The following is a 576716-nucleotide window of genomic DNA, read 5'->3' as shown; positions in this document are numbered from 1 at the left end:
TCTCATGAATCACTGATGGGGTCTGTAAAGAAGAATGTTTCCAGGCCCTCTGAGGCCTGGCTTAAGAAATGCAAGTAGTTTTAGAAAAAGAGAAAGGCTGCCACTTTTCAAACCAACGCTTTGTCTACCCTCTGAGTCTCTGACCTGCAAGCACAATATCAGCTCCAACAAACATGATCCACTCAGCCTCACCTGGCTTGTCATCTCAAATCCCCAACCAGCAGCTTTTCACATTTGAGGGGCAACACTCTTTGGAGGCAGAAGACAAGACTACAAAAGAACCAGAATAACAAGCCGAGGAGAAGCTAACGAGTCAAGAGGAGGAGACACTGTAATGGCCAGGAGCACTGCAGCTCCTGGGCAAGAAGTTCAAGAGTGTCAGGAAATCTCATTTTCCTGCCATGTTCCAGCCCACGGCACAGGCATTTGCTACTGCAAGTGTATGTAGGTTGAAAGGGCCAAAAGGAAGGAACTGAAGGCACTGAATGCAATTTGTAAATCCTTGGGATGAAGGAAGCAAGGCTTCAGAAACAGAAGCCATGCGAGGAACACAGGACCAGCCTTTAAGCCAGTGCTTTGAGCCTGTGCTGGGTCTTTCTAAGGGAGGCAAGTACTACCTGCAAGTGTCATCCCCAAACCTCCCAGCTCTGCTGCACACTGCTTTGTACAAAGAGTGAAAAACACTGCAGACTCGCCGCTTCCCCTAGTGCTGTACTGGGCACTCTTTCCATGCATGAGGCATTCATTTAATCTTCCCCCAAAGCCGTTAGAAAGGTTATTATCCCTATTTTCCAAATGAAGAAGCAGAACTCTGCAAAGTTAAAAGTCTTCCTCAATTTACACATCTGTAAAGGAGAAAAGCTAGATTCGAAGCAAGGTCTCTCTGACCCTAGAACCCTGTCTAAGTCATTCGGCTGGTTATCTTGTGCAATGTGGGGGCTCTACAAGAACTCGCTGACCCTCTTGGTAACCATGCTCAGATGCTGCCAGAGCAATTCAGAGGGCCCAGACTTCTTGATCAACCTGAAGGGCATTTATGATCTTCTGGAATGCCATGCTTTCTCCCTCCTCTCCCTGCCTCCTTTCTTCTTTGTCTTCTTCTCTTCCCTCTTCTCATTCCTTTTTTCTTTCCCTCTATACCTCTATAGTAGCTCTCCCTGACTCCAAACGGTATTGTTGAAACCAATATTTCTTCCCTGTGTCAAAAGTTTTCCTATTTGGGGACCAAGTTCGCACTCTCTCTTTTCCTTTTGTAATTTCTCACTCTTATTTGTCAGAACTTTCTTTCAAGGATCTAACATTTACAGTAAAGTATAAATGGTCAATGAGTCTGAAAAAGGAGGTACCAAGAATTGCCCGTGAAGAAATATCACCCAGAGGCCAAGAAACACAGAAGAAATCAGATCAAAATGGAGATTAAATCACCAAAGAAAGGAATCAGTCACCAAGAAGAACTGAGGGTGTCACCAAGGCCAAAAGGAGTGTTTGAGGAGAAGAGATGGTCAGTCAACTGAGTATATGAACCTCCCTAATTGACTTTTAAGGCAGTGCTCTTCCTTCTCCCTAGGCTGCCTCCCTGCGGCCCAGGAAGTGGCCAGGTTGTCTTCTCTCCATCCCCCACTTGCTATCCTTCTTTAGCTGACCTAGATTCCGTGTCCTGCCCAGCCTGCCTCTTGAGGCAACCCAGTTCCTCCTGTCCTCTAACATGAGTGATTTATCTCAGTCCTGGACAAGGAGGCTTTGTGGACACCCTACCTCCCTCCACCCCCTTCCACACCACAAGGAAGTGTATGGGGGAATCTCACCTAGAAAAGAACATGCTCAGAAATATTCCCAGAAATTGCAACTTCTCACTGCTTGGGGAACAGAGAGGCTGAGGGAACTGCTGTTCCAAGCCATGGAATTACAAAAACAGCCAACGTCACCAAGGACCATCTCTCTCCACTTCTGTGTTTCATTAGCTCAGCTCAAACTGACTTAACTAGAACAGACAAAGGCTCATTAAAATATCATGTTGGATGAGATGTAATTCTCAGAATAATGTTAACATCAAACAAGCAATTGGGAGGCAGCATTGCTCTGACCCTGCAAGTGAGGAGGTATTTTGCAAGGTAAGCACTCTTGTCGCCAATGGGATTTGGATGCTGAGTGGAGGGAAAATGATTATGGATGAAGAGGCTCTTGCTGTGTGGATAGAAACTCCATCTTGACTAAACCCAGCCCTATCTAGTCAGCCCTATTCTCTGAGTATTTGGCTTCTCAAAACGTAATTCATTTTTAAACCTAAATCCACTAATTACATCTTCCCTAAATTCACTGTTCGGCAATTCCTCCATACAAATCAACCACCAGTCCACATTTCAGAGAAGCTGCCAAATTAACTTTAGAGTGTCAGAGTCACCTTCCCTATAGAGAGGATCAGTCAGTTCTGAGGCATTATGGGAAATATCACTAAGGCAAGGGGATTTCAGAGGTAGCTAGTTTGGTGTAGTATAAGGACATTGCCTCAAGTTAAATCTAACTTTTAGTACTAGCTCAGTCACTGTAGCAGGCTGAACAGTGAGCTCCCCAAATTTGTGTCTACCCAGAACCTCAAAATGTGACCGTATTTGGAAATGAGGTTTTTGCAGATGTATTAGTTAAGATGAGGCCATACTGGACTTGGGTGGGCAGTACTAATGACCGGCATCCTTAGAAGAAGAGGAGAGACTCACAGAGACACACAGAGGCCACGGGAAGATGGTGGCAGAGGGTGGAGTGATGCAGCTACAAACCAAGGAATGCCAAGAGTTTCCAGGAGCCACCAGAAGTTAGGAAAAAGCAAGGAAAGATTCAGAGCAATCGTGACCCTCCTAACCCCTTGTTTTTGGACTTCCAGGGTCCAGGACTGTGAGAGAAGAAATTTCTGTTGCTTTAGGTCACCAAGGTGGTGGTGATTTGTTATGGCGGCCCTGGGAGACCCATGTGGTCACTAATCAGCTGAGTAAACTTGAACTAGACTTCAATTTTCTTGGAATGGCAATCCTCAGAGTAGGTTTTTTAGAAAAATGAAGCCCTTTATCCTCCGAACTTCCCCAACTGGGCACTAGGCGGAGTGTGTAGTATAAGTACACCATAGTACCCACTTTGGGCACTATTTATCCTCTTTGAGGCTCGATTTCTTTAGTCTAAACTCAGACCAGAGTTTAGATCTATGACTTTGGATAAGTTATATAATGACTCTATTTTCTCGTCTTAAGATGAGGGTAATGTAACTTACTTTTTTGATAAAGAAAATTAGAGTTAACACAGGTTGAGCACTTAGTACCTCATAAGCATTAATAAGTGTTTCACTAAATATTTGATATCTATCTCTGTATTCTGCCTTGATCTGAAAAGCAATTGAGGTGGTTTAACAAATTCTTGCCTTAAAGCCTGATGCACTTCCATAGAACTTGATGCTAAGCTTTCCAGCATCCAATGCAAAAAGGGAAACATGACATTTTATATGACTCACATAACCACAAGGCAAATTATCACAATTTTATCCTGGCAATTGTAAGGAAGATACTAGTGGGCCAGACCATATACTCCCATGGGTCCATCTTATACATGTTTCCTATACATGTTTTCAGGTTATGTTTAGACTCATATATCATTAAATTTCTACTGCGTACAAGGCCCACAGTAGCAGAAATAAGGTAGCCACAATTTTTGTCCAGAAAGAACTTCTATTCCAGGAGTAGGGTCATGAGTGGAGGGCAGTCAGACGAGCCTACAAGAAACTGATGTAAGGTGGAATAGGATCCTACCCTTAGTGTTTTGAGGATTGAAAGGATGGATAAATCACTAACATTCCCAAACAGCACAAAACCCAGTCTTATCTCACAGCTGGGGAACAAATTTCTCACCAAGTAGTGGCTGCTCCAAACCTCATCGTACATACTGCCCTCAGCTTAGTGCTCAAACGGGGCAGTTTGGAGGATGAGGGACTTCATTTCCCTGAAAAACCTACTCTGAGGATTGCCATCCCAAGAAAATTAAAGTCTAGGAATTGAAGCAAAAAACAATGTGCTAAGTACTGGGAATATACTGGTGGGTAAAAACAGACAAGATCCTTGCCCTCATACAAGTTATACTCCAACAGGGGAGAGAGACGTCAATTGACCATCACCAACTTGGAGCTGAAAATGTTCTGTACTATGAGAGTGGATAACAAAGAGAATTGTTCTAGTTAGGAAGAAAAGGGATGTTGTCCTGAAGAAGTGATAGGTGAGCTGAGATCTGCAGGACGAGTAAAATTTATCTAGGTGAATAGGGGAGAAAAGAACATTCCAGACAGAATGGACAGCATGTACAAAGGCCCAGATGAACAGAGTTTGACAAGTAGAAAGGATGGAATAGAGCCCAATGTCAGTGCTTCGGAAGAGCAAGGCAAGGCATGGAAGAAAGAAGCTGTTGAGTTAGATGGCAACAAGACCATACAGGACCTTGTCAGCCATGTTAAGTTTTTCCTTGATCCAAAGAGAAATGTGAAGCCATTTGCAAGTTTAGAAGCCTGCTACATAATGTGGTTCATGGATCAGCAGCACGGGCATCCTCGGGGAATGTGTTAGGAAGACAGTCTTAGGCCCAATCCACACCTACTGAAACAGAATCTGTTCCTCAGGTGATTGGGATGCAGATTAAAGTTTGAGAAGCATTGCTTTAGAACATTATCAGGTAGTGTAGGAATGGCCAAGTGTGCAACATCAACTTGAAACACTTGTGTTATTAAGTATACGTATATGTGTGCATGTATTAGGGGAGGACAACAATAAATCCTATGGAAGAAACCTGGTCAATGGTAGCACACATCATGTTGTTCTTCATACACGCTCCTTGAGAGCAATAACTGTATTTTCTATACCATCAGAGCTCCTCTGTGCACCTGGGACAGTGCTGAGCATGTTTAGTATGCTCCATAGTCATTGCATGGCCCAAAGAAGTCTCTCTCCATGGTGGCACATCTGAGGCACTGACACAGTGCCTGGGTGGGGCTGGCTCCTACTCCTGCCAGACATATCTAATCGATCCGTTTTATCCTTTTAGACATGACCTGAGACTCTCTCCACACAGTTCTCCAGTGCATACCAATTGATCTGAATTGATATACAAGATTAAATCAATTTGCTACCCTCAATTTCTTTGAGCAAGGCATGAAAACAAATTTCAGCAACAACCAACACTTCTGAAGCTTCAAATGGATTTGCCCAGGATCCTTTTGGCTTGCAAGCCTATTTGCTAGGAATACCTTTTCAGGAGGGGAGCAGAATAACACCCCCTTGGAGCTTGGCCATGAGAGGCAGGAATGATCATACAGCAAGTTCCTCAAACAGAAGAGGAAGAAGAGATCCCAGATCCGAGAGCTTGTTTCTCACAGAGGCACAAATGGCTCAGGGAGGAACAGCAAAGAATTATTCAAGAAATGATTTGTTCTTTTGAAACATCAGTGCCGCCTCTGGGTCTGCAAAGAACTATGTTTGGAAGCTGTTCAGAAAGACAACTTAGCAACTGGGCAACTTCAGCTACCATAAGCTTGGACAGAGATGGATAAGCTGTCAAATATCAAAAAATTAATCCGGACTCTCTGAACCAAGCAAGAGTCCCAGCAGCATGAGGAGCCAGCTTTGTTTTTCCCTCAAAGTGTTTCTAAAAGAGAAACAAATCTTCCCCTCTTCCAACACACACATAAAGAAGAATGATAAAACCGGATTTGCCACCCACTGTGCCAAATCCAATTTTTTGGTCAGTCCTTTCAAGAACAAGCATTTTTCTGGACACTCAGATACATGACTGTAATCAATTGAGATGGCTTATGTGTTGACTGAATCAACTTTATTATTTTGGAGCTCTGTGGACTTGGTCTAGGTCAGCATTTAGTTGTAACCATATGGTAGATTCAAAAAGACCACCAGGCACTCCCATATTTGAGTCCTAGTGTAAGAGGGAGAAGTAAGAAACTCAGGACATAACTCCAGTCCTCAGCATCATTGCCACATAATTACATGACATTTTATTTATGTATGACATCAGCAGAGGCAAATACATGGCAGACTCTAATAAACAGAGAGAGCAAACAACATCAAACAACCAAACAGAAGGGTTTGGATAGTGAGGACGATCCAACAACATACAGTTAACAACACAATACATATTGTTAACAATACAGTGTATAACAGTACAGTATAACAATGTGGTACAGTATTGCTAACTAAGGCTGCAGGTTCAGAGGAAGAGGGGGAACTCAAGAGGAGTGCTGAAAGTTGAAAAGGAACAAAATTGGAACTGATGAGCTAGTCATCCAGCAGATATATAAGTAGCTTCACTGAGCATGCTCAGAAAATCTTAGTTGACACAGTACATCTTAGACCTAGAGCAGTCCTTCTCAAGGAGACAGTCAAGGGCAGGTCAATTGGCAAATCTTGAAAGAACGATCATTGCAACAGGTAAAGACATCTTTCCAAACACTGAATTTCCCAAGTAACTTCTCCGCAGTGTTAAGAAAAGTTTACTCTGGAACACAAGAAGGTAACAACTAACTCCAGCTTTCATCTCTGAGCACTGTAATTGCTATGTTCCCCCGGGATGCATTTCCCCATAGTTTTATTATTGTGTTCAGTTTTATGCATGGCATGGAAACCTAACGTTGAGCCACCAAATTCCAAGATGCTGTTTCAATATTTTTTATAACTCAGCTAAGTCCTCTGGGGAAAGTACTATTGAGATATATTAGTGTTTGAGAGAGCTATGATTTTGCTAATATACACAAAGCCCATTGCTGAGCAAAAGACATGTATCCGAGCGTGTTTATTATGCATCCTTGGCATAGTGTAAGGCTCTCTATTCAATGAGGAAAGTGTCAGTTTGTTTGTTTATTTATTAAAATAGTAACCTCCTATTTCTTTTTTCCAGCTTTATTGAGATGTAATTGGCATATAACATTGTGTAAGTTTAAGGTGCACAACATGTTGATTTGATACACGTATATATTACAAAATGATTACCACAATAGGGTTAGTTTACACCTCCATACTCACATAATTACCACTTCTCTTTTAGATGGGGTGCAAGAGAAACGGGCCTCTCAGCAGTGTCCCTCACAGCTAGGGAGGCTGGGTGCTCACTCACATGATTTCACTCTCCCCTGTGAAGGGAAATCATAATCTGAGGCCATCTCTCTTGGCCCTGAGCTGTGCTGCATTGGAGGAGGGGTGATGCAGGAAGTCTCCAATGGGTCCAAACTCATATTTTTATTTTTGCTCCAGCGGTGTGCTGGAACTTCTCCACTGGAAACCCAGACTTCCACAAAGGCTTTCTTGTCTGTGGGTGGCTGAAGACAGTGTTTTCCAGGGGCTCCTGTACCATACCTGAGAGGGTCTAGAGCTGGTTCATGAGCCACAGCAGGGCCCACTGCTAAGACAGAGGCCTGCCTGCCTATTACCAGACGCGTGAGTGGGCGAGACTCCTCACAGGTCCCTTGGCATATGGTGCTTGATCCCACAGCTCTCACAGGACATTTTGTCTGTGAATGGATGCCAAATTGTTGTTGCTGTTGAGGGGAAGACATGATAAGAGATGTCTCATTCAGTCATGTTGCTGACGCAACCTGTCAGTTCATTTAGAAAGTCGGTGAAAGCAGTTGTTGATTTCAAACAGTGAGAACATCAGGATGGGGTATGGAATTTAAATGAATTGTTTGAAATTCATCAGTGCAATAGTTTTAATGAGGAGTGAGAGGGTATATAAAGGAGCCCTTAATTTTATTTAGCTCACTTTCTTGAAATGGAGTTCTAAAACCAGAATGACATGATATGTATTTTAAGCAGTAGATAAAAGTGAATACAATCCAAGAAATAATATTCTGCTCAATTCTGATCAGAATACAATAGGAAAAATGCATTTAGATCTGGGCTCCTCTTCTTAACAAACATAAATATTCATGGGGAAGTGTCCAGGGTGGTGAAGTATTTAGAAATTACAGCATATGGGGGAATGACAGGATATTTGGCCCAATTTGAATCCTGAGAGGCAGGCTTTAGAAAAGTGTCTTTGGATGACTGCAAAACTACTTTATGGAAGCAAATTCATTGCTTGTTGTTATAGATGGGCAAAAGCCAAAAAGAAGTAAGCACAATGATAGGATTTTCAAGCTTTTAGAACTGCCCAGTGACTGAATCAGAGGTGGCAAAAGCAGAACAAGATGGCACACAGCAGCAGCAAGAACCTTCTGGGACAAAAAAAGAAAAGGGAACAAGGTCAAAGAGTGAGGAACTGGGTTCTTTTTCCTAATTCAAATTCTCTACGTAAAAGGAGTCAGAATAAGGAGAGAATTTTTTTTAACATAAAAAGTCTTTATTTTTAAAAACAGTTTTAGATATCTCAAAGAACTGAGAAGATAGTAGTGAGTTCCCATATACCCCACACTCAGTTTCCCATATTATTCTAATAGCTTACATTAGATGGTACATTTGTTACAATTAATGAACTAATATTGATATAATATTATTAACTAACTAAAAGTTCATACTTTATTCAAATTTCCTTAGTTTTACCTAATGCGTTTCCAGGATCCCATCCAGGACACCACATTACATTTTTGTTTCATATCTCGTAAGGCTCCTCTTGGCTGTGAAAGTTTCTTATGTTTTCCTTGTTTTAGATGACCTTGACAGTTTTGCGTAGTACGGGTCAAGTATTTTGTAGGATGTCCCTCAAATGGGATTTGTCTGTTTTTCTCATATTTAGAGGAGGATTATGAATTTGGAGGAGGAAAACCACCATGATAAAATACAGTTTTCCTCACATCATATCAAGGATACATATGATCGACATAGCTTATCACCGTTGTTGTTGACCGTGATCACCGAACTAGGGTAATGCTTGTCAGGTTTTCCACTGCAAAGTTACTCTTTTCCCCTTTTTCCTTGCTTACTCATTGGAAGGAAGTCACTATGTGAAGCCCACACTTAAGGAGTGGAGATCTGTGCTCTCCCCACTCCAGAGTAGAGTTTCTACATAATTCATTTGAAAGTCTTCTGCAAGGGAAATTTATCTGTTCTCCGTCAATTATTTATTTATCTGATCATTTATTTATATAAGCATGGGTTCATGGATATTTATTTTATGCTTTGGGTTATATTCCAATACTACTTTATTTATTTTGTTTCTCAAATTATTCTGACTTTGGCTACTGGGAGCTCTGTCATTTGGCTCCTGTGTCCTTTTGACATACCCCATCAATGTAAGGTTTTTTGAAAAAAGTTTTTGAGAAGTTCCTTACTTTTTGGCACTTCAAGATGCTCCAGGCTCTCTTGTATATTTACTGCCTCAATACTAGAATCAGCCATTTCTCCAAGGAGTCCTAGTTCTTTTGACTGGGGAATGATATTACAGACCGAGATCTGGGTGCTAGCTGTGTTCATTGCTACTGGGGTATTGTTGTTTCTAGGCCATCTCAGCTGACAGAACAAAGAAATATATGCGTGTATACTAAACTGTGCATATACATTTATCTATAAATATTTCTATGTGTAGCCATCTGTATGTGTATTAATACCGAGTTCATACTGATGTCTTCAACTCTAATCTATTATCACATGGATTATTCCAGGCTCCTCCCCTTACTTATCTGCAATCCCCGCTGGAACGGTGAGAAACCTGGCTCCCACTGTGACCATCCATTTATTTAATTGTTCAATTCTAGTATCTGAATTTCTCATATGAACCCCCATAGGAAACAATTTAATCAACTAGAGTACAGTGCTTTTGTGCGGTTCCTTTTGCCTTCAGTCTCATAGACTCCACCTACAGACTCCAAATTTACATAGCTCAGCACCCTTCCATCTCACCCCGTTCAGTGAGGAAGCTTCATATATTTGTGATACAGGTAGGTTCTCTTGTCACAATCTGAAGTCTTTCTTGTGATCACTTGACCTCTTAATTTTTTAACTTGCCTACATTGAGATTCACTCTGTAAAATTCTGTGGGTTTGGAAAATAATGTCATATATCCACCATTACTGTATCATCCAGAATAGCTGCATTGCTCTAAGGATTCCCTGTGTTTCTCTATCCCTTCCCCCCAAACCCGGGCAACCCCTGATCTGTTTACCATCTCTATAGTTTTGTCTTTTTCAGGATGTCTTATAGCTGGAATCATAAAGTATGTAGCCTTTTCACACTGGCTTCTTTCACTTAGCAATATGCATTTAAAGTTCATCCACATCTTTTCATGGCTTAACAGTTCATCTCTTTTTATCAATGGGTAATATTCCATTATGAACAAACCACAGTTTGTTTATCCATTCACCTGTTGAATGACATCTTGTTGGCTTCCAGTTTTTGTCAATTATGAATAAAGTTGTCATAAACAATCACTTGCAGGTTTTTGTGTGGACATAAGTTTTCAAATAAGTTGGGTAAATACCTAGGAGCGTGACTCCTGGATTGTATGGTAAGGATATGTTTAATTTTGTAAAAAACTGCCAAACCATCTTCCAAAGTGACAGTACTGCTTTTCATTTCCACCAGCAATGAATGAGAGTCCTTAATGCTTTGCTTCCTCTCCAATATTTGGTATGGTCAGGTTTTGGGGGGTTTTTATTTTTAGCCATTTTAATAGGAGTGTGGTAATATCTCATTGTTGTTTTAATTTGAAATTCCTCAATGTCAAACAATGTTGAGAATCTTTTCATATGGTTATTTTCCATCTGTTTATCTTTGATAAAGTGTATGTTCAGATCTTTTGCGCACTTTTTAGTTGGGCTGTTTGTTTTCCTATTGTTGAGCTTTGAGAGTATTTGCATTTTGCATACAAGTCCTTTATCAGATACAAGTTTTGCAAATGTTTTCTCCCAGTCTGGGACTGTCTTTACATTCTTTTGGTAGTGTTTTCCACAGAGCAGAAGGTTTTAGTTTTAATCAAGTCCAGTTGATCGATTTTTTTCTTTCATAGATTGTGTTTTTTTGTGTTTCATAATCAAACCCAAAGTCACCTAGACATTCTCCTATATTTTCTTCTAGAAGTTTTATAGTTTTGCAGTTTACATTTAGATCCATAATCTGTTTTGAGTTAATTTTTTGTGAATGGTGCAAGGTTGTGTCTGGAAACTTTTTTTGTTTTTTGTATTTGGATATCTAATTGTTCCAGCACTGTTTGTTGAAAAGACTATCTTTTCTCTGCTGAATTGTCTTTGATCCACAGACCAGTTGACTATATTTGTGGGCTCTCTAGTCTGTTCCATTGATCTATGTGTTTTTTCCCCTCACCAGTGCCGTACTGTCTTGATTACTGTAGCTTTATACAAAGTCTTGAAGTCATGTAGTATCAGCTCTCCAACTTTATTCTTCCTCACTGTTGTGTTGGCTATCCTGGATCTTTTGCCTTTCCATATAAATTTCAGAATGAGTTTGTCAAGATCTATAAAATAGTTTCCTGGATTTTGATTGGTATTGCATTTAATCTTTAGAAGAAATCTTGGGAAGAATCGACATCTTAAAAATATTGAGTCTTCCTCTCCATGAACACAGAATGTCTCTCCACTTATTTTGATCTTTAATTTCTTCTATTAGAGTTTTGTAGTTTTCTGTATATAGACATTGTAGATATTTTGTTAAATTTATAAGCAGGTATTTCATTTTTATACTATTTTAAATGGCATTGTGTTTTTAAATTTTAAAGTTCCAATTGTTCATTGGAATTGAGAAATTTCATTGGTATATGAGAGAGAAAAAGAGAGAGGTTTTAAGGAATTAGTTCACAAGATTATGGGGCTGGCAAGTCCAAAATCTGTAGGACAAGTTGGCAGGCTGGAAATTAAGGTAAGAGATTGATTTTGCAGTCTTGAGTTCAACCTTTTCAGGACAAGTCAGGAAAGCTGGAAACACAGGCAGGGTTTCTATGTTACAATCTTGAGACTAAATTCCTTCTTCTTTGGGAAACCTCAGACTTTGCTCTTAAGGCCCTCACCTGATTGCATTACAGGCACCCGCATTATGGAGGGCAATCTGCTTTACTCAAAGTCTACTGATTTAAATGTTAATCACATCTAAAAAATATCTTCATAGCAACACCTAGACTAGTCTTTGACCAAAAACATGGGCAGTATAGCTAACCACATTGACACATAAAATTAACCACCACATTAAACCTTCTGATTCCATTTTCTGAAAGAGGCTATAGAGAATTGGTATCATTTCACCCTTAAATGTTTGATAGTTTACCAATGAAACCATATGGGCATGGTGCTTTATTTTTGTTAATGTTATTGAGTATTGATTAAATTTCTTTAATATATTTAGACCTTTTCAGATTGCCTATTTCTCCATGAGTGAATTTTAATAGTTTGTGTCTGTCAAAGAATTGGTCCATTTCATCTAAGTTCTCATATTTGTGGGCATAGAGTTGTTCATAGTATTCTTTTATTATTCTTTCAAAGTCCATGAGCTCTGTAGTGACAACCCCTCTTTCATATCTGATATTAGTAATTTCTGTTTCTCTCTTTTCTAATAATCTGTTTTCCCCCATCTATACAATTTCACTGATTTCTTCTCTAATTTTTATAATTTCTTCTTTTTACTTTAGGCTTGATTTACTATACTTTCTCTGTTTTTTTAAAGTGGGATTTTAAATAGGTTATTGCTTTTAGATCTTCTTTTCTAATATATGCATTTAATACTATGAATTTCCCTCTAACCACTGCTTTTGCTGCATCCTACAAATTTAATGTTATATTTTCATTTTCATTTAGTTCAAAATATTTTAAATTTCTCTTAAGACGTATTCTTTGATCCATTTGTTATTTAGAAATGTGTTGTTTAGTCTCCAAATATTTTGGGATTATCCAGCTATCATTTTAGTATTGATTTCTAGTTTAGTCTAACTGTGGTCTAAAAACACACTTTGTATGATTTCAATTCTTTTAAATATGTTAAGTTATATTTTATGGCCCAGATTGTGGTCCATATTGTGAATGTTCCATGTGAACTTGATAAGAATATGTATTCTGGTCAGCTCAGATGAAGCAGGCTATAAATGTCAATTAGATCCAGTTGATTGATGGTGCTGTTTAGTTCAACTGTACTCTTACTGATTTTTGCTTGGTAGATCTGTCAGTTACTGATAAAAGGTTATGGAATTACTGACTATAATAGCAGATGTATCTATTTCTTCTTGTAGTTCTCTCAATTTTTGCCTCATGTATTTCGATGTTCTATTCTCAGATACATATACATTAAGGATTATGTCTTTTTGGAGAATTGAGCCCTTTATTATTATGTAATGCCCCTCTTTATCCCCAATAATTTTCCTTGCTCTGAAGTATGCTTTGTCTTTTTAAAATTAGTATTAGTGTGGTATACCTTTCTCCCCTCCTTTACTTTTAACCTATCTGTGTCTTTATGTTTAAAGTGAGTTGCTTGTAGACAACATGCTATCAGATGTTGGCTTTTTATCCACGATGACAGTTTCTGTCTTTTAATAAACGTCTTTAGACCATTCACATTTAAAGTGATTATTGATCTAGTTGGATAATATTTACTATGATTTTAACTATTTTCTCCTTATTGCACTTCTTCATTTCTTATCTTCCTTTTTGACTGTCTTTTCTGGTTTTAATTGAGCACTTTATATGCTCCATTCAAACCATTTTCTCTCATATCTTACCATATCAATTATGTTTCTTTCAAAAAAGTTTTTGCTTTCCTTAGAGTTTATAATATACATTTCCAAATAATCTAAGTCCACTTTCAAATAAAGCTATACTGCTTCACAGATGGTACAGATACCTTATAACAGAGTATTCCCAATTCTTCCCTCTCATCTCTCATAAAAAAGCCATCATTCACTTTACTTATCCATATCATATAATCACACAATACATGGCTATTATTATTATCTTGAACAGTTATCTATGAGATTAATTTAGAATGAGAAAAGTGAAAGATTTTATTTTGCCCTCACTTATTTCTTCTCTGATGCTTTTCTTTCTTTATATAGGTCCCAGTGTCTGAGCGCTAGCATTTTTCTTATCCCTGAAGAATTTATTTTAACATTTCTTCCAGGACTGGTTTGCTGGTGATGAATTACCTCAGTTTTTGTTTGCTTGAGAAAGTTTCATTTTCCTCACTTTTGAAGGTTGATTTCACCAGATATAGAATTTTAGGCTGGTGAGTTTTTTCTTCCAACACTAAATATTTCACTCCACTCTCTTCCTTCTTGTATGGTCTCTTAGGAGAACTCTGTGAAGCCTGCTATAATTTTTGTCCTTTTTCCTCTAAAGGTAAAGTATTTTTTCCTCTGACTTCTTTCAACATTTTCTCTTTGTCTTTGGTTTTCTAGAATTTGAATATGATATGCCTTGGTGTAAAATTTTTTTGCTTATTTTGCTTGGTGTTCTCTCAGCTTCCTAGATCCATGGTTTGGTGTCTGTCATTAATTTTAGAAAGTTGTCATCCATCATTACTTCCATATTTATTCTGCTTTGTTCATTCTTTCTGCTCCTTCTGGTATTTCAATTAAGCATATGTTGTACCTTTTAAAATCATCCCAGAGTTCTTGGATATTATTTTCTGATTTATTTTCATTCCTTTTTTCTCTTTCTATTTCAGTTTGGGAAGTTACTATTGACATATCTTTAAACTCACTGATTTTTTTCCTCTGCTGTGTCTAATCTGTTAGACACAACAGCATTCATCAAAGGCATTCTATTTCTGTGACAGCATTTTTTATTTCCAGCATTTCCTTTTATCCTTTTAATTATTTCTTAAAGTTTCTATCTCTCCACTTATATTACCCATTTGTTCTTGCATGTTTTTTATTTTTTCCATTAGAGGATCTAATTAGTTTAGTTAGATCAATCATAATTATTTTAAATTCCCAGGCTGATAATTCCAAAATCTATGTCATATTTGAGTCTGATTCTGATGCTTGCTTTGTCTCTTCAGATTGTTTTTTCTTGCCTTTTAGCATGACTTGTAATTTTTGTTGAAAGCTGAACATGATATATCGGGTAATAGAAACTGACATAAATAAGCCTTTAGTGTGAGGTTTTATACTAATCTGGCTAGGATTTGGTGTGCGTTTAATGTTTAATGTAGCTGTGCGTGCCAATGGCTTCAAATTCCTCTAGTGTCTTTCTTTTTTCCCCCTGTTGTCTTTGGATTTCCCTAAGAAATCTTTCTTAAATAGTCTGTGCCTTGCAACTCTTTGAGTTGCATTCCACTGTTATTATACTGGAGCACTGTTGATGGGTGGTAAGGAGTAGGGAAGAGGAAATGTTCTGTAATCTTACAATTACATCTCAGTCTTTTAGTGGGCCTGTCTCCTGGGACTACGACCCTCACAAGTGTTTCTTAGCTTCACCTCCTGTCTCTTTAGGTGAGACAGAAAGGCTAAAGGGGGCTGGAGTTGGATAACTGCCCTTCTGCCTTCTGCCTCAGTGAGATAAGGTGCTGATAAAGTCTTCTTCCCTGGAGAGTAGGCCTTTGTTATAGAGAGTGTTCCCAGTGCATTTCAAAGTGTTTGCTTTTCCCCTCTTTCTGCCAGAATCAGGAGGTGATTTTTTTTTTTTTTTTGGCTCTTCATCATGAGAACCTGGTGAGTGAGTACCTGAAGTTGAGACCCACAAAAGGGCAGCCCACCAAGAATGCAGCTCCCAGGGGTTCCTTACTTTCAAGTTAGCGCATATTCAGCTTCTCATAATTCCTCAAAATTACCATTTCAATATTCCTACCCATTTGTGAATCCTCTGAATTCTTGCAGAATCCTGGGCACAGTTCTCTGGTTTTTGGGGTGGTGATTTGCCTTGCAACCTCAATTCTCTGATAAGCCCAAGAAAAGTTGCTGATTTTCAGTTTGTTTAGTTTTTGTTGTTGCTGTAAGGGTGGGAGTGATGACGTCCAAGCTTTTTACATATTGGAGCTGAAACTAGAAGACCTTGGGAGAATGAAACAAGGAAGTGAATTACAAGCAAGATGTGGATTCATAATTTTGATTTTTAGTCTCAAAAAGTATTTTCAGCTGCGTGCTACTTTTCTCTCATTGAATGAAGGAAGCTATGAGCATACAGCATAAGATGTTGATGTTCAGCTACAGAGATGGTTAGATATCCATTCACCCAATTTGAGGTAACTAAAAATCAGAGAAGGCAGATTTTATAGGCTTTTCTCAGATGTGACATGGAGGGAAAGAGTGAATTGCTCCTGATATCTCTGTTATATTACATCTGGGGTCTCTAGCAGATGGTCCAAAGCTGGAAAACATACTCTTCCCATTTGCTAGCATTTTTCTTGTTTTCTTTGATTAAGCCAAAAATCTTTATTTATAGGGGCCGGCCAGGTGGTGCAGTAGTTAAGTGCACACATTCCGCTTTGGCGGCCCAGGGTTCGCTGGTTCAGATCTCAGGTGTGGACCTACACACCGCTTATCAAACCATGTTGTGGCAGGCATCCCACATATAAAGTAGAGGAAGATGGGCATGTATATTAGCTCAGGGCCAGTCTTCCTCAGCAAAGAGAGGAGGTTTGGTGGCAGATGTTAGCTCAGGGCTGATCGTCCTCAAAAAAAAATTTTTATTTATTGATTGTTAATGTTTGTATCATCTGCCTTGTCTTTCCCTCCATGTGGACAGATGCTTTTTTCTGAACCATTTGAGACTTATTTGCACACAACTTAATGCTTCTGTATCTATTATCTGCTAAGAATAAGACATTCTCCTGAATAACCATGATAGAATAATCAAACAGAAAATTTAATATAGATTCAATATGATTATCTAATACCCAATTTATTTCAAATTTCCCCAGTTGTGCCCAAAAGGTCATTTACTGCAGTGTTTTGGTCCATTATGCAATCAAAGATAATGACTGACATTTAATTGGCATGTGTTCTTAGTTTTCTTTAATCTGGAATAGCTGCACAAACTTTTTTTTGGAGGAGGGGTCTTTTACGACATTAACATTTTTTAAGAATCCAGAATATTTTTTTTTTCAGAGTGTTCCTAAGTTTGGATTTTTCTGAGGATTTGATTCAGGTTAAACGTCTCAGGCAGGAATACCGCATTGGTCATGTTGTGCCCTTTTAAGGGATCACTTTGAGGGACACAGGACATTTTTTCTCCCATTGGTAATATTAAACTTGATCACCTGATTTAGGTGGTGTCCACCAGAGTTTTTCATTGTAAAGGAATCCTTTAAAATTTGAAATTAGCAAGTAATTACTAATTAATAAGTAATTACTAGTTAATAAGTAATTGACAATTAATAAGTAATTAGTGTAATTAGTAAGTAATTAGTGTTCTTAATAAGTGATTAGCATTAAGTAAAGGAATCTTTTCAAGCTTGTAATTAATAAGTAATAAGTAATTTTGAGATGTTGCGAGTCTTCAGTTCTCCAACATTCTTTTCCTCAGTAGTTAAAACATCACTGGTGTTTCCTGCCTGAATCAATTATTACCTTTGGCTCTAGAATGGTGGTGATTTTTCTATCATTCTTTGTAGATTTATTACTTGGCCTTCTTCTGTAAAGTAGAGCTTCATAAGTCCCCTAAATATATATATATATATATATATATATTATTTTTTTTTTCTTTTGAGGAAGATTAGCCCTGAGCTAACATCTGCCACCAATCCTCCTCTTTTTTGCTGAGAAAGACTGGCCCTGAGCTGACATCTGTGCCCACGTTTCTCTACTTTATATGTAGGATGCCTGCTACAGTGTGGCTTAACAAGTGGTGCATAGGTTCATACCCGCGTTCCCAACCAGCAAACCCTGAGCCGCCAAAGCAGAACGTACAAAATTAACTGCTGCGCCACTGGGCTGGCCCTCTACATATATATTTTTTTAATTCCAGTAAGTATGTACGTATGTCTGCAGATGTGTATATATATGTGTATACATTCTGGACATTAGAGGCATTTAAAGCTCCTGGCACCTATAGCTACAGGCATTATCAGCACAGAGTTAGGGGCCTCTGTTATTAAATGTATCATAATCAACTCTTCTTATTTTTCTTTTTTGTACTCAAATATACTCTAATTTGGCAGAGACTACTCCTTAGAGCTGGCTTTCATATCCTTTTGACATGTTCCCTTTAATATTTGAACGAATTCTTATTTTCCGTCACAAAAAGATGTCTTAGGTTTGCTTTGTTTATGCCACGCAGAAGACCTTCAGTCAGCCATTTCTCAAAGAGCCCAGGTTCCTTTCAGTGGGAAATAGTGTTTAAAAGTCAAGATCTGGGCACTAGTGTGCTCATTGCTACTGGAATGCCATTGCTCCTAGTCCCTTTCTATGGACAAAGCCAGATCCTATTTTTAAATTACGAGTTCTTACTAGTATCTTTAATTCAATCCAACCCCACAGAATTCTTCCTCTTCCTCCTGCATGCCATATTTGCGTCTGCCTTGTTCCTTAGTGAGAACTGTGATTATACGAAGAGGCATAGTGAGAATTCTGGTTCTCAGCATCAATACAGTTACTCATTTGCTCAAATCTACAATACACATATTAGTAGTTTCAGAGTTGCTACATCTATACCACTACCAACAAAAACATCTCCTAACTAAAGTTTAAGATCTTTGCCATTCTTTTTGTCTTTAGAATAAATCTCAGTGAGGGTTCCTAGAGTAACGCATTCAGAAGCTACTTGAACAAATCTTGTTTTTCTTTTGTGTGATTTTGATATCATTTGATATTAAGACGAGATCATTTATCTGTTCATATTTAACTTTATCTTCCCCTCCACCTATGTTAATTTACTTTGATTGTTTGAACATGTAAAACATTAACATGGAATCAGAGGCAAAATGATATAAAATGATACACTCAGAGATGTCCCAATTCCTCCCCTAGATCTTGCACCCTATTCCCACCTGTCCTCCCTGGGTTATGAATTAGGTAACTAATTTCATTAGTTTCCAGTTTACTTCCCCTTCCTCTGTTTTTTTTCTTTTTTGCAAAAATAACACATGCACACATTTTCTTATTCCTTACATTTTTTTTTTTTTACATAAAAGGTAAAATACTAAATATACTTTTTTGGACCTTGCTTCTTTCCACTCTTTAAGTGGACACATATTCTGACGATCACTCCACATCAGTTCACACATAGCATCCTCATTTATTTTTACAAATGCATGGTACTTTGCTGTGCGAATGTACAACTGTTTATTCAACCAAAATTCCAAGAATAGGCATTTAGTTTACTTCCAAGTATTTTGCTATAGTAAATAATGCCTCAGTGAATAACCTTGCTCATATGGGCATTTTCGATATTGTTGGGGATCAGTCTTCAGGGTGAATTCCTGAAAGTGAGATTGCTGCATCAAACGGTTTTCCAGCTTTTTTTTTTTTTGCTTGACGTGAATGCTTAGACTCAACTTTGAAAGCAGATTTGTTTGTGTGTTATAGAGTGATAGGGAGGCATAGAAGAATATTTTGGTTACATAAAATTGTCAAAGCTGAGGCAATGAAGAGTTAAATTCTGAAATGTAATAATTTGAAAGCTTAACTTATTTGTTGTGGAACTGCATCAGGAGGCAGGCCTAAAACTGGGAGTAATGAGGAAACTAGATTTATTCTCACTCTGGACCTTAAAAATAACAGCTGTGGACCAGTAGGGCTGCCACACTGCCAACTCCATGGGATGCGATTCATATGGAATAGAATTGGAATAGTGTCCCTCAGGAGTTACAGCATGTGACAGCCCTGGGATCTTGGACTCCAGAGAGGGAGAGGCCTGTTCAGATGATTGACATTTGGGCAGATAAGAGAAGGGTATCACAAAGTACTGGAGAAATCAGGAGCACCTGGACAGCATCGACAGCAAAAGTCTGTTTTGGAGTGATTAGCTGGATTCAACGTCATTCAACTCACATTTATTTGGTAAACACCATATACAAGGTTCTGCAAGATACAGACACTCAGTGAGTACCTACTATGTACCATAGACTGTAATGTTCATTATTGCAGTTAGTGTTGATGGGTTTTTACTTGGGTAATATTAATATCCCCACAATATAGAAGGGAAGCTGAGACTTAAAATGTTTCATGTATGTCAGATCAACCTGCTTTCAAATTTTGCAGTTCAGCTCCTTACTAGCTGTGTAACCCTGGGAAATTCAGGTAACTTGAAACTCACTCTCTCTTTCTCTCCCTCTCTCTCATTTTTTTTTTTTTTTTTTTGCTGGGAAAGATTGGCCCTGAACTAATATCTGTTACCAGACTATCTCTCTCTCTTCTTTTTTTTCTCTCCAATGCCCCAGTGCATAGTTGTATATTCTAGTTGTAGGTTCTTTGGTTCTTCTATGTGAGCCTCGACCATAGCATGGCTACTGACAGACGAGTGGTGTGGTTTTGCACCTGGGAACCGGGCCCAGGCTGCCAAGTTGGCACATGCTGAACTTTAACCATTAGGCCATCAGGGCTGACTTGAGACTTAGTCTCTTCATCTGCAAAAAGGGGAGGATAATAGGAAATTGGTAACACTGTCCAGAGCAACTTTGGACTATCAGCATGTGTATCATCTGGGAACTTTTAGGAATGCATCTTCTCAGGCTCTGCCTCGGAACTAGAACCTTGGCGATTTTGGGCCTAGCAATTTGTGTTTTAATGGGCCCTCCAGGTGATCCTGAAGCACACAGAGCTGGAGAACCAGCAACGTAGAGGTGAGGAGTCTGGAGCCTGACTCCATGGGTTTGAATCCTGGCAAGGCTCTATCTTTTAACTGTGTGACCTTGGTTACTTCATCTGAGTCTGGTTTCACTCATATGTAAGATGGTAGTAATAACAGCAGCTACCTCATTGAGATCACTTTGAGTATTTAATGTACATAAAACAGAGTGAGTGTTATAATGAGTATTTGATAGCTGTTTGTCAGACAGAATAGACAAAAATAAGGGTTGTTAGGGGAAATTAGATAATATATGTAAATTGTGCTTGCCACATAGTGCTCATTGAATGTTAACAATTATTATCGTTAGTAGCAATAATATCATAACTTCTTCAAAGTCTCAGAGCCAGTAAGGGATAGCTCTAGGATTAGAATGAGCTCAGTCCATTTCCAATGTCCATAAGCTCACTGTACATTATACTGTATCCTACATGATCACAGTCTCTGCTTCCAAGGGAGATATGCAGAAAAAGTCCACACTAAGCAAGTGGCATCATGGCAGAGGTAAAGCTAGGAGCTGTGGACAGGTGCAAGCAATGCTGCAAGAAACTAAGAAACTCTATGTTGGCGTCAGAGGCAGGACATCAATATTGGGGAAGTGGTGGAGGGAAGAAGTTGATGACCTGCTGGGTCAGAATTGGAAGTGACACATCATTTCAGCTGGAAACACTCAAAACATCATTATTTTGAAATTGCCCAGCAAATTCAATGGCTGGTATTGCTGTGCTAATGTGTTAATAATAATTCTGCAGTTAGAGACAAGCCTGGCTGTTAGCATTCAAGGCCACTTAAATTTCAAAGAGTCATTTTATGGAAAGTTTTAATTAGCTCTGGATTGTAACTAACATTCTCTTTAAAACTGGTGTGGGCATTTGATTAGGTCTGGCTTCCAGCGGATGGAAATTAAAGCTGGATTTTACTCAGTGCTCTGCCTTTGGGTGCAAGGCAGTTCATCTTTTCTGTGCCTCAACTTGAGCTCTGTGTAGCCAGCCATTGTGCCCCCCCGGGAATTCAGGCCTGCAGCTCCCCTTGTCCTCTGCGCAAAAGGAGAAGGGTAGCAGGCCCCTTTGAAGATGGAGGCAGGTCTGATCCCCGATGGCAGCCCCTGCCCCTCTCCTCCCTCAGCTTGCATTCCTCTCCCTACAGCCCAGAGGCACTGCCTGCTGTTCAGGACAGTCTCCTGACTACAGCTGCACATTCCAGCTTCAGGCTGTCCCTTCACCACCCTTTCAAGACCCCACACGGGTGTGCAGGCTCAGCTCTCTTCACCCTTCTTGGTGCAGTGGGACCAATATGAACAGGGTGCTAGTGGACCTAGGTTTGAAAATGGTCTTTGCCACATACAAGCCATATACCTGAGGCTCATTCATCTCTCAGACTCAGTTTGCTCATCTGTAAAATGGGGATAAATACATACCAGTGTTACTCTGAAGACTGGAGACAACCCAGTGGTTGGCACATAGTAAATATCCAAGGAGCAATAATTGTTATCATCATCCAATCACTTCCAACCATTCTAACATTTAGTTCTAGTCTACCTGTGTCCTTCTTGACTTCTTTTATGCTGTCTTCTCTTCAACCCCTGAGGGCGAGGACCTGGTGACTTCTGTGAATCCCTTACTGCCCCCCACCTGACTCCCTCCATGGTAATCAAATTTTCCTGTCGACTGGCAGACCCACAGCGTATGAGCACCCTTGTTACTGGTGGAATTGGTATTATTGCAAGTCACCCGGGCTCATGATGGAGGGGTATAAAATGGCTCCAATGGTGTAGCACTTAAGCAGAAGAAAAAATAAGCAATATTGAGATCTGGAACTTTCAGAACCGTGTTGACTCTGGTGGTGCAGGAAGCCCAGGTGTGAGGGCTGACTGTGCAGTTCTTGCCGCTGTCTGTCACTGAGGGTCACGGCGGCTTGCAGGAAGTCGAGGGATTCAGAGGGTTGACGTGAATCTCCCCCACACCTATGACTAGGCAGCAGGGAGCAGAGAGCCAAGCAAAGGCCTAAGTACATGGAAGTCAGCCAGCAGGGAATGGTGTGGCCTCAGGCAGCTGTCCTAAAGGAGAATCCCAGGGCTTCTGCACATAGACTAGAAAGGGGAAAACTGGAAAGGGACCAGAAGGTGAGCAGTGACCATCCTTGAGTTTCTCTCCCGTGGTGGGTCACCATCCCCTCAAACCACATGACTATCTTTCTGCGTCTTTCTGGCCATGTACCTGTTTCAAATGTGGCTATAAATTCCTTGGACTATGGAGCACAGATTTTTTAGATTCTGAAGTTTGGGTCCCTGCCCTGTGCCTGACCACAATAGGGAAGCTAAGTGGAAATATGAAAAGAATTTTTTCTTTGGAATTATCTGGACCTGAGTTTGAATTCAGGCTCCAGCATCTACCAACCTAGTTATACAGGTCAATCACTTCATGTTTTTGCCTCAGTTTCTCGTTTGTCATTTGGGCAAAATAAAGCTTATCTTTCAGCTGTGAGGTTTCTCTCTTAAGGTACGTGTAGCCTATCGCCTGGTCAATGAATGGTAACTATTTGGTGCTCAATCACATTGGTGGTTCTGATAAGGTCTTGGTGTAGAAGATTCAGTGAATTGTTCAGGGGATGACAAACTAACCCCAAGTGACTAAGGCTTTTCTTTTTTTCAGCTAATTTCGTCCAACCCCATTTTGCTAATTTAATCAGTTCTCACTCACCAGTGGATAAATTGTCCTCGTCATAGGCCTAACCATGCAACTAATATGATTTTGAGATAGATTGATTAACAAAGCCCTAATTGAGGCTCAATAAATGAGATAAATCCATAAATCTATAAGATCAACCAGTGGTCCAGAAGTGACCGTTGGCAATAATCAGTTACCCAATTCATTTAGCAATATTTCAACAAATATTGATTGTGTGTCTACTTTATGCATGCCAGGGCTAGGACTAGCTCCTTTGTCAAAGTTGGATATTTAGGGAATGACAACTCAGCCAGAGTCAGGCTGAGTAGAATATTATTAGGATGGATGACCAATGTGGGGTCAGAGCTGGAGTAGGAAGTTTGAGGTAAGTAGGGAGATGGAGACAAGCTGAGAAGGCACGAGAAGGCAAGGCCAAGAAGCCACAGGGAGTCAACAGGGTCTCCAAACCAAGAGCTCCAGAGGGAGTTACCACCTACCAGAGGTGAGGAACAGAGCAGGAATGGGAGAAACAGGAATCCTAGAGTGATGAGGCCGAGCCCAGCGTGTGTTCGGGTGGAGCATGGGTAAGGACTGGGGTTGGAAGGGGGAAGCGTGAACACACAGACTTCTTTTAGAGCCTGGCGGGGGAAAGCATATTCGTGCATGCGTGGGTGAGTCAATGTGATTTAGAGGGACCAAACAGACCACAGATTTGTTGGAATCAATATAAAGTGCTGCATTCTCAAGTCGAAGATCAACTGTTGGCTTTACAGCTGTGAGCCTATTGATGCTTCCTGCTGAGAGCAGGCAACTGCAGAGTCAAGCAAGTATCTGTCTGTTTTCCTGGATTTTAATGGTAGTCCCACCACTGAGCCCATGTCATCTAATTTAGTACTACTAATATAATAAAATTAAAAATAAGAAGATAATAATAAATAGTATAAAATACATTATAATAAATATATAATAATCTATCTAAATAATAAAAAAATACCTGTTTCCTAATGAAAGCATTTATCAATATTCACACAAATCCTGGTACCTGCATCCCCTCTGACAGCTGTGGCTGAAAACAGAGACGGAGCAACACACTCTCCACCTTCCCGGATGGTTTTAAACAGATCCTTGCTCACTTTTCTCCACTCCCATGCAAACACAGCTCAGGCAAATAGTGTTTGAACCTCTGTGTGTTTTCTTCCCTCTTGTGTCGTCCAGTTGATGTTCTCCTGTTTCAGCCCTTGGGTGGATTTGCTCCAAGAGTTAGCTAACAGAGCCTATTTCATCTACCTAGGATATTTATATCTCAGATTGTTTGTCCTGCCCCAGAGGGATGTTTGCTATTTAAAGGAAATAGTGTATTGTGTGATACCAAATTGCTCTCTGTCTGCAGTTCTGGAAACCAAGGTTCCAGAAAAGCTTTCAGTTTAGGGGAGTTCCAATAAAGAAATATGAGTAAAATAAACGTATTCTCCAGCAATATGTCTCAGAATCCAATTGGCCCCTGAATATGCCCTAATTTTCTTTTGATGTTTGACTTGGTTATAGTTAGTTGAGAATGTGGTTGATCATGAATTATATCCTATTACTGAAATGATGAAGTGATGATTATACTCAGGGAGCTGGTGAGACCCTAGGAAAAAGTTTAGAGGGGCCTAGAGCTTTCTAATTCTTTATACTCCTTTTGAGCTCTTTCTTTATGTAAAAGAGAGATAGCTTCACTTGTTGAATCCCGTTTTAGAAATGCCGCCTATGAAAGAAAGCTTTTCTCATAGCAGCTCAGTTTCCCAACTAATCATGTTTACATCTGAACCAAAGTGAAGATGGGGGCAAAGAGACATCACTAATTTGCAGGGAAATCAGTGTCTTCCTCATCTGGCTTTAGCTCTGAAGGTTATACAAGCCCAGAAGGTTCCACGCAGGAACATTTGTATGCTCCCATCACAGATGTTAGATATCAGCTATGAGCCACTAATGCTACCTATTTAATATTCTGAAATGAGAATGAACTTGCTCTTCTAAGTCATCTGTCATGCAGAGCTTGAGGAATAGAAAACTTGCAACAGAATGTTTTCTTAGTGGTTCTAACTAGTGGATGGGCATTTGGAATCCTCTGGCATGCAACGTAACCCCTTTGCTTTGAGTTTGCGGGCTATTCCTGGCACAGAGCATCTGTCGATTTCTTTTGTTAGCTAATTGTTGAAGTTGGCCCCATGGCTGTTCCCTCTCGACAGCTGGAAACCACTCTAAGAATCCTGTTTCAGCTCCTCTTCTTCTAGTCTAAATTCTTAGAATGTATTTTTAGAACAAGGATGCTTAGAAGTAGGGTTCTGACATTTTCAAATATTAGAATTCAGGGCATTTTTTTCTGTATTAAATGTACAATGGCAGCATGTACCCTTAATTTCAAGAAGACTCATTAAAAACTTCCATCTTGATACATAATTATCAAGAGTCAAAGTGGTCATGATTAGTCAAGCCTCACAATTAAAATCTTCTGTTTGATGAACTTTTGAAATAAAATGCCATTATCATCTAAAACCTTAATCATCTATGATAATGAAGCTCTCAATTAATTCTTTTGTTCGTCACAAAAGATTAATAATGCTAGTTCATATTTTTATTTTAAGTATCAACATCTGCAAGAGGCATACCATATAAACCATATGTAACTAATCTCTTCCAAAGGGAGCAAGAAACAGATTTAGGCATATGTTTTATGGACAGTTAATATTTCCCTACAATAATTGTTCATGCTAATTATCTTTCTTGAATTGATTATGTTTGCAATAAATTATTATCTTTATGATTATTGCTAGTTTCAGGAAAATGTTCGAGAAATCAGTGATGGTTAGTCTAAATGATCTTGCACAATTAGTGTTTCTAATAAATGCCACATTAAGTGGATAATTGCCGTGATCTGATCCTCACCCTTAATAGCTTCTTCTGGTCGAGCTGCTGCTTTAGAAACCTTGTGCACCAAGGTTGAATCCTACAAGTGTTAAGAACGCTTTGGAATCTATTGGATAAGTCCTTAAGTTTATGTAGAACATTGTCCTGGACATTATCACAACTTTAACTTAGGTGGCCAGTTGTGACCATAGTGATCACCTTTATTTGTTCCAAGATAGTGATCCATCATGGAAGCCAAGGAAAGATTGATATTTCATTTGCCTACAAGACCCACGGCTAAAACACAATAGCCTAAGGCCATATTTGGCCCAAACAAACTCTCCTAATATTTACAGTCCTCATGATCAAGAAGATCTCCCTTTATAATTTAAATTTATTTTTCATCATGTTTGATCCTTGGTTGAAAAAATGACTAGGAACTAGGTGCTCAAGCTCTGCTAATCGTTGATAGGCCATTGAGAGAGGGTAACTATTTATAGAGAAGTAAGATTCACATAGCTAGCAGTGTCTATCGATTACCTGTCACGTGCAGGCCCTGCAGGAGGCTTCCTAGGGGGCTGCTCAGCAGCCTCTTACACTCTTGTTGGGGAAATTATTCATGCAATAATCAAGTACCATTGGGGAACAAGCCAAATGTCTGGACCTACGTCCAGGAAAATGAGCCTAGAATCCTAATATTTCTCAGGTGTTACTTTTTATCCCTAATATACCACCACCACAGCAACATTCAACAAATATGTGAGCCATTCATTGTGCTAGACCCTGCAGAACACAGTTGTGAATGAGACATTCATTTCCCGGAGCAGTCTTCTGAGGGACATCAAATAGGTGATGACAATACAGGGCTTTTGTGTGGGAGGTATGTGGAACAGTAGGATCATGGAGAGGTGTACCTAGCCTAGTGGGGGTGACGGAAGACTGCCTGGTAGAAGTGACATTAAAGTTGAGTTCTGAACGATGAAAAGGAGTTAATAGAATTTGAGGTGAGCTGAATGAGGGCTGGGAAGGCACGTAGAGGGTCTATTCTAGGTTCTCGACAGTGCGAACACATACATAAGTTCAGAAGGTCAGGCAGAGCACAGCGCACTTTGAGAGCAATAATGGAAATTAGTTCAGTATGGCTGGAACACAAAGCGCAGAGATTAGCCGAGCTCACAGAGGCAGAAGTTTGGCTTTTATCCTGAAGGTAAAGGAGAGCCATTACAGGGTGTAAGGAGCGGAGGGACGTGATCACATGTGCATTTTGGACAACACACTGATAGCAATGTGGACTGTGATTGAAGGAGGGCAGCAGAGACCCATAAAGAAGCTGGAAATATAACCTAGGACTAGGAACTGGGCCCACTCCAATCACTGTTGCTTATCTATGTTCCCCGCAAGTAACAGCCACTTTGGAAACCAAGCCAACAAGTCAAGGGTGTGTTCAGTTCTTCTGGAGCAATATTGTAATCTACTTCATATGAGAAAAATGCTGTTTGCCATAGCTGAAAAATGCTCAATTGCTGGTTCTCTGGGAGAAAGTACTCAGTTTGCTAAAATTTAAATACCCACAGAGTAAAACAAAAGAGGCTAATAAGAAATGTGTCATTGAAATTGAACAGAAGCTAGAAAAGTCCCATTTCTTGTTCTTTTTATCTTTTCAAAAGCATGGCTCCACAGCAATTTACCCACGTTATCATTTATCCTTTGTATCATTAGCATTTGGGAAAATGCCTGAAACTGTCACCATGAGACAAGCAACATGTAGAAACTAGAAATGCAGTTTGGGGAAATTAGAAAATAAAACTCTTAAAGAGAAGGATTGAATGTTTCATTAAACATAAAGATGATGCTAAAAAAAAATGCTTCCTGACTTCAAGGGTTGTTGGCTACTGAAATGTCATCATCAATTAGGCCTTTTTTGCATGCTCTGTGGTGCAAAGCCAATTACTCTGACAGTCGCTGTCCTCAGAACAGAGACCACTGATGTGGGCAGACAGAATGAGAGCCAATTTTGAGCCAAACATATATTAAAGGAGCTACCAGTTTTTAAAAGATAATCATTGGTAATTACTTATTCATTTGTTCATTCATTCATTCTTGCCAGTCCACACTATGCATAAGGGAGGGAGTGAGGGGGAGGTGCCAGGAGAACTGGATGTGGGCCATGCCCTTGGTAGGCTTAGTTATAGTCTAGGAGAAGTGCTAAGTCATGACCTTAGATGGCAAAAACAAAGTGGGAAGTAGTAAGTATCAATAAAGATTTTGCTTTCAGTAAAAGTGGATAAGGAAAAAGGTAGGGAGTAGTGAGCAGAAGGAGGAAGACAATAATAGCAGTTAACATTTTACTGGACCAAGCACTATATTTAATGTATATACGTCTTACCTTAAAAATAGATTTCATGTGGTAGGGACTATAATTACTCATCTTTTAACATGAGGGAACTAAGACTTAGATTCAATAGTTTACTGGTCCTGGGACCTTGGCTACTGTTAGCACTGGGGATCACCCTGGTACCTGTTGGACTTCATGGTACATCATTTTACTCATAGTCTACACTGGAGCTGAGGTCTCAGGGGAAAGAAGAGATTCTGAGTCTGGTTTCAGGATTTTGCAGACTTCACTAGGTCAAGGAACCATGAGAATCCATATATATTCTTCAAATAGTAAGACAGAGGGCAAGAAGCATGGAGGCAATGAGTTACAAGGTCTCTTCTGGTGCGGTACTAGGATAAGCAGTTAGGATAATGGGGGCTCTGGAATTTCAGAATCTCAACATGCCAAGGAAGGCTTCCTGGAGGATGGAGGGGCATAGCTGGACCTTTGAAAGTAGAACCTGAGCAAAAGAGAACCTTGTTCTAGGAAGGGAAGATAAGTGGGGAAATAAAACCAATCGTGTATCCACTGGAAGAATAATATTGATTCCAGTTCAGATAACTGAGCAAGACCTTTCTGTACTAGTGTCCAACTTGAGGTGAGGAGAACAAGAAGTAACACAACAAATATTGCACACCACTGATAATCTGGGCTGTGGGCCTGGGGAGAGGCATGATTTAGACAAGCGGTCAGTGGTTGACAAGGAAAGGCTGAGCATCTCCCGTAGTCTGCACTTGCCCCTCTATTTTTGGATATGCACAGTGGACATTTTCTTAGTTTTGACAAATGCAGTTTTAAACTTCCCACTCACCCCACCTGACTTCCTATTAGAATGTATTCCTAAGCACCTGTTCAAGCTGACACTTCAGAGAAGGGTAGGTTAGAAGGAAAGTTGGAGATATAGAGTATATCACAGATTCTCTGGTTGTCACGGTCTCCTCCTACATTTTAGACATAGCTACCTGTTTTGTAGGTTTCCTCCCATTACTGGTTGAACATACCAATAAACACGTTTAATGCTGGAGAGCTCGGTTCTGTCTGAATGTGTCATACTCCAGTGAAGGTTAGGGCCAGGAGGAGGGCCAGTTGTTAGGATGTGGGAATTGGAGACGTTGAATACATTCTGGACATTGAGTTCAATCATAGGCGAGACACAGGAACAAATTAGTTTTTATGAGAACTAGGGTAGCAAGGAATTCCTCTTGTTCTTCATCTTATTTATAGGAAAGGTTGGAGGCAGAGTTGTGATGGATGTCCTACACAAACAAGAGAAGTGTGGACTAGAAGGAAAAGGGAAGAGTTGGGTTTTCTAAATACCTCCTACTCCTCCATCTGAAGCTTGGCTCTGTGATAGATGGCTTGGATGTCAACAAATAAATGCACTGAATTCTAAAGGGTTCAACTCAGTCTGGCATGGCCCTGGTGTTCACAGGTAGAGTAAACTATTGGGGTAGAAGATGGTTGACACATACAATTTAGAGAATAGAATACTTTCAAAAAGGAGCATGCATAGCCTTGGATGTGCCTTTCAAAAGACCTTGAGGCAGCAGGGAATTTCTTTAGTCCTTCACCTCAATTCTGGGATGGCAAGGAGATTAACCTGGCTCTGGGTGGATGCCTGTTGGGAAGGTGGGAATCTATTCTTTCTCCTGTTACTGACTTTGACATCTTAGATGTCTTCTTGGTCAATAAAGTTCTTTTTGAGACACCCTTGGTCTCTCTAACAGCTTTCCTCCAGCCTTGCACAGTCCACTGTGGCCAATTTTATACTCCCATCCAAGAGCAGTGTGACTCTATCTGTGACAAGAGGAGCTACTCTGTAGGCCAGACTTCTTCAAGAAAAACTCAGTTGAGTTGGTTCCCAATATACAGCAAGTGTGCAATAGTTCTAGTTGAATTAAACAGAATATTGCCCCAGGTGGCAGGGACAAAAAGTAAAATCTCTCATGTTAAACGCTTAGGTGGATTCGTGCTTTCATTATCCAAAAGTGAAATATTTACCTGTACCCAAGACATCTTACAGAAGAAGTCAATGGCACAGTTCTGTTCCTGAAGAGCCAATCATCTCTACAAAGTTGGAATCCATATAGGGCTATATTTTGATGTGTTAGAAAAAAAATCACCATTATTAGCAAAAGTGGCCAAGTAAGGTTTGCTATTTTAGCTCTTATGCCATTCTTCTTCCAGTCTCCTTGATCAAGTCACGGAGGCTTAGAACAGACGTAGAGGCGCACAGGCGACTAAGAGAAGAGACATAAAATAATGAAACACCTTTAAGAGTTTGGTGGAAATTACCAAGTAGGGTGTGGGAAAGATTAGTTAATGTTATCCTGTCTCACATAATCCCTCCTCCCCACCACTGTGAACTAAGAAATCAAGTACAAAGTAAGTGAATAAAGCATAATCAAATCTATTTCTTTGAAATGTACTTTATTCAGGATTAGTACAAATTCTTGAACAATCTTTTGTTTGAAAAGAATCCACATATTCAGTAATTGCTTTGGTACAACTGGATTACTATTAAAAATTTTAAGTTAATTCTCTACCTCATATTATGCATTAGAATAACTTCCAGATGAGCTAAAAATACTTTTAAAAAACATAGTCAATATATTACAAACTGGGGACAGAGTTGGTCTTTCCAAGCGTGACTCTAAAGAATGAACCTACCAAAGAGGAGGGGAGACGGGATCAAATTGACTGCGTTAAATTATTGCTACAGCTTCTTCAAACAAAAGACATTGAAAATAAAACCAAAGGGAAAGTTATAAAAACTGGAAAAAACATTCACAACATATGAAAAAGGACAAATTTAGGGGAAAATAATTTTTAAGAGAAATTCAGACAGCCAATAAGAGTGTATCAAGTCTTCAACTACTCTAGCGATAATGTCAAAGATACAGCAAAATGGAAAAGATTTTAACAATAACAACACTAAGGGAAAAGACTCTTAACAGTCACCGGTGCTGGGAAACAATCCTTCTGGATCACAATGTGGCAGCACATTTCAAATTTGGGTCTATATTTTGACCTGGAAATTCCATACTTGGGAGTTTATCATATGGAATAATAAAACATTAGATGATAGCTAATACCTCCAGCACATTTACTATGTTCACGGCCCCTGCCAAGCAATATTCCTGCTTCATCTCATTTAATCTGCCCAAGATTCCTATGAGACAGGGACTGTTATGCCCGATTCTTTATTCATTTGAAGAAAGAAAGGGTCACCCAACTAGTAGATTGGTAGAAAATGAGATACTTGCTTCCTGCTAAGTATTGTTTTAATTATGAAAAACAATTGAAATGGCTTAAAAATTCTAAGATAGGGATTTGCTAAATTATGTTACAATTTAGAATTCTGCCATCTTGACGTTGAAAATAATGATGTACAATATTTCTGACATATAGAAAGGTCTATCACGTATTAAGTGTGAGAAGTGGGTTACAAAAGAGTGTTTACAATATGATCTCATTTTTCTTTAAAAAATAGGTATCTGTATATTTCCCTGTATATATACAGGCATGTTTTTATAAGTCTCAAAGTGTATACATCAAAATATTAATAGGGTTTATATCTGGAGCGTGGGGTTGCTTATGGCATTTATTTTCTTCTTTTTTCTTGATCGCTTCTTAATTTTCCTTCATTGACCACATTTTTAGTTGTTTAATATATAAGGTTGCTCCCCACTCTGAAGTCTTTCCAAAAAACACAACAAAGCTGGTTAATAGTTGTTAATTTTTATCTCAAGTGGAAAATATCTCAAGGGCAGTGTGCTCAGTGGACAACAAAACAAAGCAAGCTCAAGAGATATAGGTTTCAGTCGGACTTTCTAAGGATTTTCTTGACTAGCAGTGAGTAAAGCTTGAAGCCTGTGGCAGAGGCGGCGTGTGGAGCTGTGCGAGCTTTAGAAAGAGCCGAAAAGGAGGCTCTCTGAAGCTGAATTGCTCATTTACCTGAGCCTCCGCCTAGAACAGAGATTCTAAATTTGGGGTTCGATGGGTCCCTGAATAGAATTAAGGGAGTCCACGAACTTGGGTAGAAGGAAACGCACCTTAATTTTCATTAACGTCTAATTAGAATTTCCTTCAATTATAAATGTAGGCAACAACCACCATGAGAAGCACCTATGACTTTGTCACCAACAGAGAGCCCATATATTTTCATGTCATATTATAGATGTTTATATCATTATTTACATGTATTATTACTTTGAAATTATAATATTTATTAGATCTATTCCTTAGTCTTATTTAATTTAATTTAATTTATTAAATTAAAAATATAAATTAATTAAATATAATTAATTATAAATATAAATTAATTAAAATATACATTAATTTAAATTTATTATTGCACTTAAGGCAGTAATAAAGAAGCATGTATACTGTCATATCACATTTAAAAAATATTTTGCTAACCATATTTCAATATCACGGTCTCTTTTGGAATTCTGTGTATCTTAATTTTACGTACGTAAAAACGTGGTTCTGGGAAGGCATCAAGAGACTTTCCCAGGGTGCCAAAAGAGTCTATGACACAGGGTAGGTTAAGTGCCCCTGATGCAAAATCTGTGGATCAGACAGGTCTGGCCAGTTGGAAAACACCTCTGGCCCTCTAGATCCTCCATGAGGCCTCTTGCCCTGAGGCTGAAAGATGGGTCACAGAGCTTCTGGTTACGAGAGTGTGCACACAGTGGCTGGCAGGCAGTAGGCCCTTTAATATGTCTGTTATCCTCTCTCCTTTCCTTTCTTTTTTTTTTTTTTTTTTTTTTTAAAGATTTTTTATTTTTTCCTTTTTCTCCCCAAAGCCCCCCGGTACATAGTTGTATATTCTTCGTTGTGGGTCCTTCTAGTTGTGGCATGTGAGACGCTGCCTTAGCGTGGTCTGATGAGCAGTGCCATGTCCGCGCCCAGGATTCGAACCAACGAAACACTGGGCCGCCTGCAACAGAGCGCACAGACTTAACCACTCAGCCACGGGGCCAGCCCCTCTCCTTTCCTTTCTTTATCTGCCTCTTTGAAAGGCCCGTGGCTAACCCTGCCTACAAGCCAGTTAAAAAATGAGAAGGTACTAATTGGCTATTTTTTTAAATGGCCATCTGTTTAACTGTATTCAATGGGGCTTTATCCAGCGGACATAAGTCTAAACAGACTATCCATTCAAACATCAACTGAGCACGCACCAGCTACACGGCCCATGGTCTGGTCCTTGGAGACACAAGCTGTTGGTCCCTTGTCCTCAGGGAGAGCACCGTGCACAGGAGAGAGATGAGGTGCATGCGAACTGTTTTCACAGAAGTTGAACGGTGGGAGGAGCAATTGAGCTTGATTTTGGGGTGTGGTGGCACACTTATTTCTGGATTTCTGTGCTTGCCTAGTTTTTTCTTTGTGGAAGTTTGGCTTATTTTTGTGAAAAAACAACATCAACAAAAACATACTAACTACCCTCTCTCACCTCCTACTTGAGTTTGTTTTTCTGCCCCTCTCACTGAGCAACACACAGTAGGAGTTCAGTCACTATTTGCTGGAGGATGAAGGTAGACTGCATTCTAGTTTACAAAGCACCCTCACATCTGCTGACTTATGCCAGTGTTTCTTTTCTTTTCTTTTCTTTTTTTTTTTTGCTGAGGAAGATTCGCCCTGAGCTAACATCTGTGCCAATCTTTCTCTGTTCTTTTGTACGTGGGACACCTCCACAGCATGCTTGGCAAGGGGAGTACATCTGTACCAAGGACCTGAACTCGTGAACTCGGGCTGCTGATGAGGAGCATGCAGAACTTTAACCCCTCAGCGACAGGCCGTGGCCCTCCCAGTGTTTCTTAAAGCGTAGTCCAAGAGGCATTTAGAGAGATGGTCAGAAGTAGACTTCCAGGACGACTCCAAAGTACTGAGTGAGAATCTCTGAGATTAGGGCTCAGAAACCTGAATTTTAAACAAGTTCTCCCTCTTCCCTTTCTGGTCGCCTTCTCCAGTGATTCTCACGCACATGAAAATTTGGAAACTCCTATCTGACTTGATCCTCACAAAAATATTATAAATTAGTTAGGGCAAAACCCATCAGCCCATTCTGGAAATTAGGAAAATGAACATAGGAGAAGTTAAGTAATTTTGTTTAAGATGATACTTTTTTTTTTTTTGAGGAAGATTAGCCCTGAGCTAACATCTGCTGCCAATCCTCCTATTTTTGCTGAGGAAGACTGGCCCCGAGCTAACATCCGTGCCCATCTTCCTCCACTTTACATGTGGGCCGCCTGCCACAGCGTGGCTTGCCAAGCGGTGCCATGTCCGCACCCGGGATCCGAACTGGCAAACCCCAGGCAGCCGAAGCGGAACGTGTGCACTTAACCGCTGAGCCACTGGGCCAGCCCCTGTTTAAGATGATATTTTATAATATGACAGCTGGTAAAGGTATTATTCAGAGCGAAGGAGCCAGGCAGGGAGGCGGAAATGTAAAGAGAATTCCTGTCAGCGAGAACCTATACATTTAGCCCCAGAGAATGGGAAGTATAAGGTGGCCATGGACAGCCTGAGGTGTGGGCAGAGTGCTCAGGAGAATTGCTGCAGTCAACCTAGGCAAGGGGAAGCGAAGGCTTCAGCAGTGGCGAGACTATTGGGTATGAGAAAGGCAAAGTCCAGTCATTCCTCATCATTCCCAGATTCTCTATTTGCAAATTCGCCTGCTCACCAAAATGTATTTGTGACCTCAAAATCAATAGTCAAGGTGCTTTCGCTGATACACAGACATGCACAGAGTGGTGAAAAATTTGAGTCACCCAACATGCATGTCCCCAGCCAAGGTAACGCTCTGTCTTCTTGTTTCAGCTCTCGTATTGTAAACACGTGTTCTTTTGCAGTCTACTTAGCAGTGCCACATATTTTGCCTTTTTGTGCTTTTCTAGGGAGGTTATTTCTCTGTTTAAAATGGCCCCCGAGTGTGGTGCTCAAGTGCTGTCTAGCTTTCCTGAGCTCAAGAAGCCTGTGATGTGCTTATTGGAGAAAATATGTGTCAGATAAACTTCATTCGAGCATGAGTTATAGTGCTTTTGGGGTATGAGTTCAATGTTAATGAATCAAGGGTGTATATCAAATAAGGTGTTTTAAAACAGAAACAAACATAAGATAAGCTTATGTATTGATCAGCTGATGAAAATGTTGTGATCAGAAGCTCATGGTAACCTAACCTTGTGTTTCCTTGGGAGCAACGGTCCGGTGCTCACTAGTTCATGTCCGTGGCCACTTTGTAGAACATAACTACCGGGAATAACAAGAATCAACGTAGTCATTGTAGCAGTAGCAGCCGGCAGTCTCTGCTCTGTACCCGTCCATCTGTGCTTCAGTGTCAGAGCTATTAACCCTGACGATCTCTGAGTAGGCTTGCTGTCATCTATATGGCAAGGACTGGGAAACAGAGGCTCAAAGAATTGTTGTGTTGACCCAAGGTCACTTAGTGAAGAAATGCCAAATGCTAGTTTGCCACAGACATTTCAGAGTCAGAACCAATAGGGTTTACTTACTGTTGGATGGATGGGCAAGAAAGAGTTTTAAAGATAATCCCAAATGTCAAGCCCCATTGACCGGGAACGCGGTGTCCCACTGGGAAGGAGAGCAGGCTAAGATTTCAGGTAGAGAAGCAGGACTTGATTTGAGCTAAAGATTTGGAAGTCACGCACAAAGATGCATTTATAGTCATGGGAGAAAATAAGACACTACCTCCAACCCCTGGAAGAAAGAGAATTTGAAAAATGCTCATATTTAAGGGAGCAGAGGGAGGAAAGGGAAGCGAGAAGAAAGAACAAAACCACAACCAGAAGTAGGGAATGAATAAGGACACTGCAGGATAATGGAAGCAAAAACGGATTTTCCAAAAATTTGGAGAGGAGAGGGCCCACGGTGTGAGACACGCAGAAAGGTCAACTAGGATAAAGACTGAGAAAAGGTCACTGCATTTGTTCATAGAATGTCACTGGTGACCTTTGGGAGAGCAGTTTCTATGACGATGGGGACAGAAGGTGGAGAAAGAAGTAGTGTGCAGGGCTGAGGAAATGGAGCCTGCTGATGTGGATGCTTTCCCCCATCTGCAAATTTCCAGAGGGATGAGATGGGAGGCTAACAGTAGGAGGGATGGAACAACCTTGGAGACAAGGAAATGGAGTCCCGGAAAAACGGAAAGGCAAGAGAAAACATCAATTTGAAAACACAGAAGGGCCTAAGAGGGAAGGAACAAGCAGCTCAGTCCCTTGGAAAGAGAAGGACATATTTCTTCTTTTCGAGGCAGGGTGCAACTTGTGTCTGCTGAGGCCAGTGGAGACAGAGAAATCTGAAGTTTTCAAGCTAAGATCTCAACCAGTAACCGTGGTCATCCTAAAACCAGAAATGAATAATCTACAGGAAAGATTGGGACACCTGCTGTGTTCAGGTTTTCAGTCTCAGAGATACTATGTTGAGACATCATCAATTTGTATTGGAGAATGTCTAGTCATTTCAGGAAATATCGTTGTTGGAGAAATAACCCATTACTTTAAAGCAGATATAGTTACTTGGCTACTTCTAAAAAGTTATGACCTAGAAATCTTGCTGAATCTGCTTTTGCCATTAGTAACAACTATTTAGGAGCTGGCATTTTCAGGCAGACACCTTGCTCAAATTCCTTACAAGTAAAACAAAACAAAAAAAATCACTTAAATCTCTCAAGTAGGTTAAACATTTCCCATTCTCACTTGTCTGTTTTCCTTATTCATCAAGAAACCTGGCAAACCTTTTATCTACAGATGTTGCAGAGGCAAATTTCAGCCAGGCTTATGTTAAATTGTCACAAAACCCCAAACTGATAAGACCTGACTGCCTAATGCCACACGCCACACCGGCTGGGCCCGAATGCCCTTAATTGCCCTGCCCAGGGGGATAGGAAAGTGGGCTAGGCGATTTTTACCGCGTCTTGGTTAAGCCGCTTCAATGATAAAATGCTTCCAGACATAGAACGTTCCACACAGCCTGTTCTCTGGGAAATGCTGTGTAGATGCTGATGGGTAATAGCAGCTCGCTTGGCCGAGCTCAGCCATGAGAATTGAGATATTAAAGTTTGATATGCTAGGCAAGCAGTTCTAACCCTGGGTCCGGCTCACAGCTCTTGCTTTCCCTGCCCTGCCAATGGGCGCAGAATGAAATTGCTCACCATCACCTGAGACCCCTGTTCAGCAGCCTCCGGCTTGACCTCTTGATGCCTGGCAGCCCTCTAGCTGCAGCCTTCTCCCAGGGCTTCTGCAGTAGACTAGACCTGGATTCAAAAGTCACCTGTGTCCCTTTCCAGTGGTGCAGTTTAAAGCAGCTTACCGACATTTCTGAGCCTGTAAAATGTGAGGGTCATTGTGAAATGCAAAAGAGGGTTTGTGAAACACTTAGCAGTGAGTGAGATGCATAATAGGCTGCAAAGGCAGTGCTTACTATTATCATTTCATACTATTCATTATTGTAGGTGTCAAGCAATTTAATATTTTTAATCTTTTTCATCTCAGATTCCAGTAATGTGTGCTCATTGTGACAAGTCAAACAATACCAAGGTATGCAAAAAAACCCTTATTTTTTTCCCTTCTTCCTTTCCAGCATCCCATCCACCCTTCCAGAAGTATCCTTTGCTAAGTTTCATGGGTGTCCCTCACACCCTTCTTTCTACTCAGACTAGTGCATAGATAAATCTGACGGACGTTTCCCCCAAGTGTGTATGTGTGTTGTTTTACAAAAATGGGATCATACTATCCTCTAACTTACACTTTCAACTTTCACAAACACCTTTCTAGGTCAATATTACAGATACACTTATTCTTTCGAGGATCCACATGTTATCCTAAGCAGCCTGTTAATAGTATAATCAGTGCATAGTATAATGCTCCCATAATTGCCTCAACCAGTCTGCTATTGACGGAGAGTCAGGCTATTTGTAGTTTTGTTTCTCTAGCATAAATATTGTCATTATTATTTTTATTCCATTATAGGCATAAAACTGAGCCTCCTATAATATCATGGTTTTGATGTGAAAACCGGAAACCATCAGTAAGCCTCATCTTCTGCATTATTCTTCCTTCCATTCTACTCATATCTGCCCTCAATTCTCTCTCTCTTCTCCCCTCTGCATCTCTCTCCACCTCTGCTTCCTCTCTCAGAACCCCTCCTCTCTCTCCTCTCCACACAGTTGCTCCTCACAGCCCTGAGAAACTAGAAACAAGGGGGCATGGAAGGTTTGTTTTCATTTCCGCATTTTATTGGGTCTGGCTGTCAGGGACCCTGTCATCATTTTTACAACAAAGAATTAGCTGTAAAGAGGACTTTGCAATCCCTAAGCAAAGGTCTTATGTAAATCATTACCAGCCTGTGCTCTCCCTGCTGGGTGGGCACGCTGTCCCGTCCCTGATGAGGTCATTTTGTTCCATTAGTCTCCTCAGGAAAATCAGAGAGATGAGATTCCCTTAAGCAGAGGAGAGCTCTGTTTCACTCTGGAGAAGTCATGTGGGAAATTTTTGACAATCCTGTCACAAGCCGCATTTTTGATCTGCAGGCTCAGATGCCTAAACTGCTCTGAGATTTTGATTTGCCCCCTTCTTCCCACGTCCTCCGCCTCTGGCATGTGCACAAGCGGAGCTGATTTTAAGGTCAGAGACCCAGAGTTTTGGCCCATCTTGCAACAGTGGTGGTGCCCATGGTGGCCAACCCTGGACACAGCACAGGCCAGGGCTGGCAGAGAGGGACAGGGCTGGTGCCTCGTGCAGTGGGAATTCTGGCTTCTAGGGCGTGGAAAGTACTGGCCCAGACAAGCCCTCATGCCTCTGCTGGGCAAAGAGAAAATTAAGTTTAGCCTAATCCACTATATTCAGTTCGCCCTGTAACATTTTAGTCACTTATAGTTTGTCTGTCCCAGGTATTGAGTCAAATTTATGTTCTGTCATTATTTAGGAACTATTCCCAATTCAGAGCTCTTCCACCAGGTTTTACACACACACACACACACACACACACACACACACGTTGATCCCAAGCATCTTGAGGCCTCACACCAAATAAACAGAGCAGAAAGATTGAGGAGGGGCTACCTATGGGTGCCCCTCTGGGTACTCCTTCTCCACCCTTCTGGAAATGGAGGCGTGGAAGTTTCCACCGGCCTTTATTACGTTCTCTGCCAGGGACTTTGTCCTGCCGAATGTCCTCGGTGCTGCCTGGCATGCTGGCCCAGGTCCTGCTACCTTCTTCCTTACTCCAGGCCCACAGGAATCTGCCACAGCAGCTCGGGCTTCCATGACTTTGGGGGCCAAGTTTTGTTGCCTTCTTCCTTGCTCTGCCACCTGCCATCCCTGCTGCTTTGTTCATTTCCCCATGGGGCTGCTGCTTAGGAAATACCAGTTGAGAAGCGGTACCAGACCCCGTGTTCACAGTTACCCCTGAGCTGTCAAGAACATTCTCTGGAGATGACTCAGAGGTGGGAAAATAGCCCAGAGACACAGTTCATCCTCCGTCTTGACTTTCCCCAAGGAACCTCCCTTCTCTTTCCCTGTCGTGTTTTTACTCCCTGTCTTGGCAGCAAAACCCACTACCCGAGTTGTGCTTCATTTTCTATTTGGTGCCCATTGGGAGAGTCTGGCCCCAGGAAGCACCACTCTTTTAATTTAGAAGATGAAGGTTTTAATCTCCCTAGTTATCAGCTGTGAGCTTGCTCTTCCGTAACTGGGCGCTGATGGGGAAGGAACTAGTGGATAGCCAGATTGAGCAGGGAAAGCATCTTTTGGTGACACTTCACATCACCTTGTCCCAGAATTCCATAATTAACTATGTGACCAGTTACTTTATGTCAGTTTCCTGTCTGCTGGGGGCGGCAGTGTGTCTGGTGGCAGAGATTGTGCTGTTGTTCAATGTTAGATCCCTGACACTCTGCATAAGACCTGCATGTCATAGGTGCTCAGTTAAGATCTGCTGAAGGAATGAAGGAGCCATCAAACCAGTGCCCAAGGTGAGAACCTACTGCCCACAAAAATGAGTTCTGCCAACACTTGGAGGGCTAACCAGGGTTCCTTCAGGTCCTCATCCAAGGGCCAGAATTGGTGCTAGGTTAGGACAGCCCAAATGAGCACTTGAGAGAAGAGGAGTAAGGATTTGGAGAATCAGGTATGACCTTGCAAAATGAGAAGATAAAACATCTGCTAACTAGAAATGTCCTGGTCTGAGATGCCAAGCATTTCTGTCTGACTGTTAAGGACAAGACTCTGTCTGCCAGTGCAAGATTCAGCTGTCATCAATGGCCATTCTCTATATCCAAACTTGGGTTGAATTTGTAAAGGAAGAGGAGACAGGAATCTAAATCCCATCTACTCTCCTCTTTCATTTGAAAGGGCTTTGTCTGTGCGCCTGGGTGCACGTGACAAAAATCCACAAGAGTGGCGCTCTCCCCTTATTCTTATCGCAGCATTTGTTATTCCTGATTTCATGTGGGAGGCAGTATAAAATAGTGTTTAAAAGGGTTTGAAATCCAAATTCTGCTACTTGTTAGCTGTGTGACCTGTTACTCAACTCTCTAAGCCTCAGTTTCTTTATCAGCAAAACAAGGGAACATGCTTGTGATAAACATTCAATAAATGTTAGCATATGTAACAGGCAGACAGAAAACACACTTACACACTTACACATTGCCTCTTTTGGTCACTTAGTCTTATAAACATTGCAGCAACCCAATATCATTCATTCATTTATAAACTCATTCCTTTGACAAACGTTTCTTGAGCCACTGCAGCGTAGTTACTAAGACCACAGACTTTGAAACTCCACTGTCTGGGGTTAAATTCTAGCTTAGATATTTCCTGGCTGGATAACCTTGGGCAAGTTACTTAATCTCTTGATTGCCTAAATTCCCATTTGCAAAGAGAGAGTACCAATGGTATTTATTTCATGGTGATTGTGAGGATTAATTAAATTACTGCATTAAGAAGGTGGAAAGTACCCAATAAATATTAGCCACTGTGATGATTATGAGCCAGACACTCTGTTAAAGGGTGGAACAGGGTGGTAAGGAAAAATAGATGCAATCTCTGAACTAACAAAGCTTACAATCCAGCAGGAAAGATGTTTACAAATGTTCTTATAATTATATTGTGGTAAGTGTTAAGAAGGCAATATAAAGGGGGTGATAGACCAAAGGAGCAGGGACTTGATGTGGAATGGGTGGAAAAAGGGCCTGAGGGAAGACCCCTTAGTGAAGTGACAGTCAAGCCAAGTTGTGAGGATTGGAGTGATTTGGCCAGGCAAACGGCAGAATTCTTTGCATTAATAGTAGGTCCAAAAGCTCTGGAGCCCATAGGAGCACGGCAAATTAGAAAAACTGAGACGAGGCTGGTGTTGTGGTGGGGGAGACAGAGGGTGACCAGTCTGGAGATGTGTGCGGGCTGTTGGAGGCAAGGAAGGATTTTAGGCTTGATCTACAGAGCATCAGATGCCATCAAGGAGTTTTAAGCAGGGAGCCAAATGGCAACTTACTCACTGTTTCATTCTATCTTTGGAGCCAAGACATGATAGGTCACGGCTCTTTGGCCACTGAGTCATCCTAATGCTTTCCTTCAGCATATCTTCATTAGCTAGTCATTCTCACTGGTCTCAAAGCCAGGGACAAATGGGGGAGACCTCTAGGGGCTGGACATTCAAGTCCTCAACCTTTCCTGTCTGGCAGCCCCCACAAGAGGACACACTCTGGGGGAAAATGATGACATACTCTTCTTCCTCTCTCATCACATCCTCAGTGCGTAACACAGTGTAAGTGTGATACAAATTGATCCATCCATAAACGGTGGCCATTCACAGCCATCCCCATGCTGACATCACCAGGGCTCATCACACCGCACCCAGGTCATTTTCACTCTGCTCTGTGATGGCTTTGGCAGCGGGATGGGGCAGAGGGCCTGCCCATTGGCCTCCTTCCCTGAAGCCCTGGCACTGCATGAGTCATAGTTATTTCTGATTTTAGGAAACTGTGAGGTTCATAGAGACAAGATGCTGTGACACTGCTTAGATTTATTTCTGTACTTTTCCTTTTAGCAGCCATTTGTTCCCTCCTCTTTGTACCTCTTTGGAAAGTGCCTGATTCTTTGAGAAGGACTGAAGCCATTTGCATTACAATCCATTGTGTTCCCAGCCAAGGTGTCTGTGCTGGTGAAACCTTCTCTTGATCAAACATCACAACTACTGTAGAGCGTTTGGAACAGCGCTGCGCTTGCTTTCTTTGCAATGCCTGAGGAGTGTGTTTCAAGAGGAAAACACTGCATTCTCTGAGTAACAAATCATACCTGTCAGGTAGGCTGCCCATCACTGGGAGCATTAAGCACGAGGCCAAACTCTCTGCTATCTTCCCTGGACCACAGCTGATTTCTAGAGCACTGATTAAACAGCAAATGCAAAGTCTATACAGACAAATATAGGTCATCTTCCCCTTTGATGGCTGAATTGCTTTCATGCAGCTGGAGCTCCTGCATGTCAGATCCCTAACAAGGTTTTGTTTTACATTCAAAACACAAGCAGCCTCCTGGAACCTACTGCCACCCATGTAGGCTCCCACTCTTAAGCTCCCCCTGCATAAAAGCAGCCCTCCCCTCCTCCCACAATCCAAGGACTTGAACCAAATGAAATAACGGTGAAATTCAATTCAGATTCAGTTTAGGGAATATTTTGATTTTCTGGTTGAACAATTCTAGAAAAGATAGACATTTAGTCTGAGTCCAACTGGCTTATTGGATTTATGTATTTAAAAACACCTTTGATTTGCTTCATAGCTCACTTTAAAATAACCTGGGCTCAGTCTGATTCTGGAAATGAGTGTGTCCCAGCTCCATTTCTGCTCCGTGCTGGCGTTCGAGAACCTGTGCCCCACACATGAGGCTAAATGAAGCTCAGTTCTGAAAAATAAATCTTTCAGGGTCTTTGTCTGACTGTACTTGGGATCCAAGCAAAGATGAAAAGGCCCAAGAAGACCCTTTTAAGCAAAGAGTTGGCCTACAGCCAGTTTTAATAAAAATGCTCTTTGGCAATGACCATAACACTAGCCTTCCGAGGGACAGGAGAAGCTTATGGGGTAGCAACTACCTTGGAAACTCAGCAACTGATCTAAGTTCTTCCAGGAAACAGGGAATTGACTACGGCCCAGTTCAGATCATGATGGGCTAAACACTTCTCTCTGATCTCTTAGAAGTGTGTGGCTCCCTTTTTCATGATCCCTTGCTGAGTTCTTCATTCCTCTTGCTGTCCCTACAACCGAGCACTGGGCCCAATATATAATAGATGTTTGCTGTGTGTGAGTTAAATTGAATCTAAATCTTGTCTTGTAAAAGTTTGGATTAGATTTGGCTGCAAGGAACAGACATCTAAATGGTGACTTAACCAAGATTGAGGTTGATTTCTCTGTAGTGTAAAAGAAGTTCAGAGGCAGGCAGGCCAGGGCTGCCCATGGGGATCAGGAGTCCCGTTTTCCCTCTGCCATCTGTACTGAGTAGCCCTCATCCTCCATCAAGAAAGGAGGGAAGAATCGTGCCCAGTCGTTTTTTCCCCCCTTTTTTACTTACTCATTGAGAAATATAACACTCATACAGAAAAATGTAAAAAAAAAAATTATAGAACTCAATACATTATCATGAAACAAACATATAACCAATATCCAGGTCAAGAAATAGAACACTGGCAACACCCCAAATTTCTCTGTCAGGCTCCTGCCTAATCTCTGTTCTCATCACGCCCCCACTAAAAAACTACCATCCTGACTTTTGTGGTTGTCAGTTCATCACTTTTCTTTATAGTGTTATCAATTAAGTTTATCCTGATACACTACAGTTTAGTGTTGTCTGTTTTAAGGATTTTTATAAATGGAATCATACAGCATGTATTGTTGTACGTCTGATTTCCTTCCCCAACATTACGTTTGTGAGATTCACCCATATTGTTGTGTGGAGAAACTGTTGGTTTTCATTGCTGTGTAGCATTCTGGGAGTGAACAGTGGTATCTCCTTGTGCTTCTAATTAGCGTTTTCTTGAGGACTAATGTAGTTAAGCCCTTTTACAGATGGATTTTAGCTATTTGGACAACTTCCTTTGTGAATTACCTGCTCATTTCTCTCTCTTTTTTTCCCCTCCCCAAAGCCCCAGTACATAGTTGTATATCCTAGCCATAAATCTTTCTAGTTCTACTATGTGGGATGTCGCCACAGCATGGCCTGATGAGCAGACTATAGATCTGCACTCAGGATCTGAACCGGCAAACCCCGGGCTGCCAAAGTGGAGCATGTGAACTGAACCACTTGGCCACAGGGCTGGCCCCTGCATATCTCTCATTTTTCATTTGCATTGTCTGTTTTATTTTTTGTAAGAACTCTTTGTGTATTCTGAATACAGTTTACCAGTGACTGGAATACACAGATCTTCTCACACTCCACGGCTTGCTGTTCATTCCCAGAAGAGGGTCTTTTGACTTGATGGTAGAAGTCCTTACCTTTAACATAGTCAAAGTTATCAATCTTTTTTGTTACGGTTAGTGTTTTTGGTGTTTGGTTAATAAATCTTTCTGTACCTTGAAGCCATAAAGAAATTTTCCTATGTTATTGTAGGGTATCAGAATTGGCCACCTCAAGATGTGTCTCTTTGGTATGAGGATTATTTTTGGCTGGTTACTTTTTAAAAAACTGTTGACGTGGGAAAAGCTCTGAAAACCAAGTAGAAGTTACCCTTTGTAAGGAACATTTACATTTGTAAGGGAAATCTCCATTTGTAAAGATATCTCCCTCTCCGTACCAGGAAGAGGGGGATGTCCTTATCTCTAGAAACTCTTATAAATACAGAAGGCAAGGACTTAAATCTGCATAATCATCTTACTCCTGTTTATTGTGCTTTTCTGGTAATCTCCCATAACTGACTACCCCCACCCCCAACATCCTCCTTTGTCTTTAGCTGAAGATGATATTTAAGATGAGACCCTCTGCCATTTTGGAGAGTTGCTTAGTTTTCCTGGGTTTCTCCCATGTGTACATGTTCTAAAGCTTTGTTTGATTTTTTCTTGGTATTCTTTCTCATGTCAATTTAATTCATAATTCAACCAGAAGGACCCAGAGGGTAGAGGAATTCTCTTCCTCCTCTACTTTATTTTCTAGAAGCTTTATTATTTTGCCTTTCATTTTTAGATCTACAATCCTCCTGGGACTGATTGTTATGTATGTGTGAGGTAGGGTACCAGTGTTCCCCACAGTGGGGATCCAGTAGTTCTAGTACCATATAGGAAAAAGCCCATCATTCCCCCAACTGCTCTCCAAGGCTAACTTTTACATTAATTAAGTGTCCATATGCACATAGGTCTGTTTTTGAGCTCTCTGTTCTATTCCATTGGTTTATTTCTCTCCTTGATTCAATACCACATTATAAAAATTACTGTAACTTTATTGTGGATCTTGATATCAGGTAGTGCCTGTCCTTTCACTTTTCTTCATCAAGAGTGCCTTGGCTTTTCTTGGCCTCTTGTATTTCTATATAAATTTCAGAATCAGTTGATCAAGTTATAAACACACCCATGCGTGCAAACACACACACATACACATATACACCTTTGGGTTCTTGCTTGGAATTTCATCAAATTTATAGGTCAAATTTGGGGAGAACTGACATCTGTACAATACTGAGTGTTCAAATTCATTAACAGGGCACATCCTTCCTTCCTTAGATCATCTTTAGTTTCTCTCAATAATGTTTTATAGGTTTCTGTGTGAAACTCACACATAGGTTATTCCTAGATATTTGATAATTTTAACATCATTGTAGCTTTTAAAATTTCACTTTATAACTGGTATATAGAAAGCCAATTAATGTTTATATTCTGATCTTGTAACCAACAGTTTCTAAACTCAATTATTAATTCTAATTATTTCTCTGTGAATTATTTGGGTTTTTACATAATTATATCTATAAATTTCCTTAAGTAATATGGGTCTATTCAAATTTTCTATTTCTTTTTGGGTCTATTGTACTAACTACTCTTGTCTTTGCCATTTGTCATTCTGTCTTTCTGCTTTATGGTTAAGTTGCTCTTCTTTTTCTTGTTTCTTAAAATGGAAGTTTAGATCGATTTGAGTCCTTTCTTTAATAATACAGCCTTTTAAACTTACAACATTCCTCTACAGATTGCTTTAGCTGCATTCCCAAGATATTTGATACATTTATATTTTTATTATCATTCAGTTCAAATATTTTCTAATTTCTCATGTGATTTCTTTTTTGAACCAAAGATTATCTCTGTGTTAATTTCGAGATACTGGAGGTTTTCTTGGTTACTTTATCATCATCATTTACTTCAAATATCTATTTTTTGCACCTTGACCCTCTCTTCTCCTATGGCATTTTAAAAGTAGGTATGTTTACTGTTTGATATCATCTAATGGGTCCATACAGTTTTGTTAATTTCTGGTTCAATTTTCTCTTTCTTCTTCATCTTGTATAGTTTCTACTAACCTATCTTCAAATTCACTTACTCTTTCTTCTGTCATGTCCATTTGGCTATTAAATTCATCTCATGAATTTTTTCTTAATTTTAGAACTCATATATTTCAGTTCTAGAATTTCCGTTTCTTTATTTGTTATAATTTCTATTTCTCTGCTGAGATGTTCCTTTATTGAAATGCGTTTTATTTTACTTCATTGAGAATAGTTGTTATAGTGCTTTAAAATCTTTTTATATTAGTTTCAACATTTAGTTCGTCTCAGGCTTGGACTCAGTTGACTGTTTTCTTGAGAATATGCTCAATTTTCTTAGCTCTTTGAAAGTCAGGTAATTTCAGACTATATCCTGAACATTATGAATGGTAAGTTATGAGAAGGTTGGAATCTTATTTTTACACAACTTTTGTTGCTTCGTTTGTTTTAGCAGGTAATTTTCTTGGCTGGGCTTGAATCACAAATTCCATTTCTTGGGCAGCAACTTTGGTCTTAATGCAGATCTTTTGTCTTTAACTTAGCTACTCTGAATCTGTTCCATGCTTGAGTAGTTCAGGGGTTACACAGAAATCTGAGTAAACAGAGTGTGGGATCCTTATCTCACTCTTTCCCTTTTGAGGGTCCTTCACTCTCTTCAGCACCCATGATTGCCCAGTTTCACTTTTCTGGTTCTCCAGGCCAGAAGAATTACAGGGTCTTTCATGGAACCCCACTTGCCTCTGTGCATACAGCTTAGCCCCAGGCTATAAGCTTTGGATGTGGGAATTTATTTGTATGGCTCTCTAGCTCCCTCCTCCAAGCTAGCATGCATTCCCCACCAGTTTGTCTGCTTCTGTTCAATTTTCAGCATCTTCAGGCAGTTGGATTTTCTATTATGCCCAGGATTAGTAGTTGTTTTCTGCAGGGAAAGGGGGCTATCTTGGTCAATCATACCCAGAAGTGGAAATTCTCTTTCAGAATTCCACCAGGGCGATGAGGAGAAGAGGAATCCAATGGCGGTGAGTCAGCCTCCAGATTGACTTATTGCTCCACTTGATATAAATATTTCATCAGTTAATTTGCTTGTTTCTGACATTAAGATATGAGCAATAGGATTAGACCACTTCTCTTCCTATCCAAAATGCCCAGACACACTGGCCTTCTCCGCAGGTAGCCTCAACAGGAACCCAAGGCACACCTCCACACGACTGTATTTGGAAAGTTCTTGAATTTCAGGTATGTTCAATAGGACATAAGTTAAGTCTGGTGATCAGATTCTCATGTTCCATGAGGAGGACCTCTCTCTGACCCTTGTCACCAATATTCCCCCAGTAAGGACAGTATACATGGTCTTATAGAAATCAGAGACAGAAGAATTAATCGGGAGGGGTTGGAAGTTGGAGGAAGACAGGAATGACTCACCATGAAATGCACATTGGGAAAAAGAAACGTAAAAGGCAGTACGATTTATTAAGTATTGACTTACTGAGCCACTTGGGAAATAAAGTCAGGAGCAAATTATGGGCAGCCAAGGGGCTGTTTGGTGGGTCTATTTGGGGCATGCATTCCACAGGGAGGGGATAACTAAGTATTGAGTGCCCACCATGTTCTGGGGCTGCTGTGGCTGCCTCAGGGCCCCTGATTGACAGAGAAAGCAAGTGAACTTCAGACAGCTTTTATCACCTGCTCAATATTTCATGGCTAGGGAATGGCAGGCTCAGGGTGTGAATCATGGTCTGCTTGGCCTTACAACAGGCAAGAAATCAAACCATTCTCTGGATCAGAGGTTCTCAGTAGTGTAAATAAGACAGATAGTGGATCTTTATTATCCACTCAAGAAAACAAATTGAAAGGCAAATGAGCAAGACTGCCCTTGTTTAAAAATTAACCATGAATCTCAATTTCTATAGGAAAAGAAAAAAAAGTTATTTGCAGACTGCAGTATCTTGATCGTGACTTATAACAAATTACTTAAGCTACCACCTCATAACTTATCCCCACGCATCAGGGTGAAAGCTCTCAAAGCCTGGAGAACGTTAACGTGGAGAAAGGGAAATGGTCCGTAATGGGATGTGGGGACTCAGCGGGAAAGAAGCTGAATCAGACAGTTTCCTCCAGGTTTCCTGCAGCAGAGCAGCAATAGGCAACCAACCAGAAGCCTGGTTTCTCCCAGCCCCTTTCCACCTCCTCGGCTCACTCCTGTCTGCAATCAATCTGGCCTCTTAGAGCTATTGACCAGGCTGCCTGAAAGTCATTGCCCAAATTCCATCTCCTCTCAAATCCATTTTCCCCACCTCAGAGAGAGACCCAATTGGATTTCTCAATTATCAAATTGTACAGTCATGAGCTTATATACTTCTAAGAGGTAATTCAGTGTAAGTTTCTTTTCCGTGGAAATGTCATATTGGCTCCTCTGGGGAGTGAATGAAATATTTAAAATACTCTTTCAGTCTCAATAGCCCATTAAGAGGGATGCAAAGGTGAAATGTGACTTTGCCAAAGCTGGAATAGAAAGGTGTGTTCTCTGAGAAGCTCTGAGGCAATTTGCTCAGTGATCGCATCACTGCCTAATCTTTTATTATCTGTTTCTCTTTCTACTTTTCTACCTGGATTAAAAAGTACATAAATGGGCAAATGAGATTTCTCTGCTAACATACATCTTTGTCACACATACACTAATTTTGGGCAATCTATTTGGCATCTTTAAGGCTAATGAAATCAGCTTGCTTATTTATTTTTTTAAATAATAAATGCAGCTACCATTTGTTGGGTGTGTACTTTGTGCCAGGCAATACAGGCATCTCACAAATGCTATATAATTTTTTAAGTTAATTTTTGGCTATAAAAATAATAAATACATTCTCCTTATAAAAATTCAAACGATTTAAATAATGCTGAAGTCCAATTTGATCTCAATACCTGTCCTCACCCACAATTCTGCTGTCCTACCAAAAAGTAACAGCTTCTTCAGCTTTTTGTGTCCTTCCAGAACTTTATACGTGCTCACACACATATGGTCCTGGGGAAGAGACAGAGTCCAGTGTTTGTGTGTATGTGTTTGTTTTATAAATGGAATCATCACTATGTTTCATGCTGCAATTTGCTTTTCACACTCGACAATATGTCTTGGCTATTTTCCCATATTGGAAAGAGAGTCTGGCTCCCTTCTTTTCAACTCCTGTTTTGTTGTCCGTAACAGGGTAGCACCAAACCTCATTTAGCTATTCCCTATTAAAGCAAAATTAGGTTGTGTTTTTCTTTTCTTTTCCCTTTTTTTCTTTTTCTTTTACACAAAAGTAAATTTCTCTATTCTTCAGGTGTGTAGTGCTTACTAGCTTCCTTGTTACCAATAAGAGGATGCCAATAGTCAGCCAAGCCTGGCGTGTAGGCTACACAGACCGATTTCCAAGCCCCAGTGCTAGTACCGCCTTACAGACAGCATCATCTGCATTTTATTTCAAGGGTGGTTGGGGAAGGGGGAAGGGAGGGGAAAAAGCCAAAAACACAAATGATAGCCATTGAGGTATCACCTCTGGGATCAGTTACTTATTTTTTAGACCGTAAAAGGACAACCAAGCCATAGGAAACACACAGTCATTGTTTTCCTTTTGGTTTCTTTGCGTGTTTAGTTAGAAACCAGCAGAAATCTCCTGTAGAGATGAAAACAAACTCTTAATTAAGAAGAGTGTATTAGGTATGAGGAGGCCCATTTCTCTCCAGACACTCCACATAAATGCTGCTCCCTGTGCGCCCCGCGAGCTCTGATCAGGGCTCCTCATATGAGATATTCAAGCATTATGGAAATGTTTAAAGAAGAAAATTAAAAAAAAAAAAAACTCTCCCTCAATTTCTCTATCCCAATATTAAGTAACATTTTGGTAAACATCTTCCAGACAGTGCATTTTCTCTCTCTGAGAAATATAATTTTCTATAAATGGGATTATAGCACCCATGCGTTTTGTAGCTAACTTTTTTTCACCCAACAACACGTTCGTTCTATGTATCTTTCTTTAACAGTGCTAATAGATGTGATCTGCCCTTGATACTGACTGAATTGTGATCAGTCCCATAGAGGTGTGGTACATTTGACCATTTATTCATTCCCTCATCCAGTTATTTCCCAAGTCTTCATTTTGCAGCTTGTACATGTCAGTCATCATGCTAAGCACTGGGCGTACGATGCTGAGCAAGACAGGCACAGGATGAGGCCCTTAGGAATTTAGGTCTCCTAGGAAAGACGAATAAGCAGTAGCAACACGTGATAAATCCTAGGGGACCCAGTTTAGACGGTGTGGGAGGATGAGTGGGAGTTTGCAAGGCAACAAGAGACGGGAGGGTTGAACAGGAGAGGGAGAACAGCATTTGCAAAAACTTGGAAGTGAGAGAGATCCTGGCCACGCTGTAGAAACGAATACATTCCATGTAACTGGAGCATAGTATTTTGGGGATGTGGAAGCAGATGACGCTGAGGTTCAGGCAGTGTGTTAGCCTTGCTCAATGACCCTTTAAACCAAATCAGCAGTTATTTTCCCAGCATGAATGTCTAACACCCCTAAATCACCTGGTTAAACTCAGACCTTGGCATGACTCAAGGAGGCAGGAGGAGCAGGTTACTTCCATCTATTTTGATACACTTGTGGAAAATTGTAAATATGACCGGAGACTTTCATGAGGGTGTTCAGAAGGAGGCAGAATACTTTAGCAGTGAGAGAACAATGGACTGGTTCTTTTTCTGGCACATGGTACTGTTTAATGGGAGTGTAGACAGGAGAAATTGAGTATGTATAGGAATAATCACCTGAATACCTATGTCTCCATTGTCCAGATCTAGTTGTATTTATGAGGGTGGTTTGGAGGTAACATAAACCCAATGAAGAATGTTAAAGTATTAATATTATAGAAACACTTGACCACTGAACAGACTTTCAGCATTCAGGGCCCAATGAGGTCAATAAAAGTGCAGCCAGGTTGTGCTGGCTGGAACAGGACGAGACCAGAGGGTCAGTTGTAACCCAGATGTGGCTCCTTTGTACTTCAAGGCTGGAATAAAGTCAGTCAGGTGAGTGGTCAACATGGAAGACTTGAGACGTTGAGCCAGCATGAAGGAGAGAAGACCCCACCTGAGAAAAGAAAAAGAAAAAGCACAGCAGGCAACTGTGGGGCATATCACCCCAGGAAGCGTCCAGGACGAAGGCCAAGCACAGGAAGTGGCTGAGGGGAGAGGTTTATCCTCATGAGGCAGAGGGCACTGGAAAATGGGCCCTCGGTTCTCACCTGCCTGTGGGAGCCTGCGTGGGGGAGACGACAGGGTCACTGGAGGTCTGCTGGTGAACTGAATGCCCTGGGAGCCCTGGGACTGGAGCTGAGAGTCTAAAAGCACTGATTCTACAGCAGACACACCAGGGTTCCAACCTCGGCTGGATCCTTGCCTGTGGTGTGTCCTTGGGTGAGTAACCTCTCTAAGCCTATATTTTCCTCTTTAAAATGGGCTATTGACACTGCCTACCTGAAATCAATGATCTCCAGGGCTGGGGGTCTTTGGCAGTGGTGGTGGCATCCACCCTGACATTTTTCGTTGCTTTGGTATTTGGCCAGAAAAAGAAGATGTAAACAGGAAGTAAGAGCACTGATCTCTGCCAGAGGACAGGGCTCCTCTGCGATCAAACCACCTTCAGAGGGGAGAGGAAAAGAAGCCACAGAGAAGGGGCTTTCCCTGGACTCTAGAGCTCCACCTGGGCAGAGCTCCAACAGGCGCCCACCAGCGCGGGTCCGCACAGGGTTAGAGTGAACCTACTGGGTAGCAAGGGGCTCACTGAACTTGCATCATTGTGAGAATCACTGGCTTTGAAAGACCAAGGGGCATTAACAAGATTCTGACCTCAAAGATGGGGATAAGGAGGGGGCCGCCTGGTGGCATAGAGGTTAAGTTCATGCGCTCAGCTTTGGTGCCCAGGGGTTCGCTGGTTCGGATCCTGGGTGTGGACATAGCACCTCTTGGCAAGCCATGCTGTGGCAGGCATCCCACATATAAAATAGAGTAAGATGGGCATGGATGTTAGCTCAGGGCCAGTCTTCCTCAGGGAAAAAGAGGAGAATTGGTGGCAGATGTTAGCTCAGGGCTAATCTTCCTCAAAAAAAAAATGGGGTAAATGGACTAATATATAGAGTCTAGAACTAAACAATAATTTACAATTTTGACATTTAAAGTAGCCTCATTTCCTCAAGAGTGGCTTTGAATGGGCATGTCTATACCCCCCAGCAAGGGAAATTGTGGTAAATGAAGGTAGAACCTTGGTCCTCCTTGCTTTCTATATTCTATGATTTCCTGAGCTTTCTGGTTAAAATATCCATTTTTTTCTCTATGTTGAATAAGGATTGAGTGCTTAGCAGGACACTGAGGTAGGCTGGACACTGTCCAAAATATCAAACTAAAAAATATCTTTGATCACGTTTGGACCCCAAGAGTCAGGTTAGAAGCATGTCCTTCCAAGATAGTAAGAAAGGGTTTGAAATAAGTTCCAGTAAGTGACACTATAGGTAGCTTGTGCGTCAGATGGAGATGTTTATTGGCTTTATATTACACTGAGAAATAGAACAGATAAATATTTGTACTTCCATTGAGACATATTTAAAATTCCCAAACAGCCGTTGTATAATCTGCTAAGAAATTTGCCCAACTGTTTTGTATTTTTTCCTGAACAGGTGATTATAATGATATTATTCTAGTCTGTGTGGATTTGTTATCGGTGATTATTTGTAGTTGTCATTTATCTGTTGTTGGTTTTTTTTTTTTTTGAGGGGGTGGTAACAACTTAATAGAAATTGTATATAAGGTATTATAGTAAATCTTTTCCGATTTTTAAAAATCAGAATCAATTTGGTTTCTCTGTTGAAATCCACATTCTTGAAAATTGTTTGTGGAACAAAAATATTAATTAGGCAGTCATAAAACTGGTTTCAAAGTCGTAAAACTGGGTTTCCTGGTTCATCAAATACACTGGTTAATAAAATTACCACATGCAATACAAGAATACACTAAAATGCCTATCACCAAATTCAGATCAAACAGATGTTTTTCTTTGACGTTAAGCAGGCACATCAGGATCTTAGAATACCTTGGGGGTGGGGAGTCACTGTTCATCATTTCTTACTATATAGGAGATCTGTGGAGATAAAATGCAGTAGAGAGCTCTGACTGGCCAAATGCTGAATAGCACAGCTCGCCGTGTATTTGGCTCATTTCCCATTTTCATACCCAGAGATTGATTGTTTAGAAGACTAAAGGAATGAAATATTTTAGGAGTTTTTGCCTGGCAAGTGTGCATATGATAGAAAGGATTAAGAAGAAATGGGAGAAAGACCAGTTATGAGGTTCCAGGATAAATCCAGGCAAGAAGTAAAGAAGGTGTTGATGAAGATGAGGGCAGTGGAGGTGAAAAGGAAAGAATAGAAGCTGGTGAAGAAATGAGCCAAGGAGTAGGGAAGAGGAGTCAAAGATGTTATAATGCTAAGGCAGCAGGGAAATTTGGGTTTGAGGGAAAATAGGCATTTGGTTTATGACTTACAGAGACTGCAGTCATCCAAGAGAGCCCATGCTTCTCTGGGTCATCGGCATCCTGGACTTCTGAGAGGTTTCGTGGTAGAATTTAGTGGACCATACAACTTTCCCTTGGGATTATAGCTGCCTTTGCCTTTCTCTTTCTGCAAACCATGAGCTCTTTGATGGCAGGGCCTTTGCCTCATCTTTGTATTCCTGAAGCACCTAGTACCATACCAGGCTTGTCAGGTACTTATTAAATATTTGAAAAAGGAAGGATATGGTGAGGAAATTGAAGGAAGTGAGAAATTAAGTGGAAAAGAAGCTTTGTCATTTGATATTTGTCTTAAAATTTGATAACCACAAGGAACAAATTCTAGAGCAACATCCTTAGTTTACAGAATGATAAACTGAGGCCCAGGCAAAGGAAGCAACTTGTCCAGCCGAGGCCAAGCTCAAGCAGTTAGAGGCAGCAGTAGAGTCAGAAACCGGGTTTGTGCTGTACGCTGTTCTATCCCCATTGATGAGCTCTCCTTCCTGCCCCAGGGAGAGAAGTGCCTGTTGAGTTCTCTCAAAGTAAGCAAGCTTTGAGGCATAAAGAAGCAACCACATGAAAAACATCTTTTAGTAAACAGAGAGTGGGCTATGATGTCTCTAACAATCTAGGTTCAAGCCTGTAGGCTGACCACAGAACATACGGGTAGGTTCTAAAAAACTAATTTTTAAAATCATGACGATTAATTTTGTGATAGGGAATACAATCTCATGATTTGAAACCTTGAGAGAATAAAGAAGTGTAAACAAATATGCAGTGAGAAGTCTCCTTCCCTTGCCTTCTCCCCCACCAGGCCAGTTACTGCCCAACATATAGGTATGTACTTTTTTTTAGTATCTTATGCATCTTCCAGGGTTTCTTTAAGCTCACACGAGCCAAATGTGAATAAACATTCTTATATACCTCCTTTTTAGTACACAAAATGTAGCATATTATAGATACTGATCTGCATTTTGATTTTTTTTAACTTAAAATATATCTCGGAGACCTTTCTCATATGGATACAAAAAGAACTACCTTTGCTAAGCTACAAAGTATTCTGTTGGATGGATGCAACATAATTTAATTAAATGGTCCCTTATGATGGACATTTAGGTTATTTCTAATCTTTTGATGTTAGGAAAAAATCCTTTAATGGCTCACATTGTACATACACCAAGGCTTTGTGTATTTGTAGTTTTGGCATATTGCCAATTACCTCCTGGTGGTCGTCCCAACCTACATTTGAGTCAGTGTTCTGAGAGTACCTGATTCTTCATGGCTTCTACATGAGAATTTGTTCAGGATGTTAGCCAATCTGATGGGTGAAAAATGCTATTTCAGTGTAGTTTAATTTGCATTTCTCTTAGGAGTGAGGTTGAGCATCTGTAAAAATGCTAGAAAATGGAAATATAGAGAAAAACTAAAACAGGATGTCCTCTGCTTACCAAGATCAATAACCAGCACACAGTTGGCCCCAGAGAAGAAGACCCCTGCCTCCTCTGAGAGGCGTCTGAAGCTGACCACCCCTCAGTGCCAGGACTTCACGTGGATTATCGCATTCAAATTCACAAGCCCTTGAATGGTAGGCACAGTTATCTCCATTTCACAGATGAGGAAACAAGTTGAGAGAGGGTAAGCTTCCCAAGATTTGGGAAGTGACAGAGCAGAGGCTTGAGCCCACGTCTGGAGGATCCAGGACCCTGGATCTGCCACCACCCTGCACTGTTTAGGATGCTGCCTTTATGCACAGAGTTTGAATTAGGTCATTTGTATGCTGTTCTTCTCCCATTGGATTTATGCTCTTCTCCCTGGCCCAATGTCTCCCAACCCTGCGCTGGGTTTGGAAGGACATCTTTTGTCTTTAATGGAGCTGTGGGTCATTGCTTTTCCCTGTAGGATTTTGAGATGCAGCAAGTTTCCTCTCAGGCGGTCTCTCCTTCTCTGCACTTTACCCTTTTCTGCTGGTGTCTTGATAGAAGCCACTGTGTTTGTAACAAATTATAAATATTGATATGTTTTCTCTCTCACCTTTATATAAATATGGGAGTTGGGGCTTTGGGCTGTGTAGCAATAATAAAAAAAAGGCAATTGGGGAAAATTTATTATTTTCTTGACTATATATAAGGGACTAACTCAACATAATCATGTGAGAACAAAATGATGCAAGACTAGGTGACTTCTAAGTTAACTACAACTGGACTTTTCCAACATTACCTGGAAAGACTAGTTCTCCCAAGTAGAAGTATGATTTTGAAAGGGATGGAAATTTAAAGTCGGAGTGAATTACTAGTCTTCCACTAAAGTGGCACTCACCCACTCTGTTCGAATCAGACTGGGAGCCCTCTCAGCTGCCGCTGTCTGTGCAGGAAGCTCTAAAATAACTAAGGTGTGCTTGCCTCTCTCCTCTCCAGGTCTGTTTGCAAACCCTTTCAGGTTCCTTTCATCTCATTATCGCATCTAGGCATCTGCTCCCTGTCCCAGTAGCCACATTCAGAGTCCTCTCTGTGGTAACCCAGGGAAGCACTTCTAGAAACTGCTTCTGCCTTCCCAGACTGGCCCTCTGGGTTCTTCTTCCTATCCTGAAGCCTCAGCATGCCTGCTGAAGGAAGGCAAGCTTTGTGAAAGCCAGGAGCCATCCCCATGAAAGCTGCACCACAACAACTGAGAGTCACAGATACCCTGAAACCAAGCACCAGGTTAAGGCTGTTTCCAGTCAAAATCACCCAGGCAAATCAAATCACTTGAAAATTGCGTGAAGATGCACTTTTCAAGTGCTGGACATGCAGTTCAGTTGAGGGACTAAGGAATTTGAAAAACTGCCGTCCCGTGCACTGCCGTTTACCTCACCCCAGAGCTTACCTCAGGCTGTTGTTTTCTGTCCTGGGTAGTCAGGAAGAAGGGCTTGGCAGGAAGAGAGGGAAGAGGAACAAAGATGCAAATACTTTTATTTTTCTTCTCTCTGCTTCCACTGTGAACAATCTCCTTTTACTTTAAATGGCAGTTCTCTCCCTTGGCTGCACATTGGAATTACCTGGAGAGCTTTTAAAAATACTGACACCTGAGTCCCATCTCTAGAGATTTGAATTTGGATCGTCTAGGCGCAACCTGGACACTGAGTTGCATTAAAACTCCTAGAGGTATACCTGTGTTCATAGCAGCATTATTCACAGCAGTTAAAAGGTAGAAGCAACCCGAGCAGACATCAATGGATGAATGGATAAACAAAAGGTGGTATATCCACATAAAGGAATATTATTTAGTCTTAAAAAGGAAGGAAATTCTGACATATGCTACAACATGGATGAACCTTGAGGATATTATGCTAAGTGAAATAAGTCAGATGTGAGAAAAATACTGTATGATTCCACTTATATGAGGCATCTAGAGCAGTCATAGACTTTTGGCTCCCATCATGGACATCAATGGTGCCATGTGACAGTCTCCAGATTAACTCTATGAGAACCTCCAGGTGTCTCTAGTTTCCTTCCTGAGATTACAGAGTCAGACAATGGTTGGAGCTTGAGGATATGAATTTTAATAATCTCCCCAAGTAATTCTGCAAGGGTTGGAAATCATTGGATGTCATAAAGTCCAAACTCCTTGATCTCACTCAAGGTCTTGGGCAAGCTGGCTCTAGCATGCTTTTCCAGCCTTACTTACTGTCTTCTCTGTATCCCTCAGACAGGACTTTTTATCTTCACTGTAACACCCTGTGCTTACATGATACCCTGGTTCAGAATTTTCATTCTGCCTGGAATGCCTTCTACTATTTCTTTGCCTATTGCAATCCTCCTCAACCTTTGAGACCTGGACTGAGTCTTACCTCTGCCCTAGGATTTTCCTGGATTCCTTTCCCATCCTCATTCCTTCTCCCTCCTCTCCCCCACTACTGGCTATAGTTAGTTGTGAACCTTAGGGCCCTTTCATTGCGTGTGTGTATCTCTCACTCTGAGCATTTCCAGCATATGCTTGAGTCTGATTCACTCTGGGAAGACAAGGTCCTAGCATGATGCTTGGCTCAGAGGCAGTGTTCAGTATCTATTATATTAAATTGAATTTAACTTTCCAGTTCTGACCTTACTTCTAAGCTCCAGATAAATATATTCAATGGTCCACGTGATGTCTCAAGCTTTTCAACCAAAACATGATCAAAACGAGGTCTTAATTCAACCCTACAGATTTTCCCTTCCCACAGTGCCCCCCTATCTCAACAATGGCCTCTCTATCCACCTGATTAATTGTTCAGCTCAAAATGCTGAACATCACCTTTTATACCTCTATATTTCTCACCTCCTACATCCAACCAGACATCAGGGCCTGACAATTCCATCTCCAAGATAAGTCTCAAAGTTTCCCTTTTCGCTCCACCTCTACTGTCACCACCAGGCACCAGGTCTCTCTCTTGACACTGAAATGCCAACTGATCTCAAACACCACCCTTCCTCCTGCCTCTTCCATTTGGTCCTCCTCACTTCAATCAGAGTGAAGTGTATAACATGTCTGCCTATGTCACTCCATTGCTCAAACCCTTTCATGGGCTATCCATTGCTCCTGACAGTCACAGTCTTTAATAGAATCTAGAAGGCTCCGCCTGTGCCTCCTGCCACTCACTCTGGTGTAGCAACACCAGCCCCATCTCTGTTCTTTATTTTGGCCTTATGTCTTTCCTTCCTCAGAAAATTTGTTCATAAAAGTCTTTCTGCCTAGAATGCTCTTACTGTGTCCCAACTCCCTATTATTGGCTACTACCCTTCTTTCAGATTTTACTCTGTCACTGCCTCAGGGAGACCTATCCTCAGCCCAAGTGTAGCTTACCTTCCTAGAGCACCCTTGGTTTTTCCATCTTAGTGTATAATACAAGTGCGCTTAGGAAAGAAAATAATTTGGGAAGGCCCAGTGGTGTAGTGGTTAAGTTCGCATGCTCCACTTTGATGCCCCGGGGTTCACAGGTTCAAATCCTGCATGCGGACCTACACACTGCTCATCAAGCTATGCTGTGGTAGCATCTCGCATACAAAATAGAAGAAGATTAGCATGGACGTTAACTCAGGGACAATCTTCCTCAAACAAAAAGAGGAAGATTGGTAAGAGATATTAGCTCAGGGCCAATCTTCCTCACCAAAAGAAGAAGAAGAAGAAGAAGAAGAAGAAAGAAAGAAAATAATTTATTGGATTCTCTCACTCCATTGGGTTTCATCCCTGATTGTATCCCTAGATTCAAGTGTCTACTAATTTCTCGGTAAATATTTATTGCATGAATCACGTCCATACAATCCACCTGCCTATATAGACCATCCTCATTTTCTGGGCCCCACTCCTTTCCAACCCCAAAGTAGAGAAAATCATTAATCTATATCCACCACAGAACTGCTTCTCTCTTGAGCTGGCCCAAGGTAATCATTGATACACAAATTGAGAAGGACTGGCTTAGGAGGGAGAAATGCAGGGGTAGGTCCCTTATCACCATCATGTTGAAACACCCAAGTCCTCCAGCCCCTTGCCTCTGAGCTCCCATCATGGCTGGGAACACAGTTCTGCAGCCTCTGGTACCCCACCTGCCAGACTGCCCCCCTCGGATTGGGGAATGGGCAGGAGGAAGACCCCACTCCATTCTCTCTCCATCTCTGGGCACATCATCATGAACAAAGGAGGATAATTTTCTTGTGATGAACGCTGAATTTTAAACAAAATTCCTTAGGCATTTAAACAATCATATTTATTCTACATGCAACAATAGTTTCATTATATATAGTGAAAATCCTTCTAAATGTTAATGTACCATTGGCCCAAGAACCTCACATTTGGAATAAATAAACCAAATATGGCCTCACATTTAGTAAGAACTTGCTGAGCCTAGTTTCTCTCTGCTGCACCCTGTTTTAGGGAGAAAACAATTTTCGTAGTTGTAAAGAATGCAGCCTTTGAAGTCTGAAAGACCTGGGTTCAAATCCTAGCTTACTAACCAGATGACTTTAAGAAAATTATCTTGTGTAACTGAGCCTGCTTAATAGGGTTTTTGAAAAGATCAAAGGAAAGAACATATATCAACTGATTAGCATATAATGCTTTTAGGATAAAGTACATTGTAAATCATTATAATATATAGTCAATACTCAATAAATGGTGATTATTAGTAGTTATTAGTATTATCAATTCCATATCTTCTAGCTCAGTAATAAAGCTTACCTCAGGTCAAACTGAAACTTTCCTAGCATCCATCATTCATTCAGTAAATAATTCCTGAGTCCCTACTGTCTTCACACAGTGTGCTAGGTGCTGGATAATATTTTGGTGAATAAAATGGTCATGGTTTTGTCCTCGTGGAGTTTAAAGTTCAGTGGGAGGCAGAAAAACAAGCAAGAAAACCAATTAACATATCGCTGTAAAATATGATAAGCGTCACAGGGACATGAGCTGTTTGCTCTGAGAGGAAATGATGGAGAGGGCCCACCTAGCCAGGGTCGTCAGACATGTGGCAAATGAACAACTACAGCTGATTGGCTAAGTCCATCCTCTTATTCCTGTTCCCACCCCACCATACAGATCACAAAAGACTTAGTCAAACACATTGTTTACCATCGTGGTCCTGTACTTTTCAAGCTTCCTGATACATTTTACAAAGCTAGCCCAACTCTGATGCTCTAATCTGACCAAAATCGGTGCATGTGGAACAGACATCCAAGCTACAGGTCAGTGGATGAAAAAATCCTTAAATAAAATGCTAGCAAACTAAATCCTGCAGCATTTGAAAAGAATAATTCACCACAACCAAATGGGTTTATTCCCAGACTCCAGAGGCGGGTTTGTTTAAAGAAATCTGCTGATATAATTTACCCTATCAGTTGGTCAAAGGAGAAAGACTGTATCTTCGTCTCTTACAAGTAGAAAAACCCTTTAATTGTATTCAACATTCAAAACAAGGCTTTTCTTTACTACGTGTTGCTATGGTTAGTTTGCCTGAAGTTCTAAGGCTTTTGGCTATAAGTATGGTGATTAAAATAAGCAAATCTTTAAGGTTAGCCAAAAACTGAAAAATGTGTGTGTAGAGGGGTATAAACTGGCTATCTCCTCCAGGTTAGTTTAGGTTACATCAATATCCACAAAACTTTAAAACAATATGAGCACCATTTCTTCCCAATCCACGCAGTCTGCTCAGCCCAACAACTTTGACAGAAGAAACAGAAATAAAACTCCTAAATGCTGTGGCAGCTCACTAGCGACATGGTTCATGCCAGCACAGAACTGACTGACAGCCTCCGTTTCTGAAATTAATTACTTTTCTTCTGGAGTTAAATTTGCTGATGATACTTCTCGCAAAACTATGAGGTCTTTACATAGCAAATGCTCTAATTAAATTAGAATAAAGGCAGAAAATTTCCAGACCTAAATGAGATACGTTTATTCTGTGCATGTGGTTGAATCTTTAATAATTTGCAACGTAACAGCCTCTCCCTCCTGGGATAGCGATGATATCTTGCACTTTCCTGTATTTGCATCTATCTCCCTTCTTATGTTTATTTATGACTGTGGCAAAGAGAGATGCATTCACTTCATTCTTTCCACAACACCCCTGCACAATCTCCTAAACCCCAGGTCTTTGGACTAAATTGTATCCCCACGAAATTCATATGTTGAAGCTCTAACCCCCAACACAACTGTACTTGGAGATAGGGCTTTTAGGAGGTAATTAAGGTTCAATGAGGTCATAAGGGTGGGGTCCTAATCCAGTAGGATTGGAGGCCTTATAAGAAGAGGAAGAGAGAGATCTCTCTTTCCCTCTGCGTGCCCACACACCAAAGAAAGTCCATGTGAGCACACAGCAAGAAGGTGGGCATGTGCAAACCAGAAAGAGAGCTCTCATCAGAATCCAATGATGCTGGCACCCTGATCTCAGACTCCCAGCCTCCAGAATCTTGAGAAAATCCATTTTTATTTCTTAAGCCACTCAGCCTATGGTATTTTGTTATGGCAGTCCAACTGGACTAAGATACTCAGATACCTTGGGCTTCAGGAGCCCAAGGGTTTGTGTACTTTTCCCTGCATAGAAACCACAAACATCCTTGTTGTCTTAGAATCAACATCTCTTTTCTGCATCCCTCATCTTCTCCTTCACTCTCCTTACATGAAGATACATGGAAGGGACAGTGAGTACCTCTATGTGCCAGGTTCTGGGCCAGGCACTGCAGCCCAAGATCAGCCCCTTTAATCCTCATATCTGCAATGTTAGGAGAAACACAACTAAGGAGTCCCATGCCATAGCTCCTTTAAGTAATAGAATTTAGGTGTATATGGCTTTGAAGTCAATGCTCTTGGCACAGTTCTCTGCCTTTATCATGATGCTCTCAACAGCCAATTATTACAGGAACCACTGCTAGCCAAGAATAGGTATGATGCAGAGATCAAGTTGCCTTCCAAATGGTCAGGCTACCATCAACTTCTACTTTCCCTCACATCCTCCTCTCCCTTACCCTAGACCTGGACCATTAGACAAAGAAGATAGAGAAATCCCAGGTGCTCCAAGCACTCAGAGCTTCCACAGGTTGCTCTTTGATATATTGGTGGGGGGTGGGGGGGAGTGGAGAAAGAAGCAAAAAAAAGAGAAGATTCAAATAAGAATCTTTGAGTTGCAAGCTGGCTTAGGTAGGGGGTGGGGAGAGATTTAATGATTGAAGAGGGTTGTCTCCCAGAACCCAAGACCAGAAAAGTTGCTGAGCCTTAGGAAGAGAACTAGCAGAACTAGGAACTAGAAACTGGACAGAATGCTGTCCATCTCTTATTCTCTGCCCTTGCTACTTACCTGCTTCATCCTCCTCTCTTTCCATATACCAATTGCTTTGACTGTCCAGTCTGTAGGCTGGAACACAGGTGCCTCACACGGTCAAGGTTACGTATTCTTGTCTCAGCTGTCTAGAGACTTCTGGGCTATCTTTTAGTTCCATTTATAAATCCCTATGAAAGAGGACCTGAATGGCCCAGATTGGATGAATCTTCCACCCTTGACCTAGGTTGCTGTGGCCCAGAGAGGTGGGATCACGGAGCAAGCAGGCAACGGGCTGGGGACAAAAAGACCTCCCTGCAAAAGTGCACACCGCAGTCCCTCCACGCCACAGGAAAAGGGGAGGAAGGAGCACAGAGAGGAAGCCGACTGGCCAGCTTTTGTTGAGTTCCTACCAGACGTCTTACTGTGTTCTAGAAGCTCTGATGAATGAGAAGGAACACCACATGATCCTCTAAGAGCTCTAAGAGCTTAGCTGGGGAAACCAGACACACCTAGAAGAGACAATTCCTGAGCAGTATGAGTGTTTACTCAAAAGCCAAATTATGTGGCCCAGATGCAGTCCTCAGAAGTTCAGATGGTGATTAGGGTCTGTGACAGTAAGAAGGAAACAAGTTTTCTGGAGCAAGCATTCGCTGGAGGTGTTCACATTTTTTTTTTTGCCTGATTCCAGCCTCTCGGCAACCCTATGAGATAAATGCTATGTGAGAAAACTTCCTGGAGGATGGAGGGAAAGGGCATTGTAGTGGAGCTAACAGCACGAGCAAAAGCTTGGCATTGGGAAAGACTCACTGTCTTTGTGGGGGAAAGATTCAGGTGATTGGTCTAAATGAAGCAGAAAATGCTTTACAAAGGGTGTTAATTTGTAGGAAAGAAGTTTAATAAGAGCACTAACTAATAAAATCACCACCATTCGTTTATTCAACTTACTTCTTGATCCCTGCTATAGTATGTCAGCCTCTGGAACCCGGCCTTGGGGATGAAGAGATGAACGAGATGCAATCAAACTTTGATAAGCCCGCAGTCTACTGGACAGAGGAATAAGTGATGGAAACAACAGGCACACTCTTCACACATTTCAGAGATTGAAACATAACCTGTGGATTCTGGTTTCTCTGTCTATAAGCGATGTTTTTCCATGACAAATGGGAAAGGCAGAAGATTAAACTCAGAACATCATTACTGCAGGTCCCATGAGTCTCTATCATTTTAAGGGGAACCTAAGGAGATTTTTAAAAGAGATCTAATAATCTAATAGGCAAGACTTTGGGGATTTTAGAGTGATCTGGTACCCCAAACAATAGTAACCTATAGTACCAGCTTTGCATAATACCCAAAAAAGTTGATGCATACGATTGGGCAGCAACTTTGCAATGCTGTTCATATAGAATAAATCTCATTTTTAATAAAAATGTATCTTTAAGATATATACAACGATTACCCTAGAAATAGATTAGACTGTCTATTATATTGATATATACACAATCTCAGAAATTTGTCTCTAGCGCCTGGTTTACTATACACCAACAGAATTTAGAGCTCCATAAAAATGCTTTATAACATTCAGGCAGCAATGTTCCTATTTCTTATGCGGCTACATTGGAAATGTGGTCGGGGCTGTCATTCATCCCTGGCACTTAAATGTTTTTCACAAATAGTTGCTGCCTTAAGAAAGCATCACCAAATAAAATGCTTTTATTTGGTCCTTTGGTGATATGTCAATAGACATTAAAATAAAAACTTCCTTGCACTGAGGCACAATAGGCCCCTTCAGAATGTTTTCAAGGGGAGCTGGAGAGTCTCCAAGGACCCATCAATGGGGATGAGGAGGCAGAGCTAGGGGGTTATTACCTCTTAAAAGGATGGCTCTGTCTATTGGCCACTTCATCTTTATTGGGAAGGAGGAAGCATAATAGAATTTTATTAGGACGTACCCTCACCTGTCCAGAGGAGGATCGTCACATCCTTGTGCCTCATGTCTCTGCCAGCCTGGGAGGGATGACCTGCAGAGCACATGTGTCCCTCCTCTCCAGACACCAACAGTATGCAGGTGTCCCTTTCTTCAAGCAAACTCAGTCCATGAAGATCTTTACCCACTGGATGTGGTTGAGGAGGAGTATGATATGTAGACTTCACAAAATGATTAATCTATAATCTATTTAAACAAGGAGGCCTGGCAGGACATTGAAAATAGACTTTTGCATCCATAGATTACACTTGCCTGCCCAATTGTATTGCTTGGAGTCATGTAAATTTGCTTATATCACATAAATTGCTTATATCACATAAATATAATAATAACAGCATTACTAACAGTAACAATAGCATTCCCTTATGCCCCTTTCCTTTAGTTTTCTCCACAGCACTTATCATCTGCTTTACTATTTATTTTATTATTTGTTTGTTGTTTACTTTCCTTCACTAGAACATAAACCTATACAGGCAAAGGATTTGTCTTTTCTTTCCTCCACTATCTCTGTCCTCAGCACCTGAAACATGGCGGGCTCAAAGCATGTGCTCATTAAATATTTTTGAACAAATGAAAAAGCTAAGTCTTATTAAGTCTTGATTATATCCTTTATCTCATTTAATTAGTACAATATCATGAGTAATACTATTTATTAGTCCCATATTTTTAACTTAAGAAAATAAGTCAATGTGGGTTTCATATAAAGAGTTAAAATACCACTAGAGTCCAGATTACGGTCTTAGAATACCACTTCCCAGTAAAATGAACAAAGGCTTCCTAGAGAAATGGTTGATTCCATATCTGGAGTGGGAGCTTTACAGAAGAGACTGGAACTTCTTGCTATACAGAAAGCAGGGAAGCTATCAAAGATTACTTGAGTTTTATCAAAAGGTTTTAGAGGCCACTTGAAGGGGCTCTCACTGGCCAAAGATGGGACTATTTAAGTGTAAAAAGAACTGCAACAGATTGAAGACCTTAAAGTCACAAAATCCATTAGTTCATAACGGTAGGTTTTTAAAAAGCCCAATTGGTCACCTTTGGAAGATGCTAGGGAAGGGACTCTTTATTCTGAAAGTGGTAAATAAAATAAAAAAATCAAGACTTCCAGGTTTAGCTCAGAGATATAGAGCTGGAAGCAGCATTGTTCTCACACTTATAGCAGGAAAAAGCTGGATAAACTGCAAATGAATAGCTTTTCTTGTATTTTCAGAGAACCAAGCTCACAGGGCAAATAACTAACCTGAAATCTGGTGTCAAAGACAGAATGCAGTGGACAATTAAGGAGATGGCTTTATGAAGACTGTTGCAATATGGAAAGCACCCAGGATTCAAAGATCAGAGCGTCTCAGCAGAGTGGTTTTGTCTTAGACTCCAGGTGACAAGGGGGTGTTACAGGTGTGAATGGTCTTGCAATCAGAGAAAGTCTCAGTCAGCTGAACTAGAAATGCTTTTTTCTGTGTCTGGATGGTTTCAGGGGGGCAAACAATTCTAACTTGAGCTATTCACTCATGAGACAAAAACCAGGAAATTGACTAGGAATGAAAGGGGAAGGGTCTATATCTGGCTTTGTCAGGGGGTTCAGGCAGAATGGGAAAAGTTTGTGTTTGGCCCTGTCACAGGTAAACACAGGAGTCATCCTGAGTCTTATGCCAGTCATGACAAAGAGAAGACAGCAAGTCTTATCTGAATCATATGGACAAGGGTGGTTCTTCGTGGTAAGCCGTTCCCTGGAATACAAAATGCTGGGGGGATTTCTTAACCTGTCCTATTTGATGGGAGCACAAGGGTCAGCTAAAGTACAACATCATCACTGGAGGTCTGGAGGAGGGGCAAGACCATTTGTGAGGCCACGCCCCCAGCGCCAGGTGCACAGGGATTGGCCAGGACTGAGGCCCAGTCCTAGGATCAGAAAACATCTTTGTCCCTGCATCTCTCACCACCACGCTAACAAGTGTCAAGAAAAAATAACAGAGACATACACACAAGAGAAGCACAAGAGAGATTTTTTTCTGGGAAGACCCAATGCCAAGCGAAGAGACCCAAAGCCAAGCAGGACGCAGACATGGAGCAAAACATTCTCAGAAATGAGCCTACACCCCACCAGGGTAGGACTACTCATGAAGGAGATAGGTTTGTAGTTGATTTTTCTTTAATAAGTATAAAATATTTCTATTTCTTCTTTTTGCCTTTTGATGAAGTAGTAGAATATTACTTCGTCATATATTAGCAATTAACCTTCTTTTATTACTTGCTTCATATGGTTTTTCATCCCTTTATTTTCAACCTCCTATGTCATTTTGTTTCCCATGTGCTTCCTGTAAAAGCACATGGCGGCTTTTGTTGTCTGTTGTCGGTATTTGTTGCGTTGATATTTTATAATGGCCTCTTTGAATCCCCCCAGCAATATATCCTTTGAGGATTTAGATAGGATCCTAGCTTTGGTTAAAGCAGCTTGTTTGGCATAAGGACCTGTTAGAGCATTTGCTGTAGCTTTCATATTATCTCTTTTCACGTGGGCTCAACCTCTAAAATAGCCACCGCTTTAGCAAGGAAGAGGACATCTAAAAGTTCCTTAACTTCCTGTCCGTTTTTATGGCGGTTCCAGCAGAGGTGAGAAAAGCATCCCAAAGTCATACACTCCTCCAAGAGCTTACTTGCCATCTGTATATCTGTTTCCTCTCTGGTCGTTGGCTAGTTGACAAGCTCTAGTAAGCTCAACGACTTCTGCCATCTGGGCTGATGTTACCTCAGGTAGAGGACTCGATTCGAAAGGAGAGCATATCCTATCCTGTTTGATAATCTCCAGTTTCACTTCTGAGGTGTGATCCATCAACAAACAACATTAGGTTGAGATTCTCAATAGAAGTCTCTAATAAATCTAAGCAAGGTACAGAGAGTTCCCTAACTGAAGCAAGACAATGATGAGGCTCCCCTTCTGGTAGGCACAGGATTCAGGGTGTTGCAGTGGTGAATGATAAAGTACGAGGAAGAGAGAAATAGAATTTCATAAGAGTAATCGGCTGGCTGAAAAGTGCTGTGTGTTCTCAGTCGGTAGTAATGTCGGTGTTGCATGAGGACCCCTGAGGTCAAGCAAGGAGCCTAGAACTAGTTCAGCAGAAGCATGAACAAGTTTTGAAGTGGCAGCTATTGCCCTAAGACAAAGGGGATAACTCTTTGCGGCTGGGTCAAGGGTTTTTGATGGTTCTTATGAAGTTGAATTAAAACCCCAAGGGCTCTATCAGACTTATTTCACTTAGTGTAAAACCTTCAAGGTGCTCCATGTTGTCACAAATAGTGTGATTTCCTCTTTTTTATAGCTGAGTAGTATTCCATTGTATATATATGTATCTCACCTTCTTTATCTACTCATCCATTGATGAGCACTTGGATTGCTTCCAAGTCTTGGCTATTGTGAATAATGCTGCAGTCTATACAAAAGCTGAAATATAAGGATGTACACCTGAAATTTATACAATGTTATAAACCAGTAAATAAAATCAATAAAACCATTTTTAAAAAAACAAGGATTTGTCCACGTGGCTCATGCCCAAATAAATGAAACAGCTTTTTGTAGTTAGGGATGCCTGGGGAAGGAGGCTGTGGAAGAGCCTCCTTCAGGTTTTGATGGCTGGTGCACGTTGGAGCTCTCAGAGCAGAGGAGCTCCTACTGACGACTTAGTCAATTTGTAAAGAGGCATTGCAATCTCAGAGAAAATTGGCACCCATTGTCTGCAATATCCAGTTAAACCTAGAAGTCTTTTCAATTGTCATTCGTCAGGAGTCTAAGATAACGTTTGAACAGCCTTCAGTCTATCAGGAGAGAAAGTTCTTCCCTTTTTAAATAGGTCATGCCCTAAATAATAAGATGTTCTGCATAATTTAAATTTATCTTTTGAAACTTTATGTCCCTTTTCTGCTAAGACTGAGAGCAAGTGAATGGCATCCTTTTCATAGGCTTCCTTGTCCTCTGAACAAAGTGGGAGATCATCTACATATTGTATCAGACCTGAATCATGAGGAGAATTTAGATCTTTCAGGTCTTGACTGAGGACCTGGGAAATGTAGAAGGGGGCTCCAGTGAACCCCTGGGGCATGATTATCAGGATAGACTATTGTCCTCCCCAGGTGAGGGCAAAAAGGAGTCGACCATCCTGGTCTAGAGGCACCTGGAAAAAAGGGCAGAGCAAAGTTCCACTGCAGTGAAGCCAGTGGCTTCAGGAGGAATTGATGACAGGGTGGTGTTTGGGTTAGGCACTACTGGGAAGCGAGGGATAATAATTTTGTTGGTGGTCCCAAGGTCTTGCACAGATTGATATCCCCGCCCACCTGAAGTGTTACGAAGACTATGTAGGAAATGAGAAGACCTTATAAGGAAGAACTTAGGGGGCCTCCAAATAGATTTGATTCCTCTTCTTTGCTTCTGGCTTCAAGGAATATTGGGGAAGTTTAGGAAATGGTTTGATAGGATCTATCTGAACTTTTATAGGTTCCGTTCCAATTATTTTCCTTATGTCAGTGAAATTTTTAGCCCATAGGATGTCAGGTACAGTGTCAAGATCCTTATTTGGGGTGTGCATTAAATATAACGGAGGAAGTAAACATATATCCAGAGCAGACACAACTTGATTATGAGTAGAAAAGTCCTCTAGAACCTCAAGAATTCGTTCCTCTGGTGTGCATTTGATTTTACAATTCCATTTGCAGAGTAAATCTCTCCTTAAGTTTGCGGGGGTGGTATCACAGAGCGGGAAGAGATGTTTTTCAGTCAAGGGCTCAAGCATTAGGTTAAGGGCTTGGAGATAGGGAAAATCAGTGGGTTATTTGAAATGTATACTACCTATGTGGTGTGTTTACTCTGAGGAAGAGGTTGAGCAAAGGTTGCAGTGTTTAATGCGAGTAACACCTGTGTCTCTATAAATTTGAGTAGCACCTGGAATTGATGAGGATGACTAATTAATTCACCTCGAGTGTTTAATGGTATATGTTGAGAGTTTAGCTAAACTATAATATTGTTGCCCTGGCATCCGTTTTGTGTGGCCAAGGAGCCTTGAACTGACATTAGCCCCTCCCTCGAGTGCACGTCTTAGATATTAGCCTGCAGACACAAGAGTAAATTTAAGTTCTTGATATGACTCCCCCACCAGCCCTTGTGATAAACACACTCCCTACCTTCCAGGGCCTTCCCCTTGTGTGCGCCTTAGACTAGACCCCCATGGAGCTTACCAAAGCCTGATTCTTTCTGGTTTGAATTGACCAATCCAGACTTAGCCCAGGAACCTCAAAGCACTCCACCTCCAGACCCTAATAAAGGCATGTGCCCCAGGTCCTGCTTATCTGTCTCTGCCTGCACCCTCCCTTGACCTCCCAGCGTGGCCCCTTGGATATACCATGTCCTTCCTCTAGGACGTGTGAGTAATCAGCTTCTCTATTTGATTTCCTTGTGGCCTTTTGTTGAACCAAGGCTCAAAATCCAACACCCTGGGGCTCTGCTTAACAAGTGTTAATTTAACAAAGTCCCAACGGTATAGCAGGATATTGAGCACTTTTCCTTCCTTGGGGCATCCTCACTGATTTCAGTTGAGGGATTTTCCTTTCTTTTGGGTTTTCTTTCATAAGATGGGACAGTCTTTTCTCCAGTGTTCTCTGTTAACACTGTCTACAGTGTCCTTGTCAGTAGGTGGTTGGTTGAGGAGTGGGCCACGCGGCTGTCTGATCTGCAGGGCCAAGTTGACTTTGGGTCTTGTCTCATTTTTGTTCTAAAGCCCTATCAAAATGTTCTGCCTGGTGGTGTAGTTTGGGCAAAGGGGCTATTTCTCATTCTAATTTCTGCTTTCACATTAAGTCTCCAATTTCATGTTAAATCCATTGATGAGATGACAGTTATTAATAAAGTCTAGGTCATTTGGGGGTGATTATTATAGAAGTTATTGTTTCGCTTCCTCCACGTCTAACTTACAGAAGCAGTCTGGCTTCCTCGGATGCTTACTGTAGGTACTTGGTTGGCTTCCTGGGCTGGTTGCTTCAGATTGTGAGTAAGAATTCTCTTTTGTATCTAGTCTGGCCATTGTCTGTATATTCAGTTTCTCATGTCAACCTGAGGTTTATTCATATGTAGGTATTCTGTCTGAGTTGCCTAGCAGATTTTAGAGGTTTACATGTATCCTTGATATTATCTTGCTTGACACTCAGTGGTCTCTTTCAAACTGAGGACTCATCAGTGTCCATGTTCAGTTCTTCTCTATTCTTCCTTCCTTTGTTGCTATCTCTCCATTATCAAGTCTCACCCTTTCCAGAACTTCCATTAGAAACTCGTTGGTTTCTGTGTGCGCCTTAGACTAGACCTATCTATCTTTCACATTTTTTAGTTTACCTTTCCTCCTTTTCATCTTATTATCCCTTTGGCTGAATTCTGAAAGAATTATTTAACTCAATCTTCCAGCTCATTAATTCTTTCTCTTTATGTGTTTATTTGGCTTTTCAGTCCATCTTTTGAGAATGTTCCTCCAATCAGTTATATTTTTCACTTTAAGCAGGTAATAAACAATGTGCTTTGTTTTAAAGGTTCTCTCTGAGTCTATCAATTATCTTTTTATTGCAGTAACATTGGATTATAACATTATATAACTTTCAGATGTACATTGTAATATATTTCGAATTCTGTGTAGATTACATCATGTTCACCACTGAGACTAATTACAAGCCATCACCACACGTGTGCCTAATCATCCCTTTCACCTTCCCCTAATTATCTTTTTTAAAAAGTCCTCTTCTGAGTGCTATATTAATTCTTTGTCTTCAGATATAAATTCTGCCATTGGTTGAGTTTGTCACATCTTTCAATATTAGACGATTTTCCTGAATTTCCTCCAATATTGGATGATTTTTGGTTGTGTGTTTACCTCAGTGATTGAAATTTCCTGTTAAATTATCCATTGTCTCTACCCATGGGACCTCAGCAGGTGGTACTGTTTTGAATGAACTGTGCATGGTGAGAATGGGTAAGGGTGGATTGATGGCTGGGTGGTGTAGTTGGCATCCTGTGCTTGAGCACCTGGTTTCTCCTGACCCTGTAAGAGCTGCCTAGCCTCTTGGATCCCAGCTCCCACTAGCAGACAGATACCCCTCATTGCTGCTGCCTGGTCCCTGAGGAAAAGCAGGCATGATGTGCAAGGTTTTATCTGCCTGGAGTGCCTCAACTTAGCTAGCACCCGATTCATTGTTTCTGGGTCACCTTAAGGTTTTAACTTCCATTGTCTCAAGGCATGAGACAGTTTTTATGCCGTTTCCAAGTTTTTATTCTAGAGCTCTCTGTCAGTGAATTCCCCCAGTCCTGTCATGCACACACCTGGTTTTATAAGCACATCCATACATTTTTATTTTAATATATTGTCTGTAATGTATTTCAGTTTGGTGTAGGAAGCAGAAGATTGCTACCCGTGTTTAGTTGGCAATCTTTTTTTTTTTTTTTGCAAGGAAAGATTCACCCTGAGCTAACATCTGTTGCCAATCTTCCTCCTCTTTTTTTTTTCCCCTCCCCAAAGCCCCAGGGCACGGTTGTATATCCCAGTCGTAAATCCTTCTAGTTCTTCTATGTGAGCCACCACCACACCTTGGCAACTGACAAACCAGTGGTGTGGTCCCACAACCAGGAAGCGAACCCAGGCCACTGCGGCAGTGAGAGCACTGAACTTCAACCAGCAGGCCATCAGGGCTGGCTCAAGTTCGCAGTCTTGAAACTGCAAATATTTCAGTCTAGTGGTTGTTAAAGTGTGGTCCAAGGATCCCTGGGGGTCCCTAATACCTTTTAGGGGGTCTGCAAGGTTTGTCCTTTTTCAACTTTATATTTGTGTGAAGCTAGATTCTCTTCATATACTTCAACCAAAACAACACATTGCAACAGATTGAATGCTGTAGCAGATACGAGACTTCAGCTGTCCTCTATTCAACTAGACATTAAAGAGATTTGCATAAATGTGAAACAATGCTGCTCTTCTCATCAGTTCTATTTTGTTTTGGAATATATTTTTCATAATGTAAGTTATTAATTTTAACATGCAATATGTTTCTTCTTATTATTTGATGAATGAATCAATAGTAAATATCGATAGATTTAATGACCTACATAAACAATCGGTCTTTGAAGTCCTTAATAATTTTTAAGAGTTTAAAGGGGTCTTGGGACCAAAATGTTTGAGAACTGCTTTATTAGCCCCACTTTATATGTGAGACTTGTTCAGGGGTCTCAACTAGAGGATGGTGGCACCAAAGGCCACACCTGCACAGGGTGACTGCAGAGCCCGTGTACGGACCAGCATATTGACTGTCTGTATTGCAGCCATCTCCCTAGTATCTACAAGTGTATTTTTTCGTTTTACTGATTGTATTACAGAGAAACTAAAAGTGTTCTCATGCCAAAGTAGGGTGTGAGTATGTGAGGGTGTGTCTGTGTGTGTGCACATTTCTCAAACCCCGTCTGAAAGCAATAGAAATTATTTATTCTCTGTTTTTAATTCCTTCCTATAGGGGCCTTTGGAATTGGAACTTGGTTGCACAGACATCATATATTCATGGACTCCATAGTCTTTTACATGCCCTATGTTTTTCCCCAGCAGCTTTCTATCCCAATAGGCTGCTTTATGTTGTTTTAATTAAATATAGAGTATAGACAGAAGAGAGTATCACAGATACAAAGTGTAAAGTAAAAAATTAAACTGGATGGTGGGTACACAGACATTGAAGGATATCATCACCGTAAGTCTGTTTTCTGATCTCGCATCTCACCTCCCACTTCTCTGTAATAACTACTTTCTGGAATATAGTATTTATCATTTTCTTCCTTCTCTTCATAATTTTACCACATATGTATGCCTCCTTAACCTTCTGCAAATTTCTTTTTCTCACAATTGTGTGTGTGTGTGTGTGTATATATATATATATTTGTGGGGTTTTTTGAGGAAGATTAGCTCTGAGCTAACTACTGCCAATCCTCCTCTTTTTTGCTGAGGAAGACTGGCCCTGAGCTAACATCCATGCCCATCTTCCTCTACTTTATATGTGGGATGCCTACCACAGCATAGCTTTTGCCAAGCAGTGCCATGTCCACACCTGGGATCTGAACCGGTGGACCCCAGGCCACCGAGAAGCAGAACATGCAAACTTAACCGCTGTGCCACCAGGCCGGCCCCTATATTTTTGAAGATTTACCTTTGTTAATGTGTGAAGCTGTAAATTTTTCATTTTCCTGCTGTATAGTTTTATGGAGCATAAATATATCATGATTTATTAACCCATTCTCCTACCAAAATAACATCTAGATTTTATACAGGATATTTTTTTAGTATTAAAAACAATTTTTTTCTGTGAACATTTTTTAAACTTTTTATTTTGATATTGTTGTACATTCATAAGCAGTTGTAAGAAATAACACAAAGATCTCTATGCCCGTCTCCCAGTTTCTCCCAATGGTAATGTCTTGCATAACTGTAGTACAGTATCGACAGCCAGGAAACTAGCATTGTATAGTCCATTTACCTTATTCAGATTTCACCAGTTTTCATGCACACGTGTATGTGTGTGTACGCATAAGTTTAGTTCTATGAAATTTCATCACATGGTCAAGATACAGAACAGTTCCGTCACAATAACCCTTTATGCTGCTCTTTTATAGTCTCTGCCCCCTCCCTCCTTTCTCCTTCCCTAACCCCTGGTGACCGCTAATCTCTTCTCCACCCCTGTAATTTTGTCATTTCGAACTTGCTGTACAAATGGATTCGCACAGTATGTAACCGTTTGAGATGGTGTTTTTTTTCACTCATCATAATTTCCTTGAGAGCTATCCGAGTTGTTGCACGCACAATCGTTTGTTCCTTGTTTCCTGAGTAGTGCTTCATGGCATAGATACACTGCAGCTTAACACCTGTGAAGGACATTTGTGTTGTTTCCCGTTTGGGGCTAGTTCCTAAATCTGCTATGAGCACGTGTGTACAGGTTTTTGTGTGAACATAGTTTTTGTCTCTCTGGGATAAATGCCCAAGAGTGCAATAGCTGGGTTGTATGGTAAACATATGTTTAGTTTTGTAGGAAATTGCCAACTGTTTTCCACAGTGACTGTATCATTTTACATTCCTATCTATGAACATTTTATATGTCCTTTTGGTATAGACACACAAGAGTACTTCCCAGGTATACACCCAAGGGTGGGTTTGCTGGACTGTGGTGTCTACACATCTTCAGCTTTGCTAGATGACGCGAAATTGTCTTCCAAAGTGCATGCAACAATGTGTTCTTTAGTATATAAGAGCTCTGTTTACTCTTTGTCCTCAAAGACACTTGATAATGTCTAAAACGTTCTTTTCCTCCATTTGGGAGAAGTATAGAATGATATCTCACGGGATTAATTCACACATCCCTAAACATTTTTCATAGGTTTATTGCCATTTAATTTTCTTCTTCAGTGACGTCAAGTCCAACTTTCTTGTCCATGTTTCTCGAGTTGCTTGTCCTCTGCCTACTGATTCTTATAGCCACGATGCTCAAATTTTATCAGATATAAACATTACAAACATCTCATATTTGTGGTTTGTTTTTTCTCGGCCTTTATGAAACTTTTTTAGGAATAAAAATTACGAATTTTAATATGGTCAAATGTATCAATATTTTCTTTTATGGTTAATGTTCTCATGTCTATTTTTCTATATTCTAAAAGTTTTATAGGCTTATGTTTTCTATTTAATCTACATGGAATTTATTTTAAACCATGGTGTGATGTGGGAATCCAAATTCACTTTTGTCCAAATGGATACCCAGTTGTCTTAGCACTCTAATGCATTCCATACTCCGTTCCCAATGATTCGCAGAGTCAGGCGTATCATACGTCAAGTATCCATTTAAGTGTGGCTCTGCTTCAGGGCTCTTTGTTCTGTTATCAACCACTGTGCTAATTACACAGTGCTTTCATTACTATAACTGTATACTAAATCTTGATCTGGATGAGCGAGTCTGCCTCCTGCTCCAGTCTGGTTCTTCTTTCCCAGGACTTTTGTCCATTCTTCACTCTTTGCTCTTCCTTGTACACATTTTGAAATGACATATCAAATTTCATATAAAAGTTTGAAAGAATTGGGGGGCCGGCCCGGAGGTGTAGTGGTTAAATTGATGTGCTCTGCTTCAGCAGCCCAGGGTTCCCAGGTTCAGAACCCGGTCGCAGACCTAGTACTACTTGTCAAGCCACACTGTGGCAGCATTCCATGTAAAATACAGGAAGATTGGCACTGACGTTAGCTCAGCGACAATCTTCCTCAAGCAAAAAGAAGAAGATTTGCAACAGAAAATAGCTCAGGGCCATTCTTCCTCACACACGTACACACACACACACACACACACATTTGGAATGATTTGAATTACATGGAAACTATAGAACAATGTAAGGAGAAATGCATCTTTATGATCATAGTTTTCCAACCCGTGAATATGGTATCACTCCATTTATTAGATCTTCTGTGAATGTCTTTCAATAGAGTTAGCTAATACACTCCAAAAAAAGTTTTGCACATCTTTTATTTACTTTTATATAGGTAACATATGTTTGGTTGCTATTATAAATGATATCTTTATTACATTTTCTAAGAATTTGCTACAATGGAGAAATGCAATTATGTTGCTAAACCATTCTTTCCACATTGGGAAAAGGATTTTGTCTATGTTGTTTACTACTGTATCTTGGCATCAAGAATAGTGCGCTGCTTATAGAAGATGTCCAATAAATGTTTGTTGAGTGAATGAGTGAACTCTTATTAATTCTAATAATTGTATATGTTTTGGGGGGACATTCTATGGAGTTCAATATTTCCTATGCAGCTAATTTCTTCCTTTCAATCCAAGTCTTTTTTTGCTGTCTTGTTGCTCAGGTTACTTTCCTTCATATAGAACATTGGGTAGAATTGGTGATATTGGTGATGGTAGTATTCCTCTTTGTTATAGATTTTATAAGTAAAACTCCTAATGTTTCTCTCTTACATATGATATGTGTGTGTGTATATTTTTATCAGGGGGAGATTTTTCTTTATTAGCTTAAGAAAGTTTCTTTTTACTCCTAGTTTGCTAATTTAAAAAATGTTAAAAAGTAACCGGATATTAAATTATTTGGTATATTTTATTTGTATCTATTGAGAAGATCATATGGCTTTTCACCTTCAATTAATTAGTATGACAAAATGGTTTAATAGTTTCTAATATTAAGCTAACCTTGCATTTCTAAAGTAAACCTTAGTCCTACCTTGGTTTCCTGGGGGGTAAATCTGACTTGTAATACTTGGTATTATATCATTTTCTTATGTTGCGTTATTTGGTTTGCTAGCACTTTTTTTAAAAAGAATTTTATATCTATGTTCATGAATAAGGTTGGTCTGCAATTTTTTATTTCCTGTAATATCCTTCCCTGGTTTGGTGTAAGGTTATGCTAACTTTGCGAAAGGATTTGGGAAGGTTCCCTCTTTTCTATTCTTGAAAAAGTTTGTGTAACATTATAATCTTTCTTCAGTGTTTCATAGAATGCCTCTGCAAAATCATCTGAGCCTGGGTACGGCTGAGGGGAAGCTGTTATTTTTGAAATTAATTATTTAATTTTTTAATAGTTAAAACATTTTTTTAGTCAACTACTGTAGTTTATATGTTTTCCAAGAGTCTTCCATTTCATCTAGGTTTTAAAATTAATTGGCATAAAGTTCATAATTATTTTTAGTGCTTTTAAATCTCTGCTCCATCTGTGATTATATTCCATTTCCATTCTTGATATTATATATTAGAATATTTTTCTTCTTTCTTTGTTCTTGCTGGATAATTTCTCAGGTTTTTTTAAATTTATTTTTTTATTTTATTTTTTTTTTTTTTGAGGAAGATTAGCCCTGAGCTAACATCTGCCACCAATCCTCCTCTTTTTGCTGAGGAAGCCTGGCCCTGAGCTAACATCCGTGCCCATCTGCCTCTACTTTATATGTGGGATGCCTGCCACAGCATGGCTTGCCAAACGATGCCATGTCTGCACCTGGGATCCGAACTGGTGGTCCCCAGGCCGCCGAAGCAGAACGTGCAACCTTAACCACTGTGCCACTGGGTCGGCTCCTAATTTGTCAATTTTATATCTTTTAAAAAAATCAATATTGATTGATCTTTATTCCTCTTCACCTTTTCTATTGTATCTCTTTTCTCTCTTTTATTAGTTATTCCTGAATTTCAAACATATAGATTGTTTTTCTATTTACTTTTTAGTTACTGATTTCTAACTTGGAGCTCAGAGAATGAGGTCTCTGTGATATTTATTGCTTGCGGTGTATTGAGCTCTCCTTTTCGGCCTGATGTGCGCATGTGTTTCCTCATGTAGGATTTAGTTCTATACCTGTCTACTAAATGCAGCTCTTGACTACGGCATTCAATTCTTTAATAGCCTTGCTCTCTTTTTTCCCTGTTTGATTGATCAGAGAGCTGTGTTTTTAAATATCTCCCATTTTGTTGGATTTGTCCATTTCACCTTGTAGTTCATTAAATTTTTTGCTCTTTAGGGTTTGAAGTACCTTATTAGGTATATACAAACTTAGAATTTTAAATTCACTTTTTGTGAATTTTTCTATTTTCTTCACCCTGTATCCCTAGCATCTAAAATAGTGTGTAGCACATAGTAGACTCTAAAAGATATTTATTGAGTAAATGAATTGAAATTTTTATCAATATAGAGGGTGACTATAAATCTCAGTAAATTCTCTTTTGTAAAGTGTATTTGGTCTGAAAGTAATGTAGCTATAATAAAATTTTGATTTGTATTTGCTTGATGCAACTTTTTCTATCATTTTCCTTTCAACTTTTCTAAATCCTTGTGTTTTAGCTGTATCTTATACACAGTAGGTACCTGAATTTTATTTTTTAATCCAATCTGACAGTCTATATTTTAACTGGACTGTTTAGTTCGTGTGCATAACAATGATTGCTGATATATTTGGATTCTTTTCTACTATCACCTTTTTTTCTTCTTGTAAATTCCTTTGGATGATATTTTTTTCTTTTTAATCTTATTCCATACTTTTCCTTCAACTAATTTGGTTATTTATACTCTGTTACTGTTCTTATAAACTTAAAATTTCTAGCTCATTCACCGTTTCATCTTATAAGTCTAAATTTAATAAATATGTATTCTTTCTCTTCAAATAAAATAAGGATCTCAGAATGTTTTAAATCTAATCATTCCAGTCTTGACCTGTATGCTTTTGTATTCTAAGATATTAATTCTGAATTAAGTTTTGTAGTCCTGTAGATTAGAGAATGTTTTGTTTTGCACAATTAGTGTTGGCTTTAATTTACTCCTATGTTCTCCATCTTCTGCACTTCCCTGTTCCTTCTTCCATCTCAGACTTTCCTTCTGGCACAATTTTCCTTCTTCCTGTACCATCTATTTCAGTAAAAGTCTGTTGGTAATAAACTCTGTTTCTGTTTGTCCAACAATATATTTTGCACTTGTTCTTGAAAGATAGTTCTCCTGGGTGTTAATTCTGGGTTGACAATGATTTTTCTCCTGATGCTTTCACAGACATCGTTGGATTTTCTTTTGTCTTACACTGTTGCTGTTTGTTAACGCAGCTGTTGGTCTGATTCAGCAGTTTTCTAAAGGGTGGCCCCTAGACCGGCAGCTCCAATCTCACTGTGGAGCTTATTAGAAATGCATTTTTGAACCTTTTTCCAGACCTACTGAATCCACACTCTGAAGCTGGAGTTCAGGAATACATGCTTTAAGAAGTTCTCCTGGGGATTTTGATGCACACTAAAGTTTGAGAGCCATTGATCTAATGGTTATTCTTTTGAAGGGGAAGGTAATCTACCTTTTACTTCTGGACGCTTTTAAGGTTTGTTTTTCTTTGTTTTTGGTGTTCTGTAGATTATAATGAGGCTAGGAATCAATTTATTTTTATTTATTTGAATTAAGATTTCTTGGACTTCCTGAATCTAAGGAGTGGTGGCTTCCATTAATTCTGGAAAATTGTAACCCATTACTTCTTTAAATATTGCTTTTACCCTTTTTTCTCTACTGTGTTCTTCCAGAACTTCAATTAGATTTATATTGGACCTTTTCACTTTACACTTCATATTTCTCCATATTGTGTATATCTTTGTTATCTTTACTACATTTGGGGTCATTTCTTCAGCTAACCCCCAAAGAAGATTTGCATTTTCTTCTGCTAGGGACACATTAAATTTGGTTTTCATCTTGGTCTTTTGGACCACTAGGTAAAATGAATTCTTCCCTCAAACCCGTGAGAATTCACATTGTGTTAGAAATTCTCATGGGAATATTTTCTCTTCTTTCTTTTTCATTCTACTCTACAGAGCCAAGGCCAAGACTTGCATCTGTATCTCCCTCCCCCAATTTCCTATGATTTTTTTTTAAGCAAATTCATCTGCTTAGGTCATTGCCTTTTGAAGGTCTTGGCTTCTCTGGAGTTTCTGAGCTTGCCCCCATCCTGCCGTGGCCTTGTCTGTGTCTCCTATCTCCCGTACCACTAGACTATTAAAACACAGCTAGAGACCATGAAAAGATTAGCAAAAGCTAGCTCTAGTATTAGCTTAATCCTGTGGATTTTGGTTTTTTTTTTTTCCTGCCAATTGGGGAATTAATATATTGGTCAATATATGATCAGTGATGGCTTAATGGCTGAGCTATCAGGAAAGTAAGCTAATTTTATTCAGTATTTTGGGAAACAGTACACGAGGAGTGTTTTCTCTGCATTTCTCTACTACCACACACTGCGATCACCTGAAATGTTTATTCTAACCCCTCTGAAGTTCTTATCACTGTCCATACTCCTCACTGAGTGTCCTGAACCTGGTGATCGTGCTGGCCCAGCGCTTAATGCATAGTTTAGAGGATTCACTTGCTCACAGGCCTGGGAAATGGCGGGTCAGCAGGTTCAGATGCCTTGGGTGACCTGGAGGGGTTTTGTCCCAAAGAACTCAAGTTTCACCCGGGCTTCCCCAGAGTGTCCTAGCCTGAGATAACCTGGTAGCCAACTTATAGGGGGTGGCCTTTTGGAGGTCATGCCCTCTTGTACCTTCTATCTCAGCTCAGAAGGTGCAGGCCCAAGTGTGTCAGGGAACCACAAACAAGACAGACTGTGGGTCAGAAGTGATGGAGTGGAGGCAACAATACTCTGGGTCTCCTGGGTCTAGCAGCTGCAGAACCCACAGATACGGCCCCAGGTTTGGAAATTCTCTCTGCTCTGAGTGTCCCAGATCCTGGAAATAAAGAACCCATCAACTAATACAGTACAAAATAGAAGCACAGGAAGTGTTTACCGAATGGATGAGTTCACAGAGCTTCCTCTGAGACCATGATTGGCACCGGTTTATTATTCTGTTTCTTTATTCTTTCAAGGTGCATTTGTATTGAGCAACTTTTCTGTACTATGTTCTATGTAACATAGTACTATGTACGTAAAAATAGACTTGGTACTTGCTGTTAGGAGCTTACATGTATTCAATTGAGACAGTGCTCCCCAAGCATGCACCAGCCAAAAGGCCCAGGGCTATGCTTTTGTGGGGCAATGGAGAAGTGGCCTGTCTGATGGTTGAGGGGGACTGTTAGAGGTGGGTGGAATATCATCTGAAAGATGTCGGGGAGGAGACAAATGCTTCAGTCTGGCACAGAAATGGGAAGAAGTGAGAGCAAGTTACCAGAGTGGTCACCTGAACCATAGACAGGCCAGACATTTTATATTTGGATAGACGGATTTCAGGGTGTCCCTGGCAATCCCCTAGGAGTGATTGGTGCGGTAGGTTTCAGGTGAGGAGGTACTGTCTGGTGTCAGGAATGGATGGCTTTCTCCTACGGCTGGCTGGCTATGACATTATGTGGTGTCATTCCATTAAATGTGATTCTAGAAAGTAGCTCCATCGCTATTGGTTAATGTGAACCAGCTCCTAAATCCTGGCTTGGTGCTCATCCTAATTGCTGAGATCTTTTGTTGGTGAACTATCTGTTAAAGTCTAAAATGACTCAGGAATTATTCTGCACGAAATGTCAAGTGGCAGAATAAATAACCATTCCCTTCATTAATCCCCATGGGCAGCATCTGTTTGAGAGCTTGGCTTTTCCATAATGAAAATATGTCAGCCCTGAATATATGTTTGCACTATTGAGACCGAACAGTGAAATGAAATGAATTCTCCACTCAACCACAGGTGAAATATGGCAATTTGTGGTGGATAAGGCGCCGAGTGCTGTGAAGTTGAGATCCTGACTTGGAGAAACTACAGCGAGGCTAAGATCAAGTCAGAGGGGGTGGGCATTGTGCGATGAAAGTGTAAAGCAATTCCAAGCCAAATCCATCTTAATTCACCTCCCTTTATAAGAGAAAGCTATGGCACGTAGGACGGCGGGTGTTTAAGACATATGTGGGGCTTTGTTATCCTCGAAGCCATGAAAATGAGCAGAAAGCCCAGGAGTGAAGGCTTGATGTGCAGAAATCGTGTTACAGGGGCAGCAAAGACTGCAGGCTGCCAGGAGGACAGAGTCGTAGTACGTGAGAGCCCAGCAGGCACAGGTGAGAAAGTTGAGGCCCAGACAAGGAAGGGACTCGTATGGAATGACAGGAACCCAGTGAAACTCTTAATTCACAATGGCCTATACTCAGACTAGCCTCTTCCTTGGCCTTGAGCCCAGGCTGCCAGCTCTCTGTCTGTCCTCTGCTCTATCATGGAAATCTTGGATTCTTTGAGGGCGTGGTCTGATTTCCTCATCAGACAGTGCTAGGTACCTGCTAGTTGATAAACGTTGTGAATTAATGTATCACCAGACCTTTCCCCAAGGGCCAGGGTATCTGCTTTGTGTGTGTGTGTGTGTGTTTACTTTTTAGTTTACTTACCTGTTTATATTTTATTTTCTAAGTCAGAGCATACAGCCCCAACAGCATAGTAGTTAAGAACATGAACTTTGCAGGGGGCTGCCCTAGTGATGTAGTGGTTAGGTTCGTGCGCTCTGCTTTGGCAGCCCACGGTTCAGGGGTTTGGATCCTGGGTGCAGACCTATACACTGCTCATCAAGCCATGCTGTGGTAGCATCCCACATGCAAAATAGAGGAAAATTGGCACAGACATTATCTCAGTGACAATCTTCCTCAAGCAAAAAGAGGAAGATTGGCAACAGATGTTAGCTTAGGGCCACTCTTCCCCAACAAAAAAAGAACATGGACTTTGAATACAGCTCAGTCTGGATCCAAATCCTCACTCTGTCATTTACTAGCTGTGTGGCTTTAGACAAGTTGCTTAACCTCTCTGTAAAATAGGCAGTGTAATCACATCTAGCTCTAGAGCTGCAGTGAAACTTTTACGAGATAACATAGACAGTGGTGGGCAGCTTACACTCAGCCTTGGCATCTAGTGATGGTTCTTAACCTTATTTTGCTGACATCCTCACTCGCTCCCGCACCACTTGTCCCATACCAAGCTGTAACGTGGAGGGGTTGAACTGCGTCCATTTAGGACACAATCTTCTCTAGCTCTAGGTTACAGGGCTGTTGCTCTTCCTAACTTGCAGAGAGGCCTCCAGTCAGTGTTCTCCTCAATGGGAGAAGAGTGTGAACCACTGAGTAGACTTAAGTTGACGTCTTCCCTGATCTTTGAAAATGAGCACGATGACCAGGAGGTAAGCAAAAGCTGCCTGGAGCCCCGGATCCACAGCCACAGAAACAGCATGGCCCAGGTGTCTGTTTTAAGAACTGGCCAGAATTTCCATAAGAACCGAGTCTTTGATTTTAATTGGTTTCGTTGTTTCTTTTGCCAGAATAGGATTAGTACTACGGCTTTTTAAAATTAAACTTAGATTTATTTGAATAGAGTTCAAATTTGTGAAAAATAAGTGGAAAGAAGACACTTCTATATAATCAAAGGTCTGTAAGTCTTTAAAAAACGAAAGAGAAACGAAAAAGGTGAATAGTAAAACTTGGAATGGTAGAAGCAATAGGAATGTCAAGAAAAGTGGATATCGTCTGATTTTGGAGCGCATGTGTCATCAACTGTTTAGAGTCTCAGGACCCACAGCTGAAAAGACTTGCAAATGGTTCTTTGGCACCAGGTTTGCCATCTGAATCTGTAATCTTCATACCTGTGAACAAGAGAACTCATGGGCATGGCGGCTTTGTCCTCAGTAGCCCTCCACAAAGCCCACATGTCATAGGATGCCATTTACATGAAATGTGCAGAGAAGGCAAAGAAATCGATAAGGCGGAACAGAGTACGGTGCCTGCCTGGGGCTCAGGATGGGAAAGGAAGGACCGTGGCTGCACAGGAGATTTCTATTTAATGTCCTAAAGTTAGATGTGATGTGGCTGACAGTTCTATATGTTTAATAAAAAATCGCACTTAAAATGGATAGGTCTTTTTTTATGGTCTTCAAACTTTTTTTAATTGAGGTCATATTGGTTTATAACATTGCATAATTTCAGGTGGGCATTATTAAATATCAGTTTCTGTATAGACTGCATTATGCTCACCACCAATAGTCTAGTTTTTATACATCACCATATATGTGCCCCTTTACCCCTTTTGCCCCCCCCAAAGATGGGTAGGTTTTATACTAAGTAAATTACACCTCAATAAAGCTGTTAAAAAATAAATCAACCTGTGTGAGTTGATGGAAAAATTCACCCTGTGTGAAGGAATTGATCAAATGTCATCTTTTCTATGAAATCTTTAAAAAATAATCTTTCTAGGCAGAATTACCTGGTGGGTCTTTTTTGTTCCAATTACAATTTCCTTGTATTCAGTATTCACCCAACAGCAAATGGTAACATGTGTTGGGCACTGAGGAAAAAGAAAGAGAAGGATAGAAGGACATCTCTTGCTTTTTCTTTCTTTTTTCCTTTTCTTTTTTTTGTGAGGAAGATTGGCCCTGAACTGATATCTGTTGCCAATTTTCCTCTTTTTTCTTGAGGAGGATTGGCCCTGAGCTAACATCTGTGCCAATCTTCCTCTTTTTTATGTGGGAATCTGCCACAGCATGGCTTGACAAGCAATGGTAGGTCCATGCCCAGGATCTGAACCTGTGAATCCCAGGTCACTGAAGTGGAGAGCACAAACTCAACCACTACACCACTGGTCCAGCCTTGTTTTTTTTTTCCTTTTACACTGTGGTAAAATACACATAACATAAAATTTAGTGTTTCAAACATTTTTAAGCGTACACGTCAGTGGAACTGAGTGTATTCACATTGTGCAACATCACAGCCATCCATCTCCAGATATTTTTCATCTTTCCAAACTGAAGCTCTGTACCCCTTGAACACTAACTCCCCATCTCCCCCTGCCCAAGCCCCTTGTCACCTCTAGGCCACTTTCTGTCTGAATTTGACTATTCTAAGTACCTCACATAAGTGGAATCATCCAATATTTGTCTTTTTGTGTTTGGCTTATTTCATTTAGTATAATTTTTTCAAAGTTCGTGTAAGTTGTAGCATGTATCAGAATTTCCACATTTTCTTTATCCATTTATCCATTGATGGACATTTGGATTATTATCATCTTTTGGCTATTGTGAATAATGCTGCTATGAATGGTATTGTACAGGTATCTGTTCAAATCCCTGCTTTCAATTTTGGGCGTATATACCTAGGAGTGAAATTACTGGATCATATGGTAATGCTATGTTTAGTTTTTTGAGGAGCCATCGTACTGTCTTGCACAGCAGCTGCAACATTTTACATTCCCACCAGCAATGCACGGTTTCTCCACATTCTCTCCAACACGTGTTATTTTTTCTTTATAATAGTCATCCCAAATGGTGTGAAGTGGTATGTCACTGTGGTTTTTTGCTTTTTTTTTCTGGGGAAAATTTGCTCTGAGTTAACATCTGTTGCCAATCTTCCTCTCTCTCTTTTTTTTCTCGCCAAAGCCCCAGTACATGGTTGTATATTCTAGTTGTAAGTCCTTCTAGTTCTTCTATGTGAGCTGCCACCACAGCATGGCTGCTGACAGACGAGTGGTGTGGTTCCGCACCAGAGACCCAAACCCAGGCCACAGGAGCAGAAGACATCGAACTTTAATGGCTAGGCCATCAGGGCTGGCTCTCATTGTGTTTTTGATCTGCATTTCCCTAATGATTAGTGATGTTGAACACTTTTTCATGTGCTTATTGGTCATTTGTGTATATTTTTTGGAAAAATGTCTATTCTAGTCCTTTGCCCATTTTTTAATTGGGTTGTTTGTTATTTTGTTGTTGAATTGTAGGTGTTCATTATATATTCTGGATATTAATCCCTTATCAGATATATGATTGCAAATATTTTCTCCCATTCCATGGGTTGCATTTTTACTCTGTTGATAGTGTCTCTTGATGCATAAAAGTTTTCAACTTTGCCTGTGCTTTTTGGTGTCATATCCAAGAAATCATTGCCAAATCCAGTGTCATGAAGACTTCCCCTTCTGTTTTCTTTTAAGAGTTTTATAGTTCTAGCTCTTACACTTAGGCTTTGATCTATTTTGAGTTAATTTTTGTATATGGTATAAGGAAAGGGCCCAACTTCATTCTTTTGCAAATGGATACCCAGTTTTCCCCAACGCCATTTGTTGAAAAGACTGTTCCTTCCCATTGAATGATATTGACACCCTCAGTGAAAATCATTTGACCATATGTCCAAAGGTTTGTTTCTGGGCTTTGTATTCTATTCCACTTGTCTATGTGTCTGTCTTTTTGCCAGTAACACATTGTTTTGATTATCATAGCTTTGTAATAAGTTTTTAAATCAGGAAGTGTAAGTCCTCCAACTTGGTTCTTTTTCAAGACTTTTTCGGCTATTCAGGGTCTCTTGAGATTTCATATAAATTTTGGGATGGATTTGTCTATTCTTCAAAAAAAAAATCTTTGGGATGTTGATAGGGATTGTGTTGAATCTATAGATCACTTTGGGTAATGACATCTTAACTATATGAAGTCTTCCAATCCATGAACCCCAGGTGTCTTTCCATTTATTTATAGATTCTTTAATTTCTTTTAACATGTTTTGTAGTTTTCAGTGTACAGGTCTTTCCCCTCCTCGGATAAGTTTATTCCTAAGTATTTTATTTTTTTGATGCTATTGTAAATGAAATTATTTTTTTAATTCTCTTTTCAAGTTGTTCATTGTTAGTGTATAGAAACATAGCTGATTTTTGTGTGTTGATTTTTTATCCTGCAATTTTGTTGAATTAGTTTATTCATTCTAAGTTTTTTGTAATGTTTGTGGATTCCTTTCCAGTTCAGAAGTCTTTAGTTTATTTTCCTTGCCTAATTGCTCTGGCTAATACTTCCAATACTATGTTGAATGGGAGTGGTGGAGGTGGACATCCTTGTCTTGGTCAGGATCACAGGGGAAAAGTTTTCAGTCTTTCACCATTGAGTCTGCTGTTATCTTTGGGATTTTCATATATGGACTTTATTATGTTGATGTAATTTCCTTCTATTCCTAGCTTGAGTGTTTTTTTATCATGAAAAAGTGTTGAATTTTGTCAAACGCCTTTTCTGAATCAGCTGAGATGATCATGTGGTTGTTTTTCCCCTTCATTCTCTTAATACGGTACGTTAAAGTGATTGATTGTTGTCTGCTGAACCATCTTGCATTTATGGGATAAGTGGTTTGGTCATGATTTATAAGCCTTTTAATATCTTTCTGAATTTGTTTTGCTAATATTTTGTTGGGTATTTTTGCATGAATAGTCATAAGGGATACTAGTCTATGGTTTTCTTTTAGTCTTTGTCTGATTTGGGTATCAAGGTAATATTGGCCTCATAGAATGTGTTAGAAAGTATTCCCTCCTCTTCAATTTTTTGGGAAGAGTTTAAGAAGGATTATTAATTTTTCTTTAAGTGTTTGGTAGAATTCACCAGTGTAGCTCTCTGGTCCAGGGTTTTTCTTTGTTGGGAGATTTTTTTATTACTGATTCAATCTTCTTACTAGTTACAGGTATGTCCAGATTTTCTATTTCTTCATGATTCAGTCTTGGTAGGTTGTGTGTTTCTAAGAATTCATCCATTTCATCTAAGTTATCCAATTTGTTGGCGCACAATTGTTCACAATACTCTCCTCTAATGCTTTTTGTTTCTATAAAATCAGTAGTAATGTCCCCCACTTCCATTTATAATTTCAGTAATTTGAGTCTTCTCTCTTTTTTTCTTAGTCAATCAAGCTAAATTTTCTTAGTCAATTTTGGTAATTTTTTCAAAAAGCCAACCTTTGTTTTCATCAGTTTTCTCTATTATTCTTCTATGCTTTATTTTATTTATATCTGTTCTAATCTTTTATTTCCTTCCTTCTGCTAGCTCTGGGTTTATTTTGTTCTTCTTTTCTAGTTCCTTAAGGTGTAAAGTTAGGTTGTTGATTTGAGGTCTTCTTTTTTTAATGTAAGCATTTAGAGCTATAAATTCTCCTCTTAGCACTGCTATTGTTGCCTGCTGCAAGTTTTGGCATATTAGTTTCCATTTTTATTTGTATCAAGATATTTTCTAATTTCCCTTGCAATTTCTTCTTTGATCCATTGGTTGTTTGGAGTGTGTTGTTTAATTTCCACACGTTTCTAAATTTGCCAGTTTTCCTTTTGTTATTGATTTCAGTTTCATTCCATTGTGATCCAAAAAGATACTTTATATGATTTCAATCTTTTTAAATTTATACGATTTAAAGTCTTAAAACAATAAGACTAGTTTTGTGGCCTGACATATGGTCTATCCTGGAGAATGTTCATGTGCAACAAGAAAAAAATTGTATTTTGCTATAGGTGGGTAGAGGATTCTGCATATGTCTGTTAGACCCAATTGGTTTATCATGTTGTTCAAGTCTTCTCTTTCCTTATTAATATCCTGTTTAGTTCTATCCATTATTGAAAATGAGCTATTGCAGTTTCAAATTATTATTGTAGAGCTATTTCTTCTTTCAAAGCTGTCAATATTTTCTTCACATATTTTGGAGCTACAATTTTTGGTCTATGTATGTCTATAGTTGTATGTTTTTGGTGAATTGACCCTTTTATCATTATATAATACCATTCTTTGTCTCTTGTAAGGAGTTTTTGACTTAAAGTCAATTTCATCTGATGTCAGTATAGCCACTATTGCTCTCCTTTGGTTACTATTTTCATGGAATACTTTTATCCGTCCTTTCAATTTCAACCTACTTTTGTCTTTACGTGAGTCTCATAGATACCATAAAGTTGGATCATGTTCAGTTGTTTTTAAATTAAATCTGCTAATCTATGCCATTTGAGGAGTTTAATCTCTTTAATCTATTTATACTTAAAGTAATTACCGATAGAGAAAGATTTACTTTTGCCATATTGCTGTTTTCTGCATATCTTATAGCTTTTTTATCTTTCATTTCCTCCATTACTGCCTTCTTCTGGGTTTAGTTGATTTTTGACACACCTTGATTCCCTTCTCATTTCTTATCGGGAACATCCTGTAAATATTTTATTTGTGGTTACCATGGGGATTACACATAATATCCTAAAGTTATAAAAATCTATTTTAAATTGATAGCAACTTAACTTCAATTGCATATAAAAACTCTATTCCTTCATAGCTCCATCCATCCCCTTTGTTACTCATGTCACAAATTACATCCATATATATATATATGTTATGTACCCATTAACATAGATTTATAATGTCTTTTTATGCATTTGTCTTTTAAATCCTTTAGAAAATAAAAAGTGTTGCAAACCAAAATTACAATATCCAATATATTCTTTTTTATATTTGCCCATGTATATACCTTTTCCGGGGAATTTTCTATCTTTGTATAATTTCGAGTTACTGTCTAGCATCTTTCATTTCAACCTAAAGGACTCCATTTAACATTTCTTATAGGACAGGTCTAGTGGTAATGAACTCCCTCAGCTTTTGTTTACCTGAATATCCCTCATTTTTGAAGGACATTTTTACCAGTTATACAATTCTTGGTTGAGAAAGTTTTTTTTTTTCTTTTAGCACTTTAAATAATTTCATTCCACTGCCTTCTGGCCTCCAAGATTTCTGCTGGAAAATAGTTCTTTTTTGTTCTTTTAGCATTTGAAGTAATTTAATTCCATTGCCTTCTGGCCTCCAAGATTTCTGATCCTTACTGAGGAGCCCTTGTATGTGAAGAGCCAATTTTCTGTTGTTGCTTTCAAGATTATTTCTTTGGCTTTGACTTTCAATAGTTTGATTATGATGTGTCTTGTGTGTCTCTTTGGATTATTCCATTTCAAATTCATTGAGCTTCTTAGATGTGTAAATTCATATCTTTCCTCAAATTTGGGACATTTTCAGCCATTCTCTACCCCTCTGTCTCTTCTGGGATTCCTATAATGTATATATTAGTTGACTTAATGGTGTTCCTAAGTCCCTTAGGCTCTGTTCACTTTTCTTCATTTTCTTTCTTTCTGTTCCTCAGACTTGATAATTTCAAATGTCCTATGTTTTGAGTTCACTGAGTTTTTTTCAAGTTTGCTGTTAAACTCTTCTAGTGAACTTTTGTATTTAGTTACTGTATTTTTCTGCTCCAAAATTTCTACTTGGTTCTTTTTTTCCCCCCATAATTTCTATCTGTTTATATTCTTGTTTTGTTCATATATCATTTTCCTGATTTTCATTAGTTTCTTGTTCATATTTTCCTGTAGCTCTTTGAGCATATTTATGGCAGTTGTTTTAAAGTCTTTGTCTAGTCAGTCCATTGCCTATTCTTCTTCAGGAAGAATTTATGCCACCCTACTTTCTTCATTTGAATGAGCCATATTTTCCTGATGGTTTATGTATTTTGTGATTTTTTTTTTGTTGAAAATGAGGCACTTAAGAAAAATAAGTGGCCAGCCCTGTGGCGTAGTGGTTGGGTTTGGCACAGTCTGCCTTGGCAGCCCAGGTTTGCAGGTTTAGGCCCTGGGCACAGACCTACACCATGCATCAGCTAGGCTGTGGCAGCATCCTACATATAAAGTAGAAGAAGATAGGCACAGATGTTAGCTCAGGGCTAATAGTCCTCAAGCAAAAAAAAAAAAAAGAGGAAGATTGGCAGTGGATGTTATCTCAGGGTGAATCTTCCTCAGCAAAACAAAACAACAATAAAAAACCCAGCCACCTAAGTCTTTGCAGACTAGCTCTGTGCCGTGGCAGTCCTTCACTAATTAACTGGGCATCTCCGAGGCTTATAATCTGCCTAAGGTGAAAATGTAAGTTTTTTCATGGGTTTTGCCTCAGCATGCATTTTTGCCTGGGCCTGTTTGTGGCTTTTTAAATTTTCCCTTGTACACATCTGCTCTTGAATGTCTTAATTTCCCAAGGAGTGTTACATCAGCTTCTCTTCAGAGCCTCAGATGGCCTATTGTATGTCTCTACCCATAATCTTTTGTCCCAGGCATCTGCAGGTCTGTAGAGCCCCTGCAGCTCTCGTGAGCATTGAGTGCTGCTTCTCCCTGCCTGAGATTTCATTTAGGTGACACAGAGACTAGTCCTTTAGGCAGCCTCCAGGCAGGTTAGACTATTGCTAAAAAGGTCTTTTCTGTTTCCTCTGGTTCATGGGATGGAACTGGGCTGCCACCTCCTCCAAATCAAGACCACACTACACCAAGGAAGGAGTTGTCTGGGCAAGGAAAAACACTGTGAAATTTCTTACCATTTTGAATGTGGCTTTTAGCTGATTGGGTGTTCACTTGGTTGCTGTAAACTCTTAAGTGTTTTACAGAGCTCCTACAAGGTTATCTCAGTCAGTTTGTCATCGTTTTTTGATGTCTCTGTTGGGGAATGAGGGTTTGTAGCTTCCTAGCCTGCCATTTTTCTCCATCTCTTGCCTTCAAAGGGCTCACATTTGATGAAAGAATTGGACATGGCAGTTACCAAGCACTGTGCTGGAGATACACACGGGATGCTAGAGGAAAAGAGGAGGAATGCCTGGTTCTGCTGGGAGCAACTGAGAAGGGTTCCTAGAAGAGTAATAATTGAGCTGAGTCCCCTAGGCATTCCAGGTAAAGGAAGTATCAGGAACACAGGCAGAGGCTTGAGAAGGGTGGAGGGGCTTGGAAAGAATTAGAATTTGAGAAGTGAAGAATGCAAGGGAACAAAGAGGTGCAAAGGAATCAATTACAGAGGAGCTTGTTTGCCAAGCCCAATAGTTTATATACGGTCCTGAAAGTGATGAGAAACTGAAAATTAAGCAGAGCAGTGACATGATCAGATTTGCCTTGAGAATAAATTACTGTGGCAGCAGCAGCACGTAGGATGGATTGGAGCTGGGCAAGGATAAAGCAGGCTCACTAGTTACAAAATTCCTAGGACAGTTGAGAAAGATGATGGTCAGAACCGTGGCAGTGGTGGTTAGATACAGAGGAAGAGATATTTAGAAACACGAATTGACAGAATTTAGTGACTTATCACAGGTTGGGAGTTGGGGAGAAGGACACCGATGATGCTGCCATTCCTGAAGTCAAGGAGTGTAGGGGGAGAAATTTTGAAGAGGAAGCTGATGAATTAAATTATTAATTTTTAAATCACCTAAGATATTATGGTGTGTTGTTTTTGTCATAAAAAACAAAAGTGAAATATAGGGATGAGGCTGATGTCCCCATTGGCCACCAAACTCAGTCCCAGTCCTCCCCTCAGAGGTCACTATTGCTACCAGCTTTGTGTGTGTCCTTTCACACCTCATTTTGTGCATTTCCACACTTACCCAGAGAAAATGAATAGTATCACCTTTTACATATCTAACTTACATATCTCATACTCTATATATCACTTGACTTCTTTTTCCTCATACAACTTCTATTTTAGAAGTTTTGCTAAGTCAGTGCATGTGAAGGTACATCATTCTTTTTGACTGCCGCATACTATTCCAGAGTATGGACTCACCCAATGTGCCCATTGATGGATATTTAGTTTTGTCCTAGATTTCCTATCATAACAAATGATGCTTCAATGAATATACTTTTACATGTGTCTTTGTAAATTAGCATGATGTTTTCCCCCTATGAGTAGTTACTGAGAAGAGGAATTACTGGGTCCTAACATGTATATTCTTATTTTGAGAGGTACTGACAAGCTGCCCTCTGTCTGGCTGTTCTGCCTGTACAGTGTACAAGAATGTTCTTTATATCACGCTCTCATCAACACTTGACGTGATCAAGATTTTTTTCCTGAGTGAAAATTCATAATCATTGCTTTAATCTGTGCTTCTCTGACCATCGGTGAGGGTAAGCCTGGTTTCTCTGCCATTCAGGTGTCTTCTATGAATCACTTGTTTTTATCTTTTCCCCGTTAGTCTGTTGGGCTGTATTTTCCTTATCAGTTTTTAGGAGTTTAAAAAAGATTTATATCTTGATCCTCCATCTGTTTTATGTCACCAATATCTTCTTTAGTTTCTTGCTTATCTTTCAAGTTTGTTTATGATGTGTTGTTAATTTTGATGGAGCGAAGTTTACCAATCTTCTCCTTTATGGCTCATGCTTGTTAGGACTTGTTGACGAAAAGCCTTGCTGACTCCTCTTGTCATAGGCATATTCCTCTGTGTTTCAGTTGTCTATCATTTTGATTTTTTAAGGTTTGAAATTGAAGTGTCAGTGGGAATTATCTAATTGGCAGGTAATCGTTTCAGAATGGAGTGGAAGTCAAAACCTATACTCAAGAGAGTGGGGGCTTCCCAGCATGGAGGGGATGGTTGAAACCATCTAGACGGAGAATAATATCCAGAGAAAGCATGTGAATCCAAAGAGAAGTGGGCCAGGCACACAGATCTGAGGACCATCAATATTAACAGAACTGGCTGAACAAAAGGATACACAGGAGACCTAAAAGGAATGGGCTGAGAGGTAAGAGAAAACCCAGAGAATGACAGATAAAGGAAGCAAGAAAGGCAAGCTTTAACAAGGCTGCAGCAGTCACTGGTGTCAATTAAGATTTCCATCAACCTATATTCTAACAGTTATTTATTTGTCTGTTGTTTCCAAGGAGATAACAACTTAACAGAGCAGGGACCAGGTTTTACTCACGTTTGTGTTCCCAGAACTGAATGTGGTGGCTGCCCAGAGTGGCATTCATTCATCCAACATATATTAATCTAGAAATATACAAATCTACTCATATATCTACAAAGGTTGTTGAGTGAACAACTTTTGAAATCTTCCTCTTTCCTTGAATCAATTTGTCAAAGCAAATCTTACAACTGACAGAATTGTGAGAGGGTACTGCGACCGTTTTGCTCACACCAGGTAACCAAAGCTGGAGAACTGGCTTCCAGCTCTCCTTCCTTTGGTCCTGGCCTCTAATGGATCAAGGCGGCATCTGTGAAGGCATGACCTGAGAAGAAATGTGATGCCTGACCTGTACAACTGTGCCAGTGCGAGAGGAATTTGAAGGGTGTCCGCAAATGCCAACCTCTCTTTAATGTACCCTCTAACTACCCCAGAGGCTTCATATTGACCATGTTCTCCTGACATTAGTTATTTCATGGATTTATGAAGCACCTTTCCTTGAACTGTCAATCTGTAAATTGTCTGTAAAATCCAGTCCATGGGGTAAAGGAATGGAATTATTCATAAGATAGTTTCTACCTCAGCTCATGGTGAAATTACTCACTCAGGGTATAATTAAGTCATAGACACACTGGCCTGACTGTGGATAAAGGTGGAAAGGAAATCATTCCTGTTCCAATGTGGATGCTTTCTGATGTTTGACAAGCATCTGAGTGTTGATCCATGAGCTGAGGAGAACTCAGAGTTCCTGTAAAAAGAGAGAGTTTTTTTTCAGGAGAATTGGAGAATAACTGACTGGGGAGGGAAGGAATAGGCAGAGTTGAAAAAGCGTAAGGTCATAAACAAGATGTCAACAGTGAAATCTGATAGATAGATAGGTGAGGACTAAATAACAAAGTTGAAGCCTGAGAGAGGTGAAAGCAGCAGAAAGAAGGTTCAGGTGAGACTGAGCAGGTACAGGGCACGCATGGGCTTGAGAAGAGCCAGGACAGGCCCAGCTCACAGCAGGTCGACCTCCCTGCCACATACGGAGGACTTGAAGGCCCTTCATCTGCCCACGCTGTTCTCCAGAGATCACCTGTGGACGTGGCCTGGTGAGTTTACATCCAAGGTAACAAAAGACAAACACTCAGATGTTGCAGACAAATTAAAATTTATTGAGACAGACAGAAATGTACCTACTCAGGACTACAGTTAAGCATTTACTATTAACCAAAGAAAGAGTCGTGTTCACATTCCAGATAAGTCTACGTGGAAAAGCATTCAGAATTTACTAGGTTTTTCTACTTCACTATTTCATCTACAATAGAGACAACAAACTGACACTCAGGATTTGGTGGCTCTCATTACAATGCTACACACAGAACAGGGACAAACATCAGTGACTTTGAGAAAAGGTATAAAAAGACCAAAACCACCCACTGTAGAAAGGACTCTTGGATGTTTGTTACTGTACAGTGTGGTCAAGGTAAAAAGCAAATGTGAATGCATCCTGGGAAGGGCAGAGGGGCAGACCTGGACAGACACATCATGAGTCACTGCTGGGCGTGGAGAAACAGGCATAAAGAAGGGGAAACTGATACGAAACCTCAAATTCAATGTTAAGGTATTCCCATGCCTGGGATGTTTGTGGAAACAAAATACATTAATATGGCAGACAACTAACCATGGTGGAAGAAAATTCTGGGATTTAAATTGGATGCCAAGGAAACGGTAATAAAAGAACCATTTAAGGAATAAGAATAAAACAATTACCTAAGGAGTTTCCCAAACTGAGTAGTGAGGATTCAACTCAATGCCTGTCTCAAAGAAGGGATGGTGCATCACAGTACTATTTTTTTCAATCAAGATTTTTATGTATACTCAGTCACTAGCTGAAGGACTCCTGCCAAAAAAGAGGAAAACAAAAATTCTACTTCTGAAGATAACTAAAAAATCTAATCTTTAGTACTTGTGAAAAGTACTAAAGCCCCTTAAAGAAATCTACTGCTGTCACGCCAAACTGAGGCATGAAAAGTGGCATTAACGTTGCTCCATTGATTTTGGGTTCCAGTCTGGGGATGGCTTTTTATTTAATATTTTCATGAATTAAAATATCTTGGAATCTCTCTGAAAACGAGCATCTCATTACCTTACTGGGAATTGACTACTGAGCCCTCTTCTCCATCATTAAGTTAATGCTGAGGATCTTTAAGTGTCATCTTAATTTGACACTTGTCATAAGATAATTAGGCAAATTAAAATCAGTGGTTCACTCTGTTCCTAGAAGTTTCTCTAAGTGAAATCAATTTGTCGATTTTAATTTGTTCTCTTGTGCATGATAGTAACAATGGTTTTCTTTGATGGTCTAAACTGAGATTTTTTTTTAACATCTTGATTCTTTTATATACTCTATTGTCATTTAGCTGCAATTAAGCACCTGTTTTCTAAATTATGATCTCAGAGTTTTGTTCAAGTGAGAAAAAAAAATACCGAAACAGAGATGATGGACTTGAGATCCCAATACAGAGCTTGCCCACGGTCTCTTTACATCTAGGGTCCTGGTTGTACTTGTGTCTGTCGGGCCAAATGAGTTCACTATATCAAGTATGTTCATTTCCCATCTGACACTAACTCTAGGTAGGGATAATGACACTTTATCTGGCCAATGCAAGGGAGAATGCTAGTTTTGAAGTGGGCTGGTAAAATACAAACAAATAGTCAGTTTAGGGTGGGGGAGTGGTCAGCTGCCACTGTGATCATGGTTTGGCTGAATATATTTTTTGCCTGAGTTTGTCTGATCTTCTTATAGACTGGGTGGAGCTCACAGGGAAGGGACGAAAAACAAATGTGGGTCAGAGAGCCTTGCTGGCTGGCTGATTAGGGCATCCAGGTAGGTGGAAACCAGGTGGGGCAGGAGCTTAAGGGCTGGTACACTGGACTACTCTTTGGTACTTGTATCTGGACCAGCTTGATAGGGGAGACATCCTAAAAGCTACCAAATTTGGAGATAGACTCTAATAATGACTTGACTTAGGGACAATAAATGCAATGGTCAAGGGCTTTCATCAGTATCTTGACACTTGTTCGGGTGACGGGGTGGTGGCAGAACTAGCTCCTAAAAATCCAACCCAGCTTCCATGTGCTACTAGAAAGTTCTTTCTAGGTCTCCATCTAGGATTTTTTACAAACGATGAATGATATAAAATCCATACAGCTTTTATACTGTCATCATGATGTGTGGATAGAAAGGGAGCAAAAGCAAAACAGTGAGTCTAGAAGCCTGAATTTTCTTCTGCTAAGGAACACCATGGTACTGTCTTCTCAGAGAGCAGGGGTGTGCATACATGCCTTAGAAAAAGCCCTTGAGTAGGTAGGGAAGGGGGGAACCTGCGGCAGACAGAAGTGCTGCAGTCCGAGGGGGCTTTGAGCTGAAATGAAAGAGATGGCTTGTGAAGCTGCCCACATGGGAGTCGCATGGCTTCTGCAGGAAAAGCGATTTAGGCAGAGAGAGGCGTATCCAAATCAAAGAGGCTTCCAGTAACTCTACTGATGCATAGAGAAGAAACCTCCTCAGCCTGCAGGCGACAAGTGCCAACTGTTAGTGCAAGAAAGGACTTCGATACAAATTCCCTACTCCAGAAATTGTGAGCCAGGTCTGGACAAGCTGAAAAATTTGTAATTGTTTTCCAAATGACTTTTTAATAGGTACCTACTTTTTCTGAGAGGTGTGTGTACTTCTGTGCGTGTGAGGCATACACATACACAGTCTCTTCTGTACATACATACATATTTATGCAAGTACAGAGAGAAGCATCCAGACACCATTTTTTTAAATAAAGAAAATCAGTTCCCCAAAGGGGTGCTTGACTGAATTAAGGCTGTTGTTTGTAGGAAGCCAGATACAGTGACGTGAAAAACTAATTTTCAATAATAAACACCAGGGGTGGTGGGGCCAGGGGGAAAGGTACAGTGTGGTGTGTTTTCCACAACATCTACAGGACACAAGAAAAGCACTTAGACACTGTAAGGCTGGGAACCATGCTATAATCACCACCTTGTGAGTGATCAAAAAGGGCCATGGACGTTTAGAGGGTGGGGGCTCCCTGCACTGTCAGAATCCCACATAAATCACATGCTCATTGCAGAAATCTCAGGGGAGGGAAGGGGGCTCTGATGCAGCCAGCCATTCCCATAGAAAAAACAAAACAAAACATAACACCCTTCTTCCCACACAACTGTATGCAAAATAAGAATGCTCTGGGAACAAAGAGTTGTCTTCCAAACCTTAGGTTGGGTATAGAGAGCAACAATGGAGAAGAGACCTTGGTGCCGTGGAGTCTTAGATACAAATGCAGGAACAGGAAGTGACTTGCAATTTTGTGCAAACCTCGTGTCCTCTTTCTCATGGGGACTACCATATGTACCCGACTTCATCCTCTTTGTCATCATCCTCGTCCTCATCATCCTCCGTCACTGCCCGGGTGTGCACCCTCAGCTTCCCCAATTTATCCTTTGGTCCCAGCTCCCTTTCATCCTCTAGGTCGTCCAACAGGACCACGGAGCCGCCGCTGCCAAAATCCCCTGAGGTTTCCTGCTCCTCTTCTGAAACAGTAAGGGAAAAAAGATTTAAGGTTAGTTTCTGCTTACTCGTGACCCATGTTGGTCATTCCCTCGCGTGTGACTTAACTGTAGGGCAAAACCATGCACTTTACTTTCTGAAGGTGGGAGCATCCTTCTTCAAGTAGAGTTAGTCTACACGGCATGGACCACAAGCTTTGTTCTGAGATCAGCCCCAGAATTTCTGAGATGCTTCTACCTTCTTGGGAGGTTTATAATCCTAAGTGAATAGCGAAGGCAGCCTAAGTCGCTCTTTGCCTGCAGCAGTTCCTGATTGTCAAAAACTGTCATCCAGCCCACTGGTCGTGGTGAGTTCCTGCCACTCGAAAAGCTATGCCTAGTCTCATGTGATTTCAGGTACTCTGTCTCCACTGTAAACTCACTCACTGTAGACCACAGCCACCTCTTAAAATTCTTCTGCTCAGATCCTAACATAGCGAGGACCTCCAGGTTACCAGAGGTCACTGCGGGGCCAGTGCAGAAACCCTTACTCACCACAGCTCACAGTTCCCTGTTTCCTGGAGCCGGCTAGCTCGTTCCCGTATTTATCCACACACCAGCACTGCCCCGTGCTACCGTGGCACTGCGTGGCTTTGTAGTAGCCCTCCTCATTACACCGCGGTATGAACGCTCCTGGGGGAATCAGAGAAGTGCAGAGATACTCAGGGTTAATGCCCTCCAAGACAGAGAAGCGGGTTCACGCACCAGACAGGGCACTTGCCGCAGGACCACAGGGGAGGGGGGTGGCTGATTATTACTTAGTCAAGATTACAGGACCCTGGGACTCGCTCAAGGTTAGACAGGTTCCTTCTATTCCTTCTTTGATAAGTTATTTTTCCCTTTAAATCATAAATGGGGAACAACTTTTTATTTTCCAGTTTTATTGAGTGTAATTGACATAGAGTGCTGCATAAGTTGCAGGTATACAGCATAATGATTTGACTTAAATATATTGTGAAATTAGATTTAGTTAACATCCATCATTTCATATAGATGCAAAAAAAAGGTTTCTTTCCTTGTGATGAGAACTCCTAGGATTTACTCTCTTAGCAACTTAGATATATACCATACAGCAGTTTTAACTGTAGTCGTCATGTTGTACATTACATCCCTAGTACTTATTTATCTTATAACTGGAAGATCACCTTGCTCCAATCCTCTCTCCCCCACCTACGGTAACCACAAATCTGATCTTTCTCTATGATCTTGTTTTTCTGTTTTTTAGATTCCACATGTAAGTGAGATCATACAGTATTCTGTCTTGCACTGTCTGACTTATTTCACTTAGCATAACACCCTCAAGGGCCATCCATGTTGTTGCAATTGGCAGGATTTCCTTTTTATGGCTGAATAATTTCTATTATATACATATGGGATACATGGCTGTATGTATCAACTTCTTTATCCATTCCTCTGTTGATGTCCGCTTAGGTTGTTTCCATGTCTTGGCTATTGTAAATAATGCTGCTTTGAACATGGGGTGCAGAAATCTCTTTGGCATAGTGTTTTCATTTCCTTTCGATATATTCCCAGAGGTAGGACTACTAGAGCATATGGTAGTTTGATTTGTAATTTTTTTAAGGACTCTCCATACTGTTTTCCATAGTGGCTATACCAGTTTACAATCCCACCAACAATGCACAAGGGTTCCCTTTTCTCCACATCATCACTGGCATTTGTTATCTCTTGTCTATTTGATGATAGCCATTCTAATAGGCATGAGGTGATCTCATTGTGGTTTTGATTTGCACTTTCCTAATGATTAGTGATGTTGAGCACCTTTTCATGTACCTGTTGGCCATATGTATGTATTTTTTCAAAAAATGTCTGTTCAGGTTCTTTGCCCATTTTTATTTATTTATTCATTTTGAGGAAGATTAGCCCTGAGCTAACATCTGCCATCAATCCCCCTCTTTTTGCTGAGGAAGACTGGCCCTGAGCTAACATCCATGCCTATTCCTCTACTTTACATGTGGGACACCTGCCACAGCATGGCTTGACAAGCGGTGTGTATGTCCACATCTGGGATTTGAACCGGCAAACCCCGGGCCGCTGAAGCAGAACGTGCGAACTTAACCACTGTGCCACCAGGCCAGACCTTTGCCCAATTTTAAATTGGATATTTGGGGTTTTTGCTATTGAGTTGTATGAGTTCCTTATATACTTTGGATTTATTATATTATTACATGCCATCAAGTTGGCTTCAACTCATGGTGACCCTATGAATAATGATGTCCATAATGTTCTATCCTCAACAGCCTTACCCGGCTCCTGTAGACTCACGCCTAGGGCTTCTTTTATGGAGTCCATCCATCTCATATTTGGTCTTCATCTTCTGCTGCTGCCTTCTACTTTTCTCTGTGTTATTGTCTTTTCCAAAGAATCCTGCCTTTTCATGATTTACCCAAAGTAAGACAGCCTTAGCTTTCTCATTTTTACCTGCAGTGATAGTTCAGCTTAATTTGCTCTAGAATATTTGGATATTAACCCCTTATCAGATATATGGTTTCCAAATATTCTTTCCCATTCCATAGGCTTTTTGACTTTGTTGATTGTTTCTTTTGCTGTGCTTTTAAGTTTGATATAGTCTCACTTATTTTTGATTTGTTGCTTGTGCGTTAGGTGTCATATCCAAAAAATCATTGCCAAGGCTTATGTCAAGAAGCCTGTTTCCTATGTTTTCTTCTAGGAATTTTATGGTTTCTAGTCTTACATTTAAGTCTTCAATCCACTTTGAGTTAATTTTTGTGAGCAGTGTGAGATAGGGGTCTAGTTTTATTCTTTTACATGTGAATATCCAGTTTTCACAGTACCATTTTTTCTCCATGGAGTCTTCTTGGCTCCCTTGTCAAACAATAGTTGACCATATGTGCATAGGTTTATTTCTGGGCTCTTGATTCTGTTCCATTGGTCTCTCTGTCTTTTTTTATGCCATGACGATACTATTTTGATTATAGCTTTATAATATAGCTTGAAATCAGGAAGTGTGATGCCTCCTGCTTTGTTCTTCTTTCTCAGGATTTCTCTGGCTATTCAGAGTCTTTTCTGGTTCCATATGAATTTTAGGATTGTTTTTTCTACTTCTGTAAAGCATGCCATTGGAATCTTGATAGGGATTGCATTGAATCTATAGATGGCTTTGGGTAGTATGGACATTTTAACAATATTAAGTCTTCCAGTCCATGAACACAGAATACTTTTCCATCTATTTGTGTCTTCTTTGATTCCTTTCATTAATTCTGGTAATTTTCTGTGTGGAGATCTTTCACCTTCTTGGTTAAATTTATTCCTAGGTATTTTATTGTTTTTAATGCTATCGTAAATGAGATTGTTTTCTTTCTTTTTCAGATAATTTATTGTTAGTGTATAGAAATGCTACTGATTTTTGTATGTTAATTTTGTATCCTGCAACATCACAGAATTCATTTATTATATCTAACAATTTTGGGATGGAGTTTCTAGAATTTTTTACATATAAAATCATGTCATCTGCAAGCAGAGACAATTTACTTCTTCCTTTCCAATTCTGATGCTTTTTATTTCTTTTTCTTGCCTGATTGCTTTGGCCAGGACTTCTAGTACTATGTTGAATAGAAGTGGTGAAAGTGGGCATCCTTGTCTTGTTCCAGATCTTAGAGGAAAAGCTTTCAGCCTTTCACCATTGAGTATGATGTTAGCTGTGGGCTTGTCATTTATGGACTTTATTATGTTGAGGTACATTCCTTCTATAAATAATTTGTTGAAAGTTTTTATCATGAATGGATGTTGAATTTTGTCATATGGTTTTTCTGTGTCCATTGAAATGATCATATGATTTTTATCCTTCATTTTTTTTTTTTTATTTATTATTTTTTTTTTTATTTTTTTTATTTTTTTTTATTTTTTTTTATTTTTTTTTATTAAAGATTTTTTTTTATTTTTCCTTTTTTTCTCCCCAAAGCCCCCCAGTACATAGTTGTATATTCTTCGTTGTGGGTCCTAGTTGTGGCATGTGGGACGCCGCCCCAGCGTGGCCCGATGAGCAGTGCCATGCCCGCGCCCAGGATTCGAACCGACGAAACACTGGGCCGCCTGCAGCGGAGCGCGCGAACTTAACCACTCGGCCACGGGGCCAGCCCCCTATCCTTCATTTTTTAATGTAATGTATCACATTGGTTGATTGGCATATGTTGAACCATACTTACATCCCAGGGATAAATCACACTTGATCATGGTGAATGATTCTTTTAATGTGCTGCTGAATTCATTTTTCTAGTATTTTATTGAGAGTTTTTGCATCTATATTCATCAAGGATATTGGCTTGTAGTTTAGTTTTCTTGTAGTGCCTTTCTGGCTTTGGTAGCAGGTTAATGCTGGTCTCATAAAATGAGTTTGGGAGTGTTCCCGCTCCTTGATTTTTTGAAGAGTTTGAGAAGGATTAGTATTACATTTTCTTTAAATGTTTTGCAAAATTCACCAGTGAAGACATTTGGTATCTGGGCCTGGGCTTTTTTTCATGGAGAGATTTTTGATTACTGATTTAATCTCCTTATTAATAATTGGTCCATTCAGTTTTACTATTTCTTCTGATTCAATAACATTTTTAACACTTGAAAAAATCATATGATTTTTAATCTGTTATATATATTTTTTCTATCCTTTTTATACTTTTAATGAAGTGAATTATTGGTGACACAATTAAAAATGTATCTTTGCTTTCCTGGAATAAATACTACTTGGTCATGATACATTACTAGAATATTACTGACTCAATTTGCTAATCCTTTTGCATCTGTGTTACTAAGGGATAGAGCAATATGCTTTTGTTTCTTCAATTTCTGTATCAAAGCAACTAATTCATAAAATGATTCCAGTACTTTTCTATATTCTATACATTTTATATAATATGAGAATGATCTCTTCCATGAAGGATTCACCATAAAAATATTTTGGGCATGGTGCCTATTTTGGAGGATGAAAGTAGTATTTTGAATTTGATTTAAATTAATTTCATGGTTTTTTAGCTAGTTGGGTCTTCTAGTTCTTTGTGGGCCAAATGTGGTAACTCATATTAGCCATTTCAACTATGTTTTCACAATTGTATCAATTTGTTTATAGCAGTAGTTCTCAAAGTGTGCAGGACCAGCAGCTGCAGCATCACCTGGAAACATCTTAGAAAAGCAAATTCTTGGGCCTGACCCCAGACCTATTGCATCAGAAACTGTGCTCTAAAAAACCCTCCAAGTAATTCTGATACGCACAAAATTTACTATATTCTAATCTGAGGTTACATCCCACTCTTTAATTCATGACAGTACTTGAGCCTTTCGTATTTCCAAAAGTTTGTCTATTTCATGTTTTATGGTTAAAAGTTTGTCTATTTCATGTTTTATGGTTTAGTCTTAATCATTTCAGGTTATGGTGTTCTTATAGCTTTTTGATTTGAAAATTTAATTTTCATAAATGCATTTGAAGCTTTAAGTTTCACTTTTGTTGCTCCCGTCTAACTCTGGTACACAGTGATTTCATTTCCATTAAGTCCTAAATGTTTTGTAGTTTTTGCTTTACTTCATCTTTGACTAATTATTGATAAAATTGCCAAAATGTACAGGGTTTTGATAATCTCATTTTTGACTTCTACTTTCATTCTGTTGTAGTGAGTGAATTTGATCTGTGATAGTTTTTTTGAGACTTGAGTTTTCTTTTGTGGCATAATCCATGGCAAAATATTTCATTTGTGTTTTTGAAAAGTTTATATTCTAATATATTCTATGCTTATTTAAAGGAATACATGTATATGAATGCTAATAAATCATGTTATTCAATTCTATATATTTTTTGTCTACTTGAACTGTAAGTTTCATGAAGAGGTATATTAAAGTCTCTGATAATGATTGCAGCTGTGACAATTCCTCCTTGTAATTCTATTATGTTTTAAAGTTATGGGTATACCAATTGATGACATAATATGGTAAAGGGAACATTTCAGCAAGACAATATTCTAGCTTTGTTTTTAGAATTCAAAACAAAGTACTTGCTTTTGTCAGATTTTACTATCTTTTAATTTCAACTTTCTGTAGAATTGTTTTATGTGCAACTCTCTTTAAAAATACCAGTTGATAGTCTCTGCCTCATGATAAATGAGTTTGGCCCATTCACATTTATTGTGATTACAGATATGCTTGCTCTTATTCCTACCACTATATTTTGTGCTTCCTATTTTTCATTTCACCCCTTTCATTGAAATGATCAAGTTTTCTTTATTCCATATTTTTCTTCTATAGATTTAAAAACCATACATGCTAATATTCTTATTTTTACCCTTAAATTTTCCACAGAGAAGCATGTTTTTTCCTAATAAGATCTAAAGTTAATGTATGTTTTCTTTTCTCCCTGAATAAACCAGAAACTTAACATGTTTCTACCACCTTTTTCCCACTGCCCCCAACAGTCTGAAATTTTAATTTTAGCTTGCTGTCAAAACATCTTTCTAGGTCATATTTAGATTTAGCAGCATATCTTGTTTGTCTTCTGTAGAGTAAATTCTTTAGTGATACATTAGTGAGTCTGGTTAGTAAACTCACTGAATCTATGATCACACTTGAATGATCATTGGGAAAAGTTTCACATTCTACATTCAAAGTTATTTCCTCTTGGCACTTTGAAGATATCTATTCAGACCCTAGATTTAAGCCCAGATTCAGCTGATTCTAGGAACTACTCTTAAACACTCTTCTCACCAGGCTATTCCAGGATGACCAGGCTCTCAGAGATCAAATCAGATCATAGCTAGGAAGGAAGAGAAAAAGTAAATGCTCTCAAGAACCCAAAGGCAGAGAAGTTTGTGGACAAGTAGAGAGCTGGGGAAATGCTCCTCTTCCTCCTTCAGCTGCAGCTGGAAAACAATAGCACTTAATAAACCAAAAAAGAAAAAAAATGCATATTAGGCTGAGCCCCAGGTTGGTAAGAAGCAAGTGCTGCTCTAAATCTACAATGAAATAAGATTACCACTTTTTCTAAGTAGGCAGTTATTATAACTGATTATAACTTGTTGCTTGTTTTATTTATTTATTTATTTATTTATTTTGAATCTGAATGTCCCTGAATATACATTTATTATATTAGGAGATTTCCCCACAAGAAAAATGATTTTTAAGCAGATAAATGGCATTTTTATGAGTCAGCTAGAGTAATCTCTATATGTGGGGAGTTGAGATAAAGTAAGCTTTAAAACTAGGTGGCAGGGCTGGCCCCATGGCCGAGTGGTTAAGTTTGTGCGCTCCGCTGCAGGCAGCCCAGTGTTTCGTTGGTTCGAATCCTGGGTGCAGACATGGCACTGCTCATCAAACCATGCTGAAGCAGTGTACCACATGCCACAACTAGAAGGACCCACAATGAAGAATATACAACTATGTACCGGGGGGCTTGGGGAGAAAAAGGAAAAAATAAAATCTTTAATAAAAAAAAAAAACTAGGTAGAATTCATGGTAGGACAAAGTTAGGCATTTCATTCATGTGAGCTGGGGAAAATGGAAAAGGAACATTCTATCTCACACCACAGTAGAAGTATATCAGTAGCAGTAAGAAGATATCCATACCCATTGAAAGTAAATGTTTTAAAATAGCATTATATTAGTTCTATAACTACCTGTGGATCTTAGGCACATCACTCAAATCCAAAATAACCTCCCATGTGGAGGAATCAGATCACTAAACATAAGTCCTTGCCCTGGAGAAAACCTATGGAAAACCTAGGGAGGAGGAATCCAGCCACTCTGCCTTCATATCAGGAAGATTTCTTACATGGGAGAAGAACCGAGGCCTAGACAGGTCAAAATCACAACTTTGGAGTTCTTTCTGAGTTGAACAGGGTGTATTTGCAGTGGAAAGTCTGAGGCAAGCCACTAAGATAAGACATTTTCAACAGTAGAAAAAAGGAGTATTCACTATGAGGTGACCCAAAAACCAGAAGAGAACTTGCCAGAGTTCACAGACCACCTACATTTGACAATCTGCATAAAACTTGCCCATTTTATTCAAGTAAAGAGATAAACTTCTAAAATGGCAGGCTGCTTAGGGAATGCACCTGCTTCTGACTACGTAACAAGAATAATTCTAAATTATTGTGTTGCAGCTGTCAGCTCTCTTTTTTTGTGTGTGCTAAGCAAGATTCACCCTGAGCTAACATCTGTGCCAATCTTCCTCTATTTTTTAGTATGTGGGCCACCAGCACAGCATGGCTACTAACAGAGCGGTGTAGGTCCACACACAGGAACCAAACCCAGGTCGCCAAAGTGGAGTGCACCGAACTTAACCACTGGGCCACTGGGGCTGGCCCATCAGCTCTCTTTTTAAAAAGCAAGGAAAGCAATGCAGACTCCTTTCTTCATCAAACAAATAAGGTTTACCAGCGTCTCAGGGACAGGCTTATCTGAATGCCACAACGACCCCTGAGTGCTGGAGAAATGAGGGCAAGGAGCTAAAAGGGAAGTGGAAACACACACACACAACCCACGTGCTTCCGCCTTAAGAGGAGAAACATGCAGTGTCTAAACAGGTTCACGCCTCCTTCTAGGGATTACACACATGAGACAGAAATACACTTAAGCACACTCAAGTCCTTGAATCCTATCTGATAAATTTATAAGGGAGTACAGCTCATCTTTCTCTTTGAATGGACAACATGATCTGGGGAATACAGGAAATTCTATAATTTATAGACCTTGTAATTTTAGAGTTGGAAGGAACACTTGAGAGCTCCATTCAATGGCTGTAGTGGAAAGAAGAAAAAGCCAAGGTTCATTGGAGCCAAGGTCAGGGAGGAGTCAACCATAGAGATGGTGCTAGATTCTAGTCCTGGGCTGACTTTTGACCTCTCCTCTTGCTGATGGAGCATGCAGCAGCTCTCAACCAGCTAAACGATCTTCAGATTATGTCCAGCTGACTGTGGCATATTACCAGCTGCCTGGAAGAGCCCTGTCTGGGGTAAAACAAGGCATTTATTTCACAAAACACTGAGCCCTAATTGAATAACCATTGCTGTACTTAATATTACAAGAGACATGGATGGTTTAATTAGTTGTTTAAACGAGTGGCAAGAAATTGTACTTACCCAACAGGCTTTTCCCCTTGCTGAGCTTCTGAATCCTGTTCATTTCATTCTGGCAAGGGAGACCTGAAAAATAATTTATGAAAGGCAGTTTCCAGATGGTGCGGGATATAATCTCTAATGATTAGCTTCATTCTTGACGTGAAATGTAGACAATGACACACCTGGGAGTGGAATTACTCCATATGCTGTTACTATGCAGCAAAACAAATTCAGGCCATTAGTGTTACTAATTTTAAAAAAGAAATTGTACCATGATGTCCTTAAAATAGTATTTGGGGGCTACTTGCATTATATACGAATTTTTCTTCCCACCACCAACTCAAGCAAATACCAGATGTCTAATAGGTGATTTGCGAATAGACTTTTTCCTTTATATAAGTAAATACTCAGCTAAGATTTCTATGAGCTGAGAATGGGAACCAAAGCTTACTAGTGTATAAGTGTTCTGAATCTGCAGACCAACTAACCAGAGGGAAGGTGACAAATACTTAATCTACTCCAGGTCTTGCTGCGGACACAAAGAGGATTTAGAACGGCTACTTCAGACCTCATGGCTCACTACCCAGGAAAGAAAAACCCGGGCCCCAAGGAACAACTATGAAGATATACAGGAGATCTAGAGAGCGAGACCTTAACTCTTGGCTCTGCCACCTCATAGCTGAGTACTTTGGGCAAGTCTCTTATCTCTCCCAGACTCTGAGTCTTCAATTATAAAACACATGGTATCATGGACAAGCACAAAACTGTCAGCTCTCAAGTGAAGGACTGATACCGTGGAGCCACATGGTGAAGTAGGGCATATCAAAGCGTGCGGTACTCATTTACCTCCAGAGAGAAGAACTTACTTCCATTCCAAGCAAAAAGGTGACCTCCCTAGTTCTTGAGTCTTACCATGACTGCCCTGCAGATCCCGTGGCTCTGGGAGGCTCTGCTATTTGCTCCTGGTCTTCTAGGCATGGAGAGAGGGCTCTGATTCTCAGAGCACTTATACTATCTCTGTACATGCAAGTGTGGGGCCTGTAGAAAGTAGCTGAGCACCTATTTACAGTGATTATTCTGTGGATTTCACAATGCCACCTGGTCTTGCCGCTTGTTCCTTGAGAGAAACTGGCTGTAAAGTACATTTTGTTGACTTCTGGATCTAGGATGATTTCAGAGTACAAGAGAAAGACACCAACTGAAGACAGGAAATGAATTCCATCGTTGACGATTAAAGGTAGCATTTACTATGACAAATAATAAACATTTATTGAATTCTTAGAATGTACCAGACGATATTCTAGAACTTTACATCTTAATAACACCGTATAAAGTAAGTACCAATATTATTCCTATTTTGAAAATGGACATGTTCATCTTTGCATCTCTGCAGAAATGTAGAGAAGAAACTGCAGGCATTTAGAAAACTGCTCCTGAAGAGAAGGAAAGTTACAATCATTCCTATCAACACTGTGTCAGACAGTTTCCTGTGAAACAAGTTTCGAATTGTAAGACCCCTCCCTCAAATTCTCCTACAGTAATTTTAAGAACTCTATTTATTGAAAGATAAGGAAAAATGATCAGACTGAGACCTACTAATAGCAAGCAAAACAGAGGAAAGAACAAGACAAAACTCCAGAGGAAGAATGAAAGAAACGAAGGCAGTATCTGAAGCGACAACACTGAGAGGAAACGTCCTTGTTACTGATGCTCCTGAGAAGAGACCACGCAAACCCGACAGAACATAACGTATCTCAAGAAAAAGGGATACAGACTGAGCAAAACCAAGGCATGTCCCAGGACATTCGTGTTCCTACGAGGTAAAGAATCCTTCTGGCTTCCAGACAAAATGATTACATCACCAATAAAATGGGGGAAAAAATGAGAATAGGTTCACATTATTCTGTAGTTTTACCCAGTGCTGAGAATAATGTTTTAAAATGATAAAGCGAAAATAACCTGTGACTCCAGGAAGTTTATACTTAGCATTTTGGGTTTTGGATAAAGAAGATAGAAATATTTGCAAATATTCAAGGACTGATCCAAAGAATAGAATTCCCATGAGAACTTTTGAAAAGACGTCTAAAACTCAAACTGAGCAATAAAACTAAAGAATAATATCAAAACCAGTCAGCAAGTAAACCATCTCAAAAGTTTAAAGGTGATCTCTCAAAATTTCTTGGCCAAAAAGATACTCAGAACCCTAATTGTAGAATATCTACAAATTAACTATAATAAAAATACCAGATGGTGATGCCTATGGTCTACAGCCAAAGGAGTGGCTTGGAAAAATTTTAGCCTCAAGTGCACATCTTAATCAGCAGGAAATAATAACGAAACGTGGAAGTGAAATAGAAATCCCAGAACTGGTTCCAGGTCAGGGAGGGAGCTGGTGGGAATTTATTAAATGAGGAAACACGCAAAATGAGACACAAACAAAAAACAGAACTACAACAAATTTCTTTGCTCACCTTCTCCTGGATGCCATGCCGTGCCATAGGTGGGGCTCCTGGCTTCCCTCAGTAGTTGCCGAAAGGGCAGCCTATCCGGAGACGCCCCCTGTGGCCAGGTGACCAGCTGTGTCTGCTGGGTAAGGCAGTAACCTCCCTCAGGGGGCCCTGGCACTACACCCCCAGGGGAAGCAGTAAGCATTGGCCCTGAGGCTTTGTTTCACTCAGGTGAAACCTGAACCCTGGCTCAAGTCACATGATTTTCTATGAACTCAGGCCAAATGCTATGTCATTAAGCTTAAAACTGAACCACTCCAAGAATTTCTCTTGAAGTAAAAAACATGGCTATTATTTAACATCCATTTGGAGGTGCTACCTGATGTGATTAGAAGAGAGAAAGAAATGGGGTATAAAAATGGAAAAGGAAAAAATTATCACTATCTGCAGATGATATGATTGCACACCTGGAAAATCCAAGGAAACCAACCAGAATAACTATTATAAACAAAATGAGAATTTAGTAAGTGGCTGAGAATAAAATTAATATTGAAACAAGCACCAGTGAGGAAATATAATGGGAAAAAAAACCCGACTTCGTTTACAGTGGTAACAACAATAAAGACAAGGGAACTATAACATCTGTGAGAACAAAACTTGTAAGTCCACTGGTTAACAGGCAGATCCTGTTCTAGGATAAAAGGATTCAATGTTACAGAGCTGTCAATTCTCTCTGGATTAATCTAATTTGGCCTGATTTTAAAATAACACCAACAAGAAATTTTTTAATTGAATAAACTGATTCTAAAATTCAAGGAGTTAAAACATATGAGAATAATTCTGATAAAAGATTAATGGCAGGAGAGGGTGGCCTCACTAGATATTAAAACATATGGTAAAACAACTATGATTTAAACAGTTTAGAACTGATTTATGAATAGTTCGATAATAGGATGGAGTACCCAGGAATAGACAGATATACACATCGCATATAGGGATTTCATATATAATAGAGAAAGCTGGGTTAGTCAATAAATTACAGAAGGGCAACGGGATAACCATCTCTAGGGGTGGGGGAGGTGGCTGGAACCCTACCTGACCATACACCAAAGAAATCTAAAGTGATACAAGGTTTAAATAAACAAACAAACTGGAAAGGTACTCAACAAAACAGAGAATTGCTTTACTGTCTTGCAGTGGGAAACACCTTTCTAAGGCTAATGAAAGCTTTATGGCTTCTCAGAAGCCATAAAATAAAAGATGTAGAAATTTGACTATCTTAAAATTTAAATTTTCTTCCTAGCAAAAATGCACTAAGTCAAAGTTGGGAAAAAAATATTTGCAATACATCTGACCGGAGCAGTTCTAATGTCCATACTATAGAGAGAGTTCCTACTGAAAACAAAAAACACAAGAGCCTAATTGAGAAAAAGTATACAAAAAACATAGACATTTCAAGGAAAAAGAAACTCAAGAGTGTCTCAAACATAAAGATGCTCAACTTAAGTCATAATAAGAGAAATGAAGCCTATAAGGAAATATAATTTCTTGTCCCTCAGTTTGGCAATGATCATGAAGATTGGGAACACCTGGAGAACTAGATGTTCTTGGATATTTGTGGTGAGAGTTAAAAATTGGTACAACCTCTTTGGAGGGAACATTGGAAATATTGTTCAAATTTAAAAAGGCACATGCCCTTTTCATCAGTGAGTCTGCTTTTTGTGCTGTATCTTATAATCCTATAAACACACACACACTTACTTTTCACTGAGCAGCCATGTGTAAGGCCAGTATGTTCTGCTGTGTGTGTGTATTAGGCCTCTCTACGCATACACACACACACACACACACGCAATCTAAATACTTTAGTATTAATACCCATCTTCCTTTCCTGTGGGTGGGGTGGATTCTGATAGCCATGCTGTAGTATGCTATCCTGGATACCTGACCCAAGCTGGACCAGATTTTTCTGGGTCTTGGGACTGGAATTCAGACACAAACCAGTGTCTGCTGGTCCCATGAGCTGTGAACCACCACACTTGGGCACAAAGCCTGGGAAGCTGAGACAGAGGGAATAAAGCCAGACCATGAGGCCCCTCAGGGAGCCTCGGAGCTCCTGCCCCTGGATCCCTGAGTCTTCCTGTGCCTAGTCTGAGCCCCTGCAGGCTGACTCTCCTGGGAGACTTTGCATTGCATGAGATACTCCAGTATTCTTTCTGTATGCTCCTCAAATCCTGTCTCTTTCTTAGGTTAGCTGGAGTTTATTTATAACCAAAATATCCTTGTCTAAGGCACTCAGTATAAATCCACATTTACCCTAGAGAAGCTGACAAGTGGCTTTCTCAAAGGGGCACATGGAGAATTCACGTGACAATGGGAATTACCATACTCTTCTATTTGTACAGTATTTCTCACATTAAGAATCTCACAGTGACCTTGGGAATTATGTAGCAAAGGTTTCTACACTAATTTTACAGACAAAAAAGCTGAGGTACAACATGGTTAAGAGATTTTCCCAAAAGGAGGACTGAACAGACGCCTTGATTACTCTCTTGGGTTTTCTAATATCCCATGCTAAAAGTAAAAACAAATTAGGAGAAAAGAGCCTTTGGACCTGTCATTAGATGGGAGGAAAGCTGCATTCTCTAGCTGTGTCTTTCTGCCTGCTGATCTCTACCTGCCTCCCGATACGTGACATGTGCTCCTTCCCTGTCCAGCACAGCTGCCCTGGCCTCTGGACCCCACCTGCCTCCTTCCTGCCTTACCTCCAGGCTTCTGGAAGCAATAGCACCACTCGTTGTTAGAGAGCTTGCCATCCTTGAAGGAGTCACAAGAGTTGAAGAGAGGCTTGATACAGGGCTCGTATTTATCCAGGTAGATGGCATTGATCTCTGAGTGGTCAAGCAGGAGATCATAGTTCATGTCCAACTTGTTGAACATCCAGCCCAGGGAGTCCTTGCAGATGGGCAGGATGCTGGTGTCAAACCCTGCGGAGTAAAGGGCACATCTCAGCTACCACCAAGAAGACAGATCTTCCCTCTACAAGAAAAGGCCCGGACCCACCCCACCACCTCCTCCTCTGAGGCTATTTCCCTTCAGGGGTATGGTCTCAGCAGCACTCTGCTAAAATATATGGTGGTTGTTGGTTTTTAAATGAAACAATTTAAAATGCACTAAAACAGAAGTCAGTGTTTGAGGAAAATATGTTCTAAAGGGAACAAATCCCCAGTGCTAATTTATCTGTGATATAAATACGGGTTTTCATTTACTAGACTTGCTTAAAACAGGATATGCCCGAAAGGAAGATCACGAACATGGTGAGTAAGAGGACTAACTGATATACTGCAAACTATGTTTTTATAGTCAGGAAAAAAAATCTGAAAAACCAAAACAAAAGAAACTACTGTCGAAAGGATGGCAGTGAAATGAAACTGTGGCACAATCCAGAAGCACTGATTACGTCCCAAAGGACTGCAGAATCCAAGCAGTCTGAGCATTAACGGGAAAGCAAGCCGGGTACTCACCTCCATTCCCACTCTTATTTTCTGCAGCCCCCTCAAGAGATACATGATATGGAATCCAAATTGACTCAGACAATAATTGCTTTCTTATTTCCCTGGGGGAAGAGGGGTAGCTTTCTTAAAGAATTATTTGTTTCCACAATGGAAACTGTATGCACTTGAATAATAATACTTTGCTTAACACTCGGGATATTGAGTTTACAGTAGACAAACCCCAGCGAAGGCATGCCCCAAATCTAAAACTGGCCTTTCTTTCAGAATCAAAAGTAGCAGGCAATTTCGAGTTATTCCATAAGGTAGATTTCTAGGACTGGTTTTATTTTCCCGGAAAAATGATGATAAAAGTTCACCTTTGTGTTACTTAAGGCACTCTGCTATGTTCAATTATCTCACTGAACCCTTGTAACAATCCTGTGAAATGATGCTATATCCTCTCCATTGTCAGATGAAAAGCTCAAGCCTTAAGTTACTTGTGCAAAGTCATCCAATTGTGGAGCTGGGATTCAAACCCAGAAGCCCAGCCCTGAGCCTGCGTTCTCAATCCCTCCTCTCCCGGGGCTGCCTCCGCCTCATGTGATGCATAATCCTCCTGCCCTGAGGACATCCAGTTGGCTGGGGTGCCATAACCGAGTATACGCAGTACAGGGGGAGGTGATCTGATGACTGCAATTTAGGGCCCTGATGAGGTGGACTGCCCACTCCTGGAGTTCCTACCCACATTCTGGTCATTGGGTTTCTATGTCCATCACTAGGAACCCCTGCTTAGTCAGCAGGATACAAGTATAGCAAAGCATGCCCACCCTTTTTAAAGCAGTGTCTTTACAAAAGGGTCTTCACTGTCGAGAAGCCAGTAAAATAAGTACAGCAGCTCCTCCTCTGAGCTCTCACAGAACCTGTGCTTCGCCTCATTGTCAATGCCTGCTAATCAGACTCCAAGCTCCTTGAGGGCAGAGACTGTCCTGTGCCGTTCCATAGCCTCGGCCAGTATGGGCACAAGGTAAGTGCCCAATGAAAAGTATTTCTTGAGAGAGGTTTTCTAGCTACTGCAAAGTTCACTCCTTCAAACATAAAAATCTTTCCATTTTTAAATTTATTTCTTTTGAGATCTTAGAAAACATCCCCTTTTGCAAGAAGAGAGACTATGGGACATAATGCGGCCTCTTCTTTGACTGAAGGTCATGAGTGAACAATCTATGATGATGAGGTCCTCAGGGGTTCCTGAGTAAAGGAAGATGATTTACTCTGACACTAAATGGCCACACACTTTTGTATACGATATTTTATGAAATACACATCAATTTTATAGGATATTAACATTTTAACACATGGGAAAGAAGAGTTTACTGCAGACTGACCACCAAAAAAGAAGTGCCAAGATGGTGGATCAGCAGTCTAAAGGTCAATCCCACCCCACACCCATTTGGAAGGTTCTAGAAAAGAGGCATCTGCCTCTGATGTGGAGGGGGAGGGCGGAACAGAACTTCCCTTCTACGTGGCCCCAAGTATGTGAGACTTCTAGGGTTTCATGTTTCCCTTACAGAACTCTTAGACTGACAAAACGTCTCTCCCTCCTGTGGCTGTGAGGGCTAACCAAGCACCATTCCTTTATGTTCTCTTCACTTCAATTGCTTCAGGACATCAAACCTAAAAGCCTCTTTGGGGACTCACTTTGCCTCTGGCCAAGGGCAGGTCTTTTGCAGGGGCCCCAGCTGCCTGAAGGAGGAGTCTCCCAGGACTGGAGGCTGCAAGGAGCAGCACTTCACACATCAGTCTGCTCTTTGTTGAAAGGCTGTTCAGAAAGCCCTAGGGCCTGGCTGCTCCTGGAGGATTCTGGGGAAAAGTTTCTCTAGATCATCTGTGAATTAATTGTCCACAAACTCCCAAGGAAGCTTCTGGCAGGAACGGAAAGAAATCATCTTCCCCTTTCCCACAGACACAAGCACCAAGAACCACTCTTTGGACACTAAGATTCTTTTGGAAGCAAAAGCTATCTTCCCCTGAAGGTAAAAGGTCCAAACTAGTGAAAGAACTGTTACCTTGATCAATATTCTCTACTAGTATTTCTAGACAGCTATGAACAGCAAAGAATAAGCAAAAATTAAGGACATCATTCTTATTTTTTTGCTGAAGACCAGATGTTGGTTAAACTTTTTTTTTTGGTGAGGAAGATTGTCCCTGAACTAACATCTGTTGCCAATCTTCCTCTTTTTCCTTGAGGAAGATTGTTGCTGAGCTAACATCTGTGCCCATCTTCTTCTACTTTTTGTGGGTGGGATGCCACCACAGCATGGCTTGATGAACGGTGTGTAGGTCTGCACCTGGGATCCAAACTTGTGAACCCCAGGCTGCTGAGCATGCAAAGCCAAGCAATAGTTGTTAAGGTAACTTCTTATCTACTTCATTAAATCCAGGAGCATTACATTAAGAAATCCTACCCAAAGAAGTGTGGGATCAGGGATGGGGTGAAATACTCTGCTTTGAACAACAACAATGTGTTTGTTTTTATATTTTGACAAAGCAATATAAAAATGGCTACATAGAAAAGACTGTGGCAAAACTCCCTATATTTGAACAATTGTGTTGTTGAGTAAGCCATTCTGTGCCCATCGGCCACAGTGTGAAGCCCACCCCCAATGGCCTTTGAGTTAAAGGCAGCAAGGGACTCTATCAAAGTCCAAGTGTGCAGACCCACCCTGACTTTCCTCTCCAGCTCATGAAGAGGCTCTGAGGATGGGCTCTGCCAATTCAGTGAGAGGGGAGGGGATACTCGTCTGCGAGTTTCTAGGGAAACTGGCTAATGTTCACAACAATAAATTATCAAAGATGATTGCCACAGTGTTGCTTATAATAGCTAAACATTAGGAAAACTTCAGTGCTCCAAAATAAAGGTCTAATTATGTAAATTGTGGTATCTATAAATTTGGATTCTATATAGTTATTGCAAAGCAGAATAATACTCAAAAACATAGAAAGATACTCAGTTTATTGCTAAATGATAAAATAAGGTCATAAAACAGTCTGAAAAGGTGTGTGTATATTATATACACACAGACACATTTTTTTCTATTTGGCAAGGAAAAAATTTGAAGTATATGCCACAACACGCTTATAGTGTTGTTAAAATGGTGGAGTTATAGGTATTTTGTATTTTTATAGATACTTAGTATATTTTTCAAAACGTTTATACTAAACATATGATAATTTTGCAACCAGACTTTAAAAAATATAAGTTGTCATATTTTCTTGCTTCTAAAGCATTTCCCCCTCCTCTATTTTTTAATATTTCTGAAACTGGGACATATTTTAAGTGAATGTGTACATTTAACACAGTGTTTCTTTGATCACCCCAAAATGCTATCATTAAATCGATGTCTAATAACTGAGGAAATGTGGTACTTGAAATAAATTAGCAAGAGTGAAGTGGTCTTACTGCCTTGAGCTGTGTCGGAGCTGGTGGGTTTGATGACCCTGTTTGCGTCCTCATGAAGGGCTCCAAACCAGTCTTTCAGCCGGGAAGCGAGGTTCCTCAACTCCTTGTCTGTGCAGGCTGGAGACAAGCAAAGGGAAGGAATGATGAGTCCGTGGGCTTTCTCCTCCTGTTAGCTCTCTGCCCTCAACAAAGCCTTGCTCAAAACAAACCTGCCTCTTCAACCACGATATAACTGCTTACCTCTACTTTGGAAACACCCCAAAGATGCTGCTATCACAGGTACAAAGTAGACAAAGAGCCTAGACTCCCAGGGCAAGCAGCATTGTTCAGAACTGAATTCGGACTGCCTCTGAACTGTGAAAGCAAGCTGTAATGGTCTCACAGCTGTGCACCAGCCTCTGAAGACCGTCACGGCTTCCTCTTGCTAACCTGATCAAACTTGCTCTTGCAGTTTGCCAGAGAATATCACATTTTCTACTAAACACATGCCAAGAGATTAACACTCAGGAATAGCTAATGCTATTAGGGAGAGGCTGCCCGGGACACCAAAGATCCAGTAATAGCAGACTCTCAATTTGGTTTTAGCCCAAGGTTTGGATTCGTGGCTATGGCTTATTTGCTGGCCTTTGGCTAGACCGACTTGACTTTCCCCCACAGACGGATGCCTTCTCCGTGGAACGGTCCTTGCTGTTTTCTATCCAGCTCATCTTTTAGGGTATGACAGAGTAATTGGGGCCAAGAAATACTCCTTCCAAGAACAAGAAAAACATCCAGACGGATGGATGGGTAGGTGGGTGCAGGCTATGTGAAGTTCTCGTAGAGTGCTGAGGTAAGACTTGAGGGGAGAAATCCCCAAAGGAGGGGCAGTGGTGCAGAGAAGGGAGCTGACTTTCCCTAGCTCCCTGATTTTACCTTAATTCTGGGTACCGGGAATCCTGACAAAGAGCCCAGGCAGTGGGCCACTACTAAGAGGCAGAAAAACAATGAATTTAGTGGCCTTTCACATCTGGGGGACAGAAGTTAGAGACCTGAGGGGCCAAAATCCCAATAAGGAGAGACACAGAAGTGAGCCCCACAATGGTCACTTTCTCCAAATTCTAAAGCTATAGGAGGCAGGCTGCGAAGAAGCCAAGCAAAACAGTGTTTCAACGCAGAGCCCTGTGCTGCCTGTCTCGCGGCACTGATGGGACATAGATTAAGGCTGGAATGTACCAGTGCAGAGAGACCCCAGTGTGTACTGCAGGCTCTCGGTTGGAAGGCATGGGGCTGCTGATGAGTGGACAGTCTTGCCAAAACTCCCATCCAGCCTCCACCAGTGCAGGCTCTCGCTGAATCGCAGTGATCAGCGCCCATCTGCCTCACAAAGGGCAGGCTGAATCCTCTCCTGAAGAAAATAATATCATCCAGAGCCTCTCCTCATTTTTACAATCCAGGTCTGCTTTCAGAAAAACCCCTTTTCCCTTTGCCTGGGGCTTGGGGCTTGATGCAGAATAGAACCAAATTCCCAGACCTCAGGCAGGAAGGTCTCGTTTGAGGGGAGGTGAGCAGATCGCAGCTGGGTCTACATACTCTCATTTATAAGTGTTGCCTTCATTCCAGCCAGAATCCAGATCTAAAGCCTGCAAAGCATGGAATGTTTGGTTATTGTCTACACCCAAGTTGTTAATGACCTCAAGACACTACCTTGCTTTAAACAGCCACAACACAACTGTATATACACCAGCCAGGAAATGGCACTGAGAACTGGCTTGACAGGCAGCAGGTACATCAGCTCTGGGGTCCTACTTCCTGGGCTTCAGCCCAGCTTTACCACTTACTGGCTGCGTGACTCAGACCAGTCACTTAACCTCTCAGCACCTCCGTTTCCTCATCTGTAGACTCAGGATATCATCATGCAACTATAAATTAGGTAAGGTGTGTAAAGTGCTTAGCAAAGCACAGGGTACACAGTAATTACTCAGCAGGTGTCAGCTATGATTCTATTACCACTATCTTACTACCACTATGACTATTATCTTTATTTTTAAATTGAAGAGGGATAGGTAAGCTTAAAGCAAACATCACAACATTTAGAAAACCAGTAAGAGAGATGCATCTAAACAAAACAGGCTTTGGCCATGTAGGAAACAGGTGAAAAGGGATACTTGTGCTATCCAATACAGTTGCTATTAGCCATAGATGGCTATTTACATTTAAATTAATTAAAATTAAATAAAAGTTAAAATTTCATTCCTCAGTTGCACCCACCCTGCTCCAAGTGCTCAATTTTCACATGTGGCTAGTGACTCCATATGGGAGAGCACAGAGACAGAATATTTCCATCATAGCAGGCAGCTGGACTGGACAGCACCGGATGAAGTTAGCTATCCCTTTGGAATTTCCAACTCTTTGGAGGTTCACCATAAAATCGTGACATCCAAGGCTGTCCCTCCACTCCTTCCCCTCAGTCTGTAAAGATGGACTGAGGAAGAAGGTCCCAAATATGCTCAAGCCAGGAACCAGCACCTCATGCACAGATAGCAGGGGAAGGAGCTGTTGCCTATGTCTGTGACTCACGGCTTTGCCCAGGTACGGAGACTGGGCCTCAGGAGCAGGCCCACAATAACACGCTTATTGGCCCCAACTCAGAGCCTCTTGGGACAGAGCACTCACTTTTCTGATTTCCAGATGTTGCACAGCTCTAAACAGAGGATGTGGTCTGTATTCCTGAGGGGGATGGGGTGTGGACTCTATTGTCAATCTCACATTTGAAAATGGAAAATTAATAGCATCTATTTCTTCTTGATTGCCATGCACACCATCTATTCTAAATGTTCTCTGAGCAGAGAAAATTGCCAAGTCAACTTGCAAAGGAAATGAATCTGCATCTCACAGTGCAGGATAAATTAGTCAGTCATGTTTAACTAAACCCCGACAGCTGTGCAGGTAATGTGTATCTTTCGAAGATGGCTGAGTTTCCCACAGGCTTCCTAAAGCATACAGCCTGTGGATGGCTGATGGAATCGGGCACTGGAATCTTGAAACAGTGACTGTCACTCAGGGATAATCCACAAGCAGGATGCCACTGGCTTGGGTAGAGAGATCAGAAAGCCAAAATGCAGATAGGAGGCATGAGATTACTGGGCCCTGTTCACTCATGGTGTCCTCAACTGAATGGTTCCCACGAGGAGAAAGTCAGGTACAGTCTGCCTGGAGCTAGATACGTCCCAGAGAAAAAATAATCAAAGCCGACAGCCTGCAGAGAGCTATTTATTCAGATTTAGTATTCTAGTCAAGAACAGACTGGCAATGGGAAAAAAATGCTTGCCTTTTAAGATCCCTAACACAGTCCCTGATAAAGGTATGAACTGAGGATTAGTGCTTTCAGAAATGGGGGACCCAAAGAGTACATCCCACATACTCAGTTCCTTCCTGGGGAAGAGTAATTTCTGTGTGGAGAAAACTATAACAGCATATCCACCTGCCATTTTCACACTCTGCCCTGAGGTGGACCACTCCTTGTGATTTCTAGAGAGAGGGGTCTCTCCACTCCTCCTGGTGAAAGAAGCAGGTTATTCGGGCCACCGGCATCAGACTCTTCAGAGGAAAAGATGGTGCTATCTTGAGAGAGGATTTGGGTCACTTGTGAAGGCTCAGACCTCATCCCTTTGGCCACTACATTCCCTTCCTGAGTGAATGAATTCGTGCCAGACCTCTTTGTTTCCCATTTTCCATTCTATTTCCTCCTGCCCTCTACTCTAGCTTCAGCTCACTTTTAATTGCTCCCATCCTCCCAATGGTCTCTGCCCAGCATCCTAGTCCTCAGTGCTTCCATATTTGCCTCTTATTTCTACAGGTCACTCCCCATCCTTCCTACATGACCTCAGTCTGCTCCAACATGGCTGGTGTGTTGGCAGCATTTCTGAGATCCACTGATCCCCATTCTCTGCCTGCTCCTATAATCAGAAAATGGTACTACCAGGCACACATATCCTCAGGGCAAACTCTGGGAATTGTCCTGGATTCCTACAAAAAGTTCCCTGCTTCTTTCTACCTCCACTGCCTTTATTCCCAGCCATGTTACCACCATTACTTCCCACCAAGATGACTGCAATAGGCTCCTAATTGGTCTCCCACCTTGCTCCCCACATTCTCTTCTCCATCCAGCAGCCAAAGCGATCTTTCTAAAATGGACATTTGATCAAGTCACTTTCCAGCTTAGCTACTTCAGAGGCTCCCAATAACTCTTCAGGCAAGTCTAGACTCCATAATGTGATCTGTGGGATCTGATGGCGGTGGCCCATGCCACCTTTGGAATTTATTCTTTCCTCCTTGGCCTCCATGCTCCGCCCCTCCCATCCTTCCAACACACTGTTCCTCCTGGAGCATACCTCTTCTCTTTGTCTTGCAAATGTCAATTTCACCACCAGCTCTCTGCTATAAATGTGTTCCCTCTTAGAGGACTTCCCTAACCCTCAAACTACAGGAGTTTTCCTTCTCATATGCTTCCAGTTTCTTGCTCATTGGATGGCATTCATCACACCTGTAACTTCACGCTCAGTGTCCATCTCCCTGTCTAGATCTTAGCAAGAGAAAACGTGCCCCGAGTCTGGCTCAGCATCTTACACAGTTGGTTCCTGGCATGAAGAATGCTCTCAACTCATCCTTATGAACTGAGTATAATACCTCTCATTGCCTTTTGTAAACTTTAATTTGTCCATCTGCAAAATGGCATAATAAAACTTAGCTCATAGCATCATTGTATGGAATAAGAAAATATCAGTAAACATAGCTCACAGCTACTGGCATATAGCAGGGACTCAAATTTATGTTCCCCTTTCTATATCCCAACTGTCTGCATAATATGTTAGAATTTTATTTTGATGCTTTTTATTTTTTTAAGCCTGAGCAAATGCTTGTGATATAAAGAATAACATCTCTCCTTCATTTATTTTGTAGGTGGGCCAGAAGTCCAAGAGATTCAGGTTGCAGGATATGTCTGCCTTCTCCCAGGTGGAGAAGCTCATGACGGGAGGGGTTGGTCTGATCTCCCCACACCTGTATTTTCAGCACTCGCCATAAGGATGGATACACAGCAGTCGTTCAAAATAAATGTATTGGAAGAAAGCATGAATGAACCAACACACTGGTTACAAACTCCCAAAGTCAAAGAGCTATCAAGTGGCAGAGAGGGTCAGGATCCAGGCTGTTATCTTGCTGGCTGGTCCCTGGGTGCTGGACTGGCTTCTTAGATAGACCGGGCTTGTGGGCAGCCAGTACTAACTGAGGCAATTAATATACTTGGTCCATACTTGGGGTTCAAAAAAATCACAACATCAGGCCCTCACATGTAAAGGAAGCTCTGCCAATGATGTAGGCACGGCAGCTGACTGAGTATTAGATTACAGACGGCAGGAGGGAGCATGTCAGGCTCCTGCCTTCATTAGCTTTCGTGTCAGAACAGTGGTCCTTCGGAAGGAGTGCATACAGCCTGCTCCTTCCTGTTTTGCTCCCAGAAGCATGTGTCACATGCGCAGCCACAGGGGCTTCATTAGAGAATAGTGTAGTGCCATTGCACATTACTCCAAAATGTGCAAAAAGACAGCTCCCTCCCCCAGGAAAGCAGAGCGCTCAGGCAGAGAAGGGCCCAGGTAATTTGGTGTTCTCCAAGCGGACTTTTCCTCTCTGGAAAATATGAACAAAATGCATAAGTGTAAATAAGGCACATGGCAGCCTCCATGGAAGGCCTAAAGCCCGGGGAAGAAACTGTGATCGCTTTTTCTACCTGGGTACCCTCTCCCCGCTCCACACAAGGCATGGAGCTTTAACGGGCTGTAAGCTACACTGGGTTTGAACGCAGACAGTATGTAAAGGAAGCCGGGAGTATGTGATGAGTAGTGACCCAGCCGATGGGAGGAAGAAGGATGCGCTGTTGCCAACACTACAGGGCAGAAGAGCTGTCACAGGGTTACTGCAGCCCTGGCGGGGTTATGAGAGAGGAAGGGGGTGCTCTCACTTTAAGTCTTTGCTCTTGGGGAAGTTAGAGAGCCGGGTTACAGGCATTAGAGGGAGAGGGAGGTTTGCTTCTTAACTGAATGAGTGTCTGTAGCCTGGCTCTGGCCACCCCCAGGACGCCCTCACCCCATCTTCCCTGTTTCCTCTGTCTTTCTTCAGACAAAGCCAAGGGCTAGTCAAGAGCTAGTGAGGAAGGTTCAAACAGGTAATGATTTTAGAAGGAGAGAGACAGGAGCTAGGAAATCCGAGCCACTTTGAAAACCGCTCCCAAGAGTAATAACTGGCGTTCCAAGCTGGTTTCAGCTTATTGATGACTTGGGGCTGAACGACACTCAAGAAGCCCTCTTGGAGGATTAGACAGAAAAGGGCAAGGCAAGGAAACAATCAGAGGAATGAAATTATTTAGGAGATGATATAAAAAGTGGAGGTGAGGACAGAGTACATAAATTCTTTATTCAAAGCTTCAGTGTTAATAGCTAATAGAGTGAGACAGAGCGAGAGTATGTATGTATGTGTGTGTGTCTGTGTGTGAAAAATCATAATGGAAGCCACATTTGAACACCCAGCTGGGGATGTTTGAAAATGGCAAATCTGACACACAAGCATCATAGGATATCTGTTAGCCTCTGCTAGGGAACCAATTACTTACGTACTCTTGTAACTCCTGAAGTCTTTCAACCAAAGACCAAAGGAGAAAAGTACCTTACGTGCCATGGGACCAACCGCCCTCTCCCACCCTGGCCTCACCAGTGCTCAGCTCAGGGCTCAGCAGAAGCTAATATGAAAACACTCAGAATGTAATTTAAGTCTCAGTGCCTCCCAAGGTAATTAAAGAGTTGGGCCAAACTGGAGCAGGCCAGCAAGCCTCTCAGAAATGAAGACCTGGTGCTGGTCCTTTCGAACTAATCTCCTTCAGCCCTCCTAGGTGCTGTTGTGCATAATTACTTAATCAGAGCAGCACTGATCAATGCACTCAGAGTGTTTGCAATTAGCATCTCCTGTAAGAGGTCCAGCCGAGCCTTCTTCAGGGCAGAGATTAGACGCTGGAGAGAGCCTGGATTGGAGCACACACAAGGATGCCTTCCTGAGCCACCTCTCCCAGCCTCTTCCTTCTGGCAGCAGCCTTCAGGCACATGTAAGCTCCTCTTCCCAACAGGGACTGGGCCCCTCGTGCCAGTTGACTATCCAGCACACAGCAAGCGCCCCAGTGTTGCAGATGTGTGCAGGAACACAGAGGAGGGGTTGCTGTACTCCACAGGCACTTGAAAGAAAAGGAGAATGAGCAAGGCTATGAGTCCCTTGTGAACATGGGCTCTAATAAACTGGAACCCAAGTAATGAGGGTCGATTTCACTTAGCACAGTTTTAGGAGCAGCAAGCAGAGTCATTCTGCTATAAAAGAATCCTAGGGTGGCAGGAGAGAAGAACTAGTCTCTGGAGAAAGAGCTGGGCTCAGATGCTAGCTCTGCCATCCTACCTGAGACTGGACAAGTGACTTTTCTGATCTTCAGTTTTCTCATCTGCAGAACGAAGGTGCTAACAGAACTAGCTCACAGCATTATGGGGAGGATTGGACTGGAATGTACTTCAAAGTTCAGTACTCAGTAACTAGTGGCTGGTAATATTTTTGTTTGTGGACACAGGCAGCATAGTGATCCACCAAATGGAAATATATGGGAATCAAGATCATGTATATGGATTTTCACATGAAATGACTGCCTGAAGCATTCCAGCAAGATACGATTCTCCTCTTGTTTTTCAAAGGTTAGGCGACATCTCCAAGGTCCTACAAATGGTAAATGGTAAAACTGAGATTCAAACCCAGGTCTCCTAACATGATGCTCACTGCTCTGCTCACCCCCCACACCCCAGGTGCTCGCACCTGCGCTCCCACCCAGTCCACACACCATAGCCTCTTCTATGAGAGAAAGATCACGCACTTGGGTGTGGGAGTCAGAGCCACACTCCCTCCCCTGAACACAAACAGGAGGTCAGCGTACGAGTAGGAGTTCAGGCTTCAGGGTCTGTCAACCCTGGGTTTGAACACCAGCTCCCCATGTACAACTTGTTCTTCACTGAGTCACCGCTTCTGTCTAAGCCTTTCTTTTTTTATCTGTAAAATGGGGAGAAGGACAGTTGTGGTGAGGACTCATTAAGCTTTCAAAACCAGCAGGCAGCCGCCACCATCTTCCCTTCTGAGGAGCTTCAGGAGTGGGCAGCACTTAATCCTGAGAGGCTGACAGATAAGCTCCCAGCCATAAGCAGTTTTAGTGACAGAAAACACAATTGGGGCTTCCCCAGGGGATTTTAAAGCATATACAAGGTGAATTCCCACTTCTAATTGGAGATCATCTCACAGATTGGAGCCGGGTTACACCTGCTCCAATTAAATTGTGTTATTAGATCTAAGTCCAGTTTTTACTTTTCAGTACCTAAAACATCAATATATATGCATGTTCTCTAATCCTTAGAGAACACATCATTTTATGTAAAAACAGGCAAAAGCAAAGGAATTAGGTCCCCATTATTCAGGAGCTTGCTAATAAAGTCCTTCTTAAAAAGCAATCTTTGAAAGAGCTTAAAATACTGACATTAAACTTGGAGGAAGATGAGTTAAGCTAATTAATGGTACAACCTACAAGCTAAGAAGGATAAATTTCCCTATTAAACCCATTAAGACTATTTTTAGTAACCTGATTTGAGGATACTTTCACATTTCCCTTGATTCTAATAATAATCCTTCATCTGGAAAAAGAAATACATTTAGAACTTGCACAACATTTGTAAATGCGCATTAGTGCAGTAACACTTTTCCCCCTGAATAATCTAGAGCAGGGAGGTTAGCTAGATGAAATAAACTTTTAAAGTTTCTGATAAAATCCACAGCCTTTTTCACACCCCAGGGTAAAAAAGAAAACTATTGAATATGTAAAATATTGGTTAGAAATGCCAACTCTGGCTTTAGATGTCTCTCAGGCAGTGGGTATGCATTTCCCTGTGTGAACCCTGGAATAGATCAGCAGTACTGTAGAAAACAGCATCATAACTAGCAATTTTACTGAAGGATCTCATGGCCAACCAGACCTCATAGGCCCTCAAATAATAAAGACTAAGCTGGAGAAATGGCAACTGCTGTTTGTTCTCGCCTAAAGTCAGCAATGGCAGGTACTTCAGGACCAGGTATGGGAACAGGCTCAACCCAAGAGTGCCAGGGATGGGCAGAGCCCTGGGAAAAGGGCTGGGTTAGTGATGGTCGAGCCCAGTGGGTCATCCCACTGTAGAGAGGCAGACCAAGTGTCTACAGGTCACCTTGCATTTTGTCCATCTAGGAGCTCAAGTGGTTAATGACAGTCAGGAAAGGCTCCCAGGAGGAGGCAAGAATTGAGCTGAGGCTGGTGTGCAGGGAGGACTTCAAAAGGAGAAGACATTCCAGGCAGGTCTTAGAAATAATGAGGAAGCCAATTTGAATGAAGCCACTATTTGATTTTTAAAGTTGATTTATACTTAAGATTAGTTCTGCTCAAATTAAACACAGCAAGTTCAGCATGATTAAATCTAAGTCATAAATGTATATTAAAATCAAACATACATAAAAAGACATATACATATACACACATTATCTTCTATATATCTATTTAAAGATATTCCAATATATTACTTGTTATATATGCATATATACATTCCAAGGACCATCTTCTGACCAGGTAGCAGGTCTAGTACACAAGTCTATATCTGCAAGAGGTTTTAGGGACAGAATACATTTTTAGGGTACATATAAGAGGAATCTCCATTCCTAATTACCAATTTGTGTCCAGTTTAATCTGCTCAAATTCAACATCCACATCTGGGCATTATTAAACATAATTTAAGTTTCTATGTTTTCAATATCTAAAGCACCAATACATGCATGTATGTTTTTACCCTTAATCATGAAATAAACTACATTGTTATTTAATGGGGCAGGAAGCCACATAGATTGGCGGACCACTATGAATGCCAAGCTTGGGACTTGAGATCTGATCCTGATGGCCTCAGAAGTACATGGAACCTGGATTGCCTCTTTTATTTGGGGGTGGGAGGAGGACGTGGACACACTTTCATTCACAGATTAGGTGGTGGACCAGGAGTAGATTTAGGCCAAATGCAGAGAACCATGAGCTCCTCCCCATCACTCCTCCCTCTCCTGGTCCAGAGTAGATGGTGACATGGATATACGGACTAACTGGAAAGATGGAAGCACCACACCCTTCTTGTGACAAAGTCCAGTAGTACCTCCAGGGGTGCTGGAGTCTAGGGTAAGAGGGTAGAGGTTGGAGCTGGAATTGAAAACTCCCAATTAGAACTGAGGCCAGACAAGAATGGTCTTGGAGATGCCTGGACCACATGCAGCCAGGCATCTTCACTTTCATGCTTCCAGTGGACAAACTGGTGAAAGATTAGGATAAATAACAAGATCTAAGGAAGAACTGTCTCCTGAAACCGTAAAGGTGTCTTAAGCTCTTCCAAATCCTGCGAGTTTCAGGGTTTGAGTCACCATTCTTCTCACCTTTCAGGTCAGACAGCTCACTCTAAATTTGTCTCCAGCTTGGAAGCCTTAGGGACTGACTGGGTATAGTGACTTGGCATGAAAAGCAGATGGCATCCTGAGCCTCAAGGGACCTCCTCGGGGCTCAGAAAGGACCTTGTGAATGGCACAAAGATGAAATGTTAGTTATTCTTATTCCTATTTCAAGTAATACTACTATATCTGATCAAAATTGTCTATGTAGACGTCTAGTGTCTAACAAGGCAGCATGACATAGCTAGCAATTCCCTCTTCCCCTCCTAAATATCATATATAATCATTAACGTAAACAGAAAAAAATTATAAATCCCATTTTCAGTAAAACTAGAAGAGCAATATAATCCCCACCTTTGAACAATATAGCAGGAGCCACCCAGAAGGAAGTAAAATGTCCAGGTGGGCCAATAAAAAAAATAAAAACTATGTTTCTGATAGGCAAATGGCTCCTCCTGAAGTGATAGACCAGCATTTTCTGTTCATCACAAGCTAAGGATCTGGAGGAAGGGGCAGGATACAGATCAAGCAGAAGATGCACAGGAAGATAAACCAACAAGAAAAGAAAAAACAAGTGAAGCAGCCCTAGGGCAGCAGGTCTCAGAAAATGCCCACAAAATTCTTCCTCCTGTTGTCAAGAGGCTCACTCCAAAGTGCAACTTGGGTGTGGCCTGAGAACTGGAGACAGGGTAAGCACAGCTGATGAAACCCTCTTGGGCCTGATGTGTTTCATAAAACAGAAAAGACAGGGGCTGGCCCTGTGGCCAAGTGGTTAAGTTCACGCTCTGCTTTGGTGGCCCACGGTTTCACTGATGCAGATGCTGGACATGGACCTAGCACCGCTCATCAGGCCATGCTGAGGTGGCATCCCACATAGCACAACTAGAAGGACCTACAACGAGAATATACAACTATATACTGGGGAGCTTTGGGGAGAAAAAAAAACAAAACAAAACAGAAAAGACAGACAGGATAGGGCAGCCATTTTAGCAGGAAGCCATCTGTCACTGCGACTCACTGACGCAGAGTGCTTCTGGACTGTGAAGTCTACAAGGATAGATGGGTTCCTCCCCTTCCATCCACAGGACTCTCTTTTGAAAAGGTAGGTTAGTAAAGCCTAACTTATGCCAATAATAGTTTTATTTAAGATGCTGGCATATATATATATATATATATATATAGGAAAAATTGTGGAAAAGAGCGTCAAAACTTACCAAAAAACATTCAGGAGAAAAATGGAAAACGTGAAAATGTGGACCAAGGATAACAGCAATGAATTAAAATGAAACAATCACCTTTATGAAGAAAGATAATAAAACAGTATACGAGAACAGAGAAGAGATGAAGAGACAATAGAGATGGCATATGAGCATTTAGATCTTAGGAAAGAAGTAGAAAGAAAAACCAAAATCATCATAAAAATGAGGCCAAATTAGAAGAAGCACAAAGGAAAACAGACACTGGAAAACTCAGTGAGAGAGAAAGATGCCAGAAATGAGAAGAGTGAACAACATGAAAAGGAAATAAAGAAGGAATTGTAAACGATTAGAGAGTAAATGACAGCTATAGAGAAGGGATAAAGGAGTTCCTACATGTGCATCACTGATGCCTCTGAAGAAACAAAAGAAAACAATGGAACAGGACTTATTTAAAACACAATTTGTTAAACCATTCCTGACATAAAATAAGAGTTGAATCTACACCTTGAAAAGACACAGACTAAGCCAGGTAAAATTGACCTGGAATGATCAATACTAATATCTATCCCACTGAAGTGACTGGATTTTAAAACTAAAGAAATACTGACACAGTAGCAGCAAAGATATCCAAGTAACTCATGAAAGAAAAAAGAAATAAGGTTTCCCTCAGATTTCAGAACAGCAATATTCAAAGCCAGAGTCCAGTAGAACAATATCTCTAAGATAGTCAAGAAAAGAAAGTTGAACCAATGCTTTCATAATCACCCAAGCTACCTGCCAAGAACAAATACTACAGAAAACCAGCTTCGAACATGCAGTTACCTGGGGAACATTGTTCCCATGAGCCCTGCAGAGGAGCTCCTGGAGCACTCATTGCAGCCAGCGGTGGCGATGACTGGGGAAGTGCATTCATTCACGAATGAACAAAGGCGGAGACTACGGTGACAGATAAGAATGCAAATGCTACATGTCCCAACAATGGAGAAATGATACAACTACCAAGACAAAAAAACAGAAAACAGGAGGAGGGAAGAAGATGCAAAGTAGGGCAAGTTTTGCTGATGGCCTCATAGGTAGTAGTTTGGGGGTCAGATAAAAGCATCAAAAGATGACAAATCAAATAACAGAAGAATATTTTATAGAACAAAGGGAAATGCTAAGAGGATAATTATATCAACTACGATCCAGTGATAGAAAAAAGGGAGTGGAAGTGGGAAAAGGGAAAGGAAAGAGGAAGAATCATATTAATTTTTATCAGTGTTTAAAGTGATAGCATCTCTGCATATCAAAAGAACTATATACCTACATGTCCTCTCACGCACAATGAAAACAGAACACACAGTGGAAGAAAAACATAAAGAAAAACAGAACAAAAAATAGCAGAGCTGATAGGACCAAACATAATTTTTTACATCAATTAGTCTAAATGGGTTAAAATTCACCTTTTAAAAGAATAAGATTTTATTTTCAGACTGAGTCACAGAAAAACCTAACTCCATATGGATTACAAAAGACATAACAAGGGCAAAATGATTCAGAAAGGTTGCTAGATGTTTTGACTCCAAAATTCTAATTTGGGACTATAACCTACAAGCACGCACATACATGCATTGGAAGCAGCATATATAAGCCTATCCATTACAACATTGTTTGAAATAGCCAAAGGCTGGAAATAATTCAAATGTCCATGGTTAAATCAATTACAGTACATCTACCCAATGGAAAAATATACAGCTATTTGTATGATATGCAAGAATCCCCAAGATAATATTAAAAGAAGCAAAACGCAGAACAGTGTGTATCATATATTGCTATCCGTGTTAAGGGGGGAAAAGAAGAATCTGTATTTGGGTTTACTTCTATATGCATCAAGAACCTCCTCAAGGATATACAGAAAACTAATATTGGCTTCTGTTTTGCAGGGAGGTGGGAGCTAGACAGATGATATCAGGAATAGGAGGGAGAATTTCTGTATTCCTTTCAATACTTTTTGGGTGTGATGTGGATGCATACCTTCAAAAAATTAAAGTCTGTTTCCTTGTCTGTCACCCCCACTCAACTATGTGCTCTCTGAATGCAGGGATCCTGTGTCCCACCCACTCAGTTGTCTCCTCAGCACTGAGCTCAAGGCCTGAAACAACACAGGTGGTCCACTGAGGTTTGTTGAATGAATGAACAAATGCAGAGCAGGGCAATAGCCCTGAGGTGGGAAAAAGCTCCAGTGATATGACCCCAAGAGACTTGTTAGCTGTGTAACTCAAGACAGTTTGCACCAATCCATCAATTCTAATGCCACATGCTAACATTTTTCTTTTTAACCCAAAGGGGAAAAATAATCCCTAAACGTGGATTTTTTAATCAACACAATCTGTGTGCTGTTCCCCATCCTGCCCTGTGACCTTGGGCAGGTCTAAATTCAATTCCAGCACTCCCTGAGTCAGACACTCTGGGGGATGCAGAGATGATTAAGACATGGCCCTTGCCTGATGCTCAGTCTCCCTCTGCTCATTTGTAAAAGGAGAACGTCTTCTCTCCACCGAGTTGGTGGAATTTTAACGATGAAGACCTGAGCCTCTTTCTCTCCTGGAACGGTCCTTTCTGGAGAACCAAGGCTCAGTTCAAATGCGTGTTCATCTGTGGAATCCTCTCATTACCTGCTAGGAAGATTCCACACCCTCCCCGCCCTGGGGGTGTCCCCAGGGTCCTTTACCTGCAGTTCTGCTTCTCTGTGCTACGTCACAACCTATGGTCCCTTCTGGGTGCTGTGAGCCGACGCCCCAAGGATTCTGCAACAGTCACATCTGAACTTACCTCCGTTCCTGGCAGAGGATCTGGTTAGAAGTAGGCATTGATACATGTTTGTAGAAGGTACAGAGAAAATAATATGAAAACTCTGAGCTGAGAGAAAACACTGCTCCCCTCACTATAAAAGTCCCAAGAATAAACATGAGGAGTGGTCAAATAGGAAAGCGGCCAGCATGTGCCTTTGAGGGTGAGGGGAGAGTTACAACCATCACCAAGACAAACAATTCTAGCCGAAAGAAGACTGGACGGGGGTGGGGAAGAGGCAGGGAGAAATACATGCGTGCCCAGCTCTGTGATGCTCACTATATACAGAGACACACACTGTCTCATGAAACTCAGATGATGCTATCATCACCCCTTCATGTTGGAGAACACCAATGCCCAGACACATTAGGGATCTTGCCCATTCTCACCTCCACTCCCCTCAGCACACGTGTAAAGGCCAGAGCTGGCGTCTGAACCCAAGACCAACTGATTCAAGCCCATGCTGTTCACTCCACCCATGCTGACTGCCTCATGGGCACGATGGCCTCATTCTTCTACCACAGGTATCACGCTGATGCCCCCGGTCCAAGGAAAGGAATTACGAGAAAGCCTGGCAGCCCTGACTGCAGGGTTCCATAGGCTGAAATCAGTCCCACAGGCTTACAGATTGGTGCTAACCTGCCTGCTAAGACCTCAGACCTCAGCCAGCCTGGCAGCAGCCGGGGGCCCTGGGATCTCATTTTCGTGTTTCTTTGAATATTGCAATTGAGGGATGCTAGAACGATTCCACACACCTGGCTGGTTTCAGCAGTGGCTCCTCATTCCTGTCTGGATAGTTACCACTAAGTAATTCAGTTTATCTGTGTCTCCGTGAGCTTATTTGGAAACCATGGAGCGCTGCTTACAGAAAATTAACCTTCGTTTTCTTTAAGCATTCAGCCAATAGTGCCAGGAGGAGATGATGATTGGAAGGTAACCGGTTTATGCATATGTAAACATGATGCATTTAGCAAATTATGTAGACTTCACACTTCAGAGCATTGAAGAAAACAAAGGTACCTTCCAAAGAAACTTGAGTGCAACAGAGTCATTCTGAAACAAATACAGAATTGTTGGTTTGTAAGAATAGTTACACTCAGATATGAATGGAAAATAATGGTTTACAACGTGGAGCATGAGGTGGGCATAAGCAGAATTGGAACAGGTCTAATTTTAAGGAGTGTTAAGGCGTCTCTAAGGACTTCAAAGAATTACAGTCCACAACATGCCTCAAGATTGAATTCATGGTGTGATGAGGTTCCACGTTTCAAACTCAGTTCCACAGGGACTCCTCACACTTCACATAATTTCCCAGCATACGTTTTTCTCTTTGGGCCTAGAGAGAGAATTCTAGGTCTACCTCACACTCAAAAAGCCTTGTGATAGTCTAAGCATCCTTGCAATCTATTCCATACCTTTTCCACCCTCCCCCAAGACCTGTTGCCTCAGTTTCTTCTAATATCTCATCAGCAAGACATTGCACTGAAATGTAATGACAAGTATCACTCCACTAAGGCAACCTTCCAAGCCAGCGTTGTGGACTTTAGGACTCCAGAGTACTGGGCTTGAGGGTTTCCAATCTGCAGACCAAAGGCAAGGTGGTCCATTTGCCTGCAGGCATTGCACCAGGAGCCCACCAACTTGCAGTGCTTGAACGGGCAGCTGTTGACTAGAAGAGACAGGTGGCACCACTGCAGCTCAGCCTGCGTCATATTCGTCAATACTAACCCCAGCAAGTGATAATATGTCCCTAGAGCTGCCATGTGTTATATACCTACTATTGCCAAGAACCATGCTAGCACTTTGCCTTCATAGTTTCATTTAATCCTATGATAAGTCATCAGAGTCATTACTATTATTTCTATCTTACTGATATGGAAGCTGAAGTTTAGGGAGGTTAAGTGACTTTTTTCTGGCTGCCACTGAGTGCTTATTATACGACAGGTGCTATACGCACAAGCATGGGCTCACTGCATCATCGCATCAACTCTCTCTGAGGCAGGAGGTTTCATTAATATCCAACCCCCAGGTTGTGAACCAGAAGGAAGTTACATCACGTGTCTAAGGTCAAGCTAATAAATGGTAGAGCTGGGAGTTACATTCTGGTCACAGCGACAGCCACGTCTACCCTGTAGCGTCTTGCATTCTCACCATTTGAAAAGAGGCCCCTATTGCCAGAAAATGAGGAAGAGCCAAGGAAAGGAGCATCTTGGGCACACAGAATTCACGTGGTACCCAATTCTTCACCCATCTCCTCCCTAACTTCCTCCCAAACACACATGCCACATACCACACCACACACACATGATTCCAAGGGAGAAACTTGTAAGTTCTCACAACTCTTTGAGGCACGCACTATTATTATTCCCATTTTATAGCTGTGGAGACTGAGGCTTGGAGAAGTTATGTCAACTACTCAAACTCAGCAAAATATTAAGTAGCAGAGTCGGGATCTGCACCAAGGCTGTCTGACTGTGGCCCTGTACGCTTACCCAGGAGGCCCTATCATACTTAATCTAATAATTAGAGACATGGTATTGATGGCCCAAGAGCTGGTTCTAATTAAGATTCTAGCTCAGGACGAGGAACACACACTGAAAATTATGACCTTTTGTAGATTTTATGTGAGACTTAAGTCAAGTGAGCATGGATAGCTGCAAAGATTTAGCTGTACTGTTACAAACAACCACAATGCTTATAACACCGCAAAAAAAAAGCAAACCTAGAAGCAAATGTCCAATGTTAGGGATTAAATTTTAGTTCACAAATATGTTAGAAAACTGAGAAACCATTAAAAAGTATGACAAAGAAGGATATTATGACATACAAATGTTTATAATATATTAAGTGAAAAAAAGCCAAATACAAAAGGATCTATGGTTTGATCACTTTTGTAATGTGAAATGGGTAGTGTGGACGTGTGGAGTCAGAGAGAGAAAGAGACACAGAGAGACAGAGATAAAGAGAACAAGAGGGGGAAATATACAATAAAAGGTTGACAATGGGTCTAGGATGTGGGCGGATCTTCATTATTACTTTTCGTCTTTTGCCTGTTAACATTTTATAATTGTCTACAATAAACAAATATCCATTATTTTTTGATTTTTGAAAAATTGTTTTTTAGGCCTAAAAACATGTATGTGGGTGAGGGTAAGACAGAAACAGTCCAATGAAGCTCAGAGAAGTTTGCTGGAGACCTGAGTAGCATTTCCCAGAGTCTTAAAGTGCGTGGATATTTCCAGAAAAGAGTTTCCTGGTGAAATTCATTTGGCAAACATTTTCTCTCTCTTTGGTGATTTGCACTGCAGAATCTCATGTTCAAGAGAGTTCATTTAAATTTGCTTAATCTGTAAGTTCCCAAGTTTATATGACCGCAGACACTTTTATGTGTAGGACTTAATTAATATCTTGCAGCTCTGAGGAACCCAGTTGGGGAAATGTTTGCCTACACATCATTATTTATGCAGCTCTGCAATCCATGCATGGTCCAAATGCCAACCTCTCCCCACCAGGAATTCCCTTTCTCTAATGCCTATGACACTAATGAATGTTTTCCTCTCATAAATACTTTCAGAAGTTAAGGAAAACAAGAAGAAATATTCTTATTCCTCTAGACGTGGAACACCTGGATCTGTAGACATCATCTCAAGTCAACTACTTTGCGATGCATGAAGCATTTATTTTTCAGTGCTGCTGCTGCTAATACAAGTGTTAGATCACTGAGTGATGATATACTGCATTTTGACAGCTTGTTTGGAGCCACATCAGTAAGCCTGAATGCTACTCAGAGGAGGTGAGCAGGCGGTTGAGACGGCAGTGGCCTGATTCGGTGGGCAGCGTGTGGTGGGACAGTGGTGATGCCTCTGATTACATGGGTTCCTTGTTGAACCCAGTTTTCCTTGGCCATGTGGTCCTCAGTGGTGGTGTGGCCTAAAGACATTCAGGTTCACACATAGGACCTGGCTAGTCCATAGTCGGGGTCTCAGGTCATATTGGAAATGTGACCTCAGATGTATTAGTAATTTAGCAAATTACTATTAATTCACAGCTAGTTAAGCCTGTAGTGTCCAGACTGTAAGTGTCCAAGACAGAGGGAGAGGAGAGAGACCCTGTTAGGTCTCTGAGTTCTATCTGGAAAAGGGATTTTCCGTGTCAATATGTCTGAGCTTATCACCCGTAATGGAATATGTATATAGCTAAGACTCATTAATCCAATATTCTATCTCAAGGGATATAAAAATCCTGACAGGAACAAATCCCTAAGGGGGCCAGAATACATCATCTTTTATGTAGTTTGTTTTATGACTCCAACAGAAATCACTCATTTCTCTGAGAGTAGTTATTCTTTATGCAGCGAGGGTCTCGCCAAGAAAGCTTGGCAGGTTAATAAAGGCCAAATTTTGTTTGGAGGTGACTTTTCCAACACGGACTAATCTGATCCCATGAAATTAGGCTGGGGCTGATTAAAAAAGTCTCTTTGGGTAAAAGTGAATTTTGAAAGACTCATTTTTCCATTTTTACCAAGAGGCAGCTTAAGTAGCTGTGGAAAAGAGTTTGTACTGTGGTTATCACATTAGTCTTGGGAAAGAGAAATTGGCCTGCTTTTTAAAGAGCAGAGCAGGGATCCAGAAGCTAGTGTCAGTAACGCTCACGTTCACATTCACATTCACATTCAGGGCGCGTTTCCCCTCCAGAGTCTCCTTTCCCAAAAGAAGGCTGAAGGAGCCTGAGGACCTGCTGGGAAGAACAGGCCACTCCCGAAGAGGTCTTGCTTCTGATACTGTCACCTTCTTGTCAGCTCTCAATGGGAGAGGAAAACAGGTCTGTTGAGCCACATGCACACATGCAAATGTAAGAGACTGCAGAGGGCAGAGTCCCATCCCCCCTCTGCACTCACACACCCACAGGTGACAGATTTGTTCTAAGCCATGTGTGTGGTCTGTGCCTCTGGCGGTGTGGGGGAGAAGGGAGACACACAATGGGACTGTTTCTTAATGTCACCAGGCCCAGACACTATTTCAAAAAGCCCTGGCACTGGAGGACATCACACTGAGCCTGACAACACAGGGCTTTGAAGGGAATCTAGTCAGGTCCGAGGGTGTGGAGAGAAGGAGAGGACAAAGCATCCACGTCCTGGCCCAAGTTTGGGAATCTGAAGGATGCTCATAGAAATGGCTAGAGTTAGGCAGGCCAATGTCTTTGCTGAAAAGGGAGAGAACCTAGGGCAGATAAGAATCACAGAATCAAGATGTAGTTGCCTCTCTGGAACAAGGCCACTTTGTGTTGCAAAACCAGACCACTAACAAATGCCTGTGCATTCCTGTCTCGGGACCTTTGCAGACATGAGCAATACTCAGAAGATGCTGTGCTCTCCTTGTGAGCTCTGAGATGGTACTCACACGGATACCAGCAAAATAGTATTCCCACCTCACACCCTGTCATGAAGATTAAATGACAGTCATGCAATGCCACAAGCATGAGCACAGTACAGGGTAGGTGCTGAGCAAGTTAGGTATTCCTAGAATACTCACTCTCTGGCTTACTTAGTACTCTTCACAAGTGAAGAGTTGAGTAGACAATACATTCATAAGTTCAAATTCAAATGGTATTTCCAAAATAAGCAGACAGAAATCTGTAGAGAACAGGTTCATACGAAAAAGCAGAACCCAGATTATAAGGACTTGGAAAAATCAGAAAGGTCAACTTAATACCAACTTGTGTCTACCAGCTATAATAGGAAGGAGTTACCTAGTTCTCACATAGATTTGGCCACAGGGATCTGGTATGCTTTTCTAGACTTCAAGGAAAAAGCCAGCTAACCAACCTTAGGGTTAAAAGTTAGGTAAAGGGAAGACTGCTCAGGCACCAAATAAGGCTGCCCAAGACCCAAACCACAAGAGAACACAGCAATCAGAACTACCACTCCAATATGGCCCTACGTAGACAGTATTGTCAGGCTGCCCTGAGGGAGGCCCAAGGAGGGAAACTGAGAATGAGGGCGCCTTAGTTTGAGGTAGAGGCGTGGAACCAATCCTGTGTGCTCAAGCACATCTGGGGTGCTGAGGGCTGTGGCTCTTCCTGCTGACTCTGGCAAGTCCACGAAGCCATAAATCATGCTGTGGCATTGACTGTTTCCCTCCCCTGTTCTTCTAGTGGCACCGCTGACTAGAGGAATGAAGAACTGGGAAGAGAAGAAGCCTCACACCCAGGGGCTCTGAGTTGGCCTCTCATTGGCGCTCTCAAGGCTGCCTGCTGCTTACGTGAAGGCAGGGCCCTCAGCTCCCCGCTGGGGGTGGGGGGGAAGCGTGGGTGAAACAGAGTGAACATGGGCCAGAGGAGTTTCGGTTCTGAGTCTGGCTCCCTACCAGACTACAGGACCTTAGCATTATAGACACTTCTGTCTCTCTTTTGGTGGCACCTTGATCTGGTAGGAGCTTAATATACAGTTGCTACTGACGACCAATTGAAAGAGGCTGAGGCTGCCATTCTTGCTACTTTTCTCAGTCAAATTCCAAGGGAAATGCTTAAATGATTTAAAAAATCACAAAAGAAAACTAAGACCAAATTTTCAGATTATATTATTCCCAACATCTATCCATGTGTGTAAACAAATCAGGTGTAAGGAGCTTCTTGACTCTAACAATTAAAAAAAACAAACACATGATAATATTGCAAGAATCTTTAGAGAGAAACAAGAAACAGAATATATGGCTCTGTAAAAGTAGCAACTCCTTGTCTTAAAGAACATCATAATGGAATTATTCAACCAATGGCATCATTACATTTGTTATTTTAAAAGAAAAATATAGCAAAACGTTAAAGCCTCACCTCACAATACACATCAATGTAAGTTTCACGTGGATTAAAGGATTAAGGTAAAAACAATTAACAGTACCAATTATTAGAAGACGAATAAAGAAAGACTCTGCATATATCAAAGCAACAAAGGAAATAACAAAAGTCTTAATAAAATTGAGTACAAACATGAAAAGTTTATGTTCATTCAAAGACTTGGCACATCCCCACTCTGTGGAAGAAAGACCGTGGACGTCAAGCCGCAACCCCATCAAATTACCATCAGAACAAGCTGAGCCTGAAACCTCTGCAAATTACGACAACTTAAAGGCCCCAAAAGCCTAGAAGGAAACCTCTAGCTTTCACTGCCCCATGTCAGCTTTAGCCTAGAACAGTGATTCTCAGCTGGGGCCAATTTTTGCCCCCAGGGGACATCTGGTAAAATCAGGAGACACTTTTGGTTGTCACAACAGTGACAGTTGTACTGGCATCTAGTAGGGAGAAGCGAGGGATGCTGCTCAACACCCTGCAATGCACAGGACAGCCACACCAAAGAATTATCTGACCCGAAATGTCAATGGCGCCGAGGTTAAGAAACCCGGGCCTGGAAGAGAAAAGGGGGTTACTCTGTGGTATCATGACTGACAGCGTGTGACCACTCCAGTAATTGGAGGAAGAAATAGATATAGGGCCAAATCTTTGGACTACTGGTATCAAGTGGAAAAGTCACTGGGTTAATTTCTACTGTAAGCTGCGTAAATCTGTATCTTGCTGCTGCCTTCATTTCCTCTCACTTTGTCCATTCCCTCTAGTATACCTTAGAGTGGTCATGAATAATCACAACCCTTAGGAAGGTCTAATGATAGCCTTTTAAATATATAGATCAAATGCACGGATCTGTACATCCAGAGAGGAGCAAGTGACGGGACAAATCACCCCACCTGCCATCAGCTACGGACTCTAAAGGAATACTCTCCCTCCTCTCTGTCTCATGTTTCTCTGCAACTTCTTTTAGAGGTCTATTTTATTTACTTTTTCTCTCCTATTTATCCAAATGTATATTAGAATCCTTTGTGAATGTATGTTTTACCTTATTTACAATTATCCCTCTCCCTTTTTTCAAAATTTATACCTGGATTATTTTTTCTCTTTTTGCTGAGGAAGATTAGCCCTGAGCTAACATCTGCGCCAATCTTCCTCTATTTTGGATGTGGGATGTCGCCACAGCATAGCTGACGAGTGGAGAAGGTCTGTGCTTGGGATCCAAACCCACGAACCCAGGCTGCCAAAGTAGAGTGCGTGGAACTTTAACCACTTGGCCACAGGGCTGGCCCCTACCTGAATAATTTTTAAAATGAAAAATTAAAAACAACAAAGTTACTATAAGTGATATTTAAAAGACAATTTGGAAAACACTGAAAAAAGGCAGGGTCAATATCGTTAATATATAAAGAGTTCCTTCAAATCAATAGGAAAACCATTTAAGAATGTAATTGGAAGATTGACAAAGGGTATGAACAAATGCTCTAGTGAAAGAAGAAATACAAATGGCCAATAAATACACACACAAAAACTATTCAACTTCAGTACTAATCAAAAAAATGGAAATGGAAATAACAAAATGCTGGAGTACACCTATAAAACTGGCAAACATTAAGAGTACAACTGCTGCTCAGACGTTGCTGGGGTGGGAAGTGAGTGTAAATGATCCAATCTTCTTGAAAATCACTTTGATTATAGGTAACTTTTTAATAATGAGCTGGTTTACAATAATAATGTAACTGTAATAAATAACTGGTTTCTAATTAAAAAACTATGTTTACTTTTGTGGAAAGTTTATAAAATAGTGAAAAGCATAAACATGAAAATCAGAACCGCCTAGCACTTTAACATCCGAGAAACCAAGAATTTTAACTTTTTGCTCTATTTTCCTCAGTCTTTTCTAAGGGTTCTATGTGAGTGTGCGTACTGCACTGTACATACAGTTTGCTATGTTGCTTTTTTCACTTAGTATTGTGTTTGGAGCATGATCCTAGGCCATCACATTACCTTTAAAATCTTGATGATTTCTGATTGTATTATACGTCCTATGGATGTATTTGGATAATAAACCACTCCCCTTCTACTGAACATGGAGGGTTTTCCCTCTTTTTTTTGGTCTGTCATAAGCAATGCTGTGAAGATATCATTTTGCCTTACTGTTTTCTGTATCTTCAATAATTGCTATTTGCCTTGGTCATTCTTAGAATAGTGGGAAAACCAAGCCATTGTGAGACAAAAACTGCCACCCACAGACCTTTATTACTGGAATTTCCCAAGGATACACTTCAGACAGAAGGAAAGTGTCCCTAGACAGAACTTCCAAAGTGCAAAAAGGGATGATGGGCAAAGAAAAAGGCAAATATGTGGGTAAAACTAAACAAACTAACTGTATAAAACAATGATAACATCTTGGAAGCTAAAAGAATGTAGAACTCAAACACATACCAACCACAGCATATACGTTAGAGAGAAAGAATCCAAAGGCTCTTCTCCTTGTGTGGTCTGGAGGAGGACAAAGACACTGATCAAGCTAGGACTCTGATAAGTAAAATATGCATGTCAAAATTTCTGGATTAATCACTAATAGAAAAGAAATAGAGTGACCAGCTTCGAAACTGGTAGATGACAACAAAAAAACAGAAAAAATAACCCAAAAGAAGAAAGAAAAACAGAAAAAGAAATATGGAAAAGGCAAAACAAATAAAAATCAGAAATTTTAATAAGAGAGTGGAACTACCATAAATTTATGTGGGTTGAGTGCTTTAGTTAAGATAAAAACTATAGCATAGAATGACAAACAAAACCCAGCTATTCGCTGTTAACAGACACTAAGAGTAAAGGATAAAGAAAGACTGAATGCAAAAGGTTAAAAAAAAGATATACTAGGCTCGTACCAAGAGAACTGATGTAGCTATATTATCGAAAGTACTGGAATTTTAACACCAGATTTTTTTTTGGCAGGGAAAGATCATCTGTTGCCAATCTTCCTCTTTTTTTTTTCCTTTCCCCAAATCCCCAGTGCATAGTTGTATATCCTAGTTATAAGTCATTCTAGCTCATCTATGTGAGCCACCACCACAGCCTGGCAACTGACAGATGGGTGGTGTGGTTTCACAACTGGGAAATGAACCCAGGCAGCTGAAGTGGTGAGCACCAAAATTAACCACTAGGGTTGGCTCAACATCAGAATTCTTAGTTATCAAAATTTAAAGCATAGCGACTACTGAAAATAAAGAGTCAAAACGCCATGAGAAGAGGTTCACATCAACAGCAAAGCAGTCTTACTAAACATGCATGCACTTTAGATAACAGTCAATCCAGGTGTACCGCACACTTAAATATCCAGGAAAACAGCATAAAGCATTCAGAAGACACTATAATTGAATACATGTATGACCTCAACCTAGGGGAGGGTTTTTTTAAGTAAGACCCAAAAGGAAAACAATAGGAAAAGTTTGAAAAACTGACCAGTATTAAATCAACAATTGCTATTCATTAAAAGACACCACAAAGACAGTAAAAAGCAGCAGCCCACAAACTGGGAGAGGATCTTCAGAGCACATCAATAAAAAAAGGTGAGTATCCAGAATATAAGAATAATATACTTATAAATAAAGAAAAAGACACATCAAAACAAAAATCAACAAAAGACTTGAACAGGAACTTCATGAATGACAAACCCAGAATAACCAATAAATGTAGGAAAAGATGTTCATAAATGCCAAAGCAAACCACAAGAAGACACCATTTCATACGCATGAGGTCGGCAAAAGTTTTTAAAAAACACAAAGAAAGGAAGTGATGGCAGGGATGTGAAATAACCAGAAGTTTCGTATACTGACGGTACAAATGTAAATAGAACAGTCAATGCAGAACAAAATCTGGCATTTCTAATAAAGTTGAAAGCAAGCATTTGTTAAACCTCAGCAATTTCATTCCTAGGTATATGTCCTGGGAAAGCATTTGCACATGTATTCCTGGAGACGTGTATAAAAATGTTAATATCAGCACTGTTTATGACAGAAAAAATGGAAAAAAGAAATGTCCATCAAACAGGAGACTATGTTATTGTTTGCAATGTTGAATCCTATATAATGGTGAATGTGATTGAAATCCAGCTGCACGGAGCAGCATAGATAAATCTGGAGAATATAGCATTGAGTGAAAGAATACAGTATGATTCCAACCACGAAAATGTTCTAAAGCAAGCAAAACTAAACAAAATGTCATGAAAGGATGCAAATATGTGGCAAACTATAAAGAAAATTAATGTAGCAATAAACCCAGAAGTCAGGATAATAGTGCCCTCGAAGTGGAGAGGAAAGGGGCGACACAGGTGACTTCAAAGTTGGCAGCATGATCTGTCTTACTGTTGCTAATGGATACACTGGTGCTCTTTGTATTGTTACTATTTGGTCCTTTTATGTGTTTCATAGATAAAAATGATTATTTACCATTAAATAAAAATAATTTTAAAAAATTAAAAATACTAAGTAGACTAGTTAATAATGTTTGGTCATTAAGGTAGGTCTGGGCCTAACTCTATTCATAACAGTGCAGTAACCATGAGGGAACAGCCCTCTGTGAGCTAGAAAATATCAAAATGGAATGCGGTTATAGTACAAACTATTCTGGTTATATTCACCATCCCTGGAATCGGTCTTAATTATTTATGCTTTGCTTGGAATGAAGAAGAAAATACTTTCAGTTGATTCGTACTATTCAAGATGCATCCTTGATTTTTTTTGATACCCAAAATGTCTCACTGAGAAAACAGCTGATGTCAATGATGAGTTTAAGGAGAAAAATCTATGCTGATAGAAATGTTTGCTTGATGCAGAAATTTTAGCTCTAGAGGGAAAAAGAATCTTAGAAAAAGCTATGTGGCAGATTGTATTTTCCACACACTTTCTTCCTTATGATACGACCTTGACACAACTCACAGAGGGAAGTGGAGTGTCTATTCCCTCTCCTTGAACTTAGAGCTTTGTGGTAACCAATAGAGTACGGAAGGAGCGATGCTCTGTGACTTCTGAGTCTACGTCATAAAATATGATACAGTTTCTCTCTCCCTCTGGACACTTGCTCTTGGAATCCAGCCGCCAAACTCTGACAAGCCCAAGAGAGACTACATGTTGGTGTTCCAGCCGACAGCCCCAGCTGAGTACTAGCTGACAGCCAGCATCAATGCCAAACACGTAGGAACACTTTCAGTAAGACTCTAGCCCCAGCCACCATCTGACTACAACCACACGAGAGACCCCAAGTGCGAACACCCAGCTGAGCCCCATCAACCCCAGGAAGCGTGACAGGTAATAACAATGATTTGTTGTTATTTTATACCAGCAAAATTGGGGTGGTTTGTTACACAGCAATAGATAACTGGAACAGATAACATAGCAATAGATAACTTTTTCAACCTGTGATGTTAAGCTCCCTTAAAGCAAGTGGAGGAAAGATAACATAGACTATTAAACAGATGCCAGAAACCCAGAGTGTAAACTGCAGCTTTGCCGCTAACCAGCTGTGTGCCTGGTTAACCTCTGTGACCCTCTATTTCCCTAAGTGAATAATTGGGGATTGATATCAACTTACCTCTCTCAAAGTTTTTCAAGTAAGGAATATGCTATCACCATATTATACAGTGTATAGAGGAAACAATAAAGGCTAGCTCATGAGATTTATGTTGCTATTGTCAGGGCTGGTGTTTGGCTGGCTCCCACTCTCTTCTAGACCCCCTCCATCCTTCTCTGAGCCATGGATAGAATTCTTCACTACTCACTGGCTGGGAACACGTCAACTGTGTCTGCAACTCTCACACGAGAGACCATTTGGTTCAACTTTGATCTTAGAGTTTTCTCTTTTTCTCCAATTCCTTAAAACTGGGCATGGTTCCAAAATGGCAAAGCCTGGCAAGTCAGAGAGGCAGCACAATGTAGTGCTAAGAGCATAGACTCTGGAGCTGGCTGCCTGAGTTCAAATCCCGGCTCTGCCTCTTACTAGCTTTGTGATCTTGGACAACTCATATGCTCTCTGTGCTTCAACTTCTTCATCTGAAGAATGGAATTAATAATATTATCTACCACATAGGGGTGTTAGGAGGATTCAATTAGATGAAGTAACATATATAGTGCTTAGGACCTTGCCTGCCACAAAGTAAGTTCTTCATAAGCATTGAGAGCATTTAGTCACTCAGTTAGAGGACAGTGACATATTTCAGTAACACAGAATAGAACTCAATAAAAACAGCCGATATCTTCAGTCCCAACCAGCTACCACCACAGAGCAGGAACTGGGCTCTGGCCAGGGGATGGTAAGCCTTTCCTGCACCATCTTGAAAAGAAACTCCAGTAGCCATCGTTTGCCGGCCTCTAGGGACAGATTTGAGGGCACGGTGTGATCCGCTAACAGTGGCTGTACATTTAAAGTCTGCAACAGACAACTTGTGTCCCAAAATAATTGACATGAAAAGTGTGACTCATATGTCAGCGCCTAGAAGAATAGTTTAGAAAATGAGAATCCAATTGTGCCCCCACTGGAGAGAAGGTACAATGAAGAAGGCATTCTTTGATCTGCAATGCAGCGCCCAGACAATTTCAATACCCTAATTATAACTCAGGAGAAGAAATGCCAGTTCTCTGTCATCCAAAGTGACGTTCATCCCCTGTCCCTTCCCCCTTTCTGCTCTCACAGAAATGAAGGAGAACAGGGCTGATTTGGCTCTTTTGAAAGATTGCTCCCCCCAAGACATTGAGTATTGTTAGCAGGAAATGCTCTTATAGCACGATGAAAATAAAGGTGGTAAAATTCACAAAACCATAGCAGGTTACATAGTGAAATTGGATCTAATTAGCAAGTGTCAGTATAGTATTCCTCGCTAACTTCAACACTGGCATCTTTTGCTACTTTAGGAAGTCTGCAGAAGATCTCGTTAGTCAGACACGCAACCCAACAGTTTGTACTTCCTATTAAGTCGCTTTACATTAATAAGGTAGCTTCTCTCTGAAATTCAAGTGCCAGGCAGCTCCTTAAATGACAAGAAAGCAAACTTTGGCTTTTGAGCAGCATAATCCAGCAGCTAAGGTACCGCTCCCCTGATAAGGTTAGCACAGAATGAGGGAGTGCGGCCGAGGGTGACAGGTGTAATTAAAATTATGTTCAGCTGCTGATCTGCCAGACAGATAAATTCCATAAGCACTAAATTGCAGCAGTTTACTGAAAAAAAGTTACAATTGACTGTTCATTTCTTGTTAAATACAACATTGCTTTAAAGCTGGGATCCTGGAACTTCACTGTGATTAATGAAATCTCACCAGGTCTTCGGAATAAAAGGAGCATCCACCTTTGACCCATAGAAACGTTTAAGATACTAATGCAGAGCATGGGAGAAAATGCCCTGCGTCCTGCTATCTACCCCACTGTTCCTCTACATTTTGGACACCTTAATCATAGAAACTAGTTTCCTGTTAATAGTATAGAGCAATTCCTAGGAAGGGGGCCACCTGGCACGTAAGAAAAGTAGAAGCAGAAAGCTCGGCAGGGAAAATAAAAAGATGCAATAGCTACTGATGTCATGATATGTCAATCGTCCCCACTGTGCAGGGGGGATAAGACTGGAGACAGCACAGGTGAGACAAGGTCTGTAAAGAGGACCTTACGCTAAGCCGAACGGTAACAGGCAAGAAACCTACACTTAAAGTATTCGCTACATACTAATATCCCTATATCACCCCCTTTCAATTCATCCATTCAACATCTAATCAACAGATATTTCATGAGCATCCATTTAATCCTAAGGACTGTTCTATTTACATCATGGTAAATAAAACATAGTTCCTGTCCTCAAACACAAGGGCAAGCAGATGAAGAGGAAATTCCAAAACAGAAAAAGTGCTACTAAGGGTACCATGAGACAACTATTAACCCATTTTACAGATGAGGAAACTGAGGTTCAGAGAAATTAGAACTTGCCAATGATGGAACCATCAATCCAAATCTGTCTGACTCCAAACCTCTGATATTTTCACTCTATCATGATCTTCCTTCTTGCTTCAGGAGGAAGAAGAAACTACTGAAGGCAGCTGGGGAGATGGTACCCCTGCTCGGAACTACAAGGTCATAGAAAACTGAGCTCAAAGAGCAGCCTATAAAAAATAGGTGAGGAAGCTGACTTGACAAATGGCAAAACTATTGCTAAACAGAAGGAAGATGTACAGAGAAATATATCCACAAGAGGTGCATTTGTATATGCCTGTGGTCCTCCAGCCTCCATGCAGGACACAAGAGGGAGCAAGTCTGGCCTGGGTAAAGAACCATATAAGGAAGAACATCCATGCTCAGTGTGGTAGGGAACAGGACAGGAACAGCATCCCAACTCCACCAAATGGAGGTAAGGCAAGACTACTGTGATGGTTACCTTTATGTGTCAACTTGGCTAGGCCATGGCAGCCAGAGATTTGGTCAAACAATATTCTAGATGTTTCTGTGAAGGTATTGTTTTAGATACATTAAGATTTAAATCAGTAGACTTTGAGTAAAGCAGATTATACTCCATAATGTGGGTAGGCCTCATCCACTTAGTTGAAGTGGAAGGCCTGACTAGAAAAAAGACTAACCTCTCCCTAAAAAATGAATTCTGCCAGTAAACTGTCTTTGGACTTGAACTGCAGCATCAGCTCTTCCTGGGTCTCCAGCTTCCTGGCCTACCCTGAAGATTTTGGAATTGCCAGCCTCCACAATTACATAAACCAACGCCTTACAATCAATCAATCAATCAATCAATCAATCTCTATATACACATGTGCATATATATACACACACATATTTTTATATACACATACACACACATGCATCCTATTGGTTCTGTTTCTCTGGAGAACCCTAACTAATACAACTACATTTAAAATAGGAACTAGGAAACCAGCTTCCACGGCCCTGAGAATCCCAAAGCTGCCTGCCAGTTGCTGGTCTGAGTAGCCAGGCCTAGCACTCAAGATTCATGGGGAACACAGAGGAACAGCAGACTGATGGCTTAGTGGACTTTTTTTTTAGGGTAAATCACTTATTCATTCATTCATAGATAATTATTGAATGCCTACTATGTGCCATGCCCTGAGTTAGGTGCTGGAGAATCTGGGCTTCGCCCAGTACACAGTAAGCATTCAATAAATACCCACTGAATAAGTAAAATCTTCACTCTAAAAAAATTAAACTCACTTATTTTTGAGGTTGTTATACCTTCTGAAGAACTCCAACCCAGGCGACTACGTCTGGAACTCAGGTCAAGATACCTGGAGGGCAAGGGTCACATACTGGCTAGGGTGACAGTGCAAGAACTCCTCATGAGAAACTTGGGGTTCTGGGACCCTGCTTCACAAGCTGGAGATTTTCTCCTCAAGTTCTTTTTATCTTTTGAATTTGATTCTCTTATTAGCGGGAATGTGTGTGTGTCAGAGAGAAAGCGCCTTCAGAGAAAAACAGGCCCCAATTTACACAAATAATGTAGTCATCAAAAGCTCTAATGCGAGTTTTATATAAATTCAATGCTTATAAAAACATTCTAGAGTTAAAGGAACCCTGAGGTGGATTCTTTGTAGAGCTAATGATCGCCCCCTAGAGCAGTGCTGTCTGATAGACCCTTCCAGGCAATGGAAATGTTCTCCAGCATAGTATCCACGAGGCAAGTGCGGCTATTCATCACTTGACATGTGGCTAAGAATCAAGGAATCCAACTTGTAGTTTTATTTAATTGTGACTCATTTTAACAGCCATGTACGGCTAGTAGCTGTCACAAAGGACTGCACAGTTCCAGACCAACTGCACAGTGTAGTAACAGAGCAGGTCTGTCCCGGCCTGGGGACACTTCTTCCATCAACCCTGTTACAGCCAGATGAGCTCATTAGCAGTCTGGCTGGCTGCGGTCTTCCCTCCTACCCCATACCTACCACCCCTTTGTGCCCCCCATTCTCCCTTGCACGTGAGCAGGCAGGGAGCTAAACCTCAAGGAGACCTGTCACTGCCCAGATGAAACGCCTGCTAGGCAAGAAACTAAGGAGGACGATGGGATGGACCTCAGGGTGGACGACAGGGCGAGTGGGTGCCTGTGATGCTCTATGGCTGGAATAAACTTATCACCCTCAAACTCCTGTCTCCTTCAGATTATAGGAAGCCAACTTTCCCATTTTCCCCAGAAATGCTATGGCTGAGGGTGAGGGGATTTTCTGCCTTGGACTACCCCACCTCTTTGCTCCTCTCTTTAAGTTGGGGAGACTCGGACACATCAGAGGGTCCAGTTGTAGGAAGAGACTTATCCTCACATGAGAGTTCTGAATATCCTCTGTGGAAGGCCAGCTGCCTTCCCAGGAACAGAGGTGAAGGGCTGAATGAGTGGCAATTGCAGTGAGAGGACACATGTTCTCCAGCCATGTGAAACAGAGTAGAAAAATAATCTCAACCAGACTCTCACTGGGCAAAATGCTATGTCCCAGAGGAAATGTAATTCATACCACTACCACTCACTGACTCCAAATGACAGAATACAGGACCTAGCAGACGATGTTCACACAGCCAGCATGACCACATGGGGCAGGTGGCTCTTAGTGTGGTCGCAAACATGCTCAGTGGCACCTTTGAGCAGCAGGAGGCCCTTGAGGTTTCTCCCAGCTCCCAGGGGACTCTAAGAGATAATGTATGTGTTGGTGGGGCAGCATTTCATATCCCATACCATTGCTTAAGGCAGGAAGTTTGCAGACAGGTCATGGGGTAGAGAGGGCAGTGAGGGATGTATCTTTTACCTACCCACCCACTCAAAGGCTCTCTGGAAATGAAACTGACCTCAGAGAGGTGAATGACAGAATCAGTGCACAAGTGGACATGTGCAAACTCTCCTATAGAGACTCAACTCTAGAACGAAAGACTTAGTGGTAATTAATAACCGAGTTAAAGACGATGACACAGCCAGACAGATGATGTGTCAATCAGAAAAGAAAGAGGTCAGTGTAGAACCAAGACGAAATGAGAAATTGAGAGCTAAGTATAGGCAGTGCCCATGGAAACTCTCTCTGAGGGAGATGGAACCTCTGTCCTTGGATGCTCATGTAAGACTCATCCTATAAGAAGGACAGGTATGAAGCTGTATGGGGTGTGGGTGGGGGCGTTGGCTTCCTATCATTAACTAAGCACCCTCTCTCCAATTCCCTGCTCTTTCCACAAGCACTAATTATAACCTGGCTCTCACAGAGCTCTCCTAGAGGGAGAGAAGAGCTGCCAATGGTGTGAGTATTCCAGTCCCTGTCTGTTGGACAGCTGTCCACACTTGATAGGCTATCTTGTTTTTGGTTTGTACAATCGTCTCTCGAGAACTTAGTTAAATGTGACCTCATAAGTGAGAAACTGAGCCACAATCCAAGAGACAATAAAATCAAGTTTCAGATCTGTAAAACTAAGATCCAAAAAGATCCAGAATGTGGTAAATTTGTTGAAATAAAAGCCAACTTATATGACCTTTTGTCATAACCAACCAGCTAGAATTCCTTAATGGTAAACCTATGTGATTTTACTACTAATAATGATAACAGCTATTGTTTAGTATCTACTGTGCACCAGATAATTTAAATCATGAACTCGACTGATTCTTAAAACAACCCTTGCGAGGTAATGTTTATTTCCCAATTTTAAATACTACAGAACTGAGACCCAGAGGAGACGAGTAATGAGCCCAAGAGCTGGGATTAGGCCCTGGGTCTACCTGGCTGCAAAGTCCTTGCACATCTGACTCCAACAACAATTTTCAAGATTAGTTTGGCAGAGAGGTCAGAGATCACACTAAGAGCCAAGGTGGAGGCCAAGAAGAAATCAAATGTATTAGCTTCTATAAAAAAGGTGCTAGAGGTAGTGGTTTTGTTTTGTTTTCTACAAACTGAATTTGACCTGTTTGGTGCTGAAATTTGCCTCGCAGAGGAAGCATGTAAGAAGAGAAGGGGCACGCACCCTGCAAAATAAGGTAAGCTAAGAAGCTTCCGCTAGTTCATGAAATCATGTACACTTTCTATGGGTCAAAACACATCCTCTTAAAGATGGACTTGAGTTCTGAAGGATTTCCTTTAACGAATTAACATACTATATTGTAAACTCCTCTCCTTGAGACTAAAGTTCTTGACAGCAGGAACTAATACACAGCCTAATAGAAGCCTGGCACACTTAAAAAGTATATTGGGCAGAGTGATGAATAAATGGATGAAGAGATGAAGTAATGTGCTGTCGCTCCTGGGGATAACAGCCATTAGCTCTTGGCCCTATGGCTGTCCAACTACTGCATTATGATTCATTTAGCATTTATTCAACAAACAGTTATGGCTGGACAAATGACCAGTTTGAAGATCTGATCCAAGATAACTCAATGCAGCTTAATGAACCGTTAGCGACTATGCCTCAGCAATTCAACGCAAGAGCAAAGGTGATTAACATGGCCTCTAAATACAAAGGACACAAATAGCAAGTCACAAAAGAACTATAGATCGCCGAATAAAAAAGAAAAAGTGTTCAACCTCACTAACAATCAAAGTAAGACAAACTAAAATAAGAATTGATTTTGGGGGCGTCTAGCAAATAGGCGACATTAAAAAAAATTTCTTTGTGGCTTTTAAAACAATACTCAGGATTGGAAAGGATGTTGGCAAATGGCCAGCATGACAGAGTAGAACTTGGCACAGCATATTTTGACAAATAAGTTGGCAGGATGCATAAAAAGACCTAAAATTATCTAAATCTTTGATTTAGTAATGTCATTATAACCATTTATCCTATCAAAGATGTGTACAAAAATTTATGTATGAAGACATTTATGAAAGAAGTGTTTAGAATAGCAAAAAAAAAGCAAACAACTTAACCAAGGAACTGGTTAAATACAGCATATATAACAGAATGCTATGAAGCCATCAAAAAACAATTTCTCAAAAATTGATTTGGAAAAAGTTTGCAATATATCTCAAGGTGAAAAATGCAGATTTAAAAGCACCACCCACAAAATCATTCAAGTTTTGTTAACAAAAATCCACATTTTCTACATTTCTATCTATATTTTCTTTTCTCCATATTCAATAATTAATATGTTATTTTATAATTTTATTTTGAAAATAGTATAAGGCTCACAACAATAACCTCTGACACTCACATGGGACCTCATACCATTTCCTCGCTCTCTCTGTTTATTCTCCTCAGTAGCCCTGACTTGGAAAGAGAAGAAACAGCTAGTCCAATGCCTCCTACTAATTAAACACCATGTCAGGCCTCACACCCGGCTCCCTCAGTGCAGGAGCAGAATTCCTTCCATTACTCTACAGCTGGGTTTGCCCTTAACCAGTGCCAATCAGTTCTTATGGTGAACTTTTTGGAGTTCATGTAACCCAACTACCATTGAAAATGGTAAATGTAATTATGCCATTTGTCTAGATGTAAATATTCCCCAATGGGAGAACCTAGCAGCTATCATATGTTTTTATTTCTAATTCTTCCCAAAGACTTTTTAAAAAATTATCATATGTACAGTAATGAAGAATTTTGTTTTGTAACATTTTCCCCCAGAATCATCAAAGTACATTCTTCCTTGTAAATTCTACAGGGCATAATTACAACAAGATGGACCGTGCTTTGGGTCTCATTTCAAAGTGATTCCATTTTAAAGCATTCCCTTTAATAAACACAAAATACTCAAAGCCTCCACTGTGGAACTGTCAGGAATTAGCTTTATTCCAGAAAAATTCTTTTTATCATAAGATCAGGAATTAAGAGGGCTGTGACAATGACAGCAGCAAGAACAATTAACAACTGTATAGAGTATAGGCCTAGCTTGTGGGTGAACCATCAGAGGAGCTTAGACTACACAAATATGGTCATCATTTCTCCAGGGAAGAAATGATTTCTCTAGCTTTCTCTGTATCTGTCCATCTCCTCAAACACACTGAAAATTTCTGGGCAGCCTGATACATAGTAAAAGCTCGATAAACGTTTGCTGGGTAGCTGTGAACACCAATGAGAAAGGTCCTTCCCCCGACCCAAGAAAAATGGTTTATCCCAGCAGAGGAGTCCCTGTCTGCTAGGATGGCTTTGTAGGTTGACAAAGGGACGACGGCATTCCAAGGCTTGGAACAACATAATCAAGAGCCAAAACAAGTTCAGGGGAAAGAGAGTAAATGAGCCTGATTATACCAAAAGGGAGGGACAGCTGTTCTCCAATCAGTGGTTTGAAAAGATTAATTTAGGGGTGGGGTACCGCAGGGTGGAAAGGAGAACAGAAGAAGCAGGAAACCCTGTGGGCAGACTGCTACAGTGTGGGAAGTAAGAGGTGACAAGGACTGAGGCGATGTCAGCAGAAAAACGTTTAAGAGGCATCAAAAATGAAAAGAAGTTGGGGACGACTCCAATGTGGAGAATGATGGCACCAGTGAGAAAAGAAGGAAGGAGAAGTCAGCACAATTAAGTGGGGAAGTTCAGCTTCTCACAAATGAGAAGGGAGAAGAGTATTCAGAAGGAAGGAGGTGGTCAACAGGCCCCAAATGCCACAGAGAGGTCACGAAGGAAGAAGACGGAGAAGTACCCCGGGGCCTAGTGATCAGGATGGCAGAAGACCAAATTTAAGGCTTAAAAAGGGGGGAGTGGTGAGAAACGGGATGCAGCGAGTATATTCTGCACAATGAACTAAGATGCTTGAAGGTTATGAGGTGTTCGAGAGAGGGGAGACCCTGCTGGGTACAAAGGATAGAGGAAGAAGCAGAGAGGGAAGAGGCACCAGGAAAGAAGACGACGGAGGTCATCAGGGGTGAAGGGATTCCTCTTCCTGTTCCTGAGAGGGAAGACGGATGGATGGGTACCCAGGGGCTGTAAATCAAAGAGTCAGCCTGTGCAACCTCAGTGCAGCAACATCAGGAGGAAGTCCACCTGCTAAAGGGATGGGGGCAGGCAGAGAGGCAGGTCTAGGGCTGGGCTTGGTCGGAAAGGAAAAGAAGGTGCCCTTCCATCGCTGCTCCTCCTGCATGTTGAATCTGCCCTTCCTTCGTTCCTGGGACTCACCTTGCAAGCTGTTTAGAGCCGCTCAAATGCATGAAGTGCCTCCCCACTAGTAGCCTCAGTCACACTTCTCCCTCAGCCTCATTAACACCTACAAATCCTTCCAACCTCAGGTCTGACGTCACTTCCCAGCAGAAGTCCTCCTGCGCTGACCACACCAACAAGGTCAACTTCCACCACTCCTCTCTCTGTCATGATACCTTGTTTTTGTTCTTCAGGGCTTCTCTTACACGCTTATTACACTCCCAATCATGGGGTGTGTTTACAGTTGTATCATGACTGTCCTCACTCACACTAGACTGGAAGCGCCATGAGGGCAGACACCTTTTCTTTTGTACTCACTACCACATCCAAGCTTTTAGCACAGCGGTGGCCCCCAGCAGGAACTCAGGAAGTCCTTGTCAAGTAAACAACAGGTGAGCGAGTTGGACTCTGATTGTTAATGTGCTGCATTCTCTCCCACACAGCTGGCTCCACTGGGGACGACTATGAGTGGCTCCTCAGGGCCTGGCCCACAGCAGGTCCTCCTTAAGTGCCTGCTTGTGACAGGCGGGCTGCCTGGCTGGACATGTAGTATACCTCCCTGAGGCCTCAGTGGCCTGTTTTTACAGGACAGCTGGAGACCCCGAGCTCTCGGATCCTCATGGCTGTGAGGGACCTGTGAGAATAGAGCTCTTCCGAGGCTGAGGACGCCCTCCTAAGGGCCAGGCCCCATCGTGGGAGCCGGGAGACCAGAGAATGAGACAGCTCCTGCCCTAGAGCAGCTCTTGGCATAGGGAGGGAGACACATGGGAAGAAGGCTTTTCAATACAAGGTGAAGAATGCTGGGAGAGTATGCACAGCACCGAGGGGGAACTCTCCCACTCGCGGAGGACCTTCCAGGTGCCAAACTCGATGCATACACTTCACAAGGATGGCCTCAGGTAACTCCTCACCCAATTGTTCTCCCATCTCCTCTGTCTTATCTCTTCCTTGATTATCTTTTCATCTCATCTCCTATTTCTAAAAGATCACATTCCTTTCAATTCCTTTCCTTCAATGCCCCTGAGTGTGCCAAGAGGTGGAATTCTCCAAGGTGGGCTGTGAATCCCTACAGGCAGCTGTCGATAAGAGTGACCGTGGCAGGTGGCATGATTGAGCTTTTACTAGGTTCCAGGCCCTATATTAAATATTTTACAGGTATCATCTCATGGTTTTGTCACACTCCCACGGGATAAGTGTTATCATTATATCCATTTTTCAACTGAGAGACCTGAGGTTGGCTCAGAGAAGCTAAATGTTCTGTCCAGGCACAAAGCTTGGATGGAACAGAACAAGGAAGGAAACCCAGGTTTGTGGGACCCCAGAGCGAACTATTTAGGCTGCAGTGAAGGAAACATGCAGTCCCCAGAGGAACCACACAGTGACGACACGTCAATAGTTAAGAGAAGGCGCTGCAGATCTAGCATCAGGGCGGAGCTGGCGTACACAAGGTTCATGGATAATGGGCAGCTGTCTTTTCCAGCTGACAAAGCTGGAGGAAAATTAGACAGCACAAAAGGGTAGGTGCAGGTGGTCCAGAAGGTTCAGGAGCAGGCCGGCACAGCCTTGGAGTGAGTGGGCAAGGGCAGATTCCGCTGCTGAGGGCTTGCTGGTGCCCGAGTCTTTCCACAGACAGGCCTCCTTCCCTATAAGTGAGACCATAGCAGCAACTCAGACCCTGGGCCTGGCATGCAGAGGACTGCACATGTTAGCACCTGAATTTAAATCAGGCCAAATTAGTGCTATTTCTGCGGGTGTCTGTGCTGTGACTTTTTTATTCTCTCCCTCTGCCCGAAAGAGGAAAGGGAGAAAGTGAGCTGCCTAGCAGTGTCGCTGCATCAGGACCAGAGTCAGCTGCCTGCCAGCCCACCAGGGCTCCCCCAGCCAGTGTGCTGTCAGTCTGAACCAGAGAAGCCCTGGGAAGACATGGGATCTTCACAATGTCCAGGAAGCCACTTCTAAGCAGAGACTCCTGTTTGCAAGACACAGTTGCAGACACCTCTCTGCAAGGCAGCTGCTTTTCCAGGAGTGGGCAGATGGAGAGAAGGATGGCTAACCTGGAGCAGGGCAAATATAGGTGGCAGAGAAGAAAGGTGGCAAGCCATGACCAGGGAGAATGCTCACCTAGGGCCTCTGCTCTTGAGAGCCTCTTCCAGCTTCCCTTCATGGCTGGCCTGTCGTGTTTACCATGCCCTCAGGGTGGGACATCCAGCGCCTATGACTTGATGGGAGGAAAGCATGCTTCTGAGGTCACTGTGAGCCCGAGCCCTCCCTTGTCACATGAATTAACCTTAGCCTGGCCTTGCTAGGACCATGCCTAACCCAAGCTGGGGTTTGTGGGTGGGGCATGTGTCTGTTGGCAACTCCTCACCCCATGGTGCCCAGGTGACCACCCAATTCACCTTCTCTCTTGGCTATGCCGAGCAAGGTGGTGAGGAACCTTCGGAGAGGAATGACCAATGGCCAGGATGGGAGCAGGGTTGCATTTTCTCTCGGTTTGGACGCCCTCTATGTGTCAGACTAATGCTCCATGCTGGGAATTAACCAAGGAACGAGACAGATGTTTTGCTGCCCCACGAAGCCCCCTGTAAGGCTGAGATTGCAGAGCGGAACAGAGAGGAAGGTACCATGAGGATGCACCTCCCGGGGGCAGGGATGCAGCTGAGCTTATGGAAGAAACTGTGGGCCCCTGGATGCAGAAAAGGGCTGAGCAATGCTCAGGAGCAGAGGCTGAGGAGTAATGCATCTATTTTCTTGACAAGAAGGGACCTAACACCCACTGGGCCCCAGCTCTGGCTGACATCATTTCATTTTCTATTAACCCTTATCCTCCAAGTGACCCCAAGCAGGGGCTGGCTGTCCAGTCCCAGGTTTCTCTGACTTGCCAGGCCTTGACCAGTGTTTTCTGACACAGTTAGTAGTTCTGGAGAAATGGAGTAAGGAGCAGTGAATGGCAAGAAATCTGAAAACTCTCTTCTCTCCCATCCAGGAGGCCCTCTCTGACTATCTCATCTCTCTAGGATGAGATAGTCCCCAGCCTCCTAGGCTCCTTCTCTGTGCTCCCGGCGCTCTCTGTCCCCCTCCATCATGTCACATATTGCACATCTCTCATGACCTATTTGTCTGTTTCCCTCCACACATGGAGTTCTTTGAGGCAGGGGTGGTGCACCCAGCACTCAGCATCGTGCTCAGAAAGTGTACGTGGAGTGAACAGGGGAGCAAATGAATACCACCCACGTTCCTTCTTACCCTTCCGAGCACGCCAGTTCACGCTGCCAGCTCACAGACCCAGGACACTTGGACAACAGGCAAAAATGGGGTGGGAGTGAGGCCCTTCAACCTCAGTGGCTTTTGCTGCTCCAGGCAGTTCCGGCTGCCCTGAGCAAGGCCCCAGGCTAAGCCCCTAGGGAATCTGCTTCATAAACACTTACTTAGCAAGACATTTAAAACGCTATTGATTTCTCTTCTCAAAGGGAGAAGTGAGACAGTGATAGACACGGTGAGCAGTTAGCAACAATGAGTCCCCTCCACTCCCCAACCAGAAGTTATTTCCCTTTCAGATTACCAGCCTGGCAGCCCTGGGAGAGATGCGACACGCTAATGGAGGCAGCCGCGAGAACCAGCAGGTGCTCTGGCTTTGATAGTAGCAATTAGAGGCTTAAGCTCACTTTTCTATAAGACAATGAAAAATAAAGCTGATTTCAGACAGCGTGCTTGCTTGCAAGGCATCTTTCTCTCCTATTTAGGAAGAAAGACAGGAAGCCATGCCTCTCGAGGAGCCAGGATCAGGAGCCTCTGATCAGTGTCAAGCCATCATGGACTACGTTTTCAAACACTTACTAGATTCTGGACATGGGAATACGTGGAAATAGGTAGCAGGGACATGAAAGTGCATAAAAATATGCCCTTGTCTCTTGTGGTCAATCTGCATAAGGGAAGAGCACCTGTGCAGAGCCCCAGGCTGGATGAGTGCCGTCCTAGAACATGAGCTCCATGATAGCAGTCCCTTCCTCCCTGTTCTTTGGGGTTGGGGTTTGTTATGGACCGAATGTTTGTGTCCCCCCCTAAATTCATACACTGAGCCCTAACCCCTAATGTGATGGTATTAGGAGGTGGGAGGTTATTATGTTCCGATGAGGTCCTGAGCGGGGGAGCCTCCATGATGGGATTAATGCCCTAGAAGAAGAGGCAGGGACCAGAGCCCAATCTCTCTCCACTATGATTGAGGACACAGCGAGAAGGCGGCAGTCTGCAGACCAAGAGGGCCCTTGCCAAGGACAGAATCTGTCGGCACCTTGATCTTGGACTTTCCAGCCTCCAGAAGTATGAGAAATAAGTCATCGTTTATCATCTAAGGCACACAATTTGTGGCATTTTGTTACAGTAGCCTAAGCTGAAACAGGCTCCCAGTACTGAGCACCATGCCTGTTCATAGCAGGGGCTCAATCAACAGTCTTTGGATGAGTTCCTGTATTCGGTAGGTTAATGGTAGCCACCATAACAGACCATCCCCGACATCTACGTGGTTTACTATAAAAAAGCATATAACCATTCACTGTCCCTTCCCACTAAGACAAGGCAGGAGCAAAGTCATCATGCGTATGCTCATTTACAGATTCTCTGAAATGGGCTTTGCCTCTTAAACTCATAGAGGGCACAGCCTGAAAAAGTCTCCTGAGATATAAATATGCATTGGAAATAACAGACATAGAAACAAAGTTTCAGAGACCCCAGTCACCTATCCCTGATATTTGAGGGCCAAGGCATAGCCGAACAGGAAGCGGTGACCCAGAGGTGCTGGCCTCATTCCCACCGGTCGAGTGCTGCCAGGGGCTACATTTACATATTTTAATGATCCCATAAATGGGGATTTGTGGCAGAGGCCACATCAGGTTTGTCACAGAATGGAAAAACGCCTCTGAGAAACTAGGCATTAGGGATCAGCAGACTTTGCTGCCCACCTGCAGGATGGGCTGGGATGTGTGTTCTTGCCTGGGGGTGAGCCATCTCTCCTGAGGGCCTGTTATTATGGGGAACATTGGGTAGAAGCCCTCGGGATTGGCTTGAAGAAAGGAAGCCACTGAATTAATTCTCTCTCTCCTTCCGCCTTAGAGAGGGCGACACAGTTGAAGCAGCTGTTCTAGAGCCACACTTTTGGTCAACAAACTCTGGGACTCACTGAATGCCAAATGACTCTGCCTCAAGGGAAATCTGTACCCCGGCCGCTCCCGTGGAACTTCCCTGGACACAGAAGGCTGGTATTTAGTAGGGAAGAAGCAGGTAGATGACAACACCCAGAAGCAGGCCTGGGAAGAGGTGAGGATCACAATAGACACCATCTGCCCTTTCCTTCCCCTCCTGCAGAAATCTTCTGAGCGCCAAGGTTTCAGCTGACTGGGTGGTTTGGAAGTGAAGGAAGGAGGGATGGAACAGGCGGGATTCAAGAGGTAGGGAAGGAAGAAGGCAGGAAAGGGGAAAGGGTGTATCTACTTGATGCCAAAACAGAAGACTGGTGAGGAGCTTGGCAGTGGCTCTGATTTGCTTCTCGGTTCTCTCTGGCTCTCCTGCACTTTTCACAAAAACAGTATTTTGTGATGCAGACTGACAGTGACATGAACTAAGGAAAGACCTTGTGGGTCACGGATGTTTCTAAACATATGAAAACCATTACTTTGGCTTTATTAGCAATTAATAACTGCATATGGCCTTGCTTAATTTTATACTTATTATTGAAATGTAATAAATTTATGAATGTCCACCCCTAGAAGGCATAAGTTCTAGGAGAATAGAAACGGTGGGTACACGTCTGTGTGAGTATGCATACAGTAGGAATGAAGAAGCATTTTCTGATTTAGATTTAATGCAAGTGCTGATGACAGAGAATGGAAAGGATGTTGTTCAATGGACCTTCCTATTTCCTGTAATATGGTCAATGATGATGGTGAGGATGATGACGACGATGATGATGATAGTGTGGCAATAACGGCCTTTATTATGAGATTATTACCAGGCCCCATTCCAAGTGCTTTACATTGATTATTCCACTTACACTTCAAAACAAGTCCATGAGGCGGTATCGTCGTTCATATCTCCATTCCTCTGGTGAAGATATGAATTCAAACAGGTTTAAGTATTTTCTAAAAGTCATCCAACTCATAGGTTTCTGAACTGAACACAGATCCATCTGAATTTAGAAGCAGGACCTTCCTCACTCTGCTTTGCCACCTGCCATGCCGTGGCTGTTGCAACAGAAACATTCGGCTCAAACTAGAAGCCCTGGAGGACAGGGCTAAACCTGAGGCATGAGCAGACAAAAGAAATCATGGATCTTGATCCTGAGGACCTCAATGCTCATGTCTATGCTGATCAGTGCTTGAATTTCAGTTACTACTTCGCCTCCATGTCATTCCACCCTGTGCACTGCCTTTGTAGAAGCTCCAAGTTGGAAGATGCAAATCAGATCACAAATCTTAATCTGCCATCCTTCTGCCTCCCCAACAAACCCAGAGCATCCACGCACCATGCCCTCTCAGCCCCATGGGCAAGGCCCACACCTTCAGCAAGCAGGGCTCGTTAACTATGGCTCAGAGGGAGGCACAGTCCTGGCATTAGGACCCTGAGTATGATTTAGCCTATAAACCCTCTACTGCTGGTAGTTTCTACTGAGCCACCACAGCAGGCAGGCCCTGCAGGAAAAGAAGAGAGCAGCCCACTCAAAGGGAACATTAGCTGCTGCCTGCCAAGTACCCAGGGCAATGCTGCACATTCACAGGTGTACAGGTGGCTGGTTCCCCACCCAAGAAACACCTTCCCTCCCATGCCAGCCTTCCTCAGGTTAGGTTCGGACCAAATGCCCCCACAGGTAACCCATTCATGGCTCAGACATTTTGAAAAGTAATAAACCCAGCTGCTGGCTTCAGTCAGCCAAGGCTGCCTTCCAGGAGAGCTGCTCCGAAGGTTAACATGGTGCTGTCACACACAGCTAGGCTTTCACTTGGGCTTCTGTCATTCCTCCTGCACTTTTCTCCTTGCTCTGGCTGTGTTCAGCAGCTGTCCAGTGCCTGCTGGGCAGTGGTGCCAGCAGAGATGGGGCTCTCCGCCTGGAGAAAAAGGGCCATCAGTATTGACTGGCTTCCAGCCGAAGTGGGCCCGCCCAGCAATCCAAAGAGGTGGGAAGGATGGTGTTAACAGCAGGCTAGCACTTCACGAGGGCTTGGACAACTGTTCTAATGCATCCTGATGAGCTCCATCTGCTGCCAATCCACATTGGGCATATGTCTCCTTGCCCCAGCACTACATTTTGGCTGCAAAATTCATCACAAAGCATGTATATGCCTTGCAAAGAGGAGACAAATGCTGGAGACAGTCTCCAAGCATGTCTGAGAGCAAAGGAAGGCAGGTGGGGGAACATTCTGCAAATATAGACCTACAAAATGCATAAGGGATGGATACTTCCTGAGACATTCATCCATTTCCAAATTGTCAGACAAAACCAGAGAATAAAAGTGACCCATCAAAGTCTTTGCACTGGCTGGAGCCTTAGTGGAAAGCATTTCATGAGCTGCTTTTCTTGTTTCTGTTATGGTGTGGTCAGTGCTCTCATTCTCACTCAATTCTGAGCTCCAGTTTACGTCAAATCTCTATCTTTTGGTTAAGAACCATCAATTTCACAAAGCTCCTCACATCTCATCATATTAATGTTCACCAGGAATCAGTTTTCTTTTGGGAACCACAAGTGTTTATCACTTCATGAGAGATAGTGAGATACAAGAACCCACTGAGATGGCCAAGCCTGACCATCTGCTGGACTTGCTCACTGGCCAAGGGATGTCTCTCACACTGCCCTCCCAGGTAGACAACAAATGATAAACAAGGGCCTACTATGTGCTTGGCCCGCACTGCATTACCAGATGAAGTACATGTTTCAGGCAAAAAGGCTGAGAACAAACATATTTCCTTTTTAAAAAATATTTTATGTTACAAACTTTTTAAAGATTACTGTAATTCCGAAGAAAGAAAACAATGTAGGAGTGCTCATACCACCAGATTTCAAGACTTACTAAATAAGGCTGTAACAATAAAGAAAGCGTGGCAGAGGTAAAAAAGAAAGAGACACATAGATCAAGGGAACAGAAGAGAGGACTGAGGCGTGGATGCACACAAATAGGGTCAACTGACTTTTGAAAAAAGAGCAAAGTAATGGATTCAGTTCCGTGGAGGATGGACAGTCTTCAATAAATGGTGCTGGAACAATTAGATGCCCAAATGCAAAAGAGTGAACCTAGACAGAGACCTTATACCTTGCAAAAAAATGACCTCAAAATGGATGATAAGCCTAAATGTAAACTGCAAAACTATAAAACTTCTAGAAGAAAATGTAGGAGAAAATCTATACAACCTTGGGTTTGGTAATGAATTTTTAGATGTAATACCAAAAGCACGATCCATGAAAAAACTAGATAAGAAGGACTTTATTAAAATCAAAGACTTCTGCTCTGTGACATTGTTAAAAGAACCAAAACAGAAGCCAAAGCCTGGGAGAAAATGTATGCAAACAAACATCTGACAAAGGACTTGTATTCAAAATGAAATGCTCTTAAAACTCAAGGACAGGAAAACAAACAACCCAATTAAAAAATGTGTAAAAGATCTGAACAGATACCTCACTGAATAAGATGGAAAATTAACCATATGAAAAGATTCTCAACATCATTTGTCATTAAGGAAAGGCAAATTAAAACAACAATGGCAAATCACCATATACCTATTAGAATGTCTTAAAAAAAAAAAAACCCAAACTGACAATACCAATTGCTGGCAAGGATGTAAAGCCACAGAAACTCTCATTACTGCTGGTGGGAGGATAAAATGGTATAGCCACTTTGGAAGACAGTTAGGCAATTTCTTTCAAAGCTAAACATCTGATTGCATGATCCAGCAATAGTACTGGATATTTACTCAACTTATTTGAAAACTTATGGCAACACAAAATGCTGCACTAAAGTGTCTGTATCAGCTTTATTCATAATTGCACAAAGTGGAAGCAACCAAGATGTCCTTCAACAGGTCAATGGATAAACAAATTATGAAAGATCCATACAACGGAATATTATTCATTGACAAAACGGAATGAACTATCAAGCTACAAAAAATATGGATGAATCTTAAATGAATATTGCTAAGTGAAAAAAGCTAGGCCCAAAAGGCTACATAATGTATGGTTCCACATATATGACATTTTCGAAAAGGCAAAACTATAGAAATAGTAAACAGATCAGCGGTTCCCAGGGATTTGAGGTGGGGAAGGGGAGTGGTTGAAAAAGAGAAGCGCAGGGAATTTTTTAGAGTGGTGAAACTATTCCTTATATTGTAAGGGTAGATATATGACACTATGAGTTTGTCAAAACCCATAGAGCATTACAGCACGAGTGAAGCTTAATGTACGCAAATTTTAAAGAGTTATTTAGGAGGTCAGAAGATCCTAGGATGAAGTGCAGGACATAACAAAACAATCTAACTGTATTACAGACGTGCTCACCCGAGTAGCTTCGGAAAGCAGCAGAGACTATAAAACTACAGGCAAAAGGACTATACATAAGTACTGTGCTCTAGTTGATAAAGTTATGTCCCACAGAGGTAGGGGTTACTAATTTTGATACCACTATACACACATACTGGAATTGAAGAGTTAAGTAACTGGATGGCAGATGCCGGGAGCCAAGTTTCTCACTGTTGGAGTGGGAGGTTACAAACAAGCAAGGGAGGAGGCTAGAATAATCTATGTGGTAATGGATTAGAGTTGGAGCCATCAGTATGCACTCATATTTAGCTTAATATAGATATAGGTGGATACACAGAAGAATTTACAAATGTGTGTGTGTGTGTATGTCAGCAGACACACATACCTTTCCTTGCTCTGTCAGCTGAGAGGGCAGAGAAGGGACATTCCAGTAGTAGTGACCACACCCAGTACCCAGATGCTTAGATCTTGGTTTCTAATACAATTCTCTAATAAAAGGAACCAGGGCTGCTTGGAGAAATGGCTGATTCTACGTCTGGGATAAGAAATATATGAGATAAGCACGGAGCATCTTTAGTGCTAGAAAGTAAGGAAATGCTCAAAAATAAGTCAATAAAAGAAACCACAGTGAAAATATATCAAACGGACATAGGAGCCAACAGAAAGAGTTCCCAATGTCCAAAGCTGGAACAATTTAAACAGCAAAATCTTAGGATTGGAGTAATACAATAGTTACTATTACATTATAACCTCAAGTACAAAATAAAGGCTTATGAGTCCATAAATATATGAATCAATCAATCAGGAAGGAGAAACAAATCTCTGGTACAACAGAATTCCAAATAATTTATGTACACACTCCATCCTCGAAGAAATGGACATTAACTCCCCACTCCTTAAGTGTGGGCTGTGCACAGTGACTTCCACCCAAAGAGTACAGTATGCAAAAGGAGGAAAAGAGTAACACTACAACGGAGAAACCTGACAAACACCACCTCGGGCAGGTGATCAAGGTGAACACAACAGTGATAAGTCTCATTGATAGTATGTACCCTCAATATGATGTGATGAACATGGCATTTTACCTCTGTGGTTTCCTCCTAAAAACCCATAACTCCAGTCTAACAATGAGAAAAACATCAAAAAAGTCCCAATTGAGGGACATTCTAGAAAAAAACTGACCAGTACGCTTCAAAATGTCAAGGTCACCAAAAACAAGGAAAGTCTGAGAACTGGTCATAGCCAAGAGGAGCCTAAGGAGACATAATGACTAAAAGTAACAGTATCCCGGGTGGAATCCTGGAACAGAGAAAGGAAATGAGGCAAAAACTAAGGAAATCTGAATAAAATATGGACTTTAATTGATTATAATGTATCATTATTGGTTCATTAATTGTGACAGATGTACCATACCAATGTAAGATGTTAGTAAGGGGAAAATGGGTGCAAGGTATATGGGAACTCTCTACTGTCTTTACAACATGTCTGCAAATCTAAAACTTTTCTAAAATAAAAAGTTTATGAGGCCAGCCCTGTGGCTGAGTGGTTAAGCTCATGTGCTCTGCTTCAATGGCCTGGGGTTTGCTGGTTCGGATCCTGGGCGCAGACCTACACACCGCGCATCAAGCCATGCTGTGGTGGCATCCCATATAGAAGAATTAGAATGACCTGATACTAGGATATACAACTATGTACTGGGGCTTTGGGGAGAAGAAAAAAAAAAAAGAGGAAGATTTGCAACAGATGTTAGCTCAGGGCCAATCTCCTCACCAAAAAATAAATAAATAATAATAAAAAAAGTCCATGTAGGAGCTGGCTCCGTGGCCGCGCGGTTAAGTTCTCGCGCTCCGCTGCAGCAGCCCAGGGTTCAGATCCTGGGCGCGGACATGGCACTGCTCATCAGGCCACATTGAGGCGGCATCCCACATCCCACAACTAGAAGGACCTGCAACTAAGATATACAACTATGTACGGGAGGTTTGGGAAGATAAAGTAGGGGAAAAATAAAAAAGATTGGCAACAGTTGTTAGCTCAGGTGCCAATCTTAAAACAACAAAAAAACGGACATTGCAGTAATGACTTTGGGAAATAGAATTTTGTTGGATACGAACTGCTGAAAAAAAGAGGTACATAGTGCTCTCAGGGTGAAGAATGACCCAGGATTGACCAAGCCAAGGAAGCAAGGAGAGGCCCCTCAGCAAGTGATGCATGAGGAGTGTACCAGACTAGTCACTGAGGGACAAACTTTGCAAAGGCTTTCACAAGCCCTGATTCACATTTGTTCCCTGGCAAAATTTAAAATCCCCAAACCATGGGCCTCTTAGTCAAGCAATACTTTCATTTACTCCATTCTAGAAGTTTTAGCCAAAGCAGTAAAGCACAAAAAAGAAGTGTAATATACATATAGACAGTAGAGTGAAGTACTTAAAAGCCCAGGTGTAGGAGTTGGACTGATCTGGGTTCAAATCCTGACTCTGCCATTTGCTAGAGGTGTGACCTTGAGCAATTTGAATTAACAAACGTCCATCTTCTCATCTTGAAAATGCAGGTAATAGTACCTCCCATCACTGGGCTTTCGGGATGATTAAATGGAAATGTACACATGATACACAATGTCTAGCAATAGTGAGTAATCAATAAATGGCAGCTATTTCTTAAAATTTGCATTGGTGAGAGGATGATAAAATTCCCATTATCTGTAGATGAGATAGTCTTCTATAGAAGATCCAATGAGAAAATAAAAACTATCAGAATCAAGATGTCCTATTTGAAAGAAATAATCATTTTAACAAAAATGGAGAGCAGATTTCATTCACAAAACGCAATCACAAACATCAGCTCTCTGTGATAGATGTAATGAGAAATATAGGAGCTTATAGGAAAGGAAACTGCAGACGTTTCCTAATGAAACTTGGACAGAGAGCTGTGCCATGATTCCAGATGGAACAACTTCACTGTAAAGTTATCAATTTGTCTCAAATTACATTGTAAATCCAATATAAATCTCATCTTCGGAAAGTTTTCACAATGATTTTTAGTATCATCTGGGAGAACAGGCAAGAATACCCATGAAAATTTTGAAAAAGAGGATAACATTAGATGAAAAGATGAATTACAAAAAACTGGTTATTAAAGAAAAAACACCCTACAGTTCCATTTCTCATAGTATAACCCAATCAATATAAGTATTATATTGATTAAAATAGTATTTTTTCAAATTCTGGTCACAATTCATGGGTGGGTCATGAACATAACTTTCTAAACTACGAAGAATAACGGCAGAGACTAGAAACCAGCACACATCTTACAGAGCCAGAGTGCGCACTGCTTGGTGAAAGCTGAGTCCTGGCTCACAGTAGAAGGTGTTTCTTCCTGTTTGAATATCACTGGCCTAATGCACCAAACATGAAAAATTCAAGCCATGAAAGAACAAAATGGAAACAGGTGAAAGTTTTACCTGGCCTCAGAGTGAAGGAGAGATTTCTAAACATACATCAAAGCCAGAAACTCCAAAAGAAAAGAATGATAGACCTGATTGATAAACACATCAAAATCTTAGTCTATCAGAAAACACCCTTAAAGGCAAATGACAAATTGAGGAAAAAATATGAAACATATATGACGGATTTATATCCTTAATACGTAAAGGGATCACCTTATAAATTATTAAGAAAAAGACCAGTAATGCTAAAAGGGAAAGCTTAGAGCATATGAGGCAACTCGTAAAGAAGAATTACAAATAGACAATAAACATATATGAAAAAAAAGTTAAACCTGGAGTGTAGTCAGAGAAGTAAAAAATCAAACTTTGGCACAGTCAGGTGATTGCCTCCCAAGATCCATTATTCTGCTTTTCTTTAGTAATAAGAATTCTGATCTTTGGCTGGCTCACTGCTTTCCAGCTTAAAAGTCTACATTCCTCAGCATCTAGGTAGGACCACGCAACAAGCTAGACTCAGACTAAATGCAGACTGAGTTGGCCATTGAGATGCAAGTGCAATTATATCCAAATTCACAGAGGTCTGCTTGAAGGAAAGTAGTGTGCCTTCTTTGCTCTTCCTCTTTTCCTGTTGACTGGACTACAGATGGAATGGCTGGAGCTCCAGCAGACATGCTGGACCATGAGGTTGCATACTAAGCTTGTCAGAGCAACAGGATGGTAGGGTCCTTGATGACTAAGATGTTCCATACCAGCCCTGGAATTCCTACCACTTATTTTGTATGAAAATGAAATAAATCCTCTTCTGCTTAAACCACTACTATTTGAGTATCAGAGTATGAATTATGTACTGCTGAGCCAAATCCTAACTAATAAAAGTATTTTTTTCTCAACCCACACAGTAGAAAAATTCTTTTAAAAACTATAGTATCCAAACTTGATAAGCGTCCTCTGAATAGGCATTCTCATACATTGCTTACGGCATGCATTTTCTGGAAGAAATTCTGCCAGTACATAACAAAAACGTTACAATATGCATATTGTTTTACCCAGAAATTCAACTGCTAGGAATGTATCCTGTGAAAATAATTAAGAAGTGCCCCAAATTAATACACAATGATATTCATAAAAGCAGTGTTTGTAATAATGAAAAATTAGAGAGAAGCTAAATGCTCAATAATAGAGGACTAGTTATAAAAATTATAGTACATTTATAAAATCAGACACCACACAGCCATTACAAATCAAGTTTTAAAAGAATAGTTTATGATATGGGAATATTATTAGGTATTATTAAGCTAATAATAAAGATTTTAAAGTAGTATGTGATTATACTCAGTTTGGGAGACTATGGGTAATTTCAAAATTTTATTCTATATATTTTTCAGAATTTTTAAATAATAAACATGTATAGACCCTAGAGTTTGTGGGTTTTTTTTAATGCTACTCAAAAATTTGCATGTGTCTACTGCCTTTTGCCACATATCTGTCTTGTCCAGCCAGGTGGTTCCTTCTGCTCACCTTCATGTACAGTGTGTTCTAGTCCAACATGCCTCACTGGTTTGTACCATGGACTACCATTTCTGCTCCCTTACCTGCAGTCTTTACAAAGCATGAGGAACACTTGATTCACACCCATACTTTACTTACAAGTCACATGCTCTACTCAAGCCAATCCAAGCCCCTGGACCTAGTTCTGGGAATTACATGCTCCTGAGACACTCAGAGCATCCTGTGGCTCTGTGAGTGATGCTCCCGAGGCCATCTCAGGTCTCCCCTTCCCTAGATACCAAGATGCCATTCTCCCTGACTCCTTGGAAGCTCCTGGCCCCACAACAATATAGACTGTCTCTAAGCAAATGGTCTTTAAAAGAAATACGCTCTATGTCAATTAGAGAATGTGTTTAGCTGCAAATAAGAGAAAGCTTAATTAACAGTAACATAAGTCCATGGAGATTTTCTTTGTGACAGAAGTTAGGAGAGAGGTAGCTGCAATGTCAGTTCAGTAGGGACCGAGGTTCCTATGCTTCTGCTCAGTCATCCTTAATGGATGGACTTTAATCCTTAGGCTTGTCACCTCATGGTCACAAAATGGCTGCTACAGCTCCACACAAACATCTGCAGGGAGGTAAGACACTGCCAGCTGGGCCTGTCCCTGTTTTCAGGAATCTCAGAAGACTTTACTCACATTCATTGGCCAGGACTGACTCACAGGGTCACACCCTCAGCTGGCAGAGAGACTGGGAAATTAAGAAGGTAGCTGGGCACATTCTTCCTTAAACAAAACCAGAATTGAGTGGGTATGGGTTAGACAAATAACAGTGTCTGCTACATGCTGACAAGACTCATTCCAGAACTCCAAGGTCCTTCAGGAGGCAGTGTGTTGCCAAACTGCACAAAGAGCAGACCAGGTTATTCCCACATGTGTAGGGGTGCGTGTGTGCATGTATGTATGTGTCTTACCTAAAGAAAGAAGGAAAACCGATATTCAGTGAGCACCTCTGAGATCCCGCTGCTCTCATAATTACCTCATTGAATTCATTTCATTCTAATGATAACCTCTCAAGATAGGCCTTATTCACTTTGCTTTACAGATGAGAAACTGAGACTCAGAGAAGTTAAGCACCTTGCCTAAAGCCACAGAGCAAGTAAGTCCTGGGACTTGACTTGAATCCCACAACTGTCTGACACCACAGCCCACCCATTTGCTAGTGTACAACACTGTCTCTGCCAGCAAGTTACATCATATATGTCTGAAGGGCAAATAACGGAGGAGACGGAGTGCAAATGAGTTTGCATCAAAACTTGAAGGTACACAGTTAAAGACTCACGGGAGGGCAGGTGGAGAGTGACCTTCTGTGGGAGACAGAAGGCAGTAGGTATGCTAGTGGCCATGCCTGTGATCTCTCCCTTAACTGCCTCTCATGGACGAGAGGCAACAAACCAGGTACACAGGACCCCAAAGGGCCGAGTATTTAGAGATGGTTATCTTGGAAAGAGACTGGGGAAGACAACCCAGAGATTTTAGATGCCCACCTGAATCAGAAGTCTCAGAGTAAACCAAGGAGGTCTGTCCCCACCACGTGTAGAATAAACAGACAGGAAGTAGAAAGCCATCAAATTTAACCTGGATATTTATTTATTTAAATATTGCTCTAATTAAATGTGTAACAGATGTTACAAATTTATATTTATACTTAGTCATGTCCATTCATTCAACAGACCCTATACTAGGAATATAAAGATAAATAAATTAGACATAATCCCTGCTTTCAAGGAAGTCACAATCTAGAGGATATACAATGCCAGTATATCAAAGACCCCAAAATGTAACAGTATGCTCATATTTTTAAGTTCATTTCCTTGTCTCAGTCACATGAGATGAATTCTAGCTCTTCTGACTGCTGAGACTACAACAGCAATAGGTCGACATTCTAACAAAGTACTCAGAAAGCCATCAAAAGCCTTCAGAGTCCCCGACTTATAAACCCAAATCCATAAAGAGACGGAAAACAGGTCTAGGCAACGGTTCCCTTGGGACATAACGGAGCTCCATATGCAGACACACGAACAACAGATTATTGATGAATTTGGACAGATGAACTGACGGACGGATGATGGGTGGATGAAGACACCTTACCCACTACCTCCAGACTCAATCACAGCCATCAAGTTTAGAAAGCAAAAAAACCATAACAAAGCACTTGTCAGAGTGCTGCTTTACGCTCTAGATTTTGATTCTAAATAGGGCTTAGAGTCTTCAGAAGCAAGGGACGGCAAGTTACAGATGAGTGTTATTTCAGCGCACTACGTTTTTCCCGAGTAGGCAAATTTCCTGTTAGGCACAGAGGTAATCAGTACTTGGTCCAGTTATCGCACAGCATAGAAATATGTATGATTCTTGAACCAGAAGCTCTCAACCCAAATAAAACAAACTCTTGCCATCTCCAGATACTCCCTCCTTTGCCTATAAATGTTCTCTGTGTTCTCATAAGAGCCCAAGGAAACACTGAACAGAACGTTCTGTTCCAAAGGATACTAAACTTCTGTCAGCAAGGCGAAAACATTTGCTTCCTGAGACACTCTGCATCCTTTTCCTAAATTGGGAGGCAGGAAACAGGGAAAGAGAAGACCTGCCTGGGCCTGGATTAGATGAAGCCATCTGTTCCCAATCCAGAGGAGCCAGAAACACACACAGCACGTGCGTTCCCGCCCGAGGTCAAGCCCCAGACTGACTGATGCAAAGGAGGTCAGAGACTGGTGTCTCTGAATCACTGAGCCTGCCTTCAACCTGGGGACCTAATTCCCCTACAATATCCAACCTTTCCAAGGGCTGCGACCGCCACAAGCTCAAGTACATGTAAGTGCTTTGAAAACTGTTAAGAGCCTATATATTAATACCTCAATTAATTCGTGCCACAAATGCTCAGGGATGGCCTAATCTGTGCCATGCACTGGCCCATGCACTGTGCTGGGACGTGGTGCACGCAGCAGTGAACAGTCTGTAGGGAAAGCTAGGGCAGAAGACCCAGGTGGGGAGGACAGACTGGCAGGTGCAGAATCACAGACAGGAACCTGGCAGGTGAAGGGACCCCACAGCAGCTACCCTTTAATACCTGGGGAGGTGGGGTGGGAGGGGTGGGCTAGGAGAAGTGCAGATGTCAGGTCCTGGAGCCTGGGGAGAGCTGGCAGTGCTCCCCTCCTGAAGGAACTGCACCACATCCTGGGATCCTGATGCAGATTGGGGCATGGGAGTAAGGGGACACAATGGTATCCCCCTAAACTACGGTCCTGGAGCTCTGAACAGTCCCTGGGGATATGCCTGGTTTAGAACAGAGTCTCCTGAATTCTAAGATCTGGAGAGATGTAGGGACAGGGATCCAGACCTATCCAGCCTCAGTAATACCTCTCAGGGTATGAGTTCCAGAGAATTCATAGCTCCCATTAAAAAGGGGGCTTTTTTTTAAAACTTGGCTTAAATTAATTTTTTACAAGTCATTTTCTTGGAGTATTTCTTGTCCCCGTGCACTCTGACATGATCAGAATTCTGATCAAACCCCCTGACTGTACTAATTTTCTGGTGTTTGACATTCAACTTCTAAATCTGTTGTCACAGCATCAGCATCCCCTGCCTAAGTGATTTCTGAGGCTGGGGCTACACTCACATCCCTTGCCAAGGTGGGACCCAGAAGGCTCACTCATTGTTAGCCTTGCCCCATCCCCACATGTGACCTGCTAGGAAGAGCCTTTTGGAGACTCAAGCTTGTACAAAGCACAGCCAGGCCACGGAAGCCAAAATAAATTGATACTGTCCAGGCTGGGGTGGGAGGAAACAGCCCAGATACCTGCCTTCTTGGTTATCCAGGCAGATATGTAACAGGAGGCTGCCCTGAGTCCCTATACAGATCCTTCTACATAGTAACATTTAGGCAAGTATGAAGGACTTTCCCCAACACGACCTGCTATTGCATCACTGGGAAATCCAAAAGCAGGAATTCTCACCCTCTACAGACCCCATGGTCATTGTCATCATCTCTTCTGCCCCAACAGCACGGTTCCTCTACCTCCCAGAACTTCCCTAAATTGTTCTGAAACTATTTCTCCTTTCAGCTCATCCTAGGTCCTGAAACAATGATAATCACAATCAGAACCTCTGCTGTACAAGTAGATCTGCTTTCTCTTGCCACAAGCTCCTTCTTTTCAAGGAGGAGGAGCCCTAGGGGCTACTCTTCTGGGATTAGGAGAGGAACACAGCTTTCACCCCCACGACACCGCCACGATTGGGAACTGTCTCTCAGGTCTCTCTTCTCCCTTCGCCTCTAGACTGAAGAGATCTGGCTTGTTGTTCTGTTTTGGTTTTGGCTGCACTCCCAACCGATCTGAATATCTACTACTGTATATTCAACCAACTGCTTATTCTTGGCTTTATCTGACAGTGTTATATATTCCTCAAGTTAAATCATCAAAGTGACATTCCTGCCTCCTTCATGTCTAATTGCCACTTTTAGTTTTTAAACAGAGAAATCATCATCATCAAGATAATAATGATGATGACAATGATAATGATAAAATGGCGATTTTTTTTTAACTCAACCCTATTTCTATAGTTAAAATGGAGCTCGTTCAATTCTGCCTACACCTGTTACCATGTTGCGGCCCCTTCCTTTGCTCCGTTCTGCACAGGCCCAGGCTCCCAGTACAACCCTCGGATCAGAAGGAAGAGGCCTACCAACATTTTTCTAAGCAGCTGACTTTGTAGGGTGGCAGCCACTTGCTTTCTTTTGATTATAATTTCAATTTATTTTTTATTGTAATGCTATCTTTTCTTTTCAAAGCAATAGATAGCAGGGCAACGGAAGAACAGTCGACTTCAGGACAGATTACAAATGAATTCTTATCTTTAAGGAGCTAGGTCGGAAACTTGTGGCTATCAGAAAAGCATAATGTAGTGGTGCCAGTGTTTCGATAAACTTCAGAGAGCTAAGCGTGCTTACAGAGAGAAAGAGGAGAAAATCAGTGAGGACGTTAATTTTCTCACCTTGGAAAAATCTCATCAGAGAGGGCTGAGATATCAGTGAAGGAGTACCTTCTCTGAGCACCAAAGCACAGTGAAATTTAAACTGTGTGGATGTGCGTGGGTGTGCGCAGGCGTATTTTTCTTTTTCCAAAGGAAGCTGGCCTTTCAATGGACATTCAGTTTAGGTTAAGAACATAGTTTAATGTGAGTGTAAGAGCACATGTTCTAGGAACGATTTCAAATCCCTGCTCTGTCATCTATTAGCCATGTGGCCTTAGGCAAGATACCGAAATGCTCCAAATCCCACATTTTCTCACCAGCAATAGACACGACACGATATGAGTGCTAGAAGAATTACGCGTACATATGAAGTGCTTAGCACAGTACACGTACTAAGCATCTTAAACAGATTATCTCATCAAAATAAATCTTTTCTTTTGCCATTTTCAACATTATAAACTATGGTACATTTATATAATGGACAACCCTTTAAACAGAATAAGATAGATTCATCCAACATTTGACAAATAATTATTGAGAATCCAGACAAAAAGCTCTCATGTAACTTCCATTCCAGTTGGGTGAGACAGACAATAAACAAAAGAGGTAAATGAATTGTCTAATGTATTACAAGGCGGTAAATGATACAGAGACAAATAAAGGAGGGAGGGGGATGAGCAGTGGCGGGGAGGGGTCCTGAGAAGGTCACGTTTGTGGAGAGATTTCAAGAAGTGGCTGATGGAGTGGGCTGTGAGGATGTCTGGAAAGATGGCCCAGGCTGAGAGGACTGTCCGTACGAAGAGGCAGAAGCCTGATGGGCACATCTGAGGGACCCCACAGTCGCCTGTGTGCCTGGAGCTGCGGAAACAAAGGGTATAGCAGCAGAAGATGGGGACAGAAACCTATCAGCGGACTGATCATGTTGGGCCTTGCAGGTCATTGAAATGATTTTAGCTTTTTCTCTTAACAAACTGGGAAGTCATTGGAGTGTCTTGAGCAGAGGATTACCCAACCTGACTTACATTCTACAGAATTAGTTTAACCACCATGTTCAAAAGAGAACATAGGGGCCCGGAGATCAATGACGAAGCTATTAAAATAAAAGATGAGGATGTCCTGGACCCTTAGGGTGGCAACAGTGGAGGTGGTAAGAAGTGGATATTTTAAAAAATCTATTTGAAAGGAGAGTCAACATGATTATATACGGCACGTGAGAGAAAGGATTTTCTTTTTTGTTTCAGCAAATCAAAATATGGAGCTGCTATTAACTAAGACAGCAAATACTGCAGGAGGAAGGAGCAGATTTCGGGGGGAGATCAGGAGTTTGATCTGGGACATGTTGAACCTGATGTGCCTGTGGGCATCAGACTGGAACTGCTGAGTAGTCCTCACCTACTGAAGTTCAAGGGAGCAGTGCAGGCAGCCTGGCTAGAGGGAGCGAGGGAGATACACACACACACACATCCATCTGTGTGTACTTACATGAAAACATAGCTATGATATATAAAAGAGGGTACAAAATATTACGTAGAATATGATCTTGATTTTACATGAGTAAAATTTTAAAAGTAAGTTCGTATATGTATATAAAAAATAACTGGGAGGCCGGCCAGGTGGTGTAGTGGTTAAGTTCATGTGTTCTGCTTTGGCGGCCAGGGGTTCACAGGTTCAGATCCCAGGTGGGGACTTACCCAGCGCTTATCAAACCATGCTACCACAGTGTCCCACAGACAAAAATAGGGGGAAATTAACACAGAGGTTAGCTCAGCGACAGTCTTCCTCAAGCAAAAAAAGAGGAGGATTGGCAACAGATGTTAGCTCAGGGCCAGTCTTCCTCACCAAAAAAAGAAACAAAATTGGAAGCATATGCAACAAAAAGCTAATAGAACTGGGAATATGAGACACTTTTGCCATAACATTGAACTTTAAAGAAGCTTATATATTAATTTATAAGTTAAAAAATAAGGGCAGGAGAAGAGTACTGTTTGGGCAAACTATCAAAGCCACTAATTTCTAGCACAAACCTCTATCCGCTTCTCTGGACTGTAGTTATGACCGGGGGTCAGAGGGGAACCCTCAGCCTCAGTTTACCCTTCTCTCTCTTTTCACCTTTAGTTTTCCCCAATTAGTTGCTACCAAGTAGGCTTCAGAATGACCTGGAGACCCTGTGGTTACTTTCACAGAGCTGAACTCACAGAACAGGAAGAACCTGAATTCAAAGCCAAAGTCAGCAGTTACTCCAACAGTCCCCAGGACTAAGTTTTTCTTCTTTGCAGTTGCCAATTTAATTCTGAAGCTTTTTTCGGTTTAAGATCATGACATTTAGAATAACAAGGCCCTAAAAATTGTGTTCCTCTATATGCTTAATTTCTGGCTATAATGTAGTACTGAATACCAAGTGCATGAAGCTGAACGGGTATGGAAAGGTTAATATAAACTGCCTTTAAACTGCAGGCCTGGGGCCTTCGCCCTGTTACACAATAGGCATTAGAGAAAAATGTTCTTTCCTGGATGCAAAGATAAATCTCCTTTTCGCTGGGAGCCTCTGCAGCAGGATTCTTTTAGGATTTTCCCATTGAGATGTTACAGCTAGGAAGAACTCTTTATTCCATCTCTTTGGCACCACCTCCTGTTCCTGTTTAAACACATTTCCCCAACTCCACTTGTGATAAGTAATGAAATTAGACAACCGTCTGTCAACCCAGGACTTTCTTCCCCAGAATCTAGCCCTCAGGTTGAAATCACCATTTGAGCAAAGAAAATCATTGTAGACTATTTTTCTACTGCTCCAAATAGCTCAGCTGGAGGGAACTTGTTATTTCCTCCTTAGCACGCCCTGCTGGAAAGACCTGGCAGCACTCTTTCCTTCCCTGCCTGAACCAAATGCTCCTACCTCCCAGCACATGCCAGGCTGGTAAGGGTTACAGTTCCACAGCCTCCTCCAGAATTTGAGGTGGATTGGCTGGACCCACATCCCTTCTCTAAAAGCTTATTTGTAACAACAGAAGCAAAGAAGGAGCTGTCCTTAGAGATAGAACTGCTCTCGCTACTTTCGCCTCCAACGATGGAGAAGGAGGGAGTGGGAGAGAGCCTGTAGAATGCCTCAAAACATTGCTGGTGTGGGAAACACAAGGACATTCTCTGCCTGATGACTGACACTTCAAGAACTGGGCAAGTGACATCAGACCCATGAGAAACTAAATCTAATTCCCACCAAACTCAGCTACAGACCCTTTACCATTTTCAGGCTGAAGACTCTGCTGATGGTGACCTTAGGGTGTGCACACAGTGGGAACAAAGGCGTTAGCCTGGGAGTCAGGAGGCCCAGATGCCACCCCAGATCTGCCCCCACCCACTGTCTGACCATGGGCAAGATGCTTTCTCTCAATGGCCTCCGGTTTTCTCTTGTGGTAAATGGGGCCTGAACAAGGATCACTGGTGGTCAAAGTCTTTTCCTACAGATGCAATCTAAAGTGGTAAAGCATAAAAATGGAATCACTCCGGGGGAGGTCTGAGGCCCCACCCACTTAGCCTGCCCCTGGTCCTCATGGGGGAATCTGAGGCAACTCTGAGGAACACAAGGATCGGATCCCCTCAACATAGGATGGAAGAAGATAAGTGAGATCTTTCCCTGATCTGATATCCTACAGCTGCAAAATTCCCACCTCAGCAATGAGGGAGCTTCAGAGCCCTCCTCCAGATGGAGCAAGGCTTAAGCCCAGGCCATGGGGGAGGTTTTCATCTCCATGAAAGAAGGGAGGGGAGGCAGGGTGGGGCAGGATTGGGTTTGGAAGGGGAGAAGTGTTGGCTATTTTAAAAATGTATCTTAAAGACTCTAACTATAAGAGACCACTATTTTCCCCCTAGATTTTCAACCACTGTAAAGAAATTAAGAACTGAGTACCTCAGACAGTCCTCCCATTCTTCACTGAGGACTGAAGAAAAAGCAGCAGCAATACTCCGGAGCTAAAGAGTCAAGGTTAGATATAAGAAATAACTTCCTGACTGGGCTGGCTGTTGGGTACTGGAAAATACCAAGAGAAATTAGGAGGGATTTTTCCTGGAAGACTCTTAGAAAAAGCACAGAAAGCCAGGCTTAACACTAGATTTCAATTTCATCTTCCTCTGTTTAATAATTTTTTTTTGGACAATCATTACTCTATTCTCTATACTCTCAAGAGTAGACTGGCATCATAGAGATAAGAGAGATAAAGCAATTAAGTATCTTGTCCAAGGTCATGAGGTAATTTAGAGGTATGAGAGGAAATAGTGAGAGATAGTAAAGGAGGATCCCACTCTCCAGCATCTCTTCAGGGGCCACATCAAAGGAGAGATGCCAGAAAAAACGAAGAACAAAAAACCAACCACTAGGCTTTGCCTTCCCAAAAATGCTCTTGAAACGAGACACTTCTGATTTGCAAGAGCTGGGTATGTTATAATTCAAAAGACCAAAGGCTGGAAGAAGCAGGGCACTCAAAGATTCGAAAGAGAATGAGTTAGATCCCGACCTCACACACCTTCGACACTCAGGTCCAGTGCCGATCAAAGTTGGGGCTACAGGAAGGAGAAGAGGTAGAGCAAGTGAGTCCCGAGGAAAGCTTCTGCCCCCCACAGCTCTCCCTGGCTCCATCCCACCTCTGAGTCCTGTGAAGAGAAGAGGCATTTGTGAAAACCCTGAGAGGCGGGGAGCCCCAGCAGCAAAGAGGACCTGTGTTTTGCTACCAATATGAAATCCAATTTGAGGCAAGCATCATAAAAACATCCTCTGCATAGAACAGAAATGGCTGCCAGGTAAATCCAAGGAGAGAGGGCTTGAGACAGCAACCTCACCACAGTCTTTCTTGACACCAGAAGGTCATAAAAGGGCATCCTCAAGTTTTCTGTGGCCCTGAAAGGGTCAGGGAAGGGCTGTGTGAGGACCAGGAAGCCCAGAAAGGTGGGACATAGAAGAAAGAGGACTCAGTATGACCTTAATGGACATGGTGAGCAGAGGTCACAGATGGGATCTCAAACATCTCTTGTTGGATGCAGTGAGGATGAACATTGCTGCCAAACCAAGTGAAGATGGCAAGAACTCCACATAGGTGGATGCCAAAGAAAGACAGACAACACCAGGAGCTATTTTCCACCATTAGTGCAACTCATAAGCCCCCATCCAATCCCTACTTCCTAAAATTTGGATACAACCCTGAATTAACAGAATTTACCTGGAAGTTACTACATTAATGTTTTATTACCAGATGGAACCAAGGTTCAAAACAGAGATACGATTGAAAAAAATATCAACAACAATAACAATGCAACATTTTTGACACACCTGCATCTGTGAGACTATGAAAGCTTTCACAAATGTCTGCAACAGGCACAGAAACAAGACTGCTCCCGAGACAGTCCAGAGCCACGAGGCGTCTCATGAAGGTAGAGACTACCATTCCCACTGCCTGCAGCTTCTGGAAGGGGTGGCCAACAGGTAAGGGAAAGTAGACTGCACGCTCACTCCTCCTCCTCTTCCTTCCACTCGCACAGCTAAGTTGCCAAAAGAAAGACGCCCTTCATCTCCCTCCCATCTCTCCCTTGCACCCATCCCCTCCTCTTCACCCCCGCTGCTACAACCTCAGTTCAGTGCTCATTGCCTATCACACACTGTCATGAGAGCTGCATGGAGAGAACTGTCGGATCAAAGGAAAAGGTCAGCCTTCCCTTGATTGATTTTGCCCAGGTAAAGTGTTATTAATTTAAATGTTTCATTTCACTTAATGACCCTGGGGATTTATCAATGCCCTCACTGCCCATAATATGTCCTTATTCTCTAGGGAAACACCTATCAAATCTGTATTAAATAGTCAAGGATTATACCCTGATAGGGGATTATACTCTCCTCCATTAGGATATTACTGGATATATAATAAATTAACTACAGTTGGCCCTCTGCATCTGCAAGTTCCACATCCGTGGATTCAACCAACTATGGATTGAAAGGCCTACGATGGTTGCATCTGTACTGACCATGAACAGAATTTTTTCTTGTCATTATTCCCTAAACAATACACTATAACAACTATTTACATTGTTTTAGGTATTATAAGTAATCTAGAGATGATTTGAAGTATGTGGGAAGATGTATGTAGGTTATAAGCAAATACTATACCATTTTATATAAGGGACTTGAGCATCCTCGGATTTTGGTAGCTGAGGGGGTCCTGGGACCAATCTCCTGTGCATATCGAGGGATAAGTGTACAGCTATTCAATCTTAGCAACAAGTAGTTTCTGCTTCCCCTCATGTTTATATGAAAACTCTGCTGTAACTAACAGCCCAGAAATTGAGTCTGTAACCAAGAAGGACAGTCTCAGAGCCTCATGTAAAAAGCTGTACTAAGTTTCATCAATACTTCCAGAAACAGACTCGTTATAGGCTTCCAAGGTGATGTCAGAGACTGAGTGTGGAGTTCCAGGACTTTTTTCAGTCCAGAGGCAGATGACTTCATAAAAGCAAACTGTTGACCCAAGAGCCAGCGGAACAAAAAAAAAATGACACGGGACTGAAGGAACTGATGAAGGAAATATAATTTTGATTATTTGTTTTGGAATAGTGTTGGTATTATTATTACTACTATTATTGTTATTATTTTGGTGAGGAAGATTGGCCCTGAGCCAATATCAGTGTCCAATCTTCCTCCACTTTGTATGTGGGACGCCTCCACAGGATGGCTTGATGAGTGGTGTGTAGGTCCATGCCCAGGATCTGAACCCGTGAACCCCTGGCTGCCGAAGCAGAGTGCGTGAACTTAACCACTACACCACTGGGCCAGCCCCTGGTATTATTTTTTATTGGTATCATTTCTGATAGGAATATGAGGAAGTCCTTTCTCTTTCTTGCTGATCTATCTCTCACTATCAACTTAGTGGTCTATGTTTTACAAATATTTTGAAAGGAAACACTTTTAAATGGTAATCTTGTTCTCACTGACCTCTCAGAATTCAGGAACAACATTGTCTTCTGAGTCTACTTTTAATTGCAATGTAGTTACTTGGATAGGTTCAATAAGAATTTGTTGTAATTTTACCAGTACATAATTGAACAAACAGATGGTGCAGTCAAGGCCATACCTGGAGCGTCATATTTGAGAGTGAATCTCATTTAATCAGGCATGATAAGCCCACCATTAAGAAATAAGGGTTGTACTTCATTTGGAGAACCACAAAGCCCTCCCAGAAAACTGGTCTGTTGCCTTATTATGGCAGTTCAGGAAACCTTTGCGGATTGGGAGGCCCTCAGGAGAGATGAATTCAATCCCTTTTATAGATAGTACAGGCAAAATGGCAGCGATGACTTTCTTGGTTTGGTTTCCTCACCTCAGAATAGAAGAGTAAATAAAAGCAATAAACAATATGCCTGAAATAATAGAGGCTATTGGAATTTCCTAAGAAGATTCTTAAGAAATCTCCAGACAGACAGAAGTTAATTTTCTGGACTTCATAGTTGCTCAGCACGACAGGGCTTTTAGGTTTTCTGACCACACTACAAGGAGGCTTATGGATATTAATTAACATTTCTTACTGCAATTACATAAATGAATCAGGCCAAAATGCAATGAGCTCGGTTTTTTGGTAATCAAGAGTAATCTGTGGAGACTATTTGTGACCACACTGCTTTACGGTTTACAATGCCCTTCCATGTCCTGGGTTAAATCTCCCAAAAAGCCTTTTAACACACTATTCCCATAGTTAATGCCGCAAACAGAGTTAAGACTTGAGCATCTTCATCTTTGTGCACTGGAAAAGACAACACAGCTCATGAAGAAGCACCTATTCACACCCTATTCACCCTCCTCCATTACAAACAGCTGCTGGTTTTAGAAGACACGTGTGTGCATGCACACCCCCCCACACACACACGCGCACACACAGACATGTAGCATTTTCCATGGAACATCCGGCTAGAACTGAGAAAGCCCAGCTCCACAGAAGGCAAATGCAAACTTCTATATCGGGTCTCATTAACAAAGGCTCAAAAAGGGGTTGAGACCAGTGGGACGACGTTACATTCTCCATCATGAAAACATCCAAACATGCCTAACCTTTCCTGCATTCTCAGCCATGGAAGAGACACCACTGCCCCGGGGGAGGTGTTCTCCTTTCATCTGTCCCCTGGCTCTGCACTGCATTCCAAGCAGAATATATTAATAAAGAAATGCTTTTTGGGGGGAATACTCTCCACTGTTGTGACATCTCTGCAGTCTCTGTTTGAAATTTGGGCTTGAGAAGTTCAAAGGATTTGGAGATTAGAGTGCAAGGAAGACCAAGATGTACCCCAGGGCATGCCCTCATCTTAGATGCTGAAAAGCCCGCCCTGCCTACACCACAGCCAATTTGACCTCTAAAAGAACCTAGTGCATATCTTGGTCTAACAGAATTATTTTCAAAGACTCTCAGCTCTTCGTTTTCTTTTTAATGGGAGCTGAAGGCGGTTCAGTTTAGAGTCCCTAAACAAGCTGTCGTACTTGCCAAGTGAGTGCCCCCAAGCCCCGCCCGCCTGGGCTGAAACAGCTCTGTTAAATGCCAAGTTCCCGGCCTCTGGGGCAGAGCTTGGTCACATCAGCGCCCCCTGACCTCCCGTCCCTCCTTCAGGGAGTCTCCTGTGACCCCCGCTCACCATTCTTCTCTGCCTTGTGTTTTGGAGGTTCCGGCTCTGGGAGGCATGGACAGGGCCCATCACAGAGGGTGGTGAGGCTTTTGCCAGTAGAACAGGCGTGGAACTCCAACTTACACTGCAAAAGAGAGACAGGACAGGCCTTCAGAATGCAGCCAAGCAGACCCCTCTCCTTGGCTTCCTTAGGAAACAGCCAGCGCCCCTCTAACCACAGTTAGGCTTACAGGAGCAGAGACAGAGAATGAAGTTCATCCAGTTAAAAGCCTGAATTACAGAATACCAAATAAGAGATGGCCTTTTACGGTTTTCCAAATGTATAGGATGACGTCTAAAAACACTGCAGAAGCACTGGGAGGCTGACTTTAATCAATGATAAACAACTCTAATTATTCATAAAATAAAAGTATTAGTATGACACTTAACATCTGTGGAGTCCCATAGGACCCACCAAGACCGCCCCCGCACAGCAGAAGGCTGCTTCTCCACACTTCCTTACTCCCACGTGGGGAAGCTCTGCCCGTGTAGCACTCCTGGTCCCTCTCAGCTGCTCACACGCTCTTCCTGGGGAGGAAGAGTAACAGTCTCTCTCCTACGTTTGGATGGTACATGCGAGGCCCAGCCCCTTCACCCTGGTAGCAAGTGAGGAAGGGAGGCTTTTGCTTCAACTGTCCAAAACCTCAGTTTCACACAGTCTCCCCACCCCCTACCCCTCGCCTAGGATGCCTGTGGCAGTCTAACAAGCCTGTGACTGGCTGAAAGTGTCCACAGAATTCTCAGATTCAATATTAGAAGCCCCAAAGCCACACCCTCTTGTTGATCCTTTATCAATAACAATGGCATTTTGGCCACTTTCCGCCAGCTCTTTACTCTCAAGTCTCAGTTGATTCAGAACACAAGAAGAACAGAAAGATGTTACTTATAGATGAAAAAGGCCACAACAATTAGTAGAATTTTTATTATTCTTATGTTATAGAATAAGAAACTGAGACACAGAGAGGGTAAACAACTTGCAAAAGATCATGATGCTCACAGGTGTGGAGCCAGGATTCAAAGCCATGTCTGACCCCAAGGATAAGCACCTACGGGTCGCACATCACTACTTCTGTCACGTGGATGGGCTGGAGAGAACAGACATCCTGTCCTGTACTCTTAATTATGCAGCTTTGCTATTGGCTTGGGTCTGAATTGTCTGAGAGTTCCCTCCCTTCTTACCTTCAAGATTCTCGAGATCAAGGTCTGTGTGTAATCAGTCCTCTGCAAAGGCCCACGGGCCCAGGACCATGTTAGCATCTGGTGGAGGTTCAAAGGAAGAGGAGATAGGCAAAATTTGCTGAGCACCCACTGTGCGTGGGGGATCTTTTAGAAGAAAGAAAGGAGGAGATATGGTCCCTGCCCTTGGAAAACACAAATGCATACCTTTGAAAAAGGCCACCAGCGTCTGCAAAGCAACACATGAGTGCAGATGAATACTGGCTCATTGTGAGAGGAGGAGCTATTCAGTCCCATACCGATTACAAACCAAGGGAAATAGTGCTTTCAACCTACCGGAGTCACTCTTGTGTAACTCCAACTGTCACCCACACAGTCACTGGCTACCCTTGCAGAGATGAGCAAGTCAAGCCTACAGAGGGCTGGCTTCCTCCTGATGCAAAATCCCCTTCTGCACAAATTTGTCAGATGTCTAGATTGTGCCCAGTGTGGTAGTCGGAGTTGTGGGGCTACTTTAAAGGAGGTCATGGCCTAGGCTGCAAACCTCAGCTCTCTTGATAAGGATGCAAAAAGAACATGTCCTTCTAAAGCCACGCAGACGTGACCACGAGGTGAGGCGGGATACATGTGTATGTAGGGATGCAGCACCAAAGAGACCTGCAGGTGTAGCACGTGCCTGCAGACACTCCAAAGGGATGCAAGGTAAGCCAAGCAGAACACTGAAAGGTGGAAGGTGGGTCCCTAGTATAAGAAGCTTCTTTTCAAATAGCATAGCAGGGGCCAGCCTGGTGGTGTAGTTGTTAAATTCATGCACCCTCCTTCGGCAGCCCCGGGTTTGCAGGTTCAGATCCCAGGTGTGGACCTACACATTGCTCATCAAAACAGACTGTGGCAGCATCCCACATACAAAATAGGAGAAGATTGGCACAGATATTAGCTCAGCAACAATCTTCCTCACCAGGAAAAAAAAAAAAAAGCAGCACAGCATATGTGCACATGTCCAGGCTGGAGAGAAGACCATGGTGGCCAGCCCCGCCACCTCCTTCTCCCCTGGGCTAGTTCTCTGGAACAATCCTCAGTTTCAGACCAGTGGTTCTCAAACTATTTTCTCAACAGAATCCGCAAAGCTAATTTGGGAGGAAACATATATTTTATAAGTAAACTTATTTTATAAAGTTAAAAATTATTACATTTACTTACTAGAAAGCCTTATCATACTGTTACTGTGATTGCCTGTTTGTGTCTGTGATAGATTATAATATTCTTCCCAAACATTCTCTGGCCTCTCCAAAGAGGAATGTACATTTCGCTCATCACCCCGTGGGAAAGTTGACTTCCCCTTCCTGATGACATTGGTTTTGGCCACATGACTTGCTCTGGCCAGTGGATTGTGAGTAGCAGTGATGCAGGCCAGGTTTGAGCCGATGTTTTAAGACCCGCTGCTTGGGTTCATCTCTTGCTCTTTTCCCTCTACCATGAAAATGACATGTGCCAGATAAGGGCTGCTCCTTCTGCCTGGGACCCAGAAGGCAGAAGACACGCAACAGGGCTGAAGCTAACCCACAGTCAACAGGCAACATGAACAAGGAATGAATGTTTGCTGTTGTGAGCCACTGATGCTTGGGGATCATTTGTCACCACAGTATAATTCAGCAAAAGCTGACTAACACAGCAACTGACTTCCCACCAGACCATTAAGTACTTAACATCTGGAAAAGGCCTTAGTCACTGTCTTATCCCTGGCATGATATGACACACATATACTCCTGGCACATAGTAGGCCTCTGTTCTGGCCACCAGGAGCTACCAATCTGCCTGCAAAGGGGAATGCAGGTACTGGAGCTCAGTATTCAAGAGGTTCATGGTGAACCATCCTTGACCCGCACCTGCTCCCTGAGCCCTCTTTTAGAGCCCCACCTTCCACACTCTGCCTTTCAGCCTCCCTGCTCACCTCTCTCCATCACTGGAGTCAGAGTCTTGTCCATCTGCTTCTTAGATGCCCAGAGCACCTGTTCCCCGGGGTGGCCTTTCCTCTCCCAGGGGCCCCTGTGGACTGTCATTCTAGTAACTCAGCTCCCTTGGCTGGCCCAAGGATCTCCTCTCCTGTACAGCCACTGTCGCAATCTGTGGGAATGATTAGGATTATTTTGGGCTGGTTACTTTTAAAAACTGCTGACGGGAAGGAAACTCTGAAGGGTGGAATTTGCTTGCCCTTTGTTGAGAGACATTTGCATTTGTGAAGGAAGTCTCCATCTGTGGGGGTGTCTCCCTCTCTGCACCAGGAGGAAGAGGGGATGACCTTATCTCTAGAAACTCTTAATGAGGAAGGCAAGGACTTAAGTCTGCATAATAATCTTACTCTTGTTTACTGTACTTGTCTGGTAACCTCATGTAACTGACTCCCCCCACCACCAACATCCTCTTTTGTCTTTAGCTAAAGATAATATTTAAGGTGGTTGCTTCAGCCATTTACTTAATCTGATCTGATTCTTATCTAAAGTTATAGGACCACCCAATAACCAGACCCCACCTGCACTGATACCATTTTAATGACTTTTTTAACATATTCTTTCCTTTGTCTTGTAAAGAGATAACTCACATACCTATGCCTTAAATTTAGCCCTACCCTCAACCCATGTTTGCAGCTCTTACTGCCCATGGGTCCTCTCCCCATGCTATTCCATACTCTTCTCTGAATAAAAGAGCACTACTGCCTGACCTTGTGAGTCCAAGAAATCTTTCTTTCGACTCCTCGACTCACCAAGCCCACATCAGGAACAGCTGGGCCGCTTCTTTTTATCTTCCAGGACAACATGCGGCATTTGAATGAAGCTCAAAGGGCTAAAATTCCATTTTCTATAAAGCTGCAAACATGCTATTTAGAGACACACATACATGTGGTAAAAGATGGTGGTGTGAAAAGACACAGGGAAAAGATGGCCGTCTACAAGGAACACCTGGGGCCAGCAGAAGCCAGAAGAGAGGCACAGGACAGATCCCCTCACAGCCTCAGAGGAACCAACCCCCCACCCCTGATTGCACACTTTTACCTCAGAGCATAAGTGTCTGTTGTTTAAGCCTCCCGGTTTGTGGCACTTTATGATAGCAGCCCTTGCAAACAAATACACCTTCTACCAGACTTTTTTTTTTTAAAAATGATAGTGTCTAAGGAATGGAAATGGCTTGTCTTCAGTTTATAAAGCAAGATCTTTGTGCCAAGATGGCTCAGTTCTCCTGGAAAGAAAGAAAAAAACATGGTACAGCAGCCTCAGAATATGGGACAGTTGGACATACAGAACTCGGCCAAGTTACACTCATGCCCAGAAAAGCGGAAACAGGAAAAATTCCAGTCTTTATATTGATTTGCTGATAAAGCAGTTAAATAAATAATTAACCATAACTATGTAAAAGAGGAGAGTCGAGAAAGTAGGAAATTAGTTAAGGACTTTTATTTATTTATTTTTGCTGAAGAAGATTTGCCCTGAGCTACCATCTGTTGCCAGTCTTCCTCTGCTTTGTAGGTGGGTTGCTGCTATAGCGTGGATGCCAATTAGTGGTGTAGGTCCTCACCTGGGCTCCAAATCCAGGCTGCTGAAGTGGCGTGCGCCAAACTTAACCACTAGGCCATGGGGCCAGCCCCCCCGGCCCCCGTTAAGGACTTTTAAACATTATACTGGAACCCATATTCATACAAACACAAATATAAACATAAGTACAAACCCTGGAAGCTTCTAGATCCCTTGACCTGTTGGAACAGAAATGCCTTCCCCAATCATCACAGAAACACAGGAGACAGAGAGAGCCAAAGTTTTCACGAACGGGCAGAAATATTAAAAATGTTGACCTACTTAAAAATAAATGTGCTAGCAGATTTCCCAACCAATCTTTCCTTCCGTTTGCATAACACACCAACACGTCCGAATGAGTGAATGTTTTCCTGCAAACGGCCGGTAAATCTTTCTCTTCTGTGACTTGTAAAGAAAAACTAATAACCTCTCTCTGGTCCGCTGCTCTCGCAGGCCTCTACCACACCACACGCTTCGCTTTGCCTTGCATGCTTTGGGTATTATTTTTAACATTTTATTTAAATTGCTTTCGCCACTGTATTTCATCAACCTATCATCTATTTTTAAGCCAGACTGTTGACAGTTCACAGTTGACAATTTTGTTCACAGTTGATGAATTCTGATTTGTTTTTATTCCCCTCAAATCACGTCAGAGAAGTAGGGGATGATCCCACGGCTCTGCTGGCTTTAATGATTGGGCCCAGAGTAAGTGGCTGCTGGCTGCACAGCTTACCCCTGGTGGACGGTGGAACAGCGTCTGTCTCTGCCCAGGCCTGGAGTCTCTCAGGGGCATCTGGAGGAGCCGTGAAGAGAAATAGGGGAAGGAGCTTTGGTCTCATTCAGAGCTTTATCAAACGTGCATTCAGACATGTGTTCCTTTTTGCATTCAATGACTATTTATTGGACAACTACTGTGGGCCACGCCCTGGTCTAGGCTCTGAACCAACGAGACAAAGGGCCTGTTCTTATGAAGTTTATATGGCAGGTGCTGAGGAGGGCTGTGGAGAGACACAAAGGGGAGTAAGAGACAGAGAATAATGGAAAGGGGATGGTATATTATATGTGGTGATCAGGAAATCTTCTGGCAAGATGACATACATCTGGGCAGAGAACAGAATAAAGTGAGCCATGAAGCTGTCTGGGAAGGGGGGGGGGGGGGCGGTTCCAGGTAAAGGGAAGTGTAAAGGCCCTGAGGTGGAAGATGCTGACTGTGCTTGAGAGAGAGCAAGGAAGTCAGTGTGGCTGGAGAGGAACGAGCAGGGAGGAGGGTGGAAGAGACCATCTCAAATGAATTGCTGGTTGGCCTTCTCAAGAAGGCTTGTGTGTGACTCCGGGCTCAGCCTTTGTTCTTATTCATTCATTCATTCTCTCTCTCTCTCACACATACTTTTCTGACTTCAGAGTTCCAAAGAAGGCAGAACCTTAAACTTTAAAACTAAGTTGCTAATAATGTGAAAAAGGAAAAGCTCTTCTTTCCAAAATAATGCTAGCTAAATAAATTTAGAAGAAATGCTAGAGTTAGAAAATCATCATTTTGCAACTCCATGTTTAATAATTGAGTCAGGAAAGGATCGTTTGATGTTTACTAAAAACATTGGGAGAAAGTTATTGAGGAACAGGACACCTACATGATCTCAAAGGGTCACCCCACAGAATACCTAGTTTTTACAAGAGGAAAAAGTACATTTTTAATAAAAATATATGGCAGTCACCTCTTACTTAACAAAGGACCAAGGAGCCAATTTAGTACCACCAGTAGTGGGACCACCTGGCAGGCACCTGCGCATGTGCTAGAAAAGGAAGTACACAATAGTGCCTATGAGGTATTGGTGCCAAAAACGCTTACCCTGAATCTATTCATTAGGAAACAAATCCAAAATTGAGGAAATTTTATAAGATAACTGCCTGAACTCCAAAAATAAACAAAAAACCCTTGGGGGGAGCAGGGCATTGTTCTAGATTAGAAGAAATTAAATAGATGAAACAAATTCAATGGCTGAGACTTGACTGGATCTTGAGAAATAATTATACAAAGCTATAAAAGACATTCTGGGGAAAAATTGTGATTTTAACGTGGACTTTATATAAGGTAATATTATTGAATTGTTGTTCCCGTAGGTGCAACAATACCTACTACAGCGGTGGTATAGGAGGACGCCTGTTTTCTTTCGTAGGGGTGAGGTGTCACGTCTGCAAATTATTTCTAAATGGTTCAGAGGAAAAAGTGCAAAAAGAGAGAGTGCAAACGTTGCATAACGTTAACAACTGCCAAATCTTGATGATGGGTATACAAGTATTTATCGCATTATTCTTTAAACTATTCTGTATGTTTAATAATCATTAAACCAATATCTACGGGGGAAAAACGTAACTTGCTTTGCCTGGTGGTGCTAGGAAAATTCTTCCCAGAAATCACTCCTATTTGCTCCCTGGAACAGCTCCCTCTGCGAGCCCACCATCCATCTCCTGCAGTGACTTTTCTCCTGCGCTTCCCCACCAGAGGGCGGGCTCTTTGGGGGCAGTGAGGAGCCTGTTGCCACTGTCTGTGGCACCTGGCCCAGAATTGTAAAGAGCAAGTCTTCCACGGGGATTTGTTAGACAAATGATTGAGTTCTCCTGAAGCACACGTTCTCTTAATCGATGTAGGCACACGCCGATGAGGCGCACTGCGCTGTAGCGTTTTTGGTCTTGCAAAGACACCCTTTCATTTTATGTATGGGGGTACTGAGGCTGGAGGAAAACAGGCATCTTGGCTGAGGTCATTCTCTTAAGTAACTTCCTTACCTTCTCCTGACCTTGTTTATCTTGTCAACAGTTTAGCAAACCGTTTGGCGAATGAGGAGGCAAATTTCAGTCCCGTTCATGTACAGATTGTCCCAGGTTTGCTTTTAGAGGTGAGGATGAACAAACTTTCTCTAATTTGTGTAAGAAAACCAGTAGAAAGTCCTGCACAGGAAATACCAAAGGAAAGGGGTAAGACTCCAGGCGAGGGAGCCTAAGAAAAAGACGCCGTCTCCCAAAAGGTGGGAGTTCATGGGACCAGTCACAACTCTGAGCCCACTGCCACAGCCTTTGACTTGCGGAGCCCTCCATGCGATGCATCCAACAGTGACTCGACTCCAGTGAGGAGAGCCCCCCTCCGCCCTGTACACCCTCCAGGCTCATCTCCACGACTCCCAGTCCTGGTCCATGCTTTCTGCTCCCCAACATCACACTCCAGGGGCGTCCTTGCCTCACCTCCGCTGCTTCTCACTTTTAGGACTTTGCCTGCTGTGCGCTCTGTCTAGAATCCTCTTAAGCCTGGGTCATCTTTTGAAATTTGAAATCTCTGTGCGAGTTTTCCTCGATCTGAGATTTGGGGCAACAGTGCAGATCAGGAAGGACTTGGAGTTCCCAGGCCCTGCTTCCCGTCAGCCTCTCAGGGACACGGCAGACTTGGTGGAGGAAGGATTGCCAGGTACACATCAGGAGAGGTGGGACCATGCACAGCCTCATCAAGCATGGCCGGGAGGCAGCAGAGTCCCAGACCCAAACAGGCCCTGGAGACAGGAACAGGTGCGTCCCTCCCTGCACCCCCTCATCTTCTTCAGGCCTTTGCTCAAATCTCATTGAAGCCTTCTCTCAGAATGCTTTTAAAATCACAACAGGCATTCCTGACCCTCTTAACGCCGTTTCACTTTTCTTTTTCATATATAAAACCTCTCATCTTCTAATATAACGTATACACCTCTTTTTGTTTTATTTGCTGTTTTCTATTTGTCTTCCTTGCTGGAATGTGAGTTCCAGGAAGACAGGGATCTTTATTTTGCTCACTGCTGTATGCTAAGTGCCTAGTGCAGTACCCTGCCCATGGCAGGTGCTCAGTAAGGACATGGTGAGCAAAGGGATGAGCGAACACAGCAATGGCCTGTGCCAGGTGACCGGCAGACCAGCCTCTCCACCCCAACCCCAGGGTTTGACTATGGAAAAGAGCTCAGACTATTGGCAGGACCCCAGGAAGGAGGCCAAACTCAGGAAATGATGGAACTCAAGTTTCCTCCCAGCCCTGTAGGAAAAGAGCTCCAGGGAGAAATGAAACTGATGTACATCAGAATGAGGAGGCTCCCCCACTTCACACCTTGTGTGAGAACAGAGATTCGGAGCTTGCCTCCTCCTTGCTGGCTGGTTCCCCTCCAGGCAGGCCTCCCTGGGTGGCGCCTCTGTGCCCCAGGGCCATCCTCTCTCATGCAGGTCCCACACTGCAGGTATTTACCTGTTTACATAGCTGCCTTCTGGAGGAAATGTGCATTTTTGTCTAGAAGTACTTGGCACACAGCAAGTACTTAATACGTTTGCTTATTTATGGGATATACCTTACATAACACTACACGAGAGCTGGTGTTGGCAGGTGCATTTTGCAGATTAAGAAGCTGAAACCTCGAGAAAGCAAACGACTGCCTCAAAGACACAAGGCCAGTAACCGGCAGATTTCATTCTAAATGCAGATCATTCCATGTCTCCCTAGTCCGCTACTGTGTGTGGTGACGCACAGACTTCTCAACAGCGAGGGGTGTGGCAAAGCCTTTCCTGACATCGACGATGGCTGAATGAAGAGGCAGAGGATACTGAGGACTGGGGACAAGTGCGGGGCTTGGGAAATAGAGAGAGGAAGGTAGGCACCTGCTGGAGGTGGCTAGGATGCTGAGCTGTAGCGAGTGAAATGCAGCCAGCTGTCCCTTTCTCCCTAAATTACGCCAGATGAAACCTTTGCTTGTCAATGGCACTAGTGACAGTGATGTTGTTCAAAGTCACTTTAATTTGTTGCAGTTAGCTAAGATGCCTTACAGAAGTCAAGTGATTAGCCAACAGACCTGGATAAAATGATGTGGGCACTTCCCTTTGTGTTTCAGAAACCGGTGGCACCTCCCCTGGAGGCGTAAGGGCCTGCAGCTATTCCAGACTAACAGATAGACTGTCAATCATTACAATGGGGTTCTCCTGAGCAAAGCATTTTCAGGAGCTGGCAGTCCAGACTGGTCCAGCCAGGGCGTCTGAAAAGCACATCAGGGCTCTGAATCTGACTCCCACCTGATAGTAAGCATCCTGAGAGCAAAACCTGGACACCGGTAGTGCTCGCATCCCCCAGGGCCAGACGTAAGCCCCACGGCTCGAAAGCAGGTAGAAAGGGCTTGCTGAAATTAATTAATTAATCATCTTCCCAGCATCTCTAGGAGGTGAGGGACTTCCATTCCCATTTTATAGATGAGGAGATAAAAAGGTAAGGAGGGAAGGAACACAAATAAGAATGAAGGGAGGAGAGAGGAAAAAAGGAAGCAGTCGAGGAGGCACGGCAGAAGGAGAGGAGGGGTGAAAAGTGAGAAGAAATACAAGGAAGGGAATGGAGACGCTGCAAGGGTAGGAAGAAGCGGAGGCCTCCAGGAGAGGCTCCAGGAGGTGGGAGAGGCAGGGCGGGAGCAGGGGCCTCCCTCACAGGCGTCTCTGGCCCAGCCTGGGTGTGTGGGCTCAGGAAGCTCTAGGAGAAAGGAAGAGAATGTTCCGAGGTGCTGGCACTTGCTTAAAATAAAAATGTCTCGGCTGCTATAAATGCCCTTGGGCTGCCTGTCTCTCTGGCTGTCTCGGCTTCCTCGGAGACCCCTGCCCACGCTAAGCCACCTCTTCCAGCCACCCGTCCCCCGGCACCTCTGGGGCAGTTCCCCCCACAGACAGATTCACACGACGTGGTCGGCAGGGCGCAGAGGCATCTAATTTCTATCAGGACTCTCACTCTCCAGCTGTGACGATGGACAGGGAGAGGCTTTCTGCCCAGGCTCCGGCTGCCTGTCTCCCTGCATACCTCGAAAGGAATCTGACATGCAGGTCCCACTGCTTCCTGGAGGTGAGGCTCTGAGCAATTTGCATAACCTGTCCACGTCTCCCTTTCCTTATCACTAACCCAAGATAATCCCCCCTGCAGCTGCCAGGGGAATAGAGTGGATAACTAAGGCACCCCAGCATTCCCGGCACATGGCAGACAGTAAGTCTTAGAGCCTTCCTCCGGGCCTCCCAACCCTGCCTTCATCCTTCCCTTCCTCCAAGAGCTTCTCCACACCTAGTCATCTCGGTAAGATGCAACTTTGTTCGTGATACCCCATCCCAGCTTACACCCATTCCTTGTTCCCTGTCATCCCTAGATGAAAATAAAAATTTGAGCCCAGCAGAAAAGGCATCTGGTGACCTATGGCCCACACATCCCTCTCCCCTCCTTCCTTTGCTTCTGGCCTAGACACACGCCCTCTCTGCTCCAGAGAACAGACCCCCGAGCAGACAATACATGCCCCACTTCATGTGTCAACACTTTGCTTTGTCTGCAGCCCCCATGGAACTTGTGGTGGTGTCCCCGAGGGGATAGCCCCTTGCCCACCGCAGCCCCACTGCTTGCCCTGTACTGCAATGACAGCTTTCTTGCCCGTCTCCCTTAGGAGCCCCACAAACTGGGTGTTTTAATTCATTCATTTAGCCTCAATACCTAGCAAAGCATCTAAAAAAGAGCAGGCACTAACTAAACGTGGATGGACAAATAGACACGTAGGCAGATGAACGGGTGGACGACAGACAGTCCCACTTATCTTGCTGCCTGCCAAGCAATTCCACACGGCTCTGGGGTCGTCCTCTCCTGCCAAGTTGCCCACATGAAGGTGTCTCTCACCACACAACTCCAGCTTTGATACTCCTCGGCCTGTGAATGGCATCCGAGTCCTCACAGTCCACCAGGGGCAAAGCTTGGGCTGTCCTCCTCCTCGTCTGATTCTCTCTGCTGACTGGGAGACCAGACCAGAGACCCCCAAATGCTGACACTTTCCTCACATGTCCAGATTAAACCCAAGTCCTTGTTTCTGAGGCCCATCACCTCTGATCCTGATTTTGCTTCTCCAACAAGACTGCCCCAATCCTTCCACAGCTGTTCTCCACCCTCGTCCCAGTCCTCGCTTCACCCTGATGTTCCTCTCACCCGAAAGCCTTGCTCTTCTCCTATCCTGAGCCTCCCCTCTCAGCCCGACGCTCCTCTGGGACACTCTCTGACCACTCCTGCTCCTGCAGACCCCCGGCTCCAGGCACATTTCCAACCTATACCACTCAAGCTCCACAGTCCCACGCCTGTGCCTCTCCTTCCCTCTTGTCCCCTCAGTGTTTCCTTCCCAATTATAACTGAGCTGCTGGACTTCAGGGCTTTTGTGTAATGATCTGCGTATCCTTCAGAGTAAAGCTACGGACACTAAGTATATTTGCATGTCCCACGGTGATGGTAGAAATGGCTTATAAATTCTTAATAATATATATAATGTTAACCACAATAGTCATGGAACCAGGCAGTGTGCTAAAAGCTTTACTGACACTTTCTCCTTTAATTTCACCCCAGCCTCTACACGACAAGAACTATAATAACTGCCATCTTACATACGAAGAAACTGAGGCACAGAAACGTTGTTTGTCCAGTGAAAACTAGCTCTAAGTTGCATGGCCAGAATTCAGACCCAGGTTATCTGACTCTGAAGCCTGTATTCTTAAGAGGGTGGTCATATGTCTCACGTCAAGATGTTTACCAAATTCAGAGCTGTGCTGACAACAATCCTTCCAGTCAGCCCACGGTGCCTGCAGGAACGGCTCTTACACAGAAAGCCAGGTCACACAAACTGTGGGGAACTCTCTGTGAACTGGACCAAGGGAGTGTGCCCTTAGGGTTACATTGTTCTGCATCTGGAAAGGCAGAGGGGTGGGGTCCCTCCCAGGTGTCCATAGGGCCCCTGTCATGATCCCACTGGAAGGTGGACTCCGTGAGCACAGGGATCTTGGTCTTTTCATTCACTGACGAGTCTCAAACACCTAGAACAACGCCTAGCACATAGTAGGTATCCTTATTTATTCAGTGGAGGAATCAATGAATGAGGTAGAAAACAAGACCCCTGAGGCCCTGACAGACCCATCACCAAAGAATGAATGAGTTTCTTGGAGCAATGAGGGAAGAAAACCACGGCCCTTCTAAGCGGCTGCAGCAGAGAGAGCACTCACAGCCACCCAAAGGTGAGGGGTGGGATGACCATGTCACTCATGAAGAGGAAGCTCGAAGTGAACAGAAGTCTGTGTCCGATCCGTAACCTCTACAAGCAGCGCGACACAGGCCTCTTCTGTGGCTTCAAACTACTTTTCTCCTGGTTGTGAACTCCTAAGAACTCAGGCTTCCTACGTACTTAATCCCTTGGCCTGAGACAACAGGGAAGCCACCCCTCCATTCTGACATCAGCCTGAACTATAATAACTGCCATCTTACATACGAAGAAACTGAGTGGTGGAAGGCTTGCCACCTTGGGTCCCAGGGTACCTCTGAGGGCTGGTCCGGGGACACCTTCTCTGTATTGTCTGCATTTCTTTTCATCACTAACACACTGTAGAGACAGGCTCCTGACCCTTGCTGTCTGAGATGGTGACCTCTTAGAGCCTCTGCATAAAAACCCCTCTCTTCCCTTAAATACAGTCTCCACAGATAAGGGAGAAGAAATGCTGAGGAGGAAGAGTAGCAGCAGATCTCTAGGGTGATAAAGAACCCATGTTGCATCTCCAGCAGCCCCTGACATTCTGAAGAATGAGAAAACAGATGCCAGCGAAGCCTCTCCACCGACTCTTTTCCCAAGCGAATACTTTCCAAGGCCGAAAGCAGCCATTAGCACCCACTGTGGCCTGACATAAGGGAACCATCACCAGCCTCAGTTTACATCTGCTCTTCGGCCCAATTTCCTCCTTTCTCCCCCTTCACTTGCTCTAGAAAATAAACCCCAATGCCCTGCTGAGTAAAGCCTGCATATGTTCATAAGAGCCAGCAAAAATGAAGCTATACATAAAGGTGACCAAAAATGCCAAAGGAGACTTTTGACCACATGCAACAAGATTAAGGTGATATTTTTAAAATGAAACAGTAACTTAAACTTTGAATTACTGCCTGATTTTACTGCTTAGGGATGAAAGACCCCACAGTGCTGAACGAAAAAGCCATATAACTCAAAGAGGATTTTCTTTGCTTGGCATCACCTCTGTGAAAAATACATTTAAGTAATAAAACGCCCCTGCAAGAGTTCATTCTCTGATGGAGCTGAGCTGTGAAACTGGTGAAGGCTGGACAGAGTCTGTCATTTTTCCTTCCTTTTGATTACACAGTTTTCCCCCAAATAGATCTCATCTCATTTCTCCTAGAACCTGAGGAAAGGTGAGCGAGCTAGACCAGGTGCCCAGTGAGGCCGACCCTTGTGACCATTCTGCCCCATGAGACAAGTGTGAGCCGATGTTCCCCTTGCTCATCCCAGGGCCAGAAATGTCTAAGTCTCATCATTCATGGGGAAGCCCCGCTCCTTTTCACTTTCTCCTGAGGCCACAACTACAGTGACCCTGAGATGGCCATGACTTGATACAGGCAAACTGACAAGGCTGGGTGAGGTGCAGGCACCTGATATTGCAACGTAGGTACCTGGCTAACTTCCTAGCCATGTCAGCCCCGGAGACAAAGGGAGCAGAGACAAGCCCAGCACTTGCAAAAAGCTCAGTCTTGTGTTGAGATGGTGGGTGGGGATGGTTATGTAGATAGATCCGAGCGGTAAGCAACCGGCACGGGCCCAGACAAGAGGGGCAGGAATAGGCACCCAGCTACAAGGAAGCAGACATTCAGGGACAAGAAGCCACTGGAAGTCCTTATTAAGATTGCAGGGGATGGAGCATTTAGACGAGGATGTGTCACAGCTATACAGGTGCTGAGGCAATGGGACACAAGGGAAGTGGTTGGCGCAGTTTTGAAGGTCAGTCAGCCTTAGATTTCCACCCTGGCTGTGTGTCCTTGGGCATGGAACGGGGCCAGCAAGGCCCCAGAGTCTGGGCTGGGCCTCAGTCTACAGAGGTCTGAGCAAGGCGGTGCAGCTTCAAAGATCTGGGAGCTCATTACACATTCAGTCCTCAGCTCCAAGCTTCACACAAGCCTTTCCCTCCTCTGATTTCAAAGTTAGAAAGTTCAAACTAGTCTCCTCCCACCCCTACCAAGTTTCTACTTGCATATTTTGATGTTAATCCAGAACCTGTGTTAATCAGGCCAAAATTCATTAACGAAGGCCAACTGTGATCTCCAGGAAGCTAGCTGCTCTCCATCTAACATAATTTGTGTTCATATAGCCAAGTGATTTTTCAAACACTCAAACACCAAGCTCTAGGGGGGACCCCCACGAACAAAATGCAACAGCTCCTGTTGCAAAGTGTGAGCTCCCTCCATTTCAGGGAATTCTGCGCTGCAAAGTAATAACAAGCACTCACATGGTGGCACCCCTCATCATGTCACTGCACAGATAATTAAGCTCATCAATTATCTCCTTCTCTTTGCTGCCTTCGGAGGAGGCCACTTGTGAGGCTCACGGGGAAGCCAATACATCAGCCACTCAAATCCCGTGGAACCGTACTGCTGACTCCCCAGGAGAGCAGAGGGCTTAAAGCTGAAGCTCTAGAATGAACCGCCCTGGGTTCAAATCCTCATCGGCTCTGGACTTCCTGGCTACGGGAAAATTAATTAGCCCCCCTGTGCCTTAGTTTCCTAATCTATAAGATGGGGGAAATGATAATCCCCACCTCAATGGGCTGCTGAGCTCCATTTATTCACGTAATATTTGTTGAGCACCCACTACGTGCCGGGCAGTGTTCTAGCTGCCAGGGATACGGTGGTGAACCTCACAGGCACCACCACGGCCCTTTTGAAGCTTACATCCTAAAGAAGGAAGCCAGATACTAGAAAACATCAACAGTAAATGAAATGATGTGTAGACACACCACACATCTCAGCACAATGCCAGACACAGAGCCCGTGCTCTGAGAAAGCCAGGACACACCGGGGTGCGCATCTCCTCCACGTGCCTGCCCACGGAGCGATGGGCATTCTTTCAGCCTTCATTATGGGGAAGCTTGCAGGGCTTCTGTCCCTCCAGTGTGACAGGAATAAACGATGATACAGTAAGAATCCTACTGGGGTCAGGAGTGAGGTGATGTCACGGAGAGGAAAGACTTGGGAGGCAGACAAACCCAGACTCAACTCCAGCTCTTGCTTACTTACTCTATGACCTTGAGCACGTCACTTAACCCTCTGAGGCCCAGTTTCTGCATTTGTAAAGTGGGGATGATGACAGCACCTGCCTCCCTGAGTTCTGAGGATTAGCCAGGATTGTGGTGAGGAAGCAGACCAGGGCCTTGCACAGGGTAGGTGCTCATTCCCCTCAGCCAACCTCATCCTCACCCCCTGCAGACTCAGGCTCCATCCCACATCTGAGACTGTGCCCAGGGAGCCCAAGTCATTTCACTGGCCAGCCATAAAAATGCCATAAATTCCATCCCCACAAGGTGGCTTTGTCCCCTCCCTCTTGACAGCGATAGCGCTGGGCAGTCAGGGCATGCCCGAGCTACAGAGGCCACTGGGAACTGCGAAGGGGCACCCGCACCCTGCCATTCATCCTGGAGCCGCAGTGCGTGACCACCCGCTTCTCCGTGTCAGACTGTAAGTCCCCGTGGGCAGAAGCTCACCGCCTCACCCTGAGTAAACCCCTCAGTGCCAGGATGTTGCTGGGGGACAGAAAATACCCGAGGGATGAAAACGAGTCAAAGCAGGACCAGTCCAGGGGGACAATGAGAAGCCACTAGGCGAGAGGGACTTATCGCTTCGATTCCCCCACAGAAAGGTCTTCTGAAAGACACATTAGTGAACAGTGAATGTTCTGCTAAAGATTTGGAAGGCCGGAGAGGAGAAGGTTATATCACAGGGCCCTACCAAACCTAAAAAAACAGCAATCTCTATTAGATTCTTCTTCTTCTTCTTCCTTTTTTTGGTGAGGAAGATTGGCCCTCAGGCAACATCTGTTGCCAATCTTCCTCTTTTTATTTATTTATTTTCTTTAAGATTTTATTTTTTTCCTTTTTCTCCCCAAAGCCCCCTGGTACATAGTTGTATATTGTTAGTTCTGAGTCCTTCCAGTTGTGGCACATGGGATGCCGCCTCAGTGTGGTTCGATGAGCAGTGCCATGTCCGCGCCTAGGATTCGAACCCATGAAACACTGGGCAGCCTGCAGTGGAGCATGAGAACCCAACCACTCAGCCACAGGGCCAGCCCTCAATCTTCCTCTTTTTTGCTTGAGGAAGATTTTTCCTGAGCTAACATCTGTGCCAATCTTCCTTTATTTTGTGTGGGATGCCACCACAGTGTGGATTGATAAGCGGTATGTAGGTCTGTGACCAGGATCCAGCCCTGCAAACCCCGGGGCCCTGAAGCGGAGCACATGAACTTCACCACTCCACCACTGGGCCAGCCCTTTATTGGATTCTTCAGTCTCCTCCAGAAGTTCCTCTTCAGCTGCCCACTGACCCAGTCCCTCCTTGAACTCTCTAGGCAAACCCCTACTTCACAGGCTCCTGTTTCTCCTCTGGATCCTCACATTCTATCCCTCTAAGGAAGCAAAGGGCCCTTTTAGGGATCCACCATCTGCAGAAGGCAAAGGATTTATACAGAGCGCATAATTTCCTACCATCACACAAATATTCTGCATGCATTACAATTATAATCAAAACAAAGCAATAAAACTTGTTAAAAAAAAATAAAATGTCCTTATATCTACAAGACAATCAAATATCTGATTCTAACTGGAGGGTTCTCTAACTTCCCCCACCTGACCATGCCCACCCACCAACAGAGAGCAGGCAAGCAAGGACAGCAACCTGTCAAGTGAACCTAATGGTAGCTGTCAGAAAAGATCCATAAATTACTAGAAAGGGAAAACCAAGATTTAAATTTAGGGCCATGAACCACAGCTCTAAGGCATTTGAGAGGCAAGAGCAGAAAAGTGACATTTCCCCAAGCAGAAGCTCAGCTCCAGTGAAGGATCCCACTCACCATCTGTAATGGGTGGAAAGCTGCTGGCAGGCCCTCCCCTCCTGGCTTGCCCATACCAGAAGGGAGGAGGCTACTGACAGAGAGGGCTGGGAGGAGATGGTTTTGGAGAAAGAGATCAGAGACCTGGGGATCACTAAGAGCAGTTTTCTGTCTATACTGGGGAGGAAGAACGTTACCATTCACCAGGGAATGAAAACAGATAAAGCCAGATGCACACCCACACAAAAGAAGATGGCCAACACCACTCCTGCTCAACCATGACTAAAGGGAATGTCCAATGATGATGATAATGACAGAAACATGAGGACAGTAACTGCTAACAGCAGAGCTGTGCATTCATTAGCTCATTTGATCCTCATAATAAACCTCAAAGGCAAGCAGGCCTGGTTCTTAAAGTATTTGCCAATCAGATGGGTGGAAAATTGCATCTCACCATTGTTTCACCCAAAGCAAAACCTCTCCCTTCCTGCTCCCATGAGGCAGTGCCATTCAGGGCTGGGGGCATGGGCATCGCAGTCAGACAGACCTCAGCTTGACCCCAGTTCAGTCACATACTAGCTGAGTCTGGTTCTCTCATCTGTAGACTAGTGGTATAATAATACCTACTTCAAAGGCTGTGAAATTTAAGGCAAACGAGATTAAAAATGCTCTTGAGTCTTTAGCACAGGGACTCCCCATCTGGTCCTCCTCCCTTTTCCTCACTAAGGACTCGGCATCTTCCTGTCCCACTCCCTAGGTTAACCTGTTGCCTGACAGCTGGTGACACCTGAGCTCCACAAAGGACTCATACTTCTGCCTGAGTCCCCTGGCTCCTTCTCTCTGCTCCTTTCTGCCATCTCTCCCCATAACCTGCACTCTGCCCAACCACAAGATTTCTTTGTTAGGGACAAAATAAGCCACCCCAAATGTTCCAAGATGTCAAGGGCTCATCTTCCCCCCACCAGCCCCCAGCCAGGTGCAGAGACTCAACAAGGACAGTCTCAGTGCCTCTGTCATCATTAGCTTTGTTTGATGGATGAAGAAACTGAGACTCAGAGAAATCACATGATTTGTGCAAGGTTACCAGGATAATGCAAAGTAAAGTTGAGACGTGACTAATGTTTTCTGAGTCCTAATCAAATGCTCTTATTACGTAACAAGCTGTCATTTCCCCAGCTGCTGGGGAAATCCTTGTAGAGATTTGTTGAGATGAATTAAATAAATACAATAAGGAGGCACCAGGAAAAGCTTCCTAAAGAGAAGGACGAGGGAGAAGTGCACGGCCTCTTTTTCTTGACCTCCCAACTGATTAATTGCAGCAGGACCAGAGGGCAGAAGGGCCACTGAGTGACCTCCCTTCTTCGCTACAGGTGATGGCCACACCTGCAGGCTGCATCTGAAAGGGCTGATGCTGGAAGTCTGCACCCCTCAGAATTCTGCTTTTTTTTCCCAAGAGGCCCCCAAATAGGTCTGCATGTGAGTCCTGGATGCATGAACTCAGACAAGTCACCTCACCTCTCTGAGCTTCCATGTCTTCCTCTGGATGAAGTCTTTGAGCCATGAGACACACTGACATGTCTGGGCTAAGGGAGATAACAGAGGTAAAGCTCTTGGCATAGTGTAGCACTCAACAAACAGTAGCTGTTTTATCTTCATCATCATTATTATCATCATATCAATATTGCTATTCAGGTCATGAAGTTCTTCCAAACAGCTGTATCCTGAAGATCTCTAACCCTGGAAAATCCTGCATCCTTGGCCCCCACATATGAGAGAGGGCGGAAGAGTCTGCTTCTGTGAGAAGCAGTTGCCTGCAGCGTCTCCCCCAGTGGATGGCACAGTATGTGTGCCAGGGCAGGGGACCCGGGGCGCACTGTGACCGTGACACTCAGAGAGCATGGAGTCAGAAGTGCAGCATCAGCTGGATCTTTCAGGGAGCCCAGAGAGGGTTCTCCAGGCCCCACTGGAAGGAGAACACTGAGGAGCCTCAAAAAGGAGGTGAGGAAGCAGGCAGCAAACACAAAAAGAAGAAGAAAAGGCATGTGATCCAGGGGAAATGCATGGGCAGCTCTACCTAATTGGAATCTCCCACCCAGGATTTCTGAAACATGGGGCTGCTGACACTACATGTTTTCTCTAAGCTTACTGGTGCCCAGAAGCATCTACCTTACCGCCCTCCCATGAAAAGCTCTTGGGTGGAAGTCAGGAGACTTTGAGTCTCTGCGTGGACAATAGCCTCACTTCTCAGGTGTCAGCCTCCACATCTGTAAACGCTGTTGGGGGTTGCGGAGTGGAGACCAGAAAAGGCTGGACTGGTTGGGTTCTGGGCTTCCCTCTAACTCAAATTCACGGTGCCTTCGTTAGCCAACAGAACATCCTATCTCAAGACTGATGTAGGTTCCTCTCGCATGTGCTATTCCTTCAAGGCCTCCCCGGCACATGACTGAAGCCTCTGAGCAGTGTCATGGAGCTGAAGTCACATCCTTGCTCCTGCCTATTCATTAGGGAAAGTTAACTTCCTAACCCCACTGGTTTTATTAATGTGAATAGGTTGCATGTTTTTCATTTGCTCAGCAATCTCTCTTAGATTTGAAAGATGAGCAGTATCTGTCTCCCAAATGAGCTTGTTTCTACTTTTGGATACAAATCACCTGATAGGCTTGCTCCAAGGCATTTGTAAAGAAAGATAAAAAACAATGATATCATAATGTCAAATCCATCAACCTCTTAGAGAAAGTTTGCTAATCCTCCTGCCTGTCATCTTACCCACCATCATCCCCACCCCTCTGGATGTCATTAGCTCTTCACGCCAATCACCTTTGTTTTGGTGGAGACTACATGTTGAGAGATACACAAAGAAGTGTCCAGGTCATGGTCCCCGCCCTCAAAGAGTTTTCAAGTAGATTAACGAAAGGATCAACTAGCATATCATATCTGACTGGCCACAATTATGGTGGACCGTGGCAAGTGACCTTAAGCCTTGTAGGGGTTGAGAGATGGAAAATCCTTGTGGAGTGAAGTCTTCGGGGCTGCCTTGCAACTTGGGGCAAGGTTCTGAAGATTAAGAAAGAATGAGGCAGGGGGAGACCAGGAACAAAGATGGAGATTAGGAAAGAAGCTTAGAATCCAAATTGGAGCCTGGTCTTGTTGTGAGGAGCAAGCAGCAGCTACTACAAGTTCTCCAGCAGAGGAGGGGCGCATTCTACGTGCTAGAAGAGGAGGTCAGGAAGAGCACTGTGACCACAGCCAAGAGAATGAACTAGGGAACTGGTGAGAGACAGAAAGAGGGAGCAAGCACAGAAATGCAGGCAGAGAGAAAGGAGGAGAGGGTCTGTTCCTGATACAGCCAACACAGCACCACGCCTCCTGGCTTCCCATCCCCCTCCTTGTTCCTGCCCACAAGCAGCAAAGTCTTTGACACTCCCTCTGAATCAAACTGGAAGAACGCAAACCAAAAATCTTCAAAGCCATCCTATCTCAAAAGCATCTTCTAATTTTCTGGTTAGCCGTGCTGAGGAAGGCAAGTAGAAATGCCTTTAGAACCCCAGACTCAAAATTGTGGTGACAGCTCATATCTCATATCGAATGCACTAATCCTAGTGGCCAACATGTTAATTCCCAGGATGGGGCCACCCTCCTTCTCTCACACCTACCACAGTGTGCCATGAGAGAGCCTTGGGACCAGTGACCTAAGGGCAGTGGGACACCAACAGGTCTCCTTCACACTCAGGACCTGGGGAACTGTGCTGCCGCCTCTCAGGGCCTCCTCAGAGACCTCGCCCAGCCAGACCTGCTTGCGACTTGAGTCACCAAGAAGATCAGGGGCTGAGTTCTAGAAGCCATATAAAGCAGACATTCTCCACTACACTTGGATGTCTGCTCAACTCCAAAGTCCCATCGGATGCATCCTCTCATACTGAGACAAAAACATCCAAATCCACACTAAGTTTTAGTAACAAAATAAGTACAGAAATTGAGAGTAAGCTTTTAGGAACTGAAGCTTTTAAACACACATTGTGAAGCCCTGGGTTACAGGGCTTTGTAACTACAAAAGATAGCTCCACGGTTTGAGCTAGAACAAGGAAAAGATGGGCACCTTCTGAAATACACCCAGGAGGTGAGCCAGGAAAGTGGCAGAGGCCACCAGCAGGCTGGAGCATTCCACTCCCCAAATAATCAGGCAGGGTGTAAGTGCAGGATCTAACATCTGGATGTTAGGCATCTTTTGCTCACTGACTTGGTTGGGACTCCATGGAGAAATGGAATCATTTGGAGATGGTCCATCATTTAGAACAACAGAAATGGAAGCAATACTTTCTCTAACAAAATGTGCAAATCCCACGTGAGACAAGCTGCTATAGTTTTAAGGTTCTATTTCAAAGAGAAAGAGTAGAGCTCGCATCAAGAACAAAACAACTTTTTGCAAAACAGCAATTTGAAGTTCCTTTTGTCAACAAAATTGCTGTGTAATTTCCAAGCTTCTCCCAGAGAAGCAATTAGCCTACAAACACATCCACGAGTTACAACACAATGGGAGAAGAGAAGAATCCCTCTCCATTCTTCACCCCAGAGCACCTCTCTTGCCCTGGTCTGCAAGAGAGACCCCTGGGCTCTGCCTCTGGCCATAGCCAGGCTTTCCTCCTTCTGCACGTCACAGGTATGTGGCACACGGATATGGACTGCTTCAGGACACTTGAACTTGCACTTCAGTGCTGCTCACTGTGCAGCCAGCATAAGTAAGTGGCAGAAAAGACTGCCAACCCCTCGAGGGTAGGCGCCATGTCCAGCCCATCTCCACACTCCCTACGGCACAGCCAGGCTCAGGCACCAGAACACGGCAAGCACTTCTGCCGGCTGAAGTTGATGAAAGAGCAGAATCAGTCAAGTTCAGTTGCTATGTAGAGTTTCATCTTGAAAGCATGAAACACCTCTCAAATGCTCCAGAGTCTCCAAGCTGGGAGAGGAAAAGGGTCGGGGCACAAACAGAATAGGCAGATTTTTGCAAAAGGAAAAATTTCTTTGTTCCCCTGGGCTTTTAAGCAAGGGGCTTTGACAAGATGCAACTCAATTCTCCTGAGACTCTCGGGCACCGGAAGTCAGGAAGCAGGTTCTTTTTCTTACAGTTCTCTCTGGCTCAGTTTCGGATTCCAGCCTCCCCCCTCCCCTATCTCCTTAAATGCTTATATAGCCCTGGAACTGAGCCACGACCCAGGGAAAAAGGTAACACAAGAGCAATGAAAATTGGGTCATGGGTTCCCTTTCAACCCCTCTGTGTTCAGTGGCCGAGAGGCACAGAGGAGCAGAGGGACACAAGGGGAAAGAAACAGTGGAGTTGGCCAAATGGGGTGCAAGGATTTGTCTAACGAATCAGTTTCTTTATGAGTTTGGGGACTCTGCTTTCAAACCTGGCAGCCCGTAAGTCATTTCCTCCAACTTCCTAAAGGCTATCTCTTCTCTACTCCATCCCTTCCTTCCACCAATATTTATTGAGCACCTACAAGCTGCTAGAACCCTAGTAGGTGCTAGAGATACAAAGTAATGGTTCTTGCAAAACAATGCTGAGCCAGGACGAGAAGACACTCCCAAGGGTTATACTAAACTGAAATGATAAAAATCCTTGCTGTAGCTGAAGCTGAGAACAATGCCTTCATAAAAAGCATCAATACCAGGCAGCTGAATGCCCTGGGCTGTACTTAGAAAAGGCCTGTGCGCATCTCCACTGAGAGACGTGCCCACTGGCAGCCTCTACGTTTACGCTTTGGTTTCTGGGTAAAGACAAATAAAAATAACAGTTCTGCGGACAGCCACATTTAATTCACTTGCTGGCTCCCAGGCTCTCTGAGCCTCCCTCCGCCTCAGCAGCCTAAGCGTGCTCACTGTTTGTGGATCACAGATGGGCCCAACCCTCTAGATGGAGAGTGCCTCCAGGCAGGAAGCGCTCCTCTCTGTCACTCCCAGGGCTGGGCACAGAGCCTGGCATGCAGGTACATGTATGTGGAACGGAGAACTCTCCAGGACTGGAAACTCTGCAGATGGGAGTTCATTTGTCCTTAGAGAATCTATTCCATCCACCAAGACAAAAAAAGACTCCCTGAAGCGCTCAATCACGCCAGTCCCTGTACACACCGCATCCTCACATTTCCATTGTTTTCCTGTCAAGTCCCTCAATAGGCCATACAGGGCCCTTCATGGTCTGCCCCTGCTCACCTCCCCAGCCTCAACTCTCCCCCGTCCCCACTCATCCACCTTCCAATGCATAAGTGTCCACTGAGTCGTTTCTCTGGGCCAGGCACTGTGCAAGCCGCTGGGGATAAAGCAGTGAGCCAAAAATAAATATGGTTCCTATTCTAAGCTTAGTTTACTGGGGGAGAGAGAGATTAATTTAATAACCTTACAAATACAAAATTAGACTATAACTGTGGTGAATGTCCAGAATAAAAGGTATGTAGTACTGGTGAGACGTATAACAATAAGCCTGGATGGCTCAAGGACAGCAGGGAAGGCATTCCTGCGGGAGGAGTCTAGGGGCTGAGGTCTGCAGGCTGAGCAGGAGGTTGCTACAGGTGTTGGAAGGCAGGGCGGAGCATCCAGGGCTCACTCCCACCTCCGTGCTTTTGCCCACAGTGCTCTCTCTGCCAGATGCCCTTCACACTTCTCTTATGCAGCTCAGCTATCACCTCCTCAGGAGGCCCTCCCTGATTGCCCTGGTAAGGTTAGATGCCCTCCTGTGTGGCCACATGGTGCTCTGTACACCTCTATCTTCATCAGGCCACTTAACAACACATGACTTGCCCATCTCCTCTTCTGAACTGGGAATTCCATGAGAGCAGGAGCTTCACCTAATACATTTTTATAGCCCCAGGGCCTAGAGAAGAACATGTACCCAATTTATTCCTGCTGAAAGGAAGAAGAGACAAATGCATGGACGGATGGATGAAGGCAGCACTGGTCACTCCCATCCAGCCCTCCTGCCTCTTTCAGGCATGCGTGTTTGCACACATCAGTGTCTGAGCAGTTGAGAGCATCTTGGTATTTAGCATCATGACTCTGCTCTCCCAGTCTCCTTGGGCTCCCAGAAGGGCAATCACAAGAGACTGTCATCCTCATCAGTGGGCAAAAGGGCAGGATTTTCTCTCAGCCCCAAGAGACTCAGGACTGAAAGAAGCCCAGCGCCCCACACTGCGGCTACTCTGGCACTTTCAAGAACTCTTCACTCCATCCAGTTATTTACTCTTTCATACACAAATATTCATTAAGCAACCCCCATGTGTTAGACACTATTCTAGAAACTCAGTAGGAAATAAGACAGGGTCCCAACCTTCATGGAGCACATGGTCTTGAGAAGCAAGTGACACAAGATGATTACGGACACGGGTAATCAGTATGAAAAAAGCAGAGCCATGGACTAGAAAGTAACTGAAGGTGAAGCTGGTTCTGTTGGGTGGTGGTCATGGAGGGTCTCTCAGAGGAGGGGACCTTTCAACTAAGACCCAAATGATAAGACGACAGTCCTGTGAGCTTGTGGGGGAAGAGCATGGAGGCACAGGGAATGGCGCATGCAAAATCCCTGATGTGGGACAAGGTTTGGCACATTGGGGGGAGGAAAGTACATCAAGGTGGCCAGATAGAGCAATGAATAAAGAGACAATGATCAGACTGAGGCTGGACCACGTAGGACCTAAGGGACCAAGGTTAGGATTTGAGACATTCTACAAGGGATGGGAAACAAATGGGGTGTTTCAATTGCTCACTAAGCTGCTCTGTGAGGAACCCACTACAGGGAGCACTGATGGAAACAGGGAGACGAGTGAGGAGGCCAAGCAAGAGGGGGCCCAGGTGCAAGGAGACGCAGGATCAGTAGCGTGGGAATAGGGCAATGGTGGGGAGGGGTTATATCAGGATATAGTTTGGAGGTAAAGAAGACAAGGCTTGCTAATAGATTGGCTGGAGGGGATGAGGGAAAATGAAGAGTCAAAGATGATTCTGAGGCGTTGGGCCTAAGTCACTGGGTGAACAGCAGAGTCATGGCCAACGGGGGATGAGGAGAATCAGGAGGTCTATTTTGGCCATGTTGAATGTGAGATGCCAATCAGGTTATCCAAGAGAAGAGTTCTAGCAGGCCATTCAAAAGCCACTCTGTAGATGCACCATGCTGTTACTATCCATTGCCATTAAACCAGGAAAGCTTAATGCTTCACATACTTCAAGTATTGAAAAAAGACCAAAATTGTTTGGGTTCCACTAAATTTAGGTTCAGATCCACCTCTGTCACTTACAGCTATACAATCTTAGGCAAGGAACAACCTTTTTGTGTCAGTTTCTTCATCTGTAAAAACGAGGACAAAATTGTTCTACCCCAGGGTTGTGAGGACTAGACTCAATGCTGAGCGGCAAACGCCCAAGGCGGCCCCAGGCACGGCAGAGGCTCCGCTCGCAGGCTGACCCTGTCCCCGGGAGCCCGGCTCACCCACCCATGAGGACCTGGGTGAAGTCAGCTGCACTTCACTCCCATCATTAGCTCTTCTCCCTAAGTGGATGGAAACTTTAGGAAGGAAAAAAGCTAGAGAAAGTCCAAGCAGTGCAGTAATACTGTTTTGAGTGACTGAAATAGTGAGTCAAGAAAAATGACAGCTACAAGGATAAAAATGTGGATCTACAAAACATGTAATCAAGAAACCCTGTGAGCTGTGAAAACCACGTAACCTCAGGAACTCTCACTCCCTGACTGCAGCACCAGCCCCAAACAGTACAGAGAAAGGTGGGCGGCCAGGAGGGAGGGAAGAGCCGCCCTCATTGAGGAGGTGGAGTCACCTAGAAGAATAGACTTGGGGAGGCTGTCAGCACTGTCAGCACCGATGGTGTGAGACAGAAGTGCTTTATGTATTTGATACAATAATGGGGTGGTGTGGACAGGGCCTCCCCGAGCATGCCCCATGGCCCGCCCCATCCTCAGCCCCAGACTGTCTGCAGTGGCCCCTGAAATTGCTCAGTTGCACACTATGCTCATTTTCCACGGGTGAGCACCCCACTCCTTCCACATGGCTGTAATAAGACAATGACTACTGCCTAGGACGTAAAAACCAAACCAGGTTTCCACGACGACCACTTCTGAGTGAGGTACTTGGGAGATGCCACTACACAGAGGCAGTGCCAAAGGGGTCAGTTGTCATTTACGGAGACTGAGCCCTCCACCTCATGCCACCAGCACCCAGACTCCCTGATGAGGGCTCTGCAAAACGCCATCCTAAGCTGGGCCTGGGGTTCATCCAATCACCAGTTTGGGAAAGAAGGGGTCTGCTGAAGGAGAGGAATGAATGCAGACACAACTGCAAAAGGAACATTTCAACTTCTCAGGAAAAGGGGCTGCTCGGGACACTTGAAAACAAATCATCATAGCAGCACAGTTGTACCAGAGAAATCGATGAGCCAGCCCAAGCCGTTACTGGTACTTATTTGCCAAGGCAGGATTAATAGACCCTCAGGCTGCAGCTAGTATTTCTTGAGAGTTAAGGAAAAAAACATTTACAGATGGCTTTTCTACATGCCAGATACTGTTCTAAGAATTTAATATGTAATCACTAATTTAAACTTTGCAACAACTGAGGTAGGTAATTTTATTCCCATTTTGCAGACAAGGGAACTGGGGCACCAAGTGGCTTCGCGACTTGTTCAAGGTCACATAGCTAACAAGCCAGACTGGGTGAGCCTATGTTGTGCAGCTCCACTGGACGAGCTCTTAACCACGACACTGACGTGTCAACCCTTCCTCTTTCCCCCCACAGGGCACCCACCCAGCCCCTGCCTCTCACGCACTCCTTACCTGGCTGACCTACGAGACAATGGTTACACATCTGTCCTCCCCAGAATGAGGGAACAACCTGGGGACAGGACCAGTGTTTGGCATGGTCCGGGTACATGGTGGGTGTGTCTGATGACTCTCGAGGAGCCAGCCTGGAAGAAGGTCCCAAGGTAGGCACCAGAAAAGTTTGTGGCCTCCTCCAACTCTGCAGACTTGGAGGTCTGAGATGGGAATCAGTGAGTAGAGCTGAACACCAACCAAGTCAGAAGATGAAGCAGCCCCTCCCAACTACGTGGACTACAGAGGTGCCATCCCCCTCATTCCCCTGTCACCTACAGCACTAAGGGCTTTGTCACATCAGTCTCAGGGGCCATGGCAAACATGTTACTCTTCCCTCACCTGCCCTGACCACTGGTTCTTGTCTCCCAGGCATTTACGTACTTTGTGTACTTTCTTCTTGCCATGGAGTGAACCTTAGCTGTGCCTCCCACCCCAGCAGCCTTTCTCTGAAAGGCCACAGGGTCCATAGCCCCCACAGGCCCCCAGGATATCCAGCCTCCGCCACCTCAGCCACTCCGTGGGTGGCTCCTCTGGCTGCTGTTAGGTCCCTGGAGACCTCTGCCTCTCAGAGAGGGGCAGAAGGACAACGCCAACAAATGAACACTGGGCTCTGCACTCAAAGGGATGTTGAAGTCCAGGACACAGTACAGAGAATACTCTAGCAAAGGAGAGTCCTAAGTGATTGAGTGTTCAGGGTAACTTGCATCTTTTAATCTGTCCATGTTTCACAGGAAAACTTTTTGAAAAGTGTCAACTCTATTTTCTGACATTACTCAGCCAAGATGAGGTGACAAAGGGGGATCTTCCTAAGTGACGGAGGAAACCGGCGTCAAAAAAGAGAAACATGGAAACGTGGGGAATTGGAAGAATGTGCTAATCTGGAGACACACTCTACAGGGCTGGTCATTTTTTTTTAAACACCTGTATTGAGGTATAGTTGGCATACAGGAAACTATACATATTTAAAGTATACAATTTGATGAGCTTTGATAAATATAAACACACCCACGCACTTAGGAAACCATCACTATAGTCAAGATAATTAACATACCCATCATCCCCAAAAGCTTCCTCATGCCCCTTTGTAATCCTGCTCTATCCCTCCCACCAGAGGAAACCACTGAGCGGTCTTCTGTCACTACAGATTAGCTTGCATTTTCTGAAGTTTCATATCCACGTCATCAAACAGTTTGTACTATTTTTTGTCTGGCTTTCATTCAGCATAATTAATATTCATTCATGTTGTTATATGCATCAGCAATTCATACCTTTTTATTTCTGGGTAGTATTTGATTGCAGAGATACATGACATCGGTTCATTTATTCACTTGATGGATATTTGGGTTGTGTCTAGTTTTTGGCTATTACAAATAAAATCTCTACAAGCACTTGTAAACAAGTGTTCCTGTGACATATACTACCATTTCTCTCAGGTAAAGACCTAGAATTAGAATGGCTTATATGGTAGTTTTTAAAGAAACTTTCACCCAGTCTGTTTTCCAAAGTGGTGAGACCATTTTCCATTCCCACCAAAGTGTTTATGAGAGTTCCAGTTCCTCCACATCTTTGCCAACACTTGATGTGATTAATCTTTTTAATATTAGTCATTCTAATGTAGTGGTATTTCATTGTGGTTGTAATTTGCATTTCAATGACAAAGAACACAGCATTTTTTATGGGCTTATTTACTGTCCACATATCTTCTTTGGTGAAATGTCTGCTCAAATCTTTTGCCCATTTTTATTGGGCTGTTTGTTTACTTATTAGTAAATTTAGAGAGTTCTTTATTTTTCTGGATGCAAGTCAGATGGATGGTTTTCAAATATTTTCTCCTAGACTATGGCTTCATTTCTTGGCCTCTTAACTGCGTCCTTTGAAAAGCAGAAAATTTTTGTGACTTTAAGTTAGGCAAATATTTCTTAGATACAATGCCAAAAGCATGATACATAACGTAAAAGGTCGATACATTATTTTGAATTCTGCTAAATAGGCTAAGTTTTTAATTCTCTCTCATGTAAACATTTCAGATAAGCAGCCCAGGGCTAATTTCTGCCTCCAGACTGTCAGTGCCCAGGATCCCTTTAGCCTGTTGTTCTGTCATTCTCAGCAATTGGAACTGCTGAGCTTCTGCCTCTGGGTCCAAGATGGCTGTTATATCCCACTTCCTTCCTTCCTCTACTCACATTCATCTTATGCCTTCAACACTGGAGATAATGCAGAACAGATTCAGGAAACATAAAAGTCACAAATTTGTAAAACTACAAAAACATATACCCCATAGACTAAAATATAAAACACTATATTATTGGAGATAATAAGATTAACAGGAGATCATTTCTCCCCTCAAAGAGTGTACTTTTTATTTAGGAAAAATTTTGAATATATACCAAAATAGAGAAATTAGTAGAAAGAATTGCCATAACTTCAGTTCAACAATTTTCAAAATTTTGCCACACTTGCTTCATCTTAGCTTTCTTTTTTCTCTGCTAAATTGTTTTAAAGTAAATCCTCTATGTTCTTTACAATATTTATCTCTTAAAAAATACACACATTTTTCTTACTCAGCTACAATGCTATTATCATATAGCATATAGTGCTATATCATATCATATTATATCATATGATAATATCATTATCATATCTAATTCTCAGTCGATAATCAATTTTTCTTAAAGTGTCCAAAATAGCTTCTTCTTTTAAAATTTTGGTTGGTTTGTTTCAATTTGAGTTCAACCAGTGTTCACAGAACATTTAGCAGCTATGTCTCCCACTCTACCTTTTCTCACGCAGAAATTGGGTCCATTTTCTGGCCCCCAAAACACTTCACCTTCTGAACTTCTCATGTGGCCTCCTTTAAAACACTCCTCTACCCCTGAACATCCTGTAAAAGGAAATTAGAGCCATGGGATTGACTAGATTTAGGTTCAACTCCTTTTGGCGAAAATACTTCACATCCCTATGAAGCACACACACTGCTGTGAACTTCCTCCTGCATGACACCACAGGACAAACACCGCCAGGGGCCCACTCAAGTGATTTTAAGATTCATCAGAGGGCTGACACAGCAACAGCCTGAAGTTCATTGTCAACCTCTGTCTAGTGATTTCATCCATGCTTGACTGTTGCCTACATCAGTTATATCATCAGGGGCTGAAAAATTCTAATTCTATTATTATACTGGATTTATTAGCTACACTCTTTCTGTAAAAAAATTTCCCTTATTGAATAGAGCTTTAGGGCTACCTTGAAAGATAGTTTCTACAGAAAGAATGAATATGAGTTTAATTATTTTTTCAATCACAAAATTTAGAATGAGTTATATGATCCATTGCTTAAGTTTTAAATTGTCTTTTTTTACTAAAACATTTTGAAGATTTGAACTGATTTTACATTCTGTACCTGAAAAATCCATCTCTCAAGTTCTTGAGTGTCTAATTCTGCTGTTTATTGTCTGTGCTGCCTCTTGCTCATGATAGCTTATTTCCTTCTGTTTTAAAGAATTATGAAAGCCAGCCCTGATGGCCTAGTGGTCAAAGTTTGGTGCTCTCACTGTTTCAGTACCCCAGGTTCATTTCCCGGGCACAAAGCCACACCACCCACCTGTCAGTTGCCATGCTGTGGTGGCAGCTCACATAGAAAAACTAGAAGGACTTTCAACTAGGATATACAACCATGCACTGGGGCTTTGGGAAGGGAAAAAGAAACGGACTATGAGTCATGCTTGGCAGAGTTTTGAGGGAATCCTGTGAAGCTTGCATTAAGGGTCAGCCCTCCAGACAGGATGTACACTTGCAGGAACCCTGGAACATTCCCCACCCACAAACCCTGTAAGTCCGTTAACCAGCTTCGGGTTTCCTGTATGTACCATATAAAGAACATAAGTTGGAAGCATGTACTCAGGTTGCCATTCACGTAGTACACCACAGGACAGCTTAAGAGTCACCACCTGTTCTGACTGATTTATGTCTGTGTCCTATATAGGTCATTAAATGTGCTGTGCACCACCCTTGCCCCACCTGAATAAATGCAGGTTCTTTGTCACAAAGTTTTACAGCTGACCTTTACTCTCTAACCAGAGTCCAGGGTGAGAGTGAGAAGTGTTCCTGTTGTCTGTATTTACCAACAGGCAGATTTTCTTTTGTAAAAAATCAAGCCCACCCTTTAACTCAAGGTGAACATGCTGAAGGTTTGGATTTATGTGTGGGGTCTCAGCTCCAATTTCTTACCTTGTGAGGACTTAAGGCACTGATCTGGCCTGCAGGCAGCTATTACCCCACAGCCTCTCAGTTAGATCAGCTACCCTCACGTCAGGGTCAGGTTAGCTATTCACCACACTGCAGGGCAGCTGTTTTCCTTCTCTCCACCACCCAACCAGGGATCTTACATCTTGCAAGCTCAGCTATTTAAAAGGATGTTTATTATATCTAAGAGTTTTCTTTCATAGACTTTTCAGGATCTCAAGCCCACCATATGGCTAGATATACCACTTATCTACAGATAATTCCAATGTGGTGCAATAAATGCTCCAGCAGAAGTATACACATGGTGCTGTTGGAGCTTGGAGGAAAGAAATGGCCTGACTTAGCATGGAGGGCTCAGGGAGGCTTTACTGAAGAGATGGTGCTTAAAGTTGAAACCTCGGAATACGGCCGCTCCTTTCTTGGCTGGGGTAGATGTGGGCAAGGGAGGCTCAGTCTATTTTATCCCATCACACACATTAAAATGCAAAGAAAGTGATGCATCCTCTCTACTCCAACTCTCTCTGTGCTTTGCTTGGTGCCAGGGAATTGAGTTGTTGTGTGTTGTCACGCTATAAAGGGGCCAAGTGGTTGGTCTAGGGCGCCTCCAACAGGAAACGGTGGAAGACAACATGAGAGCTGTATAGCAGATCTTGCTCAGAACCGCCTGTGGGGTGTCCCACCCTCTGCTGATAGATAATAGAATTCTTTGGTCTCTCTACCAGGAGAGGAGAAAGCAAATAAGCCCTTTTAATGAGCTCCATTTGATCAATCTGGTTAGGGTCCCAGGTTCCTGTAGCCGCCAGTCTGTCATCTGGCTGCCATTGCACAGCCAGCCTTTGGGGAGGTTTGCATTCCAAAGCAGTCCTCAGTGCCTTCGGATGAGAATTTGGGAAAGTTGCTCTTTGGGACACAGGGTTTTCCCTGATGCTGAAGGTCTGTTGTTCTGAGCAGAAGCTAGCATCTCAAGAAGGCCACCCTTGGCCAGAGGATGAGACATTTCTGTTCCATGCATGGTATATAATGATTCCAAAATGTTTCATTTGTTTTAGAACGTGAAAAAAAACAACAAATTATTTTGGTAAAAGCAAGAGCATCATTAAATCCACTTTTCTCAATATGCAGTTATGGTGCCAATTCATGATAAATTCTAAGCCAGTTAATATTTCCTCATTCTCTCACATAACATACAGGTCCTAGCCAGGCTTAGAAAATGAGATCAGCTTCTATGAGCATTACCCATATCTCGTACTGAAACATTCTCTTGGAAAATGTGGTGAAGTCTGATCATGGGTACTCATTTGAGCAGTATGCCAATGGGGAATATTTTGTTTATTTCTTTTAAAGAAAAACAAAAGCAACATGATTATGAACTTAATTAAAGTTGTTTGTAATGATTTAATTAGATTTATAGCACTGTGCATATTCATTTTGGCCAGGGACCTCTCTGTCTTCTAAAGGATTGGTTGGCAGAGATCTCATGGGCTTTGCAATTTCATCTAATCCTTAATTTCATCTCCTGATGAGGTGAGGCTGAACATAATCGTGTTCAGGTAATTGCTTTATCAAATGGTTTAATTGTGCATTCAACAGAACTGACAACAAGAAGGTTATTCTTCCTAAAGTGTTTTTAACAAAAGCGCTAACTAATTACATGGCATTCTACTCAGGGCATTTGAGAAGAAGAAATGAAAACCTATTCTTCAAATCTTGGTTAAATGCATGTTTGCATCTAGAACATAGAAATAAGTGATAAAATAATTAGCTGAATTGCTTCCTTCTGCTGTAACTTCATAACTAATCTGCATGTTGAAGTCGTCTGTGTAAATTCTGATGCATTTTCACCATGGACAGTGTCTGAACATCTGTGCTTTCTGAAAATGTCACAATCACCATTTTGCCTGAAAGTGTATCCTCAAGAGCCAAAAAGACTGTGTTATGTTGGCATGTTCCAAGAAGAAATAAATGCTTAATAGAACTGAGGGCAGATGTGCACCATGATCAGAAGGAAATATTACAACATTAGGCCAAATGGTTTAGAGGAATTCTGATTAAATTGATGCTGCATCCACTTTATTTTAGATGAACTTTCTCTTTAACTAGATAACTAACATGTCTGGTAGGGAACTGTCTTATATATCCCTCTATGCTTGCCCTTCTGAGATACACAGTATGCCTTAATACATTCTTGCAGGCTCAAGCTAGGGTCATTTAGCTGAAGACTTTAACGAGGCTAATATATTTGCTATTTTACAAGGTGATTATGCAGTACACTACTTTTTAAATTTTACTTAGTCCAATAAATATTCTTTCCCTCCCTCATCTTCTGGCAAAAAATATTACCCTTGAAAACAGTGAAGGATAGGGGCGGAGCAAGACATGTGACCACAGTATTTGACTAAGGGATGGAGACATGATTCAAAAACAGCCAATCAGAATCCTTCCCTGGGATTGAACACAGACACTGGCAAATTTCTTTGGAGTTTCTCAGCTTGGAGCAAATGAATCTGGGGCTGTCAAACTCCATATTCTCTGCCAAGGGGAGAAAGCCTCTTTGCAGCATGAAGTCAAGCAGAAACTGACCAAGATGAGAGACAGAAGGAAATGGAGTGTTGTCAATAATGAGTTCCCCTTCTTTCTCTGAGATCTGCCTAGCTTCGTATACTTCCTAGCCTTATATGCCAGGAAATCTTCATGTTTTGATTAAGTTTGAGTTATGTTTCTGTCACTTGAAATCAAAAGCATCCTGATGAGATAGCTTGTATTTTACATTACTTTTCAGATGGCATTTCACTCACAGACATAAAGACTGACTGGATTTGTGTAGGGGTTGCAGAGATGGACAGAAACAGTGTAAAGAAGCATTTAGGAAGTCATGGCTGGATCTGGTGACTGTACAGATTTCAAATATGGAGCTCAACTCAGCAGAAGACTTCCCCATCCCAGTCCTGGTGGGACCTGTAATTCCTCCTTCCAACAGCTTGGTGGCCTCAGCCTGGACCTGCTAGGGATCCCTTTCATTTCTTTCCTGTTATCTGCATAGAAAGATGAAAGATGATGGGGTCCTGGCTGCCAACTTTTAATTTTGCCCGTAATTTTTTAATTTGCCTTTTAATTTTGCCTGCTGCTAACTAGAATCCAGCCAGCCCAGGCCTCAGGTGGGCAGTCTCAGCTTTTCTCCCTCTGGAGGAGAGCTGTTTTAGAAAATGTGAGCCGATCTGGAGTAGTGCTGGGGTCCTGGGAGCTCAGAGGGGAACAGGGGAAGAGGTGCCACTGCTCCAGGTCCTGGCCCGGCTGACTTTCTCATTGCCGGGCCTCTTTCCACAGGACTTCATTGACTTCTCTCAATCTGCACCCACAGGACCAAAGCTCAGACGTCAGGGCTAGGGCAGCTCATTTCCCACCCAGAAGCTGCCAGGTGCTCAGCCTGACGTCTGAGGAGAGAGCTCTCCAGTGCAGCTGGGAGCCCCCAAGAACCAGCCCTGTTCTCTGATATTGGCCTGGCTGTTGGTAATTGGAAAACAAGCAGGCAAACACCCGTCTGCTCTCCCCTCGTCCCCCCCAACATTTAATTCCTTAATCGCTGTTAAACAATTAGCAAATGGCTCATTTATGTCTAGACGCAGAAGAGAGATGCAGAGTTAAGAACCGCTGTGGAGGAAAATGTTTCTCTTCTGTTCTGAGTGTGCTCGCGGGAGGGAGGAGTAGAGCGAGAACTTGCTTTACAGGGTTGGCATTTCTTTCAACATATTGTTGCTGCAGATTATATTATTTTCAGAGTCATCTTAATAGTTTCCAACAATTGCTACCAAGTAAAGGTCATGTTTGAAGCTCTTGGCAGATGGAGTCTCTGCTGGCCAGCATTTCCTACAAACAGGCTGTTCCGAGGGTTAGAGCAGGTCCAGGGAATGGCTCCGTAAGACTTCGTAAGATAGCTTCAAGCTCATCTCTTCTCAGTCTCCCCTAGACTTCTATGGCCCTGCATCCATGACAGGCGTAGGAGGTTTTTATGTGTGGCTACTCTTCTTGGTTTTTCCGCAGAGTTGAGGCTGTTATTATTTTCAGAGATATTTTTAGATAGCCCTGCCTGGGCAGAACCTGCTGGGTGAGAATTGTCTTCGTTTGGAAATGGCTCACTGGTGAAGGCCTTGCTTCTGACTAAGCAGAAAATAAAATGATTGGAAACTGAAGGTGGAAGGCTTGCATTTGCACATTTTGTGCATGAGGGGACTGGAGCACAGTGGCAATAATAACGGCACCAAGGATAAGAAGACTAACAGCAATTAAGCAAACCATTAGATGCTCCCATCTGGGCAGCCCTGGAGGGACAAGAAGTAGTAAATATCCCAACCCAGCCCCATGTACTCTGAGGTAGAGGGAGAAAAGAGTCGTGTGCCCACAGACCACATGACACCAACAGTCTGATGAGGGAGTCAGGTAGTAAATTGCATTCTTTTCATTTTCTGTTGTTTAGAAAAAGCCAACAAAAGAGGTGTTATGACTTTGAAGAAACAGTCACATCTAACCAACTCTAGGCAATTTTGTTTTAGACATTAAACAGTTTGAGATTTGGGGACAAATTCCCCATGGCAGATGCCCCAACTTTGCTTTTACCCCTCAGGCCTTGTTCATTTCAACATCTTTCCCTCAGTCGGAGGTAGCCAAATATTGTCTGATAACGAAACCCCTCAATTATTAGTTTAAATAGAATCTTGCCCTACTGTTATCATCATCGCTTTTTCTCCTTCACAGGGCTTTTGGAAAGAGCAAGATGAATAATATTTGAAATCTTAATTGGGTATTAGTTAGGATATACATTCTGGCTGCTATAACAAAAATCCGAGTGAAACAGAGGCTTAAATGAGATAAAGTTTTAATTCTCTCTCATGTAAACATTTCAAAGATAAGCAGCTCAGCGCTGATATGCTGCCTCCAGACTGTCAGTGACCAGGATCCTTTGAGGTTGTTCTGTCCTTCTCAGCAGTTGTAATTGTTGAGCTTCCGCATCTGGGTCCAAGATGGCTGCTACATCGCAGCCAGTAGGAAGGAGAAAAGGAGGAAGGCACAATCCGGAAGTCACTAGTGTCACTTCTGCTCATATCCTACCAGCTGCCACTTAATCACAAGGCTGCACCAAGCTGAAGGGAGGCTGGGAAATGTGGTTTTTATTCTCGGCAGCTATGTGCCCAGATAAAATTTGAGAGTTATATTGTTAAAGGAAGAATAGAGTGGATACTGGAGTTATCTAGAAGTCTCAATGATGGTAATATTTTAAATAATAATGACAATAATGACGAAACAATGGTATTTAATTATTGGACACGTATTAAGTACTACGACATTGTGCCAAGTGCCATAGTATTGTTTTCTTTCTTCTATTATTCTATCTAATTCTCACAACAAACCTATGAGGTAGGTACTATTATTAGTCCCAAATTAAAGATGAGAAAACTGAAGCCATAAAACTTTTCCGAGCTCAACACAGCTCTTGAGTAGCAGAGTAGATATTTGAACCCTGGCCTGGCTCACACCAGCGGGCTCCTCACAGTCACCCTGCCTCCAGCCCTGCCCCCAACCATTCCCACTCTGCAGCCTATGAAAACAAGTTCAAAAATACAAACCCTTCCTAGGATCCCCAGTGCTCTTAGGGTAAAGTCCAACTCCCTTAATATGGCCTTCAAGGCCCTGCAAAATGTGCCCCTAATCACTCCTCTAGGCTCATCTCTATAGCTTCTTAACCCCCATCCCCATTCACATGTGACCCAGCCACAGTGAGACTGTCACCGGTTCCTTTAAGAGACTATACTTTCTTTCACATTTTTAACACCCCCTCCCCTTTATGGAATTGAGCTGCCCCCACTCTTACTCTGGTTGACTCCTTCCAGCCTTAAGATCTCAACTGAACCATCACTTCCTCTAAGAAGACTGCTCGCACCTCCAAACCAGTTAAGGTGGCCCTGCTCTGTGTCCCGCAGGACCCTGAATGTCCCTTGTCTGAACACCTATTCTAATGAAAGGAGATTGCTTTTCAATTTGTCTACCCTCCTTGTAAGTTCATGAAAGCTGGAGCTTTGTCTATTTTGTCCTTTGACATAGCCCCAGGATTTAGCACAATGCATGACACAGAGTAAGAAAGAACTCAGTAAATACTTATTGAGTGTCTGGACTACTTCAGTTTTCCTGGACAGGAGGATGTGACATCAAGGATAGTTAACTGCCAAGGGTGACCCTTACTGCCTAGAAGCCAAGTCAAGGGGCAGGGTCTATACCACAGTCAAACCAGCTAAAGTGCTGGCCTTCACTGTGTCTATTCCTGGTGGTGGTTTTCTGTTCCTTATCTTTTATGAGTTATGCTTCATAGAGTCTGAATAAACACTCATTGCCATGTAACATCTTATATCCTTTTATCTCAAGACTTCGTGCATTCTTGTTCACTTTATCTTTGATCTTCTGGGAGTCACAGAGCTCTGAGCAGAGCGCCTGGTGCTGGGACGCTGGCAGAGCCTAGCTACAGACAGAGGCTCCTAAATGCATCCCTCCAGCTGTGGGACCCTCTGGCTGCTCGGGGCCCAGAAGCAGAAGGAAAGTTTGTTTGATGCGATCTGAAGACGAACACCCAGCATCAAGGACAGAGCTGATGCTCAGGCTCCTTCCTCCTCCTGCTTCTGATGGCGCTCCCCCCAGGCGTCAGATCCATCTGTGAAAGGGCAAACACTTCACCTGTAGTACCGTGATTATTTATTATGGGTGGAGATTTCTTTGATGATGATAGAATTGGGGCTGCAATATATTTTTGCCAACAATAATTTTTGTGAATTTGATTTATGACATCAACTCACTTCCAGTAATGTAAGCATCATGGTCTCATTTGTCCTTTGTTTTCTGATCCTACTTCCCCCAAAAAGCAGATAACTTCAGGGAATGGAAAATTATTAGTTAATTAATAGTTAATTCATTCACTCTTATTAACTCACCACCTACTAGTGGTCCTTCAACAGCCTTGTCTGTGAGAGTAAAATGCCCTCTTGAACCTCAATAAACAAGTGGCCATGTATTTAGGGGCAATAACTGAAACACTCCGTAGTAAACACAACCAGACTGAAATAGCCCCATTGGAAGGAAGACTCATTGAATGCCAGGGGTTTAGAACTGTCCTCGGCTTCAGAGGTCTTGAGCAGTCAATGCCTGGCTTCTGAATGAGTCATATTTAATTCATTTCTTTTGGGAAAAAAAACGAATGCCAACCTTCTAGAAGTTCATAGAAGATAGAAAACTAGGAGACTAATGCCCCAAACCAATATCCACACCATGTTCCACTGCAAGGCTGCCCCACCGCCCACCCCCCTTTTAACTTCAAATAGAAGTGGGTGATCACAGACATCCAGGCAGGATACCGTGGGTGTCAAATTCTGCCACTGTCCTTGACTTTTTGGGCCTCATATGCCACATATGGAGAATGGGGAGAACACTACAGTTTCTGATAAGAAAGCTTTAGACCTCTCAGGAAAAGACAGGGGAGCAGGTCTGGGAAACCGAGCACTCAGGCTGCTGGCAGGATTCAAGGACACTAGAGGACCAGCAGGCCGGGGCTGGGGAAGGCCCTTGAGGGCTCTGGCCAGCAGCATCTGGAAGTCATTCCTCTTTTCAAGGACCAGGAGTCATTGCAAAAGTCTTCCAAATTCTGCTCCTGCCTCCTAAACAAGCTACTGATCAGTTTCTGTAAACAGGCAACCTTCTTTAACATAAAAAACCAACTTTGCTGCCCAGACTGCAGGGAGGCCTTGACCAGCGAACGCTTCCAGAGACATTCCCCGGGCAACTGACAGCATTTCAAACCATGTCTGACAGGTTACCACTGCTCCTTGTAGCTCGGGGGTCACAGGGAAGCCAGCATTTTAAGCTCCTGCGAATGAGAGAGACAGGCGAGCGGGCAGGTTTTTGCCCCAGTTTGATGTGCAACATGCCACTTGCCTGGACAACCGTGCTCACTCACTGACATTTCATGGCTCATCTCCAATCTTGGGCTCAAGGATCACAGAGTTTACTCCAGAGCTGGAGAGAATGATTTGAACAGCACAAACTGGATCTTTACAAAGAGAGAACCATTGTAGGAGACTCCAACTCTCTGCCAGAGCCCAGGCTGGCTGTTTAGCTAAGCAACTTGGCCCAGGGTGAGGATGGCTTATTTTTCGCAATCACTAAGCTCTCTGCAACCCATTCATTCAAATCCCAGAGGGGTTACACAGACCAGAATCTCGCCATTCCTGCTCGGCTAGAGTCCGTGGTGGCTCCTCTCCTGTCCGTGATACTTACTGAGCTCCCCCTATACACTGTGTCCTGCGCCTGGTGGAGGTGATGATGGGCACTGTTTCTGCCTCTAGGCTCTCACATTCCTAAGGCAGACACAGACACGAAGGCAGCTACAGCAACGAGTCTCCCACGAGCCCGGCACTGCCCCACGACCTGCTCACCTTCCAAGCTTCGGCTAGATGTCTCTTCTTAGACCGTTCTCACATCCTCCTTCTCCTCTACTCATCTCACGATCCTCTCCTCTCATGGTTAGAGCCACACAGGCATCCTCTTAGTTCTTCAGACATATCATCCTGCCTCAGGGGCTTGGCCCATGCTATTTTCTCTATCTAGAACATTCTATCCCTCCACTCTTGGTTTAAAGGACACCCCCTCTGAAAGGCTTTCCCTCACCATCCCCTATAAAGCAGGCCTTTCTTGCTCTCTCTCTCTCAGCACCATGCATATTCTTTTGTAACACTTAGAAAAAATTGAAATTACATATTTATCTGTTGAGTCACTCACTTCTGTCTCCCCTACCAGCTTGTAACCTCCAAGTGACCAGAAATGGTCTCTGTCTTGCTCCCCACCGCCCGTCGCCACAGTCTGCACAGTGCCTAGAACTGCGAAGTGTTCAACAAATAGTTGCTGAACAAATGAATGAAAGATCTCTCCACAATAAGTGATTCTGGAGTAGGAAGGCAGCAGACTGGAGGGCTTTGTCAGTGATGATAGTGTCTGTGCTTAGTTTTAACGGCAAGAGGAAAGCTATCCAAGCATTTTAAGCGGGGGAGACAGAGGAAAAGACTTTTATTACAGAATTATCCCCCTACTTGTGTCATGTGGAAATGGACTTTGGGGGCAGGGAAGGGCAGACTGGAGGTGAGGAGATCTATTAGGAGCTGCCTATAAAAACTGAATTCCTCACTACTTAAAGCATGGTCCACAGACCAGCAGCATGGACATCACCTGGGGATTTGTTAGAAGCACCATCTCAGGCCTCACGCCAGACCTGCTAGATCATAATCTGCCTTTCAACAGAATCTCCAGGTGATTCACACACCCAGAAGCTGGGCTTTATGTGGAAGACAATGATGGCCTGATCTGCTTTTGGGGCGAGGGGGATAGAAGTGATTCATCAACGCCCCCATAAATTCACTATTCCAGACGTGTGCGGGGCATCAAAAGTAAGCCCTGTTACTACAAACTGTCTCAAACTGTGACTCCATCAGAGCTCAGGGACAGTACGGGAAAGGGGAAGGGCAAGGGTACTGGCCGAGCTAGGCTGGGGCTATTTAGCCAGGAAATACTGGCTGTGACCTTGGGCAGAGAAGCTGCAACTCACAGGGCAGGTCTGAAGTTGGGGAGCAAATAAGGATTGTTGCCTCTGGCCATGAAGAAGAGCCAACGTTTTTATTTCCACTACATTGTAAATTTCCCCTGCACCTGGCACAGAGCCCGGCACATAAGAAGGGCTCAAATGATACTTGCTGAAAGAACAAAGGAACTATCAAGCAGTAATTACAACAGTGAGGTCCTAAAGCAGATTACATAGGTCTGGGTACAAGTTAGACATGCCGTCTGGCTTCCTGTTTTATTAAATATATTCCCTTTAGTTGGAAAAACCAGACAATCTCAAAGGATAAATCTCGACTTTCAGAGAACAAAACTATATGACCTGTGCACACAGAATCAGTAGGAAAGCATGGCACAGCCTCGAAAGAACCCAGAGAGACCTGTGAGGATAGCAGGCAGTGGGGGCCTTCCCAGGCCTGGGGAATCTCCGCGGTGTGAAGGTCAGGATGGTGAGGGGATCACAGAGAACAGAAGCTGTCAGCTGGGTATGCAGCAGGGGAGGGGCGGGGAGGAGGCCCGGCAGAAAGGCCCGAGCCCCACATGGCAGCATGGCCAGAGGTGACCAGGATGTCACCAATAGCAACTCTCCTGAGGCCAAGATTTCATTCTGCCAGTGAACCTGACCCAGAAACACAAGAAGAGCGATGAAAGCAGCACGGCTTTGGCTAGAGGAGGTGGGAAGGTCAGGCTGCACTCCTTGTCCCCACTCACGTCCCACAGAAAACTCGTGAGACACCTATGCTCCGACTCCACACCCAGCACAGTATCGGGCGCTGAGGGGGTGCTGATTTCTATTTGCTGAACATCAGAATGAATAAGCAAACTCCTGTCAATGCCAAGGTTTGCCTTTCTCTAATTCATCACCCCAGTGAATCACACCCATCCCCAACACAAATGGACAACCTCATCTCAAGGAGACTGTTTGGAGTTCCAAGAGCAAATCATCACCTCCTTTCTCTTTTCTCCACCCTGATGATCCCCGCCTGTAAATCCTATTACTAGAGGCCAGATGAAACGCCCCTCCTCTGTGAAACTTTCCTTGTCCCTCCAATAAGAATAAAGAGACCCACTTCATCCCCAGGCCCCTTTTCTATGAAGCTATTTTCTTCTCATTGGTTTGAGTTAAAATGACCTGTCACCATACTTGCCTCACTCCCCCATTAGACTGTCAGCCCCTGACACCCCCCTGAGAAAGGAATAGCCCCTAAGTATCCCCAGGGCCTGGTGCAAAGCTGGATGCATCACAGGTGTACAATAAACGCAGCGGAAACGTGTGCTGACACTGTACTCCTTCCTGCCATCGTGCTATCCCTAAGGGAGCATCCTGGGCCTCCTTCACATCTTTGCTCCCCATCAGCCAAGCTGAGTGACTCTCATCCTTGGAGCAGTTTGCCTCCTCACCTTTTCCAGGAAGCTTGTCAGGATTAACTTCAGGATCACACGCCATTCTCAGAACCACCCTCTCCCCTTAGCCCTTGACCATTTCAGTTACACAGGATGTAACATTTTTATTGTGTCTCCGGCCAAAGAGACTGCTCATGTGGCAGCTTCTCCAGGGCAAGGACCAGAGCCCACCAAGCCTCACAGAATTGTGCAGCTCTTGGCACAGAGACTTGTGAGAACAAGCAGACATGGAGTATTTTTGATGACAAAAAAGACAGCAAAGGTGACCAACCTTGGATGTATAGGTGTGGCCGTCGGAACCGCAGACCATGGCTGATGGTGCCACGGGGCAGGGCTTGCACTTGACCAAATTCGAAGGTCCAACCCAGTGTTTGTGGGCCACGTTCCCCTTCTTTTGCCTAAGGATGAGAAAAGAGGAGATAAGTTAACCGAAGCGCCAGTCTCCCTGGGTCTTTCCTCCAGGTTATCTGGATAAAGGCCAAATGAATAAAACGGCTGTTCAAACAGCCAGCACTCCCATTTGTTCCAACCCACTGATGGGGGTCAGGAGACTGTTCCAAAAGCCTAGGTCCAACCCACCAGCTGGACTGAGAAAAACAATATGACCATTAAAAATGTTATAAAACATTACTTACTGACATGAAAGGACATTCACGATACATTAAAAAAAAAATGGCTCTATTTGCTGACCCAGCCCCCAGTACAGGGTGTGGCACACCACAGATGCCTAGAAACAGCATCCCAGAGCCTTCGACTCCTCTAGAGCTGACAAGCAGCCTTCTGAGTGGGATGACACACAGACGACTCCGTGAGCATTTTAGATAGAAACGCATCTCCAAACACAACCAAATGACTTTATCACAGCTGTGGAAAACGATCTCTGGATACATTTTAAAGCAATTTCAGTCCAGCTTCCAATGTGCCATTTGATAGAGGCTCTGAGGTGATGTCACTTTCAACTGCTAAAATAATCAGAATTCTACTCTTTCATTCCAGCTCCAGTTTCCTCCTATCCTAACCTTTGTCATAATGACAAATGGCGCTATTAGGATGGCTTATGTCCACAGAAGGAACCCCATGCCCCTGTCATAAACCACTGAAATAAAGGCCTGCAGTTACTGCCACGCTTTCCCTCATGGTCAAGGCTGCTCTCCCAGCAAACCACTGGGAGTGACTCTCGCAGCCATGGGCTGAGTTCTGGGTGGAAGACAGCATCTCTGGACTGCCCACCAATCAAGTGATTATTGTGCCCTTGAAGTGTTTTGCATTGGCAGTCCTGCATGGTGGTTAACATTTGGGCTCTGGAATCAGGAAACACAGGTTCAAATCTCAGCTCTGCCACTTACTCACGGTGTGATCAGGATATTTAACCCTGTAAGTCTCAGTTTTCTCATCTGTAAAATGAGGGGAAATAGAATCTACTTCAAGCAGATGGTATGACGATTAAATGAGCTGATGTATATAAAGTACTCAGTATAATGCCTAGAAAATAGAAAGCAATAAAAATGGTAGCTGTTGTTATAATTATTATTTGCCCCAACAGATAGGGGTATAGAGGATGAAATTACCATTATCATAGAAATGTGACTTAATTCTAAAGCCCTAGGTTTGGAACGGCATTCAATTCCCCAGAAGAACTCATGGAGCCACAAGAAGGAAATCTTTTCTACGAGGTGTGGAATGAACCTCTAGCTCCTCAGGAAGTAAGGTTTGGTGTCTGAGGTGACCTGCCCTCTTCAAATGAAGGAAAGTGAGTGAGGAAGAGCCCCACCAACATGGCTCTTACTCTTCCTCCAACCTGCCCTAGCAATTTGAAGGTCTGTGTGGGGACCTACCTTTGAGGCTGACATCAAGGAGGACGACTTCGTACCCACAGCACAACCCTTGGGACCATCGAGGACCCCAGGATGGATGGGCCCTAGGGTGAGCCTGTCTGACCAATGAACCAGAAAAGAAATCTTACGAAGCTGCTTTGAGATCACCTAAACCAGCTCACTCATTTTACTAATGTGGGAAACTGAAGCCCGAACTGGGCAAGAGTCTTGCCCAAAGTCATGAAGACGATTGGTGGCTGGCCCTGTGATGACATTCACACAGCTGCAGTGGGTCCAGAGATGAGTCAATGTGGTCCCACCTAGATCACCAGCTTGAAAATTCCCTGGGGGCACTTACATGTTTGTCATTGGAGGTCCTGTCCGCAACACCTCCCTGCTTCCACAGCAGCACCCACCTTGCCCTTGCCTCTCTGTCTGGAATAAAATCATCTATCACCTGCATTTCTAAAGGTCACAGACATGAGGTCTCCTATTATCCTTTGCCAAACACACTTTGCTCTTTCGAGGTTTGTTCTGGACTAACGAAAAAGGGATGGTGGGTGGTGGTACCCCATGCGGTGGACAAACGGGCTGTCAGCACAGGGTTAATCTCAGAGGGCATGATTCCTTCAGAAGAACACCACACATTTATCATCATTCACACAGCAGATTGTCTGACACTGATAATGAATCAGCAAATACAGGAAGAAGTTCCAGCATCTGGCAGCCTCTCTCCTGGGTCAGTCCTCAGTGTCCACGCCCATGGCTCAAGAAATTGTTGTTATGAGTTCCCAGAAATGGACTATAAAGTCCAAAGAGTGGGCAGCTTTGCTGGAGCACACATAACCACGTGCAACATTGTCCTAGGGGAAAGAAACCTGAAGGATCCTAGCCAAAGGCAGAAGAGGAAGAAGTGAACACTGAGAAAAAGATGGAACCAGCTATTAATCAGCAGTTAATGACAGATCTTCTCTGTCTTTGGACCTGAACTTCACCATTGAATTAAATTCATTAAGGGGAGGCAAAGAGATGAGGCTGGCCAGTGCTTTCTAGCGGGCCCAGCACATCACAGATGCTCAATACCTCCCTGTTGGGTGAGTGGGTGGGTCCCTATGCACTGCCCACTGCAATGATTACTCAGTAGTTAATCACAAACTGTCAGAACCAGAAAACACCTTAAAACTAATCCAGTCCACCAACTTTATTTATTTATTTATTTTCTAAAGATTTTATTTTTTCCTTTTTCTCCCCAAAGCCCCCCGGTACATAGTTGTGTATTATTCGTTGTGGGTTCTTCTAGTTGTGGCATGTGGGACGCTGCCTCAGCGTGGTCTGATGAGCAGTGCCATGTCCACGCCCAGGATTCGGACTAACGAAACACTGGGCCGCCTGCAGCGGAGCGCGCGAACTTAACCACTCGGCCACGGGGCCAGCCCCCACCAACTTTATTTTATAAATGACGAATTGGACATACAGAGGAGAAGTGACTTGCCCAGTGTCACACAGAAATATGGCCAAATTACTTTATATATATTTGCTGGATTGAAGTTATCCTGCAAATGGCTGTGCTGCTCTGGGACCACTTTAATTCCCTATTTTGGTATCTGTATTTTCATTATCAAGGTTCAGTTTTATAAATAAAGCCCCTCTGATAAACTGTCCCTGGCTCTCCACCTGCAGAGAAGCAAGCTCAGCATACCCAGTGTCAGGTGGCCATGGATTACGCCCAGGAGGAACCACATTTGACCTCTCCTAGGATGCCTTGGGGACGGGAGCTACCAAGCCATTCTGAATTTTCCCAATTCTAATGAAACAAGCATACCTGTTATATTGGGGTAAACCCAGGTGTTCATTACCTCACTAGGACCCTAGTAGAGATGGCACATAAACCTGTGGTCTCTGTCCAGAAGCCAAATTATGTAAAGTTATGTACATGTATATTTGAGCCCAAGGAGGCACAACTTCCCTGGTTACTGTGTGTATATTTCAATCCCCACAATTCAGTGCAAACCATAAAAAATAAACAACCCTGTTGAGGTAAGGGACTAAGTTTTCTGACGCTAAGATATTTTACTTCTTGAGTCAATGAAGAGTGAAATCTGATGAAGGTGTCTTGATGGGATTGCTATTCCCAATGTCACAGACATTCATCAACTGGAGTGACACAACCAATTTAGTCTGGGAGGCAGGTCCTGTCAGCCTTTCCATTGGCCATGAAGCCCTAACTCCACCCCAGCCTGGCTGGTGCTGGAGGCAGCCATACCTCCCTCCCTGGTGACAGCACCACACAGAAAATCCCAATCTACAAGCACCCCAAGATGGAGAGAAGACAGACAATCGGCACATCACCAGCATTTCTGACTCTCTTTTGCTCAACTGCTTATTCCCATTTTTTTTAAGTCTACCAAAATTCCCAGCATTTATCTTTTTGAAGCAGAGAGATGATTTTTAAGTACAAATCTGATGATGTAACTCTCATGCTTAAAACCTCCACCTCCTAGGGCATGGTCTAACCCCCTAGTTTTGGTGTTAAACTGACCAAGACTACTTGCCCAGGTTCACTGTCTGCTTTGCTCCCCTCCCAACACACACAGGCACACACACGTGCATGCACACACTGATCACCGCCCACACATATTTTTGCTCTAGCCACACTTTGCTGTTTCCCAGAGCCCACCAAGGACGTTTGTGCCTCTGTGCCTCTATGTGGGTTTTTCCTTAATCTGATACACCTTCATTCCCACCCACATTTCTCCCCTCCATCCTCCACTCCTCTCTGCCTCACATGCTTTCTTCAAGGCCCAGCTCAAAAATCCCCTCCCCAAAAAAGTCTCTTGGGGCCCCTCCCCAGGCAGTCAGGCTGTATTCCCATACCACCATAATCCTGTCATCACTTCCGCTCAGGCTCCCAGACTAGTCTCCAGGCAAGCACCTTGATTCACCCTGACCAAATTCAAAGGGACTATTATTCCAATAAGACATGGGTACCCTAGGCTAAAAGCCTTGGAGTCCATCCTGGACACCTCCCTTTCCTGCCCTTACCACGTCCCCCCATCATTCAGTCCTATGGATTCTATCTCCAGCCAGCCATATCAGCTACTTGCATGTCTCTTACTGTGCCATGCAAATTCAAGTCTATATGACCTGGCAAATGCTTTCTATCTGCACAGCACATGTCTGCCACTTATTCAAGCTTCATATCAACTGCCTTCCATGAAGTCTCTTCTGACCTTCTGAGCCCTATCCCAAGCAGAATTAACAGTGACATTATTAGTTCCAACATTACATCTTGTTCAGATGCACTGTGACATTCACTAGCGTAACGCAGCTCTTTTCGTGTCTATCTTCCTCAATATACTATGCACTCCTCAAGGGTAGTGACTGGGTCTTAATCACTTTTGCACTCCTGGTGCTCAGAAACATGGTTGACCCTTGACACATAGGTTTGCTCAGGGAAATCAGTTAATTTATTAGTTTGGACCTTTAGAATTTTTGTTTCTAGAAACTATTAGCACTAACTAGAAGGCAAAAATAGCATGTTGTTTTGAGCAACAAAAATTCCACAGGCTGTTTCCAGAAATCCTAATTCAGACTTGAAAAAACAGCAATTAGCAAAAATTTCTAAAGACAACTGAGAAGCGGGTAGAGGAAGCTCTCCTGTGCATCTGAGGGCTGAAGGATCCCCTCGCTCTAGAAGTCAAAATGCTCCCAGAGTTGAGTGAGAACCTCTGAATGAGAGATCAGAATTCATAGGGACAACAATTGCTGAAATAATAAGTTTTTCCATATTCTTAAAAATATTTTATGTTTTTTTCAACAAACAGGAAATACTGCATTTAGTATTATTTATAAAGAAATGTAGCCTAGAGTAAAGATTCAAACACTGGAAATTGTCAGCAAACATTACTGGAAGTACTCAAGTATATGAATTTGAATCTTCTAGCACGTTAACAGCACTGCACTGAATCACATGTTGATATTGTCAATGTAGAGATTTACTTTGTTCCAAAACTATTCTTAGGAACAACACTTAGATGATTTCTATAAAGTATACTATGCAAATAAATGTATTAATATTCATGTTATTTACAAGAGCAGCTCACTATTGGCAGCAGACTGGACCATGAACGCACTCTTATTAGGACGGCAACAGCTACAAGCAAGACTGACCAGACCATGATCGCTCTTTCCGAAGTGTCCCTGTCCTAGTTCTGAAAATGTCAACCCAACCTTCAAGTCCACGTCAGTGCTTCCTGCTTTTGCTTTCCACTGGACTCTGCCACTCCTCACTCAGATGGCCCTGCCCTCGCCAACCAAGGCAAGTCCCACATCCCGCAGCTTCCCCACAGCTGACAGCAAGAGAGACTTTGACGACACCAATTGTGACCCAGTATTTCACTTGACCATGGGCAAAGTAGGGCCATGGCTGGAGCCCACAGGAAAACAGTGGCAGGACAGAGATTTCCAGAGTAATTTTTTCAGCAATAAATACATGTGCATGTGCAAATTTCCTGACATCAATCCTGCAGAATGAAATTTTGCAGAATGAAATTATTTTGACAATCTGTGTCAAAAATATTTTAACGATGGGGTGGGGGTAGGGCCTGCCATGAGTATATATAGTAGAGTTGTTAACTTTTCTCTTTCAGTTACTGAAGAAGGGTCATTTATTTTATTTAATACGCTGTGCTGTGCATTCTAACATGTTTGCGTAACTTTAGCTAGAGCTGTTTTACTCTACATATGAACAGCTGGTGAAAGGGAAAAGCGATCTAGATAATAAATAAAGACAGCAGCACTCCAGCTGTTTTGTATGACAACTACATGCCAGTCTAAATGCCCTAAACGCAGCTCCCTGGTTCCTCATACACAACTACCCTTTGAGGGTAGATGCTATTATTATCCCCAAAAATCTGAGGCTTACATGACAGTCCCAGTCACAGGATCCTCTTTTCTGTCTTGTCTTTGTTCTCCCATCAGAGCTCTAAGGCAGACCTGTCAGCTTAGAGGCATGGAGAACCCACCCAAGAATGATCCCTCTTACCAATAATTCCAGTGTTTGCTGGCAGCCAGGACTACACGCATTTTATTTTCATGTTAATATCAAACTGCCCATTCAAAAACAAGATTGAATTTGTTTGCAAAATCAGAACTAATTGTTTCTAAAACAAGGATGGAAGATACACAGACAGTTGACATGGTGGCTATTTTGAACCAGAGATGAAATAATAAACACTAATTGAAATGAAAAACATGTTAACCACTGAAATAATCTGTCATGTAAAATGATGCTATAATTCCTCCATTGTTAGAGTTATTTGAGTTGTTATACTAAGTCGTAAAATTACACAGAAAAAGCATAATGGCCTGTGTGGTTTACAAAAGCTGCTTTGATGAGAGAGGCAGGCTCCCACATGAGACGTTCTCCATCCTGATATCCATGGGCTCACAAGTCTCCTTCCTTTTCCAGATGAAGAAGGTCCCAGACACGAGATCCTGTCCAGAGAGTCCAGTCTTCCTAATAAACAGGTGTCTACTAGAGAACTGTAGAAAGAGCATTCGTCTCCACGGAGTAACTGTAGCATGCCTAGGAGCATCCTAGGTCCTTCTGGGCACTCACACGGTACAAAGATGTGCTGTTTACAGAAGCTTGCAATTTAAAAGGACAAATACGTAATAATGATAATAGCAGCTAATCATTTACTGATGACTTATTATTCTGCTAATACTACTACTGTTACTATCACCAAGAATAACTAATATGTTTTGAGCTTTCACAATGTTCCAGGCATTGTTTGAAGCCCTTTCCGCAAATTGTCTCATTTACTCTCCTAATGGCCCCAAGAGGGAGGAAAGTTATGACAGAGCATGGGAAGCTGTCGAGGATGAGTCAGGGAGACTTCATGAGCAAAGCAGACCTGGGGGATGGGGAGGACCCACACTCACAAGGTGGGCCCCAGGCAGCAGGGTGGAGAGCACCCACTGAGTCAGGCACATGGGAAGCACATCCCTGTGGGATGTCAACCACAGGGAAGCCAGTGCCCTCGTTTAGCTTCACTCCATCTGGCTTGGGCCAAGTAAGGAAGGTGAGGCTCATGAAATATCCTAGGGCAAGGTTCAAAAACATTAGAGGAGACAAGCAGGCCCCAGAAGAAGCAGAGAGCTGTCAGGCCACAGGCATGCTTCCAAACCATCACCAAGCCAGGTTTCTAAAGCACCTTCAAACCCATAGGAAAAGCACATATTTTTTAAGTTTTACAGCAGAATCAGAGCCACCAAAATGATACGTGCCTGGTATGGATGCAATTCCAAAAGCGTGAACGTCTCTCTGGGTGTATGTGAACGCCAACCTCTGACTATGCTTCATTTCAACCCGAGGCTCCATGAGCTGCCTTTCACCTGAGCTGTGTAACGGCCATGGCAGCTGAGGAAGCATCTACTCTTTATAGATGAGAAGATTCAATAGCCAGACAAGAGTTTCCACAAACACTGTCCATGCATGTGTAAAGGAATTGAAAATAATTACGAAGGCACACACCATACGGAACACACCCTCAGCAAAGTGGGACTGAGGACGTGAGAAGGGGAAGTCCTGCGTTGTTATTCCATGTCTTTCTACGCTTTGATCTCTGACAACTGGCTACTGTTAGTCCAATCTGTTCAACATCTAAAAAAGAAATGCATTTTCAGAATTTTTAAAGAAATGTATACTGCCAAATTCACACCTGTCTGCAATTTCCAATTTCTCCAGTAGTGTTTAAAGAAGCCAAGGTGGTTGGAATAGAATAAAGATCCCCCACGTGTAGGAAGGAGGGCTAAGAAGAGAGCGTTCACCTAGATAAAAGCCCCGTGACCGGTCCTCAAAGGTTTCCATGAAGACCAAGGGGTCAGATCGCACAATCTGCTCTAGATTTCCAAATCGCCATGTTTTGAAGGTCTGTTTAAGCAAAGCTATCAAAACTGAAGGTATAAACATTCCAAACGTGATTAAGATTCTAGAGACAGTCTTTACTATGTGCCAGAAATTAGGCAAAGAATTCAAAGATAACACTAACATTGTATTAAATGTATTTCCTATAACACACATTACGTGTAACGATTTTTGTTAAACATAATGATCATATTTCATTACCCTGAACGGCTGAACTTATTTAGGGAACATGTACCTTAACTTTATTCTTATTCAAATCTTGAGACACTAAAGATTCTTACAGACTGTAACTTATCCAAGAAAATATCTACATGGCAAGAAATTTGCAGTTAGTTTCAGGACCCATCCCCCCACAACACACACAGAGACGTTCTATATTTAAGAGTGTAATTTGTATGGCCAATGGGCAAAAGATAAGAAAAAAAGGAACTTGCCAAATCACAAACCCAGATCTCTGGTATCTCACATGTTTCTGGGCATTAGTTGAATCAAGGTTTCCTTATACTTGAAATCAAGTATATATGTCCAGGGATCCTAGTCAAACGTACTTCTAGCCTAAACTCACAATGCTCTCAGTGTTTCCTGACCAGATCATGAAGATTAGCAGGCTGATGTGATTATGTAAATTCCACTAACTGGTTGGAGCCTCTGTGTCTGCAGTCACCTTCCATTAAGAGAGTGACAGAGCACAGGCAGTGGCACCAAAGGACTCCGTGAAGCACAGATGGTGGGGTTTTAACTCAAAGTTCAGCCTGTTGAACGAGCACGGCCACTGGGGCCTGTATGCAAAAACAGTTTGTGTGCCTGGGCACACTTGCACACATCCGCACACATACACACACAGGCACTCAAAGGCCCAGATAAAATTCTGCTTTATTGAGGAAAAGTACCAAGACAGCAGCGGAATAGCAAGCTATTAGGAAAATACAAGCGAACAGTTGAGCTTTCTTTACTCCCTTAGGATAATGGATAGCGGTGTACGCTTGTTTTAAAAATCCATTTCTTCCTAAAAAGGGGCAGAAAAGAAACTGTTACGATTACCCATTGACCTTTGGCATCCCCATTTGATTTTTTATTTCACTGCTCTTTGTTTGCTAGCCCAAGAAAGAGAGGTCTCTTTCTAGCTCTGAGACCTTAGCGGAAATCTTTAGCAATGGACACACTAATTGGAAAAGAATCAACTGATAAGCAAGCAAGCCCAGGGCCGAGAATTTCATTTGGCCTCCCTCTCTGAGCATTCATAATCCTGCCTCTTTGCAGGAGGGGCCAGAAAGAAGAACTGAGAGTTTTGCTAACACAGCTTCTGGCTAATTGTTTGTAAGCTCAGGTGTGCACACAAGGGTGGGTACAAGCAAGAGCAATTCCACCGACTAGGCTCCTGTAATCTCAGAAAACATTTGCTTGCATTCCTGGGGTGCAATTAATTATTATGGGACGTGTGTATGAGACAAAAAAATATCCACATTTGTTTTCTAGTCACCAGTAGCAAAGCGCCCTGTTCTGGAAGGGCTGCATATGATCTACCTTAGGAAGAACAAGCCAGCAAAATGAAACTGAAATGGGTAGATGGCATTGAGGCTACTGCTGTCTTCAGGATGGGCCCAGAGAAAGGAGGGAAGCTGATATATGGCATTCGAGGAGATTCAGCCTAGCATCATCATCCACAAACCATCAACATTGGGCCATTCACGAAAAGTGCCGCAGAAGGCAGGTCCAGCCACGTCAGCGTCATAACTTTCCCCCTGCTCTGAAAGCTTTTGAAACCAGGGGCCAACTTGCTTTAACTCAGTTGTCTATTTGCAAAAGTAGTTAGATAATGCATTACTAAAACCCACCCTATAGATACCATCTCCCTGACACTTGGGTCACCATGGTAATTGATGCTTGAGTTGTTTTTCAGGAACTAAAAATCTACCTTTGTCCAGTTCAGGCTGGTGGAGACTACCAGCCCAACAACTGGGCCTGCACAAGTGTCTGATAGGTGACCTCCTGATGTCAAGGAGGCGAAAACTCCACTGTCAGATCATGTTAACACCACCATTTTGGGAACATGCATCCTATGAAGAGCCATGACTGTGCTTGCACAGATCATCAATTACCTCACTTCTCCTTACCTCCAATCATCTATCCCCACATTTCAGACTACCCTGGCCCTCTACTCTCTAAATATTCCTAGTCCCCATTTTCATGGAGGTGGATTTGAGATTTGTTCTCCCATCTCCTTGCTTGGCTGCCTTGTGAATAAACTCTTTCTCTGCTGCAATTTCGTTGTCTCGATGATTGGCTTTTCCTGTGATGGGCAAAACGAAGCTGGTTCAGTAACACATTCTTCACAGTCATTGTTGGAGGAGAGAAGATGGAGTCCCTGACTAGCTCCTTCTCACCTCTGTGGGCTTCACCGGTAGGGAATTTTCTGGATAGGTGGCCAAGAACCAAGGCCAACTCCCTTGGCATAGTGTTTTCTCCACACTTTCCTGAGGGCCAGCTCCAACGCCATCCCTCTCTGACAGTGTCTCAGACAGCCCCACTCCTTCCTCTGTGCATGTTTGCCCTGTGTTCTTCATCCCTCGTGTGTGCCCTGCAGCTCTTTGGTACTGGCCGCTTGAAGCTATACTCAGTCAGGTACCCAGCTGCTCCCACGTAGAGACTAGACACTCAAGAATGTGTTGGCACAGGGAACAGTAAACCAATGTGTCTCAATGCTATTCCAGAGCAGAACCTGGACCAATGTGTAGAAGTTATCAACAGAAAACCTTGACTCAATATAAGGAAGATACCTTAAACAGTGAGAGCTATCCAAAGAGACAGGGGCTATCTCAGAAGGTTGGGGAGGGATGTTCCCAATACTGCAAGAGTTCAAGCAGAGGTTACCTCGAGGAAGTGGATTCTATAGAAGGCACACTATGGCTTGCATAAGCATCTTCTATGAATGGACATTGAGGAAGTTGTTTCCATTTCTTTATTGTAATCAAGTGCTTTGAACATCCTTCTCTATAAATCTTTACATCTATCTCCATTTACTTCCATGAGATGGATTCCCCAAAATGGAATCATTGGGTCAACGAAGCCAAGATGCCCACCAAAAGTGTTTTACCAACGTACACTCCCATAGATGGTATCCTGCAGGCAGCATTACTCCATTATCCCAACCCTCCACTCTACTGGTATCTACGAGGTATCCCTCAGAGAGCTGCTCTGAAGCCAAGTATTTGGACACATCCCCAAAGGTCCATAAGTAATCAATAGAACCATTAAGAGCAACAAACCAACTTTGCTCCATAACACAAGGTGAAAAAATGACACACAGAGAAACTGCTTAAGTTGGAGAGTGGGTAGATTAGTAGGAAATCAAATGTCACCCCAGCATGTTCCAAACAGTTTTCAGGTATTTTGTGGGCCTGCACATGAGAGACAACAGCAGCTATGAGCCCACGCCCCTCCCAGGGGGAGGGCAGCTCATCACCCAGCACCTCTGCATCAGGCTTCTCCTCAGGACAGAGAAGATGGGCCCATGAGAATGCTGCCTGCTGCCTTCTGATAGTCCTGTTCTGCCTTTTTCTGAAGGGCAGGAAGGGCCAGTCCCATGGGCAAGGGGAGAGGAGGCAGACGTCAGAGAGAAGAGATTCTGGAGGCTGCAACCCTTCTAGATGAAGCAGGAGGATGAATTTAGGCGTCACGGAGGAGCCTCGGGGGAGTGGTGGAAAGCTTGGCAGCCCTACTCATGATGGCCAGCAGGGTGGTGCCCATTATCTGCCCCTTTCCTTCTCCCTTCCTTCAGGTAGATCCAAAGGCCCTTCTGCAGCCCTCTGAAGAACACAGACCTCCAGCTCTGAGAGACTCAACTGGTCAATAAGATGGATGATGCCTTATCACCACCGAGGCAAAGCCTGCAGCCCCAGAGGACAGCTAACCTTTACATGTGTCCAGTTACTTAGCACAGAGAGAGGGCTGGCAAAGAGACATGGCCCCAAAGAAGCCACACCCCGCTCTGTTGTAGTGTTTCTGCAGCATGGGCCTCTCTCTTCTTACTTCCTTTAGGAACCAAGTCCCTTTCCCTTGCCTGACTGAGGGTCTTTGCAAAGGCTGCTCTCTCCTCTGAGAACGCTTCTCCCTACTCTGCCTAACTGGCGCCTATCACCTTTCACCTCTCCAACAGGGAGCCAACCTAAAGTGACTCTCTTATGGCACCCTGCTCTTATCCTACTTAATCCTTATCACAATTTATAGATGCTTAATTTTTTCAATCTGTCTTTTCTAATAGCCCTTCATCTCTACAAGTAGACTATGTCCATTCATCACAGAATCCCAAACATACAGCAGTGTCCGGGAAATGAAAGACACTAATAGATACTTGTTGAAGAAAGAAATTATCACAGATTCCAACTTAGTGGAGTCTGAATTCATGGCCCCTAACCCACCATCACTGGTGTTTGTGAGCCATTTTCTGCGAGCTAGTCCTACTAAAGTTATGACAGGAGGGACTCAAGCCCTAAAGCCCTGGCTGCCATCACCATGTTCACAGATGGCCTCCCCTGCCATCTGCCAAGGGAGGACTCTACTTCCAGGCCAGAGAGGAGCCCTGCCACTTCGCCCTCCACTGGGGAATTCCTCCCAACCATAGGAGGATTGGGCCAGGGCCTCATCCATCCCATCAGGTAAATGGGAAGCTGGACCTGCAGTTCAGTAGAAAGCAGGACACACCAGCACCTCCAGCGGTAGCAGGGTCCTAGACAAGTCAGGCTACAAGAGGCGCCTTTCACTACTCAGTAATAGAGCCACATCCGTTCAGTGTGTGCCCATGAAAACATCATTTAAGAGAATGCCTTGGAAAGGTACCAAGGTCTCCAAACTAATTAACTTTCATCTCTCCTGTCCCTCTGTGCATGAAGGGCTTTGCCCTCTGCCCACCCTCTCCATGAGGTACATTGAAGGGAGGACATTAGCTTGAGAACATTCATTTAAAACGAAAGTCCTTCTAAAGATAGCCTTGGATGACCATCTAAATCATCCAGAGTCCATTTTCTGGCCCCAGAACCCACAGGGTCGGTGCCCCAGATGGGCCCTACTATGGTGGCTGACATCCATAAAGAATGTCTTTCACAGTTCATTGGTTGAATTAATCTGGTATAAAATGTCCAAACTGAAAACCTGTAAGTTGGGATCTTGATGAGTTTCAGCAGAGCAGCAAGCAGGCCACAGTAGATTTATTAACAACAAAGGAGAAGAAAAGAGGCTTAAGAAAATTACAACAGAAGTATGTGAAAGTGGGAAAATTCAATCTGATAACTTTTGTAAAAGATGGTCATGCGTTCTGCGAGGGGCCACACAGACCTTGCTCCACGTGGACACTGCTGTCTCGGGATACTATCGCAGTGCCCCCCAGAATGTGCGAGCAACTTAACATCTTCCGTGAGTTGCAGGGGGCCTTGAGCTCAGCTGTTTCTTAATGTTTAGGGATGGATGTGCTAATACAATTATTTACACCTGTGGGCTACCCAGTGAGCCCTGAGCCCTGGTGAAATCACACCTAGTGATTACCTCTTCAAAACCGGCACACCCACCTCAACCTCCTCTTTCTAATCCACTTACACGTGATGCATGAAATATCCCACTCTGTACATGCCTTACTATGCAAGGACTCCAACAAACAGCAGCTGCATCCCCGTCGTCCGGGGCAGAAGCACAGAGCAGGGCGGGGCAGTTAACGCTCCCTAACAGAGGCAGAGGGAAGAAACGAGAGGGCGGGTTAACTCAGGCCCCGGCCCTGTAAGTGGCCATCCAGCTCCAGACATCTACCTGCCTTTCCAGCTCTCCAGCAACTTTGCATCCGGGCACGTGCACATTCTGAGAATTCCACCATAAAACGTTTTCAATCTCCTACAGATGGAACACAGCTCAAAAAAAGGACACAAATCCAGTGTGTTGGGGTCAATTGGAAATATGAACTGCCACCTCTGGAATGAGGGGCTTCTGCAGCAGTGCAGCCTGGGAGGGAGAGATGACAAACTGGTGGAAGGTGCTGGAGAGGGCTCTGGTCCTTGGCAGCCACACCCAGAAACCGCCCAGCCAGGCAGAAGGCCATTAGACTCACTGAGAGATCTCGCTGGCTAACCCTACCCTTACCCACCCCCATCTTCAGACACAACACTCCTTTACATTGGCAGAATGGTTTAAAAAAAAAAAAAAAAAAAAATGGAAAACAAGCCAGGGCAATATAAGGGTCTGGTAAATTTACTGGCAGTGATGATTTTGATATATTTTTTTAATGTGTTTATAAAACTTGCCTCGTGACTTTGCCTTACAAGTAAGATCCACCTCTCATCCGGTCCCCTCTGTTCTAAGAGACTAAGAATTCCACACAAGTATTCACATCTCCATTATGAACTGCTTTTTACTCTCTGCTGCTCTTGTCATCAAGATCATCTAATCAATGGCCTCAGTTTCGGCGAGGACAACAAAGGAACAGAGAAAGTAGCTGGCTTGCCCGAGTTATGAAGTCTTCCTCAGTGAAGCCAGCTGGGTCCTTATGGGCAGAGGCATCCAGGACTTCTGTTGTTTTAAAAAAAAATGGCTGCGGTTTAAAGTAATTAAATATCTCCATGCTTAAGAGATACGTGGTTTGAACGATTGCTTTTGAAAAAACCCACAAAGGGGAAAAATAAACCCAGAATTATTGCTCTTGGCACAGAAAGGAGGAAATAGGTTTAATACTCAGCCTCCCAACTCCACCCTAGTTGCTCTGGAAGGAGCAAGAGGTAGGAGAGAAGGGCCCAGGTGCAGCCGCGCCTCTAGGACCAGGAGCAGACTGGCTGACCGGCTCGTGGGCTTCAGCACTGCAGGAAAAGCAAACCAGCTGGCGACAGCTCACACCCAGACTCCAGAGCCGAGGAGGCTGTGTGGCAGTCCTCCATTCTGATTCCAAATCTGCCCCTTCCTGGCCCTGTGCAATCAAAGAAGTAACTTAAGGAACCGCAAGAGTCCCATCTGTAAAATGAGGATCGTAATACAGACCTAGCAGACTGTCGTGAGAAGTCAGCAAGATTCCCTCTGCAAAGTGTGCCTAACATGGTAAGCGGTCAGTGAGTGGCATCTCTTGAACCCACCACTCTCCTTTTGTTGTCCTCAGAGCCAAATGAGGTGTATCTGCCAAACAATAGACCACAGTGATGATTTCTTTGTTTATAAAGGTGACTGAGTCAGAAGTGGGCTCAAACCCAAAACTCAGCTGCATTCATTCCACAGACAGCCTAGAAAGAGCACCAAGCCCTCATTAGCACCCTGCATAAACCTACAACACGGCAAATGAAGATCCCTTGAGGTTCAAGCAGAACCCAAGGCAATGCATGAGCCCCTTGGAGAAAGGGTGTGAGCTACATAAATATAAAATCGTGGTAAGGGACATGAGTATGATCACACTTTGGTAACTGGCAATGCCTGGAGTTGTGAAGCACCAGAAAGCCATCTAGGCACCTAGGAATTATCCACCCTCCACGTGGCCACGTGTCTTCCAAACCAAGACAGATATGTGTATGTATAATCAACCCGTCCAAAGCCCTGTGGCAGGAGGCAGTGCTTTGTTGTAAAACAAAACTGAGATGAAATAACCGTCATCCTTTCAAAAATCCTCTGAGAGTTTGGTATTTGAGGCACATTCTGTGATGTACTTCTCTCTGACCTCAAACACTTTGATTGTTTTTTTCAAGTTCACATAAAAGACAGAAAGCTCTCAGATCGGTCTAGTGCACCACGAGCCTAGACTGGATCTGAATTCTTGGCTGGTGTGGAGAATTCGCTGTTATTCCAGATAATTAGGAAGCAGAGATAAAGGCCATTACGTTAGAGAGGCCTGGCCTATTGGAAGATCAGCTGTCAGCTCCTTATTTAAAAACAGATTAGTTCCCACAGCTCCCAGAAGGCTTCCAAGGGGACACTCAGATATTGTAAGTCCCATCCTGACATCCTTTCCTCCCATTCACCATACACTCGCAGAATTTGAAAATGTGGCTTGTCTGGAAGGATTAAAACAAATGCTTCAATTTTCCATTCTCCAAATGAAAATCAATGGCAACAGAGAGGTAAAAATCAATGTTCAGCGCTCTGTAGGGAGAAACTCCCCCACCTCTTGCCTGCCCAGAAGAATAAATCAGAACTAGCCATCCCACTGGCAGAGCATCTCTGAGAGCAGAGCCCTCTGCAGGTTGAATGACTTTCTGTCCATCCCTCTGTCTCCAAGAGGGTATTTTCTTTAAGAAAGCCTAAGAGAATATTTTAAAACCTGTCAGCAAGAATAACACATTGTTGCAATAAAAACTCTTCTCCAAACAAATTCATTTGCCAGTGGGATCTCTGGCATCTAAGACCAGAGTTTGACTTAACTGTTTCCCTAAGGATCCATTTTGCATCATCAAGCCTTAAAGAATGCTCAGGTACCCCATCGACCTGCTCCCCCAGACAACCAATGATCTGCTTTCCATCATCATACGTTAGCTTGCATTCTGTAGAATTTCATGTTAATGGAAACCGTATGGTATATACTCTTTTTTGTTGTTTTGGTTTGTCTTCTTTCACTCAGCATAATTACTGTGAGAGTCATCCATACTGTTGCATGTATTAGCGCCTCTTCCTTTTCATTGCTGAGTAGTATTCCATTGTGGTAGATATACCACAATTTGTCTATCCATTCACCTGTTGATAGGCATTTGGGTTGGTTCCGGCTTTTGGGTATTACAAATCAAGCTTCTATGAACATTCATGAGTGAGTCTTTGCATAGACATATGCTTTCATTATATATTCTAGACACAAATCTTTTGTCCAACACATTTTGCAAATATTTTCTCTCAGTGTGGCTTGTCTTTTTATTACTCTACCAATGTCTTTTGAAAATCAAAGTTTTTAATTTTGATGAAATCCAATTTTTTCATTTTTTTTTTTGGCATTTATAGTTCACGTTTTTTGTCCTATTTAAGAAATCTTTGTCAAACCCAAGGCTACTACTCTTGTTTTCTTCTAAAAGTTTTGCAATCTTAGCTCTTATATTTAAGTCTATGATCCATTTCAAGCTAATTTTTTGGTATAGTACATTATACAATCATTAAAATTATATCTGTAAAGAGTTTTAGTGTCATAAAAATACTCATTTATAAATATTAATGCAAGGCAGCCTAATACAGATTTTTATATACAGGATAGGCACCACTTGATAATCAAATTTTGACAAAAACAAACCAATGGACAAAGCCTACTACTAGAAGAAAGAATGGAAGGAAATATGCTGGAATGTTTTAATTACTGTTTTTAGATTATGTGACCCCTGCCTATTTCCAATCTTTTTTTTCTTTTTAATATTTTCAGTGTTTTCTGTAATAAGAATCATCTATTGCTATATCAAAAATAAATTTGAATATTTTTGAAAAGTCATTTAAGAGCAGGCTTCCTGCCTCCAGGCTGCCTTCACCCTGCTCTTTAGCACATCAAAGGCCCCTTTGGAGAACCGGAAAGGTGACCACACTACCAAGAATCTGCCCTCTCCCAAGCCTACTCAATAGTGCTTTACAGCAGGAAGAGACGAAACAAAGAATTTCCAAAGAGAATTCTCCAAAGAGAATGTGAGTTTAGTTGAAGCCTCTAGATGAAACCAAACACAAACTCAAATACCACCCCAATCAAGGGGAAGAGTTCCAGTAGAGGGAAGGCTGGAAGCCCTACTTGGCCCCCCACTGAAATTGCTTGCCCGTTCGCCCTGACACTGCAGTCACAGATGTGTGTGTCAAACAGCTTTTCCACTCACTCAATCTCCGGGGGCAAAGAAAGCTAATGAAATTCTCTCGCTGATGTGCTTGCTGTCCTTCTATCTCCATCTGCTTGCAAAGCCAGCCTAAGTCTGCAGCCTCACAATCAGCCCAAGGCTGGCCCGGCTGTCTCTCCATGAGTGTGCACTCCTGATGGTCTGGCAGGCGGGATTTGCCTCTTGAGCTGCTGCAGGGGCCAGACTGGCTGATGGGATTGCCTACAGATGTTTCAGACACAGAAAGATTATTTCCCTGATTGATGAATAAAGAGAGTTGTCAACATGGTCGCCGTGGTCAGAGGGGACCTCTGAAGTACAATGTGGAAGGACAGATGTTTCATCTGGGAAAGTATCCCAGACCCTAAGAAGAGGTATGCTCTCGGCTGCTACAGTGGGCTGAGTAACTCAGCCTCCGAGAGGGAGAGGAGCGAGGCTGGACCACAACCACAGCAAACACCATCAAGGAGCCTCCCTGGTCAGGGCACCTCCCAAATCCTGATAAGGGAGGGTGCATGCCGCCTCAGTCAAAGCCTCCTCTTGGGGCTGTTTTTCCAATGAATGAATGGTCCCTATCATCAGAAATGCAGTCATCTTCTTAGTCCTTACCTGCTGTGAATCACAAACGGGGCAGCAGAATGACACTGTAGTCCTCACACTAAACCTCCCAGGTCTCCTCGGGCAGGAATTGCAAAGGCAGGCACAGTGAGACTGGGAAGGGGGCCACGCACTGGACTGAGCTACTTTTTTCTCAGAAGCATACAACTTTGGGGATTTCGGGCTGACCTTCCAGAATGAATCAGACAATAATAATAACTATTACATAATTGTTTTAGTAATTGGAAGACTAGCTGTCCTTATGTGACACTAGACTATGTACTCTATATACCATCATCTTACTGAACTCTCCTTCAAACACACACACAGAATACCCTATGCAAGGATTAGTAAAAGTTACTTCCCATAAGCCCTCTCTGCGAGCACTACTAGAGGTTGTATTCCAGCAAATGGGAAAAAGGAATGGCAAGCACTTCCCTTAAACCCATTTTACAGACGAGGAAGCACAGATATAGAAAGATAAAATACCCTGCCAAGGTCACATAGCTAGGAAGTAGCCAGCCTGGGAAGGGAGCCCAGACTGGTCTCATTCCCAAACCCATGCGTTCAGCCACGGTAATTTTATGACCCCTAAGAGATGTGGAAGATGAAGATTACGCTTTCAACCCAAGCAAAAAAAGTGTTGGTGCTTCCAACATGGAAACATGGCATGCCCGGAAAACACCATTTACACCTGGATATGCCTGAATACCAATGAGGTTGCTGCCTCTGTCTCAAACAGATTTGAGCTTAAAACTAAAAATGTCTTGTCTGTCACTTCCAGAAAGAGTTGTATTCTAGGAGGAAACATGCAATGGACTCTCCATGTTACACACAGACACACACAAAACCAGATGGCTGGCTGGACAACCTTGGGCACTATCCCAAAGGGTATCTGGGTATTTGGAGCAAAAGAGGCCACATCTTCCCATGTGTGGCACGAGAATCTAGGACAGTTTTCTCAGAGTATGTGTTGCCTTAAAAGGAATTTTGAATAGCCAAAAAAAATTATTTTTTTCATCCCACTCCCAAGTGAACTTGATTTTCCGTGAGGGTAGGAATAGGGTCTCTTGTTTATTTCTGTAGCCTCAGTGTCTAAGCCAAACCTGGCACAGAGTAGGCCCTCATCACCTTTTTTGTTAAATGACAATGAACGAGTGGATAGACAAGGACAGGTCACACAAAGAGGCCAACACATGGTCATGAAGAACAACAGAAGCTGGGGAGCTGGACAGCCGGGGGTTGAATCACGGCTGCCGCTTACTAGATATACAAGCAAATGACAACTGTCTCTCTCTGACTCAGTTCTCTCATTTTCAGAGTGGAGACAAAAATAAATGCCAACTTGACAAAATGGCTGGAAGAATTCGAGGATGTGGGTGCCGAGCACAAGGCCCGACACACACCAGGGCTCCAGGGACGAGATCTATCTTTACTTCTGGAGAACACTCCAGTCTGGGGGAAGAGCAAAGCTCATTACAACACCTTGCATCTCAATCTTACAGACACAAAGCCTGACTATCTTTAGGGGACCACGGAGGCCGGGTCTGTGGCTGCAGGGGCCAGGTTCGTAGAGGCCGTGGGGGCAAGGGCTCTGCTCCATGCTGTCACACCATGCAGGAGTGCTGTCCCTCTGCTCGACCAAGATTTCAGAGGGTGGGGCTCCCCAGGCACGTCCATAAGAAACTATTTAGGGGACTGATGGATATTAAGATATGTCCCAAGAGGAGCAGCCAAAAAGACCAGCACTGCTTAGAGTGGAACACAACTTTTTTCTCAGAAGCATGCAACTTTGGGGATTTCTGGCTGACCAGGAATCAGGTGGGACAGGACACATTCTGCATGGTTCCAGGGTCAAACTGGAAGTAATCAGCAAAAGTCATAGGGTGGCAGATTTCAGTGGGAATCGAGTTTTAGAGAGACTGCTTTCTTTCTTAAGTTCACGGGGCAGTGCAGGTGAATGGCAGAGCAAGTTGCCCAATCCAGAACCGAGTGTGCATAACCCCAGTGCCCCATTGCTACACCTCTCCATACAGACAGTACAGGGACATGATGGGAAACAGACACCGAAATCACCATCATCTCACCCCAGGCCATCCAACCCCATTCCTGAAGAAAGACTGTTTCGTGTATATGTATCTGCCTTCTTGCTTCGAGTCTTTCTGCAGGACTGAAGGCAGAAGTAGTCTGAATCCAAAGGCTCATTCTGTCATTTGTAAAAGCCCAAGCCCTCTGGATGGATAATGCTGGGAGTCGGGGGAGGGGTAAGAGTCAAAGGCTTTAAGGACCCTGAAGAAGACGGGGAGACAATCCCTGGGCTGGGGAGGAGGGGATAACAGATGCCGCCCTCTGAGCAAACAGCAAGACACGTTCTCTGGAGGAAGGGTGGTGTCGTGGCCCTGAGGAGGCAGGACCCCAAACCAGGCACCCAGCCGGGCAAAGATGCTCATTTCCTATACAGCCATGGAAGCAGACAGCTCCTGAACCTCAAGGGATCTCAAAGGATTATCATGGTGAGGATGTCAGTGGCAACCAGCAGAGTAGAGGTTCAGCCTCTGTTTTCTTAGCTATAAGCTCCCTGGCCCCTGGGGTTATCCCGGGAGGAGGAACGGCCTCATAATGACCAAGAAGGGGTTTTCTGCTGATCTGTTCAGACAAGGACTCAGAGTCAAATGAAGTCAATGTAAAGGAAATAAACATATTGATATTCTTTGCAAATCTGCGTTTGAGAACTGAGATTCATACCACACCAACAGTGCAGGCACCAAATACCATATAAAATGGCGACACAAACACCTGCTCTCCCTCTCCCCTGCCCCCCAGTCAGAGATCCAGTACCTCCAGATCTGCCATCTGGAGAGCACCTCCCAGCCTCCTGCCTTACCTGGGGAGCAGGTGCTTGCGGCTGATGCACAGGGCTGTCTGGTAGTCCTGGGTCACGCACACTTTGTGAGGGCTGCACTTCACCTTCAAGCAGGGGTCTTTGGATGGGTCCAGGGCTGAGGCAAAAAGAACAAGAAGAAGAGAGTTAGGATCTCCAGGGAAATTTGATTTCTATTTTGACTCAAATAAACAAGTGTGCGTGTGCACTCTGCGCTGTTTTCTTAGGCTGGTGGGGATGGGAATGAAAACCCAAACCAGGGGAATTCTGTGTCTGTTGCACACGTTCTTCTTCGACATCAGGATAGTGACTCCTTTGGGCTTTGGGGAGTTTCAGCATCTTCATCTTTGACAGGAATTACTTTTAAAAATCCTTTAGAATCTTATATGCTCCAAGGACCAAGAGCTACCTTCTCTCTTTGGTTATTTGTCTGCTATTGTTTTTTATGACTTCATCCGTGCCTAATTTTACTTATTTTCTATGATGTAAAAAGTCCTTTAGGGGAGAGTTATTTTTGCTTCAGTTCAATGAACATAGACTGTGTGCATAAATAAGCCTACTCTAAGTTTTGTAAAGAATTTCAAGATGTGCAAGATAGTTTTGTGCCACATAAAACTACAATATAATAGGGAAGGAAAAAAAAAAGCCTATATATAAATATTTATTATGCAAGGGAGAATTAGATAAAAGCCACGATGGGCATATAAAATGATAGCAGAGCTCGAGAGAAAAATAGAGATCAATTTCTGGGGCAAGGATTAATGAAGCATCAATATGTGCGCTGGATCTTGAAGGATGGGCAGGATTCTGAAAAGCAAAGGCAGAAAAGGCGATCTAGACAGGGAGGCCAGCACACGCCAAGGTAGATATTTAATCTGACTAATAAGTGTGCTTGAGGGGTGGGAATAATGAAGGGGGAAAGCCGAGTCCACTGAGTCACTGCAGAAAGGGCCTCCAAAGACAGCCGTTCATCGACTGCAACATTCCTGGAACAGGCTGAGCAGCAGGCCCTCGGCTAATCAGCACTCTGCATGCTGAGGTGCACACGCTCATCCTGGCAGAGAAGAGGCCGCAGGGAATTAATTCTCTGCAAAACAAAAAGCAATTGTGCCATCTCCCAGCTCCGGGGCCTAACGCCTATTAGGCGATAAATCTTTCATAACTGCTCTCCACAGCCAGAGGAGGTGACGTTTCGCCATGTCCTCCCCATGCAAACATTTGGTTAAACAAACCGGCATCCCAAGCAGGGACCGCAAAACTGCTATATGAAATGCCATCGTCCCCTTAACCACTGGGCCCCTCAGCCATCACGATTCCCCTGCACTTAGAGGAAGTCATCATTCCTCTCAGCCGCCCAGGCACAGAATCTCAACACCATTTTCTTCAGATAGTTGCTGGGAATTTCTCAAGTGACCTGAACACACAACATCCACAGGCATTTCTGCGGCTTGGACAGCTCAGGGTGGCTCCCTTCACTGCAGCAGCTGCAGCCAGCTGTTATAAACAGAAACCAGGTTGCATTCTTAGGCCAATCAGGTCAGTAACAAGACCCAGGTCCTGGTCCCAGGGGAGTCACCTGGCAGAGCCTACTCCCCAAGGGATGTGCCAGCTGCCTGCAATTTAGCAGAGGGGAAGGGGCTGCAAGGTGAGAGAAAGGCTGATTTGAGCCCCAGCGATAGGGGGTTCATTCTGAGCTCTTACGCTGAGGACTGCCTCTGAAAGGCGAGCAGCAGGGGGCCTGTGTCTGCCCTCAGCGTCCTCTGAGGCTAGGCCTTCCAGAAACTTGCAGCAGGAACTTCATGGTCCCCGCTGGATCTCTCTTTGTCTTGGGGACATCCACGTGAGAAGCCAGGAGGCTGGTGCGTGTCAGGGCAGTGTCCTTCTCCCTGTACACTGTCTCCCACCAGCAAGCCTGGAGAGGCAGTCTAGCCAATTCTAATTTGCCTTCCAAGATTTATCCAAAATTGAGCCAACAATTAAGAATGAATACCAGGGGCCGGCTCCATGGCCGAGTGGTTAAGTTCGCATGCTCTGCTGCAGTGGCCCAGGGTTCGGATCCTGGGCGCGGACATGGCACTGCTCGTCAGGCCACATTGAGGCGGCGTCCCACATCTCACAATTAGAAGGACATGCAGCTAAGATATACAGCCGTGTACAGGGGAGGTTTGGGGAGATAAAGCAGAAAAAAAAATAAAAAAAGATTGGCAACAGTTGTTAGCCCAGGTGCCAATTGTTGGGGAAAAAAAAAAAAGAATGAATACCAGATTACCAATGATGACCATGCTGGTCCTTTGCTGCCCCGTCTCACACTTCCAGCCACCACAGGATGAAGTAAGACACGTGGATCACAAGAAAGTTGGGGACCAGACCACTGGCAGCCTCGGCCACAGGTAACTGCTGAGGTGTTCCTCTGCCAAGTGCCAGAGAACCCTTGAGATTTTCACTGGCATGGATCTCCCAGATGCAGACAACAGCCTGGCTAGGGTGTCAAAGTCTGCAGTACCACATGATAAGCTTTATGGACAAATTCAAGCTTTTTTTTGCTTCTGAAGCCATTTCATAAACATGCAATGTCCACTCTGTGACCCAGACGGCTTCAAGGGACAACGTGATCTCAAGGCAGTAGGTCAGCCACGCACAGTAGGGAAGAACACAGACTCCAGGCTCAGTGTTTCTGCCTTTGAATGCCGGCTCCACTGCTTACTAACCTTTCTGTACGTCAGTTGCCTCTTCTGTAAAATAGGGGTAATAACAGTACCTACTATTGCTTTGGGTCATCATGAGGATTAAATGAATTCATATTTGTAAAGGGCTTAGACAGACCTGGTACATGTTAAGCACCTCCTAGGTGTTTGTTAATTTCTGTATTTTGTTCCCAGAGTGAACAATAAGCCCTCCTAATAACAAGAACAATAGCTAACACCCAGAGCTTTTGACATGCTAGCAGTGAACTAAGCCCTCTAATTGGATTACCATATTTAATTATCGAAACCACCAAGGAAGTAGCTGCTGTTAATGCACCTATTTTACAAATAAAGGTCTTAAAGAGAAGTCACTATTTGACACCTGGAGGGTTGAGCCAGAACCCGAACTCCTCACCCCTGTGTGCCAGCGGCATGTGAATCATCTCCGATGATTGTGATGATGTTGACTGTGGGGCCTGCCTCACACCAAGTGTAGAGCCAGACGCACCATGCACTTGAGAGGCCTTCAGGGCAGACGTAAGGAGTAAGGGGCAGTCAGGGGGTCTGTGCCACCGAGGCTGGGCCACACAGGACTGCCCCAATGTGCCACACACACAGCCCCAGTGCTCCTGGAGCCATGGACAACTGTGCCCTCTGCCTACTCCCCCTGAATGCAGCAACCCCACAACTGGGTCAACTGATCTGCAACCTCACTGTCTGTCACCTTGTCTGTCACCCCACCATCAGGCTAGTAGAATCATCCCTCCTCCGATTCTGGAGGCTAACGTTCCTAAAAAAAAAAAAAGCTCCAACCGAAAATACTAATAAATAAAAATCAGTTATTTAACTCCATACACATACTTAACAATTTGCATATAGAAATCAAGTCTGCTAAAAATTAATTACCAGGGTCTAAATATGTCACACATGTATGCGAATTATTTAGAGTAAACGAACTTCACAGAGCAACAAAACAGTAACAAATCAAGCTGTCAGCGTTTATTTAATCACCAGGACGCATTTTGTTTTCGAAAAACAGGAGCATTGGGATTGAAAGGAAAAGAGGATGGTGAAAGGAGCCTGCCATTTCCCTTCAAATGCCGCCTCCCAAATATGCTTTTCCTAGCAGCCCTCACGGTGGCTCACGGTGACATCCTGAAAGGCGCCCGTAGTGGATAGCGCTGTGTGGCTCCACTTTCCAAAGGGAATGATAAGAGATCAGAATAATAAGCGGCATTTGAGAGGCGCTTTAATAAGATGTGTGGAAATTGTGCAGGTGAGGAGGGAGGGAGAGCAAGCTGAGTGTCAGTGATAACCCTGACCAGAGTTGGAAGCTTCCTTGTCGAGGTGCTAATGATTTCTGGAGACTGTGTTCCGGGTTTCTCTCTCTCCCAGCGCACGCTTGATGGTAGGATGCAGCGACCCCACAAGATGCCAAAGCCCTGTGTCCCCTATAGCTCTTCTATCACAGACCTGCAGGACTGACATGGACTTAGGATACGGTGCCCAGCACGGGGCAGATACCCACAGAAGGTTTACTTCATCCTCCCTGCCCATATGCAAAACCCAGTCAAATGTCAACTGGCACATGACACATGTCCAATTAATTTTTAAAATAATTTTTGCAAAAAATGTTTTCAAAGAAAAAACAAGAATAAATTAAAGAGAGATTTGTTGAGCTGAAAAACATTGAATTCAAAAGCCAGTTAATTACAGGCTCCAGGTAAGTTTTTTTTTCTTTTAATTAATTTTATTTTTTACACTCATTGCTTGGTATCAATTAAGGTAGTGATATTTTAATTATCTTAATTGTTTCTGAACTTGTTTTTCAGTTCAAGTTATTTTTCATTAGCTACATTGATTTTAAAATCCTGGATCAAGCCTTTTCACTGCCCTTGGGCACACCCTACAGGCAGAGGGTATACGACCTATAACAGCAGAGCTGGGTACCACCTCAGAGCTGCTGAGATAAGAGGATGTTCCATTTTGTGGATTGGCCAAAGGGTCCCTGAGAGTCACCTGGCGGAGTGACAATGCTTGTGTTTATTCCATTAATATTTGCAGAGCATCCACTCCATGTAGGCCCCTTTTTATATACTGAAGGCCAGCACCTCCTGCCCTCCAAGAACTCACAGCTCAACAGAGATGACAGACAATAGGAGAGTGAGTTCTGTATGTTATGGGAGACAGGGAAGGCACCTCATCCAGCCTTTCAGAAGAACAGATGAAACTTCCTAGAGAGACTGACATCTATGGAAAAGCGGGTTGAAACCAGGTAATACAATGAGGAAGAACATTCCGGGTTAAAAGAAGCTCTCTTTCCAGGGTTAAGAGCAATCAAGGCAAGTTTGGGGAACTGAAGTGTTTCATTGGGCTGGCAGCAGACTTGAGCAGGGGTGGTATGAGATAAGACTAGAGAAGGAGGCAGCATCATCATGAAGGGCCTTGAAATTACAATGAGGACTCTGGGGGCTATGGCTTTTAAGCTCCACAGTGATGACAAATGTGGTAGAACTTTGTAGCCTGTCACCCTCCCATGGTGAATTTGGTGGAGAAGGGGTAGGAAGAGAGAGCCCTTCATGTACATTTCATGTGGAAAGTGGTACTTTGATAAGAACAGACATGGCACACACTCTCACCCTCCAAATGAGAGGCAACATTGGGGTGGAGGTCCCAGTGGTCAACTCTTAGAGCCCTCTTTCCTCCTCTGAGGAATTTCCATGCTCCCTCTGGGGACATTAAGCCACACAGGATTTGGGGAGGCAACATTGGGGTGGAGGTCCCAGTGGTCAACTCTTAGAGCCCTCTTTCCTCCTCTGAGGAATTTCCATGCTCCCTCTGGGGACATTAAGCCACACAGGATTTGGGGAGGCAACAAGCCCACCTGGTGAGATGGATGAGCAAAGACTTAGTCTAAACCAGCTGTGTGAACTCATGGTCTACTCAAGTGACTCCCAGAAACTTCCTCAGACAAAAGGCCACTCAATTTGCAAAAAGTTGATAAATTAATGACTGTTTGTTGTCTCCTTGTTGCTTTTACGATTGCTCTCTGCCTGAATCATGCCCATTCGAGGTTCATCTGAAGAGCAGACACTCCCAGTGATTCATTAGGAGTGACTTAATGGATGATTGACAAAGAAATTACTTCAAACTGCTAAAACCTCGTCAAGCTAAGATCCCAAACATTTATTACAGCTTGTCTGTCCCCATAGTAACCCGTGCATGCATCTTGCTTCCCCTTCTCCAGAGGGGCTTGTTTACTAGCTGATGACAGAGCCTCGTAGAATACAAAATAGAAGATTCTGCCCATAGGATTTTGCTGGAACCAAAGAAGAATGGCAGCTTGGAAGGCCTCCGTCACCATTCTCAGCTTTCAAATCAAGGGGTTGGCCAAGTTCTCTGAGGCTGAACAAAGGGGCCTGTTGGCCATGCATCTAAATAGAACAGACGGTTGAGTGATATAGACAGTTGAACGTGTGTGCCTGAGGACTGGGGGATGGGAGTGGGTGGGGACATGGGACAGACAAGGACAAACGGGCAAAGGATAAAAAGATGCATCTGACCAAAGACATCCCTCCTAGGAAGAGACTATTTCTTTCCCCTTCAAGCCAAGGATTCATTTCTTTCTGTATTAAAACTAAAAGCACCCTCTCTTTTACAGTATTAGTGTGTGTTTTGAGGAGGCTGGCATAAACTATTAACAGCCTTTTTTGGAGGGCAATTTTTCAACTATGCCCTTAAATGATAACAACTGTTAACCATAGGCAGATGGGTGTGTGGGAGTTTTATATTATTCCCTCAACTTTTTAATATATATGAACACTTTAATAATAAAAATAAAGAAGGGTGGGAGGAATCCTATGACCCAGCAAGTGAACGTGTTAGGCAAAAGTGTGCATCTTAATGGTCTATAATAAGGGAAAATTAGAAACAACTTGATCGTCCACCTATATTAGTGTGCTCAGGCTGCCATAACAAAATTTCACAGACTGTGGGGCTTGAACAACAGAAATTTATTTTCCCACACTTTTGGAGGCTGGAAGGCTGAGATCAGGGTGCCAACATGGACAGTTTCTGGTGAGAGCTCTCTTCCTGGCTTGTAGATGGCCACCTTCTCATTACGTCCTCTCATGGCCTTTTCTGGGTACACTTGGCAAGTGAGCACATCTTCCTTCCAGATCAGGGCCCTACTCTTATGACCTCAATTAAACTTAAGTACTTCCTTAGAGGCCCCATCCCCAAATAGGGCCACAGCGAGGGTTAAGGCTTCAATACAAGCATTTAATCCACAACACCATCTATAGGGAAATGGTTACCTTAATTACAAGACATCCATTTATGAAATATTGTCCAGCTGTTATAAAGGAGGAAGCAGGTCTGTATGTACCAATATAGGTGGATGCTTTGATACATTAAGTGAAAAAGCAAAAAACCAAAAGAGATGAGAAAACAGGTTTGAAAAGGTAAAGTAACTAACTTCTTGACACCACACAGCTAATAAATGGCAAAACTGTACTCAAAACCAGGCCTGCCTACTTCCAAAGGAGATTTCCTTTCCCTATCCCGTCCTGCTTCCCTTGAGGAGTAGCACCAGCCCCGGCCTCCACCCATTCACACACCAGGGTCCTCAGTTTTTCCCGATTGCCCTCTGTCTCCTGGGACTATCACCGTGATAACCTGCGAATGAATTCAGACTCCCAATGTCCCCAGGCCAACACCACTGCTGCCTGTCACTGAATAGTCTAGAAACATCACCCACAAAAGGCGAAGTCTCCTTTTGCTTCCTGGACAATCTTGTCTGCAGCAGGGAGACAATGACAACCATCACCGGGAGGCCAGAGCAAGTGGTCAGCCCTGTGACATTTTGGCATTTGCCTCTGAAATGCAAGAGTTAAAGACACCCTGTGCCTGGCTAGAACTAATGGCAGTGACTGGGAAGAGCTCTGCCCCCTGCTCACGTGCAAAACGAGACATTATGAGCAACCACTGATAAGCCCAACATGGCTAATTTACACGTCCTGATCATCAGAAAAGAACGCATCCTGGGGGCTCTACTAGAGCAGCTGTGGAAATCCGCTCCATAAAAATCACAGGCCACAGACTGGTATTAGCCTGGCCAGCCAATCCCCCTTCTCAAAGCCATCATCCCACACCTTGCCCTGTTCCCCCGCTGCTCTGGAGTGGTGAAGACAAGGACATTCACTCCACATTTTCACCAAGAAACTGATATCCCTTTAAAAGTGGGATAGGGAGAGAGGAAGGAAGAGGAGAGGACGGAGAAGAACTTAGTGGAAAGAAAGGGAAGGAGGGAGCACTTGATTACGTAACGTATCATCTCATTAGGGGGCTGACAAGGGAGACAGTGACATCCATCAACCTGTAGAATAATGTACTATTATTCTAATTTACCAGTGAGGAAACTGATACAGAGATCAGTTTATTATTAATTTACCAATGAGGAAATTGACACAGAGATGTTAAGTAACTTGTCTTTGGTCACACAGTGGGTAAGTCTGGATTTCAATGTGAGTAAACCTCACACCAAAGCTGATGCTTGCAGCCACTAGGCCTTTCATGAAAACAGTTTGTGACAGAGATAAAGGTGACAACTACCGTGCCAAGCAGCAGCATACCGAACCCCTAGGTCCACCTCCCTAAAGAATCATGTCACCCATAGGATCTCAGAAAGAACTTCTTACTGTGAAGAAAACATTGCACTAGCAGAAGTCAAAGTCAGATTGTGAGATATCTGAATAAGCTTATACTACTTTTACAATCAATACAAGAGTGAAAGTTTCTTTTCAAGGCCATCCTGATGCCCAGTGAATGTAATTCTCTGTGACTCAAGAAACAATACTCAACATGAGTGACGCTCGTGGTTCCTTGTGTGAAGGGTTTTGCGAAGCATGGATGTGGTCCACATCACTGATAGGGATTCACAGCGCCTGGCTGACATGGACGGGACAGAGCAGCATGAACAATAGGACCTGAGACAGCCTCAACTCTCAGTAGAGGGACAAGACACCACCCACAGAGAAGTCTGAACCTTCTCATCCATCAAAATGGCCAAATTGATTAAAACGTTGTAGTAGTAAAGGAACCGAATTCTATTTTCTTGTAATTGACAGAAATTATTTCCAAGACATTCATGAACAAAGGAGAAAGAATTACTTAAAATACATAAGAACCAGTTCTATAAACTGGAGAATAAAAAGGTATAAAAAGTACAATAAAAATAAAATTTTTTCAGGAAAAAGGTATATTTACAAGAGTGTTGTAGCTCATAAAGCCCATCTTTTGTACCTCTGCCTCACTTCAATGCAATTAAAATTCCTATAAAACATGGAACTTTTCCCAGACCAAAGACATCCAGGGAACTATCACCTTGATGCTGATGAGCATGATTCGGTCGTTCTTCAACAGCCACAGGTGTTGACCACGTAAGGCTGGGGAAACTCAGAAACTCCACAAATTAAAAAAAGAAAAAGTTAGTGAACCTAGAAGAAAAGAGCCCAAGGGTTTGGATCAGAGAGATGTGGGTGTGAGAGGAGAGCCCAGCTGTGCCACCAACTGGTTGTGATCCTGAAGGATTACTCAGGTCTTTAGGATTTGGTTGCAGACAAACAGATCGACTTCACTGGACTGCTGTGAGGACCTGCTGAGATAATGGGGGAAAGCTGCCTAGTGCAGGGCCTGGCACACAACGCATGTCCCATTATCATCCTCATCATTCTTACCAGCTCTTTGTAGCTTGCTCTTCAAATACAGAAAGTGGAAGCATGCAAAGAGTGAGGACCCCTGAATATTTCAGAGACTCAAGATCCTGGAGCTATGATGCTGTTCAGCTGTTTCATTCTCAAATGGTAGACTCATCTCAACAAGAAGAAATATTAAAATTTCTTTTACTTTACCTAGAAAACTTTTGCTGATTAACCAGATTTACAACACTGGTGAAACCACCATATGACAACTAAGGAGTTCATGCATCTCTAGCAGAGCCATCCTCTGCCTTGTCTCATCTCAGAGACTATAAGGTCTGGGAATAAAGAATAATCCCCCTCCCTCCAAATTCTGTGCATTAAGAACACACAACAAAACCTTGTACACAAATCTACAACATGGTCATACTCCTTTTTTATTTTCTTTTTTTTTTTAAGACAAGGTCTTTGGGCTTTGAAGTCTCTATTGTAGAATCATGGAGTTTGAGTGTTAAGGTATCCTAAGGGCCTTCATTCAGGCACCAATAGTAAAAGGGTAGAAAAAAGAGAATGATTAAGGAGAAAGAATTTGGCAAACATTGATCCAAGCAGACAAGGGCTTGAGTCCAGGGAGGGTGGTAACCTGGGTGTGTTAGGGGCAGACAGGCAGGTAGGATCTGCAGGGGAGGTTTGGGGTACAAGCTTGGTGCTTCCCGATCCTCAGCCAGAGGCTGTCCATCTGACTGCTTTCCGCTCCGTCCTATAGAGCTTAGCAGGGGCAGGTGTTAACTGAAATTAGAACAACAAAGTCTGCAGGAAAAGCCTGCCCCAGATTGCACACAGGGATGCTCAAATGACCCCTCAGAGCCTCGGATGAGGCTGTAAATCCCATACACCCTGAGGAGCAGAACCTCAGTGCAGAGCTCTAGTGAGGCAACATGGCGACCACTCACTGGACACCTCCCTGATAAGTCTAAAAATCAGCAGAAGAAGGGGAAATAGGCTGCCCCACACCATATGTATCTACCACAGCCGGGTTTCCATTCCCTGTTTCCCACAATCTAACCTCATCCTTGCTTCTCAGACTGTGGTGGGCCAAGGAGGATGCAAATCTACAGTGAATCTCCCTGCAAAACCTATGTTACTAGACAGTAACTAAAAAACTATTTTTTTAAAAATATCTAGGCAATCACTGATGTACTATGGAATAGAATGCAAAATTCATATAAAACATATAAAAAAGACTTCACAAATGTATGTGCTCACAGTGAGTTCTGCCCCCTGAACCTCAGAGTAGGTGTTGCTCTTCCTTGCCCTTAGGGGCTCTTTAGCAGAAAAGTTTGAGAAGTGTTAAAAGTGTTTACAGAGTTTAAAGGGTCCTAGAAGGAAGAGGGGAGCTCTCCAGGGTACTGGTATCTAAGATGGAAAATCAATAGCAGTAAAAGTACATACAAAGAACCTTCATAAGCAAATTGTTCGTTCTTGCAGGACCAGAAAGCAGCTCCAGCTAAAGCCGGTTAATCAAAAATGTATCCTATGCCCCCTGGAACAGACTCCCCATGCCATCTGTTCTCAGGGATCTCAGTCCCACTGGTGAAAGGCCCCAAGGTTTTCAGAGAACTGACCCTTGCATAATCTAAAGCTTTTCTGAGAGGCTTCAATGTGCCAAGCATTGGGTGAGGTTTACAAATGAGTTACAAAGCATTTGTAGCTCCCCAGGTATGAATATCAAAATTAAAGCTGTTATTACCTTCATCCCTCCCACTGTTAATTTTTCAGAAACACTTGGCTCTGGATTTATAAATGGGTAATCAGAGACTATTCATTTCCATGTCCTTTCTTTCTCCAATTAGGGTAGATTCATTTCTGCTTTCTTGGGATGGTTCCCAAGGTTATTAAATTTCATTCCTGAACTGATAACATTGAAGCGATCGTGACAAGGTTAGTGCTGAATGGAGCTGGGGTTTCTTGTGGCACCTTCTAAGCTATGAGAAACCACCTCAAGCTGAGAGAAAAATGGTTGCATCTGCCACTGTAGGTTTTAGTACGTGCTGTGTCATTGAAGCCTTGCATCTTCTTGTTGTTCCTGTTTTTTGTGTCCCACACTGCTCAATCATTGCTAAAACACTTTTCACATGCATCCAAATAAGCTGAGCAATTCACAGGTCCAACCTTGCCCACAACCAGCTCTCTTTCTTGCCTGCCTCTGCACCAATGTGCCACTCAATAGCCAATTACCTCCCTTACGTTACTCTGAGATAAGGCCTGCAGTGCTCATATAAAACATAAATTAGGTCTTAACTGCAAATGGAAGACAGATGCAACAATAAATAATGGACAAGTACCTATGAGGTTTCCTAAGACAGACATGGAATAAACACAAGGAGCAAAATCTTTCATTTTCATTATTTAGCAATAAATACTGAGTATCCAGCGGGTAAGACAGAGCAGGGAGATAATCACCTTTGGATACTATATTGGCTGTAATGGTGTTTTTCACTAAAGGAAGGGACATGACATTCTTGTTTATGTTAAAGTTATGGATTCTAAATTTTATTTTATTTTTTTTATAAATAACTTAATGACTTTATCTTCCACAATCTGGCCTCTAACTTCCCTTCCAGAATTTAGTTCCCATTCCTTGTCCTCCAACATTTATCCTGCCTCAGTTACATTGGCAAACTCACACTCTCATGTGTTTGCTATGTTCTCATGCCTCTAGGGTCTAGACTTCAGGATGCAATACAAAGAACCAGTCCATTCTTATAATTCCCATGAGGTCAATATTATCTCCACTTGACAGATGAAAAGAAAATTAGAACTTGCCAAAGATCATGCAACTAATAAGGGGCAAAGCTGGTACTTGACTCCAAGACTGTCAAAATCCAGCAGAAGCCTCAGGAGACCACACACAGTAACTGTCTTCCTCATCACTGCCTGCCCCACGCCTAAACAGTGTCTGGAATATCACGGGGCTCAGCAAGAGTTGTTGAATGAATGCATGAATGGCCCCCAGGCCATGGACTTAATCACTACTCTGTCCTGCTCTGTGAGGCCAGGGACCAAGTCTGGCTCATCATTTCTGAACCCCAAGTCCCCTGACATGTGTCTGCTCCAAGGGACATGCTCAGTTAATGCTGAATACACTGTCTGTGGAAGGAGTATCTCTGGAGGAATCTTATAAGTTGGGATTTCTAGGTCACAAAGATTCAGAGCTAGAAGGGTTCCTGGAGCGTCTGCCTCCAGACCAACATATTCATGTTTAACATGGAAAGACTTTAACTCATCAATTCAGCAAACACTTACGAAATTCATTTCATATGCCAAGTACTATTACAAGCACTGGGCACGCAGAAATGGGTAAGACAGAAGAAATCCTTGCTCTTAAGGAACTGACATTCTCATAGAGAGATAACAAGAAAGGAAAGAAAAGAAGCAAGGAGGGAAGGGCTGAGCAAGGGAGGGAGGGAGGGAGGTAAGGAGAAAACATCAGATAGTAATAAAAGCTAAGCAGCTCATTTTAAAAGAGTGGTGCAACAGAGAGCTCCTGACTAGTCACGTTGGATTAAGTAGCCAAGGAAGACCTCTCTGAGATGACATTTAAACCATGATCTGACAAGACAGAAGACTTTCTTTTGAAGATCAGTTAAGGAACATTCCAGTTGTGAGACTACAAAGGCCCCAAGATGGTACTGACCCTGGAGTATTGGGAAAAGGGAGAGGTCTAGATAGATCTCATGACTTTTCCAAGGACATACAGCTAGGGTAGGACCAGGACTTATCTCTAGAAAGACCAGTTCTCAGATGTGCATCCTTAGAGCAATGAGTCTCCAGAGAGCTGACTGACATATTGAGGCCTAACGGAGGTGCATCAGCAACCACATGCTGGCCTTGATCCAGACCAGACTCACTTCCTGACCACCACTGTGCCATGACAGGCTAGGGCCTCTGCTTCAACACAGGGGTCTTGACTAGACATTGCTCAGGTTGCTGAAGCTAAAGGTGAACAGGCCATAGAGAACCAAAATCTCAGGCTTCCTGGAAACTGTCTTTGCTCATAGAAGCAAATCACCAATATGTGTGATACGGATTATATGGAAAGGTCAAAGGAGCATGAACTTTGGGCTCCAGACAGATCCAGTTCCACATCTGAGCTCAACCCCTTGGGTGCTGTATGACCCTGGGCAAGTTAAGCAGACTCTCTGAGGTGTAAAAGGGAATGGTAACAACTCCTTTGCACCGTGGCTAGGAGGACTAGATGAGACAATGTGTCAAATGCTGAACATCCACCTTAGTAAGGACTTCTTAAATGTTAGTTTCAACTCTGTCCCACATGATTCCCCTTAAACATTCCTTACAGTTGCACCTGTCCAAACTGGACCCTTTTTTCCTCCACATTTCTCTACTGGGTCACATTTAAGACAAACAATGGCCTTGAAATCATCTTCCCTCTAATCTCTACTTCCCAGGAGACCTCCAGTGAGCGCCTCCACTGCCAGCCTGGGCCTGCTCTCCACAGCCCCACCCTCTGGTGATTGCTCCCCCTCCCCACCCACCCTGCAGTCAGCCTGGACTCCGTCTGCCCTGACCACCCTTATCAGAAACCTGCTCTCTCTACTTAGCCACCATCATTTCCCAGGCAGCCAACATGGGGGAAGCTGCCCGGATGCTTTGCCCCCTCCACTCAGGGAGGTCAAGCTGGAAACCGATACCTGGCACTCTGTAAATGCACAGAACAGAGGGAAAGGGGAAGAAAAACGATGAAATGAAGGAGATTCCCTTTTTCCTGAACGCTGCTTCTCTATGCAAATGTGGAACAGAGACTTTCTGGCACCAGATCCCACTGGCTGGGGCTAAATCAGCCATCAGGACTTTTGTGATCCTGAAAAAGCTAATGAGAGGATGTGTTTCTGTGTAATCCAAACAGTATCCATTTCATGCCCAATCGTTTTTTAAATGGGAAACAAATCTCCTTGGTGTGCTCCTTCCTCTGACAAACAAAAACTCCGTCTGGGTTCTTTGTGGGCCTTGTCCAATCAACAGGAGTGAGAGGCCCTTGCTGTCAATTCAAAGCACCCCCTCCCCCCACCCCACACACACAAATGCAGACCCGCTGCGCCAGCAGCTCCCTCCTAACAAGTTTCCCTCCCTGACAGCCATGCCCAAATCCAGGATTTTCAACCTAGACTGATGAAGCAGCCCACTGATTTTTAACTCATTTCTAAATTGCAAGTTGACAATATTTCAGACTAAGTTTGCTGCTGTTTCAGGCTATGGCATTAACAGATAGAGTATGACAAAGCCTCATCAGATAGGGTAGAAATTCCCAAAACACAAAGTAAGGGACTTCAAGAACACGTTCCCGGGGAAGCAGAAGTGCCTTTGTGTCCTGAGAAGCGAGGAGGGCTGTGGCAGAATGACCACCAAGTATTGCTGCACAAATGAAGTGACACATTGGATGTGGTCTGACGCGTTCACCTGGCATCTGCTACTGTAAGCTTCCATGGTCATAAATACCACCTCATTGCATCCCTCCCCTCACTGAGAGTTTGCATATTGATCTCTTAGGGGATAATTCCTTATGGGAATACATTGCCTTAGCAACCCCTTCCCTTGACTTCAAAAAGGACATCAACAGGAGAACAGTCTACGCTGCCGTACTTTGACATCCAATAATTTATCTATTTGCTAAACACAGACCCTCACTGAGTCCTACTACGTGCCCTGCATCATCTCGGATGCTGAATAAGAGAGGGCCAATTCCTCTGCTTGTGGCACTTACAGGCCGGTAAGAGCCACCAGGTACCTGCCACATCTGATTAAATGGAATCCTCACAGCAGCCCCATGAGGCAGGTGTTACCATCATGCTCCTTTTACAGTCAAGACAACAGAGGAACTTGTTAAGAGAGGACGTGAGGGGCTGGCCCCGTGGCCGAGTGGTTAAGTTCGCGCGCTCTGCTGCAGGCGGCCCAGTGTTTCATTGGTTCAAATCCTGGGCGCAGACATGGCACTGCTCATCAGACCACGCTGAGGCAGCGTCCCACATGCCACGACTAGAAGGACCCACAACGAAGAATATACAACTATGTACCGGGGGGCTTTGGGGAGAAAAAGGAAAAAATAAAATCTTTAAAAAAAAAAAAAAAAAAGAGGACGTGAAACTTGCCAGAGCATTGAGAGCTAGAAGGGATGGAGCAAGAATTCAGACAGGAGTGGATCCAGAATCACCCTGCACCAGAGGCCACAAAAAGCAAACCCAGGTCCAATCCCACAGGTGCACTCTGGCCAGCCTGGAGGGCGCTTTTAAAGTTTGAGAAAATTGCTAGCAATAAACAATTAGAGAATGTCACATAAAAATCCAGGATACATTTCTGGATTATGTTTGATTGGAATTATTTTTAATTGGAATTTAATTCAAATTCTATACTTCCTTCACGTAGCAAAGCCTCCCAAGACAACTGGGATGGAATGTTCCAGAAGGGTTAGTTTTCTTTCATTTAAAAGCAGTTCCTAGTCCATGGTAGTTCAGAATTTTGCAAACAACATAACTTTTTTTTTTTTTTTTTTAGCTTTAACAGGCTAATTATTCTTCCTTTGAATTTTTGTATCCACTTAATTAATTTAGCAATCCTCTGCCCTGGAGAATTTTCCCTCCTAACAGGCTTTACTCTGATTTTTTTCTTAGAGTCTTAACTGTGCTGAACATCAGTCTTAGTGCCGTCAGATCCCAGAGGTGACTCTGCGGCAGGGAAGCATCATAGGGACCTCTTCTCCTGGACATTTTCCCCCACGGGCTTTCACCACCATGTGTCCCAAAGCAGCGGATGAGGACATCTTCTACACGGTTTTCCGCCATACAAGTTTTTGTTAATCGCCTGATCTGCAATTAACATCCTCCCAACATCACAGCCCACAGAAATCCCATCCCCTGGGCATGGACACCTGAAATGATACAAATGAAGAGAAACCCTGTAGATGAAAGGTTTTTAAACTAGATGTCTGCGGATAGGTTTCAGGTGCACCCAAAATTTTATGTGCACTTTTGTGATGGGACCCACAATGAATGTTTACTTTGAATCCTTCAATCCCCCCTTCCTGATACCACCCCATTTTCCTTACACAGAATCGTCTCTCCCCAATGTGCACAGTTGGGAGGGACGATAGTTTTAATTGGCACCTCCCACTAAAAAGACAGGGGTGACTGACAAGGTGCCAGCTGATCCTTCCTCTCCCCTCCCTGGTTCATTCAATCCCAGTGACCTTCCTGCAATTCAGCAATGTGAAGGAAGGGCTCCAGGGCAGAGGGGGACATGGGCATTATTAGCCTGTGGTTCCTGCTGCCTAGCCCCCTGGTGCTCCCCTAGTCCTTTCCCATTTTCAAACCAGGGTTCTCCACTCCAGCCTCTTGCAGCTTTTGTGAGCCTTGGTTACCTTTCCTGCGATACTTGAGCCAGGCTCTGTTGCTACCGTCCACAAAACTCTTAAGCAAAACAGATTCCTGACGTCTAGAGAACATCACAGGGGTCTGTGGTTGAAACCAGGTTTCAAGGCACTGAATAGTCCTTATCGGTTGAAATGCAGCCATACCTGGAAAGTTAATGCACTGAACCACCATTGCTGTGAAGGTTTAGAGTGATTCCAGTGAGCAAACCCTCCTCAACATTGCAGCCCTCAGAAAGCTGCTCCCTGGAGATGAGAAATACTGTGCATATCCCTGGAATGTGGGTAGTGAGATTCACACAGACCCCTGCCATGAAGGTCAGCAGGGGAGAGGCGTTGGCAGTGCCACAGAAGGGCAGGGTCTCATTCAGAGAAGGCAAACCACCTACTTCTCAAGTGACTTCTCCAGGCTTCACAGGGGAACGTAGCTGTACCGACTCCCAGACTAACAGGCACATTCCAGACACAGAAAGAAAGCGATGTGCCTCTTAGTCCTAAGTCCAAATTCTCAGCCTAGAATCAGGTGGCCACCTTGACCCTATCAACCATGGCCTGGGGTAAGGGTTCTGGTCTCACAAAGCAAGCATGGCTGACAGGAGCCTACCCATTGGAATTTTTTCTTCTTTTTTTTGATGAAGATACTCTATTCCTAGAGAATGGGTAGTTTTGAGTCAGGAAGATGCTTCCAAGGATACCAACCTCAGGAGTTGCATGAGGCAAGAAAATAAGGGTCTTTTCAAATGGGATCACCTCTGTTTTGAATAGTCCAAGCCACTGGAATAAATACCCTAGAGCTGAATCTTGATGTCAAGTGTATATTGTTTCACCAGTCTCCAAATACAGCTAATTAGGATTATAATCAACCTCCCAATGCTTTAGACAAAGTACCTCAGGGTACTCTGAGTTCCTCTGGGGCCTCTCTCCTCGGGTAAGGCTGACCTCCTTTCCTGTCACCTGAGCTTACACTTGTATTTCTTTGGGTTCCAATGGCAAGTATTGCTTCTGCTGTAAAATCATTATTGCTTTCATCTACAAATTTAGTTATGATTTATATTTCCCCCAACTTTTACCTTGCATCACTCACCAAATTGTGAGCTCTTTTCCAATAAATATTTCTGACTTCTCTCAGAGCAGCCGGTACCATACTTTTGTTGACAAAATATTACCAACAAGCTTAAAGCAAACACATTGTTTATAATATCCTGGCACCACTGAAAATGTTTTCTCCAACTGTTTTTGTATTCAAAAATCCCTAGGATGTGCCTACATCTAAGATGTGAGCAGGATGGAAGATTTTAAAAACCTATCTTTTTCATCAAGTATTCAGTGCCACCGCTACCCAATTTCCATGATGTAAGAAGATCCAATAGCTGTCACAGTCTGGGTAAGATCTAAGAGTTGTCATTCCCTATTCTCATCTGCGGTGATATATTATACATGGAATAATCTCAGTGTGAATGCAGGGCCCCAGCACAATATTTGAGCTAGGTTTATGTTTTTTACTTTCAAGCTGGTAAGAAAGTTGTTTTCTTTTTCTTTTCCCCCATCCCTAGGGGAAAAGAAGCCTCTGATCAATATATTACTCCCATTTGCTCTAGTCTCCAGAGAAAAGCTTGCCTTCTTGTAATGCCATCTGAAACAAGACTAGGGAAGAACGTGTGCCTAGATCAGGGATCATTTGTCCCTCCCCACTTCACGAGACATTTGATAATGTCTGGAGATAATTTGCTTGTCACAACTGGTGCAGGGGGAATGGGAGACTGCTACTGGCATTTAGTGTGTAGAGGTCAGGGATGATGCTAAACATTCTACAGTCTATAGGACAGCCTCTCACAATAAAGAATTATCTGGTCCAAGACTGAGATGATATCCTAGCTTAGACATACAAACTAAGAGGAGCTATGGTTTTAAACAGTCTTTGAGGATGGATTTATTCCTGTATGGGGGCTGGGAAGTAAGAGAGCCTGGCTGGAACTGGAGGCATAAGAAAGAGGGAGCAGGAAAGTAAGGTTTGTCCCTAAAGAACCTCCAGAGAGCATATCTATCCCACAGTCAGCATGGGAAACATCCTTCATAAATTCTATAAACCAATTTCCTCGTGACACTGTGGAGGAACTGGGGTCCACAAAGGGGAGACTGAGCTGCCCAAGGTTCCTAAGCAAGCTGGCTGCGGAGCTGAAACTAGAACCCCGGTCTCACGTCCCCAGCCCAGTGTTCCATCTACTCAGTCATGCTGAGCCCAATGAAAAGAGAACAGGAAACAGAGTTCCAAAACCACTGGCCTTTACATTTCTTAAGAGAAGTGGGAAGTAAGAAGAGGTCTTTCTGGCCCAAAAGGGAAGGATGCACAATCTGAAGATTGGAAGGCAATAGATTTATTCAACAAATATGTATTTAGCACCTACTTTATGTCAGGCACTGGTTTAGGAGCTGGAAAAATAGCAGTGAACGGGAGAGAAAAAGTGTCTGCTGCCATGTGACTTACTTTCCAGTGACATGTGCAAGAGTGGCAGATGTGGCCACCCAGGAAAGGCAGAAAAGCTAAAGCCAAAGATAAAAAGAAATTTAAGCTAAGTCTGGTACCCTAAGATTCCCTCCAGGGCTCAAAGACCTATAAAAAGGCAAACTCCCTAAGTATTTTTTAAAAAGATATTTTAGGATGATGTAACACTTTGCTTCGGGCTCCAAAACTTTCATAGGTCATAGTAATAATAATAATGGCCAACATTTCCTAGACAGGAATATATATGCAGTATACTTTGCCATGCACTTTATATATAGCATCTCATTAAATACTCATAACAACCCTGGGATGTAGGTATCATTACCCCAATTTATAGATGTAGAAACTTGGGTTCAAGGATGTAAAATAACTAGTCCAAGGTCACATAGCTAGAGGAACTCATACAAGGTCTGCCTCCAAGACCTATGCTCTTAATGACTAAGCTGGATGGCATCAGGACTTTCTAAGCTTTCAGAGTTAAGACCTACCAGTCAGCATGGCAACCAATCCACGCCAATGTGTGACTCTCGATTTTCCTGTTTCTCCACCACGGCCCAAACAGCATGCCTGCAGGTCATCCATATGGTCTTAGACCAAACAAACAGCTGTCTTCATTAATATAGATTGTATTTCTTTCTGTTCAAAGTGGCTTCTCAGAAAATTTAAGTTGTCAGCAGACCATATATTTCAAACTCATGCATTTCACACAGACCATAAAAAGACACACTGGCGTGAGGGCCACTTTGTTTGAAATGTAAATGCACGTATGCTGTTAAACTGAAAAGCAAGGAGGTCATGAGAAGTCTTCTTGTGCACTTTTGAGCACCATCAAGCAACACAGATTGCTTGCTGCCCCAGAAATTTTCACCGCTAGATTAAATTTTGTTAATGGGACCAAGAACATTCAAAATAATCCATTTTTTTCTATGTGAATATTGGCTCTAAGTCATGACTTTTCTACCAGATTAAGTTTATCTTTATTTTTTTAATCCCCATCAAGAATCTCACCGAATGGCTAACCGTCCAGGCACACACGCACTGGGTCTTGAAGGCTCATATGAAGAGCAATAGAGTGAGGACAACACGGGAGTTAAGACCACAAGCTGACCAGCTCTCCCAGCTCCATGAACGCTTCCTGGATAAGTGTGTGAGAACCTCACTCAGCCGACATTTAGAGAACACCTGCTATATATCAGAAAATACAGGTGCTTCCTCACAGGCTGTCTCATTTAGACCTCACCAGAGTCTGGGAAGGAAGAGTTATTTCTCCTATCTCAGTGATCAGAAAAAACTGAGCTTCAGAGAGGTTCATTCACTGCCCTGGGGCACACAGCTAGGAGAGGGCCAGGCCATGATTCAAATCTATTGTTCTAAATCCAAGTCCTCATTCTTTCTCTCCTTTCACTCGTGTTCCCATTACACCAATCACTTGAGAGAGGCAGCCATAAACAAAATACAGCCCCAGACTTGAGGAGCTTATAATTTTATAGGGAAAGAGATACACCCATGTAACTCCAGAAGTTAACATTTATAGAATGCTTCCCACACGCCAGGCACTGGACCAGGCTCTCTGCAAACACTACCTAACAGCAACTAGATGAAGTAGGTGCTGCCATGGGCTGAAGTGTGTCCCCCAAATTCCTATGTTGAAGCCCTAACCTCCAATCTGATGGTATTTGGAGATGTGGCCTCTGGGAGGTAACTAGAGTTAGATGAGGTCATGAGAGTGGGGGCCTCATGACAGGATTAGTGCTCTTAGGAGAAGAGAGACCAGAGAATTTGCTCACTCACTCTCTCTCCCTCCATGTGCACATAGAGAAGAGGCCACATGAGGACAGAGTGAGAAGGTAGCTGTCTTCAAGCCAGGAAGAGGGTTCTCACCAGAGCCCAACCTTGCTGGCACCCTGGTCTCTGACTTCCAGCCTCCAGAACCATGAGAAAATACATTCCTGTTGTTCAATCCCCCACGTACAGTATTTTATTAATGGTAGCCCAAGCTAATACAGGTGCTATTAATAGCACCATTTTAAAGGTAACGGAACTGAAGTTCAGAGAGTCTATGAAAGTTGCTTAAGTGCATAGAGTCACAAGCTCTGATTCAGACCCTCCTGTGGGTGGCTACAAAGCCCTTACAACCAACCATGTGCTCTAACACCACCACAGGCACAGTGAGTCAGGCATGAGACTGTCACCACAGCAGGATGTAAATGCACATGTTCCAGGGGTCCAGGGGGAGTGTCCCATGGAGTGAACAGGGACAACCTCCAGAGGAACTCAATATGAGCAGGCCTTCAGAGACAGCAAGCACCCTCGATGCACCTCGGACCCCATGGGCACCACCGGCAGGCATCCTCCAGCTGTGCTCCAACACTCAGCTCTTCCCCTGGAAAGGCCTGCTTCTGAAGTCATTCTTGTCCCTAGACAGCTTCCTAGGGCTGGGAAGTCACACGCTGATGTATTTACCATTTTTGCATTTTTTCCTCCCCAATTGTGAGCTCCTCCAGGGCAGAGAATGAATCTTACTCATCTCTGTGCTCCCACTGATTTCCACTGTGCCTGCTGCAGAGCAGGCCCTCAACAAATGTTTGCTAGACTGAACTGGGAAGCAACGTTCTTGAAGCCACCAAAGGAAAGGGCAGGCAACGCTCTAACAGTACGCAACACGAAGGATCAGAATCTAGCTCACAGTGAGTGCTCTGTAAATGTTTGCTGAATAAAGGAAAATCCACTCCTGAGTTTTAAGTAACCAAGAACTGTCTGTATTTACATCAAGCTTTAACTTATTCTTGGACCAAAATAGCTGCTTGAAAAAAATTACAAGTGAGAAAAAGTAAAAAAAATGAAGACAAGAGAGGAAAACCCCAGGCTGGGACACAGTAGGCATTTAATAGTGTTCCTTGATCTGCTAAACTCATTGGTTCACAATTCCTACAAAGAGAAACTCATGCTAGAGGTTGAACTGCCGTTCACATCTGAGAGGGCAACGTGACAACCACATCTGTCTAATAAATATACACTATCTGTGTGCCTCCAATTAAAAAGGTTACTGCATCTTAAAATTCCATTAAGAGTATGAGAGCAGCTGCTCTGCTGCACTGTGCATGTCTTACTTGTGAAATCACCTGGACAATTAGCCTCCCTGGCCAGCGAATGGTCTGAGCATCCGGGGTTTGAATTGCAGGTTTTCATCCTTCACTTCTACAGAAAAGCCATCTCAAGGAATTCAACAATGAGTGCACTGAAACCCTTCCCACCACATAATGCAGCCCTGGCCTTCAACACCAACCCACACATTTCTAAATTTTCCAGATGTATTAAAAAAAAAAACAGAATAATACTCCACCATTTCTAAAAAGATCATCAGAATGGCCATCAAAGTTAACCCATAGGCAATGTCCAATCCTGCAAGCTGACTTATATGAAAACATCGATACTTTGCTATGCCCTTCCATTCATTCTGATGCCTCAGTGATGGCAGGATAATGAGGATTTGGAAAACAAGACTCACTTGGGTCCATCCCTCCATTAACAGACAGGGCTTTATATGGTGAGGGAAATAGCAACAATATTTCCCAGCTATCTCAGTTGCCATGTAGAAAAACCAATTACCCAGAGGTCCCTCTCCCCCCTGCAGGAGGACGAGCTCTCTGTGCATCAATATTTCATGCACTGTCATCTGTGCATTATTTAATAAAGCAATTGAGGGGGTGAGTTTATTTTATTTTTCAACCTTTCCACCAGAGACCCAGGTCTGCACTACATGATGTTGGAACTCAGCTAGCAATCATAGAGATGTATTTGCTGAATCTTGAGGCCAGGGGGCTGTTGCTAGACTTAACTACACATTCTTGGTATCTAATACTCACTCCTTACCCCAGGAACACCCAATCATAGTCTGTCCGTGCTGACTCAGGTGAACTCACTCCAGAATCCAGTGAACACTGAGACACTGGATCACCAGATCACCAGATGTTTACTGAGTGCCACACAGGTGGACACAAAGCTTGTAACCAGGGTCCCTGCCCTCATGAAACCTAAAGGCTCCCTGTAGAGACAAGTTGAAAACACATGGACAGGTAAATGATGGAGACTGCAAACCAGCTACGTACATGACTGATTGTCACACTGGTGGTGCACAGGGCCTGGCATGTGAAAGGCACGGCAGAGATCTGTCCTTTTCTTCCCGTCCAATATCTAACTCTCTTCCTTCTAGCAGCCTGTCTCCCGATTGTGTGCAGTGTTAATGGGAATGCAGTTTCCACTGAGACTTGCCTTTCACCCTATGGGTGAAGGGACTTCTTTGTCCTGGGTTCTGGTCTAGCTGTGGGCAGGCACGTGGTCTGAGCCCAGCCCCAGACCTCTTTCAGAGTCTTCAGGGAGAGACTCAGAGAAAATCTGAGATCAGATTCACCACAGCCAAGGTGATAGCACTTGGACTTCACCATTTCCAACATACGGCCTTCAGTAGGGCCCTCAGTTTCTGCCCATTGTCTAAGCCCACCCTCCCCCCAGCAGTTCTTTGAGCCCCTACCATCCTTCTAATAAATCACCTTTTTCTTAAGCTTTCTTAAGCCACCAGAGTTGGCTTCTGTTTCTTGCAACCAAGATGCTGCCTGATCAAGCACTCAAGAATTGTTCGTTGAAAAAGAGATTGAAGCTGAGATCTAAATGCTACTCGATCTCCTTACCAGGGCTGGGTTATCCAACCAGCAGTCTGAGCATGTGCTTAGGGTACCAAAGATATTTTTCTAAGACTGTGATATTTAAAAAACAAAAACTAAACACTACCAGGATGTGGACTAGAATCAGAACTGCATTAGTCTCTTGCCTTTATTTGGTAGTTTAGCATTGTTGCTATTTTGAATCGTACGTGGGGTCAGAGCTTAAGGATCCTAAAAATTCCAGCACAAATATCTGTGCATTTCTCAAATCTCCTTAACCAGGGTACCGACTCCTTTGGGGTAAAGGCTGGACAACATTTCTTATTGTAAATATTTAGTTACCATATATAGCACCATATATGCTTTACGTAGTTACTAAATTCTGTGTACACCTGTTACCATTTAATCCTCACAATGCCACAAAGTGTGCATTATTATTACCGTTTTATAGTAAAGGGAATAGAAGACCAGAGAAGATAAGTAACTGGCCCTAATTTATACAGCTGATAAAAGACAGAGCTAAGATCTGAACTAATTCTAAGAGATTCAAGAGCTCTGTGTCTAACCTAACTACCAAGTTACGCCAGTCAATGATTATTCTCAGGCACATATAATGGTACCTTTCACAGTCACATCCAATTACCAAGTCCTGGGGACAAAAAGAAACTTGAGCTGCACCTAAGCCAGCTCCCAGTTTCTGCCTAAGCTTCCCCTCTGGAAAGGGGGACGCCTTCTCCAACTTTGACACAAGCACTTTCACGACAGCTCATGCCAGTAGGGAACAATTCCACACTGAGCAGAAACCCTTCCTCTTCAAGTTTAAACATACTTCTCTCCTCTCCATGGGAAAGAGACAAGCTGACCTAACTCGGTGGTCTAATTGGCTTTCACATGCTTCAAGACAATTACTAGGTCTCCCTGCAGGCTTCTCTTCCTGAGGCCACAATTCCTAATTATTTTTCATACATGCCCTAATTCCAACTCCACAGTCAAATCTGTTGCTCTTCTTTGAACCATGTCCCAGGTGTCCTTTGCAGTCAGTGGTCCTGACACATGGGCATTGCATGCTGGTACTCCGTTTTGTCCATCCTCTTATGCCTGAATCAGGCGGGCAGACGTGGAAAGGTTCATTCTAGAAGGTGGGTGATGGCTCCCATTCAAAAAGGAGCATTTCCCTTGATCAGAGATTCTGTTCCAAAGCTGGCTCAATGGCAGATCCCAGCACCCAGGAGTTGGTATTAGACAGGGAAGAAATGCCATCCTGGCTTGGCATCAGGGAAGTCCTGGTCCTTCACCAGTCCCAGCATCCTCTAATGAATGACAGAGACAGCCCAAAAAGAGGGGTTCAGCACATGTCCATAGAAATGAGTGAAGGGAAAACGGGTACCACGTGCCCCATGGAGAGGGAATCATCCAAGCTATGGTACCTTGCTGGGGACAAAGCTGCTACCACCTTCTTACTGTGCTGTCTCTGAACCATTACTGGCTCCCTCACCCGTCCAGCACACACACACACATACACACACACACACCACATACCCATACAGATCTAATTCCTGTTCATTTTGCAGCTGTGTACAGTTCAGTCAGTTCCTGACCTCAAGGAGCTTACAAGATTACTAAAAGAAAACCATCCAATGTCACAAGAGAGAAAAATGACAAATTACTATGGGATTGAGACTTATGAAGAGAGAGAAATTACTACCCACACCAGGCATGAAGAAGGTTATGGAAATGGGGCATTGGCAGTGGGGACATTGGAGGTAGGCTATGAAAAATGGACAATTCAAGATATGTAGAAAGTGTGGGTAGGGAAAACGTGTGACCAAAGGATGGGAGGTGACAATAAAAGTGCAAGCAGGCTGGCTAAGCATGGGGAAACTGAGGCCTTTGAGCAAAACTGTGGTATGACTGGAACTTACATGGTTCACAAGCAAATTAAAGATGATACCTTTACAAGTGCAAATTTCGATCTCTACAGTTCCCGTGTACATACAGTAAGAGATTAAGAACTGTGTTCTGGTTTGGTCTATCCACGGCTGGGAACTGCTGAATTGTTCTCTTCAGTGTTATTGTCAGTCAATATAGCACTGTAGTTAAGACCTCAGGCTCCAGGTTCTCATCCCAGATTCACCACTTACTAGCTGTGGGACCTCCAAGTCACTTAACTTTTCTTGACCTCAGTTTCTTTATCTTTGAAGTAGAAAACTAATTACAGCTATCTCATAGGGCTGTCAAATAATAAAGCAGGCGATCCATGTAAAGTGCTTCGCAGAGTACCTGGCATATGGAATGTGCTCAAAGAAACTCTGAAGCCACCCCTCCAGCCTCACCAATCCCCCCCAACTACCCATTTGGATGAGAATGATTTAGAGCTGTCTATGTTGACACACACACACACATACACATACACACACTTGTTTATAACAAGCAATAAGCAGAGACTCCTTTGGGGAAAATGCATAACTTGTTCAAAACTCATAACAAAATTAAAACATATCTGTCATCATAGTAAAGGCAGGAGGCTTGCATTGCCTACATCTGCTCTTGACTACACTGATGCCAACTCTAATGCTATAGAAAGAGCCTTCTGGACCTGGGTATCGACCCCAGGGGAATGTCAACAGCATTAAACTTTTACCCAATCTTCCTAATGACTGAATTAATCTAAGGCAACAACCATTAAAATCACCCAACCCATCTTGCTTTACAAGCTCCTAAAATGAAAAGCACCCAGCAAATCTTACAATGATGTTTTACTTGTCTCCAAGGGAGAAAGACCTTGTTCCTTAATCATGCAAACAGCCAGTATGTCCTCAGTTCTCTTAGGCACTTGCCATCAAGGTCATCTTGAACAGGCTCAGAGTAAGGCCTCTCCTTACACCTCCCTAAACTACAGGAGGAAAAAGCCCTGCTCCCTCCTTGGCAGCGGGCACAATAACAAGTGGGGTGGTGACATGACTTAGCATATACTCTAGAAAATGAGAAGATCCTTGCATGTCTCTGTGGACACTTAGACTCTGGTAAACGAACTTGAAAAGTAATTGAAAGGCTCAGAATCCTGAAAGGCTTCCCAGTGATTACAAAAATCTCCCTCACCACAATCTAGTGTGTATGTGTGTGTACACTCATATGCATATATACATACTTTTTTCATCAACGATTAAAATTGACTATAAGAACCCACCACCTGTTAACTTCTCAGAAAGATGACTCCTTCAGAAAAGGCAATAACCCAAAATGATGTTCTCATCAATACAAATCAGCCAGAGGAGCAGGACAGGCTGGAGGCTGGTGTGGATAGAAAAGAAAAATGATGCTAATAAACTGCGTATGGAGCTAATAAACTGTATATGGTTAATCAAACGCCACAACAGTCGTTGCAATGCCAACAAAATCCTAAGGACCGCGGGTCCCCTTCTTATGACATTCTCCTAAAGGGCATTCCTAGCAGGGGAGGTGGTGGTGGTCAGGGGTGGGCAGAGGGGTGGGGATCAGGACTGACAATCTGAGAGCATAACTACAGTCCCCTTTACTTTCCTTTTTCACAAGTTCAGATCATGTCCTCCTCTGACAGGAATTGTTCAGTGGAATCCAAAGGCTCAAACCACAACTTATATAGAAAGGAGTAGAGCCCCAGAGACTAGAGGAATTAATTATCAGAAGGCCGGATACAGAGTGCTCACAGGACAGAGGTGAATGAATGCCTTGGAGAGCAGCATCTGCCCCTCCATAATTGAAGATTAGGTGTGCATTTTTCTTAGTATCTGAAGAAATTCCTCCCAGAGGAAATTTACCATGTGGTGTTCAAGACAACATCTGCTTTCTTTGAAAACAGGGCAACTTCAGCCAATGGGCAAAGCAGGTACCCTGTGGCACAGGTATGGGGGGAGCCAGCCCATCATCAAAGCCATCTTCAAAGGCATTCTAGGGTGGGGGGTCCAGAGCCCCCTTCACTGAGAAACAGCCCTTGGCAGCAGCTGGGTCAAGGAGCTTGGGGCTGGTGTCCAGTTTGGGGAGGGAGAAAGTAAGGATAAGAGAAACCCAGGGAGGAAGGCACCAGGGGAAGCGGTGGGAATCAAGAGGGGGTGACAAAAAGGAGAGGAGAAAAATAGATAAGGAAAAACAGACAAAAATACTTTGGGGAAAAGAGGCTTACGGAAGTTGGGAGGGGAGAAACGTAGAGTTTGGGAAGGAGGGGAACGAAAATGGAGAGCTTGTAAGATAACAAAGTTTAAAACTCCCCTTCACATTAATGCACATTAAAAAAAAATTCCTCCACAAAAATGCTGTCGGACTCAAAGATAAGAGGAAGAGGAGCCCCAAGCATTCACTTTGAAGAATCTTTTTAAGAAATGTCTTTGGTGTCAGCCAGGAGAGAGCAATGAGGAGTGCGAGGGAATGGAGATCTCTGATGCAGAGTATGAGAGAAGGAGCAAGGAAGGGGGAGAATCAAGCAAGAAGCTCTCCAAATGGGGTTTAAAGAAGCAAGGCAGGTAAGCACCATGGCCTCCCGTCCTATAGAGCCAGTACAGGCGAGAAAAGGCATGGCCACCAGACCAAGGAAATGGAAGGACCTCAGAAACCACAGGTTGAGAGGGAAAGGCACCTGCACCACGGCTCCATTCCAGAAAACACCTCCAAACCCTTAGCAGGCGAGCTGAGAGAAGGCAGCAGTCATGGAGAGATGAATCTCTGAGGCCATTTCACCCTCAGCTTTTGGAATGGTCAGCTCAACTCACTGCCCAGCGCACAGCCAGGGACACCTCCTCCAAGAGACCTTCGACCATCCAGCTGCTCCCGTGAAACCGCCCAGAAGTCAGCTTATCTATTTGTTTGGTTATTTACCATTGATTCCCCCACTAGAACGTGAGCTCCACAAGCACAGGAATTTATCTATTTACCTCTCAATCCCCTGTGCTTAGCACACTTTGTGGAACAAGTGAGAGAATTTCTCAGCTCTTCCAGCTCTTAGTCACGTGAGCTCCACTGTTGGCACCATCTTCTTAGGGCGTGAAGAGAGGAACTGTCATGTTCCTCAGGTTCATGATGTCAGTTCTGCACCAGGCACTTGATCGCAAATCATCCCTACAGCTGTCCAGGAGGAAAGTGGCACTATGCACATCTCACATTTAAGGAGACTGAAGCTCAGGGAGGTCAAGGGACTTGACTTTTTGCACAACTGAATAGTAGAGCAAGAATCAAATTCAGAAGCCCAAGGTCCTTTCTCTACAGAGTTTGGGGGATGACAGAGTCTAGCATCAGCCCAACCAGCTCAGCTTCCTCTGAGAGAGTGCAGCTGGAGCCACCCTCATACCAGTTCTGTGCCCTCAGAGTGGGAAGGAGCTTCTTCAGACCCAGACTCCCACTGATCACCCCTGTGCTGGCCTAACATCAGCCACTGTCTCTGTCTCTGGATTCCTACTCCCAGTGGGTGCATGGATCAATTCTGGACCGACAGCAAGTGTCACAGACGAAGCTTGTAGGAGGGAAATGAGCAGTATCTCAGTGCTACCTTGGTTAGAGAAGAGAAAGAAGGTGCCCTGGCTGTCATGAGTAGTCTGGGCTCCTGGAGGGCAGGGCTGCACCTCACCTCTGTGTCTCGGAGCCTGACTTCTCCCAGCACCCAACTGTATGGCTGACTGCCGATCTGACATCTCCACTTGTCCAATGGGGAGCTCCTACTTAACATTCAAACACCACATTCTTGATTTCGCAAAACCTGTTGTTGGTCCATCTCAGTAAATGATAGCACTACCCACTTGGCCCTGAAGCCAGACACCTAGGAGGCCACCTTGATTCCTCTCTTCCCCTCACCTCCTACATCCATGCCATCCATGAATCCTGTGGCCTCTTCTCTCCATCCTCAGCACCTCTCTGGACACCTGCAACAGTCTCCTAACTGGACTCCCGCTTCTCCCTTCAGGTCGTATGAGCTTCCCTCCACGTGGCAGCCAGAGTCATCACTTACAAATGTGAATCCCACTATAGCCCTCTCCTGCTTGAAATCTCTCCAGTGACCTGGAAGCCCCCTCCCATGGCCTACAAAATCCTACACGATTTGGATCCTGCCCTCTTATCTGCGCTCATCTCTGGCCCCTCTCCCTCTCTGGTCCGGCCACAAGGGCCTGCCTTCTGATCCTTTGCCAGAAAGTTGGTTCTAGCCTTAGAGCATTCATTATGTCTGGAATGCTTCTCCCCAGATGCCTGAACAGCTGGCTCCTTCTTGTCACTCACACTCTGCCCGTCTCCTAAGGACCCCCTGGATCACCCTTTCTAAAGAGGCCGCCTCCATCACATCACCCTCACTTTTTTTTGGTAGCACGCAGCACGGTTTGCCATTTTCTTGTTTACTCTCCCAGTAGAACGCATGCCCATGAGAGTAATGATCTCTGTTATGTAAACCACCATATCTCTCGGGCCTAGAAAAGTGCCTGGAACATGGTAGGAACTCATGTAACCTTAATAAAGGGCTAACTGTCTCTCTACATCCCCAGGGACTGGCACGGCATCTGGCCCAGAAGAGCAGGTGAACAGAAAACTGATGACATGTTGGGTAGCGAATAGTGACTTACATTTCCAAGCTGGTTAATAAGCGACTGGCTAAGGAGCATTTCTAAGGCTGTTCAGGCTCTTTAAACTCTGGTATGATTTTTCCTCCAGTATGACAAACAGATTTTGATTACAAAAACAGGACTGTGCAGAAAAGGCAGAATTCATCCCTAGTCTGCTAAGAACACCACCCATAACGGGTTAACAACATTAAGGGGACAAGTTTTCTAAACACATCCAGGGAAAAGCAAGGTATCTGTCCTTGTTCCCCATTTGACCTAAAAATAAAGTCCCTGGCTCTGACCTCCTGTGAGAGTGTCTGATCTAAGCTCTGATTTCATCTCAGAAAAGGCACAGCCGTTTGCTCCCTCTTAATAGGGCATAATGCCACCAATTAGTTAACTCACACATTGCGTTGTCACACAAGGAAAACGATAGGCTCCCAGGGATGGCAGACCTGCAGGGCTCATCCTGCTCCCTCTCTGCTTCGTTGGGGTATCCCAGAGCCCTAGGAACCACTCCTGTCTGCAAAGGAGGGACACTTTCTCATGACACCTGTTTTCTAACCATTTTTACAGCCCAGTGACAGCCCAAGTCCTGCGGAGCACTAACAAACGGTCTGCCCTGCTCCTTCCCCAGCGGAAACAGATCAAAGCTCAGTCCCCACTTTGGGTAGCAAGAGCATGAGGCAGCAGACCTGCTCCAAGCCCCAACTTAGACACTTGCCAGATGTGAGATTTGGGCCAGGGCCCGGACTTTGCTGAGAAGGAGGGATTAACAGGACTGGTTCTACCCACTTCGTAGGGCTGTTGTGAGGATTAAACACAGGCGAGGCCATCTCCCCTCTTGGGCCATACACTCCATGAGGGCTGAGGCCCTGCCTCCCTGTGAGGTCCCTCTCTAACAGGGACTGCGTGCTCACTGGATGCCAGGCGTCAGACCTTCACAGTGACCGTCTTTCGTCCTCAGAATAGTTAAATCACTTGCTCAAGGTCAAATAGGCACCAAGCAGCTGAGCTGGGATTGATCAGGATCCTGCAGAGGCGAGAGTTCCACCTTTCCCCTCCACCACCGCTGGCCTAGAACACCGGGCACCCAGCACACACGAACACCCAACAAATCGAGTATAACATTGTAAAGCAAGCAAGAAAGACGCAAGTGTAAGATGCTACTATTAATTACTATTACCTTTTGTAATGATAATGCTTATAAGTCCTCCCCGAGCCAGTTTAAAGAAGGGTGTAAGACCTGGGGTGAGATGAGGGAGGAAGAAGAGGTGTCTGACTCTCTGAAGCACCAGGCACCCTACCTGAATTATCATATCTTATTCCTCAGTGACTCCGGGTTATATATTATAACCCTCATTTTATAGGAGATAACATCAAACTCAAAGAAATCTCCAGCTTCCTAAGGCTGAAGTGAGGGGGTTTTATTTCCCAAAGACCCTGCTACAAGACTCTCAGGGATGACTGTCACCACTCCAAGGAGCTGTCTGATTCCCTGGCACCATTCCTGTGCCACCCCACAGACAACTCCAGCCATGGCCAACACTCCACTGTTTGGCTGAAGGAAAACCAGGGGAGCCAGTGGTTCCAGATGATTCAGGTCAGAGCTGTAAAGAGGCCTCATTTCCTCTCCTCTGCTTTCTTCCTTCCCACACTCTGATGAACACAGACTCAAAATAGAAACCCCTAGAGTTCAGGCACTGGGATAATGGAAAAACACAAAACAGCCATGAATGATCTGTTCACTATCCTGGTCCTTACAACAAAAAACTGAAATAATGCATGATCAAGTAGACGCCTTAGTCAGGTTTGTCTTGGAATAGAATCCAATTATATATACATGTGAGGTCTTGGGCTGAGCACTGGGGGAAAAGATGGGGAGTAGAGATGGCCTCAAGATCATAGGCTCAAAGATCTTCCACTTTAGAGCACCAACCTCACCAACGACTCTAATGCAAGTCCAAAAACACCAAGTGGGAAACATGGATGCCAAGTAGAAGAAATTAAAAGGCTAAATGGAGGAATCAGTATTACGTTGGGCACTGAAGAACACATGAGATTTCCAGCAGGTGGAAATGAGGCATTCTGGGTAGAAGAAGCAGCTTGAGTAAACATGGGGAGGAGAGGAAGTTGAAGATGTGGTACAGAATGTTCTAGTCCAGATGAGTGAGAGGGTGGTCTAGTCTGGAACTGGAACAGAAGAACCATAAACACTATGCTGGCAAGTTTGGACTTTATTCCATAATTAGTGAGAGCCACTGTCAGTTTCTGGGGAAGGGAATGACACAAAGGGATCTGCTTTAGGGTCCTTCACTCAATTAGCCATGGGGACTAGAATGGACTAGAAGCACCACTGAATAGGGTTCTGCTCACAAAATGGGGCTCTCTCAAATTCCTGCCTTAGAAGTGAAAATTCTGGGCTGGATTCAGGGACTGAGAAAAACAAGTCACAGGACAAGACTGAGAGGGCCCTAGTGCTAGATTCCCAATTCTAGAAGTTTCCAGCTTGCCATCAGCTTTGTAGTTCTCTTTTGCTGCATTTGAATAAAACATTAAATAGAGCTGGAAGCGTGGTCCCTATGGAAGCTGGAAACTTTGGAGCATTAGTTGACAAACAGGCTTGCTGCTATGTAAATTCCCAAGGCAAATGCAAAGTGTGAGCTAATCTTGCCACCATCACAAGTTCTCTGAGCTGAGGATAATGTATGATAATCTAAATCGGCTGGGCAGACGCCTGCCTGGGAAATCTGATTAGGATTTGCTTAACAATTCCCTTTCATCCTCCAGGAGACTGCGGGACATGGCAGACCAGACTTGGTCATGAAGTTGACATGCCCTCAGTGTTCCAGTTGCCAATGCACTCATCCACCAAACCTCCACTGTTGCCTAAAAGGGTCACAAGGACAATAATCTGTAAATAATTTTGCAGCAATGAGTTCGTAGGAAGAGACCCACAGCTAGATGAATGCACAGCTAAAGAGTTCAGAGCCTCTCTCTTTACACAGACCATATGCAGCACACAGGCTCAATTGGGCCACTTCTTTGCTTAACATCTTCCAACACTCAGTAGGATACATCTCTCCAGCCCTCACTATCTGTGGCTTCCCACCACCTAAATCCTTATGCCTCAATAATAAATGAATTGCCTCAGCTTCCCCCACATATCACACACACCTCCATGCCTTTGCCCATGCAGTTCCCTCCACCTCCAGAGCCCCTCTTCTCCTGGCTAGATCTTATTTGTTCTTCAAAACAAATTTCCGACGTCTCCTTCTCTGGGACGCTTTTCCTGAACAGTGTCTCAGCTCTCAGTTATTCAACAAATACTTGTCAGTGTTTACTGTATGTATATGACAAGTACTATCACAGTCCCTTCTTCACAATGAGGGAGCCCAGACAGGTCAACTTCCTGGAGGTCACAGAGACAGAGGCTAGATTCACTCCGCACTCCAGTCTGGATTTTGGAGCCCTTGTCTGAATTACCTCCCTGGTCACACTGAATCTCTATGTCAACATTCTCTTTCTGGGTTTGTCTTTCCCGAGAGACTGTGAAGCCTCTGAGGGCATGGACAGCCTGACCCATCCCTCCAGCCAGCATAGGCATGCTAGCCTGCTGCAGGAGCTCAGTCAAGAGTCCCCGAGCTGAAGGTCTCCAGCCATCCAGCACAGCTGGCCATGGCACTATCGGGCTAAGCTCCTAAACTCCAGATGCTCTCCTCTCTAGACCCACCAGCCCCGGACTCTGACCAACCACCTTCCAGGCTCATGTCACCCATTTTCATGTAGAACTGTGAAGGAATATGAATAGTTTAGTGGATGGCCACTCCCACAATTTCAGAAACAATCTTAGTATATCTATTAGGTACAAAGCACCAGCACTTGTGTTCTTGGTACAAATGACACCAGAACCCCATTAAGATCCCCTATGGTCGCAACAAGGAAAGAACAGGCAACTCTCTATGTAAACACATGACATTTTGTTATGTATAACTATATCCTTTCAAACATCCCTTAATCCCATAAATCTTTATGGAGTACTCACTATATGGCAGAGACCATGGATAAATATGAAGGAGACCCAGTACCGGCCCTCAGTGAGCATCTGGTAAGGGGAATGAGCAAGTGAGAAAGTCTACACATGGTGTGACAGCAACCTTCATGGGACTGCAAATGGAGGAACAGCCAACTCTACAAAGAAAGTCAGGAAAAGGGACGTGGAAGACATCTTGGCTTGCAAACCATCACTCACAAGCTTAATCTCTGGGTCAATGTTCTCAAACCTTACTGCACAACAACATATGATCTTACCTCCTGAAATCCAAATCTTGGTGGTAGCATCCAAGATTCTGCACTTCTTTGGATTTTTTTTTTAAAGATTGGCACCTGAGCTAACATCTGTTGACAATCTTCTCTTTTTTTTCTTCTTCTTCTTCTCCCCAAAGCCCCTGAGTAAGTAGTTGTATATTCTGGTTGTAGGTCCTTCTGGTTGTACTATGTGGGACACCACCTCAGCATGGCCTGATGAGTGGTGCCATATCCATGCCCAGGATCCCAACCAGTGAAACCCTGGGCTGCTGAAGCAGAACACACGAACTAACCACTCGGCCATGGGGTCAGCGCCAATTTTGTACTTTTAAGGTCTCCAGGTGGCTCTTTTCCATCCTGTTTGGCACTGATATAGGGATGGGATCTGGGAGCCACTGCTCTGGGACATGAGCGACCTGGAGGCCACTGTGGGGCCTGCAGGTAGCTCAGGGAAGGCTGAAAGCCTCAGACTCTCAGTCAAAAACCTTGCATTTAAGTCTCTAGCTTTGGCTGGCTGTGTAAACAGGGGCAAGTCACTTAGACTCTCAGAAACCCCTGGAAGGCACAAAGATTGAGAGTCAGACTGCATAGATGAAAATCCCAGATCCACCATTTCCCAGCTGGGTGACTTTGAGCAAATCTCTCATACCCTCTGTGTGCTTTTGCTTTCTGTACTTATAACATCAAGCTATGAATATTATCTACCTCATAGGAGATAATCCATATGATGCACTTAGCCTGGTAGCTGACACCTGACATTTACTTAAAGCTTATCTGCTATTATGATCATCACTACCATGTGATGGCGGTGTGGCCTTAGGATTTAGTCCAGTGAGCACCAACAGAAGGGTTTCCCAGGACTGGAACAAACTTTATCAGAGTTTTTAAACATTGCTTTGCTTTCTTCAATTGCTATGTAAAGTATGCATTCTCCAGTGAGTATTTAGGGTTTAGCTTTCTCCCAAGGGTACACAGCTGTGTTTTGGAGGCTGGTAAAATAAGCTCATGAGTAGACATGATTCAGATAGCAAGAGTCAAAGGAAGCTGCTGAGGCAGGCACAAGCTCAGTGCAGGAGCATTTAAGCCCCTCTCCTTGATTGATCCTAGCACCCAGCCATAGAAAGCCCTTCTCTCTCCTGGCCCCATATAAGTTACTCCTGATCCGGACATGTTGCCTCTTTTCTTGCTCCAGAACATTCCATCAGCTCCTGGCATCTGCTGCCCGACATGGCCCACTTTGGGAGAAGGTGAAGAACTCCCTCCCCAAGCTGCTGGCTGGAGGTCTGCAGGGTTTCAGATAAAATCAACACTACGCCCATAAGTCGATGAAATCAAACAAGAGGTCTTCAGCCCTTCACAGCCCAGTGCCGAGAATATTTGGGCAGCCACATCAACACTGAGCTCAGAGGATGAGCATGGAGGGCAAAGCACACTAAGACAATGGACATCTTCACGAGAACCGAGAAGCAAGCATGTTGGCACCAGCCTCTCTCTCCAACCTCGTCTCCCCCCTGCTCCTCCCTCCTCATCTGCAGCCTCAACGCCTCTCTCAGTTCCAAGAGGATTTCAAGATCTCTCCTGCTTGGACACCTTGGGATTGCTGCTCTTAGAGCCCCGTCCCTCGAGACGGTCTCGTGCCTGCTCCTTCTCATCCCCCGGCCTCGTCTTAAATGTCTCCATCCCAGAGAGGCCACTCTCGGTCATCTGTCCCTTTTATTTTCTGTCACTCTATCCTGCATATTCCCTCCACCGAACTTAACCATGCTTAGGATTATTCTGTCTTTTTGTCTGTCTTGTTGACCACTCTATCTCCAGCATCCGGCAGAGTGGATGGTGCAGAGCGAATGAATGAAAGGACAAGCAAAGGGAGGGGGCAGAGGTAAAATCAAGGCAGAAGGAGGAGAAAATGGAAGGTTTACTGGAGAGAGGGAGAGAAGAAATAGAGAGGCTGAAACAGGAGAGAGAAAGTGCCTTTCTCGTGTCCTGGGTGGCCAGGGCTATTTTTATTTCTGGTTTTCTTTGCCTTGGAGGCCTATGAAGGCATCACACAGTTCCCACTCCATCCATTTCTAATGTACCTGCTCCAGGGCTGAAGCCACCTTCTCTGAAGCCCCTGACAACAGATGACAGCCACCAGCTGCCCCACTGCCTGGCTGCCCCTGGGAAGAAACCTGTGGGTCCTGAGCTGTGGCAGAACCCTGAAATTTCTCAAGCAGATGGCATCGGCTGCAGCACTGAAAGAGTCTTGGCAATTATTTTAATTTGTTGAGTTTCTCTTTTTAATTCAGAAAATAGAAGCAGACAAATTAGCTACACTTGTATGACTTTAATACCCAACAGTTTTGCAGCAATCGCTTTTTTGATCCAGGGCCCTCTGAGGCTCCTACGTTTTAACGAAATAAAGAAATAAAATCTTCAGAGAGGAATGAGGTGAACACAGTGGGGACTGGTGCATGATTAGGTGATGGACTACAGTGGTGCCAGGGTGCCCAGAGGAGGCCATCTCACTGAGGGGACAGAAAATAGATGGGAGCCAGGCTGGCAGCTAAGGAGGCCCCTGCAGGACCACAGAGAAATACTGCACAATGAAGATGCAAGCTGTGTCTCTGCTAGATAAGACCTTTCAAGGTACATCCCAGTAATTGAAAACAAAATGAATGTGGTATTGCTACAAGACAGGCAGTAACAAAATGCAGAGCTCCATCCTGATAAGTCCTGAGAAACGAAGTCTTCTAAAGGGGCAGGAGTGGGGATGGCAGCATGTGGAAGCCAATTCCCTTTGAGATCAAATTTATCTGCACTGCAGAACAAAGGGGATTACTGGGAAACCAACAAGTCCCTGCCCTCGCAGGCACAATGCCTCCCTAAGTCCAGATCTTCAAGTGGGGCAGCTGAACAGGCTCAAGTCACCCCCATCTTTAACAAAACAACTCTCGGTCCCATGTCCCCACCTGGCTACTTTCCTCTCTCACTTACCTTTCACACCAATCTTCTTGAAGGAGTTTGTGGAGCAATAATATGGGTGACCATGTGCTTTCACTGGTCACCCTCGCCCCGGGCTCCACTTGGTGGGAACAACCACATAACGGCTAGCGCTGCTCCTACTCCAACTGTCTGTTTTGGATTGCACCTATTGTCCTTGGCATTGTCCTGGAAGGACTCAGTTCCACTCCAGAACAACATCTTCAAAGCCCTGGACTAAGCAGACAACATAACTTTGGTAACTATTCTCTAGCCCCGCAAGACAACGGGGAAGAGACAGGAGACATGGGGGTTGGGAGGGTGCTTGGATCCAGAAAATTCCCACGTCTACATTGCAACAAACTCACCTGCCCTTATGGAAGAAATATAGGCAGTGGGTGATCAAAGAGAGAGTAGAAGGAAAAATGAGCTCAGGGGGACTCCTTCCCAGGGCTGCATCGTGCATGGCAGGACTGAGAGGGATGAGTTGTAGAAGAGCCAGGCGTACACGAAAGCTTGGCAAAGGAGCACAAAGCCAGCTCTCAGGACCTGCAGCCCAGGGCAGCAGAGTTGAATGTCATCTGTCAGTCACCCACTAAGAGCAGCCACTGCCAGGTGGGGACAAAGAGAGGCCTGGAGTTGGCCTAAGTTAGAAGGATTTCCCCCACTCCCAAGGCTGCCTGCCCTCCCGGTGATTGTCTTGTTGGGATGTGCAGTCGCTAGCATGGGTACAGTTAGGGCTGTGTCCATGTGGCCTAGGACAGCCTCCTCTCAGGGCACTGAAGGGCTGTAAGCAAGGGAGAAACATGATTTGATCTATACTTTGAAAAGATGACTCAATATCTGTCAACAGAAGAAGGGACAAATAAATCGTATACACAATAGACTACTGCCTAGCAGTTGGAGCAAATGAGCTAGAATTACATGAATCGACATGGATAAACCTCAAAAATATGCTGACAAAAAAAAGCTCATGCCATTTATATGAGGTTTAAAACATGCAAAACAATAGTATATATGTTTACTTACAGATAGATACATACATCATAAAAACATCCACATAGGCATGAAAAATACCAACTTCAGAATGATAGTTACCTCTGGGGAGGAAAGAAGGGAATGAGATCTGGGATGGGCATACCCGGGTCGTCACTAACAAATCTACATTCTTTTATTTCTTTAAGTAAATATCCTGAAACTGGTACAGCTGTTCAAGCTGGTAGATAGATACGGAAGTGTATTTTTAAATATATCAATTATAAAGAAGAAAGTATCACTCTGACAGCTGTGTCGCAAATGGACTGGAGGGGGGCAAGACAGGAAGCAGGGAGACCAATTAGGATGTTACCACAATAGTTCGGACCGGAGATGGTGGGAGAGAGTGGTGGCAGTGGAGAGAATGAGAAGTGGGCAGACTCCACGGATGTCTTGGGTGTTGAAGGGACGTCCAGGGTGGGTGGAAGTTGATGGATGGCGAGGGGGCATTCTGATGTCCAGTTTTCCGGTTAGAGTGTTTGGGTGGTAGAATCACTGGGGTGAGCAGGAGGCAGTGGGGGAGAAACATCCGGCCAACCCAGGAATAGAATGAAAACCAACCACCCCCAGCAACATTCTCCAGAAAATGAAGTGAGACACAGACATCTCCCGAGACCCATATGGGCTGTCACCACAGAATATCATGAGAACTCTTTCACAAGTCATGCCTGGCGCCTGCCTTTGACAAAATAACCCAATTAAGAAAGGGATGGGAAGGATAGAGCTGAAGCCCCACGTAGTAATGCAGCCTGCGCTTAATTCTGCTCTCAAACTTTGGGTACGACCAGCAAAGAAAAATGGGAGGTCTGGATGGTGTCCATGAATTCTTGATAGCTCAATATAGCTTTGGGGGTGCCAATGACTATGAAATATGAACAGTGCCTGGCTGCCCCTGAGAAGTTACATTAGCGGTAATAACACAGCGGGCTATAGGTACAGGGTACCGGTAATTTATTTCCCCTTTAAGGATAAGTTAGAAAAGGCAGATTTAATAGAGTGGAAATGAGAATGGGTGAGACATGACATTGCAATCACGCAGATAACCTACTGGGCTACGCCAGCCCCTAAACTGCCCTGGGTCTGCTCTCCTCTCCCTTAGGCAGCTCTGAGGCCCCCTGCACAGCTTCTTCCGTCTGACCAAAAAAATGCACACCCGGCTCTGTCAGGCAGAAAGGGAAAGTGTTGAATTGCTCATTTAATTCACAGGCTGCTCAGGTCCTGATTTTCAGTGTATCTGATACGCCAGTGTGCCCGTTGCAGACTGATTATTCCCAGGAGGTAGGGATACAGACTGGCCAGCCATTCTGCACAGTGTCACCCATATATGGAGGCAACAGCATCCGTGTTTTCTTCATGCTCTAGAATCAATAGCACTTTTTTCATCACCAAAGGAAGACAAGCAGGGCCGAGGCCTTGGTCATTCACATCCATTAATGAGGCATTAAGTATGGACTGTGCCAGGCACTGTGCCCAGCTCTCAGCATGCAGGGGACAGACAGGCAAGTGAGCAGGCCACAATGAACTATATGAGAAAGGCTACAGCACAGGGGAGGCACAGGGTGTTTAGGGGTGTCCACTTCACAGCCGAGAAGGCTTCCCACAGGAAGCTGAGACATGGGCAAGAGGGTGTTAGCCAGACGAAGGGAGTGGAAGAGTGTTGCAAAGAGAAGGAACAGCATGTGCAAGGGCCTAGGAGCAAGAGAACAAGTAGCCTGTCAGTTCAACTGCAGCGATTCAGATTCGTCAAAGCAGAGTGGCAGCTGGAGTGCGAAGAGAGATGAGGGTGGAGGGCTAAGCAAGGGCACAGGGGTCTTTGCTTTCTCCAGACTCAGCCCTGTGCCGCCCTGTACTGGGCAGGGAGAGAGGCGTGGACAGCCCTCCCTCCAGTTCACAGGGCAGAGACAAGTCTGTCTCTCCTGCCCTCCCGGCTCCTGCCTCTCCTCCCACAGCCTCCACTTCCTAAGACCCCTGCTCCCTTCACCATCCCTGCTCAAATTGCCCCCAGGAAGGTAGCTCTCACCCCTCTACCTTAGAGCCCCTGCTGACCACTATCCTCCCAGGTCCAAAGGAAGACCAGGACTCAGCAGAAAGATCCCATCTGATCCCTCCACAAACACCATCTCTTGGGCCAGCAGCTACATTCCCCACGTCTACTCCAAGCCATCTGACAGAGGATGCTGACACTGCATACAGCAGCCCAAGGGACCAGGTCCTGTCTGGTCAGTGTCGACAGGTTTAACCACAATGAAAACAAAATGCTGTGAGCAGCCACACTCTCTCCCTGATGCGATTCTGACTCCCTGCATGTCCCCTGTGTGAATTAGGAAGACAGAAGGGCCTGGCAGCAGCTTGTGATTAAATTCACCAAGCAGCAAAGGGGTCATCCATCACTTCCTTTCTTTTTTTCCTCACTCCAACAACGTAAAATGACCCTCTTAAAAATCTAAGGTAAATAAGCTGATTCGGCCTCTCCTTCTAATTCCCCTTCACTGAAAGCATACCTACCACCTGTGCACAGGTTTATAATATTCCCCTCTGAGTTTTAACTGTGTATCTTTCCAACTTCAGTGATCCTCTGCCCATTTAAGCAGTCTGGATTCCAGGGAAGGCGCTCACACAGGTACCACTCTGCCAACTGACCTTGATAGAGGCAATTAGTCATTTAAAAAGGTAAATTTGCAGTGCTCCAGTTTTGCCTAATGTCAATTTTTTTTTTAAGATATCTTAACAAAGCATGCAGGTGGCTATGAAATTAGCTGAGACCCAACCCTAACATCACTACCACCCCCACCAAGCAGGAGGCAGAGGAAGATGTGGGAGCTGGGGCAGCGGATGAAGAACCAGGCTCAGGCTTGACAGCTGCCCCATTTGGCCACGTGCTACAGCAGGTCAGCCTTGAGCTTTGATAGCTGCCAGTTGGCATGGCATAACGTAGGGGTGGCCCACAGTTCCAGATGTGTGAACTTTATGTCAGTCGTCACCAAGACTGTCTGCTCCCAGGGAGACACCTTAGCCTAGCCAAGTTTACTGCTCCTTATAGTTGGAAATGAGCAGAGTTATGAGTACATGATGGTTAGAAGCACCAGAGGTAGCATCCCTCCAGGATGGCTGGTATAGGCTCCTCCAAGCCAGGGATGCAGATGTCAGCACTCTAGGTGGCAGTGAATATGCAGAATCATGGGTGCCCCATGTGAAATTGTGACTTATAATAAGAAATATATATTTGGTCTTCAATCCGTTGAAGCTCTGGCACAGAGCTCCTAAAACCCTTGGAATTTCCTAAGGGATGAGAGTGATAAATGTGTCTTTGTTACATTAATGAGTTGACTTTTGGAAAAGACCTAAGGATGGGGCTGGTTGCCCTGAGAACCAACCACTGATTAGAGAGTTGGGACTTTGAGTCCTACCCCCACACATCCACCTCTGGGGAAGGGAACGGGGCTGGAGATCGAGTTCAATCACCAAAGGGCAATAATCCAATTAATTATGCCTATGTAATGAATCCTCCATAAACACACAAAAGGACTGGGTTTGGAGAGCTGCCAGGTTGGTGAACAGGTGGAGATTCAGGGAGAGTGGCGTGTTCACAGAGAGCATGGAAGCTCCTCACCTTTTCTCCATGTCTTGCCTTATGCATCTCTTCCATCTGGCTGTTCCTGAGTTATATCCTTTTCTAATAAATCAGTAATCTAGTAAGTAAAATGCTTCTCAGAGTTCTGTGAGCTGCTGTAACGAATTAACCAAACCCAAGGAGGGGGTCATTGGAACCCCCTTTCTATCGCTGGTCAGTCAGAAGCACAGGTAAAAACCCAGACTTATGGTTGGCATCTGAAGTTGGGGGGCGGGGAGACTAAGGTAACTAAGATGCCCCACCCTGAGGAAGTGGGAAAAGTTACCGAGAGAAGAGAATTACTCTTTTAGGCCACCCAAGTGCTCCTGAGTTCATCAAATTAACATTTATTGTGTGCCTAGAACATTGCTAAGTGCCATGGAGGATCCTAAGAAATAGGAGCCTCGAGAACTCTCCTTCATGACCCATTAGCTCATCAATCATGACCTCAGTCCCTCCCGCTCGCTCCCCTCCAACTACCTGTCAGCATCTCCAGCCCTAGTCCCTCCAAGTCCAACCTAAGACTGATCTACAGCAACAAACTCCCAAACGCAGACGCCAAACCCCAGCCCTCCCTATCCAACCCATCCTCCACATGGCAACCACTGGGAGCTTTCCAAACGACAAATCCGTCATCTGACCCTCCACACCACCTGAAACCCTTTCGGTGGGCTCCCATCACTGCTAGGGCAATGACAACGCTCCTTAAGGTGCTCTGCATGGCCGTGTGATCTGGCTTCAGCTGGTCCCTTTGCCTCATCTCTTGCCAGGCTCCCCCTTGTTCCCTGCACTCCAGCCTTCTTTCAATCCCTCTTACTCACTCCACTACTTTCCATGAGAGGGCATTTAACCATGCTGTTCCGTCTGACTGCAATGCTCTTCCTTCTCTGCTTTACCTATTGAGCTCCTCTAAGTCTCAGCTCAAATACAACTTCCTCAGGGAAGCCTCTTCAGATCATTTCTAACTACGTCAAAACTTCCTTTTATAACCTTCTGTAGCCTGGTGTGCCCACTTATCACTGTTTAAAAGCTACATTTATTTATGTGATCATTCGATTAATATGTCTCCTCCCTAAACTGTAAGCTCCAGGAAAGCAAGAGCTGGGCTTGTATTGTGTGGCCAAAACTCAACAGGGCGTCCAGCACACACTATGAGCTCAGTATATATTTGTTGAGTCAAAGAATCTTGACCTCCAGGGGTTTGCAACAGGTAGTCTAGTTCATGAGATGATCCACATCCAGCTGCAAGAAAACTGACATCCAGCAATGAAGATAACATAGCCACCCAGAGCCGGGGGAGGAAGCAGGTGATAAGGATGACTCAGCTGCCTGGTAACCTAAGGAGAACGTTTTGGGCAGGACACCATGAGAGGACCGTCACCTTCATCATGACAACAAAGTTGGGTTCTTGGGCCCTTTGGACCAAGGTGGGAAGGTCACTGAGTCTGTGAAGACTCTGGAACCATCTTAGGCATGAATGTCTCCAATCGCACACCCAAAACTTACTCTGGACCCTATATGTGCAGGGGCTCCCAGGGACCCTGGGCATCAAAATGAGTGACTGTCCTGAGCAAGCTGCTCATGACTGCTTGATTCTGCCCCACTAAAAAGATGACTCACAGAAAACACTCAAAGAAAGATCATGATACTCTGTGAGATGAAGTATGAAGGTACTTGCCTAGAAAGGAAGTAGAATTACTTTGAATCCGAGCTTCACTGTGCACTAGCTATGTGACCATGGACTAGTCACTGTGCCACTCAGGGTCAGTTTTCTCATGGATAAAGTCAGGATAAGAATCATAATATCTACCTTCCAAGGCTGTTGTGAAGATAAATAAGATAATGTGTGTGGCAAGCCTGGCACCGAGTAGATACTCAAATTCCTGTTAACTGTTTCCATTACAAGAGAAAAATCCCGATACTACTTCTCTACAAAAATAGATAAGCTTAAAAATCAAATTTGGAAACATTTTATTCATTTAAAAAAATTTAAGATTCCTCTTTTCCGATTAGCACAATAATATATTTTCATTGAGAGGCAATATGGAGTAGGAGATAAGGCCCCATTAAGTGGATTCAAATCCAGCACACTTCCTAATATCTGTGGGGTCTTGGGTTACTTAACTTCCCAGAGTTCAGTCTCCACATACATGAAGTGGAGACAAGATTTCCCAGTTTATAGGTTAGTTGTGAAAATTAAATGAGATGATCCATGTGAATTTCTTGATACTGCACCTTCCACATTGTGAGGACTCAGTAAACATTTCAATCATCATCACCATTGCTATTGTCAAGACTTAAAAGTGGGAAAGGTAATTTGTAATGCCACCATCCATAAATAACAATTTAGTGTTTTTTTCTAATAATCATGTCAATATTTTTATTTTACAAAATTGGAGTTAGCCAATGTAAACATGGTTGTATTCTGACTTTTTCGCTTTTCTTATGTCATAACTATTAAGAACATGATGTAAAATGTTCCACAATATTTCATTATATGGTAGTACCAAAATTAATCGATCATAATAACTTTTTATGAAATGTTGGTCTTATAAATAATGCTGCAATAAATGTATTTCTGCATATGCCTTTGTCTTCATTTCAAATTATGCCTTGGGACAGACTCCTAAAGGATGAATTGCTCTTTAACAGAGCACATGGTTTCGTGTTTTTTTAAATTCTCAATATATGCTGAATTGCTTTCTAGAATATATACAGTGCCTAGCACATTGCTTAACATATTGGGGGGCTGGATAAAGAGCTGTCCAAGGGAGAAAAGAGAGTAAGCATTGTCTTTTTAAAAAATATAGGTTAACAATAGAAGGAAGATTGTATCTTCTTTTCCTTTACATTTCTTTGAATACCAATAAATTTGAGCATTTTTCATGTTATTTGCCTATATTTCTTGTATGAAATTTTGTATTCATGTCTTTATCTAGTAAAGTTGTAGTATTTTTATAAATTTGTAAATGCTTTTTATAAATTAAGGCTATCCTCTCTTTGACTGGTAGCAAGATTTTCCCTAATTTGCTTTGAGGTTTATTTTTGACACAGAGAATATTTTAATTTTAGTGTAGCCAAATCTTCTGATTTTACTTCTAAGATCTACTGTTCTTAGGGTTAGATGAAAATTCAACCATGTTTTCTTGTAACTTTTGCATGTTCTCATTTTTTATACATAACTTCTGAATAAATACTCAACAATCTGAATAAACGTGTTTTAGTAGTTGGCATGAGATAGCTGCCTATCCTAAAGTATTTTGCAAAATCTCCCCACACCATCTGTAGAATAATGGTTTTTGTGCTGCTGGTGTAATCACATGCCAAAGACCTTCCCATGAGTATCAGGATTTATTTCTGACTTGTGGATTCTAGTCCACTGTTCTGTCCATTGAATTTTACATCCTTCACACTGAGGTCTTAGGGGCAAAAACTCATCTTCCTCATAGCCTAAGTCAGTGGATCCTGTCACGTTTTGACCCTGAGGACATGAGACGCTGCCGCCTTCCTTCAGATGACAACTACCTGTCACAGAACCAGCCTGGGCATTAACATGAAGACCCCAGTGCTGCAGAAGGACATAAAGTCAGTTTGACACAAGTCTTTGGTATCGTTAATACGATTCAGGCCCAGCGCCTCATCTCAGGGGTTCTCTTCCAAGCCATGGCTTGTTTTTGTTCTGTGTATTCTCTAAAGTCCAGACAGGTCAGGAAAGAGCCTGTTAAGTTGCCTGAGTAGTCACAGAGCTCAGTTGTTGACGGAAAAGTTGACGAGTGTCAAGGATGGATGCTTCCTAGCTTCTGCAGCCACTCCCTACACCTCACTGGTTCTAAGTCTTTATTTCACTTCCTCCGTCAGTCACATTAAATCCAGTTGATCTCTCCTTTTTCCTTGAACACTTTCTTTATGTGAGTCCAGGACCACACTCTCCTGACTTTCCTCCTCCTCTTTAAAAATTTCCTCGCAGCCTCTTTTAGTGCTTCCCTTCTGAAGGTTGGAGACCTGAGTCATTGGTCTTAGTCATCAGACCTCTTTGCTCTTCTGCCTACGCTCACTCCCAAAGTGATCTCATCCAGTCTCATGGTTCTGAACTCCAAGTACAGACTGATGATGCCCAAAACCTTTACTTGTCCTGTGTAGCTCCCTTCCCTGATATTCAGACCAATACATCCAACAATCAACAGCGGAACTTCTAACATGTCCCAAAGTGAACTCCTAACCTTCCCCCAACAAACCAGCTCCTCCACCGTATTCCCCCATCACAGCCCATCAGCAAATCCACCAAAACATATCCAGAATTCAACTGCATCTTTTTTTTTTAAGGCAGACTGCCACATGCAGCACCTCATCTCAATGCATTTGGAGCCTTGGAAGCTTGACTACACTATGTTCTCTTACAAATGGACCTTGAGAACTTGTTTAGAGGTTCTAGCAGGGGAGCACAGCTAGTTGTATACCTTTGACCGAAGAACAGTCCTCCTTTATCAGGGAAGGTCGTCCTCTTTGACTGAGCACATAGCTTTGGGAGGAATGCACAAGGAGCAGTGACAGAGGAAAGGGACACCCACCTAGCCAACCACATCAGCCAAATTAACCCCAGCGATTAAAGGGGTGACAGATGTCACAGCCGCATCACCCTCACATCCTCAACTGCATCTCACCGCCCTCACCAGCACCACCCTAGTCCCAGCCACCATTACCCCAGCCTGCTCTAGAACAGCAGTCTCCTAAGCGGTCTCCCTGTTCTGCCCTTTGACCCTCTGCAGAGTAAAGTCAAAGTCCTTACTATATTTCTATGGCCCACACCTGTCTGTCCTCATTTCCTAATATTCTGCCCCCTGTTCCATCTCCTCCACACGTTCCTGTGACTCCTCAGACAAGCTAGACACACTGCCTCCTTTGGGCCTTTGTACCTGCTTCTCCCTCTCCCCGATGGCCCTTTCATGAGGCTCCTCACTTCCATCTGTTCTTTGCTCACTGTCACCTTCTCAGTGCGGTCTTCCCTGGATCCATCTAAAATGTCAATCTCCCTCGCCCCCAACGCCAAAAATAAAAAATAAAATATCAACTCCCCACTTCATATCCCTTTTCCCTGCCTAATTTTTTCCCTTTGGCACTTATACTAACAGACTCTAGATCTTACTTATTTAGTTTGACTGTTGACGGTCTCCCTCACCAGAAACTAAGCTCCACGAAGGCAGGGATTTTGGTCTGCTCACTGCTGTTTCTATAGTTACATTATGTGTTTGTCACATAACAGGTACTTAGTTACTCACTGAATGAATGGATGCATAGATGGATGGCTAGACAAATCTCTCTTTTATAAGGAAGGAAGCAGAGGCTTAGAGTAGTTAGAAAGCCTCTCCGGCTTGGAATTTGAACCCAGAACTGATTCTGCAGGGAGGCCTCTGTTGATAACACTGTTAATATGTACTGAGGGGTTGAGATGGTGACACTATGAATAGAAACTGGATCTATTTAGCAAGCCCTGCTCTGTTTTACAATGCAGCGGGTAAGTTGTCCACTGACATCTTTACAATGTAGTTTTCTAAGAAAAAAATAAAAAAAGAACAATGTAGACATCAAGGCAACTGTCCTCTTCAGTTGGCCCAGGAAGGGAAAAAGGCATCAGCAAGACAATGCCCAACACTGAGGGAGAGAGCACATGAAGGATCTGATTGACAGACAAGAAGAGAAATTAATTCATCAGCACAAGAAATACCAGAAGGGCTGGACCAGCAGAGAAACACGACACACATGCAGGGACCCCACGGATGGAATGGTGATTACAAAACAAAACGGTCCTAACAAGATTACAGCTAAAAATGAATCTGCTACAAAAGTCTGGAACGATGTTAGGATTTTAATAAGCATCCCCCAAAGAGCAGTCAGTCAATTTCACAAATGCCCATTCTCATCACTTCATTCTAAGGGGGAGGAAGACTGCTCTACCTGGCTGTTTCTAAATGAATAATGTGCTTCATTCCTGTTATGCTTCAGAAACAAAGCCACTGTAACAGTGCAAGCTGTTTTGGGGAGAATTTTAATATTCTCCCTGCTAATATAAACAGAACCTTATTAACTAAGTCCCAGAGATGCCACATTTGGGATGTAATCCAGGCCCTGGTGCCAAATCCAACGTTAACATTTGAAAATACCTCGTGTGCACACTTCATTTGAACAAGTAAGGCAACATAAGCTCTCCCCTACAAAAAGGGAAAGAAAAAAATTCATAAATCTGTACCCCAATGAGAAAAGCTGCTTAATCCCAGTTTAGACAAAGACTACAGTGAATGGTACACACTGCCTCCTTTTCTTCATTATTTTCATAACATCAACTCTCCCTCAGCTCTAAAGAATGTGTATTATAAATATAGCTAGTTCCGTTCCACAGAAAGGAACCTAAAAAGAGAAAACCCGTGTGACTTACATATAGATTAAAATTGCATCACAGCAGGCCACACAACTCTCAACCCAACTGAGGCCCAGACGTGGCGCCCATGCCTTGGCTCCCTGCCCAGCAGCTCCACAGTCTGTGCCTGAACACTCTATCGCACAGGGACGCTCAGGCTTCAAGGCACAATATGCTGCCAATCCCGTGAGCAGAACACGGCTCTGCGTCATTGGATGCAATCATTTCCAAATAATCCTGATCCCCTTCTTATGACTCAGCCTGTAATGACAGCCCAGGCTCTTGAAGCTGCAGCAAATCCTCATACCTTCCAATCCCAACACAGGAAAAGCAATAGAATGGTGGAAAGGAGAAAGTGAAATAAGAAAGGAGTCGTGGGGGAAGGTATGGCTGTGCACTTGTTCATAATCTGGACAAAACGCCTGTCGTGAAAATTCTGCCAATATGCATTTAATTTTTAAAAAAATGTTCTTCTTGTATTGGAAATAAAAGGGAAAACCAAAAGGCATCATGCAACATGACAAGCCAGAGAAGCCAGACTAAAAGCTCAGCACAAGCTGGCATTTGGCTCCACTTGAGACCTGATTTTATGCATCCTGATATAGATGTACGCAAGAATATACATACACAAAATGCACATGACACATCAATACTTGGTGTTGCCAGCAAATACGAACGCCTCCAGGAGAAGCAATGAGTAAAAATTGTGATGAATAGCACTTAGAGGCTTTATTTGAGTTCAAAAATCATTTCCTCTCTTTGTAAAAATGAGTTAGATGTTCACAAGCTGAGACGTCTCCTTCATTTGAGGAGCTCAGATTCTGAAAAGGAAAATAACAGCAAAGCATTCTTTTCCTAGAATTAAAAATCAGGTCACAGTAAACTCAAAAATAACTTTGTAAAGGCTAAGGATGGAAATAGAATAGTTATTCTATAAATAATCCCTAACATCCATATTCATTGTGAGCCTTTGAAAATGGCTGGACAAGTAGTTTCAGAAAACCAGCGGCTGATCTGAGCACGTAGCTTGAAGAACGTCATCCATATTCACGTCCTGGATGCACTCTAATCAACAAATCAAAGAGCTCAACTAATTAAATGCTGATTGCTTGTTGCAGAGGATGGAAGTCAACCATCTTAACCAAGGTTTGAGTTATTCTAAGAAATGAAGATAGTTAAGCTTTTGCAAGCCATTTTATGCCTAATAAGTACATTACGCTTAATGAAACTTCATTTAGGCTAATGATAACCTTGGTTTAACAAACAACTAACTGATGACATTCTGTCTTTTAATGCCTGAAATTTAGTAATTGACACTGTGGACATGGCTGATAAGTTTTGAACACTTTTCTGGACTTGGCTATTGACAGTCAAAGGGTGATCTGATGTCCCCATCCCAAAATGACCGCTCAGCCTCATGATGGAGGGAAAATGGTGCCTGATCTGGTACCTTTAATGATGAGGCTCATGAGAGCTTCAGTATCACTATGCATTTGGGATGAGAGCATTTCCCAAAATCAAGGCAGCAAGGCTAGAGGCATGAAACTTACTCTCTCAAAGCAAATGATTCTAGGCCTGAGCATCTTATCATTACCTCCCTAGGGAAGTCCCATGAGCTACTTCTAATTACTGAGGTTCAGTATATGATTTCCTTATCATTACTGCTATTTACCTTTTTTTTTCCTCAAGATAGCATTACCATGTTTACCTGAAGAGTAATGCACACTTTAGCTAAATGAGAAAATCGTTCTGTCTCTCTAATCCTTAAGAATTTCACATTTGATGCTGCTTAAATGAATTTAAAGTGTCTCGCCAAGTCATCAACAAAAATTATTTACTCTACCTGGCTTACAACTTTTTGATTTATAGGATGCTTTCTAATGTTGCATGTGTAAACAAGAAACTACTTAGATCAGAAGGAATGTCACTCTTGCGTAACTGTCTCTTCTTCATTAATTAATCAGGCTGATGGAGGGACACTATGGAAAATCCCTCTTAGGTAATATGGACTAACAACATACTGCCACCTTCAAAGGGAGGGGGAAAGAAGAATTTTTCTGAAACATGGGATGCTGGCAACACGTGGGATAGCTGCCTAGTGGGTAAGAGCTTCGGCTCTAGATTCTCACAGATCTGGACTACAATCCCGGACTATGCATTCAGGCTGGTTAATTAATCACTTCAAGCCTTGGTTTGCACCTCTGTAAAATGGAAATCATTACCCCTAACTCTTGGTTTGTGATAAGGCATCAATTAATATCATGCCAACAAAGTCTTCAGCACTGGCTTGATAAACATTAGATGCTAATATTATTTTTAATTTTACTCTTAATATCATGAGTAATGTCCAGCCTGTAGCATAACAGTTTTCTAAAGAGCAGAGGTTTTTGTAAACTTGGAACAAAATATAAAGATCTGCATGCATCCCCACACTGTGTCTGGGAGAAAGCAGTATCCTGCCAGAAACAGCTCAGCTCTGATAGGGAAGCAAGGCAGCTGACTGACAAAAGGGAGACGTATCAATTGGTTTCCACGAGTCACCAATAAATAGTTCCATCTCGTACCTCATGGTCCAGGTAGACATCTAGGAACCATCCTTAATTTCACCTCTTTTCTCTCATCCCCTTGTTCAACACATCACACTATACTACAGATTCTATCTTTAAAACATACCCCAAGTTCCCCACTCCTCTCCATTTGCACTTTCTGTGCTCTATCCCAGGCCATCATCTATCTGCTCACCTGCAACACTGCATCTAGTCCCCAGTTCGTATCTTCTATCACCCCCAAGCCCCACCAAATCCAGCCTCCATCCACAGTCAGACCCGTCTGCTTACAACCCTGTAGTGTCTCCCTACCACTTGAGTAAAGTCCAAATCCCAAATAGGCCCTGGCCATCCCCTGCAGTCTCACATCCTAGCACTCTTTCCTCACTCAGAATGTTCCAGGAGGACCGCCTCTGTTCCTCGAACATGCTCAGCTTGTTCCCACCCCTGGGCCCATGCACAGGTTGCTTCTTCCGTGTGACAGGCGACTCCCTCACTGTTTCCTTGGCTGGCTCCCTCCTTTCATCAAGATACAGCTGAAACATTTCCTCCTAAGGAGTGGGAATGCTAACGACTCCGAAGATGTTTCAGTGCTTGTTACAGTGCCCCGTTTGTTTCTTTACAACAGTTTTCTCCACGTTAATGCTGCGTTTGGTGTTTGCCTGCACATCTCCTTTATACCAAGGGCTTCACGAGAACGGCTGGGGCCCCTCTTCTGTTCACTGCCATGCTGAGCACAGTATTCGGCACATAGTAGTAACTTGTGAACGAACAATTATTCTAGTGTTGTCATGGGGTAACGTAAGATTCAGACTTTATTCTGTGTGGTTTCAGGGTAAAGAGAAAACTCTTATGAGTGAAAGTTACGAGGCAGCCGATATCTCTCAGTGAAAGGAAGGCATCATTGTCTCAAAAGAGCTGCCTGTCCTGGGAGTAGTGAGTGTCCCAGCCCTGAGAGTGTTCAAGCAGGGCCAGTCAACAGCTCACAGGACATGACTGACCGGACTGTACAACATGGCAGGTGGCTTCCACCTCTACGTCTCCAAGAGACAGAGAAGCTCAGCCCTTGGCAGCGATGGAGCATCCAAGGGGGTGGTAGGAAAAGAGATGGCAGGACTATACACTTGGGATCCAGCAGCTCTCGCAGCTGTGGCTGTGATGGCAATCATCCCAGTGTCCTCAGATACTGAGACACGACTTCCTCCTCAGTCTTAAAGAAGATGCACAATCAAGTCACAGCTAGTGCCAAAGGCAAAACAACCCTTCTCACTTGCTCAGCAAACACAGACTGATATCATCCCTGTGCCAGGCTAGCCGGGCTAGTCTCAGGAAAGAAAAACAGTTAAGAGAAAAGATAAACAACTAAGTAAGCTTTACAGAGCACTTACACATACCGGGCACAGTTCTAGCACTATGCATGCAGTAACACATCTAGTCCTCAGCACAGCCCTACGAGAAATGTACTACCACTGCCACCACTGGATAGATGAGAATGTTGAGATGCCAAGAGAGGTCATCGCACAATGCCCAGGCCCAACATTCTACAGGTGGCAAAGCCGTGATAAGGACCCAGGCAGACAGACCAGAAAACACACTCGTAACCTTAACACTGTCCTGTAGCACAGGAACTGGAAAAGCAAGATTCAGTGTATACCATCCTTTTCAGCTCCTCTAGAAGAACCATCGGTGGTGTTCAAAACCCACTGACCATCCTCATTAAGGCTGCCAGACTAGGCTGGCTTCCAAGCAGCCAGTAAGAACTCCTAAGTTAGAGCACATTGAAGGCTGGGTTCAAAGAAGGGGTGCCCGAGAGTGCAAACACAAAGCCACAGTGTGGCATGAGAACTGTGGTCAAGCCCTGGTATCTCCTGGCACCGAGGTGGCCCACGCTGCACTCACCTGCATATCCGCCCAAGGGCTTCCAAACTGCATGGGCCTGCCAAACACACCAGGAGACAGTCCGAGTCCCTGCCATCTGGCGAAGCTAAATAAGGAGAGATTATTCTAGAGAGGCACGCAGAAGACTGGGAGAAGCCCAGGTGGGTGGCCGCTGGGTTGAATTCCTGGCCCTGCTCTTTACCAGTCAGGCACATGAGACAAGGACTTGCCCTTCTGGGCCTCTGTTCCCTCACCTGTAGTCCCCAATTGCTATTTGAGGCTGCCATGAGATATAAGTTAATAGACATATTTGGGAAATGTTAATATAACCCTACAAATTAAAGTTGCTTTTGATACATTACAACCAGCATAATTAACATAAGCAGGAGAAACTTCACATAAATATTATCATAGCTGACATTTATTAAGCATTAACTACATGCCAGGCAATGTCTTATGCAATACTGTTGGTCATTTTATTTAATTCTCAAATGTCTCATAAAATAGGACAATTAACCCCATTTCACAAGTGGGGAAACTGAGAACCACAGATTAAGGAACTTGTCAAAAGGACACGATGCCAAATAAGTGTCAGAGCCTAGATGCAAACCCAGCTAGGTGACTGGAGAGGCCACGCACTAACCCACGACCTCACCAGTCTGTCTGGAGTATGGCACGTTGTCCCTCAACATGTATATTTTTGGGATATATAGCCCTTTGTCCTAAGTGACACAGAATTCCCCAGATGCAGCCTCAGATCTCTGGAATCTCCCTTGTCCACGGTCTCTGGTATCCAGCATGGGAACTCCAAGTGGCCTGTCGACAAGTGCCTTCCATGACTGTCACAGGCCAACACAGCTGTCCTTCTGCCTGGGTCACTGACGTCCCACATTCCCCATGAAGGGTACCTGCAGGCCTGGAGCAGGCCCTCCAGCAGAGAGCCTTTCCAATGAGGGCTGTTCTAAGTTGGAACCAAAACACCGGCAGGAGCATTCTGTTGATTTACTGTTTCGTATAAGAAACGGTGAATAAATGATTTACAGGTGCACATATATTTCCTTCATGATCTATTCAATCAAACTTTTTTTAACTGTCAGCAAAGAGTACAGGCTTCAGCTGCAGCCTTTCATTGAGACCAGCCCTGGATTGGCACTGGCTTTACCTCCAGATCACAGCAGGTCACCAGGGTTTCCTACTTGCCCAGTGTGAGACGGTAAATGGAGGCACCACCAGCGGCCGAGTAAGGACAGCCTGCAGCAGAAGCAGGGACAGTGGAAGAGGTGGCTACCCCATGTTGTGACTTAGGGACAAAGGAAAGGGGTCAGGAATGAACACTTTCCTAGCACATGAGACGGGCAGCACCCTGTGCTAGATGCTTCCTGGGGTTATCTGCGGGTTAAATGAGGTGACGCACACAAAGGGCTCTGCACTGGGCCTGCTCAGCACACACTCTGTAAATGCTGACTCCGCTTTCTGTGATTTACTATTACGATTATTCTTTTTAATTATTATCATACCCTACGAATCCAAAATCCTGCATGGTTTAAAATCTGAGCACAGCTTATGCATTTGACTTAAAAAAATGAATTCTATCCTTCAACGTCTCTGAAAAGGATTTTAAGAGGATCTAAATATACAGTTCCCAGCAACGCTGATCGAAATCCCTTCCTCTCCCATTTATTTCCCTCCCTGCCCCGGAAGAATCCGCCTCACTACTCGCATTCCTCAAAAAAGTCCCTCATCCACTTCCAAGCTAGATGTCTTCCCTTCTTTGCCCTTAATTATTTTGACTTCCTTGGCCTCTCTCCCAACAAGAAAAAAAAAAAAAACATTTTTTTGCCCTATTTACAAGGAATGAGGAAATAAAAAACAAGTATGGCAATTACAGGATTCTCCTTGCTGGCTGGCAGAGTAGGGCAATCTATGGACACGCCCATATTAATAATTTTGTCCTATCCTTGGGTCATCAGTAGGGGCAACCATGCGAACTTGGGGATATTGTCCCCATTTTTATGATGAGGAGATGGAATCTAAGAGGGGTTAAGAAAACTGCCAGGCCACACCATCATAGATGGGAGAGACCCTGAGCTTTTCACAACTCCATTCTGCTTCCCAAAACAAAGTACCTTTTCTATATCTGAAATAAAACTACACAGAACTCCACTTGTGGAACAGAGGAAGGAACAAAGGATGTGGAGGTAACTCTGCCAGAGAGGGAAGCTCAGCTTTACTCCTTCCTGATGGGATGGGTGTCCATGAGCTAGTCCCCTGACCCCTTCCTCCGCCATTTCCTCATTCACAAACCTGGGATAATAATACTTGTTTCACAGGGTTCTTGTGAGAATTAAAGAGCACACTCAATAAATGTTATTTCCTCCCTTCAACCTGATGAGCCAGCTTAAAAAAAAAATTCTATACATAGTCTCCTGAAAGTGGCAGCAACAACTTTTTCTCCCTTTCAATATCAAATCCCACACCACAGTAAGAATTACTCGTAAAGAGTGTTTACTATTTCCTATTTCCAAAATTTATTTTCCATTAGGCAACTCAAAGCTATTAAGGCTGCCAAAGCCCTAAATAACCAGGCCACATCAGAGCCAGCATTGCATGACCCGCACGCTATAAATGAATTGCTTCTAAACCTAAGTAGATATGGAGGTACTTTGATTTTGCTCTGATATGACTCAAACTGATAGAAACACTGTAAATATCCTCCCCAAAGTTGGAAGCAGGCAACATTACCGTTGGCAGCAAATGTGAAACCATTTTCATAATAATTTGTTGAGCCAAGAACCGCAAGAGTGGCTTTTGTGACAGATGAGAAGGCACTGGGCTTGATTGAATCAGACTAACCACATATTGCTTGACTGTACTTTGCTTCCATTATGGGCCCCCTGAGAATTTAGTCCCAGTGTCAGTGAAATCAGATACGAAACAACAACCCAACCCTCCAGTCTGAGAGTGGCTGGGAAAGTGATGTTATATTAGAAGGTGGAAAATTGATTCCCACAGCCAATTAGCATACGGTTACTGGGATCAAGTTTAAAAAGATGCATATAAACACTTTGCACACAAATATAAAACCACAAGAAATGCAAGGAAATATAAACTTTTCCAAACGCTAAATGTAATAAATCTATATTTTATGTTCTTGGGCAGTAAGACTCAAGCACTTTTAGTGCTTTCAATGTTCCACTGTAGCCTTTTCAAACTTGTGTATTTGCCAACACAACTAGATTTGATATTGATTTTTTGTTACAAAGCCAGGAACTGAAAGAGTTTGAGACAAAATATATGATCTAAGGTAGCCCATTTTTCTCCATGCATTTCCAATTCTATAGAATTTTAGGGTGACACTTTTGCCCTGTTATACATAGGAAAATTGAGCAAAGTGATGGGAGATGTCAGTTCTCTAATATCAGTTAAGTGAGCTTCAATTTCATTCCATGTTCTGTGAACTCTCCTTCTTTGATACATAGACACATGCACATGTGCACACATGCATACACACCCCGCCATACAACAGGCAAAAGAAACTGAGCCAAATGTTATATGAATTCATCTCAAAGAAACACTGAAAATGGGATGATCTAAAAAGGCAGAGAGCTCCCAGCTTTCTTATTACTTCCCAGGCTAGAACTGAGTCAACTCTTTAACTAGGGGTCTCTTAAAACAGTATCACATCTTAGTCTTCAGAGAATTAAGACTGAACCATGAGCACATATTTCTGAAATGCTTCCAAATGATCAGTTTTGCTTAAGAGTCAGGTCATTATATTCTTTAAAGCCTCTGAGCAACTCTGTTTATTAACTCAGGGAGGTACAAGAGAGACCACAGACTTAAAGACGCAGTGAAGATACAGGTTGGACACACAATCAGGGACCAGGGCGCATCTGGAGAGGTAAATAAGCGTTTACACAATAAGTCACCATTGTGAGTGAGACCCAGAGCTGTCATGTTCTAGACAAGCCAACCACCAAGCCAGGCAGCAGGAGCAGCTGAGGTGGAGGGAAGGTTGGCCCAGGGTCCCATGTTACAGCTTTCATCTTCTAATTGTCTCATTTCCATTCCCTTTGTCCTGTGTTATGCCAGACAGGGGAGAGAGAGATTTAGACCCAGAACTGCCAGTAAGTTTGGCCGACATGACTTGAGTTTGTGGGCTTGCTTCTATGGCTGTTCATTCCCCTTTGCAGTCTGTCCACAAGCCAGTTAGCTACCATTCTTGCCAACGAGCCAAAGCAACATGGAAGGGCAGCTCTCCTCACGCTCAGCAGCCGGAACGTCAGCAGCAGGGAGATGGGCTCAGGTTGGCGCTCAGCCCTCTGCACGCTGGATGCCCACAGAGAAAGCAGACCAAGTGGGACAGCTCTGGAAGAGCCCTTCCAAACCCCCGCTCTAGTGCTATTTCTTTAAAGATGAGGAAATCGAGGCCCAGAGAGGTCAGGAACTACAACCTCACACTTGAGCTCCCACTGCCCTGGGTCACATTTTAGCAAAATAGTTAGGAGCAAGATCTTCAAAGTTAAACATCTCAGACTGCCACCTCAGCTACCTCGTAGCTGTGTGACCTTGAGCAAGTCATTCAGCCTATGAGGTTCAGATCCCCAAAGTGTAAACTGAGAGGACTAATGGCACCTACCTCAACAGAGGTATTGTGAAGAATCAGTGATGATTCCTAGAAAGTGTTTAGCACAGTGCCTGGCACATAATAGGTACACCATACATTGTAGATACCATGGTGATGCTGGTGTCATTTCTTAACATCCCTTCGAAGCACAATCCTTTCAGGATTGATTTTCCTCACTCAACACATACATGCTGAACATATACTGTGTGTCAGGCGCTGTGAATGCAGCAACAGAAGAGCAGGCATCAGGAATCGCCACCAACTTTGGCCTGAATTGTCTGCATGTTGCCTGGTTAACAATGCCATCTTGGTTAGGTGAGGCCCCATATGGTTACCTGCTTAGTCCATGACTGCCCTACCAGCCCTGGGCCAGGGGCAAGAAGTCTTAGCTCTTTCAGGCTGTATTTCCAGAATTTTCTGAATTTCTATTTTCTGTGTTGCCATATTTGTTTCCCTTGCAGCTGAGCTTCCTTGCAGTAGACAAGGTCAGAGGCTCAGCTCCTTGCACACGGATAACAGCTCCAGGTGGTGGTTGAACCAAGGATGCTGTGCTCTCTGCTAAAAGAGGAAAGGGCAGAGGTAGGAAGGGAGGCAGCCACAGCCCCAGGCTCTGCCTCTGACCTCCCAGAGCTGCTGCCTTTGGTCAGGGAGGTGAGTGCTGAGTCAGGTCTGGGAAAGTCAAGGCAAAGAGCCCTGGTTTCAATGCACTGCAGCAGCCTCTATACCTCACTGAGGGTCCTTCAGGAAGGCAAGAGCCAGCTAATGCAGCAGCCAGAGAGCACAAAAGGGACACACAGTCATGGTTTCATTCTTGATGAGAGGGAAAAGAGTAGAGAGGAAAAGCAAAACCATTAACACCATCACCATCATGAGAACTAACCCTTACTGAGCACTTGCACATGGTAATTATGACTGTACCCATTTTACTCATAAGGATACTGAAGCTTAGCAAGGATAAGTAACCCCACGTCACACAAGTAAGCTGAAGAAACAAACCTCACCCTCAGGTGTCTCATAGATTCTGCGCATAACTATACTGACATCAGCCCTACCAGCAGCTCATATTCATAGCCTTGGGAGTCAAGCTCTGTGCAGAGCGATTACATTCTCTCATTGCATCTCCATCAAACCTCTATAAGTAGGTGCTATTTCCCATTTTACAGAGGATGAAACTAACGCTCAACTATGTCACACAAGTGGGTGACAGGCTGGCATGTGACTCTAAACCCTGAGTTCCTAAGCACCCTGCTCAGGAGAGGACTAGATCAGGAATCAGGAAACCTGGTTCTAGTTCTCACTTCGCCATTCACTGACCACATGTCCTTAGCTAAGTCAGTAATCTCGATGGGCCTGGTTTCCCCATCTGTGAAACGGGGTGGCAGTGCCCCCTCAGTGGAATTCCAGCAAGGCTCCAGTGGAAGGGTGTGTCACACACCTGGCAGAGTAGTTCCTACTGTGATGATAATGACCTTCCTCCTGCCTGAGGTTGCTGCTGGATGCAGCAGGGTCCCAGATGCAAATATCACCCTGGTGCTATCATTTTAATTCATTCTATTCCTAAAGCAAGAGCAGTACCAACAGAATATGCTGCAAAAAAAGAAAAAGAAAAAGAAAAGCCACATATTTAATGTGCATCGTTCATGCCTGCATTCAATGTATACCAGCACTAGGAAAGGTAAACCAAAGAAAACTGCTACCAAAAGTTTTTAAGGGCAAGGAGGTTTGTCACCACGTACATGCACACCCTAGTACTTAGCACAGCATCGAGCACAGATCTATCACATAATAGGAGCGCCAAGCTTTCTAAGTAATAACAGGTGAAAGGTTATTATCACTTACTGCTATGAACCAGGTGCTGTGTTACCTCACTTAATCTCCCCAACCCATGAAAAAGGAATTATTTTTATTCCTATTTTACAAATGAAAGAACTGAAGCTCAGAAAGGAGAAATAAGTTGGCCAAGCTCACAGAGCTAGTAAGTAGTGGAGTCAGAATTCCAACCCAAATCTCTTTCAATCAAATCCAGAGCCTTTCTACAGTGCTGCCAGCTAAGTACAATGGGAACCATTCAGAAGCCAGAAGTTATGTCACTTTGAGAGGGCTGAGTTTGCCCTCACAGGGGCATGGGTTCCATTATCAACTCAGAAAGAGGAGCTCATGCTTATCTAGTTCTCCATACTTCCCTAGAGTAGAGTGCACTGTCGGCATACTGCAATCATTCAACAGTAACAAAACAAATGGTCAATGACTGATTGAATGAGCATTTATTGATAGCTATGGTCTACGTCCTCAAACCAATTAGGATAAATAATAAGACAAAGGCACAAAAGATAAACAAACAATGTCGCCCACGCCAAGTGCCAGTTTCAGGTTACAAATGGTAAGGGCTAATGGTAGGAGAGATGAGTGGGTCCTGAGGTCACCTGAGGGGGAAACTGTACTTGAGCTGAATTTTGAAGGAAATTAGTATCTGAATAAGAGATAATGTGAGGCAGAATTCACAGGACATTAAATCATGATCATTTTGTTGTAGAAATATTCCATTCCTATGCAAATATATGTCTTAATTAGCAAGTCCTACCCCAATTAAAAAAAAAAAACTCAGTGTTTCCATTCCAAGGGAAAAATAAATATTTACTCCTTAATTAGTGCAGACCAAAGGAATAACTTGTCCTAAGCATTAACAAGCACTATGACTCCTGCAAATGAAAGATAAACCCTTGCCCACCGAAGGTACTAGATAAATATAAGCTGGGGTATATAAGGTGGTAGGGTCTGTAATTTCAGTGGGAGAAGAGAACATCTTTGAACATTTACTATGTTCAAAGAACCAAGCTTTGCATAGGCTTTCTCAGCCAGGACCTAGGAGTAAGCTGTTTTTACCCCTGTAGAAAGCAGGTGTGTATATTCCTTCCAAAGAAATGTCAAACATTTGGTTTCTGCCTGGGCAAAGAGGTAAACTGCCTTCCAAGCAGCCTCATCCCCTTGTGAAACTCACCCTCTACCAAGGTCTGGCCTTTGAGCCAGCAAAGGCCCCCGGAGATCAGACTCTGCCCACTCACCTAGAGAAGATCCACATCTACCAAGCTTTTGAGGACAAGAGAGAAAGTGAGAGTCCCACCATGTCTAGTGTACAATGAGAACTAGAGCAGCTGCGACGAGAACACCTTCCTGGAATATAAATTTTAGTGGGTGGTAATTTTATACATTTTCATACCAAAATAAACACAGACATATTAAGGAATAGAATTCTAAATGTGTCTGACTTTTTAAAGATAAAACCTAAGACTCCAAAGGAATTTAAGGTTTGTGGAAGATGGCTTCAGGCCCTACCCCCAAACCTCCCAGCAATATGGGTCATGTTCCTCTACCATGGGGAGTTTGTGGTAGAAAGTTCTCTAAGGTTAGTCAAATTTTGCAGATCTGAAAGCCATAACATATCTTTGGGGTAACTGCACATTTCTTATCTGATGCATGAGGGTTCATTTGGACATGAATCCCCAGACACTAGGCTAGTCACAAGTTCTTGGAAATGTCAAACTACTTATTCTAGAGATAAAGAAACAGATTTAAAGAGGCCAGCAGTTGGCCCATGGTCAAAAAGGGGCCAATTCAGATCCAAATTCAAAATACAGCCCCTCTCTTACAGGACCCAGGTGGCACACTAAAATGTACAAGGAAAAGATGATTCATCACAAAATGCTCCCTATTAAATGAGTTATGGAGTAAGTGGTGATCTCAGGACGATCCAAGACACAGCAGGGAAATGGGGCACCAAAGTGCCAGTGACAGGAAGGACTCAGACAGGTGAGGAGAATGGGAGATACATCTGATAGGTGAAGACTATCTTGGACAAAGACTGGTCACCATGTGACTGTCATTCGCCGTAGCACCTGGAGTAGGAGATTTGAAATCTCACATCCTGCACGCAAATCTTGATCCCATCACTTACTAGCCATGCCTTGTAGAGAACTTATTATCCTCTCTGGCCTCAGTTTTCTGAGCTCTCAAATGGAGACCCTAAGTGACACCAGCTCACAAGGATCTGCAGATCACCCCAGATGTCTGTAGATGACTCAGCATTAGCTATTATGGCTCATTCAGCCAGACTTTCAAATAGCTATTAAATACTTGCAAAATAAACAAGCATAAAATGAAAACAGAGAGGAGAGGAGACAAAAACCCCACCCAATTCTGCCTGGAGGGGTCTGGAGCAGGGTGGGGTAAGGGTTGTGAAGCCATCTCTGGAAGGCTTACAAGAGACATTTGGGTTCTCTTTCAGGATAAACAGGAAATTGGAAATCACAAGGAAAGGAGTGGGAAGAAGGTGATCCAAGGGGAGAGGAAGACCTGGGCGAAATCCTGAAGCCCTGAACGCGCAGGAACATGCAGCTCGGTAGGTCTATGCTGGGAGTGGGGGGTTACAGAAGCTCACAAGGAGCCACATTTTAACAAAAGGCATGATGTGGTCAGACGTATGTTTTGTTTTTGGTTTTGTGGGGGTTTTTTTGAGGAAGATTAGCCCTGAGCTAACTGCCGCCAATCCTCCTCTTTTTGCTGAGGAAGGCTGGCCCTGAGCTAACATCCTTGCCCATCTTCCTCTACTGTATATGTGGAACACCTGCCACAGCATGGCTCAACAAGCAGTGCCATGTCCGCACCCGGGATCCAAACCGGCGAACCCCGGGCCGCTGAAGCAGAACATGCGCACTTAACCGCTGCGCCACCGGGCTGGCCCCAGACGTATGTTTTAAAATCAGGAATCAGGCAGGAGTTTGGAGGCTTAAGGGCAAGGAGAGGGAGTCCAGACGGTGGGAGGTAGGTCAGGAGGTGAGATTCTGAAGGCCTCATTCTGCAGAAAGGAGTGGAGAGTTGAGACCTGACGCTGGGAACGAAGAAAAGACAGGCAGACCTGTGGGAGGCCACAGGGAATCAATATAAACCAACAAAGAAAATAAAACTCAGTTGACTGAAGCATTTCTTTCCGGTCCTGGAGGCTCTTCTCAAACATAATGAATAAGTAAATATGCTTCCAATGACTACAAAGCAGCACTTTGCTTCCCTTTAAATCACTCCCCAGAGCCAGTCGTTGTAAGAGCCCCAAGCGAGCACCCAGCACACTGAGCTGTGTCTCCTTCTCTCCCTGTAGGGGCCACCAAGCTGAGCAGCTCTAAGCAGAGGGGAGAGACAGAGGTCAAAGGCACGCTAGAGTTTGAGGACAGGGCCCACCATGCCTCGACCTCACCCACCCAGGCCTAAGGCTTACAGATGTTCTCATCTGTAAAATACGCCTTCTAGCTCACATGTTCCATGATTGCAAAGATGGAATTTCCTTCCAGGGTTCAACCATGACATACCTCTGTGCTGCTCTGAAGTCATCATCCACATCCATCATGTGGGCAAAACCACTGTGGTTTAGAAACAAAGACTGCCTGGCAGTCGGCCACTGTTAGTGGAGGAAGTACTAACCATTCTTCTTATATTAGTTATAACAGCTCAATTACGTCTTTATTGATAACCTACTATGAAAAGTACTTAAAACGCCTGGTTTAGTCCTCCTAACATTCTTCTGAGGTAGGGACTGTAGCATTCTCCTTTTGCTGATGAGGAAATTACAGATTAGAGAGATTAAGTAATTTACCTAAGGTGTCACCGCTACCAAGTGGTAGAGCTGGGATAGAAATCAGGCTATAGGGTCCAACCCCAATCCTATCCTCTATGCTCTACTATCTCATTTGCACAATCCTACCACTCTGAGGTTACTATATAGGCAGAGGAAGGAGAAGGGGCTTTGACATCCCTGGCTCAGGGATGCCACCACTCACCCTTGCCTTACCTGTGGCAGACATGGCCAATCAATCACAGAATCCTTCCCCACCGACTTGTGACCACACATCCATTTCTAACTAGTTAGAGTTCAAGATGAAGCCTGATCTTTTGTCTTTATCTGTCAAAGGGATGTGATTTGTTTCAGGGAACACAGCTTGTCAGTGAGAGTTGGAACTAGAATCCTGGTCTCTTGATGCTCGGTCTAACATGCTGATGGTGAATCTCCCTATGCAAAGGACAGGGCCTTTTCTGATGGACTAGAGATAAACAGCAGAAGAGATATAGCTGAGAGGACCACACCATCAAGCTCTAGGAGAATGTCCCAGGTCCAACACTAACACATGGTTCTCGCATATTACAAGTCATCCAACCAATGGCCCACTACAGAACAGCATTTCTTCTTTGTTGTGACTGAAATGAATAATTTGTAAAGCCAAGAAAGTAACTTTTTTTTCAAGCTAACAAACATTTGAACTGAGAATCCCAGAAAACTCATGAATTAAACAAAAGAACAATAACATCACCCATTTAATTCCTTCTGGAGGGACTAGATTTTCTTCAAGCTTTGCAGGGAAAATTGACAAGTTATGCGACTCAGCTACATCAAAAGGAGGAGCCATCTGTCTCACTCCTGGGACAGACCAGAGGCAAGCTCCTAGAATCGAGTCACACAGGGGCCAGCAAGTCTCCTCTCCTACCCCTGAAGCATACAGGACAGGTGGCCCCAGATCTGCCCAGAGGAGATCCTCCTCATCAGACACCACATCAGAAGGAGGGATGGGGAGCCCAGACAGTACCACTAAAAGTCAGAAACAGGTGACCAGTCATCAGGCGCCTGGGCAGAGGCAAGCATGAGGATATGAAAGAAGATCATCAATAAGAAAGAAAGCAGTGCCGAGGCTGGCTCCAAGTGGGCAGAAATGGGGCAGTCAGAAAATGCATGGTTCCCTCCAAAGCACTCTTTCTTTGCAATCTCTGGGTGGGAGGAACTTAAGGAGGCACACCAGGAGAAACCTGTTTGAAAGAAAGCTTTCTTCCTTGCAAGCTCACCTGGAATCTCTCCAAACAGATGACTACTGACAAATTTGCACCCAGGAAACGCTATCATCGCCCTATCAATTTGTCCAGCGCCCTGTTTACATAAATACACTGTGTTCTCTGTGTGACCAGGAAGAATGATGCTAAGATTATAAAAGTCACTCATTCAGAATTATTTGCAGAGTGGTAAGCTAGCAGGATTCTGGCTGTGGAAGTCTCAAAGGTCCTTTCATTAAATATTAACTCTTGCTTGTGAGAGGTAGAGCTGACTGGGGGCAGCAGGGATTGGAAAATGTGACAGTATCCCCAAACTCGACAGGGCCTGCCCCAGGGAGAGGCACCTATCTCCAGAGCTAAGATAGGCCTAATGATCCAGGAATTGGCATTGCTGCAAATGTTTCTTTCTAAAAGGGGAACTCATTATTCCAAGAATTGCATTTCTGAATTAATGAAGGTAAAATTACACCAACTAAGAATCATACCTTTTCTTCTCCAAATGAATAGAAGCTCAAAGTGCTGCCAAACAAAATCCCAGGTCAAATTCCACGAGAAAGTATAGCTTATTACCAGAAACACACACAGATGTGAAGAAACAGTAACTGGCACAGTGCCTTTACTTAACATTCTATACCTCATCGTGATCAAAGTACTCATTTATTCATTCATCCATTCATCCACTCCCCGAATGTCTGTCAAGCACGGGGACCTGTGTTAGGTATTTAGGAAGCTGAGGTCTCAGCCCTGGATGAGCGCCCAGTCTAGTTTACCAAAGATAACCTTGCGTGGCTTTTTCTGGAGAGACATGACGATTTTATAGAGTTACAGTCCTGTCTTTTAGAACCGCTTTGCCTCCTAAGCAGGTCTGGAAGAAAGGACCGAAAAAAGTGAACCTTTACAGAGCCACAGCCTTCAAGATGCTCTTGCTCCAGTCTTGGAAATTTCAGTTTTAAATGTCTGATTTTAACACCTTCCAATAAACATCTTTTTAACTTCTGTCCATCCTAAGGAAAAATGACCCATGAGTTATAGTGACTAAAGAGTACATGGCTTCATGTTATAAAAGTCCAGGCCAGAAACTGATAGGTCTATCTAGCTGTCACAAAGCTCTACATCCGCACCCCTACTAAAATGAGAATGACTACGTCAGTATTACATGACATGCTTGGTCTCATTTCAAGGAATCTGCCCCAACAAAGCAAATAAAAAATTCAAAGCCTTTTCACTTTCAAGCAACAATTGAGTTGACAATAGATCCCAATTTTAGGAACTTAACTTTATTATTACAGCCATGAGGGTCAGGCTATCAGAACCATTCATTATGATATTTGCTTAGACTGTAATTAAATTCATTTTCTTGACATGAATATTCATATTTTCCTGTAATTGTTGGTATAAAAGTAAGTGTGAATGTCAATCCTCTCTCCCAAGGAAATTAGCATCCGAAATATTTCTATGGAGAAACAAACCAACCTGGAATGATGAATGAACACTTCCCTTTCAGGGCATGCACACAACCAGTTATTCCTCCCAAAGTATCTCAAGGAAAGCAGCATCCACCGCTGCATGAGGCTTCAGGCATTAGGTTTGTCTGTCTCTGATGGGAGAGCCTTCGCCAGACTCCAGCCTGAGAGGGTCTTCCTGGTCTCTGGCATCTTAAAGGACACACACCAATTGTCTTGTTTCTATTACTATTCTCATAACACATGACAGCATGAAGCCTTGAGTTTTCTTGTTTTATTTAATGCAATAGAAATTACTGGCTTTTATCATGCCATATACATAGGCCATTAGGAAGGAGGACAGAGAAGGTGCAGATTATCAAGTGATCTGAAAACATCCAAGGGGCCTGGGTAAATCTAGGGCATACTAAGAGGAGTTGTCGAAGTGCCTCTGTTTGGTTCCCACTCTCACTCTGGAGTACATGGGGAAAACCTCTATTTGAGTAAGGCCACCATCGGGGCCCAGGAAAATAGTGTCAGGAGGCTCTGTCCCTAAATGAGTCAGTTTTAGTACCACAGCTTAAGTGGGAACAAGGCTAATGCCAGGAGCTGGTAAAAACATGAGTAAATGTGTCCACTGGCTTTTTGTTTATGCATTGATCATCAACGATAACTGTCTACAGGTTTAAATAAGAGCCTCCACTAAAGCCTCCTCTCCTGGGTCATGGCAGACTCTTAAAAGAAGAATGAGGACTTGCTACACCTGTGGGAAAGAGCCCTTCACACACCTGCCAAGTGGTTAGCCAACATGTGTTTGGTCTCTACCGCAAAGAAACAAAACTATGAAATTTTAGAAACAGATGCTCGGAAACTATGATTGAGCCCCTGCTATGGTCCAGGTACCCTTGTTGGCAGCAGGTCTAGAGTGTGCATTCTCAAAGGAGGCAACACTGCTCCTCCAGAGGCAAAAACTGGTTTTTGAGGGATGAAAAATTCTTACTCATTTTATGTATAAAGTACACATATACATATAGTATAGAAACAGATATATGGTATATTTAAATTTCATGGAGGGGGGCAATTAGGAAAAAGAATGTCTAGAGTCTCCTTAAGAGAGTGATTATGGAAAAAAAGAGTTGAGAAATACTGGTCTGGAGTAATGAATAGCCAAAAATACCCTCATAGAGCTAATATTCTACTGGTGGCAGACAGACGATAAACAACAGGTAAATACATAGTTTATTAAGTGTAAGTGCTATGGAGAAGAGTGAAGCAGGGAAAGGAACTAGACTGGCCAGGAGGGGACAGAGGATGGCAACAGGAGGAAACCACCAGTCCTACTGATTGCTCAATTTTTCTCCCAGTTGTGGCTGCTAATGAGATCTGTGACTTCAATGTGAGAAAAATGAAATTCTGATGATAAATTAAAGGATAGCCCCTATAACCCAGGACAACCCCACTTTAGAGTACATAATGTGGAAAAAAGTTAAAAGTATGATGGTCTAACGATAGATTTATCATGTTGTAAGCAGGAGGTTGGTGGGGGCAGGGGGCCTGTTCCCCAATATTGAAAACCAGCACAAAATTCCTAATGATATCATTTTTAAACACCATCTTAATGACATATTTTCAGCAATCTGTATGTGCCCTTTGATTTTTCTCTTTCCTCACAATTGAATACCCAGTTGACCGTCTTAATTCCAATGTCTATCCATTTGAGACTAACAATTTGCCATTTCAGGCAGGCTTAATGATTCCCAAAGTTATCTCCACATTTATGAGACCTAAGCTTCCATACCATTATTCTCATTTTATCACACATGTTTATGAAATAACGAGCAAACAAAATGCACTGAGAGTTCAAAGAATTATTCAAACATGTAAGGCTGAACAAGCAAAGGTGAGATCTCTCCGAAGACATGAACTCTTGGCTGGCAGGCCCTGCCAGGGAACATCCAAACAATGACATAAAAGGAGTGAACCTAAGAACGTCCATGGGCATCAACTCATAATTTACTAAAGTGAGGTTTATGCAAAAGCTGAATCTGAGTATGTCAGGAACACCTTAGTGCACTTACCTACTGGATAGTAAGAGAAGTTTCAAGAATCACTTCATGAAGTTTACTCCAGAGGTACTTTCCCCCTAACTAATAATGCCACAAAGTCTCCTACTTCCCAACATCTTTACAGATGCTAAACAAAGTTATTCTCTAAGGCAGCAGCTGATGATTTGAAAGGAAGAACAGCAGAGCTCAGCACTGTTCCAGGCTAAGCTCAACCTCCCGGTAGCTTTGCCACATCTTTTCTGTGGGGAAATTAACAAGAAAAGCTCTCGGCTTAATATATTATTGGAACTTGGCTACAAGCTAATTGGAAAAGAGAAATCACAGGGAAGTGCAGACCAAGGCCGGATGTCTCCAACACAAATCTGGAAAACGGTGAGACACTTAGTGGACAGACGATTGCTTACCATGTAGGCAGGATATATGGGTACACCCAACTTACTGCACATTTTTTCAAGGAGATTGCAAAATTGTAGTGCGTAAGGAGGAAATAGCCAAATAGAAATCCTTAAAGAATGTTAGCTGGGAAAGGAAGCTGGTATGAAATCAAAAAGCCAGTTCACACCTGAGTCCCAAAGCAGCCACCTACCTACAGATTTCAGAACCAGCAAAAAACTTGAAAAAGCACCGCCAATCACCCTGGAAACAGCAAGCTGAGATTCAGAAACTGTCTCTGCTAAGCCTAATAAAACAGTAACCTCACACACATGCCTTCATGAAGGTTTCTAAGGCTCAGCCCAAGGTTCCTCTCCCTCCCTAAATAAAACAAAATTGTTACTGCTGCCTGTTTAATAAAAAGAGGAAACTCCATGGAGAGATGTGCAGGCAGCATGAGACCCCTGTGCCTCTTGCAGGCTGCTGCAACCACCTGGGGAGACAGCAACCAGCCCCTCCTGCAGTTCAGCTCCTCATTTTAACAGCCTCACACATAAGGGAGTGGGAGCACAGGCCCAGCCTGATTTAATAGACACTTCATTTTCTTGGTTCCTGTTTGTACTTCCAAAGTTACTCTTGGAGAGAAGTACCCTTCTCCCCCCAAAACATGGAAGCCCTTCATGTTCATTTCCTTTACAGGGCTCTATATTGCAACACATCAACCAAGCCAGCCCGAGAGCCACACACAGGAAACCGAGGTGTCTCTGAAAGCGGCCGTTCCCAGAAGTGCAGGTGTATGAGCTGAGCCTGAGGAGGGTCCAAATGGGGCCTCCAGGAGTGCAGGCTCAGCAGACAGTGCAGACCTGTGCTCGGGTTCCGTGCCTGCCACATTTCATTTGGGTGATCTTGAGAGAATTACTTAGCTACTATAAGCCTCCCTCTTACTCATAAAATGGGGATAGTAAAAGCAACTGCTTCATAGAGGTTATCGTGAGAATAAGATGAGATGACGCACACAATGCCTGGCAGAGTGACTGGCACAAAGTACATGCTCAGTAGTTATTAGCTATCATCATCAAACATCACTATTGGGTACTAATAGGTATGAAAGAACCCTTGCTCTTTGCTCGGCCCCTACTCAGGTGCTCCCTATAGTTACTTCTCTGCACAGACCTTCCCTAAATGGTTCAGACACGTGCACCCATATTCAAACACAAACCTAGATCTTCCACACGCTTGTCTGCTGCTAAGGCATGGAGCATGGTGCCCCAGCATACACATTGGCCTGAAGCAGGGGCTCCAACTTAAACATTCATCAGAATCACCTGGATGGCTTGTTAAACACAGGTTTCTGGGCCCCATCCTCAGAGACATTGATTCAGCATGTCTGAGACGGGACCCCAGAATTTATATGTCTGGTGTGCTAACGGAAGAAACAGGAGACTAGCTCAAGAATTGAGAAAGAGATACTTGGATACAAAAGCCACCTTTGAAAAGCTCAGAAACAAAGGGAGTCAGCCCTTGACAAAACCAGGAGGTGGCCCCCAAGTGAGCATCAAGAATGGCTGTAGGCCAGCGTCTTGGAACTTGGACTGGGACCAGGAGGGAAGATGCCAGCCTACAGCCATTCTTGATACTCACTTGGGGGCCACCTTCTGGTTTTGTCAAGGGCCGGACTCCCTTTGGTTCTGAGCTTTTCAAAGGTGGCTTTTGTATCCAAGTATCCCTTTCTCAATTATTGAGCTAGTCTCCTGTTTCTTCTTCCTTTAGCACACCAGACATATAAATTCTTGGGTCTAGGCTCCCGGAACTTGGACTGTGGGGCTGACCCAAGGCCACAGCCCAACAGGGACATCCACACCACAGCTGGGCCCTGAAGACAGGTGGGTTTCTGGAAACAAGACTACCAGTGTGCTGCACACCATCCTGCTCAGTTATCCTCTCCTCCTCCATGTTAACACAACACCGCAGCATAATGCTTCTTCAAGGGGAGACTGATGGGCATATTTCATGCTAATTCTTTCTGGAGTTAGGAAGCTTTTATTTTCCTCATGTCAAGAAGAAAATGATGGCAGACATTTCCAGTAGAAATGCCACTGCATTCTTTATAATGTCATTCAGCTGCTGCCAGAATTAAACTATTGACCAAATTAATCTGTTTACCACACACGTTGTGGCTTGATCTTCTTGCCCTGAGGGCTGAAGTGTCATGCTGCAGAGGCATCCACGTTTGTTTTCAGTAAGTGATGCTGGACCATAAAGTGCCACACACACACAGGCGGGGGCTTTAATGCCATAGGGGCAACACTGAAGGGCATCTCCTACTCCTCTGTGCTGTACCCTTTCAAGGGCTCCCCACCTCCCTCACAGTTATGTGCAAACCCTCTAGCATGGCGTATGAGCCCTGTACAATCAGACTCTCGTCTACTTCCACAGCTTCCATGTCCTCCACACTCATCCTCTGTGCTCCAGGCACCTGCATCCAATGGCTCAGGACTCCCCCATCCCTGGGCCTGTGCACAGGCTGCTCCCTCTGCCTGAAGACTTCCCTCTCCTGCCTTCTTTGTATGTTTAACTCCTACTTATGCTTCTGGTATTGATTCAAGTGTCATTCCTGTGAATCCCAATAGTGCCTGCTATGGATGGACTGTGTAGTCCCCCTCCCAAATTCATATGGTGAAGTCTGAACCCCCAGTGGGATGGTATTTGGAGATGAGGCCTTTGGGAGATAATTAGGGTTGGATGAGGTCATGAGGGTGAGGCTGCAGGAAGAGACTAGTGCCCTTATAAGAAGAGGAAAAGATACCAGACCTGCGTCTCAGCCATGTGAGGACACAGCAAGAAGGCAGCCACCTGTAAGCCAGGAAGATGTTCTCACCAGGATGGGAATCTGCCGGCACCTGATCTCAGGAATCCAGCCTCTAGAACTATAGAAATAAATGTCTGTTTTTTAAGCCACCACCCAGTCTATGGTATTTTGTTATAGCAGCCCGAGCTGACTAATACAGTGCCCTTGTGCCGCCCCGGCATAGCATTCATGTTTCTGATAATTATTTGTATCCCAACTGTGAGCTTTGTGAGGCCAAGAGATGCTTATTGAGCAGGGTATCTCCAGAACATAGTCAAGCTGTGTAATATGTGCTCAACAAACATTTATAAGTGAATGAACAAACGAATGAATGAATGAACAGCTACCCCTGAGTAACTCTCCGCCTCTTTCAGAGCCTTCCTTTATCCACCTGAAAAATGAGGCATTTTGACTGAGGATTTCTAACAAGATTTGTGACTGGGGGTACAGCAGGGGCTCCAGAGAAGCCGCAAGAAATGAAGCTCAGAGCATGCAGGGAACGAGAAGACCCTACTCCAGGCCAGTGCTGTGCTATGTGAGCTGCTCAGACCTCAGCTTCTAAGGCAGTACAGGGGACTCTGAAAGCCAGCAGCTATCAAAGCAGGGACCCTGAAACCCCGAGCTTCCAGGATAGTGCCTCACAATCTATCGTGGAAGGCAAGGGCTAGGCTAGCCTTAGAAATCCTGCCTTAATCAGTTGTATGTACTAGATCCTAGGTGAGATTTAATTTAACAGAAAAGTAGATTTTGCTGCTTACCAGCAAAAAAATTAAATCTGGAAATCATGGTTGTTCTCTAAAGCTTCAGTTCCATCAGCTGGAGAACATTCTAAGGATAGAAAGTTGAATTACTTGTCATATTATGATTTAAGCCAGATCATTTAATAGGGTCTTGAAATCCTGATGATCCTCTGGCTTTTGTATAATCAAAATAAAATAAGAATCTTTGGGAATTTGCCCTCTATTGCCCAACTCAGTGCCAGGCATTGAGATTTGCAAAGGAGCCTGAGAACCTTCCATTTTGGTTTAAGGAACAAACCAACCTGTGCAGCAATGTCTGTAGGGTGAGGGAACAAAGGAAATGACCTGAACCCAGGGACACTCTTAGAAGAAAGGCCCAGGGCTTCAGAGCAGACCCTGGGGCTTTGCAAACAGAGATCATAGGGCTCCCAAGAGCAAACCAACAGCTGCTCCTACCACTAATTCCAGAATAGAGAGCACCAACACAGGTTTGCGACATAAGACCCTCCCGTCCTCTGGATCATTGTGGTCCTATTCCCCGGGGGCTTCCACGGCTAACAGGGGCTGTCGTGATGCAGAAACACCTATGATGAGGAACCACAAAACTCTGCAATCTGGACATTTCCCCATCCACATCCATCACAGAAACAGTATCAGTTCCATTTCTCTAATAAAGTTGACGAGACCAAAATGCAATGACAAGCAAACCAAGCCTGTGTTCTTCTTCTCCTTCTCCCATCTTCACTTAGCAGCAGAGAGGAATGTGGGGCTTTCTGACCTCTGGCCAGTTGACCTGAGAAGCCCTGAACGACTCAGACAAGCTTGGGGACTTGCCAATGGCACATGGCTGGTACCAGTGCAGCAAGGGCTCTGGCCAACATCCCTGACCGAGGAGGCTGCAGAGCACCCTCTCTGTAGAGACGGCTCCCAAGCCATTCAAGCCCACCTCAGACTGCACACACCACAGAAGCATCTCTTTGCAAGACCCCACCCAATAGATGATGGAAACACGAATCATCTTCAGAATACTGCTCGCTTGTTAACCAAGTGGAAATGCAGCACAAAAGTGCAAAGATTTTAAAAATCACCCCTATAAATATTTTAAGTATGTTTTGCCGAGGGGCAGAAAGCATATACAAATACAATATTTTCAGCTTAATTACTATATAGCAGCTCTTGCCCAGATAATGGATTTACCTCAGAGCAATATCAGAATTTAGGAACAATCTAAATATATCTCTGCAGTCCCTCGCAGGTCTTGATACACGAGGTTGTTAGACTTAGCCTGGGTGATGCCATTAATTTTCCAGCAATAAGATGAGCTCATACACAGTACACAAAGGCACTGGGAGCAACCAGGCTGCCCTACTCCTTGTTAGTTGTGATTGTGGGGGACTCTGGATGAGACTGGAGCTGCTCCTGGAGAAGCACCTGATCCTCGCTAGACACACAAAGGGAATCTCCAACTAATCTTGTCTGAGTCACAGCAGAAAACTTAAAGAACAAAATAAAATGATGTACTTGTTTTGGCCTCCCCTTCTATGGCTAAGAACAGTAAGATGTAGGAGAGAAGAAAAAAAGCAAGCAGGGGCCGGCCCTGTGGCCGAGCGGTTAAGTTCACATGCTCCGCTTCAGCGGCCCCGGGGGTTCGCCGCTTCAGATCCTGGACGCAGATGTGGCACCGCTCATCAAGCCATGCTGAGGCAGCGTCCTGCATGCCACAACTAGAAGGACCCACAACTAAAATATACAACTATGTACTGGGGGATTTAGTGAGAAAAAGCAAAAGAAAAAAAAAAGAGATTGGCAACAGTTGTTAGCTCAGGTACCAATCTTTAAAAAAAAAAAGCAAGCAAGCAATGAACATGGATCTTGGGGAGAGCATGGATTAAGACATGTGAACGCAAGTTAAAGAAAGTCGACACGAACCAGCTTAGCCAAGGAACACACTTCACTAGCTCATATAAACAACCAGCTCAAAGGGTGGCTAGTCTTGGGGGTGACTGGTACCAGGGGCTGGCCCACACTAGGTCATGGAAGCACAACCTCTGGTAGCTCCCAGGCTCCGAGTGTCACCAGGGGGCACAGATTCTATGGGAAGATGACACTCTCGTTTGAATCACAAGGTTACAGAGGAGGAGGGGGACATCTCCTAGAAAAGTGGATGGCTACTGTTCTGGGCAGACAAACAACAGATGTCCAGGAAAGACTGTTCAAAGGACAGATGTATTAGTCTGAGAGCAGCTTTGTCACTGGGGTAGAGTGGGGGACAATGAAGACAGCTTTTGGGCTCTGAAGGAAAGGCAATCCAACACTCCCCAGTGCTCTGCCCCTAAGAAGGAAGCGAGAAGGCCTTGTAACGAAAGGCGCTAGTCACAGACAGGACTGGATACTCCAGGTCCTCAGTTCTCCCCACCTTTCTCTCTATATAAACATCCATTGGCACCCTCAAGTTACACCCACTATCAGCTCAGAGCTGCCCAGGGCATGTAGGAAGCATGTGTGGTGATGGCTCGTGAGCAGCTCGTTTCTGAAACGTTATGCAAGAACCTTGTCTCAAACCTATAATATCCCTGAAGACAGACCTAGTTCAGTCAGAGGAAGATCTTCACACCCAAGGGCTTGGAGGCTCTCCTTGGAAAGGAGAGGTCGGCCCACCCACCCAGTGCAAAAGGAACGAGAGGAGGAACCAGTGAGAGCAAAAGAGAAGACTGCAGTCTAGCTGTCTATAAAAAGCAAACACACAGAGGTAATGTTTATTTTATTCTTGGGGCTTATTTGGAAATTCCAAACACAATGAACCTTCAGGACTTTTGTAAGAAGAAAATAAAAGTTGCTTCATTTAAAAAAATATAGTTATCTGATCATCAGAACAAAATCAATAGATACTAATTTCCATTAATCTATCAACTTTGAGAAAGGAATTTTAGATGGCATATTGCTCAGTCCTTTTCTATATACTTTTTCAAAAATTTCACAGTAGGAACTGTTTGATCATTTTTAATGCTTTAAAAATATACTAAACCTGATTTCTACCACATCATGTATCTTTTTTCATTGAAATTTTTATTGAGATCATTGTAAATTCACAAGCAGCTCTAAGAAATCTCCCAGAGATCCATATACCTTTATCCAGTCTCACCTAATGGTGCCATCTTGTAAAACTATAGTACAATATCACAACCAGGTCCTCACAGTGATACAGTCCATCAATCTTATTTGAATTTCATCAATTTTACTTGTACTAGTATGTGTATACGTGGGTATATGCGTGTGTGTTTAGTTTTATAGAATTCATCACGTGTAAGTTCACGTAGCCACCAAATACATAGTCAAAAAACAAAACAGTTCATCAACACAAGGATCCTGATGTCATTCTTTTTTTTTTTTTGAGGAAGATTAACCCTGAGCTAACTGCTGCCAATCCTCCTCTTTTTGCTGAGCAAGCCTGGCCCTGAGCTAACATCTGTGCCCATCTTCCTTTACTTTATATGTGGAATACCTACCACAGCATGGCTTGCCAAGTGGTGCCATGTTCGCACCCAGGATCCGAACCTGCGAATCCCGGGCTGCCGAAGAGGAACATGCGCACTTAACCACTGCACCACTGGGCCCGTCCCGGATGTCATCCTTTTATAACCACACTCTCCTCCCGCCTGTCCTCTCTTAGTCTCTCTACCATCTCCAGCCACCGGCAACCATTTCATTCCTAAATTTTTGGAAACTCCTTCATTCCTAAAATTTTGGCATTTTGAAAATGTTATATAAATGGAACCATGCAGTTTGCAACCTTTTGGGACTAGCTTTTTTCACTCAGCAAAATTCTCTGGAGATCACCCAGACTATTGCATGTAGCAATACTGATTGCATTTTATTGCAAAATACTATTCCACGGTATGGAGGTACCACAGTTTGTTTAACCATTTCCCTACTGAAGGACCTCTGGTTTGGTTCCAGTTATCAGCTACTACAAACAGAGCTGCTATAAACATCCATGTTCACACCTTAAACTTATACCACGTTATATGCCAATTATCTCTCAATAAAGCTGGGGAGGAAAAAGGATACAAAAAAATTGGGGCAGGACTCATCTGGCCATTTGGAAACTGGTGTATTTTTCTCTCTGTGAGCTGTATAATTATTTTTATTATGCTTGTAAAGTCAGAGGTTATAAAATTCATCTGACTTTGATTATCTCCTATAGACTCAATCTTGGCCATTCACCTAAGACAATCTCTTATGTTAAAAAAATTCATATGCAAGTTTTTGAATGAACTTAAGTTTTCACTTCTCTGGGATAAATTCTCAAGAGTGTAATTGCGGGGTTGTACTTGCACCCCAGAATGACTACACCATTTTACATTTTCACCAGTAATTATGAGTGATTTGGTTTCTCCACATCCTCAACAGCATTTGGTCTTGCCATTATTTTTCATTTTAGCCATTCTGATGTGTGTGTAGCAGTATCCCATTATTTTAATTTGCATTTCCCTGATCGCTAATGATGCTGAACATCATTTCACATGGGTATTTGCCATCTGTGTATCCTCTTTAGTGAAATGTCTCTTCATGACTTTTGCTGATTTTCTAATTGTCTTGTTTTTTTTACTCTTTAGTTTTGAGAGTTCTTTATATATTCTAGATACTAGTCCTTTGTTGGATATGTGGTTGCAAATATTTCTAGTATATAGCTTGTCTTTTTGTCTTCTTAACAAGGTCTTTCACAGACTATAAGTTTTTGACATTTTGATAAAGTCCAATTTATCAAATTTTCCTCTTATGGATCATTCTTTTGTTGTCAAATCTAAAGATTCTTTGTTTAGCCTGAGATTCTGAAGATTTGCTCTTATGTGTTTTCCCAAACGTTTTCTACTTTTACATTTTACATTTAAGTCTGGATCCATTTTGAGTGAACTTTATGTAAGGCATGAGGTTTAGATTGACATTCATTTTTTGCCTGCTTCAGCATCATTTGTTGAAAACGCTATCTTTCCTCCATTGAAATGTTTTGGCACCTTTGTTAAAAATCAGTTAAGTATATTTATCTGGTTCTATTTCTGGGTTGTCTGGTTTTTTTAATCCATCCACACGTCTATACCTCCTTCAATACTAAATTGTCTTGATTACTGTAGTTACACAGTCAGCTTTAAAATAAGGTAGAGTGATTCCTCCTATTTTATTCTTCTTTTTCAAGATCACTTTAGCTATTCTAAGGCCTGTGACTTCCATATAAATTTTAGAATAACCTTATCTACATCCACAAAAAACTTTGCTGGAATTTTGATAGGATTTTCTTTAAACCTGTGCATTAATTTGGGGAGAATACATATCTTTCCTATGTTGAGTTTTCCTATCCATGAAAAAAACGTCTTCCTATTTAGGTCTCCTTTTATTTCTTTCATCAGTATTTTGTAATAGTCAGTATACAGATCTTGTACATGTTTTAAGTGTATATCTAAATATTTCACTTCTTTGGAATGATCATAAATGATATTGTGTGTTTTTAATTTCGATTTTCACATATTATTAGTATGCAGGAATGTGATTGACTTTTGTGTGTTTATCTTACAGCCTATAACCTTACTGAGCTCACTCATTAGTGCTAGGAGATTTTTTTTTTAAATACTCCTTCAAGTTTTCTACATAGACAACCAAAACAGTATGGTACTGACATGAAAACAGAGACACAGATCAATGGAACAGAGTCGAGAGCCCAGAAATAAAACCACACATTTACGGACTGCTGGTTTTTGACAAAGGAGCCAAAAACATACAATGGAGAAAGCCATGTCATCTACAAATAGGCACAGTTTTATTTCTTCTTTTCCCATGCCTTTTTTTTCTTTTTCTTGCCTTATTGCAGTGGCTAGAACTTCCAGTACTATGTTGACTAAAAGTAGTGAGAGCAGACTTCCTTGCTTCTTTCCTCAAAGCAAGAGGTTTCCTCAGTCCAGGCCACCTGGTATCTCTCAGTTGAGTAGGAGAGTCTCAGGCCAGTGGGGATGAAGAGACATCTGTGACTGAGTGCTTGTTATGGCGGGCGTCCCCCAGCTGCCCAGGTGTCTCTGGATGGGGGAAGGGAGTCTCAGGCTCACAGGGACAAAGAGGCTTCCCAGGCCAGGCCGCTTGTTGTAGAGAGGCCTCTTTCACTGGTGGCCCCCCAGCCACCCTGGTATCTGTCAGTCTTAGGCCCAGCAGGGAAGGAGAACACTTCCCTTGGCCAGCACTGGTAGTGGAGCCATGATGCTGGGTTCACCTAGTGTTGTCAGAGGGACTCCTGCTGTATCAAGGGAGGGATGAGCCTACCTGGGCTACTTTCTGATGCCAAGTTATGGGGCAGGAAATGCCAGGCCTGGGTCACCTTCTTCTGTTGGGTGTGGAGGTCGGGGGGGAAGACATAAGATACCCTGCTGCTATGTTGTTCTTCCAGTCTGGGGGTCCCAAACCCACCCACCTTCCTCTTACCCCCTTTCAGAGTTCTCCTTTGGTTGCCTCTTGTGCTACTTCCAAGGTCTTTGTCACTCTTAGCAGGGAGGAGCAGGGAGAAACAAGTCTATGCCATCTTGTCCAGACCAGAAATTACACCAAATCCCTTTATATCTTTTTTTAAAGCTAGGGTGAGTGAAATCTTTCAATAGAATTCCAACTAATATATGTAGATACTGGTCCCTCCATCCAGGAAGTGTGGCTTAATTCCTGGGCTCCCCCCGTAAAGGTGGGCTAGGCATAGTAACTTGCTTCCAAAGAAGAATGTAGGGAAAGGGAAAAATAGTAACTTTATAGAGGAGAAGACTGGGAACTACTACTTTTACCAAGTGATTGAAGTCTGGAGTTTAGTTAGGAGTCAGATATCAATGCCAGTTTCTTAGTTTTGGCAAATGTACCATAGTGACGTGAGATGTTATCCACGGGTGAGACTGAGCGGTGGACAGACAAGAACTCTGTATGTGTACCTTTGCACATACACTTGAGATTTACCTTTCTGTAAACCTAAAAGGATTTCAACATTGTTTTTAAAAAGTCAAATGAAATATAATCCTACTACTAAACACCAAACATACTTCCAACAAAAAGTTCTCCTCACACAGTTGGGCATCATTTACTTGAAGGCAGACATTGATATTAAAGGGCTTTTGCCCAAACACTGCTGCCCTGGAGTGTTTCACTAAGCACACACTGCTGCATCACAGAGACAGTGCTGCTATAAGCGACTAAGAACTCCGAGCTATTCGTGCCTACCTTCCAGTGGGCAGTGACCTGGAGATCAGATATCCTGGCTGAATCTCTGGCTAAGTGGGAGCCGAGGCCCCAGGCAAGACCCAGGTCACGCAGTCTTCCCTGTATGAGCTACTATTTGTCAAGGGAGGCCCGATGTGGGATGCTAGAAGGAATCCTGAATGCTGCTCCTAAATTATCCAGACAAGGGAGCCATGGCCGAGAGCTCTGCCCTGTAGGATGACATGTGTCAACCTTCAGCGAGACTGTGTCACCTACAGAAACATAGCAGACGTGTGGATGTTTGCAGCCAGATTACCTTACAGTTATCAGTAAATGCAAAGTGATCAGTTGTCATTATCCACTAATGAGTCATAAATCAAACCTCAGTAAAATACGTGCACCTACAACCCTCAAGCCTTTAGCTACTAGTTTCAACCTGAGCCTTGATGACACCAACAACAACAGTTGCTGACAAGAGAACATACTAGATGAAGTAAGTGTGGCTATATGTTAGAGACATGAGTATGAGCAAAAATGCCTAGATTTGGAGGTACGTGTATAAGAAAAATGCTCTTGGGTATGCATACATGTGCAAGGCTGGTAGATACATTATGTCTGTGTGAAGATGTGTGTGTGTCACAGTATGGCAGACAGGTCACAATTTCTGAGTGTATGTATGTATATAGAAGAGTAGTGTGGATATGTCTGCTAGGAGTGTCACAGTGTGTGACTAAGGGCAGAATGCACAAGTACCACAAGAAGCTCACACAGGTGGTTCAGTTTGTGATCATCAGAAATGTAAATATCTGTGTGGGGTATATACCTGAATACACACGTCTGTGTTTAAGGCCTCTCCTTTGATTGAGGCCCTAGATAAATGAAACTCTGCTAACATTTCACAAGGTCTGTGCTATCCTTAGAACCAGGCAGAAGGGTCCTTACTCTTGCCCTCATCAGGCTATACCCATCCCAATGGGATGGGACATCTGTGGAGCTCGGAAAACACGCCTATCCAGAGCCCATATTTCCTCTTTCTAGACCATGTCCTTGGTCCCTGGAACCAAATTTTCATGTGCCAACTTCCAGGGCCTACCTGGTCTTTCCTCCAGGGCCACACTTTCACGGTGGCCTGATTTGTCAGTAAGGGTCCCCTAGTCCCAAGGAGAGGTTATAGGTGAGAGTTTGTAGTGAGGAGGGGGTTGTGATCAGAGTTGGACAAGAAGGCTAGATTTCTACAAGCATGCATGCAAGGCCCTTCAGGTGCAAAGAGAAGGGGTGCGCTCTCCATGCTGCCACATCCCAGGTCAATATGAAGGTCAAGGTAGGAGGATAGAATATATGTTATCATTTAATAATATATTTTCTTGATTATAACTTAATCATTTAGATATAAGGTATGTGAACCTCCATTTATACTCTTGCCGCCCCACAAACATTAGACCCAGCCTGTGCATAGACGTATATATGGGCAGGCTTCCTTGAGCTTCCTTGAGCCCTACCAGTCCTAGTCTCCAGCCCTCAGGCCTCTGGTCAGCGGAGATATGGACAAGGGGTGTGGTCATTTCTAACCTAGATGGAGGAGGGGTGTGGTTTACTTAGACTCAGCTCACACAGAAGTATACATCTTGCAGTCCCTTGGACGCGGTTCATTTAGCAGATCAGCCCTCATCCACCATACACACACATTCCCCCCATACATGCATGCACACACACACACATACCCTCAAGGAAATATCTACTAAGCACAGAAACATGTCAGCCTGGAAACTCCTAGAACTGGACAAGATATCTGAACATAATTAAGAGCTAGTTACCATGTAGCTAGTTACCATGTTTCAAACTTACATGGTCACTGGTAAACCCACAGCATCCTCACAGCCCCAGACTGACGCCACTCAAATCTAATTACTCTGGGAGTGACAACCAACGCAAGGACAAGGGGCACATTATTGAAAACCACTTTAGCACTGCTCCAGCTCACAGCCACGCTGCCCTCTATAATGACTTCACCCAATTAGCTTGCAAGCAGTCTGCCTTTTGTAAATTAGTGATGCCAGTAAAATGAATTCTGCACCCGGAAGGGAAGGGCAAGCAACCAGCAATTGCATGGAAATCATTAATTGGCTTGAGCCTTTTAGGTTAAGTGAATTATCATTATTTCCTCAGTTTGGTGGCATTGTGCAGAGATGAGGTCGAGTGGGCAGCCCACCATGATTTCACCTTCCTCCCGGCATTCACACACTCAGGGGATGGAAGAAAGCTTACATGTGCCTGTCTGGGAGGCAGAGAGCTGAAGCTGCTGGCCCCCTGCCCTCACAGCCACTCCCCCCACTAACTAGTTAGGTACATCGTGCACAGAGGCCACATGTACAAAACAGGCACATTTGTGAACTGCTCACACTCCTAAAATGAAGTCTAATTAGTTTGTTTAAGACTGGACTGCCTGGACTGAGGCTGTGAGTAAATGATGCTCTATTGACATTTCACAAGAGTGTTTAATTTTCACAAGTTTCATAGGGAACGAGGCTCAGCAAATACTCCCTTTTGTGAACAAGCCATCAGGTGTTAAACAAACGATTAGCCTTTATTTCTGCAGAGTAAATGGAGAAAACAGAGAATATTTGTCCTTAATCGTAGAGTCAACAAGTTAACAACTCCTAATATTCAGGCTGCAAACGGGAAGAAGAGCCTGCAGTTTCCAAGGCAGCAGTTCTCATACTTTAGCATAAGTCCGTCAGAATCACCTGGAGGCCTTGTTAAACCAGATTGTTGGGACTCCTCTCTGAGCTTCTGCTTCACATCTAGGTGGGACCTGAGAATGTGCATTTCTAATAAGTTCTCAGGTGAGGCAGATGCTGCTGGTCTGGGGACCAAACTTTGAGGTCACTGCTTAAAGAAATGTTCTTCTTACTTCCAGTTACCTATAACAACTCAAATTTATTTAAAAAACAATTTATCATGGAGGCTGAAAGTATAGATGCTGGGGTCAAGCAGATCTAGGTTGGAGGTGCAATTTTTCCCTTATTAGCTGTGTGATCTTGGGCAAGTCATGTTTCACCTCTTCAAAGTCAGTTTTCTGTAAGTTAAAAGCAATTCCTCACAGGGCAGGAAGGACTGAAATGAGCTAACATATATCAAGCCGACCTTTACACATTAAACTAATTAATTAGTTTAGCTAACTGATGATTATTCTTGTTAATTCTTATTAGTACTAATAAAACCCAAATAAATCATTTTCCATACTGTGCCTCCCCAAAGAGACAAACCTTATCTTCATTAAGAGTTTAAAAATTTGCATGCACATACATGAACCCACTCCTAAGCAATCCTTGAAACTACTTGTTCCTTTAAACTAAACATGCTTCCTAAAATCTTGTTCACAGTATGAACTCATTTAGAAAACCCTCCTTCACACACAAAGTTTTTTTAAACAAAGTAAGTACAAAACCTCATAACTATTATACATAAAGGGAAACTCAAGACCTATCATGTTCATGAACATCAATGCAAAAAAATCAGCCTATAGATTCAAAAAGCACAATAAAAGAACATTACATCATGACCAGATGGAATTTATACAAAGAATGTAAAGATTATTCAACCTTAGGAAATCCATTAAACTAGTTCATCATATTAATAGAGCCCAAGAGCAAAATCATGTAACCATCCCATAGACATTGTAAAAGTATTGGGCAAAATTCAACAACCATTCTTAATAATAACAACAATAAAAGTTACTCAATAAAACAGGAATAAATGTGTATTTCTCTGACATGATAAAATATATTTATCTCAACCCCAAAGCTAGGATCACGCTTAATAAGGCAACAGTAGAATACAAGCCAACAAGAATCAGGACCAAGACAAGGGAGCTTACTCTCACACTGCTATCATCACATCACGATATATCACCTCACCTCATCTGAGGGGGAACCAGGGAAGGCCGAAAGAAGAACGAAAATTGAAAAACAGTAGATAAAACTAGGACTATTTAAAGACAAGATGATCATATTCTTGGAAATCCCAAAAAAAATCAACTAAAAAAGTCTCACAAACCAAAAGACAATTGAGAAAGCTAGCAAGATACAAAATTAACTTGTGGATATCCATAGCATCCTTATATAAAAACCTCCACCAATGAGGACATCTACTCCAAGAAAAAATTCCATTTATTATAGCACACGTGAAATAAAATACAAAGGAACCGACTAAATAATAAATGCACACATCTATAAGAAGAAAACTTGAAAATCTTTCTAAAGGACACAAAAGAAGACTTGCACATTTAGGAAGACATACGATGTTCCTAGACAGGAAAATAAACTCACAAAGATGTCAATTTTTGTTTAAGATGATTTATAAAAGTAAGGCTCTCCTAATGAAAACATTGTTTTTAGGTTGGGAATTACACAAATTTCTCCTTAAGTATATTTAGAAAAATAAATATATAAGACTATCAAGAAAAGAAATAACTCTGAAAAAGAAAAGTAATGAAGAAGGGCAGCCCTATCAGAGAGAACAACATATTTTAAAGCCTCGATATTAAAACAATGTGGTACTCATACTAGAATATGACTATCAAGACAAATAAATCAGAACACAAAGTGTGGAAATCAATCCAAATATAAATTCAGTATACAGTAAAGGTGGGCATCTCATATCAGTGGTGGAAAAAATGTATATTCGACCAGTGATGTAAGGACAACCAAATAGATTCTGAAGAAAAAACTTGCTTCCATATCTTACAGTATACACCAAAATAAATTCCACATGTGTAAAAACATGATGGGAGAAAAAAAATGAGAAAATTCCTTATTAACCAGTGGAAGAGGACTTTTGAGTCACGCCTAAAAATCCAGAAGCCACAAAAGTCAAGGCCAATAAACACAAATACATAAAAATGAAACTCTAACTTGGCAATTTACCATAAGCAAAGTCAAAAGGCAAACAACTCCACTGGGAATCTCCCGTTTGCATTCAAATTATAGGCAAAGGACTAATCTCTCTGATATATAAAGAACTCCTGCAAATTAACAAGTGAAAGACCAAGGATCTACTAGAAAAATGGGCAAGGACTTGAATAGACATATCTACTGGCAAGGCTGTTTGGAAACCATTATTCTCAAATACGTACCATGGCGTAGGTGGGCAGCAGAATGGGAGGAGCAATTTGACAATAGTCATCAAAATTATAAATGCATATATCTTCTGATGCAGTAATTCGTCTTCTGGGAATTTCACACACTGATAAATTTGCATGTGTGAAATAGCATAGATACTGGGTTATTAATTGCAGCACTGCTTATGATAGGAAAATACTGGAAACAACTCAAATGTCCATCAGTTGGGGATAGGTTCAATAAATTATGGTACACTAGTACACTGGAATACCATAGAGCTACAGAAGGAAAAAGAGAGGACAATGATGTCTACATACAGATATGGAAAGATCGCCAAGATGCATTACTCCTTGCAAAAAGTAGGGTATATAACATTGCCTATGATATGCTATCTTTTATGTTAAAAAGGAAAAAGGAGAAAAAGAATACACACACACATGCTAACTAATAAATGCTTAAAAATATCTCTGGAAGGATACATAAGAACCTAATAATAGTGGTAACTGAGTGAGAAAATTGGGCACATGGAGACTTTTTACCGTATTCCTTCCTATTTATTTTCATTTCTGAACCATATGAACGTATCCCCTACTTTAAAACCATATTTAGAAAACAAAGACAATAAAAAGGAGTGTGATCATCTCTGTGGGATGGTTTTTTAGAAATCGTTACCCAAACAAGTCCCAGGAGGTGCCTCCTCCTACCTACAACGAAGCCCCCAACATCCCCTTGGCTCCCTCGAGCATGTGTTCCCTTTTTCACACAGCTAGCACCTGGGGAAAGCACATGGAGGTGTAGGATACCACACCATCACAGCTATTTTAAATCTCTCAAAAGTTACAATGAAACTCACCCAAATGTCAAACGCAGGCTAATGTTTCATATTTTAAATTCAGCACTAGAGCCTTTCTGTTTTCTGGTGTTTTCAGTCTCATTTTCCTAGGATCAAAGACATCATTAAGAAGGTGATTTTCCGAAATCAGTAGAAAAAAGGTTAGTGTCTAAAAGTGGACTGCCACATTCGCGTGTGGGTGCCAACCAGAACAGACTGGTTTGAAGTCTCTGAGATAATGCAAGACTTATTCATGGAGAAAACTCTTTATCTCCCTATGTTACCAAAAGACCCTAAACTAACCCTCCTAAGAATTGGTTCTATCCAAATCTACTATTTTTACAGGAATTCTACAGGAAAATGCCATAATTTAATGCACTGATGGTACTGCTGATTCAATTTTCTGCTTGCATAAATGTCGGCTAAGTCCCTTATTATGAATGAACACAGCTGGCCTCAGGTATGAGACCTCCACTTCTAATCACTGCAGCCACCAGAACTAACGATTCTGGAATGACTTGAAACTGATAAACTATCGGACCCAGCCTCACTCCACATTGCTCTGTGCGCTTGCATCCACAGCACCGGCAAAGAGAGTCAGAATCTGTGGGCAATGAATAGCGACTGAAGGATTATCTAATGAGATAAAAGCAATGAGGATGAAACCATTTCTAATAAGGTGGCAACAGCACTCTCCAAACAGTGGCAGCAATCTCAGTAAATACACCAGAGAAGGGTGTTGCAGCTTGTGTTATTATTGATGAAAGATATAACTCTAATAAAAATTCAGTGAATATAAAAAGTGTCAGAGATGGTTTCATTTCATGTGTAATAAAGTAAGGCACATAAAAATAACATGTTGGCTATAAAGAGACTATATTGCGTTCAATACAGGTACGCAAAAGCACGAAGCGAGGGACTTCAAGAGACTGCTGGTGGCACATGGATCCGCAGAAAATGAACTCCCAAAGTTCAATGTGTACAAAATACAGATTTGAGCTGGGACCAGGAGAGAGCCCACTGGAAACACACTGCCTTTCAGGTAATTGCCAGCCTACAGCTTCCACTATGGAATTTACAGAATGAAGGACATCTGGAGGAAAGACACATAACAGAATTTGGGGGAAAAATGTTTTTTAGGTATTTAAAAGCAACCAGCATAAATTAGAACTGATTTCTAGGTGTCTTCCCAAAGCCATGGTGCCAAAATGGAAAAACTGACTTCTGAGAAGAACTAAAAAACGGGGTGAGCATCTTAAGTTTAAAATCAGAAGAACATCAAGTCTATGGGTCTCAATTTAGGAAAGTCCTGCCAGAAGAGCGTCTCACCTGACCCTGGTCATCAAGGTTTTGGTCTGCCCTCAGTGGAAGGCACTCAACCTCCAGAGGAAGGGAATTGGGGTGCTGAGCCTGCATTCGTGACTGCAAATGACCTCCCCGGGCAAGGATCCGTGTGACTGCTGGCACTTGGGCAGCCTTGTTGTCACCAGATACTCCGTCATGCCAGCATCTGTCACTTTGGCCTAGTGCCCTCCAACACAAGAACTAAAGATCAAACCCCCTAAGGGCAGGGAAGTCAGATACTTTCAAGCAAGGACCTTTGACAAATTATTATTTATATATATATATATATATATATATATATATATATATTTTTATATATTTATATATATTTTTAGATTGGCACCTGAGCTAAAAACTGTTGCCAATCTTTTCTTTTTTTCTTTTTTTTTTCCTGCTTTTTCTCCCCAAATCCCCCCAGTACACAATTGTATATTTTAGTTGTGGGTCCCTCTAGTTGTGGTATGTGGGACGATGCCTCAGCGTGGCCCAATGAGCAGTGCCATGTCCATGCCCAAGATCCAAACCAGCAAAACCCTGGGCCGCCAAAGCCAAGCACATGAACTCAACCACTCAGCCGCCGTGCCCGCTCAGACAAATCATTTTTTAAACACTAATTTTACAACTTACCAACAACCAGGGCAAAGTTTACCTGCATCTAATAGAAAATAGCTCACAAAAATGGATAGGAATTTTAAAGACATGATTTTAAACTCTAAGTAACACAAAATAATTCTCCAACAATTTAAATAAAAAGATAACCACTCTCTCTCCACCTCAAAAACAGTTGAGGAGATATTAGTGAGGATGACCACTTTTCCCACGGGAACTAGGAAAGAAGCATTATTGGCATTAAGCTGCCAGGTGAGAGCTAACATAATTAATTGTAAACACATCATGTTTCATTAGGATTCTCCTTGATGCTAGTATTAAAAAAAAATCAATGATCTTTGCAACTTAATAGCCCATCTGAAAAGCAATTTTAGAAAAATAATTGGTTTCAGAAATGGGAAAAAACACATGGACATAAGTATATCTTTCCAGAGCTTTACAAGGCCATTCCCAGGACTCACACAACATTTATATGAAATAATTATACCTCAAATCATTATTATTCCAATTGTTGGTTCTGATCAATAGTTAAGGACGTAAGCAGAAGAGGGAATTAATTACACACTCAATATTGCTCCGTAAAAATGAAAGCAAAATTGAGGGCAATACAAGCATCAAGAACTTGCGGGAGAGAGAAATGCACAAGTTCAGTCTGGAAGTGCCCAGGCTCAGGCTTTGGAAAGGATTGAGAGCATAGTCACAGTGACATCAGCAACCTCCAGGGATCTGTGGTCAGATGGCCCAATCACGAATTCTCAGAAGCATGAATTCTCTCACAGCTGCATTTGTAAAAATTCTCTTCTAAAGAGCTTTAACTATCCTGAGATATTCTTCAAGAACAGAATCCATGATCAAGAAGAGGAAAAAAAAATTCTGAAAAAGAAAAGTAAGGAGGAAGAGCAGTCCGAAGGCTGACGAGGCACTAACCTGGTCAAGGAAGAGGCCACGGAGGGACGGGGAACACAGTAGGTGGAGGCTAGAAACAAAGCACCAACAGGAGGCCAGGGGGCTGAGTATGGGAAGGGTGGGCAGGTGCTGGCAGGGGAAGCTGGGGGTGCGTGGCATGCAGCAAGCTCCGTTCTGGCATGGAGACCTGGAGGAGCTCCTGGAGGGTGGCACACACAGCTCAGTTAGACATGCCCTCAGTTCAGGTGCCACTAGTCACGTAGAAATTTCGGTTCTGCTCTGGTTAGGACCCACACCAGCCTGTGGTTGTGTAATTAATGCAAGTTGCATATTTTCTTTGCCTTCTCCCTTCTGCTTGGTGATCCATAACAATCCACGTTGCAGAGCACATAATAGATAGACCTCTTCTGGACCACAGCTTCACAACCAGTCATCACCACAGAAGTCCACAAGGCACTTTTTAAAAAAAGAAATGGTTCTTGACTAGAAAAAAAGGCCTTGTATTAACTCTTCTTGTCTATTTTCCTACACATAAATTGGTTAAGAATTAGCTAGCAAGTAAACTTTTAACATACTAAAAATAAAATCCACTATTCTTTTGGTTTCATTCCTAGGCGAGGAAATATAGAGAAGTGTAAGTTTTCTGAGCCCTCGTCACCCTTTTTTTTTTTTTTAAAGATTGGCACCTAGGCTAACAACTGTTGCCAATCTTTTTTTCTTTTTTCTGCTTTATTTCCCAAACCACCCGCCCCAGTACATAGTTGTTGCCGCCTCAACGTGGCCTGACGAGCGGTGCCATGTCCGCTCCCAGGATCTGAACCCTGGGCCACCGCAGCAGAGCGTGTGAACTTAACCACTCGGCCATGGAGCCGGCCCCTCCAATCTTTTTTTTTTTTCCTTGTCACCCTTAAAAACCTACAGCATCTTAATCTGTAAACCCTACTACCCTGATAATATAAAGTCTTAAATTGTCCTTTAATTATTTTATATGTATTTGTCCAATTCATTCATTCATTCATTCACTCACTCATTCAACATTTGCTGAGCACCCCTCTGTGCTAGGCTACAGGAATAAGTGACACACTATCCTGTCCTTGTAACTCACAGTCTAATAGAAAAGCCTATTTCCATAATAATCTGTGAAGCAGAAGGCGGAAGCAACATCTACTACTGTCAACTTGCTCTTAACTACGGATTAACGGATCTCTGTCATGAAGTACAGGATACTTACAAAATTTTGAGACAACTAATGATAGAAAACAGGATGCTTGGGGGGCAAGAATGGGAGTTTTAGAGTCAGCACTGGGCCTACCACTTACTGCTCTGTGACTCTGGGCCTCTCTAAACTTTAGTTTCCTCATCTGAACAGGGAGATGAGAAAAGTTCTAGTCTTCTAAGGTCATCATACACATTCAAGGAGATAATTCATTTAAAGGGCTTAGTACTGACTCTGGAACAGAGTCAGTACACAAAACCAGTAGACATCAATTGACGTATGAGCTATTAACAATCTTACCTTAGGCTTTGAGAAAAATTCATAGAGATCGACTAGAGCTTTCTCAACCACTGTTGCTTCCCCATCAGAGAATCCTGGTCAGGCAGGCCCAGAGCACATTTCTTGTGTTCTTAAAGAAAAGGTGACTGTTCTTTAAACAGAAGTCAAAGATTGTGATGAGATCTGGAGTCCCAAACCTCACTGTCACCATGTACTAATTCTCTGGCAACTCTTTTGAAGATGAAACGACCTATTTCCTCACCAAACAAAAACCAGATAACTGGAAACATGACAGGAGGGAGTCAGGTTTCCCGCCAGCAACGCTGTTCTTTGTAGACATTCTCGGCTCAGGCAAATAAAACTTGTTTGAAATTTCATATAACAGAAACATTAATGCATCACAAACGCACATCTCCTTTGATGCAGGGACTTCCCATCAGGAACTTATCCTACAGAAATACTTACAGAAGCATGACAGATTTACTTACAGCAATAGTCAATGAGCCATTTTTGGTAATAACTAAAAAATTGGAAATAAATCCAAAAACAGGAACATGGTTAAATAAATAATGGTACTTCAGGAGTACATACACAGTAGACTACTACGCATCCACTAAAAATAATGTATTAATAGATGAACTGATAAGGAGAGCGCTCTAAGATGTGTTATATAAAAAAGTATTCAGATACAAATGAATATGCATACACACGTTGCTGTAGTCACATGGTCAACTTCCAGAAGGATGCAGAAAAAGCTGTTAACAGTGGTTATCTATGGAAAGAAGAACTATGGAATAAAAGGGAACAAGCGAGTGAAGAACTTTATTTTTCTTTGTACATACTTTGAAGTGAATTTTTTATACCATGTGCATGTTTCTTTCACTCCAAAAGAAAAACTTTACATTTCCAAACTGTCAGTTTAAAAGCCAAAATGCCTCCTCAAATTATAATTAACATTGAGCTAAGAAGAAACAAGTTCAGAAGACATTAAAATTAGACCTTCCTTGAAAAATTTGACAAACTTCATGATTAAGGCAAATAGTACTTTGAGGACAAGTTTTTTTAGTGTTTTGAGATTAAACAAGTTGACAATCAGCTACCTCTCCTTATTATACACACCACAGTATAGTGGAGATTAAAACCTGGTTGTGGAGACACACCTGGATTCAAACCTCGACTTCAAGTGACTCTAAACCAGGGATCAAAACCTATGGCCCAGGGACCAAATTCAGGGCCAAATCTGGCATGTTACTGTTTTTGGTACGACGCTGAGCTAAGAATAACTTTTATATATTAAAATGGTTGAAGAACTAAAACTAATCTTATTTCATGACATGTGAAATTTCTATGAAATTCACATGTCAGTGTCTATAAATAGCTTTATTGGAACACAGCCATGCCCACTTATTTGCATATTGTCTATGGATGTTTTCACACTATGAGGCAGAACTGAGTTATAGCAAAAGAGATCATATGGAGCCCCAAACCTAGAATATTTACTGTCTGACCCTTTACAGAACAAGTTCGCTGGCCCCTGCCTTATACAACTGACTTGACCGAGCCTCATTTTTGTACCTGTAAAACAGGTACAGTAATAGCCCCAGTTTCACAGGGCAGCTGTGAAGACCGAATGTAATAACATGTAAATAGCACTTAGCATTGTTTTTTTAATATTGTTTTCCACATCTTTATTTATTTATTTTTTTTGAGAAAGATTAGCCCTGAGCTAACATCTGTGCCCATCTTCCTCCATTTAGCATGTGGGACGCCTGCCACAGCATGGCTTCATAAGCAGTATGTAGGCCCACGCCCAGGATCCAAACCTGAGAACCCTGGGCCACCAAAGCATACTGCACGAACTTAACCACTGTGCCAGCAGACTGGCCCTTGTTTTTCACATTTCAAATTGAAATTAGTATTTTTTTTTTCCTACAACAAGCGGCACGTCGGTTTGATTAGTTTGCGTTTGGGGGGTGTTTTTAGTGGTGCATAGGCTAATATTGTATCTTTCAACAATGGTGTCTGAGATTAGATGAAAGAAGGCTAAGCCCGTCACATGTTAGTCACCTAACACCTTGGTCTATCATCATGATTACTGCCACCCTCAGTGATAAGTCTCCACACTCTAATCTACACAGGCTGTGATCGCCTATCCCTTGTAATGAAGACCCTCCTGTCTCAGAACCGTCTTCCCGGGTCATTTGCATGGTCCATTCGCAGATGCTGGGTCAGTTTCATGGCACAGCCTTCCTGGCTGCTCCCTCAGCCACATCCTCCCCTTTTCCAGCCAACAAGAGCTGCCTGCTCCCACGTGCAAAGCCTTGGAAGCTGAATCTTCCAGAGAGGCCCACAGGAAGACACATGGAGTGGCCTCAACATTCAGGAATAGGCTGCATTACTCTACAGGGACAGAAGGAGAACCAAAGCAGCCTCAAAGGCTCATCATGAGAGAGTGACAGTGACATTCACCAGTCCATGAGGAGCAAAGCAAATGCAGGCCCCTGGCTTGGTGGTTTGGGTGTTGCTGTACAAATCACACTCACCTACATTAGCCCACTGATTATTCCAGCAACTCTGCAAGTTTGGTACCATCATCCTCATTCTACAATGAAACTGAGGCCCAGAGAAGTCATGTGACACATCCAAGGTCCCAGCTAATGAAATGGCAACACCAGAAAACAAAGTTCCATCTTCCTCCCTTTTCCCCAGTGGTTCTTAAACTTGAGAGTGCATCAGTATCACCCAGTAGACTGTTTCCAGGTGACACAGATTGGTGGGCTGCCTACTCAAAGTCTCCCATTCAGTAGGTCTGAGGTGAGGCTAGAGAATTTGCATCTCTAACAAGTTCTTAAGAAATGCCATGCTGCTGATCTGAGGGCCACACTTTGAGAACCACTCAACTACTGAGTCACTGACAAAATAAAGCCCTCACCCCCTCATCATCTTTCCCCCTTCTACTCCCTGAACCAATCTCACCCAAGCCCACCCACACAAGGAGAATATTTTCCTGTCTGTTTGCCTCTGTCTTTAGGAAAAAAAACACTCTTTTCTTCTCATTGCTGTCTTAGGGCTGACTATAAGACCAGGAGCCAGCGGCCTGTGGTCCAGTTTTGACTGGCCAGTAATTAACTGGACAGTTTTGGCAAATGATTTCCCCTCTATGGCCTCAGTTTCCCCTCTGTGAAGTGAGAAGGCCAAATGAGAGGATTCTCAAGAGCCCTCCCGGCAGAACAACAAAGCCGACGCTGATTCTGGCGGGGCAGCCTCCCCGCCCTGGGTGCTCACTGTGTCTCCATGCAGCTCCTAGAGGGGTCCTCTCCATAACGAATAAACTTCCAGAGACTGACTGGAGGAGACCTGATGACACAGGCACCGGCAGAAGCCTGCCCCTGATCGACTTTAGGAAGCCTGCATGACACCTGGTTTCAGGGAGCAAACAAGCGTGGAAATCATTAAAGCAGATGATGGGGAAATCCAGGCATCATCATCCTCCCTCAGGTTGTGCTAGGGCTCACGGAGGCTCCTGCCCTCCTTGGGACCTTCTCTCTCTCCTGCTGATCACTGACTTCCCTAAAAGCCCAATTAGCTCTGTCTCTCTGTTTCTGTCTCTCTTTAAAAAGCCTTGGTTGGGGATAAGGCTGATACATCATTTAACTTTTGCTGTTTCCACTGGGCACTGAAATTATGTGGCCTTGGAGCAGGCTCTGTGCCCAGCGCCCATTCAGCCAGTGTTGGGCATCCCACAGCCATGCGGCTGATGCTCCTGTGGGGCCGAGCTGAGCACCAGGCTCACCAGAGTCTTGTCAGGGCTGGCCACCACTCTAGAGCAGGGTTCCTCAGCCTCAGTACCGCTGATATATTGGGCTGGACGACCGTGGGGAGCATCCCGTGCAGTGCAGGATGTTTGCAGCATCCCTGCCCTCAACTTACTAGAAGCCAGTGGCACCCTCCCCGTAGTTGTGAAAACCAAAACTGTCTACAGACATTGCCAATGCCCCCTGGGGGACAAAACCTCTCCAGTTAAAACTACTGCTCTAGACACATAAAGGGTGTCAGAATAGAGCCCAGGCTTCAGAGCCAGATGGGCTGGGGTTCAAACCCCCCTCAGCCCACCACACCACCTAGGGCAAGGCCTTCTCTTTCTTTTACTTTTTACTGTATTTACAAAGAGAGGCTCACAGTAAATTTTTTAAATTATAATACATAAAATATTACAAAATAACAAGTACAATTCCTGGGGGCAGCCCCATGGTGTAGTGGGTAAAGTTCAGTGTGCTCCACTTTGGCAGCCCAGGTTCACAGGTTTGGATGCCAGGCACGGACCTACACACCACTCGTCAGCCATGCTGCGTCAGTGACCCGCACGCAAAATAGAGGAAGACTGGCACAGATGTCAGCCCAGGGACAATCTTCCTCAAGCAAAAAAAAAGGAAAACTGGCAACAGATGTTAGCTCAGGGCAAATCTTCCTTGGGAAACAAATAAATACAGAAATGAAAAGGTAAAATTCTTCACACTCCTTCCAGGTCATCCCTCAGAAATAAATGGTTACAATTTGGTATTGATTCAGGTATTTTGTGTGCAACCACAAGCATTTCTCAGACATACACATATATAAATGCTTTGTTTTACATAAGTAGAATCACATTAGAGATATTGTTTTGCTTTTTATACTGATTTCACGGATACTTCCAGATGACTATGTGTGAATTTCCTGAACCCCTTTAAAAGCTGCTGAGCATCCTACTCTCAAGATCTGAACCGTTTTCCATGGGAGCAACCATGTTTTCCTTATAGAGATGTCAGTATTAACAAAGATTATGTGAGCATACACACATTTTTTTAAAAGAGGAATAGACAGCACTGGCATACTGGTGCTCAGTAAATGTAATTATTATTTTTCCCAACAACTATTAACTCAGCACTTACTTTGTGTCCAGTCCTACCCTGGGCCCTGGAGATACAGAAGTACACAAGACACACATAAGCCTGCTCCCAAGGAGATCATGGGAAACAAAGAGTAAATAATTCTGAAAAATTATTAAGTTACAACTGCGTAATGAGGAAAAGCACAGACTGTGAGGAGAGAGTGACCTGATCTAGTCTAAGGTCAATGAGAGAAGTGACATACAAACTGAGACCTCAAGGATAAGTTGGAGAGGCCACATGTAGGGGGTCAGTAATACACGAAGCAGAGAGAACAGAACGTGCAAAGGCCCCAGTGCAAGCCTTCTGGGAATTATAACGATATTACAGTAAACTCCTAAAGAGACAAACAGCTAAGAGATGAAATAACTGTAATTCGCTCCCTTAATTACAATTCTCCTATCTCCCTCCATACTATCTAAAGTTATACCATCCAGATAACTTTCCATTTTGCATGTTGAAAGAATCAAAGTCATATGGAAAGCATAGTTCTAAGAAAAATGGAAAACATACAGAGCAAAGAAGAAAAATGTGAATAATAAGAGTCATGAACACAGCAGCCACCAAGAATATTCTATAGCAAAGCTCCTGTAGCATGATTAACCTGACAGCTGGTATTACCATTTCTGACCGACACCCACCCCGGTGATCAGATGGTTCAGCCTAAATGTCCTTCAAGGCCGAGTGGTCCTTCCCTTTTCTTTTCCAAGGCAGACCAGCTCAGCATAGACCAGATGTAAACACTAGGCACATACTTTCCAAACACATAACAATCTCTCTTTATCTGAGAGTTGCAGAGTCTCCTCTTGGTGTCTGACATAGCATGATGTTCTAAACATCTAGAGTCATTATTTGATATGCTAACAAAACCACATTTAATCCTGCATGCGCTTCCGATTTCTCCCACAACACAAGCTAAATCAGATGATAGGAATTCATAAAAGCACACCCTTTGGGGCTGTGGCAGGGGATCCACAGACGTGGCTCCAGCCTTTGAAGCTGGACAACAGCACAGGGCAGGCACTGGCCCTCCCTTGAGGGCAGAGACCAGCCTAATCTATTCCTCCAGGCCCTCAGTGGCGTCTCTGTGAAGATGATGGCTTCCCAAGTCCTTCTTTATTCACTCCCCCTTACTCAAGCATCTGAACGCAAGGCAAAAACATTTTTTTTTCCATAGATGATACCAATCTCTCTACATGAGTCTCACACTATATTTGGAAATCGACGCCTGGATCTGCAGCTCCAACAAGAGAAAGTACGGCACCAGGGCCGTTTTTGCCCCTGCCATTCCCGCCGAAGACCACAGAATCCATTCAGAGGAATAAGTGAGTTTCAAGCACCTGGAACTGAAGCCCTAAACTGACTGGACATTATTTTCCTTTACTAGGGGCACCCAGTAATCCAGCCATTTTTCTTTCTCAGTCCCTTGTATTTGCAACGAATGAGGCTTCAACTGTATACGATCAACCCCATTTACTTATTAGGAATTCAGGCGCAGCTACACAAACATAACTTCGGTAAACTGACTCTACTTCAGATGCACCAATTAGGCAGGTTGTTTGAGGAAATCCTATGGGGAATAATTTCTATTATAAAATAAATTATCACCTCTCAACAGACCTGCCTTATCACAGAACTACATAAACTCAAAGTCGGAAGCAACGCACCCCCGTCCCCATGGAAAGTTTGATTCCTTCAACGGCAAACCAGCCACGTGGCTGCCCAGTCATAGGTGGCACATCCCAGCAATGGTGACTCATCCCCGCAAGGCAGCCTACCCCGTCCCCACACAGCCTGGGCTGTGAAAAGGCTGTACTTGAATGAAGCCAAAATCTATCACTTTGCAACTCCCACCCACTGCTTCCAGGGTTGTCGATCAGAGCCCAACAGAAGAAACTCTCTCTGCACAAGCAACCCAACCGATATCTGAGTACAGCTAGTACTTCTGAAGGAGTCCCAAATTCCACGAACGACGCTGGCTTATGTGGAGGCTGGCCCACACCGCTCAGTGTTTTATCAGCCCATCTCTACTTTTAAAATGGTACAGACAGCACTTGAAACCGTTTCTGGATGAAGAAATCTGTGCCTTGCTACAATAACAGAATGACGAACGTTCTCCCCTAACTTGACAGTATAATTTTTGTCATCACAAACTGGGAATTTCTCCTCCTGCCTGATCACTGACAGGAAGGACGACTCAGGATCGACGGCCCCAAAACTGGAAGTCATAATTATTAGCAGTTGCCTGCCAACACTTACACAGCTCACACCCCGAGATGATATTTTTCCCTAAGGGTATATATTTTTATTTTTTTAAATTATTTATCTTAGCAGGGTTGCTGAGAAAAGACATGGCTTAAAATTAAGCATTCTATGAGTTTCTACTGAGTTTTTAATGAGTACTTTGTAACACTTGCTGACAAGATCCAGAATGAAACTCCTGTATCTACTTGCTGGGGCGATGTGCCCAAATTCTTCTACTATGGAGACCCTTTTTCACTGCCAGACAACATTTGTGAACTGCACCCCCTTCACCCCTCCAAAGGTAGCCATCATGCTAACAGTTCTGTTGGAGGCTGAGAGTTCCATAACAAAATCTAATATGAGTTTGGTAATATCTTTAAATAAAATACGAATTTATTGAGCATATCAGCATCAGCACACATTTGAGAAGTGGGGGTATAAATATACACGTGTGTGTGCAAGGGAAGCATTTCGCACCCATGTGAAGGCCAAATGACATCGTGAAGCTCCCATGTGACACCTCTGTCACGCTCTGGGGTTCCGGTGGTGCGTAAGGCAGAACGCTGATGCTCACAATCACCCATCTGCCTGTGGGTCGGAACTGACCTATGGACTCAGCATGGAGGAAGATGACTATGCATTCAGGTATCAAAGGGCTCGTTTGGATTCTGAATGTCTGACTGAGGACACTGGCTCTACCCGCCACTTCGCTGATGAGAGGAGATCCATTTGCTTCTGCTCATTGGCAGCACAGATCATCTGAACTCCTTGTTCCTGCCAGGAAAAGCCCAGAACTCTCTGTTCCAATGCTAATCAGTTACCAGAAACAAAACAATCAGAGTATTCCCTGATAGAGACACAGGCCCTCCATGCTTCCCGATGTTGTCAATTTTATCTGTGTATCGAGCCAGACCTTTAGAAGACTGTGTACTCTGTATTATTCTGGCTTATCACTGAACTAACTTATAGAATTGCGTCTGGCACTAAGCCATTGGTGTACACTGAGAGAACGCAGAGAAAGCAATCGGAAAAACTCACTGTGGTACTTACTGTCAGACACTGTCAAGAACGTGGTCCACCCTGACAACTCTCTCCTAGAGAACTCACTGGAGGAAGGCATCTCTGGTCTTAGTACCAAGAACATCACCTATTTCTCCTGAACAGCTGCCTTATTTTCCTCTCATGGGCACAGAAGGCTGTTTTTTTCCTCCCTTCTTCTGGTTGTTAGGAAGTCCTAGGGGCAGTTCTAGAAGTGCACAGAATTTTCTTGTGCATGCATTTTGAGTGCTACCCTTGCTGCAGCTTTACTTATATTTTTTCCTTACATCCAAAGGTTGTCATCTATTCATTTTATCACCTGATATATATTCCTGAAAGTTACGTTTTAGAGAATGGGATAGAGAAAATAAATTTTTTTTAAAAAAAAAACAGAAATATCAGGCTATCAGGCATTTGGTTACAAATCTGAGGAAAGTTGAATGACATGTCAGATGAGTCCCTGTGGGAAACAGCCTTCATGGAGCTGAAGTGAACGTAGCGAGAAAACATGTGCATCGATCTCCTCGCCTTACAGTTCTAGGGAAGGAGGGGCGGTGAGGGCTCGAGGGTGACACAAACCCTGGGGCAAACCCAGGGCTAGAATGTGACATTGGCTCCAGTGGGCTCAGAAAGACAATCTTGCATCCAATTGGGGTCTTCCCCTCCGGCAGCAAGTGCCTCTGACATTTTCCACCTTCTCTATCCCTTCCTACCGTTCTCTTTTGGCTAAAGAGCAGGAGCAGCACAGAGCCACCTGCATGCATGGCACCCATCTCCTGCCGATGGCTCCTGGGGGCCAGGCTGCCACTGCCCATGGCACGGCCCAAACCTCCCAGAGCATGAAACTGAGTGCCTCTGGGATCAAACAGGCTCCACTTTTGCTCTTTGGGAAGTGGTATGTTTCCAAATGCCCCCAGGCACCTTCTTTTGTGTGAGTGTGAGTGTGCTTGCACACGTGGGTGAGGGCAGGGAGCGTGTTTCCCTCTTCTCAAGATTAAAACAATCCATCTAAAGGTGGCGCAGGAGGCCACAGAGAAACAGCAGTAATAACCCAGCACTCTGCCTGGGGCTCAGTTCACATTCGGGCTCCCATGCTCAGTACCTGTGGCCTCAGGCCTCATGGTGTCTGAGCGCAGCCTGGGCAGAGATGACTCCCACTCAGGCTGTGTGTCCCCAGCTCCACTGGGCATGGCCTCCACCCTTGGGCCACCCTCCTGCTCCAGATCAGAGGGACCCCAAGGACTCACAGGCAAAAGACAAGGTCTGACAGGAGGCCCCAGCTTCCAGCTAGGAGAGAACCACAGACAAGAAGTCCAAAGATGCATTTACCCTCTCAATTTTGTTTTGTTTTTTAAATAGTTGATTTATTTGCCAACACTGAAGAATTAGGAGGTTTCACACATACAACAATGTCTTCATTTCCCGCTCCTTTTGAGAAATCAGAAGTCCTGGTGATGCTGGGCTCCCAGGCCCTAATGACATCCTCAGCTACAGCTGGGTCATGGTCACTCTCTGGAGGTGGAGCAGGTGCTGGCTTGTCACAGACCCCACCCTTCCCTATGTTCCTGCACCGTTTGCGATCCCTGCTCCAGGGCTATTTCAAGGTGCCCATCAGAACTCTTTTGAAAAACAAATGAGTCAAGAGTAAACAGCCTACTAAAGTAATGACTTACATTCTTCTCATTTCTCTTAATAAACGTATTTTTAAAAGAAGCATCCTGGGCCGGCCCTGTGGCCGAGTGGTTAAGTTCGCACACTCCACTTCAGTGGCCCAGGGTTTTGCCGGTTCGGATCCCAGCCTCAGACCAAGCACTGCTCATCAAGCCAAGCTGGGGTGGCATCTCACATAGCACAACCCAGAGGCACACACAACCAGAACGTACAACTATGTACTGGGGAGCATTGGGGAGAAGGAGGAAGAAAAAAAAAAAAAAGAAGATTGGCAACAGAAGTTAGCTCAGGTGGGCCAATCTTTAAAAAATTTTAAAAAATAAAAGCAGCATCCTATCAAACTTCACTTCTATAGCAACTGAATGCTCAGCTATCAGAAAACATTTTTTCCCATCAGAAGCTGCGCCTCCAGCTGCCCTCCAGATATTCACCCATCCTCAGACAGGCTCCCAGCTGTCTTCCTTGAGGATCCTTTTCCGAACCCTCACCCAGGAAGGGCTGACCGTCCCCTCCCAAGCCCCCAGTGTGGAGGTTCTGTGACGCCGCCTCAAGCACACCCTCTGGGTTACTTTACTTCACGTGTCTCTCTCTCAGCTACACAGACCAAAGTGCCATGAGGAAAGCCTCTGTCACATTCCTCTACACAGTACCTGCGAGGAACCAACTCAGCACCTGCCAGCTGATCAGTAAGTACTTGATCGAACAATTCACTGATTAGTTAGCTCATATCCTGGATGGGCTAAGTGGACATATCAAAAATCTCTACGATCCTTCCAGATCTGAGAATCCAGAATAAAACATTTGTGCTCTGTCTTTTACTAAAGGCTTACTGCCTTTATTATGGTCATTATAATCAGACTGAAATCAGGTACTACATCAGGAGTCTTACAGACCCTTCATGTCATAGGTATAATCAATGTCAATTTATATTTTACAGATGAGGAAACTGAGGTTCAGAGAAGTTAAGCACTTGCCTAGGTACACACAGCTACTAAAGGGAAGAGCTGAGAATCAAACCTAATCTTTGCGACTACAAAGCCCAGGGGGTTTCCAATATAGCTCATTGCCTCTCGTTATACACGGTTATTGGGGCAGAATGAACATTTGATGGGCCTCCAGGAATGAATTGCTAATAACACAACTGAAGACCTCAACAACAGAAAACTCTCCATCTCGGGCATAAGAGCTGTGGGTGATTCTGGCCGAGTTTCTCTAAGCGGGCTTCTCCCTCTTGTGAAAATGCTCTAATCCACTCTATGGGCTCAAATGAGGAAAATTTAAACAGCATTATTGATTGATTTTAAAATTCAGCTGACATTTTTTTCCCTATTGAGAATTTCCCCAAACCAAGGCTGTTTCATTAGGACTCAAGCAATACAATACAATTAATTCAGGAGCCGTTGTTCTAGCCAGTGGAATAGCAGGAAAGCTTTTTTTTTTCCTTTTTATAAAACTAACACTACAATTTACGAGTTTGGGGGAAGGTAATAAACATGTCTTTAAAATGGATTTGTTCATGCTGAAAGAACCGCTTAAATACAGTAATGGAAGCCGCAGTGCGCCATCATTGCAAGGTGAATTTTATTACCCTTCATGATTCCCTATTATGCCATCCAAAGGGTGGAATGCAACCCAGAATGGCTTTTGCTTCTTGCTTCTGGAGTCACAGGGCACTGGAAGCTCCTCAAGAAGTCAGGGGGAAGCTGGAATATAACAGTGACATAGCCATCGGCACTCCATGAGGAAATGGAGCCTACACAGTCATACCTGACAGAGCCAAGCTGGGAAGAAGCTGAGCTTTACTGAGCACGTGCCACACACCAGCTCCCGGCCCTTTGCAAATATGATCTCACTCAGTCTTACAAATGCCCTATAAGACAGGTACTGTGTCAAAATGTGTCTTTCTTGCTTGATTATTTTTAAGAACAAAAGATTCTGAAAGAAACTTTGACCTTCCCTCTAACACTCTCAACAAAGTTCTATTTACCAAACATTTGCTTTTCCATCTCCATGTGAATTGCCTTCCTCCTCTCTGAAGTACCAAACCACTACCCACAACATCCTCCTTTGTAGCTGAAGATGGTATTTAAGATGAGAGCCTCCACCATCTTGGCAAGCTGCTCAGTTTTCCTGAGTGTCTCCCATGTATATATGTTATAAAGCCTTGTTTGATTTCCTCTTATCCTGCCTCATGTGAATTTAATGCATGGCCCAGCCAGAAGGACCCAGATGGGTAGAGGATATGTCTCCTCCCCTACAGTACCATTAGCCCCACTTTACAGATGAGAAACTGAAGTGTAGATAAAATTACTCAAATGTCTGCAGCAAGTTCATGGGAGAGCCAAGATCTGAACTGGATCCCTTTAAACTCTGCTCCCTCCTACACACTTTGTAGTGCCCACAGGACTGTGTGAGAAGAGAAAGTACCTCTTACTTTGGCTTTTTTTGGTTTTTATTCTGAGTCTCCCTCCCCATTCTTGATGGTGAAAAGGCTCATTTAATTCTATTGGCTTTATTGAAGTTATATTCACATCGCATTGGTTAAACTGTAACCTTTGAAAGAAGAGCATCAGGCTTCAAATTTTTCATTTTTCCTTCCTTTATGAGGAAAACAAATACAGACTCTATACTGCCCGGCACCGTGATGGCTTAACCACCATTGACAGAAAGGACCTCAGGAACCGTCCAGTCCACACCTTTTAGTTCAGAGATGGGCAAACTAAAGTCAAGAAAGGCCACATGACTTGCCTGAAGTTGCACATTTTGACAGTGGCAGAGTCATGACCCACCTTAGCACCCCTCTCGGGATGTCACACTCTCGAGGCCAAGTGGCTTGATAGAAGAATCAGTGTGTGTTAGAATTGGTGTGAAAAGGCAGCCCCAACAGCAAAACAAACAGAGACGACACCAATGTCTGCCAATGGAGAAATGTGTGGATAAATTACAGCATATTAGTATAATAGAATGTTACAATATAAAGGAATTAACTGTATCTACAACCATCAAAACAAAAACCCTCAAAAACAATTTTCAGTGAAATAAACAGGATAGAGAAAGATATGTTTATTTCTATTGCACAACATTTAATGTAACTGTGTTTGCAGACATGCACAGATGACATAAAAGGGTATGAACATGGACAGAAACGAATGTTAATGATATGGTCACCTTTAGGGAAAAGAAAATGCAAAAAGGACTAAGAAGGGCCACCATGGGATTTCAATTTTATATCTGATGTGTTATTTCTTTAAAATAAGCAAACAGGCAAAGGCAGCTAGAAATAAGACAAACCTTTCAACTTCATCCAACTTCAAAGTGAATAAGCTGAGTTAAAGCAGGAGCACACCAATATTTGAAGTAACAGTTTTCTGTTTCTTCCCTGGCAGAACTGACATGGAACATTTAAAAATCAATACTCAAAAAAATGTTTTAAATAGTTACTATTTTATTGGCATAATCAAGAAACAGAAGAAGAGATGGCAGTGGGGAGAGAGGCTAATGTGGCTGGAGACGGTGGGAATGTCTCGGGTGGGGAATGGGTTAACACAAAAAGAAGAATTGTTGCCGGGGCGAAAGCATAGTCCTTAAATTAGGTAGCAAAGGCTGAAGCCAGCCATACCAAACATGAGAGAAGCAGAAGAAAATTATTAAGATGCTTCCCACAAATCAGGCCAGCTGCCTCTCAAAATCAGCAGCTCAAGGGATCAGATAAAGTGAACAGATCCTTAAACACTGAAAAATATTCAAGACTACATGCATGCAAATCAGAGGCTCTTTTTGGGGTGAGGTTAAATTCCACATCAAGAGGAAAGCTATGGGGACTTAAGATTTCTATGAATTCTATCATGTAAAATTTCAGATTAATCTAGAGGAAAAAAAATCCCCTTCTAAAGGACAATTTTAGAAATATGCAATCTTGCCTTCCCCCAGGGGTCTTTTAAAACTTTGACAAAACACGGATGCCGCAAATAATCCACAGAGCTCTGGTTCCAGAAACGCAGCTGGAACACGGGAAGAACTCTCTCCTTTTGAGTTTAGGAATTTTCATCTCAAAACGGTTCAGGGCTTTGGTCAGGATTTGAGCTCATCAGCTCTTGGTATAATAGATTGGAAGTCAAAGGGCAGGTTTTCCTTCTTCTCTTCTATTCAAGTGAACAGCACGAGTGAAAGGAGCCAGGCTTTCTGAGCTTTATTTGTATCTGGAGATCAATTTCTACAAGTTGCTATTCTGCTCTGAAGATCACCAGCATCATCTGAGATTTGGTCACGCCAGGCTGCTCTGGAAGAACGATTAGTATTCATTCCAGAAGCAAAACATTATCCTCAAAACCAATGGCTATACACCTTACCTAAAACATTTATTTATTCCACATTTAAGGAACCCACTTGTCTCAAAAAAGTTCCATGATAAATCTCCCTTCAGCCATTTCTCCTAAAATAGTTTTCATCAGGTAGAACATCATACCCAAATAAGTCAGTGGGTTCTTTCTTGAGTGGACCAGGGCTACGTACAGAATATAATGTGTGCCATCACTTTAGGACATTTCAGCTAATCAGAGTTTTATATTAAAGTGATAGGTTGGTTACATACATAAATTACCTTCCCAACCCCCCCCCCCATGCACCAAAAACCCTTCTATTCAGCAAAAGCATTGTGAATAAGATTCAATTCTCTTTTTCAAAAATAACTGGTTGAGAAGCTTTGAAACAACTTGTTAGAATTCATCTTGCTGCTTCTTCATTCGCTACTTTGTGAATTCCCAAAGCAACACCTTTTATTTATTTTTTTTACCACAGTTTTGTGGTTCACTAAATTCTCTCTTTCTTTGCCCTCCAGGCCCTTTGGATAACCTTCTTCATCAGCATCCCACTTTTGGAACAGCACCTTCATTATCGCACTGAGGGTGATTGCTCTCAACACAGGCTGGTGGTGCCCTGCTCTGCACACACAGCACAGGCTGAGCGAGGCCAAGTTGTAGCAAAAAATGTCACCTCAACTGAAACTGACCTATGTAACCTGCATGAACACTTGACGTCTTACGAGTTTCCCAGACCAAGCCCCTCGCTTCCCCACCCCCACCAGTACTGGCTCTTGCTCCTGCCCCCAGTCACCCCTGGTACTTACACACATTCCATGCCTGTGTAAGACCGTGGATGGATGGCTTATGATTGATAACCAAGAGTGTCCCACAGAGAGGCCATCTTTAGTGTGGTCCCTATTATCCAGGACAGTAGGTTTAAACATTGAGCGCTTGATAACTATTTAACGGAATGAACGAATGAATGAAAGAACAAATAAACACACTGGGAGCCTCAACCTCTTCAGCCCCCATAATGAGGATCTGGGGTGCACCACTACAATGACCCACCTCGTGTGAGACAGGCCACAACCGATTTAGTCCCAGGAGCTCCAGAGCATTACAACTCTGAAGAAGGGAACAAAAGAAAGAAAGAAAATCTGAGTGGGAAGGGAGGGAAGCAACAGGAAGAGGCAGCTATCTAGGAAGAGGAGGGAATGAAAAAGATCAATTGCTTGCTAAAACAGCACTTATCAAGCGCTTGCTATACGCCAGACATCTCATCTCATTTAATCCTCTCAATGCTTTTATTGTTGCCATTTGCACATGGGAAGGTTTAGAATCAGAGAAGTTCAGCAACTTGGCCAGAATCACATAGCTAGTAACTGGCAGAGTCAAGTTCCAAACTTGGAGAATCAGACTCCAAACCCCAAGACCCCACACTGCACTTACCAAAGCATATCCCACAGAATACACTACTTTCTCTGGATACCTGATAAATGTGGAGTGAAAAAATCAAAATAAAAACATGTGGTCAAAGGCAAATCTGGAAAATGGTAGGTTAAATGGACTTCTTTACTAGGAGACTTCTCAGAGCTTTTCAATTGCTAATGAGCCTTGTCAACAGAGTATATGTGTGTCCCAAAGTTACTTGACCAGGATATTTTCTTGGGGAAGCATCTTGCTGGACCAGATCCCACTTTCAGAAGCATTAACCTTGCGTCTGCTCAACACCCACTCTGTGCTCCCAGGTTTGCCAGGGGCCAGTTGAGGGAAGGGGCTGAAAGGGCAAAGCGATAGAGACCCCCAACACTCTGAAACCACCCCCGAGCCTGCGGCCTCAGCCAGCCTCATGCTGAGTCCACTCAAGGGCCTCCTCTCCTCCCCCCACACAGGACAGCAATCCACTTGCCTTTGCCCATCGCCCTCTCAAACTGTGCGGCCGGCCCGACTCTTTCTGCAGGGCGTCTGCCTTTGCAGACTTCACAAAGGAAATCTCTCACCTGAGTTTATAATTGTTCCCTTCAATTCTGAACTCCTGTCTGTCCCTTCTGTGAGGAGATTTGGCACTAAATCATTACAATCAAAAATATATATACTACTTTATCCAAATCTCAGACAGGATTCTTAGAAAAGCCTGAAGTTGATGGCTATTATACTCCGCTGACATAAGCATTAATGATTCGCTTAAAGATAACAAGTTAAAGGCATTTTCAGTCTCGGAAGGAGACCACCAGGTGAGGTACTTTCTTCTAACTGCCTTGGAGTCAATTACATGATGATAAGTGCTCGCTCTCTGAAGCCCTGTTGTTCAGAGTTCAGTAAATATCCTTATGCCGGGAGAGCAATTACAGGTAGTCAACTACTTCTTGAATACTGCGAATCTCCTAACTATTCACCAACACCTAAGACAACTAGGAGCTACATGGGCATTTCGGAGATGAAGCTACAGAGCTGAATGGTAAGTCTGACCGTCTGTGAGCGCCAAATCCCAGGGCTCCCACATTATGAACAAGGCAATGGAGAAGTGACCCAAGAGTCCTATAGGAGGGTCATCATTTAGCAGGTATGTCTTGCGTTCCTAGTCACAGCCATTGAGTCATCAAACCTAACGCCCCTGAAATACTGCCCTCATCATGTCACTCTTCTGCTTGAAAACTTTCTATGGCTCCTCATTGCCAAGAAAACAAAGTTCAAACTTCGCGGATTGGTATGGAATGTCCTTCAAAAGCTGCCTCAAATCCACTTTTCTGGCTATACTCTACCAGAATTCTCCACGCGGCCTTCCTTCCCCTCTTCTCCCCTTAGACTAAGCCCACTGTGCGCCCACCTCCATCATGAAGCCCTTTTACCTCCACCTCACCCATACTTGTCATCTGAAACTCTGGAATGCTTTTCAACAAGTTCCATTTCTACAAACTGCAAGTTTCCCCAACCAAAAAACCACTTTAACCATGTGTGATTCTTTTCCAGCTTAGGAGGGGAAATGACTTCTCTCTGCAGCTGACAAGTTCCACTGGAGTTCAGCAATTCTCCTATTTTCTGGAAGATGAAATGCTCTACATCTTCCATGCCTGTGGCTTATATTTCACCAAGTGGTGTCAGCGCTGATATAGTAACCTCCCATTTTTATTGAGCAGCACAAAGGTAATTGATGACATCTACTGGGGCTGATATTTTAAGTGAAGGCTATTCTCAGCCTTGCCTGCTCTCCCCATGGCTCTGTATATAAATAGCCAACAGCAGCTCCACCTGAGATACAAAGTAGGGTTTCTCAGCTAGGGTCCTCAATTATACCCCATAAAGTCCTGAGGTTTTCTGGGACAATTTACAAGCAGATCCAGTTTTCATGCCTGCAGAACCAGAAAGAGACAGCCAAAGAGGGACTCTGCTGGGTACAGTTGCCATCATTCCCAGGAGAGAAAAAATCTCTGTTTGGACTTTCTAGTTAAGCAGATTTAAATACCATGGTTGTCTTGGTGTTCAAAGTTTCCGTGTCAACCCCCATATCCAGGGAAGCTATCGTTTATATCCCCAAATGGCAAATGATGCCCACTTCATGTATTACCTTTTCCACTGTGTATTAGTAAAAATAAAAATGTCTTCCCTTGGTAGAGTTTTCACATTTGTTTGCAAGCCTTGGGGAAGAGTAAATTTGGCAATTATTTATGCAACATTTGATTCTTATGGTACAAGAACCTATTTCTGGTTCAGTTCCCTGACACTATGAGTTGCGGTACCTCTGTAAGCAAAAGCCTGGTAGGGATGTTCTCAGTAGGCCTCCTGCATCAGGCACACAGAGAATGTGTTGCTCTACATCTAAGTATGCTTCTGAAATGATGTTATATCCTTTCAAAATAAATTTGTAGAAATTTTGACCATTTTTGATGGAAATTTGCTAAGTTAAATTACAAATGCCTTTATATGCTTTAATGTGATTTACTACGGTGATGCAGTCATTGCTAAAGGAGTGAGGCCCTTGGAGCCTGCTGAGATATGTACAGCCTAGACAGATCCTCCAAAGGAAAGCCTGCCCTGGCAGCCACCCCCTCCCCACGACACTTGCACACACACTAAGTCCCCCACCTGCAGACTCGGTGCTTCTCCATACATGCCAGCATCGCAGCCGTTAACACAACCCACTGCAGCTGTTGAGGGAGTCATCTCCCCTCTCCCTACTCTGAGCTCCTCCAGGGCGGGCACCACAGCTTTTTCTGCTTTATCCCCAGTAACTGGCTTGGTGCTTGTGCACAGTGGACGTTCAATAAATGTTTGAGAATGAATAATTGAATGCATGTATGAATGAATGAAATGTTGCACTACTTGAAGGCATAAGCTAAATGCATATGTGGAAACTTTAATATCGACTTTGCATATAAGAAAACCAGAGTCCAGAGAGAGAGTGACACATTAATGTGACAAAGAGGGCAGACAGGAGCACCTTCTACCATGTTACATGTCAATGCCTTCCTTGATTTCTTTGTGTCAAGTTGACCATCATGATCACGTCAAATACTCAAGCTACAGAACTGAAGCCCATTCTTAGAAATGTGAACCTTTGAGACATGATAGGTAATATTTTTCCTCCAAGTTTCAGCACTAATTGCATATATGCACTTGAACTACAATCTACCATCATTTTCAGCATCAGGGTCTGAGCCAGCCACAGCCACGCATGGAACAATAGGAACAGGGATGTGATTCACGGCAGGTCCTCTCTGTGCCTTAAATAACTCACAGGAGGACACTGGTGCTGATTTACATTGGCCATCAGGAGACTGGCTTTACGCTTGCTGGTGTGAGTGGAAAGAGCCCTCTGAGGACCAGGCTTCAACCCAAGCAGTCAGTTAGCCAACTCTGAATCAAGTTTCTATTTAGAAATCATGAAGAAGTTATTTAACAAATGAAGTATCAATGCCCTTGAAAGCCTCCTGAGATTAACCTGTTTCTAGAAAGAAAGATTTATTTTTATAGCTCATGTGAATTGAGCAGCATCTCCAGGCATAGTCTGTTCCATGAATGAAGTTACTGGATTCAGCCCCACAATTCACCAGGTTAGTGTGATGACCACTTTATTTTGGTTTTTTTGTTTTGTTTTGCTTTTTAACAAAACCAATTAATGACTGTACTCATCAATTCAATAAAAAATTTTTTTAAATCTGTCTCAGACATAATCTCAGACAAATAACCAATTTGATAAAATAATTTCTATCACCCCAGTCAATTCAGTCCACAAAGTCAATAAAATAAGACAGCTAGCTGGCCTTTGTGGGAAGGGTAACTCAGCATGCAAGGAAGGGAAAATGAGACAGCATTTCCCATGGAATATACAGCAAGGAATATTGCATCCTTTACCTTGGTCAAAGGGCTTGTTGGGATTCCAGTTTCTGAAATAATCATCCTATATAAGGAAAAAATAGAAAACAAAGGTCAGACTTCAGGAAGCTTCTCACATAACTGCATAAAAACCTGCCTTTCCCCCACCTCCCAAAACACAAAGGAAAACTCTAATGGCTTAGAAATCTTTCCCCAAACAGGCATTAACGTGCGATCAAAAATGTCAATTTACTTTTCAAATTCTTGTCTTTCAAACTGTATGGATTAAACACTGGAAATCATAAAAACATTTCAGCCTAATACAAAAACAGCATTGCTCCGCTTTGACAGATAAACCAAGACACCATCTAAGTGCAAGGTATATTTGCTATCAATTACACTGCAGGTGATGCCTTGTTGCTCTCACTTATGATGAAGCCTCTGTTTTTGCAACAGCTGATAATTCAACTGTCAACATTTCTTTTACATGGAGAAGTGTAACTTGTGGTGCACAGTTCCAGTTTTCCAACACTCACAAAACCTAAAAACAGAGGGCCATTCAAATGTTAGCATTAACCACAGACATACATTTAGCTTAATATCATTTGTCCTGGGTGCGTAAAGATGAAAAAACAAAAGCTGGCCAATCTGGTCGATTCATAACCATGTCTTTCTTACATGTAGCTTGCATCAATTTATGCCCCAAGGTAAGACATTTTGTTTCCCTGAAATTGCAAGGGTCTAAGTCACTCACTTCTTCATAGTTACATTAAGCTCTTCCCCACTTCCAATAACCTTTTCCTACCAAACAACCACTGTACTCTCTCTCTCTATCCTCCCCATCAGTGTTCAGCCCCACCACTGTTCCTGAGCACACCTACTCTGTCAGCTAAACTGAACAGTTTGAAAGATGAAAAAGCTTCACCCTTGTGCATCATCCCCACACCATGTTTAGGGCATGTGCCTGTTTTCAGGTAATTTCCTCCGGAATAAACTCTAATTATTTTGCTGTACGTGTTTTTGGTAGGTACTCTGCATGCTGCAGACAGTTTCAGAAAGCTGTCCGAAATGAAGCCTCAATTTCTTTTCCAGAGAAGTTCATTTGCATCAAAGTCCACAATTAGTTTACGTTACTGTCCGTGCTGTCTCCGGCTGCGGCTGATCTCCGACAAGATCCCCCATAAATTTTATTGCCTCTGTGTTGTTCAATTACTTGGCTTTATTAGATCCTTGTTGCGTTCACCCAAGCCCTTAATAGATTTTAGGAAACCGCATTTAGAGTAAAATCAGACCATATTGGTTCTTGGGCAGTGATTCCATTTTCTAGAGCATGAATAAACATGAACAGGTTCCTCTGCATCCTGGGGATTCAGCATTACACTATTTTTAACTCCAAGGAATTTTGGCTCTGACTTTAATTTTATGGCATAACCGGCCTTCTCACCCATCTAGTTAGGAAGACTCTGAGGTGCACACCATGAAATATCACAGAGAAGGCTTAAAAGAATCCCTCTGCCCCATCTCTCTCTATTTATTATTTTAAATACAACCCTAATCCAAACTAAGTGGTTGAAACTCAGCAGCCAATGTTAAGAAGATTCTAAGTCAAGGGCTAGCTGGTGGGTGGGAAGTTTAGCACCCGATTTCTCAGTTGGATGGCCAATGTACTCTGAGACACAAGCGTGTAACCAACACATTCTGCCTTTCACAAGGGCAAGACAAGAGAGAACCCAAGATGAACTCATCCTCAGCACTGGAGAAAAAGTAAGGAAATGTCCATCCTTCCAACCACGGTTCATCAATGCCCTCTGCACATACAAAGGATGGCATCACGTCCAACAGCAACGTGGAATCTTGTGAAATATCTTCTACTTGAACATGCTGTTCTAACACATGCAAGTCCTTGGAATCTGAGGGTGTGTGTCTGACAGGCAAGAACTGGAGCCAAAGACAAGTTCCTTTGCTTTAATTTCACATGTCACATTCTCTTTGATGTCAAAGTAAGGTTTGAGCAAGTCTCAATAACTGAATATTCCTCTGTGATTTCAACAGACTTTATGACTTGGATGGAATGTGAAGCATTCTTCTGGACCTTGTCACTTTTCCAGGTTAACTATAATTGCCATTTTTACGTATTTCTGGGGGAAAATCATGGTTTTAAATATAAGCCCTATAAAAGCAGACATCTGCATTAGAATATTTGAAACCCATTGCAAATGTAAGAATACTGCCTAATTGCTGCTAAAATGTGAAAGCACACCTTGAGTCAAAACTCATTATGCAAAATGAGTCCTTCAAATGGTCCCTTGCCCAGCAAGGCTAAGCAGAGAAGGAAAATGATGCCCCGTATCTGACTGCTTTTGCCCTGCCTTAGGAAAGTGGAGTGCCACAGCAAAAACCAATGAGCCAGGAGGTGCTAAAACCTTGGGTGTAACCACTTTGCTATAGTGAGAGGGAAACCCCACCTCTGGGGCCAAGATTGTGAACACATGGGCCCCAGAAGCTCTCTAGCCACCAGAGCCCGTTCGGGAGATGGTCAACGAGCATGGGAGAGGGGGCTTCTCAGCAGGCATTGCTCCAGTGAGGTCTGAATATGAGATGAGGGAGCCCACAGATCACCCTTCCACACTTGATGAGCCAGCTCTGACTGGCCTACACACATGAAAAGTCCAAGAAGCTAGGCTGTATGGATCAATCCACTTTGCCTCTGAGGGAATGTCGGGAGAGGCAGCATCCAAACCTGTGTGGAAAAAGCCAAAGAGAAAAGAAGTCCTCTTCTAGAGCTTCACCTCCTGAGAACGTGCTCATCCCTGAGTCGAACTGAACAATCAGGATGCTCAGAGGACGTAAGGGCAGCTATCTGTGGCCCTGAACCAACACTATCAATGCCGGGGCTGGTCATGTCTCCAGGGCCCAAGACCCAGGGGCACCAGCCCAGTTTTTCCTTTATCTTATATTCTATCGAAATAAAAATACATAGCATATATTTTACATTATCCTAAAACAGAGTCACAACTTACAGTGCTGTCAACAGTTTTATCAGTTTTCTAACAGTCATAATTCCCACCGTGGGAAGCAGAGTGCCTGTCCTAACTGCAGCGCTGCATTCTATCAAAGTGTGGTCGGCTGCATGGACCCCAGAATCTGGCGCAAATACCAGAAAAGTGCAGGACTTTAAGAGCCCTAATCTTTGACCTTCCTTCTGGCCCAATGAAGCTGCAGCCTGTTAAAATTTAGACTTTGGCAAAAGGCGTATTGGCTATGTTAGATCAGATTTGCCAGGAGAGGTGTATCTGTCTGAGTTGACCTCTTAACTGGTAATTTTATCATCTAGTGATGAAGCTTTTAAAATGGATTTACAAGGACCCCAGCAATGGTTAATTTTTTAAACATAAACCAAAATAGAAAGAAGCATATCTAAATATAGTCATTTATTAAATTCAATAACTCCTATTAGTGCATTATACAGGTTGAAGAATGAAGGATAGCAGTGTTACTACACATGTATATTTTACGAACTCCACTGCATGGTATAATTACGTCAGGCCTCTACTGGACAAGGAGAGAAGCGTCTTCTAAATTCTAACCATACAAGGAAAGGCTGGTTCCATTTCACTCGTACTTTGTAAGTGAAAATAACCCAACTCTTTAGGGACTGTTAAAATCTGGAAGAAACTATAAATTTAAACAGCCTCAAACTCGAACATATTTACTTATGTCCAAAATCTGAAACATCCCAGGGCAGCATAAAGTCATAGTAAGAAAGCATAAAAAGTCAGCATAAAGTAAGGAAGTGACAAATCATTACACATTTAGGATGAGGAAGAGGGGGTGGTGCTGGTTGTAGAGGACGAATCAGAGACTGGGAACAATCACGGCTCCAATTATTATTTTTTTAATCCTCCACAGCTGATCAATATTAATAAAACCACATTTCTCCATTTATCTCACTAATTAAATATCCTGCTAACATAACACTGGATCCTGTGAAATTATTGGCACCCAGTGGATGCAAAGGAATTTAACTCTGGGTTTTCAACTACTTTAGAGATGTTGTTTTGATAAGCATTCATGGGAAAGGAAATCTGTTTAAAATATATACATACATAACACACATGTTATTATACATAATAGATATTAGTAAATATATAATATTTATAAATGTTAATAAAATATATATGCACATATATATACACATATGCCAAAGAACATTCTGCTCAATAATGTGTCATCCAAAGAAATCTTTAAGTCTCCCTAATATGAAATGATACAAAAATATTCCTACTACAATTTGACTGATTCTCTTCATCATGGAAGATCACAACCAATTGGAAAGTCCATGGTTCCAGCCCATTTTGAGTGGGAACCTGAATTTTTCTTCCACTCTCCCAAGGTCCCAAAATGACTGATGCTATTTAGCTCAAATATTCCTAGGAATTTGCTTTTTGAGAGATGCTTATTTCAACTCCAAAGAACGTCAAAACAGACTCCTGAGGAAGAGATGGGGTGGCAGAACCAAATGGAGATCATTTTTGAAACCCAACTACTTTACTCCCACTTATGAAGATGATGATGTAATTTATCTACCTACAGCTTCAGATACTACAGATCAAGGACATTTAGCTCACATTAAACAGATCATTTCTCCTTTACACATATTTTAGCTAAGTTGTTTGCACCCTGCAGTTTCATCTGAAGATTACCTGAGATAATGCAAATTACCAGCCTAGAAAATAAATGGGAGCCACATTCGTCTCAACCAGGAGTGAGCAACAGAGAACATGTACAGATGGAAGTAAGGTGAAGTGAGGGCAGGCAGCCTCTTTGGGGTCATTTGAGGACCCACTGCGGATAAATACAAAAGGGAGAAGTACTGCCCTGCAAGGTCAGGTGGACTAAAGCCAGGTCGATAGATCCTGGTAGAGGAAGAGCCTACCTTACCAAACCCCAAGTCCTCACAAAGAGATCAATTAAGGGACTATAGGCGGGCCACTCTCAAAAGGATTCAGGACAAACTAGTTCAGTTAATTTTCACACCACTTGACTAGGGAGAATAGGAAGGAGAGCTGGCTGGCAGGTGGACAGTGTGTCTCCAAAATGATAACAGAAGTCACTGGAAAAGTGAGATTTCCAGATGATATTATATAAATGCATCAGATGTATAACATGACCTTTGGCTATAATATTAATTGGTGTGCAGTGGAGATCCCTACTGATCAAGTTGTTGGGAGGTACAAAACATTCCATTTCTTGGGAAAGGAACTACCTTCCCAGACAACCACCTCATGTCTGAGCTGTTTCCAGTCATATCTCTGGGCGAGCAAGGTGCCGTCAGTCTCTTCTCAATCAGGCCTGCCCTGCCCATCCCTGGTGAAGAGCTCCACCCATCAAGAGGTCTCTGAATGACGTGCTCAACCAACTGGCCGAGCTTGGGCAGTGACTTGACCCACCCAGCCTTCCCTCCACAGACCCCACTCATGAGAACCCTGTGCACCAGGGACTGGGAGCTATGTGCATTAGTATGCTTCCATGTGAACAGATCACCCCACACGCCTGGGCCCAGGCTACTTCCGAGTAGGGATGGGTCTTACTCACCTGCATATTCCCCAAGGCATCACTCAACAGCACGCAGTAAGTCCCGGCCAATTGTATAAAATATAAGTAAACTGTTCCAGCTTAACATCTCTGTATCCCTGTACAATTCCCGCAATTGTCACTGGTGTGTGTGTAAGGACAGGTGGGTGTATTTTTACACACACACTCTAAATCACTTTCTTCCTGAATAGAGTGATTCTTTGATAAATTGGTCTGACATTTGGTATAAAGTCCTGCAGGCCTTAGACAAAATGATTTAGAAAATAACAATGTCAGTTGCTCTGCTCTTTCAATAAATAACCCACCAGCAAAACACAGATAATAACTGACAATCATACTTGTACTGTAACTAATGAGAAAAGATAAAGCAGCAAATGGACTGTTTATATGCATTTGATAAATTGCATCCCCTGGATATACCAATGAAAAATAAATGTGTGCAGTGCTGGTTCACTGAACTAAAACAAATATTTACCACTGAGATTTAGGATTTCAAATGAAATTTACATTTTATTTGGCAACTACTTCGATGCTACATCTACATACAGTTGAAAAGTCAAAAACCTACCTCAACTTCCTGAGTACGAAAGCATTATGAATGAGAAAAAATAAAAGAATCACATCAAACAATAGGAAAGAATGTAAACATTTTTGATAATTACATTAAATGTTCAAATTATCATAACATTAGAAAGGTCATAGGCAGATATTTTCCCTTAAGTCACCCACCATCATTCCCTTGAGAAAGTGCCATCAGAAACTAAGTTTACAGGAAAGAACGTCTGGTTATCGGGTGAATGACTGAAATGAGGAGAAATCTAAGTGCTCTAGTGACCTACATCGTTATTCTAGAACAGCTCCAAAATCAAGTAGACCCAAGTGAAGGGAGACCAATTGCACCTGGGAAAAATAATTATGAAATATTTTAAATGCATGCAATTTTATTAGTCTTATGTATGAAGAGTGGCTTAGAAAAAAAATTCAATGAAATGTGAAAACTGAGTAGCAGGCACGTCTCTGTTTAAAGGTCAGGCCCCTACTCGCTAAGATTTAGTAACGCTGTCTGTTAAAAAAGATAATACTTATAAGATAGATCTGTTTTGTGCATCCAGTGAGGTGTTTTGAACAATTGTTAGGTATAACATATCATATAAATATAAGTAAAGGTTCAATTACAATTAACTATATCCTGATAAGGTAAATGGGCCTGCTCTGAATGGGCAAAATTTCTGCATAATCATTAATTTCCATGTAAAAAACAGACAGAGGAACCCTGAAAGGTTCCATCTCATTGGCAAACCAAACAAGGCCCTTGCCATCCTGTGGCATGTAAATCCTTCTTTCACAGATAATGCAAATTATACTGGCCCAAGGCCCAGCCTTGTCCTAGTATCACCAAATTAATTAGGTCCCACCACCTTTCTGAGAATACCACTTCTGCCATCCCCTAAGCTGGCAGGCCTCCATAAACATCCAGATGCTACCTTTTAGAGTATATGACACCAGCTGTTAACTATCACCTCGCCCCCTCCTCCCCACCCATCCTTTATGGGAAGTGCTGACCACAGGGATTGGGGAAAGCAGTGGTTCTCATCACTGGCCGACCACTGGGGTCACTGTGGAGCTTTCCAAACACAGGTGCCTCACCCAGGAGAGGGTGAATCAGTGTCTGGGTTGTGGCCTCCACAATGGAAATTTTTAAAGCTCACTAGATGATTCTTATGTAGCCTCTGTTGGCTAAAGGAAGCCACATGCTAACTCAATCACAGAGGTGCCTGAAGGAATGGCACTGGGAGGTGATCAGGTAATGGCACCACAAATAGCAAATAGCACAACACAAGAGAACTACAAATAGCAAACCAGGTGCAGCCCATCAGAGGCCTTCTCCCCCAGCTTCTGGAGCTTTCCAGAGTCGTCTCCAACACTCTCAGGTCTGCCCCTTGAGGCAGCCCGAGCTCAGTCTACCCCGGTGCCCAGGCAAGAACCCAGGTCCCACACTCAACTCCTCCCTCCTCCTTTCCTCAGCCACTCAGGCAATGACCAGGCCCTCTCTGTACTCACTCCTGGGTCTCTCCCATCTCCCACTTCTCTGCATCCACACAGTCTCTCTCTCTCAGTTTAGGCCTCCACAGCTTCCTCTCAGGTCACTGCCACACGCCCTAACCAGCCTCTGCCTCCCTCCAGCCCTGCCCAGGCTCTTCTCCACATTGCTCCTATGGAGACCTTCTGAAGGGACGATCTGGTCACATCACTCCCCTGCTTAATCTACTCGAGTTGCTCCCAAGGCCAAGCTCAGTAGCAGCTCACAGGACCCAGCAAGGTACAGCCCCTGCTGAGCCTTCCAGTCTGCCTGTGGCCACAGCCCAGCTCACACACTCCATTCTAGCTGTGAATGAGTGACGACTTAGCCCTCCAACAACCCACACTCTCTCTGCCTCTGAAACTCTCCACATGCTGCTCCTTCTCTGCCTGAAGCACTCACCTCGCCCTTTCTTAACATTTACCGCTCTACGAAATCCCAGTTTAGACGTGCTCCTCATGGCAGCCCTCCACGTCCCCAATCCAGCCACACATGAGGCATCTCTGCTGTGTTGTCTGGAGTCCCCCGTGCTGCCTGCAACAGAGCACTGACCACCCACCCTGCAGCAGCTGGATGCTCTCCTGCAACTCAACCACACAGATGGCAGTTGCCAAGGCCAGGGCAGGACATCTTCACCCAAACTCCCGGGCCCAGCACAGTGCCATTTTGCAATAGGTCCTCGATAAGCATCTACTGAATGAATAAAGAGAACGATGCAAGCTTTGCTGCTCTTTTATGCCAGTATCTTGGGCTGAAACTCCCCAGTTAATTCCCCTTTGACTCAAAACTGCAGGTTCTGTGACCTGGAGGTTTCTGAAGAGGATAAAATGGGCAGCTCTCTTCGAGTGACTTCAAGTGGGGCAGTCACTGGAACCGGGACCAGCAGAGGTGATACTGGAAGGTCTTGGAGGGATCGACCAAGCTGCACAGGAGGCAGACAGGTGGACATCTGCCCAACATCCTTGCCCCACCTCTTGTAATGCCCTGACTCACCCGAGGAACAAGCAGACCTCATGACTTGGCTCACCACAGCTGAGCCAAAATCTGATGCAAGATTCAGGACCTGTATCAAGTTGAAATCAAATCAAAAACTCAAAGTAATAGCAACATTACTATTAATCATATAGTAATAATAGCAGGTACTGTTTTTGAATGGTCAAAATATTCCAGGCATTGTGCTAAGCCCTGACTGTGTTTTATTTCACTGAATCTTTACAGTAACCCTCTGAGACAGGCACAGTCCGCTCCTCTCTGATATAGTTGGGGAAACTGAAGCTTGGAAGATGAAATCACTACCCAAGGTCACACAGCTAGGAAGAAATAGGAGGGGGATTTGAACTCAGTTTTGCCTGACTCCAAAGACCATGCTCTAACCCACACACAACACTGCCTCAGTGGCACCATATAAAGGGAGGAGCAGTGAGGAATGTGAAGACTGGAGACCCTGGGGAGAGGACTTGGGGGCTGCCCCATGAAGATGCCAGCAGGAGACACCAAGGGACGGGAGATGAGCTCACAGACCAGAGGCCTCCCAAGAGCCCTCCCCACCACTGCCGTGACCCTCGGTGTGTCTGAAGCTTCAGCTTCCCATCTGTGAAGTGGAGGATGGAGACACCTGCTTCACAAGGTCTTTGTGAGACTGGACAGTAAGTCTATCTGTCACACACCGGCCCCAGGAAAGCAGGCAGGAGACCCTGACTTCCTGATCCATCCCTACCCCAGCTGGCTCTCTGGGCTTCAGAAGCATGGCCACCAGCCTCATGACAGCAGCCTCAGGAGTCCTCTGCCTTTGTGTGCTCTGGACTGAGCACTCACACCTGTCTGCCACCAGCACTCTCCAGGGCCCAGTTCAAAGTGAAGCATCCAACACCGACATCAAGGCATGGCATGGAGGAGTGGTGGCTTTGGCACCAGCCATCTCTCTGGGAACCTACAGCTACAGACTTTGCATGAAATTTTCATTAGCTGCACAGCTAGGCCTGCTCCAGTTCCTCCCAGCCCTGCCATTCAGCCTCTTCTCTTGTAAGAAAAATCTGGGAAGGGTAGCAATAAAGACTTGCTTCACTGTGTCCCCAGAAGTGTGCTAGCAGCCACCCTGCCTGCATTCTGCGGTTTTGGCCCTGGACCACTTACATAGCAGATGCTCCTCATCAAAGCGCCCGATGAATCTGGTCAAGGTTTTTTTTGTCCATTCAAGACAATAGTGTCACAGTCAGGATCTGAGAATGCTCATTTTAAATTTACAATTTCTGAATTTACATTTCCCCCGCGGTAAGAAGTAACCAGAGGAGGCAATTCCCGAGCCACAATTTACCTCTATAATCCCCAGCAAGGCTTCCACGGAGAAGGGTAGGTGATCCCTCTCTGAAGTACCGTCATTGCTATGAACAGGGCTCCATGAGGGTACAACAATCCTCCCAAAGGCTGCTGGGTCTGATGAACACCAGATCACAGAGACAAGCTACCTCTCCTCTCGCCCAACAAGCATTTATGCAACTCTGTGATGGCTATAACTCAGTCTCTCACCCCCAGCACTGCCAGAAAGAGAGGCATGGTGGACTCAGGAGACTGAGAAGGATGACCACAAAGCAATTCAGCCAGGCTCCACACATGGGAACTCGCTCACCTGGCCCTTTGGACAGGTAGATGAGGAACTTATGTCGTGTGACAAGATGGAGAGCCCCGAGAAGCAAAAAGAAAACTGTCCTCATCCCAAAGGCACCGTGAGTCCCCCGACAGTAGTTCAGCTACCACTACTGGAGGAGCCATGTGTGAGTCCCCACCATGAGCACCTGGCTGTGCTGCTCCCTTCCAGGGGCATTTCTGCAATGTGGCCACACTCATTTAGGGCCTGGGGCACCCAGAGACAAAGCTAAGTTGAAGCTGGAAAGGAAGATGTCTGAGACATCCAGACTTAAAATACAGGCACTGAGGAGCCACTGGAGGGCCTCCTTGGAGGTTGATGCCATCAAACTGGTATTTTCGGAAGCGTGCTGGGCTCACTGGGTGTGGGACAGATTAGAAGGAGCCCAAGTGAAACCAACGACAGCAGTTAAGTTCATTCCACATAAGCACAATAATCACTTCTGGAACATTGGCTGTATGCCTGCCCTTGGGCGAGAAAACAGGTATGAGTAACTCTCGGCCCTTACCCTCAGGAAGCCCACAGTCTGGCTAGGGGACAAGAAACAGCAACGTAAGCAGATTAAACATAATATTACCCGGTAATGTAGTCATTATATATATATATAATAGCTATGGGAACACAGAGGAGAAAGGCACCCTCTATTCCAGAGAACCAGTGCAGACTTTCCTAAGGAAGAGTGGGTTGAGACGGACAAGGAGTTTTCCAGGCAAGGAACATGCAGGGGAGTGGGACAGGCCACTGCAGGCAGAGGAGCCACCATGTGCAACGAGCACGAGCAGCAGTCTTTATGATAACATTTCTCACCTCAGGCAAAAGGCGATGAAGCCTGAGCCCAGGTGCAGCCACAGACACACAACAAGAGTCACCTGTCAGCTTTGCCCAGCATCTCCCAAACCCCCATCACGGCACTGCTCAGTCTGCCCTTTGCTCTGGGACTAGGGAGCTCTGTAGCTACTGTTGCTGGTTATTGGCACCATGACAATCTGTCCACACTAGCTGGAAGGCCGAGCAATGACACTATGTCTGAAGGAGCCACACTGACCCATGGATGCCACCCCAGAGACAAGAGCCAATTTGCAGGATGACCCTTCTACCTTCATCAGTAAAAGCCCTCAAGCCACCTGTTAAGGACATGTGTCATCATTATGAACCATGACTGGAACCAGCTAGTCTGTGTGCCTGCCCCTCCCTCCCTCCTGAAGAGACACATTGCCAGCTTGCTACATCTTCCCTTTATTAAATAATTAAACATCTTTCCCTTTGGCGGTGAGCTCCCTGAGAACAAAGGCCAGGCCATGTGATCACGCTCTGGGAACCAGGACCCTGGAGGACCCTCTCTGGACCTCCAGTCAGTGATAAAAATTAATGGCCTCTTGATCTCAATGAACCTTTGAAAGGGCCCACTTTTGTTGGCAGGGGACAGGGGTGGGTAGAGGAGATGCACAACCAGGGTTCCCTGGTACCCATCTTTTAAAATCAGAGCCCTCCGGGGCAAAATTATCAGGTGAGACCAATTATACGGTAACAAAATACACATCAATATGGCCATAATTACTTCTTGTGGAGGAGCACTCAGCTGGCAGAGCCATGTCATGCTTTTATTTTTACACTTTCTTTTCATTTACTATTTGGGGGAATAACAGGAATGTTAATAACAACGCAAATCCCTTCCAGTCCCCAAATTCAATGATTACAAATACATAAAATAATAAATCAAATATGCCTGAAAGCTCTACGTAAATAAAGTAGGAGCAATTTTCACAGACTAGCAAGGACTAGAATGTACTGTAAGAATCCAAGGTGGACCAAAGCAATAAGCAGCTTTTGCTTTGATTTTTATGTTTGCTTCCAAGCATGAGGACCTAATATGAATATAAACGGTAATTATGTCCTAGATCTTTAAAATCCCTTTCCTACTAAAAAACTTATAAATATTAAGGAAAGAGTCCAGTTGGGTTTTTTCATATGATGCCCAGAACTACTGAGAGAGAATCTCTTGAAAAAACTTTCCTAGATCAAATTCTTTGGCCCAATTACCTTCTTACGAGCACTGAAGACTTCCAGAGGAAGGGCACACACAAAACATGAGAAGCAAACAGGAAACCAAGAAGCAACGAAGAGGACGAAAGATGCAACGAGGACAGCTTCACCCACTCCATAACCACATCCTGTCAGCGGCCAGAGTCCAGAGTCCACCTCGTGAGAGGCCTACAAAGCAAGAAGGGGCAGCCACTGCCACCAACACGCATGAAGCCGGGACCACATGGCTGCACTGGAGCTGTGCCGGGTCCTGTTCATTAAAATTGATTTTTTCTTTTAGTCAGTTGCATGGTCATATCATCTAGGTATCTCAACTATCCTTAAAGAGTGCCCCCAATCCTCCGTAAGAAGAAAAGAAAGAAAAACCTCAAGAAAGGCTTAGAGAAAAATCAAAATGGCAACCATGGTTATCAGTGGATGGGGGAATATGAGGGTTTTCTTCCTGCTTCCACTTTTTAACATGGCTTTCTTCATGTATTTGTGTCTATTCACTCCTCCATTTACTCATTCATTCCTTCACTTATTCGAAGTTCAATGGGATAGAGAAAATGAAGACAGCATTACCCTAACATTATAAGCACTAAAATCTGCACTCTAAGATTCATGTACACCAAGAGCTTAGACTGAGAAATGTACCCTACAGCCCAGACACGGGCAGTAAGAAGGAAGAGCTTCTTGGGCCAAGACCCAGGACAATGACTAGGAACGGTTCCAGGCAGCTGAATGGAACCATAAACCCTCATAATTAGCCTGCTTCTGGGCTGGCACATAGGGTCACCATTCATTTATTCTTTTTGTCCTGGCATTTCTGCTACCCTCTTAAAGAATGAACAATCTGGAATAAGCAGTGGGTGACCCTCCGCTCACTCACCAGCACAGAGCCCATGGCCCCTGCTGGAGCCACTCAGGAGAAGGGCCCAGAGCTCACAGGAGAAATCACAGACTGACCCACGCGGTGGTGACAGCTCCTGCGACAAACCCAAATCCTGGCTTGATTTAATAAGGCATCCGAGGCTCAGAGACCTCATCTGATTTACCAGCGGGACACACACATCTCAGCTAGAATCAGAGGCGCCTTGTCAGGGCTGCCTGCTGGAATTACTTGGGAACAATACTGCATGGGTTATTTTGGTGTTGCCCATCAAAGCCCCACACATTTCTTTCTCGCACCTCTCTTTTCAGAAAACTCAGCTCTTAACCCAGCTTAGAGCTGAAATCAATGGTTCTGCTTCCCAACCTGAAACTTAAAAGCCCACAGTGTTTTTTCAACTGGTAACTTCTCTTGATGCCTGCATTGCCAATGCCTAAGCAATTCCAGGCAAGCAATTCAACCTTTAAGAGCTTCAGTTTCCTCATCTGTAAAATGAGGGCAATGGTACCTATTCTACCAGGATTGCTGGCAAGATTATTTGAGATATACATGCAAAATGCCCAGCATGTAGTACGCACCAAAAAAGGTAACCATATTTTTGTAATTGACTTCAGTATATCCTCTGCTCTAAGCTGATAACAGGGTTTAAAAAATGACCACTAGTTTCCTCTGGATTAGTATATTTGTGATGCTGCCATCCTGACTCTGAGATTTTTAAGAAATCACATCTGTGTGATAGCTGCTTTGGAAAAGCAGCAGCCACTGCTCTGTGCAAAAGTGTAAATAAAATGCCACTTAAGTAATCACATTACTCACAGCTTAATGCATGTGATCCAGAGCTGCGAGCAAGCGCACGTGTGTGATGGATTTCTCGTTATCTGTCAGCTGCCACCGCAGTTCACCCAACCGTCTGCAGGCGTCCTGGCTGGGAACGTCTACATTAGCTCCTGATGGGACCAGCACTCATGCTATCAGTGGGAACAGACTCAGCAGGAAGGAGGCGATGCCTTCATAATAAGGTGATGATACAGACAGACATGTTCGCTTGCGGAAGAGCTGCCAGGTTCTAAGTCAGTCATTAACGGTCCCTTCCTCAGCTCGCAGGGACTCCCAAAATAGTTTGCATCAGATGAAATCTCTAGCTTAATCCTCCGGGCCCCTGCCAGGTAGGGAGGGAGCCTCCTTGGACACCATGAGATAGCCCACTTTTGACTCCGTGGTGCTGAGTGCCAGAGCGAGCACCAAAGGAAAGAACCGGCCAATGCTGCATTAAATCGACCTCCTTTGTGAGGAGGGCCTCTGAAATCCCAGGGTTTCCCAGCTCTAGAGCTGCCTTGGGAAGTGCCAAGAATTGACTGCGGCTATGTTAGGTCCCTAGACCATTTATGCTTTGGAAAGATGCAGAACTTCTAGAAAAGCCACTTCAGAATCCAAGTGCCAGTGTGCTCCACGGACTTGGGTGTCTGTCTGCAGGGGCACAGGCTTGAAGACCTACACACAGGAAGCTCGGATGGAGCCAAGGCTCAGAGACCGCCCTTCCTGCCTCCACCTCCCAGCAGGGTTTCTGTGCCCAGGTGATCTTCTCCCCTACTCTCGCTCATCAAAACTTGCTCCTGGAACCTTCTTTCAAAGCCAGGTAAAGAGGATTGTGACAGCTCCCAGGCCACTCACATTCAGTAAAGGATCCAAGTCAGAGATAACAAAATCCTGCCAGGGTGTCTGCCAACAGAAAGGTGAGGAATATTTGGGGAGAGAGTCTTGGCTGGCCCCTAAATTTATGGCATAACTGTCAGCCTGGGTCCAAGTAACGATGGAATATGAGGAGGATTAAGAACTAGTGGAGAAAGGGAAGGAAAAGAGTCTGCAAATAGTTGTGAGGGGAGAAGACACAGTGACCAGGAAAACGAACATGGGTGATGTGAGAATGTTTTCTACTACAGACCTGAAAGGGACCCAGGGGGCAGCAGAGCAAGGACCCAGGTCCTAGAGAGGTGCTGGTACCCTGCCATTTTCCAAGGGGACTTCAAGAGACTCAAGCCTGTGCTCTACCTACAATGGGAAGCAACAGACGTCTGATGAACATCTACCGCCAGCCAAGCCCTGTGCTCTGCTTTTCACGTTGATTATCCCTCATAATCAACACAATGACTTTGCAAGGACAGAGGGATCCTCTACATTTTACAGGTGAGGAGACTATGGTTCAGAGAGGTTAAGTAACTTGTTCCAGATCACATAGCAGGAAGCAGCAGAGCAGGGATTCAAATCCAGCTCAGTCCAACTACAGAGCCCTGGGCTCTTTCCATGCCCCACGATCACCCAGGGCCCCAAGTTGGCTGAGTACCTCACCAAGTTCTAGACCAGCAGCTCCTGAAGGGTGGACTCTGAAGCACCCAGCTCAGACCTGAGCAAGCAGGAGAGACTCAGAACAGCTACTGGTTGAATCAGAGTTGGTATGTGAAGGAATTGACTTCTCTTGGCAACTAGTAATGTAATTCTTTTGAAGGGAAGGGCCCACCCTTGTCAAAGCCCGGGGAAGCCGAGCCTCTAGAGCTAGAACACGGGTGAAGCTCGACTCTGGAAAGAGAGGGGAGAAGAACCGAAGCCCCAGGAGGCATCCTGGAAGGAGGGACGACATGCTGGGCTCAGCTCTGTTCCAGAGAAAGCCAGCAAAGGGAAGGGACCCAGGTGGTGGGTGACCTCGTGAGGGGAGGAAATACACATTTAACAAGAAATTTTGAGATCATTTGGTGTGAAGTGTGTGAGGGAAGATCCACCCTCAGTCTCCCACACAAAGCCTTCCGTGAATTCCCCTGGGCTTGCTAACACCTTTGTGCAAGTAACTTCTCTTTGGGGAAGGAGGGACCAGCTCTGGGCCTGGGTGGGAGCAAAGCATCGACACGGTGAGGGAGGCCCTGGGAGCCACAGGGTAAGGGGACTGCTGGCCCCACACTGGCCTCACTACTATACCTGACCTCTGCATGCTCACTGGGGTGGGGTTGGGGCTGGATGACAGAGGATGAAACGGGTCTCGCCAAGAAGATGCATTGAGCGGTTATGGAGAGAGCCAATTCACATTCTATGCAAGGCTAACTTGCTAAGTGCACCAGTCTGCAACCGGTGAATCCCCCCAGATGGCTGTGCCTCTTCCCCCAGAAGCAGCATGAGCTCAGAGGCCGCCCAAGAGCCATGAGGGCCATGGGCAACTCTTAAGCACTTGTTTGTATGAGCACGTGAACCTTAACAAACCTGGGGCCCACTTTACTAAAAATAGATGCAAATTTGATTTGTGTCATTGCTTGCCTCCCCGCTGGTCCTTACATTCTTCCACACAACAATTATGCCTGAAGGATGGAATTGGAGAAAATATTTAATAAATTATGAACACAGACTCCACCAGAGCTACCCAGACATTTTGTGCTTATTAACACTGCCTCTCTGCTCTTTAGAGGGCCGCATTATTCTTAAATCTTTCACAACCAGAATCTACGTGGGAGCATAAATCTTCCTCACCATAATGTGAACAAGACCCGTAACAACAGCGGCCGTTCATTACCAACCCATTTTGGGTTATATTTCTCTAAGAAAATAACCAGTTTAAAGACTGTCAGAAAAATGCTCCACTGATACTCAGCCTAAACATGATTATTTATTAGAAATTTATCAAAAGCGACTCACACCTGTGGTGATCATAAACACACGCAGTCCTCAGTGAGTTTTACACTTAAAGGCGGGAAAAAGATGTAAAATACAGAATTGCTACAGACTGCTGCTTTAAACAGATCTTCATCTTAGGCCCACTTGGCCTTTGTGGCTGATCCTGGTGATGGAAGTCTTTAGCCCCAAACGCTCAGGCAGCAAGAATCCTGGGGAAAGATCTGTGAGACACAGAAGAGGGGAAAACAGCACATGAAGAGCTGGCACGCTGTGCCAGGCAGGGCTCAACCCTCCAAACTAGGGGTCGGCCAGAGTAATTATTTCTGGCTTTGTGGGCCAGATGCAGACTCTGTCACACTTTCTTCTCCCCATCCCCTTTTAATAATGGACAAATCATTCTAAACTCGAGGTCTCAGCTGGCTGTGGCCTGCGGGTTATTTGTCTAGTCCTGCTCTGAACTGGCGACTTCTCTTAACGCTCTCCGCCACCCAATGTGGAGAATCTCCTTGAGTTCACACACTTGGCTTGAGTGTCAAAGTGCAGAGCCACGCAGGATCTCAGCCCAGGCCCAGGGGTTTTCAAAGGTCCTACACTTCCCACTATACCTTACAGCCTCAAAAACATTCTAAATTTGGCAACACTCTTCTCAGCAAAGAGTGAATTTATATGATGGGTAAGAAGGGATGTAAAAGGAACTAGTATTTGTTGAACATCTACTCTGTATTGAGCCCTGACCACAGACTTTAAACATGAGAGTCCACAGGGCCAGCACAGACAGCTGAACAGGTTGCTCACTGTACAAGAATGCCAGGTCAGGAAAGGAGTAGGGCTGAAATCCCATGTGCACTCCATACATCGACCATACCCTGGAGCAGGGCTGCACCCACCCAGGGGGGACTCCTCTTCCTATTTCTCACTAAAGCCCCATGACAGGTGCATCAGCCCTGCTAGGGTACCTCCCAGGGGGGCAGGATGAGGGAGGAACAGCCTCCCCAAAAGCCAGGGGAGCCTGCAGCCTGGAAAAGCAAAGGGGAACAAAGTAGAGTTCAGTGTGTAGACTCACAGAGCGGGAGAGTGGGGGGAGAAGCAGTGACAGAACCGGGCACCAAGCCTCGGTCACTGAGGAAGACCAAGCCCACCCTGTCCCCAAGTCTTAGGATGGAGTTTTGGAGTCAGTAGAAAGACAGACCACTGTTTCACACAGTGTGAACTAATGGACATTATTCCGAAAGGTGATAACAGTGGAAAATAGGTATTTTAAAGGAAGATTTACTCAAATACTATTCACTTCAACAAGTGTTAGTGACTGTCTTGCTGATTACTACCTAAGAGCTTATTAAAGGAAGACAGGAGCAGCTGGAGAATTTCCCTAACATCTTGAAGTTTATATGGTGTAGGTTCCATCCTTAACAAAGATGGACTCTTAACCTGAAAGGAAAATGGGTGAGACCCAGTGCGACTGCTCTTCCAGGGCTCCTCCACCATAGTTCTCCTGACCGCTGCCTCCAAGGCCATCACGTGGGAACTGGGGACCTACAACGGCCCTGCACAGCTGTCATGGCATAAACTGTTGCTTCCCAGAGTTCCCTGGCAGACGATGGCCAGGGGCCCAGCTCCGAGACTGCCCATGTGTGCTGGGCCGCATGCCCCACCTCCCAGGCTCAGACTTTGTGGTCCTAACTTGCAGGAGGCTAGCTAAGCCAAGTGCTGCAGGAGGCCCCACAACACAGAGGCCTGCTCCTACCTCAGCACTTGGTGACACTTCCCCAGACCGCACTGGGAAAGAGTCCTTAAGGACCCATGAGAGTCCTTGTCCCACATCCTTCCCAAGTGAAAAAAATACAACTCATAATTGTCTTCCGGAGAACTCAGTGGGCGAAAACTTAGTGTTAGGAATTAGTGCACCAGTGAAAGAAACTGCGTTTTCTTGTCTTTTTAATCTACAACTCCAAGAACAAGATTTTTCTCAGATGACCCTAACAGTTTCTGCAATTGTCTCTAGACAGACACTAGTGAGACGAGAAAGTAAATTGTTCTCAGCAATTACCAAGCTCTAAACTCCCTAAACAGCCCATCCTTATGCCGCCATTGTAGTCATGTAGACAGGTGGCTGGCTCAGGCTGGGGCAATCATTCCCACAGCCCTTTGCTACTGCTAAATGTTCAAAAGGCGATGTGGAAAATTACCCAGAAAACAGCTGTTTATGCTGTAGGCGGTACCTACACTGGGAGAGAAGCAATGGGTGGGCGGAAGTCACAAGCCATAAAATTGAGAAAATACTATTTTCAAGTTAAATGTGAAGGGAAGTCCCTTTGCAAGAGGTAATCAATAGTCGAGTGAAAGCACAATGAGACAAGACCCTCTAGTTAAGAAGAAAAATTGCGAGTCACCTCTGAATGACAAGTCACTGAGCTACAGGAGTCGCAGAGAGACTGAACTTCACCACAGTCAAGGTCCCTAGAGCACCGAAGGTGCTTCATCCAGAAAGAGGGGGCCAGGCTCAGCCCGTGGCTTCTGCAGGATTTTCTCCTTCCATGCACACAACTCCACAGTGTAGAGGTAGCTTCTAAATCAACTTTAGTAAATTGCGCTGCCCAAGGCATCGTGCTATTGACATTTTGAAAGAACAGGTAATGGCAGCTGTTACTCCCTTCCAGCTATAAACCAAGAGTCTGAGAGACTTGGGAACCCTCAGATGTACCCAACCCTGACTTTGTCCCAAGTCTTGACAATAAGCTGCCCACAATGTAGCAGGCCCAGTGCAACATCCTGCATCCTACTCAATGCTTCCTCTATGGGCGTCCTAGCCCCTCAACCAGGGCCAACTCCCACCATCATAGCTGTGAAGATTTTGTCAGTGGGCTGGAAAGTAAAGGTCTTCAACCAATAAATGGAGAGAAGATCTGGAAGCAGCTAGAGATTCTAATCACTGGCCTCTCCTAGGTTCCTGAGACCCGGCACTCATTTGCCTGCCAAGCTTGCACATGAATTTACATTTAAAAGGGAAATCTGGACTCGCAAGGATTTTTACATACATAATTCTAGACCAAGTTGTTGCTCAGCACCAAAGTCTACCATAGTTTACTCAAAACTTCCAGGTCCTCCTTATTGCACCAGGGGAATGAGGGGCAATGCCTTCTAGAATGAGGAGAAATAGAACAGCCTTAAAAGGCACTAAGGAGACAGTGAGCTACATTGATTTATTTCTGAGATGGAGAAGGGGGGAAGGAGAAGCTACCAATTTTTCATCAGACCTGAACTATTCATAGCAGGAAGCTTGAAATGCAGTTTGATTGGCTTGATCCAAATTGCAAAGAGCAAGGATGCATCTTTGCCAGTAGGGCAACTGGGCAGAGCACTGAGCTTTGGAGTCCAACAGAGTCCACTTAGAATCCTGACTCCAACATTTATTTACTGTGTGACCTTGGAAAGGTACTAAACCTTGCTTTTCCAGTCTATAAAATGAGGTTATTAATGGAGCCAACTTCATAGAGTTTAGAAAATCCAAATGAGGTAATCCATGTAAAGTGCTTAGCAAAAGGATTGATGAATGCTCATAAAAAGTAGCCATCATAAATAGTATTACTGTTTAATATATGATTCTCATTTATGTGTACTTTAACCTTTAATTCCTCTTATTTTCAACGTGGCCCATCATATGACCACTTTAGGGGGAAAAGTTTTAAGGGGATGCTTGATTGGCCTGTTGCTTTTCTTTAAAAACAGCATTTTCTGGCTCCATGGTCTGAAAACAGGTCCAAGAGTCAGCAACTTAGAGACTTAAAAAAGAAGAAAATTTAAAACCCTAACATATAAGCCAGAGGCAAAGGTGAGGGAAGGTGGTTTTGTTTTGTCATAAAAAAAAAAAAAAAAAAGCAATTCAGGAGGAAAGACCGCAAGTCTCCCCGCTGGAGACGTATTGGTTGAAGCCAGAACAAAGCCGCAGAGAGCTGCCCACTTTGCTGAACAAGAGCAGCAAGCCACATCTTCCTAGATATTTCTTAAAAATATGTCAGGGAAACAGTATGCAAAGAAGAAAACTCATAAAGCATCTTTCTCATCAAAAAACACCATAAAGAAAGTGAAAAACAAGCCACAGAGTGAGAGAAGATATTTGCATCATTTAAAACCAACAAATGGCTTGCATCCAGAATATATAAAGAACTTACACAAATCAATAAGGAAAAGACAACCCAATTAAAAATAAAGGGCCAGAAATTTGAACATGCACTTCACAAAATAGGACAACTCTGGGCAAAAAATATACCAGAAGGGCTAAAATATTAAATTTTGACCATACCAAGTATAGTCACGAGCTGCTTAACAACGTTTCAGTCAACGACAAATTGCATATACAAGGGTGGTCCCTTAAGATCAGTACCGTATAGCCTAGGTGTGTAGTAGGCTATTCCATCAAGGTGTATGACAGTACATCCTATGAAGCTCACACAAAAAGGAAATTGCCTAACAACACATTTCTCACAACATATCCCCTTCATTCAGTAATGCGTGACTTTACAAGAAAAGATATAGAGCAACTCGGCCTCTCCTGTCCTACTGGCAGGAGTGTAGCACTGAGGTGGAACAGCCACTTCAGAAACCACTGGACAGTATGAACTGAAGATAACCCCATGTACCCCTATGACCCAGTAACTCCACCCCTAAGAATACACCTCCCAGAAATGGGTACAGGTATGCCCTGAGATGTACACAAGAACGTTCACAAGCAGCAACACTCCAAATAACCTGCACTTAAAACAACTCAAATATCCACCAATAGCAAAATGGATAAATTGTTGTCTGTTCACACAATGGAATACTAGACAGCAAGGAAAACAGCTGAACTACTGCTTCAGCGGGGATGACGCCACATGCATAATACTGAGCAAAAAAGGCCAGACACGGAAGAATATAAACTGTATGGTGTTATTTACATAAAGGTCAAAAAAGGGCAAAACTAACGTACAATGAAGTTCAAACAGTGGTAACCTCTGGGAAGAAGGGAGCAGAAAGACATCGGGAGTAAGACTGGGGGATGAGTGAGGCGCTGGGGTGCCAGTGATGTTCTGATTCTCGATCTAGGTGCCGGTTACATGGGTATGCTCACTTGGTGACAAGTCTATTCTACTTGTGCGCTTTGTACACATGCATATTATACTCCAATACAAGAGTTTAAGAAATGAGTGAAACAGAGAAATAGTGTCTCCTACTGTATTTATGGGATCTAAGTGGGTCATCGTTTTGTTGGAAATAAATATTCTGAACCAGAAAAAGGCACCTCCTGGGAAATGTTCACACGGCAGACTGTTTTCCTGACACTAGGTAAACCGCTGGATGGGCACCCCCAGTCAGGGATGGGGAGGGGCATTGTCCTAGTCTCAACCTTGGCAAGTCTGGGAAGCCAGAAAGGCACAGGGAAACCTTGTACTGACACAAATAACAAAGTCAGCAATCGCTCACTAAGCGGCAGTATTATTTTAAGCACTTAAAATGTATTAACTCATGCAATCCTCAAAAGTCCCCATTTCATTTTTCAAATGAGGTAACTAAGCACAGAGGAGTTAAGTGGCTGATCCAAGGTCACACAGCTAGCAAAAGACTGAGTGTGGATTCAGCTCAGTGTTCTTGCCTGAGAACCCACACACTTCGCCACCTGCTGCGCCTCCTCCCTCAATTACCTGCAGATCTAAGGAAGAACAAGAAATCCAGCCCTCTGCCTCAGCAAAGGCATCCCCGCCAGCAACGAGCAGAGAGAAGACGAAGGCCAGGAGAGCCACCTTAACAGAGCACCTACTGTGTGCCAGGCCATGGGTTAAGTACTCTCTCTGTGCCAGATTTGATTTAATTTTCACAACACAGCCATAAAGAAGCTAGTATTATTATCCCTATTTGAGAGGTGAACAACATGAGGCTCAGGAAACTTAACTTCACACAGCCAGGGAAGGGCACAGGCAGGATCGGAACCCAAAACTCTCCCACCTGAAAGGTCAGTCGTTTCCCAAGTCCTGTAAACCAGAATAAGCCCTGACAGCATGGTGTTTCCATGGCAACTCCAGTGAGGCCACCACCACTGAAGTGGGATATGGGAGGGGAAGTTCATGCCTGTGTGGCTGCTGCATAGGCCCAGGCTGGCACCAACCCAAGCTGGGAAGAATGGAGCCGGGAGAGGGATGGGCTGACGTGTAAGGATTCCTACACACACAGAAGCTGGAACGAGGCCCCAAGATGCCCCCCCGGAGAGGTGGAGTAGACATCTGTTTTGTCTTCCCCCAGGGTCCCCCTCTTCTTCTGAGAGAACACGCTACCTGTGGTTCAGGCCTGTCTGACCACATCCCCCAGCCACACAGAGGGCCACATGACTCAGGTATGGCCAATGTGAGTTTTCACTCCTTGTCACACCACAGTGATTCACTCAGGAATGGGTGCTTGACCCCACAGGTTAGTAAGAGCGCTCCCTGGGTTTGCACACAGATGCAGAGAGAGAGGGCTCTCTCTCCATGTGACTCCATTAGGAAGGGTTGGCTTGGAACTGCCAGAGAACATCTTTCCAGTCACATGGGAAAAGCATGTCTGAGAATAAAGCCAATGTGCCAAAAGGAGCCACAGCAGAAGATAAGAAGAAAGTGAGAGCAAGCCCTGGATATAGCCCTGCCTGAAGTCCAATGCTAGACTTTCAAATTACATGGAACATAACTTGGCTTTGTACTTAAGCTAGTCTGAATCGGGCTTCCTTTGCTTGCAACTCTAAAAGTCCTAACACAGCAGACGTCTCTGAATAAGGCATGATATAGGGACACTTTCCAAAAGAAAGGGACGGCAAACTGGATGGGGTGAAGCCAAGCAGTCTGAATTACCTGTAAGGAGGGTTTCAAATGGGAACCATCCTAAGGTGAACGTCCCAAACCTCTGCTCAGGTTCCAGGAAAGGAAGGCAGTATGGTTTCATGAGAAAACTCTGCTCCCCACTCACATTGGTATAGTTAAAAAACAAACAAACAAAAAAAAATGGTGGCGAGGAGCTAGAGCACAATGCTGGGGCAGCTATGGGTACAGACGTGATCTGAAACAGCTGGGTCACCCCTCATCCTCTAAAGCAAACAGCTGTCAGAACGACGTCCTTCTGTGGCAGACCTGAACACGGAGCCAGGCTTGTCTTCTACAAATGAAACTCTACAGCGTAACGAATCCACCTATCTTTAACGAGATGTTCCTGTGATTTTAATTCCACACAAAACTCAGCCAGGGAGAAACAACAAAACAGTATTTTACTACCTGTAGCTACACACCTTAACTTTTAAATTCATATCTTCAGATAGGGAGGGGGTTAGCAATAAGAGGAAATTAAATCCATAAATCCACTGATTTATCACTGCACACACACACAACTGGCACCCTGACAGTAAACTCTTTGCAGGCTCTATTTTCCCCAGAGTCATTGCTGCAAATGCAGTGGAAAATCCTGATTTGGAATGAGAAATAATTCCATTTTAATCTTGTTTATCTTCTTGGTCTAGTAATCCCCTGGTGGTCGCTGTCCATCTGGCACGTTCCTGTAAGAAAACTGTAGCCACTGTTGTTTAATTCAATTCTGTCGTCGGTGTGCGGAATTTTTTTTTTCAATGTATACTATAGGCCATTGAGTATTGGGCTTATTTTTTAAAATAAATCTAGTAAACCAACACAGAGTACCATTTATTTCAGGAATATTTTGAAAGTGCAAATAACACGTAGACAGCTTTTATTAGAACACGTGAAATACTGTCTGCAGGGAGTTAACAGAGCCCGACAAATTAGTCTAATCTCAAGTGGACCAGGAGGAAGGGAACTGATTCGCCACAGCAATAGGCAATTAGTAATGATATTCCACAGTTCTGTAGTCTGTCTCATCAGAGCATCTTAGGATGTGCAGTGTGCCTTAATTAATTCCGACAGTGCCCTTTAGAGCCCAGATAGCAAACTCTAGCCGGCACGGGAATCACAGAGGAAACGGTTAAGAGGCAGATCCTTGGGATTTGCCCTCAGAAATTCTGATTCAGGAACTCTGTCACAGGGCTTAGAAATCCCACCCCACTTCCTCCCCAAAGTGACTGTGATCCTGGAGGTCCAGAGACGCCGTTATGAAATGCCACCACAAAGAAAGGCATTACACCCTCACCACACACATGGCCCAGAGCGCAGAAGGAGGGGCTTGCCACTTGCTCTGAAGCAGCCCTGTCCAGGCGAACTTTTGGTGACGATGGAAAGGTTCTGTAGTCTGCACTGCCCAATACAGTAGCCACATGTGGGCAGTGAGCACTTGAAATATAACTAGTATGACTGAGGAATTGAATGTTTAATTTTTTTGTTTCAACTAATGTAACTTAAATAGCCACATGTGTCTATTGGCTTATTTATTGAACTATGCAGCTCCACACAGAACAGCAGCATTTAAGAAGAAATTGGAAGTTAACTGGATTATACCATATTCCTTTCCATCTTTGGCAAATTTTCAGCAATTTCATATATATATGTGTGTGTGTGTGTGTGTATATAAATATGCAAAATGGCACAGTCTGAGTACCTACTATTCTTAAAAACTCTATTAGATAAGTTTTATAGATGAGGAAACTGAGGCTCAAAGAGACTAAATGATGGGTCTGAAGTCACAGGGCTGGATATGACAGTCAAGATTTGAACACAAGTCCTATGATTCCAACGCCACGCCTTTTCCATTATAACATGCTGCCTCCACATCCATGAGGCCAACTTAAATTACAAAGAAGAGGCAAAGGAATTATTGCTCCCTTATCCTAAACTCCTGACATTTTTCATTATTTTCCACCTATCAGTTGGCATTCCTATGAAGAGTTCCATAAATAAATAAGCACAGCCTCACACAGAGAAAGGAAGAGGTTCCAGGGGCCAACCACACACTGCAGGACTTGGCTGTCATTGCTCCCCCTCCTAGGCAGCCCTCCCCGCTGCTCACGCTGCTCCAGTCACACTGGCCTCTGCGGCCGCAGCACAGCAGGCCCTCTCCCGCCTCAGACCCCCGCGCCAGCTGTTTGTTGCCTGAAATGCTTTCTTCAGAGATTCACACGGCTCTTTCTTGAGATCTCTGCTCAACTGTCCCTTATACGTGAGTCCTTCCTTCACTAACCATTTTTTTAATTCCTGTTTCTACCCCTACCAGCCACTGCTCTTAGCACTGACTCTCTCTCTTTATTTCCCTCTGTAGTATTTATCACGTGTTTATTATCTGTCTTCCTCTGCTCCAGTTGGGGTAGAAGTTGCATGAGGACGGGAATTCTGTCTTGTTCACTGATGAATCCCAGCACCTGGCCCATAGGAAGCACTCAGGAAACACTCTGAACGAATACACAGATAGACAACAGAAGTTGACCTGCATGGTTGCAATATAGGTGTTACCATTTTGAGCGTCACACTTTTCTGTAATTCCTCAACATTCTACATCTGTGTCCCTTGCAGTCATAAACCAAGCAATATTCTTCACATACTCCTATTCAGTTGCCATTGTGTTGCCCTCATGTCACCACCTCCATGAAGTCTTACCTTCTATCTGTCCCTACTCTCCACCCTTCCTGCTCTGAGCTCCCCTAACAACGGCACAGAGCTAACATCCCCTCAAAACAGAGATGGCCATGTCTATATTTCATCAAACCTGCTGGATCCAAGGAGCTCAACCATGGGGACCCGCCAATGACTCATACTCAACTTCTTTCATTTAAAAAATATAACTCCATCATTTCTGACAATTTTATAATTGTATCAGAGGCTAAGAATTAAAGGTCTCAGTACTTGCTGAAGTAGCCACATGTTTTTTCCCCCCAATAGAGGCCAACTACAAACATTGTTTATAACACGGGCATTAGTAAGTTGGGGGTACACTCAACTTCACTGGCCAAGCGTGCATAGACAATGCTTTTGTACTGAAAAAAAAAAAAAAGTTGGATGCAGTCTTCGATTTCTATCCATCAAGGATCAGCGGAGTTACATCACATATAAGGCAATAAATGCACATGGAGTATCACTTCATATCACCTACTGAATCTTCTGAACAACTCAGTAGAGTTTTATTATTATTCCCATGCAGAAGATGAGGAAACTAAAGCACAGAAAGGAAATATGACTTCTCAAATGTCACAAGTGATGGAGGGAGACAGAGGGGGAGCTGGGATTCACACTCAGGACCTATGCTGAGCTAAAGGACATAATCTCTACTTATGAGAGTTATGAGCAAAGCAGCAAGGAAGGGTGTCCAGGCAATAGAGAAGGAGTGATGGGCAGCTACAAAGTGTGGCACGGCTGACTGCATAGGAACTGCAGGAGCACCCGGGCTGGGAAATGGTGCTCCCAGCTCCGCCCAGGAACATTACTGTTGGACAAGAGCTGCACAGTGAATGGAAAGGCTTTCCCACTGCCCTGACACTAACGCAGGCCTCTTAAGTAAACAGCACTCACCTGTGACAAGCACAGATAAATCCCAGGTTAGGGTTCTCCTCTGGAGGGGCCAGTGGAGGTGTCCTAAGGCTCCACTAGTACAATTCATCATCCCAGGGAGACAGGCTAAAAGGTGCACTCGACACCATGCAGCATCTGGACAGAGGCTCATATGGGAAGGACAGGGAACCTGGGATTCGACGAACAGCACAGACCTCCACAGCGGGCTTCCTGACGCGAGGCCATCTGAGCCCTCTAGCAAAAGGGTGAGTGGCAGAGCTAACCCCAGTGAACCTTAATACACTTGCTTAAAGAATTTTAGCCTGGGTGAACCTCAAAAAAGACAAAAGAACAGATAAGAATATATATAATATGTATAGTTGTATATCATTTGTATAATGTATTATATATATCTGCACACATACAGATGTGTGTGCATGCATATACACATACACATATATATATACATATGTGTGTACACACACACATACATACGCAGCAGAAGTTATCTCACCTAGATCTAGGGAGGTCAGCAGGCGCCTTCAACCGAGGTGCAAAAGGAGGACCTCTGTGCCTACTTAATTTTAATCAAAACAGCAAAGTGACATGAAATAGAAAAAGTACAGCTATAAGCTGTAAGAGTAGACAATAGACAAATTTTCATCAGAAAAGACCATAGTCCAAAGTCTCATCAGGAAAGGAAATGCAACTACACAAATATGATTAAGAGACCATACTTGATTGTGGGCCAGAGAAAGGCCTCTGGGGTCAGACAGACCTGACCCCAACCTCAGCTCTCCCACCCACTAGCCAGGAAACTTTGGGCAAGCCACTGAAGCCTCAGTTCTCAAACAGGGAGAGCTGTGTGAGGACTACATGAGTCAGTGCCTCTAAGGTACTTTTTAACAGAGAGCTATGTGTGTAGTGAGACTTGGCGAATGTCACTGCCGCCTCCTCTCATTATGGTGGGCTGACCACACCCCCCCACCCCCACCCCGAGTGCAGGGTGTCCTTCTGCTTCAGACACCAGAATGGGGCCTTCCCAGAGCTCCTGTGGGGACTGTAGACACAGCATGATTTAATTTCTATTTATTGGGGATTTTGTTGATATTGATTTCTAATTCAATCCCATTGTGGTCGGAGAACAAACTCTAAGATTTCAATTCTTTGAAATTTGAGTCTTATTTTATGACACAGGATGGTCTTTCTTGGCAAACATTCCACGTGCACCTGAAAAATAAGTATATTCTCTGTCGGGTGGAGTGTTCCATAAAAATCAATTAGATCAAAATGGCTGATAGTGTTTTTCAGTTCTTCTGTACTGATTTTTTTTGTCTGATGTTCCATGAATTACTGAGAGAGCACTGTTGAGATTTCCAGAAATGATGAAAAATCTATTTCTCCCTTTAGTTGTCTCTTTTTGTTCAACCATGTTGAAGCTACGTTATTAGGCACACACACATTCACGATTGTTAGGTCTTCTGGGTGAATTGGCTCTTTTACTGTTATGAAATGTCTCTCTTTATCTCAGGTAAAACTCCTTATCTTGAGGTCTACTTTGTCTGATTGTCACTCCAGCTTTCTTATCTTTTTGCATGGTATACCTTTCTCCACGCTTTTACTTTTAACCTATCCATCCCTCTAAATTTAAAGTGGGCCTCTTGTATAAAGCATTTAGCTGTCTTCCCTTTCTATCCGGTCTGAAAATCTCTCCCTTTTATATGAATGTTTATTTACATTTAATGTAATAACTGACATGGTTGGGCTCAGGTCTCACATTTTCCTATCTGCATTCTCTGTCCCATCTGTTCTCTACTACTCTCATCCCCCTTTCTTTCTTTCTTTCGAGTTAACTGAATTTTTTAGTGTACCATTTTAATTCTACTGGCTATTTTGACTATTTCTTTTGCTTTACTTTTTTTGGTGATGGATATAGTGGTTACAACACATATCCTTAACTTCTAACAGTCTAGTTCATATTGTACCACTTAATGTAAGACACAATAATTCCATTTACTCCCTCCCTCTTTCTGTTCCTATGAGCTATTGTAGATGTTCATATATATGAATATATGTATATATATATATTTATATGTAATCTACATTCATTATAATCCAAATACAGTGGTTTACTTTTTGTTTTAAATAGCCGTACATCTTTTAAATAAATCAAAAAACATATACATAAGCAGTCCTATAAAATATATTTATCATTCATTCCTGTAGATTCATGTTGTCATCTGGTATCACTCCCCTTCAGCTCGAAGAACTTTACCAAATTCCTGGTGGCAAATTTTCTGCTTTTACTTATGTGAAATTTCATTTTCATCTCTGGTAGATATTTTTGTTGTATATAGATTTAAGAGTTTACAGATATCTTTAGTGTTCTTTTAGTAATTTAACTGTTGTTTCATTGTCATCTGGTCTTCATCATTTCTAACGGGGAGTCAGTTTTTTTGTATCATTATTCTCACCATATGTAATGTGTCATTTCTCCCCTCTGGCTGCTTTCAAGGTTTCTCTTTCTTTGGTTTTTAACATTGACTATAACGTGCCGAAGGGCAACTTTGTTTGCTTTTATCCTGCTTTGGGTTTGTTGAATTGGGGTATCTCTAAGTTGATTTTTTTCCTACCAATTTTAGGAAATGTTAGGCCATCATTTCTTCAAATATTTTCTCTGTCCTATTCTCTCTCTCCTCTCCTTCTGAGACTTCAATTACATAAATTTTAGACCACTTTATATTGTTCCACTGGTCCCTGATGCTCTGTTCATTTTTTTTCTGTTTTTCAGATTGGATAAGTTTTTTATTGATCTAATTTTAGGTTCAGTGGCTCTTTCTTCTGCCATTTCCAATCTGCTGTTAACTCCACCTAATAAACTTTTTGTTTCAGATACTGTGTTTCAGTGTTAGAATTTTCACTTTTTACATAGTTTTCATTTCTCTGCTTAGATTCCTCAATCTGTTCAGTCACTAACACTGCCTTGCCCTTTAAGTACTTGAAAATATTTATGTTTGATTTAAAGTATGTATCTAATTCCAACATCTGGATCATCTCAGGGTCAGTTTTGTTTATGTGCTTTATGTCTTAGCCATAGCTTATATATCCCTGTTTCTTCCAATACTTTTTTATTTTTTTTGGTGAAGAAGACTGGCCCTGAACTAACATCTGTTGCCAGTCTTCCTCTTTTTGCTTGAAGAAGATTGTCCCTGAGCTAACATCTGTGCCAATCTTCCTCTATTTTTGCACGTGGGATGCCACCACATCATGGCTTGATGAGCAGTGCATAGGTCTGCACCCAGGATCTGAACCTGTGAACCCCGGGCTGCCAAAGAAGAGTGTGCAAACTTAACCACTACACCACCAGGCCAGCCCCAAATAATTTTTATTTTATAGTGGATATTGTGTAAGATACATTATAGAGGGTCTACATTCTTCCGTCTTTTTTTTTTTTTTTGAAGACTTTTTTTGTTCTAGCAGGCAGTTAATTTGGCTGGACTCAAACTCCAAAATCAGTTTCCCCTGTAATGGGTAACATCTAAAACTTACCAGTTTCTTTGACCTTTCAGCTATTGCTTTCTGCTGGGAACCCTGGAGTCCACCCCATGCACATGAGCTCAGAGGTCAGCCAATGTTTGGGCAAAGTTACAATGATTTTCATACTCTCCCCTCTGTGGTTCTTACCTTTCTGAAATTTCCTCCCTCACTTTCCAGCTGTTCTGGCAGCTCCGAACTCTGTCCTCTAACTCCTCAACTCAGCAACAGGACAGCTTTTGGCCTGACTTCTAACCACCTCATGCTGCAGTAACTGGAGAGTGCCCTTGAGCAAAAAGCCCATAAACACAAACCTTACCAAGTGCCGTTCCCTTCTTTCAAGGACCCTTCTAGCTCTCCTATCACACCTAAGCCAATGAGTTTGCTCTTCAGAGAGAAGAGGCTTCTTTAGGAGTCTAGTCTGTGAGGTCTTGATAAAGGAGAAGGCTCATACTCAGCAAAACAGGGAAGAAATGAGACACACCTTGAGAAATTTCCAGCCCCTTGTCCGATCCCTTGGGTCTCTTTATCCACGCCTCTTCTGGATTCTCTTACTGCCTTGGGAACCCCCACCTGAGATGTTCAGGGCCTACACAGGGATTCACCCCACCCCCACCCCCAAAAAGGGGAACAGCTCTGCTCTATTCACATTCTCAGGCTGTGCTCTTGGATGCCTGATCAAAGAGCAGATCCTAAAGCTGCCATGGCTGTCCCATTAGTAATTGCTGTTACTCAAAGAAGCAATTTGCAAACTAAGAGGCACCCATGATAATCCTACTATGTGCACCTAGGGCAGTCACAAGGGAGACTATTTGGGGCAGGACTGTCGGTAGTAAGAGTCTCTGCCAGTATCAGTTGTGAGCTCCTTTAGAAACAGGAATAGCTGCACACAAACCTCCCTTCTACCTCCACCATCAGTTCCCCTGGTCTACTCTGGAACAACAGTAAATCCTAAGCAATATCTCCTCATCTCCTTTTTCTTGGGTGTGAAGTCTGGTTGAGACCACTAGGAGCTGTCAGAAACACAGTCATTAAGCATTTTGTCATTATTGCTTTAAGTGTGCTCTCATTTTTGACAAGGACTGCTCAGGGCACAGAAGGGAGAAGAATCACACAGTTTACTAAACTAATGTTGGCAAGATGATCTGTGCCTTACACAATCTCCTGTACATATGTGGAGACAATCTAGAGAGCAGAGGAAATCAGTCTGATTTCAATTCTGTATTTTGACAACTCCAGATTCACAAATTTTCCCTAAATGGTACTGCTTCAGAGTCACAGGTGAAGAATTTTAACACTGGGAGGATGGCAAGAGCTGTAAGTACGGTGACTGACATCCACAAGCACACTCTAGGTGGCCCAAAATGCTGAGGGTCATGATGTTTCTAAAACAATGTGCTTTCAACCTTTATAAAATTGAACTGGCTCTTGAAGAGGCACCTTATAAACGGCCTCAACTTACTACTGGGTAATACTGCAGGAGCTATAAATAGACTCACAGAAATTCAGGCTAGCCCTACTTCATGGAAATACAACGTTTTAGAATCAGGATGGAAAGGCAGAGAGAAAAATCAAGTTAGATTTTTAAAAGTTTTAAACAGATAAGTTGTGGGAGGGCATGCATATTGTAGAAGATTCCTTCACTTGACAAAAGGAGTTAACCTTGAGGTTCCTTTAAATTAATTTTATATTCCACTGAAAGTCTAGTTAAACTATATGTTCTCTCCCAGGAAAAAAGCACATTCCACACACATGCATTAACAAGAGTTTCAGGAGTCTGGTACACCCTCTGCCATGTCCATAAACTCTCAGATGCATTAGGAGTTCATGACTCAAGATTAGGGAACTCAAGAGTGCCTCTCTTTTTTCCCACCTGTCACCCCACCCTGGCACATAAAAAAGGGGGCTTATAAGGTAGGATTATTCCGGTCACTTTCACCACTCTATTTTCAGAGTCCTGAACAAGTACAGGGCTGGTACAAGGTAGGTGCTCAATAAATATTGATGGTTGAAAATACTGTTACTGGATCAGGAGACAGGAATTTCAAGCAAAGAGACAAAAAAATTAAAGTTACAACATGAAAAATCTTTACCAACTGAAAATGGAAAAGACAGCATTACTGAAAATCAAAAAATTATTGAAATATTTTTACCCATGAGAATCTGGATTTTGATGTTCAAAGGCTTGAATCCACACCTAACAACAAAGGTAGGAAAGGCATAATGTTCTGTTTATCTCTGCACCTCCCACAGCACCTCACCCCCCACACAGTCCCCGGCACACTGCAGGTCGGCCAACAAGCCCTTGTTAACAGCTGCACACCAGCCCTGTTGCAGCCGCCCTTCGTCTCAGGCTCCCCGCACGCTGGCCCCACAGCCTCCCCGATGCTCTAAGAGGGAAGGCTCGTGCTTTGCCAGGTTCAGCAGTTTTAAGTGTGCCCAGGGAGAGGTGAGCCCAGTCGTGCAGGGCTGGCGGACAAGAACTGCAGGATGTGTGGGATAGTCAGAAATAGGCTTTTTAGAGTGGCAGGAAATTATGAATGTCCCAGAAGGCACTGTGGTGAGGTCTGTGCCAGGGGGACCCGGCAGGGCTGATGAAGGAAGCGGCTCCCACCCTGATGTCAAGCAGGCAGGTTGCCTTGGACCACCCAGGAGCCAAGTCCATGTGTGGCTCTGGGCCAGGGATCCATTTGCTGCACGAATACCACCAAGACAGCCTCTCCCCAGGGAGGAGGGGAGAGACGCTGACCAGGCTCTACCCTGACTGGCCGTGTGATCTCAACAAGTGACTTAACCTTTCTGTGCCTCAGCTTCCTCATCTGCCAGTGGGGACTAACATTTTATCTACCTCATACTGGGGAGTGTTTTAGTTTCCTAGGGCTGCTGTAACACAGTATCACAAACCAAGTGGCTTAGAACAACAGAAACTTCTTATCCTACAGTTTTGGAGGCTCAAAGTCCAAAATCAAGGTGTCGGCAGGGCCACGCTCCTCCTGACCCTTGTAGAGGAGTACCCTTCCTCGCCTCTTCTGGTGGTGGCCAGAAATCCCTGGCATTCTTTGGCCTGCAGCACTTCCATCTGTGCCTCTGTCATCACACAGCATTCTCCCCCGTCTATCTGTATCTTTGCGTCTCTTTTCTTATAAGGACATCAGTCACTTTGGATTCAGGTCCACTCTAAAGACCTCATCTTAATCTGATTATTTCTGCAAAAACACTATTTCAGAAGCAGGTTACACTCATAGATGACCAGGGGTTGGGACTTCAACATTTCTTTCTGGAGGCCACAATTCAACACCTAACAGGGAGATTCACTGAGATAGGGCTGGGGAAGCTCCTAGCACAGAACCTGCCACAGGAAGTGCTCAATAAACGTCAGCAGCTCTGTGGACTCTTATCAGTAACATGGAGAGGTTTCAGGATGGCCATTTCCATCATCTACACTGCTCCACCTCATTGTCTAGCTGCTTACTGACCGCTTAATTATGACCTTCACTATAAATACACGGCTCCTCCCTATAGGCTGCTCCCAGTCTGATCGCCTTCACATCCAGCTCAAATCCAGTTCCTCCATGGAAATTCTTCAGCCAAGGCAGCCCAAGGGACCCAGAGTTCTCCTGGGCTCAAGGCAGGCATGCCGTGAAGGTAGTAAGCCTCAGGGCCCCTCTTAGCGGATGCTCCTTCCAAGACCTCGGGACAGGCCTAGGAACATGCTCACATGGGTATGTGTTTGCATAAAATGTGCAAAAGTAAAATCTTTTGACCATGATCAGTTAAGACCTCTGTCTCCTTCCATGCCACATCCCCCACTCTGTCATATTCCACCTTGCTCTAGCTAGCACTGGAATCCAGCTAAGAGGAATTTGGTGGAGACATATGCAAGGAAGATTCAGTGGGATGGGTTATGCAGTTTGTGAGCACTTCTACATACAGGTAAAATTATTGCCAGCCATCACGGTATGGGAATGGCTTTCAGGGATGTTCCCGTTCACTCCGTGTCATAGTAACACACAAGAACAGGGCCAGAAGTCACATCAAGATAGAAGGAATATGTCCTACAGTGCCCAGCACCAGAAGTGTGTGAGTGAAGAATAAGCAAGGTCTAAACATATGGAGACAGACTCTAGGCTGTGGAACAATCCTCCCGTCATCCAAGGCGCAAAACAGCGCTTGTGAATGCCTGTTGGAAATGGAAGTTCTCTCCCAGCAGGAACATCCTTGACAATGCAGCACGTGCAATTATAAACGCTCAAACTTTGTTCCTTTATTTCTTGGTGGGAATCACACGGCATAGAATTAATTAGAATCCCTGTGCTTGAAGGGTACAATGCTACAAACAGCGAGTACATCTGTGTGTGTACTCACTGTGTATGCTTTGTGCACCCAATCATCAAAAATAAAAAACAAATTTCACCAGCCATGCTAGAGGAAAGACTCAATTACCTTCCTAATCTCTCCATAGAAAATACTACAAAATTAATGTCATATAAAGGGACAACCAAAGAGTACACAGCAAAAAACATACAGGGGAAAATGCATTATAGAGGTGTGTCAGGCAGTTAATTTACAATATAAATCTGTTATTTTCTGGACTGAGGCGTGTCTGTAACTTGTGTCAGCTTTTTAAAATTTGCAATTTTGTGATGACTTATTTTCTCAGAGTAACAACAAATAATTTTACTCCTAAGTTAGTATGTATAATTTTGTGGGGTTTTTTTCCATAAAGAGGACCCCCTGCACTCTATAAGCTTCAGGCCCCACAAACCCTAGTCCACCCATGCTTGCATTACTGTGGATCTCTGCGTTTACTCTCTGGAAAACTGAGTGGTCCTGGAATGCATTGTACACACACACAATCCTCACGCAGGACCACTCAGCTGTCAAGACAGACCCCAACCTTACCCAACTCTATCACTTAGTGGTTGTTTATCTAACCTCTTTGAGCCTCAATTCTCTTGGCTATAAAATGGGGATAGTTTATATGGCAGTTTATATATTCAGTCCCAAGCAAATAACTGTTGCATTTCCAGGTACTATCCTAGGAGCTAGAGATACAATCATGAGCAAAAGCAGACACGAGGACACAATCCTCGTTGTCACGGGGCATATGGACTGGAGTGGAAGCAGGCCTTGGTTGATGCCAGAGCCCATCCACTTAACCACTGCCTCTGAAATCTTTTCCTAACAACCAAAAGCATACATTCACACGAGCCACAACGGTTTTACGGTTTGAACATGCCTATTTTTCTCCAGGAGCTACTTATGTTCCCAGCCAGGGAACACAAGCCCATTCTGTGCAGCTACACCTCTTGGCCAGCGAGTGCTCTGCCCCACGTTCTTGAGTTGATTCCACTCTCCGGCATGTGTTTACTCTGCTACAGCCTCTTTTTCCACCATGGAGCGTACATTCTGGTCAACAGTCTACTCATTGCGGGTAACACCCATAATGGTTGATAAAAGGTGTGTAGCCAAGGAAGAATCTGGGACATGATGATAAAATGCAAGCTGCACAGAAGAAAACTCCCAGGACACAGGGAGCAAAGATGAGCAGACCCTTCAGGATTGGGGACCACGTTGGTGACTCAGAGAGGACATCATAAAATCGCTGCACCCTGGATGAACTAGCCCACAACTCTCAGACACGGGGAGTGGAGTAAATGCAGATGGACGTCTGACACGACCTGGGGTAGTCGGCACTGATGGGTGACCGACTGCCGGCATCTGAAGACTAGAACACAGTGCTGCAGGGGCGCAGGTCACACGACCATGCAGAGTGCTGACTCGGTGAGCTCTTGCCTCTGACGGAGCACATCCTGCACTAAATGAGGGATGCATCTATATAATGACAGAATGAGATAGGTGTTAAGAAGAAATGGAATGAGGTTCTATGAGCCATGAAGATTAAAATGATAATACACACAGCACTGAGCACAGTGCCTGGCGGTTAGTAAATGCTCAACAAACAGCAGCTGTTAGCCTTCCTATTCTCCCCCTGCTGAACTTGACTAGAGAGCAGGGTAATGGCCTACAGTTCTTTGTATTCCCAAGTGGACTTTCGCCAGTGCAGGACACACAATCGTGTTGATCAATTCTACCAAGTGCTTTCCGACACACAAAAAACCTCTGGACTAAGCTGCCCAATTCCCCTCTGTGCCAGTCATTTGCCTATTTGATCTCAGAACACTTCTGTATCAGAGGGAAAGACATTTCTCAACTCCTCTGACCTCGGGCTGCAGCAAGGCCGTTTTGTCCAGTGGGAGGTACAGGGGGAATGGTGGAGGGCACGGAACAGGGAGAAGCCAGGGTGTTTCTCCCCACCTCCCCCTGCGTCCACTGCCATGTCAGTCCTAACCCTGTCTCCTCCATGACCAACATGTGTGGACAGCTGACCTGTGGTTCCAGCTCGGGTGGGGCAGCCCTCATCACAGTCCTGGCTCCTGCGAGAGGGTCGTGGCTCCTGCCCTCTGGTACCGCCACCTCCTCCAGCGTGCCCCAGCCCAGGAGCGGAACAATTCCCTGCTCTGCTCAGCTCTTTCATGTCCTGTGTAACCAACTCTCTGTTTAAACTTTCTCCATTGAAAACACCTCAGGTGGTTTCTGTCTTCCTGACTGGACCTTGATCAATATACCATCTAAAGAAGAATCTTTACACAACCATTCAGCAGAGTGCTTGGCAGCCATTAGAAACAATGATACGTACCTAAACGGACTGACGTATAAAGACGACTGAGGTCGAGGGTTAACAAAACCAGAAGACTGTGAAATAGTATTACACTCAGAAAAGGACAGGCAGCAAGAGGTAGACGTACATTGAAAAAAAAAATGACTACAGAAATCTACATGAAATTTTGACTGTGGTTATCTCCAGGTGGGGAGAGCACAGATTTGTTTTTGCTTTTCTGAAGTTTGATTCTTTGGTAGTAAGTAGGAACTGCATTTATATCAGAACACAAAAAAAGTCAATTCTATTTTGAGGAAAAATATCATCTGAAAGGAGATCGATCTTCAGGAAGAAGTGAAGGATCACTGATTTCAATACATCCGTCTGTCTCTTCTGCATAATTCCGAGACTCCTAATGGAGTTGGCTTTCCACCCTTGTTCCTGGCAGGAGGAGAGGGGAAGCAGGGCACCCACAGGGAGACAGTGTGAGAGATGAGAAAGGAAGGCAAGAGTCACTAGAATTCCTGCTCAGGGTAACAGGCACCACGTACCCCTCTGCGGGCCCTCCTGCTGGCCCAGACTGGTCTTGAGGACTTTGTACTCACCAACTACTTCTCCACTGGCCCCCTCAGCTCCCTCCTAGGAACCAAATCAGACATCTCCTCTGGAAGCTCTGACAGGGGGGCCTCACCACCATTCACAGGTCCAGCCTTGACTAGAGGGGCTCGCACATCAAAAGCATTCTGTCAATGGTTCTTGTTTAACATCCCTGCTTACACAGAGACGTTGCTAATCAAGTCATCAAGGAACCCTCACATGAAAATGCCTGCACAAGAACCCCAGAGGCACAAAAGCCTGGAAAGAGCATAGCCTTTGGAGCCAGGGTCCTGTGTTTCAGGTTGTACCACTCACTAGCTGTGTGCCTCAGGCAAGTTACTGAACCTCTCTGAGCCAATTCTGTACAATAGAGATGATATTCCCTTCCTTAAAAGGATTCTTATAAGGATTAAATGAGAAAGTGTATATAAAGTGCTGAATACAGCTTTAGAAATATTAGCCTCACCCCTCCCATTTAAATGAATGATACCAAGCCTGTTCTCAGCTCACAAAAAAAGCAAGCAAACCTCGCTGCAATTATAAACACCACAGCATAACAGCACCCAGGTGGAACCACGCTGGTGTCATCTTCATTTAAGAATTTTATATTGTCTACTGATTTATTAACCATAAGAAGCAATTCCCCAGGGGGAGATTAGAGATGAAATAATTGTTTTGAAGAAAATAGGGTGTATCAACACGCCAGAATCATTAATCATCAGAACAGTAACATATTTGACGAGCTGGCCTCCACAGAGCTTTTTTTCTGTGACGAAAAGGAGAATTTGCACAAAAATCTATAGCTGTGTCATCCCACAACTCATCAGCATTTGCCCCATCCCTGCCCTGCTTCACTCCACAGCAGCGGGAACCTGTGTCTGAGAATGACAGCTCCCATGGAGGACAGGCCTTCATCATTAGCCACTGCAAAGCAGCAAGAGTTTAATGGGTTTATTAGTGAATTAATAATTCAGCAAACATTTACTGGCTATTTTCTACTGAGTCATGTCCATGAAATACTGCAAAAGCAACCCAGGAAATGGAAGGCTGTGACACTGAACATGACAAAAAGCTGCCTGCCCCAGATGCAGGTAAGACACAGCTTTACAATCAATCTGGTGCTCATTAGAAGGTCACAGAAGGATGGCTCTGTTCCCGAACACAGGCGCTCCTCGCGATAGGATAGGCCTCAGGGAACCCTCTTCCCATTTAAGAGCAACCCTCCTACAGCCTGGTCTAGAAATCCAGGTGGTTTTCACTGTAAAAAGTACATGTTTCAAAGTGGGTACTAATCTCTCAGGCCACAAGACAGAGCGTCTGGTGTTGGTTTAACAAACATGGCTAACCCAAAAGGGACAAATTCAAGTCATTTCTTTTTCCCATTTGCTTCAGAATGTTATGGCTTTATTGTAACCAGAAGAAAAACACTGATTTCAGAAAAAGATGGCTGACTATTTTCTATGCACTTACTGTGTGCTAAGCACTGCCCTAAAAGCTTTTTTGGGGGGAGTCAGATGGAGAGGTGGGTGACTCCAAATTCTTCTCTATTCCGGAGCCTCATGCTAATGGTTGGTTTTCAATCCTGGCTGTATACTGAAACCACCTGGAGAGTATTAAAAAGCACTGATGTCTGAGATTCTCTACAAAGAATGTTCTCATTTGATAATGACTACAAGCCTGTAGAACAGATAATGTTATTCCCACTCTGCTGAATCCGTAAGCATAAGTAATTTGTCCAACATACTTTCAAATAAGTTCAAAGGATCTACTCCTTTCCTCTTTTTCTCAAGTTTAATCTTAACATGCACGCACTTTTATTGCCTTTTCCCCCTATTATTCGGGAAATATCACATGCATACTAAAAATAACAAATATATAGAAATAAGAAGAAATAAGAATCATCTGCAAACCCAATTCCAGGAAGACTCACGGTTAACATTTGATGTCTGCCTTGTCATTCTTTTTCTACGCTTTTGAAAAAATTACAATAGGATAATTCTGCACCTACTCCTTTGTAACCTGCTTTTTATACTTAATAAAGCATGAACTTTTCCCCATGTCATTAAATATTCTACAGCATCATTTTAGTGGCTGCCTAGTATTGCAGTGTATGCCTGTGCCCTGATTTACTTAGCTCATCGGAATTGATTACGTGTTACTGTCTGACAAAAGTTAGTCTTCCATTTCTATCCCCAAACCAGAAAAAGCAGGTACTCAGGTATTTGAAAATGTGGAGACCCTTTCATTGCTTGGCATGTAGCTGCATTAATATGACAATTCTTTTGAGTACTTCTTTTTCAAAGGGATCCTAGACACATCTCATTTCAAAAAATGCCTGGAAACCCCTAGGATATGGCTTGATATTCAAACTCAGCTCCCTTAAATCTCTGGCAGCAGGACCGCGCTGGAAGAGTTCACAACGCTGGGCTCCGGGCAGCCTCCTGTCAGAGTTGTGAAGTGATGAGAAAAGGAACATTGCAGGTTCCAGAGACCTGGTTCTGGCCCAGGCTCTGCTCCAATTGGGAGCGTGACCCCACAGGGTCACATATCTGCTGCGTTTCATCCCTGCAGCATTCAAATGAGAGCACCACTCCTCGACCATTGAATCCTTCCCCTCGAGAGTCTGAGAATACAGCAGAAAATTGCTGAACCCCTCAGGGCAAACCACGCCATACACATTCAAGCCCCTTTAGCACCACACCACTGAGGAAGGAGCAAGATTTTTCGTTATTGTTCTCTTTTTTTAAAATCCAAATTCAGAAACTGTTATAAAATAGACTATACCAAGATGTGCCAATGCAGAATCCCACAGCTGCTGGGAGTCTAGGGTGGCTCAGGTTGGGAATCTGTGCTCTTCCAGAAGCAACATGCCCCATGCTTCTGGCAGCCATGAAGGAGCCCACTGCAGCTCAAAGTCTTCAAGATCTGAGAAGAAATGTTTTCTTTGCTCCGAAATCCTACCGCCATCTCTTTCACCATCCCCACCTAATAAATATTCTACCAACAGGAGATTCATCTGTGCTAGGAGGCCTTTTTTGAAGAGTAAATACCCCTGGAGCAGAAATGCCCACTTATGAGTGGATTTGAAGGACAGACCACAGTGAACCTGGGCCAGGCCTGTTTTTCCACTGTCAGCTAGACGTAAATCCCAAGCCAGAGGACCCTGGGTTACTGTCCTCCCCTTGCAGCATCTTAGATTAAGAGCAAACCTTGACACAGCAAGGGAATATAGTTCTACCTACTAGGGATAATAGGGTGGGGCCTAAGCATCCTGGACCAAAACATGTCCCTGCCATCCATTCTCAACAGGACCTGAATTCCCACCGTTAGAGTCTCTCCTAAGAACCCAGTGGAAAGGAGTGAGTTTTAATAAGTGTAAGGCATTATGCTTTTGGATAACTGAAGAGGTAATACAAAAACTAGTCCCCACTAAACCAGTTAATTCAATTTGCCCATCAGTAGGAGACTACATGGTCTAGTTGGAAACAGGGATGAGGTATCTCTACACCAAAGAGTCAGGCTTTAATTGGAAAATGAGGCGGAAGAAAGAAAGAGCAGAGCCCAGCCTGGCACCTTGCTACAGAATCTGGTCCTCACCTGCTGCAAGTGGTAGTCTCGGGAAATAACCAGGGAGAAGGCTGGGCACCTGGGTCACCCAACCAATAGAAGGGACACCAATAACCTCAGAAGGCACAAGCAGGAGAATCACAGGCTCCAGCCTCCATTCTATGCCCTCAGACTGAACCTGACCCCATTCTTCTAAGCTCCCGGGACACATTGCCACACAGCACAAATATGGATGCTCTGGAGTAGAATCATTCAAGTCTTTCCAGGCTACAATCCACCCCTTGGCCAGGAGCCCACCCTGCCCTTCCGGCTGCTGCTTGCAGTTCTCTCAGGGTTCCTTGGACCAAGGGGCTGTGCTCATGCAGGACAGGAAAGGGAACTGTTTCCCTGGCTATTTCTGGTCAATGACTATAAGCCTACAGTGGCTCTGCATCAGGGTGGAATGAAGAACCCGCTTGCAAATGCTTCCCATGGAAGCCAACAGAAGCAGAATTGACAGAAGCTCCCCGGAGGGAGATACAGAGCTGGCTTTTTGTCCTCGCAGATGGATCCTGCCCCCTGCCCCACCTGCAGATGTCCAGCATCTCTCTCAAAGATGGCTCCTGGTCCCTGCATCATCTCAACTCTTTCTGGCCTCAGGCTCTGAGCCTTACCCCTCAGGCTTCCCTACCCTGGAGCTTGATCTTTTTGATCCTATTTGTGCTTTTCTCCTCAGCCCCTCCAAAGCCTGCCATGAGGAGGCCTGTAAGGACCTCTCTGCTCCTGACAGCCTCTGCATAGAAGCGGTGCCCACCTCATTCTCTCTGCTTGGCTTCTTGTACTCAACAAGGCACCCAGTCACTTCACTTCTCAGTGGTGAACAGGACAAGGAAACATCATTTCCTCATATGATATTGCAATAACCCTAACTTTCCTGATAACAATTCAAAGGACTCCAAAGTCCAGCCTGCCCAACACACCCACCTTTGTACTACAGTAACCCCACTAGCTTCTCTGGGCTTAGTTCAAAACTGACACACGGTACAAAAGAAAACAGACAGGACCAGCCATCTGACAAACCCGCGTTCAAATCCCAGCTCTGCCGTCACCACCTTTCTGAGCCTCACTTTCCCCATCTGCTCAAGAGGGGTAATAAAAGCTGCCTTGGGGATTTTAAAAAACTAATTAGAAATGCCATATATAAAGCTCTTAGCACAGTGCCTGGGAGACACTCTGTTCTCTCTGAAAGGTAGGTATTTGTCACATGTCTATTGTTAATCCCCAGCTGGAGCCTTTGGCTATGGACTTATAGCCTGGCTCTATTTAAGAGGACACATGGGATCCTGTCACACTTAATGTTTTTAGGGCGCATGGACCATGTCTCCCCTCTTTATGTCCCTAACCCCACCTCCTCCTAAGCTCAGCACCAACTTCCATAAATGAGGCTCCCAGTACAACCCCAGCCAGTGTCACCTCTTTAGTGACGTCAGCAGCATTTAAAGCTGTCTGTCCACCTACATGCACCAGGTTGGTCTCAAATACCTAGCAAAGATGAGTTGTCTTCAGGAATATTTGGAAAAGTTGCCACATGCACCAAACCCAGCTACTTGAGAAACCCTGTAACTTCTCTATAATAGGAATCCTCATCTGTCTGCTCACCCCTGCCAACTCCATCAAGCCCCCACTCTCCTCTGCAGGAGTTGATCAATGACCACATGCAACTCTGAGAGGAGCACAGAATCCCAAAAGCTGGAGCTGAAACCATGCCACTGAACAGCTGCGTTGTCCTAGCGAAAAATCCATCTCTCTCCGCTAGGAAGCCTTCCAGGATCTACTCTGGACAGAATTTAAGGTTAATCCTCAGTGTCCCTTCCCAATTCAGGTTCCATGGGACGATACCTCCCTCTTTATCCTATCTGTCATCCTCAAGGGGCTGTGAGCTGTGATCTGTCTTCAACTCTACACCAACTACGATTTGGGGTATAGAGCAGACGTTCACCAACTTTTATTGAACGATCTTAGCCCTCTCAGGTAGATACTGCTTTCCCCCCCATTCTGTACATCAGAAAACAGAAGCTGAGAGAGGCTGAGCACTTCACCCAGGATCCTCTCACCTTTGCACAGGAAGGAAAGGAGACCCCTCCCCCCCGCCCCAAGCTAGGACCTTGGCCACTGAAGCACACCAGGCAGCTTCCTGCGGCACGGATGGCTTGAGGATTTCACGAACACACCTAGGGGATAGCGCATCTTGTTTTATGATTATTTGTGGTCCTCCGTTCTAGACGGTCAACTTCCTAAGACCAGGCACAGTGTCTGTTTTTCTCTCATGGTGCCCAAGACTAGCAGGGCCACTAGGCTGGGTTCCCATGAAGATCTGCGGCAAGAATGCAGACAGCCTGTCTGTTGCTTAGCGCCTGGCAGACTTTACTGTGCCTATCATTCACCAGGGGATCGGGGGAAAATGCAGATTTCCATTCAGTAGGGCTGGGGTGGAGCCCAAGAGTCAGCGTTCCTAATAAGCTCCCAGGTGATTTTAAGGCTCCTGGACACAGATCACCTTCTGAGAGGTGAGGCTGTAGTTGCTGGGGGCTCAGCTAGCTGGAGCCAATCCTCGTCTTTTCACAAGAGAACTTCTGCTTTTCATTCCTAGGCAATGGGGTTGTTCTTTCTTTCAGCTGTGTCAGGAGAGCTCCCTCCTGGGGCTTGGTACCATGATTCTGAAAATTCAGAGAAAAGCTTCAGTCCTGAAGAGCCAAGGGCCCAAGTACCATGCAGGTTGGATCCCCTCTCTGCTCACTCCCAGGCCCACAACCAGGACTTAGGGCTCACACAGTTTGTTACTAAGAACCCAGCCATGGCCACAGGGCATTAGCAGATGCCTCTGCTTTTAAATCCCTGGAATTCAAAACTGTACATGCCCAAACCTATTCCAACTACTTTTTTTTCCCCGCAGCTTTCATCTCCAGCTCCTCTGCCCTCTGAATATTTCATTCATGCCCAGAACAGAGTCTCAAATTGCAGGAAACCAGAATTCTGCAGATCAATTAGCCTAACTTACAACATGTCAGTTTTCTCATTTAACAGTTAGAATAACGTGGTTTCTGTGTTCAGACTGGGCCTGCTGTGTGCCCACCAGAGAACAAATCTACCTGCTTTTGGAGGAGACCCATTAAAGAGCCAGAGCCTCCACGGCGCTGTGTCACGTAAGAGGGGTGACACTTTGGATCCTTCTGAGGATTGTTCTTTTTTCCAAGTTGATAAGGGCTTTGAGTGGTCACTGGGCCAGGAAGAACAAGCAGCCAGCCTTTATCAGAGGGCTCTGAGTATAATACAACTGTGCCCTCGTTGTACTGCTAGGCTGAGGTAGAAGGGCATCTCTGTGGGCAGAGTTGAGCACTGACGTCCTACAGACAGAGTCCCTGGTCACCAGCTGACTGCCCTGGTCTCCCTCCCCAGCTTCCACTACAGCTACATAAACACAAAGGGCTTTGTAAAACAATGATAAAATAGGAAGCAGAAAGGGCCTTTGTTCCTAGCCCCCACAGTGAAATTGCTGGAACCCCTCACCTCCTTGGGCCTTCCATTCCATGGCCACAGAATAAAGGCAGAGAGAACGCATTGTCTCCAACCTTCAGAGGCTCCAAGTATTCGTTCCTGACCTACATGGCTGCTGCTTTAGCGCAGTGCAGGATACTGGGGAGAATGTGGGCTTCAGCGTATCAGCAGTAGGTGGGTTTCAAAAATGGATGGAGGGTGGTTTCCTGAAAGTCAGGTGAAAATGTTAAAAAAGCCTAATGAAAATAATAAAAAGCCTAATGGTGTGATTGAACCTACAGCAGAGTCAAGCTGTCCTTTCAAAAGCATCTCTTCAAAACATCCTGTTTCAGGAAGTGAAGGCTCGGTTCTTCACCATGGCTGGTAAACCAAACCTACAAGTTAGCAGGTTGGAGAAAAGCCTGACACCCACAGAAATAAAACATTATTGCAAAGGCTGCCTCCTTCCTCCAGAGTGTGATGCATTTATGACAAAAGAGGTAACTCACCAACCATAATCTACACATGAAACAAACTTACAATAGGCATCTTTTCCCTTCTTTTACCATCATATGAAACTAGCTTCCAAGATGTGCATAGTGATAACTCTCCCCTTTGTCCCAGCAATTTATATTTTTCTTTCATATGGCAGATTCCTTATTTTTCTGAGTTGTACCCAGTTTTGTTTTGATAGCTCACTAGAATCTAAGCTAACAAATACTTTTTATTCGATTATTTTATAAGTCTCATTAATTTTTCAAGCCACACAACACAAAGGCACAAACATAGTCGCCAGACATTTGCAACAGTGAAGGTTAATAGTCATTGAATGTAACTGCATACGCTACAAGCAATCTTCCTGTCCCACTGCATTTTCAAAGACCACATAAATATGTAATCTATTCCTCTCTTTTTCTATCATAACATTCCACTGGGGCAATTCTGATGAGCTGTCTCTCTGCTGCCTCCTCAGTAAAGTGCTACTCGGTGCCTGATGGATAGATCCTGGGTTTGAGAGAGGAGGATTTCGGCAGCCATCCATAAACCCAGCTCATTTACATTGCTAGCTGTCAAGTACCTGAGAAGAAAGAAAACGCTGTCTTTAAATAATAAAATAGTATAGCTCTATTGCTTAGAATGTCAAGCAGAATTCCTATTTCCAGGCAGCAACAGTGAAGGATCACCTGATCGTCATGAGGGCCTTTGTTTTCTCAGCTCTCTCTCCCGGGAACTACTCTCAGTACCTTGGGAAGAGCTAAGGGTGCTCAGGGTGGTCCCCCTTATAACTAGGTTTCTGGTGAGTAGTGAACCAAGTAATTGTTTAGATGGCCAAGTGGATCCGAAGTAAGAAAAGAAATAGATTCAAGATGTCACTGAGAAAACTCACCCCCAATGAAAAGGGAATTCAAAGATGAAACAAACATTGCCTATTGTCGAATTTTCCCTCCAATAGGAGGAAAGCTAGGACTCTGACAATCAGAGTGCACATGAGAAAGTACAGCGTAGGCCCATTTTGGACATTTTCCCTGGTTGAGATAAAATTTTTTCCTAATCCCAAGACATGCTGCTGAGGGTAGAGACACTCAATAATGTGGATTTGCTGACCAGTTCACCGGCTTCTCTGCAGGAAATAAAACTTCATTCATTTACAGACCTGCTCAGTCAGAGGAGGTTTCATGGATACCATTCTACCCAGGACATACAATTCATATTTTAGCCCCTAAAATTTGCCAACTGATGCCGTTGTAAGCTAAAAAAACGTAATAAGTCACTTTCCTCATCTCAGCTGTTCAAGTTCATCCAATCTCTGCCTCTGAGAAAAGACGATGTGCATGCAAATTCCAAGGCCATATATCACAAAGGCTATAGAGCCTGTTCGAGACATCACAAAAACTACCCAGTTGAATTTTAAGCTGCCTCTCCCAGAGAACTGAGGATTCATGGAATCCCAGGGAAACTGCATTTGGAGGAAAATCTCTGTAAAGAAAAACTCAGACAGAGTCCAATGATTGAGCTTTCCTTTGACCTTTAATTGATTTGCAAGCAACACTCTATGGCTGGCATTGGATGAAACACCTATTAATTTAAAGTCATTCATTATCCCTTTCTTCATCCCACACATCTTTCCAATATGTTTATTGCTCATTAGAACTAACAGATTGACATCCCTTGAAGAGAAAGTCTTTTTAATACTTGTAAAATGGTTTCTTGGAAGGCATCAATTATGAAACTACCTATGATAAATGTCATAAAACCATACTTAGTGTTTAAGTGACATCAGCAAGATGGTAAAAGAGGAAGCCCCAGACTTCATTCCTCCATAGAAGTGCCAACTTAACAACAATATACTATACAAAAAGCCTTTATAAGAACTCCAGAAATCAATTAGGAAGTCACAGTACCCTAGGAAAGCTCAAAGACAAGAATAGCTGCATTGAAACAGGTAAGAAAAGTCATTTCATCTCAACTATGTCAGCCCCTTCCTCACCTGGCACTGCTCACAATCGGGAGGAAAAGCTCAACCTGTGGCTTCTCCCTTGGGAGGGAAAGACAAGAGTGGAACATACATCAGTGTCTGGCTTTTGAGGGTTTGCCCAAGGGAGTAGTTTCTGTCTCACCTGACTCAGAGCACTGACGAGGAACAGCATATCTTGGATGCCTGGGGGCTGCAGAGAATAAAAAAGAGCTCAGCAGCTTGTGGCAGCACCAGAGAACTTGTAATTCTGCAAACCAAAACCAAACACAGCTCACTGCAATAGGGAGGAAGTGCCCAGCTGGTGGTTTCTCTCAAGAGAAAAAGAGAACAGTGAAACATGTATCAAACATTCTAGCTTTTCAGAGGGCTGCCTCAGGGACTGGTTTCATGACTCAGAGCACTGACAGAACTGGCATACTTCAGATACCTGGGGCCACGAGAGCAAGAGAGATCAGTGGCTTGTGGTAGCACCAGAGAACTTGCAGTACCACAGACAGACACCAGAGGGATCAAGAAACTACAAGCTCCTAAAAAAGAAACTGGCAAACCTCTCTAAATTGGAAATTACATGCACAAGGCCAGAGATTACATATCCCCATAAAAGGCTTGAAAGTCTCCCAGAATCTCTAGCCCAGGTGATTGATGAAGTTCTTTCCCTGTATGATGCAAATCTGTAAAGACTGAGAGAGATGGCTGTTATTTCAAATGTACAGATCCCAATACAAAGCTACAAGGCACATGAAGAAACAAGGAAAAAGGAAGAAACTAAATCTCCAGAAAGCAACCCTCAAAAAAGAGGTATATAAATTACTTGACAAAGAAAGAATTCAATATAACCATAATGAAGATGCTCAGCAACCTGAAGAAGATGCATGAACAAAATAACAATATCAACAAAGAGAGAATTTTAAGAAGAATCAAATAGAAATTCTGGAGCTGAAGAACACAATAGATGAATTGAAAAATTCACTAGAGGTGTTCAACAGCAGACTTGATCAAGCAGAAGAAAGAATCAGAGAACTCAAAAAGAGGTCATTTTAAATTATCCAGTCAGAGGAGAAAAAAGGAAAAAAAAGTGAAAAAGAGTGAAGAAAGCTTGAAGGACTTATGAGATACCACGAATAAGACCAATATATACTTTCTAGAATTCCCAGAAGACGACAAGAGAAAAGGGCAGAAAGCTTATTTGAAGAAACAATGGCTAAAAATTTCCCAAATCTGGGGAAGGAAATGGACATCCAGATTCAAAAAGTCCAATGGAGTCCAACTAAGATGAATGCAAAGGAGTCCACATCAAGACACATTACAATTTAATTCCCAAAAGTTAGACAAAGAAAGAACTTTGAAAGCATCAGGAGAAAAGTGAGTCATCATGTATAAGGGAACTCCCATTAGACTATCAGTGGATTTCTCAGTAGAAACCTTGCAGGCCCAAAGGCAGTGGGATAACATATTCTAAACACTGAAAGAAAAAAACTGCCAACCAAGAATACTATAACCAACAAAAGTGCCCTTCAAAAATGAAGGAGAAATAAAGACCTTCCCAGACAAACAAAACCTGAGGGAGTTTATCACCACTAGACCTGCATTACAAGAAACGCTAAAGGGAGTCCTTCAAGTTGAAGTGAAAGGATGCTAGACAGCAACATGAAAGCATATGAAAGCATAAAGCTCACCAGTAAAAGTAAATATATACACAAATACAGAATACTGTAATCCTGTAATGATGGTGCATAAATCACCTTTAATTCTGCTATAGGAGTTAAAAGACAAAAGAAAAATAACTATAAAAATTAGTTAAGGGATACAATATACAAACATCTAATTTGTAACATCAACTATACAAAGTGTATGGGGAGAGAAGTAAAAGAGTAGAGTTTTCATATGTGATTGAAGTTGTTATCAGCTCAAAATAGGCTGTTATAATTATGTTTTATGTAAGTCTCCTGGTAATCACAAAGAAAATACCTACAGAAGATACACAAAAAATAAAATTAGAAAGGAATCAAAGCATATCACATAAAAAAATAAAATAAAGCAAAAATAAGATACAGCAAAAGGGAAAAGGAAGAACAAAAAAGCTACCAGACATAAAACAATTTTTTAAATGGCAATAGTAAGCCCTTCTGAGTAATTACTTTAAATGTAAATGGATTAAACTCCCCAATCAAAACACAAAGTCTCTAAATGGAGTTTTTTTTTTACAAAAAAATCCAAGAATATGCTGTGTAAAAGAGACTCACTTTAGATTTAATGACACACATAGGCTGAAAATGAAAGGATGGAAAAAGATATTCTATGCAAATGGTAATCAAAAGAGAGCAGGAGTAGTCATATTTAGATCAGACAAAACAGACATTAATTCAAAAGCTGTCACAAGAAGCAAAGAAGGACATTTTATCTAACAATAAAAGAGTCAGTTCACCAGGAAGACAAAACAATTGTAAATATGTATGCATCCAACATCAGAGCAATCAAATATATGAAGCAAAAAAATGACAGAATTAAAGGGAGAAATAGCAACATAATAATAGGAAGAGATTTCAATACTTCACTTTCAGTATTGGATAGAACATGCAGAATAAAGATCAATGTGAAACAGAGGAAGTGAACAATGCTATACACCAAATGGACCCAACAGACATATATAGAAAATCCTACTCAACAGCAACAGAATATACATTCTTCTCAAGAGCACATAAAATATTCAAGGGTAGATCACATATTGAGACATAAAACAAATCTTAACAAATTAAAGAAGTTTGAAATCATATCAAGTATCAAGTATATCAATTTCAACCACATGGAATTAAACTAGAAATCAATATCAAGAAGAAAAATAAAAAATTTTAAAATACATGGAAATTAAACAATACATTCTTGAAGAAACAATGGGTCAAAGAAGTCAAAAAGGAAATTAAAAAATATCTTGAGACCAAAAAAAATACAATATACCAAAACTTATGGGATGCAGCAAAAGCAGTACTAAGAGAGAAGTTTATAGCAGTGAATGCTTACAGCTAAAAAGAAGAAGGAATTCAAATAAACAACCTAACATGACACCTCAAGGAACAAGAAAACGAACAAACTAAACTCAAAGTTCGCAGAAGGGAGGAAATAAAGATTAGAGCAGAAATAAATAAAATAGAGAAGAGAAAAACAGTTGGGCAAAAAATGAAAATTATTTTTTGAAAAGGTCAACAGACTTGACAAAACTTTAGCTAGGTTAAGAAAAAGAAGACTCAATTAGTAAAATCTGAAATGAAAGTGGGGTCACTAGCACAGATTTTACAGAAGGATTAATAAAAAGGATTATAAGAGAGTATTGCCAACAATCGTATGCTGACAAATTGGATAACTTAGATGAAAATGGACAAATTCCTAGAAACACACAACCTACCAAGACCAAATCATGAAGAAACATAAAATCTGAACAGACCTATAATGAGTAAGGAGATTGAATCGGTAATCAAAAACCTCCCAGAAAAGAAAAATCCAGGATCAAATGGGTTCACTGGAGAATTCTAAATATTTAAAGAAGAATTAACACCAATCCTTCTCAAACTCTCACAAAATATTGAAGAGGAACACTTCCAAACTCATTTTATAAGGCCAGCATTACTCTGTTACCAAAATCAGATAAAGACACTACAAGAAAATAAAACTACAGGCCAATATTCCTGATTAACATAATGCAAAAATCCTAAACAAATTACTAGCAACCTGAATTCAATAGCACATTAAAAGGATCATACACCAAGCGGGATTTATCCCTCAGATGCAAGAATCATTCAACAAATGAAAACCCAGTGTGACGGACAGAACAACGGATAAAAATCAAATGACCATCTTGATTGATGAAGAAAAAGCATTTGACAAAATTCAACACCCTTTCATGATAAAAACATTCAACAAACTAGGAACAGAAGGAAATTACCTCAACATAATAACGGCCATAGGTGAAAAGCCCAGAGCTAACATACTCAATGGTGACAAACTGAAAGCTTTTCTTCTAAGATAACAAACAAGACAAGGACACCCACTCTCACCATTTCTATTCAATACAGTACTGGAAGTCCAGTACTGTAGCCGGAGGAATTAGGCAAGAAAAAGAAATAAAAAGCATCCAATTCAGAAAGGAAGAAATAAACTTTCTTTGTTCACAGATGACACAGTCTTAGAGGTAGAAAACCCTGAAGAGTCCTCACACAAAAAAAAAACTGTTAGGGCTAATAAACTAATTCAGTAAAGTAGCAGGATACAAAATCAACATACAACAACCAGTTGCATTTTTATACACTAACAACAAACAATCTGAAAAAGAAATTAAGAAAATCCTACTTACAAAACCATGAAAAAGATAAAATACTTAGGAATAATCTTAACTAAGGAAGTGAAATACTCGTACACTGAGAACTGCAAAACATGCTGAAAGAAATTAGGGAAGACACAAATGGAAAGGCATCCTGTGTTCATAAATTGGAAGAATTAATATTGTTAAAATGCCATACTACCCAATGCAATCTACAGAGTCAACACAATCCCTATTAAAATCCCAATGGCATTTTCTGCAGAAAGGTAAAAAACAAAACTAAAATTTGTAAATAACAAAGGGCCCCAAAGAGCCAAAACAATCTGGAAAAAGAAAAAAGCCATTGGCCTCACACTTTTGACTTCAAAACATATTCCAAAGCTATAAAATCAAAGCAGTATGGTACTAGCATAAGGACATACAGAACAATGGAACAGAAAGGAGAGCCCAGAAATAAACCCACACATATACAGTCAAATAACCTTCAGCAAGGGTGCCAAGACTACAGAAGGGGAAAAGAAGAATCTCTTCAACAAATAGTGCTGGGAAAACTGGATATTCACATGCAAAAGAATGAAAGTAGACCCTTATCTTACACCATACACAAAAACCAACTCAAAATGGGTTAAAGATTTAAATTTAAGATGAGAAATTATAAAACTTCTACAAGATAACGTAAGAGAAAGCTTCCTAACATTGGTCTTAGCAATGATTTCTTGGATATCATATCTTGGACAACAAAAGCAAAAATACACAAGTGGGATTACATCAAACTAAAAAGCTTCTGCAGAGCAAAGGAAATAGAGTGAAAAGGCAACCCATAGAAAGGAAGAAAATATTTGGAAGCCATACATCTGAGAGGAGGTTAATATCCAAAATATGTGAGGAACTCCTACAACTCAATAAGCAAATCCCAAAAAAACCCTGTTTTAAAAATGGGCAAAAGACTTCAATAGTCGTTTCTCCAAAGACATACAAATTGCCTAAAACCACATGAAAAGATGTTCAACATCACTAATTATGAAGAAAAAGCAAATCAAAAACGCAAGATATCACCTCATACCTGTCAGGATGACCATTCACAAAACACAAAGTCAGTCCTGGCAAGGATGTGAAGAAATTGGAACTCCCGTGCACTGTTGGTGAGAATGTAACATGGTGCAGTTGCTATGGAAAACAGTATGGAGCTTCCCCAAAAAAATAAAAATAGAACTACCATATGATCCAGCAATCCTACTTTTGAGTATTTACCCAGAAGAACTGAAATCAGGATCTTGAAGAGATATTTGTACTCCTATGTTCATTGCAGCATTATTTCTAATAGCCCAGAAGTAGAAACAACCTAACTGTCCATCTCTGGATGAATGGATAAAGATGATATGATATATTGTACATACAATGGAATATTATTCAGCCTTTCAAAAGAAGGAAATCCTGTAATATGCTACAATATGGATGAAACTTAAAGATATTATGCTAAGTGAAATAAGCCAGTCACAGAAGGACAAATACTGCATGATTCCACTTATGAAGTATCTAAAGTAGTCAAATTTTAGCATAAATTAGGATGGTTACCAGGGGTTGGACGGAGCGGGAAATGGGAGTTGCTGTTCAGTGGGTGTAGAGTTTCAGTCACATGAGATGAAAAAGTTTTAGAGATCTGCTGTACAACAATGTGCATATAGGCAATACTGTACTGTACACTGAAAAATTTAAAGAGTTAGATTTTGTGTTATACATATTTTAGCGCAATAAACAAACAAAAACTATACTTCCTTATCCAAGCTGAAAGACTCAGAATAATCCGGACCCCCCACCATTTCACAAGCATGTTTTCCCATCCCAAAATTTAGCTTCCAAAGGGACAGAGAGCAAAGCACCACCACCACTAAGCCATACAGAAAGGTTTGCAGGCTCAATCCAGAAAGCAAGACGAGGGCTCAGCACTCATCCAGGAAGCAGAACATGTTCCAACCCACTAGCAGACCTTGAGTTTGATATATATGTATGGAAATACACAAAAGTATGTCTGGAAATATGTGGGGCAAACTGATAATAGCACTCACATTCTGGGGGGCAGAGGAGGAAGGTGGGGACAATTAGGATAAGAGGTGATCAAGATACTGTAGCCTTATGAGTAATATTAAAAGCTTTTTAAAGAAAAATGTTAATGACTTTATTCTGTATTTTAAAATAATTAAAATAAGATTTCTTGATTAAAAAAATTATTTACCAATCAGTTATGGTATTATCTTCTCAACGTATGTTGTTGATATATAAAAACACGCAAGCCCTCCCTTGCATGACACCTCTTCTCGAATCAGGGAAATTTCACCTTTCTGTCATAGCCAAACCACATGACTTCTGGCCAGTGGGATCGTTGTTCTTTGTTCTCTGAGACAAGGACAAAGTACTCCCCTACCCCCTTGTCAAGGGAGCCGGAACTCACGTACAGACACTTCTTTAAGAGCACCTATATCTTTGCTCAAACTAATAGTACATACGTGGTTCCCGAGAGTCAACAGCCCAGGTCTATGGAGTGTTTGCCCAAACAGAACTTCAAGGCAGTAACTTGTAATTATATTATTCACCAATTATTTATCAAACACCCACTCTCTGCCAGACACAGCACTGCTTCTCAGTGCTGGGTACAGGGCAAGGAACAAATCAAAGACCCTGCCTTCTGGGAACTCACATATGTCGGGGAGATAAGCATACAAACTCACACATGGATATGTAACAAGGCCAGGGAGTGTTAAGAGCTATGGTAAAACCAAGCGGGATAAATAATTTATAGCGATGAGTGGTGCTAGTTTACATGGAATAGTTAGGTGCAAACTCTCTGAGAAAGTCACATTTTAGCCAAGGGCTGAAATAAAGAGAAAGTGAGCCAGCTGTGCTGACAAGGGTGAGTAAAGCATTTCAGGCAGAGGAAACAGCAAGCGCCAAGGCCTTTTATGTTCATAGATATCAACAAGTTGACCTCTAAAAGGGCTGAGCCAATTCATACTCACCAGCAGCATCTGGGAGTGCCTTTTTCCCTACATTTTCACCAGTGTCTCAGTCATCCCTATCTCCTTTAGTTTCTACAGAAAATAATTACCGTTGTGTTTTAAGAGCTTTGGATAGCTGGACCCCAAGGAACAAATGATGAGAGAAGAGGAAATGAAAGGAAGGCAGCTCCTACTCAGTGCTTCCGGTAACCAGGCTCTGCTCCTTACTTTATAGATGCTCTGATTCATCCTCACATCACCCTTTTGGGAGAGGCATTAAGTGCCCTCTTTTGCATGCAAAACAGCTGAGACCCAGAGACTTTAAGAAATCAGCCCAAGGGATTCCACCCTTTGGATATAACTGGAATTGACCACAGGTAAGCCTGACTCCAGAGCCTGGGCTCTTTCCATGACGGGTTACCTCCCAGTCTAAGGGCATAGAAGAGCTCTCTTGGCAATCCCATACAAGGGACATGGGGACCAGCTCACTCCAAGCTCCCACCTGAATGGAGCTGGTTGTCCTGGGTAATTACTTGCATATGCATTTAATTTTCTCTTCACTGGGTTTTTTCAACAGTAGAAGCCAATATTTCCCAATGCACCAGGAATTTATCTACAGCTGAAGAAAGTTACTGTCAGAAAGATGTGGATATGAATAATTAAGCCCCTATTAAACATGCACACATCTTGTAATAAATCTCAAATTAGAATGTGCCAAGATCTTGTTAAACCTGCCAACACATATTCTTAAATAAGGTGGGAATATAATTTGGAGCTTATCAGGAGATTCAACCTTTTGTGAAAGATGCTCTTTGACTGTTCAGAATTTTAATCCAGAGATTACCTGAATTTGTCTCGTCTATCATTCCATTGTGTTTCTGCCAATTGTAAAAATCAACCAAGTAATTTCTCTAGGGATGTCCTCAAATGGGGTGCATTTCAATACATTTTGCATTAAACTTCATTATTTTGGATGAGATATCATCCAAAAGAGCCTCACTCTGAATACACTTCACTAAATTCTGAAAAATAATCATTTGCATTTATCATCGACTTACACATAACTTTTCAAAAAACCCAAGTGTTATGCTTTCTGTTGTGGGAGGGATGGAACACCATCATTAAGAGCACAAAATCCTAAGTCAGATTGATTTCCTGTCCCAGCTCCACCACTTCCCAATTGTAAAATGGAAACCATAGGAGTGCCTACAGCACTGGGTGGTTTTAAAGATTCTCTGAGTTAACCACCTACTATGCTGCCTGCCTGCCCCATAGTAAGTACTTAGGAAGCGTTGGCTGCAATTATTATTGTTTGGTGTAGCCCAGTAATGCAAACTGATATCAGCCAAATCATGTAACTAAAAGTTTTTAATAACATTTTTCTGATATAAAAATAATACAGGTTTATTTTCACAATCTGTCAACAACCCACAAGAATAAATAAGAAACTAAATCTTAAATATAACATAATGAAGTCTTAAATATCCCTATAACATTGTCAAAAACCAACACAACTATACACATTTTGCCATAGGAAAATTGAGATACCAGTGGTTGAGAAACTTGTTCGCAACCTCCCAGAAAAGAGGAGGAAAATACAGAGGAAGATACCTAGCCTTCCACAACTCTCTAAATGGTGCCTCAGGGCTACCTATCCCAAAAGGCCAGTACATTCTTCAAATATAAGCCTTAATTTTACATATAAGCTGTGTAATATTGGGCAAAGCAAATAACCAGTCTGTGCCTCAACTTCCTCAACTATGGGGTGGAGAATAATAAAAATACATAGCTGCCACAGTTGCTGTGAAGAAGTAGGTCAGAGTAGACAAGTCCCACCACACACACATGGCATTGGCCAGCATGAGCTGCAGGGAAGGCACGTCCACCTGCCTTTTCTAGAATAGGTCTTCATAACTCAGGAAATAGTCCAGATTCTCCAGCTAAAGAAACAAGAGAAAAATGTCTTGGCATGAAAAAAGAACACGAATGTATTGTTCCTGCAGAGACCCGTCAGATTCTTAAGCTCACATCTTGGAATTAAACGTCCATTGTCCGTGCCCACCTGTGATGCCATTTAAGATGGAAAGAGCAGCAGCTCATCATAGCCTTTTCTGATGCCTGACATCCAACTGATAGCTGAACTCCTCTTTGCTGGTAATTGGAGAACCAATTGCGAAACATGATTGGACTGACTAGTGAATATGTGCTAGTAACCCACTTGAAGGACAACCTTGTGATTATACAGAATCTGTCAATCTAACCCAGCTGGATGGAAAATGTGCTGGAGTCCCTGGGTCAGGGACCTCCATCCCTGGGCCACATCGCCATCAATCAGGGCCCTTGCCTCCAAGCCCCTCATCCTCCTCTGCAATCTGGGAATAAGGATAGCAGGATGAGGACGGGCCTGGGAACAGCAACAGTTCGTCAAGGCCACCTCAAGGATGACTTATCTCCTTCCCAAAGAAATCAATCTCCTCTCGTTTAAACGACAAAAGAAAAATCCCAGAAGAGAAAATATCTGCAGGGCAGAGAACAGATCAGATACTAAAACCTGAACCTGATTGCTGAGCAGACAGGCCACAAGGGAGTCCTCGCAGAGAAAGCATTTAACACCGTACCAGGCACAGTCTTCACATCAGACATACTGACCCTGTCATTACTCTCCTCCTCAACGCACAACGCAGCTCTAACAGCAGCCAGCACCCTGCAGGCCAAGGTGTGATGCCGAGTGCTTTACATATACTATTTTATTTACTCCTCATAACAATGCTAAGGAGCAGGTGCTATTATCATTTGCACTTTCCAGCTGAGATAACTGAAGCTTAGAGAGGCTAAGACACTCCCCAGGATCACAAAATTATCACATGGCAGAGCTACACCACCAACCCAAGCCTCCTGCGTCACTACCTCTAAACTATAGCACCTCCATATACCACACGATTTTTTAAAAATTGTTTTGCTACCTGAAAGTCTTTTGGCAATTGGAAATGATATATGAAGTCATAAACAGCCCCTAAGCTTGCTGGCTTCCCCGACACCAGCCTTTGGATGCTGTAATGGCTAATATTATGTGTCAACTTTACTGGGTCATGGAGTGGCCAGATATTCAGCCAAACACTATTTGGGTGTGTCTGTGAGGGTGCTTCTGGATTAAATTAATATTTGAATCAGTAGAGAGAGTAAAGCAGACTGCCCTCCCCAAAGTGGGTGGGATTCATCCAATCAACTGAAGAAGTGAATAAAACAAAAGGTAGAACAGGAAGGAATTCCTCCTGCCTCACTAATTGAGCTGGATCGTCCATCTTTTCTTGCCTTTGTACTTCAAAGGAAAAATTGGCTCTTCTTTGATCTCAAGCTTGCCAGGTTTTGGACCGGAACTTACAACATCGGTTCTCCTGATTCTCAGCCCTTCACACTCAGACTGGAACTATGCCATCAGCTCTCCTGGGTCTCCAGCTTGCCAATGGCAGATCTTGAGACTTCTCAGCCTCTATAACTGCATGAGCCAATTCCTTGTTTAATATTACTTATACATATATATCTATATATCTCCGTCCTATTGGTCCTGTTTCTCTGGATAAACCTGACTAGTACAGAGGCCAGCTGTCACAGAACTCCAACCAAAGCTCCTTCATTAGCGGCGGAGCTTTTCTTGGGTTGTTTGAACATCAAGCATCCAACAGCCCAGTTTTTAAAACTAAACTTTAGGGAAATGTTCGACCTGCAGAAATTCTGCTTTGAAAATAAAATGGCAGGTGACTTGAAGTAGGGTGTCTGCGGGGAGAGGGGAGGATACAGGAGAGTGGTGTGCTCTTGTGCCCCTGCAGCACCTTTCCACAGTGTGGTTGTGTTCCTGGCTCCTCTAACGCCGCATATCCCTTTGAGCACAAACACTATCCAATAGTGCAAGCTTGAGAAGCCCTCTCCATGACTCACTTAGCATATCACCCACAGGTCTCCTCATCTTACTGAGTCTTCAGCAAGGTCTGGAAGAGTCTGAACAACTGGTACACAGACAATCAGTGCTGGGTCAGAAGCCTCTTTGCAGTTCCTGTCTCTCTCTCTCATTTACAAGATAGACTCCCCTGGCCCTCAAACTAGGCTCAGTGGGGATTAATCTGTCATCAGGCTTCAGCCAGATCAGCCATTACTGCACTTTGCATGGAAAGCAGAGCTGGGACCTCACCTCTGCTCTGCCAGGTCTCCCGCCAGGCCGCTGCTCCTGAAAATTAGCTCTTTCATCATGATGAGCTGCCCAAAGCACAGGAGCTAAGCGATGACCTATGGGCCCAATTCATAATATTTATGTTCCTGCCACTTCCCTGCCCTCTATCTCTGCTCAGTACCTTTGGCTGGCTGAAGCAGAGATCCCCAGACACTAGAGGAATGGAAATTGTAACTGCAATTCCCAGTTGTGGGCAACTTTAAAGATGAGGGTTGCATACCTACAATCCTCCTCCATTTCCCAGCTCCTTCCACCAGCTTCAACCAAAATGCAAACCGACACTGCCTCTGTGCTTAGATTAGGATAAAGCCAGTTGAACTCACTCCTCAATTACATCAGCACTTATTTGAAAGCCACATATCTCTCAGACCCCAAGACAAGAACCTGCTCCAAATCTATCATCAGATGCATTATGAAAACCCATATGGAAAGCTAGAAGCAGATATAAAAAATGTATGTAAATGCAGGGCTGGTACTTGGTTATCTAGTCTGCTGTAACTTCTTGACAGTAAAAATATTCATCCAGGGGCTGGCCCCGTAGCATAGTGGTTAAGTTCACTTGCTTTGTTTCAGTGGCCCAGGGTTCAGATCCCAGGCACGGACCTACACACCACTTACCAAACCATGCTGTGGCATGTCCCACATACAAAAATAGAGGAAGATTGGTACAGATGTTAGGTCAGGGACAATCTTCCTCATCAAAAAAATATATACATTCATCCACATAACACTTCAACAAATACACGCTGAGGAACTACTATGTGACAGGCACAGGCCTTGGAGACACAGAGATGGAGAGGTGAGGCCTATGAGAGCTCACCACCCACTAACGGACTCCACCAAACTCCCTCCATTTGCCAAGAAAGGGTTCTGTGAATCTTTGCAGACACCCACCCAGCCCAACAATCACCCTGACAACTATAGCTTTCATCTAAGGGAGTCACACACCAAGCATAACTCAGCCATACATATTGCCATCGTTCCATTTATTGAGCACCTATTACATCAGGCAGTGTGGTAAGTACTGTAAACTTATACCATTTAATCCACACGACATCTCTGCAAAGTAGGTATTAGTACTTTTTTTTTTTTTTTTTTTTAACCAGTGAGGGCCAGAGAGGTTCAAGGACTTGCCCGAAGTGATAAAACCAGCAAATGTGCTGGAGCCAGGATTCAAATTCCTCATCTGACAGCAAAGCTCTGGTCTCCCTGGCATCCACTATAATTCCCAAGGAGTTCAAAGAGGCCTGCTTCTCACTCAGCTGTGCAACCACCTTCACTCTGCTTTGTCTCTGAGGCTAAGGGACTGCTTATTTCTCTGAGAAAAAGGAAGAGCTACGTGAGCGGCGGGGCTGCAGCTGCGGGTCCTGGGCAAGCTGCTTCCTCTCTTGAGTTAGCTTGTCATCTATCACATGAGGAAGTTGAACAAAGGGATCCAAGGATGTCTTCCAACCTCAGGGTCTTCTGAATCCCTGCAATTGGAGGACCTGCCAAGGTGTGGCCAAGAGGTTCCAGTTCACCCCCTCGGCACACAGCACCATAGCCAGGCCTTGACAGGCAGCACCACAGAGATGAGCTGGCTCCAAAAGATGCCTCAACCACACCCTAGTCAGACATAAACCCCCAATCAGCCCCCCACTGCCCTTCGTGCTCCTCCCCTATTTCACCTTCCTTGCTGACACTGTGCTGTTTTGTAGTTATTAGAGTTTTACATAACTCAGATACCATCCCCAGCATTAAGAGTAACATCCCCCTTTTGCTGGTCATGTCAACTCCTGAGCATGGACTGCCAGCCCCAGGGGCTCACTCTGGCCCTGGCTCCCTCTCTGGCCTCATCTGGGCCCACACTCCTGGCTCATTCCTCTAACCTCACTAGGTGCTCAGTCTTTCCCTCCTCAGCCCTTGCTCTTCCCTTCTCTCTTCACAGGACTGTCCCTCTGTCCTTTAGACCTGGGCTTCCAGGTCCCCTCCTCTGAGAGGTCTTCCCCCTGGGTGTTCACTATTTCAGCCCCTGTCTGCTCCCTCACAGCAGATACCACAATTAGTCACTTTTCTGCTGAGGCTCGTTGCTCATCTGCCCCACTGAGGGCTCTGCTTCACTCACCATCCGCTCCTAGCAGAACACCTAGCGCAAAACCAGCGCTCAGCAAAGGCTGGCTAGTGCCTGAAAGGACAACACTGCCTATCTCAATTACCCCTATCTTTGCCAGAGCACCTGGCCAGCCAACCGCAGAGCTCTCTCAGTTGCTGCAGCTGGCCGGATGGGAGGGGGTGACGGTGCCGAGACCTGTGCAGAAAGCAAGGTATCTGCTCTGGAGGAGCCATGTAACACATACAACAGTGGTTCCAAACTATTAATTGCCATGCAAATATAAGGTGGTTCTTTTAGCTATATAGCTGGTGTGAAAATATGCCTATGACAAACATTTAAATCGTGGTCCAAGGGAGAATATGTTAAGTGCAAAGAGTGCATTACAAATTACAAGTGCTGCAAAACGAGGATGAGAGAGTGCAAGAGGGAGCAGGTGAGGCTTCCTAGGGACACTGGATTTCAGCCAGGCCCAAACGTGGCACAGATCTGGAGAGGTCAGTCGGAGCAGCTCAAGTGTGGCCCCTATCATCTGCATCAGTGATCTCCTGAGGCACTGGTTAACAGCAAGATCCCCAGGCCTCACCCCTACCCACTAGCTTAAGCCCTAACAGGCTATACTTTTCATCACATTCTCAGGTGATTCTGATGCATACGAAAGAAAAGTCATCACGCAGCTAAATGGAAGCCCACCAGGCAAAAGGACCTGAAGACAGCCAGCTGTGTTTGTAGGGCAATAATTTGGGAGAACCTAGAATAAAAAGTCGGAAATGGGGGCCAGCCAGGTGACGCAGCAGTTAAGTTCGCATGTTCTGTTTCAGCTGCCCAGAGTTTGCCAGTTCGGATCCTGGTTGCGGACCTATGCATCGCTTGTCAGGCCATGCTGTGGTAGGCGTCCCACATATAAAGTAGAGGAAGGTGGGCACAGATGTTAGCTCAGGGCCAGTCTTCCTCAGCAAAAAGAGGAGGATTGGCAGACGTTAGCTCAGTGCTAATCTTCCTCAAAAAGAAAAAAGTCAGAAATATATGTTAGGGCTAAACAATGGGGGGCTTTGAATGTCAGGCTCAAGAGCTATATACGGGTTCTATAAGTACAGGACTTTGGGGTAAAGGAGTGACATGGTAAATGCAATACTCTAGAAAGTGAGGAAAACAGCTCAGGATGGATGAGGAAGAGAACAGAAGGAAAGCAGAGGGAGATTCAGGCCACAGAAGCCTACAGAAAACACTGGACCAGCAGAGCCCTCCCCTTTCTCCCAGGTTCCCACGAAGGATTTCACAGTGGTGGCTCCACTGGGGACCAAGCACAGACACCAAGGAAAAGACTACAGTCTCCTTCACAGGCATCTGCTTTGGCCTTTCTGATAAGTCCAGACCTGAGGATGCTCTGACAAAGGAAACTCACAGGCTCTCAAGGCATGAGTGAGAAAATCTTATTCTCAGGCCAAGAGAGTAAGAAATCCTTCAGAATTCAAGTGCCCGAGCACTAGTATTTGGCAGGGATGTGCAGTATGCCAGGTGCCCAAGTTCCTGGAAACAAATAAATAGTAACTAATCCAGTCAAAGGCGAGAATCTACTTTTTTGGGAAAAACTGGCATGTGCATGTTGCATCTATAAATACACAAAGATTTTGTGAACACTAAATGTAAGTGTGATATTTTCTAAACAGATGCGTCTGTTTGTTGGGAGATGAATCTCAACAGCCTCTACTATTCAATAAGAAAAGAAATTAAAAAAGAAAGAAATCAGGAGTAGGAGGAGACATAAACATCACATCCAGAGCATCATTATTAAAGGGAAGCTGGGTAGCTTCTATGCTGAATGGGGAGTTTTAAAGAGGCCCCATTAGAACCCAGCAGACCCCACTCTCTGGGGGTCTCTGCCAAGGGCGCCCACCTGCCTCCCCTCCCTCCCCAGGTCTGCGTGCCTCTCACACTGCGAGTTAGGCAAAATCCACTGTCTTCACAAGAGTACACGGATTCTGTGAGATAGACTTGCGTCAAAACAATGTAGATACATAACTTGGACTCAAAAATAATAAAGGGTATGAGCATCCGAACAACTGTCTTTTCTACTGAGATAAATAGAATAGGTGACTTTTAAAAAGCTTCTCTCTTTGAAATGCATGAACAAGGTTCCAGCCAAAAGAAACTACATCATTTCCACTTGTCTGAAAGCAGAAAGGCTGTAAACAATCCAGCACGATTTTTTTGAGAGTCCTTTAAGCTCAGTGTGAGAAAGGAAATGGTTTCAGAAAGCTCTCTCCAATTAGCTGAGTGCAAAGAGAGCAAAAATGTTTAAATTCCAGGCACATGGGAGGATTTTGTCACAGAACCAGGTCCCTGTCCTTCTTACCCTGTCAGCCCACATTGTCTCCAAAGCAGACAATGCTTTTCTGGCCCTTCTGGTTTCAAAGATAACCTTCACGGTGAAAATCAATAGCTGTAACACAGTCTTTGGTTCAGAATGAAGCAATAACCCTGGCCCTAAGATGAGTTCCCTGTTGAGGTCAACAGGATGCTGACAAAGACACCTCATTTTCTCCTCACAATCATGTTAACATTTGTAATCGCTGCTCTCTTGGCACTTAGGCAAGAATCCAACCCGATCCTGAAGACAGACCCCTGTGCCGTCCTGCCTTTCTCTGGAGAGAGAGATACCTACAATATTCAGACTGTAGGGCCCATTCAAACCAAACACTACAATGCGGGCACTTCAGTGCTGCTTCCAAAGGACCCCCTCAGGGATGGGGATACCAACATCATGCTCAGGGAAAGCAGCCAGATGCCAAAGACCACAGGTGGTTTGATTCCATTTAAGTAGTCTGCTCCTACGAGGCACATTTATAGAGACAGAGAAACCAGGGGTGGAAGCAGAGACTCGGGGATTTTGGGGGTGATGGAAACGTTCTCACACTGGATTATGGTGATGCTTGCACAACTCTAAAAATTTACCAAAATTCATTGAATTGTACAGTTAAAATAGGCAATTATAATATTAAATTATTCCTCAATAAAACCATAAAAAAGTGCATTCATTGAGGAGGTAATAATATGGAAAATGTGGTAAGTAAAAGAAGGCAACAAAACAGACTACCAGATATCAAATCATCTGCTCCTAGTTTATTAAAAATATATACTGGCATACACAGGCCTAGGAGAAATAAGAAATATACCAAAATGTTTATAGTGATTATTTTCTATATAATGAGATTATGGGTGACTTTAATTTTCTTATTTTCTATGTGTTCCAAATTTTGATCATGAGCATATACTGCCCACATAATTAGAAATGAAACTGTTATTCAGTAGTGCATCTATGAAGTAATTGTATACAACTAGCAGAGTTAATAGCAATGTTTGAGAAGATTCCACTTCTGGTCCCAGCGATTGAGCAGATTCTTAATTTCCTGGCTGTTGCTGAAACTCAGGGGCGTGAAAGAGTTAAGGCCTCTGTTTTCAAGTAAGCACATCCCTCTCTCCTCAGTGGGTCCACCGTGGGTGTTCCCAGAAGGGGGTCAGCACAGGGAAAGCAAACATTAATTAAGTCATATATTGCACATGCATTCACCAGCTCCCTGTTAATACGCTGGAACAAATTTCAACATGTTCAATTCAATTAAATATGGACGAGAGAAGCTGGAACAACATTAGCAAGCATGAGCCCTGAGGTGCCCATCCCCAATTGTACAAACACTGCTTTTTCCCATGAGAAGGGCTCTTTATTTTCTTGGAATACACAGCCTTACTGTAAGAAAGGATTTACTGGCCCCAACTAATGATTTCCTATCCCTCGGAATTATTATCACACTGGATCTCTAGGTACTTTGCTGATACAGAATTTCCTAAACCAATAAATATTTTGTATCATGCTAACACAGGAGTTTCTCCATCAGAGGTGTTAAGATTGAGGACAAGGGTCATTCCTACAGTTTGCTGGTTTGAAGAAGCATCCTAAACTGGGGGAAACAGCATGTTTCCTTGCCCTGGCCCAGTAGGAAACCTTGAGGGTGGAATCCTCAGCCTGTCAGCAATTTTTTAAGAATTGCCCCTCTGCCCATCACAGGGACAGGCTCTGCAGCCTAGTGTGCAATATAGAACCCATCATCCCCTCTTAGGCCACAGCTGCTGGGGCTGTGGGCATACCCGTGACCCAAGTATCCTCTCTCCTAATGTGAGAACTGAAATTTGCCATACTGTTCTTCTCCACTGGTCCTTGGAAATATGGATCTCTAAATTCCAGAGCTCTAAGGCAGCCATCTCCCACCAGTGCACCTGGTGGATCAGGTAAAGCCAGGCTCCGGAGAGAGCAGGGTAACACAGAGCACACAGACATAAGAGAGTCAGAGTCACCTTCTGGACCCCCAATAGTTTGCTAGGTCCTGGTGACAGACCCTGTGAGGACAGCTCTCATGTTGTACAAACCACCCACTGCACCTCCTGATTATTCTTCCTTTAGGCTTGAATTAACCTGAGTTTTTGTGACTCACATCCAAAGTAGCCTTAGACAAAGAGCCTGCAAAGTACATTCCACTCTGGAAATAGGAACTACTTCTCTTGGCTCTCTGCCTGGAGGTATCAGCAAAGGGACACTCAGAGGAACGAAACCATTTTCCTCCCCAGGACCAGAGGCGGAAAGAGCTTCAAGCACAAGTTCCTAAGGGAAGGGCTCCCAGGGCAGGTGTCCAGACTGGAAGCCCAGTTGAGCCTCCAGAGGGATTGATTCACTCAGTGGCTCAGAATGAGAGCTCCTCCAGGGCAGGGACCAGGGACAGCACCTGCCTTGTCCACCACCGCGTGCCATACACCTAGAACACTGCCTAGTATATAGTGAGGGCTCAACTAGTACCCACTGAATTAACTAATAGATGCCTAAATACTTAGTGAGCACCTACTTTTTCCAAAAATCTATTCCAGACACAGGTTTAAGAAGTACCATATTCCAAGATGGAAGTAGAAAAGTACAGGTCTGTCCAGGTAGAGGAAAAGCCCCATTTGGTGGAAACACTATGCATATTTGCAGAGCTGGAGATTGTTAACTGCAAGAGAGAAAGCTCACATGTCAGGCTAAAGAAGTAGTCTTAAAGTAGTCTCATATACAGGTCAGACCACACCACAGCTAACATTTCTATGGACCAGAATACATTTCCACTGCAGTTCCTTAAACCCACACTTCCAACTCTGCTTTGTCACTCTACCTTCTAGATATTCCTACCTACCCAAAAGATTCCATAGCTCTTCCCTTTCTGTACCATGTACCATGAGAATTCTAAGTATACTGAGCCTGTGGTCTTGGGCTCCCTAGCATCCTCCATCCCCAGACGTTCTGACCACAGGAACCTAATTGCTCAAGTCACAGGAGCAGAGATGCCACATCAGCTTCAACAACCATCCAACTAAAGGCAAAGAATAAGCATCAGTTCACAAGAAGACCAAGTATTCAATTCTCTCCACTCCTTCAACAGCAGGCTGATACACACATGTAAACAAACATACACATGTGTGTGCACGTGCATCTCCCCTTCTTTGGATTCCTTTGGAGAACCCGCTCTCCCCCAATCTTAGTTCTTGGCTTTGGGACAGACTCCACGCCAGTTTCAGGATGGAGCATGTGACCCAAACCTAAGCCCAGCAATAACCTGCATTGTCCTGGCCATGGCCACAGCGACTAGATCATGGATAGGCACATGGTGCAATCAGAGCCAATGAAATGCAATGAGATGTTGCCAGGATGGCTGGAAGACATTTTCTACTCAATGTAAATGTGGGAGGCTACAAGCCTGGAGCTGCTGCACTCTGTTCATCCCCATGAGGACACAGCCTGCCCAAGAATAGACCCAATGCATAGGAGAGAACAGAACTCAGAGATGGAAGGCATGAAACCAGGTCCTGATGATATCTATGAGCCCCCCACATCAAGCTAAATCTCAAGCCAGAACTACCTTTTGAATTCTTGGTTTTGCCTTAAAGTTCTTTTAATTTTTTCAATCAATTTGAAATCAGAATTCATCTCATGACACTAGAGGAGTCCTGACTGATACATGGAGCAAGAGTGTTTAAGGCTGGTTAGTGGGGGAGTGAGCAGAGATGCCCAGATTATGCTTGGGGAGCCCAGATCCACCGTGGAAGAGGTGCCCTGAAGCAGCAGCCAGGCATGACAAACAGCAAACCCAAAAGCCCTGGGATGTGTGCTCCTAACATGAAGACGATACTCTGTAACCCGCAAACCTGAGGTCTGCCTGTGGGGTCCAGCTCGGGTTTGATGTGCGGAGTGCACCTGCACAGAATACTTTTTGACTTCCTGTGTGTCCCATCCATCCAAGTGGGAGATACCGTGACATTTACAAGGGCCACATTCTCTGGAGCACACAGTGTAGAAACTCCTCTTTGAGGGAAAAAACACCACTTGGTTAAAACACATACAAGAGAAGGTGGACAGTTAAGGGACTTTTGATCTCCAGCTGTCATCACTGAAGGAGATCTTGATCCTGGATTGTTACAAGAAAAAGGAACTTTGGAACACCTGGGACAATGTGTCCTCCTCCTCCGCACAGGCGCAATGTGTCACTGTCCTGACATCATAACCATCTGAACTCTTGGTGATGCCTTCTGTCCCCTGCCCATAGCTCCCCGCAAGTGGGTCCTTACTGAGAGGCAATGGGGGACAGTGGTTAGCGCCACACTCTGGAGCTTCAGCACAACCGGCACTGGATTCCTGATTCTGCTACTTCCTAATCATGACCTGGACAAGTAATTTTACCTCTCCAAGCCTCAAGTTCTGCAGTGTAAAATAAGGCCAATAAATACCATCCTGTTGCAAGGTGGTTGTGAAGATGAAATGAGGAGCATGTCACTAGATGGGTAGGTAACAGGCCTTAACTTAGTTCTTTGTGTAAGAAGACTGAGGCCAGAGTAGGTGAGTGACCTGCCTAAGGCCCTGAGCTAATAATTGCAGGATTTTGGATGTGCGAACAGGTCTGACCCCAGGGCCCTTTTGCTTGTACCTCTCACTATGACTGCAAGGCTGGCCCTCTGGTGCCCCATGACTCTGACAGTCAGCATGCACGGCCACATTTACGATGCTCTCTTAACTGTCTTTACTCATGTACTTGCTGTGGCATCCAGGCTGGGTCTCCTTGAGGGGAACAACGTCAAGTGCTACGTTCTGCACACACTTGGCAGACACTTTATGCTCTAGGAGGCAAGGTCTCAGAGACAAGAAGCAAGTTCTATCTTCTAATGTATGTGTTCACTCAGAGTGCCTTGCAGGCACATTATAAATGTAGCTACATTTTAAGGTCTGCTCAGAATAAACAAAACCTGTTCCCAGAGCCTTTACTCTTCCTAAGTGTCAAGATGCCCCAGCAATCCAGCAGGTATATCACCATATAAAAGAAATTAGGATGCTGCCAAGGAAGACAGTTTAGGCCTGAGGGATGCAATCGTCATGTCCCAGCTTGGAAAAATCATGGCAAAAAAAGGAAAAATGAAATGTATCAACTCCCTGGCTTTTGAGGTTGGGCCTATTTCTGTGAACTGTAAGAGCTTTACAAGACTATCAAATTTTTTAAACAAACCCTCTTTTATTCATTTGTGCCATAAATTTTCACTGAGCTCCTAAGAGCCAGGCACTGTGGTAGACCCTCAGATTGTAACCCTGAATATACCAGGCACAGCCCTTGCCCTCTTGCTGGGAGTGGAGACAACACCTCCCAGGATACTGCATCCTCTGTCAGTGGCTCAAACAGGTTTGCAAAAACTCCATGTTCACAGCAACATGGGTAACAGCTAATCCCAGGAGAAAATCATTTCATGGAGCAACACTTCCAAAAACGTGTTCCTTCTACTGAGAGAAGAAAACAAAAAGCTTTTGTGGTCAAATTACTGGAAATGACTGGTTTTAACACTGGAGTCTAGTTTCTTTACTGCAAGAGTTCTCCCATCCTTTACTTTGTGGATGTGCTGGTGACTCACTGAGGGGGAGCCAGGACCACAGCGTGTGGACTCAGGGGGCCTGCCCAGCCCTATGATGTAAGCAAAAGTTTGCAAAAATGTGTGTGACCAGGCAAACTCTTACCCATAGAACATTTTGAGGCACCAGCATTCCACAGAAAGCACTGTGCAAAAACACTGCCACCAAGGAGAGTGGCTGAGGTAGACTCGTCACCCATCGTGGGCAAGACAATGTCACATCACCTTGTCCCCTGCTCGCCTGTGCCCGCCATCTTCCCAGTATGTCAATATTTACTCCCAAGTTTCTCTCAAAACAAGAATTTCTTTCAATGGAAAAAAATAAAATTGAGAATTTGGACAACATTTTATTCCTTAAGTCACTAAGAAATATCTTGGGCACTTCTTTCATCTCGCCCCATAAAAGTGATCACTATAAGAGAAAACATAAATAGAAAATTCATTTAGTGGCCCAGCCGATCTCTATTGGGTTCACTGAGGGTGGTAATAATTGTAATCTCAAGAGGAATTTTCATGACCTTCTTCCTACCCATTCAAGACCAAATAAAGCGGCTCTCCAACGAAGAACATCTGGCAGACGCGTTGAACGAGAGCGTCGTAGAACAAAAGAGACAATAGGGCCCTGGAAGGGAATGAGGATCATCACAGGTTATTTAAAATAAAGAAATGTGGCTAGAGTTTCAGACGAGAGAGAGCAGGACAAAATGGAAGCTGCTCAGCTATTCACAGACAATGACCCGTGGCTGAGGAAGGAGTCAGAATCTCACCCTGTGGCAACGCCGGGTAGTAGAAGTTTCTTTTTTCAGCTCTGGTCTCCAACTCATGTGCCCTTTTTGTTCCTCCTGGCTTTTCCTCCCCTCCACTCTTTGTTCTTACCTGACCCTCTCAGGAGTACAATATCTATTTTCTCCTCTCCCAGCAAAATGTGATCTCAGGAAATGAGCTGAACCTCTTTCACAGCAAAATGTAATGACTAGTACTAGATAAATGATTTGACGCCTGATTCAGTATGAAACCAAAAGAACTGCATTCCTGAAGCAGGCTTTTAGGCATCTGAGAGCCGGTGGGTGTCTCTTTGAGCTGAAGGGCCTTTGAGCAAGTCCAAGTACGTCACGAAGCTCGCCCACCCCAACGGGTGTCAGAGGGAGAGGCTGCGGGAACCCAGTCACCAAGGGGAGGGCCCAGAGGGCTTGGCTGCACCTTGTTCAGGTCAGACCTCCGTGTTCATGCTGATGCAGAGACCAGCTCTACCTGCAAACCTTCGGGGGGACGATTAGTTGAGAGGGAAGAGTAGCGTAGACTGAGATCAGAAATTATATGGCATTTCCTTCCTCTCCCTGCTCAGGACCCTCTTGTCTAGCTCACCCAGAACAGAAGAGATACAAATGCCACAGTCCTTCTCTGAACAAAAGCCACACAACAATGAAGCTGTGAGCGCCTTAGAGAGGTCCAAGCTCAACACTCTGATTCAACAGGGGAAGAAAGGAGGCCAGAAGAGTAGGGGCTTCCCGGGGTCTCACAGAAGACTAGTGGAAGAGCCTTACAGAAAGGCCTTGGTTGCTTCCAACCTACTCAGCTCCTTCTACTCAAACTCCCCATCACAGCCACCTGGGAGACTCCAGGATCTCAGCCCTGCTGTGTGGGATGCATCCTCACACAGATCCTCTCTTATGGATCAATCATGACCCTCTGCTTTTAGAGAACAAGTCCATCCCTTCTGCAACACCCAAGCATCCATCCTGTGACTGGTTCCCTGGTGTCTGGCTGCTAACGAGAACCTCTGGCCCAGTGTGAGAAGAGCAGAGGCTCAGCTATCAGTGCTATCGGGAGCCCTAAGGTGTCCTCCCCACTTAACTGATTCTCACTGGAGGTGCTAAGTCCAAGTGCTCCCCTCAGGACTTAACAGGTACACACACACGGAATTCAGCTCTACCTCGCAGAATGGGCTTAGCAACATTCATTTAAGCAGATCCTTGTGGATGCCCAGTGCACTGTCTTCCCCACACTGAGTCTCATCTGCAATGTTTTTGGAATATGTGTTTGCTGTACAGAAGTATATTTCACACTATAAACAGCGCTTTCCCACAACTAGAAAAGCTAACAGAATTTAATTATTTCAAAGAATCCAAGAAGAAAGAATTTATGCTTTCCCCATCCTCTCCTCCGAGGCTTCCACGCACCAGCTGTGTGAAGCTGACGTGGGAACCTGATGAAGATCTGTGGATGAGCAGATGCCCCAGTCCAAGCGTGAGGAGTCGCTAATGCCAGTCCGTCCTTCACAATTCTCCTCTATGACTATTTAAAAATCAAAACAAAGGTCAGAAAGCCAGATGCTTATTCTACTACAAGTCAGAAGTCATTTCACATTTGCATTAATAACCTCCTGTAAAGACAGTTGACATATCTTAGCTTTTAGTGACCCTGGGACACGAGCTGTCGTTGAAATGGGCTGGATGTTCACGGCACACTTGAGAGCAGCGGTGCTTAATCAGCAATTTTGCCCCTCAGGGGACACTGGCAATGTCTGGAGACAATTTTGATTGTCACAAATGGGGAGAGGTAGGTGCTTACTGACATTTAGTGGGTAGAGGCCAGGGGTGCTGCTAACATCCTGCACTGCACAGGAGAGCTCCCCACAACAAGGAATTCTCCAGGCCAGACAGTCGATGGTGCCGAGGTTAAGAAATCCTCATGCAGAGCCACCATTTTCAAACGACGCCAGGCATAAGGTTTACATGAAGGATTTACTATAAACGCAGGTTTCTGGACCCCACGCCCAGAGACTCTGTTTCAGCTGGTCTGGAGTGGGAATTGGGTTTTTTTCTTTTTAAACACAAAGACGTCTCCCCCTTCTTCAACGGGTTTTGATATAAGTTGTTGCTATTTCCTCAAAATCACAGGCTTGCAATTCTGGGAGCTGCCACCAGGAAGCAGTGCTGTTTACATATATAAAAAACTACATATATATTATATACACACATATATATAATATATATATATAACCAGAAAAATATAACCACCATTAAGTAGTAAGACGGACTAAACACAGAAACTGAATAAACCCACAATATAGTGCAACACTTAAAAGCAATGTAAACACCAGACATTGGGGGCACCCTGCTAAATAGTCACCTTTGCCTAATTTAACTCTTACTGAATCTTTTAGAGTCAAGTGACTTCAGAGCTGTAAAGACTAAAGTCATCCAGTCCTACAGCCTCATTTGAACAGACAAGTACACACAGCTGGGTTCTAAGTTTACAACCTAACCAGGCTGTGCCCACCCAGAGCCCCAGTTCTCAGCACGTCAGAGAAGACAGAGTTCAGTTTCTGATGAGCTCTTCCTCTTTATGGGCTGAAACTGTCTACCTTTAAAACACATCCTCAGCTGTTTGAACCTCTCGGGCTAAATACTCCCTCAGAAGTGGGCATTACCTGGATCCCACAGCTCAGTGTTATCCAAACTTGCTTTTTCCTGAGCATCACCTAGGGCTTGGTAAAAACGGAGCCCCCCAGAGACTCCCTTGCCGTAGGTGTGCAGCAAGACTGAGAATCTATTTGAGCAAACCCTCTAGGCTGAGTGGCTCTTTAGCTCTGGCTCCATTCCAAACTTCTCCAAAATGTAGTCTGGATGAGAATCAACTGGAGGCTGGGCCCAGAAATGTCTATTTTAACAAATTCCTGGATGATTGGTTTGTACATTACGATTGAGAACCCTTACACACTATATGAAAACAACTTACAGCATGATGCCCTCCCTTGTCTGATGGAAGCATCATCTCTAACACGGGGGATGGGTGTTTTGCTGGATAGACACAAATGTATTAGCGTTGTTGCGGGTACACCATCAGACACAGAGGGCACCTTGCTTGTTAGCATTCATCTCAGCCTCGTCTGGTCCTCACACACCTGTCATTTTATCACGAGGAGGCAGACCTGGAGAAGCTAAATAGCTGCCCAAGGCCATTGGGCCAGTGAGCGGCAGAGCCAGGATTCAAACTCAGGTCTGTTCCACCCAAAGCCCCTTTCTTCCTTTAGACAGGCAAGAGGGAATTTCAGTAAGGACTTGATTTTCCTTTTTCCTGCACCAAATTCATTTTGGCTTCCTCTCCCAGGGCACCGCAGGAAAGACCCCAAAGAGTGAAAAGCCCAGGAAGGCTAGGAGCTTGCATTTCCCTGAGGTCTCCTCCTGCCCTTGGATCCAGTTGCCTGTGAGCCTGAACCACAGGTTGAGTGAGCAGCACCCGTTCCGTGTCCTCAGCCTCTTCCTCCACCCTCCTTTTCCTAAACAGCTAATTCAAATGGATAGAATTTGATTCAACTCTGCATTGTTTGACCCCAACCTGCTTCCAGCTGCAACTCCTGTGTCAAAAGGCAGGAAGTCAGAACAGGGAGGAAAGACTGAGATAATCAGCCCTTGATTAACATTGAGCTGTGCATGCACAACCTTTCCCAAAGCTGCACAGAGGGCTGATGGGAGGAATGCAAACGAGACAGGGGTTATGAAAATGCTGCCTGAACTGTAAGGCGCCAGACAGACAGTTCTCATTCAAATTAAAGAGAAACAAACAGGGAAACGCAGCTTTTTCCAGCCAATTCTCCTCCAAATCACCTTCTTCAACACAAGAAGGGCAAGTTCTTGGGAAAACTGGGTCACAGCTCAAGAGGAGGACTCCAGACAGCACCGAGTGCCGGGCTCTGTGCTGGGCACTGTAAGGAAAAGAAAAACAGGCAAAACACGGCCCTGTCTTCAAGGAGCTGATGATCCAGGAAAGAGAGGAAGAGAGAAATACCCCAAACCCACACAGCATGTGCCTGATGGGATAGTCTACAGGAGGCACGAGTCAGAAAAGCTTACCCAGACCTTCTGGTGGGCCCCAAACAACGGCACCTCCTGGTAGGCTGCTCCCTTGATTCTGCCCTCCCCCACTCCCAGTTCTGCCTCCTACGCATGTCTCACAGGCATCCACTTACCTCCCCCATACTGTCTTACCTTGGTCCAAGCCCGTCATGTGTTGCCTGCATAGCACTCCACTATCGCCTGCACCAATCCATCTCCCAGACTGTAGTGAAAATGATCTTTCCACAATCTGTCATGTTTTTAAATCCAATCCTGTTTAAACGCCCCAACGGCTCCTTGTAACCTTCTGGGGAAAGTTCAAACTTCTTGTTTTGGGGCCTGAAGTCCTCCAAAAGCTGACTCTCAGCCTCCTGTTGTGCTCTGAGCTCCAGCCACAATGACTGGTGTTCCTCTAGCAGGCCGTAATCTCTCACCTCAGAGTTTAAGCACACACTGCAACCAGGGACCTGAGAGATCACAACACCCAATCTCCACCTGGCTCTCACGCTTCTTTATCCTTCTGATTCCAGCTGAAACCGACTCTTCCTTCTGCAGCCTTCCCTGAGCCCCTCCCATTCCAGCACCTGCTAGAATTACCTGCGCTGCCTTCACAGAAGGCCCTACAGGTGCCTGAGCATTTTCACACGATATTATAGTGACTCATTGAATATATATTTCCTCTTCTGTAGGAATAGGAATCATCTGGTGATCTTGTTAAAACTGATTCAGTGGAGGTGTGGAAGGGGGCTGCGATGCTGCATTTCTAACCAGCAGCCAGGTGGCACTGATGCTGCTGGGCTGAGGACCACTACCGGTCCACAATGGACCATGGCGGAGTCATGCTCATCTTTTTCACATCAAGACCAAACCTAGCACATGCTGGCACTCAGTAAATTCTTACAGAATGAATAAATGAGGAAGGCGGCAGGGATGGAGGTAGACACTGAGGAATTTGGGGTTCGGGTAACAGTTTTATTAGGGCCTCAGGAGACAGTGATACTGACAATGTTCACAAAATTAATACTGTCCCTTACAGATCAGAGCTTCCTGACGAATATGTAAGTATCCTCTTATAAAGTTGATTATTTGCCTGAATCCAATCCACAGGTCAAGTGCAAGACCAAAATAGAACATCTGAACTTGGTGATTTTGTGCCCTTTACTAAAGCAAAACAAATTGCTACTTGCTGTAATCTCAGACGGGGGCCATAGTGCCTGTGCTTAACTGTGAATTATTAATATGAAAGATTTGCATGTGCTTTTTATGATGATGGCCGACTTTGATGTCTTTGTGCCCTGCTTAGGGCTTCCACACACAACTATAATTTATTTGCCGAAAAAAAAAACAATTTGCATAGACCAAGTATAGGAAATGCATTGAAGTAGTTTCAATATAAATTGAAATTGCAACAATTATATTGCTTCTCTGTTGCCAAGGGTAATCCGGATGCTCTGAAAGGATGGAGCACAGGAACTTGTTTAAATCACCATCAAGAGAAAAGCAGCTCAACATCTCTTTGGAAACCGGACTCTTAATTCTGCAGACCAGTGATTTCAATATCACTGAATGGGAAAAATGAAGGTAAGCATTTGCAACAACTTCAATAACTGGCTGCAGATCAATACAGCTGGAAAAATGCCCGCCTTGCCTGACGCCTTCCAAAGAGCTCAGCCCAACTTGCAAGATTCCTTATAAAGATCACATTGTACAACTCAACACATTGGTGCAGGTCGTACGCAATGAAGGAACTGGTGAAAAGAGAACTTTCGGGTAACTCTCACCAGTCAAAATCAATATTTCTCTGAAGAATAGCAAGGCGGGCATGCTGCCGAGTCCTTATTTACATACATGTGGCTCTCAATATACCCCTGCCCCGCAGCTGAAAAGAAATCAATAGTTTCTCTCAGGAAGCCTGAAGCACAGAGGGATAGGATGGATATAAAAGATGCTTGGGGTTTGTATCTCTTTTTAATTCCAATTCTGCACATCCCCAGGGTAATGTCTACAATTGCCAAAAGACCTGCAATGTTTGAGGGCATCTGCTGAAGTCATTGATGTGATTGAGTGCTAACTTCAAGTTGACCCAGTTCTCGGGGCTGAGAATTCAGGTTTCTGGCTTGAGCAAGATGGGGGAGCCATTCGCTGAAACCTGGGCTATTAGAGGGAGAACAAGTTTCCAGCATTCATGATGGAGGGGACTACATTAGCTTCCTGTGGCTGCTGTAACAAATTACCACAGACCGGGCGGCTTAAACAACACAAATATACTGCCTCACAGTTCTGGAGGCTAGAAGTCCAAGATGGAGTGTTGGCAGGGTTGGTCGTTGGCAAGGAGAACCTGCTTTAGGCCGCCCTCCTGGCTTCCTGGGGGTTGCTGGCAATCTTGGGCATTGCCTGACTTGTAGATGCATCACCCCAGTCTCTACCTTCATCTTCACACGGCATTCTCTGTCTCTTCCCATCATCTTCCCTCTGTGCACGTCTCTCTCTGTGTCCATATTTACTCTTTTCATGAGAACATCTGTCAAACTAGATTAAGGGCCCTCCCTAATGATCTCATTTTAACTTGATTACCTCTATAAAGACCCTGTTTCCAAATCAGCCCCATTCTGAAGAACTAGGCGTTAGGACTTCAACACATCTTTCTTGAGGAACACAATTCAACCTCTACCATGGAAGTAAGGGAAGACGTTAAGCCCCGTTCTCAGCATGTTGGGGATGAGCCATCTCTGCATGCACGAGTCCTGAGATGAGAAGGAAAACTTGCATGAGAGACATAGAGCTGAGAGGCATATGTTCACTTATCAGCTCACACAGAAACAGCTGTCTGAAGGTCAGGTGCAGGGAAGGATGGCTGACATCCAGATATGAAAGAGATTGGCCTGAGAGAAGTTATAGCGCTTTGAAGAGAAGGGGTGCTGAGAAGAGAACCCTCAGAACACCAGCACTTCAGAGGCAGACGAGGGAAGAGGGCCCCATGGAGCAGTGTGAGAGGGGCTGCCAAAGAAGTGGGAGAAGCCCCAGGAGGGCCATGTCGCTTAGGCCAAGGGTAAAGGAGGTCTGAAGGGAAGGAATCCTAGTTATCTATTACTGCATAATAAATTACTTCCAAACTTAGCGGTTTAACACAACTGCCATTTGCTATCTCTCACAATTCTGTAGGTCAGGGATATCAGCAGCGCTTGACTGAGCAAGGCTCCTGCACCACGTGGCATCAACGGAGGTCACCTGGTGGTATTCATCGGAGGAATGGACTTGTCTGGAGGGTCCAATATCGCTTCCCTCAGGTCTGGCACTAGTGGGGTGGGGGCAACAGCAATCACTAGACTCAGCTGCAGCTGTCAAGCAGAACACACACACACACACACACACACACACACACACACGCGCGCATGCCACCTCCCACCCCCACCCCCCAGCATGTGGTCTCAGGGACAGAGCCTATCTGGTTCATGCTTCTTTATCCTCCTGGTCCCAGCATCCCAGCAGAAGCAATCTTCAGCTGCAAAATGGAAATGTGGGCCTTCTTGTACAAAAAGCAGGAAAAGGTATCATTAAAAGTAAAATATATATATATGTATTGTACTGTATATGTATTGTACACTTAAAAATTTGTTAAGAGGGTCGATCTCATGTTAAGTGTTCTTACCACAAAAAACAAAAAAGATTAAATCAGATAATCAAAGTGAAATACTCAGCATAGGGTTGGCACATATTAATCATCCATTATATGGTAGTGATGACTTAATTAGCTCTACAAGGCTTATTATGAAAAGCAATATACACATCCATTTCCCTCTCCCCAGAGGCATATTGGTAGCTATTTTTATAAACCAGCCTTATCTTATGTGAGGGCTGGGTTGGGCATAAAGGGGGTTAGGGAATAAGCCTGTTCAAATTCAAAAATAACAAAGCCTTAAAAATTGTTAAGACCATAGGCCGGCCCTGTGGCCGACTGGTTGCAGTTGCACATGCTCCACGCTGGTGGCCCGGGTTTGTAGGTTCAGATCCCAGGTGTGGACCTACTCCACTCATCAGTCATGCTCTGGAGGCATCCCACACGCAAAGTAGAGGAAGACTGGCACAGACATTAACTTGGGGCTGATCTTCCTCAAGCCAAAAAAAGAGAATTGGCAACTCAGGGCAAATCTTCCTCACACACAAAAAAAATTGCTAAGACCAAAAAAGTCCTTAAAGAAATCTTCACATTCCCAATTCCCAGTTAACTAGAGGATGGACAGTCCCTGAAAAGAAACAGCTCTTACTGTCTGGAATCAGAACAAGCTTGAACCGTCTCTAATTTTCTGTGTGACTTGAATTAAGTCTCTTAATTTCTCTGTGCCTTCTCTCTTCCTCTTGAGTAAAATCCAGCCTTGCCAGGTGGTTGAGAAGGTTTGAGAAAAGGTAGAAGAAAATATAGTCAAATACTGTGGGAGAGAAAAATAAGATGCACAGTGTCTCACCCCCAGGGAGTTGTAACGTGATTACTGCTGAAGGTGCTCCATTCTTGGACACACTCTTTGTAAGGAATTTTCTGTATTTTTCATCAAGTTGTAATTAATCTTTTTATGTACATGAGTGTGGCTCCTACTAAAGGAAAAACCCTGGAAGGAATAGACCATATCTGTTACAGGGCTGTAGAGTGCCCAGCACAACACACACAGGAGCCCAGCAAGAAGCTGTGTAGGGGGAGAGGGGGGAGGGGGGAGAGGACGGGAGAGCTATTCAGGTCAGGAATTCCAGGAAAAAAGCAGCCATTCCACATACTGAGAGACACCGATGGGCTGTAGCCAAGGAGAACTTGTCGTTTCTTATAAATACTAGAGAAACAACTTCTCCAGTTCACAACAGAGATAGAGAAAGGTCGAGCGTGATTTTTCACACGTGGGTTGGAGAGGGGCGGGCACCGCAGTGGCCCATCTCCATATTCTCTTCTCCACATCCTCACACAACTATTACTTTCTGTATTTGTAGAACATGTACCAAGTCCTTTTGAAGGCTGTCCCCTGGCACTTACACAGCGAACAGCTGTGCAGTTCTGGGTTTATCCAGTACCACTGCAGTTCCGGCCAAGTCAGAGAAGACAGACTGACAGACGACACTGACAATACAAAGGACTTAATGGAACACTTTCCCAAAAGTGACACAAAATGAGAAGCAAACCCACTGGATTCTCCCCAATAAACCAAAAAGGAGCTTGATCACAAAGCCTTCTGCTGGCCCCACGCCTGCCACCAAAACCTCAGGCGTTGGGTTCCCTTTATACATCAGAAATAAATGTCTCTGATCAGATAACCCAGGGCTCCTGAGCAGAGAAGGCAGCCCCTTTAACAGGCACAGATTATTCAGTCCATTGGAACTCTGCCCTGCCAGATCCTTCGTGGGAGCTACTTTATAATCTGACCAACGGGGAAGGTAGCAACGTGCAAATCAAAGGTCCCCAGAACACGGCACACTCACTGAGCACAAGTTCATGACCTAAAACTCCTTCCTAGATTGGAGCCCAGTAGGGGCAGGCAGAGGCGTCCTCCTCTTCAGCTCTCTGTCCCAAGGCTCTCTCCCTGGCAGGCCCATCTACTTCCACGTGGGGAACACCCAAGTTTCCATTCCTTGCCCACATCCTCCCTCTGCAGACACTTCCTGGCCTCTCCAGCACCATGTGGCAAAGATCAATACCACGTCTTCCCTCCCAACTGGACTTCTCGATGTCTGTTCAAGATGATCCTCTCTGAGGATCCCCCAAGCTACCCACATTCCTGAAAAAGCCTCAAGGATGCTGCCTCCAAGAAGCTCCTGTATCTGCCCTTTTCTTTCCACTCCCACCATCCTTACCCAAGTTTACACCCTCAGGATCCCTGAAATTGGATCTCCCTGATGCTTCCCAGTGCCACCCCCAAACTCAAGCCCCAACCAATCCCCTGCTGCAGGAAACGCAATGCTGGCACCATAGCCCTCACCATATTAAGCACAAATCCCTGACCCTGGCCCCCACCCGTCTGGTCTCCTACACTCCCATACTTACACCTTCACTCCAGTCAAACCTTTCCAGAATGCCTGCCACGGATTCCTGCCCCTGCGAGGCCCCGCTCTCACCAGAACTCTCTCCACTCCCCAAGGGCTACCTGGAAGTGACCTCCCCCCGAGGCCTCTCCAAGATTGCCTGCCCTGTGTCACCCAACCGTGTGCTCTGCTTCTCCCCACAACATCCATCTCTGAGCTCTTTGAAGGGAGGACTAAGTCCTATTTGCCTCTGAGTATACCACTCACAGTGCGGAGAGTTTTACATACCACAGGCTCCCAATCAATGTTTGCTGAACATACCGTCTAATCAATCAATATAGCATAATGTTTACAGCAGCAGCTGCCGATATCAGGAACTTCGTCCATCCATTGACAGCTTCATTCTGTGTCCCCACCACGAGAAGGTAACCGTCCTGAGGATAACATCCTGCCCGCCTGGTCCCCACTGTACCCCAGCACCCAGGAGAGGATCCAGTGCCTATGAGGCACTCAGTGACTGTTTTATTAATTCAAGTCTCAGCTCTGCCCCTTATTAACTGTGTCACCTTGGGTCACTGACTCACTCCACATCTTCGTTCCCATCTCTGTAAAATGGGAGAACAGCACAGTCTCGTCTGTGTCAAAGAGCTGTCATGAGGAGTCCGTGAAGTAATGCAGGACGCGGGCTTGGTGTGGGGGTGGACGCAGTAAACGTTCACAGTGACCATCCTGGAGATGTGCTGGAATTGCCGCAGTGGTCCCACCACCCCTCCTTCATTCACCCCGAGTTTGCATGAAAAATCTGACCTGTTTCAATGTATCTTTAAGTACTCCACACTGTGCCCGCAGCGCCCTCCATGCTCCTTTCGGGCAGCATCTCTTGCTCTCATGCATCCCCTCTCCTTCCTTCCACTCAGATAACACTCCACCCCACAGGGACACCCCACAGTGGACACCCCCTGGTGGGGTCCTGTACACCTCCCTCGTGGAAAGTCTAGGCCACATCAGGCCAAAGAGATCAGAGGCTGGGCTCCGGGAGCTGACCCAACTAGAACATGTCACGCCAGGGCAGTGTGGTCCTTCAGGAAGAGTGGCAGGCTCTGGGAGAGTCTCAGTTCTTCCAGCTGTACTCCTCCCACCACCCTTCTGTGGGAAGGAATCTGTGAGCCTCTGAGACGATGCCTGAGTGACTGGACCCCTGTGCCCTGAGCTCAGCCTCAGAGAAGAGGCTCATGTGAGTCAAAGCACCCCAAGCTCTGGGATCCCCCCTCCACCTGCTCAACCTCGTCCCTGCAGGTTGCACTAGGCCAACCATCCTGTTTCCATCTCACTAACACTAACTCAGGCCCCATTTAGCCTTCCAAGCCTACCACCACAAAGTCCACCTATTAACTATAGTAAACTGCCAAGAGAGGTCAATTTATAATTTAAATCTGCACTGCATAATGCATAAGATATCTTGTTATAAATTATTCACCCACAGACTGCCATCTGGACATTTGGGGAAGTTGGTGGGACATTTAAAAAGGAAGTGGGCATTTGCCCAGCACTGCGTCAGAGAGCAAAGAGCACTCACTATGATTGTTGTTGCTCCTGTTTTATTTGCCAGTAACCCGAGCAGATGGATTCCACTCCCTCCACCTAAAAGCACTGGAGAGCTGCGTGCTGTCTGTCCTGAGGGAGGCTCTCGTCCCATATCCTCTCCCACCTGAGAGCCCTGAGCTGTGCTCCACCCTTACAACAGCTACGGGCACATTTATTCCAGGAAACTGTCTTCTCTCCCAGGCACACAAAGGGAAACATCACCTATGGCTGCCCCAGGGACTAGCAGAGACTTTTCCTCTCTCCCCCTTCCAGTCGATACAAAGAACTGATATTTGCTCACCCACAGCTCAATCTTCTGATAGACGCTCCTCAGAAAAGGGGGTAAGAGCTTACAGTGAACCCAGGGGGGGACCATTAGTCAAGTTTGCCATTCAACGCTAGTACATCCTTCTCTTAGGCCACTGTGCTGAAGCCATCCATTGGATTAACCATAATTGAACATCTCTGCTATAATCCAGGTGCTGTACTATTTGCTGAGAACACAGAGATGAACAGAATACACTGTTATTAGGAAGTTTACAGACCAGAGGGTAGATGCTCACACAAACCACTACACATGAAACAAAATAGCCCTGATGCCCACTATGTTCTAGACACAGTCTGAAGAGATCAGGACTGTATGTAACAAGCATATGTTCAAGGTCAGTGAGGATGGACAGGAGTCTGTGATCAGCTCTGCTTGTGGGGGGAGGGGGTCAAGGAAGCCTGCACAGAAAGAGATACCTGAGCTGGGTCTTGAGGGATGAGTAGGAGTTTTCCAGGCAGATAAGGAGAAAGAGCATTCTGAGAAGGACCAACATATGCGAATGTCCCCATTCATGTAACTGCATGCACATATGGGGAACTGCAAATGGGTTAGCATACACAAATACTTTAAGGGGCACAGTGCTGGGACAGGCTAGATATGTGCTAGTTCCTTTAAAGAAGCCATGTGTGTCTACTTCATCTGTGACTAATGAGTCTCATAGAATCGTTGTCAAGTTGGAAGGAATTAGAATTTTTCTCATTCTTTCAATAACAGAATAATTGGCACCCCTGCAATCCCCTCTTCACACCCTCGGTTAGTAACCCACCCTCCATCAGAGTAAAATATTATGACTCTAAGGTACCATTCCATTTAAACCTATGGACCTTCCTGGGAAATAAGAAATCATTGCCAGACTCACCTCGTCCTGAGATACAAATATGAAAAAAAAAGAAGGGAAGCTTCGCCTTCCAACAAGGACTTCAGGAGCCCTGTTTCCTTCCTGAGGACTGTACTGGTCACTGAAAATCCTGAAGGCTTTTCTATGCAGAAGTCAGAGAGCAACAAGTGACCCAATCAGGCCTGCTTAGCAGGGAGGGGTAGGGTGAGGGGCTTTGTGGCTGCATGCTGTGTGGCCATGAGACACCACAGGGCAGTGAGCGAACAAGACCAGTCACCTTCCCAATGCAAAACATCTCTTTACCTTCCCTTCATACCTGCCGAGTGTGCCCACACAGGCACTGTGTCAGGGTGAGGCTAAGCCAACACTATTGCCCAACTGACAGAAAGGGACACAGTGCTGACCCAGGGCATCACTCTTCTGCCCTTCATCTGTACAACACACTTGGCTCTGTTTACTTTCATGCCACAGAAAGATAGATAGATAGATAGACAGACAGACAGACAGATTGGTAGATAGAAAAAGACCTGCTTTCACCCCTAATAATATCTCCCCAGACAGCCATAACTTTCCACCAACCATCATAAGAAATTGAATCCATCCAAAAGTTCTTCAGCAGTTTCCTCCAAAACTTGAATGCTCCGGGTGGTTGTGTATTTAGGAGAAAGTCTCTGTTGGTTTTTGACAAACTGTTTATATCAGAGTTTGATATTCTTTGGCTAAACCCTTTCTGAGATTCTGTTCAAATAGATTAAACACTCAAAACTTTGAAGGGTTTTTCTATGCCTCCTGGACAAAATTTCAAGACTTACATGATCAAATCAAGAATCTAGATACCCTGAACTCCAATTTAACAGGCACTTTTGGATGGTACTGAGAGTATGAACTCATCACAAAGCCTGCAGTATGGGAGAACAGAGGACAGCTTCTTAAGGTATCATTTCTGGGATGAGGGCTAAAAATTGTCTATCACAGCCAGTTAGCCTCAAAGGAAGCCTAAATAAATCGAGCCCACCAGGGAGCCAGCGGTACAAGGCCTATATTAGGAGCAATCTTTTGAGCATCGTGTCCATATGAAATAAGAATTTTCCCTCTAACTGGGGCACAGGACCCTCTTAAGAATAAAACTTTGGACAGTACTATTACTGTATCTTAGAAAGCAATCTACAGACTGAACTGGAAATTAGCATTTGGATGATACTTTCATTTGGTTTTAAAATACTTTTCTGACTTTTCATCATCAGGAATCAGCTGCCCCCAGGAAGGTAGGCAAGGTACAGGTGTGCATTCCCATGGATAGCTCTGTCTCTGATTAAAGACCAAAATACAGATGATGCAGAGCAGACAAAACCAGTGAAGAGAGTTAATATACAGAAAGCACTTTGAATCCTGCATCAAAATTAGCTATTAGACCAATAGAAATAATACCTTCTATTTACTGAGTACCTACTATATCCCAGACAAAAGGTCAAGAACACATGCTCTCTAATTTCAACAGCAAACCCTACAGGGCAGTGATAACTCCCACACTGTACAGATGAAGGTGAGGAAAAGCAAATTTTGTTAGTTTCTGCCTTGCTTGCAGGCCTTTGTTAACGAGAAGTCATTTTTCGAAATATATAAAACACTGCATTCCTTACTAAGGAGCAAATACAGTCAGCATTTTTATATGCTTGCCCAACTTGGATAAAGATAAAAAGCCAAGAAGAAATAGACAGATATATTTCCTAAATTGAATTTTTTTCTCTCTGTGATGGACATAATACAGTGCTGAGCCTCCCCCAGATCACTTACACATCGATGTGGCTGCCCTGTCCACTGCTGGGAAGTGGCTGTGACCCACAGAATCACACTACGATGACTTCAGAGATCCTCGGGGTGACAAAGGCACTACTGACTAAGTACCCACAAGGCTGTTCCTGACCAATTCCATCCCCTGAACATCCCAGGAACAAAGAAGGACAACCGCCATTCCAACCACTCAGAGAGGATTTAAGAAAAAGAGCAATTGGTGCCACTATTCCTGTGCTACAGATGCACCACTCTAGGGCCCAGCTCAGCTGTCAAACACCAACGTGCGAGATTCAATTCGCAATCCGTTTGTCAGAACAGCCATCTCTCACCCTGTCGTCCTTCAGAGGAAACATGTAAAAACAAACACTAATGCAACAAGCAAGACAAAAGACAGAAGGCAGCGCATTTGTGTGCTCAGAACTTTGGAGCAGCACTGGTCTGAGTTGACCCTTGCTGAAAATGTTGTGTCACCTCCCCTCTTAGAAGGCATGTGGCCTTTTCCACATTAATCCAATGGTCTTCTGGACCCACATGGATCTTGATCATCTCCAAAGTCACCAGGAGGTAGACTGGAGCCATGATTTCTCAACAGTGCTGCTGCATCTTCGAAAAGCAAGAGCATTTCCAAATACTACCCACTCTAGTACATGCCCCTAAATCTAAGCAGGGGACTCTCTGTGGACCATTGCCTCCTATTTCAGGAATAAGTTCAACATCTCCAAATGAGTCTGCCTGCTTTTATCTCTGTGGTGCCCCACTTTGATGATATTAGTGCCCTTAAAAGAAGAAGAAGAGATGTCAGAGCTTCTACATTCCACCACATGGACACAGAGAAGGTGGCTACATATAAGCCAGGAAGAGAATCTCCACTAGAATCCAGCCATGCTGGCACACTTGTCTCAGACTTCTAGCCTCCAGAACTATGAGAAATAACTATTTATTGTTTAAGCCACCTAGTCTATGGTATTTTGTTACAGCAGTCTAAGCTGACTAATATAATGTTATAATGATTCATTCTCTCTCTCCTCTTTATTAGACAGTGGTCTCTGTAAAAGGAGGGATAAGATCTATTTGTGCTCATCACTGCATCCCTGGCACCTAGCACAGGGTTTGGGATGTAAGATGCACAAAGGAAACACCTGTGAGGTGGATGGATGGATGTGTGCGTGCATGCACACATCGGGGGGTGAGTGGGAGGGTAGGTGGGAGAGTGGATGCATGTGTACATGCATAGATGAAAATTATGGTTTTGAAGAACATTCAATGCTGGAGGAAATGGTTATAACATAATAAGTGAAAATGGAGGAAATAAAATTATATAAACAATATAATTTCAATTATGTAAACATTTACACATGATTAGGAATCTGGAAGGAAATATGCTAAAATGCTAATAATGGTTATCTCTGAGTGGTAAGATTAGGATTGATTGTTGCAGTTTTCCTCATTTCCCATGTTTCCATAAATTGCGTGTATTACATTTATAATCCAAAATAAGATTACATTTTTAAAAAGGAAATTACTATAGAAAAAAATACCAAAGGCCTCTGTGTTTTAGGAGATTTTCTCCTCTAAAAAGCAGGGCAAAGAGACTCAGGCGGAGAAGTCAAGACTCGGGTGGATTCCTATGCCCAGAATTCAGGTGCTCCCGTCTCTCCAGGTCTCCTGGAAGCCTGAAGGATCCTCACATACAATCCCTCCTTTTCCTCAGATGACTTTACAGTGGGCTTCCAGTCAGAGATGGAGGTGGAGGAAGTGCCACCTCTGAGGACAGACCAAAAACTATGAGAAATCATCAGACTAAGACAAAAAGGCTGGGAAGGAAGCTGACCCAAATTGTGAGAGCCATGAAGACCAAAACTAAGGGAATCACAGATGTGTTCACCAAGCAATTGAAGAGTTCCTCCCGGAGTTCAAAGTACAGAAGGAGGTCATTGCTCTAAGGTAACTTATTAAGAAGCAGAAGGGCTGAAGTCACAGACAATGACAACAATTTTAACAACAGCAGCTACATTTGTTAAGGGCCTAACACAGGGGTCGGCAAACTTCCACTGTAAAAGGCCAGATGGTGACTATTTTCAGTTTTGCAGACTATCGAGTCTCTGTCACAATGATTCAAGTCCATCACTGTCATGCAAAAGCAACCTTAGATAATACATAAAAGAATGAACATCCCTTTGTTCAAATAAAACTCTGTATACAAAAACTGACCACAGGCCAGATTTGGCCTGAGGGCTATAGTTTGCCAATCCTTGACCTAACATGGCAGCACTGATAAATCTCTAATGTAATTCCCACAACCCTCAGATGGAGAAACCTAGACTAAGAGATGAAGTCACTTGCCCAGGCTATGCCGTCAGAAAGTAGCAGGGCTCGACTCAACCCCACCCTTTCCCATGAGGTCATGCTGAGCACATCCTTAGACCAGCATCATGCTGCTTATGGGAACCCAGGAACGGATAAGACCCAGACCTTGCCTTCCAAAGTTCATACTTTAAGATACGCATCTGCTCCACAGGTACCTACCTGGCGCCCCCTCTCCAATACAAGGATGAGCAAATAGAATAAAATAGATGTCAGCAACACTAACACCCACAGCACAGACACTCATCGAGTTTCCCTAATGCCTTTACAAAAGGGCTTTACCCTCCACACAAGGATATTGCTAGGAAGTGAGCTCGCTTGGGCTTTTAAATATTGGTTTACACATCTGTAAGTGCTGACTGCAGAAGCCAACAGACAAAGATACAGTATGAGGGACCCCTACCAGAAATTCACCGTAATGGGTCACAGTTTAGCTTCATGGTTAAGAGCATAGGAGCCGACATCAGATAGACCTGGATGAGAATCCCAACTCTGTGTGACCTTGGGCAAATGACCTAAGCTTCAGCCACCTCCCCTGTAACCAAGGTTAGGAATCCCTACTATCGTGGGGCTGTTAAGAGACAACATGGGGGGTAGGAACTCTGTTTATCTTGTCCATCATCATAGCCACAGCACCAGGCACATAGTAGGTACCAAATAAAGGGCAGAAAGATGAGTAAAAATACTTTCTGAAATAAGTCAGCAGGAAAATAAGACTTCTTTTGTGAACATCCTCCCAATAAAGAAGTCTAGCCCTGGAAGCAAGTCACAGCTGCCTTGCAGAGCCAGCCTGGACAGGACCAGCCTTGAGATGCAAAAATCCATCCACTGAGGGAGCCCAGGAGGCCCTTCTCTGCCAGAGGCAGGTGTAGATGGCAGTTACAGTGAGCAGCGAGGATACAGCATGCCTTCTGTTTCCCCATCTCAACACAAACAGCCTGAGATTCCAGGACGGTGGCTCAGCCTCCAGCTCCAGCCCCCACTGCTCCTTTATTTCCCTAAGCTGCCCACCTCCTGCTTCCCACTCTAGAATAAACTCTGACCTTATTAACCTCCAGCAAACAGGGGAGTAAACACCCAGCCTGGCCCTCCCCCCACACCCCTTCCACAGCCCTTTCCTAATTGGAGGAGGACAGGGGTTAAACAGGAAGATTTGCAAGCCATTCTCCCTAATGCCCAAGCACCGTCTGCACACCTGTGGCTGCTTCATTAACTCCAAAGCCAGACGTGAGGGAGTGTGGAAGATGAGGGATATTTTTTGCACCTGCAGTGTGCCAGGGACTGTGAAGCTAAACACTCAAATTCTGTGATTGTATCCTTAGGGCAACCCTCAGAGGTGGGCCTTTTCCTCCACATTTTTAAAAGAGGGGCTGCCGCTCAGAGAGGTTATGTTATCGGTCCAAGTTCACACAGACAGTAAGTGACAAATCCAGGTCCATCTGAGTCCAAGGGCTCTCCACCTCACCTTCACAGGACAGCCAAGGCATTGGGTGGTCCCTGCCCCCATCTCCATGTGCATCTCACTCCTTGCCCACTGCACACCAGCCACAGTAGCCTCCTTTCCGTTCCCCTTTCCTGGAATGTTTCATCCCCTTATCTTTACCTGGCTAACACCTACTCAAACTGTGGCTCTTAGTTAAATTTTCAGTTGCTCAGGAAGGTCTCCCTGGTCATTATCCTTGACAAGAGTCTAGGTTAACCCTCCACCTTCATCACTGTCTCCTTTACTGTGGTCCTGGGTCTTTCCTTCATAGCAATTGTAATCCAATATAAGGTGGATAATTATGCCTTTATGACTTGTTTCCCAGCCAGGACAGTGAGTTTCCACGAAGGCTGTAACTATGTCTGTCTTTTACGCTACCAAACTCAAGGACGTCCCACTGTGCTTGACACCTGGTAGGTGCTCAACTGTATCTGATGAATGAATGAACGAATGAACAAACAAACTAAGAAAAGAACAACCTACCTACCTACCACCCACACGTACTTCCCGGACATTTCAGGAGTCCCAAACAGCATCTTCCTTGAGTTTAGCACAAGCATTAATCAAACATGCACATGTGTGCATGCACTCATACACACAATTTACCACCCTTGTTAAGTTCTTGAAAAGCAATATTACAAGTCACTCCCACCCTTTCAGACTAGAGCACAGCTCCACACTGCAACTTCCCTACTGAACCTGGTGCAAGTCATTTCTAGGGGCTACTGCCACTTTGGCTTATCTGCCATTGCTGCTCAAAGGACCTGATAAAAGAATTCACACAAAGCCGAAGAAAAGTGGAGTCATTCTTATAAAGCACTTGGGGGAGGGGTGGGTGTGCACAAGGCTGCAGAACATAAAGAGCTTTTATGCAAAGGTCCCACAGCCCTGGTGAAACCTGGCAAACAGACAATGGGGCAAATTCACCCATTTAGTCAACTAACACTGACAGCGATGATATATAACAAAATCTGGACCCTCCCCCAGGGCCTGTAGTGTCTCAACTGTGCCCAACACTTTCATACCTAGGATCAGGCAGGATTTAAGAGCCAAGGCTTGGATGTAGGCAAAGCTGGGTTCAAAGCATGGCTCCATCGCTGACCACTGTTTGTGTGGCCTTAAGTCTCCTTATCTGTAAAATGGGGCTAATACTAGTGCCATCTTCAAGGAGGTGCTATTAGGATGAGGTGACTTAAATGCATGCAAACTGCTCATTAGTGCTGAGTGACAACTGTCATCCCTTCCTCTGTAGTCCTCGAAGGCATGTGAGTGCCTCACAAGGAGGAATCACGTGAGGTTCCACTCAGTGTCTAAGCATCCAGCACAGGTCCTGGCACACAGCAAGGCCTCAGGTCATGCTTTGGATGAGGACTCTCACCCCAGCTTGCAGGCTGTATTGGCAGAACACTGGGCTTTCAGCAGCTGCTCCCCTGCTCAGCTACCCCCTCTCCTCCCGGCTACCGTGCTCAGCCCAGGGGTCTCCACTAAGCCCCTCCTGAGGGCAGTGCTGTGGCTGGTGAGCAGGCGGGGAGAGCCTCAGCCTTTCCCTTCATCAACACAGGAACCTCTAGCCAACAAGGACAATCTTGGTTTCTTCCCAGTCGTCCACACAGGCCCTGGATTCAAAGGTTCACCCCTCAAGGCAGAGTGCTGACCTTCATAAACCTTACTGAGTCAGATTTGGGAAGAATCCTAGAATCTATCCCAGAATTGACAGAAGTGAGTTGCCCCTCTTCCCTGAAAGCAAGTTTTCCCTCTTTATTTAAGGGACCCTGAGACATTGCCTTAAAAGGAGCACAAATATTGGGGCAAACCTCCTTTTTAAGAGCCTTCGACAGTTAGTAAGATAAAATCTTCTTTTAAAAAAAGCCAAGGGGAGCAAGCTGCCTGCTAATCCACTCATAAGTCAGACATTCCAGTCTTAGAATAATTTTCCCATAATTCATGTTAATCATTCTACTCTCGTAACATGAATCATCTGTTTAATGGAAACTTGCACCAAACGGGCAAGAGCCACTGGATCTCGCTTTAAAAATCTCTCCAGAGCTCAGAAGGTTTTCTATTATTGACAGAAAAGTTACTGTATTTTTAGCAGGCACTTTAAATATTACTCATGCAATCAAAGCTGTTTTCCTAAGTCAACTTCTACAGTTTTCAAACATGTATTATGGTTGACCTTATTAAATATTCTGTAGCTGACACAGAACGTTGTACTGACACACAACGACACACAAAAGTACAGTCTCAAAACTTCTGGCAGCGCTGAGAAGACAGGAATCCTCATGAATAAGGCTCTGAGCTTGGCGTGGACTCCCAACAGATGCCGCAGGAGGCAGAGACAGGGGACGGGGCCCCCGAACAGCTCTTTGCACAGGAGTTCAGTGCGCAGGCAAAGAGACGAAGATCTGGGTTCTCTGCACTTAAATCAAGAATTTCACTGAATTCTCTCCAAGACTACCCTCCAAGTCCTCCCAGGACAAGACAGCACCTTTAATCCTATTAAGGTCCAGGATGTCACACAGACATCTCCATGCTTTCAAGATAGAAAACTTGGAACTGTCTCATCCAAATCTACAAGCTAAATAATAACGCCACAAATAGTGGCCGTGTTTTGAACACTGACTACCAGGTGTGTTAAACCACAGAGAGATATAAGACCTCCTTTAATCCCTACAACAATCCTATGAGATAGGCATCATCATCTTCATTTTTCAGACAAGAAAAGACAGAGATGTTAACAAACTTGCCCACAGCCACTCCACCAAAGAGTGGCAGAGCCAGGCTGGGAGCAGGGGCCTGCTGGACCCCAACACCCATGCCCTAAATCCTTATACCAAACTGGCCTAGAAGGTCAAACCTAGAGTCCTGCTCCCCCAACCCCACCCCAAGTGTGCGGGGCGACCTTCAGGAGAAAGGAGTTACTGCCACTTATCACCAGTTAACTGTTTGCCAAAATAGCTTAGCTCTTTGGGCAGGTTGTGAGTAATGCGGAGACATCAACAATTGAGTAGGGATTTAATTAGAAACAGCTGGGGCAGGGGAGTCACCCAGGCCTCCAGTGTGAAAGTCAGGAGAGAACCAGAGGGGAAAGAGCATGGCTCTAAGAAAAGGTGAAAGAAAGGGAGATGGATGCTCCAGGTAAGTGTGGACCCACTGTCAGCAAAACAAGAAAAAATCAGACCAAGCAAACGAGGAGAAGAGCAAAGGACTGTGGTTGCAATTTTTAAACAGCAGACCTTAGACTGATGAAATTGCTGAGCCACAGATGACAGAAGAGAGAAAGAGCATGGGCTGTGACAACTTGAGGTCAAACGGCAGCGATTCTTTGCTTTGGGTGTGCTTGTTTGTTTTGTCTGTTCACTACTCATATCTTTTAAAGTAGATGAAGTAAAATGACTTGGATTACACTTACTTTACGTCAATCCTGTACATAGAGACGGGTGTCTGCTTCCCTCTACAGCATCCCCTGTCCAAGCTAATGTCCTTCCTTTGTTTCCCAAAGTGAACCTCTGCCAGTCACCAGACGCACCAGACAGCAACCACTGGTGCAAAGTGCACAATGCCCTGGCCTCTCCTGGACTCCCCTTAGCCTCCAGCATCCCTGAACAGTCACACCCACCACTGCGGTCAACAGTCAGCAAGCAGCAGCACTGCCCTGAGCATTGTGCATGGAATAAAGTAAAGCTGAGGTTTCAAGAAATCAAGTCACCAGGTATTTCTAGAGCAGCTCCAGGGGATCACGGCCCAGGACAAGGCCATGGGAGACACTTCTACTTAAGTAGTTTATACCTTAACGGGAGAACTGTAAATAACTCCACCAGAGACAAGCTTCAGAACACTGCATTAGAGAACAGGCGCATGCTGAGTGGGACGCTGGGAATGCCACTAAGCGGGATCTGTTATCACCATTACTAGCCCATGTTAGGCTCCTCTCGCTCCCCATTTTCATCTGCCCATGGGCCCTCATGCTGACCTGTATAAACCACACACCCAACCAAGTTTCTCAGCACACAAAGTTAGGACAGCCCCCTCTACATCTTCTCCCCTCTTTCATATTGTTTGAACCAACACCTGTTAGGCACCGACTACCTGCCAGAACTGTGCCAGCTCTTGGGATGCTAAGATAGAGGGGCAGGGATATGCTCCCAAAGTCTAGGACAGGAGGCAGAGAAGCTACTGCTGTGGCAGCAGGAAAAGGGCTGTAATCAAGGTGTAGACAAAGGGGGTACAGTCCACCTCTGGGTAGGAAACCGCAGTAGGACTATCGGCCCATATGCCTGCAGGGGAAACTCCCCAGTGTCCCACCCTGGCTGACCTACCTAACCACCCCCAAAAGGCACTCACCATGACCCTCTTCTCAAAACCACTGTTTGAATTGGGATGAACACCTGATCCTAAAGACACAGTTAGAGCCCAAAATAACCCAACCAAATTCTCCCTCAAACATCTGTACCTCATAGTCACAAAGACTGGGGTCAGCTGATGATGGCCTTTTTTTTTGGTGAGGAAGATTGGCCCTGAGCTAACATCTATTGCCTGTCCCCGTCTCTGCTTGAGGAAGATTGTCGCTGAGCTAACATCTTTGCCAATCTTCCTCTATTTTATGTGGGATGCCACCATGAGTGGTGCTAGGTCCATGCCCAGGATCTGAACACATGAGCCCCACTCACGAACTTAACCACTACGCCGCTGGGCTGGCCCCTCGTGATGGCCTTTTGAACAAGAAGGTGCTGTCAAGCTAGGACTGGGAGGATTGTTTTCAGGCACAAACATACTAATGAACAAGCAGACAAATTCTGTTTCTCTAAATGACTACCTAGTGAAGTAGGAGAGTCAGCCAGACCAGCAAAAGAGGAGGGAGGGACGGATCATGTTACAATTGATGGTAAAATTACAAGTGTGGAAAGAGCCACAAAGGAGGGGAGCAGGACCCTGAGAGTGAACAATGGGCACCTGTGCCCTAGGCTGGGGGCCTGGGAAGGCTTCCCCATGAAATGAGGCCTGAAGGAAGAGTCGGGGTTACCCAGGCAGGGGTGGGGGAACGGCACATGCAAAGGCCCCATGCAGCCCAAACAAAGCTGGCCGGGCTAGGGAGCAGTGTGTAAGGGCACACAGAGCACCGCACACAACCTCGGGGTGTCCTCACACTGCTGCATGACCAGGCTTTAGGTTTAGGACCCCTGCCATGTGCACCGTCCCTCCCAGGAAGCTTCCAGGGCCCACTGGCCTGGTCTGGGGCTGCTGCCCCTGGTGCCTCCTCTCCCTGCTCCCGCCCCCCACCGATGTCCCTGCAGCTCCTGCTTCTCCCCTTGAGTCCCCCTTCACAACCGGCACAGGACTGCATGTTCCAGAGGAGCGTGTGGTCGGCTCCCTTATTAATCTTGCTGTATCTTATTAAAATGGCCTGGTGCCTGCCTGGTGTTCTTTACAGAGCAGCGGGGTTCGTGCAGCAAGCAGCAGCTGAGCGAGCTGTATTTCACTCCTTTGTGTTGGAGGAATGACCTAGATGCTGCTTTGTACAAGAAACTCTCACTTGCAGGCTTTAACCCCTTCTCTCCCATCCAGCCCAGCGCTCAGGTGGAAACAGAGGTTTGGGCTCCCCTGGGGTATATCAGCTGAGCTGAGAAGTAGGCAGAGCTGGGCCCATGTGGGGGAAGACAACATGAGACCCTCAGGACTGTTCCAAATGACCAGCGCAATGTCTCCCATGGGTGGGTGTCCCTGGGAAGGCCAGCTGCAACACAGGAGACTTCTCTGGGGACCCTCATTCACGGAGACTCATACACAAGACATGAGTGAAGGGAGAAGGGGGGTGACTTGTGGTTCCCTCCACCCTCCTCTTTCCTCAGTTGGTTTCCATCCCAGGCGGTCATCGCATTCATCCATCCCATTCATTCACTCACTCTGCTGGTATCTAGCCAGTGGTGACTCTGCACAGGCTCTGTGAGGAACCCAGAGATAAATGACAGGACCATAAGAGATCCCCCCAAGGAGACTACAAATAAGCAGAACCCCACAGGCACTGTCCCCACAGAGATGCAGAGGAGCCAAAGAGACCACGTCGTAGATCACCACCCCAGACGGACCTGGGGCCACTGACTGACTGGGAGCTTGGGTAAGCTTCTCTAAGCAGTGAAACAAAATGAGAACCACGGTCGAAGTCAGCTCAGGCTGCCACAACAACATACCATAGACTGGGCGGCTTAAACAACAGGAATTTCTGTCTCACAGTCCTAGAGGCTGGAAGTCCAAAATCAAAGTGCTGGCTGAGTCGTTTCCCCAGTGAAGTCCTGCTTCCTGGCTTGTAGATGGCTGTCTTCTCACTGTGTCCTCACATGGCAGAGAGAGAGAGAGGCAGCAAGCTCTTTGGTATTTCTTCTTAAAAGGACATTAATCCCTATAGGGGCCCCCCCCCCCCCACGACCTCATCTAAACCTAACTACTTCCCAAAGGCCCATCAACAAACACCATCACATTGGGGGTTAGGGCTTCAATATATGAATTTGGGGGGACATAATTCGGTCCTTAGCAACCACCAACCTCATAGGACTAGTGTGGGGACTAACTGGGATCCCATGGGCACACCACTTAGCACAGCACTGAGCCCATGTAAATGCCCCGACATGTGCTTGTTCTTGTGGCGAATGACATAGAGATGGTGCCTCGGGTGAATGGCAGGTGGAATTTGTCTCCCGAGCCCCAGCCTGCCTCTCAGCACACTCAGGATGAAGATTCTGCACCCTCTCCTGGGCCCTGCCTCCTCCTGCCAAGCCAGAGCGTGACTTGGGATTGAACTTTTTCTGTCCAGGGATATGAAAGGAAACTGAAAACACAAGAGAAGTGATTAAATGCTGAGCTGGTCATCATGCCACGATCCAACAGCCACACTCGAACCGAAGCCAGTGATTTTCTACCTCTTAATCACGTCCCTGCCGGATTTAAAATGCAATGAACATCAATGAGAACAAACGATAATAAGGCTCTAACAGGCATGAGATGTCAAGAGGTGAAGGATAAGCCTTGCATATTTTGACTGAAAGGGGGTCAAAGAGGAAATAACCAGGATACTAAATAGAAATCTTTTATTCAAGAGGAATGTCTTCCCTGAAAGGCAGCTGCTCCAATCAGTGGCACTCACTCATTAAACAATGCGCCGCTCAGTGGCCCGCGGCAACAGAAACACCCAGCTCCGTGACATGTATCTTTCCTGGCATTTAGCTAACGTGGTAAAGTCACCAGCAAATTTACATCAGGCATGAAGGAAAGATAAGGTCCTTTCCTGACACACGCAGTCATTAGAGTGTTACCTGTCGTGAAATTTCTCCAAGAAAACACAGTGGCCCTGGAAACGTTCTATCAAATGCTTCCTTTAAGCAGTGTTGGCAAAGTTAATGCATTTGTCAAGTGTCTGGGGCTGCATTTTTCTCTACTTCTCCAGGGTCTTGGGAAAGCCTTCTTGGTGGATGGATTTCAGGTCCATGGGAGAATCATACAAAATCTTCCAGCTGAGACGAAGGGACAGCCCAGGACCAGGGCTGTATTGCTCTGTATTGCTCATCATAGTACCTGGCCACAACCTGTCACTGACCGCCTTGCACAGTTCACTCTGGCTCCAGAATCAGCCTTCGCCCGAGGATTCTCCAACATTTCTGGGCTTTCTGTGCCTTCAGACATACAGCCTCTACGGTTTCTCAGACATCCTGAAATACCCAAACTGCTGCTGTTTTGGGTTTCCTGATTGAGAGAGACTTGCTTTGAGTGCTAATGAGACACAATAAATAGAGTGGTAACTTCAGAATCAGACAGACCTGGCTTCAAGGCCTCCCTCACTTGCTGGCTATGAAACTTGGGGCACGTTCTTATCCTAAAGCCTGCTTTAGTCCATTGCAATCTTGGAGGCTAACACTATGGAAAGCCCTTAGCATAGGGTGAGGCATGTGGTAAGCACTTCATAAAGGTTAGCTATTATAATTGGTTTCATAAAAAAACGTATTTTTCATTCCAACACAATAGTCAAAGTAGCTGGGTAAATAAGGAAGCCTCGGGGGAGTTCTACAAAGCAGGTTACAGTGAGCGGTCATCCCTTTAGGTAACAGGGTTTAACATGAATTGTACAACCTTCCATTATGAACACAAATGGGAAGCTGAGAGGAGCAGGATTCTAACATTAGAGAAGCCCTAAATCATACATAACCTCCTAGAAGGAAGGAGATGATTCACCTCGAACCATAATCCAGAAGTCTCCACATCCAAATTTCATCCTTTTAGCTTAGATTTCCATCCTTGATGAGAAGGTGATGATGATGATTGTGACAGCTTAGGTTCCGTGAATGCTTGCTCCATGCCAAGTACCACAGTAAACACGCTTCCTCCATTTGCCCGTTCAATCCTTACAACAACTCATGAAGAAAGGGCTATCCCTATCCTCAGCCTGGGTCAGCGCTGTCCAAAGGAATATAATGTGAACCACAAATGTGAGCAGGTACGTCACAAATTTTCTAGCAGTTCACATTAAGAAGTAAAAAGTAACAGGTAGAATTAATGTTAACACATTATTGAACCCAACATATCCAAAACATTATCTTGTCAACATGTCAATATTTAAAATATTAATTGATCTATTTTACTTTTTTTTCATACTACGGCTTTGAAATCTGGTGTGTTTTATACCCACAGCACATCTCAATTCAGACCAGCCTTATTGCAAGTGCTTAATAGCCGCACATGGCTGGTAGTTACTGTATTGGACCATACGGGTCTAAAGAATGAGGAGACAATACAAAGAAACTCGACCAGGGCCCCACGTGGACTGAGGCAGCCTGTCCAGGGCTAAGCTCTTCGCTACCATGCTTTGCTGCCTCTCATTTGCTGAATCCATTAAACCCCACATCTGCAGCCCACCACTTGCTCCAAGAAATAGGGGCTTCATCCCTCATTCCAGGACTGGATGCAAATCCTTTCCTGCATGTGACAGAGAACGCAAGGAAACACCTGCAGTTGCTCTTCTAAGGAAAAGATCCTGACAAGGCACCATCACTAAAACCTGCTAAAAATGACCCCAGGGTGAGAAACAGCTAAGAAGAAGAGATAAACACTTTTTTAGCAGCATCCAACTGATGTCAGCGGTAGTTTTAAAACAGGTAAAAAAAAAAAAAAAAAAGACCAACTCTGTGTCAGAAATTCCCCCAAAAGGGGCAAGAGAGTGAGTGTTACAGAGATTAGGTAAGATTGCGTAAGAATTCCAAAGTAAAATACCAGAAAATGACAATGCTAAGCACAGAAGAATACGGAGTTAAAGAGGAGGTAACACAGATTTTAATGGGAAATGCGTACTAAACTGGAGATAGTGTGGGGAATGGATAAACAGCAGGCGAAGAGGCCTGGAGGTGAGCAGCCACTCACTGGCCCACATCTCACCTCAGAAACTCTTGAGTTGTCTCCTCAAAGACACGGAAATTATTCAGGACAGAAACTCTTGGCAGCTGTAATGTGTGGTATAATGGCATGATGGTAATTACTTGCTGCCAATTGTACTGTAAGTAAAAGCACATTCAAGAACTAAGATGGCTTGAAAGGCCGCCATGAGATTGACACCAGCAACAGAGAGTTTCCAGTCAGGAACAGCTGCTGGGACCATCTAGAGCTTAAAGAGAAAGGGGGTGAAAACCCCATGTGTGAACTTCTTTGTCTTGAACTAAGCACAGGCCTGACCCAATGTTCCCGTCAGACAAGGGTGGGTTTCGCCTCCTGCCCTCTATCCACTTCTTCAGCCTCCCTGTCGAATGGTCTAGGACAGAAATGTCTGCCCAGTGCCTGGAGCACATGGGTGAAGAAGGGCCAAGCCTGAAGCCCATCACCAATCCTCTGCCCTGCCAGGCCATCGGGGGGCAGCCAAGGCCTGAACCCACACAGCGGAGAGTCCTCAATGACCCCGGCTAGGTGGCAGGGGGGACGTCCTCCCTGAAGCAGGCTGGGTTTATTGCCACAGGTATAGACAAACACTGAGCTCAGGGTAACACCTCTCTACTCCGCTCCAAAGCTGGACCTCTGTCCTTTTGGGAGGGGCCTCCAACCCTTGCACAGGGGGACAGTTACCAGGAGGAGCTCGGCGAACAGACCTGGCTCTGCCTCTTACTGGCAGTGTGACCTTGTTTGAGTTATTTAACTGCACTGACCCTCAATTTCTTCTTCTTTAATGGAGAGACTCATTCACTCATTTAACAAATATTTATTGAGCCTGCACTATTTTAGCTCCTAGGGACACAACAGTGAAGAAAAGAAAAAAAACCCCTCCCTCATGGAACTTAATTGGAGTTGGAGGGGGAGGCCCCCAATGGGCAGATCAACATGTATAAACAAATATAACAACAGTGCCTACACCTCACAGGGCTATTGGGAAGATTCAATTAAATAGCACACCTAATGCAGACTGTATGCACTAAACAAATGTTAGCTATTGTTATTATGAATAGCAATAATAGTGATATCTAATCCAGCTACACCTGGACCTGGGCCTGGCTCCAAAAGTCTAATTTGGCCGGAAGCCAGGGTAGGATAAAAGCCCGAAAGGTGCTCCATTCTTCCCTTACTATCGTCTTTCTGGACTCACGCCACAAGGACATCCTGCCAGAAGGAGGGAGCCCCACACGGTCTTCATTTAGCAAACTCAACAGTCCCATCAAGCCCGGGTACCCAGCGAAAGGTGGGTCTGGGAAATAGGTTTCCAGGGGATGCAGTTCCACTAAGCAGGGGAGCCCCAGCTTTCTGCCAGGCCCTGTGAGGAGCGACGTGCCTGCCTCCAAAATGCTCACAAACCAGCAGGGAGAAGAGTCTCAGAGACACTCCCACGTGCTGTGGCTTATCACAGCTTCACAGGGCTGAAGGGACAGGAAGGGCTGCGATCCTGCCATCAGCATGAATCCTGGCTTCGCACTGGTGCCCCAGGGAGAACTGGGGTGCTGCAAGATGGAAATGATGGCCGCAGCACTTACCACACCACTTACTAAACACTTGCTAGGCATCCACGCTGCGAGCGGTGCTTGCCTTGCATTGTCTCAATAACCCTCTAATGTAAGCACTCTTTTTAATCCCCAGTTTGTAGATAGGAAACTGAGGTTAAGTTAGTTGTCCAAAGATGCACAGCCAGGGGGAAATCAGGCAGGCAGTCCAACTCCAGAGGCCAGGTCCTGAACCAGGAAGCTAGCCTGCCTCACCTAAGGCCCACCTCAGGGGAAAAGGAAGGCAAAGTGGCCAGGGGCTTGAAGCCACCAACCCACCTCAGCCACAACAGTCCATATTTGAGCCACTTCTTACGTATGGATTTCGTATGAAACTTCACTTGGAAAAAAAGAAAGCATCATTTCTAATCTTTTTTACATCACTGGAATAAAAGATGGCCAACATCAAAAGATGGCTTATATGCCAAGTTTTAAGAAATGTCAAGAAGCCAAATGCTCATCGATAGTAGAATAGATAAATCATGGTAATAAATTCATATAATGGAATACAACACAGCAATGAAAAAGAGCTCCTCTAGATACAACACAGTGCTCTCACAGACATGATGAGTGAGAGAAGAGGCAGAACACATACTGGATGAATCCAATTTAGATCAAGTTCAAAAACAGGCAGAACTAATCAATGGTGATCAAAGTTAGAATGCCCTGGGAAGGGCATGAGGGAGCTGTTGGGGACGCTAGGAATGTTCTTATATCTTCTTCTGGATAAGGTTACAGAGCAATATTTGGAGGTAAACATCTATTTAGCTGTACACTTAAGACTTGCATACTTTTCCATATTATGCCTCAATAAAAATATAAAAATTCAAGAATATCTCAATAAGTAATTTAATCCAGGATCCTGCCTTTAGGTAAAAATGAAACCCAGACTCCTTTAAGAAAGAAGGCAATTGCCTATCTTGGTTGTTAAAATAAAAATAAAGATTTTTTTTTTAAACCCCGAAACAAAAATTCAGCCACAACAATAAAACACTCAAGCCATAGAATTAGCTAGCGGGAGCTTCGTGCTCCAGGTTTGCACAGGTTTGACCTCCAGCCCTCCCTTCTGGGGAGATCCACAGTTTGATTCTCGAAAGACATGTCTGCAGAGAACAAAGCCCACGCCCGCCACTTCAAAGGGGCTTAGAAGAATATCCCCTCCCCCTACACCCAGGAGCATCACGCCTTTTCAGGAGGCACCACGAGAAACTCAAAAGCACCGAACGCAATAAAATTGCCATTGGCCATCTCAGCAACTGAGCGCATGAGGTAAAATGGACATCCGTGACAAAAGGAAACTAGCGGCCACCAGGCTTTCACACACAGCAGACCACTCCGGGTGCACTTGCCTCTAATTAGCTCCAGGTCTGGGGAAAAGCTGGGCTTAGAAGAAAAGCCCTCAACCTTCCCAGTCACGGCCCCTGAAAGCAACTGGGGCCCTGGGCATTCCTGGTCCCCAGAAGAGAGCGGCAAGGCGGTCTTTCCACCAGCACGGCCGCCTCCCCGTCCTGCACTCCGTCGATTATTAAAAGTGAAGCCAGCCTGCCAAGAACCACAGGCCTCGGGTGCTGGGCTTTGCTGCTGTCAGTGTGAGAGGTTTCCGTGCAAGAGGCGAAGGAGTAATGAGTGTCGCTGGTTTGATCACAATCACACCCTGATTTGAATTGCGGTTCAGCAATTACAAGGTCCTCAGCCTAGAGAGCTCCCCTGGGATTTGGGAGGAGGGGCTTTTCGAAAGGAAATTAGACCCAGCATACAAACAGGTTTCCCTCAGAGCTCCTTGGAGAAGAGTCTTTTTCACAGAAACCCCCTTCTGACACTGGGGGAAGCAAACAAGCCTCATGGGAAAAGAAACCTCTGGATTCATTTTATTTTTGTGCCCTTGTTTTCCCTTCTTATCAGTTTCTTCTTTTTTAAGTACTGCTGTGTACTGGATCTCTGTCCCCAACCTTTCTGGTACACACACCTCTGTAAATGTGCACAGAAAAAAAGACTAGAAGGTCCACAACCAAACGTTCACAGCCACGAGACGTGGCTAACAGAACCACAGGCGACCTATGCCTTCCTCTTTCTGTGCACTTGTACATAAAAAGGATACAGAATTAAGAATTTTATGGGTGTCTTTTTTTCATTTGTTTGTTTGTGCTGCAGTGTTCTCACCAACATGCACCTCAATTTCCTAACCCATGGAGGAGAGGCTGGCTTTGAACTTCTAACGATCTGGGTTCTCCTCACTCCATAGAAGGGTAAATATTATTATTTGTGGGTTTCAGAATGAGAGGGGAGGAAGTGAGATGGAGAGGAGAAGCCCTCCTCCAATTTCTACGTTTTCAATTTCTTGACCCAACGAGGAAAATTACCCGTGGAAGCGTCTCCCAATGGGAAGGGATGAAGGTGTGTGCTCAAGCACTGAATGAGGGGGTGGCCTCGCCCAGGCGGTTGGATTGGGCAAGGATGAACTCGCAGAGGCCTCCAAGCTGGGAGCTCGACTCCTCTGGACCACAGGGCCCTGGTGCAGGAGGAACCTGTGTGGGGCAGGCTGTGCAGGTCCCCATGAGAGGGGAGCCTAGTGCCAGGGCCTGCACCGTCTCAGGGTGCCCCCTGACCCTCCTGAGGCTCTCCCCAGGGAAGAAGCCTTGAGGAACGCCTGACATTGTCCTCTCATCAACCCCAGCCAGTGAGGCTTCAAGTTGATTTAACTTTAGGGAGAAATTGTAATGTGTGATGTCTTTCTCTCCAAGTATCAAGGAACAATTTGTTCCTGTTACGTTTTTTTTTTTTTTAATTTTCTACAAGGAACGTGTATTACTTGTGGAATAATAAATTAAGTTTTTGGAACAAGGCAAGACATAAGCAATTAAATAAGCTGACAGATAAATCGTGAGAGCGGGGCTGCTTCTTATGCTTCTGCATGACCACCAGCCGCAGCAGAATTCAGGATTTTCTTAGAATGTGTTCAGAAGAAACTCCTTGAGGTTCTCTACAACGGACAGATTCCAAAGTCAACCAATTAACCAATTCAGCGCTGAAATTCAGTCCTTGTCCTAAAGAGAAATCAGGCAAGGTCTGAAAGAAATCCTGCAAGATTAAATGAGAATCAGGAGACAGAGCTGGAAGATGTGCAACAGCATTGCTGCTGCCTTTTCATTTCTTTTTTTTTTTTTGAGGAAGATTAGCCCTGAGCTAACTACTGCCAATTCTCCTCTTTTTCCTGAGGAAGACTGGCCCTGAGCTAACATCCGTGCCCATCTTCTTCTACATTATATGTGGGACCCCTACCACAGCATGGTGTACCAAGCAGCGCCATGTCCACACCCGAGATCCGAACCGGCAAACCCCGGGCTGCAGAGAAGCGGAATGTGTGCACTTAACCGCTGCGCCACCGGGCCGGCCCCTCCCTTCCATTTCTTAGCTTTGTTCTGTGTGGAAACTGCTGCCTGAGGGACACCCAGCCCACAACAGACACAAGCAGATGCTCAAGTTCCCGTGGCTTCGTGTCTGGAGGAGGGAGGGAGAGAAGAGCTATGGGAGAGGTGAGGAAGAGGTGGCTTTGGGTGTACAGTTGGACAGGCACAGCCACCCCAGCTCCTGAAGACGTAGATGGGCCAGCTGACGATCTAGAGCAATCGTGAAGGTTCAGCTCAACAGCAGCAATCTGTCTCAGGCACGGATGGCTACAGTGTCTGAGCTAGAAACAGCAATGAACCCAAAGGCCTTTCACGCACGAGGTCAGAGGCCCCACTTGAGCCTGAGAGGAGATGACGATGCTGCAAACCTCTATATGGTGATGGCCCCCTTTTGGAGCAAAGTGACCAGAAAGAGCTTCATGATCATAGGTCAGCGTGTTTGCTACGAGGCAGTCCTTCTCTCTGGCCTCAGCAGGCCAGACCAGGGCTCAGGGCCTGAGGCAAAGGCTGGACTCTACAGACTAGCCAGCAACCCGTGATGGCTAGAAGCAACTCAGCTTCCTCTTGCGGGTAGGGGATGTGAGACTTGAGGAAAGTCAGCAGCTGGGAAGAGAGAAGAGAGAAGCCGCAGAGGGCAGAAAGGCACCAGGAAGCAGCCTGTGACTCTGAGGCGTCCGTGGAGGCAGACCCATGGTGGGGAGGCTGCATCCTGAGCTGCCTCCCAGTTGTCTGCAGGCTGGGCTTTTGCAGAGCTGAGCCTGGGCCTCTTCCCCTCCCTCCCCCTCTAGCTTTGCAGTGGACTCTGCTTCCCTGCAAGAACCTGAGTGAGCCTCTGCTCCTAGCAGCCTAAAAGAGACCAGAACATTCTTCCATCACCATCCAACCTCAAAAGCACACCTGCAGGGCTGGGGGTCCTATGTATGGCTGTCAGCAAGCAGTACATGCAACCCACACCCCCTCCCGGGACTGATGGCGTCAGGATCATGTTTTGAAGCCACTAGAATGGAAACTCATTCTGGCCTTCCATCACAACAAAGACAGGCTAGCCATTTGAAAAGAGTTTCATTATAATGAATCTATTTTAATCTCCTTCAAACACAAGATCAAACATACCCAGATTTATCTTTACTGCAAAGAAAAAAAAAATTCTGGGTAATATGTGAATGTGTTTCTGTGCCATCCTGTGGCTTTAACTAACAAAAAAGGAGGGTTTCATGTTCCAAAAGACACTGCTCAGGTGACAAGGTCTCTTAATACTTTTTCTGCTTCCCAAGCAGTTGCAAATACTTCTGAGCAGCATCTCCTGCCCACCGGAGCATTACTGGTACTGAGAAATCACACAAGATAAGCCAATGATTTTAAACTTTTTACTCATTTCTTTGGCTTAATAGCCACAAATCATACATTAAGTCAGCATTTGATTTGAATGTGAAATTTTCCTTTGATAAGCCAAGACATGCCTGGTGATACCATCACATAAGTCACCAGCCAGGACTTGACATGACAACAGAGACTGTGGGGTGAGTGGGATTCAAGACTATCTTCTCTTTCCAGAGTCCAAATAAACTCATCTCTCAGGTAATTCAGACCTTGGTGGTGGATCAATTCATGAGCCCCAATGGTGAGAGCACTAAAACCAATTCCCCTGCACAGACTGGATCATCAGACTAAGTACAGCCACTTTAACACTTAGTGAGTAAGAATTAGAATGTCAGGGAAGAGCTTTCCAAGCATTCATCATTCTCCTTTTTTCCTCTAAGATATTCACATAACAACTCCCTAAGACCCACACCAAATAAACTCACCAGACCGACAGCTTGGTGGAGCAAATGTCGTGTGCGTGAATCACACTCTGTCAACGCTGTACTCTATCTGCCCTCCACCATCAGGACTCACGAAGGGCAGAGAGGCGGGAATGGAGAGGGTGGGGGGCTGGGAGAGGGGCAAATGCAAGGAGAGGTAACGAGACAGGTTAGACAACACCCAAAGCTAAAAACGGGTGTAACTCAACAGAAAATTCATCAATGTAATTGCTTTACTGGTATAGTCAACACAATAGCTTCTGGTGCATTTTCCTTAGCAGATAATGAAATGGTCTGCGTGTATCTAATATGTGAGTGTGAGCTTCTGAAAGGGGCTGTGGCTTAGGAAGAGGGACTCCAAGTGGGAGAGAGCAGGTAGCATTGCCCAGTAGGGGAATTACACATGTTCACCTTAAAATGAAAACATGTGACAACACAAGGTCTCAGAAGTTTAATTAGGCGCTGGGCCAGGACTTGTTAAAACTGTGAAACAAGATGGTCCCTTATCTTTCTACCCCTCTTCCACAGTCTCCACATAGACAACCAACCGGGCAACCCCACAGTGCCCCACCTGGCCTGCCCCTTGTGCTCCAGAAGCAGCAGTTAAAAGCATGACCTTTGGAGTCAGAAAGACCCTGGGCACAAGTCCCAGTGTTACCACTTACTGCGAGTCCTTACATCAATCACTTCAGCCCTCAGGCCTCCTTTCCCACCTGTAAAATGGGAATATGAGAACTCATCTCAAAGAGCTGCTGTGATGCTTAGGTTAAATAAAAACATGCAATAATAATAATCAAAAAATCTTAGCGCACTGCCTGGTACATGGTAGGGCTCCACAAATGGCAGCTCCAATTGTCTTTCTTCCTCCCACCCTCTGGCCCACCAAGCCCTCAGTTTCCACAGCTGATCTGACGAATTAATTTTTTCAGACAACACCACAGCTGAGTCTTACCTACCCTCCTTCCCCAAGAAGAGGGAATGGAAAGGGAGATTTTGGGGGAGCGTTTGGCAGTTCTCTAAGCACAGTCTCATCCCCATGAATGCAAGCTGGCTTCACAAGGCGATCTGGTCAGGGTGACTTCACTCCTTCCCTCCAGCCACCTGAGGGTCCTGAAGTTGGGTCAGCACGGCCCGAGAGGGAAATGATTTCACAGGGGGAGTCTGAGCCACAGCATGTGAAGCCTCTGAGGCCTGGACACCAGGTGATGCTCTGCCCATCCTCTGCTCTAGCAGGCCCCTCTGATAGGCTTTCCAAGGCTGTAGCCTGGGAAGACGGTCAGCCACCAGCTCCCTCTCAGCAAAGGCATTCAGTCTTTCAGGTGTTGAGGTCTATTCCACCTCTTCTCTCCCTGAGGAGTGCTGAATCAGTAGCAATTTTAAATAGTCAATGCACTGCTAAAACTCAGCCACTGGCTCCCTCCTCATCAGCCAAACCAAGGTCATTGTTCTTTCAAGGACCACAAAAGCCACATGCTGTCCTCCCCATCTCCCAGACCAAGCAGAGAAGCTTCTTTTTCCTGCCATCTCTGCAGCCTGTGCCTCAGACGGCTGGTCGGGATCGAGGCCACATTTTCCAAGGCTGCCCTCTGAGTCCCGGGCTGGCATAGGCCACATGGACTCTGTTCAACACAGAGGGCCGAGGCCAGGGGCTGTCAGCACAGCAAGGACATATGGCCCAGCAAGCTCCCCATGGGGACACAGGAGGCAGAGAAGTGCCTTGCCATTTGGGGTGGGGAACAAAGCCTCTGCAAAACAACTACAAACGTTCACCTGGAACTGACAGCAGAGCTGCCCACTGGTGCTCTGCCCACAACAACAGCCTGCTAACCACATCCTACCCTGCCTTGACCCCCAACCCTGCCCAGCAGTCTAAAGTAGCCTAGCCTGGGTTGGAGGCCAAGCTCCACCATTCACCAGCTGTGCCACCCTGGACAACTAACTCGGCTTCTCCCAGCAGAACAATGACTGTGCCTGTGTTAGTTTCCTGTGGCTGCCGTCACAAATTACCACAGACGTGCTGGCTTAAGTTTATTTTTTCACCTTTGTGGAGGCAAGAAGTCCAAAATGAAGATGTTGACAGGGCCATGCTCCCTCCAAAGGCTCTACGAGACAATCCTTCCTTGCCTCTTCCAGATTCTGGTAGTCCTTGGCTTGTGATAGCATCACTCCAATCTCTGCCTCTGTCTTCACATGGCCTTCCCCTCTGTGTCTCTGAATGTCAAACCTCCCCCACTTTTCTCTTATAAGGACATCAATCATTGGATTTAGGGCCTAGGTTAAATCTAGGAGGATCTCATCTCAAGATCCTTAAGTTAATTACATCCGCAAAGACCCTATTTCCAAATAGGGTCACATCCACAGGTACCAGGGGTTAGGACTCAGATAAATCTTTTGGGAGACACATCTCAACTCTATAGTGCCTATCACAAGGGGTTACTCAGATTAAAAGAGATAATGTCTGTAACACGCCTTGCATGGTATCAGGTATGTAGTAAACAATAAATGATACATGTTGCTATTAGCACGGTCATCTTTATCTCCCTCTCCAGGAAGCCTTCCTGATACCTGATTCCAAAAAGAATTTGAGACAATTCAGACCCTCCCTCTAGATTACAAACCCCATAAGAGCAGGGACCATGACTTGTGGCTGTACACTTCCCAAGCACCCCAAAGAGTGTAGGGGAACACAGTCTCAACAGCAAGATCATGGACTCCACGTCAGACAGACCTGTGCTTGCAACCTGGCTCTGCCACTTGTTAATGATGTGACGTTGGACTGCGAATTAATGTCTGGGTCTCACCATTATCATCTGAGGAACAGGAACATGACAGCTGTGCAGGACATATGAATACCTCAAATAACACATCATAGCACAGGGTAACCAGCAAACAGTATGCACTCCATAACTAGCATAATGAGTCGTTATCAGTGCTCAGCAATTGTTTGGTTCAATAAATACCGAACAACTAAATAAATGGACATGACCTGCCAACTCCTCCTCACAGTCCAATAGAGACTCCGCATCACACTCAGCCATCCACACCCCTGCATAGACCTCTGGCCCTCAGAGGCAGTGCTGACACTGAGTCCACAACCTCGCCTCCTCCACAGTCCCTGGGAATGAACAACCCCCCCATAGATTGATAAAGCACTTCATTCATCCCTTCTTCAGACGTTCACTGAACACATGCTCTGCCAGCTACCTACTATGTACCAAGCGCATCCTGGATGCTCTTGATCAGGAGTCAGCAAACTTCTTCTGTAAAGGGCCAGATAGTAAACATTTTTGGCTTTCTGGGCCATAGAGATTCTTTTGCAACTACTCCACTCTGTGTTATAGCATGAAAGCTGCCATAGGCAACATGTCAGTCAATGAGCATGGCTGTGTTCCAGTACAATTTTATTTACAAAAACATGGGTTGGGCTATAGTTTGTGATCCCTGCCTTTGAGGATATACAAATGAGGAAGACTCAGTCTCACACAAGGATGGACAAAACTCCCACAGCAAGGAAGAGACAAGCTGAGAACAGAATCCAGGTCTCTTGTTCCCACCTCAGGCTGTTGAACTGTGTCCTAGCCTACCTTGTCCACCCAGGATCGATTAAAAGTGCACGTAAAACCAAGGAGGAAAATAAGAACAGTTAAACCAAAACTATTTGTCAATGGCATAGAGGGAATATTTATACTACAAAATCCAACCAACAAACAGGAAGAACCTGTTCATATGCACATTCAACAAGTATTTGCTGGGCTCCTACTGTGAACCAGGCCTCTGCTAGGCACTGGGGATAAACCAGCCAGCAAAGCAGAGCCCGTTCTCGTGGGGCCCACAACCTAGCAGATGAGAGTTCCATCTCTAGGTGAAAGCGCTGTGCTATATGTTAACTGAAAACACACAAACTATACAAACCCAGGGAACACAGAGAAACCCACTCAACACTGACATCCTTTTCTAATGTTGAGCGAAGTTCTTCCTGTGTTCTTTGCTGTAAACTCTTGAGGGGGCATGAGGGCAGTTGCTGTTGAGTTCATAAGATATCATGTAGCAAAAGCAAGGACACAAAATTTTATTCTTAAAAAACTACTATTTTTCCTGATGTGTAGCCAAATGCCCAGGGTTTGTAGGGCTATGATAACCAAAGCCATTTCTTGCCCTTAAAGTTCACAGAGTGTGATGCATTTAAGGCTCCAACCCCAAGCATTCCCCTCCAGGTCTGCTCAGTGGCATGACGGCGACTCTCAGCCTCCAGCTCTCCATGGATGTGGACCCAGTTTCCATCTTGGTGTGGCACTCACACACCACGCTGAATTTGAAGCTTTCAGCTCCTCTGCCAGGGCTGCAGATTCCATTCTGCAAAAATATCTGACAGCTCGGCAACCTCTTCAAAACAGTCAAAATTAATTTTAGACAAACATTTAAGAGGAAAAGAAAATCTGTCTGGAGGACTTGCCAATGCTCAGAGCTATGACACTGACAAGAAAAGGGCTGTGGAAGAGAGAATTCGCCCCAGACCATTCACTTGTCATCATATACCATGCTTTGCACAAATTGGCATAATTTAGGTTGGTGAGAAAATAGGCCAACTACAGCAAAATACCTAAGGCTCATTCCAAAGACCAATCAAGACAGTATGTAAGAGGTACAAATAAAGCACACCGCCACCTGCTTCCTAGGAGGTAGTTTTATCACAGGTTTACAAATGATAATCCTAGTAGAACATGTAGTTCCAAGTATATGAGCCCTCTTTAAAATAGTATAGAAGCACCTCCAATGGCTCACATGCTCTGGAGTCACACAGGACTATGGGAAGGGCCAAGAGCTCTCTAGACTTCCAAGAACACTTTGCCCAGCTCCTGTCTGCGCCAGAAGCTTATAGCCCTCTCCTCTGCTGGGCACTGCCTGTCTGTGTGGCTCCCAAACATTTCTATCCCTGCCCTCTAATACTATTTTGACTCAAGTTCTGACAACACAGTGAATCACTGAACCATGCCCTTCATTAGGGTTCAAGGTGTCACTGCTGAGGTGAAACAGAAGCAGAAGGGACCCCTGGCTTTGTGGATGTAACATGCATGGTCCCAACACTTGACAAACAATCCCAAAGCTGGTAGTGAGGACAAGAATCACCATTTACTGCCTACCACTATGCTCCAAGCTTGCACAGAACACTCAACGCTAGTCCTTAGCAGAACAGCATCCCCACTTCTTCCCCACAGGCTTGGAGCCACAAAGCTGCCAGAGGCAGGGCTGGGGCTAGAAACCAGGTCTTTGAGCTGCCAAAACTGCTGCTAAGGAACAGGTTTGACTCAAGTTCCTCAGGGCTGGAGCGTGGAAGGAAAACTACATCATCTCGGTTGGCAATAATATCTTGGGCTCCACACAGCTTAGTTGCATTATCCTGACTACCAAGAGTTCATGGACTCTCATTAAGGTTCAGATAGGACATACAGATTTCAGGCATGCTTGATGGCATCTTGTGGAGAAAATCTTAAGTGGTAAATGGTACCAATAAATTCTGGGATGTGAGAATGTCAAGGGCCCATTCGACACGCAAGGATACCACTGCCCCTGTCCTACTCCACTCTCTAGTGTCCTGCCCACCCAGATCCATGTATATAGGTCAGGGGGCATCTCTACATCCTCCCAGCTTCATGGAAGATTCTTCATTCTTCCTTGCTCTTATAAAAAATTCCATGTCTTTGTCCCATGCCCCCTATTAGTTAGAGGAGACCCTTTCTCCTCTTCTCTCTACAAGGGACTCTGCAACCCGGGGGTACTTAGGGATTTTCTATTTAATAAAAAGGACAAAATACAAGACAAGTTGGCAGACAGAAATCCCCCATGGTCTGAAACAAGGTCACAGAGAAGTCAACACGAGGAAATGATGCTTGCCTGGAAGCTGTATGTATCTATAAGCAAATAAAGGACATTTGTTCCCTTGGCTGCTAACAGAATGACCCCTGGGACCTGAATAGCCTCCCAGCCTAACTCATATATATTTTTAATGAAAAATTGCAAATTAGATTAGCTTAATTTGACCACAGCTGCCTTTTTAAACAAAGGAAATTACCATTTTAATAGAAATACCAGCTATTTGTCTAAAGGAGAAAGGTCCTTGTGAGGTCTGCTCTGACTGTTCTATTTCCATTTTTAAAAAGAAAAGAGAAAAAGGGGACTGTGAAGTGGAGGGTAGTTGGTCAGCCTTGAAAAACACACAGTAGTTCTCCTGGTGGACACTGCAACGGGGCTGAGGGAATCACCAGAGAAATTCCTGGTTCCATAGATGCTCTCGGCTACCAGCGGCAGCAAGGGCTTCTTCTTGTGTATTAACGCTGCCCATCTCAATTTTCTTCAGGAAAGTTGTACTGAGCCCCTACTGCGTGCCAGACATGGTGCTGGGGATTCCGCAGAGATCACAGCACTTTCCAGAGAGGAGCACTTCCAGGAGAGAAGCCAGAGGTCAACAACTGTGTGAACAGAGGCCTGGAGTTAGGAAGGAAGGAGCAGGTGGGGGTCAAGCGCTCCAGGCAAAAGGAACAGAGTGGGTGGGAGTATTGGCCGAGGGTGTGGCTGGATAGGGTTAAAGAGCTAGCAGGAACCCCAACATGAAGGGCAACCAGCAGGCAGGCCACCTTAAGGAGAACAGGCTTTGTCCTGAGGGCAAGGAGGAACATCAATTGTTTTCAAAAGATCCTCTGGCTGCTGTGTGGGAAGTGGGTAACCTGTGAGAAAATTTAAGCAAAGTGAAGATGCAGCAATGACGATGCTGCCCTGCATTTGAAAGGCACTAACCCTTTTCTCCCGGCCCCACCTAAGCTCAAATCCACTGTCTTTCCAGATCTCTTCCACCCATCGCCCTCTCCTCTATAGTTAATTCCTCCTCCTCTGTCTGCTCTTGATCTCCAGACTCCATGTGTCCCTCCTGGGATTTGCTCCTTTAATTAGTCCCCCCATCCTCAGTCATCCCCTACTGTCTCCCCTTGCCCTCCCACTCTCTAACGCAGAGAACCTGTAGCCCCACGGCCCACAGTGGTCCTGGCCTTGGTTGCCAAATGCCCTAAGCACAGGCTCTAAGGCTGACACTTGAGTCCTGTCATTGCATCCAGGCAGCAACGGACCTGCCTTCCCCGAAACTACCCTGCCCAATGCTCTCACTGACCTCCACATTGCCATGTCCCATAACTCTTCTCAGTTTTCTTCCCCTGAAGGGCTTTTCCCACTCTTGACCATCGACTATCCCTCCATCTTGAAATTCTCCTCCCTTAGTCTGGACGGAACAACTAAATTCTGTTCACATTTTCCACCTATCTTTCAGATCACTCCTTCACTGGCTCTACTTTCTCTTCCTAACTCCCAAATGCAAAGGGAATTTGACCTCAAGGCTCCACTATCATCTCCACTCTTGACAGTTTCCTTTTCTTAGATCCCACAGGTTCATGGCTTCACCACTGCTTCCATTCACAATCCACAGACATCCAACTGCCTGATGGACATCCAACTTCATCTCAACCTCAGCAACTTTAAAAAACTAACCCCAACACACAAAATGACTTTCACTAGTTTTCCTATTTCTATCAAGAATACTACTCCCATGACTAGAAAACTCACTTATTTCCATTACTTACCTCTTTTCATCTCTTCTTCCATAAACTGTTACCAAGTCTTAGCAAATCTCACTCAAGATCCTCTGCTACCAGGAGTGACTCCTGGAGTTAGAGTGAAGGGTGCAGGCTGTGGAGACAGATTGCACAGGTTCACAACCCAGTACTGCCATCAAGTAGCTGTGGGACCTTAATTAGACAAGCTGCTTAATTGTTATGCCTCAGTTTCCTTGTCTGTAAAAGGAAGCTAATATAATGCTTAGTTCATAGGATTGTTCTGAGGATTACAGATAAAACACAAAGCATTTGACACAGTACCTGGTGACACACATTAAGAATTCAATTAATAAAAGCTGCAATTATTAATTCAATTGTCTTGGTCCATCCCTTCCTTTCCAATTCCTTCTACCTCGAGGCCCATACTTGGATTATTCCAATACATACTGACTTGTCTCCCTTTTTCCAGCCTCTAGTCACCTAAATACATGCCAAATATCACTCTAAGATTTACCTTTTGAGGGCCTACTTTTATTGTATCATCCCCAGTTACTGACAAGCTAAAGTCCAACCTCTTGCTCCCAGCACACAATGCTTTCCGCTCTCCCTGGAAAATGGGCAGATCCAGCCCCCAAAATCCAGCCCCTTTGCCAAAAAATACCCCATGTCTAAAATCCCACCCATCTACAGGCACATAATAGAATCCTATGCAGCAGCTTAGAAGGGTAATGAGGATGTATATTGCAGTAGATCAATTGCATTAAAGTTCCCAGTTATTCTCTCCTTCACGTACACACACCCTTGATCATGTCTACTTGCAGTGGTCTCACACTCTGCCACTGGGCCCACTCATGTGACTTGTTAGCAGACATGACATAAGCATAGGCTTAAAAGAGCACTTGAGCATTTCAGTTTCTGCCCTTGTGCTTCGGCCATGGCCATAAGGGCATGCCTGAGCTAGCTGCTGGGAGATGAGACATGTGGAGCTGTCCTAGCCAAGGTCGTCCTAGATTAGCTGACAGCCAGAGGACCCACAGACATTCCAGCGAGATCAGCTGAGTGAACCCCAGATAACTCTAGGCAAGTCTTATTATTGTATGTCAGTGAGGCTCTGTGGTCGTCTGATAGGCAACAGATAACTGATACATATATTAACTGACGTGGAGAAAAGATCACAGCAAATTACAGCAGGAAAGTGACCGGTAGCAAAGCAATAACATAGAGCATAGTCCCAACTGAGTGTGTGTGTACATGTGCATGCTTATGTTCACAGAAAGCGATACAGCTGCAATTATATATTTATATAATTCTATAATTGTCTCCCAGCCTGGAGGATTATGTCCTTGAGGAATCGCACCTGCTATGTTTACCATTATAGACTTAAGTGCCTAACTGGAGGCCAGGAACATTCGCATACTCTTAATAAATACCGTAAATGAATAAATGAGTGAATTTCCACATATGTGCATGTATCTGAAGGTCTAGAGGTTTTACAGCAAATGATCAAAAATAGTTATCTCCAGTTGACTAGACGATAGATAGTATCTGTTTTAGGTTTGTTTTTTGCTTTTTAATAAGTAGTATTTTCTATTTGTCTACAATTAACCTGATGATTTATATAATCAAGTACTAAGAGTTAAAATAAATCCTCTAAGATGAAGATCCCTGGACTCAGGGAAGAGGCCTCCTCAGTCAACCAAACCCCAGGCAATGCCTTCCTTCTGCAAACTCGCAGCATGTCCTGGCCTCCATTCTTACATTTTTATATGCTTTTTTATTGGCAAAGATTGTTTCCATGAGCATATTGCAAAACTCTTAATAACAAGAGTTTTATAATGTAACCCCTTTACACATGACAGTCCCATAGCAGTTAATGATCAATTTTTTTAATTAATACAGGACCATATCAGATCCTCGTGTTAATTCTGAGAAGCAGACAGTAGTAGAATTATTGACCCTATTGTCTTCAACATTATATGTTGAATTTATATATATATATAAAAATAATTCACATGTACAATTATTGACCTTCATTGTACATATGAAGAAACTGAAGCACAGTGGATTGTCTAGGATCACAAAGGACAGAATTAGAACTCATCACAAGGCTAGAGTTAGACCTTAAATCTGACTCTTTCTCCAATGTTGGTGCCAGCACCCCTTTAATGGCCTTCTCCAACAAGAATGCTTGTGACCATGTGAACAACCTCCTTAGGAGACTGGACATATCTCATTCATCTTTCTATCCTCACCTGGCCCACTGTCTCACATACAAAAGGTGCTCAATAAATGTTCACCACGCTGAACCAGGCGATAGAGCCCACGGGAACTGAGGAAGTCAGTGCTGGAGGCCAGTTGTCTCCTCCACTAGAGAAGATTGTTATCAAGTCAAGTGGGTTTTAAGATGGTCTCTGGAGCCAGGAGACACTGTCGGGCTCATTGCGTCTGGGAGTCCTTAACCTGAGGCCCATGGATGGGCTTCAAGAGGCCTGACAAGCCTTGGCATTGTGTGAAAAACACTCTTGGGATGTGTCCATGTTTTCCAGGGAGAGGGCAAAGCGTTTATCAAATATTCAAGTGGAGTCAATAACCCAGCAATGCTGAGGTCCAGTGAGATGAAACGACTTCTGCCCAATGGTGAATGGTGGTCAGTGGGCAGAGCTGGGGCCAGAACCCAGATCTCTTCCTTTCTATCCTGGAGTCTTCTCTTTCTTATAAACTGCTTACCATGTGCCAATGACATGGTCCCAGAATGCAGCATTTCTGCAGCTCAGAGGATGGTCAGACAGCTTTATAGCTTTACTGGAGTTTGTTTTCCACAGACCACAATTTTTTGTAATGGTAAAATATTTCTGACGTGATATGGATCCATTCCTTTAATTCATCAGCAATCCATACAGATGTCAGGCATGCCAAACTAATTTTCTTTGAAATGATTTATCAGCCATATGAACATAAGTCATCCCGTCTGATCTCTGGAACTAAAACCACATTTCTCTTCAGAAGAGAATGAAAGTGCAGTCTTGACAAACAGGATGCATTCTCATTGGTCTGGGATAAGCAGGTCTCAGTCAGTAAGCAAAATGGTAAACAGAAGGACCCTCCCTTCATGCACACACATCTCCCTATGCCCCACCCACACCAGATCTGGCACTCAGTGCCTGGTGACTTCTTCCTGACTGATCGCATTTAATAACTACAATAATCACCCATCTACAGCCCAAGTGCAGACAGCTGCTACACCATGTGCACTGGAAAAGGAGGAGAAGGCAGGAATGGAGTGAGGCGAGGTGGTTGATGGAGCAGAAATAACATTCCTGCAATGCGGCTTGGAAGACACAAGCTCAGCCCCTGCAAGGCCTTGGGGCCGCATTCCTGAGAGGTGAGGAGATAAGCAGAGAGGGCTAATGCAAAGCACACTCCTGGCCTGGGTGGGATTCTATCCTGGTTGTGCCCTGGTCCCCTGAGTAAAGCCTGCATAGGAATGTCAAACAAAGGTCATTTACTCCCAGAAGGATCTCAGACTCCAACATCCAGAGGAAGGCTATGATTTCATGCTAGTGGTACCCATCCAGAGGTCTGAAACTCTCCCCAACACAAGGTACGTTTCTTTGCAGCCTGTAATACTCATCAGTTTTTTGCAGCTTTCTCAAGAACTACCTTTGATGAGATTTTTGGGTTCCACTATCTGGAGAGAGACGGAGATTTCAAACCTCAGCACCCAAATTCAGCCAAACTGGATTTGTGGTTCTCCACTGCAATTCAGTCAGTTCTATTCCTCAAGCATCCTCGGATAAAAATGTTCCCTGCACCAACCCACCTCCAAAATGCCTCCAGTGTTTCTTAATGATAAACAAGAAAGACAACACTTCCATCAGGCATCTTAAATCCAGTTAGCACAATCTTTCTCAAAGTGTGGTATACAAACCACTGAAGATTTTATAAGGTACACAGATTTATTTAAATAATTTACTTAAATAATGTGTATTAAACCTGTGGTTTCACATGTATTACTACTTAAGACTGAGTTGGAGGGAAAGGAGAATTGATTTAATGAAAAATATTTTAAAAAATAAATTCAGGTATTCAACAATGTGGCATAAATCTGGACAGTGGTACCCACATGTCTGGGAGACACTGGATTGGACGTGAGATCGGAGACCCATACATGCTGCATCTGCAGGTACCTGTGAGTGCACACAGCAGCTGGCTGTGATGGGGGAGATTGTGCGTCATGATGACGAGGGCAGATAACATTCTCGGAGCACCTACTCTGCTTCAGGAGTTTTTCATGCATCATCTAGTTTAATTTTCTTAATGACCGTGCAAGGTAGAACTTAGGGGAGAAACACAGGGAGGTTAAGCAGTCATCCAAAGTAACACACTTATTAATCCAGTGTGTATGAAGTGGCTCACCTGGCCTGGAAATGTGGCTGGACTGATTCACTACCACCCAGGAGAGGGCATTTCAGGAGTGAGTTGCTCCCTTCCACCCAACAGAATGAAAAAGTATTACAGCATTAAGAATGTACTCTGTCAAGAGCCTTACACTTCCATACTTGGAAATTTTCAAAACACTTTCACATCCATCAACATCTACTTACCTTAAGCTAAGTATTCTTTCATTTGACAGATGAAAGAAACAGGCCAAGAGATGTTGAGCAAGTTGCCCAAGGTAACGCAGTAAAGTAAGCAATAGAGGCTGGGTCAGAAGAATTGAGGTTTATAGACTCTTGGTCCAGAAGCTCAAAATCCTGCTCTATGCTCCTTTCAGGTTGCCAGGTCAAAAAGCCAGAGCTTTTCCAAGGAACTCTTACAGGGAGTGGGATGTGGGGAGCTCCATGGACATCTTAAGACCTCTAGGACAGCAGTGGCATTTCACCCAGTGAGGGCTTGTCCAAGAGGTAAAGGGAGCAACACCCATCCCTTCCCCATTATTGAGGATGGTTTCCCCACACGGCACATGTGTTGATGCCAGTGGTTATTGAAGGATTGCTCACTCTCATCTCCTGGAGATTGATATCTGGGCTGTACACATAGCTGTAGTTACCTATTTCTATCAACTAAAGCTTTTCCAGCCTTATCTTTCTAACTGGATTGTAAACTCCTTAAGGAAGGGGTTCAAGTCGCTCTTCCTCGTCACCCCAAGCTCCCCTTCTCTCATAGAGCCAGCCCTGAAGGAGGCAGGTTTATTCGCTGTCCTCTCACTCATCACAAATGCCTCCTTCTTTTCGTGTCAACATTGGGTCAAACTGGGCATTTTCCCTGTCTGTCTGTCCACTGTTAGTTTACAGTGATTAACCCTGGGGGCTCTGGAGAGAGACTTCCTAAGTTCACACGCTAGTTCTTGACCTTGGGCAAGTTACTGACCCTCTCTGAGATTCAGGTCCTCCTCCATCAAGTGGAAATAACATTAATGTCTAGGACCCAGGGCGGTGAGGATCCCATTGGAGTTTATCAGTGTGAATCATTTCACCTGGCTCTCTTATACATTCTCGAAGACTCAGCACAGACATCGTCACCTCCAGGAAGCCTTCTTGGACACACCTACCCTCCTGTCCACAGAAGCCACTTCTACACCCAGCACACAGTAATGCTCAATAAATACTTATCAAGTCAACATTTAATGAGAATTTCCCAAAGAAAAGAGAATCCTCAGAACCTAAAGAAGGAAGATAATGACTGGAATGGCAGTGCTTTCAATGAAGCCTGCCTGCAACTTCTGGGGATGTGCAAACCTCAGTGAGGCAGCCTCATTAGCTGATGGGTTGCGACAAGGTGGCACCATGACAATAACCTGTACCTTTGAAATAATTGGTGCCTAGAGACTAAGTGTTCAGTGCATGACAAAGCGGCATGAGGCAGGCCCCCATCACCCCAGGAGACAGGCCAGAGAAACCTGAGCTGCAATCCATCCCGCTCCCCCAGGAAAAGCAGAACCCAGCGTGATTGTGTCTGGCATTAAGCAATGTATCTGGCCTTGGATCATTAACTTACATGGCTCACAAAAATACAGTAACAAATCTGAAATATTTGCTTAATTTATCTCTCTGCGCCTCTCCCCTCTAGCAGCTTCTGATAGGATATGCAGAACACATTCTTCTCTCAGGAAGACAGAAACAAATCTTTGGGGAAATTATGAGAGTAAATAAAGCAGGAGTCACCCCGAGACCACAGCTAAACAAATACCGAACAAATCTAATTGATTCTCTAATTTGGGAATTTGGCAGATTAACAGGGTTTCATGGTGATTTTATGGATAATATTTCCATAATTTCTTCCTAGTTAAGTGTTCGATAAAATCTAATACTATAGCACCTGTTTATTCCTGAAAATGAACAAGCAGCATGAAAAATACTTGATGGAGGACTCCAAATGCACCAATAACCTAGAGTCCACAGACAGACAGACCAACCCAGGAGGTACATTGTGCACCAAGCCATTTGGATCTCCCAACAACCTAACACTGCAACTGGCTGAGAGAACTGAAGAGGGTCAGATGTTTTAGGCAAATGAATTGGCTGAGGGAGGGCCGTCTGTGTACCAATGACATCATCCTAAAGGGTGCACAATGGAAGGCAAAGAGAAGAGGCACGTCACCTGACAGAGGTATGTTTATCATTTATATTTTAGTAAGCTCTTTATTTTTCCTGAAAGTTCTATCTTTCTGAGACACAGGAGCCCACATAGGATGCTGAAAGTAATGCCAGAAAATCTGTGAACTATGCCAGGAGCAGGGATGTCAAGGAAAGACTGTATCATGTAACTGTGATAACTAACACTTACCAGGGCTAGGCATTGTGTGTAGCATGAGCTTATTTAATTCTAGCAAACCTACCAGACAGGATCCAGAGCCCAGGTTCTTCAGTGCTGGGCTATAGAGCCTCTGTAACTATTAAACAAACAAACAAATAAATCTATGACTCTGTCTCCATCACTGAAAAATATTCTTTCCCTGCAAAGCCCACCCCCACCACAGCAGCTCCCAACCAAATGAGGTCTGGGGTAGAGACTGGACCATTCGCCCTGTAAAGAGAAGACCCCACCAAGAGCAGAGGAGAGCTTTGTGTAGGGGTTAAAAATTGGCCCTTAAAACTGTATTTTAATAATTAATACAATTTATTTTTAAAATGATTTTTAATAAAGAATGAAGAAACCACAAGGTTTGCTAACTCTGGGAGAGTTTAGCTTCTTTTCTACACTATCTCTGAGGTCAATATTCCCCGAAAATCAGCAGAATTACTTTTCAGTCTCTCAAAATCGTCTGTCCTGAAGCAAGTCTCATCCACCAGCGGGCCGGAAGCTGACTCACCTGCAAAGAGCTGGTTTCCACAGCAGGGCTTTCAGACGACCGGGTCTCCTCAGCCCTCCGCATGCGGCACAAGGCTGCGGCTGTGGACCCTGCAGCCTCTGGTCAGTTTGTGGGATTGCCAGGGGATCTTCTACGGGGTGGAAGAGGACAGTGTTCCCAGTTTAGCTCCCACACAGGCCAGTTCTTGTTGCCTGTCCCCATAGGCAGAGGTTGTAGGGAGGCAGCTTACCATGACCGAGTCACAGCCCTGCAGCTGCCATGACAAGTGCAGATGACTCAGGGGAAGACCCTTGTCACTAACCACTGGAGCCTCTACTGAGAAGGGGCCAGGCCAGCTCTAGAGGGGAAGATTCACAAATGGACAAGGAGACCACTGAGCACAGCACTCAGAACTTCAGAGGGCTCTTGAGAAGACTGAAGCACTGCTCCCAGCCAAGGAGCTGGGCGCTGCAGGGGCAAACACCCGAACACTGATGGTCCCACAAACAGGGGGCATGGAGCGAGGAAAAGGGCGGATCAAAGAGAAGAAAGCCTGGCTGCAGACAAATCAGGGCTGCTTCCCGCTGCCCAGAGGGAGGCCCTTCCACAGCCACTTATAGACTTACAGCAGAGCACCCTCCAGAAACCCCTCCCCACCCCAGCCCCAATGCCCTGCCTTTGCTGGAGCCAGAGTCAACGGATGGGTGTGAGGGCAGAGCAAAGAGACGGCCTGTCTCCCAACAGAGGCTGCAGAGCAGCCTTGCACCAAACCCCACCTACAAGCAGGGCTGGGACCCAGCAGACCCGTCATCAGGGAAAGTGTGTACCGAGTCCCACTCAAGGAAACACTACAGCTGGGGAAACCCAGTAGTGCTCAGAGAGCACTACTTCTATTGGTCCAACAAGGATATTGTTTCACAATCCTTTCATTGTTCCAACAAGGATAAGGAACAGTCTGATGCACAGGGGGCAGGGGAAACTGGGCAAAATTATAGCTAACAAAAGCTAAGATTTATTAAGTGTCAGCCATGTGCTGGCTTTACCAGTATCATCCTGCTTAGTTCTCAGAATGATCCTATGCAGCAGGTACTATTAACATTCTCCTCTTAAAGTTGGGAAACGGAGGCTCAGAGAGGTTGTGGGACTTGCCCAAGATCACACAGCTAGCACCAAGAAAACTCTGCCTGTGGGAGCACATGTGTATACATGTACACCAACTCTCCATGTCCCTCTCCTCATACACTGCACTCCCACTTGCTTCCCTGGGAGTCCCTGCATCTCCTTCTTTTAGGGGAAAAGATAAAGGGGTCTCCACTCAAGAAAGGCTTCAAATCTTGAGATCTCAAGATTTGAGCCTCAGGTTTCTCCGGGAAGGAAGAGGCGCTTTGAAATAGCACATTTATTAGTCCTATCTCAGAGGCATCTCTATCTCCCTCCCCGGGAGCTCTGAGGAGCCCCATCTGTCCACAAAGATTTCACCTTCAGGCCAGCACCAAAAAGCCAGGGAAGACAGGTGACAAGAGCCATGCTGTTGTGTCTTGGAGGAAACAGGCCCATTGGCTTCCATTCCCCTGAGTCAGAGGAGGTTTTCATTTGTTTTACTAAAAGCTGTTAGGTTTCTCTCAGAAAGTCTTTTAGGAAAATGTACAACCACTGAAGATAGTCTAGTTTTGTGAGATTAATATGCTTATAGGCATTATAACAAAACAGACTTGAACATCTCCCCAAAATGAATTTAAATTATGGAAGATAGCATTTCACAGGTTTGAATTTAGTCAGCGTTTTTAAATGTCACTTTTTACTGACAGCCATCTGGAGTGGGGATGAGGTGTGTTTTATGCCGCTTGGCCGAGGTGATGGTTGGCCTGTATAATTCCATATTTGACTGTCATTAATTTTCTATTAGTAAGTAGGAGAGTGGAGGAGAAAATCTGAACTACATTAGACACCACAGTATAAATGCTGGGCTCCCAAAAGCAGCCCCAAGGGTCAAAACTCAGCCTGTTCCTCCCCACCCCGCCGAGAGACAATATGAAAACCATGGCTGAGTAAGGCAGCACTTGGAATCACATTGCAGCTCATCGAGCAGAAGGAAAAGGTGTCTGAAGTCAAAAAGGAATTTCTAATGGAAATAGGAAAAAATTTTTTGAAGTGTATTTTTTTTTTGAGGAAGATTAGGCCTGAGGTAACATCTGCCACCAATCTCCTCTTTTTTGCTGAGGAAGACTGGCCCTGAGCTAACATCCGTGCCCATCTTCCTCTACATTACATGTGGGATGCCTGCCACAGCATGGCTTGACAAGCAGTGTGTAGGTCACACCCGGGCTCTGAACTGGCAAACCCCAGGCCCCCAAAGTGGAATGTGTGAACTTAACGACTGCACCACTGGACTGGTCCCCTAAAAGTGTATTTTTAATATCACCAATCCAGATTCAGGAAACAATTCTGAGTCCTATATTGCAGGTAAGAGGCACAAATAATTTTACCTGGAGGTTCTCCTACTAAATGTGAAATACAGTCACGTGGATCAAGACCTTGTTAGAACTGTTGATTGACAGCATTAAAGAGCTGTGAAGGACTTCAGAGGTCGTCTAAAGGAACAGGCTCATTTCACAGATGGTAACACTGAAGCCCAGAGATGTGCGTAAGGTCACACAGCCAGATAACCTCAGAACTGGAGCCCCCACACTTGTCCCTTCTCCTTGCCCTCCTCCATTTCCTCTTTGCTTGCTTTGACAAAGATGCTGCCACCTTAATCCTCAGTTACAGAGGAAGAGACAGAGAAGCAAGATGACTGCAGAGGGAACAAGACCCAGGCAAGGCTCTGGGATTCTGGCCCTCCCACCTCGGCTTGATCACCTTATGCTGCCCTTCCTCTGGGGAACTCACCTTCTGGGCAGTGTACACTGAGATAGAAAAACAACTCCCAAAGTCCACCATTCTAAGTTTCAAGCACCTTGAAGCTCTCGGAAAACAGTCTGTGATTTCAACAACAACAGACATTTATTACTATCTACTACGCACCAGCCCTTGTTGTAGATGTTTGGGATAAAATGGTGAACAAAACAAAGATCGTCGTCAGTGTGGAATTTGCATTCTAGCAGAAAGAAGAGGCAAACAATACATGTGGTAAAGAAAGCATGTAAGGTGTTAAAAGAGAATAAGAACTACAGAAAAATGAAAATGTGGAGCCAGGTAATGGGGATGAGAGTATAGGAGGTGGGGCAGGGGTAGACTGCAATAGTAAATAAGATGGTAACGGGAGGCCTCACTGATAAGGTGAGATTTAAGCCAAGATCTGTAGGAAGTGAGGGAATTAGCCAAGCAGATATCTAGGAGAAGAGCTTCCAGGGAGATTGGGCAAAGGCTCTGAGGTCTGGCGTGTTCAAGAAACAGCAAGAAGGCCAGTGTGGCTGGAACAGAGTGAGCAAGGGAGAGAGGAGAAGGAGACCAGTTTGGAGAGGTAACAGGCGGCCAGACCGTGGTGGGCCTGTAGGACAGTGAGTGCTTTGGCTCCTCCTCTGAGAGAAATGGGGAGACATAGCAAGGCTTTGAGGAGTGAAACGGTCTGACGTGTTTTAAAGGACGAGACTGCTGTCAGTGCTGAGTATAGACCAGGGGTAGGAGAAGCAGTGAGGATGCAGAGGTAGAAGCAGACAGAACCACTGGTAGACATCTGCATGAATCCAGATAAAAGATGGTAGCTCCAGCCAGGATGGGTGCAACAGAGCTGATGAGGAGGAAATCTCGCGGCATGTCAACACTCACCAGCCTGGTCCCGGAGTCACAGACTCAAATGCCAGATGGGGCCAAACCAATTCAATAAACAAAGCAGATCCGGTGCAACCTGAGGCAGACTAGACAGAGAGTGTGCACGTGCCCCACTGAAGGGGCAACTGCAACGCAGCACCAGCCGACCATCCCCACAAAGGACAGCAGGCCAGTGTGGCTGAGTCTGAGGATCTTCCCAGAGAAGCAGGAAGTCCAGATATGTGGAGTTGGGGATGACATATTCTGGTTTTTTAATGTTAACTAATTCAGAAAATATCTTTTTTTTTTTTTTTTTAAAGATTTTATTTTTTCCTTTTTCTCCCCAAAGCCCCCCGGTACATAGTTGTGTATTCTTCGTTGTAGGTTCTTCTAGTTGTGGCATGTGGGATGCTGCCTCAGCGTGGTCTGATGAGCGGTGCCATGTCCGCGCCCAGGATTCGAACTGACGAAACACTGGGCCGCCTGCAGCGGAGCGCGCGAACTTAACCACTCGGCCACGGGGCCAGCCCCCAGAAAATATCTTTTAACATACTATCCAAGCCACACAAAACTCATCTGCAAGCTGGCTTTAACCCTTGGCCTTGCCACCTCCTGTGTACATACGCTAGTAGTTTAATAATCATTGAAAACTGGCCAACTAACATCTGAGGAGTTACGCTGCATCGGCACCATCCACAGTTACATTTCCAGATGCTCAGGGTTTTTATCTTTAAGAATACCCCTCTTTCACTTTGAATCTGGCTGTAAATGCAGCAAGCATTTACAACAGGAGCCAGCAGGCTGAAGTCCTTGCAGGTAATGCTCTTAATAAATATTTAATAATTAGGAAAATAAAGACAACACAACCTTATCAAAGATGTAGGGAGTCTTTGTCACCTGTGGTGCCAGAAAACTTCATGAGAAAACTCACCTGAGACAAGCTTGTTACACAGCAATAGATGCAGAGATCAGAAGTTATCCTGAACTGAAAGAAGCTCACATCTAAATTCACCGCTGTTTAGGTCAAGAATGCAAAATCAACCTGAAATGCTTTTGCAAGTGTCCAAGGGAAGGAACAGGGAAATCCCCTCATTAATTTATATAATTACTGACGACTTGCATAATGAGCTTATCTTAGCCCCATAAATCAGCTGAAGTGCAAGTTATTAAGTCTTTGGAAAGCGAGAGAATCCTGAGGTGGGCTATGTGTGAGAAAGGCCAGGGGTGGGAGGCAGAGGGCAAAGCAACTGTTTCTCCCATGTCCTCTCCTCCAGGAGAAAGGAGCGTCCTCTTGGGGGTAGCAGAGGGACAAGTGCCAGCCACAGACACCCTCACCGCAGTCCCACCCATCACACCATGAGCAAGTCAAGGAGCTGCCCTGAGCCCCCTGAGCCAAGGGGGCTCCTCCTGTCTCTCCCACCCGGGGTTCTCCAAGGCCCCCCGGCTACCTAGGGAGAACGACCAAAAGGAAGAAGCCTGCTAACAAAATCCAGGTTGCAGAGGGCAAAGGAAAGAGACAAGTTTGGCTAATTCCTTTCCCAGTTTAGCCGAACACGTTTAAATTCCTAACTTGAGAGGACACGTCTGTACTCATGGTTAGAATAGGAAGCAAGGAACCCTGAGTTGCGATGTGGATCAACCGTGCAGCCTCACCACACGTCTGGGAAGACAGACCAGGTGAGCAGCCACCCAACCCGCTTTCTGTAACAGCTAAGCCCCAAATGACTCTGTTCACCAATCCGGCCCAGCCAAGGGAGGAGAGAGAGAGAACAGAAGCCTTTGTGGCCAGGCAGTAGCCTGACTCCAACACCCCTCTCTTGAGTGCCTCGGGCAAGCTGCTGCTCTGCAGGCTCCTGTCCCGATCTCACTGAAGGGACATCCACAGTTCCAGGAGATACAGTCTCCCCACCCGGAGAGCCCAGCATGCTACAGAGGAGACTCACCACTGACAGGAGCCCATAGCCCATGGGCCAGGCATCGGGGTAAAGAGACTCCTACCGGGACAGTCACATTCAGGGACACAGAGAAGGGGTGTCAGCCCCTGTTGCTCCACGCTTGCGCCAAACCCCTGGACAGTAAAGACATCTGGAGGAAGGTATTAATTCTGGGGCTGAGAAGCATGTCAAGGAGCAAGGACTCCAACAGAACATACAGACCAGGCAGGAGTGGACGCCTGCCCACAATCCTGAAGGCAGCCGAGGTGATGGGGCTCACAGCAGAACGCCACTTTTCTGATAGCGTTACCTCGTCAGCACCTACCAGCTTAACCCACAATCCATCATGAGCAGTGGGTGCCAAGGGACTGTCGCCATCAGCAGAAAGCCCATTTGGATTCAAAGCTTCTGCTCTGTTGCTTAGAAGGCCTCCAAGAGGACAACTCCTCACAATTAGAGGAAGACAGGTGGGAAGGGCATGGATCGCGTGCCTGGCACCGTGCTAAGGGCGATGCATGCATCTTTCCATTGACGTCTCCAAAGGAGGATCTATGAGTAGGTTTAGTTAGGCGCTAAAAGCACAGACTCTAGCTTCACATCCCTGCTCTTCTACTTTGTAGCTGAGTGCCCTTGGGCCAATGACTGAACTGTGCCTCAGTATTCACATCTGTAAAATGGAAATAATAACAGAACTTGCCGTGTAGGGCTGTTAAGAGGATTCAATGGATTATTCAGGGAAGTGCTTCGATAGCCTAAGTGTGAGTTAGCGACCATTAGCTTCTGCTGTTACATCAATTTTACACTGAGGACACTGAAGCTCGTAGAAAAAAGTACTTTGCCTAAGGCCAAAAAGCTAGTAAGTGGCAGGGCTGGGTCTTGAACTGAGGTTTCACCCTTAACCACTATGAAACATTAACAGCATCCTGGGATGTTGCTGAAATATGGTTGAAATAAACTCAGAGGGAATTAACAGCTTAATTATATCAGTGAAATATGTACTGGAGCAGGATATAATTTCACGGTCTGGAAAAAGAGATATAAGATCTTCACTTCAACTTTGTAGCTGTCACTTAAACCAGCTCCTGTCCAAGGAGAACAGGCAATTTTAGAGCAATTGATCTTCTTTTCCTCTAGGGAATGGTGACAACACTGTGCTTTTTTACTCTAAGCTACATTTCACAACTGTGGAGAAACTTGGGAAGAGACAGGAGACAGAGAAAGAGCTGCCCTGACAGGCTCAGCCCAGAGGGCAGGATGTTATAATAAAAATTAAACTTTCTGGGGACCCAGGACCCTGGGGTTCCTGCACCCACTCCCTGGCTGGCGCATCTGACAAGGGGAAGTGGTAATTATGTCAGGGAACTATTTGATGGCCCCATTAGACAGTGACCCAGGGATGCCTAAATCCTGTCCGGGCCCATCTTCCCCTCCTCCTAAATCTCTGGGGAAAATATACAACAAAAAAATGCACAAAGCACTATTTTCTTGACTCCAAATGCCTACATAAAATACCAGTGATCCAGGCTAGACCACACAGAGAACTTATACAAAGAACTTCATTCTCCCCCCAACACAATACTGGATCTCAAGTCCTTCTGCTCTGCAAGAAAACAACCCATTGTATACCTAGCAGCATCAGAGAAAACGGAGACAGAGACCATGAGACTATGAGAAAGACGTATCACTCCCTAGCCTAAAACTTATTAGTGGTTTCGCCCGTGCACGGAATGACATCAAAAGTCCTGGTGCCAAGCCACAAGCTCTGTGGGTCTGTGCCTGCTGCCCCTCTGCCACCTCTGTCCCCTCACTGGCTCTGCTCCACCCACACAGGCCTAGCTCTCACCACCTTGGAGCCTTCACAAATGCCTTCTCTCTGGAAGGTTATTTCACTTCATCCTGATTTAGTTCCTTCCTAACACCTACTACAATCTGAAAACATATGATTTATTTGTTTTATGGCTTATTGTCTGTTTGCCCTAGGAGGACACAAGCCCCATAAGGACAAAAATCTTGTGTCATTCACTGCTGTGTCCCCACACTCCGGATATATGACAGATGGCAGAAGTGGCTAGGTCTCCTCACTCCACCATGATGGTATGGTCTGGCTACGAGATGGAAGAGAGTGAGGATGGGGAGAGGAGATAGGAGGCAGACAGGGACATGCTGATGGATGTCTGGGCCTCCTCTCACATGGCTCAATTATGAACCTCAGTCCACTGATGTTGAAGAAGAGAAAAGAGAGACCACACCCCTTTGCCATGACCGTTCTAACCTTGTAAGCTCCACCTGATGGAATGCAATACCTCCTAAAGTGTTGACCTTGAAACACATCACTCCTTGCCCTGCTCCTCAAGGATACAGAGCTTGTCTCTGATTCCAACCCATCCTTGAAAAAAAGTAAGGAAATATGGGGAAAGCCTTTAAGCTCCCAGCTATGGTCAATGTGTAAGGAAGAAACCCTCTGGACCCACTTCTTTGTTTTTAGACTGCATGACTTTTAAGGTCACTTGCAACTCGACCATTCTTTGATTTTATGTCATGGTAAGGGATACCAGCCTCCACCAAGGACTGAGTCCCCTGCAAAGCAGACCAAGATGCCAAGGAAAGAACACGGATTCCGGCATGAGACAGGCTGGGGGACATCCTAGCTCTATCACTTATTAGCTTTGTGGGCTTGACCATGTTTCCTGGTCTCTCTGAGCCTCAGCTTCCTCAACTGTAAAATTGGAGGATAATTCCACCTTCCTCCCTGGGTGGATGGCAGGACAGGCCCCAGCACTGTGTCTGATGCACAACTTACATTCTGTGAAGGTCAGGCCCATCTCCTTCCCAAACACCTCCTCAAACACACACCTCAGAACATAGCCCACCAGACTCCTGAGCAGGAACTTCCAAGTCTGAGGGAACTTGGGCCACCTCCAGGCCCCCAAATAATCTCCAAAGTGTCATGACAACCTACCTCTAACACCATCCAGTAAATGCCAGACATGGCCCCCACCCTCCCCATCCTCCTTGGAAGGAGATGGTAATGCTGAAGCACAGAAAGCATATGTTCAAGTCCTATTTGTTACGCCCTTCATAGGCAGAACGTGCGTCATAACCTGAAGGGGAAGAGCTGAACAGCAGGCAGGAGTTGAGGGGAATCCTAGCTCCATGAGCACTGCACAGGTGGGGAGGGAAACTGCACTGAGTACACTGGCATGAGGCTCCCAAACCCAGTGGGACTCGGCTGGAAGCCAGAGGACATCTGGAGGGGGGCAGCCTGGCGTAGTGATTCAGAGCACAGCTGGACTCAAATCCCAAATCTGCCATGTCCTAGCTGTGTGAGCCTCTGTTTCCCTTTCCGTAAAATGGCATAATAGCAGCACCCACCTCCTGGGGTGTTATGAGGGCTGAGCAAATGCATGTGCAGCACTTAGCAAACAATAACTACTGCATGGATAAGAGGCATATAGCAGCTGCTCATGGAAGTCTAGCTATTGGGTTAGCAATCATTGGGGCGGTAAGTACGTTCTGTTTTGTTTTGCTTTGCTTTTTGATCTTCCTCCATTTCTCTGTTCGGTTGGAAGGATATACACGTAAGTACCCCATTCATTCAATCGTTCAGCATCTATAAAGTGCTCGCCTCAGTACAAAGGCTGGGCAAAAGAGATGCCTAGCCCTTGGGAGCTTATGGGTGAGTGGAAATGTAGCTTAGCTCAGCTCACGTTTACTAGGCACCCCCTATGTTTCAGGCCAGAGCTAAGCCCTGGGGGTGGGAGGAAGGGACATCGAGGCCAACCAGATCTGGCTGGTCTGGCAGTGAACCCTGGGGAGCCACCTCCTTGAGCCTTGAAAACTTTACTTCCTCCCTCAGCTCCACTGCATCTCGAATCATCACACCGAGACCTTATTATCTTTTCTAGTCTTCCCATTTTATACCCTTATTATCATGCTCCTGATATTCAGCATTCACAGGCACTTAATCAAGGTGCTCTGCTGGTTTATTACAACAACTTCTAGCTGATATATTTCCCCTTATCTGGGAACTCCACCACAGTGACTGTTAGTGTTTAAAAAGATCTTTTTGAGGTATCATTTCACTTGTTCCTGATGATAATTAATTTTAAGAACTGATCTAGATGTTAGGGGGAACCAGCCTTTGGAAATTGATGGCCGTGTAGGTTATCGTGACAACCGGGGCCTTTCTAAGACGTTACGAGCAGGCTGGCTGCAGGCAGCCGGGGAAAGGCGGCTTTTGGATAATCGTCTCGGTGGCTGCACGGATCATCGCTTTCGGGTTCTGTTATTAGTTTCATTATTCCACACAAGTTCCATTTTGTGCCCATTGGATAATTGGCCAAGAAGACACCTCTGCATTTTAATGGAGCCAACAACTATTAAATAGAGACAGCCCTACACAGTTTAGGGCACATCACAAGAGCAGCAAACAAGATGGGCGCTGACTCTGGTGTTCACAGCCCTAAGCATAAGCTCGAGGTAGGAGAAGTGTGTGCCATGAAAGCTCTCTGATGGCACCCAGGAGGGTGGTTTTAGAGGTCCAGATGGAGAAGAAGGCTGCAATGAGGTGTATGACTGGAGGTGGGAAGGAGAGATGTGCACATACTGGGAAAGGCAGAAATGCCACCTTGAGAAAAACACCAAGCTTCACAGATGAGCACACCAAGTCTGGGGACCACAGGAAAGGACGTTTCCTAGCATCTTGCTTTGGATAAAACACAGAGTCAAATCACGAATTCCCATGCCCCTTGGTACCAGCAGCCCCGTGGATTCCAGCAGAAAGGTCTTTGCCTGACGCCCTCTCATAGGCGGAGCACAGTGCTGGGCCCTACTGAGGAGACAGTGGAGAACAGGACAGCATGGTCTCCTCCCTCAAAGTCCAGTGGGGGATATGCACCGGTACAATAGAATGGAAATAGGGTGCCATGAGAGCAGCTGAAAGAGCTACTTAACCCAGATTGGACTTAGCCAAGGCTTCCCAGACAAAGGGCGTCTGAGCTGGGGCCTGAAGGATGGGTCATGATGATCCACAGAAGGAGGGTGGAGCAGAGAGATGAGTATGCTTATAGCGCAGGAAACAAGATGGAGCATGTTCTATACGGTTGGAGCAAGACCATGAGAAGGAGGACAGTGACAGTGATGAGGACAGAGAGGGAGGCAGGGCCAAATCAACAAGAGCCTTGCTTGGATTTACTATGAAGGCAACAAGGGGCCCTGACAGATATCAAGAAGAGGAAAGACATAATTATATTGGCATTTCAAGGTAAGCCTTCTAGGTATCCAATATGATGTTCTGGAATGTACCTTGTACTCAGAGCGAGGAGACCAGGGGCTTCTCCCAACTCTGCCACTTGCCAGCTTTGTGTTTTGGATGAATCATTTCCCCTCATGAGCTTAATTTTATCATCTATAAAATGGGGCCAACAATGACCAGGCCCTGGGCATCTCACAAAGGCATTGTGAGGCTCCAGTCATCCAAATGGGAGCATCACAAACTGGAACAAGTTACACAAATGCAACAGATAACCACAATTTCCCTCAACACTAACATCTCACTTCATCCCACAGCTTTAACCCTCCCCAGGGAAAAAATCTGTTTAGACCTAAAAAAAAAAAAAGGTTGACTATGAATTTCCATTGCTCTCTCCAGCCCTCACCCCTGCAGTAAAGAGTAGGTTTGAGTGGCTAACACGGCTGCCGAGGAAAAAAAGGAACATGGGCAAAGAGGCATCCTAGGACGTGGTGACGCAAAGCCCCCAGACTCCAGGTAACCCCCGAGAGAAATAATCCACCCCAATGACAAAGAGCTGACGGAAATAACCACATGTCGTGAAAATGGAGTGCGGGAGCCCAATGCAACAGTGGCCTCATATCTTACTTCTCTCACCAGACAATCGTTTTCCAGGACCATAGAGCCCCACTCAGCTCAGACGAAACTGCTAATTTGTCAGAGCACAGGTTTGCACCCTGAGGGCCCATTCTGCCTCAGGACCTCACTGACAAGTGGCCACTATCGAGCTGATGCTATCATCCAGTTTTTGCCAGCTGGAGTGCTTTGCACCAAACTGAACATCAGAAACCCTATAGAAGAAGCTGGGCCAGAATGAAAATTAGTTGGATTTCCATTCTTCAGCCAATAAGCCTGAAAAAGATAACTCATAGGAGACAGCTGTATGCAGAGATGTTTCCCAAACAAAATTTTCCACTTTGACCTTAAGGAATTAGACAAAAATGCATGGCTGCCCACTTTATTTTAGGGAGGAACACGGGAGAAGCACAAGGTTTCCATCCGGAGAGTACCAACAGGAAGACATCCTGTTGACTCACTGAGAGCCCATAAAGCACAGAAAGAGGATGGGCTGACCCCACTTCCCCACATCAGAGGAAGCCTGGGAACATCAGTGGAGCCTCCACTGGGGCTGGCAACCCAAGGCAGGGAGTATGCAGTGCCTTTTCACAGGCCTCAAGCACAGAGGCAGAGCTGTCATCCTACAGAAGAGTGCAGCAGGTACACCAAGATAGACATGCAAGAATGTTCTCCAGCATCCTGTGAGAGAAGTGCACAGGACTTAAACTTCATTCAACAGAAAACTTGGAAAATAGAATCAAGCGTACTTTGATCATCTGACTAGATGTGTATGTTCTAACATAGAAAGTTGTCCAAAATCTAGTGTTAAGTGAAAAAAAGTTACATTTGAACACAACGTGTATAATCTAGTCCTATTTTTATAAAATCTTAAGACTTCACTTTTTTTGGGTGCTGTACCAAGAACTTCCAGTCGTCATCTTGTTTAATCCTTTATGGGAGAGGTAAGTACACTAACCTCATTTTGTAGTTGAGGACATTAGCTCAAAACTCTTTCTCCTCAGTCAGCTCTGCTGAATACAGAACTATACAGCTTCTCATGGACCAGGGCAAACACTTATAGTCTGTCTTGAGTTTGTTTTTTTTCCCCCTTAAGGATTATACTGCATTCTAAATATTAACTCTCAAAAAAAGTTAAAATGCACGTACACTGATTCTCTTTTGCTTATGACAAATAAAAAAAATCACAAGCAAAATACAAACACATCTACACCATAATCCATGATTTTACTAACTTCTCTTATGTCAAAGTGACATTGATATCGAATATTTTTAATAAGTTGATACTCAACAGACGAGTGGATAGAAAGATGGGATTTTTTTTCACTTACCTGGGTAGCTCCAGCTGATCTTGTCCTGCCTTCCCGAAGGTTCTTCTCTGCTACATCTACTCATTCCCAGCTCCTGGAATGATCTCCATCCCACCTGAGCACAGATCATAGCCCTCCCACCAAGACCTGAGCTACAGTCTTGGCTTCTCTGAAACCACAACCTTTGGAGGGAGCCGAGCCATGCCCAGATTTCACAGGGCTATGCAGAAATCTTCCCCCTCTAAACAAACTTCAGTCGCAAATCCCTGAATAAACCTTTACCACTCACAATCGTGAAACACCAAACAACTCATACTGGGCTTATACCTGTTCCCATAAACAACCAGTTTGTCAATCACAAGGATCCAACAAGTGTGTGGATGACAAGAGGCTGTACTTACTCATCTCTGTATCCACTTGTTTTCTTAACAGAGCTCACCCCCTCTCCCACCCGTTCTCCCTAAATCCTGCCTCCAATTTGCCTGAAACAAAAATTTGAGCACTTGCAGGTCAAACAGCCTATCTCCAACTAATGGTTCAAGAAAAAGAGCATCCGTAGACACACTGAGAAATAATTCCAAATGGAAAGAAAATACAGAAAATGCTTCGTCCAACTCATAACAGTATGAACAAATTTAATATGGAAGAGGAAAAAATTAATTGTAAGGGGTCAGGCAGAGTTGACCCCCTTCCTATCCCTGCTCCACCCTTCACAACAGTGTCTGCAGCCTCAAGCCTTTCCCCTCCCAGCGAGCCACTGGGTGGGTGAGAGGGGCACGCAGGCCAGTGTCTCTGGGTGGTGAAAGACAGTGACCAAACATGCCTGTCCTTTGTCACTAACCACCCTTCTCGTTTCCCCTTCTGCCAAGCCATCTGCGGGAAAATGTCAACATGTGCTGCTGGGAGCAAATGTATTTGCTAATTTATGTGCTGGGTAAATTCACTTATTCAGAAGAATAATAAAAATGTGACTACTCATCACCCTTCCCTTCGAGAGTAAAGACATCTTTATTAATGATTTTAAAACCTGAAGAAATGGGAATGCTTGTTCTGTTTACATTTCCCTATATTAGATAGAAGACATTCTCTTGCTGGTGGCAAAACATCAAAAATACCCTTCTGGTCATGATTTATTGCCGGAGAAATTTCATTAAATTGGGATGTGATCATGTGTCTAGCTATCAATTACATCACTGGGAAAAGAAAACAACAGACATTTACATTCTCAGTAATGCCTGTAATAAGCGCTCTGTGTTCCTGGGAAGCGTTTGAAAACATTTTCCAAGCCTTCATATTTTAACCACTAAGGTCCAGAGCTTCAAATGCTGCATATTCTGGTGCTGAACAAAGGCAACGATGATCCCCAGTATTTCTTCCCCTCATACTAACTGTAGAATATTACATCCTGTCTCCAGTGTGCTGTAGCTTTGCTGATCAAAGCCTGTTCCACTACAGACCTCCTTGATTCTGAATTTGGCCTGAATCCACAAATGAACCTTCAATTAGGACCAGGGAAGCATTCAGATTTGAGAACCAGCACGGTTACAAGTGAACCCGAAGAGAAGATACAGCGTGACATTTCTAAGTCCTAATTAAAGGATAACAGCCATTTGGGGAGTTAAATTTTAAGTAGATAAGGAAAAAGGGTATTTGAGGATAAATAGGCAAGTAGAGATTTATGAATAATTCCTGGATTAGGGGAGAGGGAGAGATAGATAGAGAAGGTCCCAAATGTCTTGAGATTCCTATCATAAAAGATAGTCCCTTCCCAGGGACAGCCTGGTGGCATAGTGGTCAAGTTCGCACACTCTGCTACGGCAGCTCAGGGTTTGCAGGTTTGGATCCCAGGTGCGGACCTAGCACAACTCGTCAAGCCATGCTGTGGCAGCATCCCACATAAAATAGAGGAGGATTGGAATGGATGTTATCTCAGCAACAATCTTCCTCAAGCAAAAAAGAGGAAGGTCAGCAATAGATGTTAGCTCAGGGCCAATCTTCCTCACACACACAAAAAAGACACTCCCTTCCTATTACAATCAAGATACTTCTGATTTAAGTCAGTGCTACTGGTAACCCCAGGGCTGAATTTTTAAATAGCATTTGTGAGAGAGAAGCAGAGATCAACCCACATGTTTGTGTGGCTGTTGAAAGCTACCAGCTGAGGGGAAAACTGTGAACTCTATAGGCCCAGGGTGGAGTGACATGCACCAAAGGTGGTAGGAAGGGTCCTCTAGGATGGGATCATGGTGACAGCTAGGTCTTGCCTTCTCCCTCCATTGTAGAGAATAGTGGAAACTGTCTGGATCCTCATAATGGGGTAAGCAGGCAATCATTCCTTGGTCCAGACAGATCCTTCACCACATCCCAGAAGCTCTAACCCATTGAGCACTAAGCCAGAAAGCCATAAGCAGGAAAACTCTAACTGCTCAATTGCCCAATGAATCAAAATTAAAACGAAGGTCCTCATTTTATTAACCCAGAGTCTGGCAGCACATTCACCTTGCTTCTGGGAAAAAAAAGAAAAACTTTTGCTAAACCACATCCAGTTATGTCCCTGCTAATTCAACTGAATGAAAATACATTAGCCAGCACGCTTAACTGTTACCTTAGCAACCCAGAGAAATCACATATTCCTAAATATTCTAAAATTTCAGGTCATCTTGTTAGCTCTCAGAAACATAAGCAGATAAAAATTATAAACCCACAGGTCCAAGAATCTCAATGAAGCCCAAGCACAAGAAACATGAAGAAAACTATCTGAAAGCACATCATAATCAATTGCTCAAGACCAGCGGTAAAGAGAAAATCTTCAAAGCAGCTAGAGGAAAAATAGACATGTTATATACAGAGGAAGAAGGGAAAAGGAAAATAACAAATTTCTTGACGGAAATAATGCAAACAAGAAGACAAAGGAGCAATATCTTTAAAGTACTGAAAGAAAAAACCTGTCAACCTAGAATTCTATACCCAGCAAAATGTCTTTCAAAAATGAAGTTGAAATAAAGACTTTTTCAGACAATTAGAAAGCTGAGAGAATTCCTCACCAGCAGAGTTAAACTACAAGAAACACTGAAGGACATACTTCAGGCAGAAGGAAAACCATGCCAGATGGAAATATGGATCTACACAAAGACACAGAGAGCTCTGGATATGGTATCTCCATGAGCTGTCAGAATCAACACTCTCACATATATTAATTGCTTTCCTTATAGTAATTATCTTGTTGAAAAGATGTTTTAACTCTTGCCTGCATGGTATTGCTTTCTTTGATATTACCTTGAGTTAAGCAGAAGAGCAAAAGTAATAGCTTCATATAATCCTGCTCAAAGATAACAATAAAAAGGACTTGAGAAAATCTATAAATTAAGAGGAAACAAAATAAAACATATGGTGGAGAAAGTAATCTGTAACTCTTAAAACAGAAGGCTACCAGGGCCACCCTGGTGGCGCAGCAGTTAAGTGCACATGTTCTGCTTCGGCGGCCTGGGTTTGCCGGTTTGGATCCCAGGTGCAGACATGGCACCGCTTGGCAAGCCATGCTGTGGTAGGCGTCCCACATATACCATAGAGGAAGATGGGCATGGATGTTAGCTCAGGGCCAGTCTTCCTCAGCAAAAAGAGGAGGATTGGCAGTAGTTAGCCGAGGGCTAATCTTCCTCCAAAAAAAACCAGAAGGGTACCAAATTAATATGAATAAGAAACCGTCAAACATTTTTCCAAAGTGGTTATACCATTTTACATTATTGGCAGCAATCCATGAGAGTTCCAGGTGTTCACACATGATCCACATCCTCACCAACACTGGTTATTGTCAGTCTTTTAAATGTTAGCCCATATAGTGGATGGGAAATAGTATATAATTATGATTTTAGTTTGCATTTCCCTGATGACCAATGATTTTGAATATCTTTTCATGTGTTCATTGGCCATCTGTAGATCTCCTTTTGTGAAGTTTTGTTCAAATCTTTTGTCCATTTCCTCATTGGATTGCCTTCTCTTTATGAAGTTGTAATATTTCTTTGTGTATTCCATAATCAAGTCTTTTGTCACATATACATATTACATATATACACATACACACACATACACATATATAAAATATTTTCTCCCAGCCTGTGACATGTGTTTTTTTCATTTTCTTAGTGAAGTTTTCCAAAGAGCATAAGTTTTTAATTGTGACAAAGTCCAATCTATTTTTTTCCCTTACATAAGTGCTTTTGTATCCTATCTGAAAAATCTTTGCCCTACCTCAAAGTAATGAAGATTTTCTCCTATGTTCCCTCCTAGAAGTTTTATGTTTAGGTGTGTGATCCATTTCAAGTTTATTTTTTACACAGTTTGAAGTAGGAGTCAAGGTTGTTTTTTTTTTTTTTCATACAGTTATCTAGTTGTTCCAGCACAGTTTGTTGAAAAGCGTGCCCTTTCCCCAGTGATTTACCTTGGCATTTTTGGTAAAAAAAAAAATCAACTGACCATATATGAGGGGGCCTATTTCTGGACCTTCTATTCTGTTCCATTGATCTATAAATGGGACTCAGCAATTCTACTCCTAGGTATTTATGCAAGAGAAACTAAAACATATGTCCACAAAAGCTTTGTACATAAATGCTCATGACAGCTTTATTCATTATAGTCGCAAGCTAGAAACAACTCAAATGTCTGTCAAGAGGTGAATAAACAAATTATCTTACATCCATACAATGGAATATTAGCCAGCAATAAAAAATAATGAATTACTGATACAAACAATAACATGAACAAATCTAAAAAAGATTATGCTAAGAGAAAAAAGCCAGACACAAAAGATTACAAACTGTGTGATTTCATTTATATGGCAAAACTTGTCTACAATGACAGAAAGTAGATCAGGTCTCATGAGGCTGGGGGATTGATTGCAAAGGGGCCAGAGGAAACTTATGGTAATGGAAATGTTCTAAATGCTAATTGTTGTCATATTTAGATGCGTATATACATTTGTTAAAGCTGAAACTGTACACTTAAAATGGGTACATTGTATTGCATGCAAATTATTCCTCAATAAAAATGACTTTTAAAAAGCAGATTTCTCTGTTATCAATATGGGCTTTCTATTCTAAAAGTTTACCAAAGGATCTGTCTACATTCATAAGCATGAAAGATCACACTTATAAAGATGCTGGGCTGCCCTCATTTCTATCGACTATTTCCAGAATGCTTTCACAAAGCTAATATTTTAGACTAACACTTAAGATTGGGCTTAGCACAATGGATGGCCTTACCTAGGAGAGACACATTTATTACTAATGTACTTATTGATCTGCCCTGGTTGTTTATTTTCCAGAGTCCCATAAAACCATTGGTATGGCAAAAGACTATGATGCTGGAGACATGGAGGAATATTCAACACAGATCTAACCCACTGCATAACATCTTCTGCTCACATGTGTATCTTCCCATTTGTGTCACCATGCAAACATCCTTCCCAACCCGCCCTGCAAGAGAGAATGACCTGGCATTCTGCTGCCAAATTCATCTCCAAAAAGAGAAATATAGTTTGCATTTTCTAAAGCAAATGGTAACTCTAATGAATCACCATACACCAGCACACTGCAGAGTACTGAGGCTTGCCCAGGCAGCCACGTTCACACCCCACTTCCTGAAGGCTGATGACACATCTACAACCTCTGGTTTAGCAAACCATGTATCGAAGCTTCTCAAGCTGGGAACTTCTTATCCCAGCAGTGCCCTGCATTGTACCAGGGAGCACAGCAAACCACAAAATAACGTAGTGTGTCTTTTCTGGACCATCAATTTTACCTGGAAATTTAGAAAGGAAAAAGGGTTTTTATGGTAAAATCATCACACTATATTATGTAATAGAAAGCAATATTCACATAACTGGTTAAGATTTTAAAAGGACACTTCGAAGACATTTCCCACCTATAATAGCTGCTTCAGGTTAAACCCCCCAAATCCTCAAACCCCTTTAGGGGAAATGTTCCTTCTTCTATACCGTTAAGGGTATACTCCATAAAAAATTTTTTAAAAAAATTTTTAAAAGGCTGCCAGGAGTTCCAGAGCATGCTCAAAACCACTAAACTGACGGGGATCAGAGAAACCAGCTCCTGGCATGTTCCTAGTCTCCCACCAACTCATTCTAGCCCCATAGCCAGGCAGAAGTCAGGTGCTAGACCAAACAGCCAGGGCTCCAACACTGGCTCGGCCACATCTTTATGTTACCACCTCACAAGAATTACCGTAGTTTCTGCATCCATAAAATAGAGATGACAACAGTAGTTAGTTTATAAAGTACTCTGCAGTTAAATTGCCTGGCCAACAGTAAGTGATCAATAAATGTTAGCTGCCTATCATCACTGTTGTGGTTTTATTATTGTTTTTAATCTCTATATACCATAGCATAACCTTTTTACATACCAACTGCGATCCATTCAGTAATAGATTATTGACTCATTGCTCTCAAATGCAGAGGGAGGTAATGAGACTTCTAAACACCCAATCTGGATGCACAGCCTTTCAGAAACTTTCACTCAGAAATGGTATACTCCTTGGACATCAACTGACATCTGCAAAAGATATAAGGGCTTTTTCTGGCTGAGCTTCAAAAAGTGACGTGAAGCAGGCTCTGGTCTTCAGTTTCGGAGTGGAAATGAACTTAAGAACTAACTCAATCCTTCTGAACAAACAAGACCAATTTATAACTCAGTGTCCACTTATGTATTCACATACAACAGGAATATCCATGATCAAGAGTCAGCTGTCCACCCAAGGAGGCCCCCTTCAGGCTGTGTGGGACCTCCCAGGAGACCAAAGCACAGATTAGAAGTTTGCCTCATGAGTACGGAATGAGAACCAAGACAATGGCGTGTTTTCGAGGGATAATTCTAACAGTGGCAACCTGATGAGTTTTTCTCCTACCTTCCAAGGATATTTCTTCTTAAAGAATTTGGATAATCTCCTCTAGGAAAACACTGGAAAATTCTTATTACATTTAACCTGAGTTTCCTCAAACCTCACCAACATATGGGCCTCTCCCCAGTGCCTGCTCCAATGTTATATCAGACCTGCAGCCTCCAGAAATCTCATCCAGTTATTTCTAGGAATCCTGGGAAGTGAAATACACAAGTTTGTAAATAATCCTTCCCAATCTGGCTCCCCCTTATTGTTGTGTTCTACCTGAGTAATACCTTGAGAGTGCTGGTATCTCTGCGAAGAGTACAGTCTCCAAGAGCTTCCAGGGCCACCAACCCAGAAGGTATATTGCTGTGTGTGGCAGAGAGAGCTAGTGGTCACCAAAGATTCATGTTCACCTTTCACAGACTAGAGGTGTGCTGGGAAGCAGCTGCCAAACTATCGACTTCATTTCCCAGCCCCCGGTGCACTAGGTGAGACCATGTGACTAATCCTCGCTAATGGACTAAGTAGAAGTAATGCATGTCCCCTCCAGGTTGAATGGTTAAAAGAAGTGGGCATGTAATTTTCCATGCTGTCTCTTTCCCCATTTGCCAGTGGACACATATTAAAGACAGTAACCTCTCCAATAGCCTGGGAACCTGAATGACTCTGGGAAGCAAAGCCTTCCCCTAACCCACTGAGTTTTGGGGATTTCTCTCTTATAGCAGGCAGCAGTATCTTAACTGAAACACCGTGCTCACTGCGGGACTGGAGAGAAGGCCTGTGACGCCTGGGCCCAAAGCAACGTGGACTGTGGTCACAAGTCTCGCCAAGGCCGCCATGAAAACCAGGTTTCATGTTTCAAGTTTCTTTAGTTTATGTTCATGTTTAGTTCAGTTTCATGTTCAAGTTTCTTTCATTTACTCTGGAAGAAACCAATGTTTTCTCATAAAGGTCTAACCAGAGCTTGGTGGTCATGGGCATCCCTCTGCAGTAAGATGCCCACCAGAACAGAATACAGGATCTCAGAACTGTGGTTTCACTACTTCCGCCATGCACCTCAGAACCCAGAAACAACTTAAACCACCACAAAAGGCAATGCTTGAGCTACTCAGCAAGTCATATCACCCTGGTCAAAGACCAGCTTCCATGTTCCAAAGCATTGCTGTGTCAGGAGTGACCTCCCCTTATTTGTGCCGGCACTATAGAGCCCTGAAGTTTTCCATTTCTGTCCACTTCAGGGCTTTCCATGGACAAGCTGAGACATGACCTACCACTATCCACTCCCTGAAACCACCACCAGACATACCATTCTCTCTATAACCTGGGCTAGATTCAGCTCACATATTGGTCAGCACATTCCGGTGAGGGAGAAAGTAGAGAGAGCAGTGGTAGAAGTGAAGGTGAGAAGGCAGGTTGGGTCCTTTAGCTAACAAAGAGGCTTCGGAGGTGTTGAGCAAGAGGATTCTAAGATACAATGGCATCTGTGTTTCACCAAGAAAACCATATGGAGAAAATGGAAAGGCAGGGAGCCCAGTTAGGAGGCTGTCACAGCCAACCAGAAGAGATGGCCACGTGGGAACCAGTCCTCAACCTGTCCTTCCATGCAACTCCCTCAACACCTGGATTTACTTACAGTTTGCTGGGATTTGTGGGATCTAAGGTCCCTTTTTCCTGTTTGCATCATCCATGCTCACTCTGCATCTTTCCCTGAAAAATGTGTAGGCTCTCTCTATTCATCGAATCAGAGTTTCGTGTTCTCCCTCAAATGCACCTTGAACGAGGAGTAACCCGTCCCTGTTAGACATTAAGTCATCCCCTCAGCATCCTGCCGCCGGCCCCCAGATTCCCCTTCTGGCTCTCCTCACAGGACCCCTGCCCGCTGCCACCCCCACCCCAAATCAGATGACCAATCAGAATTCTGTGAGTTGTCTTAACACCTCTGTCTCCCTAATTCACCCACCTTGGAATAAAACACCAAATCCTACTGCTTCTACCTCCTGAATACCTACCTCTCTCAAGGCCTTCAATTTCTTTCCTCCACTGTTGCCACCATAATCCAAGCCAGTAGCAACTCTCTCATGTGGACTAATGAAACACCCTCTGTCCTGGAGGTCCCATACCTATTCTTGCTCCCCTCCAAACTATTTCCATACTGCAACAAGAATGATCTTTTAAAATTTACACGTGATTATTGCACTCTCTATGGAAAACCTTTAGTGGCTTCCTTTTTTCCTTAGGATAAATACAAAATCTCCATATGGTATTCACAACACTATAATGGTCTAGCCCCTGCCTACCTTTCCGGGGTCTTTCTGCTGTTCCCCCATTCACTCATTCTGTTCCCATTCTGCTGTCCTCCTTTCAGCCCTGAAACGTTGCAGACTTCCTCAGACTGCTCTGTCTCTGGGAATACGTCTGTGACTGTGCCTCCTCTTTTTCTCTCTTTGCTCTCATGTACCCTTCGCCTGTTTAAGGCACGGGTTTCTCAGTGAAGTCTTTCTAGCCCACCACCATCCCCTTCTCACCCCATTACATTAGTCTTCTCATTACAGATAATATACATTATATTGTGCTTTGAATATAATGTATGTGAATAGATTATATAATGTAAATGTAAATAATTATATGCATGTAAAATACATATCATCCTATTATATTGTAATTTTCCTTTGCAGCACTTATCACATCTGTAATTAAATACTTATTTGGGTAATTATTTGTTTAATAGCTATCTCTTCTGCCAGAATGTAAGCTCCCTGAAGGCAGGACTGAGGTTAACTTGTTCACTCCTGTATCCTCGTTGCCTGGAACACCGCCCCAGGCACTCAGTAAGTCTGATCTGGACTAATAAATTCAGCATTCCCATGTAATAGATGAAGAAACTGAGGCCCAGAAAAGGGAAGGGGCTGTCCTAAAGTCTTGCCATCTTGTCAGAGCCGTGGTTTAGACCCTGGACTCTTAATCCACAGTTCAATCCTTAGCCCCTACTGATACCTAAGTCACTCCAGCCCTAAGAGATCAACCCACCCATGATCCAAGGAAGAGAATAAAACCTAACTACAGACACCAAAGATCAGTATTCAAATCCTGGATTTGCCACTTAAACTTTACAAGACTGTGGCAGAAATTAAACAAAACAGTGCACGTACTGTGATCCACATAAGATCAGGCACCTATAACCCCTCTAGAGATGCAGCTGTTCCTAGCACAGCTCGTGAAGTGTGTTCTTCAATTCCCAAGTGTCCACCGCAATCAGGCCAGAATAGCCAACTCCTTAGGAAGGCAGGAAAGCATTTCATGAGGAGCAGTCACTGTTCCCCCCAGGCAGCCAGCAAACAGTGTTCAATGAAGATGATAAATACGTGATACTGATCTTACCACACAGATGTGTGTTCAGCATTGGGCACACACAGCCACATGGCAGGTGATCCATCTTAAAAAGATGGCATTGCTGGCTAACTGATTTCTGCCAGCCATGTATTTACAAGGAATTTAAATTTTGATTTAAATGTACTCCAAGCATTATTATTGAATGTACCAAAGGCTCTATTCTCACATGGCCAAAAAAGACAATCCATCACCCCAGCTCATACTCCGTCAATGCCCAGACAGCCTCTGCCTCATGCAGGAAAGTCGGCATCCTGGAAGCTTTTCCACCACTGGCATATTAAAATGATGTTTCAGCCAATTCCATAATCACCTATTTTTTGCCCATGATGTTTCAGGCCCTGTGCAAGGCCCCAGGGACTCAGCAATGGTGAGCCACAGCCTCTGCTCCGGGAAGCTCACGGTCTAGTGAAATCACATTTGTATAGCACTTTACAATCTCCTAAGTGATTTCACTTAAACCTTTTATCTATCTTTCCTGGTACTTTTATTATTATTGCATATGCCTTCCTTGGTCTGAGAAGAATTTGACTTAAAATTTGTTTCCAGTTAAAATCAGGCAAAGGAGCTTACTTATCCTCATTTTTTGGCTTTAGAATTCTAAGTAGAGAGGAACAAATCATAGATTCCTCTAGAAATGCACAGTGGGTCAGACTGTTGAGCAGCTGCCCAAAAGCCACAGCAAACCCCTATTCTCTCGTTGCCACTCACAACAGAGGTTGAATAGTCAGACACTTGCCAGCCTCCCTTTCACTGAGGGGTCATCATATGACCTAGTTCCAGCCACGTCAATATCTGTAACAATCTGTTCGGGGTTTCTAAGAAAGCTTTTGCTTTGATAAGAAAAGACAGTCAGCTGGCTTGGCGCTATTCCTTCTCGCTGTCTTCACATCACATAAATGTGATGCTTGGAACTGTGACAGCCATCTTGCAAACAGGAGGCAATGAGCAAGTCAGAAGGGAAAGGCTCAGAGAACGAGAGTCGTTATTGTTGCTACTGTTGAGCCGCTGAGACAATAACAGCAGCTATATCCCTCTAGACTATTAAGTAAGAAAATCCAAGCCCTGGTTGTTTAAACTATTGCAGGAGAGGTTTTCTATTACTGCAGCCACGCAGCCCTGGAATACACTGTTCAGGGTGTGACTGAGCACACGCCTCTGAACTAGATACACGTGGGTTGACATACCAGTTCAGTCACCTTCAAGCTACATGAATCTGGACAAGTTATTTAACTCCTCAGAGTTCAGTTTCCACCATCTATGAATTGAAAATACTATAACTGCTGGCAAGAACGTAAAAGGGTGCAGCCGCTAGGGAAAAGAGTATGGTCATTCCTCAAAAAGTTAAACATAAAATTGCCATGTGATCCAGCAATTCCACTTCTAGGTACCTACCCAAAAGAATTGAAGACAGGAACTCTAAAAGATGTTTGCACACCCAAGCTCACAGCAGCATTGTTCACAATAGCCAAAAGGTGGAAGCAACCCAAATGTCTATCAACGAATGAATGGATACACAAAATGTGGTGTATCTACGATGGAGTATTATTCAGCCTTAAAGAGGAAGAAAATTCTGACACATGCTACAACACGGATGAACCCTGAAGACATTATGCTAAGTGAAATAAGCCAATCACAAAGGACAAATACTATATGATTCTATTCATACGAGATACTTAGAGTAGTCAAATTCATGGAGACAGAAACTAGAATAGTGGTTGTCTATTCTAGGGGCTGAGGGAGAGGGGAATAGAGTTTTCATTTTACAAGATGAAGATGTTCTAAAGATAGATGGTGATGATGGTTCTCTTAATGTGACTATATTTAATGCCACTGAACTGCATACTTAAAAATGGTTAAAATGGTAATTTTGTTATATACATATTTTACCACAATATTTTAAAAATATTTTTTAATTAATAAAAAAATAATTTTAGAAATTAAATAAAATGAAAAAAAATCTTAATGAAGTCACAGGTTGTCAGACTACCCCAGGGGCTGACCACCACCCTGGGTCCAGTCCCACAACGCCTGCCCCATTGTGCATTTGTCCCAAATAAAGGTATCTAAAAGACATTTCATTCATGCAGCAAATAGGCACAATTATTTGTCTCTAGGAAGCCAAAGATGAGTCAAATGGCTTCCTGCCCTGAGGACAACAAAAAGACATCCACACATCACCACACTACAAGGTAGAACGTAACGCCTGCCCCAGAAAGAGGCAGAGACGGTGCAGCATCTTCAGAGGTCGGAGCCACTGCTCATAGCTTTGGAATTTGAGAAAACTTACAAAGGAGAGATGGCACTGGAGCTGGACTTGAAGAATGAGAACACTTATTACTGAAACAGGAGGTGTTTTAAAGACATTTCAGCTAGCAATAACAGCAGTGTGAGCCAAGAGGGCAGGGCGTCTTCTCTGGTTGGAAGGAATTGCGCATTAGGATGAGCAGGAAAGACAAGAGCCAGATGAAGCCCCAAGAACCAGGCAAGGAATTCAGACCTTTATTTCACAGAGGAGGGCAGGAGATCGAGATGTATGTTTGTACCCACAGCACCTAAGACTATTCTAGGCACAAGTTCTTAAAAACTGACAACTCACCAAGTGGCCAGCAGCATCTGGAGAGATCCTCCAAAGACCAGCATTGGTTATGGAGGAGGGCAGGCCCCACTCAGCTGCCAAGACCACCTCCTACAGGCCCCCATTACCTGCGCTACTTCGAAAGAGAATGAGGAGCCAAACAATTACCTCAAAAGGCCTTCAGTGACTGGTGCACACCACAGGCAAGCCATAGCCTCCCAAAAGCCTTTATCATGCATGCTCCCAGATGGGGTCTACCCTACAGACAGAGCAAGGGCTTCCCTTCCAAAGCAACAGTGGCCTACCCTCCTCCCAGCACAACTCCAAATGTGGGCAGCAGGCCCCTTGGGAGCATTTGCCCACGTCCCTCTCCATATTGAATGCAAGTAAACTAGCACAAATAATTGAGGGAAAATAGAAGAAAAATGGATAAGTAGATTCAATGCAAAAAAAAAAATTTATTCAATTGAGTCCAATTTTAAGAAATTATTTCAAAGTCCTAATCGCTAATAAGTGATGAAACAATTCATGACAGAAATTGCAATTACCAAAGAAATGATCTTTTCTGCAACAGCAATTTTAGTGACATTTATAACACACAAGAAATCATGAAGCTTAATTATTTGAATTTACTGGGGCTACAGATGCCGTGTTGAAATCTAATTAAACAGATCCGCCAAAACTGGCCAGCTGAAGAAATGGCAAAGTTGCTGAACCACGCACTGGCTTTTAAAAGCAATGCGTGAACAGCCTCCAAATAGGCAGTGAGTAATGAGCTATCTTTCTTCCTCAACTGTCACTTGAAAAAAAAGAGACATTTCTATATTGATCTTCAGTCCTTCACAATAGAATTTACTTCAACTCCTAAAACACATCCCCCATCCCAACCATCTTTGATAGATCTCCAGGATAAATGGAAACTCTCCCGCTACTACTTACCTTCAGGTCCTACAGCCAAACTATACCAGATCTCGAGGAAGTAAGTACAAATCCTTAAGTAGTTGCAAAAAAGATTTCCTTCCTCAATTTGTTAAGAATGTTAACAGTCAAACATTAATAGCCTCGAGAAGTTTTATAATTCCTCAAATATCAGTGAATTGCTTATTTAAATACTAAGTATTTCATGAAGATGAGATTCTGATTATAAAAACAATAAATGCTCAAAGAAGAAAATATAGAAAACACGTAAAGGTGCAAAAAAGAAAATTAAAATTGCCAACAGTCTCACCAACCATAAAGAACAACGATGAACATTCTGATCTCTTTTCTTTCAATGTATGTTCTAAACATACATATTTTTTATCACAATGTGAACATTATACTTACAATCTCATTTTATCATTAAACATTATATCAAGCACATATAACATGATTCCTTTAAACAATCCCCTATTTCTAGATTTATAGCTTGTCCCTGGGTTTTAAACTTTCATCAATAAACTGACTCACATCCACATGCATAAATCTATATCTGCATCTCTGATTAATTCCTTAGGAGGGATTCTCAGAAACAAACTCCTGGGACAATGTTCATTGACTTTCTAAGGGTCCTAATAAGACCAGCCAAATTGCTTTAACTAAAAGTTATACCAATCTACATTTCTACCAACAGAGTAATGAAGAGGCCAAATTGAGCACATTTTTTCCTTTCCAACAGCATTATTAAACTTTCAGTGAATGTCTTGATAATTTTTTTCAGTATGTTTCTCTTTGTTTTACAAATGTTGATATACTATTTTGTCCTGTTTTCAATTAACATTAGGATCTTAAAGGTTCTTTGAAAATATGATTCTCTTAATGAGCACACACAGACCATCGTATAAAAGGTATTCCCTTACAAAAGGGAAGAGGTATTGAAAGGTTGAAAATTTTTTCATGTGTATTAGCTATTTGAATCTCCTCTTCTATTAATTGCCTGCTTACATCCTTTACCAATTTTCCTACTAGAGTTTTAGCATTGTTCTTATTTACTTATATATTAACAAAATTAATCTTTTGTTGTATATGTTTCTCCAAGAATTTTTAATCAGCATTTTCTTGGGGAAGTTTTTTGACTTCTAGAAATGTTCATTTTATGTAATCAGTCATTTCCCTCCTTTGAAATTTTCTTTCTGTTGACTCCTCTAACATCAGAAACTCATCTACAATTTTTCCTAGTTTTTATTTTCTTATGATGGTAATTTTGGCATTTAACCCTTTAATCTAACCAAAGTTTATTTTGGTATATTGTGTGAGGAAAGGCTGTAATCATATTTCCCAAGTAACTAATTTAGAATTTATGAAACAATTCACTCTTTCCCTTCATCATGCACTATTAGCCTCTGTTTCTAGTCTATTCTGTTCCATTCAACAGTACATTCCTGCACTAATAAACACATGGTCTTAATTAGCATAGTTTGAGTACATTTTATATCTGAAAATGCAAATCTCCTCTGATTATACATCATTTTCAAAATTTTCTTGGCAATTCCAGCCAGTTTGTTAAGAATTTGAGAATAATTTGACACATTCCAAAAAAAGAAGCAAGCAAGCCCCAGCTGAGATGTTGATTGAAATGGGGTGAAATGATACATTATTTTGGAAAGAACTGACATCATTATCACACTGAGAAAAACTGGGAGTACACATCTCCATTTATTCAACTCTTCTTTATGTCAGTCAATACATTTTTGTGATTTTCTTCATATGGATTCCTGGTATGTTATTCCCTTGTGTTTTATATATTTTTACTCCTAAGCAAGGAAGGTCTCAGATGATATGCCTGTATTACAATGCCACATAATGAAAGGTATGCTTGTTTTTCCAGGTCCTGACAGAGAGGCTCAGTGTTTCATGAATGAACAAATGAACAAATGAATGAATGACAAATAGGTCCAAAAGCCCCGGTGTCAGAGAAGAACCGGGTTGGCTAGACCATGTAGCACACTCACGATGGTTCTCTCATGTTCAATACCAACTTTATATTTTCAAAGAAAAATAAATCATCTCAAAATATTCATACAACTACCTCTGGTAGTTTTGTCCATCGTAGTACACTCCTCCCCACGATGCTGAGCTTCCACCCTATCCCAAGGGGTGGGCACAAACAAGCTGAGGTCTTTCTAGGCAACTTCAGTTTTGAACAGAATGGCACTGGCCTTTGGAAATGAGTCAGGATGGTGTCAGCCCTGACGGATATTTAAAAGGTGGTTTGAAATACAAGAGATAATTTTATTGAGATACCATCCACATGCCATACAATCCGCCCATTTGAAGTGTACAATTCTATGGTTTGTAGTACACAGAGTTGTGCAAGTAGCATCCCAAAAAGAAACCCTGTAGCCATGGTAAGCTTTTTTTTAATTGTGGTAAAATACACATAACATAAAATTTATCATCTTAACCATTTTTAAGTGTACAGTTCACTCATGTTAATATATTCACATTGTTGTGCAACCAATCTCTGGAACATTCTCATTTTATAAAACTGAAACTCTATACACATTAAACAACAACTCCCTCTTTCCCCCTCCACCCTCACCCCAGCCCCTGGCAACCACCACTCTACTTTCTGTTTCTATGAATCTGACTACCCTAGGTGGCTCGTATAAGTGGAATCACACAGTTTTTGTCTTTTTGTGACTGGCTTATTTCACTTTGCATAATGTCCTCAAGGTTTATCCACATTGTCACGGGTGTCAGGATTTCCTTCCTTTTAAACGTGAATACATTACAAGTTTTTTTCAAGGGAAGAGAAGAAGGGAGGGAGAGGTTCTCAGGGAGAGAAATAGGGAAGGAACAAGGAGGCGCCTGCCCTAGTCCCAGCAGGTGACGCTGGTGGCCTGCCCTAAAGCAGTGATGGGGGGTGGAGAGTAGCAGACAGATTCAAGATACATTTTGGATTAATACACTATATATAAAGATAGAATGACATGACTTGCTGGTGGATTTGCATTCTTCAGGATACCACCTTGACTAACTGAGACAGGGAAGACTGCAGAGGACAGATATAGGAAGGAGGGGAAATTAAGAGTCATGTAGCCCCTAGAAGCTTCTCCTAAATAATGCAAAGAAGAGACACAATGCCTTGTATCTGTGAACCCAAGGCTGCCCTGGGAGGGAATGTCTACACTCAAGGTCCCTTCTAAATGTGCTGACCAGCTTACCAACACTGTTTGCCCTTCTAAGAAAACTTCATTCCTAAGATTTCCTTTAGAGGTATTTGCATGTAGGTGCATGTGTGCACACACCAAAAACGTACATACACAGAAGCTACAAAGCTGAACCTGATGCTCCGTCTGAATTCTCACCACGACATTAAAAAAGGAAGAGAAAGAGTCCCATTTCGGGCAAAATGAGTTGAAGAGCAGGCTGCTACACTGCAGAGGAAGTAATAAGAAGCACACTAGTCAATCACACCCAGTGAAAAGAAAAATCCCTATTGTTTAGGTTTCCCAAGTCAAAGTTAGCTATAACAAGCCACCACAAAAGTAAGGCACACAGGAAGTTTGGTTTTTCAGGCAGGCCCAACAACCCAAGACATGACTTAAGAGGGTACACTGTAATGGTCAAAGTTTGCCCTTTGGAATGTGACACTGGCTCTACAACCAAATAGCTCTGTGGCCATGGGCAAATTATATCATTTCTCTGAGTTCGTTTCTTTATTTGTAAAATCAAGATAATCAAGCCCACATTATAAGACTGTTAGGAGGGTTCCATGAAACAGAGAGGAGGAGGAAGAGTATGAGAGAGAGAGAAAGAAGGCATGTGTGTGTGTACGTGTGCATGTGTGTTATGAAGTGTTGAATTACATAGGGTGATTTTAGTGCTAGATGAGGAGTCAGAAGACCTAGTTTCTACTCCAGGTTCTACAATAACTAGTTATATGACAATAGACAAGTCAGTTCCCCCTCTTGCCCTGGGCTTCCTCACTCAAAGTCTCAGCTGACACAATAAACTGAACTGTAAACTAGCAGCAGGGAAAGCTAAGAACCAACCCATTTAACACTGCAATCCCCAAAGACTGAGGAATTCATGCTCTTAGGTTCTTCCGGAGATACGGGGTAAGAGAGTTAAAGTAAGAAAGATAAACTGAAATTCTGATCAAGAAGCAATCAGGCCCCTAGCTGCCCTCTGCCACTCGGCAGGGCTGAGTTCTGCACCTTTTCCACCATGCAAAACACAGGAGGCCTATTCACAGGAGAAGGCTTATCAGAGGGTCCCAACGAAGGGATCCCAGGCCTTGATTGAAAGCTAGGGTACTTCACTTAAAATAGGGGATTAAGCAAACAAAGGGGGAGGTTGAGGCAATCCTCCTGCCACAGCCACCCCCCCAGTCCTGTCATCCCCACTGGCCCCCAGTAACACTGGCAGCCCGACCTTCACTCTCCAAGCAGGAGATGGTACGAGTCTTCTCTAGAGTGTCCAAGCAGCCCAAGAGGGAAGACCTGAAGATAACAACACTGATTTGTAAGCAGACAGCCCAGCCAGATGGCCCTACAGGGAGGCTCAGGGTCAAAAAACCCCACCCTCACACCAGGGCCTCCAAACAGCATTGTGGACAAACCAACAACTGAATATTGTCAGACACTGGAGGAAAGCCTCGAATACGAGAGACAGATCAAAACAGGGGAAAAGAAAGTGAGAAACTTGGAAGAAAAAAGGCAAGGGAAAACACTAAAAAGAATTACCATTAATATTCTCACAGAGAAAAAAAGGATCATGAAGTAAGAATAGTATGACACAATAAAAGGCCATCTGGAAGAAAAAAACAAAAAGAGGTCTTGGAAAGTTAAATTTATGTATATGTGCATATGAACTTGAGAAAATCTTCTAGAAAATAGAGAAGACAGGGAAAATTGGAGATAAAAGATGATAGAAATATAAGTCTGAATAATAAGAGCTCCACAAAATAAAAGAAAATATGAAGATAATTCAAAACAATTAAAGAAAAGAATGCAAAAAAATTTCCCAGAGATGAAAGACATGAATTTCCAGATTTAAAGGGCTCTCCAAGTATCCAGAAAAAAAAATAGAGAAAAACAAACACAGATTAAAACACAGCAGCATGAAATTTCAGAATATGTAGGGGTAAGATTAAGTTCTATAAACATACATAGTGGGAAAAGAAAAAGAGCAACATAGAAAATAGCAGGAATCAAAATGACTTTGACTTCTCAGGAACAACACTGGACTCTTGAAGGCAATAGAACACCGTCTTTAAAATTCTGGAAAAACAAAAAGTATTTCCAACTCAGAATTGTGTACCTAGCCAGGCTACCAATAAAGCGTGAGGGTACATTTTTACTCATTCAAGATCTCAAACACTTCTCTCTCATACACCCTTTCTCAGGAAACTATTAGAAGATGTGCTCCCCCACCAAGAGAAGGTAAATGAAAATGACACAAAAATGTAATGTAGGAACCAAGAAATCCAAAGCAGGAGACAAGGGAAGTGACTCCCAAGGTGATGGTGACAGGAGTTCAGGATGACAGCTAGGCACCAGGCCCAGAAGGAGACCAGGCCAGAGTGGCAATGGTCCAAGGGCTCCAAGAGAGATTTGCTAAGGAAAATGGAACTGATGGAAATTCAGATGTGTCTGAATATTTCCAGAGGAGATATGCAACTTGCAAAGGTTCAGGGGTTAAATTAGTGATAAATATGTAAAAAACAAACCAAGCTAATAAAAAATTAAATACAATCATTAGTACCAGAGAAAACAATAAATTGAGGAGGGAAGAAAAGTAAACATGGTTTGCTACATGGTTAAATTACGGTGTATTCATAAGATGGGATACTACACACCTACAGAAAAGAAAGAGTGGGGCCAGCCCAGTGGCACAGTGGTTAAGTTCGCACATTTCACTTTGGCAGCCCGGGGTTCACTGGTTCAAATCCCAGGTGTGGACCTATGCACTGCTTGTCAAGCCATGCTGTGGCAGGCATCTCACATAAAATAGAGGAAGATGGCACAGATGTTAGCTTAGGGCCAGTCTTCCTCAGCAAATAGAGGAGGATTGGTGGCAGATGTTAGCTCAGGGCTAATCTTCCCAAAAAAAAGAAAGAGGACACTTTCTATGTATTAATACGGAAAGCCAAGGTATATTGTGAAGTGAAAAAAGGAAGAAACAAAATAGTGTATTATATACAGGTTATGTTTTACTTTAAAAAAACAGTGGGGAAGTAAGGATATACATTAATTTTTGCTTTTCATTCTTGAACTCTGGAGCGATGGATAGACACACGTGCATGCACATACACAAACTAATAAAAATGGTTACCTGGGGAGGCAACAGTGGAAATGGGATGGATGGGGGATGAAAAGAAAGTGAAACTCTCCATATAGACCTTTTTGGACAATGTGACTGGATTATCCATTTTTTTCTTTAATGGTGGCTAAATACCATGTGACACCTCATAACATCTGATTTAGCTGCATCATGGCTTACACGGATTTTTGAGGGGCCACTTGGTTTCCAGGGCAAAATGCATCCAAAGCTGCCTAACGATTCACTTCTAAGAAAAAAAACCAAAACTTATTGACATAAGTTGGAACTGCTGACATGAAACAAGAGGAAAGGCAGGCAGGCAGGGAGGACTGGTCAGCTCAGGCTGCCATAACAAACTGCAACAGCCTGGGTGGCTTCAACAATAGAACTGTATTTTCTCACAGTCCTGGAGGCTGGAGTCCGAGACGGAGATCAAGGAGGTCCGGTTCTGGTGAGAGTTCTCCTTCTGGCTTGCAGACGGCTGCTTTCTCACTGTGCGCTCACAGGGCAGAGAGAGAGAGATCTCTCTTCCTCCTCTTTTAAGGCCACCAATGCTATTGAATTTGGACCCCACCCTCAGGACCTCATTTAATTTTAATTACCTTCTAAAAGCACTATTTCAAAATACAGTCATATTGGAGGTTAGGGCTTCAACATATAAATTTTGGGGAGACACAATTCAGTCCATGCAGAGGAGGGGAGAAAGCTTAGAATGGGTCATGTAGGGCAGAATATGTACACTTAACTTTTGGAAGAATGTTCATCAAAGAGAAAAATCAAGATCAACAAATGATCAGGTAACCGGGACTCTCACATGTGGCATCTTCTGATTATGTCAGGGGTTAACCCCTGCCACTTGCTGTTCACCCCCTTCTCAAATATCTGCTCCAGCCTCCCTGAGTATCACCCACTGAGCCCATCTGTACCTCTCCTTACGAGCAATCACCCTATAGAACTCAGAATTGAATTCTGAATCTAAACCTCATTACGGTGAAGTGTTGATATAAATGGAAATGGTATAGTCCTTTGATTCTCTGGAAGTTACATTTTATTTTTTTATACCTAAATTTCTAAATTTGATTCTAGCTTTATTCTTATAACTTCACAGTTTAATTTTTTCCCCAAAAGCCTATCTCCCCAAAACCAAATTTCAGAAAAAAATAAGCCTATCTAGTATGGAAAAAGAAAGATAAATGCCTTATGAAAATGATGTCTACTGACCCAGATCCTGCAGAGTGAGCGAGTGAGTCGTTGGGTGCAAATAGGCACTCATTACTGCTATTCAAGCCTCAGGAGGCTACATTCATTACGCGCCTGTCGGAGGGCACTAATAGATCTCTAACAACCTAAGAGAAAGGGAGCTTCTCCCACGACAAGTGACCCCCGTTCACTTGGCTGGAAGTGCTCGAGCATTCGTCACAACTATTCCTGTGATTCTGGATAGAAATAAGTGAGGAAAATCAAATCTTCAACATCAGAGTGTCTGAGAACGAAGCCACCCAACATCCACTGGAAGACTGATGCGCTTGCTCCAGTCTCTTTATAATCTTCTTCTCCAGTTTTCTTCGGCAACAGGACTAGCTTTAGAAGCGTTTGCCACTGAGCTATCTGAAGCGGCAGCCCAGAAAAATTGAGGATGTGAGGCATATGGCTCCCTCGGCTCTCCAGCTCTGAGTCTCCTCAGGACAGCTAGAGAAATTCCCTCCTTCCTCCAGACTTTGTTCTCTCAGTTGCAAGATAAAGGGATTGAAACAAGGTTCTATTCCAAAGTCTATGATCCTAACTTTTATCAAATCACACTATTTAGTAAGATAAATCCAATCAGCAGTCTTAGCTGACTGCCAGGCTTAAACCCCCGCTCACCACAGGCCAGGGAGCACAGACAGATTTGCAGGACTACCCGTGCTCAGGAAGGAAATGGGAAAGTGGCTAACGGCAGAGCTGTGTAATCATCCTGGAGGCTCTGACCTCGAGTTCTAGTTCCACAGGACTGGCAACTGTGTCCTAAGCCACATGGATGGCAATACCAATGCACTATGCATGGGCCATTGACTCCTGGATAATTCATTAGCAAGAGAGCACAGAACCACCCTGATGACAAAAGAAAACTCAAACAAAGGAAATGATTCTAAGTGTTAAGACATTGGCTTTTAGTAGGACACTCACTCCAGGTCTCTGGGGATAAGCAGTTACCTATTCACACCTAGGCAAGTGCAGAGCTCCCAGCAGAGCCAGAAAGCATGCTCCCTGCAGGAATGAGGGGTCCTCAGAGCTGCCCCTAAATGCTACAGGATGTTCAATGGCATCATGATCTCCTGAGTCTCAAAAACAGCCTCATTCTACCTCTAAAGGAAGGAAAAGAACAAAGCCTCGTCAGCGATAGGCCTGAGTGTTCACTTACTGATGCTGTTCCCAGGGAACATGACCCACTCCTCCTGGGGCTTCAGCTACTCCCCAGGCTTCAGCTACTCCAGCCTCTGCACAAGTTGTGTTAACTCTTTTGGGTCACTCAATCAGTTACTTCTTAAACAGCCTTGCTAGCCCTTCAGGGTGTTCAAGAACAATCATAGTTTGGGGCCAAAAAAAAATAGATTAGAGCCAAGGAAACTCTGACTAGATGAGATGCCAGCCCACAACAAATGCAAGAAGATGTAGAGGATAAGTGGGAAAGGCCAGAGAGAGTCAGGTCAAATCCCCCAATTGCCACTTATTAGCCATGGGGACTTCTCTCAGTATAGGTTCTCCACCAGAAAAATGAAGATAATAATGTTACTTAACTCACAGGGTTGTGCCAAGAGGTAAATAAGATGATACATGTACAACACTCAAGTACATTACCTTGCACACAGTAGGCACTCAGTAAATGTTAGACGCAGGTGTGTGCCCACACTCACACAAGCCGAGGACCTCCACAAACACTTCACAATACCGAAAGACACTTCTAACACCAGGACCTTAGATTAAAAGCTGATCCATCATGTGCACTCAAGGAAGAAAAAATAAAGAGGCACTTGCCAATAAGAGAAAAACAAAAAAGCAGAACTAATTATGGCAGGTCCTCTGTGTCTTGTGCCCAACAGAAAATGAGTTTGTTGCTAGGCTCCTTTTCTGGCCACAATTCATGGCGCAATTAAATCATTGTTGGCATTGTTTTCCATGTTCCATTTTAAACAGCCTCCTCCTCCAGGTCTCCATTATGTGGCCTGTTCAGAGGGGCCAGCAGAGAAAGGAGGTGAGCGGTCCCCCTCAGACTTGCACCTGCAATGGTCAAGTCCCCTGAACTTGAAATTTCCCCAAGTTGCTGAGTCCTCCTGAAGGAGGAGGGTGTTCTGGACTCCGGTGCCTCCATCTCTGCTGCAACTACCAGTTCCGTGCTGTGGAAATGAACGCGGGCTTTAGAAACACAGGTCTGCCACGTTGGCTGGACGGCTAACCTTGGCCACGTTATTTAAACTATTATGTGAGCCTATAAATCAGAGTTAATACCACCTGGCTGGAAGATTGTTGTGGCTTTAAAGAGCGAGGTGCATGGAGTTTTCAATCATACCAGACCTTCAATTAATGATAACAGCTACTCTGGCGGCGCCCTTAGATTTCTTCCAACCTCTCCTGCTAGTCCTTCTCAGTGTCCTTTGTAGACTCATCTCTTCTTGCCTTCCCCTTAAACAGTGGTATCCCCAAGCTTTAGACTTTGACTTCCTCTTCTTCTTTAATGCACTCTCTCTCTGGACAGTTGCATCCAAGCTGATGGCTTCAACGATCACCCACAGCCTAATGACTCCCTAGTGTCTGCCTCCAGCTCAGTCTTTTCTTCTGGACCCCAGACCATTATTTCCAGCCCATACGTGTCTTCTTTATCTAGCTGTCCTATGGCCCCATATATCCAAAACAGACCTCAATACCACCCCAGTGAGCCTGTTCTTACTCAGTTCCCCTTAGCAGTCCCCCTGGCTAGACAGCCATAGGTTCACAAAGTCCTATGGTCTATACCTTCTTGTTGGTTTTCCCATTAATGCTCTCTTCCCCAATTCCGTTACCACTGCTCACTTCAGGCCATTATCACTAATCTTGTCTCCAGTCATGCTTTCTGCTCTGCCATCCTCTCTGCTTCCTCTTGAATCATCTCCCCAACTTGAAATTTCACCCTGTCACTCTGATGTTTAAAATCCTGCAGTGGGTCCCATCACCTAAAAGGAGGGTAAAGATATCACTTATTATCAAACCTGGACACTTGTGAGAGTGAAAGGTGAGTGCTTTCACTTTATTGTTCCAGGCTAATAGGCAGAAACTGGGTCTGTCCCAGACAAACTGAGAAGTACAGTCGCTCTACCTAGGAAGGGTGAGCCTCGGCCAGGCTCACAAGGCCCTTTGATCTAGCTGCTGCCTGTGAACACAACCTTACCTTCCATTCTCTCTCAAACACCACCTGTTTCAGCCCTACAGACATTCCCTGCCTCCTTAAATGTGTCATTCTCTTCTCTACCTGGCAAGTCCCGTTACTTCTGCTCCCACTGTGTATCTGACAAGTTCCTACAGCTTTCACTCCCATGCTATCTTCTCTGTGAAGTCTTTTCCACTCCCTCTGACACACTGGGTCTTCCTCCCATGCCCTCCAGTGCCTTATACACACCTCTGTCTGAGCACTTGTCACCTGGGCTCCTCCTGCATGTTCCTACTGGACCCCAGTTGTGTGTAACAGCAGTATCTAGTGTAGACACAGTGTAGGTATCCAAGGTTCTTCAAATATACATGTAAGCATCCAACCAATGATCCCCCCTCCATGTTCTGAGTCCAGATTGGACGGGGGTGCTGAGCCAAAGCAGGGGTGGCAAACTGACTCAGGCGCACTACCAAACCACTAAGCCTGGCTGCCAAGGAGATCAAGCCCACACCTCCCAACTAGTTTGTGAGATACAACCAGAACTCGAGTTCTTCTCCCTCTGGCTCCTCTAGTACTTAATACTCTTAGGCACAAGTAACAGAACCAGCCTCACTCCACCCCAGAGGTGACCTAAAGAGAAAAGGAGAATCTATGGCATAGCCACAGAGTACTGAAAGGGGTGTGCAGACAGGGCTGGGTCCCAGGGACTGAAAAATCACCCAATTTATTCTCATCTCTCTCCTCTCCCTCTGCTAACTATCCTCCTCCCCTTCTCCAGCCTCCAGGAAGGTACTAGCTATCCACCTCCCAGGTCCCAAGCTTACATGACGTAGACCCAGTAACCCAAGTTCCTCTCCCAGTTCCTAGTCCAAATTCCCAGGAAAGAGGCTTTGATTGGCCCAGCTCAGGCGAGGGGACCATCTGTGCCTCAAATAACTGCAGATATGAGGTAGGGTGCTTCAAGACAGAGTAGCCACTGATGGGTCCGCTACTGTAAGTGACGGGGAGTGAGGTGGAGTGACAGAGCTCACTGTGAGTTAGCTAAGCATTCTAAAAGGAAATTCCACTGCCCAAATACACCCTGGACAGTTTCTTTTTCCCTCCTCTCTCTATATTCCCTTCCCACTAAGTATACTATTTTTCCTCTGCTAGAGTTGTCTCCATGAGTTTTGTGCCCATTCTTGAGAACCAAGACCAAATTTCACCTCATCCACGAGGACTTGTGGGGCTAATTCCATCTAGTTACAAAACACTATGCACACTGCTTAAGGAAGCTGCATTTTATTTGTGATCCTACTTTTTCCTCAACCCTATGAAGGGTCCACTTAAATTCAGTACAATCAGATTAAGGGCCCCTCCTGTGTGCGGGGCATGAGCTAGAGGCTGCAAGAGGGCCTCAGGAACCTTATAATCGCCTAGAAAGTAACTTACAAGGCCTCTAAAGAAGATCCTACATGTTCGAGTGAGTAAAGGTTAGAGGGAGTCAAAGGTGAACGCAAACATTATTTCCCAAGAAAGGTTAATTCAAGGGTGATTTTTTCATCTTATAGAAGTTTTCCATTTTCAAAATGATTTAATCCAGCAATCCTCTAATAGCCAGCTCCTTGGTAAGCATTAAGTTCAAATGCTGACTTTGGCACATGGCACCAGAAGTATATCTTTTGGGTAAAGGGAGGGAAACCCACACAGGACTTGAAACATGGGTGAAGTTGCCACTGCCAGACTCAGCACACAATCCCTTCAAGCTAACAGACATGTGCTCTGAAATGAATGGCGTTCCAATACCTGGCACTAAATATAGTTTTATAAATTCCAAGAGGGTGCCTTGAGGACAAGAAGGAGCTGATGGCACAAATTGGGACCTAGGCCTAGTTCTGGCTCCACAATCACCGCTTCCTTATTAGGACCCCAAATTCCTCCTCTATAAAACGAGGAGGTTGAAATAAAAACTCTCAGAGATCCCTGCCAGCACTAAAATTCTATGTTCTACATTAAATTATGTATACGCAGGCTCCACAATATCCCTTTGGACTTAAATATCACACCAAAAAGCAGTGCCAGGCATTTATTAGCAGTAAAAATTCAAATGATGCAGAAAAAAGGTTACATTTTATCTTTGGGGGACATGGAAGTACCCAGTGATTTTTTTCCTGCTGTACCTTGTATAAATTTGTTAATAGCAGAGTCATTGCAATCAAACCAAACCCAATGACACAACTAATCAATGCAGTGCAGAAAATGACACAGCTTTTGCAGAAAATGACACAGCTTTTGGATCTTCAAAGGGCAGTTGGGCCAGGAAGAAACAGATCATGGTTGGTACCCAGTGATGAAGAGCAGAAACCACCACAAGGAGGTACCCAGAGGGGAAGGTAGTCTTCCCTTTGGTCTCTGTAGGATGCCACAGGTGAAAGATCCCAAAATAAGTCTACCTGGACTCTGAGGAACTCCCACAGCAAGAAGGTATGTGAGATACACAGGTAAGAGAAAATGTGGAATACGCCAACACCAGGAAAAAGAGAGGCACAAGTCAACACGGCTTAGAGAAAGAAAAAGGTGAGTTTTTTTAATTGTGCTAAAAAACACATAACATGAAATTTGCCATCTTAACCATTTTTAAGTGCACAGTTCTGTAGTGTTACATACATTCACATTGCTGTGCAACAGATCTCCAGAACTTTTTCATCTCACAAAACTGAAACTCTGTATCCATTAAACAACTAGTCCCCATTTCCCCCTCCATCTGCTGCCAATCATTTTTTTTCTTCTTCTTGTTCTTCTCCCCAAAGCCTCCCCAGAACATAGTTGTATATTCTAGTTGTAGGTCCTTCTAGTTCTTCTATGTGGGACGCTGCCTCCGAATGGCCTGATGAGCGGTGCCATGTCTGTGCCCAGGATTCAAACCTGTGAAACCCTGGGCTGCTAAAGGGGAGCACATGAACTTAACCTCTAGGCCACAGGGCCAGTCCCCGCTCCTCATTTCTACCACCATTCTACTTTCTGACTCTACGAGCCTGACTACTCTAGATATTTCATATAAGCAGAATCATACAGTACTTGTCTTTTGTGACTGGCCTTTTTCACCTAGCATAATATCCTCAAGGTTCATCCATGTTGCAGCATGTGCCAGAATTTCCTTCCTTTTTAAGGCTGAATAATGTTACACTCTGTATATATACCACAGCTCATTTATCCATTCATCTGCCGATAGACAGTTGGGGCACTTCCGCCTCTTGGCTATTGTGAATAATGCTGCTACGAACATGGGTGTATAAACGTGGTGATGATTCTTCTAAGTAGATTCTCATAAATAGAAATGCATGTTGTGAACCAAAAAGTCAGCCTAATTTTTTACTGTTTCCTAACATCAACTATCACTCCTTCTTGTCTAGGGGAGAAAAGAAGAGGTCAATAGCTAAGACCTTCACCAGCAAGATGATGACTGTCCTCACTGAAGGAATGTCACTGTGCAGCCTAAAACATGCCATCACACACAAAGGCAGGACCACGGTCCAGCAGCATGGGTGACAGCTTTTCCCTAAACCACTGGTCCCCTACTTGGCTGTGTTTTTTTGTATAAGGAGACTCCTTTAAACATCAAAAGAATCTTAATTTAAAAAGTACACAGTAACAAAAAGCTACCAGTAATTCAGAGATGTTTTAAAATAAATTGGTATTGTATTACATCAATAGCATCCACTAACAGATAAATAATGCAAGCATATGGAGTAACAGACTTGAAATCATCCTCTAGATGACATGCACCAACATCACCACAGCCATGACCCCACCTAAGGCCCAGGGGTGGGGAATGCCTCCCCAAACCTCCCTACCCACCCAGTCAGGCATCTGTGAACCTATCACCCATAACCCCATTATCCTATAGCCCCCCTCTGTAAGGCCAGTCAGAAACAATAGTGACGCCAAGGTATATGACATGATCTGGCTATGCTCAAAAGCCCAGGGGCCTGATGCCTGGTTTTCCCTAATATTCACATTCGGTCTCTAACATGAAGTAGGTCTTAAGCACTGGTATTAAAAAAAAAACAAATACAAGCTCACCGGTATGTGAGTAAGAACCACCCCTGAGCTCATGTTAGTGGTATGGAGAGGCACTCACACGGAGAGTAAGGCCATGTCCAGCCCGCTTCTCCAAACATCATTTGACTAGAAATCTGGCAGTTTCTGCAGGTCCCCTGGGGCGAGGAGGATTGGCTGGAAGAATTCCACTGTGAAGTGCAGCCTCTGAGATCCCCAAACACCTGCAGAGGCCACCTGAGCCCTCTGTACCTGGGCCAGTGGAACTGGAAGTGGGCGGACCCCTTCCCCCTGGGCACAGCCACTATACTGAATTCAAATACGGTTAAGTTAACGGGTGAGTGAAACATAATCAGACGTTTTCAAATTTAACAAAATTTCCTCGAACTTTAAGTTTTCAAAAAGCAGTATATTTAAGGACCTATTTTTCCTATCAGTCAATCTGAATCACTAATTTAGAATTAATTCAATGGCAGATTTCAGATTCCAAAATAATCAGGTTCTCTGTTGTTCCGACATTCACAGGTTTTAGCAGACACTTTGTACAAACACATCCTGTTTGGCAGCTGCTCTGCTTTCTGTCCCCTCCCAGCATTCTTCCTCTGGGTCTGGTGTGGCTCCTACTCAGAAAGCTGTGCCTGGGACGGAAGATCCAACATACAACAGAAATCTGGCCTGAGATCTGATTTTTGCCGAGGTGTCAGCTGGGTGCCCGGGGAGACCCGATAGCTCTTTCCACTCAGGTGCAGATTTCTCTTCCACAAGCTTCCCATGCTCTCCCTCCCTCAGGCCCTGCTCCAAGGAGCTGCTAAGAAGCCAGGAAGGAGATGCACGGCTTTGTCCCCAGGATGCCTGGAGGACAGACTGCCCTGCTGGCTGGTCACAATCCACAAACTGGAAAATAATTTCTCCTCAACCAGCCAAGGGCCCAAAAACTTCTACCCAATGAGACTAAAAGTGAGCCCGTCTCCTCCAGCAGACCACAGGCCCTCCTGGGCCACTGTCAGAGATGGGCACCACCGGCCCATGATTTTAACCCCAGGACATTCCTAGCCTCTCCTCGTCTCTAGGCCCCGCATCCAAAAACCAGTCAGTTCCCTCAGAAGGTAGTTTTAACACAACTTAGTTTTGCCACAGCTTTTTTAAAAATCTTGGGGCCGGCCTGGTGGCATAGTGGTTAAGTCTGCCCACCTGCTTCGGCGGCCCAGGGTTCACTGATTCAGATCCCAGGCACAGACCTATACACCGCTCATCAAGTCGTACTGTAGTAGCATCCCATGTACAAAACAGAGGAAGATTGGCATGGATGTTAGCTCAGAGACAATCTTCCTCACACACAAAAAAAAATCTTGAGCAGCCTGACTCTGCTTCCACGGCCAAAAAAGCGGGCAGCGTCATGGGGAGAGATGGACTCTGCCAGCTGGTGGCTGTGCAGTTTGAAAGCCTCTTGCCTCTCTAAACCTCAGTTTTCTTATCTATAAAACAAGGTAATAATACTCACATCAAAGGATTATATAAGGTAGCAGTCACAACATCATAGACATCCAAAAAAAGTTAGAGGCTTCCTTCCTCAATGCAAAAATGCCCAGGGAATCTTCAAGCAATACACCTAGGGAAGTGAGACGATGGTGTGGAGGGAGGGCAAGAAGACTGGGAACCTTCTAAAAGCTCTTCAGCATTAAGTTTTCATTCCAATTTCAACTGAGCAGAGGACTTCTGGCCCTCTACGTGGCTTGGGGGATTAATCACTGGGATAGAATGGGTTCACTTCCACTCAGAGACTGCTGTCATTCTTGTCCTTCTCAGTCTTGGTCCCAACCCTGTGGCATCCTGCACAGGTGCATGCAAGCTGCTCTGCTCCTTTACTGAGCATTCCCAGGCATGGGGCCAGGTGCCTAGGAAGGGCATGGGGTGCACGTGCATTTTAGTACCTCTGGTTCAATCAGGGCCAGCTTCATGGGTGAACCACCCATGCATTTACACAGGGCCCCATGCTTAGAAGGGCCATACTCTGCTGTCACCATTTTAAAATTCTTAATTTTTGAACAGGCCTTACATTTTAATTTTGCACTGGGCCCCGCAAACTACACAGACAGTCCTGGGCTCCATATTTCACAACAAGTTTCAGCTTTTCTCCATAAACCTGCTTTCCCTGTTCCTGATAATGGCACCTCTATCTTCCCTGTCACCTGGGCTCAAAATCATAGATGCTCTTCGCCCATGAGTCCCCAACACTGGAAGCAGCCAAGCACTGTCAGTTCTATTTCAATCTTGCATCCATATCTTCCTCTCCAATCCCACTGTAAATATTCTACTTCTCTCTCTCACCTGGACTAATAAAATACCCTCCGAACTAGTCTGCCCTCCTCCGGGCTCTTCTACCACTCATCCGCCCTACCCGCCCCTGCCAGACTAACCCCATCAAGGCAAGAGTGACCACAGCTCTCTCCTGCTCAAAACCCCTCAAAATGCCTCACTCTCTCCTGGGGCACCAGGAGAGACCCACGCTGCCCAGGACTCTTACACCTTTCAGGAAAGTCACAGGCCAGGGGCTAGGTCCCATGTCCCTCCTTGAGTCTTATTCTACAACAGCACCCTCTTTCTGATTTATATACCATCCTTATTATACCGTATACTCCCTGCAGACAGAATCCATGCCTGATCCATTCCATCTCTGCTTACCCCAAGCAGTCTAGCACAATGCACAATCTTTTAAAAGTGACTTCTCACAATATACATTTTCAGTGTTGCCCCAAGCTCATGCTTCAGCCTTAGCAGGAATGAACTCAGTGCTATCACAGTACTTTTTACATTGTATTCAATTTTGCAAGACATCTGTCACCTCCTTTTCTCTTTCCTTTTTTAGTAACAATAACACAGAGGGATTACATTAAGCATAAACAGACTCTTGAAATCTACCTCAAAGTAATATGAAAGATCTTTACTAATCCAGCTAATGTGCTTTCTCTCCAACATCCACTGAAATCTAGTTCTCATTTGAATATTTAACAAGCATCATCTTGGTAAACCTCTTTCCCTTGATCTATGTGGAAATAAAAAATGCATTTAGCCCATTCAGATTGTGTTTGGTCCTGCAAATACACTGTATGCCTCCATTCGAAATCCTAATCCTACTGCAGCACACTAACTCTAGTTTGTGTGACACGCTGCCAGCAGCACCCACTGATTTGCTTCATCCATTTACATTAGTTTCCTTTAGTGAGTCCTACAACTTTTTAGCTCAGTAAATATATGGGCATGTTTTCCTGTTCCATAGATTAGGACAACTTCAGACACTATAATAATTGCATAGTTTAGACCACTAACCAAGAGAGAATCTTGAAAATGAGTCTTGTAAAATAAACCAAGATCTAATGATCTACATTTGTGGTACATAATCTCACCACCATGTGCTGTGTGTTTTATATCACAACAATAGTATTCTGATTAGATGAGCCTTTTGTCAAGGAAATATATTTTTGTATCAATTCTGCTGGCTCATTGTTGTACAGAGTAAAAAAATGAACAAATAAAAGTAGAGTGCTTTCCCGAGTTATTATGAAGCTGTCATTTTGAAAGGGTGGGGCTATTGAATCCCAAGTAATTCAGTTATCCTCTCTCCCATTTGAGTTGGCTATTGCCCACTGCCACTTGGGAACATAATAAAAGTGGATATGAGTCAAGGTTTATAACATAATGATTTCCCAAGAACTTCTCCTTTTTAATTTGGATGTGTCTAGCAGATATCCTAATAATTGAGATGGTAATGTGCATGGGTTACAAGCTCATCCAATACCTCATGTAATAATTCTTAGTGAAAAAAAAAGCAACAAATTCCCAGGACATATTTCTTACAATGGTATTTGTATTGTTACGATCAGCATTTCTGATGCAAACATACAGCTTTACTCTTTGCTTACGTGGCATCCTTAGTACATGGGCAATTATTTATCCTATATCAGTCTTCTCTACTGCACTGTCAGCTCTATGAGGGCCCAGCTATAAATTCTAAATAAATCAACAAACAAATAAATAAATAAATACAAACATTATATACGTGTGTATGTATATATTAAATTGAATATCACTTTGATCCTGGTTCTGGTATCAAAATAGTACAGCTATGTGGGTGGAAAAGAAAGCCTTCCCTTATTTCTGAGAGTGTTCCAGAGCACTAGCAGCCTACGAATCCAGGATACCTTCAAGCCCATGAGTCTGAGTTTTAAGAAAAGAGAAGGTGGAGAAGGTGACTTTTTAAATCCCTTCCACCTTACTATCTTCTTCACGTTTATTCAAACCAAAGACAAATATTAGAGGGCTTTTGTTTTCCTCAAAAATCACAACTAGTTGGTTTACTTAGCAAAATAAGGCATGCTTCTGAAATAAAACTCAAAACCAGAGCACATTTGGTCCTGCCATAAAGTGATTATGGAACTCACTGTCAATGCAAACAGCACCAGAAGCACACCCCAAACCCCCTGATTCCACTAAAAAGCAATGCAGGGAATTCAGAATGAGAAGCCGCTTCACATACACCTCTCATTAAAAATAATTGTCAATTCCCTGTGTGCTCTCTGTGATCCTCTAGGGTAGCTACAAGAAAGGAAAAATGAAAACACGAGCTGTATCTACCAAAAACTGCCCAGATGTGAGAAACTCTCCCAATATCTAAGACCAAGAGAACTTAGACCCAAAATATCAATGTACTGAAAGCTAAAATGATTAGTTTGGCTCAAACCAGTAAAATAATTGTCCTCAATTCTCTACTTATTTCAGGCATGGCAAAACCTAGCCATGAGATTCTAAAGCTCTAAGTTCAAGGAGCAAAAGGTTTCATTCCATCCTAAGCTGCGTTCTTGTTCGAGAATATACAGTTCCTTTGTAAGCCTATCAGCACCATGGACAGTTCATTACTGAGCGATCTGCACTACTGCTGCATGGTAGAAATCTACATAGCAACAGTGATGCAATTAGTGAGTAGAGTGAGATGCGATCAAGATGTCATTGTGTGTTTTATTTTGCCTTGTTTTATTGGGAGAGGACACAGGGCTGGGGGTGGGAGGAGGAAGTAAATGAAGAATCAAGGTCTTAGAAGACTAATAATGTGACTGTGGTGGAGTCCCCTTACCCACTGGGTTTCACTTTCCAAGTTAAATTTATCCATCTGTGCATGGATGAATGCCAACACATACCATACACCCTAATAACAAATCTGGTGCATAAGGATGTCACAAGCAAGAAAAGAAGACAGATATTAATTGGGATCAGGAAACAAACAAAGGGGAAACAAAATCTCCGAGTCCAGCCACTGTATTCAAGAATAGAGTAGGTAAGAATAGTGAAGATAAATCTTCACAGGATGAAATAGTGAAGTCTCTATTAGTGTATTCCAGTCTGTACAATAAGAGGCTGGCTTATATTACAAGCAAAACTGCATCTGGATGGATGTTGATGAGAACTCAGAAACAGACGGGAAGCCAGATCTAAGAGGGCAGCTGTCCCTATACCAAACACTGGAACCACCAGGAGGGATTCCAAGTCAGCTACAAGGACCCACCAAAATACCCAGGAAAGTGGGAAACATATTCATAGGATCTTTGAGCTGTTGCTTAGAAGTGGTTCAATAACAAGCACATAAAGGAGCATTTAAAATCTCTTTTACATGACCAGTAGACTCTGAAGAAAGTCACATCCCTGTAAATCCACAAAAGCACCTCAAAAGCCTGCTGATGTGGGAGAGGTACACAAAGAGTTATAATTTGCTGGGATAATGAGTTGAGTCCCCTGGAAAAATTCAAAATGATTTCTCCTGGTAATGTTTGAGACAGTTTCACAGTGATTGGTACTCTCATTCAAAAGTGGATATTGACTCCCCCATGGAAGGATTAATAAACATGAAAGTTACAAGGTTTGCATGATGAGAATGTTGTTTTCCCTTAATTTTGTTTTGGCAAAGTACAATGAAGGCCCTTGAACAATTAATCACAATTGCTGAATTACAGCAATCAATGACAGATTTTCTACAATGCCAGGCCAAGAATGCTGTCAAGTCATATATATGCAGAAAGCGTGTTTTTCACCTTTAGATACCAGCTCTTTGAAAAGCTGTCACACATAATTTGGAGCACTTGAAGATAAAGCATAAATCTATCTGTTCCTTTCTTTTCCCCAGAGAAAATAATAAATGAGAAAACAATCGCTCTTTTCCAAATTAAATTTATCACAAAACCAGACCTCTGTTGTCTTAAAGGCCTTCTTCAGATACATGTTCAGTTCTCAGACCTTCGGATGATGAGCTCATTCAGCTAGGAATCGTGGAGAAATGAAGCCAAGTTTTGAAACATTAATAACAGACTTTGTACCTTACACAAGAGAATGCACCCATTTTTCATCATAACACTGCTTCACTATCATCTTCCAGAGCATCTTTCCTCAAAGATCTGGGTCTACTGACAGATACCACTTTATTTTAAGGACAATAGAAAAGTTCTTTTCTCCCACTGAGAGGGATGTGAGGCCGGAAGAGGTGAAAGGACTCGCTCAGGACCCCACAGCAGTTCTTCAAGAAGGAAGGGTCCTTTCTTACAGACAGTTTTGTTTGCAGGGCAGCACTGTCGACTTCAGGCTGCCTGAATCAAACTAAGGTAGTTGCCCTCAGAATATCGAGCATGTCTCTTAAGAGACAGGAGCCACACTGGCCTAACGTTATATGAGAGAAAGAGCTGCTTCCTGGAACCTCAATAAAGATAATACTAAAAATATAGTGGCCAAAGTCACAGCTGTGCGGTGGCCTGGAATGGTAGAACTCACTTTCCACGGGTGTGTGTGCCGATGTGGTCCACAGCAACAGGCTGCACCTTGTCTCTAGTACCTACAGCCCCAGGAATCTGAGACACCGGGAAAATCCGCTCTTAAAGTGGGATCACTCCTTCCTGCCAGCCACCAACTTTCTTCATGCCTTAGAATTCAGAGACCAATTTATTTTCCCAGTCTAATTTAATATACCATACTGGTCACATGAGGGGCCATAGGCTGAGCCTGAGAAAACTCCATCGCTGTCCCTGGTCCTTGATCATCACCGTTCCCTGGTGCTCAGTTGCTTCTCCTAATCTTCAGACACGGGTGATTCCGGCCCAGTCCAGTGCTCATAGCTCTCATTTGGGCAGGAGGGGAAAATATGATTTTTATGGTACCATGAAGCTAACATAACCTATAACTCATGCATCATAATTTATGTAGCTGCTTGCACATCTTTTAATATTTACTAATGTAATGATTCCCCCTTCCCTTTTGGTAAATGGAGAGGTAATGTGCCTTTATGCCTTCCCTCTTATTCTCCAATTATATTAAATGCTAAAGAATCTCAGTAATCCCTGATCTCATATGGTATCTTCATATCCAACCACTATATTCTGACCTACCAGTTTAAGATTTTTGATGTCTTTATTCAGTCAACAAACACTTATTGAACAGAATTATGTTCTGGCATAATTATCACCCCTGGGAATATATATGAAAAGAGACTGTTATTGTCCTCAAGGAAATAATAATGAATGATGGAAGCAAGAACACATAACCAGGAAAATGATGATCTATAGGAAATACAGCAGAAGTCTGTAATGGATGCCATGGTGGACTCAAGCAGTAAGCAGCCTCCTAAAGAAAATTTGTATAAATTTTACTTTATCTATCAGACTAATGATACCAAATATGCTACTTCCATATAAGACAGCTTGACATTTACAGAATAAATTCACTGTTAACACACACTACCAACTACTACACATCTGCTAGTGGGTATATTAATCTTAGTTTCAGGAGACTATTCAATAAATCTGAAATAGGTCTGCAAGTTGTTTAGTCACTAGTGTCTTCTAGTACTCATCCTACTTAAGGGCCTAGGGCTTCTCAGTTTAGTTTGCTATCTAGGAGAGACGAAATTGAAATTTGAGAGTAACTCACCCAATAGGGAAATCACTAGGTAAGATGAGGCTTCACTATCAAGGAAGAGTTTCACACATGGCTGGTTCTGAGCAGAAACCCACACATAAGCAGATACCTGCAGAGGTCCTTATGAATTTTTCAGAGGAAGATCAAAGAGAAAATAGACATGAATGGGTTGGAGCAGAATGATATGAAGTGGAAGCAGTGCTGGCATGGATTGGAATTTAGATAAAGTCTATCCATGCAGGATGGGCTTGAGCAGAATACAATGTTCCTAGGCTCAAGGAGACAGATGAGTCATATCAGTATGGGACAGTGGGAGAGTATGAGCAGTTCCCAAACATTCCAGTTCAATGCCACTCACAGGGATTGTTCAAACCATACCAAGAATCAGGAAGCTATTCAAACCTATACCCTGGATTGACTATTGCTTCTAGACAAGGCTGCTATATTTGGCCACACAGGTGGGACAGTGTGCGTGAAAGGTGTCCCTGCAGTTATGCAGTGTGACAGCCCTGTATCAAGGAAATAAACCAATAAGGATGTGTCAGTGTTTAATTCAGTAATTCAACCAGCCATGTTTGAGTACCTACTAGGTGCTAGATAGTGTGAAAGACACTGAGAATGTAAAGATTAAAAAGCATTTGGATCCACACTCACAGAAGTACCACATCCCTTTTACTTCAACAAAAACGTTAGTTTTTTTAATTATCTCACATAAACAATAAGAGGAATTTGTTCCTTGAACAAGATAAAGCTCCTTCAGTTGTAAACAAAGTAGGAGCCGCATGTGGGGGATAAACCAAAGGACACAAAATGAGAAAGTCCACAGAATGACTCACTTCTGTTCAGTGGTTACTGAAAGTAAAGAAAACAGTGGTAGTCAGTGCATTACCAGGAAATACGAGCAGGCACTCAGAGACACGTTGAGGTGTCTTCTAAAGAGAGATTGCCTGTGGAGTAAGTATCATCATTCCAGTGATGCTTCATTCTAGATTAGGCTGAATGCTCATCAATAGGCCAGAGCAGCACATTTCAGAGGAAGACGGCCATGGGTGAGCTGGACCTGGCAAAGGATTTACATAAACAGACATACTCCATTGTAACTTCAAGACATATGCACTGCACCAGCAAAACATTCTTGAAGAAGCTACAAGCTTTGGTCATCATTTCCAAAAATGGCTCCAAGATCTTAACCAGCCTAGAAGAGTCTTGGAAAAAAAACAAGAGTTGACTCTATTTTCTAAGTCTCCTACACTGAATATATATTAGTTTTGTAATAAGAGAAAAAAAAATTTTTTAAAAACAGAAAATACTAAATATTGCCTAGGGCAATATCTTTCAGCCCTGGATGCCTTAACTTTGCAAAATAAGCCACGCTTCATGAAAAATTCAGTGAGTCTTGGCCTTCAGTCAAGTTTTTATGGTAAGAACTCATGTACTATGAAATTTAGGCAACATTTCTTCAATTATCTCATTTTCCTCCATCTAAATTTCTCCTGGGGTGACAGTTCCATTTCTTGTTTTTTAGCTTTTACCAATAAAGACAGGAAAATATCCAACATTCTTGAGCATATCATATTGTCCTTTTGAGAAAACACATATGATCTGTGGGTACAAGAGAAACTCACGACCACCAAACAAAAATACACCAATTAGCCCCTCAGCTAACATAAAGTACTACAAAAATACTGATGCCAAAATTAATATGAGAAGAAGCTGATTTGGATGGTTTTACTATCTTCTAAGCCCATAAGGGAACACCACCAACTTGGTTGTGCTTATTTGAAATGATGTTTACAGAGAAACAGAATACACACAAAGAGGAAAGAGTGTGTGTTCCTCATATTTTGGCCATGTCTTGCCATTTCTCAACGAAGCTGCACACACAACTGCAAGTGGGTGAGCAGCTCTGGGAGCAGGCAGCACAGGTTAATGCCCTGTACTGAAGGAGTGTGTTGGTGATGGCATGTTGAACAAGAAGGGCCCTCCTCTTGCTCAAGATAAGTGGGTGTGGATGGAGATGTCATGTAGTCTCCTAGGAACTAAAATAAGACTCATTACTGAATTCAAGGGCAGGGGAAGCTCCCAGGGGTCTGAGACAAGAGCATTTATCAAATCAATGCCAGAAGCAACAAGACAGTCCCTGTGACAAGGTCCAACCATCTCCAGAACGGACCTTCCTCCTCAGACAACTCCAAGCCTTGGGGAAGTTTTCCCATCAGTGAAGAGCTAGTTCCAAGAGCACAATGTCCTTACACTCTACAAAGGGACAGAAGTGAGTTCAAGGCTATGGGTAAGATAAAACATCAGTCCTCACAGCTGGAGTTCTAAGGAGATATTTCAGCAAAGTACTCCTTTTGGAAACGATCTGTAGAGCTGACTGGACTGCCTGGAAAGTTAGGTGATGCCATTCCCTCTTGCTGGACTGTTTCATCTGGAATAGACTCCCACCCTGACCTGAAGGAGGAGCATGTGTTTTCCAGTTTGTTCACAGATTTTTTACCATCCCTGAGGTTTTTATCAATACCACCCATAAGGCTTCCTTCAGGAGCTGATGGTATATTATGAGAGACACAAAGGAAAAATAACGACCTTGTGAGTTATTCCAACTGAAAACTGTAAGCACTGGAGCCGTTCACAAGTATACAAAACAGCTACATGAACTACAGTTGTCAGGATAGGCTTCCTGGAGGGTCAGGTTTTGAACAGAAAACTCAAGGTGCACCTGGTAGGTTAGGAGAATAGAAGGGTGTGCTAGGAGAGGGGGTTGGGGCACAAATGCATGAGGCCTGAAAGGACAAGTGGTATTTATAGATTTCAAGTAAACAAGTCTGGTCTGGGACCAAATCTGTGCAGGAGAAGAATGAGAAGGACGGGGCAGTAAGCAGGACTAAATTGTAAAGGGCCTGGAAGGCCAGGCTAAGAGGTGTGGATTTAATTCATCAACAGTGGGCAGTCTTTGAGAGCACCCAAGCAGGTACGTTTAAGGCCACTATGGAAGATTAATATAGAGCTGCCCACAGGATGGTCTGGGGTGGGGAAAGCCTGGGGTGGGGAAAGCCTGTGCTGAAGAATGGGCAAAGGCTCAAGTAGTCCAGGATGCCCGGCTCCTGCATCTGCAGGACTGAGGAGGCTATTGACCATGATTCTTCTGAATCTCCCTGCCCCATCTGCTTAACCTTCTTCCTTGCAGGGGAGCAAGCCCCCAGGATGCGAGGCCCCCAGACAGAATCTTCTAGGTCAAGGAACAAGCCAAGGACCAGGATGTTTAGTGCACTTATGGGATACAGAGGAACCAAGGAGTAGAACTTAGTGACACTCCTTGCCCATCACCATGTGCTCCAGCCCTACAGGGGAAAAAGCCAGTTTGTCCAGTCAGCTAACAGACTAAAGCCAGGCTCCAGGCAGATCCTGCACACACAGAGAGGACAAAGGTGACTGTCTCCAGTAGAGAGGCAGGTAACACGGGGTCATAAAAATTCTTCAGGCAAGTCCACTCTGTAGGTCTCTACCTGTTACACTTGAACTTGAGGAGGAGAGAAAGTGATCTCTAATTTCAAATAAAATCCAATTCCTTACACTCAAGGCCCTGGCCAGCTACCAAGCCCTGCCTACCTATTCCACCACATTCCTGCCCTCTTAATAGGCTCCAGACGTATTTCTTTTTATTCCTCAAATGTGCCACGTTCATTCCCACCTCTAGGCCTCTGCACTTGCTGCTCCTTCCGCCTAGAATGCCTTTCCACAGATCTTAACTCAGCTGCCTCCACTTGACTTTCAGCCCTTTTGCAAGGCCCTCCTGACCACTCTTATTTAACTTTTAGACCCACAAAAGAAGGGCACCACACCTGCACCCACATCACATCACCCTGCCTGTCTTCTGACCTGCACTCAGCTCTATCAGAAATTCCACCTTGTGGAAATGTTTGGTTTGTTGTCTGTGTCCCTATTAGAATTTAAAACCCAGATGAGCAGGGACCTTTCCAGTCTTGTTCACTTCTGTCCCTCCAGTATCTGTAAAAGTACTTGGCACATATTAGTGCTCAACAAATATTTGTCAAATAAGTGAAATAATTATTCAATCCACGCATTGGGAGATCCATGACGCTTTACCTCCCCGAGGAGAAAAATCTGTTTAAGATTATGTGATGCTCAGGCAGATCTTAAAGAGATGGGAACCATAGTTTCTAGTTTTTTTAAACCATCTGGATCCAAAACATTGGCAGCTGGGTATTGTATATGTTCCTATCAAAAAGGGGAAAAGCAACACAGAACCTGCTAAACACAATCAGTGAAAAAACAAACTTCCAGAAATGTCTTCATTAACAAAGCAGCTTTCAGGGGGAAGTCCCTTGAAATGCTGGCATTGTTGGTAATAAAACTCCTCTAACTGTGGAGGGCAGGGTGGGGGACAGGGGGTGAGTTTCCACTGCGCTGGAAACCAGAGAGTCTGGAAGGTTGAGGCTGTGAGTCGCGACGTGCTCGCGGGCCTGTGTCTTTGTTCTGCTCCTGTGTCTGGGCTCTAATGAGGCTTTATGAAAAGCAGAGCTGCTTTTTAAGAAAACTTCATCCTAACCTGGAAACAGAAAAATGCAGCCACGTCTTACTTACTGGGACTAACACGGTGGAGAGACAATAAATGGATCCCTCAGATAACTCAGAAACATCTTCCCGCAAACCTCTCTATGATCTAATCTTAAAACGACCACCATTTCTGTAGCATTTGATCACTCACAAAGCACTTTCACATCCTGTCGTCTCTTGTGATTCTCAAATTCCCCATGAAGCCAGTGTTGGCATCACCAGCATTTTGAAGATGAAGAAACTGAGGCTCAGGGAGACAGGAGAATTGCCAGAGTCCCAGACGGGAGGGAGAATGAGAAGCAAGACCCTGTGCCTGCTGAGGGGATTAACCCCATCCGGGCCTGCACGCCCCCACTAAAGGCGGGAGCAAGAATACGTGGGAAGGTCCTGCACAGCCCCACACACAGGCCCCTGTGCCAGGGCTCCATGAGCTTCACATCTGGGATAGACCCGGGCACTCACTGAGGCCTTTATTTTCTCTTATTTTTTCCCCAGTGGAATTTGTTTCTTTATAACTTTCTCCAGTTGTCACTAGCATGCTCTTTACTCCTCAACAAGTAGGACACAGAGGCTCAGAGGCAGCAGCCATGTCCACTGCGCATGATGATTCTCTGACAGCAGCCAGAGCCCAGCGCCTCCAGGTAGGCAGGTCGTCAGGGCCCCTGTGGCTGGACACAGACAAGGGTACAGCTCACACTCTTAGCTGACAAAAACCTTCTTGGGTCAGACCCATTCCTGTGAGCCACAAGCACTGAAAGCTGGAGGGTGCACTGGTCAATGAGGCAGATTCATGCTCAGACTACCTGGCCCAGAAACCCAGCTGGGCCACTTCCCAGCTGTATGACCTGGGACAAGTTATTTAGCCTGTGCCTCAGTTTCCTCACCTGAAAAATGAGGAATAATGGTATCGACCCAAGGGGCCACTATGAGTATTAAGTGAGAAAACACCTGCAAAGCACTCAGACCAGTATCAAGCACTGGTAAGCAGGGGCTTAATAAATGTTAGCTGTTGCCGTTAATTGCTCTGATTTCAGATACAATGTTCTTGAAAGGTTATGAGACTCTGCAAAGAATGAGGGGCGGGAAGAAATATGTGCTTCATACTATTTAAGAGAGATGAACAAAGCAGATGAGGAGCCAAATACAAAATCAAAAACTCACCAGAGGAGAGAGAGAAAACTCCGCTGAGAACATCCAACTCATTTCAGCCTCACGGCCTTTGCACTCCCTGTTCCCTTGGCTCAGCAAGGTCTGTCCCCATGTCCTCCCATGGCTGGCTCCAATGTCTCCTCCTCAGAGAGGCTTCCCTTCCCACCCCATCTGAAGGGACCTCCCCTCACCACTCTATAACATCACACTGCTGTACTGTCTTCACAGCATTCATCACTCTTTGAAACGATCTGACACATCCACGTGCTTATGGCCCAACTCCTTGACCAGGACATCAGCCATATGAAGCCAGGAATTCAGCCTATTGTGTTATTTCTTTCCTGTTCTAGGGGCCTTTAACAGGGCCTAACACACAGTAGATGCACCAGAAAACGGCTGAATCAATAACTGGACACTGAACTGAGTCTTGAAGAATGAGTGGGAATTTTCCAGGTTGAGAAAGGATGTGCCAGGTAGGGAACCATGAGGGCAGCTGGAGGCCTGAAGCTCCTTCCATGGCAGACGTCCCAGGGGACTCTCTAAGTTCAGGTTAGATGATCTCCCATGACATGGGCCGCACAGTGTGGTAAAACTCTATTTAAGCTCTGAAGCCACTCAATCTTTCTAGAGCCTAGCATTCAGATAGTTCAGCCAGGTAACTTAGAACCCCCAGACCAATACTCCCATCACAGTAGGGAGCAGGGGCTCTCCAATACCCAGCGGACATATGCCATGTGAGATGGGAAGACCTGGGTCTTCATCCACTTCCTTGAGGAAAAGAGACACATGACATCCTCATCACGTCATGGGCCTCCTCCAGCAAACCACCAAGATCCCAAGGGACCCAGGGTCCACCATGAGATTGCCTCCCCAGCCACAGCCTCTAATGGGGAAAATTCACTTGTAACAAAGTATCGATATCAAAACATTTCAATGGGAAAAAATGTTTGAAAATTAAGAATTAAATTAGCAGAGAATTATATTATAAATAATAGTATATAGGGGCTGGCCCAGTGGCGCAGCAGTTAAGTGCGCACGTTCCGCTTTGGCGGCCCGGGGTTTGCCAGTTCGGATCCCGGGTGTGGACATGGCACCGCTTGGCACACTATGCTGTGGTAGGTGTCCCACATATAAAGTAGAGGAAGATGGTCATGGACGTTAGCTCAGGGCCAGTCTTCCTCAGCAAAAAGAGGAGGATTGGCAGCAGTTAGCTCAGGGCTAATCTTCCTCAAAAAAAAAAAAAAATAGTATATAAATACAAATTATTTTAATAATTATATATTAATGACAATAGCCAACATTTATGAAGCCCCTGCCTAACAGTGCTAGCATTTGGTTGATTTTGCATTAGTGGAGAACTCTGAATTTATAATATAAAAATATATGCAAATGGAATCATTCTTTCATTCAGCAAACACTTATGAGGTAGTTACTCCATGCCAGGCACTGAGATGTAGCAATGAATAAGTCACAGGTCACGTCTTCAAGTCTCAAGGCTCACAGTCTGGGTGTGACATAAGGAAGATGTGATCAACCCTGCTTAAGTTGGACAAAAAAATAATAAAAAATTAAAGAACAGATCAAATAATAATAATAATAATATCAGCAACTAATATTTATTGAGCAATTATTATGTCACAGACAGTATTCTAATGTGCTCTTCACTCATTTGATCCTCACAACATACATATGAGGTAGAATTATTATTACTTGCATTTTATAGATGAGGAAATTGAGACACAGAGAAGTTAAGTCACTTGCTCAAGGTCACAGAGCTAGTCAAAAGCTGCAGAGGTTAACTGTCCTTAACCTGGGATAAAGAAAAGAAACTTCACCAAGTGGCATGGTAGTGTTTCTCAATCTCAGCACTACTGACATTTTGGGCGGGACACTTCTTCACTGTGGGGCTGTCCTGTGCATTGTAGGAACTTTAGGAGCATCCCTGGCCTCCACCCACTAGATGCCAGTAGCAACCCCCCCCCCGCCATTCTGATTACCAAAAATGTCTTCAGACATTGCCAAATGTCCCCTGGAAGGAAAAAGTAACCTCCAGCTGAGAACCACTGGGTTAAAGGAAGAGCAATGCCAAGGCTGCCTGGCAGGAGATGGCACATCAGGTCTGAGGAAATACAATTAACTTCATGTGGCTGGTAGACAGGGTACAATCAAGGAATGACAAAGCATGAGGTTAAAGGGATGAGCAGGAATCAAACCACAGAGCAAGAATTTGGATTTTATCTGCAGGACAATGAGGAGCCACTGAAGCATTTTAAGCAGGGACGTGACAAGATCAGATTTGGGTTTCAGAAATATGGAACTGGAAGCAAGATGGTAAGTGGCTTAAAAATAGCATGGCAAGAAATGGGGGCATGTGGGGGCGTGCTAAATTAACAGACTGACCTAAGCCAGGGAAGAAAAGATGATTTGAGAGCATAAGAGGTGTAATGGACAGGCTTGGGTATGTGGGGTCGGGGGGAGACCCAGGGATAACACCAGCCCGCAGACCTGGATGACTGGATGGATGGCAATGTCACTGACAATGACAACAAGCAGGAAGAAGAAGAACTCGGTTTTGCACATGCTGAGTTTGAACTGACACTGGGGAGAGGCCATCCAGTTGGAAACGTCACTGTGCAAATGGACAATCAATGTCTTGAACCTCCAACCGGGGATAGAGATACGTATTTAGAGTGTGAGCAGATATGTGATTGCAAAAATTTCCCTAGTGAATGAAATTATCCAGGAGAGATTATTAAAGTGAGAAGAGGCCTGAGGACAGAACCCTAGGGAATCACTGATATTCAAAGGTTGGGAAGAAGAACAGGACCCAGACAAAAAGAGCCAAAGATATCAGGAAGGCCAAGTCAGAAAACCATGAGAGAACAGTGCTGTGGAAGCTAATGGAAAAGGAGGAGATAACTAGGTAACAGCAGAATCCAGGGTCATGATTGAATGAGAAGTAGTAACTAATAAGCACCCGAGCCATAAATTTTGGCTATATTCATAAAATACTTCCATGAGGAATATGTAAGTTATCAATATAAATGAGAACACTTCTTCAAATTTAGATAATAAGAGACTACCAAATCAAACACACATTTAATTTGCTTGTGATCTCACTGAGATTAGAAAACAACTCCATCGTCAAAAGGCTGCCAAAATCATGACAGCTGAGAACAGATTCAAATCATGACAGCTGAATGCCGTGGGTAAAGCAGAGCCTTGGACTAGAAAACCCAAATTCCATCCAAATTCCTTCTCATAACAACATGAAGACCAATGTACAACCTTATTAAACTGATCTTTTCATAAGAGCCCAAACTTGATTCTTGTTTATCTGGAAAAGCTGTGTTATTCTGTCAGCAGTTTTTACTATCAGACACCCAGGTATGTTTCTAGAATATAAGGTCTTATCTGAAGCAACACTTCAAATGATTACACAATTCAATATACGTTTTATACCCAACATTCTCTTGCATCTGTACATGCCTGGTTATTCATCCATCATTCAAAGTGACTCTATTTGAGCAATTATGATGCAATGCCACAGGACTCAAGAAGTTGGCAAAAATTGATTCTGAGGTGGGAGATCCAAAAGCACCTCAGAGGACAGAAAAAGACAACAATGGTCTTTCAAAATTTCTCTAGAAGAACATATACTTCAGAATCCAGGGCTCAGAATCATTCTGCACACAAAATTGGTTCCCAACACAAGGCCTTGGGACTTCATAACTTAAACCCATAGGTTATCCATAGTGATCCCATCCCAAATCCATAGTGATCTTACACAACATTAGCCTTTTCCCAAAAGCATCCTTCATTCTGTTCTGCAGCATTTTTAGGTCTATAGATAAATGAGAGAAAATGAAACATAAGCTTAAAAGGCTTTATTACTAGTTTAAATATTCACAATGCCACAATCTGCCGCAGACAGATCAGAGTCATGTGGTTATATGTGCAAACAATTACTCAATTTAATTTCATCTTACAGGAGTTGAAAAACAAGCTGTAATCAGTGTGGATGCTGCTCATTTTATTCCAAAAGTCACCATCTTTTATGTTCCTGATTGGCTTTTATTCCTGGACACAAGAGGAGTGGGCTTCCACACTAGGCATGTTGATTCACAGGCATCATGAGGGCATGCCTAAATGAGGCAACAGCAGGAAAAAGCCCTAAAGGGGCTTGTTCCAGCTCCTTAAAGATACAGGGTCCAAGCTGAGCCACTGCCCAAATCCTCATAGCAAACATTCGCACGCCCCATTACACTGAACCCTGGAAGCCCATAGAGTCAGGAACCCAAAGCCATTCCGGGTAATACTCTACCCTTAGCACAGGCTCCAGGATCACACCACCAGTGCTCTGCCAAGACGATGGATAAGCTACCCAACCTCTCTTTACCTCTTTTTTTCTCATCTGTAAATTGGAAATAATAATAGCACCTACATCACAAAGTTAATGTGAGGAATAGCTAAGAGTGCACATATTAAGTGTTTAGCACAAGACCTGGCATATATTAAGTTCTCATTATCATCACTAATATTATCTAATAACCTAAAAGAGAAAAATCTGTGCATTAGTCATCTATGACTGCATAACAAATTACCCCAAAACTTAGTGGCTTAAAACAACAAGCATTTATTATCTCGCAGTTTCCATGGGTCAGAAATCTAAGCACAGTTAGCTCAGTGCCTCTGCCTCAAGGTTTCCCACAGGCTGCAATCAAGTTATCAGCCAGCATCTCATCTGAAGGCTCAAACGAGGAAGGATCCGCTTCAAAGTTCACTCACCTGGTTGTTGGCAGGATTCAGTTCCTCACGGGCTATTGGGCTGAGGGCCTTAGTTCCTCACTGGCTGGCAATCAGAAGCCTCCTTCAGTTCCTTGCTACATGGCCTGGGCCTCTCCCTGGCCAGCTTACAACATGGCAGCCAGCTTCCATCAGCACAAGCAGAGAGAGCAAGAGAGGGCACACAACATGGAAGCTACATTCACTTGGTAATTAGGTCTCTTGGACCTAATTGCAGAAGTGACATTCTATACTTTTGTCATAGTCATTTGTTAGAAATGAGTCACTAGGTCCAGCCCACACTCAAGGGAAGGCGATTACACAGGGGCATGAATACCAGGAGGTGGGGATTATTGAGGACCACCTTAGAGTTCCACCTATTACAACCTGAGAAGCCGAATCTTCACAATGAGCTTCCGACTCTTCCTTTCCTTCTTTCAACATATATTTGAGTACCTACTCTTGGCCAAACACTGCACAAATGCCCTGAGAGTATATTAAAGAATAGAGATATGCCTCCTCTCTATGAAACTGATAATCTAGCAAGGGAAACAGACATTAAAGAAGACAAATCATTATTAAATTCAAGTTATGACAAGTGCCATGAAGAAAAAGGACATCATGTCAAACCAGAGGAAGAATGTGATCCTCTTGGGATTCCTGTAAGGCTTCCCTGAGGAAGAGAGCCAGGCTGAGAACAAAAGGACGAGGGGGAGTTAGCCAGGCCAAGAGCCGGGAAAGAGAACAGAGGGCCAGACACAAAGGAACAGAGTACACGAAGGCTGTGAGGTGGGACACCCCCTGCACATGGCAGGCTCAATAAACGGAGGGGTGGAGGCAGGCCCATGTCCAAGCAGCATTCAACAGGAAAGTCTCCAATTGGCCCCTGTTCTCAACTAAGTTAAATTCACAACACGCAACTCAGATATATTCGCCCTCCATGGTTTGGGTTAGATCTACAAACTAGCCAGATAAACACTTAATAAAAGCCACTTTGGTCTCAGTCTTCCAGACCTTCAAACCTCCAGTGTCTTGGGGGCTTGGGGTTATTTTAACAATCCGTCCATGAAGACAGGCTTCCATAACAGGACACACTACCCCTAATCAAAATCAGATCTCATTTTGAGGAATTATTACTAACCAAAAAGCACTCACTTAGAACAATGAAGATTCCTTCTCAGTCCATTTCATTAAATTCGGTTTTTCCATAAATAATGCTGCTAAATGACTCCCGGAGCTAAGAGAACACAGGAATGCTGATCCACGGCAGAGGTAGACGGAAACACTCAAAACGAAGATGCTTTTCTTTTGATTCCCAAGGTTAGAGAACAGACCCAGAAACAGATGCAGCCCAGTGGGAGTTTAAAAGAACTTTCCTCCAAGGCATTCACATTCTGCTCAATGCCGGGTCTTGCTCACCAGCAAATTGCAGGTTCAAGTGTCAAACAGCCGCAAAAAGACACATTTCAATACCTCTGAAATCTGACACATTTGTACTGGAAAAGAAATTAGTAGATCCTCATTATATCCACGTTAACCTGGGCTGAGATACTTATGATAAATGGCCTACATTGTAATCCTATTGACAAAGGGCCATTTTCCTCTTGACTCTGGGAAAACCCCTAGTACCCTGTCAGGAGTCAATCCATAGAGAATAATGTATGCAATTATCAGGTTTGCAATTCAGAATAATGCAACACACATTTATCACATTCAAAAACTGAGTGTCAACTGTAAGCCAGCTCCAGGAACAGCATGCTCCCTGCCCCACTTCCCTCAGACCTAACCACCAGGATGGAATTTCCAAGGTGAAACCCACAGGCAGAACAAAGCAGAGGTGATCAAAGCTGCACGCTTTCCTGGGGCAAGATGTAGTGGGATAAAACTGAGAGAGAAGGGCTGCCCACAAAAAACAGCTCCAGCATGTTGTCCAGTCACCCACATCGTCACAGCTTCATCCATGATAATGTGGAGCAAAGGTGTCAAGAATGATGGACCAGGAGAAAGCTACTTGATGAAAGAGTTCGGTAAGCTTTTAAAGCAGCTTTCGGAAACAGCAGGAGACTGGAGGGCCCTGAATTTAGTTTGTTGGCTGGCAAAACCAGCCTCTGGCTAAGTTGAAAGAACTGGCTCCCAGCCTCAACTAATTAACTCTTTGGCCTTTAGCAAACATCTTCAATCAAGCAATTAGCAAGTAATTATTGAGCAGCTACTACAGGGTCAGTGCTAAGCAGGCTGCAGGGTTGACACAAAGGAGGTTAAGGCTCAATTGCTGCCCTCAAGGAACTTAAGATTTCCATTCAAGATGAAAAATAAACATAGTCAAACCTCGGCTTTCCAGAACCTGCCAGGAATGACTCTTTGTTACTTAGTCCTCAGAGTTGCGAGTTAAAGCTTTAAGAATAAGAGCTTTTAATAGTTAAGTGCTTTGTGTGTGTGTGTGTGAGGAACACTGGCCCTGAGCTAACATCCACGCCAATCTTCCTCTACTTTGTGTACGGGACACCCCCACAGCATGGCTGGAGGAGCGGTGCATAGGTCCGTGCCTGGGATCCAAACCTGCAAACCCCAGGCCACCGAAATGGAGCACACGAACTTAAACCACTACACCACTGGGCCAGCCCCAATAGTTCAGTGCTTTTAAGATGGAAATCTTCCAGAAACATACTATCCTACCATTTCCCAAGTTTTTCAGGAAAATAAAAAACACCAGCACTGGTTCTGCTGGATGTTAATTACTCAAAAAAAAAAAGGTGGGAGGTCTCATGGTCAGCAACTTTGGGAAACAATGGGTTGAAGAATTAAGTTGGTTTCTTTACTACAGGACTTCTCAGAGCCATCAAAAAACTAGTGGGTATTGTGAGCATCTAAAGGAAAGACACACTTCTCCAGGGAATCATTTTTCTCACGGGATTAAGGTTCTGAGCCATGTACTTTGGAAAGACCATGCTGTACACTCCCCTTTCTCCTTAAGTAAACACCCTCCATAGCTCAGGATGGTCTTATCACAGGCCTGGGTCACTGTGACAGGCTGCTGCTGAAGACGAACTGCTGCACAGAAAATGCCTTCCCTCCACCAGCCACCCCTGGCACAAGGAGCTGCGACATAGTGGCTTCCAGGCCCAAGGAGCTGTGTCATGGTGGCAGCACTGGACACCACCTGATCATGCTCCACGACCAACTGTGCTGCTGAGCAGGCTTTCGGAGCAGCACAACCTTGATTCTCCAGTCTGGAACCCAGAGGCTGGCTGTGAAAAGCTTTCAGGACCTAGAACATTCCATCTCCCGCATACTGCTCCGCTGCAAGTTGTCCCCCTCCCTTGAAAGTCCCACCTCCTTCAGGAAGAGTCTCGACCACAGGGACCTTTTCCTGCTCCAGTCAGAGCACAGATGGCCTGCGAGACCTTCTTGGCACTTACCCCGAGCACCGCCTTATGATACTTCCTATGGTTCCTTTTATGACTACTGTCCTCTTTGACCATTTCTTGGTGGAAGGATTTGTGGCCACATCCTCAGCTCAATAACATGTTCCACAAGGGCAGAGATTTTGTATCTCCCTGTGGCACTGAGAACATAGCCTTTCAAATTTTTGCTGATTGACCAAGAAAAATTTAAAAAAAAAAGGCAAGGTATTGTGATGAAAAGAGACTAGCCAAGCTTGGTCAGCCAGCCTGGCACTGGCCCTCCTGAGATAAGAGCAGTGCTATTCAACCCATCTACAGGCACGGTTTGGGAGGCAAGGCTGTCGCCTGCTGTGATGGTGCCATCAGTAAGAAGGCCAAACCCAAATGGAGGTAGAAGAGGCCACAGGCACATCTAGAAAAGGCTTCTGAAGGGGTGGCTGTTAAACATGGTGCACCCAAGACCCTGGGAGGCACTGACAAGGGGTCAGCCATCTCCGAATCCAGTCTGCTGGCTCACACTGCCTAAGAGCCACGCTCTCTGCAGTACTTGGACATCAGTTTGGTAAAAGGCTCACCAGAGGCAGCACAGAGGTAAGCACACATCCACCGGGCCTGAGGGCATGGAAAAATAACAGGGTGGAGTGATTTAGCCCAGGTAGATGGGGCGTGAGAGGGCAAGCAAGCAGCCGACAGGGTGAGCAGAGAGAAGAGTGATGGAAGCACCCCTCAAGCTGCGGTCCTGGAGTCAGCCTCCCTCTCCACTACGGAATTCACCTGGAGAGCAGCTCTCCAAGGCTCCCTGCCACGAATTCATGGGAGAATATACCAATCACACCAATCAGGGGACCTGGCTCAAGTGCTGCCAGCAGACCATGTGCACGCTCAGAGTGGACCTTAGGGTGGGGACACTCCAGGAATGGTTTGGTCTGGGGCGGCAATTCTCCAGAGGCAGAGTTCCTGGTCACACCCGAGATATTGCTGTCACTATCTTCCCTTTTGACAGCTCCATCACCACCTTGTCCAGGAAGAAGGGAGATAGATTGGCCCAACAAAAAGGGGCCCAGACCTTGAAAGACTGTAGGAGACAATAATGAAGGAGAAGAAATACAATTATCTCAAGTATATGAAAAATGCTCAGTGCAAATTAACTCTTCATTGAAAATTCACATTTCAACTATTAGGACAAAAGGCATTAATAACCCAAAAGGCATTAATCCAATCTGCTCACTAGCTGAGAGAAAACAGGCACGCACTCACATTGCTGGTGGGGGTGTTCTGTGGGGCAAGCCATGGGAGGGGAGCATAATTTGGCAATATCCATTAACGTTCCTAACGCATATGCCCTTTGACGAAGCAAATCCACTTCTGAAATTTAACCTACAGATACAGCTGTATATGAGCGAAATGAGGTTTCCATGAGATCACTGCAGCATTGTTTTTAGAGTAAAGCATAGGAAACAACTCCAATTTCCACCAATACGAGATGAGGTAAATAAAGTACATTCAGACAATGAAATACAACTTAAAAAATTTGAGGACCTAAGAGAAAAACGAGCAAAATTCATAAATAGTTCACAGAAAAAGACACACAAAATAGATGAAAAGATGCTCAACTTCACTTGTTATAAGAGAAATACAAGTTAAAACTACACTGTGACACCATTTCTTGCCTATCATATTCGCAAATTCAAAAGCTTCATCTCATTCTGTCAGCGAGGCTGTGGGGAAACCAGCCCCATCACATGTCACTGGGTGGAGTGCAAAATGGCTCAACCCATGGAGGAGATGCAACAATATCTAACAAAACTACATATGTTTTTACTGACCCTGAAATCTAGCTTCTAGGAACTAACCTTAAAAATATAACTCTACAGGGGCCAACCTGGTGGCACAGAGGTTAAGTTTGTGCACGCTGCTTCAGTGGCCTGGGGTTCATGAGTTTCATCCCAGGGATGGACCTAAACACTGCTTGTCAAGCCATGCTGTGGCAGTGTCCCACATATAAAATAGAGGAAGACTGGCACAGATGTTAGCTCAGGGACAATCTTCCTCACCAAAAAAAATATATATATAACTCTACAAATATGAAACAACAGATGCACAAAGTTATTTCCTTGCCTTTATGAATATGCCAAAAAATGCTGAAACAACCTAAATGCCTATCCACAGGAGATTAGCTGAATAAACTACTATAAATCCACACAGTGGAAAAAAACTCTGCAGCCTCATTAAGGAACGAGAAAAATCCTGATGAACGGCTCTGCACTCTTTTCAGGATATATTAAGTAGAAAAAAGCAAAGTGCAAAAGTGCATGTGACATATACACACACAATAAAAAAGAGGAAATAAAAGCATACATGTTTGTGTACCTATTTTTATAGAAAGAAATAAATAATAAACTAGAAGCTAATGAAAATGGTTTCCTCTAGGAGGTAGGTGTAACAGGGAGGAAAGCATAGCAATAGGGGTAAGATTTCTAAGTAGACCTTTTTACCTAGTTTTGATTTTGAACATGTAAATATTTTACGTTTTCAATAAGTAAATTTTAAAATAAAAAGCAAACTCTAAAGTAGATTACAAATAGTACTAAACAAACTTAAGTGTATATTAAAAGAGCAGCAAAGTCACTTAGAAAGTAAAAATTTGTTCAAGTAATTTTGAACATACTACTCTGACTAGAAACTCTTAGTGGGACATAGTCTAAAGACAAAAAGAACCACAAAGAAGTCTTCAACTTCACTTAGCTGATTCGTTGTGCATAGCACACTGGCAGTCCCCCCATATTCACAGTTTCACTTTCCACAGTTTCAATAACCCACAGTCAACTGTGATCCAAAAATATTAAATGGAAAATTCCAGAAATGAGCCTCGTAAGTTTTAAATTGTGTACCATTTTGAGTAGCATGATGAAATTGTACGCTGTTCTGCTCTGTCCCCCTGGACAGGAATCATCCCTTTGTCCGGTGTATCCACGCTGTATATACTACCCACACGTTAGTCACTTAGTAGCCATCCGGGTTGCCAGATCAACTGTCGTGGTATCGCAGTGCTTGTTTTCAAGTAACCCTTATTTTACCTAATAATGGCCCCCAAGCACAAGAGTAGTGATGCTGGCAATTCGGATATGCCACAGAGAAGCCTAAAGCGCTTCCATTAAGTGAAAATGTGAAAGCTCTCTACCCAATAAGGAAAGAAAAAGATTGTATGCTGTGGTCAGGAAGATCTACAGCAAGAATGAATCTTCTATCCACGAAATTGTGAAGAAGGAAAAGGAAATTCATGCTAGTTTTGCCGTCACACCTCAAATAAGTATAGAAAAAACAGTATACACAGGGCTGGTACTATCCGCAATTTCAGGCATCCACTGGGGGTCTTGGAACATATCCCCAGTAGATAAAGGCGGCTTACTGTAATCACCAAAAATGTCCATCACAACACTGTTATAATAGAGAAACAGCTCAAACGTAAAAAAAAACAAACAAACAATACAGGCTTATTTAAATAAATTATGGAATATTGACCCAAAGAAATAGTAGGGAGATATGGCCAAAGTGTATGCCATGACACAAAAAGATGTTTATGTAGCATTTGAAAATGAAAAGCACATATGCATTACATGATTCAGTTAAAACTATGTACATGTGGGTACATAAAGGCATAAAGCAATAAAGCTATTTTCAGGTGATGGTATGGCAAGTACTTTTTTTTCTTCAGTTTTTTAAATTTCCTCAAAAAATGAGATTTTATAACTATAATTTCTGTTTTAAGTAGTAAATTTCTTTTTGTAAATAGGACAGGAAAAGCCCTGTGCAGAAAGCTGCTGGAGAGGTACAATCCAGACACCTTCCCCACCAACTTCAGGTTGGGAAGAGACTGGCAGACCACTCAGAGTTTGGGGACAGCCAACTCATGTCTCTAGCTTCTGTAACATTTCTCAGTATAACTTGCCCAGGCAGGGAGGGGGGACCAGCCCGCTGCCTAGAATATCAAAACAAACCTGTCAGCCTGCCGACAACCCCTAAGAGCAGCTCTGTGCCAGAGTAGGTCAGCATCCACTGGACCGTGACAACTCTTCCCCACTCACTCCCCAGGGAATAATCACACTTGAGGGGGAAAATCCCGCCTCATCTCAACAGAGCGCCCCTCGCTAAGCTCCACATGTCAGCTGAGACAGCACCTGAAGCTAAAGACGGCAGTAATAAGCTGACAGAAGCAGCTCCCACGCATCAGCATATCCTTGTGACTCTGGAAAGAGGGACGCCGGCTTCATGTAACGAAGCTGAAACAGTCCCAGTTTCCGTCAACTTGCTGGCTGCCAAACCGGTGAAAAGAATGAGGTTCACTTCCACCAGCAGCACAGCACACTCAAGAACGCAGGTTTGGAGTCCAACCCAGATTTGAAGCTCCCCTTCTTTTCATTAGCTCTTCTATTTGGCAAGTCTCCTAACAGCTCTGAGCCTCAGGCTCCTCAGGGATCTCCAGCAGGCCTACGAGGATGAAGCGAGCTATGTGTGGAGTGCTTGGGACACAAGTTTAGTGTATGTGAGACACACATGCACAGAAGGACAACTGATAAACAGAGCAAAATGGTGACAAGGCTATCTTAGAACAGCACCTGGCACATACTAAGTCTCAGTAAAGATTAGCTGCTATTATTGCTAGAGTGAAAATTAGTGAGCTAGTCATCCACCAACAGATCAGATCAACCAAACCTGGGGGCATAAGAAACAATCAAGTGTGGCTACACTCAAAGTCTCCAGGAGAAAGGACTGGCATCTGTATCCCAAAAAGGGAAGAAGCTACCGGATTAAAAAAAAAAAAAAAAATCACATCCAAGTCCCACATAAATCAGACATTCAGATTTGAAATAATCACTGATTTTACTTTAAATGGAACATAAACTAAATGACCCAATACAATGCTTATTTAAAAAAATTAAACTCTCTCTCAAGCCCCTAGTTAATTTGAACAGAAAGAGAAATTTCCATTCAGCAAAGGCTGCAGTGTTAACCAACATAAGCTAGGTTGCAAGTCTAGAGGACTTTAAGATTAGCATATATTAGTAAGATTTCCTATTTGTAAATGAACAACTATGTTGCCAGGGGGTTAGGCCCCCTATATCAGGAGTGTGTTGTTTGATTATGATTTATGTTGCCCCCAAACTTTGACTAAGATCGAATTTTAGCACCAAATTCCTATATATTCGGGGAAAAAAACAGTGTCAGGCTTTCAGATGTTAAAGAATGATTCTTGCCTAGAGGGCTTCATAAAGTGGGCAGAACTGATCCTGCCATTACCTCACATGGGCCCTCGCCTGCTCCCCAGGCCATATGAGAAAAAGACTAGAGTGGGAAGAAGTGGTTAGCAGCCTTCTGGAACATGCAGTGTTCACTAGGTTCCCCCAGTGAGGCATATTCTCCCTCTCAAGTGCAAATTAAGGGGGTATTATAGGAGAACAGCTTAAAAACCAGGAGCACCTGTAAGAGGGGAATATTTGTTTCCTCAATTGAAAATCTTCTCCAGCAAGTGGGCTTGTTAATCTGTCCTATGAGTAACTGAACAGAGAAAAGAGCATTCAAGAGGACTGGACAAACCGAGAGAAGGGGCAGCACGCACTGGGGAAGCATCGGGCCCCACTGGTTAGTAGAGCAAGGAGATGAGAGTTTAGGGAACAAAAGACCATAGAAGGCAGCTCAGCTAGAGCCATCTTGTGTGCATCCCTCCACGGGTACCACTTACCAAATGGGAGGACCTTATTAGAATAAGGCTGTGGGACAGACATCTAGGAAAGGATGCTCTTGGGATGTTATAAACGCCACTGGCCAAACTTGTGACTTCACCTTCCAGGTACCTGGCAGGATTACTCTTAACTGCCTCACTGATGTGGAGTCTGGCCATGCGGCTTGCTTTGCTCAAAAAACTGGTGTCTCATCTAAGAAGAGGCAGTGAGTTTCTAATGCAGAGCTCTGCAGCACCCTCTTCCTCCTGCCATAGTGACTGTGAAAGCATGGAGATGGGGTCTTCATCAGCCTGTGGTCCAGGAGACAACACAGAGCAGAGGCCCTACCTCGCCATCAGAGATGTGTGGGATGAGAGAGAAATAAGCCTTTATTATTTTAAGTCAAAAATATGATTTTTGGAGTTATTTGTTACCACAGCATAACCTAGCCCATCCTGACTGATAAAAGGGGATAGGAAGGAAGAGGCTGATCTGGAGTCAAACTACCACATCAGAGGATTAGGTAATAGGCAGGTCCCCGACCTGGCCCTCCAGAGAGCCCACCTTGACGCCATTCCTGGGAAGAAGAGAGTTAAATATTCATCATAGATTCAGCACCACACCAGCTCCTCAAGCCACAAGTCCAGACTATGCAGGTGAAGAGGAAGACACTTTCCAAATCCAATATGAGGTGGAAGTTTTAAACTCAACTGGACTTGGTTTTAAAGCTAAAAATGATGGAAAACTATGGAATCTGCCCAAGATGCTATTAAGGGAAAGCAGCAATTAAAAATAAACAAAAATGTTTCATGTTTATTTCCCAAATTGAAATTCCTCAATAAGCTGGTTGCCCATACGTGTTTGGTAAACACGGACATGTGTTTATGACTGGTCTCAGAAAGCTGCAGCTGCTCACATTTGCTCTCCTTAAAACACACACACACGTATTACTGAAATGATTCTCAAAAGACAATGACTATTGCCCCAAGAAAATCTGTTCTAATCAGCCCTACCAACTGCAATATAGAATCTTATTATGTGGCCTTCCTGCTTCTTTTAGAGATATAGTTGTTTTTCTCTGCACAAAGAGGGTACATCCCACAAGGAGAGAGAGAAAATTAGGATATCTGAAAATAATGTGTCCGAGAGACGGGGATTAGAGCTCAAATATCGCTACTGCGATGGGTGTACACTGAATAGCCAGAGTGTGGACCATGGCATGGCAGGGAGGAGATTCAGTAACATGTAAATGTGCCCAACTTTCCACTCCACGTTACTTACCCCTGCCCCCTAAAGAACAATTCTGTCTTTTTCCAGCCAACAAGAGGATAGGAAAGCAGCTAAGAAGCCAGATGAAAGTGCGAGCTTTTAGCCAAGAGAGACTAAGTCAAACCACATAACTATTGCTGGGAAGAGGGGAAGAAAGAGGAGAAAGTTTTATGGGGTTATCATATGAAAGACTCCAGAGTAACACAGAGACCAAAAGGAGGAGGAGGAGAACAGAGCTTCTGAGAACTGTCGTTGTGCATTATGAACTGAGTCTCCTCTGACACGCTTTGGAAGGTAGAAGGAGAAACGGGAAATCCTTTCGAAACCCTTTGGCTACTGGACTGTGCATCTGTGAATGGGACTTTAAACAAAGCCTTGACTGTGTGGGATCCTGGGATTTATCTGACCGGCAGACTCTTCTGCAGAAACTTCTCTGCTCACAACTTGCTTCCTCTTGCCCTCTTTATCTGATCATTCCCAAAAGGCACAGAACAATTCAGAGCAGGCGTCCCTCTCCCTACAAGCCTCCCTGACCTCTCCATTGGGATCAGATGATCCTTGCTGGAATTCTCACAGCATCCTATGCTTCGCTGCACTAACTCACATCATCTGTGTTACGGTTGTCTATTTACCTTCTTATCCAAGTAGAGCATCCGTTCCTCAGGCCAAGATTTAGTCTTGAATTTTCACATTCCTGAGCCTGGCACCATGCCTAGCACACAAGTATTCAATAATTAAGATGATCTAGACTCTCTCAAACTCAAAAATTTACTTGACCAAAATAATGGGAGGAAAGTGATTCTTACCTGCTCCCGTTGTGCATATAACACAAACTGAGTTTCCTGGTTATGCATCAACACCTCTGTTACCTCTGCAGAGGCTCAGCTACTGTGCAGGTCAGTTTTATGTACTACGAAAACATCTCACATAAATACTAACTCTGTATGGTGGGAGGAGCGTGGAGAAGAGAGTGTGAGATTTAAAAACTATGACTGAAGAAAAGTACCTGAAAAGTTACTGCAGATGATTAGTTTAGATGTCAAGGTCCCACGTTAAACAACTAGTACAGAGTGGCACAGTCAGCTACGGGTCCATAGAAATGCCACAAAGGAAGGATCCTCCAGAGTTGTGGAAAGGGGAGCAGAGGTGCAGCAATACAGGTTTTCTTCTCTTTCCTCCATGCTCCCTAAAGTATGCCAAGGACTCCACGGGCCTTTTGACATTAACTCAAGGTTAGACAGGAGAAATGTACACTTGTAGCTTAGCATCACACAGGAGTTATGTTGGCGCAAAGTTCATCTTCAAAGTGGAAAGAGGGGTCTTTCAGACCAGACCAAAAAGAAGATCCTTTCTCCACACTCCTACCCAAGCCTAAGACATCCAACCTTCCCCAGGGGTGAGACCAGGGCAGAGAGAGCAACCCATGCTGGACGTTAGGGACAGTAATTGACGGGGCTTGAGGAGCGATGCAGAATAGAGAAAAAGAAGGATGGTCTTTAAGCGGGAAAGGAGACACAATGAAAACGCCCAAGGGAACTCTCTCTGCCAGCCATGGGGTGGAGCGCATGGTACATCCCATAATCCCAGACTAAGGCTTCACATCCATGAACAGAAGCCACAGAAACATCCAAATAGACAAGAGACACTACTTTCCCCATCTCCACTACCATACAGACTCAGTGTGGATTCACCAACTGTATAAACCAGAAATAAGTGCTTGATCAGATCTCCTCTGGGAGGTTGAAAGGGCTCAATCACTTTCTTATGGTCTGAGTCTTCTTTCCCTTCCCAAGGAAGAGTGCTACAATTGCACAGGGAAAAAGAAAAAGTTTCCCAGTACATCCTCAAATATGCACTGAACATCTGGCAGCCTCTGAGAGGCCAGAATGCATGAGCCAAGGTCCCGACACGCAGGAGCTTACAATCCAGGTGCACCTCCAACAGACAAAACCAGAACCCAGTGTGAGGAATACATTCTCCAATATGGAGCTGTGTGGTGCTGGCTGTTGCTGCTACAGAAGTCAGAGGAGGGGGTTGTTAAAATTTGCTGCACAGCATATGAGAAAGGAGTGAGTTGTGAACAAGGATCATCTAGTTGGAAGTAACGGCTGCTACCTGAGATGTGCGGTGAAACAAGATTCAAGGGAGAGTAGCCAGCCCATCCATCTGGAGCCTGTCAGTCCTTTAGTGGAACAGAAGTACTTCTCTGCTGCATTTCCCCACTTCTCAGGAAACAAAATCAAACAGCCTGTCTGATCCACAGTACAACCAATTTACTGTGACTCTCAGGTACATACATAACATCTCACCCAAAACTCCCTGTGGCTGTTTATCTTGGCAAAAATAATAAAAATCATAGGGTCTTTATTATACCTGATTGGCTGCAATAATGCATCAGATTTCAAGGATATAAAAAATAATGTATTTACTTGATTGATCTTCCCTTCTCTTGGCTCTAGAAAAGAAATATCTGGAACAAGAGGATAGCCTAGAATGTAAGCTCCATGAGGGTAGAGACTTCTGTCTGTTTTGTTAACAGCTATGTCCCAGAGCCCAGGACAGTACCTGGCAAGTTTATTTCTTAAATGAATGATGGAAACAATGGCTCATCATATGCCCTCCTCTCTCAACTTCATCCGCCTAGACTACCCCTTCCATCAAAAAATAATCATAAAAGAAAAAAACGTATCTCTAGGCCAGTATTTCTCAATATTGACACTATTGACATTGGGATGGAGGAGGGTGTCCTGTGGGTGGTAGGATGTGCAGCAGCATCCCTGGCTTCTACTCACTAGATGACAGTAGAACCCCACCCACCTCACCACCTCCTGCTGCCCGAGTTGCAGCAACCAAAAACATCTCTAGACATTGCCAAATACCACATGTCCCCCGCGGGCAACATCTTCCCTAGTTGGGAATCACTACTCTAGGCCTGCAGAGAGCTCCCAAAGAGCTGACGGACCCAGAGAACTGTTGTGTTTTCCATCTTCTTCATGATGCTGAGACAGCAGCCAGGGGAAACCCTTCTCCTCGCCTACTCTGAGGAGAGTGCACCAGACAGGCCTGCTGTGAGAGCGGTGGGAGGAAATATTGGGTAATGGAAATCAGGTAGATGTCTTGAACACAAATGAAGGCTGAGATGTGGGTCCAGGCCTTGTCTGCATTCAACAGGAGAAACCACTTTATCGCCATGGCGGGGATGGACTTGGTTTTTAATGATCTCCTCTCCCCCTCCTCCACCACAGGGGCATTAAAGTATCTATAAGTTGTACGTAGCAGGGGATCTGTCAGCAGCAATTTGACTTGAAATCTGGCATGGAGCATCTGCTCCTGCTCCTAATTATGAACGAGGCTGGGATTCATTAATATCTCCACAATGAGTTCAAAGGGCTCTTCAGAGAATAGGCTTTGCAAAGCATTCACAAGGCCAGGAACTAACGTGAGGAAGGGCAATGGCTTCTGCTCCCCAACTCTCAGTGAGCTGCTGGTCTCTCACACCTGTTTCCCTGACAAAGTTCAGAGGGATCATTCTTCCCAGTCAGGACTCTTGTACGCATTGTCTTACCTGTGTTGATTCAGTCCTTGCACATATCTTGGCATGCCATGTTCTATCACATTCCTCTTCTTTACCAAAAAAATCACTAATAGCCAATGCTGGCAAGGGTACAGTAAAACCTACATTCTACCATGCTGGGGGTGCAGTCAGTACAATGTAGTAACACTCATTAATGGATATACCAATGCACATGCCAGTATGCCAAGTACTTCTACCTCTGGAAACATACTGCAAAAAATAATTCTAACCATGAAAAGGCTCACATGGTCAAAATATTTATCATGCAATTATTTAGGAAAAGGAAAAGTGGAAACAACCAATTGTCTACTGCCAGATATTTTAGTTTGGTATATTATAATATATACATTCACTAGACTAATATACACCATTAAAATGTCATTTACAAAGAATAGCATCATACTATACTGTTTATGCCATGTCATTAAATGAAAAGAGAGAGAACACCACATCATATAAACAGAATGATATTAACCATGAAAATAAAAACTTTGGCATTAAAAAGTCTTCTGGAAGCAAATAGACCCAAAAAAGGTGTTAACAGTAACTGCATATGAAAGGAAAGTGATTTCTCTTTTTCTGCGTCTTATAAATTCTCTTTTTAAATCATCTATTTCTATAAATCAGGAAAAGAACAATTTAAAGCAAAAGTATAACAATAAAACCACAGCTAGAGAATACATCCCCTCCATAGTCCCTTTATTCTATTTTTTACAGCTTTATGGATATATAATTGACATATAACATCATGTAAGTGTAAGGTGCACAATGTGATGATTTGATACATCTACATATAGTCATGCGCCATGTAACATGCACATTTTGATCAATGATGGACCGCATATATGATGGTGGTCCATAAGGTTGGTACCATATAGCCTAAGTGTGTGTACTAAGCTATACCATCTATAGCCTAGTTTGTGTAAGAACACTCTACAATGTCGCACAACGACCAAATCACCTAAATGTCACATTTCTTAGAAATATCCCCATCATTAAATGACACATGACTGTATTACAAAATGATTACCACACTGAGATTAGTTTACACATCGATCACTTCACATAATTACCATTTTGATGTTGCTGTTGTTATGGTGAGAACATTTAAGATCTACTCTCTTAACTTTCAAGTGTACAATATGTACAGTATTGTTAATTACAGTCACCATGCTGTACATTAGAGCCCCAGAAACTGTTTGTCTTATAAATGGAAGTTTCTACCCCTCGTCCAACATCTCTTCATTCCTCCCACCTCCTGGAAAACATCAATCTACTTCGTGTTACTATGAGTTTGGCTTTTTCAGATTCCACATAAATGAGATCATACAGCAGCTGTATTTCTCTGCCTGACTTATTTCACTTAGCATAATGCCCTCGAGGCTCATCCATATTGTCACAAATGGCAAGATTTCTTTTTTTTTTGGTTGAATAATATTCCACTGTGTATATATACCACACTTTCTTTATCCATTCATTCATCTATGGGCACTTAGGTTGTTTCCATGTCTTATCATGAATGATGCTGCAATGAACACAAGGCTACAGATATCTTTTCAAGACAGTAATTCCATTTCCTTCAGATATATACTCAGAAGTAGGATAGCTGGATCATATGATAGTTTGATTTTTAATTTTTTGAGGAATCTCCATACTGTTTTCCATAGTGGCTGCACCAATTTATATTCCTACCAACAGTGTACAAGGGTTCCCTTTTCTCCACATCCTTGCCAACACTTATTATTTCTGTCTTTTTGATGACAGCCATTCCAACAGGTGTGAGGTGATATCTCATTGTGGTTTTGATTTGCATTTCCCTGATGATTAGTGATGTTGAGCATCTTTTCACATACCTGTTGGCCATTTGTATATCTTCTTTGGAAAAATGTCTATTCAGGCCCTTTGCTCATTTTTTAATTGGATTGTTTTTTTGCTATTGAGTTGCATAAGTTCTGTATATAATTTGGATCTTAACCCCTTATCAGATAGATGGTTTGCCAATATTTTCTCCCATAGCATAAGTTGCCTCTTCATTTTGTGATTGTTTGTTTTGTTATGCAGAAGCTTTTTAGTTTGATGCAGTCCCACTTGTTTATTTTGCTTTTGTTGTTTGTGCTTTTGGTGTCATATCCAAAAGATCACTGCCAAGACCAAAGTCAAGGAGCTTCTTTCCTATGTTTCCTTCTAGGAGTTTTACAGTTTCAGATCTTACATTTAAGTCCTTAAGCCATTTCAAGTTCATTTCTGTGTGTGGTGTAAGATAGGGACCCAATTTCATGCTTTTGCATGTGATTACCCAGTTTTCCCAACTCCATTTATTGAAGAGACTATCTTTTCCCAATGAAGTTACTCTCCTTTATTTTTGTCCATAGAACTTACAACCAACTGTTGTATCGTAATCTGTGTACTGTTTCTGTCCCTCCACTAGAACGTAGGCTCCATAAGGGGAGGCAAGAGTCTGGTATGTAACAGGTGCTCAAAATGTTTTGGTTAAATTGGATTATGAGTTAGATTGAGAAATTTTTTAAAATTCATACTCGCAACCCACCCAGGGCTGCTGACGACAAGGAATCTTTTCCATGATTATCTCCCCACTCTCACAGGCCTTGACTTGGAGCCCTGACAAGGCTAAAGTCACCACACTTCAGCATTCATAAACATCATGTTCTGTCTCATCTAAATGCTCCACTTCCATTGCACAGACCGGTACCCTTCTGTTGATAGTGTCTGAGTCTCTAAACTCGGGCAAAATAGCAGAGGCCACCCAGGCATGTCAGTAAGAGTGGAGGTAAGCTAAAGTTACTTGACCACCAGACAGATTCAGAGATGAATGCTTACACTACTTTCCCACAGAGACACAGCCCAGGTCACAACACCTCTGGATGTCCACCTTGCCAGACTGTTCTGGTTCCTTTGCAGACCAGGGCTTTTCCTTTGTAGATAACCCCCAACAGGCTTCCCTGACTGCCAAGCACCCCATCTTCATCACTTCATCTCAGACAAGAAGCCTGTGGACTCCAGAGGACAGGAATCAGGCTTGTTTTGCTCCCTGCTACATCCTAAGTACCCAGCAGAGTGCCTGGTATATAGTAGCCTGGCCAATAAGTATCTGCAGTATGAATGTATGAATACATGAACAAACAAACAAACAGAACTACTGAATCTGTGTGCCAGGATCTGGTTACTAAAGAAGCAAGGAGCTAGGTCCAGGAAGACCATGGAAAGAAACAAAAGGAAAATTTTCTTTTGAGGAAGATTAGCCCTGAGCTAACATCTGCCACCAATCCTCTTCTTTTTTTTTTTTTTTTGACTGAGGAAGATTGGCCCTGAGTGGACATCCATGCCCATCTTCCTCTATTTTATATGTGAGTTGCCTGCCACAGCATGGCTTGATAAGCAGTGCATAGGTCCGCACCCAGGATCGGAACCAGCAAACCCCAGGCCACCGAAGTGAAACATGCTAACTTAACCACTGTGCCACCAGGCTAGCCCCAAAAAACATTTTTTAAAACACATGCAAAGGTCTTTCTGAGGTAGGAAGAATTTTTTAAACCACCAACTCAGTCACACAAAAAAATTCACACACTTTATTGGACACCAGTAAAGACAGCATTATTTTATCTTTACCATGGATAGCATTTTCACTCTCTCATTCACTGAAAGTGACACAGGTCTCATTCAAGGTGGCTGATCAAAGGTTACAGACCAGGTCCAGAGTCACAGCAAGCCTAGCTGGCTCAGATGGGAAGTGATGCCTCGGCCTGATGAAAGTGCTGGACACCAACCAACCAACCCCACCAAAGTCAAGAGTCGGCATGTCCAATGAGCACAGAAAGACCTAGAAACTATCCAATTGTCCCTTAACAATGGGGCTATGGAAACACCCCAAATAGCCACACAAGTCTGTTCAATACATTTAACTATTTTCTCCCTTTTAGCAATAGGTTTATCAATCTCAGACACCATTAATTAGGGGAAATTCAGCAACGTGGACTAAAGCAAAGTTTGAGAATTTGTTCAGTGGGCAATGGAATGGCTTCAGAACAAAGAATACTGCCGTGTTGATCCTCATAAATTTTCTAAACTTTGACAAGTCTTTGCTTTTCTTGTCCTCTGATCTTTCCAAAATTATCTGGCCAACCAAGCAAAAGGACTTAATATTCCAAGAGAGAATTGCACGTAGTGGCATTGTCTGGCCCATATCCCTCAGACCTTCTCTGTGCTTCCAACTTCCAGTATCTGCGACTCTGCATATTGCACACTTCCTGACAGTAGACACTCCGTATTACCTCCACCATTCCTTGTCTATTGCCTACTCCTAGCACCACTTCAGCTTCAATACCCATTTCTCTATAAATTAAAGCCAATGTCAGAGTCAATTTCTTCCAGTTCATCTGTGCACAAAACATATCAATTCTGCTAAGGAAGATGCACAGTCAGACCAGCGTTGGCTGGGATCAGGTCCCTATGGAGACAGGAAGACTTGCTGAGATGATCACCCAGGACTTCATCACGTAGAAGGTCCCACATTGATTCCACTGTTCTCACATGCACAAGCGTCCCTAACCCTAGAAGCCAGTCGGGAGTCAAATGTTATTCCGCTCCAGGAACACCTCATGACAATAGCTGTGGCTGAGACCCAGGCAGATACACACATTGGAAAGCAAGACCTTTCCTTCTATTGATGCCAACGGTAGCCCTGTTGGCATAAGGGGAAAATACAGCATTCATAATAATTTACTCTATGTCTTCAAAATAAAATGCTCATTTTGTCTGAAATTTTGGGCTGGCCCTGTGGCCGAGTGGTTAAGTTCGTGCGCTCCGCTGCAGGTGGCCCAGTGTTTCGTTAGTTCGAATCCTGGGCGTGGACATGGCACTGCTCATCAGACCACGCTGAGGCAGCGTCCCACATGCCACAACTAGAAGAACCCACAAAGAAGAATACACAACTATGTACCGGGGGGCTTTGGGGAGAAAAAGGAAAAAATAAAATCTTTAAAAAAAATAAAAATAAAAATAAAATAAAATGCTCATTTTGTCTAAAATTTTATTATTCATTGGAGCTAATGGTGTTTCTATTTGGGATGAATAATAATTCTTCAGGATTTTTCTGAAAGTAAAGTTTGAGAACCACATGCATCAGAATTACTCGGGCTGCTTGTTTAAAACACAGGTTCCTGGGTGCCACCCTTGACCTATTAGATTGTGCTTTGGACTAGGAAGCTAAGATCTGCATTTTAAACAAGGCCTGCCAGTGATTTTTTCAAGATTATAAAGACGTAAGTCTAAGAGCCCCTGCTCTAGCATCTTGCTCTGGGCGTCTTCCTTTTTGCCTTGGCCATGACTGCTCATCTGCAACTCAGCCTGGCATTTCTTAGAACTGAATGAGAGTGATTCCATCTATATGGTGGGCCAGGAAGGGTGCAGCTGAAACAGAAAAGTGGAAGCTGCTGCTCTCTGCATACGTTTTCTCCACATTCAATCTGTGCAAAGATGGCCTGGAACACCTGGGGCAAGTTCCGCTGCCCTGCGCCAATCACAGGTGCTGACTGACTTTGCATAAATGCCTGCTCACCAACGACGTTATTCCGCTGGGGAATGTTGACAGTGCCCTCTGTAGTGTGATGTGTTGCAGATCACACAGGAAGAGTTTGCAAATTATTACAAATAGTTGTATAATATGTTCTTCCTTCCTCCCTTCCCTGTTGTGCCAAAGGAAAGTTCGTCTTAAAAGATCAAAGCAGAGGGTCTCCTGAAGGACATATTTGCATAGAATCATAAGAAAAGTAACCCAATCAAGTTAATTTGGATGGTAGCATTATCTCTCAGGAGAATTCCCAGAAATTCATGTCACTAGTCTGTGAATACACCCTTGCTCATCCTCCCAGGGATGTTGGGAGGCTCAGACCCAGGGTCTCTGAAATGCCACATCCTATTAGCCACTCCCACGTGGCGCGGAAGGAGCTGCATGCGTGTCTGTCTCTCCTCCTAAACTCTGACCTTGGAGGATGAAAATCTTGGTTTTCATGTTTAGCCTCACAGCCTGGCACCTGGTTGCTTCTCAGCAATGGTAGTGGGGACAGGACCGGGGAGGAGGACAAGGGGCAGCCCATATAGACCAGTCTCATTTCTGAAACAGAAACTGCACAAATCATCACTCCTTCCAAGAAACTCTATGACACCCTTATTTCAAAACAGCAGCAGGAATCGTAGGAGCTCTATAGCCCAGGACGCTTGACCACAGGGAGAAAGAGAAACTAACGGGCCAAAGACACTAGAGGAGCAAGAATTTTTTGAAAGAGTGATGGCTGTCAAAGACAGCACAGAAAGGTACAAAGAGGAGAAACAAAAGAATACACCATCCTTCCGCCAACTACTTAGCCCATCTATGTACCTCACTGTCACAGATGACTCATCCCCCTGCCCCAAAATATGTGTTAAATTGAGAATGTGAAAAGCATGCTTTTTAAATAAACTAGGAGAGAGCTTACTACTTAAGGGAATCCTAGGGCAGACACATCTGATGGAAACACATCAAGGTCTTTCCCATTTCAAGACCTTTGGATTCGCTCTTCCCACTCGCTGCCTGGGACACAAGCACCTCCTCTCGTCGCCTGGCTCGCTCCTGTCATCCTGCACGTCTCAGTCCAATGCCTTTCCTAGGGAAGCATTTTCTGACCAAAAAAATTAATTAACCCGTTCACCTCCCCATTACATATTCTCAGAGCATCTGTACCTCCACCTTGTAGCATTTTGCTCAACTACACCTGAATGATTATTTTGTGATTGTTTTTCTGTCAGCCACGCCAGACTGTAAACTCCAGAAGGGTAAATATTGCATCTATCTTGTTCACCCAGCACCTAGCAAAGGCCTGGCACATAGCTGGCATTTGGAGAACATTTTTGCACCAAAAAAATCACCACGCCCTGCATTAACTATTTGCTATTGTTTGGGTTTTCCTAAACCATGGCCAACATGCTTCAGTTGTGGCGAATTACAGGTCCTCCGATGGCCTGTAATGACCTGGAACTGAAGAGTCGGATCTGTGGCAAGAAGGAACAAAGGCCTGGCCAATCCTACCAGTATTTTCCTATTCGTTCATAAAGTCAGACCTGGAGCATGAGGACTCCTGAACACCAACAAGAAGCATCTACTAGACCCTATGGGAGGTTCCTTGAGGACAGCAGTGCAGGACCCCATCCACCCCAAAGCCAGCCTGGGACAACTCTGCAGCACAAGCTGAGGTTTTTACTTTTTCAGATGGGCTGGAGGCAACTGGATCAGAGCTGAACATTAAAAGTGATACCAATTAGGGCTTAGTTGGCATAATGGGCTCCCTGGGGGGCCCTGCACAAAACTCCCAGATACACTGTGATGAGACTTGCCAGTTTCAGGAGAGGTCTAGTGACAATGTGAAATATGAAGGGAAGGTCTTCTGTGCCAGGAGCAGCAACTGGAAAACAACAGAGAATGGACCATCTGGAACTTCACATGGCCTTCTAGACTGGCAAGGAATGGAGCGAGACAGGCTCAAGGATAACAGAACAAATTTCCCCAACATTCCTCTAAGACGTGAGACAGAAAGCAACGTCTATAGCTGTATGCTAACAACTCACTCACGCTCACAGGGCAGAAGTTAAGATGAGTGACCCTCGGAAAGGAAATCAGAACAGTACACGAGCCACTGAAAGATCACGAACATCTACTTTGTGCCATGAGCTCACTCGGTCCTCCTCAAAACCCCACAGAATAGACAGGATCACTGCAGTTTTACAGGTGGGGAAACTGATGCTCTAGCCAAGACCCAAGCTTATATTTGGCAAGACTGGAATATGATCTCAGGTTAAGAGGGGGTTCTTCACCATGATGTGACTCAGACTCAAGAGATTTTCGCGGGTTCAGGAATTGTGCCCTAATTGTGAGGAGGCTGAGTTTCCCTGTCAGTTCCTCGCCTCTCAACAGCAACCCCATCTGCTGGTTTCCATCATCATTGTCAATTACTAATGGAATGAGACACACACGTCCCAAGCTAGCATGACTCACTGGGGCCAGCTCTCCGAAAAGAACCTCCTGGAGGTGTGGAAAGTCCTAGATAGTTCACTTATTCATTCATTCACTCAAATTCAAACATTCACTGAGCAGCCTTCTGTGCTGGGCTCAATGGCAAAGGTCTGGGGACACCAAGCTCTATACAACAGTGGATTGTAAAAGGGGTGATAAAGTTGTGAGGTCCTGGCTTAGAGATACAGGTTAGACCAAAAAAAAAAATGTTTTTCAAACGTGTATGTGATGTAGAATTTCCACCTACCAAAAAACTATAAAAGCACATGTGCCTATAATTCTCCTTTAGGCTTTCTTTCACCAGGAATTCATCAAGAGGTGTGCTTAGGTAACAATTCAACAAAATGCTTACTGACCACCTACTGTGTGCAAGGCATGGTAAGACTCAGGCTCTTACTTCAGGAAGCATCCAATGATTAAAGAAGCTAAAATATAAATATATACACTGATAAATTGAGGAATAATGTATAAAAGTGTTATAGGAGTTGATAATATTAGTAAAAATAATAGCCTCCACTTCTTGAGTATTTATTAAGCCAGACACTTTGCAAAGAGCTTTGTATGCATTAATCAATTTACTCTTCATGCTGACCCCGTGAGGTTGGTCAACACAGTGGATACCCACTTCCCCTTAAGGAACTACCCTTCTACTCCCCTTTGACTGGAGCCCCACCACCACTCTATCCCCAGATCCCAGCCCTAGCCCCAGGGTTGGGCATGTACCCAGCCTGGATGATCAGCATATTCTACCAACTTGGCCAAAGTGATTGATTGGGGAATGGGTGCATAAAACAGGTAAATTTGACAAATGTCAATTCTGGGACTTTCATGACACTACTAAAACATAAAAACTACACAGCGATGTAAATTTGTAGCTGCCATGAGTCACCATGTGGAAATAATCAGCCTGAGAACAAAACCAACATAGGGGAAGAAAGCCAGAGATGGGAGGGGTGCAGAGGAGGGGAAATGCCAGACACACGGCCCAAGTCCTGTGATGGAACCTGAGCCCCCAGACCTGGCCTTACCTAAAGCCATGGCTTATCAGAATTTTCAGTTACACAATTAAGTTTTCCTTTCCATTTAAGCCAACTTGGACTAGGTTCAGTCACTCGCAATCTTTAGTCCTCACCAGTAGAGAGTTATTATCCCACCCAACAAATGAGAAGTCAAGGATTCGGAGAGGCCAAACAACCTGAGACTACTTTAAATTAAACTAACCATCTAAGGCTTGGGGAGGCCGCAATGGCAGAGTGCATTTAGACCAGAATCCTGCAAGAAACAACCTGCTCAATTGCTCAGAGTCTGTTTTCTCCCTCCATCTGCCAGTGCCACGGTGGAGACACATGAGTCACCTTGCCATGGCTCCCTTTCTGCACAGTGGGTTTATTTCTTCTTTACCTCTATACCGAGGGGGTGGTCCTCTGGGGTCCCAGCTTTATCCAGGAAGCTATTAAACTCTTCATCTGGGCATTATCTTCTTTCTTTGTAGCGTACAAAATGTTGCATCTTAGGATTGATGGTATCTTATATTGAACGAAACATGGTGAAAAAATACTTGCAATCTTGGGCAAATTATGTAATCTCTTACAGGAAATTTCTTTTGTTTGTAATTATCTCATCTGGGGAGATGAGACCAAGTGTGAGCGTCAGTCCAAGGACTTTCCTAAGGAACATATAAAGTCACCTCACCAGAGGAAAGGGAAAATGAGGCATCCTGAAGGTGTTCAAATTTAGATATTGAGTGGGCTTGGTTTGAAACATATTGAGTAACTGAATAAGAAATGACTTATTATAAAATATTTAATTGCTAACATTGTCTCCCTAAGCAAGATAAAACAGTTTAGCTAATGATTAGGTCCCACTCCTCTAGGGGAGTATTACAGGTCCCAGGATCCATTTGGGCCACTTCTCGCTTTTGCAACAATCTCATGAGCATAGAGGGGAGTACTTAGCCTCCCAGAAAATCCAGTTCAGCTGACGTGCTGTGCAGCCGGGTTGGGGGAAGACCAGGAGAGGCAGGGGAACTCAACCTGGGAACGTCAACCGGAGCAAGAAGCTCTGCCATCCTTGCCAGGCAAGAACTACATTTTCTCTGGCAAGAACAAACTGAAGGTAAGGACAGAGAATACAAGAATGGTGTTAGGCCTATCAACTTTCTGACTGTCCCCTTATAACGATTCCTGTGAAATAATTGTTTCTATCAGTGGTCATCTAGTACAGGGGATTGAAGATAGCGGGTTCATTAAAGAGAGTCAGGATCACAAACTCATTTAAGTCTCCTTGAACCTGTTTAATCAAAATGATTTTCTGCTACTCTCTATTACAAGCTGCGCTTCTGTGGTGACAGATTAATGACTGATCTACTAAGCCATACCACCTCTCTTGTCACCAACCCCACCAACTGAGCCAGGCACTCTTCTCTATCAGTAAGCCCCACTTGCCCTTGGAACTCATTATAGCTGGATATTGAGATCAAATGAGCAGATCAGATGCCTACTGCCACCCCAGTTCTGCTACAGAGACCACCAAATGCGCCAGAGTGTGCACCAGAAGGAAAAAGAACATGGGCCGGTCCTTGTGGTCTCATTAGAATTACAAACTCAGGTCACTCCGGAGTAAGATAAATGCCAGCCAAGGCAACACTTCTGATTCTTCGGGCCTGCTGAAGGTAATTATCCTGGAGTTAAATGTCAGGGCTGGTTTCATGTGTGCAAAAGAAAGAAAATGTCATGTTTGGTGTAAGCAACAATATTATTTTAATCAAATCAGAAGCTCATTATTAACAGAAGATAAGTCTTAGTGTGATCCCGGCAATGAGCTGTGTCCACCTGGCTTTCCACTCCACTTTGTCTCAACCTAAGGTTCTTCACTGACTGCCCTCAGACATGAAGCAGGAAAGACCTGCAATGTGCTATCAGGGGACGCTCACACCCCACATCCACTTGGCTGTTGACGGGCTGCAGTGCTCAGGGAGAGTCTGGAGGCAGCCCACCCGGTTCCAGGCCAAGCTTCTCCGCAACCCAGCTCTGCAACTGTGGGCAAGAGACTTCATCTCCCAGTAAATGGGGGATAATAATAGTACTTCTCTCTGGGGATTATTATGAATATTAGATAAGATAATACATGGAAAGTACCTTAAACAATGTCTGGTACACCAAGTGCTTGATGTGAGGTATTACCTATTTCTCCGATGTTTTCATTTTTTAATTACAACCAGCATGTATTACCTTTACAAGAAAATTCATTTTTTTCAAAAAGAAAACAGAATAAAAAAAAATGTGTGACAGCATAAGTTAAAGGATTTCATCCAGACAAAAGATTACGTGAGAGATTTATCTTGCTCACCCCATAGTCCATTGCCTAGCACATGGCAGAAGTCAAATATTTGTTGGGATGAATAAACATACAAATGGATATAAGAATGAACAGAGGAAAATTTCCTGACAGTAATGGTTATGGAAAGCCAAATCAGATTCAGAAAAAAAATCAGGAGAGTGGTTGTGGCATCCTCACCCCTCAAATTCAAGCCACAGAGGAGTTAAATGCATGACAGCTAGGGGTGGGAAACTATCGTAGAACTTAATATAAACATCTGCCTTCATCTTCTCCTTCTAAATACTGTATTTGGGCAAAAGTCTGGGCCTCCATCTGACCGAAACATCCCAATTGCTAGTTTTTTTTAAAGATTGGTACCTGAGCTAACAACTGTTGCCAATCTTTTTTTTTTTTTTTTTCTGCTTTCTCTCTCCAAATCCCCCCAGTACACAGTTGCGTATTTTAGTTGTTTGTCCTTCTAGTTGTGGCACATGGGATGCCACCTCAATGTGGCCTCACAAGTGGTGCCATGTCCACGCCCAGGATCTGAACCAGCAAAACCCCGGGCCACCGAAGCAGAACACGCAAACTTAACCACTCGGCCACAGGGCCGGCCCCCCAGTTGCTAGGCTTTATAAAAGAATAATGACCAAACTAACAGACCACTGATACATTCAGAAGCAAACTTACGAATGCTGTTACATCTCTCCCGGATCCATCACTCCAGGCAACAAGCCATAGAGTAGTTGTGAAAGTTTTACTTCTGGAAAGGAGATAGCAATTTTGTGTGTACCAGGAGCAATAGGACCACTTCGAAGTGGTAAGTAGAGGCTGTAAGGTTGTCTCTGGCAATGTCATAGCACACGCAACAGGCAGGGGAGCATGGAGCACACAGCCTGCCATCATTTCCCTTTCAAAATTAGCCCAGTAACAACCACCACCGGATATCATCAACTCCATAAAAGGAGCCCTCAGTTTTCACTTTCACATGTTCAAAAATCACTTCTAAGTGTCTCTCCCCCAAGTGCAAAAAAGTGATAAGTTGGGAGAAAAGCAAGAAGTTTTCCCTCACAATGACTTTCAAAAATTGACAAGCATCATAACAATAATCTCAGGGCACAGCCTCTCAAAGTTATCAGTGGCTTCAACAAAACATCTAAAATAATAGCAAAAAATGTGGAGCTTTGTCATCCTCAAGGAAGGCCTGGCTCAGGGAAGACGGTCAGCTGCCTGAGAAATGGCAGCAGTAGCCAGGGCTTTGTCCACCGTCCACTGAGCAGCTCGTTTCTACAGGAAGGAACCTTCTACTCCTTGGTCTCAGGGGACCCAGGCTTTGTGGTTATTCCAAGTAAATGAACCAACTGAAGACTCTCGGACTTGGCCTTAAAAAGCGTCTAGTTTGAGTTTCACAACACTTTAAAGAGATTAATGGCATTAAGTTATGTCAGAGCCATGGCTAACATTAGAAGATTCCATGAAGCACATAAAAAGCATATAAAATGGTTGATGGCTGAAGATGTTTGGGATTTTTTAACATTTTTAGATGTCTTTTAATGCTATGCTAGATTAAATTACCATTTTTAAAGAATACATGCTACTAAAAATATTAGTTTAACACCTAAAATTGCTCCCAAAACAAAAAAAGTAGTATATTTGAACATGGAAGCTTTTCACTTTTTGGTGTTAAGTTTTGGACATTTTTACAATATTTAAGGTAGTATTTCCTAAACACCATAAGAATTACCTCATATGTTTCTTTAAAATGTGGATTTCCCAGGACTCAGTCCAGAAATATGGGATCAGAATCTCCAGGGGAGGAGTCTGGGCGCTATAATTTTACAAGCACCCCAGGTAAGCTTCGTGATCAGTCAGGTTTGGAAAAACACTCTTCTAGGGATAAAAAATGTCAACATTCGCAAGAAAAACAAGGAATGAAGAGAAGCTCAATTTTTAAAAATTTAAAGCTGAATGTGAAGTAAGAATAATGTCATGCTTATGATACACTGAGACTAGAAAACCTTGCACAGGCACGAAAGCACAGTAAACCTTTCTACACCCGGAAGACCAACATGCACAGATGCTTTCAATTCGCCCCACGTGCCACGCGAACCAAGGTGTCTGCAAAGATGGCCCTTCACCTCTACACCTGACCTGATTCTTCCACGTCTAGCAGAGTTAAGCACCTGCCCTGTTCCTCAACTCTATCTAAAATATAATGTTAAAAAAACAAAGCAAAATTATTTCTACCCCATGTGAGTCCATGAATGGAGGCTTTACAGTTTGGGCATCTTTTTCAGCCATAGGCAAAGGTAAACAGTGCAGGGGTCCTCAGAGCTGAACAGAAAGGGGACCGAAGGTGGTTAACAGAGCAGGACAGCAAGGAGGCATGGCAGGAATGTCATGGTGGGGCTGGGGGATGGGGGGGGGGGGGGGAGGGAATCTGCTGCAAAAGTAAGGCCCCACATAACTGTGGAAGTTCACTGAAAGTGTTTGAACGCCTCTTTCAAAGAGAAGCAGCCCACCATCAACTAGACAGAGGGGGAGGAGGACAGAGAGCGCAGAGATAAGTAGGCCCCCACTCAAGACTGGGTGCACCCGCTCCTCTAGAGCAGGATCTGGAGAGGTGCTCTTTAGCAAGTACCAGAGAACATCTGGATTCACTGGAGCCCTCAGACTCTCCCCACCAAGGGCTGGGGAAACTGCGAATGGGGTTAAGAGGAAGACAGCGAAGGAGGGCAACTCCCACCCGTCTCCCACCTAAAGAGCCCATGCCCTGTGACGAGAACAGAGACTCTGAGGTACGGGTCTCACAAGGGCAGGAACTCCTAATGTTAAGTATCATAAAAATTTTCTCCTAGCCCCCCAGAAGGGCAAGGCCCCAGCCCCTGGGGCAGCCTTTGAAAGAGCTGGCAGCAGCTCCCACAGCACAGAGGGGATGCCATCTGCTGGAAAGACTATGCCAGGTGCCTCTCGGGCATACCCATCCTCTAGGGCCTACCTGGGGAGCAACAGCCAGCCTCGGGGCAGAAACAGGCAGCAGGTGTGCCTCTGGGTGCCCAGGAATAACTTTCTCCCCTCCCCCGCTCTCCCAAAAGAGAAATCTTCTGCCCGCTCCGCTCCCCTTCAGGACAGAGGACCAACTCCATGAGCTGCCTGCTCCCTTTCCCTTCCCCTAAGGATGCCAAGGGCCAAAACCACCATGCTCCCCCACATTTTATCAGGCCCATTGCCATGACCCTGCAAACCTCCTCTCACACCTGGAACTCCTAGGTCCCTAGTAAATGAGCTGGGCTCACCCAAACCTAGCCCCTGCAGTAGGGTTTCTTCGGCGCACTCTTAAGATGGCCTGAATCACTGATGCCCCAAGGGGGTTATCTAGGGGCTGGGCAAAGTCAACCATGAACCTTAGAGGAACTCAGAAGCTTAGGGAGCCTCTCTCTCCGCAGCTGCTCCTGTTCATTCCATTTAGTACAGTCACCTCCTCCCACCTACAAATACACACACCTGGACCACAGGTAACAGGCAAGAGCATCAAGCCTTCGAAGTTCTCTTTAAAGTTACTCTCAGGCAAGACGCAGCCCAGGAACCCCGGCCAGACCTGGCCTTGAGAGGTCTGCACCAGTCCGCTCCCCACCCAGGTCAGAGGCCCCCTCTCAGAGGGGCTCCCCCGCCCCACTGGGCCAGGCGGCGCTACTCACGTCTCGAAAGCGGTTCCAGTACTTGTCCCGGTCGTACTGGGAAACGGTGCTCAGCCACTGGTCATTGTCTAGGAAATTGCCGTTGTTGGGGCCCGCGCCTCCAGCGAGTGCGTCCAGGTGCCGGCTCTCGACCTGGAGGAAGCACCACGCCGCGGCGGCCGCCGCGAGCACCGCGATCGCTGGCATCTGCGGGGCCGGGGGCACGGGGACGGTCAGCCGGGAGGGCGGGACCACGCGAGCCCCTCGCCAGCACCGCGGTCTGGGCGCCTCCGCGGCCGGCCCCAGCTGTCGGGGCGGGGGCTCTGACTGCGGAGACAGGGTCATCCCTCGCACACCTGGGGCCGATCTAGAGACCTAGGGGCCCCTCTCACGAATAGGGAGCTCCGTTACAAATGAGGAGGCTGCGTCACCAATTACGGGGTGCTATTAAACTATAGAGGACCCCCGTCGCCTATTCTCCGGGTGCCCCACAGACTGCTACTCTCGGATCAGGGTCTTTGGTACCCGTCCCCCAAAACGAGAAGCCCTCAATCCGCAAGCCGCACTCCCATGGATGGTGCCTAGAGCTTGGGGTAGGGAGGGGGGAACAGGGCTCCCAGCAGCAGTCCAGCCTCTGGCAGAATGGGAAGTGGAGGGGCAGCACCTGCAGCAGAGGGTCTCCCCTCGCCCGCCCCGCCGCCTCGGAGAGAGGGGCGCGCGGAGATACCCCCAGGCCCTGACCCTGCCAGCCCCCCGGTGGCCGCGGGGAGATCCCAACTACGCCAAGTTGGGGCGCGGGGTTCCGCGGGCACGTACCTTGGGGGCCGGCCTGGGTCCCCGCGTCCGAGTTGCTCGAGCTCCTGTGGCGCGGTCGCGGAGAGGGCTGATCGGTCGGCTCGCTCCCCTGCGCTCCCGCCACCCGCCGCCGCGCGTCCGGCCGCTTTGTGAGCCCGCAGCGCTCTGGCTCCGCTCGCTGGCTCGGGCGCGGCGTCCGCGGGCGGAGGAGCCCTGGAGCGCGAGCCGAGGCCTCTGGCGACCCCTGGCGGCCTCGCGATGCTGTGCTGCCCACCCGACAGCCCCGCCGCCTCTGGTCTATCAGACGGGATGTGCTTATCCACGTCTTAATACAGGGCCAAGATGGTGAGAGACAGCTGAGCGGCCTGAGGATATAAGGCCAGGCAGCCGGGCAGCGTTGAGGCATTCTCAAAAGGAAGGTCGTGGGACCACCTAGGTCACAATAACCTTGGTAGGGGAGGAGAGGGCTTCTTAAAAATAGGGATTCCCTGCTCATGCCCCAGACTTGCTGAATCAGCGTTCTTTTTACCAGGGCCTCCTCAAGGGAAGTGAAGTTCTGCACTGACCACCCCGGGGAGTGCACCCAGCGGCGTCTCTGCACTCCTATGCCCCCTACCATGCCCACTGCTGTCAGTCCTTAAGACAGCCCTTCTGGCCTCCATTCCATCATTTCTACATCCTGTGTTCCCACATTGACCCTGTGGGTGTCCCTTGGCGTCTGCTTCTGTCCCCACCCCTTGAGAACTGGGCCCAGTACCAGTCTGTTGGGTTTTCCCAGAGGGGAGGGAGGGAGGAGAAAGAAGAGAACTTGACCTGTGTCAGGGACAGGACAGGAAGCAGAAGGCTGGCCTTGCCTCCCACTCCCCATCTGCTTTCCAAATCCTCAGCCACATCTCATCAAATACGCTGCAGGGGAACTAATGCAGTCCCCCTGCCTGTGTACAAGCGACACTTACCTGCTGCCTTTCTCCTGTACAACCACATCCCATTCCCTGGACATCTGGGTGCTCTTTTAGAATAAGTCTGACATGCCCACCCCTCTTCCCTCAATACACACTTAAAACCCTTCATGTTGCTTTCCTGATAAAGACCAGACCCCTGGCTGGAGCCCCCAGGCCCTGCCCATCTGACCCCTGCCTGCCTCTCTGGCTGCCTCTCATGGCACTCCCTCTTCCTTCCCTGACTTCCTGGACAGGCTGGCCTTGGTACCGACCTCACTGGAGATGGGCCCCCTCCAGCACTGGGCATTCACTTCTGCCTGGGCCACTGTCCACACCCACCCCCAACACAGGCCTCATTAACTCACACCTTGGCTTATCCATCCTGACTTCTTCAAACAGACTCTTGATGAGCCTGTAGACCAGTCCAGGACCCTGGTGACACTCTCCTTGAGAACACAATGCTTCTCGGCTGTAAGCTCACTACGCTTGAAATCACTTACTCGTGTCTGTGCTCCCCACCTGGCTGGAGCTCCATGAGGGCAGAGGCCATGTTTGGTTGTTCACATACTGCTTCCAGTGCCCAAAGCCAAGCTCCTGACCCATAGCAAGCACTCAGAAAATATTTGATGAATGAACGGCACCCACCCACACTTCTCAGCCAACATGCCCAAGATGTGTGATGCAGTGAGTCGTAATTTGTGTTGCAAATAATTGGGTTTCGTGTAGTTTAATGTGTAGAAGTTGAATTATGATTTTTCCTAAAAAGTAGCAAATGCTTATCCTGACATTACTCTAACTGATTTACATTCCTGGAAGCTTTCTTGAAAGGGAGAAAGTGGAGTCGCAGCTATGTACTGGGGACTACATGTCATCCACGGTTTATTTTATCATGGGAATATTTGAGGTGATCCAGTATCAAGTCCTGGGTGTATCAGAGTGGGAGAGAGGTTTAGAAATGATGGAGAGAACATCTCTTACTTTCATAGAAAACCAAATAAGCAGCTACTTCCCCATTTCTCTGCCCAGTTTGTCAGCAAAACATCTCCAAAGAGTTGTGCTTAGATGTCATTTCTGCCTCCGCAGCTCCACTTCATTCTTCCGCCCACTCTAATCTGCCTTTCATCCTCACTGACTAACTGAAATGACTTGTCACCATCAGCAACCTCCTCCAAGTAACCAAACCAAGCGGGCAGTCCTCAATCCTCCCCTATTTAGCCTCTGAAAAGTTTCTTTGGGCTCCCATGGCACCATCCCTCCTGGCTTCCTGCTCCCCACTGGCCATTCTCCAGTATATACCGTGACTTCCAAGGGCTGAGGCCCAGGCCCTGTGCTCTTTCTGTCTAACCCTCTCCCTGGGAGCTCACATCCAGTCCTGTGCTGAGATGCTCCAGTTGCATTTCCAGCCCAGAACTGTCTGATGACTTCAGGCTGTACATCCAACTTCATACTTGACATCTCCTCAGGATGCCCTAGGGGTATGTCAAACTTTACCAGGTCAAACAGAAGTCTAGGTTTCCCTCCATGAACCTGTGCTCTGAGTCATCCCTATGACAGCAAATGTGTCCTTATCCACATGGCTGCTAAAGCCAGAAACCTACAAGTCATCTTCCATCCCTCCATTTCCCTTGCCCTTCACTTCCCCTCTATCAGCAAGCTGATCCATTCCACTTCCAACCCCTCCAGTCCGTGCACTTCACTCCATCTCCACAGGCACCACCAGGCGCCCTTGGCCATCACTTCTCCCCTGGAGGACTGCCGGGGCTTCTTGGCTAGTTTCCTTGATTCTTTCCTTTCCCCTCCAGCCCATTATCCACTCAGGGGTGAGAGCAATCTTTTTAAAGCAGAAATAATTGGTACCAGCCCCAGTTACCTAGTGGTTAAGTTTGGCACACTCTGCTTCAGCAGCCCGAGTTCACTTCCTGGGCACAGACCTATGCCACTCATCTGTCAGTGGCCATGCTATGGTGGCGGCTCACGTACAAAAAGATGAAGATTGGCAGTGGATGTTAGCTCACAGCAAATCTTCCTCAGGAAAAAAAACAAAAAACCCAGAAATCATTCTGTTGCCTAAAACCTTTCAGAGGTTCACCTTGACACTAAAACAAAAGTCCAAACTCCTTCCTACAACTCTTAAGCCCTGCACCATCTGGCCCCTGCCTCCTCCCCTTCATTCCCTGGGTTCTAGCCACGCTCCTGCTCATGGTTGTGCACACATACCAAGCGTGTCATCCCCTCAGGTCATCTGCATGGCTGGGCCCTCTGCCTGGAACAGTCCTCTCTGTGCTCTTCACAGGTCAGCTCCTTCTTAGCCCCCCAATCCCAGATCAAATGTCACCACCTCGTTGAAGACTTCCCTGACCACCCCATCTAAAATAGGCCTTCCCCACCCCAGACACGTCATTACTCTCTATCCTTGTGCCTGGTTGTTCCCTTAAGAGTCTTTTGTTCTTTTGTTTATTGTCAATCTCTCCCTCAATTCGATATTAATACCAGGAGGGCAAACATATTGTCTTTTTCATTCCTATATCCACAGGCTTATCTCAGAGCCTGACATTAGTGGGCATTCAACAAATACTTACGCAGTAACTGAATGACTGATTGAGGCAAATTCCATAACCTTAATGCATCCTAAAGTTTGAAAACTCTGTCTCGAGACATTCTCTTTGGTCGCCCTCCTACATCCCTTGCTCTGCAGACGGGAGCTCTGCTTTTCTGGCAGGGCCTGTCCCCAGTTTAATCAGAGGGCATCTGCTCTTGGCCGAGCTCCAGCTTCACAACTGGAGTCTTCCTGTAACCACCCACTGGGGTGGGAAGGGCAGCCAGAGCAGCACGGGCAGGTGTCGGGGCTGCTGGATCTGGCCTGAGCTGAGAAAGGACGTAAACTTGGAGCAGGGGCAAGGAGGCTGGGAGCTGGAGACCTGCCATCAGCTCAGCCGGCACTTCAGGGGAGAAATGTCAGATTTATTCGGCTGCGGGAAGCACCCGGGACCAAAATCAATACTGAGCCTTGGGGCTGTATTTCTGCTTTTCATTGGCTTACGCACAACTATAATAACTCCTTGTTTTAACATAGTTCTTATTTCCAAAGAGCCTCACGTGTTTTATTTTCAGTTTAATAGATCCTCAAACATGTGCTACTGCGTAGTCTGAAGCTGACATAACTATCACCATCTTGTGCTGAGGCTAGGGGAGCGCAGAAAGGTTAGATGAACTGCTGAAGGTCGCAGGAAGAGAGAAAGGTGGATCTAGCAGTGGAAAGTCCAAGATATAGCACCCTGCTTCATGACGCTATGCTGGCCAGATCAAGAATCACTCCTTGGGCTCCATCCGATAGAAGAGGTGCCTGTAATACTTTGTCATCAACTCAGATTTATTTTTAGCTGCAAACTCACGTATCTACCTGCTACGTGGCATCTCCATTTGGCTGTCTTGCTGGCACTTTGAATTCAGTGTGCCTGAAACTGAAGGCTTGAGCTGCATCCCCCAGACAAACCCGCTCCCCTTCCCATGTCCGAACCTCCAGTAAACGACCACCATGCCCAACACTAGTGTCCTTCTGACCTCCCCCCACTGTCAGTGAATCACCAATCTGTCAAGACCACCTTTTCAATATTTCCGGTTCCACCCACTCTTCCCCACTGCTATCCCTTTAGAGTCCATGTCCCCGCCACCTGTCATCTGCACTCCACAGAACTCCTCCCGGCTGGCCATGTGTAATTCGTTCTCCATATAGGCGCCGGAGAGGTCCTCTCTCAGTATAAATGTGATCACTTCTCTCTCCTTACTGACGTTCCTGTGCTCTCCAGAGGGAGATCAGGTCCCTCACCACTGCTCCCTGTGTACCCTGCTAAGCCCAGGGGCCTCCAGCTGCCTCCATCCCACACATCCCTCCCCCTCCCCCTCTGATCACCTGCACCCTGCCCCTTCCACCCTGCCCCTGCTCCACCTTTTTGTGGGGAGCTCCCTACAGCCTGGATGCTCCCCGCCCTCCCTGCCCTTGCCCTGGCCAGCCGTTACTCACCCTTCAGGTCACGGCTTCACTCCAAGTCCTCCGAAAAGGCTCTCGTGACCCTAACAGCCTCATGGCACTAATCACAGCTGTATAATGTCCCTGTCCCACCAGACATTCAGGGGCGCAAGGGCAGGGTCCAGGTCTGTGTCTGTCTCATTTGCAGCTGAATCTATAATGCCTAAAAAAGCATCTGGTACATAGTAGGTACACAATAAATAGTGAGTAAATCAATGAATGCTCATGGCTCAATGCATTTATTTCTTTCCCATCTCAGAAGCAAAGAAGCTCCCAGGTTTATATTGATATCTTAACCCAGAAACATTTAGTGTATAGAAGGTGGGGACAGTGGAGGATGACATGACCTCTCTACTCCCAGGCTGTTCTGCTGGTTTGAGGGTGATGTTGAAACATATCCTGGCCCCAAGAGGAGGAAAAATGAAATAGACACATTTCTTGGCACCATTGAAAACAGCTCACCCAGCAGGGCCTGTAACTTCTAATAACAAATCAATTTCACCTATTGATTACATGTATTCGGCACAGCCTGGCTCACTCCATCTCCCCACATCCCCCGTCACCATCCCTGCCCCCAGACGCATACTTTCTTGCTTTTTTTCCTTCCATGCAGAGCCATGGCGTATGGGCAACCCTGCTTGGGAGGAATTGATTTTAAGCAAATGAATATCTCACAAATAAATGAAAATAACTGTCAGAAAAGCCTAATGGCCAAGCAACTACCCAAGGATGGAGCAGAGAGAGCCATCCTGAGCACAGAGAAAAAAATCCTGAGGGCGACAATGCTAATAACATTTGCTAATGTACATGCAGCATGAACAACGTGTCAAATACCGCAGTCCCGTGTGTTATCTAATGGAATCCTCATGGCAACCCCACGAAGTAGGCACCGAGATAAGCCCCATTTCATAGATGAAGACACTGGGTCCCCAAGTTGTGTTATGGTTCACCCTCAGAGAATAAATGGAAGGATTTGAACCAGGCACCTGGTGTCAAAGCTCCCACTGTGACCCACCACAACACTCAAACCACCACTGCCATCACCCTCACTGCCCTCACCTCCCCAACTAAATTCACTCACGTACTAGCAAAAGTCACCTTTTGATGTAAATGGGCTTTTACTAATTCATTTATATACAATACATGTTGTTCTCATGAAGTTTAGTGTCTGGTCCCATGGAATGTATTGTCTAGTTGGCAAGATGTTAAACGGGAAATCACACTAATTATTTGCAATGTGATTGTATATGCATCAAAAGGTGCTGACAACTGTGACTCATTGAACAGTGTACCAAAGGACTTAATATGACCCAGAGTCCATGATGATGAACTTGGTCACCGTGGGCTATGAAATAGTATTTGGCTGCCAGAGGCCACAAGTTTGGTCCTCACCCTGGAATACTGAGGCCCTCTCTACCTCTGACAGCGATGGCTGCTTATAAGATGCCTGGTGAAATGAGGTGAGGTGATGTCTTGACCCACCTATGTGGGTCTAACGTCTAAAGTCTAACGAGGTGGCCAGGGATCATGGGAAAGAGACCTCCAGGGACTGATGCATATGTGAAAAGTCACTGGGGATGGGAATGGAGGGCCTGGGTTGCCCTGGGGAAGGCAACCTCAGGATCCTCATTTAATCATTCAACAATCAGCTACAGAGTAGGCCCTTTGTTCCTGGCTAGATGATGCTGGGGACACCACAGGGAACAGGATAGATTCAGCCCCTGGCCTCATGGAGTGTATTCTAACAAGGAAGACCTCAACGCCTGTTTGCAGCACCAGAGGCAAGCTTGCTTGGCCCAGATGGAAAGAATTCATCTTTGTTTGATTCCTCTGTGCTCGTGCAGGTTCCCAAAAACCTCTGCCATCCTTCTGCCTGGAACAGTCTCCCAATTCTCCAATGGCTAAAACAGTCCTTTGAGTTTGTGAAACACCGTCAGCTGTCATCAGCACCCCACTTCAGAGAAGTTCAAACAGCATGCATCTTAGAATCAATAAAATAGTGTAATGTCTACCTCATAGGGTTAGCAAGAGGACTAAGCAAGGTTATATTTGTAAGCCGCTTAGAACAGTGTGTTACATGTAATAAAATGCTGTGTAAGTGCTGGTATGTTAAATTAAAAGTTCCTCACTCAAACTTATGAGGGAGATGCACCATCATGCCACTTTATGTTAAGGACTCTGAGGTTTGAAGAGGTTAAATGATTTGCTTAAGATTATAAGGAATCTGATCCCAGGCATGCTGGCTCCTAAATCCGTGTCTACACCTTGATGCTGGCTGCCTCGCTGTCTTCTCCTTATCCTGTGCTTTGAGCTGGAAAATGTGAAGATACCTGATCTCTGTTGACTGAACAACAAGCCCTCAGAGATTTGAAGACAATTTTCTTTTCCTTTCCCAGAAAAGCCATCCAAGCTCCTTTTCTTTTTCTCATTAACTTTGTGTTCATTTAAAGAAGAGAAATGCACCCACGTGTTGGCATCAGCCTCCACACACACTACAAAGATGTGAAATGGGCTGGCCGGGGCCTCCTTCCCTCTCAGAGTCAACACCAGATCTCTGCCTTTAGAAGGGTTTCGGTTTGGGGGTGATGCAGGTTCACACCCTGAGGAGATGAGGGCCAGGGAATGCCAGGCCAACAGAGAACTTGGCTGTGCCTCCAGAGAGCAAGGCTGCTAAAAGAGGCCCCAACTCAGCAAGGATCCCAAGACTGAGAGCGACATGGAGTCCCCCGTGGAAGAAGCTCTCCAAAAAGTTTTCAAGCTGGGATGGAAACGAGAGCAAAACTGGAGCTAGAGGAGTCACACAGAGCCGGGTGAGCCTTGGAAACAGGACAAAATGCACCAGACTAGTTTGCTGAGTCCCCAGAGAAGCCCGAGTGTTAACACTCTTAACTGGAGCACGAACTGACTCAAAAGGGTTTCTAAAACCACCCGGTGAAGCAGCTTTAACCAAAACCAAACTTCCTGTAAATATTTCCTACCCAAACTCCCAAAAGGGAATACAGATGGGTAGGCAAAGTTGTACACACTAAAGTGAACCAGCTCAAGGGCCCAGGAAGGAATGACACTGGGAAGGCATCGCCTCAAGGCAAAACAGTCCAGAGGGCCTTGACTGATCCGTGGGAAGAAGACAAAAGCCTCCATCATTGTGCTATCTGTGCACAGCACTGAGGCTCTGGCCAGCCTTGGTCAAACACCAGCTCAGCCCCTTACTAGAGATGGACGTTCAGCTAGTCAGTTAACCCCTCTGGGTCCATTTGCTTGCCTGTAAAAGGGGGATAATAATAGCGTGCCTTCTTTATAGGGCTGCGAGGAGAATTAAGAGGCATGTAAAACTCGCAGTGTCTGGTGTCTGCACATGAGATACACTATAAATATGGGACGACAGTGTCATTGCCATTCCTGTAAGATGCTTTACAACTTACCGTGCAATTTCTTATAAAGTCTCACATATGAGGCTCACATAAGCAGGTCAGTTCACTCCTTTATAGAATGAGAAACTTAGAGTCAGAGAAGGAATTTTAATCTCTTACACACTCCTCTCCACTAGGTATTTCTTAAAGTCAAAGAAAGAGTTAGGAAGAATTTGCCTGCCTATACACATATTCGCATATAATTTACAGATGCCTACAACTGGGAAAGACATCCTCAGGCAATTTGCAAGTTAAATTTGTATCATTTCACTCAAGGCATGAAGTAAAAGGGAGTTGTCAAGGCAGGGAGAACTGTAGGGGAGACAGCAGGGGTCCCCAGAAGTTCTCCCAAGATCTTCAGTGGGAGAACAGTAAATTCAAGAAGTTAGCATCTGCCTAACAAAGGAATGTTATGTAGGTCGTTAAAATGACGGCTATAAAATCCATGAAGCGATATGGGGAAACATAGAGTGAAGAAAACCAAGTTACAGAGTCCTGGCGGGGCAGATGATTTCAGCAGGAAGGGAGGGAGGAACGGGAGAGACTGCACCAGGCACTAGCGGTGGCGATGTTAGGGTAGAATTGTGCATAATGTTCTTTTCTTCTTCCAAAGATATCGTAACGTGGAAGTGTAACATAAACAGTATAACCTTCATGACAAGCGTGCACTGTGGAGTCAGAGAGATCAGGACTTGGATCCCAGCTCCATCACTTAATGCCTCTCTGATTTCCATAAGCTTTTCACACTCTATGAGCTTCAGTTTCCTTACTCGGAGGATGGAAGTAATGGTAGCACATACCCATCAGGATTTTGAGGCGATAATATCCTATACGTACAATGCTTTGCACCATTTCTGACATATACTAATGCTCAGTTGTGTTGAATGAGTATTCATAGGAAGAAGCGGGACCTCATTCCTCCTCAATCTCATCTCATCAATGGGGATTAGCCCACAGTGGCTGCTTCTGTCAATTCTTCTCAGTCCTTGCTTCTGATAAAGGTGGCAGAGAGAGAATTAGGTTGGGAGTTGTGAGGCCCAATTAATGCCATATCTTCCTAGCTGTTCCTAGGACTCTGTTCTTCTCTCGTACAATGAGGGGAGAGGGCCACAGCACCTCCCGCCCAGCATTCTACTCTGTGAGCCAGTGTGAGGTCCCCTTGACGTTAATGGTTGAAAGTTCCATATGCTTTGAATCAATTACAAAGAAAGTTCAAACAAATCAGTGAGGAAAAGGATACATCCATGGGAAAATGGGCAAAGGCCTAAAACAGGCAATTCACCAAAGAAATACAAACAGCCAAACTATATACCAGTCAACCGCCTAGTAACTAAAATAAAGCACATTAAAATAATAAATCATCTATCAAATTTTCAAATATTTTTTCAATCATTATTCCCTGGTTGGCAAATATGAGGAAAATCACCCTCCTACACTGTTTGTAGCTGCATGAACTGGCACAATCCTCCTGGAGGCCAAGTTCATGATATTTATATTAAGAGCCATAAAATGTTTGCAACCTTTGACTTCACACCTTCACCCAGAGGAATTTAACCTAATAAGATAATTAAGAATGTTTACAAAGATTTATCAACAATGCTGTTCTCAGCATGATTTATAATAGTGAAAACTTGGAAACAATCTAAATGTCTAGAAACAGGACTAGTTAAACAAACTACATTTATATCATAGAAGATTACGTGGCCATTAAAAGTCATGTTATTTGGGAATGTCTAACAGCCAGGAAAATATGATATTAATTGAATAAAAATAACCAATCAGTATTATCTGAGGCTGGTTCTCTAGAAGCAGAGCTGAGGTAAGGGTTCTTTTTTGTTTTTTAAATGTAGATTTGCATCTCTGTGGTAAACGATTTATGTCTTTTTTTTGTTTTTGTTGTTGTTGAGGAAGATTGGCCCTGAGCTAACATCTGTTGACAATCTTCCTCTTTTTCTTTTCTTCCCAAAGCCCCAGCACATAGTTGTATATCCTGGTTGCAAGTCACTCTAGTTCTTCTATGTGGGATGCCACCACAGCATGGCCTGATGAGTAGTGTGTAGGTCCGCGTCCAGGATCCCAACAGGTGAACCCCAGGCTACGAAAGCAGAGCACATGAACTTAATCACTAGGCCATGGGACTGGCACTGAGATAAGGATTCTTGAGAAAGTGATTTCTTGAGAGAGTGCTGTGGGGAGAAAGGAGCAGGAAAGTGCAGAGGAAGAAAGCCACCAAGCATGGGTATGGTCCCCGTGGGAGAGCAACTTCAGCCTGGCCCCACAGGGAGCTCCGGAACACAGACTTGCACCCCCTTTTTGTTGCCCCTTGTGGGGCTGGTCTTTTGCTTCCCCATGGCACTGGCTGCTGACTGCTGGAAGCTGGGCAAGGGGCAGGTGTGAATGAGGGGGTATAACCTCTCCAGATATCTCCGCTAAGGGTAAGTCTTCCAAGAAGTGGCACCACTCAGATCCACTTGCTCCTCATCTTAAGGTCACCCCATCCACCCACAGCTTCGCCAGGATTCTGACAGGTTACACCCTCTGGGAAATCATGTGAGAGAAGGGTTACTTAGTTGCTGCTGCACTTGGACTTGAAGTCATGACTGATGATTGTCCTTCCCCTCCCCTCAGCTAGCACTTCTGTTAGCCTAGGTGACTTGCCTGGTGGGACGACCCAGACCCTTATCCCAGAGGAGTCTGAGCCCCTGATCACCATGCCCTTACCAGGCTGTGGCTGCTGTACTTGCCCGTTTACAGTTATGATTGGCTATGGAAATACCAAGGGACCTCAGGGGAGCACCTGAGTACAAAACATACTTCTCCTCACCACCATCACATAGCATCAGTCCTACCTCCTCGTGATGATAAGGAT

At 43.9% G+C, this 576716-nt stretch overlaps 1 protein-coding gene across 1 annotated transcript; it reads right to left on the bottom strand.

The window, feature by feature from the left end:
* Positions 1-95542: 95542 nt before the first annotated feature.
* SPOCK1 (SPARC (osteonectin), cwcv and kazal like domains proteoglycan 1) lies at positions 95543-565761 on the bottom strand. Its single transcript, XM_001918180.6, has 11 exons — positions 565491-565761; positions 564696-564881; positions 356251-356296; positions 246949-247063; positions 225209-225335; positions 182106-182220; positions 117475-117591; positions 113289-113510; positions 108098-108160; positions 99501-99638; positions 95543-98990 (listed from the first exon to the last, which is right to left on the bottom strand). Exons 2-11 carry the CDS (start codon positions 564879-564881, stop codon positions 98800-98802), a joined length of 1320 nt encoding a protein of 439 aa, XP_001918215.1. The 5' UTR covers positions 565491-565761; the 3' UTR covers positions 95543-98799.
* Positions 565762-576716: the final 10955 nt, after the last annotated feature.

Source organism: Equus caballus, chromosome 14, assembly GCF_041296265.1.
Source record: "Equus caballus isolate H_3958 breed thoroughbred chromosome 14, TB-T2T, whole genome shotgun sequence".
Classification (NCBI taxonomy): Eukaryota; Metazoa; Chordata; class Mammalia; order Perissodactyla; family Equidae; genus Equus; species Equus caballus.
The sequence above is the reverse complement of the archived record's forward strand: the minus strand, read 5'-3'. Positions and strand labels throughout refer to the sequence as shown.

Coding starts and splice junctions, on each gene's coding strand:
- SPOCK1 (XM_001918180.6), bottom strand. CDS start 564,881: ATGCCAGCGATCGCGGTGCTCGCGGCGGCCGCCGCGGCGTGGTGCTTC. Junction 247,064..356,250: donor CAACAAGCCCTTTGACCAAG/GTAAAGGATGCA, acceptor TTTTTGCCTCAG/CCCTGGACCCATCCAAAGAC. Junction 98,991..99,500: donor ACAGGGAACTGTGAGCTGTG/GTGAGTAAGGGT, acceptor TTACTGTTTCAG/AAGAGGAGCAGGAAACCTCA.